This window comes from Mobula hypostoma, chromosome 27 (assembly GCF_963921235.1).
Source record: "Mobula hypostoma chromosome 27, sMobHyp1.1, whole genome shotgun sequence".
NCBI lineage: Eukaryota > Metazoa > Chordata > Chondrichthyes > Myliobatiformes > Myliobatidae > Mobula > Mobula hypostoma.
Genome location: NC_086123.1, coordinates 2042952 through 2529673, shown reverse-complemented (window position 1 = coordinate 2529673; position 486722 = coordinate 2042952). Strand labels below are relative to the sequence as shown.

At 42.5% G+C, this 486722-nt stretch overlaps 2 protein-coding genes across 10 annotated transcripts; one reads left to right on the top strand and one right to left on the bottom strand.

Annotated features, from left to right (window-relative positions):
* Positions 1–62872: 62872 nt before the first annotated feature.
* LOC134338347 (oxysterol-binding protein 2-like) lies at positions 62873–425702 on the bottom strand. 6 transcript variants are annotated; one of them, XM_063034118.1, is made up of 15 exons: positions 425450–425702; positions 369049–369257; positions 214077–214327; positions 154027–154225; positions 131703–131750; positions 123470–123587; positions 119239–119305; positions 110630–110797; positions 86904–87149; positions 80725–80845; positions 75885–75988; positions 74226–74321; positions 70794–70966; positions 66792–67012; positions 62873–64120 (listed from the first exon to the last, which is right to left on the bottom strand). In XM_063034118.1, exons 1-15 carry the CDS (start codon positions 425611–425613, stop codon positions 63978–63980), a joined length of 2328 nt encoding a protein of 775 aa, XP_062890188.1. In that variant the 5' UTR covers positions 425614–425702; the 3' UTR covers positions 62873–63977. The 6 variants fall into 6 exon arrangements, with proteins under 6 accessions (XP_062890188.1, XP_062890189.1, XP_062890193.1 ...); XM_063034119.1 differs by lacking the exon at positions 131703–131750; XM_063034123.1 differs by lacking the exons at positions 369049–369257; positions 425450–425702 and adding an exon at positions 310513–310604.
* Positions 425703–433891: 8189 nt separating this feature from the next.
* On the top strand, positions 433892–475640 carry mzt2b (mitotic spindle organizing protein 2B). 4 transcript variants are annotated; one of them, XM_063034299.1, is made up of 5 exons: positions 433892–434011; positions 440747–440960; positions 445025–445173; positions 450817–450948; positions 469954–475639. In XM_063034299.1, exons 2-5 carry the CDS (start codon positions 440779–440781, stop codon positions 470133–470135), a joined length of 645 nt encoding a protein of 214 aa, XP_062890369.1. In that variant the 5' UTR covers positions 433892–434011; positions 440747–440778; the 3' UTR covers positions 470136–475639. The 4 variants fall into 4 exon arrangements, with proteins under 4 accessions (XP_062890369.1, XP_062890367.1, XP_062890370.1 ...); XM_063034297.1 differs by having other exon boundaries at positions 450817–450999; XM_063034298.1 differs by lacking the exon at positions 433892–434011 and adding an exon at positions 434033–434170 and having other exon boundaries at positions 450817–450999; positions 469954–475640.
* Positions 475641–486722: the final 11082 nt, after the last annotated feature.

Sequence of the window (486722 nt, the reverse complement as noted above, 5' to 3'; positions counted from 1 at the left end):
TTGTTTTAATTGGCCTGTTAACGAGCAATATTGCTGTTCTGAAAGGCTTGATGGAAATCCTTGCATCATTGTCTTCAAATCCATCTATGAGTTTGTCACTCCCTAATGCTGTAACTTCCGCCCTATTGTCATCTGATCTCTGCACGTCCTGGATTTCCTGTGTTCCATTATGTGCCCAAATAGTCAATTACTTTGGGTGTAGTTACACTAAGTTTGCAAGCTGAGAGTTTGTTTTTTTTAATGAGATGAGAAACTGCAAGAGAAAGAAGGGAGGAGCAAAGTCTAGTTAGAGTCTCCACATCCACATGTGGGAGAGTGAGGCTGACAGGGGAGGAGACCAGAAAACCCCAAAGAAAACCCATTCATTCCAAGGGAGGAACATACAGAGGCTCCTTACAGAGTGGCATAAAAATTGAGCTCCCCTTCTTTCCCTTAATCCAGGGGTGGCCAACCTTTTACATTCCATGCGCCAATTTTTTCACTCATGAGTTCAGGTGTGCCATACAACCCTTGTACCCCCATTCAATTCTGTAAAAATGTTAATATAGAACACGTGCATGAAAAAAAAGCTCTTTGTCTCCATCTCTCTTTCCCTGTAACCTCTGGGTCTACTTCCACCCTTACCTCCTCCTAACCTCTATTTCTCTCTCCCGTCTCACCACATCTCTCCCTGCATCCATAAGCAGTTTGGTTGGCTGTGGAGTATGGTTTGCAATTCTCCTCAGACACCCACCTAATCTCTCCTCAATGATTTCATTAGCTGGATTAGCATTGTTTACTAACTCTCCAAATAGTGGGAGGTGAAACGTGTAAATGGCTTTATGCCGCAGGAAGGGTTGAACAACATTGCACCAACATCTGCTAACTGCAGTCTGGCCGATTTTGTGAAAGACAAAGTATTAATGTGCCCCATTAATAGATTAATTAAAGTAATCTGGGTTAATTTGCAGTAACAGTAATCATAGATGTTAATACTGGTTAAATGAAATTGTATTGAAGATGACCCTATATCCAGGACAACAATAATCTTCCATCCTCATCGAAAAGCAATTAGCTGATCATTGCTGTACAGTATCATAGTATTATTGCAAACCTCTTTTTGTAAATTGATTCTTTCCCCAAATCCTTTACATTGGAACAATGGTTATAAAAACAACATGGGGGAGGGAGAAATTCATGTGTGTGGAACTAACAGTTATTGGAAACCCAATATTACGATCTGTTCCAGTTTCTCAGGTTAGTAATATTTTTGTCAATATTTAGGAGGTTTATGGCTTTTCTCCCTGTTCGACAACAGGTAATTCTCATCCCTAACTTTTTCAGCACATACTCCGGCTTGTATACAAACAGCTCATTTAGTTGTGTATTAATTGTACATTAAATTGGAACAGAAGAGGTGTGTTATAATGAACAACCAATGCAATTGAATACAGTTGCTTAAACTGATCTCATGCAAGTCAGCCATTTCCATTCCCGCAATGGAAGGGTGTGAAAAAATACCAACTCATCATCATCCATTTTGCATTGTGCACAGATAAAATTTACTACAGCATTTCTTCCACTCCCAACCTACTTCTGGCACTCATTTATATTTGTGTATTTTAGATCATGTGGATAGAGAAATGTGCTTACTGCAACAGATTCCCCTTCATTTATTTATTTAGCGCGGAGTCAGCCCTTCGAGCCATGCCACCACAGCAACCCCCAACAAACCCAATTAACCTACTCACAGGACAATGAACCTACCCAGTTCTTCTTCCAACATGTGTGAATTAACTGGAGAAAACTCATGTGCCTAACGGCCACTCCTTTGCTTGTATCTTCGGAAACAGCTCTATTTCCATCTTTAATATCTCTATTTTTCCCTTTCAAGGTTCTTTTAAAGACCCTGACCTGGGGTTACATGCTGACCACAGTTCTTTGCGGGAATGGGACCCGCTCTTGGGCTTTCACGACTGGCCGTTATATGGCATGCCAAGTGCTCGGCCCAAGAGCACAGCTCGCCTTCGGACGGCCAAGATCTCGTGGCTCTGGAGATGGGCGGATTGGTGTGTCAAGTGAGGTGGAAGATCTGAAGCTGTGTGCCCAGAGGCCCGAGATCTTTGGGCACAGAGCTCGGAAAAAGCGACGCAACGGACTTTTAGCATCATAAACCAGCAAGTTGTTTGTTATGTCTCCCCTCTCACTGTGCAATGGAGACACCTCTTTCTCCCTTATTAGGGAGAGAGAGAGAGCCTGTTGTATGTCGAATACCGAGTGAAACAAGTAGTCTTTGGAGTAACTGCAAGTCTGTGTATTTGCTGTTGCTTTGCTCACACTTGAGTGCTCGGTGGTGGGTGCCAATGCTTTTTTGCTGGTGGGGGGAGGGGGGGATTGTTGCTTGCTGCCACTTACGCACGGGAGGGAGGGGAGCTGGGGGAGACTTTAGGGCTCTAACATTTAACTGTCATTCATTCTTTGGGGCACTCCTGTTTTCATGGATGGATGCGAAGAAAAAGCATTTCAGGATGTATATTGTATACATTTCTCTGACATTAAATGTACCTTTGAAACTTTTGATTTCACAGGAGCTACTTACAGAGACTCCCTATAGGACGTTACCAGAATTGAACTCCGAACTCCATAATGTCCTTAGCAGTAATAGCGTCAAGCCCACTGCTACACTACTGTAGCGCTTTTTTAAAATAATCTTTAAAAAAATGAATCGCCAACTCTCAAGTTACTTGGTCAATTAAGTTCATTTGAATGACACAAATGGTGTGATTAAATCTCCGTGCAGAATTCAGTCCAAAATTCCGCACCTGAAGCAACCAACCTATTTTCCACCACATACATTTAATTTGGGCACCCAGTGCTTTGCTCCTCTGAGAATAACAACCCACCTGCCACTGGGTCTCCAGTTCCTGACACAGGTCCTTCACGAGTCTGTGTATCTCCTCACGCACTCTGTGCAGTGTGTGAAGAGCTTCCTGCAGTGTCATCTGCGATGGGCTTCTGAAAAGCAACAAGAATTAATGCTTTGCAGGGATGATTTTCTTCTAAGCAACCCCTGGCGACGTGTGGGTGGAAGGAGAAACCAAGTCTGGGAACATGAAAACGACAAAAGACGAATGCTGCCGAGGACTGGAAGGTGAACAGTGAGATAGTGATATTTTTAACACTGATCTGGGCTTCTCTTCCATCTTCAAGCTGCTTCACAAGTACTCATTATAACTACAGCATTGATTACTTAGGCGGCTGCTGCTCCAGTAGAGAACCAACTATTAGAAAACGGGCGAAAGAAAAGAACATATACCCTCTGCTTCAATGGGTTATCTTGGTCTTCTAAACACTCTACGCCTAGGACAAGTGTCAACCATTACCAGAACCCAGCATACTGCAACAGAATGGATTAGGGATTGATAGGAAAAGAAGATAGCTTTCCCTTCTATGCTGTTTCTGGGATTGGAGCACTCCAATAATGTGGTGAGAAAAGTCTTACCGTAATAGTTCCATATACTGAAAACTATCATCATCATCATCAGGTGCCGTGCCCAGTTTGAGCTTTGACTGCCAAGGCCCACACACTCCTGTTTCGGGTCAAGTGGATCAATTCATGGGTATTCATTCATAAAAACTATCATACAGGCCAGTATAATCTGATAGCCCTGCACAGTGCCCTATAAATGTCACTTAGAGTCAAACTAGAACTAGGAACAGTTTTTACCTTCGACCGTCAGGCTTTTGAACCAAAGGGGATAACTTCATTTGCCCCTTAAGTGAAATGTTCCCACTACCTATGGATTCACTTTCAAGGACTCTTCATCTCATGTTCTCAATATTTATTGCTTATTCATCTATTATTATTATTATTATTAATTATTTTTGTATTGCATAGTCTGTTATTTTTTACACACTGTTGAACACCCAAGTTGGTGCAGTCTTTCACTGATTCTATTATGGCTATTATTCTATTATGGATATATTAAGTATGTCCACAAGAAAATTAATTCCAGGGTCCTCTGGTGACATAAACATACTTTGATAATAAATTTAATTTGAACTTTGACCTTCACCACCATTCACATATCTTGCAAACTAGAGCAAAGGTCTGAGTTAAACTTTGATGTTCAGGTGCATAGCTTAGCATTCAACTACCCTCCACATACCCAGCCTCAAATAACTGCAAACTTTGAAGTCAAATTAAACATGGAATGATGGCAGAAACTTTCAAAAATATCTCAGTCTATAATGCAAAACTTCTGAAAGAGTTCTGTCCTGATGAGGCACTGAGATTGGATCCCTGTATTCTCCATTGATTCAGTGATCTTCACAGCTTCTCTTGGAATTCTGTAGATCTGCTCAGTCTCAAGTCTCCTGTACTTTGAAATCTATTTTGCTTTTTATATTCATTTCAGTTCAACAGGGAAATTGTGTTGATCATATCACATGCAGCCAATGGTTCCTTTTTGGACACCTCCCCCCAACATACCATGTCTCTCTTCTTCAGTCCTTTGTTGCCACTCAGTAGTAAGTGTAAGACAGTGAGGTACACTTTAGCACCGACAGGCAATAGCAGGTAGGCAGCCCATTTATATTTCACATAGTATTTACTTTCATTGAAGCCATTTGGGAAGGATGGAAAAACACGTTTCTGATTGGCTACTGCCCTCTTAGGTTCATCATATAAAAGCATGATTTACCCAGACAGCACTTTTCACGGGAGACAACTACACATCTACAATCACAAGGGCTTTAACTGATGGCCTGCAGCAGATGCCCTTCTGTGTAAATGGTTAGCCTGGTCACATTTACAAACTACAATTCACTGTTTTTAGTTGAAAGATGTCCTTCAGAGTTGGTTTTTATCCTAGTTTGCTCATTTGGTGCTCTAAGCAGTACTACACAGACTGCTGAGACCCACGTGGATCTCCTGAAGAAACTCTGTGAAATTGGGTTAGATACTGGCAGCTCAGGCATGTTGAGAGCCGTATGCAGAGCTCACGACTGAAAACTTACTGTCGTGCTGTCCATTGGGATGGAAATCAGCCTTAAAATTTGTATGTGAAAGCCACGGTCTAGCTGGAGAAAAGGCTGGTATAGTGGGGAAAGGAAAATGAAAGGGAGAGTGAAAGGGTTTGTGTGTGGGCATCTCCACTACAGTCCAGTGTATTGATCAGGTGTTCATCCACAGATCCAAGCTGATCAGAATGGCAAACATCACAGCAGAAATGGGTGATCATAGAGATGCTTCTGCATTCAGACTGAGCGATGGAGAATGGGTCTGGCAGAAGCTACAAATCAGAGACCCTCCAATTCACACCTTTTCCTTTTATTGCGATCAATCAACAAACCTTGTACCTTTATGTGGCTTTTTAGTTCGGTAGTCGCAGAACTAGACAAAGGCCATGGTACTTCTCTCTATGGTCACATCCGGTCGAGAGAAAGCAGAAGTGGTTACCTCAAAAAGTTAAATTCAATATTAGGTTTTGAGGACCTGAAAGATGGGAGACTCAGGCTTATGTTGGACATTTATGGAGCAGAGGTAGAGGCAAAAAACAGAGAGCTCAGAGGAGTAAAGTAACAGGCACCTGGAAGATCAAGCTATTTGGTCGGACTGAATTGAGGTGTTCTGCAAAAAGTCTGTGTTTGTATCTCTCAATGTAGAAGAAACTACATCATGAATGTCGAACACTGTACACTAATTGGAAGTAGAAGTGAATTGTGGTTTCACCTGGAAGCACTATTCGTGGATGATAGCTAGAGAAGAGGTACAAGAGCAAGTGTGGAATCTCTTATGGTGTGGGGAAAAGTGCAGTGGGAAGATGAGTGGTTGGGGAGATTGAAGAGTGGACCAGGGAACTGTGAAGGAAACCACCTGTTGGAGTGTTGAAGATGGAGTGGAAGGGAAGTGTTACCACTGGTGGAAAAGTTGAAGAATGATCCACTGATTCCGGGTTTGGTGGGATGGAAGATGAAGACAAGGGGAGCCACATGCATATTCTGGTCAGGATGAAACTGGGTACAAACAGACGTGGAAAATTTACACGACAAGGTTGAGAAACCTGTCTGCTGTGGTAGAGGGAAAGTTATGTTTAAGGATGAAGGAATACAGCTTTAAGGCATTGGCGTGGAAAGTTTTGATATCAGAGTAAACATGACAGAGACTAAAATCGGAGAATGGAATGACATCTTTACAGGAAGCAGGGTGGAAGGTGTGGGAGTCAGATTTATATTGGGCATTGGTCATAAACCAATCCCTTGAGATGGAGGTAAAGGGGTAAAGAAAGGGAAGAGCTAAATATGGACGATGGAAGAGTGAGCGGAGGGATTTTCAAATTCTGTCATTGATGTAACAATAGCAGAGAGAGAATCGAGGCAGTGATTCTGAATGATACATACAAATAACGTTCCATGTATCCAAAGTAGCCACAGCAAAGCTGAGGCCAGTGGGAGTTCCCAAAGCTTTATCTATACCTTGCTGAAAGTGAGTGGAGTTGATGGAGATGGTCTGTGTAAGAAGTTTAACCAGAGAGAACAGTGGTAGGGGACTGGGTGACTCTCTGAACTGAAGGCCCTTATATTATCCTCATGTGGAGTGAAATTAAGAATGTCTTTTGCTAAGATGAGCTGGTTGGCACCAAGAAACTGAAAACTGCCCAAGTCATGGAGGGTGCAAGATGGGAGTGGGAAGGGGAGAAAGAAGAGTCATGGTAAGAAGAAACAGGTTCTGTGGGACAAGAGCAGGCTGAGATTAGGGGTCTATTGGAACAAATCCTGCTGTAGGTCTTTTCCCACCCTTCCATAGAGGTTACATACTAATGTTACATGTCTACCTTTTTTTTGTCTCCAACTGCCACTCTGTGAAATCATTGTTGGCTGGACAATTTTCTCCATATCAGAGAGATTCCTCCTGTTCTCTGTCCTTCTTTTCTACAACTTAACATATTTGCCTTCTGGCCTTTCCCAATTATTGTGAAGGGTCCTTGACCCAAGATATCAAGCCTTTATCTGCCCACAGATGGAGGCTGAACTGGTGAGGGCCTGCAGAATTTTCCGCTTTTCTTTCAGATTTCCAGCATCTGTAAGTTCTTACTCTGACTATCAAAATTTGCCTCGTGTGTCCTGCACCATTATTGACCCTGAGGATCAGACACTTGGGAAGGGGTGCAGGAGTTGTCAGAGGATGTTCAAATGACCTACCTCAGTTCAGTGGATGGTAGACTCATGATCTCCCCCAGTGCAGGTTTCCTGGTGCTTTGTATCAGTGCCTGGAAGCACTCGCACTCCTTCCTGATCTTGGACACAAAGGATCTCTCCGCTTGCTCCCTCTGCTCCTGGGCTTCCCTCTCTCTCTCGGTAGCCTCCTTGATCATGGACTGCAGGGTAGCCAGCTCACCCTCCGTCTGTGCTAGCTTCTGTGCCAACCTCTCGACCTCACGCTCTTTCTCCTGGACACGGTGGGGGGGGGGTGGTGGTGCGGTGGTATTCAGGTAGACAACATGAAAATCACAACCATTTCACATGATTGGAGAATGTTCTACAATAAGTCAGCTTCTCCCACCCCACCCCCCCATCCCATCCTCCAGCTGTTGGGTTGCTCTGACTGGCTGTAATCGCCTCTGATGCTCAGGATCAAACCCCTTTCACCAAGACTCAAATGGGACTTAAGTCAGCCAAGGCTCAAAGATCAAACCAACTTACTCCTTCCACCCCTTCCCCATTCTCACATCCCACCCTCCCTACTCACACACTTCCCCTTCCCCATTTACACCACCCCACCCTATCCTACCCTACACTACCCACTCTCACACAGTTCCACCTCCCTCCCCACCTTTCCTATTCCCACATCCCTCACAGATCCATTCCTTCCATGGCCATCACAATACCCAGGGCCATCACACATCCCTCATGGCCATCACACTACCCAGGGCTCCACAAGAACCCACCACACTGTTGTCTGAACTCCGGCCAACATCACTGGTTCTCCCACCTCCACCACCAGAAGGAATTTCCTCTCCATTTCTCAAACAATTGGATCCAGCCGTCCACCTCCCAGAACTTCAGCCAACAGAGTGGCAGAGCCGCTTGCTGCCTGCTGGTAGAAACTCCCTTCCCTGTACTGGAGAACCCGTACTCAACCAGCAGACATAAAACCCATATTCCCCTTGGCGTACCAGCCCCATCTCCTCCCTGAGCCACTGCAGCTCCTTGTTCTTCTCCTCAGCCAGCTGACTCCGCACATCTCCCAGGGCTTGTTCCTTCTCCTGTTGCAGGGAGTGATTCTGGAATTTCAGCTCCTGGACTCTCTGCCAACACAAACGGAACAGAGAGTGACTGCAGGACGACCTCATGGACTATCAGTGTTTATGGTAGTCATGCAACATCAGGGAGATGCTGAGCAGGGAGAAAGGATACCTAACTCCTATGGGTTCCTCTTCCTGGGAAACTACTTGGGCCATGATCTTGTCATAATCAACCCCTTAATCTATCAAGGAGCCAAGGCCTTGTGGCAACAATGCCCCTCTTTGCACTTGAGCCTGCTCTGCCATTCATCGTGGCTGATCTACCTCAGCCCCATTTCCTAGCATTATCTCTACATCCTTTTGATACCCAGAAACCTATCGGTCTCCATTTCAAATGACTGAGTCTCCATGGGCCTCCACAATAGACAATCCCAAAAGTTCATCCACTGAGTGAAGAAGTTTATAATCACCTCAGTCCTAAACTGCCTACCAATTATTCTGGCACTGTAACACTTGGCCCTAGACCTCTCAAGCAGGAGAAACATTCCTCCCCACGCAGCTCACCTTGCATTTCATCTGTCAAGCCCTTTGAGAACTTTGCAAGTTTCAATGAGATCTCCACTCATTCTTTTATGAGAAGACAAATCTGTTCTTCCTTCAGTAAGACCAAAACGGTGGACAAAACTCCAGGTGCAGTCCCACCAAGTCCCTGTACAAATGTAATATAACTTCCTTACTCCTGTAAGCAAATCATCTCATAATAAAAGCTAATAAGCCATCTGCTCTCCAAATTGAGTGCTGCCCCTCCATAGTGGCCTTCAGATACCTCTGTTCAAGGACACCAGGACCTCTATTTAATCTCTCACCACTTAATAAACCACCATACCTTTCTGTTCTACATTCCATATTTCACCCACTCAGTCAGCTTGTTCATTTCCTCTTGAAGCCTCTTTACATCCTTCTCCCAACTCACAATACCCAGTTTTGGATCATCAGCGGAGTTGGTCCCTCAGCCAAATCATTAATGCGGATGGAGGCAGCATGATAGTTTAGTGATTAGTGTCACATTTTACAATGCCAGCTATTGGAAGATCAGGATTTGATTCCTGATGCTGTCTGTAAGGAGTTTGTACATTCTCCCTGTGACCGCATGGGTTTCCTCCCACATTCCAAAGACGTATGGGCTAGGGTGAGTAAGTTGTGGGCATGCTCTGTTGGCACTGGTAGCGTGACAACACTTGCGGGCTGGCCCACCCCACCCCAGATCAAACATCCCTGAACTATGTTGGTCATCGATGCAAACACCACCTTTCACTGTATGTTTTGATAATTCAAAGTACACATGATCATTAAAGCTAATCTTGAAGAGCTGGGGCCCAAGCATTGATTTCTCTTGAGTCCCACTAGTCACAGCCCAGTTAGAAATTACTGCTAATTCACACTGTTTTCTGCCCAGTGTTCAATTTGCGATCCCTGTCAGTATGATCCCTAATTCTCTGTGACTTAACCTTGTTAACCAACTTCTTGTGCAGAACCTAATCAAAAGGCCTCCAGAAATCTTAATACACCCCATCTACTAATTGCCCTATCTATTCTACCAGTCACATCTGCAAATGGTTCCAGCAGATTATCTATACAAGAGTTCAGAGATCTGAACTAACTGTCTCCTCCAGAGAGGGTCTCCTCTGGTGAGGCACCATCTTCAGAGAAGGCCTCCTTGAAGAGGACGGGATTGCAGCTGAAGATTAATTTGAAGTTACCAGCAGCATCTATTTCTCACAGAAGAACAAAACAAACATTACACCATTCACATTTTGATGCTCTACTTCTAAGACCCACACACACTGACTAGGTATAAGGCTTGCATTGTTCAACTGATTAGCAGCATGGCTACCTATTCATCCTCGTATTTTTATGTGCTAACCTTCTTCAACTCAATAATTTTATCTTGTAATGCCAGTGAATTCCTTCGTTCCTTCTCCAACTCCTCCTTTGCCCGAGTAATGTCTCTTCCATTCTCCTCTGTCAGGGATAACCGTTGTTTTTGGAGCTGTTCCTCCCCTTCCACTTCCCACTTCTTGTATTCCTGGGCCAGGGCATTCTGGACCTGAGGGGAGACAGACAGACAGACAGACACCGACACACACACACACACACACACACACACACACACACGCACGTAAGTATCTCCCACAAATGAATATCACTGACAGGTTTGAAAATAGTTGTTCTTAAATTTAAAAGGAAGGTATGATATGAAGATTTTGTCTATAGAAGGTACTAAGGTATGATGGTACCTATCAAGGGAAATTTGGCCTCAGAACCTCGGTGGAGAAGGGGAAGACAGCCAGTCAACAGAGGTTAGATTGGATTAAACTGCAGGTGTCATTCATGTTACCAGCAGCTAACATGCAGAATAGTAAACATTCATCATCCAAGTGTGAAATGGCCACGTGGATGAGGTATGAAGGAGTACTGATATTTCTGAAGTATCACTGCACTAGCATCTTTAGGAGAGGACGTACAGTCCCAATGAACAATGAGAGGCTTCAGGGACATTAAGGGAGACTTACACATGGGCATATTGAGCACAGAGAGGAGCCCCAGGAGAAGGAGGAACTCCAGTAAAAACAAGTTGTGGAGTAGTCATTCATTTTTTCCACAGCATCCCCCCACGCCCCCCCCCCCCCCTTTGCACTTCACCCCAGGTGGTAGAAGCAAAGATCTATCTAATGGACAATATAGGAAAATAGTCTGAAATATTGTCACCAACTGTAGCTTGTCATCAGTTTCTTGCAGCAGACAACTGTGCCCATATGTCGGGGTGTTGTATTCCAGCCACAAAGATGTTGCTCACCATTGTCATTGCCTCCTGCTTCAGTTCCTCACTCAGTTTCTTCATCGCCTCTTCTAGAGGACAAACCAGTTCTCTCAAGGTCAGGCTTTCTTCATGCTGGGCCTGAGAAAGACAAGAGTAAACAGAACTGCAGCACCACAATCTTCCCATCTCACCTTCTACTTCCACTCACTTCAAATCTATCAACAATGGGCAAGGTGTACAGCAGGTCTTCATTCAGTCTTTCCTCCAGGATAAAAATGGGCCATCTGTGCACTGATAACTTGCAGATATGTCTAGAATTGTGTATGAATGTACTGTAGGTAGAGTTTCATTTTGAAATTGATCTGCATTACAAATGAAGTAAACATTTCACACAAAACACAATGTCCAGGCGTGTCACAATGCCAAGTGAAGTCCATTAACAACTTTTTAATGGGCATGTTTTTACTCATTGTGATGGCATTTCCAGTAAAGCCACAGTCACTCGTATTCCACCTGAGAGGCGCTGGACCTTCCTGAGCCACTGTAAATATAGCGATTTAAAGTGCAACTCAAGCACTTGGCTCGCAGTGTCACTCCATCGGACAGTTAAGAATGAACCTCACCGACGTGGACCAGAGTCACATATAGGCAAGGTGGAAAAGCACAGCAACTGTTTTTCCCTCACTGCTGAAACTGGTGGGTTCTTAACTAATCTGTTACAAGAACAATTCCTTTAGTGACTAGGGATGGTCAATAAAGGCTTTCAACACAATGTTGTAGGTTACAGAGAGATTCCAAAGGGGAAAAAATGTAATAAATCTACGCAAAATGCTGAAGAGGCTCTGCGGGTCAGGTAGCATCTATGGAAATGAAGATACAGTTGATGTTTTTGGGGCCAAGACCTTTCATCAGGATTGGAAAACAAGGGGAAGATGCTAGAATAAGAAGGTGGATGGAAGGGAAGAAGGACAAGCTAGACGGTGATAGGTGAAGCCAGGTTGGGAACATCCTCCTCCATCTTCACCCCCCCCCCCAACTCCCTACAGGATGAACAAAAATGAAGGAGGTGGGGCTAAACTGTAACCAGTCTCATTACCTGCCTCTGTCTCCCTTCTTCTACGTTTGACGCCTGTCTCCACACATGCTCCTTCCCCAGAGTCTCCACGGTGGACAGCTGGGCCTCCTGTGCCTGCAGCATCACCACAGCCTCCGTCAACCTCAGCCTCTCCACCTCCTTCTCTGGCAGGATCTTCCCCAGAGCGCTGACCTTCAGGTCGCGTTCTGCCAGCTGCACCAGGAGCTTGTGGAAATGATCCAAGTGCCAGGAGCGTGGGCTGGTCTTCTGTCGAGTTTGGAGAGAAAATGTGACCTCATGGCGAGGGAGATGCACAAGTGTTGATGTACTCGCTGGAGTTTAGAAGAATGAGGGTGGATCTCATTTAAACCTATCGGGAGTGGACATGGAGCGGATGTTTCCTATACTGAGAGAAGTCTAGGACCAGAGGGCACAGCCTCAGAATAGAAGGACTTCCCTTTATAACAGTGATGAGGAGGAATTTCTTTAGCCAGAGGGTGATGAATCTGTGGAATTAATTGCCATTGATGGTTGTGGAGGCCACGTCTTTGGGCATATTTGAAGCAGAGGTTGACAGGTTCTTGATTCGTAAGGGTATCAAAAGGTTACGGGGGAAAGCAGAAAAGTGGGGTTGAAAGGGAAGATAAATCAGCCATGATGCTGCAGGCAGGGCAGACTCGATGAGCTGGATGCTTAATTCTACTCCTATGTCTTATGGTATGAGGTGCCAGCCCTGAGCAGCAGCAGCCAAGAGCTATGAGTTGAGCAATGGCACCAGAAGGTGGACCATGGTTCAGCTAATGGGTCAAGGGGAAATAAACAATTTCAGACAGTGAAAATCAGAAAGAAAAACCAAAGATGATCAAAGTACTCAGAGCAACATGCACAAAATGCTGGAGGAGCTCAGCAGGTCAGGCAGCAACTCTGCTAATGAATAAATATTCAACATTTTGGGCCAAAACACTCAGTCCAAAGTTGACTGCTGTCATAGAGCTGCCTAATCTGCTAAATTCCTCCAGCACTGTGTGTGTGTCCCTCAGATTTCCAGCATCTGCAGAATCTCGAGTTTATGATCAAAATACTCAGTAGCTTGCGCAGTCAGCCACTGCCTAACCTGCCAGGTATTGCATGTACGAGGAAATCTGCAGATGCTGGAATTTCCTGGTGAAAGTTGTTGGTGAACGCAGCAGGCCAGGCAGCATCTATAGGAAGAGGTACAGTCTATGTTTCAGGCCGAAACCCTTCTATTGCATGTTCTGGTTTTACAGTGGGACAAGGGATGTGGTCATCATCGCATGATGGATAACCAACCCACCCTGTCTTGTCCATGCGTATCCTGGAAGACTTTCTATTCCATTACCTCAGGAAGAATGTCATTCCCAGCAACAATGTTTATTTCTAGGAAGGATCTCTTCCTGACCTTGTTATCTGCTGACATACTAACAGTATTTCCATATACTCTGAGTCCAGGTGTGTGTCATTGGGAACGTTGGTACGTACAGTGCATACTGTGGTACTCGGTGAATCCCATGAGCTGTGGGATATCTTGTTTTGGCAGGTGGCAAACTTCAGTAGTAGGTGTGTGGTTGGAGCCATTTCAAGAGGAGATACCGGAGATCAGGAATGTGAGTAGGTGTGTTCCAGGAGTCACAATGCTTATTTGTTACAGCTCGTTCAGATATTCCAGCTGAAACAGACAGGGGTGTAGGGGTGGAAGGGTCAAGAGGGATGTGAGGGGTAAGTTTTTAACTCAGAGAGTGGATGTCTGGAATACACTACCTGGTATGAAGAGATGTTTGGATAGGCAATGGATGTGAGGAAAATGGAGGGATATGGGCATGTGTAGGGAGGAGGGATTGGTGTTTGGGTGTTTTTAATTTGCTTTTTAGCTGATTTGGCACAATATTTTGGGCCAAATGGCTTGTTCCTGTGCTGTACTGTTCTATGTTCACCGGGAGATGCCCTCTTCTCATTACTATCATCAGCGATGAGGTACAGGAGCCCGAAGACACAAACTCAATGTTTCAGGAGCAGTTCCTTCCTCTCTGCCATCAGATTTCTGAATGGACAATATATTTCTCTTTTTTTTTGCTCTCTTTTTTCCACTACTTACTTTATTTTATTTTTTGTTATGTTTCTTATTATAATTTTATAGATTTTTAAAATATGTATTGCAATGTAATTCCTCCACAAAACAACGTATTTCACCACATATACCAGTGACATGAAACTGGATTCTGATTCTTTATTCCGTATTGTAATTGTTTTACTTCTTTCTACCTAAATGCACTGTGTAGTGACTGGATCAAATGAACGTTATAAGCTTTTCACTGCACATGTGACAATAATATTCCAGTTCCAGTTCACTGGTCAGTGAAGATCTGCTTTCCAGCACCTCACAACCAACTGGAGTGAAAAGGCACCATGAGGCGAGGAAGGTCTGGGTGTGAAGGTGTGGGGTTCCAAGGAGTGGACGTTGTCTGAGCTGATCATAGAGATCCAATAGTCTGACCAAGAACAGAAACGTAGGAAAGGAGCGGAGCAGAGGAGATCTGCTCACTGCACGTACCCAGTGAGATAGCGGCCATTAATTCAGCTGTGACTTTCTCCACGTCACCAGACTCACCGCAGATTCCAGGCTCCTCTCCAGCTCCCTGGCCCGTGCTTCCAGCTGGCTGTTCCTAACCAGGAGTTGTGTGAGCTCGGCTGGCCCTGGCTCCTGTCTCACCTCCAACCCTCCTGGCTACCGTAGGGATAAAGAGAGGGAGAGAGATGAGAAGCCTGCAGAGCGGCGAGGAAGCCTCGAGGGAGGCAGGGCCAGCTAAGGGATAACAGCACGCTGAGAGAAGGTCTTGGCCAGGCCACAGTGAGAAGATTTGGGAGCCAAAGTGTAGAGAGGTTACCTGGGCTTTAGCTATGAGGAGTTTGCTTATTCAGACAGAGAAGGTTAAGAGAAAATGTGGTAGAGGGACTCCAGATTTGGGGCAGCATGGTAGTGAAGTGGGTAGCGTAACACTATTACAGAGTGAACTACCCAAGTTCAATTCCCATCACTGTCTGTAAGGAATCTGTACGTTCTCCCCATGGCCATATAGGTTTCCTCTGGGTGCTCCAGTTTCCCCCCACGTCCCAAAGTCATACGAGTTAGCAGGTTAATTTGTCACATGGTTTAAACAGGCTCATGGGCTGGAAGGTGCTGTATCTCTCGAAAAGTAATTACTTGGAGTAGGTGAAGGAGGAACAACTACCTCCTTTGGTTTTACTGTTAGGAAGAGGAGACAAGAAGTCTGGATGAAGTATTGTCTACACAACAGCTGAAAGTTTTGGGAGCCAAACTACAGAAAGGGTATAGTTGTGTTTGGCCGAGAATGTGGAGGTGATACCAGGGCTTTGGTTGTCAGGTGGGAAACAGGGTTTGCTTATTCAAATAGAGAAGTCCAAGAAACTTGATGGAGGCACTCCAGATCATCTGTGTTTCTGATGGAGAACATGAAGGGAGGGACGTAAATAACTCCAAATAGACCAGCAGTAAATGAATGAGGAGAAGAAAAACACAGCACAATAGTACTTAGGGCATGGAATGCCCCACAGAAGCAGTGGTGGGAGTAAATCCAGGATATTGTTCATAAAGGACACGGACAGATACTTGAAGGGGACCATTTCAGAATAGATTGATGAATGCTAAAGTGGACAGCTCTTTCACTGATATTCCCAATGCGTTGGTAAATTCAGTGGGGACAACTTGTGTCCGTGCCAGTGAAACAACAGAGCAGTTAACGTCAATCCCATTTGTCCTACCGTAAGGGGGGTCAGAATTCGTGAAACTCCGATATGTTCTCCAGTACCTGGTGTTGCACCCCCTCGGTGACCTTGTGCTGCCTCCAAGTGCTGCAGAGGTCACTCCATCCCCTGGGCTCTTGCTGGCCACCATCTCCATCACCCTCTAGTAGCACCAACTCTGTCCTGAGGAAGATGGAGAGAGAGACGGGGTGAAGAGGGGACAGTGGGGGTGATGAGGGAGGGGGGGGAGAGAGAGTTCATTACTGTGTTTCTGCTGTAAATACAGTTCCCTGTCATCACAACAACAAACAACTGCAGAAACATCAGCTCCCTCCTCCACTCTAATGTAAATCATCACACTGTGGTCCCCAGGAGCACGTCACCGTGCATTCTCTATGAATTCAAAACCCTTCGCGGTCAGCTGAACCCAGAATATGCAGACAGCACTGAGGGAGTGTGACACTGTCAGAGGTGCCAGTGTTTGGACTGACGTTGAACATAATGCATTGCCTGCCCTCTCGGGTGGATCATGGAGATCGCAGGGCACTTTTCTAAAGTGGAGACTGCTCTCGGTGCCCTGTACCTGGTGAGTAAGCGGCCATGAGCAAGCAACATAGATACAAACCCTTTGGCTCAACTCATCAATGCCAACCAAGGTGCCCACAAAGCACATCCTATTTACCCACACTTGGCCAGTATCCCTCCTGCTATCCATGAAACTCTCCAATGCGTCTTTAAAATGTTGTTATTTTTCCTGTCTCAGCCACTAACTACCTCCAGTAGCTCATTCCATATATATACCACCTCCTCAGTGAGGCATTTGCCCCTCAGGCTTCTAATAAATCTCTCCCTTCCCATCTTAAACTTAGACCCTAATTCTTGATTCCCCAACCCTGGGGGAGAGGGTGTGCAATCACCCTATCTATAGCCCTCGTGAGTTATACACTCACTCCAATCACTCCACCAGCTGTGATGTGTCCTGAATACGCCCTTGTGAATACACTTCAAAAACACTTCACTGACTGTAAACAGTTGTGGGGCTTCCAGCCATTTTGAAAAGTGCTATCAGAATTGGATTCAGGTTTATTGACATTTGCAAATGTTGTAAAATCTGTTTTTTTGCTGCAGTAGTACTGTGTAATGCATAAAATTTACTATAAGTTACAATATATAAAAAGTTAAATAAACAGTGTAAAAAGAGAATGAAAATACTGACGTACTGTTGATGGGTTCATGGGCAGTTCAGAAATTTGATGGCAGAGGGGAAGAGGCTGTTCCTAAAATGTCAAGTGAGTGTCCTCATGCCCCGATAACTCCTCCCTGATGGTGGCAGTGAGAAAAGGGCATGCCCTTGCTGGTGGGGTCCCTAACGATGTTATCGAAACAAACCCTTTGTTTTAACCTGGCTGCACTGGTTAATTGTCTCAGGTCAGAGACAGCACTGCGCTCCCTCAGTCCTGCTCTCAATGTGTGCTGCTCTCTGGCCCCAGAGCTTGGACCCAGAGCCCCTGAACGTGGGAGAGAGAGGAGAGAGGGAGGATCCTCCGACCTCCCCAGCCTGACAGACTGCAGCTGAGGGTCCACAGCAGGTTTGCTGGACGGCATTGTCTGGGGTGTACGGCAGAGCGCTACTACTCTGGGGGGTGCTGTGGAAAAGCCGGCAGTGTGGTGATCTCTCCCTCTCACATGCCCGGTCAGCTTCAGAGAAAGGGGCCGCAGAGCCCAGCAGATCCCTGATCCCGGGCAACACAGGGAAGGACTGGACGCTCTGGCCAAAGGGAACAAGCCCAAGATCTGCGTCAACCTGTCCATGGAGCCCAGATACAGACTCTGTGTGAAGTTTGCAAGGGGTTGGGGAGGGTGGAGATGGACGGTCGGGGTTTTAGGCTGAGGTGGTAACAGAATGCAACACTGTTGATCATCTGCTAGTTAAGGCAGCTTCTGCTAACCTTTGGACAAAAACGCAATGTTCTGCCTTTACCATGAGAACTGTCACCCCCACCTTACTGGGGCTAACCCCTCTGCACTCACGGAGTGAAAGGTTTCCAGCTATTGCCCCCTCTCCAACCCCTGAGGTCTTCAGACAACTGGTTGTTGGGAGGTTTGGACTCTGCAAACACCCCTATACAAAATGCACCCAAACTTAGGCCCCTTTTATTCTTTCGTTTCTCTGAGTTTCCCTCGTTTCCACTTCAAATAATTGGCAAACTCAGCACAATTGGGCAAAGTTTTGGCCCAACGCAGGTACTCTCTCACCTGGCCCGATCAGACCTGCTCTGTGTCTCCTTCCCTGGGACCTCCGAGGATCTTGTCTCACGTTGACCTCTCTCTGCTACCTTCCTCACCTGCTGGAAGAAACGAGAAAGAAGGAGCTTCTGTTAGGTTGTGAGGGCCAAGGTATCTCCGCACCACCCCAGCCAGGGCCCTGTCCACAGCTTCATCCTGTCTGGTTCCAATCAGCACACCCCCTGGGTGTGCTGGCTGTTGGTTAAAGCACCCCTGGTGTAGGAGGTAATGGGTGAATGGGGTTGGGAGGTAGATGGGTATGTGAGAGGGTGATAAATAGGATTAATAGGATAAATAGGATTTTTATAGATGCACCATAGAAAGCATTCTTCTAGGGTGCATCACAACCTGGTATGGAAGTTGTACTGTCCAAGACCAGAAGAAGCTGCAGAAGATTGTGAACACGGCGCAGCACATCACACAAACCAATCTTCCGTCCTTGGACTCACTTTACACCACACGCTGTCAGAGCAGTGCTGCCAGGATAATCAAGGACACGACCCACCCAGCCAACACACTTTTCGTCCCTCTTCCCTCCGGGAGAAGGTTCAGGAGCTTGAAGACTCGTACGGCCAGATTTGGGAACAGCTTCTTTCCAACTGTGATAAGGCTGCTGAACGGATCCTGACCCGGATCTGGGCCGGACCTGCATCTTGGTTTTTTTGCAATACCTTACTTTCCCTTTTCTATTTTCTATTTATGATTTATAATTTAAATTTTTAATATTTACTATCGATTTGTACTCCAGGGAGCACGAAGAGCAGAATCAAATATCGCTGTGATGATTGTACGCTCTAGTATCAATTGTTTGGCGACAATAAAGTATAAAGTATAATGTAAGTGGGTACTTAATGGTTAGTACAGAGTTGGTCTGCTTCTGTGCTGTAAGACTCCATCAGAGGCACCACTGTTAACACCGTTTGTGTGCAGGGAGCACTAAATGCTGGCTGGCGGTGTCGGCTGACTGCCTTTGTGTATGTACAGATCTTTCACACAGATTGGGGATTGGCTTGCTCAGTATCTGGCGGAGGGTAAGTGGGGGAGTGGTCTGTGGGGGTGGGGGTCTGCACTGTAACATGGCAATTAGGCCTGATACAGTTACACGGTGGGAGATGAGACAAGCCATTAGTTAGTCTAATAAAATGTAAAGGCGAGAGTCCGGCAATTAAAAATGACACAGCACCCTTATTCTGTATTTTGGTACCAATTCCAATATTAATACCAAACTGACACAGATACCAAAGCTGGAAGGATCCTGTGATTCAGAAAAGACTAGCTTCCAAACCTCTGGCTGCAACTCCGTAATTAAATATTTATTTTCACTTCCAGCATTAGACTGTCTCCATCTGCCGCAACAATCAGCATGAGAATCAGGTTTATCACTAACAATTGCCGTGACATTTGTTGTTTTGTAGCTGTAGTACAGTGCAATACTTAAAATATACTATCAATTACAATTAGAAATATATAAAAATTAACTAATAGCTCAAAAAGAGAGGAAAAATAGTGAAAGAAACAAATCTTCAAGGAAAAATGAATTCACTGGAAATTGGCAACCAGGACTGGAGAGCGAGTGATATAATGATATTTGCAAGGCTCTGTTCAGAGGTGCCTCTCCCAATGGCTAGAGGGTTCAGCGTTTCTACAGACACTGGGCAGATAAAGACTCAGTGGAAAGTGGACAGAATCCTTCGTGAATTAGTGGGCTATTCCACTGATCTGACACCAAAATGATGACCCTGCTCTCTCACAAGTTCAGCACTCTGTGTGTGTTCCACCCAAGAGCAAGAAACTCAGGTCTCAGTACAATTATAGACACAGGAGCCTGCTGAATCCGAAATCCGGAGGAAGCTAGCAGGTCAGGGCTGGGTGGGGCGAGGTGGAATCTGACGGGAAAGGGAGTGATGGGCAGTCAGAGAAAGGAGGGTGATGGGGGAATGGGTGAGAGTAGTGGGGTATAGTAAACAACTGGATACCCTGTCACTACTGTTCCCATCCGACCACACCACCTCCTCTACTTGATTCCGTGCTCCCCCTTCCTTTCCTACCAGATTCCATCATCCACAACCCTTTCCTGCTTTCACCTGCCACCTCCCAGCCTTGGTCACTATTTCTTCCCCCTTCTCTTTTTCTATTCCCCTTTCTTGCTCCCTTCTTATCCCCACTCTTCACCTCACCTGTCATTCACTTCCCTCCGATGCCCCTCCTCCTGTCCTTTCTCACTTGGTCTACTGTCTTTTCCTATCAGATTCCTTCTTCTTCAGCCATCTGCCTTTTCAACCTATCATCTCCCAGCTTCTCACTTTATTCCCCCCTCCTTACTATTCTCTTGCTAAAATATTCCTCCTTACCTCTGTTCTAAAGGGATGCCCCTCAATTTTGAGGCTGTACCCTCTAGTTCTGTATACCCCCACCATAGGAAACATCCTCTCCACATCAACCCTATTTAGTCCTTTCAACATTCAGTAGGTTTCAATGAGATCCCCGCGCATTCTTCTAACTTCCAGGCCCAAAGCTGCCAAATGCTCCTCGTATGTTAACCCCTTCATTCCTGGAATCATCCTCATGAACCTCCTCTGGACTCTCTCCAATGACAACACATCCTTTCTGAGATATGGAGCCCAAAACTGTTGGCAATACTCTAAGTGTGGCCTGACTAGTGTCTATTTATAGAGGCTCAGCATTATCTCCTTGCTTTTATATTCGATTCCCCTTGAAATAAATATCAACATTGTACTTGTCTTCTTTACCATAGACTCAACCTGTAAATTAACCTTCTGAGAGTCTTGCACAATGACTCCCAAATCTTGTGGCATCAACACTTGTATCACTTCCTGGGATTTTGAGAACCTTTATTTGGACTCTTAAGTCTTAAGTCTCAGTGCGAGACCCACCTTTGCACATCGTGGAATACTGGACATATTGAACAGCCTAGGCCACAACCGGTAATCCTACCTCTGTTTCATCTCCCACAGCTACAGACTGTGGTGGCACTGGATTTCCAGCAGTTTCTGCTTTGGTTTTAGATCTCCAGCATTTGCAGTTTGATTTTTGTTTATGCGTTATGGCCTCACCTTTGGGGTGCTGCCATCTTGTTCAAACTGTTAGTTAGATACATTCTGAAGTTAGGGTGTAGGAGGGTGAGTGAGTGAGGAAACATAGCAGTTACTGGCCAAATGGGTGTCTTCTACACACAATGCCCCCACCCCCCAGTAGCAGGCAGGTCACCAGAAAAGGAGAGGAAACCCCCAACTTCCCCCATCACCTTCTCCAGTCACAGAGACTCAGATCCGGTTTGCCCAGACACCTGGAGCTGATGTTGGTTCACGATTAACTTGTCCTCATCCATGAAGAGACCCTGAGTTAAGGACAGAAGTTACAAGCCCACCGACTGCGTAAAGGTGATTACAGTGTCTCACTGAACAAGTACGCCCCGCATTCCATCCCTGATCCAGAGTGAGAATGGGCTCTTACGCCCCAACGTGCAATCCCACAGCAGAGGTGAAGTGTATAAAGGGACAGAATCAGTTGTAAGGCCTCCATGGCTGAATGTCTCCTGTCGCTATCTTTCCCTTTCAAACAAAACTATTTCCAAAGATTTTCCGTCAATGCCCATTGCAGATTTCTTTTCATTGGAATTTATAAATAACTCCTGCTGTTCCCCGATGCCGCCTTTCCCACATACCAACAGCAACTTGAAACTACCTTCCAGAAAGTCAAAGTTGACCTTATTTAGGAACCATCCTCTCGATTTCTGCTGCTTTTCACAGTCCTGTGAGATGTATCTGGACTCAGATCATTCAGATGTAGTTTACTGTGGGGTCACAGTGCCTGGTATCGTGTCTTTTACCCTACGCTCAGTACATGTCCTATGTGACAGACAACATTCCCTCTAAGGTGTGCGCACACACACTTTTCCTACTAGTGCACAAAGGAGTTTACACTACGCACAAACGGTTGTCGTTGGCATGTTAAGTATACTTCACGATCGTACACGGTCACATTTCCTTTTCCAGTTTCTGATGTGGATGCTGTTGACAACATGGAGTTTGCAATGATTTGTCTGCAGATTTTAGAACTAGCTTATTTATTCTGTACTTATTGAAATTATTGATTCCCTATGTCAAATTCCAAAGAAGCAAAAGGCGTGAAGTGCAAATGAACTGCTAGTTCACTTAAAGCGAAGTGGTTTAATGAAACAGTAGAAACTGATACACCGAAAGCTCATGATGTGTATTATTTTATTTCTTTTAAACAACGAACAACAAACTGGACTTGGTAGTTTGTTATTCTTAGGATAGCTTCAGGTTTACTTCCACTTAAACATTCAGTGTGCACATGTTGTTGTCACTGGGCAAAAACTTGCATAGCACAAGACTTCTGTGCACACCGGTCATTACAGATTAGAGGGAACTTGTTGACAGAGTGTCTGAGGAAGGAGTATACTGCACCCTGTTTGCGCTGGACATCTGAGGACTTCTGTTCCACTTCCAGGAACGGCTTGGACATTCATTCAAGCTGGAGTCCCACTTGCACTTTCTCCGCTCACTGTTCCACTCTGCAAACGGCCTCCCGAAATTTTCACCCACTGTCACTTTCTGGGAGTTTCCATACCTGGAATCACCAGAGCAAAGTCACAGTCAAAGTCCAGTTCACTGTTCAATGCACACGCATACACAACAGCACCACAGGTACACACTGTAGCACCACATAAACAGCAATGACAAGAATTAAATCTAACAAAAAATAAATGCACTCACACCATCTCAGGAGCCTGTCTCCTGCCAGCCTCCTTCACCTTGGCAAGCTCAAAGAACCAGGGTAAACTTGCAGGCAGGTTCATTGGCTGAGGCACGGTACAGGACAATCTTGAGAAAGGAGGTGAACAGCCAGAGGTCATGGTCCATAGACGCATCAGTGACAGAGGCAGGAGCAGGGATGAGGTTCTGCAAAGGGATTTTAGGGAGCTAGGTAGCAAGTTAAAAACAAGACTTCAAGGGTTCTAATCTCAAGATTACTACCTGTGTCATGTACTAATCAGGTGAAAATTAGAGATATAGCAGAGTCCAATAGAAACAGTGATAGAGGAGGCATATGGCAAGCTTGCCTTCATTGGTGAGTATAACATTAAGGAAGTCGTGCTGCAGCTACAGTAAAATTTAGTTAGACACACTTGGAGTATTACATACAGTTCTGGTTACCCCATTATAGGAAGGGTGTGGGGTCTTTGGAGAGGTTTGTCAGGATGCTGCCTGCATTAGAAGGTAAGAACTGTGAGAAAAGGTTGGACAAACTCAGGTTGTTCTCTCTAGAGTGCTGGAGACTAAGGGGAAAAGTTTTCAGAATTGTGAGAGACATAGATATGGCAGACAATCAGAATCTTTTCCCTAGAGCTGAATTATCAAACACCAGAGGATATGATTTTACGATTGGGGGAGGAGTGGGATGAAATTTAAAGGTGAAATGAAAGGCAAGTTTCTTTTATTCAGAGTGATAGGTTCCTGAAATAGATTACCAAGGGTGGTTGTGACAGTTTTGTGGAGTTCAAAGCTTTTTTAAAATATATACTGTACATTAACATGAAGGGAAGAGGAGAGGGATGACACACGAGGAGCACAGTTAATATAAGTTGGCATCAAGATCAGCCCAACATTGTGGGCCAAGTGGTCCGTCCAGCACTCTACTGTTTAATGTTCTATATTCTATAAGGCTTTGAAATGATTTTATGGGATAAATTTTATTGGAGCTGCTGCCTCGATGATAACCTCAAGGCTGCACTTCAGGATGAAAGGGAGCGTTTGAGATTTCCATTTGGCTCCACATGTTGGTTCTGCAACAACTTCCTGCTAGGGAGAGTATGGATGTCCTGTTAATGGACTGCACTGCCGTCTCGCTTGTTGGGGGACTCAGTTTAGAACCGTTCACTGCCTAGTCCTGCATGCCAAACACATTCAGTGGCTGCTTTTTAGGTAAATCTGTATACCTGATTAATGCAAATATCAAGCCAGTCAATCATATACCAGCAACTCAAATGCATAAAAGCATACAAACATGGTCATAAGGTTCACTTGTTATGCAGCCAGGGAAGAAATGTGACTTTAACCATGGAATGATTGTTGGTGCCAGATTGGGTGGTTTGAGTATCTCAGGAACTGCTGAACTCCTAGAATCTTCACACATATCAGTCTCTAGAGAATGGTATGAAAATCATAAACTATCAATGAGTGGCAGTTTTGTGGGTGAAAACACTGTGCTAATGAGATCTGTCAGGGAATTGGTTCAAGCTGACAGGAAAACGACAGTAACTCTAACACCACACATAACAACAGTGGTGTGCAGTAGAGCATCTCTGAACGCACAACACATCGAATGTTGAAGTGGATGGGCTACAGCAGCACCAGACCATGAACACACACCCAGTGGTCACTTTATTAGGTACAGGAGGCATCTAACAAAGTGGCCACTGAGTGTATGTTTAGTTTAGGGAGTAAGAGCAGGGACATGGGCTTTTCAGCCCATCAAATCACACCAATCATCAAACACCCTTTAATACAAATCCCATTTTATTCTACATTCATGAACACACAGCCTCCCTATGCTGACTAAGATGCTTCTTCAAGTTAATCTCAAGTCTTCCAACATTCCCATTAACTCCCTCCAGGTACCACTACTCATCTACACAAAGGGGCAATTTAACAGTGGCTAATTCACCTGACAACCTGCACACCTTTGGGATTTGGGAGGAAACAGGGGGAATGTGCAAACTCCTCAGGTACAGCAATGGAGAGCAGAATCAATCCCAGTTCCCTCCTCTCTCAGCACCGACACACTCAAAGGATGTAAATTTCTCTGGGGTGAGATAAAACTGCGCTGCATTTCTCTAACCTGCTGGTCTCCTTCGTGGGGCTACAGCACGTCCTCGCAGTGTAGCACCCACTCACGTCAGCAAAGGCCTGGAGTCCCCCACCTGTAAAATGAGACATTAATGGTGACATTCTCTCAGCAGCTGCAGTAATGCCAACAGTCCTGAGCTGCTCCACCTTACATAAATGGGAATAGAAACACCGAAACATGGAAAGTAGGACAGTTCCTCCCAATGGACGAGGATGGTGGGGAAGGGGAACTCGTTAGGTCTGTTGTCCAGAAAGAAGCACAAGGCATTAAAACCTTCCTGATAGGGATGAAAGTGTACAGGGAAAAGATGTTCATAGTGAAAGTAGGGCAATCTGGGTTGATAACTTAAAGTGATTGATGAAAATTCTAATGAAGCATCTTAGCCTGGAACGGCGACTGTTTATTTCCCTTCATAGATGCTGCCTGACTTGTTGAGTTCCTCCAGCATCTTATGTGTTGCTTCAGTTCATCTTTCCCCAAAGGCTGTGTGGTTTCTCCTTTCCTACGGTTCTTTTTCTTTTTCAATATTTTTATTGATTTCTTACATAAAAGAATACAAAGTACAGGAGGATATATATTATATATCAATTGTAATATATTTAAATCACACTTATAGGCTCATTACCCCATATTCATGTTCTGAAAGGCTATTCCCTCTCCACCACTGAACTTACTGCCTGGAACAGGCTGGCTATTCTCTCCTCAGCTTTAGCAAACAAAGCATCTACAACCCTCCAGCCCCTGCAGATAAAATTTGCAGAGATCAGGTTAGGTGAAGGGAGACTTGAGTTTCTGGACATTGCATATCACACCGTCTCCATGAGAGGGAGGGAGGGAGTGAGTGAGGAATGGGAAATGCAGGAAGCCGCTTTTTTCCAGCCGCTTCCCTGTTCTCTTCCTGAACCACAAGTGTACTCCCTGAGGGTCATGTTGAAAGCTAAAGTAGCAGTACTGTCATTTGTCAGGTAAATATTGAGCAATGGATGAAATGTTAGATACAATTAATGCAATTTTATTGACAAATGCACAAGACTGATTTTTTTGAAGTCCGAACTTACTTGAAGAAGGTTTATCTTGGAAGGAGCAGAGACCCTCACGGTAAGCCCCCTGCGTGATGCTCGGTGAATGTGGCGGTTTTGCTGTGGCCACACTGCTGGAGCCAATCAGCTTGTTGCGTGGTGGATCCAGGGACCTCATCCTGTTCCTGGGGACGTGCACGGGGCAGCAGTCCACAGAGCTTTCACTGACACCGCTGCCTCTCCGGGCAGGGCAAACTGGAGAAGCAGCAGAATCCAGCGACTGAACCGGCTGGTTCCTGCAAGGATAGGAGAGCTGCAACTTGCAGTTAGAGCTTCCTAGACCACTGTTCGTTCTCTTCCACTGGCCCAAAATGATGGGCTTACCTGCAGTGCCCTCACCTGCTGCAGGGCTGGCATTCTCTGTACGGCAAAATACTGGCACGGGTGGGCGGGACCTGTTCACCGCCTCTTTATCCAGCTGAATTTCCCCTTGGTAATGTGGAGGAGCTTTGGATGCTGTGTTCCCTTGCTGCAATGGGATTGGTTCATTGATACACCCAGCGGAAAAGGCCTGAAGTACTGGGTGGTTATCTCCACCTCGCCTCTCTCGGTTCTGTAACGGTCTCTTCGGAGCCTCGCTAAGTTTTATTCCGAGACCATCACGATCGGTGATGAGACCTCCACAGTTCATCACACCTGGGGGGTAATCTGCCACCAAAACGCTTCCTCTCTGGGGATTGGAGTTCATGGGTGCTTTTCTGGTGGAGTTTGGAAGCTCAATTTCATACCCAGCAGGAGGGTTTTGTAGGAGTGAAGTTTGCTCCAACATATTGTCCTTGCTGAGCTTCGAAATCCTGTCACCTAAAGACTCAGTGCTTCTGGATCTATGGGTCCGGCCCCGGGGCACGGCCTGTTCCCAATCACACCCAGCCCATGACCAGGTCCCGGTCCCGGTCAGAACTTGCTTCAACTCCTCCTCAAACTGTTGGACAATCTCTTGATCCTGGGCCATGGAGTGAGCAGACTTGTTAATGATAGCCTCATCATTAATGAGCCCAACAAGCTCACCCTTCCCTATGGTTTTGGGTGCCTGAATTCTTCTTGAGGTTTCCTGAAGAGCTGCTGCGCCACCTTGCTGGCACACCTGGTCACACCAAGCCCTCTCCTCCCTGGACTCTTTACAAGGAAGTTCCCTGGCTTCACTTCCCAGATTTCCCAGTGGCTCTGGATAACAGATGGTGGACTTGTGAGAAGGTTCTCCCAGGGAAGCCTGGCTGCAGAATGAGAGGATGCTGTCTGACCCAGAGTCAAAGCTCAGCTCAGGGTTCACCATCCCCTCGCGGAAGCGGGAGGCGAAGTCCTCGGTGCACACACTGTTGGAGTCGCTGTGGTGGGCTGCCTCCTGCATCTGCTGGGGTCCCAGCAGGCTCTGAACTCTCCACTCATACTGCCTCCTCCTGCACTCACCATCCGCCCCTGGCTTTCCAGGCTCCAACAAAGAAACTTCAGCATCACTTCGGGGACCCATCATCTGACCGCATGTTACCTTCACATCTCGAGGACCAGCTGAACTCTGAACTTTCACCTGCCCAGGGCATCCTGCACCTGAGAGACAACAGTAGAGTTTGAGTGAGACACGACAGTAGAGTTTGAGAGACGACAGTAGAGTTTGAGTGAGAGACGACAGTAGTTTGAGTGAGAGACGACAGTAGAGTTTGAGTGAGAGACGACAGTAGTTTGAGTGAGAGACGACAGTAGAGTTTGAGTGAGAGACGACAGTAGAGTTTGAGTGAGACACGACAGTAGAGTTTGAGTGAGACACGACAGTAGAGTTTGAGTGAGAGACGACAGTAGAGTTTGAGTGAGAGACGACAGTAGAGTTTGAGTGAGAGACGACAGTAGAGTTTGAGTGAGAGCCCCAGTTGCCCCTGATGTCCCTGTGCTGTAGAGACTCTACAAAACCCAAAGCCAAGGAATGTAGCTCCACTAGGAATGTTGTGACCACGGTGGAGCCCAAAGCAACATGCTTTGCACCAGGATTTGCACACTCTGCACCAGGACGATATACCGGGAGGGGCTAGTCTCTGATTGATTCTCCTCAAAACCAGCCAGGTGTCCGTGCCTGACTCAGTGACCTTTCAACCTGAACCATCAGGGGAACAAGGCAGGACATCCCACTTCCCCACTAGTATTGTCACTGAATGATGTTCAGTGCTGAAGACTAAGGAAATTCGGCAGGTCTCTGTTGCTCACCAATTTCTAAAGATACTCCACAATAAGCATCATATCTGGATGCCTAACAGCTTGCTATAGCAACTGCTCTGTCCAAGACTGCAAGAAACTGTGGAGATCTGTGGACACAGCTCAGCATATCACAGAAATCAACCTGCTCTCAATGGACTCTCAATACACTTTTCACAACCTCAGTACAGCATCAGACATTATCAAAGACCCCATACACCACAGACACTGGGCAGAAGATATGAAAGCATGAAGGCATGTACTACCAGGCTTAAGGACAGCTTCTATCCCAATGGAATAAGACTGACACATCCTAACAATCTACCTCGTTATAGCCTCACACTTTCTCTGTAACCGCAACACCTCATTCTCCAACAGCACAGAAATTGTTCCTCATCCTATCTGGTCCATGCTGACAAAAATACCCATCCAAACTAGTCCCATTTGCCAGTGTTTGGCTGATAACCTTCTAAACTCTTCCAATCCATGTACCTGTTCAACAGTCTTTAAAAAATTGTTATTGTACCCACCTCAACCATTTCCTCTAGCAGCTGATTCTACACAGATACCAACTTTTGTGTAAAATGTTGCCCCTCAAGTTCCTCAAAAGTCTTTCTCTCTCTCTTTAAACCTGGGTATTAGTTTTTAATATCCCAACTCTGAAAAAACAAAGACTGAGTGTACCCACCCTGTCTACGCCCCTCATGATTACCCCTCAGTCTCGTATGCTTTAAGGAATAAAGGCCCAGCCCATCTAACCTCTATCTGTAACTCAAGCCCCTCAAGTCCCTCGTAATCTCTTCCACACTCTTTCCAGTCTAATGCAGTCTCACCACGTCCAGTACAGCCACTCCATGACATTCCAACTTTTGTACTCAAAGCCCTGACTTATGAAGGCCAGTGTGATTCTTCTTCACTCTGTCTACCTGTGACTACACTTATAGGGAGCCATGCACTTTTACTCCAAGGACCCTCTGATCTACAGCACCCCTCCAAGCCCTGCCATCCACTGTGAAAGTCCTACCTCAACCTGATTTTCCAAAATGCAATACCCCACACTTATCCAAATTAAACTCCATTTGCCATTGCTCAGCCCACATATTCAGCTGAACAAGAGCCTCCTGTAATTTCTGATTCTTCATTATCCACTATACTTTCTATCTTGGTATCTGCAAACTTACTAACCATGACTAGTAATTCTTAACCAAATCATCAGTATAGATGATGAACAACAATGGGTCCAGCACTGAACCTTGAGGCACACCATTAGTCATGGGCCTCCAGTCTGAGAAACAATCTTCTACCACCACCCTCTGCTTTCCATCATCAAGTCAATTGTGTATCCAATTACCCATCTCTCCTCGGATGCCATGAAATATAAGCTTCCAAATCAACCTACCATGTGAAACCTGATCAAAGTCTTCAGTGAAGTCCATATAAACCACAGCCTACCCTCATCAACCTTCTTGGTCACCTTATCAAGAAAACTTAACTAAGTTCATAAGATGTGATCTCCCAGGTACAAAGCCATGCTGTCTACCCTAATCAACACCCGTCTTTCCAGCTGCATGCATATCTTTTCCCCTCAAAATCCTCTCCAGTAACGTACCTACCACAGATGTTAAACTTATTGGCCTATAGTTTCCAGTATTTCTTTGCTGCCCTTCTTAAATGAAGGGAAAACTTTTGCTGCCCTCTGGTCTACGGCACCTTATCAGTGGCAAATGGTGCAAATATTTCAGCTGGGGTTCCCACAATTTCTTCTCTAGCCTCTCTTAGTTTCTTGGATAAACCTGGTCACTCCCTGCATATTTGCCTACCTGCATACCTTTAAGATATTTAGCACCTTCTCTAATTTAAAGCAGACCATTCCCAACATCTCACTATTTACTTTTCCTAGTTCTGGAAACTCCGTGGTAAAAACAGAGGAGAAATATTTATTAAAGACTTTGCCCATCTCCTGCGGAGCCGCACAAAGGTGTCTTGTTTGATCTTTGAGGGACCCCAATTCTCTCTCTAGTTACCCTTTTTCTGTTAATATAAAACCTCTTTGGATTGTCTCTAATCCTCTCTGCCAAAGTTATCTCATGTACCCTTTTTACCCTCCTGATTTCCTTTCCGAGTACACTTCTGCATCCCTTATACTTCTCCAGGGATTCACTAGGTCCCAGCTGTTTATGCCTGTAATGACTGAAAACTTAACCACACCAACCACATGGCTACAAGAGCAGGTCACTGGCTGGATATCCTACTACAAGTGATACACCTGCTGACCCCCAGAGCCTTCCTACCAAACAGTCATACAGCCAACCAAGATGTCTAACTGAGATAATAGTCCCATCTACTTGCATTCGGTCCCTTTGAATCTTTTCTATCCATGTACATCTACAAATGTCCTTTAAACATTGTAATTGCACCCACCTCTACAGCTTCCTCAGTTAGCTCATTCCATAATCAAGGTAATTGGGCTAATGTTTAATCGGGGCAGCCACTACTGGGGGAAACTCTTAAAGAACAAAAACGAATCGAGAAAACAGCTAGGGTTCCCTTCATTTATTTGGGATTCTGTGCCACTTAATAAGGGCAGGAGACAGTTGCCGAGGTTTCTAACTAGTATCAGTCACATTCACATGTGTGGCCATTAAACACTACACGATGCTCAGAGTGAACAGTTTTTAAATAGCATCGGTTGAGTGTGTCTGTGATTTTTGTCACTGATAGTCGACAAGAAATAAGCAGTAAGACAATTCAGAACCGTTTCACCCACTGTGGTTTGAAGCATTGAGGTTTGGAGATGCCAGAAACAGCCGGGAGTGAAAATGAGTTGATTTCACTACTTCAACAAGTTAGGAACTATGGAGAATTTGAAGGCATCAGCAATCACCTTGAATGTTACAATGAGAATGAAGATTTGGAGAATGCAATCATCTAAAGTATTGCATGACAGTAGTCCAGTATCTACACTGGGTGTCTGCACTTATTTTGTTCAGTTACAGCCAATCAAAGGAACACGGCAGTGTACATTGGATGAATTCCACTGTTGATAACTACTAGGACCTACAGTTTTATAGTACTGTGGTAGTATTGGTGGTGCTCTAATTTGTTCTGTATTCCATTTAAATACATAATTTGTTATTCAGTTAAACTGTACTTTGTCTTTTTAATATGTTTTTACGACTTCCATGAAACTTCGCCCAATTGGGGCAGCCGCCTAATTTGGCCAAAATATACTTGCTCAATGTGCCCCAGTTAACCAGAATTCACTGTGGAAGAAATTGTCCCTCAGATTCCTTTCAAATCTTGCCCCTCTCACCTTAAACCCATGTCGTCCAGTTTTAGACTCTCCCACCTGGGAAACGACTGTGACTCTTCACCCTATCTATTGTTTTTTTTTAATTTTATTTTTATTTGGATAAGGAGTTCAGAATTATCATGTACTTTTTTCACACATATAACCTTTTCCATTTTTTTATATGTATAAAACTACAATTATTTATACATTCTTAAGTACACATTGAGATGATATAAAAGCAAAATAAACATTTAAATATATAATTATGTACTGTGGTAAATCTAACCTATTAGGCTAAGTAATGAAATTAGTTGTTAAGAAAAATGGTAATAATAGTTTCCATACAACCCTTCTGGACCATTTCCACTGGTCCAAAATGTTGCATACAAGCCTATATACCAACCATTGTAGGTGTTTATATCTCAATTTGTTCGTGCTTGTTCCTGCCCGCAGGCATAATTATCCAATCCCTATGTACTTATTTACTTAATTCACCCTATCTATTGTATATCCCTAATGATTTTATAAAACTCTGTAAAGACACCACTCAGCTTCATATACTCCAGGGAGAAAAGTACCAGCCTATCCAGTCTCTCTTCGTAACTCAAGCCTCCAGTCCCATTAACAATCTTTTCTGCACCCTTCCCAGCTTAATGGCATTCTTTCTGTAGCTGAACGACCAGAATTACACACAATAATGTAACAGTAAGATCAATTGACAAGTTGCAACGTGATATCCCAGCTCCTGCACTCAATTCCCTGATGAAGGCAAGCAACTGTATCACCATGTTCAAGGGACAATGTAACTGTACCCTTAGGCCTCAGTTCTACATCACTCTCCAGGGTCCTGTCAATCACTGTGCAAGTCCTGCCATGGTTTAATTTACTAAAATGTAACACTGCACTGCCATCCAAGTTCAATTCCATCTGCCATTCCTCGGCCCACTTCCTCAGTTCATTTACATCGTCTTGTAATGTTAGGTAACCTCCTCACCCAGCTACCCTCCATTTGCTTGGATAAGTGCAGTCATGGTAACATTTACAAAGCTTGGTATCGAGTACAGCAAAGCAGCCCATTTACCAGGCACCCAGCTATCACACTGAACGCTTATTCCCTCCACCACCAATGTACATCAGCTGCAGTCTGCACCACAGCACACACTGACCCAGACCGCACCTCCTGACCCCATGACCTCTAGAAAGAAGGATTGTAGCAGGCAAATGAGAAACACACTTTCTCCATATTCCCCTTCAGCCATGCACCACCCAGACTTGGTACGATATCAGCCACCCTTCCTCATCGCTGGGGCTAAATCCTGGAACTCCCCTCCACACGGCACAGTGGGAACTCCGTCAACAGAAGATGCTGAAGGTGGCAACTCAGCACCACCTTCTCCAGAATGATGGAGGATTGGTAATAAAAACCGGCCTTGTCCTAACAAACAAATAAAATTTACAAGAAAATCAGAACTGTGTTTCACAGTGATTCTGGGTGTTTTGTCAATGGTAAGAGCCTCACCTGTCCTTCTAGAGAGTTCTGCCGTGTTCCGGGAGGTGAGCCCCTCAGTCAGGCTACCAGCAGTTGACTGTCCATGACTCATTGAGTTCGAATCCTATGAAAGTTTAACAGTTGTCATCACACAACAAGAGACACATTGAAGATGCAGCAATCGGGAGCAACAAACAAAACACTGGAGGAACAGTGAGTCAGGCAGGGTTGGCGGAGGGAAATGGATAGTCAATATTTCTGGTCGAGACCATTCATCGGAGAGAAAGAGGCTTGATAGCCGTATAAAAAAGGTCGAGGGAAGGGGTGGAGCAAGCGCGTGTAAGCCACTGATGTATCCGGGTGGGGACGGTGACAGGCGATGGAGGGGTGAGTGACAATGGCATCAAAGGCTGGGAGGTGATTGTTGGAAGTGACAAAGGACTGAAGTTGACGGGAATCTGACAGGAGAGGAAGGCAGAGGACGGAATCGAGGGAGGGAGATGGGAGGGGAACCGGTGGGAGAAGTATGTGGGTTAAGGGCAGATGGAGAAGGGGGGGAGGGGAAGCAAGATGGGGTGATGGGGGCTGTGGATCAGGAGAAGAGACAAAATGGGACAGAGGGGAGCAGATGCTGGAAGCTGGATAATTCAGTGTTCTTGCCACTGGGCTGTAGGCCACTCAGGAGGAATATGCGCTGCTGACACTCTAGTTCAGGCGTCCCCAACCTAGGGTCTACTGACCCTTTGCTTTATGGTATTTGTCCATGGCATAAAGACGGTTGGGAACCTCTGTTCTGCTTTTTACATAACAGCTGGGCTCAGTGTCAACTTAAGGACAGCTAACAGCTTAACACAGTTCAATGGTGAATCAGAAGTCTGGAAGCAAAGGTCTGAAGGCCAGAGCCCCAACCCAGCAAATCTCTGTAAGTCGCTGGGGAAGTCGAAGCCCTAAGTCTGGAGGCCGGAGGCCTATCCTGTGCATGTGCGTGGATGGGAGGGAGGAATGGGTTTGTTTTTCCCTGTTGCTTGCTGTGTTCTGTGTTGTTCTGCTGAGCGTTGTGGGCACGCTATGTTGGTGTTGGAATGTGTGGTGAAACTTGCAGCCGCCCCAGCGTATCCCTAGGTTGTGTTGGTTATTTTCACAAACAACTCATTTCACTGTATAATATCAGCGTGCACATGATAAATAAACTTGAATCTCGAATGACGTAGGAGTATTGAAACCCTCTGGGAGATGACCTCAGTGCCTCCAGGACAGGCCCAGATAGTGGAACGTCCAAGCTCAGTCATGTACTGCCGTTGAATGTCACAACACAGCACACCGCACGTCCCCACACAGCCCTCCTGACTACATCCACCCCCAAATGTCCAACCAACAAGATTCATGGAATGAAGGCACTTGCTGTAAAATCAAAGGGCACAGGGTTGAAAGGATAAGGTTATGTAATGCACTGCTTAATATTTTTAATGCTGTAGGGTATTTCGTTTAGTAGTTTTCTGTAGAAGCAGTGTGTCACTGCTAGTGTTTGGGTTTCGGTTAAAGATAAGGGGCTACGATGTTCAACTTAGGAATGTTGTGTCAGCCAATCAGGATGGTGGAATTGGGAGAAGGTTCTAGAGAAAGCTGGGCAGAGAGAGAATTGGGATGGACTCCGGTGGGGTTCATGGTCTTTTTGGGGGGAGATGCAGAGAAAAGAAATTTGGGAGAGATTGCTGTAGGATTCGATCAGACCGGAAGATGCGATTGCAAGTAGTGCTTCGTGAGTTGAAGGAGTCCAAGATGGGAAGTTCTACCAGTGACTGGTGATGAGAATTTGGCACCGTGAGAAACGGTCAGCTTTTGAAAGATAAAAGCTCCAAAGCTGTGCACGTTTAGACTGGTTTAATTGCAATGGGCCCTTTTATTCTTTTTCTTTTCCTCTAAACAACTGGTTGATAAAGCTGAAATTAGCAAATGCCCTTTCTTTATAATTGTATGTGGTGTACCATCTGTTATTTCTTGCCGATGGATAATTGTGTATCGGCAGTACTTACACAGAATTCGCTCAAATTGGGGTTCCGTTAACCAAAACCTCCCAACTTTCCTGTTTGGTTGGTCCCAAATCATACTGACCGTGTTGTTTATTGTTTAAGAGAAGTGGCTTTCTCACCGCTGAGGCCAGTGGCTGTTAGCAGAGCTGGCTAACGAGACAAGTTTCTGTATGAGCCCGGTGAAGGGGCTTCAGTTAGTATGGGTGCTTTGTGATTTCATTGGCTATCCGTTAGAGTTCAGGGAAATAGTGAACCCTGGGGTTCAGAGACAGCCTGGGAGAATACTTCCCCAAACCCATGACCTCTAGACCAGGGCTATTCTAGGTTGGTACTGAGTGACAAGGCTCAGGGTCATTGTGAGCTTAATCCAGAATGTTCCGTGCAGTTTACTTCAATCGCTTTGCCAAAAAGGCCAGAATTTATTGCCCATTCCTAACTAGCCAGGAGTGGGTGACAAAAGCCGGCCCCTTGAACATCCTGGTGAAGACATATACACAGTGTAGGTAGGGAGGGAATTCCAAGGTTTAGATCCAGGAACAATAAGGAGAAGGGCCGTAAATCACACACCATCCGACCGTGGACATATATCACAAGCTCAAAAATAAAATTAAATTAAAATGCATGAATGTTTGGGACTGAGGCTAGGATATCTCACATCTGAGCCTTGTCAGAGAGTCATACAGCATGGAAACAATGTCTTCTGTCCACTACGTCTATACCAGTCATCAGGTTGTTGTCTATGCTAATCCCAGTCACTTTGGCCTAAGAATTAGATAGTCCAGATCTAAATCCAGGACACTGAAAACCAAGGCAAGGGCAGGCCCAATGCTGATGGGCAGAAGGTACTCAGGTGCCTCACACTTTTCAGAGATGACCAGCAACAAGGTTTGCCTGCCTTCACAAAGGTCATGACACTTACCTGGGACATTGGGCTCAAAAGGGAACTGGTGATCCGATTCCATTGAGGGGAGGAAGACCTTTTGATAAGGAAAGCCAGTGAGTGCTAGGGTTTCCATGAAGTTACCACAGCAACTAACGAGATACTTCCTGTTAACAGTGCCCAAGCTGGGGAGTCCCGCGCTCCAGCAGACCCAATAACATTCAGTGTTGGTCATTCACCTCTCGCACAAAAACATAAGGTTTAGATTAAAAATGTATCAGCCTGAATGGGTTTGGAATGAGATGGTTAAACTGTCTAATGCTGGTCACCTCTGTCTGAACTAAACACGTTTGCAATCACGTGCTGGGACAGCCCTGGTTCCAGGTCAAGCCGGTTTTAGATAAGATGGAGATAACTTGGTCTCTGCTTTACCTGCATCTGACTGAGCTGAATGTCAATGGAGTCCAGGAGATAGTCACAGTGGTCTTTCGGGGAATGTGATGTGGTCTCATTTCCAACCTGACTTTCTGTGCAGGGATGGAGACAGCAAGTTAAACTGGTTAGACTTAACAGTTTATTTTGAACAAGCGGAATCTTTGTACTATCTGGTAACATCTCCCCCAGCTTGAAAAACGACAGGAATACTTCCCAGTAATTTCCTTTTAAACCCTTCTTTGAAATCCTGTCAGATTAAATTCTGACCTTGGTTTTAGTGGTTCCCCAGATCAGAATTCTGATATTCCTCAGGGACTCTCCTGTCTCCTCTCCAATCCAGGAATGACTGGAATAAGCTGAATGGAGGATATCCAACCTCCCCTGTAGACAGCACAGAATTGCTGAAATGTTTAGCATTCAGAGGGAGGCCATTTGGCCAGCTGAGCCATGCTAGTTCTCTATCAGCAATGCAGTCAGTCCCATTCCCCATCTCTCTGGACCAGTAGCCCTGCACTTCGTTATTCATAGAGTTCCCTTTTGGAAGAGACAATGAGTGTTTTCCAGATTGAGTTCATTTGTCGTAGGGAAGGTTTTCTTCATTCCTTCCTCGATTCTTTGCCCATTGGTTCAAGCCTGTGCCCTCTGGTTCCTGGCGCTGACACCACTGGAAACAATTCGACTGTCTTCTCTTTGTTCCATTTGCGACCTTGAAAATCTCCCTCATATCAACTGTCTCTATTCTAACACCCCTTCCAACCCATGCACCAGTCTTGTCCACAGAACTGTGGTTCCCTCTCACCAGGATTATTCCTACAAATCCCTTCTGTACTCTCTCCTGGGTCTTCACATCCTTCTCGTGGTGATGTGACCAACACTAGGTACAACACACAAACTATGGCTGAATCAGTGTTGTATGGAGGTTCAATATAACCCTGTGGTTTCATTCTCTAGACCTCTCCTAATAGGGGTGTCTTTAAATCCAGTCTCTCAACCTTCCCATTCAGCCACTAGCAGACTCTGTTCCTCCACCCCTTTTCAAAATGCACCATTTACACATTGCTCTTCCTTGCTCCTCCAATTAAAATGTATCATTTGAACTTCACCATGTTGACACAACATACATCTCACTCTTGATCACACTTCCAAGTTTTATGATGTCTAGAAGTCAGTGATGACGTTCTCCATGCGTGAGCCTATGTAATTAACAGTTGTACCAAGATGAGTAGAACTCCTAGTACAAAGTCCTACGTCACACCAGGGTGTTCCTTTTTGAGCCCATAAAAATGTTTATCACAACACATTCTGCATCAACTCTTTTATTTCACAGGCTTTGATCATGTTGACAGATTTCTTTATTAAATGGCTTTCGACATTACCCCTCATTAACCCTCAGCAATTTGTCTTGAACAAGTCCCTGATTATTACTTCTAGTAGTTTCCCCAAACTAATCTGTAGTTGCTGGGTTAATTTTTACATTTTTTGAACAAGATTATAATATTTTCAATCCTCTGGTCACTTGACACTTTCCCAATTTCTAAAGGAATTGGGAAGCTTAATTTAATTCATCCCCTCGGCATCCCATCTGGACCTGGGGATTTATCCATCTTAGACGTGCAGCTTTTCTATTGTCTCCTCTTTATCAATTCCTGGTCTACGCTACTTCCTGTTCTTTAATTTGGCAGCATTTCCTTCCTTTTGCTAAAAACAGATGGAGTTTAAAACATCATCTCTCTGCAGCGCTAAAGCATCCAGGTTGTACACTATAAACTAGATTATAAACTACGTTATGAACTAGACACAGGATTATATCTACATGAGACTGCAGACAGTGAATAGCAGAAGTTCAAACAGAAAGAGCTGGAAATGCTCAGCAGGTCAAAGTTTAAAGTAAATGTATTATCAAAGTACATAAATGTCACCATATACTATCCTGACATTCATTTTCTTGCTGGCATTCATAGTAGAGATACACCAGAATTAATGAAAAACTACACACAAAGAACTGACAACCAATGTGCAAAAGACAAACTGTGTAAACATGGGATGTGGGGTGTCAGGGAAAATAAATAAATAAGTAATACTGAGAACGCGAGTTGCAGAGCCCTTGAATGTGAGTCCATAGGTTGTGGAATCAGTTCAGTGTTGAGGTGAGTGAAGTTATCCACGCTGCTTCAGGAGCCTGATGGCCGAAGGGTAGTAACAGTTCCAGAACGTAGTGATGTGGGAACTAGTGCGGCTTTACCTCCTTCCCATAGTGTCCACAGACAGATAAGGGTTAATGTTTCCGATCGATGATCTCGCTAGAAAATCAGGTACAACACTGAACATAAAAAATGAGTAAAGAGTAGGCCATTTGGCCCCATGTGCCTGCTCCCCCACTAACTGATCGCTTACCTCAGCCTCAGGTCCCCGCACTAGCTCCATAGGCCATGATGGACTATGGTGCTTCTTGTAGGATTTTCCATTCAAGGCATTGGTGTTTCCATACCAGGCTGTGATGAAGCCAGTTAATACGCTCCCCACTACACATCTATAGCAGTTTGTCAAAGTTTTAGATGTCATGCCAGATCTTCGCAAACTCCTAAGGAAGTAGAGGTGTTGTCGTGCTTTCTTCATAATTGCACTTACATGCTGGGCCCCGGTCAGGTCCTCTGAAATAAAACACTGAGGAATTTAAAGTTGCTGACCCTCTTCACCTCTGATCCTCCGATGAAGACTGGCTCACGGATCTCTGGTTTCCGCCTCCTGAATTTAATAATAAGTTCCTTGATCTTGCTGACATTGAGACCACTCAGCCAGATTTTCAATCTCCTTCCTGTGTGCTGATTCATGACCACCTTTGATTCAGCCAACAATGGGGTCATCAGCAAACTTTGTCAGAGATGTAAGTTTGAATTAAGATGTTAGAGGACTTAATGTGCAAGTTTGCAAATATGTAAATTTAGATTCAATTTGAACCAAAGTTTGATAAACTCTGAAACATTTTATTTGAATCAAGAATCCGCGTGTCCGCTGGAGGATGAAGGCCACAGACAGACTGTCTAGGGATTAGAGTACGGTGTGTTCTGTGTTTTATTGTGGGCACACTATGTTGCTGCCACAATGTACGGTGACATTACGGGCTGCACCAGCACATCCCTGGGCGAGCTGGCTGTTAAGTGAGAAAAATAGATCTGAATCTGGCTGTACAGTGTTTTGTCGAGCAGTCAATCCATGATGGTGTAGTACTCCACCACTGCCACTGGAGGGTGTCAGCGAGCCATTATTTTTACAAGCAACAGGCATCAAGGGTGGGCTATGAAACAGAGTTGATTGTCAATGTGAACAGGTACAGTACAGTGGGGTACAGGTACAATGAAAAACTTACTAACAGGCACATAGGTTTACACTGATGGATTTCCTTCTTACACTGCAGCCCAGTACCAACAATAGCTGCCGCTCGTCCACACGTTACAAGCACTGTAACTCTACAAAATATAAAGCAAATCTATAGAGGCTGCAAGTATAAGGTTGATAAATGAAGAGGGCGGTTGAAATACTCGGCAAAAAGGCAGCCCTCATGGGGAGGGGGAGAGGGAGAAAGAAAGAAAGAAAAAGAAAGAAAGAAAGAAGTGGGCTTTATTCAAGGAATGCCAGTTAAACTCCAGTAACTTCGACTTCAATAGACTGGCAGATTTTTTGGACGACTGGATGTTATTTAACCTGGGAGGTTAACAGGGAAACAGGAGATAGATCACTCGGTAGGAACTGGAACCCCAGTGAAGGCGCAGCTAAACATCCCTTGGGTCGGATTAGCAGAACGCGGTGCCCAGCTCCAGAGTTAAGTGGACAATCCAAGTGCCCGGTGAAGGGGTAACTGTCACTGAGCAAGGGACGGTACTGATCTCCCTGAATCTACCCTTCAGAGCGACTGGCCCTCTGAAAGGTGAGGGGCAGTGACGGTTTTCCCGAGAACGAACAAGTGGCCAGCACCCCTTCAACGGGAAGGAGCCCCAGCGGCCTCTCACTGACGGGACATCACGGCCTCCCCCCTCAGCGAGTCCCCGTGGACGGCGTTACCAGCAATATTGGTGTCGGCCACAAACTTACCGACCACGTTGTGACCGTTGCTGTCCACACCACTGGTCAGCGAGACCCCCACAGACTCCCCACTCCTTCCCTCGGCCAATCAGCTAGCTCCTTCGCCCCACGTGACCCAACCTTCCACACCTGCCCGGAGCCACTGCTCGGAAACAGGCCGTTCGGCCCATCTAGTCCGTGTTGAACTATTATGCTGCCCGGTCCCATCGACCCACCCCTGCCCCATAGCCCTCTACACCCCTTCCATCCAAGTATTTATCTCAAATGTTGAAATCCGCCGCCGGCAGCTCGTTCCACGCTCTCCTTCAATCTCTGAGTGAAGACGTCCCCCCCTCGGGTTCTTCTTAACAATTTCAACTTTCACCTTCTGTGGGAATTGTAGCAAAATAACAGTTAAAATATGTGCTGGCCAAACAGAGCGCAGACACTTTGGATAATGTTGGATCAAATATTTTGTCTACAACTAAACAATTTCTGTATAAAAATAGAATTTCTTTGTTCAAATTACAGAACAGTGTGGAGGCAGGAGCCAGACTGTAAATAGTAAATTGACCAAAGAATTCAAAGGGAAATAGAAAAGGATGCTAAGGGGCAATGTTATGATAGTCATGGGAGATTTTAACATGTAAGTTGGCTAGGAAAATCAGGTTGGTAATGGATCTCCAGAGAGAGTTTGTTGAATGCCTACAAAACAGCTTTTTAGAGCAGTTTGTCATTGAGCCTGCTAGCTAGGAGATCAGATATACTGGATTGGGTGTTATGTTAACGAACTGGAATTGATTAGGGAGCTTAAGGTAAAAGAACCCTTAGGAGGCAGTGATCACAATATAACTGAGTTCAAATTGAAATTTGATAGGGAGAAAATAAAGTCTGACATAGCATTATTTCAGTGGAGTAAAGAAAATTACAGTGGTATGACAGAGGAGTTGGGCAAAGCAAATTGGAAGGAGCTGCTGGCAGGGGTGTCAGCAGAGCAGCAATGGCGTGTGTTTCTGGGGGAAATGAGAAAGGTGCAGGATAAATGTATTCCAGAAATGAAGAAATGCTCAAATGGCAAAATAGTACAACCATGGCTGACAAGGGAAGTCAAAGCTAATGTAAAAGCAAAAGAGAGGGCATACAACAAAGCAAAACTTAGTGGGAAGATAGATGATTAGGAAGCTTTTAAAAACCTACAGAATCATTAGAAGGGAAAAGATGAAATATGAAAGCAAGCTAGCAAACAATATCAAAGTGGTTAGTAAAAGCTAATAAAAGAGAAGTGAGAGTGGATATAGGACTGCTAGAAAATGAGGCCGAAGAAATAATAACAGGGGACAAGGAGATGGTAGATGAACTAAATGAGTATTTTGCATCAGTCTTAATTGTGGAAGACATTAGCAATGTATCAGATGTTGAAGGGGGTGAGGGAAGAGAAGTGAGTGTAGTTACTATCACACGGGAGAAGGTGCTTAAAGAGCTGAAAGATGTAAGGGTACATAAGTCACCCGGTCTAGATAAACTGCACCCTAGGGTTCTGAAAGAGGTAGCAGTAGAAATTGTGGAGGCATTAGTAATAATCTTTCAAAGATCATTGTACTCAAGCATGGTGGCAGAGGACTGGCAAACTGCAAATGTCACTCCACTCTTTAAGGAGGAAGACAACTGAAAGGAAATTATAGACCAGTTAGCCTGACCTCAGTGGTTGGGGAGATGTTGGAGTCGATTGTTAAGGATGAGGTTATGGAGTACTTGGTGACACAGGACAATATAGGACAAAGTCATCATGGTTTCCATAAGGGAAAATCTTGCCTGACAAACCTGTTGGAATTCTTTGAGGAGATTACAAATAGGATAGGTAAAGGGGATATAGCTGATGTCATATATTTGGACTTTCAGAAGGCCTTTGACAAAGCGCCACACATGAGGTTGCTTACCAAGTTGAGTGCCCGTGGTATTATGGGATAATAACTGGCATGGTTAGAGCATTGGCTGATTGGTAGGGGGCAGCGAGTGGAAATAAGAGGATCCTTTTCTGGTTGTCTGCCAGTTGTTCTGCAGGGGTCGGTGTTGGGAACGCTTCTTTTTATGCTGTATATCAATGATTTAGATGATTGAATAGATGGCTTAGTTGCCAAGTTTGCGGATGATATGAAGATTGGTGGAGGGGCAGGTAGTGTTGAGGAAACAGGTAGGATGCTGAAGGATTAAGACAGATTAGGAGAATGGGCAAGAAAGTGGCAAATGAAATACAATGTTGGAAAATGCATGGTTATGCACTTTGGTAGTAAAAATAAATGTGCAGACTATTCACTAATTGGGGAAAAATCCAAAAGTCTGAGATGCAAGGGATTTGGGGGTCCTTGTGCAGAACACCCTAAAGGTTTACTTGCATGTTGAGTCAGTGGTGAGGAAGGTAAATACAATGTTATCATTAATTTCAAGAGGTCTAGAATACAAGAGCAGTGTTGTGATGCTAAGACTTTATGAGGCACTGGTGAGGCCTCACCTTCAGTGAACAGTTTTGGGCTCATCTAAGAAAAGATGTGCTGGCATTGGAGGGTTCAGTGGAGGTTCACAAGAATGATTCTGGGATGAAAGGGTTATCATATGTGGAACATTTGATGGCTCTGGGTCTGTACTTGCTGGAATTTAGAAGGATGAGGGGGAATCTTATTGAAACCTTTTGAATGTTGCAAGGCCTAGACAGAGTAGATGTGGAAAGGATGTTTCCCATGGTGGGGGAGTCTAGGACAAGATGGCACAGCCTCAGAATAGTGGGGCGTCCATGTAAAACAGAGATGAGGAGAAATTTCTTTAGCCAGAGGGTGGTGAATTTGTGGAATTTGTTTCCACAGGTAGTTGTGAAAGCCAGGTTGTTGGGTGTATTTAAGGGAGAGAGTGATAGGTTCTTGATTGGACATGGCCTCGAAGGTTATGGGGAAAAGGCCAGGGAGTGAGACTGAGGAGAGAAAAAGGGATCAGCCATGATTGAATGGCAGAGCAGACTCGATGGGCCAAATGGCCTCATTGTGCTCTGATGTCTAATGGTCTTGTGGTCTAAATAAAGTAGGATTGAGGAACGAGTGCAGTTTGTTTATTGATTGATTGAGATATTGCGTGGAAAAGGCCCTTGTCAACAGTCCAGTTCAAATGTGACATCACCTTAACCCAGTGATTCCCAACAGGGGGGTTACGTGTCCTAAAGGAGCGTTAGGGGAAATAGGAGTCATTAGGGGTGTTCAATATTCTTGGGGAGGGTAAGCGACACCCTAACTTGAGGCACGAGACCTGACTGACCATGTCAACTCACTGCCGTCGTCGATATCCAATTGGCATTCTCAGTTTGTGTTAAATTTTTATTTTAATTTAGCCCCTTTAATGATGGATAAATACATATGGCGTGATCTCAGAGTCTGAAGGTCATGAAGCCTTGAATTTTAATCTTGCTAAAAAACAGGAACTACAGAAAGTGCATCAGTACAATGTTATACACCAGGAGTATGGTTTTATTTCGTTCCATCAGATCGGTGACGTCCCATGTGTCTTATTTGTAATACTTTACTCTCTAATAAAGCCATGAAACCATCAAGATTACAGGAATCCTTCTGTAAAAGACACCCTGGAAAGGCCACTTATGGTATTACTCAGTTCCAGAAGATGAAAGAAGCATTTGAAAAGCATAGCACACTCGAGTCATTTGCCAAGAAAGCTAAAAATTACCTTTACAAGGGTTCATTGCTTCTTATAACATTTCCAAAATGATAGCAAAGTGTGGAAAATCTCATACAATTAAGGATTAACAATGCCTCCTGTATCAGAGATGCTCACTACTGTTCTCAAAATGGATACCAGTATTTTAAAATCAATTCCTCTGAGTAATAACTCTGTAGCTTGAGTTGTTGATAAAATGAGTGAAGACATTGAGTATTAACTATGCACAGAGCTACAAAAACAGAATTTGGGATACAACTGGGTGAGTCAACTGTGTGAGACAGCGTGGCTTTGCTAATGGCATATGTACAGTTTATCAAAAATGGAAAAGTTTCTGAAGAGATTCTCTTTTGTAAGAAGTTAAAAACAAATATCAATGGAGAAACAATCTACAAGCTCAAAATGTATATTGAGCATAAAAGTATTCCATTTAGGAACATGATTTCTTGTGCAACAGATGGAACACCATATCTGACAGGTCACCCTGCTGGTTTAGTGGCATTTATGAAAAAAGAAATTCCAAGTTTGTTTGCAATCCATTGTGTAATTCATCAACATCTCACAGCCATAAGCCTCAGCCAGTGACTTTTTCAAGCATGACTCTTGTAATATCTGTTATCAACAAAATTAAATCTCAACCATTAAATAGCAGAATATTTTGCCAGTTATGCCAAGATAAGGATGAAGAGTTTGAACGCTTGCTTCTTCACAGTGAAGTGCGTTGGCTGTCAAAAGGCTGCTACTTAAAACATTTCTTTGATCTTTTTGACACTGTAGTTGAATTCTTGCTCAAAGGTGACAAGAGCAGGGGAAACAAGGTTGAACTTCTACGTGGAGATGTGGCTTACCTAATCAATTGGTACAACAAAATTAACATTCTAAATATGAAACTGCAGGGCCAGAATTTCAATTTAATCCAGGCAAAAAGTGCACTGTCCACTTTTATTGGAAAATTGGAAATATATAAGCAAAACATTGGGAGAAGAATGTTCTCAGTTTCCCTGAATGGAAAGTTTGGCACTCTCTTTCACAGATGGTGATTTGCAAGAGTACTGCTTACACATGCAGTCACCGAAGAAGGATTTTCAGAATTGATTCAAGGATTCGAATGGTCTGGAAATTCTGGAAATTCTGGACTGAATAATTAACCCATTTATTTGCAAGGTGGAAGAACAGGAAGAGAACTTGCAAGAAGAAATTGTCAAAATTCAGAATGATGAAGAATTATTTTTTAAAATAGTCAGCTTTTGTGGCATGTGGCTTTGAAAAAGAGCCAAACGGTTCTTCATTGCATTTCCATCCTCCTACCTTGTTGAAAGAAGCTTCAATGCAGTGAACCACATACTCACAAGAAACAGAAGCCGCTACGACATTGTTACCCGTGGGGACTCAAGGCTTTTGCTGTCACATCTTGAACCAGATACTTCTCTTGCTAAAAACCATCAAGGTCAAGGATCACACCGATATCCAAGCTGCTGTACAGCACACAGATACTGTGTAAGCTAGGTTTAAAGACAAATAAAAATTTAAAGCAGAATCATTTTTCTCATTTTAGCATATGGTAGACATGTTTTTGCACTATGGGGGCGCTGGAAAGTATATTGTACCTAAGAGGGGTGTTGGCAAGTATGAAGGTGCTTTAGGGGGCATTGGGCTAAAAAAGGTTGGGAAATCTGTCTTAACCTATGAGCTCTAGTCCTAGCAACCTCAGTGGAAAAAGCCTGCTTGCATTTACTCTATCTATACCTCTGTCAAGTAGCTTCTCATTCTCCTATGCTCGAGTCTAGGGAACAAAGTTTTCGCCTATTCAACCTTTCTTTATAACTCAGGTCCTCAAGTCCCGGCAACGTTATTGTAAATTTTCTCTGCACTCTTTCAGTTTTATTGATATTAAGGTAGGTGACTAGAACTGCACATAATATTACATAAATCATCAACTCTCTTGGTTACGTATTCAAAAAAGTTCAATCAAATTTGGAAGACACAATGTCTCACACTCAAATCCATGCGGACTATTGCAATGCTGCTAGATCCTGTCCGACTCTCAGAATCCCCGGCAGTAACTTTCCCACCACTGAAGTCACGTTTATCGACCAGGAGGTTCCCCGGCTTGTCCACACAGCCTTTCTTGAAACAAGGGCGCAGCGTTAGCCCCCCTATTCTCGTGAATTCTATTAGAGCACCGAGCGTCAGTGACAACACCCCTCCCCTCAGTGCTGGCTATGGACTGCAAACCGAGCAGCAACCTCGACTGGGACTAAGTCAGGAGGGAGAGCGGTGAGGGAGTGTGAAGCACCTTCAATTACTCCAAAAGACTGAGGTTTGGTAAAATACTGAAAGGCTTTTATTCGCTGTACAATACGACCTCCACAGTGAGTGTCTGCCCCCGGACTGGGGGAGGGGCAAGGCGAACACCTTTATACAGGATTCTGTGGGAGGAGCCACAGGGGCAGTCAGCAGAGGTGTGTGTCCAGACAGGTAACCGAGTTACAACATATATACATGGTTTACCACAGTATGTGAAGCGAGGCTACGGATTTCTGCGTGGAAACGCGGGAGGCAAGTAGACGGTGGCCCGGCCCTTGACAGCAAAACAAAAGCTGAATGATGCGTGAAGCTCATCAGATTGACCCTGCGGGTGACGGATTTTGGGTGGTGTGCTGCGGACTGTAGGCACCTGGGTGGGTTTCACTGCCGAGGAAAGAGCCGGCTAACACCACAATCTGACCAAAGGGCGAGAAGAATATTTCACTCACGGGAGCGGAGGTGCCCACAAACGGGCAGAAAGTTGCTGTCTGCGTTCACCCCAAACCGTCCGCGTCATAGCGGTGTCGTTTCTCTGAGGGCCAGTGAATGGAAGGGTTATCACGCCACTGAAACAGCTCAAACTAATTGTGCCACATAAACACCAAATGCAGATTTCCGGAGAGCACAATTTGCGAGAATTCGTTAAAAATCACGACAATTGCAGTTACATGGCAGGAATCTGTTGTACTTTGGCTGGGACTGGATAGCACCTGTTCAGTGTAAAGCAAAGTGAAATCTAATGATCCGGTAAGTAACTTGCTGGCTTCTATCTAGAATGACCGTTGCCCTGGTAACCTGTACTATAAAACTCCGCAAAAATCTGACCTCATTCTTTCCTCGGGTCAACGACAAACAATTCCTCTGCTCTCCGTTTAGGGTTTCTAAAGCGACGGCTTCAAAAGAAGTTGCACGCAGGACGCAATATAAAAGGACTCGGGCGTGAAAACTGAGACCCTTCTGGTTATCCCGAGCCACCGGGAGACGAGCTGCTGAATTGTCCACAGGTTCCAATAGAAACATTAGTCATGAAGTGACCCTCACCCACACTGAACCCCACCCGCACTGTTTTACCCTCACAGACCCTCACCCACCACAGGCCCCCACCCACACTGACCCTCACCCACACTGACTCACCCACACTGACCCTCACCCACCACAGACCCTCACCCACACTGACCCTCATCCGCACTGACCCCCACCCACACTGACTCACCCACACTGACCCCCACCCGCACTGATCCCCACCCGCACTGTTTTACCCTCACCCACACTGACCCCCACCCGCACTGTTATACCCTCACAGACCCTCACCCACCACAGACCCCCACCTACACTGACCTTCACCCACACTGACTCACCCACACTGACCCTCACCCACACTGACTCACCCTCACTGACCCTCACCCACCACAGACCCTCACCCACACTGACCCTCACCCGCACTGACCCCCACCCGCACTGATTCCCACCCGCACTGATTCCCACCCGCACTGACCCCCACCCGCACTGACCCCCACCCGCACTGATCCCCACCCGCACTGATCCCCACCCGCACTGACCCTCACCCACAGTGACCCCCACCCGCACTGACACTCACACACCACAGACCCTCACCCACACTGAACCCCATCCGCACTGTTTTACCCTCACAGACCCTCACCCACCACAGACCCCCACCCACACTGACCCTCACCCACACTGACTCACCCTCACTGACCCTCACCCACACTGACCCTCACCCACCACAGACCCTCACCCACACTGACCCTCATCCGCACTGACCCCCACCCACACTGACTCACTCACACTGACCCCCACCCACACTGATCCCCACCCGCACTGATCCCCACCCGCACTGACCCTCACCCACACTGACCCTCACCCGCACTGACCCTCACCCACATTGACCCCCACCAGCACTGACCCTCATCCACACTGACCCTCACCCACCACAGACCCTCACCCACACTGACCCTCACCCGCACTGACCCCCACCCACACTGACCCACCCACACTGACCCTCACCCGCACTGACCCTCACCCACATTGACCCCCACCAGCACTGACCCTCATCCACACTGACCCTCACCCACCACAGACCCTCACCCACACTGACCCTCACCCGCACTGACCCCCACCCACACTGACTCACCCGCACTGACCCCCACCCACACTGACTCACCCACACTGACCCTCACCCACACTGACCCCCACCCGCACTGACTCACCCACACTGACCCTCACCCACAGTACCCATACAAGTATCTTAGATCGGCCTCTACAGTCACCGGACATAGACAAGTCCTTCGAGAACGGGTGTAATGCTGCGACATTGTCAGGCATTAGTCAGACCACATGGAATATTGTGAGAAGTTCTGGGCCCTTATCTCAGAAAGGATGTGCTGGCATTGGAGAGGATCCAGAGGAGGTTCACAAGAAAGATCCCAGAAAATACAGGATTATGACTTGAGTGTCTGAAGTCTCTGGACCTGTACTCACTCGAGTTGAGAAGAATGAGGGGTATTTTTTTGAACCTGACTGAATATTGAAAGGCCCAGATAGAGTGGACGTGGAGAGGATGTTGTCTACCTGGGGGAGTCCAGGACCAGAGGGTACAGCCCCAGAACGTGGTTGAAAGAGATGATGAATAAGCCGGGCTGGAATGGCAGAGCAGACTCCATGAGCTGAAAGGCCGAATTCTGCTCCAATATCTAATGGAGAACATCATACTCAACTCAAGTGATCACACCATTGCGCCTACACCCCTCCACATGTGAACTATTCTCCTTTATGTGTTCAGATCCTGCCCTGGCCTCACCTTCTTCCAGAGCACTGACCCTCCAAGAGCTCCCAATGACTGGACATCCCATATCTCCTGAGCACCACCCTCCGAGATTTCCAGGCCACAAGATCTCCTATATCAGCAGACCACCGACCCTCCAAGAACTCAGCACCACACAGTCTTGGCCTCTTGCCCACCCCCATCTCCTTTGCCCCACCACCAGTAGCCAAGCCTAAGCCCTGGAATTCCTTCGCATATCCCCCAACATCTGTTCACCACTCCTGCTTGAAGCATTTTATTGCATTAAGTACTTTCCGGAACAGTGGATCACCGAAAACATTAGTGACACCGACTTGAAACTCAGATAAAACTTCTGTCGGTAAATACTACATTGTGTTTTCTTCCCTGTAGCGCTGATCTTCCTCCTGTAGATTTACAAAAATTTCCCGTTTGACAAGCCTGAGAACAAAAGCTGGAATTACAGATGATAAAAATAAAACAAAGATATATTTAATTCTTCACAGTAAGATTTTAGTGTCACAGACATTACATTCACAGATTAATGTCGATTGTTAAACCGTGAGAGCATTCGCAGAGATTGTGGAAAGATTTATCAGGCATCGTTTCCTGACACTAATCGCATTTGATGATATCGCAGATTTATCCTGAACAAGCTGAGAAACCGAGTCATCATTTTAAAGTGTGGAGATGGAAGTGCAGAGGGGAAATGTCTTCACCCTGGTCACTGGGACATGACTTAATTCACCATAAATCACCGCTGGGTTATGTTACAGACCAGCACATCTGAGGTCAGGCAAAGAACTGATGCCCGAGGCAAACGGGGAGAGGTCCTTGATGACCCGGGGGGAAAGGTTATGCATGAATCTCCAAGACATTACAGGCCAAAGGAGACAAGAGTGCTTCTCAAAGAATTCTAGAGTTTTATTTTTGCTTTTTCCAGTTCACACCGCAATCTGTGCACGTTCGTCTCTCTTTGTATTTATTACTCAGTTCACTCTGTGAGTGAGCTTCATACAAACAAGGAAATTACATGACAATAAACTAATCTAATCTAAAAGCATTGTAGGTTCTAGTTTTCCTTTTGAAAGTATGCTGTGTGAGAGTAGCAATGCACTTTGCCGTTCAGACACGTGAGGTGTGGATGTGGTTCGCAATTGATTGATTCAATGCACGGCCTGGGACCGTGATCCCAGGTAGAAAACAACACAGGTAGAACCAATTTCCCCCGGGATCAATAAGGTATGACTATGACAATCACTCGTCCTCAGTCTCCTCACCCAAGCTGCCAACAACCTCTGACCCCATAGCTCACCCTCTGACCCTGTCCCCACTGACCACACAGCCGCACCTCACCCTCTGACCCTGTATCCTACTCTATCCGCCCTGCCTGACCCTACCCCTCATCGTAACCCACAGTGCAAGTGAAAGCGGCCGGCAGGCAGGATCTTCCTTCAACATGAGCGGCCCTTTTCTACTTCAAACCGTGACATCTACGGACGTGTACAAAGAAGCGTCTCCCAAATTATACCCCGTCCCTCGATTGTTTTCACCCAACCGTCAGGCGAATCGGTCCTGAAATTGCCGGATCCCCGGACTGCGGGCCACAACAACCGGAATTCACCATTTAAGCCGGCATGCGCCGTCCAGTGACTCTACCAACAGGAATTCTGCAGATGCTGGAAATACAAGCAACACACATCAAAGTTGCTGGTCCTGACGAAGGGTCTCGGCCTGAAACGTCGACTGCACCTCTTCCTTCACCAGCAACTTTGATGTGTGTTGCAGTGACTCTACCGCACGGATTGTGCCCGAGTCAATACCACAACCGACTCGTTCGCCGCTTTAACCCAGTTAACAAGTTTCACCGTGTCAAGACTCCAGAACAAAAACGATTAATGTGTTTTAACCATCTAGAATTAAACTGCGACAAACAAATTGAATGGACATTATATATTTGTTCGCTTAAAGCTTAGTAATATAAGTTCTATTTTCCATTGATACATTATTCATTGCATTGCTTGTAGACATGTTATAAAACACTAACCAGTTGGAACTGTCTCCATTTACAATTTTAGGAAGTTTTGCAAATTCTCCGCAAGCGGTGTCTCCGGGAACCTGCTCCAACCCGCAATCCGTGCGGCTGCACCGGGAGATTGACAGCATCCAGTCGACTGTCGCCTAGCAACCAGCACACGCCGGAAGTCCCTGCCTGCTTGATTGACAAGGGCGGTCATGGTTACTAAGTGACAGAACACGCCGGAAGAAGCGAGGCGGGAATTTTAGCGCCGATTGCAGCGGAGGGAGGGAGGGTGAAAGTGAGAGAGGAAAGGAGGGTGAGTGGTAGAGAGGATGGGAGGGAGGGAGGAAGTGAGAGAGGGAGGGGGAGGAAAGGAGGGAGAAAAGGAGGATGGTAGGGCGAGAGAAAGAGGAGGGAGCGAAAGAAAGTGCGAAGGAGGGAGGGAGAGAAGGTGAGAGAGAGAGGAAGGGAGGGAGGGGGCGGAAGGAGGTGAGAGAGGGAGAAAACAAAGAAATGCGCAGGGGAGAAGGGAGTGGGGGGAGGGTGAGAGAAAGATGGAAGGTGGGTGAGAAAAGGAGGGAGGAATTGAAGAAGAGAGGGAGGGAGGGTGAGAGGACAGGGAGTGGGGCAGCAAGAGTGAGACTACAGCAAAACGGAAGGAAGAAAAATGGAGAACAGGAGGAAGGGAGAGTGGGGATGTGACAGGGAGGGAGGGTAATAAAAAGGAGCGATGGGGTAGTGAGAGAGAAAGAATGATGCAGCTGGGGGGGGGCATGAGAATCAGAAGAGGAAAAGAAGTAAAAGGGAGAATGGTGGAGAGAGTCCCAGCACAACTGCAGTGGAGCTGCTGCATAAAGACAACAGGTCATTCTTATTTGAAAGATTCAGCATCTCTGCCCTGTCAGCTTTCCCCAAATCATTCACCAGTGTGCTGACCATTCACCATTCATCTTCCCTCTGATCACACTGGTCACGGGCTTGACCCGTGAATACAGGACTCGCTGCTGGGGAACCAACAGGGTCACAGTACTGAAGCAATGTTAAAACTGGAGGACAGAGCAAAACCATCCGGTGCTGGAGTTTTGTCATGACATGTTGGATGAGTAGAAGACACAGGGTGAGGAATTTCTGGTAACCACGGTGGGTCAACTAGGGAAGTTGCAGTTTCCAAATCCCAGGGTCAATTCTGACATCAGATACTGTCTCTGTGGAGTCTGCACGTTCGCCCACATGCTCCAGTGTCCTGCCATATCCCAAAGACGTGGTAAGGCAGCTTAATAGGCCATTGATAATTCCTCCTAATGTGTAGCTGAGCGGTAGAATTCGTGGAGAATTAAATGCGATTAATGTGAAGTTTGTATAAATTTGTGTTTGAAGGTCAGTGCACTGGAGAACCTGTTTCTGTGCTGTATGACTATGGGATGTGAGAGAATTCAGAAGGTTGACTTACACATGTTGACAAGATAAGTTTTTCAATACTATTAGCCTTTTGTTTTGGCCTCTATTCTCTTCCTAATCAGACCTGACAAAGACCCTCGGCCTGAAATGTCAGCTGTTCATCTCCTTCCGTGGATGCCGAGCTCCTTCAGCATGTTGTGTGTGTTGCTCCCAGTTAATGCTGGCTGTAGGTTGCTGCAGGGGAAGTTATGGCAGTTGCTCTGCCCTGAAAATGGGAAATATCTGCAAAGCGGTGTGTCGCCCCAGATCCATTAAAGCTCAGGGCATTCACTGTTTTTTTTCCTTATCCCAGCAAGAGGTGTGTCTGGGAATCTAGAACACATCAAGAATGATCAATCTATAATATGTCTATTAATCCAGAAAGAACAGATTGATTATCTCTAACAGCACAGAGCAATGAATCTGGGAATCTGCAAGGTAGTGATTAAGATCGCAGAGGTATTCTCACCAGACGAGTTGTTGCAGAAAATTATTTTTTCAATGGCTCAGGCGTGGTAAATACTGGTGTCAGAGCCTTACTGAAGGTCAGGAGAGAGACAGATTAAAAATGGAGCAGCTCCAGGTAAGACCTGTCTTCTTTGGCTGCACAGGCACGGTAAGTATCGATGTCAGAGGCCTCAATTCAACAGCAAAGAGAAGGAAGGCAGTGTCAAGTGGAGCGGCCATTGTTGGAGTGTGCCAGTAAGAGAATGGGAAGGCTTTGGCCTAACACGCTTTTGGTGAGAACAGGTGGAGGCACAGGTTAGAAGAGGTAAGTGTTTTTTAGTACAGAGTAGTCAGGAAGGAATGCTCCTCCAGTTGGATGTGGGAATTCAGGATACCTGACAGCTTCTCAGACATTTGCAGGAAGTGCACTGGGTCAGGGAGTTGGATGTACTCTGGATCTTCCAGGAGGCTGAAGACATTATGGACGAGACTTTTGAAGAGGTGGTCACACCCAGAGTATAGGCTTTGACAGTGGATGGGTGACCACCAGGAGAGATAAGGGGATTAAGAATTCAGTGCAGGGTTCCCTGTGGCCATTCCCCTCAGCAAAAGTCTACCCCTTTGGATACTGCTGGGGGAGTATGATCATCAGGACACAGCCACAGCAGCCAGGCTAGTGGCACTATGGCCAGATCTGAGATTCAGCAGGGAAGGGTAAAGTCAGGCTGAGTGGTAGTGATAGGGCTCTCCATAGTTAGGGGGACAGGTAGGAGATTCTGTGGCCAAAAAAAGAGACACCTAGATGGTGTGTTGCCTCCGAGGTGCTAGCATCCAGGATGTATTGGAGCGGCTGCAGGATATTCTCAAGAGGGAAGGTGAACAACCAGAGGTCATGGTGTATATTGGCAGCAATGACATAGGCAGAAAAGAAGAGGTCCTACACAGCGAGAATATAGAGCTATGAGAGAGGCTGAAGAGAAGGACGTCGAAGGTAGGAATCTCCGGATTGCACCTGGTGCCATGGGCAGGTAGGAATGGGGGATGACACTGCTGAATGAGTGGCTGAGGAGATGGGGCAGGGGGCAGGTTTCAAATTCTTGGATCATTGGAACCTTTTCTGGGGGAGGGGTGACCTGTACAAGAGGGACGGGTTGCACCAGAACTGGAGGGGAACCGATATCCTGGCCGGGAGGTTTGCTGATGCTACTCGGGAAGATTTAAACTAGTTTTACAGGGGCAGGAAGCCAGAGCCCCAGGTCAGTAAATGAAGGATTGGACGGGAAGGTAGACGTCAGGGAAAGTATTGGAAGGGAAAGTTGAAATAACAGATATGATGGGTCAGATAGTTTGAAGCGTGTATATTTTAATGCTAGGAGTATTATGGGTGAAAGTGATGAACTGAGAACATGGATCAGTACATGGAGCTATGATGTTGTGGCCATTACAGAAACTTGGTGAAGAGAGGAGCAGGAATGGGTGATTAATCCACCAGGTTTTCAAAGTTTTAGAAAAGATTGAGAAGGAGGTAGGGGAGGGGGTGGGGTCGTTGTACTACTAATCGGGAACAATATCTCAGCTGCACTCTGGGGGGACATAATGGTTCAGACACTGAGTCCATTTGGGTAGAATGCAGGAATAGGAAGAGTGCAATCACACTGATGGGATTGTTCCACAGACCCCCCAATAGAAACCCGGATACTGAGGCACAGGTATGTAAACAGATTAAGGAAATGTGTAAAAATAATAGGGTTGATGTCATGGGGGGATTTCAACTTCTCTAATATAAACTGGACCTTCTTAGGGGCTTAGAGTCTTAGAGTGTATCCGGGGGGGGGGGGGGTTTATTAAATCAATATGTGGATGGTCCAACGAGAGGAGGGGCTGTACTGGACTTGGTGTTGGTTAATGAGCCTGGCCAGGAGACTGAGCTTTCGGTCAGTGAACAGTGACCACCTTAACTTTCAGGATAGCTATAGTAAGGACAGGATTGGTCCTTGTGCGGGAGTCTTAAATTGGAGTGGGACAAATTATGAGGGCATTAGGCAGAAATTGAGAAGGTTAATTGGGAACACCTTTTCTCTGGCAAGTTCACATCAGACATGGGAAGAATGGTTAAAGATCAATTGCACAGAATACAGGAAAGATATGTTCCTGTTAGAAGGAAGGACAGGGATGGAAAGATTGTCTGTCCAAAGAGTTGATGAATTTAGTCAAGAAGAAAAAGGCGAAGTACGTAAAGCTTCGGAAATTAGGATCAAACAGAGCACTTGAGGATTATAAAGAAGCCAGAAAAGAACTAAACAAGGGATTAGGAATGCCAGGAGGGGTCATGAAAAGTCCTGGCAAGTAGGATTAAGGTGAATCCCAATCATTCTATACATACATCAAGAACAAGAGGGAGAAGGTAGGACCCCTCAAGGACAAAGATGGGAACAGTTGCTTGGATGTAGAGAATGAGAGTGAGGTACTTCATGAGTACTTTGCTTCAGCATTTACCAAGGAAAAGGACATCGAGGATGAGGAGATCAGTCCCGAGTGTATAAATATGTTAGGTTATGAGTCAGGGAGGAGAAAGTGTTGGGCGTCCTTAGGAGTATTAAGGTGGATAAGTCCCTAGGGCCTGATGGAATTTATCCCAGATTATTGAAGGAGTCAAGAGACGAGATTGCTGGGGCCTTAACCAGCATCTGTGTCCTCTTTAGGCCCAGGCGAGGCCCTGGAGGACTGGCAAGTGGCTCATGTTGTACCTCTGTTTAAGAAGGAACAAGGGAAGATCCTGGGAAATATAGACCGTTGAGTCTCACGCCAGCTATAGGGAAAGTACTGGAGAAAATCCTCAGGGACAGGATATATGAGCATTTGGAAACGCATGTCCTAATCAGGGAGAGACAGCATGGCTTTGTGTGGGGCAGGTTGTGGCTTACCAACTTGACCGAGCTTTTTCGACATGGTGATGAGAGAGATTGATGAAGGTACAGCAATGGATGTTGCCTGCATGAATTATGAATTTTTGTAAGGCATTTGACAAAGTCCCTCATGAGAGGCTAATCCATTAGACTAAGATGCATGGGGTCCACAGCAAATTGGCTGTTTGGATTCAGAACTGGCTTGCGGATAGAAGTCAGAGGGTAGTGGTCGGAGGGACTTGTACAAGCTGGAGGTCTATAATTAGTGGTGTCCCCAAAGATCTGTGCTGGGACCTCTGCTGTTTGTAATGTATATACTGTAAATGACCTGGATGAAAATGTGGACGGGTAGGTTAGTAAATCTGTGGATGATACAAAGATAGGTGGAGTTGTGGATGGTATGGAAGACTGGCAAAGAATACAGAGCAATATAGATCAGTTGCTGATATGGGTAAATAAATGGTAGATGGAAATTAACCCAGATAAATGTGAGGTGTTGCACCTCGGTAGGGCAAATGTGAGGAGACAGCACACTAGTAAGGGCAAGATCCTTAACAGTCTTGCTGAGCAGAGAGATCTTGGGGACCAAGTTCGTCACTCCTTGGAAGAGGTTATAGGAAGGATGAGAAGGCTTATGGAATGCTTGTTTTTATTAGTCAAGGTTTTGATGCTACTTTATAAAACTCTGGTTGCCACATCTGAGTACTCCATACAGTTCTGGTCACCCCACTAAAGGAAGGTGTTGAGGCTTTGCAGAGGGTGCAGAAGAGATTTACCAGGATGCTGCCTGGTTTAGAGGACACGTGCTGTCATGAGAGGCTGGACAAACTTGGGTTGTCTTCTCTGGAGCGGTAGAGGCTGAGGGGAGATCTGATAGAGGTTTATAAGATTATGAGAGGCACAGATAGACAAGGAGTATCTTCTTCCCCGAGTAGAAATGTCTAATACCACAGGGCATGCATTGAAGGTGAGAGGGGATAAGTTCAAGGGGGATGTGAGGAGTAGATTTTTACTCAGAGTGGTGGATACCTGGAATACACTGCTTGGTGTGGTGGTAGAGGCAAGTACATTAAAGGCTTTTAAGAGGCATTTAGATAGGAACATGAAGATGGAGGGATATGGACATAGTGCAGGGAGAAGGGAGTTGTTGGGATTTTTGATTTCTTTTTTATTTGGTTCAGCACAACATTGTGGGCTGAAGGGCCTGTTTCTGTGCTGCACTGTTCTATGTTCTACCTGCATCTTCACCACTGTCTGTTGAAGCACTGAAATACAGTACTGCCAAATTCAAATACCCTTACAAACCAAACTACATAATGGTGACATCGCAAACACAAACATAAGAATGATCTTTATTTCTGAATTTATTTTATTTCTACATTTTTGGCATTTTTTTTGTCTTTAATCTCACAAGATGTTGTTTTCAGATGTCCTGTCAGCTTGGATTTTGATTGGTGCTGGTTAGATCAGTGACCAACTGTGGTGAGATATTCAAATGATCAGGTGAGTGCATCCAGAAGGCCCTGTCTTTATGCAAATAAATCATTAATGTTTGTAAATATATTCCTTTAAGCAATTCAAATTTGCATACAAACTAAGGAGCCTTGGTTGCTTTCATAATTAAGCAGGTTATACAAGTACATGGGAAGAGCATGATTAACACATCCGCACCATTGAAAGTTCACACAATTCTATTGCATGGTTCCAGCAAGCTAGGTTTTCTGCACACTTTCTACCACTGAATATTACAAAATAGAATTAGAGGAAGTTATAACCATTGAGATTTACTAATAATGAGAATAAACTTAAGTCAATATAAATTGCAGTCTCTTTCTTCAATACACCTATAATGTTATTGTTGTACGGTGGAGTTCTGCCACTGGCTTCCGTGGTAATCTGCAGACGGTGACCCACCCATGTGTTCCACGTACAGACACAGATAACTTTGAACTATCGACCTAAACTTTTGAGCATCTGGTTTCCCTCACTCAAGTTTTACTGAGATGGAAATAACTTCCCAGTCTTATCCTGTCTAAACAAACAAGCAAGTTGTAAATACCATCTAATTAATTCAGAGGGTGTGGTTCTCTTCTGATCTGACAGAATGCTTTCCAATTAATTGTGAGCTGAAAAGATAGCAATTGTTAGAATGTGATCTGGGAGGGGCAGGAGTGGAATGGGGGAGTTTGAGGTTCATGTCAGATAGTCACCCAGATCCAATATAGAGATTATGGCATCATGCTTTGGCACCTTTAGGTAGCAGGCTGTTATCTAATTTACTTCTTACTATCCAGTTTGCTTAACATTTTTTACATTGTTGAATGGAATAATATTTGTTTAATTCCTCAATCCAACATGCAAGTTAAACCATTCCTATCAAGAGAGAGTTCAAAAGCATCATCCAGCATGGGTTACAGTTGCCTATTAAGGAGGTATAAATTCAAGGGAGCTTCAAAGGAAGATGAGGAAAAGAGATTGTTTTACTCAAATATGGCCCCCAATGCTTAATAGTAGTCAAGAAACCTATCATCTTGACATAGGAACAAAAAATGTTGGAAATACTCAATAGGTCAGGCAGGATTGGTGGAAAGAAATTCTGACGTGGGTCTTCAGTCTGAAATGTTAATCTTATTTCTCTTTCCTCAGATATTGATCAAGTGTTTCCAGAATCTTCTGTTCTTATTTCACATTTTCAGAATCTGCAGTTCTTCGATTCTCAGACATCTCGATACCCTGTTGAATTCAGCATTTTTCTCATTTAAAATAACTGGACAATCCTGGCATTGACCTAAAACATCCAGATCTATCAAAGGTAGAGATGTGTTATCTCTACGACTGGCATTTAACCATGAATAGAAGTCCACCATCTCAGTTTCAAAATGAGGCCTCTGCAATATAACTACAGGTGATTCTAGATTATATATTAGGACTTCATGTCAATATAATATACTGTAGAGGCTACAGCCCAAGGAATTATGTTTAAGTGTTTTTATTCAAATGAAATAGCTCACTTGATTTAAACTTCCATTTCCACCCTTCCAGAAGCTGTGTTTCACATCTTTCCAATTCAGAACCTTCATTGCCTTTAACTTTTCAACTGAGCCATCACCACAGATAAAGCCAACAATCTTGGGTGGGATCAATTGTATCAGCTTGAGTAAATATGTTATATTTCTTGTGAGAGAGACTTTCTTCATATTGTCATAATACAACCTTAGATTAAGCAGGGGTTACAGAGTGCTGTGGAGCTAAAAAGCACCTCGATTTGCCAAAGACTGTGTCCCATGTCAGTGTTGAATGGACTCTAAGTGAACATATCTCAGTAGTAAAGCCTGCAGAGGCCAGCCCATATCGCCACCAGCCTGAAGCAATTTCAGCAAAGAAAACAAATTCTTGTGTCATTCATGGTGGGAGCAGAGGTAGCGAGAATACATGCAGCCACACCCTGTTAACGAATTACTAAAATAAGATTGATTATTAAAGTATGTGGGTAAGGAACCTGCATCAGTCAGAACATGCTCTCTTCTCATTAAGGTACAGAAGTGTCAGGACTATCACTACTAGGTTCAGGAACAGTTATTACCCTCAACAATCAGGCTCTTGAATGGAAAGGGACAACTTCACCACTGAACTGTTCTCACATTATATGGATTCATTTTCAAGGACTCTTCATCTCATGTTCTTGAAATTTATTGCTTATTTATTTATTATTTTTTTCCCTTTTGTGTGTATTTGCACAGATTGTTGTCTTTTGTGCCTTGGTTGTTTGTCCATCCTGTTGGGTGCAGTCTTTCATTAATTCTATTATGGCTCTTGGATTTACTGAGTATGCCCACAAGAAAACAAACCTCGGGGTTGTATATGGTGACATATATGTACTTTGATAATAAATTTACTTTGAACTTTGTAAACTGTGAGGTTCAGAACATGTTACCCCACACCTCCTCCCCAATGAGCATGGGGTGAGGGAGAGTCAGGGAAACCTGAGGGAAGGGACGATAGTTCAACATATCCATCAAACAATTTCCATTTCTTTCTAGAGATTCACAACATTATCAAACCAGCAACCTCAGCTTTCTCTTTATCCCCCATTTTTTCTTGAATGAATACACTCAGGTGTGTTTTTACATTACTGAAATGAAAATCTTAATATATAACAAATTACAAATATTTTACTAGTCTGTTTTAAGTATAATCTGCAGATTTATACAATCTCAGTTTTATATTCTAAACAGTTTAAACAATGTAAATATTTACATGGTCTATTTGTGTAGTTTTTCACAAGGTATTCACAACTGTTGGTGGCAGACTATTGTGTCTGACACTCGATAAACTCAGGAAAGTAATGAGTATGTTTGTCCCATGGCATTAGATTCATACACCATATAACAAGTGAGGGGTACAATGTAAAATGTATGGCCAATTATTGAATAGGAAACTATCCCAGTAATAGGATAATCAAAATTGACCTATTACAAACCAAGGAACCATGAAGGAGTTTGCTTCTCGGAGGTTACTTTGTTTGAGGGTGGGGCTGTTTAATTACAAGTCACATATTTCAAAAGGCAGCAGAGAACTGCCTTTGAAGCTCTGTGATGGCAGGTGTCAGGAGGGGGACTTGGTCTGTTTTCGTCCTTTCCTGCCTGATCTATCTCATTTTTTTTTACTTACTGTTACTTCTTCACTTCCCATTTAGCAGGTAAAAGTTCTGTGTAAGCACAACTGTATAAACACTCACAAAGTGCTGGAAGAACTCAGCAGGTCAGGCAGCATTCATGGAAATGAATAAACAGTCGATGTTTCAGGCCGAGACCCTTCATTAGGACTCACTGTGCCTTTAAAATGACATGTTAGGATGAGGCATTTGTAATTCCCCATCCACGTGTGAATCAAAGTGTACGTCGGGATGTCATTGTACACATAATCCACAGGCCGCAGCCCAAGGTAATTGCTTCAGTCTTATTGATCATTCTTGCTTTTGGTGAACTGGGAACTCCCAGTTATCTAGTGCTGAATAACTGCAGACATTGATAAGTCATTAATGCAAGCTTTCAATGGCCTATTATATTTCCTCTGCTTGCTTCATTGTATTGAGTTGGGCAATTTGCTGTGTTTGTCTGCCTCTGGCCAATCTTTTGCTGGTGGCTAACCAGCAGTAAGAGATGAATGCATACTGATCTCTCCTCCTCCAACAAAGGCAATTATCATCGCTAGTACTCTATCTTCAGCTAACTCTACACTGTCCAGTTTGATGCCTAACATTATCATTTCAATGAAGCAATAGTAGCTACCTGAATCTGAGAGGACAGGTCAAGAGTCATAGGTCACTGAATAGGAAGAGTTTCAGAAAAGACGGTTTACGGGTCAGATCGTGATTAAAGGAGTTGGAACAAGATGAGAACGGGCCAAGTGTGGTAGGATGGGTAACGTAGTGGTTGGCGCAATGCTTTACGGTACCAGTCACCCGGGTTCAATTCCTGCCACTGTCTGTAAGGAGTTTGTACATTCTCCCCGTGACCACACAGGTTTCCTCCGGGTGCTCTGGTTTCCTCCCACAGTCCAAAGACGTACCGGTGGGTAGGTTAATTGGTCATTGTACATTGTCCCATGATTAGGCAAGGGTTAAATTGGGGGTTGCTGGGTGGGGCAGACTGAAGGGCCAGAAGGCCTATTTGTGCTGTATCTCTAAAAATAAAATACATTGTGCAAAAACTGGAAGTTCAACTCATGTCCACAATCTATCACTAGTAAAGTGCCTTTAGTGAATGAAAAACTCATGACTCAAAGTGCTTTGAAAATAAATGGAAACCAGTCACAAATGGGGAAGCTGTAGTGAGGACGACCGGTGCTTATGAGTTAGGCAAGAATTAGAGGAAAGAAGCAGGGAGGGAAGTGATTTTCCTAGATATACCACAAATGGTGGACCAAGTACTGTAGAGGCAATAAATGGAAGAGAAAACAATTAAGATAAGGAATAAAAATGAGAGTAGCCATGAAGTCAGCACATCCCATCATCTCTTTTCCCCTCTGGAGTCCAAATAACTTTTCCTCCATTAATAGGAGATGTTTATTCTGCTTGAGGTACAGAACTGGAATGATTTAATTATTCTTCATGGAAGACTAATTCTGAAATTAGGCCAATCATAAATGTGAGCGGTAGATGCCGTGGACTTATCAGACTCTGTTACTACCTGTTGCTCCATCAAAAGGTTCTGAATTGTTGCTTGGAAATAGATATCTTAAGCAGCTTCCTTTCTGAGCTGATAACGTGGTTTTCTCAGTCACACCGAAGACCCCCTTTTCACGATATCACTGTTGCACTTCTTCACGTCACCAACACAGCACAGAGGGAGGTGAATCTGTGGAATTCACTGCCACAGGCAGTAGTGGAGGCCAAGTCGTTGAGTATATTTAAAACAGAGGCTAATAGATTCTTGATTAGTAAGTGAATCAAAACATACGGGGAGAAGGCAGGAGAATGGGGTTGAGAGGGATAAATAAACCAACCATGATTGAATGGTGGAATGTATTCGACCGGCCAAGTGACCTAATTCTGCTTCTATGTCTTATGGTCTAAACTGGCTTCTCACAGGAAGCTGTTTCAGTCTGCATCACTGCCCACTTGTGGTAAATTCACAGAGGTTTGCTCAGGAAATACTCTGAAGCTTAAAAAATATGTTTGTCAACAAGATGAAGGGCAGAAAACCTGAGTGTGTGCGTTGAAAAAAAAAACGACCACTGAATGTGTAACAACAACTGTAATTTCCAATCGTTGTGCTTTATCTGTTAGGATTTGGGATGGTGGTGGGGACAGCGAGTGGATTAGGATCAAATCACATTAGTACAAACAGCCGTTCAGGGCACTGGGAGTGGAAGGCAACCTTTAGTCAGTGATCCAGCAGCCCATGTTGTGGTGTGGTCAAAAACAGAACTAATCCACTGGATTGTGAGGTAGACAGCAATGTTGATGATACATTATATGTTGGAGCAAATGATTTGCTGTGTCAAGCCTCGCAGAATCTCTAAACTTTAAGCTTGCGACATGATTTGCTACCTGACTACTGCAATTTTGCAATTAAGTGTGACAATGTTATGTTTTAAGTTGATCTAAAGCACAACAAATCAGTTGATCTACTTAGTAGCCGAGCAGGATGATGCTATGGAACAGCAGTCTGTGCTTCACCTTCCACACACTATCATTCTGAGCTTGTGTTCTCGTGTTAAGTTCAGTGATTCCCCATAGCAGGCCCTTTCTCCCTCGCTGCTGTCCCTTTCGTCTCTGTGTGCAATGATGCCAAGAACACAAGGACCCATCACCGAGTTGCACACAAGGCTGATCTAGCTCCCAGCACAGAGTGATTCCAGTCTAACACTACTGCCACAGATCTGTATATTGTCCTTCAACAGTAAAATCTAATTTCAGCTGACAAAATTCTGACCTTCTGTCCAGGACTGCAGATCACATCAACAGTTGGGTTCTCAGGGTACTACGGATGTTGGATTACCTGGCTGTTTGAACATTGGTGCTGACCACCAAACCCCCCCCAGCAACCCACCGCTTTCACTCTATGGACTTCTGTGGTTAAAAATAATTCCATGGATCTTCTGTGGGATGTATTTTTCAGGGGAGAGGGGAGGGAGCTGTGTTGTGTCTTGTGAGTGGGGCCGTGGTGTTTATTTGCATTGATGTTGTCTGTACCAGAGAGCTGCCCTGTACGTTTCCATTGCTCTGTTCTACAGTGGAGGTTGACGATGCTCCTTTCCTCTACTGCTGGTGACTGGGGAGACTCTGAGGTCCTTCGGCCTGGAATTGAATGTGCTCAGTAAATGTCTGGGCACAACTCCCAGTCTTGTGTGTCCTTGCACTCCCAGTAGCCGCCTTTATAAATGTACATCTCCTCGCCAGTGAAGGGGTCCTCTTTCTTCTCGAACCACACCGGTTTGTAAGCTTCAGAGTCCCTGCCTGTGTTTGGAAGAACAGTTTCATTTAGAGATATGAGAGACTTCAGATGCTGGAATCTAGAGCAAACACAACATAAATGGTGGGAGGAGCTCAAAGTTTGTGGAGGGAAATGGACAGTCGATGTTTTGGGATGAAACCCTTCTTCCGGTCTGAAAGAGTAGAGGGGAGACAGCCAGTATAAAAAGATGAGGAGGGGTAGGGCAACAGCTGGCAAGAAATACCTTAGGTGGATCCAGGTGAGGGGGGATGACTGGCGGATGGTGTTGGGTGGTGGTGGGGGGGGAAGCAACAGAGACTGGGAAGTGAGAGGTGGAAGCAACAAAGGAGCAGATTACCTGAAATTAGTTTGCAGCCAGGAGCTTCTTCCCCTCCTTATTCCTTTGTACAGGAACCACTCTCTCAATGACTCCTCCCATTGGTTCATCTCTCCCCCCATCCTCCACCCTGCCTTCCCTAGCACCTAGCACTTTCCCCTGCAACCGAAGGAGGGGGACCTGTCCCTGTACTCCTTCCTCACCACCATCCAGGGTCCTAAAGAGCTCTTCCAGATGAGGCAAAGATCGACTCTCAGCTCCACTAATCTCACCTATTGCATTCAATGCTCCTGATATGGCCTCCTCCACATCGGTGAGACCAAGCACAAAGTAGGCGACCATTTTGCAAGTCCCCTGCTTGGCCATTTGGACCTTTTGGCCAGAAGTCATTTTAATTCCTCTCTCCATTTCCACTCCAAGCTGTCTGCCCTCAACTTCTGCCTCTGCCAGGGTGAAGCTAAACAGAGGAACAGCACCTCTCATACTGCCTTAGTGGTCTACAACCCAGCGGCATTAACGATGAATTGAATTCTCCATTTCAGGTAGCCTGCCCATCCCTCCCGTGCCTTCCTCTCTTCTGTTCTATCCAAGTCCATTACAGCCCTCACCTTATTACCCTCCCCTCCAGCCTCCATTCACTCAGTTTCTTTCTTCTGCCCCAGATTCTCCACACACTTCCTTTTTTTGGATCCATGCTTCACCTTCCATTCCCATTAGTTCCAGTCCGTTTTTTGCCTCTGCAGAAACTACCAGCCTCTATCATTACTTCTGCTCTCTTGCCCCCCTCCCACTGCCAATCCCCCCCCCCTTCCTTTCACTTCTTCACACTGGCCATCTCCCCTATATCTCTGAGTTCAGATTGAGGGTCTTAACCCAAAACATGGAATGTCCATTTCCTTCCACAGATGTTGCCAAACCCACTGAGTTTCTCCAGAGTTTAAGTTACAGAGTCATGCAGAGGTACATCACGAAACAGGCCCTTATCCACAATATCTATGCTAATGCTGTCTCTCACATTTTTCATCCACATCTACCTATATATTCCCCAGACAGCTCCTATCTTTACACACAAACTTGAAACTTTGGGGTAATGGTCCTATTCCGATCACTAGGAGCCTCAGTTATCAGTAAGCTCCTACAATGTATTTAAATGGCTTCTCTGTGATAATGTTACCGCAGCCCACTTCACCTTTCACTTGTGTGCGATTGATGAGAAAGTGGCTGAGATAAACTAGGGAGAGTCTATAACCAGCCATTTCCATTCATCTGCATTATTTTTGTAATTTTCCCCTCATTCCCATCAGCTTCACCTTGATTTGCCACTTACTTATACCCGAGGAACAATTTGCACTGGCCAATTAACTTACCAACCCACAAATCTTTGGGATACAACTGGAGAACCTGGAGGAAACCGACACATTCACAGGAAGCACATGCAGACTCCACCCTGAGGCCAGGATTGAACCCAGGCCTCTGGTGCAGTGCCAGTGGCTCCAATAACTGTGGCACCGTGCCATCCACAAACAGTGCCTTTCAAAACATCCTGATATTCACAAGCAAGGGGTGGTGGGCAGAAAACAGTGCAGACAGCTGACACGAAATCCCACAGAAAACAATGACCAGGTCTTCTAAGTGTTACTGGTTTTGACAGGAGGGGTAAAGACACCTCCTCCTTTTCTTTGAAAGGCTGGTGTGACAGAGGGCAAAGTGAGCTACAGTATGCCATTTGAGCTGATGGCATCTCTGGGCACTACCTCAGTACTGAAGCAGTTGCCACCCACCTTCTGCACTGAACTCCTGTAAACCCATGAATTTACAACTTTCTGATTCAGATTATAGAGCAACTAACTGACTCAAGGCATCCAAGGGGGAGGAGATACGGCTGCCTGGAGACGCACCCTCCACCACCAGGTTTCTGAGTGGCCCATGAACACTCACTACCTCCTCACTCCTTTCTTTTGTACGATTTATTTATTTTGTAATTTGTGGAAATTTGTTGTCTTTGCACTGAATTGTTGCTTTCAAACAACAGCATTTCACATTGTACAAGTCTGTGACAATAAATCTGACTCTAAAGACTCCATTGTAAAATTTCTTCTGGAACATTAGGAATGTTAGTTTCTAATACTGTGAGAGAGCGTGATGTATTTCTCTCTCTCCCCTAACGCCCAGATTTGAGGTTACAGGATTAGTGACTGATTCTTACAGGCAGTTTTCCCAGAGTGTTGCTGGGAGATGGTTAGAGGGTAAAACAGAGAGGTTGAGTTGGATTAAGGTCATGTGTGAAAGGCCTGGGTGTTGCCTTATTCTGTCATCCAGCTCCAGCTCCACTGCTAACCAATGTCCTTGGTTCTCACCTTCCTCCAAGGCTCTGGCTGCCTCGGCCTCCCTCAAGCGCCGGGCGGCTCTCTGCTTCTCCTCCAGTCGCTGCTTCTCCACGTTTGCCTCCTCCCAGTCGCCGTTTTCCATCAAGCGCTGATCCGGACGCAGGCGGCTGTCAGTTGGCGCCGTCCCACTCTCCATCTCGTTCAGGGTGAGTGCCAGCTCAGAGAAGTAGTACATGTTTTCTGCATTGTCCCTAGAACAGAAGGGCATATTGTGGCCATCTTTCTTAATACAGGACACACATACAATGGCCTCAGAAAGGTGCACCACACAGATTCAACAGAATGTACCAGGGATTAAAAGGCTACACTGTGAGGTTAGGTTCCAAAATTTGGAGGTGGCTGAATGAATCAAGGTACGTAGAGAGTCGATAGAATAGAAAACCCATTTTCTTTGAGCAAAGGACCATGAACACAACGGCGTGATATTAAAACTGAAGTCAGCCTATTCAAGACCAAAGTCAGGAAGCAATTTCTCTACACAAAAATGTCGTGGAGGATTGGAACATAGTCCCCTCATAGAGGCTTGATCTACAAAGCCTAAGGCTGTAGAAAGACCAAGATCTGTAGAGGAAGAAGGATGTCTAAGGGCACATGACTAAATGAAGGAACAGAACAGTCATGATCTAGTGGAATCCCTACCCATATTCTAACCAATTCTACCAGAGCACCATCCGGTGTCCTGACCAGTTGTAACAACTTCTAGTAAGGTAATTACAAGGCATATGACTGCAAGACCCTTCAATGGATTGCGAGGACTGCTGAGAGAACCATCAGGGTCCCTCTCCCCCCTCATCCAGGATAAATACCAGAAAAGCCGTGTTCACAGAGCTCTCAGCATCGTCAAGAACCCACCCCATCCGTTCTACAATCTCTTTGTCCTCCCACTGTCAGGTAGAAAGTGCCCCAGTATAAGAACAAAGACTGTTAGGCCCAGACTGTGAGACTTGCTACCACGCAGTATACACTATTTATGATGGTGTCAGTACACTGTTGCATACTTAACTATATGTCATGTATGCACTTTACATCAACTTGTACACCTACAGAATATTTCTAAAATATCTGTTAAAACTATTGTGTTGATATTATTTTATGAGCTGTGTAGGATATATACGAATACCCCCGGCCGTCCCTCTTAATCATGGCCTCAGTTCTGAAAATCAACAAAATAGAACTGTGGTCCTATTCCATTATCCCTAGCTCGAGTATTCAGTCGCGCCAGGCCTGCTTTGAACACTCTAATTTTTTCAAAGTAAATGCTTCGGACCCCCAGGACACTCAGCTAAGAGCACCAAGGGTGCGCCGAGAGGCAGGGGCTGGGACAGGCAGTAGCTCGCCTCCCGGTGGACCACCAACCCGATCCCAAGATCCAACTACGAGCTTTTTAACTGCGGCAGCTTTATGTGTTGGTGCGTGGCCAAGTGGTTAAGGCGTTCGTCTAGTGGTTTGAAGGTCGCTAGTTCGAGCCTTGGCTGAGGCAGCCTGTTGTGTCCTTGAGCAAGGCACTTAACCACACATTGCTCTGTGACGACACCGGTGCCAAGCTGTATGGGTCCTAATGCCCTTCCCTTGGACAACATCAGTGGCATGGAGAAGGGAGACTTGCAGCATGGGCAACTGCCGGTCTTCCATACAACCTTGCCCAGGCCTGCGCCCTGGAAACCTTCCAAGATGCAAATCCATGGTCTCATGAGACTAACGGATGCCTAGGACATATGTGCTGTGTTTTGCACCTCAGTGCCAGAGTGATGTTGCTTTGTTTAGCTGCATACATGTGTACAGTTGAATGACAGTAAACCTGAACTCGAATGGCAGATCAAGTTCAAGGGTCTGTTGTTCTGACCCATCTCGATCAAATGCTGGTGACACTACTGAGCCTGAAGGTGTCTGGCATGACATTTCAAAATGCAATGACTTGCCGCAGCATACATAAAGCAGATACCAGCAGAGTGCAGTCTAGAAGCATGAGAATTACAAAGGAAAGAACAGCAAAGCACCAGCAAAAGACAGAAGGGGTGATTACAAGCCTGACTGAGGAGACCTTTCCTGGAGCACACAAAGGTCAGATGTCAGGAACGATTCCAATCTGTGTGGCTGAGTACTGAGCCCTGCACCACCCAAACCTGGGCTGCAGGAGTGCAGGTTCAACTGAACCGATGGACTGAGCAATTGTAGGAGGGGATGCCAGTCTGGGGAAGGTTGCAAAAGTCACTCAGGGCAATGAGCACATTTTCAAAGCCTTTGGTAGAGCAGGGGTGCTGAACTTAATGAGAGCCAGCTGAACTTCAAATCAGGCGCTACAGAATGGCAATGTCAGTGAAATCTCGAAACAGCTCTGAGTTTCCTTGGTTTGGAGGTTTGACGGGACTGTAACAGGCAATGACAACATGGCTGGGGTGGCACGGTAGCTCAGTGTTTGTGAGATGTCGGAATGCTAAGCTGGTGCCAGAAAGTACGGTGACACTTGAGGGCTGATTTGATTTGATGCAAATGATGCATTTCACTGTATGTTTTGATATACATGTGACAAATAAAACTGATCTTTAATTTTAAATACAAGTGGGTCCACTGTTGACAAGATTGTGGACCTTGGAGATCTGGGTGGCCTCTGAGGTGAATGGATTCTCTAGGTCACCATCCACGAAATAAGTTTATCGCAAGTATGGAGTATAACACCGTTAACGCAAGTATGGGGTATAACACCGTTAATGCAACTATGGAGTTTAACACAGCTAACGCAACTATGGAGTTTAACACCATTGTTGGACATCAATCAGGAAACACTTCTTCCGCACTAGAGTGATGGAAATCTAGAATTCCCTCCAAAAGCACCTGCCGAGTCACGTTAAATCTTACAGAGTGAGAGTTTTAAGTACCCAGGGTAATGACTACATTTTCGCTAAGAGAGGTCAGACTGTGGTTGGGGTGGATGTAAGGGTTGGAAGGGGGGGATTGTTAATGAGCACTAAGGCTGGGAGGAAAAATGGCAAAGACAACCCTGCATAAAATTACCACCAGAAATTTGACATGATGTCTACCTTACACACACTTTGCCATTCATGAGCCTACAGCAAAAGAATTTCATTCAGGCAATGCTGCTTCACTGGCTTCACCTTGAACCTTTGTAACCAACTAAGAGGTAATTATCTAGGGTGAGGTTCAGGTGGTAGGCGGGTTACCAACTCACATCTCAGAGCACAGTAGTAGCTGTAAGAAATGAAGAAAGGTTAATGATCTCTACCTGGCATAGAAGCTGAATGTAATTGGCCAGAGTAATGCATACAAAATGCTGGAGAAACTTAGCAGGTGAGGAGCATCAATAGGAAGGAATAAACAGTTGACATTTCAGCCTGAGACCCTTTTCATAGCTGCTGCCTGACCTATTCAGTTCCTCCAGCATGTTGTGTGTGTTACTCTGGATTTCCAGCACCTGCGGAATCTCTTCTATTTATAACCGGCCAAGAGGCTGTACAGCATTTAATCATTAGTTGGACTAAGTTCAAAGGCAACTCCTCCTAGTTAGACTGTTGGGTGTTTTTAAAGAAACAGTTAAAAAGAGAAATCTCTCTTCTATGGATACATATGGGTGTGTGGATCACTGTGGAGAATTGAAAGGTTAATTGGCCATTGTAAATAGTATGTGGACAAGTGGTAGAATCTGGGAGGAGGTGGGTAGGGAAGTCACGTGAATGTGGGGAGAATGAAGTAGGATTTGTATTGATGAGTTCCTGATAGTTGGTGCAGGCTTGGTTGGTCCAGGGGCCCATTTCTTTGCTGTGTGACTCTATTAACTCAATATGTTACAGCATAGAAAGAGGCCACTCACCCAACTGAAGGTGTGTTAGCTCTTTGGAAGGACACCAGATCACAAATGATTCTGCACTGGAATTTGCTGCTTTCAGAATACGATGATAGCTGAGATGATATTTACCATATTTACACTGTGTGTTAGTTTGTTAAGTCAATACTCACGGAAGTGCATACTTTCTCCACAGCACCTTGGGTGGAAGGGTCTGGTAAACAGTTTTCTGTTTGCCCTCATCTTGACTGCTCTGTACAACTTTTGCAAACTCCATCTTCTCATCCCATGTCCCTGACAGGATATAATTTGCTTTGCCTTCTCGGTCAGTCACCACACCCGTCACCTGTTTTATCGCAAGAAAAAGTATTCTCATTATATAGCTGAACTTCTCCCAGCTCAGTAAGAAGACCCTCATTAAATCCATCTCAATTAGTGGTTTCTCCATTTCATTGGGTTTCATCCTATTTTGGTGTTGCATGGATAATGGGATTCTAGCTCACAAGACAAGCTACTTCTGTAGGAAACCCATAGAAATCTGCTCTGTAATCCAGGTTTACAGGTAATCCAGTTTTAACTGCACTGTCTTGCTTGACATTCAAAACCTTTCTCCTGTACCACATGAAAAAGCTCCTTGATGTTAAAGTGTTCTGTACCATGACTGTAAAAACAAAGAAACTTCAGTGGTCATGGGTTCTTGATCAGGACTTCGAGCCATCAAAAACTCAACATAAATTCTCCCCAAGCCAAGAATAATGAAGCAAAACCTTCACTGCTATGGCGTGCAAGTAGTTGAACAGAGTAGTATTTATTTATTAATCCATTTACTGTATTTACTTATCTATTCTTATTTATTGAGACAGTATAGAAAATGCCCTTCGAGCCATGCCGCCCGGCAACCCCCGAATTAACTATAACCTAATCACAGGACAATTTACAATGACCAATTAACCTGCCAACTGGTACGTCTTTAGACTGTGGGAGGAAACTGGAGCACCCGGAGGAAACCCATGCTGTTATGAGAGAACGTATAAACTCCTCACAGGACAGAAGTGGGAATTGAACCCATGTCACTGGTACTGTAAACCACTGTGCTAACCACTACACTACCATGCCACCTCAATGGGGCAGTTAGCTACTTGGGGGATAAAAGAATAGAAGAATACAGGACTATGGTTAAATGAGATAGAAAGGTAGACTCCTGGGAGTCTAAATGCCGGCATATATCAGTTATGCTTCATACTTTCTTCCTATGCTTTAACATCTACACGGTTTCCATGCAGAACCTGAAATGCTCTGGATTTTGTCCAGGTGTTGAGCTTGATTCTGATAGGAAACTGAGGGATGGAGAAATGGTGCAAATGTCTGTTCCTTGGAGATTCCTCCCATCTTTACCTGCTCCTCTGTGCCTGATTGAATTTTTTGAGGATGTGACTAAACACATTGATGAAGGAAGAGCAGATGTAGTGTATATGGATTTCAGCAAGGCATTTGATAAGGTACCCCATGAAAGGCTTATTGAGAAAGTAAGGAGGCATGGGATCCAAGGGGACATTGCTTTGTGGATCCAGAACTGGCTTGCCCACAGAAGGCAAAGAGTGTTGTAGATGGGTCATATTCTGCATGGAGGTCGGTGACCAGTGGTGTGCCTCAGGGATCTATTCTGGGACCCTTACTCTTCGTGATTTTTATGAATGATCTGGATGAGGAAGTGGAGGGATGGGTTAGTAAGTTTGCTGATGACATAAAGGTTGGGGGTGTTGTGGATAGTGTGGAGGCCTGTCAGAGGTTACAGCAGGACATTGATAGGATGCAAAACTGGGCTGAGAAGTAGCAGATGGAGTTCAACCCAGATAAGTGTGAAGTGGTTCATTCTGGTAGGTCAAATATGATGGCAGAATATAGTATTAATGGTAAGACTCTCAGCAGTGTGGAGGATCAGAGGAATCTTGGGGTCTGAGTCCATAGGACACTCAAAGCAGCTGCGCAGGTTGACTCTGTGGTTAAGAAGGCATAAGGTGTATTGGCCTTCATCAATCGTGGAATTGAATTTAGGAGCTAAGAGGTAATTTTGCAGCTATATAGGACCCTGGTCAGACCCCACTTGGAGTACTGTGCTCAGTTCTGGTCACCTCACTACAGGAAGGATGTGGAAACCACAGAAAGGGTGCAGAGGAGATTTACAAGGATGTTGCCTGGATTGGGGAGCATGCCTTATGAAAACAGGTTGAGTGAACTTGGCCTTTTCTCCTTGGAGCGACGGAGGATGAGAGGTGACCTGATAGAGGTGTATAAGATGATGAGAGACATTGATTGTGTGGATAGTCAGAGGCTTTTTCCCAGGACTGAAATAGTTGCCACAAGGGGGAACAGGTTTAAGGTGCTTGGGAGTAGGTACAGAGGAGATATCAGAGGGAAGTTTTTTATGCAGAGAGTGGTGAGTGCGTGGAATGGGCTGCCAGCTATGGTGGTGGAGGCGGATACGATAGGGTCTGTTAAGAGACTTTTGGACAGGTACATGGAGCTTAGAAAAATAGAGGGCTACAGGAAAGCCTAGTAATTTCTAAGGGAGAGACATATTCGGCACAACACTGTGGGCCAAAGGGCCTGTATTGTGCTGTAGGTTTTCTATGTTTCTATAAATTTTAACCTTACAATGTGCTTGGGTATGAGCCAATAGATAATCAGAAACCACCAATGTGAAGTACAAGTGACCAGCTCCTTGCTCAGTTGAATTTTTTTTGTAATTTAGAACTTCAAGTAACCTGCTGCCTGGTTCCCACTGATGCTCCTCAAGCTGACTGCTGGGAATTACACAAGTGTTGCACCTTGTAGAGGAAGCTTCCAATGGTTGATAAAACCCGAGAGAACCATGGACGAGGGTTTATATGTACATAATTCTTTAGTGAGCAATTAGTGGCAATGAAGAGTTGTACCGGAAGCAGATAGGTTGCCTAATGAGTGGCGTCATAATAAGAGCCTTGTGCTCAATGTCAGCAAGGCCAAGGTACTGACTGGGGACTTTAAGAAGGATACATTGGGAGAACACACAAGTCCTCACTGAGGGGCCAGCAGTGGAAATGCTGAGCAGTTTCAAGTTCCTGGACCTCAATATCTGAGAGGATCGATCCTGTGCCCAACACACTGATGGAATCATGAAAAAGGTATGCCGGTTAGGTGCCTGAGGAGATAGGGCTTTATCAAACTTTGACTGATGTACTGTGGATAGCATTGAGACTGGAGGCATCACCACCTGCTATGGAGGCTCCAAAACACAGGAACCAAAGAAGCTGCAAAGGGTGATATGTCAAATGTCTAGCCTCCTAAGGAAGTAGAGGTGCTGGGGAGCTTTCTTCAAAGTTCAAAGTAAATTTATTATCAAGGTACGTGTATGTCACCTATACTACATTGACATTCGTTTTCTTACAGGCATTTACAGGAAAATAAAAGAGATACAACAGAGTTTATGAAAGTTGGACAGGAACAAAGACTGACAAACAACAAATGTGCAAAAGAAGATAAATTGTGCAAATAAATATAACTAAATAAATGTATAATATTGAGAATATGAATTATAGAGTGACGGATTTGAAGGTGACACTCACCTTCCTGGCACAGTCTCGTGAGAAGTAACTATAGGGACTGAACTTGAGTTGACATTTGTCCTTTGTCTTGAAGTTCACAATGTCGATGTCTCCTGACTGAAGCACAGACACAAAATTATACTCTGAGTCTTTATAGGAATTTCATTAAAATAAGGTTAACTGGTATCCTGCTGTTGAATGGGAACTGGACCTGATTTAATGAGCCGATTCAATAAATTACTGAATGATTAGAAATGTAATTAAAAATTATCATCACTAAACTAAAACGGGGGAGCCACAGCTCTTTCTCTCATTCTCCTGCAAGGAAAACATCTCTGGGAAGTTCTCAGTGTACTACATAGTTTTACTTCATCATTTATTCTTCTTGAAGACTCTCTGATACCTGAACTTAATGCTGCAGTACAATATTTTAGTTGCGGGACTGGAAGGAGTGAGGGATAGGGGTGAACCACAGCTGAACGCTTTTGTGTCGTAACCCAACAACCAAACAATGCACTTTCCACCAAATCCCCGAGGGCATCAGGATCAATGGTAAATCAGAGTTTGATAATTTCTTGATTAGTAAGGGCATCAAAGGTTAAAGGCAGGCAACTGGGGTTGAACGAGAAAGTAAATCAGCCATGATGGAATGGTGGAGCAGACTCAATTAGCCAAATGGCCTAACCCTGCTCCTGCCACAGACTCAGCAGAGTTCAGCTGATGCAGCTCAGTTCTACAACTACCAAAAGTTTCTAACGTCCTACATCTCTGCACAGCACTCACTGGTTGTCACGTTACAAAGAGAGCAGGGCAGAAGTGAGGTGTTGGGACAGTGGATTTCCTTCCTTCACTTTGGATGTATTATGGGCTGAGGCAATGAAGCAAGAAATAGGAAGAAACCATTCACAGCCCTTGGGTTTCTTCGCCAGCTGACCAGGTCATGTCTGGCTCATTTCCCACTTAGTGCCACACACCTCAATACTCAGAATGAAAAGTAACTCCATCTCAGCCTTGAATGTTTCAACTGCTCTGGATGAAGGAATTACACACTTCCAACTTCTGTCTGGAAAAGTGATACCCAAATTCCCTCCTGAACGGCCTAGCTCACATCCCTTCATAGTCAGTGAGCCGAGGAGTTGAGAAATTGCACGCAGTTGTGAGAACAGCAGAGTAGTTTTGGTGGGAAATTCCAACTTTCCCAGAATTTACTGGATCACTCAGAGTACAAAGGGCCTGGATGGAATGGAATTTGTACCGTGCACCCAAGACTGTTTCCACATGCAATATATAGAGGAAACTACTCAGAAAGGATCAATACGGGACCTCCTCTTAGGGAATGAGTTATGGAAAATACATAATAGGTTCATAGGTTAAAGTCCTGAAATGGGGAAGGACCAACTCTGACAGCATGAGGCAGGATCCAGCTGGGGTCAACAGGGTTACTCTATTTAAAGGCAAAGTAACAGCTGGCAAGTGGGAAGCTTTTAAAAGGGTCAAAGAAGTTCAAGGAGAGCGTGTTCGTGTTCAGGTGAAGGGTAGACCTACCAAGTTCAAGGTACCCTGGCTGATGTAAGATATTGAACCTCTGGTAAGGCAGCTGGGTACAAATGAATCCCCTCACACTTAACCACTCAGAACTGTCATGCAGTTTGAAAGAGATATGCGAAGTTTGTTACTGACCTGGTCAATCCATAACTTGCCTACAATGATATTATGTACGGTGGACGTGACCTTCCTCCACATATAGTGGTTGCCTCCAGAGTGGAATTGTAAGCGAATAGCACCTGTGGGACAAAAAAAAAGTAGCTGAGATCAAAGAACGAGAGTGCTGACGTCTTTTAATCCAAGGTTAGTCCATCCACTCTGTACTACTTACACCGGCCACACCAGTCTGGCAGGCTGACAACTTAAGCAATATCTACAGAGACACAAGAGAGGCACGAAAGGGAAACTAGATATATACTTAACAAAAACAAAACAAAAGCAATGTGAAAAGGGCTGGATTCGATGGATAGGGCTTTGGTAAAAGCAGCAAAAGCAAAATAGACTGTGGCTACCTGCACTGCTGTAGGAAACAGGATCAGTTTCACAGTGATGAGCCGGAGAGAAAGGAACAGCTGAATTATTCAGCACACTGCTCAGCAGCCAGAAGGGAAACGTCCTGTTGCCAATATAAAACTTCATCAGAATCAGCATACTCACCATTTCAAATGGACCACAAGTCAGGATAATATCAAGTGGGAAAAGGCCATTTGAGACCTATCAAGGCCTTCTCCATATCAAATCTTGCAGTAATGGACCCAGACATTAGAACATAGAACAATTTCAGCACAGTACAGGCTCTTTGGCCCACAATATTGTGCTGACTTTATAATGTAAGTTCAAGATCAATCTAACCTTTCCCTCCTACACGGCCTTTCATTTTTTTAAATCATCCATGTGCCTACCTAGGAGTTTCTTAGACATTCCTACCATCTTTCCCAACAGGTTTGGGAGAAAGAAGACGAATGCTGATCAAATATTTTGGATTGTTCCAGTGAGTGTACCTCAAGCTTTAATCATTGCTGGCAACTTTTAAAATCTCACATTTAAATGGAGAGACAAGAGACTACATATGCTAGAACAAGGAGTTGAAAACCATCTGCTGGAGGAACTCAATGGATTGAGCAACATCTGTGGAGGCAAATATACAGTCAACGTTTCAGGTCAAGCTGCCTAACCAGCTGAATTCCACCATGTTTGTTTTTAGCTCTGAATTCCAACTTCTGTAGTCTGTTCTGTCGTGAAGAGTTTCAACCTTAAAAGTTCACTGTCCATTTTCCTCCACAGGAGCTGCCTGACCCTCTGAGTTCCTCCCAGAGTTTGTTTTTTTTAAAAGTTCACTGTCCATTTCCCTACACAGAAGCTGCCTGACACACTGAGTTCCTCCCACAGTTTGTTTCTTGATGGCATTTTTAAAGGCTTCATGAATTTATTTTATCTATCTCACAATCAGTTTTTCTTTCTTTCTCTATTTTACTCTCTGCACCTCATTTAATATCATATTCAACACAAGAGAATTACTGGTCCAGACTTGTGGACTTTAGCAAGGTCCTGTATGGCAGCCTGGTCTGGAAGGTAAGGTCCCATGGATCTCAGCAGAGTTAGTTAGCTGCATATAGAACTGCCCCTGACGTAAAATGCAGAGGGTGGTGTTTTGAAAATTCTGTCTTGGAATGGAGGACAGTGATGAGTTAGTGCTGGGACCTTTGTTATTACATAGAACGTAGAACAGGCCCTTCAGTTCACAATGTTGTATCAATCCAATTAAATTTGTAATCAAATGGCCAACTAAACCAATCACTTCTGCCTACACAGAGTTCATATCTCTCTATTTTCCTCACATTCATGTGTCTATCTAAACGTCTCTTAAAAGTCCCCGATGTATCTGCCTCTACCACCACCCCAGGCAGGGCATTCCAGGCACCCACCTCTCTAAGTAAAAAACTTGCCCCTAACAACTCGTTTAAAGTTACCCCCTCTCACCTAAAATGCATATTCTCTAATTTTAGACATTTCAAACCTGGGAAAAAAGATACTATCCATCTTCTCTATCTCTCATAATCTTATAAACCTCTGTCCCCTTAGTCTCCACCATTCCAGAGAAAACAAACAAAGTTTGTCCAACCTCTCGTTATAGCATATGCTCTCTAATCCAGGCAACATCCTGGTAAATCTTTTCTGCACCCTCTCCAAAGCCTTGACACCCTTCCTATAATGGGGTGACCAGAACTGTATAAATTACTCCAGATGCGGCCTAACTAGAGATTTCTAAAGCTGCACCATAACTTCCTGACTATTGAACTCAATGCCTCAACTAATAACAGCACGCACGCCATATGCCTTCCTAACCACCTTAGCAACCTGTGTAGCCACTTTTAAGGAGCTATGAACTTAGATCCCAAAGTACTTTTACTGTATTCATCAACATTGTTAAGGGTCTTATTTATATGAATGATTTGGGTGCAAATACACAAGGCTTCATCAGTAAGTTTGTGGATGATGCGAAACTGGGAGGTGTTATTGATAGTGATAAGGGTTATCACAGATTACTGTGGGTCTTGATCAGTTAGGGAAGTGAGCCGAGGAGTGGCAAATGGATTTCAGTACGGATAAGTGTGAATTTTTGGGAAGTCAAACTTATACTGTAAATAGTAGGGACCAGGGAGTTTAGTGGAACAGAAGGACACACGAGTACAAGTGCGTGGTTCATTGAAAGAGGCATCACAGGCACACAGTACAGTGAAAAAGGCCTTTCACACACTGCCATTCAACAGTCAGGACAATATGTACAGGGGTTGGGACATTACGTTGAGTTGTATTGGTCACTGGTGAGGATGCATTTTGAGTAATGTGTACAGTTTTGGTCACCCTATAGTAGAAAAGATGTGGTTGAACTGGAAAGAATATAGAAAAGGATGCTATCAGACTAGAGGGCCAGAGTTATAGCAAGAGATTGGCCAGGGTAGGTCTTTAATCCTCAGAATTTAGGAGGAAGCGTTCAAAATTATGGAAAGTATAGATAAGGTGGATGGGAACACCATTCTCCAGGGAAGGGCAGACCAGAACTAGGGGGCATAGATTTAGGATGAGAGAGAAGAGATTTAAAAGGAACCAGAGGGGCAATTTTTCACACAGAGAGCTGTGGGAATATGGAACTGGCTGCCAGAGGTAGCGGCTGAGGCAGGTACAATAGTATCATTACAGAAGTACTTGGATAGGTACATGGAGGAGCAGAGCTTAGGGGGATACAGGGTGAACACAGGAAATTGGGGCTAGGTGAGTGGGTACCACGGTCAGCATGGACTCATGCTATCTATGTATCTATGATTCTACCACCCAATAACATTCCAAAACGTCACTACAGCTTGATTGGTTAGGGAGGCACAGGGTACTGTCTGTGACCAGTTCAGAAAGTTACAGATGTCTGCTGAAAACATTACTGTTTTGTCAGTGATTGGTGGATAGAACTTCCGGTGCCAAAGCCCATAGAAAGACCATGAACAAGTGGAACTATCACTGGCCCATTTTAAACAATGCTTTGAGAAATATAAAGGGTGAGTCAGTAATAAAGTAAAAAGAGAAACCATGTAACTGATAGTGAGAGGGCATGTAAAATAAGATGAGAAATGTTGAAAACAAACAGTTAATCTGCCAACATTAGTAAAAAGCAAACACACAAAGTGCTGGAGGAACTCAGCAGGTCAGGCAGCATCGATGCAGAGGAATAAATAGTCGACATTTTGGGACAAGACCCTTCCTCAGGACGGGAACAGAAGGAGTAACAAGTAAGAAGCTAGGAAGATAAAAGTAGTAAAGGCCGAAAAAGAACAAATCTGCTAGAATTCTATCATTCCCAGCATCTTACTTAATTCCCCTCCCTTACCCATCCACCTTCCCCTCACCTAGCTTCACCTGACACCTGCCAGCTTGTGTTCCTGCCCCACCCCCACCCCCACCACCAAAGACTCTGCAAGTTTCTACGGCTACACGGTGGAGAGCACTCGGACTGGCTGCGTCACAGCCTGGCATGAAGACTCCAGTACACAGGATGGCAAGAGGCTGCAGGGGATTGTAGACTCAGCTAGTTCCATTACAGGCACAACCCTCCCACCACGAGATGATGCCTCAAGAAGCCAGCTTCCAACATCAAAGGCCCTCACCACCTGGGACAGGCCCTCGCCACCTGGAACAGGCCCTCACCACCTGGGACAGGCCCTCGCCACCTGGAACAAGCCCTCGCCACCTGGAACAGGCCCTCGCCACCTGGGACAGGCCCTCGCCACCTGGGACAGGCCCTCGCCACCTGGAACAGGCCCTCACAACTTGGAACAGGCCCTCGCCACCTGGGACAGGCCCTCGCCACCTGGGACAGGCCCTCACCACCTGGAACAGGCCCTCACCACCTGGAACAGGCCCTCTTCTTGCTGCTACCATCAGGGAAGATGTACAGGGAACTGAAGATCCACAGTTAACGTTTTAGGAACAGCTTCTGACCCTCTGGCATCAAGATTTTTGAATGGCCCTTGAAACCATACTTGCCATTCTTTTTTTATTGCACTATTTATTTATCTATTTATTTATATATAGCACTTATAGATGTTTATGTGTTTGCAAAATAAGTCTGCCGCAAAATTTCACATGATACGTCAGTGATAATAAACCTGATTCTGATCTGTACAGAACATGGAATGAGGAGATCCAAATGATCACTCCTTGGGAAAATTCAAGGTGATACACTTCCTCAGTTGCATTGGGTACAGCAATTCCTCATCCAAGTCCTGTCTGGCAGTGAGAGAACCGTTCTCTCTCCTGCTGGCAGACAGAGCCCCAGCTAAGGCCAACCCAGTGGAGATTTCTCATTTCACAGAGAGTGGCGAACTCCTGGTGTGAGGGAGAGGGCGCCATGGGACGTGTTATCACAAGGAACGCTGTCGGGGACCTCGTTACCCAGCGATAAGCAGGGATACAAATCTCTTACCTAGTGGCATGATGGAGAGGTACTTCCCACGAAACTTGCTGGCAATGGTAATTTCCTGCCACAAGGTCCAGCCATTCTTAGAGTAGACGTGGTGTGCTGCAGCCGGAGGATGGTGACTCACCTACATACCGGAGACCGGGAGAAAACAAATCAGGAAATGCACAGAATTATTAAACGGGATGTCACCGTTACAGAGTGCTTCTTCTAATCAAGACGGTTTAAAAAACTACAGTGGTCATTTTAACCTAATACGCTGGGTTAGAGCCTGATGGGATTGGTATTAGCATATATCCAATCTGATACACCCTGAAGATCAGACTATTGCTTCTCACAGATACACATAAGTACAGGCAGATTTAACTTCCTCTGGTAGGGTTGGATGCAAAGATGCATTACAGCTCCCATTTTCCACTTTGCTGAAATAAATCAAGTAGATAGAGTGGACAGCCAGAGACATTACCCAGGGGGAAACAGCTAATACAAGAGGGCATTGTTTTGAGGTGACTGGAGGTAAGAATAGGGGAAAGTCAGAGGTATGTTTTTACACAGAGTGGTGATTGTGTTCAACGCCCTGCCAGGGGTGATGGTAGAGACAGATACATTAGGGACAAGTAAGAAGCTCTCAGATTGACACATGGATGAGGGAATAATGGAGGGCTATGTACGAGGGAAGATGAAATTGATCTTATGAGTGGATTAAAAGGTCAGCACAGCATTGTGGGCCGATGGGTAATGATCTATATTCTAAATGGAACATAAGAGATGGTGCAAAGCCCAATCCCATCAAATTGCTATCTCAAGAATTTGGTTAAAATGACCACCTTAGATTGCAAACTAATATTGTGGGGAATGGAATGCACAATTTTACACCGAGCCTCGAGATCACGCACTCTTGGGCAAGGTATAAAATTAGCTTAAAGTACTGTAAAAGTCCCTTCACCCGTCCCCGATGACTAAGGTTAGAATTCAGCCTGTTTTTTTGGTTTTTTTATTATTCTCTGTTCTACGTTGGCACCTCATGCTTCATGGTTGGGTTAAGGGTTCTACTGATTACATTGAGATCACTCACAGTGCTTTAACAGAGTCAACAAGATTTTCACCAAGAACATTAAACAAACAGAAAATGACTTAGGACAGCAAAAAATGGTAAAAGGACCAGTTATCAAAAGAGATGGAAGGGCTGAGAACTTAAGGGTCAGGGGATATTGTGGGACTGAGGATGGAGGCAAGAATTCATCAAGGAAGGAAGGAAGATTCAGGGGATGGGAAGTGAAGGGAGAGGAAGATCAGGGACAGAAAATTATGAGAGAAGAGCAGGGGATTGGAAATGGAGGGAGAGAAAGAGCCATGAACAGGAAGTGAAAGGGATTAAATGCAGTGGGAAATACATAAGGGGAGGGATGGACATCCTGCATCTGGAAATTAATAGGTACAGATTGTAGAGGATAAAGGGAAACTAGATGAAATGGAGAGGGTGTTTATTTCTCAGAATGGACAATTTTGGAACCAGTTCTTCCACTGGAGAGCTTGTGAGATATTCTGACAATGACCCAGATCTCAAACACTGGAAAATTCCATAAATCAAATTTTTAGTATTTATGCACATTTTATCCCATATCATACTTTATCCTCTAACTTTATTTTGATATAATTCTTCATTCTTTATAATTGTTGAATTTTTTTTTCTTAATGCATGTCATACCCTGAACAACACACCAAAGCAAATTCCTAATACATATAAATGTATATGGCAAGTAAAGTTGATCCTTGATCCTTAGCTGTAACAAGATAGAAAAACCTAAAAGGAAAGTGACACTATTAGTAGATTTTCCTTCTTTGGGTACATACAGTACTACAAATGTACATTAACTATAAATATCACTAGCAGCAATTATCAACACTTTAAATATATGCTTATTTATAAATCTAGACTGTAATCATCAATGTAATAACACATTAGGGAAAATGCAGTACTGTATCTGTTCTTAATATTCATGTGTTTAGCTAATGATGGTAGCATCCACCATTAAGAGCCCCCATTACCCAGGACATGCCCTTTTCTCATTGCTACCATCAAGGAGAAGGTACAGGAGCCTGAACACCCACACACAATGTGTTAGGAACAGCTTCTTCCCCTCTGCCATCAGATTTCTGAATGGACAATGAACCCATGTATAATTCCTCAATGTATTTTTCTTTTATTTTTGCTCTTTTTCCACTACTTATTTAATATAATTTTTACCATATATTTCTTATTGTAATTTATCATTGTTTAATTATTATGTGTTGCAATGTACTGCTGCTACAAAACACCAAATTTCACCACATATACTAGCAATATTAAACCTGATTCTGATTTCTATTGCGTTTAACAGTTGCAGGCTTGGTCATTTTAATGACTGGAGCACAACCTTGTTATTTCATCAATCCATCATGTCTGCTGGTGTGTGGCAGATCGTGATTGGAGATCTAGTCCTGAGTGCTCATCCTACCTGACCAAGTCACCATCCACTCATTGAGGCTGGGGAGGACGAGTCCAAGACGGTATAAGAGCAAAAGAGAGGGCTTACAATACAGCGAAAATTAGGGGGAAGCTAAAGGATTGGAAAGCTTTTAATAATCAACAGAGGGCAACTAAATAAGGAGAGAAAAGATGAAATATGAAGGTCAGCTAGCTGATAATATAAAAGAGGATAGCATTTTTTTCAGATATATAAAGAGTAAAAGAGAGGCAAGGGTGGACATCAGATCACTGGAAAATGATGGTAGAGAGGTAGTAGCGGGGGCAAAGAAATGGCAAACGAACTGAGTAAGTATTTTGCGTCGGTCTTCACTGTAGAACTCACCAGCACCATGCCAGAAATTCGAGAGGGTCGGGGGCAGAAGTGAGTGCAGTCATTATAACTAAGGAGAGGGAGTTTTGGAAGCTGAAAGGTCTGGAAGTAGGTCAGTCACCTGAACCTGCACTTCTAACTCCTCTAACTTTGACAAGTCAGGGAAAAGCTAGGAGAGTTACTGGTTAGTGATGGGACACTTTCCAAAATCAAAACTTAAACTTAGAACTTTTTAATTTGACTTCCTCTTTTCTTCAACGAATGTCTGTAGCTTACCCCAGCAAGGATTCCCTGAAAACTCACACAGCTGGTTGGCACAAAAAACTTCACTGCCCTCCAGTGATGGAGATCAGGGGAAACTTGAAGGCATGTAGGGGTGGTCCCAGCTAAGACAGGGTGTAAAACGCTAGTTAAACAAAGAGTGCAAACTTTTACAGTTACGCTGTCATTGAACACTGCACTAGGGTTAGGCTTGAAACAGGTTTAATAACTCCATTTATCTCAATGAGGTGAGAGGTGTGGTTCAGGTAATTTACAACTTTTTAATTCATTCTGAAAACTTAAATGTACCTTACTGTTTCTGTTCTTCTTCTCTATACCTCCCTCTGCAACTGGATCCTCAACTTCCTAACGGAAAGACCACAATCTGTGCGGATTGGAAATAACATCTCCACCTCACTGACAATCAACACCACGCACCACAGGAATGTGTACTTAGCCCACTGCTCTGCTCTCTCTACACCCATGACTGTGTGGCTAGGAACAGCTCAAATGCTATCTGTAAATTTGCTGATGATACAACCATTGTTGGCAGAATTTCACATGGTGACGAAAAGCTGTACAAGAGCGAGATATACCAGTTAGTCAAGTCATGCTGCAACAACCCCACACACAGCGTCAGCAAGACCAAAGGGCTGATTGTGGACTTCAGAAAGGGTAAGATAAGGGAATACACACCAGTCACTGTAGAGGAATCAGACGTGGAGAGAGTGAGCAGTTTTAAGTTCCTAGGTGTCAATAACTCTGAGGACCTGACCTGGACACAACGTATTGATGCAGTTATAAAGAAGGCAAGACAGCGGCTATATTTCATTAGGAGTTTGAGAATATTTGATTTGTCAACTAAAACACTCAAAAACGTCTACAAATGTACCACAGAGAGAATTCTGACTGGCTGCATTACCGTCAGGTATGGAGGGGCTACTGCACAAGATTGAAGTAAATTGCCGAAACTTGTAGAATTAGCTCCAACACGTGTAGTGGCCTCCATAGTATTGAAGACACCTTCAAGGAGCCAATCAGCTTGGGTCCAAGATTGCTGGGATCAGGATTGTGGGGAGGGTGCTGCCGGGTCGGTGGGTGGTGCATTCCTTCTGCTATTTACACTGGGTTTCAACGGGGCCCCAACAAATGGAGCCAGGGTTCTCCTTGCCATCTTGGATACTTCCTCTCCTTTCCCAAGCCGCCGTGGGTCAGCTATTTCCAGAGGGGACAATACGCTTTGCCCAGTGAGGCTCTGAGAACATGCTAGAATAGTTTCCTCTATCTGATAATCGCTTGTCATGACAGAACTGAAAACTAGTAATTTGTTTTGAACATCTCAGTTTTTTATAAATGAGGCAACAGAATGTAAAGGCATCATTGCACATTGATAGGTATAATTATTTGGTGCTTGTGATAATCTGCTGACATACAATTGTAAGTCCAGTAACTGTAATATGTGTAATTCTGGTTGTGAACAATAATTGTTGCTTTAAAGACTGTGTCAAGTGCCTGACTGTTCTTTGACTGCAAAATTTATTGAAAGTTCTAGGGGCAATTTGTGAGGAAGAAAGAAGGCACACTTTGCTTTTGTGTAATTATACCAAATAATTATACCTATCAACGTGCAATGATGCCTTTACATTCTGTTGCCTCATTTATATGAATGAACTGTGAACTGTGCTTGTTTACCCCTATTAACTGTGCTTTTGAAAAGAGAGAGAGTTATTTAACATCGATATCTTGTTTTGAAGAGAGAGAGAGAGAGAGATACAAAGACTAACTGTTGGACTGTCAGTTTAAGGCACGAGGAAGAACTGGCTAACTTTTGGATTTCTGCTGAGTTGGAGAGCGAGATGGCACCCAGCAGCTTGTAAGTTGCTATGGTGACCGAAGGCAGTGTTATTTGATGGACACTTGATGTTATGATTTTCAGCAGCATGTTGATACTTCCCAAGGGCATGGCATGCTTGTACATTTCTTACACAGACAAAGGAAGGAGGAGTTATTTGAGTGTCAGCTGGTGCTCAGCATGGGAAGATAAAATAGGAGGTCAGATGATAGACCTCAGACACATCTTTTGGACACTGAATGAGCGTTGTTGTGCCCGCAAATCTAAAGTGGGTTTTGGAGGATCGATCAGGCGGATCGATCAGTCGCTCTTGCGGTGGAAAAGAAAGGGGTTGACTGGTGGGGAGTTGTCCATGTGTCCACCTTCGCCTGGGTGATAGCTCCACCACAGAAAACCGGTCCCCTTTGTTAAAGTCACAGTCGGTGACTTTTAAAGGATTTCGAAGGACAACGAGAGAATCAACGGCGTCAGCTCACCTGAAGACTCAAATCTCTCCCTCTCTCTCTCTCTCCTTCACTACTCAACTCAATACCACGAACCGAACTGAACTGAAATTAACTTTACTCATTATTGTAAGACTGTATCTTTTTACCCCTAGACTTAAAGAAGCTTGGTTTTTCATACATATATTTCCACACTTACTGATATACTTACTTATATATATAATCATTGCTAACCTGATTTATCTACATTTGTATTACTGTATTGTGTAGTTACTAATAAATATTATTAGTTAATAGCGATACTGGACTCCAAAGTGTTTTCCATCTCTGCTGGTTCTTTATTCCCGTCACAGGGTACATGACACTTTAAGCTCTCTGAGTCTCCCATTCTTATGCCAAAGATTAAAGATTAGATTACATGTACTTCAAAATGCACAGTGAAATCAAATCAGTGAGGATTATGCTGGGCAGCTCAAAAGTACCACACGCTTCCAGTGCCAATATAGCATGCCCACAACTCACTAACCCTGACCATACAACCTTGGAATGTGGGAGGAAACTGGACCACCTGGAGAAAACCCATAGAGTCACAGGGAGAAGATACAAATTCCTTACAGACAGTGGAGGGAATTGAACCCAGATCTTACAGCTGGTACCTGTAATAGTTTTTATTCCATAGAACTACCACACCATCCCTTACCACGCCAATGGACTTTGCTGGATATTAGAACTGCTCAGAGAACACAGTCCTTAGAGTCAAGGCTACTATCTGTCACAGAGGTCCCTCACCTGCTCACTCAGCGAACGGAAGCCACTCTCCTCTAGCCGGTCCAGCTCAAAGGTCTCCCCCAGCAGAGGATTAAATGGCTTTGCTGTGCGATGGACGGTCGTTGAGTAGGAAGACACTGAGAATGCAGCCACATAGCACATCTGCTCAGCTGGGTTTTCACACTGAGCTGCCTTGTCCAATAAATCGTGATATTCTAAGTCTTCAGTTAGTCTTTGAAGCATTGATAAAGGCTCATTGAAATTAACCTAGAAGAGGAAAGAACATGAGCTGTAAAGGTCATGCTTTTAATTAAACTTCAAGGATGCAATTGCACAAGGCATTAATTTTTCACACTCATTACTTAAATAGAGAATTGAGTCTTTAATAGTAAATGAATTAACATCAGTTGAAATAGCAAAAATTGAACTTGAAACAAATATTTTAAGATAATTCTGCAAGGACATAGTTACCACACACCATCCACTTCAGGAAAATAGTTCCCAGTGTCTCCCAATCACCAGGTGACTAATTTCATCATAACATTTCCTCTAACTAGTTGATGATCTCTTGCTACAACAGGAGTAAAAATCTACTGATTTGTTTTTAACATCTTAGTTTTTAATTTTAATTAGCCTGAAGAGAGTAAAGTCATTTATAACATGTCTTGACTGCCTCCTGGCCAGCTTACACATGACTAAACAGCGAATCTGCCAGTGTGCAGAGACACAGCAAGAGTTTGATCTCCACCAATTGTACACCTTGTTTGGGCGAACAATGATCAACCCGGTTTCAAACCAAAATCATCAGCAAGTAAATGATACTTCAGACACTGAGCCCACTTCCCCCGGAACCAAAGATGATGTTAGGATATTTAATGCCATTTGCCTTTGTCAGTTAAATAAAATTCAGCAGGGTGACAATCCCGTCGCTGTAACAGTGTGCACGACTTGCGCAGTTTGGGTCCTGACGTAACTTCAGATCTGTGTTGATCAGTTTAGCCAGCAGGGAAATGGCAGACATTTGGGTTATAGCTATTCAAAGATTTACTCCAGTTTTAGAGATTATTTTTGACTGCAGTGCAAGCCCGAATATGGATGGAAAATGCATCAGTACATTGGGGGTTAATCCTATGCAGGTTATTCCAACTGAGTGTAACTGTCTGGAATGCACTCGATGAATACCTGCCTCCCCGCAACCCAGTGCACCCCCACCCCTCTGCTAGCCTTCTGGCTGCCCCGATCCTTCGTGCCCCATGGCTGCCAATCACCTACGGGTCCCTCTGTCCAGTGAACGAGGTGGGGGCCAGGCCTGGGGATGGCCCCTCCCGAGGTTTCAGCCCCAGCCCTCTCCTCTCACAGGGCTGCCCTGCCCCTTTCGTGTCTTGTTGTCAGACACATTAAAAGAGAGACACAGGAGACTGCAGATGCTGGAATCTGGGGCAATACCCATTAAGGACGCAGCGTTTACAGCAGTACCTATGGGAGGAAACTCCGCATCAGGATGAAAATCTCTTTCCTGTCACTGATGTCACTTCACCCGCTAAGTTATTCCAGCAGATTATTTGTTAATTAAAAGAGAAATGAATTTAACAGAGACTATAAAATTTTAAGAAGTAATAATTTATTTTAAAACACATTACTTTTAAGTAATTGAAAAAGTATGTGCGGTCAAAACAAAGAGGAGTGAAATTTCCCTTTAATCAAATGAGTGGAACTGTGGGCAAACAGCATCCAGCCCTCAGTTTTGGATATTAAGGGATCCCTCTGGATTTACTGGTCATCAGCTCCAGTGTGATCCAGTTCATTGCAGTTCTACATAGGTACACCTCAAGAATTTGTGTTTAGCCCACTGCTCTACTCTCTTTACATTCAAGACTGTGTCGCTGGGTCCAGCTCAGATGGCATCTGTAAGTTCACTAATTACATTACTGTTGTTGGCAGACTCTCAGAAGGTGACGAGGAGGAAATCAGGAGTGAGACAGACTGGCTGGTTGAATGGTGTCACAATAACCACCTTGCTCTCAATGTCAGCAAGATCAATGAACTCAACATGGACTTCAGGAAAGTGATGTCAGGAGCACACACACCAGTCCTCATTGAGGCGCCGGAGTAGAAAGTGTAACCAGCTTCTGTTTCCTGGGTATCAGCATCTCAGAGTCTCAGAGGATCTATCTTGGGCCTAACATATTGTTGTAATCATGATGAAGGCAGCTCTACTTCACTTGGTGTTTGAGGAGATTTGTATGTCACCGAAGATTTGTAAATTTCAACAGATGTGTGGTGGAGAGCATTCTGACTGGCCGTACCTCAGCCTAGGACGGGGGGCTCCAATGTGCAGGGTTGAAGGAGGCTGCAGAGGACTGTAGGCTCAGCCAAAACCATCATGGGCACAATGCTCCCCACCATCAAGGACATCTTGAAGAAGCAGAGCCTTGAGAAGGCAACATCAATCATTAAAAGACCCTCACCATCCAGGACTTGGCTTCATATTTCTACCATCAGGGAGGAGGTACTGGAGCCTCAATGTTTTAGAAACAACTTCTCCTCTGTGATCAGATTTGTGAATGGTCCATGAACACAACCTCACTATTCCTCTTTTAGACTATTTATTTTTGTAATTTCTAGTAATCTTTATGCCTTGCAGTGTACTGCTGCTGCAAGACAACAAATTTCAAGATGTATGTCAGTGATAATAAACCTGATTCTATTTCTGATAAACCTGATTTGAAGTGACAACTTTAGTAATTAAATAATACAAATGTTGCAAAATATTTATATTTCAACCCTTGACCGTACTCCGTTGAGCCTTGGCTGGTTAACAAACAGTTAGTGAAGGAACTGAACCTGTGGCAGCTGAGGCCGATTTGTTAATGAGTTATAGAGATATGAAACAGAAACAGGCCCTTTGACCCATAAAGTCAATTTCGACCATCAACCACCAATTTACACTTACCCCCATTCTCAACTCCCCCACCACCTGACTGTTCCATTCATTTACACACCAGGGGCAATTTACAAAGACCACTCAGCATGCCTTTGGAACACGGGATGAACTCAGAGCTTCTGGAGAAACCCTACACAATCGAAGGGAGGATGTAAAACTGCACACAGACAGCGCCGGACGTCAGGATCGAACCCAGGTCTCTGGAACTATGGGGTAGTGGCTCAGAATCAGATTTATCATCACCAACATATGTCATGAAATTTGCAAAAGAGTCAGTAATACAGTGCGAGCCGTAAAGATTATGATAAGCTACTATTTAAAAAAGTAAATAGATAGTGCACAAGAAGAATAGTGAAGCAGTGTTCATGGACCGTCCAAAATCTGATGGTGGAAAATGTTCCTAAAAAGTTGTGTGTGTGTCTTCAGGCTTCTGTACCTCCACCCTGATGGTAGTGAAGAGAACATGTGAGGGTCCTCAAGGATGGATTCTCGAGGCTCTACTTATTTATTGCAGAATGTGAGAATTTGCATTAACAAAGCACTTTCCACAACCTAGGATTTCTCAAAGAGCTTTGTAGCCAATGAAATACTTCTGATGTGTGGTCACCCCAGTCTATGCACTCAAACAGCAATATAATATAACCAGATACCTGCCCCAGTGATGTCAGTTCAGGAATAACATTGGTCAGAGCACCAGGTAAAACTTCCTGCCCTCCTAAAATGTTGCTGTGGGGTTGTTCCATCTATCTGGATAGGAGGTGGTGAGGGCTTGGATTATCATGTCTATTGAAAGGTAGTAGCACTGACAGCGTTGTGCAGCCTCAGTACTGCATGGAAGTGATGGACCAGATTATGTGGGCCAGTTCTCTCTAGCATGGTATCTAAATTTGTATGTGTAAATCTGGTTGTTTATGTTAAGATGACCCAAACTGTACGACATACTTTGTGTTACTTTTTAGTTACCCCACAATGTTTGCCTGAAGTTCCCTCCATCCTTTTCCTGTTGATGCTTTAGTCTTTATGGATACAGTAGGTGGCGCTGTTTCACATCTTGAGGCAGATCACAGTACATTTTCAGCAAGTCGCAATGGACCAATGGAAAAAGCACCAACAGTACACAGAAACTGCTATTTAAACCCACAGGATGGCCACTGTCAATTTTGCATTTCATATCGCTATTTTCAGAGCTTCTATAGCAACTCCTGGCTCTTGTGTGGGGCAAATGTTCATTGATTACTTGCAGAATCCAAATAACACTTTCATATATCATGAAATTTGTTGTTTTGTGGCAGCAGTACAGTGTAAGACATAAAAAGCAATACATTACAATAAGATATATAAAAGTAAATCATGCAAAAAAATAGTGAGGTAGTGTTTCATGGGTTGGTTCACAGTCCATTCAGAAAAGTGATGTGGAGAGGAAGAAGCTGTTCCTATCTAAGTATCTCTGCTGGCTCTCTGTTACATTCAGTGTATGTCCTCAGACTCCTGTCTCTCCTCCCTGATGATAGCAATGAGAAGAGAATATGTCCAGGGTGATGGAGGTCCTAAATGATGAATGCCTCGTTTTTGAGGCATTGCCTTTTGAAGATGTCCTCTGTGCTGGGGGGGGGGGCTGGTGTACATGATGGAGCAAACTGAGCTTGCAATCTTCTGCTGCTTTTTCTGAGCCAGTAAAAGTGCCCCCTCCACACCAGATGGTGATGCTCCCAGTTAAAATGCTCTCCATAGAATATCTGTATAAATTTGCTCGTCTTTGTTGACATATGAATTCTCCTCAAACTCCTAATGAAATATAACTGCTGACATGCCTTCTTTGTAATTGCATCAATGTTGGGCCCAGGATGGATCTTCAGAGATGTTGACACCCAGGAGTCTGCGACTGCTCACCCTTATCCCTCAATGAGGACTGGTGTGTGCTATCCTGACTTCCCCTTCCACAAGTCCTCGGTCTTACGAACACTGAGTGCAAGGTTATTGTTGCAACAGCACTCACCCAGCGGGGTTTATCTCACTCAAGTACAGCTCCTTGTCATCACCTGAAATTCTGCCGACAACATTTCTGTTCTCAGCAAATTTATGGATCCCATTTGAGTTATACCTAGCCACACATCTATTTATCATCCAAAGTTTAGGTGCATTTATGAATGGACTACTTTGTGTTCTGATGCACAACATATCATCTTCATTCTGACCTTAGACGGAGGGAAGCAAGTTTCAGAATCAAAATCTAGGTTTATTATCACTGATATATGTCACGAAATTTGTTGTTGTCATGACATTAAAAAATACCATAAGTTACAATAAATATACATAAAACAATAGTTCATAAGAGAAATAATAATTGAGTGTTCATGAGGTAGACATCTTAAAAATTTCTTTTCCCAAGCTATTACTTTGATCAACCATTCTAGTTAGCTCACCTAACTCCCCCAGTCATTAAATTGCTCTGTAAAAATTTTAAACCACTTTTTATAATGCTGTTTATATTGTGTGTGTGTGTGTGTGTGTGTGTGTGTGTGTGTGTGTATGTGTATATATATATATATATATATATATATGTACACATATATTATATAATATACTATATATTATAATATATATATTATATATTTGTGTGTGTGTGTGTGTGTGTATATATATATATATATTTCTGTATCTACCTACATTTTATTCCTTATCCATACTTTAACCTCTAACTTTATTTTTTATATAATTCTGTTTAAATGTAGTTGTTTATGATGCATGTTGTGCCAACACATCACAGCAAGTTCCTAATACATGTGTAACACCCTCACCAGGCGTGTAAGCAAATTTTTCTCATTAGCTATCTCTGCTAACAGCCAGGAGACTCGGTGATGAGAAGGCCACCTTTTATAAATGACGGACGCCTAGGATCAGTATCACTTGGGGTTCAATCAAACAGGAACGTCGGGATGTTCCAATTAAAGAAAGCTCGATTTGAGCAAATGCTGTGTAAATACTGCCCATACACAGATTTCGGTCGGCAAGAAATAACAGATTGTACACAGCATTAAATTATAAAGCAAGTATATTTACTAATTTCAGCTTTATCAAACAGTTATTCAGAAACAGAAAAGGGCCAGTTACAGTTAAACCAGACCATTGGAGCTCAAACTGGAGTATTTGGGGATGTATCTCTAACTCATGTGTGGACCCACGGTCTACATGAAAACACCCACCATATTTTCCAACTCCCCTGGAAAATCTTTTTTTTTCTTTCTCTCTCTCCCCCCTCCCTCCCTCTCTCTCTCCCCCCCCCCGTCTCTCTCTCTCTTTCTTGTTGCCCTTCCTCCTTTGAGCCCTTCATCTGCATAAAGCACTTCTTGCATTGGGGATTCTCTTTGCAACAACATTCTTCAGCATCTTCCCTCCTGTCCTCTCCACAGTTCCCGCCAAAAAGCCCCAAACCAGACTACTGTCCATCACAAAACTCTCCCTGCCCCACTCTCTCTACAACTTTCTCCAGATCCCACCATCCTGATTGGCTGACACCACATTCCTAAGTTGATCAGCAGGGCTTCTTATCTTTAGCCGAAACCAAAGCATTCTACCAGCAGGACACACTGCCTTTGTAAAAACTGCTAAAATGAAATACCTACAACATAGCAGCAGAAATCTCAACCAGGGTATTAACATGTAAATATATATGTGAATAAATCTGACCCCTGATTCTTGCTGCTTTTCACTCTGCACAAGGAACTATCTCCTAGGGCTAAGATGCTTGACCGCCCACAACTGCAACTATCTTCCTTTACATTTAATTTGCTGGGGATAAGTTTTCTCCAATTCCTGTAAAAATGGCCTTGATGTTATACCATCACCTCATTTTGCCTCTGGAAATCACTTCTTTCTGATTAAGGTTAATGAGGGCTAAACAAAACCCAAACTGTAAGCAGGTTATTACTGAAGAAATGGCTGTCACTGTTAGCAGTAGACCCATGAAAGAGTAATTAGTTGCAATGAATTTGTTCTGTTTTTTTTTGTAAAGGAAATACCACGGCAATCTTACAGATTGTCAGATAGTTACCAGTGTTAAAATCATATTTATAGTCATAGTCATACTTTATTGATCCCAGGGGAAATTGGTTTTCGTTACAGTTGCACCATAATTAAATAGTAATAAAATCATAAATAATTAAATAGTAATATGTAAATTATGCCAGGAAATAAGTCCAGCACCAGCCTATTGGCTCAGGGTGTCTGACCCTCCAAGGGAGGAGTTGTAAAGTTTGATGGCCACAGGCAGGAATGACTTCCTATGATGCTCTGTGTTGCATCTCGGAGGAATGAGTCTCTGACTGAATGTACTCCTGTGCCCACCCAGTACATTATGTAGTGGATGGGAGACATTGTCCAAGATGGCATGCAACTTAGACAGCATCCTCTTTTCAGACACCACCGTCAGAGAGTCCAGTTCCATCCCCACAACATCACTGGCCTTACGAATGAGTTTGTTGATTCTGTTGGTGTCTGCTACCCTCAGCCTGCTGCCCCAGTACACAACAGCAAACATGATGGCACTGGCCACCACAGACTTGTAGAACATCCTCAGTATCGTCCGGCAGATGTTAAAGGACCTCAGTCTCCTCAGGAAATAGAGACGGCTCTGACCCTTCTTGTAGACAGCCTCAGTGTTCTTTGACCAGTCCAGTTTATTGTCAATTCGTATCCCCAGGTGTTTGTAATCCTCCACCATGTCCACACTGACCCCCTGGATGGAATCAGGGGACACCGGTACCTTAGCTCTCCTCAGGTCTACCACCAGCTCCTTAGCCTTTTTCACATTAAGCTGCAGATAATTCTGCTCACACCATGTGACAAAGTTTCCTACCGTAGCCCTGTACTCAGCCTCATCTCCCTTGCTGATGCATCCAACTATGGCAGAGTCATCCGAAAACTTCTGAAGATGACAAGACTCTGTGCAGTAGTAAAAGTCCAAGGTGTAAATGGTGAAGAGAAAGGGAGACAAGGCAGTCCCCTGTGGAGCCCCAGTGCTGCTGATCACTCTGTCGGATACACAGTGTTGCAAGCACACGTACTGTGGTCTGCCAGTCAGGTAATCAAGAAACCATGACACCAGGGAAGCATCCACCTGCATCGCTGTCAGCTTCTCCCCCAGCAGAGCAGGGCGGATGGTGTTGAACGCACTGGAGAAGTCAAAAAACGTGACCCTCACAGTGCTCGCTGGCTTGTCCAGGTGGGCGTAGACACGGTTCAGCAGATAGACGATGGCATCCTCAACTCCTAGTCGGGGCTGGTAGGCGAACTGGAGGGGATCTAAGTGTGGCCTGACCATAGGCCGGTGCAGGTCCAGAACAAGTCTCTCCAGGGTCTTCATGATGTGGGAGGTCAATGCCACTGGTCTGTAGTCATTGAGGCCGCTGGCGCGTGGCATCTTCGGCGCTGGCGCACAGCGTCTTTGGCACTGGGACGAGGCAGGACATCTTCCACAGTACAGGAACCCTCCGGAGCCTCAGGCTCAGGTTGAATACATGGCGAAGTACTCCACATAGCTGAGGGGCACAGGCTTTGAGCACCCTGGTACTGACACCATCCGGTCTGCAGCCTTGCTTGGGTTGAGACGTTTCAGCTGTCTTCTCACCTGTAGAGCTGTGAAGCCCACCGTGGTGGTTTCGTGTGGGGAAGAGGTATAGTCATGAGAGCAGGGTGGGGGACTGTGAGGAGGGGTAGGAGGGGAGAGTGGAATATGTGTTGGTTGGGGGCCGACAACAGATGGCTCATGTGGGGGATGGGCAGGGGCCACAATGTCAAATCTGTTAAAGAACAGGTTAAGTTCATTGGCCCTGTCCACACTGCCTTCAGCTCCTCTGTTGCTAGTTTGCTGGAACCCAGTGATGGTCCTCATCCCCCTCCAGACCTCTCTCATGTTGTTCTGCTGGAGTTTCCACTCATGCTTCCTCCTGTACCTGTCTTTAGCCTCCCTGATCCTAGCTTTCAGGTCCCTCTGTATTGCCCTCAGCTCCTCCCTATTTCCATCTCTAAACGCCCTCTTTTTAGCGCTTAGGTTGTCCTTAAAATCATACTGCAACAACTAATTCTGAGGTACAGGTGTTCAGCAATACAAATGGACTGCTGTCAGGTCCCACAGCCTTTGTAACTGGTGTCCTCATCCTCATCCATTTCATGATAACACTTGGAAGAGCTCAATTGGCTGGACTAGCTGGTCTGATGGCGATCAGTCCTCAGGAGACTAAGACAAATGGACCACTCTATTCTTCTGACTGAAGATGGTTACAAATAAGTCAGCCTCCTCTTTGCCACTTACACACTGTGCTCAGTCATCACTGAAGATGGGGATGTTCTTCTTTTATTTGTTGTGGTGTCCTTGTGACAGGATGTGTAGGATAGTAGAGTTTAAATCTGACCCGTTGGCTGTGAGATCTGTTTGTCTACTCACATCTTCCAGCCTCATATATATATTAAATAAGCAGTGCAAACACAGTGAGGAAGTGTTCATGGGTTCATTGTCCATTCGGAAACCTGTTGGTGGAAGGTAGAAGCTGTTCATAAAACGCTGAATGTGTATCTTCAGGCTCCTGCACTTCCTCTTTGATAGTAGCAATGAGCGGAGTATTTAGTGATGGATGCCACCTTTCTGAGGCATTGCCTTTCGAAGTTGTCCTCATAAAAGCATAAATAAACAGATGTCAACAGCAAGTAATGTTACAGGGCTGAAGTTTATTTTGTTGAAATTTTAACTTGCATCTTTAATTAACAGAAAGTCGTTAAAGATGAGGATCAACAGCATAGGGGTTTAGACAGCGATACAGACTTAGACTCTAGCCTGACCTCTAATTCCCCCACATCCATGTTCCTAAAACCATAACCTGGTCCCTAACTACCCTCTCTGTTCCCAAAACCACCTTTATGAACCTAAAAAAAAATTAACAATTAAACAATGAAACAATTAAAAAACAACTAAGTCTGAGCTGCGACTTTAACAGAGGTCACAGCTCAGCACCATGCATAGGCTGAAGCACTCCGATGCAAATCTCACAACCTTGAGAATCACTAATGTGATAAAAGATAATGCTACACTGGTACATCAGAGGCAGTCGACTCAGGATAAGCACAAGCCTGTTGGAATTTGCCTCTGTATATTTAGCAATCACCAAATGCAAAACATCATTGATGTGGAAAATTTCAAATATATATTGAACAATCATACCATGGGAAACAGATCTGCATTTTACATGCCCCCACTGTAGTTAATCTACAAGTATAAGACTGACCCAGCACTGCAAAAAACATACATACAATTAATGCAAAAAGGTTATTACATTATAAATGAGCATGGGTCAACCTGGCATGCCAAGTTTTAGAGATCTAATTTTGTACCTATTTTATTGCTCATTTGTCATTGCCATCCTCAAGGCAGACTAAAATTCTACATAGGTTACCACAAACCCATTAGTCTCATTTGTACTCTCAGCAGAAAGAGAAGCAAGCCCAAAATATTATTCAAGGAATAGCAATCAGCAAGGAATGTTCAAGATAACACAGTGGGAGTGATCACCCCAGTAAAATACAATAATCCATCAGGCAAAATATCAGCTCTGAGGGAAGGAGACTGGAGCTCAGCAAGATAAACTGGAGATAAATACCTCTGAAGAAGTGAAAACAGCAATGGCCTGGGGAGGTGGATCTACTGAGGACAAATTTGCTAAGAAAAAGAGGGGAAAGATTTAAGAGGAACTTGAGGAGCATTTTATTTTACACAAGCTGACATCTGTGTGGAATCAAGTGCCAGAGGATATGGTCGACAGATACAATCCCAACTTTTGAAGGACAGTTAAATAGGTATATAGACCGGAAAGGCTCAGTTAGACTGGGGCTAGTTTGGATGGGTTATCTTGTTCAGCATGGACCAGTTGGGCTGAAGGGCCTGTTTAACTCTACAACAATGACCATGAGATAATGGCAATCTTGAACCTAAAGAGACATAAACCAAATGCATAAATAAAGGAGAGAATCCCTTAATAACTAAAATATATCGATCTTTATTTAATGCAGTAATATTTTCTATAAGCACATTCACAACACAAGTCTTTAACAAGGTTAGGGCACAAAAAACCTGAAGATAAACTTGAAATAAGACGTCTTTTACTTTACTTTTCATTGGAGAGGTTACAGTACAGCAGAAGGAATGTTCACAGTTAGTAAACAACTCAGACTTAAGATTAAAAATACAATTCCAGATGAATTTCAACCATGAACATCCAAAAGAAATGATAATGAATATTTAACATCAGAGTGCAGAGATAGAAAAATAGGAAAAACAAACAGGGGATGCATCGTTCCAAACCGGGGAGACAAACTAATCCATTGAGTTGTTGATCAACTAATTTCATGAAGTGATGGAAGATACTCAAAACTATGTTGTGCTGATGCTGATGTCAGTTTATAGTAAATGTTCTTCTCCTCCTATGCATCACCCACATCCCTCCATTCCCTTCATATTCTCTGTGCCAAGCCTCAAACTCCACCAGACTGCCTGATTCCACTACTACCCTGGTAACCTTTTCCACTCTCTGTGTAAAAAACTTTCCCTTCACATTGCCTTTAGACTTCACAACTCTAAACTTTAAAGCATGTCCTCTGGTGTTTGAAATTTCTACCCTGGGAAAAAGATTCTGACAATATACCCTATCTACGCTTCCCATAATTTAAAGAAAAACTCCACCACTCCCCCCCCTCAGTCTCTGATGCTCTAGGGAGAACAATCCAAGTTTGTCCAATTTTCCTTGAAAGCTCATACATTCTAATCCAGGCAGCCTCCTGGTAAACCTCTCCTGCACCCTCTTCACAGTCTCCAATCTTTCCTATAATGGGGCAACCAGAACTACACACAATATTTCAAGAGTGGTCTGATTAAAGTTTTAAGCAGCTGCAACATGACTTTGTTACTCTTATAATCAATATACAGACCAATGAAGGCAAGCTTGCCATATGCCTTCTTTACCATCTTATCTACCTGCACAGCCACTTTCAATGAACGGTGGACCTAGAATCCAAGATCCTTCTGTACCTCAATGCTGTTAAGGGGTCTACCATTAACTGTATATTTTCTCCTTTCACTTTCCCTCCTGAAGTGCAATACCTCACATTGTTATATATTACAAAAAACACCCCAGCACCGATCCTTGTGGAACACCACTAGTCATGGATCTTCAGCCAGACAGTAACAGCCTTCCACCCTTACTCTCTGTTCACCCTGAATCCCATGCACCGTTATCTTCTGAATTTACACTACCACGAGTGACCTTATCAAAAGTCCATGCAGGTAACACCCTCAGCTTTACCCTCAAACACCTTTGCCACTGCATTCTGGCCACAGAAACTCCTAACTGCACCACTTTCTACCGAGTCCCCTATCACTATTGATTACTCTCACTATATGCACTGATTATTTATTTTTATTATGTAGATATTTTTATGTCTTTGTACTGTACAGATGTCACAAAGTAACAACCTTCACATTTGCTAATAAATCTGATTTCAATCCTTACCTTAAATCTGCACCTTTTGGTTATAGACAGCTTGGTTATGGGGAAGAATCTACCTATGCCCCCCAACCCCATAATTTTGTATACTTGCAACACACATAAAAGTTGCTGGTGAACACAGCAGGCCAGGCGGCCAGACATGAGTCCTGACGAAGGGTCTCGGCCTGAAACGTCGACTGCACCTCTTCCTAGAGATGCTGCCTGGCCTGCTGCGTTCACCAGCAACTTTTATGTGTGTTGCTTGAATTTCCAGCATCTGCAGAATTCCTGTTGTTTGCGATTAAATTTTGTATACATTATCAGTTTATAGAAGGTCAGGTTTAATCAGATGAGACGGAGCAATGGTCTATTCCTTCTGTTAGGGTGTGTAGTGTCAGGATCGGTTAGCTGAGCAGTTGAGTGATAACTACAAAATAGAAGGTAGGCACGGCAATTAGCTTTCTCCTGCTGGCAAAATGTGAAATGGTATCCTAGAGGAATATGTCCTGGTACTCCTGCAGTGGACAATATTCAAAATGGATCTGGACTCACAGATTGGAGGAAAACGTTATGACTTGGTGGTCAAAGCTTTGTGAAGGACTGTGTGAACTATAGAAAAGAAACACTCAGTGACTTGACAGATAAATCAACAAACAAATTCAACTTGGTTGAGTGTGAGTTGAATTATTTTGGAAAGAGGGATTTGGAATACATTTATTCCTTGGAAGTAGGGGACTAAATGGGATCAGCAATAAAAGGAGATGAGAATACAGTTAAAAAGAACCTATTGAATTGACAAAGCACACAGGTTCTTTTCTGGAAGAATCATGGAATTAAAGGAAATTCAATTGCATATGGCATTTTGATATTCAGTGTACGACTGAGACATAAAATCAAACAAGTTGACAATTCCTAGTACATAAGGCAAATTTCAATCATCTGCTTTGGTGATTGTGATACACTTTTGCATGCTGTGCTGCCAGTCACTACATAATCATAGTCATAGTCATACTTTATTGATTCCGGGGGAAATTGGTTTTCATTACAGTTGCACCATAAATAATTAAATAGTAATATGTAAATTATGCCAGGACCAGCCTATTGGCTCAGGGTGTCTGACCCTCCAAGGGAGGAGTTGTAAAGTTTGATGGCCACAGGCAGAAATGACTTCCTATGACGCTCTGTGTTGTATCTCGGTGGAATGAGTCTCTGGCTGAATGTACTCCTGTGCCCAACCAATATATTATGTAGTGGATGGGAGACATTGTCCAAGATGACATGCAACTTGAACAGCATCCTCTTTTCAGACACCACAGTCAGAGAGTCCAGTTCCATCCCCACAACATCACTGGCCTTACGAATGAGTTTGTTGATTCTGTTGGTGTCTGCTATCCTCAGCCTGCTGCCCCAGCACACAACAGCAAACATGATCGCACTGGCCACCACAGACTCGTAGAACATCCTCAGCATCGTCCGGCAGATGTTAAAGGACCTCAGTCTCCTCAGGAAATAGAGACGGCTCTGACCCTTGTTGTAGAAAGCCTCAGTGTTCTTTGACCAGTTCAGTTTATTTAACAGTTCAGTTTATTGTCAATTCGTATCCCCAGGTATTTGTAATCCTCCACCATGTCCACACTGACCCCCTGGATGAAAACAGGGGTCACCGGTACCTTAGCTCTCCTCAGGTCTACCACCAGCTCCTTAGTCTTTTTCACATTAAGCTGCAGATTATGCAGATTAAGCAACAGCCATGATTGATGTTTCTGGCAATACACAGCTAATTAATAATGTGATCCTGAATCTCCAAAGAAGGACTTAATGAAAAGGTTCAATATTCAAAATAAAGTTCAAAGTAAATTTATTATCAAAGTATGTATCTGCCACGATGTACTACCCGGAGATTTATTTTCTTGCAGCCATTTACAGGGAAATAAAGGAATACAATCGAACTTGTGAAAAACTACATAACGAAGACTGACAAACATCCAATGTGCAAAAGGAGACCAATTGTGCAAATAATAATAAATAATAAACACCGAGAATGAGTCTATAGGTTGTGGAACCCACTCAGAGTTAAAATGAGTGAAATTACCCTTTCTGCTTCAGGAGCCTGACTGTTGCTGAATCTGGTAGTGTGGAACTTAAAGCTCCAGCACCTCCTGCCCAGTGGTAATAGTGAGAAAAGAGCATGGTCTGGATGGCGGGGGTCCACAATGATGAATGCTGCTTTCTTCTGGCAGCCTTCCTTGTAAATGTGCTCAATGGTGGGATGGGCTTTGCCTGTGATCCACCACTTTTTGTAGATCTTTCTGTTCCTGGGCATTGCTGCCACTATACCAGGCCATGATGCTCTCCATTGTGCATCTATATAAATTTACCAAAGGAAGAAAGCCCACTAATGTTCTTTAAAAATGACATTTCCTCTGAAAGTCATTGTTGGGTTGTCTACTGATAGACCAGCTTTTTCCCTTTATTGGAGTGGGAAAGAACATCAGAATGAGATTCAGGGTTATTATCACTGACATATGTCGTGAAACTTGTTGTTTTTAAAAATTTACTTTTACTTATTGAGATACGGCACGGAATAGACCCTTCCGGGCCTTTGAGCCACACCACCACACCACCCAGCAATCCCCCAATTCAGTCCCACCTTCTATGTTAGTGCAATTTTAAGCAGATCTGCATTTTTAAAGGCAAACCTCACAGTTAAAGCTTTCTCTTTCCAGTTGGCCAATATCTTCATTGTTCATTAATTATTCCGGCTCTTCGCACATACTATAAATAGCTGCTCAACTTCGCATCAGTTTCCAATATTTTTTCACTTGCACCTCCACTGGAAGTGCTGCAACACATACATTCCCATAAATAAATATGACCACTGTCACTGCACATTCTGTGCTATTAATGGAGGGCCATCATTAAGTACTCAATTCACGTAACACTTGCAGATGAACTGTTTTGCGAATTTGACAGAGGGAGATGTAGAGAAAGTGAAGGAGAGAGAGGTGCAGAGAGAAGAGTGAAAGGCAAGGGTGACGAGAGTGAGAGAGACATCGGGAGAGACAAATACAGAGAGAAGCAGATAGAGACAAGGAGGGAAAAGCCAGTGTTAAAGGGGTCAGAGACCACCAGACACAGATAATGAGAGAAGTGGGGGGGAGGGAGGGAAGCGAGAAGAGGGAAACAAGGAGATAAAAAGTGAGAGAGAGGAGAGAAGGGAGAGTTAAAGATGAGGGAGGAAATAGGCAATGATAGAGAGAGACGAGGAGAAAGAGAACGTGAGACAAGAGACAGAAAGAAAGGGGAGATATAGAGCTTGAATGGCAGAGAGAAAAAGCGACAGTCAGGCAGACAGATCAGACAGCAAGGGAAAGAGGGTGAGCCAGAAGTGTGGCATACAGCGTGTGGAGAGATCGACTTCTTCCAGCTGACGGTTCAGGAGCTAGGGAGGTTGTTACAACTCGGGAATCTGTGGATTATTCCAGAGAGTCAAGACAGAAAACTGCGATGGATTAACACCCTCATGGGAGGTAATGTGCCAGAGGACATTTAATTCAGGGAGGTATGAAGTGATGCATTATGGTGGCAGGAATGAAGGGAGACAATGCAAACTGAATGATTTACAGAAGAGAGGGCATAAACACAAGAGCTTCTGCAGATGCAGGTAATCCAGAGCAACACACACACACACAATGCTAGAGGAACTCAGCAGGTCAGGCAGCATCTATAGAGGGGAATAAACAGTCAACGTTTCAGTCCAAGATTTCCATCAGGGCCGGAAAGGAAGAGGGAAGGAGCCAGAATAAGGCAACTAGGGGAGGGGAAGGAGTACAAGCTGGTAGATGATGCCAGATGAGGGGGAAGGTGGGTCAGTGGGGGAAGGGGGAATGAAGTGAGAAGCTGGGAGGTAAAAGATGGAAAAGCTAAAGGACTGAAGAAGAAATCTGATAGGAGAGGACCCCCTCTCCCCTCAGCTGGCTTCACTTATCACCTTCCAGTATGTACTCCTTCCCCTTTCCCCACCCTTCTTATTCGGCCTCCTTCCCCCTTCCTTTCCAATCCTGATGAAGGGTCTCGGCCTGAAATGTCAACTGCTTATTCCTTTCCATAGATGCTGCCTGACCTGCTGAGTTCCTCTTGCATTTGTGTTTGTAACAGAGGGCATATTTGCTTCCACCTCTTCTCTTGGGTGCTCCTAAATACCCATCGTTCTGTGTAAAAAAAAATTTGCCTTTTAAATCACCTTCAAATTTTCACCGGCACTTAAATCCAGGCCCTCATTTGATATCTGGGAATAAGTCTATCCACCCTATCTATGCCTTTCATAATTTTGTAAATTTTGTAACCTATTGTACAATAATTATTGAGGCCAGAATGATCATCAGGGTTAGAAATAAATTGTCCTTCATCTTGTGCCTTTCCCTTGCAGATGCATCTGGCCATGACAATACAGTACAGGGCAGTTTGAGGAAAGGTTTAATAAAGGCACATGGGATCCTGGACTTTATAAACAGGGCTATGGTGTAGAAGAAATGACAACTCTTTATAAAACACAGATGTGGCCACAGCTGGAGTATCATGCTCAGCATCTAGTTTATTTTTATTTTTATTTTAAAACATAGAACACAACGGCACAGTACAGGCCCTTTAACCTAATCTAATATTAATCTCACTCTTCCCTCCTCCATAGCCTCCATTTTTTTTATCATCCATGTGCCTACCTAAGAGGTTCTTAAATGTCCCTAATGTATCTGCCCCAATCACCACCCTTGGCCGGACGTTCCATGCACCCACCAATCTATGTAAAAAAACTTACTCTGACATGCCCCCTATACTTTCCTCCAATCACATTAAAATTATGCACCTTCATATTAGACATTAGCCATTTCCACCCTGGGAAAAAGACTTTGGCTATCCACTCAATCTATGCTTCTTACCATCTTGTACACCTCTAACAAGGTTCCTCTCATCCCCCTTTGTTCCAGAAAAAAGCCCTCGCTCGCTCAACCTGTCTTCACAAGACATGCTCTCTAATCCGAGCAGCATCTTGGTAAATCTCCTCTGCACCCTCTCAAAAACTTCCACATCCTTCCCACAATGTGGCAACCAGAACTGAACACAATATTCCAAGTGAGGTTTAACTAGAGTTTTATAGAGCTGCACATTATCTTGCAGTAGTTGCGTCCTTTTCCTTTGGAAAGATGTGAAGGTGTGAGAGAAGATTGTGTACAGTTTTGGTCACTGAATTATAGGAAAGATGTCAACAAATTAGAGAGAGTACAGAGAAGATTTACTAGAATGTTAGCTGGGTTTCATCCCCTAAGTTACAGAGAAAGGTTGAACAAGTTGGGTCTTTATTCTTTGGAACATAGGTTGAGGAGGGACTTGATAGAGGTATTTAAAATTATGAGGGGGATTGATAGAATTAACATGGATAGGCTTTTTCCATCGAGAGTGGGGGAGATTCAAACAAGAGGACATGGTTGAGAGTTAAAGGGCAAAAGTTTAGGGGTAACATGAGGGGTAACTTCTTTACTCAGAGAGTGGTAGCTGTGTGGAATGAGCTTCCAGCAGAAGTGGTTGAGGCAGGTTCGATGTTGTCGTTTAAAGTTAAGTTGGACAGCTATATGGACAGGAAAGAAATGGAGGGTTACGGGCTGAGTGCAGGTCGGTGGGACTAGGTGAGAGTAAGAGTTCGGCACGGACTAGAAGGGCCGAGATGGCCTGTTTCCGTGCTGTAATTGTTATATGGTTATATGATGCAGAAGAAGTTCACTATAATGATTCCAGGGACGAGGGACTTTAGACTGGAGAAGCTAGGATTGTTCTTCTTGGTAAGAGGACATTGCTGGGGATCTAATAGAGGTATTTAAAATCATGAAAGATAGTTAAAGTCATTGGGGAAAAACTGTTCCTCATGACAAAGGGGTGATAAAGTAGGACATGAAGTGGGCCACAACATGGCCTTTGTGGAACCGAATTCCCATGTTCACAATGAGAATAGTGTCCACCATGTTGTGCGGCAGAGTCAGTGAGATAAAATCAGAAGAAAACATTGTGACATTCTGTTGGAGATCTTTGGCAGATTTATTATATTCCACCACAATCTCAAACTCTGTACTATCCATACCCAATCAGGAGAGCAACTGTGGTTCATTTAAGAGTGAAGATAGATAAGTGAGGAAAAGCACTGGGTGAGCAGACCTGGGGAGGATTGTAATCCAACACAAGATGACCTACCTGTTAAACAGCTAAGGTAACATAATGTGGTCAAAGCCAACAACCAGCAACTCAGTCCAAAGGCATGTGGCCTCACACATCTGCTTGCGATAACCCTTTAAGCAATTAATATGAGGAGATGGCTCCATTATTATCCCCATTCCCAATGACAGTAGAACAGAAGTGGTAAAGAGAGTCACAGCATTTTTAAAGCACAGGAGATAATTCATCCCATCAAGCTTATACTGGTTTTATGTACAGGCAATCTAGGTAATTCCATTCATAAACACAAGAGATTCTGTAGATGCTGGAAATCTTGAGCAACATGCATAAAATGCTGGAGGAACTCAGCAAGTAAGGCAGTATTTTTTGGAGGGGAAGAAACAGCCGACATTTTGGGCCAACACACTTCCTCAGGACTGATGAAGTGTCTTGGCCTGAAACATCAATTGCCAATTCCCCTCAAGAGGTGCTGCCTGACCTGTTGAGTTACTCCTACATTTTCAGTGAGCTACTCAGTTAATCCCATTCCCAGACATCTTTCCATTGCCCTCCAAATGTATCCCTTAAGAGCTGACTTCTGAATGCTTCACTAGAATCTTCCTCCATCACTACCCCTTGTTGGGTAATCCAGTCCCTAACCACACTACAAAAAAAAAGCTCCTCCTGGGTATTTGCCAATCACCTTCATCCTGTGTTGTACTTCTCAACCCTGTAAACAATTGGAACAGCTTCTCTCTATCAACTATGTTCAAACCTTTATTGGTTTTAAATATCTCTGTCAGATCTCCTGGCAATCTGCTCTGGTCCAAAGAGAATCGCAGCTTCTTCAGTCAATATTAATAACTAAAGTTCCTCATTCCTGGAATCATTATGGTCAATCTCTTCTGCATTTTCACAACCTTCCAAAGGTATGAATACAAAATGAAAATCAAAATAGCTGCAGTTACAGGAACCATCGATGGACTGAATCGATTCATACGTATCCAAGTGACTGCCAATTCTATTCGATTATTATTTTTAGAACTTACCCCACTGCAAAGGTTAAACTGGCTTCAAATATTTCAATCAAAGGCCTGAGGGCCTGTACCTGCTGGAGATGAGAAGAATGTGGGGGGGGGGGAGGGGGGAGGTGAGGGATCTTATTGAAACATACCAAATATTGAGTCAACATGGAGAGGACATTTCCAATAGTGGGGGTGTTTAGGACCTTGAGGGCACAGCCTCAGAATACAACGATATCTCTTCAGTATAGGGATGAGGAAGAATTTCTTTAGCCAGAGGGCAGTGAGTCATAATCAACATGGGGTCAATTTAGGAAAGAAAAGCATCAGGAAAGTGGTAAACAGTTTTCATTAAGGTAAATGAGTTTCTTTTGCAGTTTTCTCTCCTATGGAAGAAGAATCATGGACTTAAACAGATGAAGGATGCAGCTGCCTACTTTGCCTCAGCACCCAGTCCTCGTACACAGGATGAAATAATATTGCAAATATAGTGTGTGGAGATCTGGACACAAATACAGGGAGCTTACATGTTCGTTATATAGGCCAACAGTGAGACAACAGCTGAAGTGCAGTGCACAATATTGGTCTCCATAGATAAAGAAAGATGCAAATGCATTTAAAATAGTTCTAAGAACATTTACTAGTCTAGTACTAGGTTTGGGCAATTTGTCCTATGAATAAAGGATAAATAAGCTAGGGTTGGGTTCACTGAGGTTTAGCAGTGTGAGACAACTTGATTGAAACACAAAATCCCAAGAGGAGTTAAAAAGGGTGAATGTTTCTACTTGTAAGAGAATCTAGAACTAGGGATCTTAGAGTGGATAGCCAGCGCCTCTTCCCCAGGGCACCACTGCTCAATACAAGAGGACATGGCTTTAAGGTAAGGGGTGGGAAGTTCAAGGGGGATATTAGAGGAAGGCTTTTTACTCAGAGAGTGGTTGGTGCGTGGAATACACTGCCTGAGTCAGTGGTGCAGGCAGGTACACTAGTGAAAGTTAAGAGACTACTGAACAGGTATATGGAGGAATTTAAGGTGGGCGGTTATACAGGAGGCAGGGTTTGAGGGTTAGCACAACAATGTGGGCTGAAGGGCCTGTACTGTGCTGTACTATTCTATGTTCTATGTTCTTATGTTGAAAGTAAAGACTCATCTACTTCAGTGAGGAGGCAAAACTGTTCCTCTCAGCAGCTGTGAGTTTTTCGAACTATCTTCCTCATGGCCCTTAAACAGAGGTAGGACCAATTCTTCATAAACATGGTGCATGGGTGGTGAAAGGTTACATGTGAAGTGGGTAGAGTTAGCTCAGCTATGTTCTTATTGAATGGCCAAACAAGTTCAGAAGGCTGGGTGGCCAACTTTAAATTCCTTGGTGTCATCGTATCTGTCCTGGGACCAGCACATAATGCCATCACAAAGGAGATATGACACCGCCTCTACTTTCTTAGAAGTTTGCATAGATTTGGCGTGTCATCTAAAACTTTGACAAACCTCTATGGATACACAGTGGAGAGCATCCCGACTGGTTATATCACAGCCTCATATGGAAGCACCAATGCCCAGGAATGGAAAAGTCTTCAGAAAAAGGGGGATGCAGCCCAGTCCATCACAGGCAAAGCCCTCCCCACCCACTGAGTACAACTACAAGGCTGCAGCCACAAGAAAGTAGCGTCCACCAACGAAGACTCCGACCATCCAGGCCATGCTCTCTTCTTGCTGCAGTCATCAGAAAGATGGTACAGGATTAGGTCTCAAACCACCTGTTTTCAGAATAGTTATTACTTTACAACCATCAGTCTCCTGAACCAGTGTGGATAACTTCACTCACTTCAGCTCTGAACTGATTCTACAATCCACAGACTCTCTTTCCAGGACTCTACAACTCATGTTCTCAGTATTATTCATTTTTTAATTTATTTATTGGCTGTTTCTCTGTTTTTGTTTATGTACAGATTTTCATTAATTCTATTATATCAATGAAGGATGTTTGGCAGTTATGGTAGGGCTTGAATACGATCACCTCTTATAAAGTTAAATCAAACAACATAGGCAACAACAGGGCTTCACTTCCAGATGAGCACAATGTCTTCTATGCTTGCTTTGATTGTCAAAGCATGGAAACATCACAAACTCCCACATCCCCCAATGTTTCTGTGATTTCAGCCTCTGAAGCCAACGTGCCAGCAGCCTTTGGGGGGGTGAACCCCCAAAAAGCACCCGGCCCAGATGGGTTACCTGGTCAAGTACTAAAGACCTAGGGGTATTCACTGAGATCTTCAAGCTCTCACTTCGGCAGTATGAGGTAGCCACCTGCTTCAAGCAGGCTTCAATTATATCGGTGCCGAAGAAGAGTGTAATGACCTGCCTCAAAATCTCCCTGTAGCACTTACATCCTCAGTCATGAAGTGCTTTGAGAGGTTGGTGATGAAGCATCAACTCCTGCCTGAGAAGTGACTTACATCCACTTCAGTTTGCCTATCAGAGCAACAGGTTCACAGCAGATGCCATCTCACTGGCTCTTCACTCAAATCTGGGACATCTCATCAGCAAAGATGAGATGAAATGCTCTTCATTGACTACAGTTCGGCATTTAATATCATCATCCCCTCAAAACTAATCAATAAGCTCCAAGATCTTGGCCTCAATCCCTCCTTGTGCAATTGGATCCTAGACTTCATCAATTGCAGACCCCAGTCAGTTCAGACTGACAACACCTCCTCCACGATCTCCATCAGCACAGGAGCACCACGAGGCTGTGTGCTCAGCCCCTGCCCTGCTCACTTTACACTTATGACTGTGTGGCTAAGCACAGCTCCAACACCATCTTCAAGTTTTGCTGATGTCACCACTGTCATAGGTCAAATCAAAGGTGGCGATGAACCAGCTTTTGGGAGGGAGATTGAAAATCTGGCTGAGTGGTGCCATAACAACAACTTCTTACAATGTCAGCAAGACCAAGAAGATAATTATAAACTTCAGAAGGAAACCAGAGGTCTACGAGCCAGTCCTCCTCAGAGGATCAGAGGTGTGAGGGTCAGTAACTTTAAATTCCTCAGTGTTATTATTCTGAAAGACCTGTCCTGGGCCCAGCATGGGAGTGCAATTACTAAGAAAATGTGGCAGCATCTATGCTTCCTTAGGAGTTTGCAGAGATTCGATATAACATCTAAAACTTTGACAATCTTCTATAGATGTGTGGTGGATAGCATATTGACTGGCTGCATCACAGCCTGGCACAAAAGCATCAATGCCCTAGAATGGAAAATCTTACAAAAAGGAGTGGATACGATCCAGTCCATCACGGGTAATGGCCTCTCAACCATTGAGCACATCTACATGAGATACTATCACAGGAAAGCAGCATTCATCACCAGGGACTCCCACCACACAGGACATGCTCTCTTCTAGCTGCTGCCATCAGGAAGAAAGTACAGGAGCCTTAGGACTCACACCATCAGGTTCCAGAACATTTACTACACCTCAACCATCAAGCTCTTGAATCAAAGAGGTAACTTCACTCAACTTCACTTGCCCCATTATCAAAATGTTCCCACAACCAATACACTCAATTTCAAGGACTCTTCATCACAGGTTCTTGATATTTATTGCTTATTTATTTATTATTATTGTTTCTTCTTTTTGTATTTGCACAGTTTGTTGTCTTCTGCACTCTGGTTGAATGCGTTAGTTAGGCAGCCTTTTATTGACTCTGATATGGTGATTATTCTATAGATATAGACTGAGTATGCCTGCAAGAAAATGAATCTCATGGTTGTATATGGTGACACATATGTACTTTGATAATAAATTTACTTGGTTCTGATACCATACATTTATTTCACTGACTGAGTCTAACCCGTTCTCATTTTCCATCCACACACCAAGGTAGCGATAAAATATACTTACTGAGGCTACTTCATTTAATAAACTTTGGGAACTTGTACCAGCCCAGTGGTGCTCTGCCCCACCACCAGTTCACAGGCAATCACACAGACAGTAGATCTGAAGTTACATACAGTCAAAAGGACATAGTAATATTGTAGTTTACTTACAGGCATAGGGATTTTGGACAGCTCCTTCCCAATGCAGTTTTTCATGATGCTCCAAAGGTTAAGGCTATAATTAGGCTTTTCTGGGATTTGGGTTCGCCTCTTTCTGCTTGGCTTTACCGCTCTACTTGCTGACACACTGAAAGAAGCCTGGTGCCCACAGTCAAATGCCTGCAGGAAGGACAACAAGGTGAGCAACAACAGCAACAACCAAGAAGCATTGCTATTTCCATAAAAAAGATGAATAAAGGACAATTCTTCTATGAAATGCTATTTAACCAGAAGCAACTCTGTTAATGCAGATCTTGTCCTAGATAAGTGATGTGGAGACACAAACTTATCCTTTGATTAAAAGGCACCGAAAAGTGTTTGTGAGTGTGCTCAGCATCAGACAAGATTAATAATTATATTTCAAGTTATTACATAATGTAAGCTGACATCATCTGGAATAGTTTGAAAACTAATGGGCTAATCAATAATAATGTTGAGCAATCACAATTTGAAAACAAAACAACCAGGCAAAAGTAGTTTAGAACACAGTTATTCATCAATGAGTTTAGTAGTGTTGAATCAGTACTGTGTTGACAACAGTATCAGAAGAGCAGTCACAGCATGAACAAGGCATAACACTGCACGCACTCCCTGAGACAGCTGTAATCAGCATATTAATTTAGTTATGTCACACTGTTCAATTTCATACACTGGGGAGGTAAAACAGTGAGCTGTCTGTTGGTAGCTAAAGTGGAGCTTGATAGGCTCTCGATCAGAGAGAGTGTCAAAGGTTATGGGGAGATTGCAGGAGAATGGGATTGAGAGGGAAAATAAATCAGCAGTGATGGAATGGCAGAGCAGACTCGCTGGGCTGAATGGCCTAATTCTGCTCCTGTGACTCATGGTCTTATAGTTACTGCCTGTGGTCCTGTCAGTCTTATAGAAAGGAAGATTTTGTTACTGATGAACCTGTTATGATAAGGCTGATATTGCAAAGAGCTGCTCAGTCATTCTTTTCAGGGACTTTCTGATCAACAGGCTCCTGTATCCTGGTGACAACTCTAAGTTTCTACCGTTTCAGATTTAAGAGGAACAACAAATGCAGCTGCACCAGATCATCTTGGAATAACAGACACTCTTCAAAAACTGAATCCATCAGCACGTAAACACACAGAAAGTAGCATTAGTACATAGGAGGATATAATATTGGACTGGATGGTGCTGACAGCTAGCTCCCAGTTCTGTACATAAGTGGTAGCTCGCTGTATACATGTGCTCAGGTCTCCTGCTCCCTGCAGTATAAAGACATGGAATACACTGGAGGTCTCATGCAGCTGTGACTGACCTCTTTTCCCCGCTCCAACATTCACCGTTGTCCAATGGTGCTGTGTTATGTGCTGAGCTGAAGGGCAATCATATTCCATAGCTGGTCCCTCAGTCTCAGTGATCTGATGTGGCCCCATTTTATTTCGAAGACAGGTATAACAAGAAAGCAGTCTTTTTTGCTTAAACATTTTAATTAATATTAATGTTTAAGTTGTGTTTGCTGGGCTTTTCATTTTTATTTTAATAACTTGCATGTTTAAAAAGTATTCAAATGTTTTTTTTTCCAATTCATGTTCAATACTAGAACTTACAAGTTCTCAGACAAAGAACCAATCCTTGCCCATGTGCAGCAAGACCTGGTCACAATTTGGGCTGGCACTGTGTTAGATACATGGGTTATGACCAAAGAAAAAATGGCTGGAGTCGCTTAGCATTTTAGTGCAAGGGTGTTGTCAGGTGCGTCAAACATCAAACTTACAAAAAATAGTGAAAAGAAAAGCAACAATATGTACAAAATGATGTCTACAAGTAAATGCAACAATAGCTCCATACTTATTCTTGTTCAGTGTGAACTCGCAGCCCCTATCTCTGCCTTACTGAGGGCAAAGAGCTCCTTTTTGTAGACAGTAGGACATACCATCTTTAATTACCAACCAAGTTCACTTAATGAATTAGAAAATCATGCACTCCACAATGTAGTTACAATCATATTACAAAATAAACAGGAATATCTATCTCAAATACAGCACACAAACAACATTTACACATCCCCACTATGAAAGAAATTGAATATTCCGCTGTGTATAGAGGGAAAGCCGACATAAAGCCAACCCGAGCGCATCAGCTTGGTTTAGAATTAAACTAAACTTTGGTGTCTGACTCTGACTGCATGTAGCATTGTGGGGCGGAATCAGTGGGTCAACTATGAGAACGTACCAGGAAAGTCACTGAAGTGCGTACACTCACCACAATGACAAGGCAATGTTTGTGTTTGAGTGAATGTGTGTGCATAAGTAGTGTGTTTACCAAATGCTTTCCGTCACACACTGATAACTGGTAAAATTAGAGCCACATGCATTTTTTCCCCGAGTGCTCCAATTTCCTTCAACGTCCTCGGAGACATGTGGGTGATTAGGACTATGTGTGTGAGTGGGAGGGGAGAATGTGGTTTGTTTTGCTGTTGCTGCTTGTTGTTTGATGCGTTCTGATTTTTGCATTGTGTTATTTTCCCGAGCACAGTGGACACGCTCTGCTTGCACCAGAATACGTGGCTACACTTGCAGGCTGCCCCGAGCACCCCCTAGGCTGTGTTGGTTGTTAATGCAAATAACACATTTCACTGTATGTTTTGATATACTGTACATGTGATAAATAAATCTGAATCTGAGTTTAAATGGACACTGTAAACTGCGCCTCATGTGTGGCTGGGTGGTAGAATGTGGAGGAGATGATGGGAACGTGGAGAGAGTGAAATGGGGGAAGTGAAGATGGGTGTTTGAAGGTTGGCACAGACTTGATGGGCCAAGGGACCAGCTCAGACTGTTCCCTGGGACACTCAGAAACTGCATCAGGCCCAAGGAAGGACACAGTGAAGTGGATGCAGCAAGACCTGACCTATTACTTTGAAAGTGTTTTTAAACATGCCAAATGATAAACTCAGATGATCAGAGTCCCTTCAAGTTTCAGCAACTTTCTGCAGCAATGGCTGTAAAATGATGTTACTAACTGTACCATCCATTGATATAGCTATGGGTTTCAGCTGTAGAACAAAACGGGAATACTTGAGCCGCTCGCACGAGCTGCCTTCTTGATGGTGCCCCGGAAGTTGCTGTTCTGGTTTAAGGTTGTCTAAAGAAGCCTGGCTTTCGACTCCCAACACCAACCAAGGCAAACATAAAGACTGTGGTAAATAAAATCAAAGATCTCAGAGCTAGATTGCTGTACCAGAGGGACATTAGGACCAGTTGTGTTTTTTGTTTCATGGACTCTTGGCTATCCTCCGCCATTCTGGACGCTGCGATACAGATTGATGGCTTCACAATTCACTGCCAAGATAGGACTGCAGAGTCTTTCAGAGGCAGAGGAGGTGGCATGTGCTTTATGATCAACTCCTTGTGGTGTACAAACATTGCAGTGCTGTGCACCAACCTGGAACATCTCGCGATCATTTTACCTTCTGTGGGAGCTTTCAGCCTTCATCTTGGTAATGGTGTACATCCCACCTCAGTCCAGTGTCAAACAGGCGCCGGATAAACTGGGCGATGTAACCAACAGGCACGAAACAGCACATCCTGATGCCTTCCCATCACTTTGGGGGATTGAAACCAGACAGGCCAGCTTGAAAAAGTCTCTAAATAATTATTACCAACAAATCACTTGTAGTATCAGAGGAACCAACACACTGGGCTACTGTTACACTCACATCAAGAGCGCTTAGCATGCCATTCCACACCCACCCTTTGGGAGGTCTGCTCCCTGAGTATAGGCAGAGACTGAAAACTGCAGCACCAGCAGTGAGGACCAAGAAAGTTTGGACAAGGGAGGCGTAGCAGAGCTTACAGAACTGCCTTGGGTTGGTGGATTAGACTGCATTCAGGGATTCATCGTTGAGTCTGAATGAGTACGCCACAGCTGTCACTGACTTCATTAAAACCTGTGTGGATGAGTGTGTGCCTATGAGAACATACTGTACATCCCCAAATCAAAAGCCGTGGATGAACCAGGAGGCTCGTGGTCTGCTGACCACTAGATCTGTGGTATTTAAGTCTGGAACACCCAGAACCATACAAGAAAACCAGGTATAATGTGAAGAGTTATCTCAAGAGCAAAGAGAGAACTTCAGATGAGGCTGGAGGCAGAAGCGGATGCACAGAAGGGGTTGCAGGTCCTTACTTCCCACAAAGCCAAACCTAACGTCATGAATAACACTGATGCTCCACTCCCAGACGAGCTCAACGCCTTTTATGCTGCTTTGAAAGGGAGAATAAAACAGCTATGAGGATTTCAGCAGCAGCCGGTGACCCTGTGATCTCTGTCTTGGAGGCCGACCTCAGACTGTCTTTCAAGAGGGTGAACTCTTGCAAAGTGTCAGGTCTCGACGGAGTACCCGGTGGGGCTTTGAAAACCTGTGCCAACCAGCTGAGGGGTGAGCTCAAAGATACTTTCAATCTCTCATTACTACAGTCGGACGTTCCCACCTGCATCAAAAAGGCAGCAATTATACCAGTACCCAAGAAGAGCAGGGTGAGCTGCCTTAATGACTATCATCCAGTATCACTCACACCTACTTTGATGAAATGCTTTGGGAGGTGGGTTATTGCTAGAATTAACTCCTGTCTCAGCAAGGACATGGGCCGCTGCAATTTGCCTATCGCCACAACAGGTCTAAGGCGGATGGGATCACAATGGCTCTTCATGCGGCCTTGGATCACCTGGACAATACAAGTGCCCATGTCAGGATGCTGTTTATTGACTACAGCTCAGCGTTTAACACAATCAGTCCTTCAGCTCTGATTGAAAAGCTCCAAAACCTGGGCCTCAGTACCTTGCTCTGCAACTGGATCTCTGACTTTCCAACTGGAACCACAATCTGTGCGGATCAGAAACAACACCACCTTACAGAGTCACAGACAAGGATGTGTGCGTAGCCCACTGCTCTACTCTACCTACACCCACAAATGCATGGCTAGGCATAGCACAAACGCCATCTGTAAGTTTGCTGTTGACGGAGCTCTTGTTGGTAGAATTTCAGATGGTGACGAGAGAACATACAGGAGTCAGATATATCAGCTAGTTGAGCGGTGTCGCAGGAACAACCTTGCACTCGATGTCAATAAGCCTAAAGAACTGATTGTGGACTTCAGAAGGGGTAAGATGAGAGAACACACAGCAGAGGGATCAGAAGTGGAAAGAGTGAGGAACTTCATGTTCCTGGGCGTCGACATCTCTGGGGATCTATCCTGGGCCCAACATATCGATGCAGCTTCAAAGAAGGCAGGACAGCGGCTACATTTCATTAGGAGTTTGAGGAGATTTGGTACATCACCAAAGACACTTGCAAATTTCTACGATGTACCATGGACAGCATACTGAGTGGGTGCATCTCTGTCTGGTATTGGGGAGTTGGGGTAGGTGCTGCAGAAAGTTGTGAGCTCCATCATGGGCACTACCCTCCCTAGTATCCAGGACCTCTTCAAGGAGTGACGTCTCAAAAAGGCGGCATCCGTCATAAGGGATCCCCATCGCCAGGACATGCCCTGTTCTCATTGCTACCGTCAGGAAGGAGGTGCAGGAGTCTGAAGGCACATGCTCAACTATTCAGGAACAGCTTCTTCCCCTCTGTCATCCACGTTCTGAATGGACATTGAACCCATTTATATACACACACAATATAATTCACAGATTTCTCTGAGGTATTGCAGCGTACTACTGCCGCAAAGACAATGAATTCCTGACTTTATAAATGAGGGAGTTGGACTCAGCAGCACTATCACCTTGAATTTTATTAATACAAAAACAAAACTGCCACGCCATTTTGGAAATTTCTTCTCCCAGGCAGTTAATCTGATCACCCATTCTAGTTAGATTCCCACCACCTCTCTCTATTACCTCAGTCACTGTACAAAACAGTGAACACTTTAAACTACTTTTTATATTAACAATTGTAGGCCGTATCTCGGGTAATGATGAGTTTGAGTACAGAGAGGAAATTAAGAACCTGGTGGCATGGTGCGAAGACAATAACCTATCCCTCAACGTCAGCAAGACGAAGGAATTGGTTGTTGACTTCAGAAGGAGTAGCGGACCACACGACCCAATTTACATCGGTGATGCACAAGTGGAACAGGTCAAAAGCTTTAAGTTCCTCGGGGTCAATATCACAAAAGGGCTGACTTGGTCCAACCAAGCAGAGTTCACCGCCAAGAAGGCCCACCAGCGCCTTTACTTCCTGAGAAAACTAAAGAAATTTGGCCTGTCCCCTAAAACCCTCACTAATTTTTGTAGATGCACCGTATAAAGCATTCTTCTAGGGTGCATCACAACCTGGTATGGAAGTTGTCCTGTCCAAGACCAAAAGAAGCTGCAGAAGATCATGAACACGGCACAGCACATCACACAGACCAATCTTCCGTCCTTGGACTCACTTTACCCGCACGCTGTCGGAGCAATGCTGCCAGGATAATCAAGGACACGACCCACCCAGCCAACAGACTTTTCGTCCCTCTTCCCTCCAGGAGAAGGTTCAGGACCTTGAAGACTCGTATGGCCAGATCTGGGAACAGCTTCTTTCCAACTGTGATAAAACTGCTGAACGGATCCTGACCCGAATCTGGGCCGTACCCTCCAAATATCCGGACCTGTCTCTCGTTTTTTTTGCACTACCTTACTTCCTATTTTTCTGTTTTCTATTTATGATTTATAATTTAAATTTTTAATATTTACTAATTTAACTATTTTTAATATCTTTAATATTTAATGTTTGTAATCCAGGGAGTGTGAAGCGCAGAATCAAATATCGTTGTGATGATTGTACGTTCTAGTACCAATTGTGTGGCGACAATAAAGTATAATACTATTTCCATTGTAAATACATGCTGCTATTTATGTAATCATCCACATTTATTTACTTCTAATTTTATATTTACATAATTCTTTATTCTTCATAATTGCTGAGTTTTGTTGTTTTTTGTTGCATGTTGCATTGACACCCTGCAGCAAATTCCTAATTCATGTAAATGTATATACCAAATGAAGTTGATACTTTAATTTTGCTTATCTAGGAGATGAGCATGTGAGGTGTGTTGCAAACTGGGATTACCTAACCAGCGAGCTGCTTAACCTGGGGATTTTGGAATTGTTCTGTTTCTTCACCAGCAGATAAAGTGTGTGGTGAATTGCATTTGTCAAGCTGGAGATCAGCAGAGTTAAGTAGGTGGTTTCAACCATTGTAATCCATTTGCTAAATGGAGGAAGTTGTACAGCGAAGAAAAATGAACAAAGGAAAAAGTGCTTGCCTGGACACTTTTTAAATGCTGTCAGTGACTGCTTGTGCACTCCAATCATGGCCATGCTATTATGTGGCTGTCAAATGAGGAAGCAGCACAGGAGGTTACAGCATTGAGCAATGATTGGACAATGTGCTGAAAACTGGCAACATTTTTTGTGCTGTGGAAAACCCCATCCACTTAGGATGGGATCATCTACCTGAAACTCAAAATTGCAAAGACGGACACTTAGACTTCCACCTCAGTGCCTTGCCGTTCTCTAACCAGATTCACCACACATCTCATCTAATGGGGAGAACACAGAATGTTTCCAAAATCAACTGGTTAAGGAGCTTTGTGGCTAGTCTTTAACCACCATGCTTTTCGCAGCACTGAACACTGGATCTCAACTCCGTTGAGATTGTTAAGAGCAGCAAATTTCTTGGTGTTCACCTGGCGGAGAATCTCACCTGGTCCCTCAACACCAGCTCCATAGCCAAGAAAGCCCAGCAGCGTCTCTACTTTCTACTTTCTGCGAAGGCTGAGAAAAGTCCATCTCCAACCCTCCATCCTCACCACATTCTACAGAGGTTGTATTGAGAGCATCCTGAGCAGCTGCATCACTGCCTGGTTCAGAAACTGCACCATCTCAGATCGCAAGACCCTGCAGCAGATAGTGAGGTCAACTGAGAAGATCATCGAGGTCTCTCTTCCCGCCATTACAGACATTTACACTACATGCTGCACCCATAAAGCCAACAGCATTGTGAAGGACCCCACGCACCCCTCACACAAACTCTTCTCCCTCCTGCCATCTGGCAAAAGGCACCGAAGCATTCGGACTCTCACGACCAGACTGGACAACAGCTTCTTCCCCCAAGTCATCAGACTCCTCAATATACACAGTCCAGACTGACACCTACATCATTTATTATTATATTGTAATTTGTCCTCTACTGTGCCTATTGTCTTGTTTATTATTTATTGTACTGCCCTGCACTGTTTTGTGCACTTTATGTAGTCCTGTGTAGGTCTGTAGTCTAGTGTAGTTTTGTGTTGTTTCATGTAGCACCATGGTCCTGGAGGAACGTTGTTTCGTTTTTACTGTGTACCGTACCAGCAGTTTAAGGTCGAAATGACAATAAAAGCGACTTGACTTGACTTGACTTGACTTGAGTATTCTGACTACAGACAAGTCTCAAGTTGTCTGATGCTTCACAACCAAGTGTGGATCACCTCCTCTTATCGGTCTACTGTGTTAGACAGGAAGTGAAATGAACCCAACCGGTGAAGTATCCTTCTGTCACTCACCTGGTCCTCCGGGTTCCAAGTTTCAGTCTGATCGCTGCTGGTCGCACTGACATTACTTCCTGTTCGCCTGCACACAAACACAAGTTGAGAGATCTCAATCCTGACATGCCAGTATGTCAATGCACCCTCTAATTCAACAAAAGTGACCTGGGAAGCAAGCAATGGAGGACCAGCAGAATGATGTTGGCACACCATTTCTAGTTGTTCAGAGGGCTTTCAGTTAACTGCAAACAAGGGATAGTGTAGGAGGGATTGGTTCGGGGTGGCTGACTGCCTTCCCTGCAAGATGAGCCACTGTACTGATGACGGCTCTCGGCCTGAATCACTGACTGCTTACTGCTCTCTATAGGTGATTCCTGACCTGCTAAGTCCTTCCAGCACTGTGTGTATGTGTGTGTGTGTGTGTGTGTGTGTGTGTGTGTGTGTGTGTGTGTGTGTGTGTCTGTGTGTCTGTGTGTGTTCTGGATTTCCAGCAACTGCAGAATCTCTTGTCGTAATGACCCACCGAGTTTGACGGCAGCTCCGTGGGATTTGAGCCTCAAGTTCTGGCTGCCATTCATTCATGAGATGTTAAGGGGAATGCTCTGCTGCCTTTTGGATGAGATGTTAAACTGAGACCATACCTGTGGTCGGAGGTGGATGGAAAGGTTCCCACATAATTAGACAAAGAGCCATATATAAAAACACTGCAAAATTAATTCACAGTCATCTCTTCCCACAGATGCTGCTTAATACGCTGTGCATTTCTACTTGTCCATGAAAATAGATTACAGAAATATTATCTATCTCTGGAGACAGTTTATCTACTGATACCTTTTATAAACCCATTCATTCTCCCAGCTACCTGGACTATACCTCTTCCCATCCTGTCACTTGTAAAAATGCCATCCCCTTCTCTCAGTTCCTCTATTCCTGATCTCAGGATAAGACTTTTCATTCCAGAACTAACCAGATGTCCTCCTCCCTCAAAGAAAGGGGCTTTCCTTCCTCCACCCCCAACACTGCCCTCACCCATATCTCTTCCATTTCACGCATATCTGCCTTCACCCCACCCTCCTGCCACCCCACCAGAGATAAAGTTCCTCTTGTCCTCGCCTATCATTCCACTAGCCTCTGCACATAATCCTCCGTAACTTCTGCCATCTCCAATGGGATCCCACCACCAAACACATCTTTCCTTCAAGTGACTTCATTCTCCATTTGTATCTCCCTCTTCGTACTTATCCTTGCAAGCAGATCAAGTGCCACACCTGCCCCTACACCTCCTCCCTCACCACCATTCAGGGCCCCAAAAAATCCTTCCAACTGAGCCTGTTGGAGTCGTTTACTGTATCCGGTGCTTCAGTATATCGGTGAGACCTGACATAGACTGGGAGACCGCTTCGCCGAGCACCTACGCTCCATCTGCCAAAAAAAGCGGGATCTCCTGGTGTCTACCCATTTCAATTTTACTTCACATTCCCATTCCAACATGTCAGTCCATGGCTTCCTCTACTGTCACAATGAGACCTCACTCAGGCTGGAGCAGCAACACCTTATATTCCATCTGGGCAGCCTCCAACTTCAATTTCTTGAAATTCCAGTAATTATCTCCCTACCTGCCTATCACCTCCCACTGATGCTTCTCCCCCTTCCCTTTCTTCCATGGTCTTCTACCCTCTCCTATCAGATTCCCCCTTTTCCAGCCCTTTATCTCTTTCACCTATCAGCTTTCCAGCTCCTTACTTCACCCCTACCCTTCTCACAGTTTCACCTATCACCTACCATCTCATCTTCCTCCCTTCCCCCACTTTCTTACTCTGCCTTCTCATCGTTTTTCCCAGTCCTGATGAAGGGTCCCAGCCCAAAACATCGAATGTTCACTCTTTTCCATAGATGCTGCCTAACCTGTTAAGTTCCTCCAGCATTTTGCGTGTGTTGTTTAGATTTCCAGCATCTGCAGATTTTCTAGTGTTTGAAATAGATTAGCTGGTCAATATCTCACAGTTTAGACAATGTTTGCAAATGATTGCATTAGGGAACGTTGGAATGCCAAAATATATCACACAAATTTCCTTATCATTTTATAAGGGGCTATAGAAACTATATTTCCAAAAGATGACAAATCATAGCAAAATATTAAGGCCATTGTTGGTATGAATATAAAACAGACTATTTACAAAGTAACACATACTAAATGTTGCAGATCTCTTAGGCGGCATCTATGGAAAAGAGTGAACATTGGATGTTTTGGGCTGGGACCCTTCTTCAGGACTGGAAAAAACGATGAGAAGTCAGAGTAAGAAAGTGGGGGAAGGGAGGAAGACAAGATGGTTAGCTAACACTATGGTGTAGGCCAAACAGTTGACATTTAGGCCAAAACCCTTCATAAGGACTTTGAGCTCTACATTCTCACATGCCTCTGTTTCTCAGTCCAGAGGCCACCAAAGACAACATCCATGCCTTTGTTATCTCTCTGTCCTTGTGTGACCTAGGGTCAGATTTGTTCTGATAATGCTCCATGAAGCACCTTGGAAAGTTTTACTTTATTAAAAGGCTACATATAAATAAACAGCACTGTTTAGGACCTAGAAGGGTTTCTTCTGCTTGTTCCAAGTTGGTATCACTTACTGAGGTAGTAAAAGGGGCTTAAAGGCTATTTGATTAGGGATGTGAACAAGGAAGTTGGGAAGGGTGAAGTTTGGCCCACAGTGTAACGTACAATCTGGGGTAATGGGGTTAAGTGTGCATGCTCCATCCCTTTATCCAACAAAGCCATCACATTAAAGGCATGCACAGCACTTTCCAAAGGTTCCCCTCTCGCCCCAGCGTTCAAAAAGACAGCATTTCCAGCAGTGCAGCATTTTTCTGCCAAGACTGGGATGTCAAATCTCAGCAGTTGGATTGAACCTGTAGCCCCCAAGTTCCATCACTGAGGCAAGGTTCATTTCTGTGATAAACTATTCTATCAACAATTATTATTATATCACAATAACAGAGACAGGACTCAAATAAACAATTGTAAACACAAGAGATTCTGTAGATGCTGGAAATCTTTGGCTTTACCATGCCTTTGCCATAGACCATCCATCTGAGGGAATTAATTGTAGGATTAACACATACAGATCTTTTATTTCATTTAGAGATACAGGATGGTAACAGGCCCTTCTGGCCCAACAAGCCTGTGCCACCTAATTACTCCCACATGACCAATTAACCTACTAACCCACGCACCTTCATAATGTGGGATGAAATTGGAGCACCCAGTGATCACGGAGAAAATGTACAGTGGGAATTGAACCTTACTCGCACTGCTGTAAGATTGTTGTGCTAACTGCTACCTACTGTGCCACTCCTAATGTTGGCAGCAGGTCAAGCAGCATCTAGGGAGGGGAATAAACAGTTAATGTTTCAAGCCAAGAACTTCATGAGGACTGGAAAGGAAGGGGGTAGAATAAAAAGCAGAGGAGAGGAAGTAGGAAGCTGGGAGGTGATAGGTGCACCCGGTGCACCAGATACAGTAGATGACCCCGAAAGACTTGCAGGTGAAGTGTCACCTCACCCGGAAGGACTGATTGGAGCACTGAATGGTGATGAGGGAGGAGGTGAAGGGGCAGATGTAGCACTTGTCCTGCTTGCAGGAGACAAGTGGACACGTGGACAAGGGAGTCAAGGAGAGACATCCCTGTGGAAAGTGGAGAGTAGAGGAAGAGGGAAGGATGTGTTTAGTGGTAGGATCCCTTTGAAGATGGCGAAAGTTGCGAAGAATGATGTGCTAGATGTGGAGGCTCAAGCAGCTTGTAGGTAGGGACAAGGAGAATTTGATCCCTGTTATGGCAATGGAAATATGGGGTAAAGGCAGAAGTCCAGGAAAGGGAGAAGATGTAGGTGAGGGCATCATGATGTTAGAGAAAGGGAAACCTTGTTCTTTATAAGCAATTCTCTATCCTGTAGAGATAATGGATGGATTATGATCTCTTTCCAAAGGGGCAAGGCTCCTGTAGGGTCAAGGAGAAGAGGTCTGGCCATTGGATTGCTGAATTTCCCTACTTAAGCTGATTGTATGTATCCTTGAACTGTTTTACTGAGCTCTGCAGACACAGAGGTCAATGTGGCATGTCCTTCGAACAGGGTTACAAACAAAAAAATAAAACACTTCTTGCAGAGGAGGCACTTTCACTTCATCAGTCTGGATCGCAATGAACCCTCTGCACAAGTAGCGTCACAGCGCAGCGGTAGTCTGATCACTGACCTGTGTTCTGTAGGATCGGTTGTTACTGTGATGAATTCTGGTGCACTCTCCATGGCGTCAAAGTATTCGGTCTCCTCATCTTCATCACTTGTCTCCCCTTTCACGGGTCGCGTTCTCGCTGCATTTAAGCACTTACGTTAAAAGGTATTCCTTGTTATGTAGGATGCAGGCACTACAGTTTCCCTGCTGATTAAAGTGATGGTTGTAGTTGTTAGGGATTGTTCCTTTTTGTGCCTTGTGGCACGTCAGGTGGCATTGTTTCCATAGCATTGGACTGTTTTATTTTACGAGGCTGACTTGCTAGCCCGAAGTTCAGCCCAGCGCAGGTGGAAATCATGCAGGGAACCAGCTGAACTGAAACTTGGGACTATTTGCATTGAAGTCCAGCCCTTTATCTCTTTCACCTATCAGTTTCCCAGCTCTTTACTTCACCCCCACCCCCCCCCAATGGTTTCACCTATCACCTACCACCTTGTACATATTCCTCTCTTCCCCCCACTTTCATACTCTGACTGCTCATCTTTTTTTCCAGTCCCGATGACGGGTCTGGCAGATGTTAGGAATGAAACAGTTAAAATACCCTACAATCTTCTTCATCCATCCCTGCACGGTCATGAAAAGGGCCAGGTTGGAATTAAAATAAAGGCCGCTCCACACACCCAGCCACTGAGTATGTTTTGCTTCCCTCGTAACATTCTAATACAAGGAACTGAAATCCCCCTTGGATTCTCCTGGTCTCCAGCAGAACCTCTTAAGAACTGGGCTTTGTGACTCAACTAATTCTCCTGGGCTTCACTGTCGGTGCTTTTATTTATGTACACGCTATTTATTTATGTACGTGCTATTTATTTATGTACACACTATTTATTTATTTACAGACACAGCAGGATCACAAGCCCTTCCTGACCAACAAGATTGTGCCACCCAGTTACATCCAAGTGACCATTTAATGACTAAAACATGTTGGAATGTGGGAGCTAACACAGGTGGTCATGGGGAGAACATACGAACTCCTTAAAGACACAGCAGGAATTAAACTCAGATCGCTGGTGCTATAACAGCCTTATGCGAACCACTACACTACCACACCACAGTGAAGTGTCAAAAGATTCCCAGAGTTTGTCCCCACTGCAATCCAGTAAGAGGAGAAAAAGCAGCAAGGGCCTCACAGATTCCCTTTACATCAGACAGTAAACCCCAACCTTGAGTGTTGCTGCTTGGTACCTCAACATCCCCTGCGTCTTAACTTTCACAGACTTTCTAAGTGGAAATGACAGCTTAATGCCAAGCTGCGAGCAATAACAGTTTTCCCCTGAGCTTGCACACCTGTCAGAGTGGCATCAGATCCAGACCATCGGCATTGCATATTTATTCACAAGTGAGGATGGAACATGTATCCTATCACTTCACAAGGTTAAAGAACAGAACAAATATGAAGGGTGATGTATTAGGATGAAATTTGAAGTGTGTGGCAAAACAAAGGGACCTGGGACTACAGATCCATAATTCCTTGAAAGTCACATTAGAGGTTACAAAGAGAGCATCTGGTACATTTGCGTTTATAAATCAGGTTATTGATTGCAGGAGTTGGGATGTTACGTTGAAATTGTACAAGACGGTGAGTTCGAATTCAGAGCATAAGGATTTAGAGTAATGTGTGCAGTTCAGGTCAGTTAACTACAGAAAGATGTCAACAAGCTTGAAAGAATGCAGAGAGAATGTACAAGGACGTTGCTGGGAAATGGGGTGCCGAGTTAGAGGTAGAATAGGTTAGGACTTAGAGTGCAGGAGAATGAGGGGAAATCTTATAGAGGTATACAAATTATGAGGGGTATACATAGCATCAAAGTATGCAGGAATTTTCCCCTCAGGTTGGATGATACTAGAACTAGAGGTCATAAATTTAGGGTAAAAGATGAAATATTTAGAGAGAATCTGAAGGGGAGATACTTCACGCAGAGGGCGGTCCGAAAGTGGAAGAGTGGATGTAGTAGATGGGTTCAATTGTAACATTTAAGAGAAGTTTGGATAGGTGTATGGATGAAAGAGGTACAGAAGGCTATGGTCCAGGTGCAGGTAGATAAGACTAAGCAGAAAACCAGGCCAGCGCTGACTAGATGGAAGAACGGCCCTGTTTATGTGCTGTATTGCTCTATGACTTGAGACTTTAAAAGTCAGAGATTACAGGAGAAGCAAAGTACTGGTCATTGAACACGTGGCACTTGCTTAAACAAAAACAAAAACTGTTGGGGGAAAAGATACCAGTTGGGCAGTAACCATGAAAAAAGAAACAGAGTTAACATTTCGGGGTGAAGACCTTTGGTCTCAAACACTGATCGTTTCTTTCCACAGATGCTGCCTATCCTGTTGAAAGTTTCCAGCACTTTGTTTATTTAGAGGTACAGCACAGGAACAAACCTTTCCAGCCCAACAAGCCTATGCTGCCGAATTGCACCCATGTGACTTTGTCTTTTGAAATCAAGGAGGAAACCGAAGCACCCAGAAGAAACGCACAAGGACATGGAGAGAACATACAATCTCGTTATAGTGTTGTAATAATTTCAAATTGCCTTTTTTTTTATTTTCCTGGCATTGCTATAGGGCCATGTTGTGGCTCATGGACTAGAATGCTGTACAGGTGTAGCACACTCAATGGATCATTTTAATTTCACTGGTCATTATCACACTCTTCTTGGCAACAATACTATGTAGAAATTGTTGAGTGCATTTCACATTGTTAATGTGTCATTTGCATTTACAACCAACACTTTCACATTTGCCAAATACAACTTGCCACGGCAAACCCACATCTCACTCTCTCTGAAACAAAACCCTCCTCCAGGGCACGTTCACCTGTAAGAACTGGAAAAGTGACAAGAAAATGACCCTCCATTTTAGCTGTGACTGGGAGACAGAGTCAGGTGTTAGTTGGGAGGTGGGTGGAAGAGAAACAGTCAACGCTGAAACATACTGCACATTTAGCATCTTGAACAACACCCTCATCATTCATCTGCTGCTACATACACTTACTCCACACCTGCCTCTGATATCCAGTTATGCCTTCAACACCCTCTGTCGCACAGATCCCCAAGCTCTTTTTTCGTTTAACCTCTCCTGCCCCTATTCCACCACAGCCCTCCACGATGCAGAACATGCCCTCTTTTCATTACAGTCACTGGGGAGGAGGTAGAGGAACCTGAAGGCTCACACTCAATGATTCAGATATAGATTCAGATCTATTTATTACATATACATCAAAACATGCAGTGAAATACGTTATTTGCATTAACAACCAACACAACCTAGGGACATGCTGGGGGCAGCCCAAAGTGTGGCCACGCATCCTGGCACCAACACAGCAGTGGTAGTGCAATCGCTCAAGTTGAGCATGATATTCTAACAGGTTCTCTATTGGTGGGTCTGCGGGCATGTTTGTCAGAACAACACAGAGCACAGCCTTCTTCCCCTTCATCATCCAAAAGATTTCTTAATGCTCCATGAACACCACCTCATTATTCTTTCTTTTTACATTACATATATACTTCTGTAATTTACAGTAATTTTACATCTTTTCACGCTACTGCTGTAGCAAAACAACAAATTCCATGTCATCTAAGCTAGTGATAATAATTCTGATTCTGATTCCATCATTAAGGACATGCCCCCATCACCCAGGACATGCCCTCTTATCATTGCTACCATTAGGAAAGAGATACAGAAGGCTGAAGACATACAGTGAACATTATTGGAACAACTTCTTCCCCTCTGCCATCAGATTTCTGAAGAGACAATGAATCCACATACAAAAACAACAGGAATTCTGCAGATGCTGGAAATTCAAGCAACATACATCAAAGTTGCTGGTGAACGCAGCAGGCCAGGCAGCATCTGTAGGAAGAGGTGCCGTCGACGTTTCAGGCCGAGACCCTTCGTCAGGACTAACTGAAGGAAGAGTGAGTAAGGGATTTGAAAGTTGGAGGGGGAAGGGGAGATCCAAAATGATAGGAGAAGACAGGAGGGGGAGGGATACAGCCAAGAGCTGGACAGGTGATAGGCAAAAGGGGATATGAGAGGATCATGGGACAGGAGGTCCGGGAAGAAAGACAAGGGGGGGGGTGACCCAGAGGATGGGCAAGAGGTATATTCAGAGGGACAGAGGGAGAAAAAGGAGAGTGAGAGAAAGAATGTGTGCATAAAAATGAGTAACAGATGGGGTACGAGGGGGAGATGGGGCCTTAGCGGAAGTTAGAGAAGTCGATGTTCATGCCATCAGGTTGGAGGATACCCACTTCCTCTCAATTTCTCTGCTCTCTTTTTGCACTACATATTTAATTATACATGTATATATATTTTTTCTCATTGTAACTTATAGTTTTTTATTATGTATTGCACTGTACTACTGCCGCAAAACAAATTTCATGATATGTGCCAATGATAGCAAACCTAATTCTAATTTTTCCCTCCCTCTTGATTCATCTCACCTTCCTCTGCACTTTAGAATTTATTTTACACTTAATTGATGAAAGGTCATCAACTTGAAATATAATCTTGGCTGTTCTCTCTACAGGTCTGCTGGCCCTAGCAACTTGCTTCACCACGGGCCAACACTATACCTGTACTCCTCGATTGCCTTAAAGTCCAGAACTCATTGGGTCTGTGCATTGAATGAATACAGCAAGCATACACCTTAATCTCAGAGGCTAAACAAGTGATGATCTGTATCTGCCTGGAATAGATTTTTGTTTTCCTCATGGTTTGCCTAATCACTGTAGTCACAGGGTCCTGTTTTGTTTAGTGCTCATGTGGTTGTACTGAGTCAAAGTAGGTGCAGGACACCTGTAGGAAACCCTGTGTTAAGAAATTATTCTGGAGTTCGGGAATTATATCGATAGAGAAACATCAAATAAAATGAGAACCGGTCTTCAGAAATGAAACTTGTTGACAATTCAACTTTCACTCACACTTTACGGTCATTGAAATCAATGGCAGGTGTGGGACATTGTAAATACACGGGGAAAGACAAAAGATGAATGTTTTATATTAACTAACACTCACTGAAACCTTCACGATGCGATCAGGGAACGACTAAGTGGCCATCTCCTGTATCAACACCTTGTTAAAGACATTTCTCAGCCACTTAATGCAGAGTTTGGGACACTGGTTTTGCCTCTATTCTAGTTATTTGCATATTTGCGTACTCCCAGTTTATCTGAGCCAACCTCCAAAATAGTAAAAAAAAGAGGTATAATTTGGGTGCGTGGAGTTTGTGCTCAGAAGCTCTCAAACAAGCTACCAAAATTTAAATATTCCAAGAGGTTCTGCATTTGAGACGCACTCCCATTTGAAATACGTAATTCTGCAAAAGTTAGCTGACTACCCTCAAAAAGTTAAAGTTATTATGGCCATGAGCACTATAAATTACAATAATAGATAGTACAGGAAGAAGGAATAATAAGGTCTATAGTTCGCTCAGAAATCTGATGGCGGAAGAGGAGAAGAAACTGTTCTTAAAGCTTTGGCTGTGAATCTTCAGGCTCCTATATCTCCTCCCCGGTGGTAGTACTGAGAAGAGGGCATGACCCACACGGTGATGGTCCTTAGTGAAGTTGAAACAAGTAGGGATGAAGATGGAAGAAATCATGAATTGATGCGCCCGACCAATGCAGAGAAGCAACTAACAAAGAATTGTCTGAGGTTGCCAAATCTAACTGTGAAGTAAGAAGATGAATAAAGTGAGGCCAGTGTTCTGCTTTCTTGTTTGCAAGCATGAGAATAGCCCAGCTGAAGTAAATGATCAGTTCCTGCCATTGAAACATGGAAGTCAGACCTGCCAACTGGTGCAGTGAGATGATCTGATTATGACTTTATTTTGGATAGCATCCATCTATGTTTAATAGAGATCGCACTGTAGCATTGGGCAGGGTGTTGTGATTGCTGAACTGAGTCACACAGAGACAGTCGCTGAGGGATATAAAAGGTCTTTATTCAACACAACAGAGCTCCTAGAGAACTTATTTCTTCTTTCCCCATACTTAACAGTACTGGGATGTTTTCTACTTTTTAAGCACAAAGAGCAATGATTTTGTCTTTGCACTGCACTGCTGCCACCAAACAACGATTTCACACCACAAAACCATAAGATATAGGAGCAGAATTAGGCCATTTGGCTACTCTGCCATTTCATTATGGCTGATCCAATTTTCCTTTCAGCCCCAGTCTCCTGCCTTCTCCCCGTATCCTTTCATGTCCTGACCAATCAACAATCTACCAAACACTACCTTAAATATACATGAAGACTTGGCCTCCATGGCTGCCTGGGGCAAAGAATTCCCCAGATTCATCACCCTCCAGGTAAAGAAATTCCTCCTCACCTCCATTCTAAAAGGACACACATCCATTCTAGAGCTATGTTCTCTTGTCTTAGATTCTCCCACCATAAGAAAGAATCCTCTTCACGTCCACTCTGTCACTATTCAATAGGTTTCAATGAGGTCACCCCTCATTCTTCTGAATTCCGGTGAATACAGGCTCAGAGCCCCTAAACGCTCTTCATCTGAAAAGCCGTTCAATCCTGGAATCATGTTCATGAACCTCCTTTGAACCCTCTCAAGTTTCAGTACATCATTTCTAATATAAGGGGCCTAAAATTGCTCACAATACTCCAAGTGAGGCCTCACCTTCTTCTTCTTCTTCATGTGCCTTGCGCGTTACACACTCGGGCGATCATGGCTCTCCACATCGAATGATCCCTCGCAGCGTCAATGATATCTCACACACTTAGATCTGTTAGTTCTTTCACAGTGACCATATATTTTCTTCTTTGCCTTCATCTACCGCGTTTCCCAGGCATACCGCCTCGTAATGTAAGGCATTCTATTTCTCCCTTGCTGATGACATTCCCCTGGAATTTAAGTTTCCTCTCATTTAATGTTCTCATTAACGATCTTTTTGTATGGGCACGTTGGAGTACTGTCTCATTAGTTACCCTATCTCTATATGATATTTTCAGCATTCTTCTAAGAAACCACATAAGGTCATTCTAAGACCTCACCAGTGCTTCATAAATTCTCAACATATCATCCTTGCTTTTATATTTGAGTCTTCTTGAAATGAATGCTAACATCATGGGCCAAAGGGCCTGTACTGTGCTGTTATGTTCTATGTTCATACATGTTGATCTCAAGAACAAAATATTTACAAAAAAATGCAGTAAAGTGATTTAGCTTAAAGATAAAATGTATTCCTAGTAAAACTAGTTAACGTAGCATGCTTGAACTTTGATGACTGACAGATTTTCTGGGTTATGGAATGTTATTCCATTAAAAGTCCAAAACACTTCTAATTCTTTTGTTTTAGATGTCACAAAGAGGAAGAATATATTTTCCAATGTATCCACTAAATTTTAAATGACTATGGGGAACAGGGCAAGGAAAATTCCTAAGGAGAGTGGGAAACAAAAGCAGGTGAGTATCAAAGAAGTGTGGAAATTAGGTGCAGGGTTGTTAAAGCGACTACAGGAATCGGGGCCCTGGTGTGTTGGAAGGAGGGTGGGAGGGAGGAAACTGGACCCCTGTGTATTGAAAGGAGGGTGGGAGGGAGGGAACTGGACCCCTGTGTATTGAAAGGAGGGTGGGAGGGAGGGAACTGGACCCCCGTGTATTGAAAGGAGTGTGGGAGCTGGAAAACCACTGAACCATCAGAATTCCAAACAGTCGGGTAGTGAATTATCAAGATGCACCGACGTAAACACAACGAGAATGGAACGTGACTGATGTCCTCCTACAGAGAAGAGAGGTCAAACTTCCACCAAGATAACAACATTGACTATTATTCACCTGATAATGTAACTAACTACACACGCAAGTTTCCATTACATGATCACAATAATGGCAAAGATGTTAGTCTTAGAAGCTATGGTTAATATACTATATTTTTATCATGCCATAATAGATATCCAAACAGAATTTCATATGGGAATTATGCTTTTCTTTCTGTGCACAAGGAGGAACAAGCAACTTCACCACATCACTATTGTAAGATTTTGACTGTGCTAAATACAGCACAAAATCAAGTTTCATGTTGCGACACTGACAAACAGAGGAAGGCCAAGCAGTCCTTCATAACTCCCCCACCTCATTTGCAACATTGTGACTTGATCTACCTAGCTCGTCATCACTCACAGGCAGTCAAGACTAGGCCATCTAATGCGAATGTCAACTATTAATCTACGTACCTTTTATACGGTGCGATCTTTGTCCCAGCCAAGAATCAGTCCAACTTCCTTTGGAAGGCGTGCAAAAGAAAGACAGACTTACGTTTATATAGCACTTTCCACAACCTCAGAGTGTCTCAAAACCCTTTACAACCCAGCAGGTACTTTTGACGTGCAGTTACCAGAAAGGCCACAAATGCTCTTACAAATTTCCGGTGTTAATAACAAGAACTGCTGGTTTGAGTGAGGGTGATTATGGGATAAATAATGACTTAGGTATTGGGGAAAAACTTCACAGCTAGTCGCCAGAGAACGGCAATGAGAGTGCAGCGTTCCCTCAACACTGAGTTGGGACAGCCTGGAGAGGGAAAGGGGTAGGGGAAAGGGCGAGGGGAGGGGGAGAGGAGGGAGAGGGGGAGGGAGGAAAAGAGGGAGAGAGATAGATTCCAGGAGAGAGGGAGATAGAGAAATGGAGAGGGAGGAGAGAAGGAGAGACAGGAACAGAGATGGGGGGGGAGGAGAGGGAGAGCGGGGGTGAGGCAGGGGGATTGGGATGGGGGGGAGGAGGAAGAAAGAGGAAAGGAACAAATTGGGGGGCAGAGAGAGAAGAGAATAGCATGAGGAGAGGTGACAGAGGCACTAGTTGGCTCCAGTACCTGGTACCTACTCTGGAACAGAAAGAAACATAACACAAGCAGCATCCTGCAGATGGACAGGACCAACTGTTCAAGAGGACACATCTCCGCAGGCAGCTATTAGAAGTTGGCTTTGGAATCACTATGGCCTATTCTTCCCACTGATATACAATTTACATCTACATATTTAACATACAGAGAAATTAGGAGACAGTCAAAATCGCACTACTACAAAACGAGGCAAAGTAGGGACATCATTTTGTTTTTCTGCAATCTAAAATAAAGTCACAACTTGCATCTCTAATTCTGGGATCATAGTATTCCTTTGATATTAAATCTATTTTGATAAAGCTGGAAAAGTAAGAGATGATAAAAATTTAATCGGCAGTATTTGTTGAATTTCCTTTTTAATCCCCACTCCTCAGACTAACCAGCTGTGCTAAAGACAACTAACAACAACATGAGAAAGACCCAAGGAACAACTTTGCTCGCATTTTCAAGCCGGTCACTTCCCTAAGCTAGGTGAAAGGGCAGACCCTGACCAGAGCGCTGAAACTGAATACACCTGCATGAAGGCCTGTACTCTCCAGAGTTGAGAAGAATTGGGGGGGCTCTCACTCAAGCCTACTGAATATTGAAAGGCCAAAACAGAATGAACATGGAGAGGAGATTTTCAATAGTGAGAGAGTCTAGGACCACAGGGCGGACCCAGAACAGAAGGATGTCCCTTTAGAATAGAGATGAGGAGGAATTTCTTTAGCCCTAGCATGGTGAATCTGTGGAATTCATTGTCACAGTCAACTGGAGGCCAATTCTTTGGGAATATTTAACGTGGAGGTTGCTACGTTCTTGATTAGTAAGGATTCAAAGATTATAGAGAAGGCAAGAGAATGGGGTTGAGAGGGAAAATAAATTAGCCATGATTGAATAACGGAGTAGACATGATGGACCAAATAACCTAATTCTGCTCCTATGTTTTATGGTCTTATTATGCTGGTTGGGAACACAACATCACTGCTGAACGGAGTTGTTGCTGTTTCCAGTGACAGCAGACATCACAGTTTAAAAGGATGCATTCTGTAATATTATTTCAACAAGGGTAGGTGCATGAGTCCTAAAACAGGAATCCCTGACTGCACAACACCTTCAGATACTCACAACCGTATCACACCAAGGATAGCAAATCTCATTTTGCTTCCGTTTCCCTCTTATCCAGTCAGGCAATGTTGAAAAGCAGGCCTGATCAGATGAGAGTGATACCAATTTACCAGAGCTGTCTGCTCCTCAATGTCACAAACTACCTCTGACACTCAAGAATCCTACAAGGAATCAAAAAGACAGGTCTGACAGCTAGGCTCAAATTTACATCGTGAGTAAGGGTGAGAATGTTTTTAATTCTGTAAGGTAGCACCTGCCCTGACACTACACTGAAGGACACAATTCTCTTTCCTGATTTGGACTCAAAGTAGCTGGATGACAAATCATAAAATGAAGATATTCTGCAGATGCTTGAAATCCAGGGTAACACACACAAAATGCTGGAGGAACTGCATGTTATGCGTGCAACATTGGATAACATACGTTGTTCTAGAGGACTTGTACAACATTTGACAGACTTTTACCGCTGTACCATTGAGAGCATACTCACCAAATGCATCTCAGTGTGGTACAGCAATTGTCCTGTATCAGACTGCAAAGCACTCCAGCGTGTGGTGAAAACTGCCCAGCAGATTATCGGCACCCAATTGCCCACCATTGAGAACATCTACCATAAACGCTGCCTGGGCAGGGCGAAAAGCATTATCAAGGATGCATTTCACCCTAACCATGGACTTTTTACTCTCCTCCCATCCGGTAGGCACTACAGGAGCCTCCGCTCCCGCACCAGCAGGCACAGGAAGAGATTCTTCCCTGAGGCTGTGACCCTGCTGAACCTCACATCACAGCGCTAAGCAGTATTGCACCCATATTGTACTGTCTCAGTACTTTTATATTTGTGTGCTGTAGCACTTTTTATTCGCAGTTATTTTGTAAATAACACTATTCTTTGCATTTCTGGTCAGATGCTAACTGCATTTCATTGGCTTTGTATCTGTACTCGGCACAATGACAATAAAGTTGAATCTCATCTGAATCTAATCTTAAAACAATACAGGAGGCCAGTCAGCCCATTATCTATGCTATCTCCTGTAGATATCATGCCTATTAAACCTCTCTTTGATTCTTTTTGCCAACTACTCATCCAAGAGACAATTTACAACAGTCAATTGACTGAACAGCACAGCATTGGGATGTGGGAGGGAACTGGAGTGAACTCAATGCAGTCTCAGAGGGAAGGTGCAAACTCCACGCAGACAGCATCCAGGGTCACTGGAGTCGTGTGGACAATCATATGATCACCATCTCCACTAAGACAATGTACAGATCTCACCTACTTCGGCAGACTTCATTATGCAAAATACAGTCCAGGTTTATAATGCATGTCACACACTTTACACCAGTGTCTGCAAAATACATTCAGTGAGAAATGCTGTTCTAGAGAGGCAACTCCTCCACTTCCCTGCTCTTTGGCTGGCCTACTGGAAAACAAACCTCGGTCACTGTCTAGAGTAACACACACAGAATGCTGGAGGAACTCTGCAGGTCAGGCATCTATGGAGAGGAATGAATAATCGATGTTTCTGGCCAAGACCCCTCATCAGTCACTGCCACTGAGTCCTGACATGAAGTGTTTGTACGAGGACAGACATGGAGAGATAGAACATGGAACAAGGAACATGACAGCACTACAGGTCCCTCAGCTCACAGTGTACAGCAGACAATTTAACCTACTCTGAAAACTAGAATCAGGTTTAATATCACCAGTAGATGTCATGAAATTCGTTAACTTTATGCCAGCAGTACAATGCAACACATGATAAATAAATATAGAGAAAAAAACAAGTTACAGTAATTATATATACGTCTATTAAACAGTGAAGTAAAAATACGTAGTGCAAAAGAAAAGTGGTGAGGTGGTGTCCATGGGTTCAATGTCCATTTAGAAATCGGATGGCAGAGGGAAAAAGCTGTTCCTGAATCACCGAGTGTGCACCTTCAGGCTTCTGTACCTCCTTGGTACAACGAGAAGAGGGCATGTCCTAGGTGGTGGGGATCCTTAATGATGGACACCACCTTCCTAAGGCACCACTCGCTGAAGATTAATCTAATCTTTCTTTCCTACATAGCCCTTCACCCATTTTTTTTTATAGTCCATGCATCTATCTAAGAGTTTCTTAAATGTAGAAAGGTTGATAACCCTGGTATGATCCAACTTCCTCGTGGGCTGTTGGGTGAAGTCACAAGTCCCTGGCTTGAGTCGAGTTTCTGATGATCGTGCAGCGTGGAAATTTCCCTTGATCACTGAGTGTTAGACCAGACTGAGACAGAAATTCACCAACAATCCCATGTCAGCTTCTGCAGCTGCTGGCCCCAGGTGCCCTCGTATTAAAATTGACGTGCTTTGTCCTCTACAAAGGAGCAAAACAAGCAAAGAAGAAGCAAATGTGAACTATGTTCTGTTTCCATGTTCTATAAAAATGGAGGGCTCTGCAGGAGGGAAGGGTTAGATTGATCTTAAAGTGGGTTAAAAGGACAGTCTAACATTATGGGCTGAAGAACATGGCAGTATAGTGCAGGTCTACGCTTCGTGTTCTGTGAACTAGCCGGAAAACGAAGCCAACTTCCAGTGAGGTTCGGCCCTGGGTAGCTGATTGACGCTGTTGGGATTCTGTTATCCGGTATATCTACTGCCTACAGACCAGCAAGACATCAAAGAGACACCAGACATTAATACCACCATACCTATCACTGGAAACATCACCACATAACCACCACAACACCCCCGCCCCTCACTGGGTCACACAAGACAATCATTATCACACTGCTATCCCTCAACACAGTTAGCAGATTTTTCACCTACAAACCCGTTTCTCCTTCCTACACCCCACTCCATCACTAAGTGCTGCCATTATAGCCAATGGCCAAAAGTTCAGCCAAATAGGTTGGTTTTAAAGAGGACCTTAGAGTGAGGGAGAGACAGTGAGAAAGGAGTGAGCCAAGACCATCGGTAGCTGGACTGTGTCTGTTGATGGGACGGGGAGTGGTTTCTGGGGATGAGGCTTCTTGGAGGAATAGAGCAGGCTGACAGATATTAACAAGGGCAGAGCAACAAGGGGATTGAAAGCAAGCACAGTAATTTCTTAAATAAATATCAGTCTGGGCCAGTGAACTCAAGTTCAAAGGGTGATTAAGTCAATAAATACTGCTCTGTGAACAGAGGTAAAACAAACACCAAAATAAACACAATGGATTGGAAATTAACAGGCAGCTGAATAAGCCTACTGTTACATCTTGTGGAACTGTGCATTCTGTGAAGAATGCTGCTAACATTCTCGGTAGTGACAGTGAAACATGCTGTGACATAATCACAACAACCAACATGGTACGGAGCAAACAGCAACTCATCCATAAAAATGCTCTCCTAATGGTTTAAAAATCAATTTGTAATCATGCTTTCTGCAGCTCATTACTCAAGGGGGAATATATGAATGTCAGGTTTAATGGTTACAGTGTTTATATATTCAGAATCAGAATTATTATCACCAAGACATAGAGTCATAGAAAAGCACAGGACAGAAACAGGCCCTTTGGCCCACTTAGTCTGTGCTAGGCCATTTAAACTGCCTATTCCCATCGACCTTTACTGGGACCATAACCTTCCATACCTCTACCATCCATGTCCCTATGAAAACTGACATGTCGTGAAATTTGTTGTTTTGTGGTAGCATTACAGTGCAATAGATAAAGTATAGTATTAAGTGCAATAATATATACTGTATAAATAAAGTGGATTCCCATTACCTGGGGCAGCTGCTTATTTGGGACAACTCATAAACTAATTGAGAAACTAGCTGGGATTTCCTTCCTTCATTTGGGGCACTATGCTGCTTAGTTAGGACAGGAGACTGTTGCTGGTCTCCGACTAGCATCCGTCAGATGCACTTGCACAGCTGTTAGAAACAACACCGTGCTTTGAGTGAACAGTGTTTAAATAGTAAATAGTTAAAAAGTCACTCATAGTAGCTTGGAGATGCCAGAAACAGCCTGAAGTGAAAATAAACGATTTCAAGTTAGGAACTACGAAGCATTTGAAGGTATTGATAATCATTTTGAATGTGACAATGAAATGAAGATTTGGAGGACGCAACACTTTCTAACTACAAGTTTGTAGCTACAGTCACATGCATTTGTGTAGCTATTAGACACTACACCATACTTCGAGTGAACAGTTTTTAAATAGTGTCAGTTGCTGTTGCTTGTGTTATGTTATTCATGTCAGCTGACCAACGCCGAATTAGAAAGCAGTGATTTTTGACACTACTTCATGCAGAAAAGCAATGCAGGCAGCCCATTATCTGCATGAGGTGTCTGTGCTTTCGTTCATTTACAGGCAATCAAAAGAACACGGCAGCGTGCACTTTATGAATTCCTCTGTCGATAACAATTAGGAACTGATACACAGTTTTATAGTACTGCAGTAATACGGTAGTTTTAATTTGCTCTGTATTTCATTTAAATACATAATTTGTTACTCTGTTAAATGGTAGTTTGTCTTTTTTAAACTACTTCTGTGAAACTTCTGGTAACTGATGCAGCTGCTTAATTGGGCCAATGTGTCCCAATTAACTGGAATCTACAGTATATAGAATAAGTATTGAACAAGGAAAGCAAAAATAGTGAGGTAGTGTTCACGGACCATTCAGGAATCAGATAGCAGTGAGGAAAAAGCTGTTCTTAAAACACCGAGTGTGGGTGTTGCTGTACCTCTTCCCTGATGGTAGTAATGAGAAGAGGGCATGTCCTGGGTTGGTGGGTGTCCTTAATGATGGATGTCACCTTTCTGGGACATCGCCTTTTGAAAATATCTTTGATGCTGGGTAAGCTAGTGCCCATGATGTGCAGGATGTGGACACAGCTGGCTAGTGAGGACACACCTTTGATGCCCTTACAGCTGCAGAACTCTCTCTCCTGCTGTCTCTCTCACTACCTGCAACAGGCCCAGTCTGTTCTTCAGGATTCTGCCAGCTTGTCAGTTCACTGAACCACTCCGACTAGTGGAAGATTTTATACTCAGCTGGGAGAAGGAGAAGCCAGCGGTTGGCTGGGAGAAGGAGAGGCCAGCAGATTGGCCGGAGATGGTGAAGTCAATGGTCAGCTGGAGAAAGAGGAGCCAGCGGATGGCTGGTGACAGTGAAGCCGACAGACAGCTGGGTCCAGACTGTGTTGCTGCTGGCCACCTGAAGACATGGCCGGCTGGTGGCGCAACAGCATCAGCGCCGGACTCCGGAACAAAGGCTCCCGAGTTCGAATCCAAGTCGGGCCACCCCCCCAGCACGCTTCCCATCCGCGCCGGGTTGGGCGTCGAGCTAGCCACTTGGCCTCATAAAAAAAAAGGGTCGAGTCAGGAACGTTCATATCGTGACCCGGTTAATCCTAAAGGAGACCAATCCTGACACCACACGCCAGACAAGAATGGCTGACTGTGTGGTGCGACACGCTAAACACAAAACCTGAAGACACTGGAGTTGGTGCAAGAAAGCAGCGTGCAGTGTAACCATGAGTGACTGTCCTGGACGTTTCTCTTCTGATCAGAAAACCTTGTTAGACATTGATAATGTGAGATGTCACTGACCTGTTTCCCTTATTTGTTGGGGAGACAGGCGATGAGGCAGCAGCGTGGCCTCAAGCAGGCTTGCCTATTACATCTATTAATCGCTATTATATCTGCTTGCACCACTCCCTGTGGGCGGCAACCTATTCCAGGCATTCAGCGCTCTCTGTGTAAAAGAAAACTTGCCCTACACATCTCCTTTAAACATGCCATCTCTTGGAGAAAAGTCAAGTGTTGCTTGATGGCAGCAAAACAGATCTACCAATAATAACACATTCCTAAATATTGGAGGGAAAGACTTGGGGACATCAGCAGGGCTTGGGTGCATTCCTGTTGTGAATATTTAGGTTGTCCTTTGGTGGTCAGTCCGGTTTTCTACTGCTGTCCCGAGACTGTGGACTCCAACCTCAACCTTCTGCTGGAACCCTGGGTCAGCCCAAGAGCCAGAAAGCTTGTGGAAGTTGGATTTACCTAGCGGAGATACTATAACAGGTACTCTAAACAGGAAGGCACTACCCACAGGAGCAGAGTGGAAGATCCCCTTTCCAATTTAAGAACATGCCAATACTTGGGATTAGGTCTTCAGGAGGGAAACCAAATATGTCTCAGTACAAGTGCTGGCATTAAATCTGTAGATCTATCTTATTCCATTTCATTGCTAGCCAAGACAGGAAAAAAGCACCATATCATCGTAGGTCCTGAGTCAAATATTGACCTTTCCTGGTATTCAAACAGAAATGTTCTGCTTCTCTTTTCCCAGATGCTGCCCAGCTTGTTGAATTTTTGTTATTTCAGAAGGGAAGGAAGATTTTCTTCCCTAAAAGATGTCAATGAACTGGAAAGTTTTCAACAAATTGTCAGATGCACAGAGTCTGTCAGAGGCTCAAGCTTTTTACTCCAGATTACGTACTAAAAGTGAGATGACGTGAAGCAAGGGGCCCCTGAGCCTGCACTACCATTCAGGAAAACCATGGCTGCTCCAAGCTTGTTCTCAACACCCTTTTACTGCTCTCTCCCCATAACTCTAGACTCAGGTATTTAATTATCTGGCAATTTCCAACTTGAATTGATTCAGTGGTTCCACCTCCACAACTCTCTGTGGTAGGGGAGGACACAGAATCTCAGCTCCCTGAGAGAGGAAATTCCAAAATACGGCAACCCATTACTTGAAACTATGCTCCTTGGTTGTAGATACCCCCATTTAGGGGCAACAACTTCTCAACAACCTTGATTACAACTCCTCTCAGATCATTCAACAACCATTCATTCTTCTAACCTACAATGAGAACAGGCCCAACCTGATCTCCATTTAATAGCCCTTTCATTCTGTAACACTTTAGTGAACCTTACTGGTGATGCCTCTAATCTAAAGCAAGTATATGCTTCTTTAAATCTGACCAGAACTGTAAAAAGTTCTCCAGATGAGGTCTCACCATCACTCTGCAATAATGGATTCCCCGCTGGACTTGTTGAGCATCATGTTGGAGCCTGCTTCAGCCACCCAGGGAAGAAGAAGTCAAACTGGTGAGCAATCCAACAACCATGGAACTTACTGGCTTGGATGTTTTTCTTGAGATCACAAGACCCTATTGGACATTGGTAATGTAGAATACTCATTGGTTTATTGGTCAGACTGACAGCGGGAGAGTTGTATTGCCTCTGTTGTTGGTTGGATAAGGCCTTCATGCCTTGGGGTTGCCTGCTGTGGCCTTCAGCAAAGGAGATGCTGGAGCTGGTTATGTGCTGCTGGGTTGGGGGCTGGCCCCTCCCCACTTCTTACCCGCTTACAGTCAAGACAGGTATACCTCAAGGATGCATGCTTAGCCCCCAGTTCTACTCTCTTACACCTAGGGAGGAGGTAAAGACATCCACACATCATTTTAGGAACAGGTTCTTCCCCTCCACCATCAGATTTCAGCAGGACCTGCTGAAGGGTCTCGGCCCAAAACGTCGACTGTACTCTTTTCCATAGATGTTGCCTGGCCTGCTGAGTTTCTCCAGCATTTTGTGTGTTGCTTGGATTTCCAGTGTCTGCAGATTTTCTCTTGTTTGAGATTTCTGAAAGGCCCATGACCTCATGCACTATTTTTGCTCTGTAGTCAGTACCTTTCACACATCAGGATACAAGCCCACAGATCCACGCCACTTGTCAGCCTTTACCCCAGCACATTTTTTCTCCAGTGATACAGATTGTTTTAAGTTACTCCCTCCCTATAACCTTGATTATCTATTGGATTGATGTTTAGTATTTTTTACTATGAGGACCAAACCAAAAAAATCATTCAGTATTTCAGCCAATTATTTTCCCCATTATTAATTCAGCAGTCTCATTCTCCAAACAACCAATGTTTACTTTAGCTGAACTGACCTAAACTCAATTTAGATTTGCCAGCTGCTGCAGTGAGATTAGAACTCGTCTAATGCTAACATTCCCAGAATGCTTGAAATAATAGAATAACGGGCAGGACCTTCAAAGGCATAACATACAGAGAATATTCTTGATAGCCACCTTTGCTTTTCATGTGCCCCAGTGTCCCGAAGGTGTTTCTTCTGTGCTTTGACAATGACGATCTGAATCTTCCCTTTGATGCAATGTGCGGATTGGTGCTGCTGGGCAGGGAGAGAACCATTTCATGCTATCTCCCTTTGCCTTGTGTGGAAAAGGGACAGAATACCTGTGGTTTCACAAATGGCAGTCATGTTCCAGTGTTTCGCATGTGGCCTGGAACTGCTTCATGTCTGCACCATTTACTATTGTATTGAACCAAACCTCTGTCATGGGCATCCATTTAAAATGAGATTCCTTCTGAATCCATTAGAAGTGTATGTACCACCAAGACCATGCTATATCCTGAGTGACCTGCTGCTGTATCCATTTAAACTGTGTGGTCACCCATCCAGTTAAACTGAATCTACTTAAACCATGAATAGATCACACAAAATGCTGAAGGAATCAGCAGGTCAGGCAGCATCTATGGAGAGGAATAAACTGTTGTCGCATCAGTCCAAGACACTTCAGTAGGTCCGGCGTGTGACTTCCTCCAGCATTTGTTGTGTATTGCTCTGGAGATACTGGAAACACTCGGCAGATCAGGCAGTGTCTGAGGAGAGACTGTTAGGCAAGGAAACAGATTTTCACAGGTTGGTGGTTGATAGTCAACATGGGCTCAGTGGACCAGTGGCTAGCTTCTGTGCTGTACCTCTAGGAGAGTTAACATTTCAGGTAATCGTTAACCTAAAACAGAAATTCTACTTCTCTCTCCACAGCAACACACACAAAATGCTGGAAGAACTCAGCATGTCAGGCAGCATCAATGGAAATGAACAAACAGATCAAGGCATGATCTGCTGAATAATTCCAACATTTTTCTTATTTTGGAATACCAGCATCCATATTCTTTGCTTCTCTTAGTGCCCTACAAAATGTGTGAAGAAGGATTCAATAACAATGACAGCCAATAAATGTACTGAATTAAATAAATTTTTGAAGATAGCAGCAAATGATGTATTGCAGCTGTCATCTGTGGGAGTTGATGGAAACTATTGCCAGCCATGGAATCCACATCTGCAGTAAATTTGAAGATCCTTGGTATCTGAGATTCACACACTACAATGCATCAGCAACGGAGAAGTTACCCAGATACTTTGTTCCAAAAGGCTGTTATACCCCCCAGCACAACATACACAAAATCCTGGAGAAATTCAGTTGGTCAGGCAGCATCTGTGGAAGGAAATGAACAGTTGACATTTTGGGCTTAACTGGAAAGCAAGGGGGTAGGAGCCAGAATAAAAAGGTAGGGGGATGGGAAGGAATACAATAATTCATTTCAATCTGAAACTAGGATGTCAGACCCAAATAAAGCAAACCACAAAGGCATGAGATGTGGCATTAGTAGATTTGGAAACTCCATTTATGGGTATGGCAGTAAAAAGCAATGGCTTAATATATAGATTGTAATTAAAATACACGTCACTAAGGTGAAAACCCTCCAACAAGTAGCTGTGTTATCTAGAGAAATCAATGATATTTTAGATCAAAGGAAAAGCTTATAATATTGCCAAATAAAAAATAATGAGCCTGAGAATTGGGAACATTTCCAAGTTCAGCAAATGACATCCAAAGCACTGATAAGGAAAGAGGAATTAGAATATAAGAGAGAAACTGAATGAACTTGAGTAAATGAGAAACATAAAAACACAGAACTCCCACAGATATATGAACTTAACATAGGTCTCTGGAGGCTGAAACAGGAGAAATTATTTAAGTACTTAAGCCTCCTAGAAACAGTGAAGGACTACAGATTTAAAGTGAATGAGAAGCTCCAAGAAATTGGCATTTGCAAAAAATTAGTACTGGAGAAGATAATGTGACCAAAATCTGATAAATCCTCTGGATCTGCTGATCTACATACTAGAGTTTCGAAGGAGTTGTGTGTGTGTGTGTGTGTGTGTGTGTGTGTGTGTGTGTGTGTGGTGGGGAGGCAGCGGGGGGGGGGGAGGGCAGAGATAGTAGATGCACTGGTTGTTGTCTTTTAAAATGCCAATTATATATATTCTAGAATGATTCCCACTGACTGAATGGCAATAAATGTAACCTCATTATATAGAGATAGGTGGAAAAACCAGAACATGGGACTGTAAGCCAGTTAGTTGATATCAACAGAGGGAAATGGTGGAATCTATTATTAAAGGAATGACAGTTAAGCATTTGGTAAATCATAATAGAATTGGCCAGAGCCAGCATTGAGGTATGAAAGGGAGATCATGCTTGACAAATTCATTGTACTCTTTTTGGACGTGGTTGTCAATTGATGTGGTGCATTTGGACTTTCAGAAAGCCTGTAATAATCACACGAAACCATTAATCAACATTAGAGCACGTACTATTGAAGGTACACTGGCTAATGGTAAAAACAGGGGGTAATCAAGAGTTGTTTGGATTGAGGAGTAGTGGCCAGTGGGACTGATGGTGTGGACCCAGCTGTTCACAATCAACGTTAATGATTTTGGATGAGGGGATCAAACATAATATATTCAAATTTACTGATAATCAAGGACAGTTGGGAACATGTGTTGTGAGGAAAATGCAGATGATTCAAGGCACGGATCAGGCATTTGGAATATAACCTGGCAAAACTGAAGGTCATCCAATCTAATAAGCAATATAATGATGGTGTCGATTTAAATGGTTGGAGATTAAATGGTAGGCTGTTCTCAGGAAACTGGTGTCATTTTACACAAATCATGAATAACCAAGATATCAATGCAGACTCAGTCATTGAATATATTCAAAAGATATTGTTCTATTTTTAGGCATGAAGAGAGTCAGGAGACATGGAGATAATAGCTCAGGACAGTGACGCTGAGGTAAATGACATGCTGCAATTGGATTGAATGGCATAGTGGGCACAAGGGGGTTAAATGGCACATTCCATCACCTATTCCTTATGTTCTCAAATAAACTCTTTGAACTACAGCTAAAAGATCACACACCTTAACATGTAGCAACGTATCAGATCTTAAGCATACACTGGTATTTCTACAAAATAATGGATTAGTTGGAGGATATTTTCAATTTAAATTCAATTTTCAATATAAATTGAATTTAATTCAAGTCACGAACAACAATGTTATTCCTGTGTGATTAATGGGAATCTGACCCGATCGCCACTATTCTGTGAATGGTGGTGAATCTGAGTGTAGTAATAACATATACAGGGATATGTTGATTGAATATGAATATGAATGGAATTACTTTCAGATCCCTGTGATATTTGCAGTACAAATTGAGGTGGGTAAACAAATTACCATGGACCCGCCCTAGGATTCAAACATGCTTGAATTCTTCCTTTGAGTACAAGATCGAGCTGCACAGAACTGATGCCAAAAAAAGATTAATGATGGATTGCAGGATTTGCTGACTGTTTTACTAGCTTTTTATTCACATTACAGATAGCACAGAGATCTCAGGATCGCTTCACTCTAATATGAGCAGGCGGGTTCATCCAACGTAACCATGCACATTAAACCACGGTATGAACATCCCATCTAAGTAATTACTGTAGCCAAAGTCCAGTTAAATAGGAAATAGATGGATTCAATAGCTGAAACTAGTTGTCGTATTGATTTCACATTTATGGGGTACAATGGTGAAGCAGTTGTTAAATTAGGAAATTCAGAGACATGTCTGAACAGTCCAGAAACTAGAGTTCAAATTCCACCGTGACATGAAAGTAAAATCAAGCTCAGTTAATAATTGGGATTTGGAAAAAAAAAGTAGTCCTTATGGTAATAACCATGAGATTATCAGAATTTTATTGACAAACCCATCTGCTTTGTTAAATTCTTTCTGGAGAGTAATTCTGCCACCCTTAACCAGTACATGACTCTTGACTCTCAATGTCTCTGACCATTAACTATCCCAGCAAACAGTTTGTTCAGTGGCAATCAGGGATAGGCAATTTTATAGTTACTGTCTTAAAATAGGATCTTTATGAGATTTTGTTAGTTAAGTGAAAAGGAAATGAGAACAGTGATATGGCAACGCATGGAGAAATGGGATTATGCTGCACAGTAAACTACCCTGGTTAAGATTTCCACTGCTATGCTGAGAACTGGTTTATATTAGCAGTTTTCTGTAAAAGCAGTGTACCATGGTGGAAAGTGTATTTTGGCTTCAGCTGAGATAAGGATCCATGTGGTCCAAGTTAGGAATGTGAGTCAGCCAGTCAGAACTGTGAATTGTGAGAGAAGGTTCCGGAGAGCTGTGGGGAAGAGATTTCTGAAGGGTAGTAGTCTGGTTTGGGGTCTTTTGGTGGGAGCAGTGGAGGGGGTCACAGGAGAAGATGCCACAGAATGCTGTTGGAAGGGGAGTCTCCGTTGCAAGAAGTGCTTTGTGCAGATGAATGGCTCCAAGGGGGAAGGGTCAATATTCCTGAGAGAGAGCCAGTTTGCTCGAGATGGACTTTGAGGGAATTTCAGAATGTGGCAGGTGTTTTCCGCAGACCATGGGTCAGCGTGTGAGTAAAAGATACACCCCCAAATACTCCAGTATGAGATCCAACATTACGTGCACATTGGACTAGTTTAACTGTAATGGGCCCATTTATTTTTCTTTTCCTTTTCTGTAACTGTTTGTTAAAGTTGAAAATTCAGTAAATATACTTTCTTTATAATTTTATGCTGGTGTTCGAGTTGTCACTTCTGGGCTACTGAAAACTGTGTATGGGGAGTATTTATATAGCATTCACTCAAATTGAGGTTCCTTTACTCAGAACATCATGATGTTCCTGTTTGGTTGAATTCCAAATCATACCGACCCGAAACGAAAATTGTTCATGAAAGATGGCCTCCTTACCGCTGAGTCATGTGGCGGTAGGCAGAGTTAGCTAACAAGCCAAGTATGTACACGAGCCCCGATGAGAGGGTTAATATTCATTACTTATTGACTCTATAATACCTGATCACACCCATTGTACAATATCAGTGCAGTTTGACTCCCTCTATATATCAAAACAGTGCAGCTCCCCCTGTATAATATAACTACGGTGTGACCTCCTCTGTACAGTATCATTGCAATATGGCTCTGTGTACAACAGCATCACAGTACAACTTCTTATTCACAGGACCACCGCTGGACAATATCACCTCACTGTCATCCCCTCAGCATAAATTACTGCAGTGTGACACCTTCGTACACATCCTGGTAGTGTCACAATATAAGCTGTCACTTGTAGAATGAAGAATTCAAAAGGATTGCCTATTTCACAAGTACAAGAAATTCTGTAGATACTGGAAATCCAGAGCAACACACACAAAATGCTGGAAGAACTCAGTAAGTCGAGCAGCATCTGGTGAGAGGAATAAACAGCTGACTTTTTGCATCAAACCCCTTCATCCCGTTTGTGTGTTATTCCACAGCTGTGCTCAGTCTGATAGTGACTGCTTTGTGTTGTTTTTCACATAAATAAATGAACTTATATAATGCCTTTAACATAAGCCCTATGTTTTCATCACACAATTACTGGTCTGTAGAACAGGTTATTAACAAATGACCAAATGCAACAATTTTTCAGAAGAGTCATCAGGGAAAGTGAGTTGGCCTGCTGGGAGAATTCCAGATCTTAGTCCATATGTCCATAAGACACAGGAGCAGAATTAGGCCATTTAACCCATCGAGCCTGCTCTGCCATTACATCATGGCTGATATATTATCCCTCTTTAACTCCATTCTCCTGCCTTCCTTCTGTAAATTCTGACACCCTTACTAATCAAGAACTTATCAACCTCCACAGGCATCTGTAGCAATGAATTGGGACCATGCTGCCAAGTCACCAGCTCTGTGACAAATCAAGGAAACTAGAATTTAGTTTTTGAGGGCTGTGCAGCTGCAGGAGATAGATCATGGGATGACACAGATGTGATAGCAATAGAGAGGCTACCGGCTGGGAAACTAGGCTGAGGGTAAAATAGAGCGATATGTAAGAGAAATGGCTGGTTTAACCTGAAATTAGCGGTGGAAGAGTAGAAAAAATATCAGAGGCAAGGATACTGTCAATGAAAGGTGACAAACAATGACTTTAATCTTTGCAAATGACTGAATAAAATTGTGGAAGTGGAGGTAGAGGTTGGGGTGGGGGTGAAGGAGGGAAGAAAGGAGAGACATTGAGGAGGGAGAGGGGAGAGATGAGGAGGGATAATGAGAGAGAAAGAGGGAGAAACATAAGGAGATGGGAGTTGACAGTGTGCACTTGCGGAAAGATTTTGACAGTGCCAGCAAGCAGGCCCAACAAAATAGGGAAGGACAGACACTTGGGGAACTGGAGGTTATGGGTCGATGGATGGAAGAGACGCTGCAGCTTGGTGAGCTCATTGAGGGTCATTTTGACATTGTGGGAGGAACTGGTGCCATTTCAACATGGAGTCGTATGAAAACATTGGCATAGATTTGATTAACAACACTATGCACTCCTGTAAAATTTTCTCACATCCCCTACAATTCTCAATGGATTTCTTCTTGCTTTACATTTAAGTAAATTCTGTGAAATATTAAAGAAACATCGAAGTGTTTTATGTGGCACTACTTAATTCCTGACGCTTCGGAAAATGGAATGAAATGTCTTTCCATTTGACCTAGACAACATTTTAAAACCAACTAATAGATCAATTAAACAAAATGAAAAATTTGGCGTAGTTCCTTTCAAACTCAATACCCATACTAATGAAGGGTAGCTGCTGTTATCAGCCCGTGATGCTAACTATTTACCATTAACTCAGCAGCTAATTATAACGCGTTAAGTGTTATAGCTTATTACCGGCAACTCATTAAGCATTTATCCTGTACTTACCAATTTGCTCTGGTGCTTTCAGGCATATTGAGATATGAAAGCTGTTCTAATCACATTTTTAAACTCTATTTGATGAGACTCTGGTTGCAGCTGTTTAACATTAGCGGCACTTGTTAGGTGAAGACTTCCTATATTTTTATATCTGATACCCAGATTCATAGAACAAGTCCATTTAACCATTTGTACTGATACAACTCTCGGAATGAACTCTCCCTTCCCCTAGTTCTTTCTCATAGTCCTAGAATATCTTCTTTTTAAGTATTTATTCAAAGTTCAAAGTAAATTATTATCAATTACATATGTGTCACCATATACAACCCACAGATTCATTTTCTTGCAGGCATACTCGGTAAATGCAAAAACCATAACAGAATCAATGAAAGATGGCATCCAACAGAGCAGACAAAGTTCAAAATACATTTATTATCAAATTATGTATACTATATACAACCTTGAGATCTGTCTCCTTATAGGTCACCACAAAACAACTAAACCCAATAGAACCCATTTTAAAAAAAGACCATCAAACACCCAATGTGCAGAAAAAAAACAAAACGTGCAAACAAAACCAAACAAACAACTAACGTTCACAAAAGTGAGTCCACAGCTGCGAAGCCAGTCATCACTGCAGCCGGTTCAGCCTGTTAACTCAGGCCACAGCCACAGTTCAGGACAGAGACGAGTAAACCTTGTGGAGCAACAAGATGAACTGGTTTGTCCTTCACCTCTGCCCCAACACCCTGACCTATTCAATCTGGCCGGGTGCTTAAATCGTCCAAACCTCGGGTTGCTCCTTACATGGTCCCAGTTGCTTCATTACCCTCTCAGGCCCGCGCCTAGGCCTGGGCCCCACTGCTTCGCTGCACTCTAGGGCCCAGGCCCTGCCGCCTTGATCCGGCCGACACCCAAACTTTCCAAATCAGCCTGGCACTTAAATCGATCAATCCTCAAGTCATTCCTACTCTCAGACCCGGGCCCTGCTGCTTCGAAACACCCTCCGGCCTGGGCCCTGCTGCCTTGATTCGACTTGTACCCAACTTTTCCAATTCAGTCCATCGCTTCTTAAATCGATCAAACCTCGGGTCCTTGCTTGCTCTCAGGCCCCACCACCCTATCTCTGCCTTGCCTCGGTCCTGCTGCATTAGATCCCCTCCAAGTGCGCTCCAGCAATAGCCAAACATTAGCTCATTCCCTGCTGTCGGGCCTGGGCTCTGCCGCCTCCATTCTGCCTGTACGCACCATGCAGCAACTGTCCTGAGAGTTCAGTTCACAACAGGTCGTACAGGTGGTTCAAAAGCTCAACTCTGAAAGGGAAGTTACAGGCTACAAACAACTAATCTGCAAAAGACAAACTGCAAATACAAAAGAGAAAAATAAATAAACAAATAAACAAACAAATAAATAAGCAATAAATATGGAGAACTCGAGATAAAGAGTCCTTGAAAGTGAGTCCATAGATTGTGGGACCAGTTCAGTGATGGGGCAGGTGAAGTTGAATGAAGTTATCTCACTGGTTCAAGAGCCTGATAGTAATAACTGTTCCTGAACCTGATGGTGTGAGTTCTGAGGTTCCTGCACCTTCTTCTTGATGGCAACGGCAACAGCAACAAGAGAGCACAGCCTGGGTGGTGGGGATCCCTGATGATGGATGCTGCTTTCCCACGACAGTGCTCTGTATAGATGTGCTCAATGGTGGGAAGGGCTTTGCCTGTGATGGACTGGGCCTTCCTTATCTATTGAATCTGTTGTATCAACACATTCCAGACCATGCTCTTAAAAATAATTATCATAAAGCCTCTGGCTGTTTTGTTAGTTATCTGAAAATCTCCAATAACTGACACACTCCAAATGGAAACAACGTTTAGTTTCTTTTATTGACTAATTTCCTGACTTTAGACACCAATATTAAAATTCCGTTGAAGTTTTCTATTCTGAGACGAACAATCCAGGCTCTGAGGCACTGCTCCGAGAACAATCAATCGTTCCAGTCTCAGAATGTCACTGGTCCACCAGTGACCTTCCTTCTATCACAAGGTCAGAAGGGATATTTGCTAATGACTGCATAACATTGAATTCAATTGTGATTCCTTAGCAAATGAAGCATGCAGTAAGAGTAGGTAATATTCAGCTAGGGGCTGAAAGTGGCCACCTGCAACACGTGAGAGGCATTGATTCCACAGCATTAACATTGAGTCCCACACCAGTATCCTGCAGTGGATCCACAAGATGTGGCTACCACAGCAGCTCAAAGGCTGGGAATCCGGTTGTAGGTGACTCACCTTCTGACACCCTAGAGCAGGGGCTCCCAAACTTCTTTATGCCATGAACCCCTACCATTAACCAAGGGAGTCCGTAAACCCCAGTCTGGGAACCCCAGCCCTAAAGCTTTTCAAGCATACACAAAACAAAAATATAAAGCATGTAGGAATACCCCCCCGCCCCCAACTTACCTGAATGAGTACAACAAACCAAGAGGTTAAAAAACTCCCTTACAACAGCTCAAGGCGGTCTACTCATTATGTTGTTCTCAGGGGAAGTTACAGATGAGCAACACACATTAGTCTTGCCAGCAAAATCCAGATCCCAAAAACGGAATAAATAAAAGAAACTCCAAGGGATCGTAGCTTCAGTAAAACTCTGCTCAAGCAGCAGCATTGGTGAAGACTTTAATGGCAAGAAACTAAAAAAAAAATTACCCCCATGTTTAAATTAACATCAATGCTAACTACTGTGATAAACAACATGAAAAATGATTTATGAACATGTCTATAAATGTAACTGCTCATTTGTAATCATGTCTTAGAGGTAATCACTACAAAACTGAGACTCAATTACTGAGGACAATTATAAAAGTCAGAAGATGAGGTTCACCAATGGTATATTTTTGGGAAGCTTTTTGCGTTTAGTCACTAACCAAATGAGCCTCTCATGGGCTTTACTAAAGGCAGTGTGGTCACATTGGGAACCCTCTCTTATAAAACCTTACTCCTGTACAGATGGTTCTGAAAAGTAAGCATGCCATGTTCTCTAGTACCCTCAGGCATTTTAGTATAGGTATGAACGTATGAATCAGGATGAGGGTTCAGCCACTGAGCCTGCTGCACCACTTCATGAATTCATGGTTGATCTGCTTACAGCCTCAAGTCTGCATTTATGCTGTAACTTCTCACCCACCTGCTTTGCAAAAATCTACCGTGAGTGCCACAGTAGCATAGTGGTCAACGCATCGCTTTCCAGCATTCAGTGATCAGGGATCAATTCCCACCACTGTCTGTAAGGAGTTTGTACGTTCTCCCAATGACCATGTAGGTTTCCTCCAGGTGCTCTGGTTTCCTCCCACATTCCAAAGATGCACAGTTAGGATTAGTGAGTTGTGGGCATGCTATGTAGACGTCAGAAGCTTGGCAACACCAGCACAATCCTTGCTGATTTGACTTTCACAAGCAACAGATTTCACTGATCTCCCAATGTACATGCGTCAAATAAACCTAATCTTTATCTATCTCTGCCTTAAAATACCCAGAGTTGTTGCTTCCCCCTACCCTGCTCTCAGGAAGAGAGTTCCAAAGGCTTGCAACTCTCTGTGAGAAAAATAATTCACCTCTTTTGTCTTAAATTAGCGACCACTCATTCTTAAATTGGCGATCCCTCATTCTAGACTCTCCCACAAGAGGAAACATCTACTCTACATACATCGTATCAGGTCTCCTGAGAATCTTACATGTTTCCATTAAATCACCTCTCACCCTTCGAAACTCAAGCAGCTACAAGCCCAGCTTGGCCAACCTTTCCTCATAAGGTAAACTGCCCATTCCAGGAATCTGTTCAGTTAAGCTGAAGTGATTGTTTACTGCCCGCATTAACTCAGGCTAACAATACTGCACACAGTCCAGATGTGGTCTTGCCAATGTCCTATATAACTGAATTATAACCTCCCTGTTTGTATTGAATTCCCTCAGCACAAGGTAACATTCTGTTAGCTTTCCGAATTTCTTGAATAAGGAGGAGACGATTGACAGTGACAGCCATGCGATGATTTGATCATCATTTCTCCTGCGTTAACATTTGAAATTTGATTGCTTAAGTTGTTGTGGTGCTTTAGGGCATTTGCTTTAAAGTTTCTTTTCCTAGCACTAAAATAATTCAAAGTCACTCTCACAGGCTTAACTATCAAGGGACAAAGGAAGGAATGCAGCTGCTGGAAATCTGGAGCAACATAGTAAATGCTAGAAGAACTCAGTGTGTGAGGCAGCCTCCAGGGACGGAAGTGACAGCTGATGTTTTGGGACAAGATGCACCATCAGAACTAGAAAAAAAGAGGAGAAATAGCAGTATAAAAGTGGGTGGTGCCTGAGCTAGCAGGTGAATGGTGGATCCCGCAGAGGGGGGTGAGATTGGCAAGTGGGAGAGGGGAGAGTGGGAATTACGTCAGAAGCTGGGTGGCGATAGGAAAAGACAGTGGACCATGGAATAAAGGGAAGGATGTAGGGAGGAATGAGTGAGTGATAACAGAGGGACAAAGAGGGAACGATGGGGCCTGTGTGATAAGAGAATGCAAAAGGGGGACAGAGGGGAGTGGTTACTAGAAGTTAGAGAATTTGACGTTCACGTCGTCAGGTTGGAGACTATCAAGACTCTGTTCCTCCAATCTGCATTTAGTCTCAACTTGGTAGTAGAGGAGGCCGTGGATATGGAAGTGAAATGAAAATGGCTGGCCACTAGGGAATCCTGGCTGTTACAGTGGCTGGAGAGAAAGTGCTTGATAAGGACACCCCCACCTGCATCAGGTCTCACTGATGTAGAGGAGAACCTGCTGAGAGCACCGGATGTAATAAATGACATTAACTGCATCCAGTGGATTCACATACCTCGCCTGGAAGGATTATTTTGGGGTGCTGAATGGTGGTGGGGGAAGAGCGCAGGGACAGTCACAGGGATGAGTGCCTGGAAGGGTATCAATGGGAAGGGATGAACGGTTAAGGGAGTTTTGGAGAAAGTAATCTCTGCGTTACACGGAGGTGGGGTGGGGAGGAAGATGTGCCTATTGGAGATGGCAGAAGCCTTGGAGAATGACGCGTTGGATTCGGATGCTTGTGGGATGGTAGGGGATTCTATCGCTGTACGTCTGGGACAGATGGGATGAGGGCTGCATCGACAGCAATGAGGAAAACACTGTTTTCTGAAGAAAGCAGACAGGAAACCAGGAGTGGAAAGCAAGATCATGAGAAGAGATGGGACAGAGACGAAGGAATTGCGAGAAGGGAATAGCATTCTTGACAGTGACAGGGTAAGAAGTGGTCTATCACCTATCTGTGGTTCCCCTCCTTACTTTCTTCCCTTTATTCCATGGTTCACAGTCTCTCCCATCAGATTCCATCTTCCTTAGCTCTATTTCGCTTCCATCTATCACTTCCATGCTTGTCATCTTCATTCCCTCTCTTCCCCTCCTCCACATGCCTATTTTCGCCTCCTCGCATGGGTCCATCCACCCATTCCCCCCACCCTTTTATACCAACTCTTTTCCTTCTTCCTTTCCAGTCCTGATGAAGGGTCTCGGCCCAAAACATTGACTGTCGATCTTCCTCCATAGAAGCTGTCTAAGCTGCTGAGTTCCTCTGCACTCTGTGTATTGGTTAACTGCCAAGGTTTACCTTTGCTGGCGTTGGAGACCTCTGTGGAGCTGGTTGGCAGTGCCGGTGCTCCACGGCAGGCTCGCTCCAGACTGTTGTGCTGTTTGGCTAGCTGCTCGATCGTCTCCTCAAGTCGGGCACGCTGCTCACGCTCGTACTGCAAGGCTCGCTGCCATTTCCGACTGTGTGTCTCTGCTAGCTCCAGAAAGTCCCGGCATGCCTGAGGACGGGAAGGAGCAATGCTTATCAGGAATCAGTAACAAAGTGACAAAGAGGATAAACTCATCAGATTTCAATTTATTTCTCAAGGTTCAAGATTGTTTAATTGCCATTTCCAGTACACAAGTGCAAAGGAAAACAAAATAATTGTTACCCTGGATCTGATGCAGATTAGAGGTAGAATCTGTGGGAGGGTAGGGCTGGGGAAGTTGGTGGGAGTGTGAGGAGAATTAAAACAGAAGGTTAGTGTAAATGGGTGTTTAATGTCGTTACTGACTGGGTGTGCTGAGGGCCCATTTCTGTGCTGCATGACTCCTACAACTGGGGTATGGAGGCATAAGTGAAATAGGTAGGGGTGAGGCTTGGAGGGGCGTACTAATCAAGGTGACAACATTAAAATTTCACATTTTAATACTTGCTGCAGGTAAGGTTCTTGCATGGCTATAATTTTATGTAATGGCTTCTCTGTAATGTTCACTGCTGAGGTAATGGTTTTTCTGTAGCAGCAATGTTTGGGTTATGGCTGGAGATAACAAGACTGTAGTATGCATGTTAGTCAATCGGAGATTGTTGTTTTGACTTGAGTATCTGGAAGGATGTTGTTTTCACGGTCTTTTGTCGAGGAGAGATAAAGAGGGAAGACGTGTGTGGTGAGAGCTGGTAGACCACCGGAATGGAGTAGGCTGGGATCTGATGGTCCGAAGGGCGGCGTCATTCTCATTGTCACCAATACAGACCATTTCCTGTTGAACAGGTTTAACAGCACATGCTTGACTTTGTATGATACAGGCATAAGAGGCAGCAAATTTTGACTGGATTTATTGTGACTCCGAAGGAGACTATTTCGCCTATCAGGTTGATGCATGCTCCGAGCAGAGCAATCTCATGATCCCTCTTCACAGCTTTTCCTGTCATTCCAATCTGCTTGCCCTCGATTCTTTTACCTTCACCAGAGGTCTGATGGACTACACAGGGAAGAGAAAATGCTAAAAAGTCAAGTTGCAGTTTCCAAAAGAGCACCAATCTGCACACTGTTGATGAAATATCTGATAATGATGAGAGTGACACGAACCTGTGTAGTCTTGAGATTTACAATGTAAAAATTAACAATGGACAAGTAATATGGCCTACGCCAGAAGTGCACAGAAAATTAAAGTTCTTCACACAAAGGGCTTGAAAACTAATAGCAGCTGACAGCAGCAAAGCACATGAATAATGAATAGAGGAAAGTGAAAATGAAATGACAAAAAAAACTCCTAGGTTTCCCATGAAATTAATTCTATCTGTCTCGAACATACTGCCAGAGGAATGAAAGTACAGACAATTTGTTTCTGCATTATGTGCTCTCAGGGATGAGTTTGTAATTTATGCTCCCATCATGGGCACATTACTACGATAAAGCACTAACAAGTTTTGTGCTGACTGTACAAATAAACCAATAACAGCAGAAGAACCAGATTATTTGAGATTTCCAAACCTGATCCAACCCATTAGTAGAACAAATGATTTTGCTTTAAATTCATTCTTGGAATGTGGATGTTACAGGAAAGATCAGCATCTATTGCCCATCCTTAATTAGACCATAAAACATATGAGCAGAATTAGGCTACTTGACCCATTGAGTTTGTTCTGCCAATTGCCCTTTTGAGGGGTTATGGTGAACCACTACACTCAGTGTGGTGATTGTATTCCAGTATCCTGTAAATTTAGAGTCACTTGACACAGTTCTAGTGTAGATGAAGAAGAGACATTTTCTGTTTAATTCAGAGATGGTGTGCAACTTGGAGAGGAAGTAGGATGAGTCTCCAGCTTCCTACGACCTAAGCAATTGTGGTCATATGTTTGGGAGGTTCTGGAAGTGAGACCTTGGTTTCCTACTTCAGTGCTTTTACAGAAGATGTGAGGGTATGATGAGGGAGGAGGGGATGCTGATTAATTGGATTCTTTGGTTCTGGATTGTATCCGGCTTCCTGAACATTTTGGAGCTGCACTTCATCTGCACCTGCCTTGCTCCTTGCAGATGGTAAAAAGGCTTCAGACAGTCAAGTAGTGAGTTAATCACTCCAGAATTACCTGTCATTCAGATGCTCTTATAGCCACAGTCCTTGCACAGAATTCAATAAAATGTATGATACAGAAACAGGTCATTCAGCCTAACTAGTTTGTATTTCACTCTATTCTCTCCTCATTTTTCTCCGCTTAACTTTATCTTCATAACATTCTATTTCGTTCTTCCTCATGTGCTTGCCTACCTGTCCATTAAATGCTTCTGTACACTCGTCTTATCCGGCCCATGTGGTGGAAGTTCCACATTCTTCCCCACTGGATTTCCTGGTAACTATCTCATATTGTCAGCCTCTGTTTTCGTTATTCTCTTCAAATGCACTCTCTTTGCATCCACTCTATCAAAACTTCTCATTTTATACACCTCTATTAGGTCTCTCTCAGCCTTCTTTCTCAAAAGATAGCTGGTCTGTACACCCTTTCCTGACACATCTACCTCACATATCTTGTAAACTTTCTCCACATCCTTTCCCAGGCTTCTCAAGACAGGAGACCCAGTGTTATGGCTGCTCAATTAAGGAATTTCACCCTTACAGAATTCACAAATCACCAGCCAAAAATTTGACATATGGAATAAAATTTGATCCTCAGGAACTTATGTGAAAAGTAAATAAATAAATAAACACACAATGTGTTTCCTTTCCAAATTGCATTTCTTGACACTTATACAGATGATGTGGATTCACGTTATAGAAAAACAGGACATGGACAATCTTCTGGGTGAGGAATTATCCCCTAATGACCAGAACTCCTTGCAGTCTCTAGGTGTGATCTCACTAGTGCAGGTTTAGTATAAACTTCCTACTTTCTTGTCTTACTAAAATTATGCCTTGTGCTTAGTTTATAATATATATATGACCTTGCTATCCTGTGATACAACATTTCGTGATGTGTTCACTTGTAATCCAAAGTTCCCTTCAACCAAAATCTGCTATCTCCCCTTTATCTGTTGAAATTTCATGAATGTCCTTCGATGTGTTGCTATTCTCCTACCCAATCCTACCTCTGGCCCTTCCCAGGGAAACTTAGTATTGCCTACAAATTTATAATTTGTGTTTTTAATTCCAAAACTTAAATCCTTTAGCTCTCTCGCTACATGTCATTTATCTCAGTGATAGGCTATGAAACTCACTCACTCTACAAGGTGATGACTATGAAGAGCAAATTAATAATGACTATGCAAGATCATCTAGTCACATTTAGTCATAAACTCCAATTTTATGTCATGCACCATCAAGAATTTAAAAATATAAAAAGGAAGATGGTCATACAACACTAACTCACCATTCAACCAAGAATTGTAATCATTACACTATAGAAAGAGAAACTCTGTAGAAAGAGAAAATGTCTCTTTCCATTCTGCTTGTGCTAGTCTAGCATATACAATAATTTTATGTCCTCAAATAATATCATAAGACATAGGAGCAGAATTAGCCATTCAGCCCATACAGTCTGCTGCAAAATTTGTCACCTTCATTAATATTTCTTTTTTATATGTGCTTTCAAGCGTATATAACATACAATTCCCTTTCAAATAATGTCACAGTTTCTGCATTCGTAACCTGCTCATTCCACTTGCAAATAATTTTGAGACAATAACTTCCCCCTCCCATTTTCCATGTTTTAATCTGAGCTCTATTATTATTATTAAATGATGAATACATGGAAATAGTCTTTCTTGTTCTAGATTCTTAAATAATTCACAATGATAAAAGCCATAAATGTTTATGTTTTTAGCAAAAATAAACTACTTTCAAGAGCTTTTTCATACCTATAATCTTTCATTTCTGAACATTTTCTGACAAGGGTTGGACAGACTAGGACATTATTCATTTGTACGTGGGAGACAGAGAGTAGTTTCTATAGAGGTGGCATAAAACCATGAGGGGCATAGATGAGGGAATGCATTCAATCTTTTTCCCAGAACTGGGGAATCAAAATTTGAAGGCATAGGTTTAAGATGAAAGGGGAAAGACTTAATAGGAACTTGAGGGACAACCTGCTTGGACAAAGGCTGATATAAGCTGCCAGGGGAAATAGTTGAGACTGGTACAATAACAAGCTTTAAAAGACAGATACATGGACTAGAAAGGTTTTGAGGGATGTGGGCCAAACGCTAGCAAATGGGATTAGCTTGGATGGGCTGCCTTGGTTGACATGGACCAGTTGGGATGAAGGGCCTGCTGTATAAGTCTAAGACCATAACTATGACCGTGAGCCTTCACGAAATCTGTCCATAACTCTCAAACCTACTTGCAATGACATTCCCAGAACTATGAGGACTCCTTCAATCAAATCAATGCCTCACATAAATTCAACAGAATATTTTCAGATCTATAAATAAACATTAAATTCATTTACCTTTCTCAAGGTGTTTCTTACTTTTGGACAGAATTTTATCACTTAATAAACTTATTGCCAGTGTTCCCATTTGGATAATACTTCATAGCTCTCTGCATTGAACGGGTTTCTTCCTATCCATTAGATTAACTGACATTGTTTTAATCTTCAGTACTCTGCTTCAAAACAATGCAGTGCTTTCAGGAACAGACAGATAATGGTCTTTGACACTGTGAGGTTGTCAGGATGTACAGGGGCTAAATAGAATCTTGACACGTGCTTTCACAGGGACTGTAGTAGTAGTAGTGCAATCACTCAAGTCCAGTGTGATGTTCTCCTAAGGGGTTATTCCCTCAATAGAGAATGCCTGTGCATGATTTTGTTTAACACGGGGAGGCTAATCTACGGGCAGCCACTCTAAGGTCCTTGAAAGATCAGGGACTGGGGACCTTCTACTGTGCAGCCTTCCTTCACCTTCAGCCTTTGTAGTGTGACATCAGTCACCACCTCCACCACTGAGGTCTTGGTTGATTCATTCTTTGTCTGCAAACTCCCCCTTGACCTTACAGCTGTGGGTGAACTAACCTGGATACCTGCAGGACATAAATGGCCAGTTTCCAAATACTCATCTCAATCATTCATTCGCCAAGTTAATCAACAATAAATGACAATCAAAATGGCTCATTTGAGGATGAGTCTGTTAGCTTTGCAGAATGTGGTTACATTTCTTCCAGTCCACCTGGGTTGCAGAGAATGCAAGGAAGCGGGTTAGAGACTCACTGGAGTTGGAAAGCTGATCAGCGAATGTGAGTCGTACTTCTGAGTAAGCATGGTGGGAGGCTGAATCATTTACGTCCACGTGTTCCTGTTCATGGAAGACGGTGATTTCTGCTGGTGCAATGGAAACGGGATGTGAGATGGTTTAACCAACCACTAGTGAATGTGACAGCTCATCTGAGCTGTTTTGGAAATTCCACCCAGTAAGAAAATGGAGGGTTTTTCCCGAATTCACCACTGTGGCCACAATTTGTCGCTGAGCCCTTCTCATTTCTCTTTCAGGGGAGAGGGTCCTCTGATGTTCCTGGTTGAAAGCCAGGGGTCTGACAACAGTGTTTGGAAAACCATCTTGCCCAAACACTACCCATCCTCGCAGTTAATTGAATCTGCCTCACTACTTGAAGCAGCAAACTGCAGCTCTGGTTCTTGCCAATAACACAGATATGTACTCATATGTACTTTACCACAATGCACTTTTTACTGGGCTTCCAAAGTAATCTACTGACAAACTTCAACTGATTCAGAATTGCCACTGCAAGACTTTTAACCAAAACCGGGATGAGGGAACATGTTTCTCCTGTGCTTGGCATTGGCTTCATGTATCTTCTCGAATTAATTTGAAAGTTTTCTTACTTGTTTTTAAAGCTCTTAATGGTCAGAGACTAGAATACATCACAGACCCATTTTTGTTTTATAATCCTGCTTGAGCTCTCATGTACTGTATCTGAATGGAGGGTCAGCTGGTAACAGGTCACAATGAAGTCGCAGGACTATCTTCACTGAATTGTATACCACATCGATGCAGCTATTCACAAATTTATACTCCTTTCGAGCTGCTCTGAGTTTTTATGACAATTCGTTTACAGAGGTCCCTTTATGCTACCAGTTAAACCAAAAAATCAGAATTCATATTTCTGGTGATGTCACCATGACTCTCACAATTAAAGGACACAAGGTGTTTTACATGGTGTCTTACTTTCTTCAGGTAATGTCAATATTGGAGGTTAAGCAACCAGGCACAAACCTATATCGGGTTGCTAGCATATTCCTGGTATCAAGGGATTCTTGCCAGACCCTCACTTAGATGACATCATGATTAATTCATCAGGTCCTGAGTTAAATCCAAGGCAATCAAAACAGACCCTGCTGGGTAAGTATAACACAGTTCAGCAAATATCTCAGATGCTCATTCGTAAAAGCCCAAGATGACGCTAGCCATAACCAGAAAATCCACAGAGCATTAACAAATTGTCACCGGTCAGCTGGAATCTCAGTGCCACTGCGACCTTTCTCCTTGTCCAATTTCTGACAAAGATTGTTGCTGAAACTCATGTAATGCTGTTGTGTGTAACAACCACCCAGGCATCCCAAAAGATATATTCAGGCAAAAATTGGGACCGAACCAAAGGGAAACACCCAAAGATCAAATGATTGGTCGAAGGAGGTAGGTTTTAAGCACATAAACGAGAAAGAGGTGATAGGGAAAAGAGGAACACACAAACTGCTGGAGGAATTCAGCAGGCCAGGCAATCCCTATGGAGAGGGATAAGCAGTGGATGTTTCCAGCCAAGACCATTCATCAATCACTGGAAAGGAAGCAGAAAGAAGCCAGAATAAGACGGTGGGGAGAGGGAAAGGAACAGGGAACAGAGATTTGAGGAAGAAATTTCAGAATCTCAGGGTGTATGCTGCAGGAGGCACAGTTATTGACGATGAGTTAAGGGACTTTCAAGAAGCCAGCGTTAGAATTGTCAAAAAGGCATATTTCTACTTTCCTTCCCTTATTGCTGCGGCAGAGAAAGTTTGCACATTAAGGAGAGGTAGAAGGCATTGCAAATGCTTGAGTAAAAATAGAAAATTGATCTTCCATTGATCTTTCATAAACCTGAAATGCTAGCCTGGTTTTCTTTCTATTGACTTTGCCTGAGTGGGAGGAGCATTTCCTACTTTCATTTCATGTTTTCAGTATCTGGATTTTTAAAATTTTCTGATACAAATATCTAGCTCTTTCTGGGGACTCTTGAATGAGAAACACTGATCCTGCATCATTGTCAATTAGACCAGAAGACATAGGAGCAGAATTATGCCATTTGTCCCATCGAGTCTGCTTCCCCATTTGATCACAGCTGATTTATTTTCCCTCTCAACCCCATTCTCCTGCCATCTCCCCAGAATCTTTGACACTCTTATTAATCACTTTAAATATACACACCCATCTGTGGCAATGAATTCCACAAATTCACCATCACCTGGCTACAGAAATTCCTCCTCATCTTTGTTCTAAAGGAACATACTTGAATTCTGAGGCTGTGGCCCCTGGTCCACGACTCCCCCACTATAGGAAACGTCCTCTCAACGTCCACTCTATCTAGGCCTTTCTGTGTTAGACTGCTCCTTTACAAGTCCTCCACATGTCCTACTTTCAGCAACACTGGACTTTGATCCATTTGTTGACCCCGTTACTTGTTATGTTTTGTAACTTCTAAACATTAAACTAATCCAAGAGAAACACGGGAGTCCGAACAATGCGAGTATAACTTCGTCTTTATGTCAGGCGAGGCGGCATATATCACATGGTAGCATGATGATTTATGCAATCAACATATTTTTACATAAAACCCATAATTATTTAATCAAACAAGGATGCTTAATCAATTAATATATATAGAAAATTATTCAAATATCATTAAAATATTAAATACACAACTCTCCTCCCTGCTTAGCTATAAACCAACACAACGTAGAATGCATCTCAACTATATATTATACGATGCATATTATATAATACAACTACTATATTCAAACATCCACAGCATAGTAAACTTTAAAGTAGTAGGCTTAAAGATTTAATCACTGTGGAGGATTTCTTACTCTTGTGGGATAACGCCTTTCCTGACAAGTGAGCTGACTTTGCTTGGCTGGTGAGAGCAGTGGCTGAGAAAGCAGTCTCAGGTTCTGGGGCATCCTCTGTGATGGTGAGAGACTGCAGCAAGTGGTTCTGACAGCTCTGGACAACCTTCTTCACCCTTTCTCCCTTTGGATCTGCTTCAATCCATTTCTCTTTCTTTATGTTCATTCTCCTTTTAATCATTTCTCTTTCTCATTCACATTCTTTGTCTTCATCTCTTCCTTCTTCTCATTAGTGTACCCTGATCTTGGGAAGGTCCATTCAGTTCACGGGAGTATTCTCTTCACAGCATTTCTATTGCTTCCTTTATGATACGATCTCTCCTCTTGGTTTCCGCATTCACAACGTCATCTGACGGATTCTCTGTTTTTGTATCTCCATTGACTTCTTTCGTTTTGGCCTTCCATTCATCCAGCTGGTTTTGGTCACTGCAAAATCCACTTTTACAAGCAGCTTTCTGCCTCCCACTCAAGCAATCACCTTAATGCACACAGAGCAGATTCTGGTTCTATATGCTCACAAAAGCCAAATGCTTGCAACTTTCCTAAAGCTCGTTGAACTCTTTTCTATCTTAAAACCAAGCCACATTTTGCAAATAACTGCCTGATTAACATATCAGAAGCTTTCTCAGAGACACTGCCTACAAAATCTGTTGCAGTCGGACCACTGATTTCATCACCTTCAGGACTCCTCTGAGCAGCGTGATCCTTCCTCCAATATGCCTTCCAACCAGAGGCACAGAGGTTGGCACAACTGTTGGTCCTCTGACAGCATTTCATGGGATTCAGCACAGAGACAGTTGTGGCATCGTGCAGTACCGTTCTTAATTCGCTTTCACTTGGCTTCATTTCAGGGATGTGGCATGCAAACGGTGGATGGATCTCCAATCAAGTTGTAGCTGTCTCAGCCACTCATGCCCCCACAATGTTGTTCCTTCTGTCTGTACTGTACCACATAATAGCTCAATGTGGCTTTTTGGTTATTGTATCTCACTGTTACGAATGTCATTCACACAGGAGTTTTCCTTTCTCCAGTTCAAGTTCTCAGTTAGATATCTGCAGACTTCAGTTCAGCATCTTTGAAATATCTCTCAAACTCATTTTGCTGAATGAACCAGTGTCCAATTCCACTTTAATTAATTTGCTGTGCACTTCTGGCGTAAGCCATATTGCTTGTCTATTGTTAATTTTTACATTAAAATTGTTCAATAGGAAATGGTCTGCATTGGTGATAATGAAAATGCTGACCCTACACTAACCCGGCTAATGGTGAGAGTAACACATACCAAATGCTGCAGGAACTCAGCAGGTCAAGCAGCATCTATGGAGGGGAATCAACAGTCGACATTTTGGGCTGAGACCCTTCATCATCTTTTTTCTGCTGGCCCAATCGTATCATGAGAGGAGGCTACACACAGGTTAGGGTGAGAAATTTAAAAAGTAGTGTTCATGGGCTATCGGCTTTTTCCTGAGGCCCAACTGAATCACGATTAATTGGCAAGAGCAAATAAAAACAAGGCAGGTACAAGGAGAATGGCCATTGTTGGAATGAACCAGTCAGGGTGGTGAGGCTTTTGTTCAACAGGCTTTGGTAAAGTAGGTTTCTTCTTCACTCTTCAACTGTTAGTGCATAGTTAGTGCAATGAGAATGGCTCCAGAGACTGTATTGTGTTCTTTGCGTGATTACCTCCAGCCTCCCAGATAACCACATCTGCACCAAGTGCTTCTATGACCTTCAGCTCATACAGGAAACTGAGGGGCTGATAGATAGGAGCTACAGGGAGGTAGTCACCCTTAAGTTGCAGGAGGCAGGTGACTGTCAGGAGAGGGAAAGGAAATGGGCGGCCAGTGCAGAGTATCTATGCCCACTCCCCTCAATAATAAGTATAACACTTTGTATACCACTGGGGTGGTGGGGGGGAGAGAAGGGAGGAACCTACCGGGAGGAGCTGCAGCTACTGCGTCTCTGGCACTGAGTCTGGCGCTATGGCTCAGAAGGAGAGTGGAGGTGGGGGGGGGGAGAAAAGAACTGCAGTAGTGACAGGATATTCCATAGTTAGAGGAGTACACACAAGATTCTGTGGATGTGAGAGTGACACCTGATGGTATGCTGCCTCCCAGGTGCCAGGGTCAGGGAGATCTCGATCGGGTCCACGGCATTCTAAAGCAGTGGTCCCCAACCACCGGGCCGTGAGGAAACGATATGATTTGGCGATATGAAACGATATGAGTCAGCTGTACCTTTCCTCATTCCCTGTCACGCACTGTTGAACGTGAACACCTCCATGCCCCCGGTTGGCTGGTCTGCAAGAATATTGTCAATATTAAACCAGTCCATGGTGCAAAAAAGGTTGGGGACCCCGGTCTAAAGGGAGCAGCCAGAAGTCTTGGTACATATTTGCACCAATGCCATAGGTAGGAAAAGGGAAACAGTCTTGAAGAGAGAGTTTAGGGAGTTAGGCAGAAAGGTGTAAAGCAGAACCTCCATGGTAGTAACCTCTGGATTGCTGTCTGTACCACATGCCAGTGAGGGTAAGAATATGATGCTTAGTTAGACAAATGCGTGGCTTAGAAACTAGTGCAGGGGGAAGGACTTCAAATTTCTGGATCATTGGGATCACTTCTGGTGAAGGTTTTATCTGTATAAAAGGGACAGGTTACACCTAAACTCCAGGGGGACCAATAACCTTGCAGACAAGTTTGCTAGAGCTGTTGGGGAGGGTTTAAACTAATTTCCCGAGGCATGGGAACAGGAATGATAGTGCTAGATGCAGTGTGCATTGAGACTGTCAGGAAGGACAGACAGATGTTAAGGCAAAAATGCAATTGGTGGGATGAGTTGCAGTGTAGTATAGGGACAAAATCGAAAAGGGTGATGAATTTAGGACTGAAGGTGTTATATTTGAATGCATGCTGTACAGGCATGATAGAAAAGCTGGCCAAAGTTGATTGGAAATGACCCACAACACCATACCTACCAATCTCTAAGGGATGATGGCAGAACAGAAATGGCAAGTTTCTGGGACAAAATCAGAAGGCGTAGGGTAGATCCATCCCAAAGAAGAAGTATTCTAAAGGCACAATGACACAACTGTGGCTGACAAGGGATGTCAAGAACAATATAAAAGCAAAAGAGAAGGCAGAAAATAGAGGAAAAATTAGTGAGAAGTTAGAGGATTGGGAAGCTTGTAAAAACCAACAGAAACCAACTGAAAACCCATAAGAAGGGAAGAGATGACATATGAAAGTAAACTTGCCAAAAATATCAAAGAGGATTCCAAAAGTTTTTACAGCTATATAGAGTGAAAGAGAGGCGAGAATAGATATCAGACCATTGGAAAATGACACTGGAGAGCTGGAGAGGTAGTAATAGGGGACAAGGAAATGGCAAACAAACTCAATAAGTATTTTGTATCCACCTTCAAGTTTGAGAGTGTAGTTGCTATTACTAGGGAGAAGGTGCCTGGGAAGCTGAAAGGTTTGAAAGTAAATAAGTAACTTGGACCAGATGGACTACACCCCAAGGTTCTGTAAGAGGTAGCTGAAGAGATTGTGGAGGGTTAGTAATAATCTTTCAAGAATCACTAGATTTTGGCATGGTTCCGGAGGACAGGAAAATTACAAATGTCTCTCTGCTCTTCAAGAAGGGAAGGAGGCAGAAGAAAGGAAATTATAGACTAGTTACCCCGACTTCAGTGGTTAGGAAGATGTTGGAGTTGATTGTTAAGGATAAGGTCTCAAGGTACTTGGAAGCACATGATAAACTTAACCAAAATCAGCATGGTTTCCTTAAGGGAAAATACTGCCTGATAAATCTGTCGGAATTCTTTGAGAAAATAACAAGCAGGAGTGACAAAGGGGAATCGGTGGATGTAGTGTACTTTGATTTTCAGAAGGCCTTTGCCAAGGTGCTGCCTATGACACCGTTTAACAAGGTAAGAGCCCATGGTACTGTATTACAAGAAAGATACAAGCATGGACAGAGCATTGGCTGATTGGCTGGAGGCAAAGAATGGGATAAAGAGGGCCTTCTCTGATTGGCTGCCTGTGACTAGTGGTGTTCCACAAGGGTTGGTGTTGGGGACTGCTTCTTTTTACATTATATGTCAATGATTTGGATGATGGAATTGATGGATTTGTGGCCAAGTTTGCAGATGAGACAAAGGTAGGTAGAGGCACAGGTAATGTTGAGGAAGCTGGGAGGCTGCAGAAGGACTTAGGCAGATTGTGAGAATAGGCAAAGAAGTGACAGAAGGAATACAGTGTTAGGAAGTGTATGGTCATGCACACTGGTAGAAGGAACAAAAGTATAGACTATTTTCTAAATGTGCAGAAAATTCAAAAATCTGAGGTGCAAAGGAACTTGGGAGTCTGTGTGCAGGATTCCCCAAAGGTTAGCTTGCAGGTTGAGTCAGTAGTGAGGAAGGCAAATGCAATGTTAGTATTCTTTTTGAGAGAACTAGAATATAAAAGCAAAGATATAATGCTGAGGGATTATAAGGCACTGACCATGCCTCAGTTGGAGTATTGTGAGCAGTTTCAGACCCCTTATCTAAGGAGATGCTGACACTGGAGAGGGTTCAGAGGAGGTTCATAAGAATGATTCCAAGAATGAAAGGTTTATTGCATGAGGACCGATTGATGTCTCTGGGCCATTACCCACTGGAATTCAGAAGAAGGAGGGGTAATCTTATTGAAACCTAATGAATGTTGGAAGGCCTAGATAGAGCGTACATGAGCAGGGTGTTTCCTATGATGGGGAAGTCTAGGACCAGAGGGTATAATCTCAGAATAAAGGGACGTCCATTTAGAATGGAAATGAGGAGGAATTTCTTTAGCTAGGGGGTGAGGAAGTCATCGCCACAGGTGACTGTGGAGGCCAGGCCACTGGGCGTTTTTAAGGTGGAGGTTGATTGGCTCTTGATTAATCAAGGTATGAAAGGTTACTGGGAATGGGATTGAGAGGGAAATGAGGCCAGCTGGGATGATATGGTGGAGCAGACTCGATGGACCAGATGGCCAACTCTGCTCCTATCTCTGATGGTCTAATCAGGACTGGAAGCGAAGGGGGAAAAAGTCAGAATAAGAAGTGGGGTGGGGGAGAGGGTAAGGAGTGCAAGCTTGCAGGTGATAGTTGAAATCAGGTAAGGGGGAAGATAAGTGAGTGTGGGAAGGGAGACGAAGTGAGAGGTGGAAGGCATAATGGCTGAAGAAGGAGGAATCTAATTGTAGACCATGGGAGAAAGGGAAGGAGAATGGGCGTCAGAGGGCCATGATATAGCTTCTTCCCCTTACCTTTTCAGTCCTGCTGAAGGGTCTCAGCCCAAAACATCAGCTGTTTATTGCTCCCCACAGATGCTGCCTAACCTGCTGAGTTCTTTCAGCATTCTGTGTGTGTTACTCTGGATTTCCAGCATCTGCAGAATCTCTCTTGTGTTTATGACTTATGGTGAAAGATGCTTTCTTGTCCTTGCAGGCACCTGATACCTTCTGCACATTCATTGTGATCAACCAACCCATGTTAGTTGTTATCAGCAACTGCAGGGTTAATCGCCACAAGGAAAAGGTACACGACTGATGACAGCTCAGCAATCAGTTACCTCCCTGATTCTAACTACGAAATTGTGGACCTTCTCACGGTACAATGCTGGCTGCTGAAGTAGCTTGCCTACAGTCTGCACCTCTCAATCCTTTGCCAGGCAATATGATACACCCATTCTCCTTGGTACAAAGCATCTCCACAGGAAAGTGCACTCATGATTTGGCTGGATCAAGCAATCCATGAACAGTTTTACAAACCAAAAATGTTAGCAATTATTCAGCAGGGTAGGGGGAATCTATAAGAGAGAAACAGTTGGAATATGTCCTTACCTCAAAATAGATGAATATTTGGAACATTTCCTCTTTATATTTACAAAATTTGCACTGTTTTCCCACAGTTAGTTTTATTTACACTCAAGGTCCATTTTATTAGTTACCCCGGTGTACCTGCTCGTTAATGCAAATATCTAATCAGCCAATCATGTGGTAGTAACTCAGTTCATAAAGCATGCAAGCATTGTCTTGAGGTTCAGTTGCTGTTCAGACCAAATATCAGAATGGGGAGGAAATGTGACCTAAGTGGTTTTGACTGTGGAATGATTGTTGGTGCCAGGCAACTGAGAGAGTTTCTCAGAAACTGCTGATCTCCTGGGATTTTCACATACAATAGTCTCTAGAATTTACAGAGAATGGTGTGAAAAACAAAGTACATGCAGTGAGTAACACACATAAAAGTTGCTGGTGAACGCAGCAGGCCAGGCAGCATCTCTAGGAAGAGGTACAGTCGACGTTTCAGGCCGAGACCCTTCGTCAGGACTAACTGAAGGAAGAGTGAGTAAGGGATTTGAAAGTTGGAGGGGGAGGGGGAGATCTAAAATGATAGGAGAAAACAGGAGGGGGAGGGATGGAGCCAGGAGCTGGACAGGTGATAGGCAAAAGGGATACGAGAGGATCATGGGACAGGAGGTCCGGGAAGAAAGACGGGGGGGGGGGACCCAGAGGATGGGCAAGAGGTATATTCAGAGGGACAGAGGGAGAAAAAAGAGAGTGAGAGAAAGAATGGACAAGGGAGTCGCGTAGGGAGCGATCCCTGCGGAATGCAGGGGGTGGGGGGGAGGGAAAGATGTGCTTAGTGGTGGGATCCCGTTAGAGGTGGCGGAAGTTACGGAGAATAATATGTTGGGCCCGGAGGCTGGTGGGGTGGTAAGTGGCAGTAAGGTGCAGTGAGTGGCAGTTCTGTGGGAGACAATGTTTTGTTAATGAGAGAGGACAGAGGAGAATGGCCAGGCTGGTTCAAGCTGGCAGGAAGATAATAACAACGCATTACAACATTGGTGTGCAGAAGAGCATCTCTGAACACACAACACATTGACACTTGAAGTGAATGCGTACAGCAGCAGAAGACAAGGAACATACTCTCAGTAGCCACTTTATTAAGTACCTAAAAAAGTGGCAAATAAAGTGGTCATAAACTACCCTGAGATTAATTTTCTTGCAGGCATTCACAGGACAACAAAAATAAATAGAACCAATAAAAAACTACACTAAAAGACTGACAATCAACGTGCAAAAGAAGAAAAACAGTGTAAATACAAAACAAATAACAAGAATAAATACATAATACTGAGTACATGTATAGTAGAGTCCTTGACAGTGAGTCCAGAGGTTGTGGAATCAAATCAGTTCAGAGTTGAGGTGAGTGAAGTTATCCACGCTTGTTCAGGAGACTGATGCTTGAAGGGTAACAACTGTTTCTGAAGCCGGTGGTGTGGGACCTTCCCACGGGCTGACGGAATGTATACTGAACAAGCAGAACGCTCAGCTGCACCAGATTCTCAGCACTGAGTGAACAGTGTCTCAGACTCACCCCAATTCCATAAAACACAGGAGGAAATGTACAAGCAGGTATCAAAGAATGCCTATAACCTGCAAGGCAATCTCCATACATTAATCACGTCACTCTATCCCCACACCCTGAACAGTCGTGGAAAGCAGTCAATTCCACATCCATGTCTTGCTTGGCTGCTGGGCTCCAGCATTCATTAAGGCTCGTTAGTTAATTGGTGGCTCTTGCTTTACCATCACTTTGGGAAAGTGTGAAACGTCACATTTACTGGACGCTACGACAGCTGGCATAAACTGGAGAAAGTGTGAATATCCCCAGCAAAACCTGAACTAGGCTGCAAAGGCGGGATGTAATTCTCTGATTGTTGTAGGTGCTGGGCAAAAGGAACATGCCAAACAAGCACGAGGGGAAGGAAAAATTAAAGCAATACCTTGTCACAGATTTTCCACGGCGATCCCCATGGAGTCCAATATGCTGTTTCCTGAACAAACACCCAGGTTATTATCATTGTCCAAACTGGCTAGACCCCAGGGAGTTGACCATCTTCACCGAGGCATAAACAACACCATCAGCCCCCCCTCGTATCACCCAAATAACATATGGTACCTTAGTGAGAGTTCAGGGTCGCGAAGCACAGCACTAGACCCAGACATATTCGAACACATTCCCCCCATCACACTTTCCATAGTGATCACCAAAACACAGCTCATGGAAGAACAAACGCCCACCTCGTACACGGGAGGAGAGGAACATACCCTGCTCACCTTCTTTCTGTCGTTCTGCTTTCGCTTCTTCAAAGTGGGAAAGGCTGGCTCAAGATTCAGCAGCAGGATAAAAACATGTGACCACAGAGTCTAATTAAACAGAAGTGTTGCCGTGTGACTGAGAGGAGGGTGACACTAATAGCCATCTGTCGGGTAGTTACAGCACTCTGTCTGAATCCGACTGTCAGTATTTGGGTAGAGAGAGAGAGAGGGCGAGAGAGAGAGAGGGAGAGAGGGAGGGAGGGAGGGAGGGAGAGAGAGGGCGAGAGAGAGAGAGGGAAGGAGGGAGGGAGAGAGAGAGAGAGGGTGAGAGAGAGAGCGAGCGATGAAGAGGCAGACAGAAAGAACGAGAAGGAAGGAAGGAGAAGGGAAAGGAAGAGAGGAAGGTATAAAGTAAAAGAGTAGGGGAGATGAAGGGGAAGATGGAAAGGGCTTGAAAAAGAGGAGGGGAAAGAAAGGAGGGAGAAAGCAAGAGAGTGTAAAGAGTGAATTGGAAATATCCTTTAACCTGGCATTTTCTACGAGGTGACCTTGCGTTACAGCCTGTTTCCAATAAAATTCTAAAAATCAGTTTGCTGATCACCCTACACACATCAAAGTTGCTGGTGAACGCAGCAGGCCAAGCAGCATCTATAGGAAGAGGCGCAGTCGACGTTTCAGGCCGAGACCCTTCGTAGTCCTGACGAAGAGTCTCGGCCTGAAACGTCGACTGCGCCTCTTCCTATAGATGCTGCTTGGCCTGCTGCGTTCACCAGCAACTTTGATGTGTGTTGCTTGAATTTCCAGCATCTGCAGAATTCCTGTTGTTTGCTGATCACCCTCTCTGTCTCCCTGACTTACTTATATATTTCTCAATTCCTCACATTTTTACACATCAAGCAACAACAACATCTGAAAGCAACTCCGATCTGAATTAGTTGAATCCCAAGGTGACATTCTCAGTACCTATTAACTAAGGTAGGCTGAATTACAAGTGCTGCTCTGTTACACCTACGTAAGAGATGTGAACTATTAAATGTCGCAATACTGGCCAACAAAACAACCACTTGTATTTAAATTGCAATTTTTAACATAAATCTCTTCACAAAAGAATTACCAAACAAAATTTGATAATAATCCTGATAAGGTACCGGTGACCCCTGTTTCCATCCAGGGGGTCAGTGTGGACATGGTGGAGGATTACAATTACCTGGGGATACGAATTGACAATTAACTGGACTGGTCAAAGAACACTGAGGCTGTCTACAAGAAGGGGCAGAGCCGTCTCTATTTCCTGAGGAGCCTGAGGTCCTTTAACATCTGCCGGACGATGCTGAGGATGTTCTACGAGTCTGTGGTGGCCAGTGCTATCATGTTTGCTGTTGTGTGCTGGGGCAGCAGGCTGAGGGTAGTAGACACCAACAGAATCAACAAACTTATTCGTAAGGCCAGTGATGTTGTGGGGATGGAACTGGACTCTCTGATGGTGGTGTCTGAAAAGAGGATGCTGTCTAAGTTGCATGCCATCTTGGATAATGTCTACCATCCACTACATAATGTACTGGGTGGGCACAGGAGTACATTCAGCCAGATACTCATTCCACCAAGATGCAGCACAGAGCGTCATAGGAGGTCATTCCTGCCCGTGGCCATCAAACTTTACAACTCCTCCCTTGGAGGGTCAGACACCCTGAGCCAATAGGCTGGTCCTGGACTTATTTCCTGGCATAATTTACATATTACTATTTAACTATTTATTACTATTTTTCTATTACTATTTATTATTTCCACAACTATTACTAGTTACTAATAGTAGTATTACTATTACTATTTCTATTACTATTTATTATTTATGGTGCAACTGTAACAAAAACCAATTTCCCCCGGGATCAATAAAGTATGACAATGACTACGACTATAAGGAAGTATTCGTGACAATAATAAGGAAATATTCGTGACAATGTCCAAATGCTTGGTGAGATACATCGATTTTAAGGGGTATTTTAAAGCAAGAAAGGTGGCGAGTTTTAAGGGAACAAATTCCACAACTTGAGTTTTACACAAAATGAATTCCTGAATTTTGGGGAATGAGTTCAAAAGAGTAATGTGGGCACTGAATTTTTCAACACAAGTGTAATTATTAAAGGTTTCTAACTTTACCTAATTTTGATGAAAGGTCTTTGATTAGAAATATTAACTTAGTTTCTTATGCTTAAATTTGGAGAAAATTGAAGTAATCTTTATGATTCTACAGTTAAATTCGAACAGACCTGGAGATCTTTTATTCAACATTTTCATTTAATGTAATTTTTTTTCTCTTGGTCCTGTGACGAGAATACACATAAATTAAGATGTTTGCTGGCCTGGGCTAGCATCAGTGGCATCAGCAGTTGGTCTGCCACCTGTCCTCAGGGGAAGGAGAGATAAGGAACAATGAAGCAGCATCTGGAGATGTGTAATGAAGGGATGGGAGAGAGAGCTGTCTAGAGCGGCTCCCCCTTTGAACCCTGAACTGTTTGAAGTGATGGACAGGCGATACCCCAGCAGGGGGATAAAAAGGGACAGGTTCGCTAAGGCAACACACACACGACACCCGAGGTAACGAGACCCTGGAAGCGGTGCGCCTCTCACGAGTCGGTGGGAAGTATCGGGCCTTAAACACACAGGGTGGAAAGGTACGATCAGCGGGAACCCGGTGTGTGTCCGCCCTTGCCTGGGTGCCGGGTTCACTGCAGAGGATCGACCGCATCTGGAGGAGGGGTCACAGTCGGTGACCTCAGGTGACATCACCAAGGACCCACCCGGAAAGCTGCTTGTGAGCAATATCGCCGGTCTGTGAGTGAAGCTGTGTCTGAATGATCAGTTGTTCCCGTTCTCTCTCTCTCTCTCTCCCCCCACGTTGTCCATCGCCATGGCAACGATTACTGCAAACTGAACTACTAAACTGGACTAAACTTTGAGTCACTTTGAAATTTGGTCATTTACCCCTAGACAACGATAGAGCTTGATTGATGCTGTTATCTTAATTCTGTGCACATGTATGTTTATCATTGCCGAACTGTTGCATTTATTATCCTTTCGATTACTGTGTTGCTTGTTTCTTTAATAAAACTTTCTTAGTTCTAGTAATCCAGACTCCAACTGAGTGATCCATTTCTGCTGGTTTGGCAACCCAGTTACGGGGTACGTAACAGTCCATATTTATATTCCCTTCTTGTTTTTATAACTGTTTTTAATGGAGGTCGGGTTTGAGGCCGTGATTGTTTTAAGTTGTTTAACTCTACTTGATTCCTAGTTAGCCCATTGCTTTGCTTTGCATTTTAGATTAGTTGCACGGTGGATTTTTGGGGGGGGGGGGTTTGGGTTTTTTTTTCTCTCTTTATTGATATATATATAAATTAGTATACTATTATATATTGCTATTTTATGTTTAAATTGCACTGTTTGTATTAATTTTTTTTGTATTAATATTTCCTGTAATATATTATATTCTAACAGTGTATTAGTGCCTATATGGTTTACCTTTTGTGTACTTATTCAATAAAAAGATTTAAAAAGAAAGTTTCTTTCTCCACATCTGCTGACTGATCTGCTGAGTATTTCCAATATTTTGTTTTTATTATATTCTGTACGTTTTTGCACCCTGACGAAAACCAACCCTTTGAAACGCAAGAATGCAGAATGTGCAACCTGCCTCCTCCAGATACCATCATGAGAAACTTGTGAAGCCTATATTTCCAGAACACTTGCTTAACCCAACAGCGCAGGTGCACAGAGATGATTTTGTCACATGTCGGGAGTGGTTCCTTTAGGAGACATCACTATTCTATTATCAGTTCCCTCTTGTGGATGGATGACCAAACAACATGTAATAGTTTGTGGAGAACTAAAAGGTGTTGAAATGTGAGTGCTGTATTTGTTTGACAATTGCCCATCCCTTGGACGGCGCAATTCTGATGGCTGGTAATGGCATTACAGGAGTGAGGTCTCTTAGCATCAAATATGCCCTTCCAACCAACCTCATCAATAGCGACTTCTGATGCCTATCTGTACCAACCCCATTTGTATGCACTAGACCCACATCCCTCTACGATTCTTCTATCCAAGTACATGTCCAAAAAACAAACCGCTGGAGGAGTTTGAGCGATTAAGGCAGCATCTGTGGAGGGAAATGGACAGTTGACGTTTTGGTCTGAGACCTTTCTCTCCAGGCTCATGTCTCCATACCTGTCCAAATGCTTTTTCAATGCTGTAATTATCTCTGCCTCTACCATCTTCTCCAGTAGTTCATTCCACAAATCACCACCTTCTGTGCGGAAAAAAAACCTTGTTCCTCAGATTGTCTTTAACTTGAAAGCCTGAGACTATTCATAATTTGATAAACCAGTGTGAGTCACGCCTCAGCCTCCTATATCTATTTGCATTTTAACAAAGAGAATAATCTCTTGGGAAATGTATTTCCATAATACCACAAGATGTAAGAGCAGAATTAGGCCATTTAGCCCAATCAAGTCTGCTCCACCATTCAATCATGGCTGATTTGTTATATCTCTCAACCCCATTCTCCTGCCTTCATCCCACAACCTTTGATGCCTCTACTAATCAAGAACCTATCAATCTCTGCTTTAAATATGCCCAATGACTTGGCTTCCACAGCTGTCTGTGATATATTGATTTAATCTTTCATGCTGGCATCAGCTGTATCAAGATGACTGCAAACCAGGTGACTAGATATTTGAAGAGTTGGTTAAACTATTGAAGTGAACAAATGTCCCAGGTGCTGGGACATATTTAACCAACACTGGAAATAAGCTGCTGTATTTATGACTTTCCACAGATTTGAGATGGGGAGTTAAGCACAGTGAGCATGGGGTAAACTTGGGAAAGATGTTACAAAGTTGTGCAACTTGTGGAATCCATGATGTGCATACTGAAAAGAGAGAAAACTAAATTTAAATTAGCTATTCAGTTATTTCTCCAGCAGAAGAGATGGAGGTCCAGTAGATGCAGGGTTTATAAGATCACCCAGCCAAAACACAGTGCATGATCAACCTGGGCCCTCCGTCTACAGTGCCCATGAGAAAAAAGTTCGAAGTAAATTTATTAACAAAACGTATATGTCACCATGCACTATCTTGAGATTCTTTTCTTCCAGTCACTCACAGCAGAACAACAAAATACAATAGGATCTCTGAAAAACTACACAAAGACTGACAAACAACCAAAGAGCAAAATAAGACAACCAAGACAAACTGAGCAAGTACAATGATAGCCAGATACATGCATACGTACACACAGCATGTGTTGTAAAGTCCTTGAAATTGAGTCCACAGGTCATGGCATCAGTTCAGAGTGAAGTTATCCATGCTGGTTTAGGAACCTGATGATTAGAGGGTAATGTCTATCCTAAACCTGGTGATGTGGGACCTAAGGCTCCTGTAACTCCTTCTCAGGCCTTAGACTTAGCTTTCTCAATCCTTTTTGGAGAAAAGAGCTGACTTGATGATTGTGGCTGCAACATTTACCCAAGGTGCATAGACTCAACCTGTTATCTATAATCACAGTGTTAGGGACAGTTCACCTGAGTGCAGAACAAGAACAAGGACATGATTAAGTTCAAACAATGTTGGTCTTCATTGCTAGAGGGATTGAATTTAAGAGCAGGGAGGTTATGCTGCAATTGTATAGGGTACTGGTGAGACCGCACCTGGAGTACTGCGTGTAGTTCCAGTCTCCTTACTCGAGGAAGGGTATACTGGTTTTGGGGGTGGTACAGAGGAGGTTCACCAGGATGAGGGGGTTAGACTGTGAGGAGAGATTGAGTTGCCTGGGACTGTACTCACTGGAATTCAGAATGATGAAAGGAGATCTTATAGAAACATATAAAATTATGAAAGGGATAGATAAGATGGAGGCAGGAAAGTTGTTTCCACTGGTAGGTGAGACTAGAACTAGGGGACAGAGACGCAAGATTCAGGAGAGTAAATTTAGGATGGAGATGAGGAGGAACTGCTTTTCCCAGAGAGTGGTAGATCTGTGGAATTCTCTGCCCAATGAAGCCGTGGAGGCTACTGCAGTAAATATACTGCAAGACAAGGTTGGATAGATTTTGGGATGGTAGGGGAATTAAGGGTTATGAAGAAAAGGCAGGTAGGTGGAGGTGAGTCCATGGTTAGATCAACCATGATCTTACTGAATGGCAGAGCAGGCTCGACAGGCCAGATGGTCTACTCCTGCTCCTATTTCTTATGTTCTTATAAAAGGAAAGGTCATTATACACATGCCCAATGTGAAGAGGGTATGGAATGTTTACACTAAATGTGACCTCTATTCAACCTTCTCACACACTGAAGGAAGGACAGCATCAGTGGAAAGTGACATAAGCGCTACATTGACAGTGAGTTCAAGGGGTTGTTCAATGTCCATCACTGGAGAAGGAGTCAAGCCAACAGGAATGTGTGACACTATTGTGAGAAGTAGTGAAAGTGAAGCAAAGGTTCTTCTGTATATTCCAGACCATAGATCAAATACTGACTAGAACACACAATCCAAAGTATAGCTAAGATGATAAAGGAATTGTCTGCAGTAGTTGTATTTGACAAGTTACAAAGCTGTTTTGTAATAAACATGAAAGCTATCAAGCTATAAAAGCCAAGATTCACCCGAAGGAGAGAGACTGTACCTCCGTTTGTCACAACCTGAACTGTGCATTACAACAGGAAGTAGAAGGCTGGGCAGAGCCAAAGAGCTGAATGGATGGTATCATTGTACTGTGTCTTCTGAAATGAGCTGCTCGAGTCATTCCTGCTGTGAAGACAGTTGGCACCATTCGGGTCTGTGAAGATTTCAAATAGATAGATACCTCTTACCTCTAATGAATGGCTTGTTTGCTCAGCTAGGAAGAAATCATAACCCTGGACATACCAGCAGGTAGACAAAAGTTTTATGGAGAACCTTGTGATAACTAGCTGTCTAGGATTGTTCCAGTAGAACAGATTTCTATTAAGGATGGCATTTTCTAGAGGACAATGGATTGATCCAATGTGTCAAGATCTATCTTGGAAAGACAGAGCAGGGATACAAGGAGAATCTAAGCAATTCCAAGAAGTAAGGGAAGATGAGTACATCTTTGCTACCTGAGTGGTCTCTCTTTGAGATTGTTGCTGGAAGACCCCACACACCCAGTTGCTGGCAAGGGTAAAGGAAAGCTGGCTAAGTACCAAGAAGGAACTGAAGTTCAAGCAAAAACATGCTGGAAATATTCAGCAGGTCAGATGGAATCTGTGGAGAGGGAAACAGGTCCCTGAAAGAGCAATGACCTGAAATGTTAACTCTGCTCCTCTCCCTGTAGATATTGCCCGGCCTGCTGCCTGTTTCCAGCATTTTGATTTATTTCAGATCTCCAATATCTGCTGTTGGTGGGCAGGTCTGTAATACACACCTAGTAAAGAGACAGCACACCCACCTCCTGGTGTGAAATAGCACATTGGCAAACTATGGACACTAAATAAGGGTAAATAACAGTAACTACAGAGGGCTACGTATTAGACAGAGTAAGTTCATAGAACAAGTATTGTAGCTCTCTATACTGAGCAATCAGGTTAGCATTTTCCTTTTGGATGACAATGCTGTTGATTGACTAATTACTTCTTAACTACTAGGGCCATTTCCTGCCGTCTTTCAGCACCACTGCATAAGTTGCTGAACAAAAGTCTATATGGAAGTGGGTAGGATGCTGTGGTCTGAGAGTCGGAGTGGTTGGTGCTGAGGTCACAGCCTTTAGTTGATCCCGATCCAGTGAGGAAATTGCGGTTATCCCTGATGGCTTGCAGAACTGCTATAGTGTTATTCACTGATTGGAGAATAGATATAAGCCACCCATTGCTTTGAAAAGGGATGACAAAGCAAGATCAGAGATAAAACTATAGCAGAGTTGTACAAAAATGGTTCAGTTAAGTGTGACAAAGTGTTGTGGCTGGCACTTTGCGATTCTCGTGAACCACAGGTCTCTGCAAGGTATTTCTGGGCACCCAGAACATAACCTCTTCTCATTATTAGCATTAGGGTGGAGGTACAGGAGCTTGGGATATATATTTCTTATTGTAATTCATAGAACATTTAATGTATTGCTCTGTCCAGCTACCACATGACATACTGTACATCAGTGACAATAAACTCAATTAACTGCTTTGGATGGAACTAAGTTCTTCAATACAATCCGAATGCAGATGTGCTGATCAACGCCCAGTGGTGTGGCTCTGTGTGAGAGACCGATTCCAGCAGAATTTGCAGTATTGCTCGGACACATGGATAGTGCCATGGTCACAACCAAGTGGGTTACAACCATTACAAGATATACCACTACTCTCTTGCAGGTGTACAAACGCACTCAACATGGATGGGGAAGGGGGATGGGGGAAGGGGGATGTGAAAATGACTGGAAAATTTAGTGAACACTTAAGTGTATATATGCAATTATATAAAAATAAAAGCAAACATAGGAAAGATAAAGTACAAGAAAAATACAAGGAAAATAACAATTATATAGCCCAGTCCAACATTGGGGATTCAGAATTGTTCCACTGCTGAGAAGAACAATCCTTCTGAGGCAAATTAACTGGAACTGAATATGCCAGAAGAAATATGGAGTGTACACAGCCCATGCTACCCGACATCAAAGGCATGGGAACAAAGGGGAGACTGGTCAGTGAAAGGTGGACTGAAATAGATAAAGTTGTGACAAAGTTGTAAGTTTTTGACTGCACCACATCCAGCAGCTGAGTTACTGATTTACAGGCAGGTCTAAACGCAATTCAAATGATAGTGTTTCCCAAAGAAGGAAAGCACAAAGAACAGCATGATGCCAGGCCTCATTATCATCACTTTAACACAGTTGATGATCTCGTTGGAAGCTGGTTATGGATTGTACCCACCATAGGTTGCACTGGACTGCTTTCAGCCATGGTTTATCAGAATTTGGTATGGTCAGACTTTCCCAGGAACTGATACAAATGGCATCTGTGATGGCAGCATTGACCAGTGAGATGGTCACCGCACACAAGCACTGAGCAGAGTGCGAACTGAAGTGATGGCTTTTCGGATGGCGGCCTTGCCTTGGACTACTGGCTCACAGAGAAAGAGGCATCTGTGCTGCAACTACATCCCCGATGAGTCTGAGAACGTTACTTACCTGGCTGATTATATCCAGCAGTCAGCAAATAAGACCAAAAAAGTAGGGTGCTAGCTCCATACTATTACACCCCAGGGGGATGTTGGTGGTCTTTTGGGGCATTAGGAGGCTGGTGGATGACTGTATTATGCTCCATGATGACAGGTGGGCTGATTGTTCTGGGTATTATTGTGTTATGTTTTGTGTGTAGTATAGCGGGCCGAGGCAGGGGGTTATACTAGCCTGTGTGCTGAGTGTCATGGTATTGTGGCTTTCGAAGGGCGGGATGTTGAACTGTGTCTTAACTACCTACTCATTGAAAGCCACTCCCTCTTGGGAGCACTGCATCCCCTTCTACTATCTCCCACTTATCTGACAACATCACAACACCAGCAAAGTTTAAAGCAAGCGCATGGTAACCATCCGGCATCTTTTCCACTCAGGTCGCTGTGAACCAGGTAGACAAGGGAACAACAGACAGAGCGGATGTGCTGAAGTGCAGACAGCCCAGATGCACACTGGAGTTCTGTATTTTCCATTGTGTAAATGCACACTGGAGTTCTGTATTTTCCATTGTGTAAATGCACACTGGAGTTCTGTATTTTCCATTGTGTAAATGCACACTGGAGTTCTGTATTTTCCATTGTGTAAATGCACACTGGAGTTACGTATTTTCCATGGTGTAAATGCACACTGGAGTTCTGTATTTTCCATTGTGTAAATGCACACTGGAGTTCTGTATTTTCCATGGTGTAAATGCACACTGGAGTTCTGTATTTTCCATGGTGTAAATGCACACTGGAGTTCTGTATTTTCCATGGTGTAAATGCACACTGGAGTTCTGTATTTTCCATTGTGTAAATGCACACTGGAGTTCTGTATTTTCCATTGTGTAAATGCACACTGGAGTTCTGTATTTTCCATTGTGTAAATGCACACTGGAGTTACGTATTTTCCATTGTGTAAATGCACACTGGAATTCTGTATTTTCCATTGTGTAAATGCACACTGGAATTCTGTATTTTCCATTGTGTAAATGCACACTGGAGTTACGTATTTTCCATGGTGTAAATGCACACTGGAGTTCTGTATTTTCCATTGTGTAAATGCACACTGGAGTTCTGTATTTTCCATGGTGTAAATGCACACTGGAGTTCTGTATTTTCCATTGTGTAAATGCACACTGGAGTTCTGTATTTTCCATGGTGTAAATGCACACCGGAGTTCTGTATTTTCCATGGCGTAAATGCACACTGGAGTTACGTATTTTCCATGGTGTAAATGCACACTGGATTTACGTATTTTCCATGGTGTAAATGCACACTGGAGTTCTGTATTTTCCATGGTGTAAATGCACACTGGAGTTCTGTATTTTCCATTGTGTAAATGCACACTGGAGTTCTGTATTTTCCATGGTGTAAATGCACACTGGAGTTCTGTATTTTCCATTGTGTAAATGCACACTGGAGTTACGTATTTTCCATTGTGTAAATGCACACTGGAGTTCTGTATTTTCCATTGTGTAAATGCACACTGGAGTTCTGTATTTTCCATTGTGTAAATGCACACTGGAGTTCTGTATTTTCCATTGTGTAAATGCACACTGGAGTTACGTATTTTCCATGGTGTAAATGCACACTGGAGTTCTGTATTTTCCATTGTGTAAATGCACACTGGAGTTCTGTATTTTCCATGGTGTAAATGCACACTGGAGTTCTGTATTTTCCATGGTGTAAATGCACACTGGAGTTCTGTATTTTCCATGGTGTAAATGCACACTGGAGTTCTGTATTTTCCATGGTGTAAATGCACACTGGAGTTCTGTATTTTCCATGGTGTAAATGCACACTGGAGTTACGTATTTTCCATGGTGTAAATGCACACTGGAGTTCTGTATTTTCCATTGTGTAAATGCACACTGGAGTTCTGTATTTTCCATTGTGTAAATGCACACTGGAGTTCTGTATTTTCCATTGTGTAAATGCACACTGGAATTCTGTATTTTCCATTGTGTAAATGCACACTGGAATTCTGTATTTTCCATTGTGTAAATGCACACTGGAGTTACGTATTTTCCATGGTGTAAATGCACACTGGAGTTCTGTATTTTCCATTGTGTAAATGCACACTGGAGTTCTGTATTTTCCATGGTGTAAATGCACACTGGAGTTCTGTATTTTCCATTGTGTAAATGCACACTGGAGTTCTGTATTTTCCATGGTGTAAATGCACACCGGAGTTCTGTATTTTCCATGGCGTAAATGCACACTGGAGTTCTGTATTTTCCATTGTGTAAATGCACACTGGAGTTCTGTATTTTCCATTGTGTAAATGCACACTGGAGTTCTGTATTTTCCATTGTGTAAATGCACACTGGAGTTACGTATTTTCCATGGTGTAAATGCACACTGGAGTTCTGTATTTTCCATGGTGTAAATGCACACTGGAGTTCTGTATTTTCCATGGTGTAAATGCACACTGGAGTTCTGTATTTTCCATGGTGTAAATGCACACTGGAGTTCTGTATTTTCCATGGTGTAAATGCACACTGGAGTTACGTATTTTCCATGGTGTAAATGCACACTGGAGTTCTGTATTTTCCATGGTGTAAATGCACACTGGAGTTACGTATTTTCCATGGTGTAAATGCACTCTGGAGTTCTGTATTTTCCATGGTGTAAATGCACACTGGAGTTCCGTATTTTCCATGGTGTAAATGCACACTGGAGTTACGTATTTTCCATGGTGTAAATGCACACTGGAGTTCTGTATTTTCCATGGTGTAAATGCACACTGGAGTTCTGTATTTTCCATGGTGTAAATGCACACTGGAGTTCTGTAGTTTCCATGGTGTAAATGCACACTGGAGTTCTGTATTTTCCATGGTGTAAATGCACACTGGAGTTCTGTAGTTTCCATGGTGTAAATGCACACTGGAGTTCTGTATTTTCCATGGTGTAAATGCACACTGGAGTTCTGTATTTTCCATGGTGTAAATGCACACTGGAGTTACGTATTTTCCATTGTGTGTATGTTCAGTGTCTGTTTTGTCCTGCCACTTCAGGTACTCAGTTTGGATAAGTACTGTATCTGTAGCCGAATTTAGACTAAAAGGTTTACTAAATAGTTTGTGTCTGTTTTATCTTATAAATAAATAGCTAACCTACTTACTGTCAGTGAGTGTTTCTGTCCCCACTCACCGAACCCGTGAACCTGATTTCCCACAATGTGCCCATAACCTGTTAATGTCAAGAGTTGAGAATGAGCCAGTCTGACACTGTGGAGAGGAAGCAAACTTTTCAATGGGTTCTATGAGTCATCTGGTCTTTTAAAACCCATCTCAGCAGTCAATTCTACCAATACAACCAGCAGTCTCTTCCATCATTCCATCATTCCAACACACCTGGCGAAATGGTTTCTGGTTCTCCTCCTACAAGGACTTTCTGGACTTGTTAGCTATTCTTGCCTGAATAAGAAGGTGGGGGGTGGGGTTCAAGACCCACCCCACAAAGTTGAGTACATTAGCTTTGCTGCTAGTTCAGTTTATACAATCCCATGGGACGGCTGTACCTCCGGCCCTGCACCCTTTCTATGTCTAATTCCTGAAACTGCCCAGGCAAGAGTACTTTGCTAAAAGCTCCACAAGAAAGATTGATACTTCAATGGTAATCACGATGGGCAAGAAATGATGCCTCTACCATTGTTGATTATGTTCTGTAAATGACACCCTTTCCCTAGTCCTCAAGTGGGAGAACCATATCTCTTTCACTAACATAAACACTCGGCAGAGGGTGTACTGTATTTTTTGCAGCAGTTGGTAAAATTCCATCCTCTCCAGAATGTACTTGAGCAATTCTATACTGCTGACGTAAAGAGCATCCTCACCTCAGCTATTACTGTCTGGTTTGGTTCAGCATCCTCTCACAATAGGGAAAACTACAGCGAACTGTCAGGACAGTGGAAAAGGTCATTGGCTACGGTCTACCATCACTGCAGGACTTGTATGTGTCCAGGACAAAGAAGAGGGCAGGAAAACTCATTGCAGACACTACGCACCCTGCAACCCGTCTTTTCCAAAAGCTCCCTTCTGGAAAGTGCTACAGGGCTATTAAAACAAAAACTTCATGCTAATTTAAAAGTTTCTTCCCCCAGCCAGTTAATCTGATCAACCATTCTAGTTAGCTCCCCCAAACCCCCTCTATCTATTAACCCCCATCACGGCACTGTACTGTATATAATAATCCTGTTTACATTGTAAATACATGCATGTATTTATGCACATTTTATTCCATATCCATACCTTAATCTCTAACTTTATTTTCTATACAATTCTTTACTCTTATAATTGTTGAACATTGTTGTATTTTGTTACATGTTGCACCAAAATACCACAACAAATCGCTAATACATGTAAATGTACATGGCAAATGAAGTTGAACCCTGATTCTTGATCCTAAAATAGGTTCTGTGTACCTTCAGATTTGCAGCCAGATATTCCAAAGCACGATCCTGTGGCATTATTTGTGGTAGTGCAGTGGAGCATCCTGTAGAGCTGTAGCATCTCATCTTCAGTGACCTGCGTTCAATCCTCACCTCTGATGCTGCATGTGCCTACTGCTGCTGCCTCTTCCACTGCCGTCTCCCTTCAACCAACCACTATCACACTCCTGTTTGTGGATCTTAGTGTAAATAAAACTGTCTGCCTTGCTTTCTACATTCAAGATGGCGCCATTAGGTGGGAACCATAAAATATTTATCTTTAGGACTACTACAGCTGAAATCCACAGTCTCAGCCGTGGGTACTTCAGTAAACAGCATTGTTTTAAGATGCTTAAAAACAATCTATTGATACACAAAATTGATGAGCCTCAAATGGCAGACTCGGGTTGCGACTGCCGTTCCCCTTTAAGAAAGCTGAAGTGGGGATGCCGCGCCGGCCTACAAGTTCAATTGAAAAGCAGAAGAGGCTTTAGAATTCCACCCCTGACTATCCTGCTGGCCAATATACAGTCTCTGGAAAATAAAAATGAAGACCTCAGAGCAAGACAGAGGGACAGCAAGGACTGCTGTGTACTTTGCTTCATGGAAACATGGCTCACGCCTGCCATTTCAGACACAGCTGTCCTGTGGATGGCAACACTTACAGTACGCTGGATGAACTCAGCAGGTTGGGCAGCATCAGTGGAAACGATGAGTCAACGTGGATGGTGTGGCTTATCCTACCTGTCCAAAATCGCTTTATCGTGGTTGGTTAGTTTAGAACCTGCAGCTGCTTTCCCACTGGTTAGCAGCCAGTTTCAAATATCCTGGGTGTAAAATAGCACGTGAAGAGGCTTGCTCTCTCTTCCTTTGTTTAAGGCAAGCGGTGCACATAACCATTGGGAAGGCATGCGCTGCGCGCACTTTTAACTAAGTATGTTTGTTGAATATTTTGCTTTGTAGCTTCCATAACTTGGGGAAAATGAATGTTTAGTCTAAGTTTTACTGTTTGTAAATAAATGATTAATATACTTACTTGCAGTAAGTGTTTTCTGTCTCAATCACCAGACCCGCAAACCTGATTCAACATCACATTTTGGCACTGTGGCATGCAGGGTCTGGCTTTTTGAGCAGAAATGTATTTCTTAAAAGGTTATTTAAAGGAGAGGACTCCCCGTATGAGCGATGCAGAATCCCATGGTGAACAGATAACAGTGTAGGCTTCGGAAGTCTTGCTAGCCTACTGATGGGTTATGGAATGTCAGTAGCTGGTCAGACCAGTTAGATTTCACAGGGTTGATATGGGACACCGCATTGTTTCCAAACTGAAATTGTTGGGTTTTCCCAGGAGGAAGGAGAGCCAGCGGGATGCTTTCTGGCTGTCTGCAGTGATCATAAGGCATCAGTATACAATGATAGCGAATCTTAAGAATAAACTTGGAAACGTCAGTCAGTGCTGTATTATTCTGAGACAATAACCATTGACAGCCCAGACTTGAGCTACAAAGTTAGAGGATAAGAATATAGAGATAGCTTGACAGCTAATGAAGCTACAGCACTTAGATGCCACGCGCCAAGCAGGTTGGCATCCTGACCCTGTTAAGGTTCGAGCCAAGATGAGGCGGGGTGATGATCCTACTGTGGGGCTGGGGGTGGGGATATCTTGCTGGATGATGAAAATGAAGGAGAGAGAGTAGCATGGACCCTTTGGTTTAATCTTGAAATAATCACCCTTTCCCCTGCAAATCGGAAACAGTGCAGGCCAGGCCGGTGATCACACGCTCCGCACGCGCCATCGGGGCATCAGTTCATGGCTTCTTCCTCTGAGGGCTGAGCGAGGGGAAGGAGGATCAGGAATGTGTGGGGAATGGTAAAATGGATCTCTTCAAGATAACAGAGGTCAGAGAATTCTCTGCTAAGGAATTAGTGAGTTTAGGGGATAGGTACAGACAAAAGACTGGGTAGTGTTTGGCCACATGGTTATTGAGGATATGGATGAGAAGGGTACTGGAGTGATCATATCCAACAGAGAGGTGGGTGCCTTAGGGAGCCTATCAACCCAACATGTGATCAATAACGCCCTAAAGATGCTGCTTGCTTCCCCCCCCCCCGCCCGCGAGCATAGAGTATCACTATGGGATCAGGTAACAGCTGCTGTTAAATTCAAGCATTATTCTCTTACTAAATGGAACTTAAAACCCCTAGCAGAATGGAGCACAGCAGAAGGCGTACTAAAAGTTCTACACGAGTGGTCTCTTATCACAGAATCACACTGCAATAGTGGTAGCTCACCAGAGGATGTGGAATTTACTTCTGGAATGATAGGACATGTGTTTACGACGGTGGCTTCTCCGATAAAAGGGACTTTAACAGCACCAGCTGTTGGTCATCCTATAATTATAGTGATTCAATGATTACAAGGTTTAGAGTATGTAGATGAGGGTGCACATAGCCAGGTAGAAATTAGATAAGCAGACTGCAAGGTCATGTTTTTAGTGTTGCTCAAAGCTGGGGTCCCGGAGGAGCAGGTAAATGGGGTTCCCAGCCCACCTCTATGCAATGTGGAGGAAAGTACTGTCAGTAGAAGCAAGGAAGGGAGACTGTTGAGGGGAAGGGTCATTCTTCCTCTCCCGATAAGGACTCCTTTTGTCCTCTATCAGATGCCTTGCATTCCATTCAGGGTTCCCTACAAAGAACCTTGGCTAATGCTCAGAGGCAGTGGGGATCAGGAGGTGGCTAGAACGTTCCTCTCTTTTTGCACTAGAGACATGGGGTCATGGAGAAGTACAGCACAAGAACAGACCCTTCACCTCATCTAGTCCATGCTGAAACAATTTAAACAGCCTATTCCCATCAACCTGCACACGGACCATAGCCTTCCATACCCCTACCATCCATGTATCTATCCAAACTTCTCTTAAATGTTGAAATTGAGCTCACATGAACCACCTGTGCTAGCAGCTCATTCCAACTCTCACGACCCTCTGAGTGAAGAAGTTGCCTCTCATGTTGCCCTTAAACTTTTCACCTTTCACCCTTAGCCCATGACCTCTAGTTGTAATCCCACCCAACCGCATTGGAAAAAGCCTGCTTGCATTAACCGTATCTATACCCCTCATAATTTTGTATACCTCTAAAAGATCTCCTCTCAATCTTCTACGTTCTAAGTAATAAAATTCTAACCTATTTAATTTTTCCTTGTATCTCAGGTCCTCCAGATCCAGCAACATCTTTGTAAATTTTCTCTGTACTCTTCCAGCTTTGTTTACATCTTTCCTGCAGGGAAAGGACCAAAACTACACACAATTCTCCAAATTAGGCCTCACCAACATTTTATACAACTTCACCATAACATCCCATCTCTTGTACTCAATATGTACATTGATTTATGAATGCCAATGTACCAAAAGCTTTCTTTATGACCTTATCTACCTGCGACACCATGTTCGCCGAATTATGGACCTGTATTCCCAGATCCCGTTGTTCTACCACACTCCTCAGTGCCATACCCTGGCTGGTCCTACTGAAGTGCAAAACCTCGCACTTGTCTGCATTAAATTCCATCTGTCATTTTTCAGTCTATTTTTCCAGCTGATTCAGATCCCTCTCAAGCCATGATACTTTCCTCACTGTTCATTACACCCACAATCTTGGTGTCATCCACAAATTTGCTGATCCACAAATTGCCAGTCAGAGAGGAACCATCTACCACCACTCTCTGGCTTCTCCCACAAAGCCAAAGTCTAATCCAATTTACTATCTCACCTTGAATGCTAAGCGAATGAAGCTTTTTGACAAGCCTCCCATGTGGGACCTAGTCAAATGCCTTGCTAAGGTCCATGTAGACAACAACCACTGCCTTGTCTTCATCCATTTCCTCAAAAAGCTCTGTAAGATTGGTTAGAGATGACCTACCATTCGCGGAGCCATGCTGACTATCCTTAATCAGTCCACGTCTATCCAAATACTTATATATTCAGTCCTTTAGAATACCTTCCAATAACTTTCCCACAAATGATGTCAGACTCACCAGCCTATAATTTCCTGGTTTATGTTTAGAGCCTTTTATCCTCTGGTACTGCACCTGTTGCTAAAGATGATTTAAGTATCTCTGCTAGGGTCCCAACAATTTCTGCATGTTTCCCACAGGGTCTGAGGGAACACTTGGACAGGCCCTGGGCACTTATCTTCCCTGATTTGCATCGGAATAGTAAACACCTCCTCCTCTGTCATTTGTACAGGGTCCACGAAGTTGATGCTGCTTTGCCTCACTTCCATAGACTCTGTATCTGTCTCCTGCGTAAATACAGATACAAAAAAAATTACTTAAGATAACCCCCAACTGTTTAGGCTCCACACGTGGCTTACCACTCTGGTCTTCAAGAGGACCAATTTTGTCCCTTGCAATCCTTTTGCTCTTAACATATCTGTAGAATCCCTTAGGATTCTCCTTCAAGTTGCCTGCTGAAGCAACTTCATGCCTTCCTTTAGCCTTCCTAATTCCTTTCTTAAATGTTATCTTGCATTTCTTATTCTCCATAAGATCCTCATTTGCTCCTCCCTGCCTATATCTGCAATGGACCTCTTAACCAGAGCCTCAATATCTCTGGAGAAGATGGCGGCGCGACACAGCTTGCAGCGGCCACTCCGGTGGTGATGTCTGTTATCTGTTAAGTAGGATGCCGTGCACAATCCTGATTTGATGGAGGCAGACATGAGAGAACGGAGGAACATCTGGTGAAACTTCTGAAATGCCTGTTTCACTGCCGCTGCTACTGTTTGATCCGCAGTCTCCGGAGGGGAAGGTCCCAAGTCCTCGGCTTTGCTTGTTGCTTGGCGGCCGGGGCGCGGTCAAAGCGCTCGGCAGAGATGGTGCTCGGTGCTTGGTGTCGGAGGGCTGGTCAGAGGCTCGAAGTTTTCAGACGGACTCAGAGTCAGCTGCAGTCGGGTGCTTCCAATGCATCGACAAGTTTGCGGCACTTCCATCTGCGTGAGATGATGGGGCTATTGGGACTTAAGACTTTTTTTACCGTGCCCATGGTCTGCTCTTTATCAAATTACGGTATTGTTTTGCACTGTTGTAACTATATGTTATAATTATGTGGTTTTGTCAGTTTTAGTCCTGGTTTGTCCTGTGTTTCCGTGATATCCTTCTGGAGGAACATTGTATAATTTTTTAATGCATGCATTTCTAAATGATAATAAACAAGGACTGAGTGTCCTCATAATCTAAAAAAAAACCTCTGAAAAACCAAGGTTCCCCACACTTATTATCTTTACCTTTTATTCTGACAGGCACAGACAAGCTTTGTACTCTCAGCATTTCAGTTTTGAAGACCTCCCACTTACCAAGTACACCTTTGCCAGAAATCAGCCTGTCCCGATCCACACTTGCCAGATCATATTGATATCATCAAATTGGCCTTTCTCCAATTCAGAATCTCAACCTGTGGATCAGACCTATGTTTTTCCATATTTAATTTGAAACTAATGGCACTGCAGTTACTAGATGCAAAGTGTTCCCTACACAAACTTCCGTCACCCGCCCAGGGCATGCCCTTTTCTCACGGTTACCATCAGGTAGGAGGTACAGGAGCTGGAAGGCACACACTCAGCAATTCAGGAACAGCTTCTTCCCCTCTGCCATCTGATTCCTAAATGGACATTGAATCTTTGAACACTACCTTACTTTTTTTTAATATACAATATTTTTGTTTTTGCACGTTTAAAAAATCTATTCAATATACGTAATTGATTGATTTATTATTATTACATATTTTTTCTCTCTGCTAGGTTATGTATTCCATTGAAATGCTGCTGCTAAGTTAACAAATTTCATGTCACATGCTGGTTTTAATAAACCTGATTCTGATTCATTCCCTAGTAGCAGATCCAGTATCACACGCTCTCCTGTTGGGACTTATACGTACTGATGAAGGAAACTTTTCTGAGCACATTTGACAAACTCTATCCTATCTAGTCCTTTTACGGCAAACAACAGGAATTCTGCAGATGCTGGAAATTCAAGCAACACCTTGAACCCGTCCTATCCACAAACTTGTCCAAAGGCCTTTTAAACATTGTAATTATGGTGCCTTTACCACTTCCTCAGGCAGCTGATTTCATACACCCACACTAGCTTCTACGAGAAAAAACTTCCCCTCAGGTCCCTTTAAGTCATTCCCCTCTCATCTCAAACCAAAACCCTCTCGGGTTTAGAGTCCCCTAACCTGGGAAAACAACTGAGACAATCCTCTAATCAACACCTTGCAACCTCCTTTGCTCCATGTAGAATAGTCCTAGCCTAGCCAGTCTCTTCTTAACACTCAAGCCCTGCAGTCCTGGCAACACCTTTTCTGCAACCTTTCCAGAAGAAAGGCATCTCTCTTGTAACTGGACAAGCAGAACTACACACAATATTCCACTGAGATGCACTAGGCACCTAGAGATGATGGTGACATTTAGAAAAACTAAAAGTGTCTTTTCAGCAAAAACATGCCGGAAAAACACAGTAACTCAATCAGCACCGAGGAAGTTCATTAGCAGTTTGTTCCAGCGAAGGGAGCACCCGGTAGCATAGCGGTTAATGTACAGCCATTACAGCACCAGTGACTGTGCTTCAATTCCAGCCACTGTCTGTAAGGAGTTTGTACACTCCCTCCAGCTGTGCCAATCCCCTCACACATGCTCTATCCCTAAGGGCCCGTTACTGTGATATATCTCTAAGTAAGTAAAAAAAGACAAAAGAAGTACACATCATGCTGTATAGAAATAAGAGACTTCAAACATGAATATCTTTCCAGTCTTCACTGAACTTTGAAGTCCCTCTCCAGCATCTTCCCTTTGCCAGTTAACTGAGAGATAATAGATTTTTAAAAAACAACTTTGGCATCACTCTGCTCCAGGGTTAATGACCATTTGTCACCTGAATTACTAGATATAGCAGCTGTTCGATGGCTATCCCAGCCCCTATTAAGACTCACAAAATTAGCCCCGCTTGACATATCAGGTAGATTATCACTTTCTCAGATTTATGTCCCAATAAGGGAAAATAATCAGTGAACTTAATGATTTTTCCAAAGCATAAACTGCCATCAAGCACACTAGAGGGTCACTAAGGGCTGATAAAAATACATTCATATCAACCGCTGAGCTCTGAGAGTAACACTACCATATGGTGCTACTCTCCAGTGACAGAAGGGGAAATGATTATTCCAGGCTGTAGCATGGCACCAAAGGTCATCCCCCATGTGGCTAGTCTGCCACTACCACTCATCATCACTGGGCCAGTCCTGGAACTCCCACCTAAGCACACTGTGAAGCACCTTCACTCTATACTCCAACTTCATCCCATATCAGATTCCATCTTCTGTAGCCCTTTGTTGCCTCCACGAGTCACCGCCCAGCCTCTATCATTATTTCCACTCTCCCCTCTTCCATCTGCCTGTCACTCCTCCTCACCATCGCTTGCCAGCTCTTCAACCACCCTCATCCCTCACTTCTTTACTTTCCCTCCATCTTTCAGTCCTGACGAAAGGTCTTGAACTAAAACTGTTAATTTCCCTCCACAGATGCAGCCTGACCCAGTACTTTGCTCTGCACTCCAGATTCCAGCATGTGCAGTGTCTTGTGTCTAAATAAATATATATGTTGCACTCAATACCTGCATTTTTAATCAGAAATATCGCACAGTAACAGGTGCTTTTGGCCTACGAGCCTGTGCTGCCCAATTATACCCATATGACCAGTTAATCTACGTCTTTGGAATGTGGGAGGAAACCAGAGCACCCGGAGGAATCTCTGTGGTCATGGGAAGAACGTAAAAACTCTTTACAGACAACAGCTGATGCTAATAGTATTTCGCTAATCACAATGCTACCATACTGCCCATAATAATTTTTTTTTACAGAAATGCCCTCCAGGAAACAGGTATTGAAGGAATGAGGGAGAAGCACTTTCATATGTGTGTGTATAGTGAATTAAGAAGTAGCTGGTAGAGCTCAGTCCTGCTGCTCCATTTGTCAGGAAGGATGAACCACTCACTCACAGCTTCCCCTATCACCAGCTTCCTTTCCTCACTCAACTGAAATACCCACACGTGGCTCTGCCCTAATCCCATATTTCCTTGCAACACTCCAGGCCACGCAAGCTCTCAGAACAATTCTGTGTCCCCACTTGTTTCCCTGTGATCTGTTGTCACTTGCCCATCAAGACCCCCTTGATTTTCCATTGACCCCCACCACCACCAGGGGTACTTTCCATCAGCTAATTCTCTCATTAACCAGCCTTGTGGAGTAGTTAAAAGATCAGCACAGTACCGTGGGCCATAGGGCCCATACAGAGCTATGTTCGGGATGTGGGAGGAAAGCAGAGCATGTGGGCGGGGGGGGGGGACTCATTGGGGTCACTAGAACTGCATCCACACTCCATACAGATAGTAGCAGTACTGAAGGTAGGTCGTTGGAGAGGTCAGTAAGCAGCACTAACTGAATATGAAGACAACAGATCTCGAACCTTCGGGGTCAGATTATTTCGTATTCCGTTGCTTTGAGGAAGAAACAGAAGCAGGAGGAGATGGCAATTGTGGACAAGATTAAAGAAATTGATAAGAAATATGTTATGGCTCCTTCTGAGGAGCTATACAAACAAAGAACTGAACTTCAATTGGAACACAGTTTACTACTCTCGTCCTCGATTGTAAACCAATTAAAGAAAACAAGAAGTGATTTTTATGTTCACAGTGATAAAATTGGCAAGCTGCTGGCTAATCAATTGAAATCTAATTATGTTAAATCTCAAATCAATCAGATTTATAACCAAAATGATCGATTGATATTGGATCATGTGGGGATTAATCAAACCTTTTGTGATTTTTATTCTTCTTTATATCAATCAGAGTCTCCTCGAGATTCTAAATATATGAATGATTTTTTAGATAAGTTAGACTTTCCTCAGATTTCACAGGATATGTCTTCTTTATTAGATACTTCCATTACAATGGATGAGATTAAGAATGTTATTTTTTCTGTGAATCTGGAGAAAGCTCCTGGCCGTGATGGGTTTACCGTTGAATTTTATAAATGTTTTGCTTCTTTATTGATTCCTTGGCTCTATAAGGTTTTTGAGGCTTCTTTGAAACTTGGTAAACTTCCGGAATCTTTTAATAGAGCATCAATTTCTTTAATACTAAAGAAGGATAAAGACCCTGCTCAATGTGCATCTTATAGACCAATATCTTTATTAAATGTTGATTCTAAAGTTTTTTCTAAGTTATTAGCAAATAGACTAGAAAAAGTACTTCCTTCTATTATTTCGGAAGACCAAACGGGTTTTATTAAAGGTCGTTACTCTTTTTATAATATTCGTACATTGTTAAATATCGTTTATACTCCCTCACAAAATGTTCCTGAGTGTGTTATTTCTTTAGATGCCGAGAAAGCTTTTGATAGAGTAGAATGGCCTTATTTATTTAAGGTGCTTGAAATGTTTAATTTTAGCCTGAAATTTATATCCTGGATTAAACTGTTATATCACTCCCCTGTAGCCTCGGTTCGTACTAACTCTTTAAACTCACCTTTTTTTCCTCTCTTTCGTGGTACTCGACAAGGCTGTCCTCTTAGTCCCCTATTATTTGATATTGTATTAGAACCTCTTGCAATTGCTATTCGAGAATCTTTAAATATTACTGGGATAACTCGGGGATTAAAGTCCCATAAATTATCACTCTATGCTGATGATTTACTTTTATATATTTCTAATCCTGAGAGATCTATTCCTGCTGTTTTAGAGTTATTAGCACAATTTGGTCTTTTCTCAGGTTATAAATTAAATCTTAGTAAGAGTGAACTTTTTCCGATTAATAAACATCTTCCCTTATATTATAAATTTCCATTTAAATTGATTAATAATTACCTTTCATATCTTGGGATTAAAATTACTTGTAAACATAAAGATTTATTTAAGACTAACTTTTTACCATTAATAGACCATATTACTCAACTTTCATCTAAATGGTTTCCTTTATATTTAACTTTGATTGGTCGCATTAATGCAGTTAAGATGTTTTTTTTGCCAAAATTTTTATATGTGTTTCAGGCATTACCAATTTTCGTTCCTAAATCTTTTTTTGATAAAGTCGACTCTAAAATTTCTTCATTTATTTGGCAGAATAAGAATCCGAGACTGGGTAAAATACATTTACAGAAAGCTAAGAGAGATGGAGGTTTAGCATTACCTAACTTTAGATTTTATTATTGGGCTATTAATATTCGACATATGAAATTTTGGTTACTTGACCGGGATATACTATCTATTCCTAAATGGGTAGCATTGGAATTACAATCTGTTCAGGGTTATACACTTGGTTCTATTTTAGGTTCATCTCTTCCTTTTGATTCGAAACGCCTTAAGCAGGTCTCTAACCCGATCGTTAAATATGCTTTGCGTATTTGGTTTCAATTCAGAAAATTTTTTGATCTTAATCAATTCGGGTTAGCGATTCCTATTTTAGGTAACATATTTTTTCCTCCCTCTTTTACGGATCGCGCTTTTCAAACTTGGAAGACTAAGGGTATTTTACGGTTTTTGGATTTATTCTTAGATGGTTCCCTTATGTCTTTTGAACAATTATCTAATAAATATAACCTATCAAGAATACATTTTTTTAGATATTTACAAGTTAGAAATTTTCTAAGTACTATACTTCCTTCCTTTCCAATGCTTCCTCCTATATATATTTTAGATTCGATAATTAACCTTATCCATGTCAGAAAGGTGCATCGGCTATGATTTATAATATTATTATGAAACTTAGGAAAGCTCCATTGGATAAGATTAGGGTAGATTGGGAACAGGAATTGGGGCTTACCATTTCTGTGGATGATTGGGGGCAGATTTTACAATTAGTTAATACTTCCTCTATTTGTGCTAAACATTCCCTAATTCAATTTAAAGTGGTGCATAGAGCACATATGTCCAAAGATAAGTTAGCGCGTTTTTACTCGTATATTAATCCTTTCTGTGATAGATGTTCGGGGCAGATAGCCTCTTTAACTCATATGTTTTGGTCTTGCCCTACTTTGGAAACTTTTTGGAGAGATATTTTCAATATTATTTCTAAGGTATTAAATATAGATATCTCTCCTCACCCTATTACTGCTATCTTTGGACTACCTAAAATTTCTAGTAATCTTTCCCCTTCAGCCCGTAGAATGATTGCATTTCTTACTTTAATGGCGAAAAGATGTATTTTACAACATTGGAAAGAGCTTAATGCTCCAACTACCTTTTTTTGGTTTTCTCAGACGATTTTATGTTTGAATCTGGAGAAAATTAGAAGTAACCTTTATGATTCTTCATTTAAATTTGAACAGATTTGGGGACCTTTTATTCGATATTTTCATTTAATGTAATATTTACCCTTCTTGTTTTTTTTTCACTGTTTTAATGGAGGTCGGGATTGAGGACGTGATTTTAAGTTTAACTCTGTTTGGTTTCAAGTTAGCCCATTGCTTTGCTTTGCTTTAGTTAGTTGCACGGTGGGTTTTTTTTTTGGGGTTTTTTTTTTCTTTTTTTCCATTGATATATATAAAATCTAGTATACTATTATGTTATCTTGGTTTCTTATGCTTAAATTACATTGTTTGTAGTATTTTCTTTTTGGTATTGTTATCTTTTGGAATTTTATTATACTTGAACATTGTATTAATGTTTATATGGCTTACCTTTTTTGTATACTTACTCAATAAAAAGATTTAAAAAGAAAGAAAGAAAGATCTCGAACCATAAACACAGGAAAGTCTGCAGATGCTGGAGGAACTCAGCAGGTCAGGCAACGTCTATGGAAATGAATGGGCCAAGACTGTTCCTCAAGATATTTGAACCATAACAGATCCAAGCGGTATGGGGAGAGAGCAGGAAAGTGGTGTTGAATCCGAAATGGATCAGTCACGATATTACTGAATGGTTCAGCCTTCTCAAAGGGCCAACTGCTTCGATTTCTTATGTCCTCATCCTTAAGTTTCCATTCCACCACTGGATCCCAGTCACATTGAGTTAGCTCAATGAAATGGAGCTTGTGTGCCACTCATCCACATGTCATCACACTTACCTCTTCGAGGATTGTCACCTTGTCATGGAGCCGAAGCTTGAGTTCATGAGATCCCAAGGGTGTTGCCATCCGGAGTTCAGCCATCTGACACTTAGCTCCTTGTCGGATTACCAATGGCAGTAAGGTCAAAGGGGAGGTTCTAGACAAACAGTGATCCAACCAAGACCTCAACGGTGGAGCTGGCAGAGGATGATGACACATCACAATGGCAGAGAGGGTGGAGGAAGGCTGCTGCAGTGAAGGGTCCCTGGTCGTCTGGATCCTGACCCCGATCTGTCAAGCACCATGTGGTGCCTATCCGTGCATCCACCTCCCCACGTTCAACAAAGTCGCACACAGGCACTCTCCTTTAAGAGACCCACCCTACCACCCCAGGTTATGTCCTGTAGATTATGTGGATCCCAGTTCAGCCTCTACAACTACTTGAGGACCCAACAATACACAACCCTGAGGAGAACATCGTACTCAGCTTGAGCAATCACACGACTGCTACTACTACTTCAGCCTCTCTATCAGAGATCTTCCAAGACAGATCATCTCCCTGGTCCAAATAAAAGGCCATCAGTTCCCAAATGCAAATTGTTGCTTCCTCTAAACTAATCCTGCATGAATTGTCTGTGAATCGCTAAAAGGTGAAGATTTTCATGTCTAGATATCTGGCTCCAATGTGTGTGGATCTCAGATGAGTCACTGTGGAGCAAGTTGTGGGTTGACCTCAGTAAAGCACATCTGTTACACAGATCTGTATAGTTATTGTTATAGAGTCACACAGCATGAAAACAAGGCTAATCATCCCATCATGTCTATGGCAAGCAGTGGGCACCAACCCATATTAGCAACATCTTCCAGGACTTAGCCCATAGCCTTCTATGCTTACTTGCTCACCAAGACACTTGTTAAATGCTGTGACTGTCAACTCTTACTGACACATACGTACTTGGGGAGTGCTGGGATGAAAACTGAATGACGTAGAAACAGTTGCTCTAGATAACGCCTGGTAGGTAAGGTGGTAGTTCATACGCCAGACCTCACGTCCCTGACCTCCTTCATTCTGCTGCTCCTTCCTCATCATAATATCAGAGCAGATTTACCTAAAAGCAAGTAGTAAACCTTCAGCAGAGGGATTGTAAAGGCTGATTTCTGGTGCGCCTGGAAACTTGACTGCACTCTGAAGCAAGCCCCGAAGAAGGTTAAGTCGGATGAGTTGGTGGTATAGAAGGCAAATGTTAGCATTCGTATCAAGAGAACTAGAATATAAAAGCAAAAATGTAAAGTTAAGGTTTCATAAAGCACTGGTGAGGTCTCACCTGGAGTATTGTGAGCAGTTTTGGGCCCCTTATCTAAGAAAGGATGTGCTGACATTGGAGAGCGTCCAGAGGAGGTTCAGGAGAATGATCCCAGGAATGAAAGGGTTAAATCTATGAGAAACAATTGACGGCTGTGGGCCTGTATTCACTGCAGTTTAGAAGAATCAGGAAGGATCTCATTGAAACCTATCAAATATTGAAAGGCCAAGATAAGAGTGGTTTCCTATAATGAGAGAGTCTAGAACCAAAAGGCACAACCTCAGAATAGAAGCATATCCCTTTAGAACAAAGATAAGGGGGAGTTTCTTTAGCCAGAGGGTGGTGAATCCATGGAATTCAGTGCCAATCACAGCTGTGGAGGCCAAGTTATCAGATGCATTTAAAATGGAGATTGATATGATCTTCATTAGTAAGGATGTCAAAGGTTACAGGGAGCATGGAGTTTAGAGGTAAAATAAATAAGCCAAGATCAAATGACGAAGCAGACTCCATGGGCTGTATGGCCTAGTTCTGCATCTATATAGTATGGTCTTAACGACAGGGAGCTCAGAGTAAAAGCTCTGTGCTTTCTCATGTGGTAGGATGTGTCTCAAAGTGCTGTATAGCAGAGAGGGGTGTGATAACGTGCAATTGCTCGGAAACCATAGGGCCAAATCTGATGGCATTTGATGAGTCTCTTTGAGCAGGTATGTGCACTAAAGCCATTTGGCAATGCCCACAGTATGGAATTCTAATGGAATTAACTCTATCCTGTTCTCAACTATCATAGTAACCATTTCTCCATCCTGGGCTCAGTCACTAAATCCATAGCACCATTGCTATAAGGGGCAGGGGCATGCTTCAGAATATGGTCCAGACAGTGCAAAGTCTGACTGCCTCAGGAGGTTTGAGTTTATACTAGGTATACTAACTAACTAAGGAAGTAACTTAAAGAGAAGAGGGACCTATCTTTACGGTATGGTTTACAAAAATCCTGCAATGGGAACAATAGAAAAGAAGAACACAACACAAGAAGAGTAGGAGTAGGCCACTCAGCCCCTCAAGCCTGGCCCACCATTTTCAATGATCATGACTGACTGATACTAGCCTCAACTCCTCCTCAAACCCCACAATTCTCAATTTCTCAATCTTCCAAACCTTTATTTAACTACATTTCATAGTATGGCCTCTGCCACACTTTGGGGCAGAGAATTATAGAGATTTACTACCCACTGAGAGAAGAAATGTCCACACACCTCAGATTTAGAGATAAGCCCATTATTGTACAAAGGGTGATTGATAAGTTTGTGGCCCAAGATAGAAGGAGCCAATTTTAGAAAACCTAGCACATTTATTTTTCAACATAGTCCCCTCTTACATTCACACACATAGTCCAGCGGTTGTGGAGCATACGGATCTTGGACCTCCAGAAAGTGCCGACAGCAGGGATGATTGATAAGTTTGTGGCCTAAGGTAGAAGGAGATGAGTTATACAGCTCTTGTTACATGCACATGCAGTCCTACTCTTTGAGTGATTATGCAGAAAGTTTGAAGTTAATAACTCATCTCCTTGTTCTTGACTCTCCCACATGTGAAAACTTCATAATATCTTCTTTATTTAGAAATGCAGTGTGGTAACAGGCCCTTATGGCCCAATGTGCTCTCACTGTCCAAGTACACCCATGTGGCCAGTTAACCCGTTTGTATTTAGACTGTGAGAGGAAACCGGAGCACCCGGAGCAAACTCATGCAGTCACAGGGAGAATGTACAAACTCAGTGGTGGGAATTGAACCCGGGTTCCTGGCTCTGAATAGTGTTACTCTAACTGCCGCCTTCAAATATCAACCCTGTGAAGCCCCTCAGATATTAAATATTTGAGTAAGTTCACTCCTCATTCTTCTGAACTCTAAGGAAAACAGATCCAACCCCTTTCACCTCCTTTGACAGGACAACCCTCTTACATGGGAATTAGCTGGTGAATCCCCTTTGGACTCCCTTCACCTAAAGTAGTTCAGTGAAACTTGACTCTAGCAAGCAGAGCCTTGAATCATAGCTGCGTGGATACATGAGGTGCAGTTCGGTCTAGTTAAATGAGTTGAAATACTTGTAATTAAAGTTTAAAATATCTAAACAAAAGCTCTCCTTGAAAGTATGCCACCAGTTCTCAGTCCCAGATACTTAAAAGCTCCTTTATAGCATCTTGTAATATAAAACCAGATGGAAAGTGGGAAAGGGCTTCTGAACAGAAATAGGCTCAGTTAATCCAGGTGACAAAGTGATGCAGAAAACATACATCACGGCATCTGCAGTCTCTTGTGGCTCCTTAACATATTAACGTTTCACAGCCAAATGCTCGTTAGGTGAAACTCTGTGGAGGCGACAAAGTACCACAGTACCATCTTCAGAATCAGAATCAGGTTTAATATCACGGGCATGTGACGTGAAATTTGTTAGCTTAGCAGCAGCAGTTCAAATCAATACATAATACAGTATAAAATAAAAATAAAATAATAATAAATAAGCAAAGCTTTTTATTCAGTATACTTTATACAGTATATGTATATTGAATAGATTAAACATCATGCAAAAAACAGAAATACCATATATTAAAAAAAAGTGAGGTAGTGTCCAAGGGTTCAATGTCCATTTGGGAATCGGATGGCAGAGGGGAAGAAGCTGTTCCTGAATCGCTGAGTGTGCGCCTTCAGGCTTCTGTACCTCCTACCTGATTATAACAGTGAGAAAAGGACATGCTCTGGGTGCTGGACGTCCTTAATAACAGATGCTGCCTTTTTGAGACACCTTACTACATTTGTCCTAAGTGTTATAATGTTAAAGCATTACATCCAGAGGGATTTGCTTAATGATGAAGGCTCAGGATTTTGGGTGGTGATTGGAAATGGCTCCCTCTACTGAGGTCGCATCATGTTAGTGGATTCAAAGACTGACAGGTCATGTGCTCTACCATGACACTTGTAGGACTGGGGTGTTGGGAGGGGTTTTTTTGCAATGAGGCAGAACGATTAAGAGTACTTGACAATGGTCCCAATCTAGTATAGCCTTGCCTAGGGGAATTAGTGAAAAGAAACTGCAGAAGTTGGAAATCTGAAGCAAAAGCAGAATATGGCATAAGAACTCAGCAGGGCTGGGTAGAGAGGAACAAGGTCAAGGTGTAAACACAAGAGATTCTGCAGATGCCGGAAATCCAGAGCAACACACACAAAAAACTAGAGGAACTCAGTAAGTCCGGCAGCATTTCAGGCCAAGATCCTTCATCAGGAACAGGACAGCCAGTCCCAATGAAGGGTCTTGGCCCAAACATAGACTATTTATTGACCTCCATAGATGCTGCCTGACCTGCTCAGTTCCTACAGCATTTTGTGTGTTGCACAGAGTCATGGTTTTGGGACTGAAATGGTTTGTCAGATCCCATCTGTTCTAGTAGTACCCTTCACTAGTGATCAATGAAACAACATGGTCTGAATTACCCTACGCAAGCACAAAAGAAGAGCTGCACAGCAGAATCCTACCCTCCTCTGTATCCCTAATGCAGAAATCGCATTAGATGCATAGCTGTGTCGCCATGGAAGGAGCTCATCCAAATTTCTGGAGCGGTGCAAAATAACCCAGAAGGCCAAATTTCACGCCAGAAACAAATCATATTCTATTCTATCCACCTGAAGGAATGTGTTAAACGGCTGACTTTGTAGGCCATTAATTGTTAAATATCTGACGCAGAAGAATCATGTTTCAGCTTTCCTCAGATGACACTGAACCTTGCCCACACGATCCATAACAGATTATAAATAGAATTTTATTCACTCCACTGAGCTGTGGTCACCTAGAAAGGACTATTAAACATAATGCCCGCTTAAAGCCTGGTCCATAAATACAAATGAGGCATCAAGGTGACACACCCCATCCAAGCAGCTGGCTTAACCAACCTCTTGTGTATAAAATTAAAATTATATAGGAGTGAGAGTGACTGGCAGCCAGCCCTGTTTTAATGACTTCACTTCTGCATTGAACCCAGCCACCCCCCTCCCCGCCCCCCGGTTTGGTTTTTGTCTGTGCCTCTGGCTAGTGCCCTGTCCTTGACCCTTGGAGTTTGGGGGTGGTGGAGGTTGAGATGAGTTATTGTCACATGCAGTGATGTCCCGAATACATTCCTGAATGAATGTGTTAACGATGTTGCCACACGCTGTAACCGGAACAATTCCTCACTCCCTCCTCCTCTATTGCTCTAAACCTACAACACCATGCTCAAGAATATCTTCGAGTCCAATTACATCCGTGAAACCAATTACAAACCCAAACTCAATCTTGACAATATTATATTAACAAAGTGCACGTTTTTGAAAAGCAGAGCCTGCTGCAATTTTGCTCCACAAGCAAGGTTTTACAAACAAGAGAAAACCTGCAGATGCTGGAAATCTGAGCAACACACACAGAATGCAAGGGGAACTCAGCCGGCCAGCCAGCATCTATGGAAAAAAGCACAGTCCACATTTCGGGCCGAAACCTTTCAGAAGGAATGGAGAAAAAAGCATTTTGTGTGCGTGCTGTTTTACAACGTGATTCTGTTTTAAATCCAACTGAGTTGTGCTTCAGGGTGATCTAAGAGATTAGCTTTACTTGTCATATCTACATCAAAACATACAGTGCATTTACAACCAACACAACTGATGGTGTGCTGGCTGGGGCATGCTTCCAATGCCAACACAGCATGCCAGCACCTCACTAACCCAAATCCATTCACCTTTGGATTGTGGGAGGAAGCTGGAGCATTCAGAGGAAACCCCGGGGTGACGGGTGGAACTCATTACGGACAGCGATGAGAACTGAACCCATATCTTACAGTTAGAGCTGTAAAATGATTGCTAACCACCACGCTAGGAACCTGAGGGGCACCTGTAACTAACTAGTTCAGTTGGCTGATGAGCATTGAGCCCAAGTGTGCAACCATCACTTCCAAAAGTTAGTTGCCAAGAAAAGTAAGTTGCATCTTAAAGGGAGTGTGAGAATTTAAGTAAATACATGGGCCATTTTGCCTCACAGGAATAGTGAGCCCTTCCAGGTCAAGTATGACGGGTCTAAACATTTAAAAGTGTGGGTTCTTCTCTCACAATTCCAGAAGTCCAGGGGACATGCACAAGAATAACCCAGGGAATGAAAGAGTTAACACATGAGGAGCATTTGATGCCTCTGGGCCTGTACTGACTGGAGTTTAGAAGAATGAGGGAGGGATCACTTTGAAACCTACCACATACTGAAAGGCCCGAATAATGTGGTGTGGAAAGGATGCTTCTGATAGCGAGGGAGTCTAGGATCAGAGGGCATGCCTTTAGAACAGAGTTGAGGAGGAATTTCTTGAGCCAGAGGGTGGTGAATCTGTGGAATTACTTCAGATGGCTGTGGAGGCCAAGTCACTGGGTATATTTAAAACGGACCTTGATAGGTTCTTGATTAGTAAGAGCATCAAAGAGTGCAGGATGAAGGCAGGAGAATAGGGTTGAGCGAGACTATAAATCAGCTATGATCAAATGGCAGAACAGAGGCTGGGATTTCACCAGAGTTTCTGTCAGATGGTTGGGGGTGTGCTGGTGTAAAGTGGTGGCAGGGGAGGCAGGGATCGGATCAGCAGATGGTTGGGGTTGAGGGATAAGGGCTTGCTGGTGTAAAGTGGTGGCAGGCGAGGCAGGGACCAGATCAGCAGATGGTTGGGATTGAGGGATAAGGGTTTGCTGGTGCAGAGTGGTGGCAGGCGAGGCAGGGACCAGATCCGCAGGCAGGTGGGTTTGGGGTTATGTGGGTGGAGGAATTGAGCAGAGAGTCTAGAGGCCAGGAGATGGATTGGGAGGGGTGATGCAAAGGGTGGAGTGGGATGGGCACAGGCCAGGAAGTTGGTGGTAGGGTTGGTCTCTGGGGCTTGTTGGGCCATTTAATGCAAGTGGCTAACATCAGGCCTCCTAACAGATTAAAATTTAGTACCTCAGAAGCACATCCTGACAAAGTTCTTCAGTAACGTATCAAAAGGAGTGTTTTACGGGATATGAGATTGTTCCATACAGACACAGCAAGGGTGACCGTGTCAAAAGGATTTACAAAGTGATGAGAAACAATCGGCGAATTATCTATGTTTCCTTCAGTGAATAAAAGAAAACAATTTTCAGTCACTTAATGCATAACCAAATGTGTAGACAGTGAATGTTGTCTAGAGAGATCTGCAATTTGTCGAAATTAATTCTGGTGTGGAGAGGACTCGTTCACTTGTATATTAGACCAACGGCAGCCATATTTGCAATGCAGGCTGTAGTAACAAGTGAGTGGGTCATTGACAGACATCTTCTGTTTTTTTTCAGGCTGGTTCCCACAACAATTTGTCAGTCCCAGCTTAAGCCCATCCAGAAAACAAACTCCTCAGCTGCTAATGTGAATGCCTTTATAAAATAGTCACCACATGACTTATGAACACCAGGACCACACTGGCACCGATATTCGCTGTGATTCTAACTGTTACTTTGCAGCATGTTGAAGAGATTACAGATTATTCACACAGAGACATCAGGCCCCAGAGAAACAATTCCCTACCAAGATGTAAACCTCCAGTTGTGGAAGTCAGTGAAGTAAAATAACTTGACAGCTGAGTAAGCATATCCCATCTGTCCCCAGTAATCTGTTACTTACAGCATTGTCTCTCAGTGATTTAAAAGGGCAGCTATCCTACAAAATAAAGCACATTCTGACCTATTAATAAAAACACACTTCACAGATTTCAGTTCATTTCACTGCTTTCTAATTGATATGTTTATCTTTGGCATATTGAAAAGGGTGAATACAGCACTGAAGGTGTATTTGAATGCATGCAGTATATGGAATAAGGTAGATGAACTTGCAGTAAGGACCCCCATTACCCAGAACGTGCCCTCTTCTCATTGTTGCCATCATGAAGGAGTACAGAAGCCTGAAGGCACTCACTCAGTGATTCAGGAACAGCCTCTTCCCCTCTGCCATCCGATTCCTAAATGGACATTGAACCCATGAACGCTACCTCACTTTTTTATATTATTTCTGCTTTTGCACTATTTTTAACTATTATATATATATATACTTACTGTAATTGAATTACTTAATTTTTTTCTTTCTATATTTTCATATATTGAATTGTACTGCTGCCACTAAGCTAACTAATTTCGAATTTCACAACATATGTCGGTGATATTAAACCTGATTCTGATTCTAATCATCCCCTCAAAACTAATCAGTAACTTCCCAAACCTTGGCTGCAATACTTCCTTGTGCAATTGAATCCTCGATATCCTCACAGTCAGTTTGGATGGGCAACAACATCTCCTCCACGATGCCCATCAGCACAGATGCATCACAAGGCTCCCGCTCCACTCACTTTACACTTATGAGGGTGGCTGAGCACAGCTCTAATGCCATATTCCAGTTTGCTGACAACACCACTGTCAAGGGCCAAATCAAAGGTGGTCATGTATCAGCATGTTGGAACGAGATTTAAATCCGGCTGAGTGGTACCATAACAACAACCTCAACGTCAGCAAGACCAAGGAGCTGATTATTGACGTTAGGAGAAGGAAAACAGAGGTCCATGAGTCAGTCCGCATTGGAGGATCAGAGGTGGACAGGTCAGCAACTTTAAACTCCTCGGTGTTATTACTTCTGAGGGCCTGTCCTGGCTTCAGCACGTAAATGCAATTCTGAAGAAAGCATGGCAGCGCCTCTACTCCCTTAGGTGTTTGCTAAGATTTGGCTTGACAACTAAAACTTTGACGAACTTCTATAGATGTGTAGTGGAGATTATATTGACTGGCTGCATCACAGCCTGGCGTGGAACCACAAACAAACAGGACAAGTAGAAGATATCTGTACTCTACTTGTGAAAGGACTCAAGATTACGAAGTACAGGAGCCTTAGATCCCACAGCACCAGCTTCGGGAACAGTTATTACCCTGCAACCATCAAGCTCCTGAACTGGAATGGATAATTTTCACTCACCTCAACTCGGAACTGATTCCACAACCTACAGACTAACTTTTAGGGACTCTACTACTCATGTTCTCAGTATTATTTATTTATTTGCACTATTTGTCTTGTTTTTATGTATAGTTTTCATAAATTCTCTTGTATTTCAAAATCTTCCCGTAAATACCTGCAGGAAAATGAACTTCAGGGTAGTACGTGATGTCATATACAGACTTTCATTGTAAATTTACTTTGAGGTTAAATTTAAAAAAGAGTAAATAACATTTCATGCCACTGTTTTTAAAGTTAGACATGATACATTTTACTGTTTGGGAATTAAAGTCATAACTGAATAATTTTGGGACCATCAAATTACAGCATCTTAATGCCTTCAATGTTCCTTTCTTAGCTCTGCAACCCCCAGACTTCATTTCCTTTGTGTCTAATCAGATTCTCTGTCTCTCTATCTCGTATAAGATCACCTTCATCTTCTCCTTCCCACAGGGACACAGGAGTAGAATCCTCCAGCGACAGCAGAAGTGATTATTTTGTTACTGCGCTGAAGCCTTGTCCCCCATAATCAGCTGCTTCTTTCCTCAGCAATCACTTCCCTACCATTCTGACTCTGCAGCTTCCAGCCAGCTTCTGAAGTACTGTTCAAACACATCAGAATCATCAAGGATCACAGAATGCCATGAGGGAGAAGGTTGTCTGTATATAAATTACATCAGTGCACACCCGAACCCTCTGCAATAAGAAAGAGGTTATTGTGTTGTGTTACAGAGCTGGAGTTCACTTGCACAAAGGCTTTGACTTTCAATGTCGCAGGATGATAAGCCATAGCAACTGCAAATCTCATGGGAGGGTAACCAATTTTAGACAATCAAAGTTATGGTATTACTGCCGAGATGGAGCTTCTTCAATGCCTCAGGTAATGCTTACTGTGGTCCAAAACATCTGCTGATTCAAATGCTGCTACTGTGCTCATTAAGCTTGATTTCCATCCAATCAACCACGTCATTTTCCATTACTGATTCTGTTCTTTATAAACTGGGTACAAAGAGTAAATCTTGTCCTGAACAATCTAATGCAGAACAATGATTATTACTGAAGAAAGAGAGTGCTGAACCTGGAGTTTCTAAACGTGGCAAAGCCACATTTTGACAAAGATCGATTCATGTCTGAGACGCCCAGCATTCATCCAATCCAAATCTTTGCAACGTAGCACAAACAAAATTCTGAAGGAACTCAGCAGGTCTGACAGCATCCATGGAGAGGAATAAAGAACCAATGTTTTGGGCCAAGACCTTTCATCGGACTGGAAAGAAAGGGGGAAGAAGCCAGAATAAGAAAATGAGGCAGGTGAAGGAGAACAAGCTGGAAGGTGATAAGGTACAGTCAGGTGAGGGGAAGGTGAGTAAGTGGGTGAGTAAAATTTATCATCGAAGTACATACTGGAGATGTCACCACATACAACCCTAAGATTCTTTATTTTTGCAGATATTACAGTAGTTGCAAGAAACACAATAGAATCAAAGACCACACCTAACAGGACACACAATCGCCAATGTGCAAAAGACAACAATCTGTGCAAATATACAGAAAGAAAAAATTATATTAACACAGTAATTATCAGAAATAGTTAAAATATCAGCAAATTCAAGACTATAAATGCAGAAATGTCAAGAGAAACCAGAAATAACACAATATATTACAAGATCCCGCACCAGTTTAACTCAATCTGATTACTTATACAGACACAATCAAGTGGCAAACATCATTCACTAAAATCTTGCTTTAAAATACAAACCCATAAGACACACAATAGCTTACTATAATACAAGCCTGATCCAGTTTTAGGGTCCTGCAACTTATATTACAATCCATCCATCTTTACCATCCAGATATAATAATACAGGATAAACAGGCAAGAACTTCTTTCTTAATAGATATAGCCATTCCAAGCACACATAACATACAGAAATCAGTAAGTGAAAAGTACCAGAAATATGCTGAATTAAAAGACTATGGAACATGAACAGGTATACATTGTCCCAATAGTAATATCTACAACTGGTATCATCCCAAAGTCACTGCACAATGGCATTAAACAATTAGACCTTCACATCAATATTTATGAAAGCCACAATACTAAACACCACTAAAATAGACCAAAGGTTCTGAGCAATTGAGAACTGAGTGTGCTTGCATTACGCCCATACCTCAGGTTTTACCAGCTTGAGCTGAGAAAAAAATAAAAATACAATAATAGGTAGATAGATAGATAAATAATTGATAAATATCAAGATCATGAGATGATGAGCCTAGAAACTGAGTCCATAGTTTGAGGACAGTTCAGTGATGGGGCAAGTGAAGTTGAGTGAAATTATCCTCTCTGAGTCAAGAGCCTGATTGTTGACGGGTAATAACTGCTTCTGAACATGGTGGTGTAGGTCCTGAGGCTCCTATATTTCCCTCCTGATGGCAGCAGCGAGAGGACAGTATGGCCTGGATGGTGGGGGTCTTGATGATGGATGCTGTTTTCCTGCAAGAGCACTCCATGTAGATGTGCACAATGGTGGTGAGAGTTTTACCCGTGATGTGCAGGGTGCATATCCACTACTTTTTGCAGGCTTTTCCATAAGACATAAGAGCAAAATTAGGCCACTCAGCCCATCAATTCTGCTCCACCATTTCATCATGGCTGATCCATTTCCCTCTCAACCCCATTCTCCTTCCTTCTCCCCCATAACCTTTCACCACGTGACTAATCTAAAACTTATCCCTTTGCAACTTGGATTTTTGAATTTTCTCCCCATATAGAAAATGGTCTATGCTTTTACTCCTTCTGCCAAAGTCCATGACCATACACTTCCCAACACTGTATTTTATTTGTCACTTCTTTACCCATCTCCTAACTGGTCCAAGTCATTCTGCAGCCTCCCTGTTTCCTCAACACTACCCACACCTCCACATATCATCTGCAAACTTGGCCACAAAGTCATCAATTCCGTCATCCAAATCATTGACATACAGCATAAAAAGAAATGGTCCCAACTCTAATCCCTGCAGAACACCACTAGTCACAGGCAGCCAATCAGAAAAGGCTCCCTTTATTCCTACTCTTGGCCTCCTGCCAGTCAGCCAATGCTCTAGCCAAGCTAGTATCTTTCCTGTAACATCATGGGGTCTTATCTTGTTCAGCAGGCTCACGTGTTGCACCTGTCAGAGGCCTTCTGAAAATCCAAGTACACAACATCTACTGATTGTCCTTTATCTATCCTGAATGTTATTTCCTCAAAAAAGTCCATTCAAGGGCATAGATATTTCTATATCAGGCCATGATGCAACCAATCAATATACCCTCCACCTCACATCTATACAATTTGTCAAAGTTTTAGATGACATGCCGAATCTTCGCAAACTTCCAAGAAAGTATAGCCACAATGACACTTACATAAATGCTGGTCCCAGGACAGATCCTCTGAAATGAAAACACTGAAGAATTTTAAGTTGCTGACCTTCCCTACCTCCAATTCCCTGATGAGAACTGGCTCATGGTCCTTCAGCTTCCTCTTCCTGAAGTCAACAATCTTTGGTACCTTGGTCTTGCTGGTGTTGAGTGACAGGTTGCTGTCATAGCACAACTCAGCCTGTTTTTCCATCTCCTTCCATAATGCTGATTCATCACCACCTTTTATTTGGCCAATGACTGAGGTGTTGTCAGCAAACTTAAGTGTGGCATTGGAGCATATGGCAAAGTGATCTGTTTTTACCTTCCAGACAATTTGAATGTATTTTCAAAAATGTATAACTCTTTTCTTAAATCCACAGACTGTGTTTTCTAAAGAGGCTCTCATGCACTGTTGACTTGAAGCTCATTAGTCAACTGAACTAATTGATTTCAGGTCTTCCTCAGGTTCCTGATCCGAACAGTTCACATTTCAGATAAGGGAGAATCTAGAACCAAAGGGCACAGCTTCAGAATAGAAGGATGTTTCTTTAGAACAGAGATGAGGAGGAACTTCTTTAGTGAGAGGGTGGTGACTCTGTGGAATTCATTGCCACAGACAGCTGTGGAGGCCAAGCATTTGGGTATATTTAAAGCAGAGGTTGATAGGTTCTTGATTTTTAGGGGTGTCAAAGGTTACGGGGCGAATGCAGGAGAATGGGGTTGAGAGGGAATGAATGGTGGAGCAGACTCAATGGTCTAATTCTGCCTGTATGTCTTATGGTTTCCAATACAAACCCACCCAATCCATAACCGCAAACCAGCCACCTAACCAGCCATTCACCTTCACCTGTCAGTAGTCACCAGCGTTGGAGTTATAGAGTCACAGAGCAATTCAGCACAGATACAGGCCTTGCAGTCCAGTGATGCATGCTGACCAGAGTGCCATCCAGCTAGTTTCAATTTCCTGTGCTTGGCCCATACCCCCCTAAATCCCACTCCTCTGTGTACCTATCCAAGTGCTCCTTAAAGGATACCAATGTACCTGCCTCTACCATTTCTTCTGGCAGTTCGTTCCATATACTCATCACCCTCTGCATGAAAAGTTGCTACTCAGATCCTTTTTCAGTTATCGACATCATGAGAAGCAGCTTCTGCCTGATATATAAAATCTAGTTTGTCAATCCATTATGAAAGTTTCCACAGCATATTCTGCATGGGTAACAGGTTATATAATTCCAATGACTCTGACTGTCAGTTTGTTGGGTTAGTTATTACTTTTTGGTCTCAGTGAATAAGGGTATGAAGTACAATTCTCTGCTGTGAAACTGTAAAGAAAAATAGTAGAGTGATGTGGAACATTAGTACACGTTGACAGTGGATTAATCATTTAGGTTTTCAGCGTTCTCACTCATCGTTCATGGATGACGCAAAATCAGGAGATGTTGATAGTGAAACACAGAAACATAGAAAATAGATGCAGGAGTAGGCCATTCGGCCCTTTGAGTCTGCACCGCCATTCAGTATGATCATGGCTGATCATCCAACTCAGAACCCTGTACCTGCCTTCTCTCCATACCCCCTGATCCCCGTAGCCACAAGGGCCATATCTAACTCCCTCTTAAATATGGCCAATGAACTGGCCTCAACTGTTTCCTGTGGCAGAGAATTCCACAGATTCACCACTCACTGTGTGAAGAAGCTTTTCCTCAACTCGGTCCTAAAAGGCTTCCCCCTTATCCTCAAACTGTGACCCCTCGTTCTGGAAAACTTTTTGAAGCAAGTTATCATAAACTACCAGGGAATCTTGATCACTTAGGGAAGTGGGCCAATGAGAGGCAAATGGATTTCAATACAAATAAATCTGAGATGATGCGTTTTGGAAAGTTAAACCAAGATAGGATTTATACTGTGAATGGTAAGCATTAGTTAATATCAGTTTGGTGCCTGGTTTTGTGCTGGAGTTGGGAGTGGTGAAGGGATGTAACCATCTCGAACTTCCAGCACTTATTCAGCAGATGATCAGCTCTAGCTTTAGGAGCACAGTGAATAGCTGAAAATGGCCATTTGGGCTATTTTTCCTTGGACCTCCAACCAACTCACTGGCAGGAGAACTTGTGTGCAATTGTGAGGCCTGTTAATTTCAGACTCCTTGTTGAAATGTAGAGCATTGCCCTGTCCTATCTAGGTCTGAGATCTGAGGTTTTGTACTCTGAGTATATATTCCAGCAGAATACATGTGGAAACATTAGTTGTCCTTCCTTGACTGGCATTTTATCTCGTGGTCTGGAAGTGTTCCTTCCATATTTTGCCAGCTCTTTAGAGATGGCTCAGTGCAAAAGATAGCTCCTTTTGGCCGCTTGATCAAGGATCAACTTTATCTGATCTACGTGGATTTGTTTTAATTCACTTACTGTACATATATTATAAATTTGTTCAGGTGTGTTAGCATGACATGCAACAAAAATAACAATATTCAACAATTCTAAAGAATAGACAATTATATAAAAATAAGTTGTTGGTAAAGTATGGATATGGAATATCATGTGTAAAAATACATCAATACCAGCTTATACTTACAATGTAAACTGTTTTATAAAAAGTGCTTTGAAGTGTTTATAATGCAGTGCAGTGACTGAGGTAATAGACCAACAGGCTTGGAGGGGTTAACAAGGGTTAAATCGGTGGGTTACTGGCAGCACAGCTCAAAGGGCCAGAAGGGCCTATTTCATACTGTATCTCTAAATAAAAAAATAAATTAAATAAAATAAGAATGGTTGATCAGATTAACTGCCTGGAGAAGAAATGGTGTGAAGTTTTTGTTTTAAGAGCGCTATGTTGGCGTGAAGATGATGTAACTTTGAAGAAACTTTTAAAATGGAGCGAAGCTTTTGTTTTAAGAGCCCTGTGCCTTACATGTACTCTTCAGTTTCTGTGTTTCAATAATGTTGGTACACGATAACATTCGAGTGCACTACTGAAGGAGTGCTGTGTCGTCAGTGCGGCTACTTTTATAACTGAGTTGCTAAATCAGAATGTTGGACAATATCTAGTAACATAAGGAAACAAACTGAAGCAGTGGAGATGTGGTTTTTGAGGAGGATGCAAAGAATATCATGGATGAAACGAAAATCTAACGTGGATGTCATGAACAGAGCAAGCACAAAAAGAGAAATAATGTATGAGATCATGAAAAGGCAACGTAACTTCATTGGACATGTGACTAGGAAAGAGGAGTTAGAATGCACGGTAATTATGGGAAAGATTGAAGGGAAGAAAGCAAGAGGAAGACAAAGACAAATGATGATGGAGACAGCAGCCAGAGAACTGGAAATGAATACCAATGAATTGATCCACTTGACCCAAAACAGGAGTGTGTGGGCCATGGCAGTCAAAGCTCAAACTGGGCACGACACCTGATGACGATGATGAAATCAACATTATCTTATTATCACAATGTTTCTAGTGGGACTTTGTTGTGTACAAAATTGGCTGCAATATTTCCCAGATTGCAAACCACCACACTTCAGCGGTGACAGTTTAGCAACATGCTGCTTTGAGGTTATGCTGTCTAAATACAATTAATTCCCTTCTGTCTACCTTGGTTGCAGTCACTGGCAAACGCAGAGATTCAATCCCAGCTGTTGGCAGCTGCAATGTCGCAGTTATTGGTGCATAACTCCGCTCTGGATGAATTAATGCAGAAAGCAGCAATACTGAAGAGTGGTGTAAGAAGTCAATGCTTTAATTCCTCATTACTGACAATAAGTTGGCTCAAGGTCTGAAGGAAACAGCTCAAAAAGTCCAGAAGCATCTATTTACAGGCAAGGTGCACTCCAGCAGTAAAGGCACCCAAAATTATTATGGTTTATTTTAATTTATTATATAAAATGTTGGTCAGTAATGAGGCTCATGAACAGTGTCAACAGTCAGATCTGCCACAGTTCAGTCATGCTGTGGAACGTACTGGGAATCAAAACCTACGCCCTTAGTTTTGTGATGTGCCCAGAAGGAACATCAGGGAATCAGCTCTGGTGATGAAATGAAAAATAACCAAACAAAATAAAAATTCTCTTGGTGTGAACATCCTGAATCAACCCGTCCTGTGTTCAGACATCTCTCACACCTACCTCAATGGTGTGAGCTTATGCACAGACAGGGTTATTTTAAGACTGCCAATTTGTTGGAGTGATTAACAACCTCAAACAACTGTGCAGAGAGTAAAAACCCATCTACAAAACAGTCCCACTTCACACAAAACAACATAATTGGATATCTTTCCACTGATGCCATCATTTAAACCTCTCTCTATCATTCATGTCAATTAACCAGGTACCTGGATGATGATCAATCAAATCTAAGGCACTTATATCACAGAGAGAAGTACAGTTATGAGCTCTGCAGCTTAGACCATTATTCAGGGCGTAACCACGCAAAGAGATTGCCATGTTTTAGATGGGCCAGTTGCCCAGGGAAACAGAAGAATGGAAGCACAAAGTGAACACTTGTTCATCAGTGTCAGGGATGATCCGCAAAATTCAAGACATGATTACTTTCCTGCTTCTCCTATAACATTTCTCACCCCCTCAACAAGATTATCCCCTCCCCCAGATTTTCCAGATCCCCATTTGCCCAGCTTACCTTCAAAACACCACTTCCCCTTCACCAAGGCCATCATTTCACCCTTGTCTCATACCTGAATATATTACCCTCTTTTCTCTGGTTCTCTGTTCGTGCACTGAACAGGTTCAGGTACATATCTGTGTAACTTTCCTGTGTAGTATATAGAGAGATCCATTTATAGCCTCTTCATTTCTTTATTTTTTACCTTAGAAATACAGCATAGTAATAAGCCCCTCTGGCCCAATGAGTCCACACGTCCCAATTACATCCAACTGACCAATTAACCTACTAACCTGTCTTTGGAATGTGGGAGGAAACTGGAGCACCTGGAGGAAACCCATGCAGTCACGGGGAGAACAACAGACAGTGGTGGGAATTGAACTCAGGTCAATGGCGCTGTAACTGAGTTACACTAACTGCTACACACCCCATTTCTGCAGGCTGTTCTTGCACAAATTAGCAATTTTTGGTGACTAAAGTAAAACAGTGCATAACCTTCAGCCAGATAAAACAATGCTTCCACTTACATTGATCATAGCATTGGATGTGATGCGGAAGAGGGTGGCTCGCTCACTGACTGCTTTAATCTTCTCCCTGCTCTCAGCTGGGAGCTTCAATGTCTCGAGCTCGCTCAGGGATCTCTGAAGGGCTGCTCCATGCTTTGCGATGAGATCGTTGCACTGGCTCAGATCATCAAGCTTACTGGCTAGCGTCCTCAGGGTGGTGTGCAGCTCGCTCTTATCAGACTGCGAGGTTGGCTCCTCGTCACCAGAGTCATCTACAGGAGGAGGAAATTTCCACAGTTACACCACTGGTCACTTAGGATACTTCCAAAACAGGAACAAGAGAGGCAGAGGGCAGAAGAAAAGTACAGTAAGCCATCTGATGGTCTGATTTTGGCATACTTTTCTCTTTCATTCTTTTATGGATTTCTTCAAAAAGACAAATTTCCAAGAGCACAGCTGACCCACAACAAAGATCACAGAGGGGAAGCAGTGAGAGAGGGTCTCACTGAACATGGATGTAGGTGAGAAGGCGCTGAACCAAAGGGGTCAAAATGGAGTTGAGGTATCCAGACATGAATTTGGTGGGGCAGGAGACAATAGTCTACCCAGTCAGGTTTATGAATCTTAGGTAAGAGGTAGAAAGGTGACCCACAACAAAACCCAAATGTCTACTGAATGACCAAAGCAACGGTGACACAATAAATAGCTGTTTGTTGCTTTCCCAATTACTTTTTCCATTAAAAGGTGCTTGGCAAATTATAGAGGCCACTTGCCCAAGTCAGATCTTTGAAAAAATTATCCAATCAGTCTACCACAATTCTCTTCCAAAAGAACTGCTGAAAGCATCAATAATTCTGCTTCCACCAACTTTTCAGGCAAGACATTCCAGGTCACAAATGATTGCATTAAAAAATCTCTCTCGATCTCCCACTCTATTTTGTTGTCACTTTAACTCTGTTTGCTCTTATCTTTTATATTTCCACAGCTCTTCATGATGTAAGATTAGAACATTGAGCCTATGCCAACTCTCATTCCTCATATCCTTTTCTCTCTCTCTTATGCCATCAACTCTTCTTCCGACAATCTTCACCATTTTGAGTACCTGTATGAAGCCATCTGCTAACATCTATGTTCTATGAATAACAATGCCAACTTCTGGTCTCCCTGTATTATAGGATCACTTGTGTCATTCCAGTGTACCCCAGCTCTGGTGTACCTCCTCTCTCTCCTTTCCATGCACCACCCAACTCTGTGTTGCTTCTGAAGAACTAGAGGACCCCCAGTGGTTTCCTGACCACTCAATCTAACAGAATAATTAGATTGAGTCATAGTCTGCTTGTACTGAAGAAAACCTGATTTGCCCAACCTCTTCCACCGGAGGTTGGAGGATAGCTGCTCCCAACTTCAATGAGCTGTGGATTTCACTGTGCGTCATGCTGAGCAGCAGGAAAACGGGCAGAAGGCCTGAGTCCAGTAGTGAAAAAGGAAGAGGGCTTCACTTTTAATGGTTGGGCTAATTAAACTAATCCATCTTCGAGAGAAGTGGTTGTGGAGAATTTCAGTAGCCCCACAAGGCACATTTACACCAATGTTACAAGTACTTGTCCTCGTCTATAAACTGCTGTATTACTCTCACGTTATCGGTTCAACAGTACCTCATTCTCTCTTGCATTCAGCATCAGCTGCTGCTCAATGACACAGCATGACAGAACTGGGCCAATGGAGCAAAGAGCATATAAAGCAAACAGTGTATTAGGCCTCCCTCTCCTGTTTATGACATTTACTGGGAGTGATGCAGACAAAGGGCTGAAGTATTGTTGAGGATCACTACCACCCATCTCACAATCTCTCTGACCCACTACTGTAAGGAGGGAGGTACAGAAGGATCGGGACTAGGACTGCCAGACTGGGTAACAGCTTCTTCCCGCAGACTGTGAGACTAATGAATATCCTCCCACCACTGAGGTATCGTCACTAGGACAGAGAGGTGTTTACAGTTTAGTATTTACCTGTGCTGTGCACTAAATGCATTTGTACTGCATTTTATTTACTTATTTAGGGTATTTTTTCATGAGCTATGTGTTTTGTGGGTTCACCATGGTCCAGAGGAACATTGTTTTGTTTGGTTGTATATACGTACCGTCAGATGACAATAAACTTGAACTTGAACTAGATGGGAGGGAGGGAGGGAGAGAGAGATGGGGAAGTGTGGGAGGGCAGAGAGGGGAGAGAGAGAGGGTGGGGGAGGGAGAATGAGGGGAGAGAGAGGAAAGAAGAGAGGGGGATGGAGGGATCAGATCAGCAGAAAATATCACCTGCAGCAGTTTACCATCACTGCAGAACTTGTATGTATTCAGGACAAAGAAAAGGGCAGGAAAAACTATTGCAGACATTATCCACCCTGCAAATGACCTTTTCCCAAACTCCCTTCTTGAAAACATTATAGAAACATAGAAACATAGAAAATAGGTGCAAGAGTAGGCCATTCGGCCCTTCGAGCCTGCACCGCCATTTATTATGATCATGGCTGATCATCCAACTCAGAACCCCGCCCCAGCCTTCCCTCCATACCCCCTGATCCCCGTAGCCACAAGGGCCATATCTAACTCCCTCTTAAATATAGCTAATGAACTGGCCTCAACAGTTTCCTGTGGCAGAGAATTCCACAGATTCACCACTCTCTGTGTGAAGAAGTTTTTCCTAATCTCGGTCCTAAAAGGCTTCCCCTTTATCCTCAAACTGTGACCCCTTGTTCTGGACTTTCCCAACATCGGGAACAATCTTCCTGCATCTAGCCTGTCCAATCCCGTTAGGATTTTATACGTTTCAATCAGATCCCCCCTCAATCTTCTAAATTCCAACGAGTACAAGTCCAGTTCATCCAGTCTTTCTTCATATGAAAGTCCTGCCATCCCAGGAATCAATCTGGTGAACCTTCTTTGTACTCCCTCTATGGCAAGGATGTCTTTCCTCAGATTAGGGGACCAAAACTGCACACAATACTCCAGGTGTGGTCTCACCAAGGCCTTGTACAACTGCAGTAGTACCTCCCTGCTCCTGTACTCAAATCCTCTCACTATAAATGCCAGCATACCATTCGCCTTTTTCACCGCCTGCTGTACCTGCATGCCCACTTTCAATGACTGGTGTATAATGACACCCAGGTCTCGTTGCACCTCCCCTTTTCCTAATTGGCCACCATTCAGATAATAATCTGTTTTCCTATTTTTGCCACCAAAGTGGATAACTTCACATTTATCCACATTAAATTGCATCTGCCATGAATTTGCCCACTCACCCAACCTATCCAAGTCACTCTGCATCCTCTTAGCATCCTCCTCACAGCTAACACTGCCACCCAGCTTCGTGTCATCCGCAAACTTGGAGATGCTGCATTTAATTCCCTCATTAATATATATTGTAAACAACTGGGGTCCCAGCACTGAGCCTTGCGGTACCCCACTAGTCACCGCCTGCCATTCTGAAAAGGTCCCATTTATTCCCACTCTTTGCTTCCTGTCTACTAACCAATTCTCCATCCACATCAATACCTTACCCCCAATACTGTGTGCTTTAAGTTTGCACACTAATCTCCTGTGTGGGACCTTGTCAAAAGCCTTTTGAAAATCCAAATATACCACATCCACTGGTTCTCCCCTATCCACTCTACTGGTTACATCCTCAAAAAATTCTATGAGATTCGTCAGACATGATTTTCCTTTCACAAATCCATGCTGACTTTGTCCGATGATTTCACCGCTTTCCAAATGTGCTGTTATCACATCTTTGATAACTGACTCCAGCAGTTTCCCCACCACCGACGTTAGGCTAACCGGTCTATAATTCCCCGGTTTCTCTCTCCCTCCTTTTTTAAAAAGTGGGGTTACATTAGCCACCCTCCAATCCTCAGGAACTAGTCCAGAATTTATGGGGCTATTAAAACGAAAACTTCATACCATCTTAAAGATTTCTTCCCACAGCCAGTTAATCTGATCAACTATTCTAGTTAGCTCCCCACCCCCCCCCAGCTATTACCTCAGTCACTGCTCTGCACTGTAAACATTTTTACCATTTTTTTATAATGCTGTTTACATTATAAATACATGCTGGCATTTTTGTATTAATGCACATTTTATTCCATGTACCTACTTTAACATCCAACTTTACCTTTATATAATTCTTTATTCGTTATAATTGTTGAATGTTGTTTCTTGTTGCATGCTATGCCCTGACCAACATACCATAGCAAATACCTAATACATGTAAATATATATGGTGAATAAAGCTAACCCTTTTACAGGGCTATCCAATTGCCCACTCTTCCTTTGGCACCTTGTCCTGTTGGTAACTCTCAGAACAGGAGCCCACAACTGAATGAATGGAGAGGGTCTGCCTCTGTTCTAATTCCTCCTGACATTGCAGATTAAGGAGAGGCAAACAGCATGCATTTTAATGGTTGTAAAAGAAATGAGCCATCACTCCACATCTGTGCATTTTCAATGACTAGAAATAATCACCTAGGCAAACTAAGAGATGAATTTGATATACACCTGACTACTTAAATGCAATGTCTGTGACTTCACTCAAATATTCACAAAATTTGCTGATATTTCCATTTTCAAAATCACTGCATGTAGTTAGATGTGACCTAGATGGCTTTCAGCTACTTTAGCAATGATCTTCCCTCCTATAAGGTCAGAGTGCAAGTATTCACTAATGAATGGACAGTATTCAGTTCTATCCACAGAACATGAGGCAGCTCCTGTTGAACTCAACAAGACCTGGACATTAGGCTGAAGCCAACAAGCCACAAGGTGCCAACAAAAGACTCTCTCCAACAACTGAGTCCAACCGTGCCCCCGATATTCAATGGTACTTCATCGAGTGCCCTGATCAAACGTTGATCAGAAGGCCAGAAGCCAAAACCCAATGGACTAAGTTTGCAGACTGGAAAGTGGAGACCCAGATGCCTGTCCTGGAGTGGAAAGTGTGTGTGATTTAACACATTAGCCATTTCGTTGTGTCCTGATATTAATTCCTAAGCCTCGTACTTAAGATGAACTACACTTACCTCAGCCACTTTCTTCTGATTTATATTGCTATACAAACTCTTACTGTGTGTCTTCATAATACATGCAAGTTTTCTCTCAAATTCAATGTTCTCCCCTCTTATGAGATTTTTAATCTCTCACTGCGAGGTCTTTTTTCTCAAGGAATCCCTGTTTCTAATTAATATTAACTCCTGCTGAGTGCTGGGGAAGCTGCTTTTAGAATACACTCACTGGTCACTTTATTAGGTACACCTGTACACCTGTTCATTAATGCAACTATCTAATCAGCCAATCATGTGGGAGCAACCCAATGCATAAAAGCATGCAGACATGGTCAAAAGGTTCAGTTGTTATTCAAACCAACATCAGAAAGGGGAAGAAACGTGATCTAAGTGCCAGACAGCGTTGTTTGAGTACGTCATAAACTGCTGATCTCCTGGGATTTTCTAGCATAATAGTCCCTGGAGTTTACAAAGAATTCTGTGAAATACAAACAGCATCTAGTGAATGGGAGTTCTGTGAGTGAAAACATCTTGTTAATGAGAGATTTCTGAGGAGAATGGCCAGACTGGTTCAAGCTTACAGGAAGGCAACAGTAATTCAAATACTGTACCCCACGTTACAGCAGTGGTGTGCAGAACAGCATCTCTGAGCACACAACACATCGGCCTATGAAGTGGATGGTTCACGGCAACAGGAGACCAAGAAGAGAAACTCAGTATCTCCGTCTATCTGCCACTGTTGATCTATTTGTCTGCTTGTTTGCTCATTTTCCTGGTGTATTCCAGACAACTCCATTTCACACTATTATAACTGCCCTAGTTTAAGTGGAAGATGGTGGCTGTGATGCTGTGTAGCACCTGAAACAGTTCCCCAGGTCAGGATGAACCTGCGCCTCTGGAGCCGTGAGGCAGCTGCTCTACTAGCTGCACCATCGTACCCGCCATGGCTCTGTTTTTCCATTTTGCATCAATGGTCCTCATCAGAACTGCATTCCTGGACTACTCATGTCATTACATAGAATAGTACAGCACAGAAACAGGCACTTTGGCCCACAATGTGTCTGTGCCAACCAGTGTCACTTTAAACCAGACATCTGTCTGCATGTGTTTCATTGCTTTATTTCCTCACCTGTGCAATAATTGCTATTGTATCTACTTTCACCACTTTCCCTGGCAGTTTGTTCCAGGTACCGATCACTCTCAACATATAAAAAATGCGGCCTCAAGATCTCCTTAAAGTTACCCCTCTCACTTTACAGCGAGTAGATTTCATTCACAGCCTGGAAATAAAGATTCTCACTATCTTCGCCTCTCATAATTTTATATACTTCTCAGCTTCTGATGCATCAGAGAAAATCTCCTTATAGCAATAGCCTCTAATCTGGACAATATCCCAGTGACCACTTCTGCATCCTCTCCAGAGCCTCCACATCTTTCCAGTGACGCTCCATTAGTCAGTCAGAAGCACATGTGTATCTGTAAAATTGCATCATGTACCTTAAACAAAAGAGGTTCTGCACGTGCTGGAAATCCAGAAAAACACATGTACAAAATTCTGGAGGAACTCACAGACCAGACAGCATCTATGGGGAGGTATAAATAGCCGACGTTTTGGGCCGAGACCCTTCATTAAGCTTGAAGTACAGGATCCTGACCAAGTTCAGAAACAGTTATTACCCCTCAACCATCAGACTCCAAAACAAAAATGGATAATTTCACTCATCTTAACTCTGAAATGATTCCACATCCAATGGACAAGCTTTCAAAAACTCTCCAACTCATATTTTCTGTATTATTTATTTAGTTTATTATTGCTCTATTATTGCACAGTTTGTCTTTGTTTGCAATCGGTTGTTCGTCAGTCTTTGTGTGCAGCTATACGTACATCTCAGTTGAGCCTGATGATAACACCCCATGTTCTCTGATTTCTGGTTTGGCTGCAATAAACAAATGGATGAGCAATAATTTCCTAAAATTAAATGAAGATAAAAACTGAAATAGTTTTAGTTGGTCCCAAAGTCAAAAGAAATAAACTTCTGGATAAATTTGTGAACTTGGATCTCCTTGTAAAATCAGAAGTAACAAGCCTGAGGTGTTATCCTTGATTCAGATTTGAATTTTAAATCCCACATAAAGTGACCAGAGCAGCATTTCTGTACTTAAGAAATACTGCAGAGGTACATCTGTTTCTGTCATGTAACATTGCTGAAAAACTAATTCACACCTTTGTATCAAATAGACTAGATTACTGCAATGCACTTTTCACTGGCCTTCCAAAGCAATTTATTGACAAACTTCAATTCATTCAAAACACCACTGTTATACCTTTAACTAAAACTAGCATGAAGGAGCATATCACTCCCATCCTAGTTACTCTGCACGGGCTTGCTGTATCTTTTAGAATTGATTTTTGTGCTCTTTTACTTGTTTTTAAAGCTGTCAATGGTCTGGGTCTGGAGTACATCACAGAATCAGTTTTGTTTTATAATCCTGCTCAAGCTTTCAGGTTTTCTTCTGCTGGTCTCTTGAATTTAAATAATCTTCCTCAAAAGGTAATTGGTAGATCAGCTTTTTTGAACTACATTCCTAAACTGCGGAATTCGATTCCTTAAATTATAAGGGATGCAGACTCAGTTAACATTTATTAACAGTAACTCAAAACCTATTTATTTAACCTTTCTTTTAACTAACACCATTTTATCTTTTATTTCCATGTCTGCACTTTATCTCAATGTAAATCATTTTGAACTACATCATCTGGATGAAAAGTTCTCTATAAATAAGTTAGTGTATTATTATTATTAGTTTTTCATTGACTATATTGTATTTCTTTGTTCTCTTTCTTCATTTTGAATGGATAGAGAGTCTGCACAAATTCACTAATTTTACAAGATACAACGGGAGACAGGGCTAATTTATGCAGCCCTGGAGATTGTAGCTGATCATCAGAGAAAGATTCATTCCTCACCAGTGGGTATTCAGCTTGAATCAGTCTCATTCGTCTGCTGTACTGGAGCAGATAATCCCTGGAACATTTCAAGAACAGTCTTCGAAACATTGCTGTGCCAACACAGGAGATCTCCATCATTTTCAAAGATAAAAAGATGTTCAAATATTGCTATTTTTGAACATCTTTTTATCTTGAAAATGATGGAGATAGGACTGAAAGGCTAGAGGAAGAGTTAAGAGAAGGAAGATCTAAAAACCATCAAAAATACATCCAATTAGGGTTGTCCTTCTTATCTTGTCCTTGCTTCAATCGAGATGGCACTGAGCTGCGGTCTCCATCGAGGATGTGGCTCAAATTTCATCAATTTTTAGGTTTGTAGAGATACTTTTGGGGACAGAGAGGGGAAATAGGGGTCAGGTTGGGTTTAGGTATAGTGATATCGGGCCTCCGCTCCACACTTACAGGCCAGCGATGTGGATAGGTGATGAAGGACATCTGTGGATGTTGGCATGCCCCAGGTAGGTGAGTCCCAGGACTGGATGTCCATACTAGCAGGAAGCAAGTGGGCTGATGAGTTAAGCCTAGTGTCTGGGGGGGTCAGCACTGAAGATTGAAACCCGAAGACTGATCAGAAGTCTTGAAGTTGAAGCCCATTGGCCAAAGCCTGGGGAATAGAGACCGGAGGCCTGTCTTTGGAGAACTGCATGTGTGGTTAGGTGGGTGAGAAATGAGGAAAGAGGCATGTTTTTCCGTTGTTGTTTTGTTACTTGTGTTCTTTGTTGCTCTGCTGAGCATTATGCGCGTGGTATGCTGGTGCCAGAAAGTGTGGCGACACTCGCAGGCTGCCTCGACACACCCTTGGGTGTTAGCTGCTGATGCTGATATATTTCACTGCATGTTTCAATGTTCACGTGATAAATTAATCTGAACCTGCTCTCTCTGCACTTGGATCCTCGACTTCCTAACCAGAAGACCACAATCTGCAGGTATATGTGATAATATCTTCTCCTTGCTGACGACCAACACTGGTGCACCTCAGGGGTGTGTGCTTAGCCCACTGCTCTACTCTCTCTATACCATGACTGTGTGGCTAGGTATAGCTCAAATACCATCTATAAATTTGGTGATGCTACAACCATTGTTGGTAGAATCTTAGATGGAGACGAGAGGGCGTACAGGAGTGAGATATGCCAACTAGTGGAGTGGTGTCGCAGCAACAACCTGGCACTCAACGTCAGCGAAACAAAAGAGCTGATTGTGGACTTCAGAAGGGTAAGATGAAGGAACACATACCAATCCTCATAGAGGGAAAAGAAGTGGCGAGAGTGAGCAGTTTCAAGTTCCTGGGTGTCAAGATCTCCGAGGACCTGACCTGGTCCCAACATATTGATGCAGTTATAAAGAAGGCAAGACAGCGACTATACTTTATTAGGAATTTGAAGAGATTTGGTATGTCAACAAATACACTCAAAAACTTCTAGAGATGTACTGTGGAGAGCATTCTGACAGGCTGCATCACTGTCTGGTATGGGGGGGCTACTGCACAAGACCGAAAGAAGCTGCAGAGGGTTGTAATTTTAGTCGGCTCCATCTTGGGTACTAGCCTACAAACTACCCAGGACATCTTCAAGGAGCGGTGTCTCAGAAAGGCAGCATTCATTATTAGGGACCCCCAGCACCCAGGGCATGCCCTTTTCTCACTGTTACCATCAGGTAGGAGGTACAGAAGCCTGAAGGCACACACTCAGTGATTCAGGAACAGCTTCTTTCCCTCCGCCATCTGATTCCTAAATGGACATTGAACCCATGAACACGACCTCACTTTTTAAATACATATTATTTCTGTTTTTGGATGATTTTTAATCTATTCAGTATACATATACTGTAATTGATTTACTTATTTATTTTTTACTATTTTTCTTCTATATTATGCGTTGCATTGAACTGCTGCTGCTAAGTTAACAAATTTCACGACACATGCCGGTGATAATAAACCCAATTCCGAATCTGATTCTGATTCTGAAGGAACCATGCAAGCTTCTCTTGGGCTCTGCAGCTTGGCAACAGCACACCCATCAGCAGACAGTTGTTCTGGGTATAGCTCTCAAAAGAGACATTAACAGCTCCACACAGGAAAGACTAACTGGTTGTATCAGTGTAAGCTAGGGGGTATATTCATTAATTTCCACGTGTGCTATTTCTATTTATTGGCACAGCTTCATCCATCATGTTAATCACCAGAAGCAAGATGAAAATGCAAGCTACAATCAAGCCCTGATGCTATCAGAGTCAGGTATTCTATAATATAATTCATAAAGCTGGAAATTACTTTAGTCAAACAAATTTCAATATTTTATGAAGGCAAACAGCATACTGCACAATTTATGAGCTGCGTTGAGGACAATGAACAGAACTTGAATCTCAATGGGGCAAAAGAAAAACATTTAATTGAATTCAGATTAAAAATTTCAGCAGCGATTGACATGGATCTGATGGAAGCAAGTTCGTACCTTAAACGTATTTTGGGGTATCACACTGACTTGTCGTCATTATTATGTGCACTGGAACAATCAGTGGATCAGCGTGCACTCCTGGGTTATACACACTAGTTCCTGCTGTCAATATTCTGTACAGTCTGGGCACCATCCCTACCCCACCCCAACACACACACCACACACACACACACACACACACACACACGCACGCACGCACGCACACCATGCATTCATCCATATCTGGAGGACAGAGCACCACCACATTTGATCAAAATGAGCATTCTCAGATCAGATAAGTCGCCATATACTACCTTGACATTCATTTTCTTGCAGGCATTTACAGGAAAATAAAGGAATGCAATAGAATTTATGAAAAAAGCTACACTCAACAAAGATTGACAAATATCCAGTGTGCAAAAGAGAACAAATTATACAAATAATATCTTTTTAAAAATTAAAAATATACCTAAATAAATAAAAAACAAGACTATAATGCTGCCAGATAACGTCTCCCACCAATTAAAATTCCAGCATTATTCTTTAAGTTTAATATATCTTTTGATTTTTAAGCCAAAAAAATGAGCTTATAAAAATTTGCTAACGTATGCACAATGTTTTCTGGTGGATGTGCATCCAGCTCATTTTTTTTGAATAAGACAATGGAGAAATAATTTAGTCTGCAGAGATTCAGTGCCAATTCTTCTAGAGTTTAATTTATTCCATTAAAGCTGGATCAGCTTCATTTCAGGTTCATGATTCTCAGGAAACAAGCAGTCCAAGATGCACCAACGCACATAGCCTCAGCTCCTGTTCTTTCCATTCAGTCATCCCCCAACTCCAGCCTGGGGATTAAGGGGCAGCTCATCAACAAAGGATAGAGGAGAGTGTCAAAAGACTGAAGGATTAATTAGGAAGGAAAATACAGAGCACAATATGAATACAGATGGAAATATAAAGACAGTAAGAGTGTACATTATAACACAACCGATGGACTCGAGGCCTCTACAAAAATATAACACTAACAATGTTCCTAGTGTTCATTGTAATGTATGGATCGATTTATTTAAAGCAATGACTCCTCTTAGCACGACTATGGACTGATAACTCACCTATGTGCATTGATCTGTTGTCTACGCATGCATATTGATCTGCTCTCTCTCTCACTGCAATGTGAATATATCAGTTAAAACCATCTCCCACATCCATGTTTTTAATTGATATGTCGTTGCACAGACACAGCAATTATGTTTTGCTGTACTTTTTATTTGTTCTCAGCTCAAGCTGGTATTGTTATTATTATTACTATTTATATTTGCATAAATTTGTCTCCTTTTCCACACAGGTTACTTGTCAATCTTTGCGTGTAGTTTTTTACTTTATACTTTATTGTCACCAAACAATTGATACTAGAACGTATAATCATCACAGAAATATTTGATTCTGCGCTTCCCGCTCCCTGGATTACAAATATTAAATATTAAAAATAGTAAAGATTAGTAAATATTACAAATTTAAATTATAAATCATAAATAGAAAATAGAAAAATGGTAAGTAAGGTAGTGCAAAAAAAACCGAGAGGCAGGTCCAGATATTTGGAGGGTAGGGCCCAGATCCAGGTCAGGATCCGTTCAGCAGTCTTATCACAGTTGGAAAGAAGCTGTTCCCAAATCTAGCCGTACGAGTTTTTCATTCATTCTATGGTATTTCCCTGTTTTACTATGAATGCCTGTGAGAAAATGAACCTCAGAATAGAATATGGTAACATACACGTACTTTGATAATAAATTTACTTTGAACTTTGATTTTAACAAAAGGGTGGCAACAAAGTAAATATTGCTCCCACCAAAAATGAGGCAAGGAGATGGCAGGTGGATGAAACAGATATATTGCATCAGTCTTCACTATATAGATGATACAGAAAGCATTCCAGAAATACAGATTCCCCCCAGGTTATAGTCCTCTAGCTTCCTGCTAATTTTTGCATACAATATTGCAAAAATTAGTGGGATGCTAAAGAAGCTTTTAAAAACCAATAAAAGCAATAAGGGGAGAAAAATGAAGTATGGAGGTAAACTGGCCAATAGTATAAAAGGAGACACCAAAAGTTTTAAATAAAGGGTAAAAGAGAGGAGAGAGTGGATATTGAACCACTGGAAAATGATGTTGGAGAGGTAGTAATGGGGAACAAAGAAATAACAGATCAACTGAATAAGTACTTTGCATCAGTCTACACTCTGGCAACATGCCAGAAATTTGAGAGAGTCAGGGGACAGGGAGTGAGAACACTCTAAAGAGAAGATGCTTGGGTAGCTATAGGGTCTGAAGGTGGATCTCACCCGGACTGGATGGGCTACACTCCAATATTCTAAAGGAGGTAGCTGAAGAGATTGTGGAGGCGTTATTAGTGATCTTTCAAGGATCACTAGAGTCAGAAATGGTTCCAGAGGAGTGGTTAATCACAAATGTCACTCCATTCTTTAATAATGGAGAGGGGCACAAGTAGGAAATTATAGGCCAGTTAGTCGAACTTCAATGGTTGGTGAGATTTTAGAGTCCATAATTATGAAAGGTTTTGGGGTACAGTACTTGGAAGTACATGATAAAATAGGCTGAAATCAGTATAGTTTCCTTAAGGGAAAAAACTGCTGGAATTATTTGAGGAAATAACAAGCAAGATAGACAAAGGGGGCAAAGGATATTACTTATTAGGATCTTCAGAAGGCCTTTGACAAAATACCACACACAAGGCTGCTAAACAAGACAGGAGCCCATGGTATTTCAGGAAAGATACTAGTACCGATAGAACATTGGATGGCCAGCAAGAGGCAAAGAGTGGGAATAAAGGGAGATTTTTCTGATTGGCTTCCGATGACTAGTGGTGTTCTGCAAGGATTGGTGTTGAATCCACTACATTTCTGGATGGCAGAATTGATGGCTTTGTGGCCAAGTTTGTGAATGATAAAGGATAGATAGAAGGGAGGTAATATTGAGAAAGCAGGAGTTGAGGGCCAGGACAGCTTATGGCAATGGCAAAAAAGTGGTAGATGGAATACGTGTAGGGAAGTGTATGGTCATGCACTTTAGCAGAATAAATAAAGTCGCAAACTATAAACACAAGAGATACTGCAGATGCGGGTATTCAACAGCAGCACACACAATTGCTGGAGGAACTCTGCATGTCAGGCAGCAGCCATAGAGACAAATAACCAGTTGGTATTTGAGCCGAGATTCTTCATCTGGACTGGTACGGAAGGGGAAAGGATAAAACGGTGGGAGGGAAGGAACATACAAGCTGGCAGGTGAAAGGTGAAGTGAGAAACTGGAAGGTGATAGGTGGAAGAGGCAAAGGGCTGAAGAAGAAATCCAATATGAGAAGAGATTGGACCAGGGGAGACAGGGAAGGAGAAGGGGCTTCAGAGGGAGGTGATATGCAGGTGAAGAGAAGAGAAAGGTAACAAGGGAGCCCAAATGCAGAATGGAAAGAAGAGAGGGGAGAGAAGTTAGAGAAATCAATATATATATCATCAGGTTGGAGGCTATCCAGACAGAAGGTGAGGTGTTGCTCTACTAACCTGAGAGTGGCCTCATCACAGCAGTAGAGGAGGCCATAGACCGACATGTCGGAATGGGAATGGGGAATTGAACTAAAATGGCTGGGCACTGGGAATTCCTGGTTGCTGTGGATGGAGCAAAGGTGCTCAATACAAACCATTTTTTTAAAATGGAGTGAAAATTCAGAAATCAGAGGCACAATAGAATTTGGGAGGTCTAGCATAACGTGCCAGAAGTTTAAGAGGGGCAGGAGTGAATGTAATTGCTATTATTATGGAGAGGAGCTTGGGAAGCTGAAAGGCTTGAAGGTAGATAAGTCACTGGGACTTCATGGACTATATCCCAGAGTTTTTAAAGAGGTAAAGTTCAAAGTTCGAAGTACATTTACTATCAAAGTAAATATACTAATAATCACCTTGAGATTTGACTCCTCACAGGAGCCACAAAACAAAGAAACCCAATAAAACCCATTAAAAAAGACCGTCAAACAGTCAATGTGCAGAACAAAAACAAATTATGCAAAGTAGGTAGCCAAAGAAAATATGGATAAACCAAGAGGAAGGAACTCAGGAACGTTGCGACCACCAGGAAAGTGGCATAAAGCAAGTTGTTGGGCTGACACGTGCCTGGATCACGATTATCTTCAGTCTACAGTTTTAATGTACAGTGCCCAGAAAAAATATTCACCCGTCCCCCACTGGAAGTGCTCATGTTTTGTTATCTTGCAACATTGAATCACAGTGGATTTAATTTGGCTTTTTTGACAGTGATCAACAGAAAAAGACTCATGTCAAAGTGAAAACAGATCTCTACAAAGAGATCTAAATTAATTACAAATATAAAACACCAAATAATTGACTGCAAAAGTATTCACTCTCTTTAATATGACACACCAAATCATCACTGGTGCAGCCAATTAGTTTTAGAAGTCAGATAATTAGTTAAATGAAGATCTGTTTTTGGAGACCTGTCTGCAGTCAAGGTGTTTCAGTTGATCGTAGTAAAAATACACCTATATCTGGAAGGTCCAACAGTTGGTAAATCAGTATCCTGGCAAAAACTACACCATGAAGACAAAAGAACGCTCCAAGCAAGTCCATGAAAAACTTATTGAAAAGCACAAGTCAGAAGATAAGATAAAACTTTATTTATTCCAAAGGAAATTACTGTTGCAAGGTTGTTCAGTCAGAAATATATACTTTAAAGTACAAATTGTAAACATTGAGGTACAAAAAAATACAAAATATGAATTAAAAGGTAATATGCAAAATACAGATGTGCGATAAAACCACATATTTATATACTTAAGGAGGAGAAGTTGTAGAGTCTTATTGCCACAGGGAAAAGGATCTCCTGTGGCATCCAGTGGTGCTCCCGTTTATCCAGTATGTCATGGAGGGGGTGAGGGCGATTGTCCATAATGCTCTGTAGCTTCTGCAGCATACTACGCTCAGTCACAACCACCAGGGAATCCAGTTCCACCCCCAGAACAGAACCAGCCTTCCTGACGAGCTTATCGATCTTCTTGGCGTCAGCTGCTCTCACCCTGCTGCCCCAGCAGACCACAGCGTAGAATAGAATGCTGCCCACCACTGAGTCGAAGGATATCTGCAGCAAGGTACTGCAGATGCTGAATGACCGGAGCCTCCTCAGGAAGTACAGTCAGCTCTGTCCCTTCTTGTATAGAGCCTCTATATTTAGTCCAGTCCACTTTATTGATCAGGTGAGTTCCCAGGTATTTGTAATCCTGGACAACTTCCACATCTGCTCCCTTGATGGAGATGGGAGTGCAGAGTGTTTTCATCTTCCTGAAGTCCACCACCAAATCCTTCGTCTTAGTGATGATGGTGATTCAGCCCACACCACTCAACAAAGCTGTTCGCCACACATCTATACTCAGCCTCTTCACCCCAGTTGATACAGCCCACAACTGCCAAATTGTCCAAAAGCCTCTGCAGGTGGCAGGAATCCGAGTTGTATCTGAAGTCTGAGGTATAGACAGTTTACAGGAAGGGGGACGGGACAGGACGGTCCCCTGAGGTGCACCTGTGCTGCTAACCACAGTACCTGATACACAGCTCTGCAATCTCACATACTGTGGGCATCTGGACAGTTAGTCTGTAATCCTGGGTACTTAGGAAATCTATAGAACAGTAACTGTAAACAGTATCTGTAAATTGAAAATAAACTGCAAAAATGCAGATAATAAATAAATAGCAATAAATAACAACCATGAAGTAACAAGATAAAAGAATCCTCAAATGAATGTAGTTATCCCTTTTGTTCAAGAGCCTGATGGTTGAGGGTTGTAACTGTTCTTGAACCTGGGGGTGTGAACCCTGAGGCATTTATATCTTCTGCCTGATGGCAGCAGCGAGTAAAGAGCATGGCCTGAGTGGTGAAGATCTTTGATAGAACCATAGAACCATAGAAACTACAGCACAGAAACAGGCCCTTTGGCCCTTCTTGGCTGTGCCAAACCATTTTCTGCCTAGTCCCACTGACCTGCACACAGACCACATCCCTCCATACACCTCCCATCCATGTATCTGTCCAATTTATTCTTAAATGTTAAAAAAGAACCCGCATTTACCACCTCGTCTGGCAGCTCATTCCATAGTCCCACCACTCCCTGTGTGAAGAAGCCCCCCCTAATGTTCCCTTTAAACTTTTCCCCCCTCACCCTTAACCCATGTCCTCTGGTTTTTTTCTCCTCTTGCCTCAGTGGAAAATGCCTGCTTCCATTCACTCTATCTATACCCATCATAATTTTATACACCTCTATCAAATCTCCCCTCATTCTTCTACGCTCCAGGGAATAAAGTCCTAACCTATTCAACCTTTCTCTGCAACTGAGTTTCTCAAGTCCCGGCAACATCCTTGTAAACCTTCTCTGCACTCTTTCAACCTTATTTATATCCTTCCTGTAATTTGGTGACCAAAACTGAACACAATACTCCAGATTCGGCCTCACCAATGCCTTATACAACCTCATCATAACATTCCAGCTCTTATACTCAATACTTTGATTAATAAAGGCCAAGGTACCAAAAGTTCTCTTTACGACCCTATCTACCTGTGACGACACTTTTAGGGAATTTTGTATCTGTATTCCCAGATCCCTCTGTTCCACTGTACTCCTCAGTGCCTTACCATTAACCCTGTATGTTCTATGTTGGTTTGTCCTTCCAACGTGCAATACCTCACACTTGTCAATATTAAACTCCATCTGCCATTTTTCAGCCCATTTTTCCAGATGGTCCAAGTCCCTCTGCAGGCTCTGAAAACCTTCCTCACTGTCTACTACACCTCCAATCTTTGTATCATCAGCAAACTTGCTGATCCAATTTACCACATTATCATCCAGATCATTGATATAGATGACAAATAACAATGGACCCAGCACTGATCCCTGTGGCACACCACTAGTCACAGGCCTCCACTCAGAGAAGCAATTCTCTACCACCACTCTCTGGCTTCTTCCATCAAGCCAATGTCTAATCCAATTTACCACCTCTCCATGTATACCTAGCGACTGAATTTTCCTAACTAACCTCCCATGCAGGACCTTGTCAAAGGCCTTACTGAAGTCCATGTTGACAATATCCACTGCCTTCCCTTCATCCACTTTCCTGGTAACCTCCTCGAAAAACTCCAATAGATTGGTCAAACATGACCTACCACGCACAAAGCCATGTTGACTCTCCCTAATAAGCCCCTGTCTATCCAAATGCTTGTAGATTCTGTCTCTTAGTACTCCCTCCAATAACTTACCTACTACTGACGTTAAACTCACCGGCCTATAATTTCCCAGATTACTTTTCGATCCTTTTTTAAACAACGGAACAACATGAGCCACTCTCCAATCTTCCGGCACTTCACCCGTAGACAGCGACATTTTAAATATTTCTGCCAGGGCCCCCGCAATTTCAACACTAGTCTCCTTCAAGGTCCAAGGGAACACTCTGTCAGGTCCCGGGGATTTATCCACTTTAATTTTCCTCAAGACAGCAAGCACCTCCTCCTTTTCAATCTGTACAGTTTCCATGGTCTCACTACTTGATTCCCTCAATTCCATGGATTTCATGCCAGCTTCCTTAGTAAATACAGACGCAAAAAACCTATTTAAGATATCCCCCATTTCCTTTGGTTCCGCACAAAGCCGACCACTCTGATCTTACAGAGGACCAATTTTATTCCTTACAATCCTTTTGCTCTTAATATACTTGTAAAAGCTCTTTGGATTATCCTTCACTTTGACTGCCAAGGCAACCTCATGTCTTCTTTTAGCCCTCCTGATTTCTTTCTTAAGTATTTTCTTGCACTTCTTATACTCCTCAAGCAACTGATTTACCCCCTGTTTCCTATACATTTCATACAACTCCCTCTTCTTCTTTATCAGAGTTGCAATATCCCTTGAGAACCAAGGTTCCTTATTCCTATTCAATTTACCTTTAATCCTGACAGGAACATACAAACTCTGCACTCTCTAAATTTCCCCTTTGAAGGCTTCCCACCTACCAATCACATCTTTGCCAGAGAACAACCTGTCCCAATCCACGCTTATTAGATCCTTTCTCATTTCTTCAAATTTGGCCTTCTTCCAGTTCAGAATCTCAACCCTAGGACCAGATCTATCCTTGTCCATGATCAAATTGAATCTAATGGTGTTATGATCACTGGAACCAAAGTGCTCCCCTACACAGACTTCTGCCACTTGCCCTAATTCGTTACCTAACAGGAGATCCAATATTGCATCCCTTCTAGTTGGTCCCTTTATATATTGATTTAGAAAACTTTCCTGAACACATTTTACAAACTCTAAACCATCTAGACCCCTAACAGTATGGGAGTCCCAATCAATATATGGAAAATTAAAATCCCCTACCACCCAACTTTATGTTTCCTGCAGTTGCCTGCTATCTCTCTGCAGATTTGCTCTTCCAAGTCTCGTTGACTATTGGGTGGTCTGTAATACAATCCCACTAATGTGGCCATACCTTTCCTGTTTCTCAGCTCCACCCATAAGGACTCAGTAGACAAGCCCTCTAATCTGTCCTGCCTGAGCACTGCTGTAATATTTTCCCTAACAAGCAACCTCCCCCACCTTTCATTCCCCTGCCTCGATCACATCTGATGACGGATGTTGCTTTCCTATGACAGCAATGCTTCATGTAGATGTGCTCAATGGTTGGGAGGGTTTTTATCCGTGATGTACTGGCTCAAATCCGCTACCTTTTGTAGGATTTTCTGCTCAAAGGCATTGATGTTCCCATACCAGCCCAAAATGCAGCCGGCCTGTACACTTTCCACCACACATCTCTAGAAGTTTGCCAAGGTTTCTGATGACTTGCCAAATCCCCACAGACTCCTGAGGATGTAGAGGCACTGTCGTGCTTTCTTCGCTATTATATTTATATGTTGGGTCCAGGACAGGTCCTCTGAGATAGTGATACCCAGAAATTTAAAGTATGGCCCTTCTGCACTTATTTTCCCTATTGTGTTATGGTTGTGATTTTATATCAAGATTGGTTTACAACAGCAACACCCACGTTGCTTGGTGGAATACCAGCAGCAGTGATCATGACCGTGAACTTGATGCAGCTTCCAACAGACAGGCTGTCATAGTGTGGAAACATGTCTGTTTTACACCATGTTTGTAATTGCCATGCACTGCCAGAAACATTTCTATGTCATGTAAACTAAAGAGCATTGCACCAACTACAAAGACAGCTTGTGGATCATTTCACTCATATGAATAAAAGAACAAAGTAAATCCTAGAGTAACAACAGAAAACCTGCAGATACTGGAAATCAAAGTGATGCAGACAAAATGCTTGAGGAATTCAGCAGGCCAGGCAAGCGTCTATGGAAAAGAGGGAACAGTCAATGCTTCCGGCTGAGACCCTTCATCAAGATCTCATGGTAGGTCCCTAAAACGAAACTCTAGCTGATTACAAAGAAAACACATGAAAGCTAAACAGCAGATTCTGCAGATGCTGAACATCTTGAAAAAACTCACACAAAGTGCTGGAGGAACTCAGGTCAGACAGCATCCATGGAGAAGAATAAACAGTCGGGGTTTTGGGCTAAGAACCTTCATCAGGACAAGAAAGGAAGGAGTAAAAGCCAAAATAAGAAGATGGAGGGGAGGAGAGTGAGGGGAAGGAGCACAAATCGGCAGGTGATAGATGAAACCAGGCGAGGGGGAAAGCGGATGGCTGGGAAAGGGGGGAGTGATGTGAAAAGCTGACAAGCAATAGGTGGAAGAGTTACGGGGCCAAAGAAGGGGGAATCCTATAGGAGAGGAAAGTGGTCCATGGAAGAAAGGGAAGGAGAGGGACACCAAAGAAGGTGATGAGCAGGTGAAGAGAAGGGGTGAGAGGGGAGCCAGAATGTGGAATGGAAAAAGCAAGCGGGGGAGAGGTTAGAAATAACCAGAAGTTAGAAAATAGACAAAAGCTGGGTATTTGCATCCCTTTCCTGTTGGCCTCAATAATTACTGTCCTTTATATGAAAACCCATCTGGTTCGTGATCTCTAATGGGATTAAATCCCAATCTGGGGCAGGATCAGCAGACTATTGTGCCTGTAACAGCTTCTTACAGCAGAACACGCAAGACTTATAGCCAGGCTCAGCTGGTTCTTGTTGCCCAGACCCAGGCTGATCCTCAGTGGACAAGTTTAGTGGGCCCCAGGACTCAGGCCTGGTAATAGGCAGACTCTGGAGTTCAGGCAGACACCAGGGGGTGTTTAGTTCTTACCTTGAGTCTTCAGCCACAGTCTCCACACTGCTCCTCTCATAACCACACAGCACATGTTTTCAGGGCAAAATTGGTGAGATGTCACCTACCTCTCCTTTTAAGGAGTTGTGGCAGTCCTGAGGATACCTAATACCATCTTCATGTTTCAGTCGGTTTTAAAGGGAACCCAGCATTCCATGTCAGAGCTGGACAGGACAAACAGTTTTCATTTCAGATCTGAAAGTTCTGGATACAGGATTGCAGGCAACTCTAGTGGGGGACCATTTCAGCTCAAAATGTCATATCTTGTATTACTCCACAATTCAGACTATTACCTATACACTTTATATCAGTTATAGATAGAAAATGATGCTATTTGGATATCTTCAGAGTTGGCCACTCATTGTTTTTAATGATATGGTTGGAAAATTATTACGAGTTTACAGACTAAATTGTAGTACCGTGGATGTCTGATTGGTGTGTGCTTCTTGCTGAGAGTGGTTGTGAAACTAGATCAATTTTCGCTCATTACATTGCAGCCTGACATTAACTGAAGCAATTATCTCAATCTCATAAATTGTTATAATGAACAAATTCTGATGGTTGTTTTAGTTAGACAATCATCTTTCACAGAAGTGGTTCCTGTTGCCAGATATAGAGACCATAAGGCACAGGAGCAGGATTAGGCCATTCAGCCCATTGAGTCTGCTTCATATCTTAGTGAAGTAAAGTATTTTCACCGTTACAGTTGCAGGTGGCAGCAGATGTCATGGATGCAAGGCACTTCCATAATAACGCTTTTTTGCAAGCTAATAGAGCTAAAGATTGTTAACTCCTTAGGTTACCCCTGGGTCTCTGGCTCTATCTTGGCCATTCCCAGGGTCTCACAAAACTCTTCCAGAGAGATTAGCTACTATAAACAAGCCCACACCATTGTTTTGCAGCCAACACCAGTGCACTTGATTCAGTCTTTCTTAATCTTCACCCTATCACAGGCATGAACTTTACTTTCTCTCTCCCTTTTCTGCATCTTAATTTTTTCTGTTTTCTGAAGGCCATCAACTCAATTTGCTTCACTCTCTACAGACAGTGCCTGATCTGCTGAAGATTCCCATCATTTTCCATTTTATATTGTTTTCATCTTTATATAAATACTGAGGGCAAAAAGGCAATTTAATAATACACCAACATCTGTTCACTGAAGAACAACTTCAGATTGTACATTAGACAGGACAGATGCTGAGAACGAAAACTAGTGAGCACTCAAGTGAATCAAACAAACAAGAGAAAAATTGCAGATGCTGGAAATCCGAGCAACACACAAACTGAATAATAAATTGTTCACTGATAAAATCTTTCTGCACCCTCCCAGGCCACTGTATCTGTGTTCTTCCCCATCCTCTCCCAGCAGAAACACTTGACAGCTTGTCTCCAGCACAGTGGGTAGAGCAGTTTCTTGGTCCATGGGCAATGAAGCAAAGTAGAGATCATTCTCAGATAATAAACGACAAAGACCTTCGCCTTGGGTGAGGAAAAATACATCAAAAAATGGGTTACACCTGTGGACAAATTGAAAAACTGGCCCAGGATTGAGGATTCTGATAAGCTACTGTCAGCGGTCTATGGTGCAGTAAGGGTGATATTTAAGTTAGTTCTGAACAAACCATATGTGCAACTGAGTACTCGTAGTATTGTTAAATGCAAAAGTCCAACAATCACATGTACGTGCATTTGTTCCTAAAAGAGCAGAATTAGTTTCCTCTTGCAGTAATTGTTTCTTGTTATCAGCTTCATGTGTTGTTGATGCCTTCCATTACAATACCGTTGAGGTGTGCTCGCCATATCAAGTGGTGTTTGTGGTATTTTCCGACTCAGGGACAAAATCAACTTAAAGACTTTAAGTCTATAAGACAGAGGAGCAGAATTGGACCATTCGGCCCATCGAGTCTGCTCCACCATTCGATATTAGCTCAACCCCATGCTTGTGCCTTCTCTCCATAATCATAAGCACCCTTACTAATCAAGAAAAATGTTCTCTCTTCACTTTCTGAAACCCAACTGAGCAACGTTCATTACAGTATTGCAAGTAACCAGATATATGCAGAAAATCATTGCTGGTTTTGACGTTTATGGTGGTTTAAGGGAAATGTGATGGTAAAAGGTAAGATTATGGTGGTTCAGTATGTTATTATAGTAATAGAGCACTACAGCACAGAAACAGGCCCTTCAGCCCATCTAGCCCATGCCAAACTGTTAAACTGCCTAGTCCCATCGACTCGCATCTAGACTATAGCCCTCCATACACCTCCTATCCATGTACATATACAAATTTCTTCTAAATGTTGTAATCTAACCCACATCCACCACTTCCGCTGGCAGCCCGTGCCACACTCGCACCATCCTCTGAGTGAAGTGTCCCCTTAAATATTTCACCTTTTGCCCTTAACCAATGACCTCTCTTTTTAGTTTCATGCACCTCACTGGAAAAAGCCTCCTTGCTTTCACCCTATCTATTCCCCTCATAATTTCGTATTCTTCTATCAAATCCCTCCTCATCCTCCTATAATCCAAAGGAATAAAGTCCCAACCTATCCAATCTTTCCCTGTAACTCAGATCCTCAAGTCCTGGCAACATCCTTATAAATGTTATCCATAGTCCATAGTCTTATCCAAAGAACGGTATCAAATCAGTAGAAAGATGTGACATAGGATGGGAAGATGTTGAACCCAGTGGGTTGAGTTAAGAAACTGCAAGGGTAAAAGGACCCTGATGGCAGATATATACAGGCCTCTAAACAGTAGCTAGGATGTTCACTACAGATTACAATGGGAAATATAAAAGGCATATCGAAAGGGCAATGTTATGATAGTCATGGGAGATTCTAACATACAAAAGAATTGGGAAAATCTGGTTAGTAATGAATCTCAAGAGAGTGAATGCATTGAATACCTATGAGATGGCCTTTTAGAACAATTTGTCATTAACCTATTGGGTGATTGGCTATACTGGATTGAACATTATGCAATGAACCAGAGTTGATTAGGGAGCTTAAGGTAAAAGAACCTTAGGAGGCAGTGATCACAATATAATTGAGTTCAACATGAAATTTCATAGGGAGAAAGTAAGGTATAAATTAGCAGTATTGCAGTGGAATAAAGAAAATTACAATGGTATGACAGAGGCATTGGCCAAAGTAAATTGGAAGGAGATGCTGGCAGGGATGACAGCAGAGCGGCAGTGGCGTGTGTTTCTGGGAAAAATGAGGAAGGTGCAGGACAGATATATTCCAAAAACAAAGAAATACTCAAAATGGCAAAATAGTACAACCATGGCAGACAAGTGAAGTCAAAGCTAATGTAAAGACAAAAGAGAGGGAGGGTATACAACAAAGCAAAAATTAGTGGGAAGATAAGAGGATTGGGATGCTTTTAAAAACCTACAGAAAGCAACTAAGAGAATCATTAGGAGGGAAAAGATGAAATATGAAAGCAAGCTAGCAAATAATATAAAGGTGAATAGAAAAAGCTTTTTCCAAGTACATAAAAAATAAAAGACAGATGAGATTGGCTATAGGACCGCTAGAAAATGAGGCCAGAGATATAATAGCAGGGGAAGAAAGAGATGGCAGATGAACCAAATGAGTATTTTTCATCAGTCTTCACTGTGGAAGACACTAGCAGTGTGCCAGATGTTGAAGGGTGCGAGAGAAGAGAAGTGAGTACAGTTACTATTACAAGGGAGAAGGTGCTCAAAAAGCTGAAAGATCTAAAGGTACATAAGTCATGAAAGATCTAAAGGTACATAAGTCATGAAAGACCTAAAGGTACATAGGTCACACTGACCAGATGAACTGCAGCCTAGGGTTCTGAAACAGGTAGCAGTAGAGATTCTGGAGGCATTAGTAATGATCTTTCACGAATCATTGGACTCTAGCGTGGTTCCAGAGGACTGGAGAATTGCAAATATCACTCTTTAAGAAAGGAGGGAGGCAGCAGAAAGGAAATTATAAACCAGCTTGCCTGACCTCTGTGTTGGGAAGATGTTGGAGTGAATTGTTAAGGATGAGATTATGGAGCACTTGGTGACAAGGGCAAGATAGGAGAAAGTCACCATGGTTTCTTTAAGGGAAAATCTTGCCAGGTGAACCTGTTGGAATTCTTTGAGGAGATTACAATAAAGGGGTTGTAATGGATGTTGTATATTTGGATTTTCAGAAGGCCTTTGACCAGATTGCATACATGAGGCTGCTTAGCAAGTTAAGAGCCCATGGTATTACAAGAAAAGTTACTGGCATGGCTAGAGTATTGGCTGATTGGTAGGAAGCAGCAAGTAGGAATAAAAGGATCCTTTTCTGGTTGGCTGGCAGTGACTAGTGGTGTTCCTCAGGGATCAGAGTTTGGACCGCTTCTTTTCATGCTGTATATCAATGATTTAGATGATGGAATAGATGGCTTGTTGTAAAGTTTGCAGATGATACGAAAGTTGGGGGAGGGGCAGGTAGTGTTGAGGAAACAGGTAGGCTGCAGGAGGACTTAGATTAGGAGAATGGGCAAGGCAGTGGCAAATGAAATACAATGTTGGAAAATGTATGGTCATGCACTTTGGTAGAAGAAATAAATTGTCACACTATTTTCGAAACAGGGAGAAAATCCAAAAATCTGAGATGCAAAGGGACTTGGGAGTCCTCATGTAGACCACCCTAAAGGTTAACTCGCAGGTAGAGTTGGTGGTGAGGAAGGCAAATGCAATGTTAGCATTCATTTCAACAGGTCTCAAATATAGGGGCAGGGATATGATGCTGAGGCTTTATAAGGCACTGGTGAGGCCTCACCTTGAGTATTGTGAACAGTTTTGGGCTCCTCATCTAAGAAAAGATGCGCTGGCATTGGAGGGTTCAGTGGAGGTTCACAAGAATGATTCTGGGAATGAAAGGGTTATCATATGTGGAACGTTTGATGGCTCTGGGTCTGTACTTGCAGGAATTCAGAAGGATGTGGGGCAATCTCATTGAAACCTTTGGAATGTTGAAAGGCCTACACAGAGAAGATATGGAAAGGATGTTTCCCATGGTGGGAGAGTCTCGGACAAGATGGCATAGTCTCGGATAGAGGGGTGTCCATTTAAAACAGAGATGCAGAGAAATTTCTTTAGCTAGAGGGTGATGAATTTGTGGAATTTGTTTTCACAGACAGCTGTGGACACCAGGTTGTTGAGTGTATGTAAGGTGGAGATTGATAGGTTTTTGGTTGGCCACGGCATCAAAGGATACAGGGAGAAGGCCGGGGAGTGGGGCTGAGGAGGGGAAAAGAAAGGATCAGCCATGATTGAATGGCGGAGCAGACTTGATGGGCCAAATGGCCTAATTCTGCTCCTATGTCTTATTGTCAAAGTACACTTCTCTGCCTTAAATTCCATCAACCATTTTCCAGCCCTTTTTCTTGGCAGATCCCACTTCAAGTTTTGATAGACTTCTCCACTCTGCCCCATATCTTGGTGTCCTCGGCAAATTTGCTGATCCAGTTTACGATATTATCATCCAGATTGTTGATATAGATGACAAACAAGAATGGGCAATGGGAAAAGTATGCAGGGTTATAGTCCGGGAGCAGGTCGATGGGACGAGGCAGGTTAATGGTTCGGCAAGGACTAGATGGGCTCAAGGGCCTGTTTCTGTGCTATAGTGCTCCGTGACTGACTCTATGACTTAAGGAGATGGAAGTGCAATAGGAGACAAGAGGTGAGGAGAAAAAGATGTTGGGAAAGAAGGAAGAAGTATAAGAAAAAATGAGGGAGGAGGAGAAAGGGCAGGGGAATAAAAGGGGAAGGGACAGGAAAAGGAAGGCTTGGGAAAGGGAGTGTTTAGGAAAGAAGTGTCAGAAAAGATGGAAGGTATTTAAGAAAGGGGGCAGAGAGGGTTGTAAGATGTATATTATTCTTGTCATGTCCTCAGAATAAAGAGACTGCTCTCCCTTCTCCACATCTCACTGCACTGAAAAGGACATCTGATGTCAGTCTTGCCTGTGAACATTGGAGAGAGTCTGATTGACAGAAAGCAAGGGGCTGAGTACCATAAGCAGCCTAGTTAGATGTAGCTGTCACAGTCAAGACCTAATTATTGCCATTCCCTCAAACATAGGGAGCAGCTTCAGCACACTCCCACAGGAGCAGTTGGTCCACTGGAGGCGGATGGAGAAAACTTCACCAATTATTGTAGCTTTTCCAGCCAAATTAAACCTGTTCTTCCAACCTGTAAGTGTACCTATTTCATGCATACTTACAGGGTGGCCAACCTCCTGCAGCGTGTAATTAACACTGAAGGGACTACACTCACTCACTGAGCAACACCGGCCAGACTAAGGACCCCCATCTCCTTAACCCAGTAAGTGGAGCAGAATATTATCACCTCTGAGTTGTTCTCCTGGTGCACCTCATTGAATTGACTTTATTTCTTACATCCTTCGCATACATGAAGAGTAAAAATCTTTATGTTACGTCTCCATCTAAATATGCAATCTGCAATCATAGTAATTTATAATAAATAGAACAGTCAGTGTAACACAGAGTACACTCAAATCAGCATGAGTTCATCAGTCTGATGGCCTGGTGGAAAAAGCTGTCCCGGAGCCTGTCGGTCCTGGCTTTTATGCTGCAGTACCGTTTCCCGGATGGTCGCAGCTGGAACTGATTGTGGTTGGGGTGACTCGGGTCCCCAGTGATCCTTCGGGCCCTTTTTACACACCTGTCTCTGTAAATGTCCTGAATCATGGGAAGTTCACAACTACAGATGCACTGGGCTGTCCGCACCACTCTCTGCAGAGTCCTGAGCAACCAGCAACTGATGGAGGAACTCACTAGGTCAACTGGAATCAGAATCAAATTTATCATCACTGACATCTTGTACTCTTCCCCTACACCCATCTGGCTTCTTCCCCCTCCTTTCCAGCCCCAAACATTGACTGTTTATTCCTCCCCATGGATATTTGCTTACCTGCCGAGTTCCTCCAGCACTTGGTGTAAACACTGAAGATTTCCAACATCAGCAGAATCTTTTGCGTTTATTGTATCCCAGACTTGTTTGCAGGAATATTGGTTTTGGATACAGCTTGCCAGGTTCTAGAGAGTTAAAGGGTTGCCAAGGAGATGCACAACTTGTAGAGGCAGTTTATTTATAGAGCAGCAAAGCAGTTTAATCCATATGGATCACTACAAGTAGGTCACAACATATCTGCCGTCTGATGGTGGGTGAGTGAGTGGGAAGCACTGCCTGACCATTCAAGAGAAGTCTCAGAGCCCAACTGTCAGTGACCGAAGCTGGTCTCAATTCCAATGACCGACAGTAATTAACCGTGCTAAAGGTTAATCAGACCTTTCAACTCCCCACTCATTTGAAGCAAGACTTCTTGCTGTATAAATTATGACTAAAGACACACCACACATCCATGAGTTTATATTTTTGTTTCATACGCAAACCTCCTAATAACCAGGATTACTTTCTGTAAGGGGTCAACTATTCAGGACAGAAGAAATTTCCTCAACCCAAAAGGTGAGGGCAGTCACTGTCCATTTTCTGCACAGTGCTCAATAGGTTACTAGATATTGAGGGAGTAAAAGGTTATGTGGTTGAAATTTCCTCAATCGAAAAGGTGAGGACAGTCACTGTCCAGTTTCTGCACAGTGTTCGATAGGTTAGGGAGTAAAAAGTTATGTGGTTGATACAGAAAAATGGAGCTGTGATAGATTATCCATGATCTTATTGTACTTGTCGAGCTGAGGATGGAAATCCTCACTGTGGATGGCATGCAAAACTCAGTTTTTCACTGTATCACAGAACATGTGAGAATAATAAACCAATTACCAACTACTTCTTGGGCCAGAGGTCACTGATGCAGGTTTCATTCTAGAGATAGATGTTCAAATCTAGATTGACACGTTGCACAGCTCAGAGGGAGAGCTCCAGAGGTAGGGATGACACCTTTCTGATTATGAATGGTCCAAAGCACTCCCTATCCTAGAGATCCCACAAAATTATTCGAAAATGAGCAAAGGAGTCCCTAGTGTTCTGGTGGCTAGTATTTGTCCTTCCACCAGATTCAAATTCAGATTTATTTAACACAAGTACAATGAACCATACAGTGAAATGCATCATTTGCATTAACAATCAACTCCTAGTGATGTGCTGGGGGAAGCCCACAAGTAGCACCAACATAGCATGCCAACAATGTTGGTCAGAATAACAAAGAACACACAAAGCAACAAAACAGCAACAGCACCACAAGATCCTTTCCTCCCTCCTACCCAACCACACAGGGACATTCCTCCAACTCGAGGATAGTCCTCCTGGCCTCCAGTCTTCTGTCTCCAGACTTTGAGTTCTGGAGTTCTGATCAATCTTCAGGCTTCATTCTTCAATCTTAACCCCCAGACTACCGATAATAAGACCTTGAACTCCAGGCACACTGACCTAGCCATCAACATCACTGACTTCAAGCGAGAAGCAGTGGCCCAAACTGCAGATGTCCTTTGTCACCCATCCACGTTGCTGGTTTCAAATGTGGAGTGGAGGCCTGACCTTTAACTTCTCCACATCCCTGTCTGTAAATCCTAATTTAACCTCTAACTCACCCTCATGGTCCCTAAACCCTAACCTGTCTGTCCCTAAAACCATCACTACAATCTTAAGAAGTAACTAAATCTGAGCCATGATTTCGAAAGAGACCACAGCTCGGAGCCATCTTGGCCAGAAGTGGGGAAGCAACATCACTCAGCTCAGTGTATCTGGTTACATGCTATCTGTTAAAGCTGGTTGGGCACAGACAGGCACAATAGTAATTCGACAATAAATGTACTCCATTTGCCATTTAACTCATGATGTCGGAAGTTGTAAAAGAAGTGATACAAAAGAAAAGCCTTAAGATCTTCCCTCCAGTTCAAATTACTTCCAGATCTTATCACAAGCATCACTTTTTACGCAAGTGTCAACTGGATAAAATCAAAAACTCATTTTTTTTATTAGAACACAGAACAGTATGCACAGGAACTGTCCCTACGGCCCAAAATGTTGCGCCAAACTAACTAAACTTGTAATTAAATGTGTAATTAAACAAATCACATCTGCCCGCACAATGCCCATATCCCTCAGTTCTCTGCATATTCAGAAACAGAATCAGTCTGATTATCACTGACGTATGTTGTGAAATCTGTTGTTCCCTGGCAGCAGTTTGGAGGAACGCTGAAAAAAACAATGAATTACAATGAGAAATATATAGAACAATAAACAGTGCAAAAAGAGCAGAATAGTGAAGTAGTGTTGATGGACCATTCAGAAATCTAATGGTGGAGGGCAAGAAGCTGCTCCTCAAACATTGAGTGTGTACCCTCAGGCCCCAGTACCCTCTGGTAGTAATGACCAGCGGGCATATTCCAAATGGTGAGGGTCTTAAATAATGGCCCCTGTACCCTCTTCCCTGATGGTAGTAATGACCAGTGGGCATATTCCAAATGGTGAGGGTCTTAAATAATGGATGCCACCTTTCTGAAGCACCCCATTTTGAAGATCTCCTCGATGGTGGGGAGACGTGCCCATGATGGAGCAGGCTGAGCTTACAATCCTCTGCAGCTTTTGTCAGTCCTATGCATTGGAACCTCCTTACAGGGCAGTGATGCAACCAACCAGATTCTCTCCACCATACACCTGTTGAAATTTGCAAAAGTTTTTGATGTATTACAAAATCCCCTTAAAACTTCTAACGAAGCACTGTCCCTGGCATGGCTTCTTCATGATAGACAATAGGTGCAGCAGTAGGCCATTCAGCCCTTCGAGCCAGCACCACCATTCACTGTGATCATGGCTGATCATCCAGAAGCAGTACTCTTTTCCTGCCTTCTCCCCATATGAGTATGTGACATGTGGCTGACATGTGGCTGTTGTGTTTTACTATTTATTGTTATGTTTATTATTTAGTGTTGCTTTTGTTATGTTATGATTGCACTGCCCCTGAGAAATGCTGTCTCACTCTGCCCTGCAGAGCTGATGTATGGTTAGAATGACAATAAAGTTTGCTGAATCTTTGAATCTTGAATATCCCTTCACTCCGCTATCTTTAAGAGCTCTTTGTAACTCTTTTTTGAAAGAATCCAGAGAATTGGCCTCCACTGCCTTCTGAGGCAGAGCATTCCACAGAACCACAACCCTCTGTGTGAAAAAATTTTTCCTCAACTCCGTACTAAATTGTCTACCCCTTATTTTTAAACTGTGGCCTCTGGTTCTGGACTCCCCCAACATCGGGAACATGTTTCCTGCCTCTAGCCTGTCCAATCCCTTAATAATCTTATATGTTTCAATTAGATCCCCTCTCATCCTTCTAAATTCCAGTGTATACAACCCCAGTCGCTCCAATCTTTCAACATATGACAGTCCCACCATCCCGGGAATTAACCTTGTGAACCTACGCTGCACTATCTCGATAGCTAAAATGTCCTTCCTCAAATTTGGAGACCAAAACTGTACACAATACTCCAGGTGTGGTCTCACCAGGGCCTTGTACAACTGCAGAAGGACTATGATTGCATCAATAGGTTGGGTCCAGGATAGATCCCCCGAGAAGTTCCCATCCAGGAACTTAAAGCTGCTCACGCTTCCCATTGCTGACCTCTTAATAAGGACTAATGTATGTTTCTCCCAAATTCCCCTTCTTGGAGTTCAAAGTTATTTACTTGGTCTTATTGACATTGAGTGCAAGGTTGTTGAGACACCACTCAATGTGCCAATCTATCTCACTTCTGGATAACCACTCTATACTATCTGAAATTCTGTCAACAATCATGATATCGGCGAATTTATAAATGTCATTTGAGCTGTGTTTAGCACACAGTCATGGGTGTAGAGAGAGTAGAGCCGTGGGCTAAGCACACATCCTTGATGTGCACCTATACTGATTGTCAGCAAGGTGAAGAAGTTAGCCATGATCCGCACTGACTGTGGTCTCTTAATGAGGAAGTCAAGGATTCAGTTGCAGAGGGAGGCACAATGGCCTAGGTTTTGGAGCTTGTTGATTAGTACTGAGGGGATGATGGTGTTGAAAGGTGAGCTGTAATAAATAAACAGCAGCTTGACATAGGTATTGCTGCTGTCCAGGTGGTCCAAGGTTGAGTAGACAGCCAGTGAGATTGCGTCCACTGTGGACCTGTAGTGGTGGTAGGCAAATTACAGTATTCCAGGTCCGTTGCTTAGTTAAAAGTTAATTCCAGTAATGACCAACTACTTAAAGCACTTCATTACAGTCGATGTAAGTGCTACCAGGCAACAGTTGTTGAGCCAGCTCACCATGCTCTTTGTGGGCACTTGTTGCCCTTTTGAAGCAGGTGGGAACATCCAGGTGTAGCAGTAAGAGGCTGAAGATGATCTTGAACACTCCAGCCAATCGGTTGGCACAGATTTTCAGTACCCTGCCAGGTGCACCATTCAGGCTGACACCTTGCAAGGGTTCACCCTTTTGAAAGATGTTCTGACACTGGCCTCTGAGATAGATACCAGAGGGTCAGCAAATGGCTGCAGGCATTTGTACCGCTGTTGCTTTATTCTCCCTTCCAAAGCACACGTAAAAGGCATTGAGCTCAACAGAGAATGAAGCATCAGTCATTTATGATGCTCTTTTTCACCCTACAGTAAGTAATGGCATGCAAGCCCTGCCACAGCTTATGGGCATCCAGTTGTGTCTCTAAGTTCATGTGCTTATATAAGAACCTCTTAAATACCTCCATCATATTTGCCTCCACTATCACCCCAGCATATTCCAGGCAACCGCCACATTCAGTGTATACAAAAACTCATCCTGCATTTCTCCTTTGAACTTGCTCCCTCTCACTTTAAATGCATACCTTTGTGTATTGGACACATCATCCCTGGGAATAAAACACTGGCTGTTTTCTCTATCCATGTGTCTATAATTTCTAAACCTCTCGTCTCCTCAAATTTCCACTTTCTGCACGTTTGCATCAACTCTCTCCAGAATCTCCCTCTCATTTACACACTAGGAGCAGATTACAGTGGAGAATTAACCTACCAACCTGCATATCTTTGAGATTTGGGAGGAAGTTGGAGTACCTGGAGGAAATGCACACAGTCACAGGGATACAGCAGCCAGGGTAAGGATTGAACTGGCTCTATCACTCTAATCTAAAGAAATAGAATTGAACAGAATATCTAGCACATAGATTTTAAACAGCCTTAAAATCTGAAATTTTGTGTGCAAGTTAGATTTAGCAGCAGGACATGCAATATACCCTTAGTATTTCTAAAACGCACAGAGAAGTCATCCACAGCCCAAAGGTGGCTTGATATTCCCTATTGAAAATTAATGAGATTTTCTTCAGATCTATTTCTGAGATACTGAATTCTCGGGTGGACCAGACCTATCTACTTTTAGCTTAACTGAACAACAAAAAGAAATTGAAAATTTGTTGGAAAAGTTTTCACAAGAGGCCATCTATGATTTAAACAAGTTAAGTGAATATATGTAAGAAAAAGAAAACGGTTTAGTGAGATACCAAAGAAATGTTGCTGATACTATTACAAAGGCAGTTTACAATGCTTGTGGTGAAATGGGAAAAACTCTGCTTGCTTATCTACTTCTGGCTAAAGATTGAAGATAAAACATAAATGTGCAGGTGACATCATCAGGCACACCTTCAACACTTCTGACAGGAGGAAAACTACAAATTCAGTTTTTAAACTCTCTTTAATTTTGACAAATGTGCAGACTCCAACAGGTAACATTGGTTGGGGAACTGCAAACGAACTGATTCTAAAAGATTGTAACTTTATTACCCAGGATGAATGTACTGTAACTCAAAAAGCAGCCACTGGAACATTCGATCAAATGCTGCAAGGTCCTACACTCAATAATAGATGACTGCAACTTTAGTGCTTGTTAAGAGATTTTCATAAAATGCTACCTGTCCTTTCACACTGTATTAAAACAGATGAATTGAAAGCCCATATTAAAGCATTAGGAAAATGTTAAACAATTACACTTGAAAACCAATATGTGAGCATATTCGACAGGCCATCCATTCTATGAGACAGCTTACTTTAAGTTTACCCAGATTAGGAAAAGGGGAAATTAAAAACAAGGATTCAACAGGAATCATTGAGATGAAAACCTTGGGCCAACAATTGCCACATCACTTCATGATCTGATGCAAGCTGCTTTTCCAAATATCACTCAATGCTTCACCAGCCCATCACTGAACTGTTCCCATAACCTACAGCATGGACTCACTTTCAAAACCCTTCAGCTCATGTTCTTGATATTTATTGCTTATGTATTTCTTATTATTCCTTTTTTTCCTTTTGTACTTGCACAGTTGTAGGCTTTAGCACATTGGTTAACACAAAATAATCTGCAGATGCTGGGATCAAAGCAACACTCACAACACACTTGTAAAATTAGCGCGGAGAGAGTAGGGGGCTGTGCGTTCAGAGGGAGTGTGTTATTTACTTATCACATGTACATTGAAACATACAGTGAAATGCTTCAATTGTGTTAACAACCAACACAGTCTACGGATGTGCTGGGGCAGCCCACACACCCCAATGCCAACACAGTCTACAGATGTGCTGGGGGCAGCCCACACACCCCAATGCCAACAGAGTCTACGGATGTGCTGCGGGCAGCCCACACACCCCAACACCAACACAGTCTACGGATGTGCTGGGGCATTCCACACACCCCAACGCCAACAGAGTCTACGGATGTGCTGCGGGCAGCCCACACACCCCAATGCCAACACAGTCTACGGATGTGCTGGGGCAGCCCACACACCCCAATGCCAACACAGTCTACGGATGTGCTGGGGCAGCCCACACACCCCAATGCCAACACAGTCTACGGATGTGCTGGGGCAGCCCACACACCCCAACGCCAACACTGTCTACGGATGTGCTGGGGGCAGCCCACACACCCCAACACCAACACAGCATGCTCACAATGTTCAGCAGAACAAAAAGTTACAAAACAAGCCCCCTTCCTCCCTCCCACCCACCCGCCCACCCACCCAGTCTTCCAACCCAAGGACAGGCTGCCCCCAGGCCTCCAGCCTTCATCGGATTCGTGGACTTACAGACATTGGGTGGAATGATTATATATTTAATTTAGATTTTGGACCAATTACAAGAGGTGTTATAAAATCCAAATGTATGGAAATAAGTGCAGATATTTTAATTGCCAGAATAACTATATGCTCAACACCAGGTACAGTTGGTAATATGCTGTGTTGATGGACATCCTAGTTATTAAACACTCTGCTCTGACAGACTCAGTAACTAAACTTTCCCAACACACCACATCCTCTCCTCTCTCCCAAACATGAGGCCTTTCTGTGACTTGCCAGTATCCAAAACCACACCATCCCTTAAATTTATCTTGTGATTCATTTTGAAAGCTGGTGTTTATCCATACCATCAGTAACTAACTGATTCATGGAACATAGATGGGTATGTAATGTTGACTGTTAACTAGCAATCAAAACAGAGTAACTAGAACCTGAACCTTCTGATATCATCTACGGTCTCGGATATATTTAGTCACTTTTAATCTTTTATTAATCACACAATTTATGCATAAGGAAAAGAATCGATTGCCCACATGCAGGATGAAAGATCTGGCTAATTTAGCAGTGATTCAGTTTAAAACTACACCTCCCACACAGACTACCCAAATAGAACTAAATGTGTAAAGAACAGGTTGTGAAGTCTCCTCTAACTATCCAGAGATCTTATCTCTGACAGAAAAATCCCACCATTAAGCAATATTTCAAAGACAGAGCAAAGAACCCCTTCAGCATTAACTGGTGACAATAGAGAAGAGAAGTCAGCACCATAAATGGGAACTGATTGAGAGATTTTAACTCTGAATACTGAGAATGCAAAGAGAATCCAGCAGTGACCAATGCGAATAAAGAGAGAAACCAGGGCTAATCGACGAATGACAATAAAGAGAGAATCCAGCTCTGGCCAATGGCAATGGAACGAAAATCCAGCACTGACCAATAAAAATGGTGAGAGAATGCAACACTGACCAATGAGAATGGAGAGAGAGCTCAGCACTGACCACAAAGAATACAGAGAGAGACTCCAGCACTCACCAATTAGAATAGAGAGCAAATCCAGCAAAGACCAAACAGAATGGAGAGAATACGGCACTGACCATCAGATGGGTTAGAAAGAGTCCGGCACTAACTATGAGATGGGTCAGAAGGAATCCGGCACTGACCAAGAGAATAGTTGGAGCATGTTTAGTTCTACCCATTACAGGAATTGACACCAATTCTGGTCCATAAAGTACATGGGTGGGGTGCGACTGTGGATGGACTGACTGTTGGCATTTGCCTGCATTGTGTTTGGTGGGTGAATCAGTAATGGAAACTATCAGTCTTCAAAGTGACTGGCTTGGGAACGCCAGCAGTCTTGTGGCGGGGGCTGAGGATGCAGTTGAGAAGATGGGGGAAGGATAAATAAATTGAGTTTAGTTGAGGGGTAGGTGTGGTTGAAGTATGGTTAATGGACAGCAGTCTGGCCCAGGGAAATAAAGAGCATTAATGGAACTGAATATCAGCCATGATCAAATCACAGAATGGACTTGTTGGGCCGAATAGCCTAATTCTGCTCCAGTGTCTTAAAAGTTATGGTCAGACCATCGTGTCGAACATTTTATGTCAAGACTAAAGGATTCAGGTGACAGAGGAGAGATTTAATAGGAATATGACAAGTAAATTCTTCACCTGAGAGAGTTCCATATTTGGAATGAGGTGTCAGTGGTGATGGTTGAAGCTGGTACATTAATAACATTTAAAAGGTATTTGGACAGGTCCGTAGATTTGAAAGGCTTTGAGGGATATGGGCCAAACACAGACAAATGGGACTAATTTAGATGTGCACAGTGGACTGTTTCCACGCTGTGTGATCCCATAAAACTATATGGGGCTTGTTTTACTGTTGTTGTGATCTATGTTGCTGTGATCTATGTCGTTGTGATCTATGTCGTTCCGCTGAGGATGGTGGGCATGTTACCTTGGTGCCAGAATATGTGCGACACATGTGGTCTACCCCAGCACATCGTTAGGTGTATTGGTTTTTAATGTAAATGGCACATTTCACTATATGCTTTAATGTACATATAATAAATAAATTGGAATCTAAAATCTAATCTCAGTGGATCTTCCCACCAACTATTCTTAATTTGGACCAATTGACATTACAGTGAGAAATGATGCCCGGGGGTTAAAGCTCTCCTAGATGAGAGCCAATGCATGCTGCATTTGCTTGATTTTTCCACTTAAAACAGCAGGTCTGTCTTACAGGGCAGAAGCACTTGGTCACCATTGTCAATAAAAGAGTTAATTTTGACCGAGCTCCAACAGGATAGTGCTACAGAAGTAACATACAGCTGGAAATGGTGAAGTGGACATGAAAGGATGGTTTAAACTTAACTTTTGACAGATAGTAGACGACGAAGAAGGTAGTTGCAAATAAAAGTAACACAGCTTTTTAAAGATGATTCAAAGCAACATTTTTGAGGGATTTATAATTTACACATTTACAATCTGAACTATTCAAAGGGGCCACACGGGACGAGTATGATCTATTTTAATTATACACAACCAGATAATAATGTTTATGGGTCATTGTTCCGGCCTCCAGAGGTGCAGTTCATTTTGTACGAACATCACTTCCTGTACGTAAGTTGTTTTTTGCATCATTTCTTGCGTGCATTAATTTGGATTTCAGCCTGAAGCATCCATGTCCATCGTCTCTTTATTTGCCCTTGAAACAGCAGTATCTTTCTCATTAAGAGCCCTGAAGGTAGCTTCTGTCTCCGGTAACTTTTGAGAAGGTGCTTAACTCACTGCATAGCTTTGCATCTAAGCGCTACAAGAGCAGCAGAATCATGCTTGAAGGCAGGCGTGCCAAAGCGCTCGCTGCTCCCTCACAGCTTCATTTGCTGAAGCCTCCACACTCCTTCAGTCACTGACCACACGCTGTGGCACCTCCTGGCCCCTCGTTATTCCAGACACTCACTCTCACCGCTCACGCACTACACCTCCAGTTCTCTTTTCCACCTTTCTGTACCTCTACCCACTAGTAAACTAATATTATAGCTTAGGCACATCAGTGTTATACTCCAATATTATGTAGTAAAAGACATGTGCCAATAGTACTATGCCCATGTTAAATAGTAACTAACTGATGTCTATCTGTACTGGACCCGGGATATACGTAATTGATCTGTGTCCAGATATAAGCGAGAATGCTCATCAGTACTGTACCTCAGTGCTATACAGTGACAATCCCCAATGTTACATGATGACAGACCTGTCCCCACCCCAGTAGTAAACATGTGTTATACAGTAACAGACCCATGTTCACAAGTATTATGTTATTCAGTAACAACAGTAATAAACACTGTTACACACAGACCTATCCCCACCCAAACTGTACCAGTGTCATATACTGATTGACCTGTACCCTAGTGTTAGACAGTGACAGACCTGTACCCAGCACTTCTGTACCCCAGTGTTATACAATGACAGACCTGTACCCACCAATGTTCTACAGTGAGAGACCTGCATACATCTATACTTCACTGTTATAGTGACAAACCTCTACGCACCAGTGCTGTGCCCCAGCGTTATACATCTGTCCTCTACCCTGTTATAATGACAAACAGGTCCCCAGCAGAACTATGCCTCATTGTTATACAGTGATAGACCTGTGCCATGAGTACCATTCCTGTTTTACAGTAACGGAGCCCTGCCCACCCATGGATCTAGAGATGAACATCTACTTGGATCTGGACTTGGCCCAAAAGGCTGAATGAGTCCCAGTTTAGTCACTGGCCTCTGACTCCTAGTCCCAAGCCCAGTTTGGCCTCTGGTCCAGGGCGGGTCCTGGGGTCTGGTGTCAGAGGGATCCCAGTGCCACTGAGAACATCGGGCATGAGCCAGGGGCATCTATCCAGCGGGCCAAACACTATGCACCACAGAGACAGACATGCAAGGTGAAACAGAAAGTGAATTGAAACACAGAAACACAAAGAAATAGCAGGAGCAGGCCACTAGACCCCTCAAGCCTGCCCCATCTTTCAATGTGTTCATGTCTGATCAACACCAAGCCTCAACTCTTCGTCTGTGACAGTTCTCCATAACCCTCAAATCCTCAGTCTTTCAGAAAATTATCTATCTTTAACAAGTCCAAACATCACATCAGTCTGATTTGGTCATTTGTCAACATTCCTTCATAATCAGCTCTAGGCGGTGGCAATTTCAATATATGAATTGTAGCCATTCATATACATGGCTCACCACTCCTCTCCAAAACTAATGTGGGAAAGGTAAAAACACCAGTCTTGTTTGCAACGCCTACATTCCACAAAGCTGATGACAAAGGATCAAGGGTCCTGCACAGGGAAAGGGCTGGTCAGTAAGTGACAATCTAACAACTCCCTGGCAACAGTCCGCCTGGTCAGCCCTCGTCCATCTTAGTATGCATTCGTTATGATACTTATTTTCCATGGCAGAAAACCCCAGGATTGGTTTGATGTGAATGACCAGAAATTTCAGGAAATAAGTAACTGAAAATAGCAGACATCCTTGGTCTGGAAAAACACACCAAGACATACAGGCAAATGAAGGCCCGGGTCCAACAAATTGAAGTGTTTATATCATGTTTCAGATGTTCAACAGAGATTTTCTCAAAGCCAGCACCATGCTCAAACACTGCCACCCTCCCTGCAGACCTCAGGATCTACTAAATGCACCGGAGAAGTGTCACCAATGCAAAGTTCTCCCAAAACTATTGGCAGGATAGGTGAACTAGTATCAGGGTCAAAGGGCCAACATTCAGAGAACTGAGGCTCCAGTTATGGTCAACAATCTCTTTTGGGTACATCTCCCAAAACCAGACTCACTATTCTGATCTCTGTTACAGCAGGAAGCTTCATATTTTCTCAAAGCTCCGTCCAGAATGTCAAACTTCCCCGCTGACTCTCGGAACTCCACCAACTGTGACCCATCAACACGGATGAGCAGCATCCGGGACAAGCTCCTCCATTTCCTATCATCAGAGAACACGGAGGCAATGTACACAGAGTGGAAGGAGAGCACAGCGTTCCCAATTAGCCAGTCCTCTTCTAACAACTCAGACTCCAGCAGGGGCTTCGGCATTGTCAGGGGAGGTGATCAGGTTCTCTGGTTGGAAATGATAGTTGTCTCATTCATGATGTCTAGCCATCATAGACAGCATCCTCACATTACTGTCTGCTTTGGTGCAGCATCTTCTCACAATATACAAAAACTACCGTTAACTGTCAGTATAGCAGTAAAGATAATTGCCTGCAGTCTACCATCACTGCAGGGCTTGTCTGTGTCCAGGACAAAGAAGCTGGAAGGAAAAATTATTGCGGACTCTACCACACAGCAAATTGTCTTTTCCAAAAGTTCCTTTGACACCTATCAAGATATAAAGCCTCTGGCAAAATACCCCATGTACAACGGAGCACCATTGAAGTAGTCTCAGGTTATCATCACAACCTACCTGTACTTTGCAATTTTTCTTCATCCCCCTGGAAGATCAGGTAGTTAGCCTCAGCAGTTTCCTACACCATTCCAGTAGGGAATTAGTCTGAAAGCAAATCAAAATGTGTCTTCCACCATCAGAGTTAAGTCTATTACCTGTAACTTACAAATTTATGGGTTTTATTGAGCTATTTCTGTGCAAGTTATCCAAGGCTGATTTGAGGTATTTATTTTGCAGTCCCACTGATGAGTTTATTTTGCAGACTAAAAACAACCTCTTGTAAAACAGATGAAGAAACTCTCAAGACTCTTTATCATGTTCACCTAAATATTAATGATGGTGTAGAAAAAGGAAACAGTCAGCCACTGAGATTATTTTCCCTATCTTCCTCAACTCACTTAGAGTCTTGGGCGAAATGTGATGGGAGAAAAATCTTGAAGGACTCTCCACCCTCTAGAAACTGAACTAATGTCACAGTGCAACAGCAATGTCGCCATCAGCAAGTTGCTTTGCAGCAGTAGCGATCACTGATCAGGACTCAATTCCCACTGCTGTCTGTTCTTCCCAAGTGGGTTTCCTTCAGTTTATCCATTGTTCTCCCGCATTCCAAAGGCATACAGTGAGGGTTAATGAGTTGTGAACATGGTACACTGGCACCAAAACCCTAGTGACACTTGTATGTTTTCCCTTAGCACAATCATTGCTGACTTGATTTGATGCAAAACAATGCATGTTACTGAATGTTGCGATGTATATTTGACAAAGAAAGCTAATCTTTTTTCAATCTCAATATCAATCCTACATTATTTTTATCTTTATTATTTATGTATGTCCAGATAAACGCTGAAAATAAAACGCATTTAGGAATTTTTAAAAAAGATACTTAACGACTTACATCCAATACTCCCTCCAATTTTTTTTTACAGCGACACAGACCAGCCTTTGGTCTGAGCAGGAAATTTTTACTTGGCCTGAAAACTGCATGGCACTTTAAATGTCTTTTTTTGTAATATGCATACTATGAACATTTAGAATGAAAGTTGAAAAATCACATACTTCTGATTTTATTTAATAATTGAAGGGTATGTATAATGAAATACAGCGCAATAAAACACTTTCACATCTTGTTAACTTTTTCTCGTCTATCTTCATTACAATTCCATTGTCTATAAACACTATCCAGATTAATTTCGCATCCAAATGAAAGATACGTCTTAATCCTCGTTACATCATCCAAATGTTCCACTTCTAGTCTGTTTCTGGATTTACATTCGATTAAATTCATAAGACTGAATCCACATTCACAGTCAGCACTAGAAGCTTCAAATGTTCCAATGATGTCCACAAGAACTGACAGTTATTAAAATTCTTTGTTTCTAAGCACATAGTTCAACATATCAGTGAATACCTTAATTGATCCAGTCTTAATTTTGTCAAACATGACAACTTTGAAATCTCAGTATTGCTGCAACATTTTTGAGGCAATATTTTCATTGTAGTTCGTAAAAGTAGCTGAGTATTTTTTTTTCGCAAACAACAGGAATTCTGCAGATGCTGGAAATTCAAGCAACATACATCAAAGTTGCTGGTGAATGCAGCAGGCCAGGCAGCATCTATAGGAAGAGGCGCAGTCGACGTTTCAGGCCGAGACCCTTCGTCAGGACTAACTGAAGGAAGAGTGAGTAAGGGATTTGAAAGCTGGAGGGGGAGGGGGAGATGCAAAATGATAGGAGAAGACAGGAGGGGGAGGGATGGAGCCGAGAGCTGGACAGGTGATAGGCAAAAGGGGATACGAGAGGATCATGGGACAGGAGGTCCGGGAAGAAAGACGGGGGGGGGGTGACCCAGAGGATGGGCAAGAGGTATATTCAGAGGGACAGAGGGAGAAAAAGGAGAGTGAGAGAAAGAATGTGTGCATTAAAAAGAGTAACAGATGGGGTACGAGGGGGAGGTTGGGCCTAGCGGAAGTTAGAGAAGTCAATGTTCATGCCATCAGGTTGGAGGCTACCCAGACGGAATATAAGGTGTTGTTCCTCCAACCTGAGTGTGGCTTCATCTTTACAGTAGAGGAGGCCGTGGATAGACATGTCAGAATGGGAATGGGATGTGGAATTAAAATGTGTGGCCACTGGGAGATCCTGCTTTCTCTGGCGGACAGAGCGTAGATGTTCAGCAAAGCGGTCTCCCAGTCTGCGTCGGGTCTCACCAATATATAAAAGGCCACATCGGGAGCACCGGACGCAGTATATCACCCCAGTCGACTCACAGGTGAAGTGTTGCCTCACCTGGAAGGACTGTTTGGGGCCCTGAATGGTGGTAAGGGAGGAAGTGTAAGGGCATGTGTAGCACTTGTTCCGCTTACACAGATAAGTGCCAGGAGGGAGATCAGTGGGGAGGGATGGGGGGGACGAATGGACAAGGGAGTTGTGTAGGGAGCGATCCCTGCGGAATGCAGAGAGAGGCGGGGAGGGAAAGATATGCTTAGTGGTGGGATCCCGTTGGAGGTGGCGGAAGTTATGGAGAATAGACCTATATTCGTGACACTTCTCACGCTCTTAAACTTTTCGATGATTTTAAGTTCCCTGGCCCCCACCGCTTTATTTTCACCTTGGATGTCCAGTCCCTATATACTTCCATCCCCCATCAGGAAGGTCTCAAAGCTCTACGCTTCTTTTTGGATTCCAGACCTAATCAGTTCCCCTCTACCACCACTCTGCTCCGTCTAGCAGAATTAGTCCTTACTCTTAATAATTTCTCCTTTTGCTCCTCCCATTTCCTCCAAACTAAAGGTGTAGCTATGGGCACCCGTATGGGTCCTAGTTATGCCTGCCTTTTTGTTGGGTTTGTGGAACAATCTATGTTCCGTGCCTATTCTGGTATCTGTCCCCCACTTTTCCTTCGCTACATCGACGACTGCATTGGCGCTGCTTCCTGCACGCATGCAGAACTCGTTAACTTTATTAACTTTGCCTCCAACTTTCACCCTGCCCTCAAGTTTACCTGGTCCATTTCTGACACCTCCCTCCCCTTTCTAGATCTTTCTGTCTCTGTCTCTGGAGACAGCTTATCCACTGATGTCTACTATAAGCCTACTGACTCTCACAACTATCTGGACTATTCCTCTTCTCACCCTATCTCTTGCAAAAACGCCATCCCCTTCTCGCAATTCCTCCGTCTCCGCCGCATCTGCTCTCAGGATGAGGCTTTTCATTCTAGGACGAGGGAGATGTCTTCATTTTTTAAAGAAAGGGGCTTCCCTTCCTCCACTATCAACTCTGCTCTTAAACGCATCTCCCCCATTTCACGTACATCTGCTCTCACTCCATCCTCCCACCACCCCACTAGGAATAGGGTTCCCCTGGTCCTCACCTACCACCCCACCAGCCTCCGGGTCCAACATATTATTCTCCGTAACTTCCGCCACCTCCAACGGGATCCCACCACTAAGCATATCTTTCCCTCCCCGCCTCTCTCTGCATTCCGCAGGGATCGCTCCCTACACAACTCCCTTGTTCATTCGTCCCCCCCATCCCTCCCCACTGATCTCCCTCCTGGCACTTATCCGTGTAAGCGGAACAAGTGCTACACATGCCCTTACACTTCCTCCCTTACCACCATTCAGGGCCCCAAACAGTCCTTCCAGGTGAGGCATCACTTCACCTGTGAGTCGACTGGGGTGATATACTGCGTCCGGTGCTCCCGATGTGGCCTTTTATATATTGGTGAGACCCGACGCAGACTGGGAGACCGCTTTGCTGAACATCTACGCTCTGTCCGCCAGAGAAAGCAGGATCTCCCAGTGGCCACACATTTTAATTCCACATCCCATTCCCATTCTGACATGTCTATCCACGGCCTCCTCTACTGTAAAGATGAAGCCACACTCAGGTTGGAGGAACAACACCTTATATTCCGTCTGGGTAGCCTCCAACCTGATGGCATGAACATTGACTTCTCTAACTTCCGCTAGGCCCCACCTCCCCCTCGTACCCCATCTGTTACTCTTTTTAATGCACACATTCTTTCTCTCACTCTCCTTTTTCTCCCTCTGTCCCTCTGAATATACCTCTTGCCCATCCTCTGGGTCACCCCCCCCGTCTTTCTTCCCGGACCTCCTGTCCCATGATCCTCTCGTATCCCCTTCTGCCTATCACCTGTCCAGCTCTCGGCTCCATCCCTCCCCCTCCGGTCTTCTCCTATCATTTTGCATCTCCCCCTCCCCCTCCAGCTTTCAAATCCCTTACTCACTCTTCCTTCAGTTAGTCCTGACGAAGGGTCTCGGCCTGAAACGTCGACTGCGCCTCTTCCTATAGATGCTGCCTGGCCTGCTGCGTTCACCAGCAACTTTGATGTATGTTGCGAGTATTTTTTTTTGTCAGTCATACAACAGTCTCTTTTCCAAATTCAAAATTGGTTGTGTTTGTAATAGCAACAGAGTCAAAAGCTTGCCATTCTCTTATCATCAGGAAATTTATTATCCAAGTGAATACGCACACATTGAATGATTAAATAATAGGCACAGTACCGATGTCAGAATATAGAGATGCAAGCAGATCTTTCACTTTGTCACTCCAATAAACTGTATCACCAAGATACTGTGACCGGAAGTTGTTAATTTTAGCTTTTGCAATCTGCAGTACTTCAATTGTATTCAAACAGCTTTTCTGAATGAATTTACAAAGAAATGCCAGATGTTCTAAAACATCTGGCATTTCTTTGTAAATTGTGGATTGGTCAAAATCTTCAGACAGTTGTTGCTGATTGAATCATTCCATTCGTTAACTTGCTCTTTGCAATAGTCAAAAATATATTAGTAGCATTTAGCATAATTTCAAAATTATATTAATATTATATTCCAGCTGCGTGACAACAAAGGCTATGTGCATGGGAGCATCTCAGTTAAGGCATGGCCATGCACCCGTACAGCTTAGTTTGTACGTTCTCCCCGTGACTACATGGGTTTCCTCCTGGTGCTCCAGTTTCCTCCCACAGTCTAAAATTGTACTGGTCGGTAGGTTAATTGGTCATTGTAAATTGTCCTGTGATTATGCTGGGATTAAATCGGGGGGGGGGGGTTGCTGAGTGGCACAGATCAAAGGGCCGCATCTCAATAAATAAATGTTAATTAGAAACAGACAGAATTATCCTATTTGGCAATACGAAGAACGTAATTAATGGATGTAAGCACTGGGTATTACTCTTGCTTAAATTCCTGAGTGTTTGGAGCTCCTAGAACTTGCTGCATTGGGTTTGTAAATGGGAAACTGCAGTCACAATGTGATGGGGGCAGGAGAAGTGAATGTTTTCAGTAAAGGGAAATGGTGTGCTCACTGACTGAGCTACTTTGTGCCAGGATTCTCGAGTTCTGTTGGCACTGCATTCACGCAGACAAGGGAAGAGTATGCCAACCCACCCTGAACATGCACATGGCTAGAAAACATTTGCAAATTGAGATCTCAGTCAGTCACTGGAAGATACGCCTACCTTATGGGCCTGCTACTTGTTGACTGTTCAGTTCAATTCTAGTCAATAGTAACCACCAATCCCATGATATTGACAGTGGAGGACTTGACTGTGATGTTGTTGAATGTCAATAAGTGGTTAGAGTTTCTACTGTGGGAGATGGAACTCGAATTGTTATTTGCTGCCTATCAGCTCCTCTCTGAATATTATCCAACCTTTGTTGCTTAGGAGTACTGGCTACTTCAGTAACTGAGGAATTACAAATGGAATTAAGCACTGTGTAAACTGAGGAATTCTGCAGATGCTGGAAATTCAAGCAACACACATCAAAGTTGCTGGTGAACGCAACAGGCCAGGCAGCATTTCTAGGAAGAGGTACAGTCGACGTTTCGGGCCGAGTCCCTTCGTCAGGACTAACTGAAGGAAGAGCTAGTAAGAGATTTGAAAGTGGGAGGGGGAGGGGGATATCTAAAATGATAGGAGAAGACAGGAGGGGTAGGGATGGAGCCAAGAGCTGGACAGGTGATTGGCAAAAGGGATATGAGAGGATCATGGGACAGGAGGCCCAGGGAGAAGGAAAAGGGGGAGGGGGAAAAACCCAGAGGATGGGCAAGGGGTATATTCAGAGGGACAGAAGGAGAAAAAGGAGAGAGAAAGAAAGAATGTGTGAGTATAAATAAATAATGGATGGGGTACGAGGGGGAGGTGGGGCATTAGCGGAAGTTAGAGAAGTCAACGTTCATGCCATCAGGTTGGAGGCTACCCAGATGGATTATAAGGTGTTGTTCCTCCAACCTGAGTGTGGCTTCATCTTTACAGTAGAGGAGGTCGTGGATAGACATATCAGAATGGGAATGGGATGTGGAATTAAAATGTGTGGCCACCGGGAGATCCTGCATTCTCTGGCGGACAGAGCGTAGGTGTTGTCTCCCAGTCTGCGTCGGGTCTCGCCAATATATAGGCCACATCGGGAGCACCGGACGCAGTATATCACCCCAGCCGACTCACAGGTGAAGTGTCACCTCACCTGGAAGGACTGTCTGGGGCCCTGAATGGGGCCCCACCAGCCTCCGGTCCAACATACTATTCTCCGTAACTTCCACCACCTCCAACGGGATCCCACCACTAAGCACATCTTTCCCTCCCCCCCCCCCCGCTTTCCGCAGGGATCGCTCCCTACGCGACTCCCTTGTCTATTTGTCCCCCCCATCCCTCCCCACTGATCTCCTACCTGGCACTTATCCTCGTAAGCGGAACAAGTGCTACACATGCCCTTACACTTCTTCCCTTACCGCCATTCAGGGCCCCAGACAGTCCTTCCAGGTGAGACGACACTTCACCTGTGAGTCAGCTGGGGTGATATACTGCATCTGGTGCTCTCGATGCGGCCTTCTATATATTGGCGAGACCCGACGCAGACTGGGAGACAACACCTACGCTCTGTCCGCCAGAGTAAGCAGGATCTCCCAGTGGCCACACATTTTAATTCCACATCCCATTCCCATTTTGACATGTCTATCCACGGCCTCCTCTACTGTAAAGATGAAGCCACACTCAGGTTGGAGGAACAACACCTTATATTCCGTCTGGGTAGCCTCCAACCTGATGGCATGAACACTGGCTTCTCTAACTTCCGCTAATGCCCCACCTCCCCCTCGTACCCCATCTGTTATTTATTTTTATATACACATTCTTTCTCTCTCTCCTTTTTCTCCCTCTGTTCCTCTGACTATACCCCTTGCCCATCCTCTGGGTTTTTCCCCCCCTCCCCCTTTTCCTTCTCCCTGGGCCTCCTGTCCCATGATCCTCTCATATCCCTTTTGCCAATCACCTGTCCAGCTCTTGGCTCCATCCCTACCCCTCCACTCTACTCCTATCATTTTGTATCTCCCCCTCCCCCTCCCACTTTCAAATCTCTTACTAGCTCTTCCTTCAGTTAGTCCTGACGAAGGGTCTCGCCCTGAAACGTCGACTGTACCTCTTCCTGGAGATGCTGCCTGGCCTGCTAAGCACTGTGTAATTGTCATCCAACATTCCTGCTTCTCACTGTACAATACAACGAGGCTATTGATAGAATAGCTGATTGACAGGTTGAGAAAAGCATGAGGACATTCTCCTTTATTAGTCAAGACACAGAATCTAAGAATGGGGAGGTGAGCCTCAAGGCTCATTGAGTGCCTTGCACAGTTGAGGATATCACATTACAGAAAGGATAGAATTAAATGGAGTGGAGGCATTTACAAGGATATTGCCAGGCCTGGAAATTCTTAATCATGGAAAATGACTGTATAAGCTAGGATTGTTTCTATTGGATGATGAGAAGAGGCATAATTGTATAAAATTATGAGGAGTATTTCTATTATCAGTAGGGCCAATAACCAGAGGGCATATATTTAAAGTAATTGGAGGAAGGATGAGAAAGGAGATGAGGAAAAATTGTTTCACGCAGAAAGGGGTATTGGTTTGGAATTCAATGGCTTAAAAGTGGATAAAAGCAGAAACATTCACTGTGTTTAAACACCACCTTCATGCAGTGCTATGGTTTGGGCTACAGTTTCAGTACTTTGCACAGTTCAGGTCATCACATGACTGGAAGAATACAATTAAATGCAGTGGAGGTTACTCACAAGGGTATTGCCAGGCCTGGCAAATTTTAATCACGGGAAGTGATTGTATTAAGAGAGGCCTGTTTCCACAGGATGCTGAGATGAGGTATAGTTGCATAAAACTCTGAGGGCCCAGATAGGATAAATATGAAGAACCTACTTCCATTATCATTGGGGTCAACAACCACAGGGTATACATGTAAAGTAATTGGAGGAATGATGAGAGAGAAGATGAGAAAAAACTGTTTCACCCAGAATTGGGTATGCATTTGGAACTTCTGCAAACACTAACATGACCAGATGTGTCAATAACAGCTAAATTGACATTAAAGATTTGCTTTATTTTTCACATGTAGATTGAAGACATCAAAACATACAATGAAATGTGGGATTTTTGCACAAATGACTAACACAGTCCAAGAACTGTGCTGGGGCAGCCTGCAAATCTCATCACGTTTCCAACGCCAATATAGCATGCCCACAACTCACTAACCAAAACTGTACATCTTTGCAACATGCGAAGAAATCCACACAGTCATGGAGAGAATCATGATGATTACAAGGTCAAGGAGATTTATCCATGGTGTTGAGCTGCTCACCGCCTGGCTCAGATACTGTCTGGTAGCTCTGTCCTTCAGAACACAGCCAGTTTGGTTAGAGACAAAGGCACCTGTTCAACTCTTGCTGGTAAATAATGGAGTCCCACAATTCTGTACCCTTATTACTCTGAGTGGTCCCTCAAGTATTGTTTAATAGAGAGATGCACTGATTCATTAGTTATGGGAGGACAGGCAGTATTCTTGCCTTATTTAGGTCCAACGCCACAAGAGGGCATCATTGTTGAGGATATCCAGGAGCTCTTGGTCCTGCATGTGCCCAGCTACCTGAGGGCTCTCTAGCTGACCAGTGAAACAGGATGATGTACACTCTCTCATATATATTTGCAGGATGCTGATTGTTCTGTGCATTATTGGTGCTCTGTCACATACATAAAACCATAAGACATAGAAACAGAATTAGGCAACTTGGCCATTCAATTCTGTTCCGCCATTCAATCATGACTGATTTATTATCCCTTTCAACCCCATTCTCTTGCCTTCTGCCTGTAATCTTTGACACCCTAATCAAGAACCTACCAACCTCCGTTTTAAATATACCCAATGACTTGGCCTCCAGAGCTGTCTGTGGCAATAAATTCCACAGATTCACCACTTTCTGGCTAAAGAAATTCCTCCTCATCTGTGTTCTAAAGGGACTTCCTTCTATTCTGAGGGTGTGCCCTCTTGTCTTAAAATTCTTTTCACTATTGGAAACATCCTCTCCACGTCCACTCAATCTAGGCCTTTCAAGATTCAATAGGTTTCAATGAGATCCCCACTTATTTTTCTGAACAACAGCAAGTACAGGTCCTGAGTCATCTGTGAGTCCTTTACCCACTGCCTCTTCTTTAAGAATGTATTAACAGCCCTGGAGGTGGTGATTCAGGCTGAAAGGTCCATGTCCATACTCCAGTTCCTATCTTTACACCATACTCCATCTGACCACTTCATCATGCTCTCCTTTTTCATTCTACCTCATGCCCTGATCTCTGGACAGGATTCCCAGCATTCCTTTGTGCTGCTGCTCTAAAGCCTGGGACTCTGGCACACATCCAAATGAATGTGGAAATCCCATCCATCTTGAGGGGTGTTCTCCAGCAAATTCTCAACTGGGGTCCGATGCCAAGCTCATGAAAAGCACTAACGTCCTGTGACTCTTCAATAGTTCTGCTGTGAAGGTTACTGCTCCAAGTTATACCTTGTGTGTTACAAGTTACTCCATAAACGTCAATAAAAATGAACAGCTGGAAGGGAGAGAGAAGTTTTATTTTAGGTAACCTGGTAGGAACATGAATTGACAAAACTGATGTTCAAAGCCTAGCATTCAATGATTGGTGAATCTTGGTGCTGATGATGGGGATCAAAGTTCGAAGGATGATTGAAAGTCCAGAAGTCGAAGCCCAATGAGCGGAGCCCCAAATCTGTGAATCTCTGAAGAAGCTGAAGGCCCAAACTCTGCTAGTCCGAGGCCACTGGTGTCTGGAAACCAAAGATGGCCTGACCTGTGGTAGGACTTTGTGCATGGGTGGGTGTGTGGGGGCGAGGAATGAGTTTGTTTTGGCTTTTGTTGTTTTGTCGCTTGTTGTGTTCTGTTTCCTTGTATTCTCCGTTGTTCTGGTGAGCACTGTTGGAATGCTACGTTGGTACCGAAATCTGTGGTGACACTCGCAGGCTGACCCCAGCACATTCTTCCGTGTGTTGGTTGTTTATGCAAACGACACGTTTCACTCTATGTTTCAATGTACAAGTGAAAAATAAATTTGAATTTTGACTGTTTCCACAACCCTCAGAGGCCGCAAGTTTCAGACCATAGCACTGAAAAGCACTAGGTGCTGTCTTATATCTCAGTTGTATTTATTTAATAAATTAAGATTTTAAAATAGACATTTGTGAATACCAGCACTCAGATGTGAAACAGTTTTGACAATCCCTACAGCCTGGGGGCTCCTGGCTTTGCCATCAGTCAATGAACCTCTGTTGCTGTGGCCTGCTCACGTCCCACCACATCGCACGGCTTATAGCCAGATGGCCTTGCCCACCAGTTTGGAGTTGGCTTTGCGGACAACTGGCAGCTTGAAGATCTGTAAAAGCTAAGTGCCGATCTTGGTGATCTTGTTGTTATAGGAATCTCTTCTAGAATGTTCCATACTCTTGGCTTATATTTATAGTTCTAGTTCTATTTTCACCCTGATCCTCAAGCTTTGACTGATCACATTCTTTTTACGTGCATCAGAATGCTTCATAACATTTGGGGTGCTATCCAAGTGGGATTTGTTGGTCTTACTGTTGAAGGAATTAATCTAATCTATTTAATTTTCCCTGGGTGATTAAATGTCAGTTCAGACAATGCTCCAGTCTATGTCTTCTACACCTTCTAGCTCTGTGAATGGTAATTTCTGAGAACGTTTGCATGGAAACTGCTGCTGTACAGAATTCATGCAAGTTCCCTTGGAAAGTGAGACGAAACCAGAGGGACAATGAAAATAATGACTTTGATTTTCCCTCTTTCATAGAAGGACAAAAGGACCTCTGGTAGATTCACTTGATGAGTTGTGATTTGTACCCTTGTACTCGTCCTTGCACCAATAAAGTGGTTGAATGCTACACATTTTGGTTTCAAATACACTATGGATTGGGGCCAAAATTCCTGCAGATGACAGAAGAAAAAGACTAAGTCTGGCAATAAAACTGAAATTGAAATGCCAAACAGATGTCAAACAAGCTGAAACACACTCCTGATCCTGGCTCTAACCGCAAACCTCCCCTAGCGTTCCCAATACCAAACTTAACTCTGGCCACACACGGACTGGTGATATTTTGCTGTTTGCCAACACAAGACATCAATGCAATCCATCCTACAATAAACAGGAGCAGTAGGGCAGGTTCTTTCTGAACCTACTACTGTATATTTATTAGTACTCCCAATAACACACAGCCCACTCATGAGCATGCAGATCCATTGAGCGCAAGTCAGCTGAAAACAAAAACTTTGGTTAAAAAAAGCAATTTAAGAACAAAGCAACGCAGATGCTGGAATCCAAAATGAAAAAATATTGGGAATACAGTATTTCTGATTAAGGGTCATTAATCTGTAATGCTAATTATTTTTTTTCCTCAGATGCTGTATCCTGATGCTTTTGTTAGGGTTTTAAATAAGGCACTTTCACAAGAATGACCACATAAAGAAACGAATCGAATTCTGTAATCCTGAGCTTGTTGAAAGCTGATACTTGCAGAGGGACACGTGTGGATTACACCACAAATGGAGAAATTCCCACATATAACATTTAATTCTGTCTCATTTATTACATCCATACTCAGTACTTATTGAAGGAAACTCCTGACCTCACACTAACTGTAAAAGTCAGACCAAGGCTTCCCACTGTCACAAGAGAATTAATCTAAACAGTAAAATTACCTTTGCAAAACCTGGTTTTATACTGCAAGCTAGCTTCTCTCCCATTCTCCCCGTCAATTGTCATTTCGCCTCCTCCTCCCATTCTGCTTCCTCCTTGTTGAAAAGTAATCTAGCAGAGATGGAACACTCACACCAAATAACTGAACAGACAGCCCAAGTGAGCCATCCGACACTCACTAAGTGAAGAGCTTGAACCATGGTACAGACAGATAGTTGAAGTGTGATGCTTTGCAGGAAATCATTACAGAACATCACCACGATGGGAGACACTGTATCACTACAGTGAAAATAGCACAGGTCCAGAGTGTGCCCACTGTGCAAACAAACTCAACATGCAAAGTCAAAGTGCAAGTACCACAGAGTGGAGTGTGTTATAGTGTAAATGGACATAAGATGTAGTGTGGTCACCACTGTGCAGATTTAACAGAGCGCAGAGTGTCACCAAGTTGTAAAGAGACATGGGGCAGCTCCATCACGGACACCCTCAAAAGGCAATGCTTCACAAAGAGAACATCCATGATTAAGAACTCCCATTAACCAGGAATAGCCTCTTCTCATTACTACCACCAGGGAGGAGGTACAGGAGTTTGAAGGCATACACACCATTTTAGGAATGTTTCTTCCTCTCTGCCATCAGATTTCTGAACAGATAACGAACTACCCCATCAACACTAATAATTATGCTTGCTCTCTGTATGCACAAATTTCTTATGATAATTTATAGTATTTTTTTCTGTATTACACTGTATTGCTGCCACAAAACAACAAATTTCACAACGTCAGTGATATGAAACCTGATTATGATTCTAAGTATTATACTGTAATGCACTGCAACTTGTACGTAAATGCACACACAGGGTGTAATGTGTCACTGCTGTACAGAGGATGAATCATCATAGTATATATAGCACATGGGCATTGCGTATGAACATTATAATCAGTGTGTGTCGCTCAAGACCCGCTTGGTAAATAAGCCATCACATGTTCTCAGCTTTGTAATACCTTATTCAGCAACCCCTCTTCTAGTAACTTTCGATTGCCTTTGGTGATCCTGCTAAATATTAGAAGAATAGGTTGTTTTTATCAAAGTTTGACATGAAATATGGACAATTGGCAATACAATGCAGATGTACAAAACACCACAATACTTTATGGAACAGTACTTAGGTATGTTACAAATACCAGTTTGAGACTGGTATCTGTCTTCCAATGCAAGTCAGCAGTAGTGACACAAGAGAGACTGTGGATGCTGGAAATCTGGACCAATAGTCCTGACAAAGGGTCTCAGACCGAAACGTCGACAGTTCATTTCCCTCCATAGATGCCGTCTGACCTGCTGAGTTCCTCCAGCAATCGTTATGAGTAGTTATACAAGTGGCTCCCCACTGGCGCATGAAAAAAAGACTTCATGGATATGAATTTGCAAACACATATTAACATAAAATGTCAGCAATAAATGAATAAACATTTTCATTTTTCTTTCCATTTGTGTGGGCATTGCGAGTACAATAAACATAGGCAACTAATTTATACTATTTGTCTCTAATGCCTCTGGATATTACATTATCTTTGACCCCTGAGACACAAAAAGTCAGTGTAACCTCAATATTCTCTTCAGTATAATTTTAACATCAGAGCTAACCTACTTACTTCAAAATGATGAAGGCATCACTGAGTCTGTCCACTTTATTATCTAGGGTAACTGTAGCAGTCCAAGCTCTGTACAAGCCAAACAGGGCTCAGTGCAGATTGTGCCCATATAGAGGGGCTGTATCAAAATTTATTGTGTAGAGATTACACAGCACAAGTACAGAAGGCAAAATTTACAGGTAAAGACACAAAGTTTAATTAACATAACAGATTAAATTTACAATGAAGTGTTGGTCAGCCAAGGATCCAGCCCTCCTGAGCAGCTCAGGAAACAGCTGTTTGTTTCTGTGGCTAAGGCAACAGCTGAGTGTGCCCAGTAATGGGGTGTTCATCTCGGAGGGTGAAGCATAATTATCAGTTGTAGCTTAACTGGAGGCATTCTTGACCCCTTGAGTCAGAAATATATGGGCTCAATTTGCATGCCAGAAACATGACAACAAAAATCTCGGCCGCTATCGCAAAGGACTGCCACATGGTTGGCGATCTGTCTTTCAAAGGAGATTTTAAACTCAGCCTTCATCATGATCCCATGGTAGCAGTTGAAGCAGAGCAGAGGATTTCTCCACAGTTCCCTCTTTGACATTTACCCTTCATTTGACAGAACTGCAAAACTTACCATGTTATATGTTTAGGTGGTTGCTGTGCACGACAAAACTGATAACTTCATTAGTACTTCTGACCTTTGGATACTCAGAAACATCCTAAAAGATACATAGTTACAGTCTTTTTCTGCAGAGACGTGATTGCCCCAGATCTGCTCTGCTCCACAAATGAGACAGATGGCTACAGGACCTGAAATTTCAGGAGACCCCATGTACACCAACAGCAGGAAAGCAAGATAGCTAGGGTTGAGCTGGAATGCTGGATAATTTGAATATACCTGTGACCCTGAGCTGGATTCTTTTTTCCGTATTAAGCTATTAACTAGGTACCACTTTGAACAGTTCATTCCCACAGCAATTCCAGCCTTACCTTACCAGAAATATTCTCTTTATCTACAAAGTTTGCACCATCCCATGATATCTTCTTTTGTTGTTCTGACAAGGAATTTTCAACCTGAAATGTTATCTCTGTCTCTCCTTCCACACATGCTCCCTGACCAGCTGAGAGTATTTGGCATTTTCTGGTTTGATCTGAGGTGGGTAACCTTACTTAGTGGCAAGGATGTCAGCTGCTTATCCCAAGTCCACGCCTGCCCTAATCTTCAGGTGTGAAAATTCTAAGAGGAAGATATTTGCAAGGAGACAGTGACATCTGAAAGGTGACTAAAGGGAAAGAAAAACATACTCACTATTTCCAAGCATTTGCTGCATGAGGCATATTGTAAATGTAAACATCGATTTGAAAATTAACAAAATTACTTGATGAAGATTATTAAGAGCACTCACAGTGAATCACAGACAAAAACATTTTCTTTGCAGTGGCTGAATCACTGTCACATTAACTCTTGGGAAGAGAGTCAGACCTTGAAAGAACTCCCTCTCTGGCAAAAACAATGGCTGCTCTGCAGATAGGTGAAAGTGGAGGTGTTGGAAGGGGCAATGGAGTTTTCCCATGCATCCAGGAAACCCCATGCCTTGGCCTGGACTGAAGGCTACTGCCTGTGTGTGACTACCCTCCCCTAATTCATTGTGAGGCACAGGCTCATCATTGGACCAGAGATGGCAGCATTTTGCACTGAGGTGTAGAATACAGTAACATTGCTGAGGATAAATGTGAAGCTTGGAAAAAAAAGTCTGAAGAGACTGTGGGCAGAATATAAATGCATCAGTGGTTGCTGCTATGGTTTGATTTTCCTTTTCCTGTGAATGAGAAACTTTGGTTCAAGTTTGCATATTGAACAGTCAGCAAACAGGGAAATAGATACTACAAATTGGGGGACATCACTGATCCACATATTACGAAGGCAAATATTGGACGCACTGAGACAAACCCACCTCAGTACTTGGGGAAATTTACCGAACTGGAAACAATTGAAAGTTTGAACCAAAAAGCCCCAAACTGTGTTTATCCATAAATGATACACTGAAAATGCACAGACTGGTTTAATTTCCAACCAAATATATCTGGCAGAGCCTGTATGGAGTACCTGCAATTACCAAGAAAAAAGATAACGCTGTGATGTACCCGCGTGAGGTATCAATACAAGTCCCAACCTATGAAAAAGGAAATAAGACATTATATCATAGAGTCATAGAATTCTACAGCACAGTTACAGGACCCTCAGCCTATCTAATCCATGCTGAACCATTGATCTGCTTAGTCCCGTTGACCTGCACCCGGACCATCACCCAACCATCTACATATCTATCCAAATTTCTCTTAGATGTTCAAATTGGACCTCATTCCACCACTTGCGCTGGCAGCTTGTTCCACACTCTCGCCACTCTCTGAGTGAACGATATCCCCCTGAAGTTCCCCTTAAACATTTCATCTTTCACCCTTAACCCATAACCTCTAGCTCTAGTCTCACCCAACCTCAGTGGAAAAAGTCTGCTTGCATTTAGCCTTTCTATAGCCCTCATAATTTTGTATACCTCTATCAATTCTCCGCTCAATCTTCTATGTTCTAGGAAATAAAGTCCTAACCTATTCAATCTTTACATATAACTCGGGTCCTCAAGTGCTGGCAGCATCCTTGTAAACTTCCTCTGCAGTCTTTTAATCTTATTTACCTCTTTCCTGTAGCTAGGTGACCAAAACTCAAAACTAGGCCTCACTAACGTCTTGTACAATTTCAACATAACATCCCAGCTCCTGTACTTAATACATTGATTTCTGAAAGCCAATGTGCCAAAAACTTTCTTTACAATCCTGTCTACCTGTGACATCACTTACAAAGAATTATGGATCTGTATTCTCAGATCCCTCTGTTCTACACCCTCCTTTGTGCCCTACCACTCATTGTGTAAGCTCTGCTTGGTCCTTCCAAAGTGCAACACCACACACTTAACTGCATTAAATTCCATCTGCCATTTTTCAGCCGACCCAGATCCCACTGCAAGCTTTGATAGTCATCCTCACTATGCACAATACTCCTACTCGTGGTGGCATCCGCAAATATGCTGATCCAGTTTATTATATTAGCATCCATGACGTTGATGTAGATGAGAAACAACAATGGACCCAGCACCGATCCCTGTAGCACACTACTTGTCACAGGCCCCCAGTCAGAGAGACAACCATCTAGTACCACTCTCTAGCTTCTCCCACAGAGCAAATGTCTAATCCAATTTACTACCTCATCTTGAATGCCGAGCGACTGAACCTTCTTGACCAGCGTCCCTTGTGGGACCTTGTCAAAGGCCTTGCTAAAGTCCATGTAGACAACATCCACTGCCTTGAGTTCACCAATTTTCCTGGTAATTTCCTCCTAAACCTCTATGAAACTGGTTAAACACGACCTACACCACACAAAGCCATATTGACTATCCATAATCAGTCCCAAGTACTTATAATATCTGGTCCCTTAGAAGACCTTCCAATAACTTTCTCACTACTGTTGTCAGGCTCACTGGCCTATAATTTCCTGGCTCATTCTTAGAGCCTTTCTTAAATAACAGATCAACATTAACTATCTTCTAATCCTCTGACTCCTCACCCATGCTAAGGATATTTTAAATATCTCTGCCAGGGACCCTGAAATTTCTGCACTAGCCTCCCACAGGGTCCAAGACAGGCCCCTGACATTTTTCCACCCTAATTTGCCTCAAGACAACAAACACCTCATCCTCTGTAATCTGTGTAGGGTCTATGATCTCGTTGATGCTTTGCCCCACTTTTATATACTCTGTGTCCATCTCCTGAGTAAATACAGATGCAAAAAATCCAATTAAGATCTCCCCCATCTCTCTTGGCCCCAAACATACAGTAGAATATCACTCGGATCTTCCAGAGGAACATTTGTCCCTTGTTATCTTTTTGCTCTTAACATATCTGTATAAATCCTTAGGATTATCTTTCACCTTGTCCGTTAAAACAACCTGATGCCTTCTTTTCACCCTCCTGATTTCCTTCTTAAGTGCTCTCTTGCATTTCTTATACTCAAGTACCTCATTTGTTCCTACCTGCCTATACCTGCTATGCACCTCTTTCTTTTTCTTAACCATGGCCTCAATATCCTCCAAAAACCAAAGTTCCCTAAACCTGCTATCCTTGCCTTTTATTCTGACAGGAACATACAAACTCTGTACTCTCATAATTTCACTTCTGAAGGCCTCCCTCTTACCAAGTACCCCTTTGCCAGAAAACAACCTGTCCCAATTCACACTTGCCAGATCCTTTCTGATACCATCTAAATTGCTCTTTCTCCAATTTAGAACCTCAACCCGAGGACCAGACCTATCCTTCTCCATAATTACCCTGAAGCTAACGGCATTCAATAAGATCATTCAATAGATCACACATTTGATTTTTTTTTGTTAATCCTTGTCACATTTTTTTTACAGCTGTATTAGTTCATGAATGAAAAAACACCACTTCATGACAACTGACAAAATTCCTGTCCTACCAGCTAACATCTTTACTGAAGGAATGTCCCTCACTCATTGCAATGAATAATGATAGAGAGATCGATACAGACTGTTAAAACAAATGGGACATACACACATGATAATGACCCTGATATTTATAGTTGATAGCATGCATTCATATCGTGTTCCCTCGAGTGAGTCTAAGAACTATTATATTACTTAATTTTATTCTGATCCAGAGCTGTACACTACAATTACAATTCTGACTGCTGACTGTACAGATTTTAAGAGGAGTACGACCATGGCTGCTATTCACAAGCCAGGTTTTCTGGTAAAGAGAAGCACTGCAAGGCCACTAACCCCTCTTCAATTTACTCAGGCAGCCGGAGTTGCAGAATGAGCGAGCGGATCCGGTCTCCCAGCAGCCTCTGCCCTTCATCCCCCTCAACAGTGTCGGTCAATGAAGCGGAGCTGTACAGCAGCACCGAACCCAGCGGCCTTCTCATTCGGCAGGAAACACTGCTCACAGTCCTTGCAGCGGCAGGGTGATCCATTCACTGGGTATTCACCCACGTTTTTTGTTTCACTCATTGCACCAGCATCGGCCCGCAGGTTGCCATACCACAATGCACTGCTGCTCACTCGACAGCACTTAACCCCTTGTGAACCATAACAGCACCACACAATCCTCTTCACTATTACTTCCATTTTCTCTTAAGGAGATCAACAGATCTTTTGAAATGAGTTTTAAACCATACACCAATCGGATTAAGGTAGTTCTACATGGTAAATGGATACGAGCGGGTGAGTTATATGTAATTAGGGACTCATACAGCTTACATCAGAATCAGAATCAGGTTTAATATCACTGGCATATGTCATGAAATTTGATGTTATGAGGCAGCAATACACTGAAATAAATAATAATAAAAACTGTAAGTTACTGTAAGAAGTATACATAGTAAAGAAGTCAAATTATGTAAGTAGTGCAAAGAGAGAAGAGTATTGAGAATCCTTCAGAAGCACTTGCAGGTCAGGTCGTTGATTTCTACAGAGGTACAGTGGAGAGCATCCTAATTGTTTGCATCACTGCCTGGTATGAAGGAGCCATTGCACAACATTGGAAAAAGCTTACGAGGGTTGTAAACTCAGCCAGCTCCATCATGGGTACTAGCCTCACCAGTACTGAGGCCATCTTTAAAAGGCAGCATCCTCATTAAAGACCCCCACCAATAGGACATGCCCTCTTCTCATTGCTACCATCAGAGAGAAGGTACAGGAGCCTGAAGGCACAGAATTAACATGTTAGGAACAACTTGCTCCCCTTCGCTATCAGATTTTGGAATGACCCATGAATTCATGAATACTACATCACCATTGTTGCTCTAAATTTACACTAATTTTTTTCCCTATATCTCTTACTGTAACTTATAGCATATTTTATATATTGCACTGTGCTACTGCTGCAAAACAACAAATTTCATGACCTATGTCAGTGATTATAAACCTGATTCTGGTTTTGAGAGACTGGATACACATTACAGACTAAAATATAAAAGAACAATATAGGACAATGCACTGTGTATACAGAGGGTCGGGACGGACTTATATAATTGCTTATTATCACGTACATCCTTGCTGTACAAGATATGCATGCTGTCTGAAGAGCTAAGCACGATCTAAAGAAAGCTGATGAGATAGCGGTTGGAAATAGATGGACAGAGTGAAAGTTTAAATCTGCAAACAAGGGCTTGTGTTGAAGCAGCGAAGAGGAGCTAGGAATGTGATTATGCTTGCTTCTGCAAAGACTGCGGTATGATGTCAGAAACTGATTAAAGCTTGCTTGTGTAGATAAGCAGTTTGGGGAAACAAGAGACCATGCACTAGGTTGCAGGGCAGGAACGCTGACCTTCCCTGTCTAATCAATTTACCTTCAACACAAGAGCTATATCAGCTGCAGTCAACTTTCTCATCCTGAAGCTCCTCCACCATTGGTAATGTTTTTTTCATACAGTTAGAGTTATCCAACAAGAAATCTGTACAACCTTGTCCAATTTGTCAGTGTTTGGTTCCTACTCCTCTAAACCTTTTCTATCCATGCACCTGTATAAGTGCCTTTTAATCATTATAATTTTATCTGCCTCTACCACTTCCTCTAGCATCACATTACATATACCTGCATCCTCTGAGTGAAAAGCTTTCCTCTTCAGGTTTGTTTTAAATATTCCCCCCCCCCCCTTAAATATATGTCCTCGAGTTTTAGACTCCCCTAATCTGGGGATAAAGCACTGTGTGTCTCTTCATGGTCTTATACACTGCTATAAGGTTACCCTCACCCTTCTATACTTTGGGAGAAAATGTCCGAACCTATTTGAAAGGAAGAAAGTGAGGGAAAGAAGAACAGAGGCTACACTCAGTGTATTTGCCACTTTATTAGGTACCTCCTGAATCTAATAAAGTGGCCACTAAGTGTATATAAGGCCATCTTAAGTATATACAGCCACACTCAACAGTTAATTGTACATTGTGTTTTATAGAAATACTTCTATATTTATGTTTATTGTGCTCTTACACTTACTCTGTGTTTTTTATACTGCATTGAATCCAAAGTAACAATCATTCGCTCTCCTTTACACTCGTGTACTCAAAAATGACAAACAATCTTGAATCTTGAAGAAAACCATGGAGGTTCAATTGTTAAGCACATTCAAGGTATTAAGAAAATCAGGTCTTATTAGGGGAAAAAGAGATATGACCAGCGGCCAGTCCAGACATCAGATGTTTGGAGAGGAGGGGACTTCAATCAGGTCCACTGCCCAAGAATAAGTAGGCAGCAGTGGGTTGCAGCAGCAAAAAAGAGCTTTGACCAGCGATCAATTGGTATTTGAGATTAATTAGTAAGAGCAAATTAAAAGGCGGCAGTGGCCGTCGTCAGAGTGGTGATCTTGAGGCTTTAGCTCTTCGAGGTTTCATTGAAGAGAGGCTTCACTCAGAGAAAAGAAAAGGAAAGAAAAGCTCAAGTTTTTCCCTTCTCTTCTCTACATCTGCTCAGCTAGGACAATAGAGATGTCAGCCAGGATAATGTAATGCTCCTCTTGTGGGATGTGGGAAGTGGGAGGGCAGGGAGACGTCCAGTGTCCCTGACAACTACAACTGCAGCTTCTAACAAACCGTGTTAAGGAGTTGGAGCTGGAACTAGAAGTCCGGATCATTCGGGAGGCTGAAGGGGTGATAGATAGGACATATAGAGAAGTAGTTACACCAAGGTGCAGGACACAGGAAACAGAGTAACAGTCAGGAAGGGGAAAGGGGTTAAGAAGCTAGTGAAGAGTACCCCTGTGGCCATTCCCCTCGACAACAGGTATTTCACTTTGGATTCTGTCGGGGGGGGGGCAGTAAGCATGGGATTACCTAACAGGGGAAAGTCGTAGTGACACACATAAAAATTGCTGGTGAACGCAGCAGGCCAGGCAGCATCTCTAGGAAGAGGTACAGTTGATGTTTCGGGCCAAGACCCTTAGTCAGGACTAACTGAAGGAAGAGTGAGTAAGGGATTTGAAAGTGGAAGGGGGACAGGGAGATCCAAAATGATAGGAGAAGACAGGAGGGGGAGGGATGGAGCCAAGAGCTGGACAAGTGATTGGCAAAGGGGATATGAGAGGATCATGGGACAGGAGGCCCAGGGAGAAGGAAAAGGGGGAGGGGGGAAAAACCCAGAGGATGGGCAAGGGGTATAGTCAGAGGGACAGAGGGAGAAAACAGAGAGGGAGAGAGAGAGGGAGAAAAAGGAGAGACAGAGAGAGAGGGAGAATGAGAATAAATAACGGATGGGGTACGAGGGGGAGGTGGGGCATTAACGGAAGTTAGAGAAGTCAATGTTCATGCCATCAGGTTGGAGGCTACCCAGACGGAATATAAGGTGCTGTTCCCCCAACCTGAGTATGGCTTCATCTTGACAGTAGAGGAGGCCGTGGATAGACATATCAGAATGGGAATGGGACGTGGAATTAACATGTGTGGCCACTGGGAGAACCACAAGTCGTAGTGGTTAGGTTACTGGCACTGAGTCTGCCTCTGTGCCTCTGTGACTCTGTGACTCTGTGACTCAGAAGGGAAGAGGGGAGAAGAGGCACACTGTGGTGATAGGAGATTCATTAGTCAGGGGAATGGACAGAGGTTCTGTGGGTGAAAGCACGATTCCTAGATGGTACCTTGCCTCCCGGTGCTAGGGTCCGGGATATCTCAGATTAAGTCCTCAGCATTCTTAAGAAGGAGGGTGAACAGCCAGAAGTGATGGTCTATATAGGTACCAGTGACAGGTAGGACAAATGACGAGATTTTGCATAGAGAGTTCAGGGCGTTAGGTACTAAGTTAAGGGGCAGTACCCCCAGGTTTGTGATCTCAGGATTGCTACTCGTGCTTGTACTAGTGAGGCCAGAACTAGGAAGATTATACAGTTTAATACATGGAGGGATACAGGGAGGGCGTAACATTTTTGGATCATTGGGCTCTCTTCCAGGGAAGGTGAGACCTGTACAAAAAGGACAGTTTGCACCTGAACTGGAGGGGTACTTACATCCTAGTGGGAAGGTTTGTGAATGCTGCACTGTGGGGTTTAAACTAGAGTTGCAGGGGGATGGGAACCAGAGTGCCAGAATAGTTAGTGGAGATGTTGCTAAGAGGTTGGGCTCATATGGATAACACTAGAGGTCAGGATTGAACCAAGGGCCCTGGAGCTGTGTGGCAGTTAACACTACTTGTTGCACCATTGTGCTACCCATCCACCTGCTCTGCTCCTCCCTGACTGTATTACGAATGGTAAGAACTACATGGCAGCCCCAAAATCACCAACAGTGTTATAATACAAGTGTCTTGTTTCATACCCCTGCTTATATGATATCCGGACAAGCAACACAACCACGCCTAAATACTACATGCTGTAAGGGGAAAATACTTTTGCTAACTGCTGGGTGAATTTATGTTTACATCACATTCTGATTGTTTTGCATGCTTACCTCTGGAGAGATTTATAAAATTTATGCAAACCTTTGTAAATCATTGCTTTGCTCTAAGCTGGAATATCAGGTCTAATTTTGGGTATCATATCTTAGAGGACGTCTTTGCTGTGACTCATATGAGCTTCAGCAGAACAGTGTTAGGGTTTAAGGATTTGCTGAAGAGACCAGAGAAACCAGGGGAAATTTAGTAAAAAGCATTCATAATTGTGAGGTATTCTGTTGGCGTGCACATGGCAAAATTCCATTGTTCCAACAAAACAATAAATTTCACAACGTATGCCTGTGATAATAAACTTGATTCAGATTCTGGCATTAAAAGGCTGGTGTAACTTTCAAATGGAGTTAAGATTCAATTAATCATGACCCTGATATGTGCAATAGCATTGGAAAGTCAGGCACTCACCCAGCCTCTGACCTCTCTTTGTATTTGTGTTGGTGTGACCAGTATAATTGCGTTTTGGATCACATACAGTACCTATGATTTGGAAACTGAACTTGATTCTTTGCTTATATTATTGTGGTATTGTTCCATTTCTTTATGACATATATTCTGCTGCCCAGATCCATGTGAGAGACTTCTATGATGACGATTCACTTCATAACCTATGGTAATGCATAGAATGCTTGAGCAATAGAACTGGCTGAAAATGTAGACATCCCTTTCTGTATTACAGAAACATTCCTCACAGTTATTATTTTTTCAGCTCACGAATTCCGTAAGATATTACTGATCAGCATTTTCATCTCAACAGATTTTTCGTAACATTTTCCTGTAAAATTCACCACTTGGCTCGAAAGGAGGCACTGAAAGTTCCTTGCCTGAAGAGGAAATCCCATTTTCATCAGCACCTTATTCTTCCTTTGTCTGCATGCTCTATGCTTTTTCCTAGGACATTCAGGAAGAAATTTGGTACCTATCTACTGTGTACTCTCGCTAATTTCTACAGCTGTACCATGGAAAGCATTATGCAGGGGCCACGACACAAGATCGGAAAAAGCTGCAGAAAGTTGCAAACTTAGCCATCTCCATCATGGGCACCAGCTTCCTCAGCATCGCAAACATATTGAAAAGGCGATAACCATCACTAAGGACTTTCATCACTAGGACATACCCTCTTCTCATTGCTACCATCCAGGAGAAGGTACAGGAACCTAAAGACACACACCACACACTCAACATATCAGGAACATCTTCTTCCCCTCCGCCATCAGATTTCTGAATGGGCAATGAACCCATGTACACGATCTCAATAGTCAGTTTGCTCTCTTTGTGCACTATTTATTTATTTTAAAAATATATTTCAGAATAAGGTTTAATATCACCAGTATAGGTTGTGAAATTTGTTGTTTCTTATTGTAGTTTATAGTTTTTATCATGCTGTACTGCTGCCACAAAACAACAAATTTCACAATGTTTGCCAGTGATATTAAACGTGATTCTGAACTTTACTGTCACACAAGAGCCCGTTCAGCCCAACGGGTGGGCGCTAGGTGCCAAAAGTAGAACCACATCAGTTCCATTGCCCTGTACCACTGCAATTCAGTCCCTCTCACGTGCAAATCAATTTCCTTAAGATCATAAAACATAGAGGCAGAATTAGGCCATTTGGCCCATCAAGTCTGCTCCACCATTTGATTATGGCTAATTCATTTTCTCTCTCCATCCCATTCTCCTACTTTTTCTGATTAATCTTTGACACCTTTACTAATCAAAAGCCTATCAATCTCCACAGCCATTGGTGGCAATGAATTCCACAGATTCACCACACTCCGGTTCAAGAGAGTCCTCCTCATCTAAAGGGTTATCTTGTATTCTGTTGGTTCCTCTGCCACATAGCTATACATAAATTACAATGTTAACCCAGAAACACGTCCTCGAGCTGTGAAAGGAAACCAGAGCACCGAGGGGAAGCCCACGCAGTCACCAAGAGAACATGGTCTACATGGGCAGCACCTGAGGTCAGGATTGAACCCAAGTGTCTGGAGCTGTAAGGAAGAAGCACCAAGTACTGAGTGATTGTGCAGCCTCAGCATGAACTACCACGCGATGCAAGCTGGTACACGCTATCATTCTATTGTTTACATCAAATTGGATGGCTTGGAAAAATATCCACATGATGGAAATTTGAAATACAAACAGAAAATGCAGAAAACACCAGCAGATCAGGTAGTACCAGTGGAAGCAGTAATACTTAACATTTCAGATCTGGGATTGTTAAATTAGAACAAATGCTGCCAGGAACAGAAAAGTTTACAAAAAGTAGTGGATACCACCCAGTCCATCACAGGCCAAGCCCTCCGCACTATTGAGCACATTTACAAGGAGCACTGCTTCAAGAAAGCAGCATTCATCATCAAGGACGCCCACCATCCAGACCATGCTCTCTTCTCACTACTACCATCGGGCAGGATGTATAGGAGCCTCAGGTCCCACACCACCAGGTTCAGGAACAATTATTATCCTACAACCATCAGGCTCCTGAATGAACCAGCGTGGATAACTTTACCCACCTCAACTCCGAACTCAATCCACACCCTACACACTCTCTTTTAAGGACTCTACAACTCATGTTCTCAGTATTATTTTTTCATATTTGTCTTTTGCTCATCAGTTGTTTGTCAGTCTTTGTTTATGTAGATAGAAATTTCATAAATTCTGTTGTATTTCTTTATTTTCTTGTAAATTCCGGAAAATGAATATCAAGGTGACAAATACATATTTTGATAATAAATTTACTGAGTATGAATTTGACCTGCTCAATGTTTCTAGCATTTTCTGTTTGCACTTCAAACTGCATAGCTGTCTGACTTCAGTATTTTTTGTATAACCAGTAGTCCATTGCACAGGGTTCTATTGGATATTTCCGTGTTGGTGATTCAGCTCACATCCAATGATGCACAACATTAACACACACCACCTCACAATCCACTACTGTTCCTCCCAGGGGATCAAGGCAAAGGGTGCATGCTCTGTAAAGAGTCTGTTCTTTGATGCCCTGCAGGAACCCCGGAGCTTGGAACTGATAGTTAACAATGAAATTTATAAGTATGGGGATGTTTAGCCCTGTTCTGGATTCAGTCCATGGTATCAATATAACACCAGATAATTTGATTATTTCACTTATGCAGGAAGGGAAACATTAAAAATGTGCAAAAATGCAGTTTATCTTCCAAAACAATAATCAATGAAGTTGTAGCAGAATTCCTGGTGAGCCGTCCTTTTTAATCATTCAGGCAGAGCTCCTCACCGATAATCTCAGGAGGATAATCTGTACAACGTGCACTGGCTCCCGAGTTACATTACAAGATTTCTTCACCAGCTTCTTAACATATAAAAGAGGACAGGCAAAGTCGGCGCATCGTTCCAGCATATTCTTATATTTAGAAAGATAGGACAGAAAACTAGGATATTGTATATGAAAGTCAAACACAGTGCACACACTGATGACCTAAAATAAAAACAAATGCTCAGCAGATAAGGCTGCATCTGTGGGGAGAAAGCCAGTCAGCATGTTATGGACATGCACTCCACATCCGATGATGGGAAAGTTCAGAAACTATGGATAGAGTGCATGATCATCTAAAAATTTTCATCTAGTCAGAGTGAACCAGCATGGATTGATTAGGTATTCTTCGTTCCTTCCAATGAACCTTGAAGACGGGATAAGAAGTCACTTGAAGTTTGCCAGCAATTCGTAGGGATAGGAAAATTCATTAAATTATAATGCAATATTACTAAAGCCGAATTTTAATGTAGCCAAATGTGAGGTTAATTACTGTATCTGGGGAGGGGGAGGGAAGTAGACGAAATTTCAAATTGTGAAAAATAAGGAAACGACTCTGACCCTCTGCACATTCGTTATTAAAATGACACGGACAGCATTAGATCATAGCCAGTCTAACGGAATGCTGACAACAGGAATTCTGCAGATGCTGGAAATTCAAGCAACACACATCAAAGTTGCTGGTGAACGCAGCAGGCCAAGCAGCATCTGTAGGAAGAGGTGCAGTCGACGTTTCAGGCCGAGACCCTTCGTCAGGACTAACTGAAGGAAGAGTGAGTAAGGGATTTGAAAGCTGGAGGGGGAGGGGGAGATCCAAAATGATAGGAGAAGACAGGAGGGGGAGGGATAGAGCCAAGAGCTGGACAGGTGATAGGCAAAAGGGGATACGAGAGGATCATGGGACAGGAGGTCCGGGAAGAAAGACGGGGGGGGGGGACCCAGAGGATGGGCAAGAGGTATATTCAGAGGGACAGAGGGAGAAAAAAGAGAGCGAGAGAAAGAATGTGTGCATAAAAATAAGTAACAGATGGGATACGAGGGGGAAGTGGGGCCTTAGTGGAAGTTAGAGAAGTCGATGTTCATGCCATCAGGTTGGAGGCTACCCAGACGGAATATAAGGTGTTGTTCCTCCAACCTGAGTGTGGCTTCATCTTTACAGTAGAGGAGGCCGTGGATAGACATGTCAGAATGGGAATGGGATGTGGAATTAAAATGTGTGGCCACTGGGAGATCCTGCTTTCTCTGGCGGACAGAGCGTAGATGTTCAGCAAAGCGGTCTCCCAGTCTGCGTCGGGTCTCGCCAATATATAAAAGGCCACATCGGGAGCACCGGACGCAGTATATCACCCCAGTCGACTCACAGGTGAAGTGTTGCCTCACCTGGAAGGACTGTTTGGGGCCCTGAATGGTGGTAAGGGAGGAAGTGTAAGGGCATGTGTAGCACTTGTTCCGCTTACACGGATAAGTGCCAGGAGGGAGATCAGTGGGGAGGGATGGGGGGGACGAATGGACAAGGGAGTTGTGTAGGGAGCGATCCCTGCGGAATGCAGAGAGAGGGGGGGAGGGAAAGATGTGCTTAGTGGTGGGATCCCGTTGGAGGTGGCGGAAGTTACGGAGAATAATATGTTGGACCCGGAGGCTGGTGGGGTGGTAGGTGAGGACCAGGGGAACCCTATTCCTAGTGGGGTGGCAGGAGGATGGAGTGAGAGCAGATGTACGTGAAATGGGGGAGATGCATTTAAGAGCAGAGTTGATAGTGGAGGAAGGGAAACCCCTTTCTTTAAAAAAGGAAGACATCTCCCTCGTCCTAGAATGAAAAGCCTCATCCTGAGAGCAGATGCGGCGGAGACGGAGGAATTGCGAGAAGGGGATAGCGTTTTTGCAAAAGACAGGGTGAGAAGAGGAATAGTCCAGATAGCTGTGAGAGTCAGTAGGCTTTTAGTAGACATCAGTGGATAAGCTGTCTCCAGAGACAGAGACAGAAAGATCTAGAAAGGGGAGGGAGGTGTCGGAAATGGACCAGGTAAACTTGAGGACAGGGTGAAAGTTGGAGGCAAAGTTAATAAAGTCAACGAGTTCTGCATGCGTGCAGGAAGCAGCGCCAATGCAGTCGTTGATGTAGCGAAGGAAAAGTGGGGGACAGATACCAGAATAGGCACGGAACATAGATTGTTCCACAAACCCAACAAAAAAGCAGGCATAGCTAGGACCCATACGGGTGCCCATAGCTACACCTTTAGTTTGGACGAAGTGGGAGGAGCCAAAGGAGAAATTATTAAGAGTAAGGACTAATTCCATTAGACGGAGCAGAGTGGTGGTAGAGGGGAACTGATTAGGTCTGGAATCCAAAAAGAAGCGTAGAGCTTTGAGACCTTCCTGATGGGGGATGGAAGTATGTAAGGACTGGACATCCATGGTGAAAATAAAGCGGTGGGGGCCAGGGAACTTAAAATCATCGAAAAGTTTAAGAGCGTGAGAAGTGTCACGAACATAGGTCGGAAGGGATTGAACAAGGGGTGATAAAACAGTGTCGAGGTATGCAGAAATGAGTTCGGTGGGGCAGGAGCAAGCTGAGACAATAGGTCGGCCAGGACAGGCAGGTTTGTGGATCTTGGGTAGGAGGTAGAAACGGGAAGTGCGGGGTGTGGGAACTATAAGGTTGGTAGCAGTGGATGGGAGATCCCCTGAGCGGATAAAGTCGGTGATGGTGTGGGAGACAATGGCCTGGTGCTCCTTAGTGGGGTCACGATCGAGGGGTAAATAAGAGGAGGTATCCGCGAGTTGTCGCTGTGCCTCGGCAAGGTAGGGGTCAGTACGCCAGACTACAACAGCACCCCCCTTATCGGCGGGTTTAATAATAAGGTTAGGATTAGTGCGGAGGGAGTGGAGAGCAGAGCGTTCCGAAGGAGTGAGGTTGGAATGGGGACAAGGTGCGGTGAAGTCGAGACGGTTGATGTCCCGTCGGCAGTTGGCAATAAAGAGATCCAGAGCAGGCAGAAGACCAGAGCAGGGTGTCCATGAAGAAGAGGAGGGTTGAAGACGGGAGAAGGGGTCATCGGTGGGGGTGGAAGAGTCCTTGCCGAAGAAGTAGGCTCGGAGACGGAGACGGCGGAGGAAAAGTTCCGCATCGTGGCGAACACGGAACTCGCTGAGGTGTGGGCGAATGGTGACAAAGGTGAGGCCCTTACTGAGAACAGAGCGTTCTGCCTCCGACAGAGGGGATGGTAAAGACCCAGCACGGATGAGAGCTGGGATCAGAGCGGGGAGGGGGGAGGCTGGGGGTGTCAATGGAGAGGGGACGGTTGGGGTGAGAGGAAGATGGAGCCTCTGAGGGCCCAGGAGCTGACGATGGGATCTGAAGGAGACGGGATTGCAGAGTATTGGTGGGGGAAGGGGAGACGGGAGTCACAACAGCAGCACATAAAGACCCGGCCTGGAGTTCAAGGCTGGAGTCGCAGTTGGTGGTTGCACAATCACTGTGAAGGTGTCCATGGTCGTTGCTGGAGTCCGGGTTTTGAATATGTCCTGAGGTGTTGGAGCCGGCGAGATCAATGGCAGGGGCCGCAATCTGAAGTTCATGCCTGCTAGCGTCGGGGCCGGCAGGCTCTGGAGTCCGTAGATGTAGGATCTTGCGATCTTTGCCTAACATGACAAAGTCAAAAAAACGGCGATTGCAGGCGTGAATTCGACGGAGGATGAAATAACGGGTAGGACCATTACAGACGGCGAAGAAAGTGTCCCGAAGGTGTGGAAGGGTCTGGGATAGGGACACCAAGTACCTCCTCATGGCGGAGAGCGTCACCTTCAGAGCTTGACGGGAGAAGCGGCGAGAGGCAGAGTCAATAAAATGTTAGTAGCTGGGATCCTCAGGAGGTCCAAATTGAGAGGCTTGGAAACGAATCCTAAAGCCAACTGGAGTAAGTTGGCGACGGAGGCACGTTACAAGAAAGGATATATGGCTGCGATAGCGAGTCTGAGTCAAAGTGTGGTCGAAAAGTTGAAGAGCCGAAGAAATTACAGATGGGGAGCAGTGAGAGATGGTTTCACTGAACTCCCGTCGAAGAGAGGATTTAAACTTCTTCGGTGTAGGCATCACCGGAAGAGGCTTCGCAGTAGTGAATTTAAATGCAAACAACAGGAATTCTGCAGATGCTGGAAATTCAAGCAACACACATCAAAGTTGCTGGTGAACGCAGCAGGCCAAGCAGCATCTGTAGGAAGAGGTGCAGTCGACGTTTCAGCCCAAGACCCTTCGTCAGGACTAACTGAAGGAAGAGTGAGTAAGGAATTTGAAAGTTGGAGGGGGAGGGGGAGATCCAAAACGATAGGAGAAGACAGGAGGGGGAGGGATAGAGCCAAGAGCTGGACAGGTGATAGGCAAAAGGGGATACGAGAGGATCATGGGACATGTCTCCGCCGCATCTGCTCTCAGGATGAGGCTTTTCATTCTAGGACGAGGGAGATGTCTTCCTTTTTTAAAGAAAGGGGTTTCCCTTCCTCCACTATCAACTCTGCTCTTAAACGCATCTCCCCCATTTCACGTACATCTGCTCTCACTCCATCCTCCCACCACCCCACTAGGAATAGGGTTCCCCTGGTCCTCACCTACCACCCCACCAGCCTCCGGGTCCAACATATTATTCTCCGTAACTTCCGCCACCTCCAACGGGATCCCACCACTAAGCACATCTTTCCCTCCCCCCCCCTCTGCATTCCGCAGGGATCGCTCCCTACACAACTCCCTTGTCCATTCGTCCCCCCCATCCCTCCCCACTGATCTCCCTCCTGGCACTTATCCGTGTAAGCGGAACAAGTGCTACACATGCCCTTACACTTCCTCCCTTACCACCATTCAGGGCCCCAAACAGTCCTTCCAGGTGAGGCAACACTTCACCTGTGAGTCGACTGGAGTGATATACTGCGTTCGGTGCTCCCGATGTGGCCTTTTATATATTGGCGAGACCCGACACAGACTGGGAGACCGCTTTGCTGAACATCTACGCTTTGTCCGCCAGAGAAAGCAGGATCTCCCAGTGGCCACACATTTTAATTCCACATCCCATTCCCATTCTGACATGTCTATCCACGGCCTCCTCTACTGTAAAGATGAAGCCACACTCAGGTTGGAGGAACAACACCTTATATTCCGTCTGGGTAGCCTCCAACCTGATGGCATGAACATCGACTTCTCTAACTTCTGCTAATGCCCCACCTCCCCCTCGTACCCCATCTGTTACTTATTTTTATGCACACATTCTTTCTCTCACTCTCTTTTTTCTCCCTCTGTCCCTCTGAATATACCTCTTGCCCATCCTCTGGGTCCCCCCCACCTTGTCTTTCTTCCCGGACCTCCTGTCCCATGATCCTCTCATATCCCCTTTTGCCTATCACCTGTCCAGCTCTCGGCTCTATCCCTCCCCCTCCTGTCTTCTCCTATCATTTTGGCTCTCCCCCTCCCCCTCCAGCTTTCAAATCCCTTACTCACTCTTCCTTTAGTTAGTCCTGACGAAGGGTCTCGGCCTGAAACGTCGACTGCACCTCTTCCTACAGATGCTGCTTGGCCTGCTGCGTTCACCGGCAACTTTGATGTGTGTTGTTAACGGAATGCTGCCCTTTTTTGTTGGTTAACAGAATCAAAAAACATCAGATTTACTATTGACATTTGACTTCCAATCATTTTGGAAGAAAGTCTATCAGCCCTTCCATACTTTACTTCTGAATTGCTTATCACTGATCCTTAAACAATCCGTCTCATCCTGGACTCTTGCAAACACTGGAAATTGTTTCTCCATCCACCTCATAACTTCGGAAAGGCTTACAACTGTTCCTTAGACAATCCTTCATATGCTAGACTCTCCCAATCACTAGAAGTAGTTTCTCCATCCACACCATCAGTTCCACTTAATAAGTTGAGGAATCACCTTTACCCTCCTAAATTCCAGGAATATAGCTTGAATGTTTACAATCTCTGAATTATTTAAACCTTGGAGCAGAGCTGTTGTGGGAAATTAATGGGTTCTGGGAAATTTCTTCTCAAAACTGTGCCTGAAGTGATTCACAGTATTCTGAATGAGGTCCATCCACGACTTTGTGCACATGTAGAGTAACCTCTAGGCTGGCTCTGGAGCGAAGGTTCCCGAGTTCGAACCCAGTCGGGCTGCTCCTGGGTGCTCTTTCCATCTGTGCCAGGTTGAGTGTTGAGCTCGCAACTTGGCCTCGTAAAAGTAAAACTGCGCTGTGAGAAGAACGTGGGGGACCACTTACAGCCGAGGCTCTGGCAGAGTATGGCACCCAAAAAAAAAGCGTAACTTCTACACTTTATACTCCAGTAATCTTATAAAAGTGCTTAGTGCTTGGGAGAATAAGGCCTCAAATAAATGCTGTGCAGTGTTAGTTTTAGTGGGAAATAATGAAGCAGAGAAAACAATTGCAATGAGAATGAAAGTTTACATCATAAAAGGAAACCACTTAACATCAGACAGATGATATAATACAGTGGTTTGAACATAGTAAAGCATCCTAAACTGCCACACAGTACAATCAGATGAAAGGTAGTATCCATACAAAAAGCCAGCATGAGAATGTAATACTGTAGGCATGATCCCAGGACAGGATTTGAGATGTGTTAACAAGACGTGTGTACTGGTGCTCGGTTAGTGTCATTAGTACAGTATCATCAAGGGTCCAAACCCCAACCCTTCTGACCAACACTGAGACTGATTCTCCCACCCTCATCACTTCCAATATCCATCACTTGATTTAGCAACTCCATTCTACGTAGTGGCAAGTTCACTTCCATCGTGCACCTCAATCCTGCAGTCCCATGGAAAACCACAGTTCATATATCTTTCTGGGCCATGACTCTATTGGTAAGTCCAACAGTAAGACTCTCCTAAGCAACAAGCACAAAGCTATTCCAGCAAAATATTAATTAAAGGAGCCGGCAGTGATGATTTAGCACCAATCCTTCGCCATCACCAAACACAACACAGAGTTAAAGCCATTTGAACAGCACATAACATTGAACAGGACACGCATAATTCCTGTAATCAGAATGGTATCACACCTCCCACAATCCCCACTCCCACCCAGTTACTCCTTCCACACTCAGCTCCCCAAATCACTCTTCCCACTATCAATGACTCTCAGCACACCTCCCAATATCGATGACACCCATCACACCTCTCAATATCAGTGATCCCCTATCATACCTCCCACAGTAGAGTGACCCTCATCACAACTCCCACTATCAGTGATCCCCATCACACCTTCCACTACCAATGGCTCCCATCACAACTCCCACTATCAGTGACCCCCATCACACCTTCCACTATCAGTGACCCCCATCACACCTTCCACTATTAGTGATCCCCATCACACCTTCCACTATCAGTGACCCCCATCACACCTTCCACCATAGTGACCCCCATCACACCTTCCACCATAGTGATCCCCATCACATCTTCCTCTATCAGTGACCCCCCATCACAACTCCCACTATCAGTGACCCCATCACACCTTCCACTATCAGTGACCCCCATCGCACCTTCCACTATCAGTGATCCCCATCACACCTTCCACTATCATTGTCCCCCATTGCACCTTCCACTATCAGTGACCCCAATCACACCTTCCGCCATAGTGATCCCCATCACACCTTCCACTATCAGTGATCCCCATCACAACTCCCACTATCAGTGACCCCCATCACACCTCCCACTATCAGTGACCCCCATCACACCTTCCACTATCAGTGACCCCATCACAACTCCCACTATCAGTGACCCCCATCACACCTTCCACTATCAGTGACCCCCATCACAACTCCCACTATCAGTGATCCCTATCACACCTTCCACTTTCAGTGACCCCCATCACAACTCCTACTATCAGTGACGCCCATCACACCTTCCACTATCAATGGCCCACCTGCCATCACATCTTCACATTCAGTGACCCCCCCCATCATCCCTCCCACTATCAGCTTCCAAAATCACTTCTCCCACTATCACAATCAGTGATCACACTCATCTTGTATAAAGGGTGCAACTATGGTACATACTACAATAATAGAACCGTAACTGCCGCAGTCAGTACCCATCATTACATTTACAATCATTGCTGTCCATAGCTTTTTGCAATCAAATTCCCAACATACCACCGAAGAAATTCTCAAATCCTGATTGAAAAAGTGTAGCTCATGGGAATTCATGGACTATGAAAACTCAAAATTGAGAAGGCAGGACGTCAGGTCCATTCCTTACCAGTATCTAATCCCACTGTAGGCAGCAGAGGGAGCATACCACACTCCATACTACCAACCTCATATCCATCACCTCCTGCCCCAGCTATGGCAGTCATCATTTTGGTCTCATCAGCCTCCTCAGAATCCATATGCAGGGAAGCAAGTCATCCTCAAACCCCTAGGAATCCCTGAGAAGAAAAAGAACTGAACTTTCCTGCCTATGATAAGCAGTGTTTTCTTAATTAAGTGCACAATTGGAGCCAAAGAGTAAAACTTTCAGACAAATTCTACGTTTGTTAAGAAAAAAAATGGCTTCTATTATTACATTGGGAGTATATTACATACCAATGAATAGTGGGAAAGAAAACAAGGAAGAGATTTATAAGCAATTTATAACGATTTACAGTAGTAACAGACTGGTATTAATGAGGAGACATCAATTACCCAAGGGTGCCTCAGGATTGCATTGGCTTGAATTCAAAGCTGAGAGGAGAAAAATGCATTTAGGGTTGCTTTCCTAATTGGAGTGTAACTTATCCAGGAAGAAGGACAGATTTGATGTTAAATGACAAAGTGCTAGTGACCAGAAGAAAATAAGACTTTGGAAGCAGCAAACAAACAATTAGACTCACAATGGAAAATAGATTTGAGAAGAATTAGTCAACAAAAAGGTGTTGGCTGACACAAACTCTAGATCAAATAGTAGAAGTAGTAGTTTAAAAATGGAATTGATAACATACGAGGAGTGATTAATAAGTTTGTGGCCTAAGGTAGAAGGAGTCAATTTTAGAAAACCGAGCACATTTATTTTTCAACATAGTCCCCTCCTACATGTACACACTTAGTCCAGCAAACGTGGAGCATATGGATCTCTTCTTTGTAGAAGTGGTCCACAGCAGGGGTGACTGATAAGTTCGTGGAGATGAGTTATTAACTTCAAACTTCCTGCATTATCACTCAAAGAGTTGAACTGCACAAGCATGTAATGAGAGTGTCTTGGACCTTCAGGTGGTCCACAGCAGGGATTGATTGAGTTCGTGGCCTACAGTGGAAGGAGATGAGTTATATAGTTCTTGTTACATGCACGTGCAGTTCAACTCTTTGAGTGATCATGTGGAAAGTTTGAAGTTAATAACCTTCTAACTTAGGCTACGAACTTATCAATCACTCCTGCTGTGAGATCCAAGACGCCGACTTCTTCAAAGAAGGGATCCATATGCTCCACGACCGCTGGACTAAGTGTGTCGATGTAGGAAAAAATAAATGTGTTAGATTTTCTAAAATTGACTTCTTCTACCTTAGGCCACGAACTTACCAATCACCCCTCGTAATAGTTAAATATAGTCCATGTCAACAAAAAGTGGAAGAAAACCTGACGCTTCATGATAAACAAAAGGAAACAAGAAAAAAGAAACATATTAATTGTCAGCCTTTTCTCATCATAAGTACCTTTAGAGCCAATCAAAGGTTCGAAGTGTTAATCCAGCACATCAGCAAGATAGACACTCCACTGCAGTATTAAGGGGCTCTGCAGGGTTACAAGTGAAATGTTAAACCACAAATCCATCTGTTCTTCGGGTGGACATGAAAGATCCTGTTTTCTCTTTTGTACTGATTCTACTGCAACCATTTGGGATTGGACACTGTATCAAAGTGGAGTAACTTTGCAAATGTTACTCCGCTATTTAAGAAGGGTGGGAGGCAGCAGAAGGGAAACTATAGACCTGTTAGCCTGACATCAGTGGTTGTGAAGTTGCTGGAATCGATTGCTAGGGATGAGATTACGTTGTACCTGGAGGCACATGACAAGATAGGCCAAAGCCTGCATGGTTTCCTGAAAGGAAAATCCTGCCTGACTAACCTACTTCAATTTTTTTTGAGGAAATTACAAGTAGGATAGACAAAGGAGATGCAGTGGATGTGGTGTACTTGAATTTTCAGAAGGCCCTTAACAAGGTGCCGCACATGAGGCTGCTTAGCAAGATAAGAACCCATGGAATTTCAGGGAATTTACTAGGATGGGTGGAGCATTGGCTGATTGGCAGAAAACAAGAGAGTGGGAATAAAGGGATCTTATTCTGGTTGGCTGCCAATTATCAGTGGAGTTCCACAGTGGTCGGTGTTGGGACCGCTGCTTTTTACGATGCACCTCAATGATTTGAACTATGGGATTAATGGATCTGAGGCTAAATTTGCCGATGATACAAAGATAGGTGGAGGAGTGGGCAGTGTTGAGGAAACAGAGAGCCTGCAGAGATTTAGATAGTTTAGGGGAATGGGGAAAGAAGTGGCAAATGAAATATAATGTTGGAAAGTGTATGCTCATGCACTTATGGTCTTATAAAGGAGAATAAGGAGTGACAAAGAAAAATGGTCCATCTGTGATTTTTTTGTAACTGCAAGGCCCAATATAGCACAAAATAATGAACATTTAGAAATCTTAATCAGTCAGTGGCTACAGAAAGATTATATGTGAAAGGTTGTGAGAACAGGTCTATTTGCTCATTTGAAGGCTAAATGCCAAGACAAATTAGTTCGGCCAGATGATTTGATTCTGTGTTGTAAGGTCTAGCATTGCTACTCGTGGTGCTGAGATCAAGTAAAAAGAGATGGATGCCAGACTTTTTAATTGAGTGCACATTACGGAGGATAGGCTTCTAGCTTCGACATAGCCAATTCTCACATTCTGGACTCTCCCAATCACTGGAACATAACACATATCTTCCTGTAGCCTATTCTCTATCACATGGCCATCATCTCTCACACTTCTTCTATCACCTACCTACACTAGGAGCAATTTTCTGTAGGCAGCTAAGCTACTAAACCACGTGTCTTTAGGATGCAGGAGGAAACCAGGGATTGGGGGAAAGCATGTGATCGCAAACTCCCTGCAGGGAGCATTACAGGTCAGGACTGAACCAGAGTCATTGCTAGCAAGAAGTTTTGGTAAAGGTTTGCTGTGTGCATAAAAGGAAAACAATAGATAATGCATGTTGATTCACAGAAAGCTCTTGCTATGGTGCAACATTATATGTATGTAAAAAAAAATTAAAGCAAATGACAAAGAGGGGGTGAAATTCATCTGGTCCGGAAGCACAAAATAGACAGCAGTGCACTGGCAATCCCACTTACAGCACTGTGCAAAAACTTTAGACGCATATACCGTATAGCTAGGGTACCTAAAACCTTTGCATAGTACTGTGGTAACTTGCTGCCACAAAAATAGACTAATTTCATGATATGGATCTTTTTTGTGGACTGAGTGTGAGAACGTGTCAGGGAATCATGATTGGGAAAGGGGGAAGGGAGAGAGATATGCTGCAATGATTAATAAACCAATTGTTTGGAATTAAATGATCTTGCCTGGTGTCTCAGGGATGGGTATGTCTGCACTAACACCAACCCCTACCCCAGCACTCCTTCTCTGCCACCTGTCTCACACCCCTCCCACAGTACTCCACCCTCACCATTCCCAACATCCTTTTGTCCCCATCAGATTTATAAACTCGGTCTCCGCTCCACGTTGACAAAAACAGCACTGTGCAAACGTCTAAGGCACCATAGCTATATATATGTGTCTGAGGTTTTTGCACAGTACTGCACATTTGCTTGGCACTGGTTCAGTGAGAATCAACGCCCTCTGTCTAAATAAGATTAACTATTGTCATAGAACTATTGTCTTCTACTGAGCACCGTGGATCTTTTATAACGAGCCTCTCCCCAAGACTGTGTTGCTTATTAACTTTCTGTAGTGAGGAAAACAAAGCCGAAACTTAAGAACTCTGAAATCAGGTAATAAATCAGTTTGTTGTCAATGCCCTCTGAAGCAAACTACACGAAGGGTAAGGCAACTTTTCACAGGTACATGAATCAAACTAATTGTACAGACATGCCCACCTCATTTATCATTTTGCAAGTCTTCAAATAATCCTTACCAATGCAGTTCTACATAATTAGTGCGGGACATTCATGAGGCTTTCACTGCCGGACCACAACAGATCTCCTCACCATTCCAAAGGATTTACTGTGAACTCTGCATTTCTGTAAAACCCTTATCCTGCACTCCTCTATTTCCATTTCAACCAACTTTAATTTATTTTATTTTATTTATTTAAAGATACGGCTTGGTAACAGACCCTTCCATGACACCCAGTTACCCCCATGAGACTAATTAACCTACTAACCCATATGTATTTTGGAACACGGGAGAGAAACAGAGCACCCGGAGGAAATCCACACTGTCACAGGCAGAATTATAAACTCTTTACAGCCAGCAGCAGGCAATGAACCCAAGCTGCTAGTGCTGTAACAGTGTTAAGTTAACCACTATGCTACTGTGCCACCTTTTGCAAGAGTGTGCCACAGCCTCAAGACTCTGCTAATTCTCTCAATGCATGCGAGTTTATCGTAGTCTTTGCCTTGTCGCTTACATTTAACCTTGCACTTACAGATCTTTGTTCTGCAGAATTGAAAGCAATCATCTTCTGTCTGCCTTGTCCTATGCTGTCTTACTAACCTTGTCCTACATTGTCTTACTACCTGCATCACTACACTTGCTAATAGAAGTCTCCAGGCCTTCCTTTTAATAACATCTTCTGGCAGCATATTATCATTGTAAAGAATCTGAGTCATACGCTTTCTACAACCTCAACAATCCTAGAGTCAAGTACAGCACACAACACTTTAATTGTACTTGATTTTAATAGAGCGCTGATTAATGCCTGACAACAATTCCACCCACACTTTTCCAAATATGGCTTGTCACCAAAGACACTACCATCAGCTCAGCATCAAGCTGCATGAAGTCGCATCTTGGTCTTTAGAATTACAGTATCCCTTCTAATTTCCTCTCTCCTACTCCAAACAACTGTACCAGCCTTCTCCTTTATTCAAATGATGTGTATTACGAGAAGAGGTTGAGCGAACTAGAACTTTTCTCTCTGGAGTGAAGGAGGATGAGAGGTGACTTGTTAGAGTAGTACAAGATGATGAGAGGCACAGATCAAGGCCAGATCTCAGACCTTAAAAGGTCAGCAGTCATCATGGGCCAAAGAGCCTGTACTGTGATGTAATTTTCTATGTTCTATATGTCTCCTGCTTTTGTTGCAAGTCTATAACATACTTGTGATTCTTCGTGGTAAAATACCATACATTTAACATTCATTTCATGTGAGGTTGGTGTTGAAGTATATCAGCTCCTGTCTGAATGGTGACTTGGATCTGCTCCAGTTCGCTACAGCAGATGCTATCTTGTTGGTTCTTCACCCAGCCCTGGAGTATCTGGATAGCAAAGATACGTACATCAGGATGCTCTGTATCAATTACAGCTTGGCATTTAACACCATCATCTCCTCAAAACTAATCAGTAAACTCCAAGGCTTGGGCCTCAATACCCCCTTGTGCAATTGGATCCTGGATTTCCTCACTTGTAGACCCCAGTCATTTCAGATTGGCAAAAACATCTCCTCCACAATCTCCATCAGCACAGGAGGACCACAGGGATGTGTGCTTAGACCCCTGCTCTACTCGCTATACACCTATGACTGTGTGGCTAAGTACAGTTCCAATACCATATACAAGTTTTCTGATGACACCACTGTTGTGGGCTGTATCAAAGAAGGGTGACTGAAAATTTGGCTGAGTGGTGTAGTAACAACAACCACTCACTCAATGTCAATAAGACCAATGAACTGATTGTAGACTTCAGGAGAGGGAAACCAGAGGTCCAGGAGCCAGCAATCATCAGGGGATCAGAGGTGGAGAGGGTCAGTAGCTTTAAATTCCATGATGTCACTATCTCAGAGGACCCATCCTGGACGCATTATGTAAATATTATTGTGAAGAAAGCATGACAGCATCTCTACTTCCTCAGGAGACTGCGGACATTTGGCATGTCATCAAAAACCTTGGAAAACTTCTACAGATGTGCGTTAGAAAGTGTGCTGACTGGCTGCATTAGAGCCTGGTATGAGAACACCAATGCCATTGAGCGGAAAATCCGACAAAAGGTAGTGGATTTGGCTCAGTAGATCCTACCCAACCATTGAGCACATCTACATGAAACATTGCCATAGAAAAGCAACATCCATCATCAAAGCTCCTCAGCACCCAGAGCATGCTCTCTTCTTGCTGCTGCCATCAGGTAAAAGGTACAGGTGCCTCATGACTCACATCGCCAGGTTCAAGAACAGTTACTACACCTCAAGCATCAGGTTCAAATAAAAGGGGATAACTACGCTAATTTAAAGATTCTTTTATATTGTTATTTCATGCTCATTTTTATTGTTTTTCATTTATATCTACATCTTCACAGTTGGTTTACAGTTCCTGATGTTTATAGATAGATAGATAGACATACTTTATTGATCCCGAGGGAAATTGGGTTTTGTTACAGTTGCACCAACCAATAGAGTATAAATATAGTAATATAAAACCATAAATAATTAAATAGTAATATGTAAATTATGCCAGATGGAAATAAGCCCAGAACCAGCCTATCGGCTCAGGGTGTCTGACCCTCCAAGGGAGGAGTTGTAAAGTTTGATGGCCACAGGCAGGAATGACTTCCTACGACGCTCAGTGTTGCATCTCGGTGGAATGAGTCTCTGGCTGAATGTACTCCTGTGTCAACCAGTACATTATGGGAGACATTGTCCAAGATGGCATGCAACTTGGACAGCATCCTCTTTTCCGACACCACCGTGAGAGAGTCCAGTTCCACCCCCACAACATCACTGGCCTTACGAATGAGTTTGTTGATTCTGTTGGTGTCTGCTACCCTCAGCCTGCTGCCCCAGCACACAACAGCAAACATGATAGCACTGGCCACCACAGACTCGTAGAACATCCTCAGCATCGTCCAACAGATGTTAAAGGACCTCAGTCTCCTCAGGAAACAGAGACAGTTCTGACCCTTCTTGTAGACAGCCTCAGTGTTCTTTGACCAGTCCAGTTTATTGTCAATTCGTATCCCCAGGTATTTGTAATCCTCCACCATGTCCACACTGACTCCCTGGATGGAAACAGGGGTCACCAGTGCCTTAGCCCTCCTCAGGTCCACCACCAGCTCCTTAGACTTTTTCACATTAAGTTGCAGATAATTCTGCTCACACCACGTGACAAAGTTTCCTACCGTAGCCCTGTACTCAGCCTCATCTCCCTTGCTGATGCATCGAACTATGGCAGAGTCATCAGAAAACTTCTGAAGATGGCAAGACTCTGTGCAGTAGTTGAAGTCCGAGGTGTAGACGGTGAAGAGAAAGGGAGACAAGACAGTCCCCTGTGGAGCCCCAGTGCTGCTGATCACTCTGTCGGACACACAGTGTTGCAAGCACACGTACTGTGTTATACTTCACAGTTACTGTTCAATAGATTGGCTAAGTATGCCTGCAGAAAAAAATCTCAGGGTTGTATGAGGTGACATGTGTCCTCTGATAATAAATTTTACTTTGAATTCTGAACTTTAATTTCCTCATGAGTATAACCCTATTAATGCATTAACAGGAACTACGAATTACCTGCTCTTGGTTTCAAGCAAACTTAACCAAAATGTTATTAAGATTTCACATTGGTATCTTTTGACTTTTATACTTAATTTCTCATTAAAAACCCAGCCCTATATTACCCTTTTCAATATGAAATCTTTAATACTCAGTGAATCCCTCACCCCCATTACTCTGCCTACTTTCATTCAGAACATAATTGCTTTTCCTATGTTTGCTACTGTCAGTTCATACTTAATAATATTGAATTTAAAGTAAGCAAAATGTATGACACGGTAGCTTAGTGGTCAGCACAATGCTTTACAGTACCAGTGACCCAGGTTCAATTCCCGCCGTTGCCTGTAACGAATTTGTACATTCTTCCCGTGACCATGTGGGTTTCCTCCCACAATCCAAAGACATACTAGTTGGAAGATTAACTGGTCATTTTAAATTGTCCTATGATTAGGCTATGATATATCAGGCATTGTTGGGTGGCGCGGCTTAAAGGACTGAAAAGGTCTATTACTCACTGGATCTCAATAAATAATCAATTAAAAAATGCTGGAGGAAATTCAGCAGGTCAGGCAGCATCTGTATATAACAGTTGACTTTTCAGACCGAAACCCTTCATCAGGACTGAAATGGAAGGGGGAGGAAGCTGGAATAAGAAACTGGGAAGGGAAAAAAGTACAACTTGGAAGGTGACTGGTGAAGCCAGGTGGGTGGGGGAGCGAGATGAATCAGTCTAGTTTTGGTCTTTTCCCTTAAAGTACTAACATTCTTTACATTTCCCACAGTTTTCTAAATAATTAGCTACCCCTCTTACTATAGTACCATCCACAAATTTTGATACTACTCCATGACGGTACAACTGAAATACAGTGAACAGCAGTGATCTGAAACCAGGTGCAGAGCAATACCACTGGTACTTCCAGCCACCATTACAAGTCATCATGAATTTCTACCATCAGTTTGCTCACTTTAAAACAATCCACAATTCAGTTTCACAAAAGATTCTGCAGATGCTGGAAATGTTGAGCAACACATTCAAAATGCTGTTGGAACTCAGGCACGCAGCATCGAGAGGGGGACATAGAGAGTTTTTGATCAAGACTGGAAAGGAAGAGAACAGAAGCCAGAATAAGGGGGAGGGGAGGAGTACAAGGGGCAGGTGACGGGTGAGGCCAGATGAGGGAGAAGGTGGAGGAGGGGGTGGTGGTGAAGTAAAGAGCTGGAAGGTGATAGGTTAAAGAGGTAAAGGGCTGAACAGGAAGGAATTTAATAGGAGAGCAACACCCACAACATGCTGGTGGAACTCAAAAGGTTAGGCAGCATCTATGGAGAGGAATAAAGAATTGCCGTTTCGGGCTGAGATCCTACATTAGTACTCAGCCCAGGACCTCGAAAGTTTATTCCGCTCCATAGATGCTGTATGACCCGCTGAGTTCCTCCAGCATTTTGTCAGTGTTGCTCTGGATTTCCGGCAACTACAGAATCTCTTGTATTTAATAGGAAAGGAGAGGATCTAATTAGACAGAATCCAATAGAAGAGAAGCACTAAAACCTAACTACACGCTCAAATTAAACAAACATGATAAAGCTTCTTGCTCAGTTCTAGGCTCGCTACTGTGCTTATCATGCGTAGAAGACAACTCTCTTTACAACAAAGAGTAACAAATATAAATTAAATATATGTAACATATTGCTTTGTGAAATCTTCAAATAATTAACTTGCTCATTCATTTAAAAATCTGTTCCAAAACCAGGTGTGCCTCTGTACAACAGTGATGTCTACCCAACAATGGCGAATATTGCTCAGTTTTATGTTAACAATAAGCAGGATAAGTCCAACAGTACTTGAAATCAAAGAGTGTCTGGGAATGGAAATTCTGAAATTGAAACAAAATGCTGGAAAAACTCAGCAGGTCAGGTGCATCTATGGAAAGAAAAACAAATGACATTTCAAATCTCCAACTGCTTCACTTCCATACATGCTGCCTCTCCAGCTGAGTACTTCCAGCATTTCCCATTTTAATGAAGGACAAATCCAGGATGTCTAATATTCCCCAATCAGTTTTCCACTGCTTTAAACTAATTTGCGAGAGGGATAGGAACAGGAGAGACAGGGCTGAAGATGGGGCAGCTGGTATACAAGTATATGCAGTGTGTAGTAAGACTGATGAAGGACAGGCAGATATGATAGAGCAAAATTATAGTCAGTGGGATGAAGTGAAGTGTAACTGGGGTAAAATCAAAAATGGTGCTGAATTCAGAACTGAAAATGTTATAATGCACTTAGTATACAAAATAATGTAACACAGTTAGAGATTGGCAGGCATTACATGTGCATCAGTGAGTCATGGCTGAAAGAAGATAGCAGTTGGGAGGTTAACACCCAAGGATACACAGTGCATCAAAAGAATAGGAAGGCAGGCAGCGATCTGTGGTGGCTCTGTTGGTAAAAAAATGAAATTGAATCCTTAGAAACAGGTGACATAGGATTGAAAGATGGAGAGTTCTTGTGGATAGAGTTAAGAAACTCCAAGGATAAAAAGACCCTCATAAGAGTTATACAGTATACAGGCCTCCAAACAGTAGCCAGGATATGGGGTACAAATTACAACATGAGATAGAAAAAGAATGTAAAAAAGGCAATGTTACGATAGTCATGGGAGATTACAATATGCCGGTAGATTGGGAAAATCAGGTTGCTGCTGACAGGTAGCTTGTAGAACGCCTACGAGATGACTTTTTAGAACAGCCTGTGATTGAGCCCACTACGGATAAAGCTATTCTGGATTGGGTGTTGTGTAATGAACCAGATTTGATGAGGGAGCTTAAAATAAAGGAACCCTTAGGAGACAGTGATCATAATATGATAGAATTTACCCTGTAGTTTGAGAGGGAGAAGATAGATTAAATGGATCAGTATTACAGAGGAGTGAAGGAAATTAAAGCGATATGAGAGAGAAGCTGGCCAAAGTTGATTAGAAGTGGACACTAGCAGAGATGACAGCAGAACAGAATTGCTGAAGTTTCTAAGGGCAATTCGGAAGGTACAGGATAGCTACATCCCAAAGATGAAGAAATATTCTAAAGGGAGAATGAGACAACCATGGCTGACGAGGAAAGTCAAAGACAGCATAAAAACAAAAAGGGGGACTTATAATACAGCAAAATTAATAGGAAGTTAGATGGAAGCTTTTAAAAACTAACAGAAGGCAACTAAAGAAGCCATAAGGAGAGAACAGATTAGATATGAAGTTAAGCTAGCCGATAATATAAAAAAGCACACCAAAAGTTTTCTTTCCCAGATATATAAAGAGTAAAGGAGAGGCGAGAGTGGATACTGGACCACTGGAAAATGACGATGGAGAGGTATTAATGGGGGACAAAGAAATGTCAGATGAACTTAGTAAGTATTTTGCAACAGTCTTCACTATGGAAGACACTAGCAGTGTGCCAGAAATTCAAGTTTGCCAGAGGGCAAAAGTGAGTGTAGTTACTATTACTAGGCAGAAGGTGCTTCAGAAGCTGAAAGATCTGAAGGAAGTTAAGTTACCTGGACCAGTTGGACTAGCATGGATAAAAGATTGGTTGATAGCAGGAGGCAACGAGTGGGAATAAAGGTGGCCTTTTTTGTTTGGTTGCCAGTGACTAATGGTGTTCCGCAGGGTTCAGTATTGGGACCACTTCTTTTCAATTTATACGCCAACAATTTGGATGATGGAATTGATGGCTTTGTGGCCAAGTTTGCAGATGATAAAAAGGCAGGTGGAGTAGGGGGAGGGGGAAGAGAGTCTGCAGAAACACTTACATAGAATGGGAGAGTGGGCAAAGAGAAGGCAGATGGAATATAGTGCAGGGAAGTGCATGGTCATGCACTTTGATAGAAAGAATAAAGACATAGACTGTTTTTTAAATGGGGAGGAAATTCAAAAATGAGAATTGCAAAGGGACTTGAGAGTCCTTGTGCAGAAATCCCTAAAGGCTAACTTGCAGGTTGAGTCAGTGGTAAGTAAGGCAAATTCAAAGTCAGCATTCATTTCAAGAGGATGAGAATTTACGACCAAGGATATGATGCTGAAGCTTTATAAGGCATTGGTTAGACCACACTTGGAATACTGTGAGCAGATTTTGGCCTCTTATCTGAGAAAGGATGCGCTAGCATCAGAGAGGGTCCAAAAGGAGGATGACAAGAATTATTCTGGGAAAGCAGACTCGATGGGCTGAATGGCCCAATTCTGCTCCTATGTCTTAGGTTTTATGGTCGTCTGCCAGTCATCTGTAAATCGATTGACAGTATCATCACCGTTCTCTTAGATGCCATTTACTCATGAATAACCTTCTTACTATTACATAGTTTGAAACTGGGCTCCAGACTTTATCACAGCTTTGGTTCAAACCAAAGGACCAAAAAGCTCAATTCCAAAGCTGAGCTGAGAGTGACTGCCTTTGGTGCCAAGTCAGCTGTTGACCAAGCTGGCTTCTGATAAAACCCGTCAGCTGGCTTTACAGTTGAATGTCGACCAGAAATGTCATCCACTCCTTTTTCCTCCAGAGATGCTGCATGATCCACTAGATTCCTCCAGCAGTCCTTTTTTGCCAAGCTTAATTAACACCCTAAGTACTCAGTCTTTTCTCCACAAGCACTCAGTGTACCATCTAGAAATGCTCTACAGTTACTCGCCCAAGCTATTCTAACAGTATCTCTCAAACCCAACGATCAGAATGGAATACCACCATCTGCAGGTTCTTCTCTGTTTCAGGCATCATTCTACTTTGGAAATATGTCACTGTTCAATCTACAGTAAATCCTGGAACTCATTCCCGAGCAACATTGGGTGAGCGCCTTCATCGGAATTACTGTGGTAAAAGAATGCAGTTGACCATCATCTTCAAGTGCAGTTAGGAAAGGGCTGCCAATAATGCTTAGACCCCAGAAAATGAATACATAGAGTCATGGGGCACAGAAACAAGGCCTTCAGCCCAATTGGTCCATGCCAACCAAGACTTTCCAACCACATTCATCCTACTTGCCATAACCTTCAAACCTTCTTTATCCATGATGGACCATTAGCAGTGACAAAATCCCTATCACCTGTAATCTTACATGCTGTCACCACTACCAGAATCAGGTTTATTATCACTGACATATGTTGTGAAATTTGCTGTTTTCCTAATAATAAAAAAAATCTGGAGCAGTTAGAACATGTTCATAATTGACAAATCAATTTTAAGGAGTCAGAAGTGATACTGTTATACATATTTTGTTTCTCCCTGCCCTCTTCTCTGACTCCATCTACCACACTTTCTCATGGTTTAAGTGAATCAAAACACTGGAGACAAGCAAGAAGTAACCAATTAGAATCCATGTTTGGATACTTTTCAAAAATTGATATTTTCCAAGTGCAAAGACAACCCTTTAATGTTATGCGTGTTCCATGAATGGTATACAATATGGCAGTTGCCATTTCATCATACAAGGATAGTGTTGACTGCCTGTTCAATCAGTTTAGTTGCACCAAAGTCCTTCATTGTGAACATAGAAATTCATTCAAAATCAATACTGTATTATTAAGCATGATTGTGACTATTTCTGGAGATTCTATAATTATTTCTATACATATTAATTCTAAATTTTTCATATTCATGAAGTAGCAACATTAAAAATGATTCATGGATAAATCATTAGTAACAACAATAAGAAAGAACAATCTTGGATTATTAAGTATACTCTATTACCAACACTTGCTAATAAAACAATGATGCCAATGTCTTGGATGCAGCGTGATCTCTTATTATGAAAATGAGATGATATTTCAGTAACCCACAAAACCCAGATTAGCAGCTACAATTGGTCTTGTAGCCAAGTGGTCACGAGACTTATAAGGAGAGGAGAGGCAAATGTCAAGATATCTCTACTGAAAAATATAAATTGCCTAGAATCAGTTGTATGGCATCCAGGTTATCACTACCTGAGATTTTCAAGGAACATAAAAGGCTACCCAATAAACAAATGTTCTAGGATTAGTTAGGACATGAGCAGAAATAGGACCAGCAGTAGGTCATCCATTGCTTCAAGTCTGAGAAATGACGGATGGAATTTAATACAGACAAGTGTCAGGTGTTGAACTTTGGGAGGACCAACCAGGGTAGCTCTTACATGGTATGCAGTAGGGCACTGAGGAGTGCATTAGAACAGAGGGATATGGGAATACAGATCCATAATTGCTTGAAAATGGCATTACAGGTAGATAGCGTCATAATAGTAATTTTTTGGCACACTGGCCTTCATAAATCAACGTATTGAGTATCGAAGTTGGGATGTTATGTTGAAGTTGTATAGTATAAGAAATCAGTGAGGCCTAATTTGGAGTATTTGGTGCAGTTTTGGACACCTATCTGTGGGAAGGATGTCAATAAAACTGAAAGAGGACAGAGAAAATCTACAGGGATGTTGCTGGGACTTAAGGACCTGAGACCTCAGGGAAAGGCCGAATAGGTTAGAACTTTATTCTCTAAAATGTAGAAGATTGAGGGGAGATTTAATAGCCACATACAAAATTATAAGGGGTATAGATGGGGTAAAAGCAATCTTTTTCCACAGAGGATGGTTAAGACTGGAACTGGAGGTCATGCGTTAAGAGTGAAATGTTTCAGGCAACTTCTTCACTGAGAGGGTGGTGACAGTGTGGAACAAGCTGCCAGTACAAGTGGTGAATACGGGTAAATTTCAACATGTAAGAGTAATTTGGACAGGTACATATATGAGAGGGTATGGAGAGTTAATGTCGAGGTGCAGGTCTATGGGACTAGGCAGATTAATGGTTTGGCACATACTAGATGGGCTGAAGGGCCTGTTTCTGTGCTGTAGTATTTTTGACTCTTTGACTTTAATAAATTCAATGACCAAGACTCTACAGTCCTCCAGGGTACAGATCTCCATAGGTTCATCAATCTGAGTGAAGAAATCCCTTGCATCAAGGAAGGTAATCCCTGGACCTCAACTACTAAACCATGGAAATTCTGTAAATTTCAAAATTATCTATTTTTATTCTTCTGAACTTTAAAGAATATAGACCTAATATATAGAATCTGTCTTCTTATGGCAAACTGTGCATACCAGGAATTAGACCAGTAAATTTTCTTTGCACTTCCCAAGTGACAGGTGTACTTCTTTTTTGTAGGTAAGGAGACCAAAACCGCACTCATAAACCAGGCGCAGTTTCACCAGGCCCTGTGTAATTGTAGAAACAGATCTTCGTGTACAAAAATTGTCTCAATAATAAAAGCAAATAGAAGTAATTAAACATGCTATTTGCCTTCCTAATCACTTGCTGCACTTCCACTTTAGCTTTCAGGATCTTGTTCAAGGACAGTTAAGCTTTACTATCACCCACTATTGCCTATTGATGATGGTTAGAGGGAATTTATTGTAAATAATGTTACCCTTAACTCAGTTTGTGCAGCAGGTTATAGACTTGAATCCCACTTCAGAAACAGCCAACAGCTACCCTAATGCAAGACTGAAGGGATGCTATCAAAGAATGAAACATTACATTGAGGATGTAGAAGGTTCCAAGACATTGCCTCAGGAAGGAGCTGTGGTTTGCCCCATGGTACTCTGGTTAATACTTACCTTGCAACTAGAATTACAAGTTACATTTTGCTTCTGGAAGATTAATGTATAATGACAGCTCTGCTTTCCCATGTTACAATTGAGATTACACTTGAATTGGTGGTCTTCCCTCTTTACAGGTTAAAACATGTAAACCAGGAATTAGACCAGTAAATTTTCTTTGCACTTCCCAAGTGACAGGTGTACTTCTTTTTTGTAGGTAAGGAGACCAAAACCGCACTCATAAACCAGGCGCAGTTTCACCAGGCCCTGTGTAATTGTAGAAACAGATCTTCATGTACAAAAATTGTCTCAATAATAAAAGCAAATAGAAGTAATTAAACATGCTATTTGCCTTCCTAATCACTTGCTGCACTTCCACTTTAGCTTTCAGGATCTTGTTCAAGGTCCATTTGATTAAGGATCCTTGTCCTGAAACATTGGTTCTGATCTTCTTCCTGCAGATACTGCTTAACCCACTTAGTACTTCCAACATTCTCTAATTTTGTTTCAAAAGATCTTGCTTCAATTTCTGATGTTTGGATATCTGCACTTTCATTATTGGACAACATATAAAAATAGCAGTTTTTAGAAATGTAAATTGTCTCTGCATCTTTGTTGGATTGCAAATTCAAAAACCAAAGTTCAGGGAATTAAAAAAAAATAAAACAAAAACAATTACAAAACAATGTAGTTATTTTTACTGACTCATACAATGGAAACTATCCTTACCCAGAATTCTACTGCAATCATTCAACAAAACTTCTGCAAGTTCAGTAAAAGATCCTTGATCTGAGACAATGGCCTTTTCTCCACCCCATGGAAGCCATCTGACATGGCAATAATTCCATTTTGTTGGAAATAATTGGGAGAGTTCTATTACTTCCAACAAAGTTGAAATAACCAAGCATCCTAAACTTATTCCTAATGCAGTAACTATCAAAACTACTTTCACTTCCCACTCTTCAATTACTTTAAATCCCTTTGCCATATCACTGATGTGAAATTGTTTCACATCTGCTATGAGTCAAACAAGTGGCAACAATTCCCTCCTCAATCTCTTCCATACGATCTTTTCCATCTCCCTCCACTTTAACGCAACTGCTCCTGTAAACTCCTTCCTTGAATATGGCCTCCTCTCATCTACGTACTCAATGCTGGAAATCAGACCCCATTGGTCTTCCATTCCACCAACTTGTATTTTTCCAAAAGTGTATAATTGTAAATTCTTGACTTTGACCATAAGACCATAAGACAAAGGAGCAGAAGTCAGCCATTCGGCCCATCGAGTCTGCTCCGCCATTTTATCATGAGCTTATCCATTCTCCCATTTAGTCCCACTCCTCCGCCTTCTCACCATAACCTTTGATGCCCTGGCTACTCAGATACCTGTCGATCTCTGCCTTAAATACACCCAATGACTTGACCTCCATTGCCATCCATGGCAACAAATTCCACAGACTTCCCTTGGATTTGAATGCCTTTCACAAACAGGATATTTAGGAGAGCTAGTTTGGCATTTCCTGAACAGCAGCTCCAAAGTTACCTCTTACTCTTTTCTACATATTCTGATTGGGAAGAAACTACTGGCATGAGCTTTGACTCTTTATCTAAGATTCCAAATTTTGATGAGTTCATAAAGAACCATAACTGAACATTATTTTGATGGACATTTTGGGAAATGTAGTCAAGGATCAGTTTAAGGATTACCTGTATTCACTGTATAAATTGACACACATTAGGAATTTGCTGTGGTATGTTGGCGTAACATGCAACAAAAAAGCAACATTCAATGATAAGAATAAAGAATTATATAAAAAATAAACAGAGGTTAAAGCACAGATAGGGAATAAAATGTACGCAAGTGGCAGCACTTATACAGAATCATTTACTTTCAACTCCGTATCCAAACTCACATGTCCCATTTGTGTTTGATCGAGAAACACTATATGACCTAGGAGTGCAATGTAGTAGAAACGTTCCACTATCACTTTGCTTCGAAGACAAAACACCAACTCTTGCAAACATTCAGCATCGTATGGTGCTCAGGGATCTTAAAGAGGATTTCTCCATGTCTATTAGATCAACAATTAACATTTCAATTTTCAGTTAGCTGAAGACCAAACTAGACCATCTTTCTTCACTTCAGGATTATGTTGAAGCTCTTGTCCTTCAGATGAGTTCTCCAACATCAGCTTCTGACAATTCTTAACTAGGGCAGAATGAGCAGAAGATCCACAGGAAGATTTGCTCAGCACCCATTCATGGCCAATTACAAAATGCCAGCAAGGTTTACAAAAATAGTAGACATAGCTACCATTCAAAAGTGCTCAATTTTAAACTCCAAATAAACAGATACTTCTATTTCAAACATTTCCCTTCAGCAATTCCTAAGGCTCTTTAAATCTCAAGTCTTCTTTAAATTAGATTAATTCGTAGACAGTTATAGTCCCTTCAGCCCACTGAGTCTCAACTATCCATTCACACCAATCCTGCACTAATCCCTTTTTAATCCTCCCCACATAGTAATTAATACATAGCGGATTCTACCATCCACCTAGCCAACTAGGGGCATTTTGTAGTGGCCAATTAACCTACCAACTCACGCATCTGGACATGTTAGGAATCCGGAGCAGACAAAGAAACCGCATCTCAAAGAAAACGAGCAAACACCACACGACAGGACTGGGGGGGGGGGGGGTCTAGATTACCCCATTGTGGGGCAGCCACTCTTCTAACTGCGCCACACCAGCTCTATCTCTGGAGAAGTCTATAACTCTCTCTCTTACAGCCGGGGATCAGATTCAAGTATGGACTGATGAGCAGCATTAACTCTGCCGTCTTGGTACACTTGGTCTTGACTTTTTAATTTCTGCAGTAGACCAGGATTTTCCTCACCTCAGTAATAAACGCCCAACAAGTAATCTGCTGGAGGAACACTTGCACCTCATTAATAATATTGCAGCGGAAGTCGTTAATACAATCAAAGTTCTCTTCCTATTGACTCAATTTGAGAACGGTATGATTTTCCGCATCCTCATCTGAACCTCTGTTCCTGATCCACCTCAGCTCTGCCAAATTTAGCAACTCTGAAAGGCTCCTTCTATTTTAAACTGTCGCTTGCAACGAAACATCGCAGCAGGATACAGAGCAATCGGTCCGTTCCCGTAACCCGCTTGAGTTCCTTCACAAATATAAAAGCCAGGACAACACACCGAGCGCAGCTCAGGAAGCTGAACTAGCACTCCCGCTGAAAACAAATCTCAAGTTGAGTCCCTCTTCCAAACTAGATCTTTTATTTTATTTTCGCTCACAGGTTTTTGACCTTGTACTCCTGACCTTGCCAGCCGCTGAAGAGACATGCTACAGTCTGCTGAAGCTGCAGGCGGAGATGACCGAGGAATTTGAAGCACATCACTGCACACTGAGGTCCACGTGGCGACGTGCAAAGGATGGGGACCGACTCGGACTCGGGTGCACTGGCCGTGTTGCTTTACTGGACGCGGGCAACCTGACATTCCCAACGATGAGCCATTAGCTTGGGCAGAGAGGAAGACAGCGAGCTGTTGCAGCCAAACGTGGAGAGAACGCGTGGGCTTAGCGATATCTGCTTTCCCACCCCCTGTCATCCTCCGTCCGAGGTTTGAGGGACAGCTGGAAAATAGCCCCCGGTTTCTGGCTCTCCTCCTCCCAGAACCCGGGGTCAGGTGGAGACTGCCGTGCCAAGTCATTCTGTGTTCTTCTCTCCGAGACCGCCAGGCCACGCTTAAAACCAGGACACCAGAAACTGGTCAATAATTACTTCAAGGCCTACCTTGGGACAGTTCTCCCTAAGGAATCCAACAAACCAGGGGCTTTTCTAAATTAAAATATCTGAGCGTTAGGGTAGAGATACAGGAGAGTCCAGATGCCGGAATTTGGAGCAACAAACAAGAAACCTGGATGAACTCAGTGGGTCAGTCAGCATGTGCGGGTAAAAACAAGAGTTTACGAGTGAGCCCCTGCATCGGTCTTGGTGTTAAGGTCGATGTTACCAGAATTCTCTACATCTAGCTCGTTTAATCACAGCCCGAGCCAAAAGCTCGGCTGCAAATGTGCAGGTCATCATTCCGCGCCCTCTCCTCCCGGTACAGTAAATGGCACTTGAGCGCCCGCGGAAAAAAGATGCAGCGCATTACAGACCCTTCGAAGTCTGGGCACAGGGATGGAGTTGCTGCGAGCAAGAGCATTGTTTCTACACAAACGGTGGCCGTGCCTTCATCGAACCCGTGGCCGTGAGCCCGACTCCCATAACGGCCTGAGGCCAGGGCAAACAGGAGAAATGCGCGGTGGGGGAGGGGGGAGAGGAGGGTCCCGACCACGTGTTTAGGATAGGGGGGGCGATTTTGAACATTTATTAAATAGTAGGGTATACTCGGTCCAATGTGCCCGTGCACCCCACCGGGTGCTCAGTCCTGTCCGTGACTTAAAAGCACTTCCAAGTCCGGTTTTAATGGGGTAAGTAAGGGTTTCTGCCCATACACTCCTGTCTTCCCTCTGGATGAAATATATATCCTCATCTCCCCTGCTAACCCCTCCCTCTACATTAAATCTTTAGCTTTATGGTTCTTGGCCCTCCTGCGTGTTTTGTAGACCCCTCATATTAATACAATGGTTAAATCTCTCTTCAGTCTCCTCGCTCGCAAAGAACACGACCCCAGAAGCTCCTGAGCTCCAGTCCTGACAACATCCTCGTAAATCTCCTCAGTTCCCTCACGAGCAATCAGGTCTGGTTCTGTGCTGACCGGTATGCTGTGCGCAGCGCAGCCACCCGTGAATTTTTTTAAAGATGAACTATAGAGCTGCTTTCAATGCTCCGGCTGCATTTTGGGGTTTGCTACTGTCGATGTAATAAGCAAACACATAATCTAATGGCCTTGCCCTGTGCCGCGAGAGATCAAATCGGCCAAACACATCACGCCTCGCTATGAAAAGACCCAAACATTCCCGTTTCTCCCGCTTACGTTTCCCGAGATACGAGGATCAACGTACGAGGCTCTACTTTATAAAGCAATATGACCACCAATGATAGAAAATTGCCGAGACCAAATGTTCTCTTCTCACTCTCGTGTCAGTTAATCGTCGCGCTGGAATCTCGGCGGCTATTGCGAGATATTCAGATAAACGAGAGGGTATGGATGAAAGATTCTTATAGGAGATCCTGTGTTGCAGGACGGCCAGAGAGACAATACAAACAGACAGATTTAAGCAGCGGAAGATTCGAAGTGAGAAAAATGAAAGTCTCGACTGAACTGGCAGCACAACAAGTACAAATGGACGAGAAAAAAAGCCAAATGCAAATCGAAGAATATCACTACCGCATCCCCATTCTCGCTTCGATTCGGATGAATCCGTCCCCGTCAACGTGATCCACTCACCTTCCGTACACAGGATCAGTCCCAGCTTGTGGAGAGCAGCGTACGGTTTCAGAGAAAGACGAAGCCTCTCTCTCCATCCCCACTGAACAGAATCCCACTAGCTCAGGGGCTGCGTAAGACATCTTCCATCCAATAAAACACCACCGCCAAAAATAACATTGCACACTAACTCTGACAGTTGCTAACAGCTTGCAAGCAACGCGACCAAATGCTTTATGTCTCCAACTGTCTATAGAGAAAGCCTTGTATTTATCTAATGTGTAACAAATACTTTCCCGGAGATTTTCTTTCATTTTCGGCAATACCGATGGCGGATTTTGATACATGATATGAGCGGGCTAAGTTAAACAGACATGTTTATCCCAGGTGTGGCTCCAAGTACAAGGTATATTTATTATTAAAGTACGTAGACACTACCCTGAGATCAGGCGTTTACAGCAGAATTAAGAAATGCAACAGAACCAATGAAAAATCGCACACAAGCTTACCAGTGTCCAGAAGACAAACTGCGAATACGAAATATATAATAAATAAATAAATAAACAAACGAATAAGTAATACCCAGAACATGAGTTGAAGATTTCTTTAAAGTGAGTCATAGGTTGTGGAACCAGTAGAGAGCGGCGGTGAGTGAAATCATTGATACACGCTGATTCCGGAGCCTGATAGTTGAAGGGTAATTAATAACTGTTCCTGAACCTGGTCGTTTGGGACTTGCATAACACAGAAGACATTTATGGCGGTGAGGTGGCGGACTCTCCGCAACATCTCCACGTCTGCCAATTGAAGCACCAGGCGAGGAGAGTACTGTACCTGCAAGACGCCAACTGTTGTCCGGATTCCCTAGTGCCACTATCGTGAAATCTGCTCGCCTGCCCAGCACTCGATTCGTGAGCCGAGGCGAGGTCACCTACACTTGCCTCCGTACAATCAAATCCAACACAATCTGATTTACCGATTCAAAACCAGTTGAGACTCAGATTAATTCGGGAGCTAACCAGCCACATAGCACACGGCTGAATTTTGTCAAGCACATTCTGAATTCGCAGCCTAAAACTTCCAGCACTGCTCAGAAGTGCGGAGAAGATTGCAAGTCGGGAAAAAAATGAGCGGTTCAGGAAGGGATTATCCCCCACCTCCTCCGCTTTCGGTTAGAAATAAAAATACTCACCTGTGGAAATAAATTTATTTTTCATGTCACATACAAGATAAAATCTGAGGATGCTGGAAATCCAAGCAACACACACAAAATGCTGGAGGAGCTCAGCAGGCCAGGCAGCATCTATGGAGAAGAGTACAGTCGACGTTTCTCGGCCCGAAACGTCGCCTGTACTCTTTTCCATAGATGTTTTTCTGGCCTGCCGAGTTCCTCCAGCATTTTCTGTGTGTGTTATTTTTCAAGTCAATTATTTTTAACGGGGATTTTATTGTGTGTTTGCAGCATCTGCAATTTTACTTTCTGCCTTAAAATGACCTCAGCTCAGCTATCAGCCACCTACCTGTGTCTCCCAACTCCACCCCTCCCTAGTCCAGCAATTGCCTACTGGTCGATGCCTCCCCATTTCCTCTCTGCTTTATGTACTGGTTTTCTCCACTCTCCGTCCCCATGCTCGACGCGAAGATTAAAAAATAGAGAGAAAGAGTAGCTTTATTTGTCACATGATCATCAAAACTTTGAAACATACAGTGAAATATATCATTTGCGACCAATACGGGTTCAGGATGCCCGTGTCAGGCTTTCAGCACTCACGGAGCGTGCTCACAACTCACTAACTCTAACCTACGTCTTTGGGATGCGGGAGGGAACTCACAGGGAACGGCAGGAACAGAACCCCGATCGCGGGCGCTGTAGAGGGATACGCTACCGAGACGCCCTTAAATGTTGACAGTTCGTTTCCTCCCGAAAAACTAGATCCTCTGCGTTCCTCCAGAAATGTATTTCTTGCGCCAGATTCCAGCATATGCAGTCTCTTGTCTCTTCATTCTCTTGCCCCAGTTCCCCAAACCCCACTTTTTCAAGGCCCTCAGTTGGTCGGGGTCGACCCTAGCTGTCTAGGTCAAAGTTGATCGGCAAGCCACGACAGTACAACATGGAGAGCAACCCGTTGCCCGTACAGCAGACCAAGAAATGACCCGTTTTGGAACCAGTTGTGTCGCAGGAGTTGACAGTCAGCTTTGAACTCGCCACCTTAGAGACATTCAACCACTGCTGACGAGCCCCATCTGCTCAAAGCAACTAGTTTTAAGACGTCAGTAACCCACCTTTGCTCTTTCTCCTATCAGTAGAAAGGGTTTAGCAGGGTTTACCAGTTAGCCTGACCTTAGTGGTTGGGAAGATGTTAGAGTCAATTGTTAAGCATGAGGTGGTGCAGTACTTGATAAGACAGGACAAGGTAGTACAAAGTCAGCATGGTTTCCTTCAGGGAAAATCTGGCATGTGGAAGCTGTTGGAATTCTTTGAGGAGATTACAAGTAGGATGGATAAAGGGGATGTAGTAGATGTTGTATACTTGGACTTTCAGTAGGCCTTTGACAAGGTGCCACACATGAGGCTGCTTACCACATTAAGAGCCCATGGTATTACAGGAAAGTTACTAATGTGGTCAGAATACTGGCTGATTGGTAGGAGGCAGTGAGGGGGAATAAAAAGATCCTTTTCTGGTTGTCTGCCAGTGACTAGTGGTGTTCGCAGGGGTTATTGTTGGGACCACTTCTTTTTATGTTCTATATAAATGATTTAGATGATGGAATAGACGGCTTTGTTGCAAGGTTTGCAGATGATACGAAGATTGGTGAGGGCAAGTAGTGTTGAGGAAACAGGTAGGATGCAGAAGGACCTAGACAGATTAGGAGAATGGGCAACGAAGTGGCAAATGAAATACAATGTTGAAAAATGCATGGTCATGCACTTTGGCAGTCAAAATAAATATGCAGACTATTTTCTAAATGGAGAGAAAATCCAAACATCTGAGATGCAAAGGGACTAGGGAGTCTTTGTGCAGAACACCCTAAAGGTTAACTTAAGAGGTCTAGATTACAAAAGCAAGGATGTGATGCTGAGGCAAAAGATTACAAAAGCAAAGTTGTGCTGGCATTGGATAGGGTCCAGAAGAGGTTCACAAGGATGATTCCAGGAATGAAAGGGTTATCATACAAGGAACATTTGATGGCTCTGGGTTTGTACTTGCTGGAATTCAGAAGGATGGGGGGGGGAATCTCATTCAAACCTTTCGAATCTTGAAAGGCCTAGACAGAGTAGATGTGGAAAGGATGTTTCCCATGGTGGGACAGTCTAGGACAAGAGGGCACAGCCTCAGGAAATTTCCTCCTTTCAAAACAGAGATGCGGAGATACTTCTTTAGCCAAAGGGTGGTAAATTTGTGGAATTTGTTGCCATATGCAGCTGTGGAGGTCAGGTCGTTGGGTGTATTTAAGGCAGAGATTGATTGATTCTTGATTGGACACAGCATCAAAGATTATGGGGACAAGGCTGTGAACTGGAGTTGAGGAGGAGAAATAAAAAGGATCAGCCATGATTAAATTTCCGAGCAGGCTCGATGGGCCAGATGGCCTAATTCTGCTCCTATGTCTTATGGTCTTTATTAACTAAGCCAATATTAAGGCCAGCAGCTGGACTTAGTTGTCAAAGGCTATTTAAGACACATGCCATTGGGAGCATTTAATAGGTAGTGAGAGCTTATCCCCCTCCCAATCCCTCTATAGCAATCTTAGGAATCCCAAACCCCTAACCCGCCTATAACCCAAAAAATTAGCCCAGAATAAATACGGAAAACCATCCAGAGTTATCTGGGGTTCAGAGCTCTCTGGAGTAGTAATTTCTCTGAAATAGGAGTTTCTTTTTGTTGATACTATATCTCTGTATTTTCCTGAAACAGGAAAAAATATTATGACAATTCCATCCTGTGAAATTCCTCAGAATCTTTTAGGTTTCAATTACATCAGCTCTGATTCTCCTAACCAACAGAAACAATCAGCTTAATGTTTCCTTATAGAGAAAGCCTTCATCCTGGGGGCCAATCTGATCAATGCAGCTTTACATAAGTATGATTAAAACTTTTTGTACGGTTTCAGGTGTAATCTCATTAACATGTATCCAGATTTCCTGAATTTTGATTTTTCACCCAATCATATAACATGTCTACCCTTCTGTGTTCTTGCATTTATGCACTCACTTTAACATTCCTCTTAAGATGTTGTGAAATGCCTACATCATCAGCAGGTATAGGAACAGTTATTACCCTTCAACCATTAGGCTCCTGAACCAGTGTGGATGACTTCACTCACCAATAAACTGATCACACAAACTATGGACTCACTTTGAAGGACTCTATAACTCATGTTCTAAGTATTATTTATTTACTTATTTGCTGGTTTATTTATTTATTTGCTGCTCTTTTTTGGCGTATTTTCACATTACTGTTTGTCAGTCCTTCTGTGTAGTTTTCATTGTATTTCTCTGTTTTACTGTGAGCGCCTACAAGAGATGGCAAGGTAGCACAGTGGTTAGCAAAACGCTTTACAGTACAGGTGACCCGAGTTCATTTCCCAGCTCTGTAAGGACTTTGCACATACTCCCCGTGACCATATGGGTTTCCAGTTTCCTCCCGCATTCCTACCAGTTGGTAGGTTAACTATGATTGTAAATTGTCCCATGATTAGGCGAGGGTTAAATCTGGGGTTGCTGCACAGCATGGCTTGAAGAGCCAGAAGGGTCCATTCCGCGTTGTATTTCTATAAATAAATAAAATATGGATCTGATATGGTGGCATACTGTATATGTACTTCGATAATACATTTGAACTTTGCTTTACAGCCTGTGCAGTACTATTCTTTGTACTTAGGAGATGTGGCAGCCAATTTGTGTGGAACAAACTTCCACACTTGCAATTTGATAAATCAATGTTTTAGTAATATTGAGTCAGGATAAAAAAAACTGGACACCACAAATTCTCCTCCTCTCCTTTGAAACTGTGGCATAGTTGGGTGGGGAAGCCCCCAAACAATGAAAAGGGTGATCACACATTTGTTCTTCCTTTAAAAAATAAGTTTACACCACTGAATGTATCAACCATGAATGAAGATTTTTTTTTTACAGTTTCTCCCCCTTTGTGTATATCTTTATTTTGAATGAAGTCCATTTTTGACTTTTTTTTTACAATTGTGCCATAGGATCTCTTCCAGCTGAGGTGGACCAACAATACAATGCCTCATTCTAAAGATGCAATATCCCTTCCCACAGCGCAGTTCTCCCCTCAGTATCACTTTGAAGTTAGATGAATGTGAAATATTCTGAAACTGATGCTGCTAAACTGCCAGATTTTCTATAAAATAGAACTTAATTTCTACTGTATATCTTCCTGTTTTTATGTATTTTTATGCAAACACAAAATTAATCTGAAGGTAGTATATGCTAATGTGTACATATTTTGATAATAAATTTATTTTGAACTTTGAATTGAAATTAAATTGAGCTATTTTTAAGTGCTGATATTGCTGGCTAAGTAATTTGTTCAATTATCTGATGATAAACAAAAACAATATACAATAAATGGATACTTTTTTCTCATTTTTGTACAGTGCTTTTCTTTAACCAAGGACAGGAATTTGCAACAAACATGATGTTGGAGAAACTCAGCAGGTCAGGCAGCATCTGTGGAGGGAAATGGACAGTCAACGTTTCCGGTCAAGATGCTTCAGCTGGATACTTTAAATTAGGAAATTTAGATTGGTAAATTGGTTTTGTATTGTCGCATGTACTAAGGTAGAGAGAAAAAGTTCTACTTTGCGAAGAGATTATTTCATCACATCAGTGCGCTGACACTGCGCTGTACAAGGTAAGCAATACCAGAGAGCAGAATAAAGTGTCAACAGTCATAGACAGAGTGCGGTGTAGACAGACCACAATGAGGCAGATTGTGAGATCAAGAGTCCACCTTACTGAAATACAGCACCAATCAATAGTTCGATAATGGCGGGATAGAAGTTGTCCCTAAGCCTGGCGTACATTGTTTTCTATCTTCTGCCAGATGGGAACGGATGAGGATGTCTAAAGATGGGTGGGGTCCTTGATTATGCTGGCTGCTTTAACTAGCCAACTAAAAGTGTAGACAGAGCAACAAACACAAAATATCTACAGAGGGGAATAAGCAGTAGGTGTTTCAGGTCAAGACCCTGCAACAGGACTGTGAAGGAAGGAGAACGAAGCCAGAAAAAGAGTTTACAGAGAAAGGTGCAAAAAACAAAATAAAACACACAGTCAGCAGCAGTCCTGTGGGCAAAAACGCCTTGTTAATGACAGATGTTGTAAGAGAACAGCTAGACTGGTTCAAGATGGCAACAGTAACTCAAATTACCATGTGTCACTGCAGTGGTGTGCAGAAAAGCATGTCTGAGCACACAGCATGTCAAGCATTGAAGTGGATGGGCTACAGCAGCAGAAGACTACAAACTGTTACGTCATAGCTTTTATGAGGGTCATTGGTGGAGAGCCAGGGGTAACTCAAGAGGACAGGAGTGTTGGGTTAGTCAATCAGGAGGAACTGGATGGAGTCGCAGTGCTCTCTGTCTCTCATGTGCACAGTCTGTGTGTGTGCTCTGACCATCCCAGACCTCCAAGGATGTCCGTCAATGGCCGTGATGTAGAAGGGGTGAGAGATAGGCTCAGTAGGGAGTCTAAGTAGCACACGCAAGAATCCGGTCTAGAAAGTCGTCTGCTACATCAGAATCCACCAGAGCCTCCTGTGTGCATACAGCCATCAGGATGTGAAGGGGGACAGAGAGAATGAGTCAGGCTACGGTGCTTGCATGAGAGGCCAGGGGGAGCTTACCAGATAGAAGGCCCCTTGGCTCTACCTACTGGTGTCGTTTTCCTCAATATAGTGGGCATCTTATGCATGGCTGATTGGCAGCTCCACAGTAAACGCACAACTGGTTTCTCCACCAACAATCGCGCTCTTTAGGGATTAAGGGACCTCTCCCTACCTGCATAGGGTTCTGGAGATGTTCATGATGAGGGTCCTGCAGCCTGAAATGGTTCTGGGAACAGAATTGTGGTTCTAGTTGATGATCTGGAGGGTCATTCCATTAGATGTTTGTCACTTCAGAGGACCAGAGTGATGAGGCTTTCAAGGTCAGTGAGCATCTCCCAGGTAGACAGCTCATCTTTCAAACACTCCACGAGGCCATGATGGTAATGGACCAGCTGTGCTTGTGGAATTCCAGCCACGCTCCATTGTGAGGGTCCTGAATTCCACACCGTTATCCAGCACCGAGCCTGAGCCTTGACGCAGGCGAACTGCAATTCCAGCCACACTCGGCTGTGAGGGTCCTGAATTCCACACTGTTATCCAGCACCGAGCGTGAGCCTTGACGCAGGTGAAGAATCCAATCTGCTGCCTCCCATCCACTTCCTGGATGGTCAAAAAGTTGGCGCATCTCAGCAGTAAAATCTTCATATTGGTTGTAAATATGGATTTATTGTGCAAGTTAGCAACAACCCAGATCCGAGTGGTAGTGTTCATGGGTTCAATTTCCCAGATGGCAGAGAGGAAGAAGCTGTTTCTGAATCATTGAATGTGTCCCTTCAGGTTTCTTGATGGTAGCAATGAGAACAAAGCATGACTTGGGTGAGTCCTTAATGATGGATGCTGCCTTTTTGAGGCATCGCTCCTTGAAGATGTCCTGGATACTACGAAGACTGGTGCTCATGATCAAACTGACCAAGTTTACAACTCTCTGCAGCTTATTTCGATCCTGTGCAGTAGCAACCACCCCTGTACCAGACAGTGATGCACCCAGTCAGAATGCTCTCCACGGTACATCTGTAGAAATTTGCGAGTGTTTTTTGTGACATACCAAATCTCCTCAAACTCCCAATGAAATGTAGCCGCTGTCCTGCCTTCTTTGTAGCTGCATCGATATGTTGGGTCCAGGATAGATCTTCAGAGATACTGACACCCCAGGAACCTGAAATTGTTCACACTTTCCACTTCTGATCCCCCTATGAGGGCTAAACGCAAAATAATCTGCAGATGCTGGGGTCAAAGCAACACTCACAACATGCTGGAGGAACTCAGCAGGTCAGGCAGCATCCGTGGAAACGATGAGTCAACGTTTCGGGCCGGAACCCTTCGTCAGGACTGTAGAGGGAGGGGGCAGAGGCCCTATAACGAACGTGGGGGGAGGGTGGGAAGGAGAAGGCTGGTAGATTCCAGGTGAAAAACCAGTAAGGGGAAAGATAAAGGGCTGGGGGAGGAGAAGCAGGGAGGTTATAGGCAGGAAAGGTGAAGAAGGAATAGGGGAAAACACAATGGGTAGTAGAAGGAGGTGGAACCATGGGGGAGGTGATAGGCAGCTGGGGGAGGGGGCAGAGTGACATAGGGATAGAAGAAGGGAGGGGGAGGGAATTACCGGAAGTTGGAGAATTCAGTGTTCATACCAAGGGGCTGGAGACTACCTAGAGGGTATATGAGGTGTTGCTCCTCCAACCTGAGTTTAGCCTCATCATGGCAGTAGAGGAGGCCATGTATGGACATGTCTGAATGGGAGTGAGAAGCAGAGTTGAAGTGGGTGGCTACAGGGAGATTCTGTCTGTTGTGGTGGATGGAGCGGAGGTGCTCGACGAAGCGCCTCCAGCAGCCCTATGAGGACTGGTGTGTGTTTCCTTATTTTACCCGTTCTGAAGTCCACAATCAGTTCTTTGGTCTTAATGGCACTGAGTGCAAGATTGTTGCTGCGACAGCACTCAGCTAGCTGATATATCTCACTCCTGTACACGCTCTCATCACCATCTGAATTATGCCACCAGTAGTGTATCACCAGCAAATTTATAGATGGCATCTATTTTACTAATACACTGCAAAATAACAAGCCACGAGGGACCACAAAACAAGAGAGATCAGACATTTAACATGATAAGGCAACAAGGTAACTGAATGCTAGGAGCAATTGGTTGTGGCTGGCTGGTTCAATGGGCAGACAAAGGACTGTGATGTGAGCTGGGTTTAAAAAGGTGATGATTTGGAAACAAATGGTGGGTGACTCCTGTTCGCTGGGTGTGGACTGTGAGATCTCTGCCTGTGCAGGCCTGACAAAAGCAGCTAAATAAATTGCTTTCTAACCAGTCAAGCAGCTATGTTATAGATGGCAATAAATCAACAACAAAACAAATTCCCCTTGGACCTCAGAAATAAGAAAGTAGCTTCCAATTTTGACCCACGAACATTTAAGCTCTGATCATCAGAGGGTTACAGGCATTCTGAATAATTAATGAAGTCATCATTTTATAACTATAAAATAAAAACCTTTAATAAGTTAGTGGAGAATAGGATAGCAAAACTAGCAGTGAGAAATGCTACAGTCCACCTTACAACAGTCCATACTCAGTCATCTGGCCAAGGATGGGTAAGATACAAAACAAGTTCATTGTCTGAAAAAAAACACAAACCCAGAAACATTAATAGTCATTCAAAAGCCTGTGGTATCTTCAACACCGAATCAGAAGAAAACTGCAAATCATTGAAAAGGATAAATGAAATCCAAAACTATGCAACAATGAAAAATATAGCCTGCACCTTCACTTCAGCACAATGGGACTTTCCTCTTTCCAAGTGGACCTTTTCCTCCAGATGTTTCCATGACTTAACAGATAACATCAAGATGATGGAACTGTTAACATAATGGCTCTTTATGGACAGGATGGAGCAAGATAACAATTACAATAAAATTTAGATATACATTAAAGATTTTGAGAGGCTGGAGTCTCAGTTTAAGCAGTTTGTCCCTTGCGAATATGGCTTTTCATTCAGATTCATAGGTTCAGGGAGGTAGCCCCATTGGCTCCACTCTATTCTGGGTCAAGAGCATCATCTAAAGAGGCTTTGAATAAATTTATAATGTCCCCAGATCTTTAACTCTTCCACAATCCCTAATGAGTAAATGAAGTTACCAAACTGGTCAGTGAGATGCTGGAACTGATTCCAAAGTCAGCCTGGCTTTCTCCAGTTCCGACATTGTCTCACATTCACATATTTTTATATCCACAGATGGAAAGTTGCCTCACATCCAGATTGAAAAGGTTCTATACCACAGACTTCAAGTCAAATTCAAAGTAAATTTATTATCAACTTATGTAGATGTTACCATATACTACCTTGAGATTTGGTGTCTTCAGGTAGTTGCAGAAAAATAAAGAAATTCAATAGAATAAAGAACTACATATAAACAAAGACTGACAAACAAACAATGTGCAGAAGAAGACAAATTCTGTAAATAAAAATAAAAAATAATTCTGAGAACATGAGTCCTTGAAAGAGAGCCCATAGGTTGTGGAAACAGTTCAGAGTTGAGGTGTGTGATGTAATGCACAATGGCTCAGGAGCCGATGATTGGAGACTAATAACTGTTCCGGAACCGGGTGCTGTGGGACCTGAGGTTCCTGTACCCCTGCCCAGTGGTAGTAGCGAGAAGAGAGTGAGGCTTAGATAGTGGGCGTCATTGAGATGGATGCTGCTTTCACCTGTGAAAGCAGATGCTGGCATTGGTTCAGAGTCTCATTTGAAGGACATCATCTTTGCCAGTACAGCACTGCCATGTTACTGCATTAAATGTAGAATTTATGAAAAACTATACATAAACATTGACAGACAACTAATGTGCAAAAGAATACAAATGGAGCAAAACAAAAATACTGAGAACACAAGATGTAGAGGCCTTGAAAGTGAGTGTGCAGGTTATGGAATCAGTTCAGAGTTCTGGTGAGTGAAGTTATCGGAGGCAGTATGTGGATTTATTTTACTGATTTGTTATGAACAGGAATGAGCTGCCTGTGAGAGCGACAGTCAATAATAACTTTCAAAGGCAAATGGATAAATACCTGAAGAAGTCTGTAGGTAATGAGGAAGGGATAGGCAAATAAGAATTGGGAGCTTCTGACCCCATGCAAGATAGAATAAGAAGGAATGACTGGGTAATCGAGAGTGGGTGATACCAGACAATGGTAAGGATGCTAATTATCTGGATGAAGAGAGTTTAGGGAATGTAGTGATGGAGCTCAGCAGTTTTCATGCACCTCTGAGGTTAGAGCAGCATAATGCTGAGGAACAGACTACGGAGCATGAGGCTGCCCAAGGACAATACGTGCGGAGTTGAAAGCTTGTAATCATATTAATTTCTATTATTAGGAGCTTGACAGTTTTGTTCACAGCCAGGATAAAAATTCTTAAAGGATGTGGATAAAAAAAGAGAATCTGAAGTCAGTGGAGAAATAATCATAACTATTACAAAGAAGCCCTGTTAGGAGACTGAAACAAGCTAGCTAATTTGAAGATCATCAGTAATATTTACCCAAGTCATATGAAACTTTTTATAGGCACACACAAATCAGGCATTGCAATATGGAACCAATGGGATGTTATTGCAAAGAAACAACTCCGATACCAGTTCCTCACACAGGAAAGAGCTTTGACCTTATGAATAAGGCTAGGCCATGATCTTAGCACATAGTATAACTAAGATTTCGGATTTTGCAGTAGTTATGCTGGTGGAACTGTCTTTATGATCTTAATGTGAAAGCCTAATGAATTCCATGCTTGTGGCGATTAATGCAGCAATTTCAAAGCTGCTGTCTATGATTCAGTCCTTCATGTTTTGAGGTTTACAAACTTATTCAATAAATTCAAATGAAATCACTTGAAGTAACGTGAATTTGAGTCAACAATAGACCTTCTGAATGCCAGGGATTCCCACAGAATACATGCCTGACAGACTCTAAGGATAGAAACAGCCACTATTTTTAACATTGATTTTTTTTTTGATAACTGGCCTTTGTGGCCAGAAAACCAATAGTTTATGGTAAAAGCACAGCTTCACTATTGTCCTCCACCTAAAGGATAATGAAATAAAATACGTGAATCCATCCTCCATACAAAATGGTCGACTTCCAACTGCCCTCTGAAATAACCTAGCTAAACATCCATTTACATAAAAACCATGGTATCAGATTCAGATTCATCACAAGTACGTCAAGACATACAGTGAAATGAATGTTGTGTTTGCATTAACAGCCAGCACAACCAAAGATGTGCTAGGGGTAACCCACAAGTGTCACTACACATTCAACACATGAAATAGCATTCTTCCAGACTGGGTCTATAGTAGCTGAGCAGATAACCAACACTAGGGTTAAACATACTTGTTTATTCATTTCACAGTATTGGCAGAAACTACCTTCGATCTGGTTTGTAATATATTCTCGTGGCCACTTCATTAGGTACCCCTGTACACCTGCTCGTCAATGCAAATATCTAATCAGCCAATCAGGTGGCAGCAACTCAATGCATGAAAGCATGCAGACGTGGTCACGAGGTTGAGTTGTTAGTCAGACCAAACATCAGAATGGGGAAGAAATTTGACTTAAGTGACTTTGACTGTGGAGTGATTGCTCATACTATATAGGGTGGTTTGAGTATCTCAGACACTGCTGATCTCCTGAGTTTTCTCACACAACAGTCTCTAGAGTTTAAAGAGAATGGTGTGGAAAACAAAATACTACCAATGAGCAGCATTTCTGTGGGCAAAAACACCTTGTTAATGAGAGAGGTCAGAGGAGAACTGCCGGACTGATTCAAGCTGACAGGAAGGTGATGGTGACTCAAATAATGACATGTTTCAACAGTGACAACAAGAGAAGATCTGCAGATGCTGGAAATCCAAGCAACACACACAAAATGCTGAAGGAACTCCAAGGCCAGGCAGCGTGTATGGAAAAGAGTACTGTATCGTCGATGTTTCGAGCTGAGACCCTTCAGCCGTTACAACAGTGGTGTGCAGAAGAGCACCACGAATACACAACATTTTGAAACTTGAAGTGGATGGGCTGCAACAGTAGAAAACCACAAACATATATTCAGTAGTCACTTCATTAAATACAGGTGGTATCTAATAAAATGGCCCCTGAGTGTAAGTGTTGCAGTTCTCCCACGTCAGAGATGTCAGGCCTAATGAGAATACATGCATTTACAAGAACAACACAAAAGGCATTCATTGCCCAAAGGGCTTGTTGGCAGCACTGACTCAGTGCAAATCTAATTAACGTCACAACTGCAGTGAACATACATAGGACATGCTGGGTATCACATCAGCTCCTGCGCCTGGGAACAGGAGCTAAAGGTTAATACATTGGGTTGTAGAGATTGTTTTGCTGGCACATGGAGCTGATTTCTTCACCTCAACAAGCATAAACTATTTTGGCTGAAGATACAACTGGAATCGACAATGACAGGGTGAAAAATGGGTTGATCAATGAAGAAGATAAAGGCAAAGGTTGTAATGCCAGCTAATTAACGGTTGCAAAAATCTGCAGACACAAGATTATTTTCAGAATTAGGGTTTGCTTAATATCGGGCACAATTTCAGCTACTATTTCATCTTAATGCCACTAATCCGTCCTTGTCCAACCATATTGATGTCACAGCCACGAAAGTTCACCAATGCCATTACTTCCTCAGGAGTCATAGAGTCATGGAGCACTATAGCACAGAAACCGGCCTTTTGGCCTATCTAGTCTGTGCCAAACCAATAATCTTCCCAGTTCCAGCAACCCTCCAAACCTCTTTCATCCATGTGCCTATCCAAATTTTTCATAACTGTTGAAGTCAACCCCACATCCAACACTTGCACTTACAGCTCATTCCACAGACTCACCACACTCTGAATGAAGAAGTTCCCCCTCAGGTTCCCCTTAAACATTTCATCTTTCACCCTTAACCCATGACCTTAGTTGTAGGAAAATGCCTCCTGCCCTATACATCCCCTCATAATTTTGTATGCCTCGATCATATCGACCCTCAATTTTCTATGCTTTAGGGAATAAAGACCGTAAGATATAGGAACAGAATTCATCAAGTCTATTCTGCCATTTCATCATGGCTGATCCATTTTCCCTCTCAGCTCCAATCTCCTGTCTTCCCCGTGCCCCCCCCATACCCTTTATGTCATGACCAATCAAGAATCTATCAACCACTGCCTTAAATATAAATGGCCCCCACAGCTGCCCGTGGCAATGAATTCCACAGATTCACCACTCTCCGGCTAAGGACTTCCTCATCTCCATTCTAAAAGGACACCCCTCTATTCTGAGGCTATGTCTTCTGGTCTTAGACACTTCCACCAAAGGAAACATCCTCTCCGCATCCACTTTATCAAGGCCTTTCACTATTCAATAGGTTTCAATGAAGTCACCCCTCATTCTTCTGAATTCCAGTGAATACAGGCCCAAAACCATCACACGCTCTTCACATGACAAGCTGTTTAATCCTGGAATCATTTTTGTGAACCTCCTTTGAATCCTTTCCAGTTTTAGCACACCCTTTCTTCCAAGATAATGGGTCCACAACTGCTCACAATACTCCAAGTGCGGCCTCACCAGTGCTTTATAAAGTCTCAACATTACATCATGGCTTTTATATTCTAGTCTTCTTGAAAAGAATGCTAACATCACATTTACCTTCTTCACAACAGACTCAACCTGCAAATTAACCTTTAGGGAATCCTGCACAAGGACTTCCAAGTCCCTTTGCACCTCTTTTTGTATTTTCTCTCCATTTAGAAAATAGTCAACCCTTTCAATTCTTCCCTAGATTAAACCATAAAGTCCTATCCAATTCAACCTTTCCTTTTAACTCAGGTCTTCAAGTCCTGGCAACAGCCTTGGAAATTTTCTCTGTACTCTTTTAATCTTATTTACTGTACATCTTTCCTGTAGGTAGGTGACAAAAACTGCACACAATACTCCAAATTAGGCCTGACTAATGCTTTATACATTTTCAACATAGCATCCCAACTCCTGTACTCAATAGATTAGATTAGATTATGAGGACACTCAGTCCTCGTTTATTGTCATTTAGAAATGCATGCATTAAGGAATGATACAATGTTCCTCCAGAGTGATATCACAAAAAAAAAGGACAAACCAAAGACTAACACTGACAAAACCACATAATTATAACAGCAGTGCAAAACAATACCATAATTTGATAAAGAGCAGACCACGGGCACGGTAAAAAAAGTCTCAAAGTTCCGATCGACTCCCGGTAGTCCTGATAGTAGGCAGCAAAAGGGAGAAACTCTTCCTGCCATAAACCTCCAGGCGCTGACAACTTGTCGATGCATTGGAAGCACCTGACCACAGCCAACTCTGAGTCCGTCCGAAAACTTCAAGCCTCTGACCAGCCCCTCCGATACAGCCTCCTGAGCACCATCCTCTGCCGAGCGCTTCGACCTCACCCCGGCCACCAAGCAACAAGCAAAGCCAAGGACTCGGGGCCTTCTCCTCCAGAGATTCTGGATCACACAGTAGCAGCGGCAGCGAAGCGGGCATTTCAGAAGTTTCTCCAGATGTTCCTCCATGTTCTCACGTCTGTCTCCATCAAATCAGGATTGTTCACAGCACCCTACTTGACAGATGACAGATAACAGATATCATTCACCGGAGTGGCCACTGCGCACTGCGTCGTGTCACCATCTTCTCCTCCTCCTCTTCCATAAATACATTGATTTATGAAGGCCAATGCGCCAAAAGATTTCTTTATGACCCTATCTACCTGTGACACCACTTTCAAGGAATTATGGATTTGTATTCCCAGATCTATCTGTTCTACCACACTCCTCACTTTTGAAGGCCTCCCACTTAGCAAGTACACCTTTGCCAGAAAACTACCTGTCCTAATCCACACTGGCCATATCCTTTCTGATACCATCAAAATTAGACTTTTTCCAATTTAGAGTCACAACCAGGCGACCAGACCTATCCTTCTCCATAATTGCCTTAAAACCAATGCCATTATTATCACTAGATGCCAAGTGTTCTCCTACACAAACTTCTGTCACCTGCCCTGTCTCATTCCCTACATTCCCTAATAAGAGATCGGTATCACATTCCCTTTTGTTGGAACATCTATGTACTGATTAAAGAAATTTTCCAGAAAACATTTGACAAACTCTTTCCCATCCAGCCCTTTTATAGTATGGGAGTGCCAGTCAATATGTGGAAAGTTAAAATCACCTACTTTCACAACCTTTTGTTTGTTGCAACAGTCTATGATCTCTCCACAAGTTAGTTCCTCTAAATCCCGCGAACTGATGGGTGGTCTATAATATAATCCCATTAACATGATTATATGTTTCTTATTACCCAGTTCTATCCATAAAGCCTCACTAGATGAGCTCTTCAGTGTGTCCTGACTGAGCACTACCGTGACATTTTCCCAAACTAGTAATGCTACCCTTCCCCCTTTAATCCCTCCCGCTCTGTTGCATCTAAACAACAGAACCCCAGATCACTGAGCTGTCAGTCCTGCCCCTCCTGCAACCAAGTCTCACTAGTGGCTACAATGTCATAATTCGACATGCTGATTCATGCCCAAAGTTCACCTGCCTTCCTACAACAGCCCTTGCATTGAAATATACGCAGCTCAGAACATTAGTCCCATCATGCTCAATCTCTTGATTCCTGACTTGATATGTAAGCTTAACAACATCTTTCTCGGCAACCACTCCACTAACTGTTTTGGCACTCTGGTTCCCATCCACCTGCGACTCTAGTTTAAACCACACTGTGCAGCACTAACAACCCTTCCCACTAACATATTAGTCCTCATCCAGTTCAGGTACAAACCATCCTTTCTGTACAGGTCCCACCTTCCTTGGAAGAGAGCTCAATGATCTGAAAATCTGAAGCCCTCTCTCTTGCAGTAACTCCTTAGCCATGTGTTAAACAGTATGATCTTTATATTCTAGCTTCACTGGCAATCCTGAGATCATAACCCTTGAGGTCCTGTCCTCTAACTTAGCAGTAAGCTTCCTGAATTCATTTTGCAGGATCTCATCACCCATTCTACCCATGTCATTGGTACTGACGTGGGCCATGACCTCTGGCTGCTCATCCTCCCACTTAAGAACACTGTGGACTCGATCTGAGTTGCCCCTAACCCTGGCACCCAGGAGACAACAAACTATCCGGGAATCTTGTTTTTGTCCAATGAACCTGCTGTCTGTTCCCTTAACCAACAAATTCCCTGTCACCACAGCTTAGCTCTTCTCCCCACTCTCTCCTGAGCCACAGAGCCAGACTCAGTGAGTCTTCTATCTGGGAGGTCATCCCTCCCAACAGTATCCAAAATGGTACTCTTATTATCGAGGTGAACAGCCACAGGGGTACTCTGAACTGGCTGCCAATTCCCTTTCCGTTTCCTGACAGTCACCCAGAAACCTGCCTCCTGCAACTTAGGGGTGACTACTTCCCTGTAGTTCCTATCTATCACCTCCTCATTCTCCTTTATGAGTCAAAGGTTATAGACCTGCAGCTCCAGTTCCTCAATACGTTCTCTGAGGAGCTATAGCTCGATGCACTTCATGCATATGTAGATATCAGGGAGACTGGAGGTCTCCGAAATTCCCACATCTCACACAAGGAACATACCACTAACTTTGGATCTAACTCAGTGCACTAGCTATGCACGAACAGGGGAAAAAAACTTACAGAAACTTACCTAGAACCTGCGTCCGTGCTTGTCCAAGCCTGTTCTTGTCCAGGCTTGTTGAGCCGAAGCCAGACCACTCTAACACTGCAACTAAAGAAATTTGACATGTCCCCACTGACCCTCGCTAAGTTTCATTGATACGACATAGAAAGCATTCCATCTGGATGCATAACTACTTGGTATATGGCAACAGCTCTAAATTTGATTGCTATTTACCCGCATGGGGACACACTAATAGAGTTATGAGGCATCGACTGAAAGATTGGATTCTAAAGATTCCAAGGGAGTAAATGTTGCTTAAGCATTCTGTTCCCAGGAGGAGAACCTTGCAGAGCTGAAGATGCTGGATTTTGTTTTATTATGTCCGGAGCTGATACCCATGCCAATTCCAGGTGGTCCATAAAACCTAGGAGCAGAATTAGGCCATTCAGCCCATTGAATCTGCTCCATTTGAATTATGGTAAGGAAAGAGGTGATGGCATATTCCTCATAGTCAATTATCGTTGGTGCACAGATGTTGGGGTTATGTTGACTTCTTCCCCTGACTTCAAACAACTAACAATTAGATGTAGACCATTCTATCTTGCTGGCTCTTCACACAAACCCAGGAACATCTGGACAGCAAAGATGCATACATTAGGATGCTCTTTATCAATTACAACTCTGCATCTAACACCATCATCCTCTCAAAACTAATCAGTAAACTCCAAGGCCTGGGCCTCAGCACCTCTTTGTGAAATTGGATCCTGGATTTCCTTCACTTGGAGACCCCAGTCATTTCAGATTGGCAAAAACATCTCCTCCACAATCTCCATCAGTACTTAGTTCCCTGCTCTACTCGCTTTACATCTATGACTGTGTGGCTAAGTACAGCTCTAACACCTTATACAAGTTTGCAGATGACACCACTGTTGTGGGCGAGATTAAAGGGGGTGATGAATCTGCATACAGGAGGGAGACTAAAAATTTGACTGAGTGCTGTCAAAAAAAAAACAACCTGTCAATCAATGTCAATAAGACCAAGGAACTGATTATAGACGTCAGGAGTGGGGAAACCAGAGGTCCATGAGACAGTAATCGCCGGAGGATCAGAGGTGAAGAGGGTCAGTAACTTTAAATTCTAGGGTGTCCCTATCTCAGAAGACCCATCTCATGGGACCTGTTCTGGACCCATCATATATATATATTATCGGGAAGAGAGCATGGCAGCACCTCTACTTCTTCAGGAGTCTGTGGAGGTTCAGCATGTCATCGAAAACATCAAGCATCACTCCCCACTAACACCTTAACTACAGAGGCATGGTTGAGAGTGTGCTGACCTTTTGCATCACAACCTGGTACTCCAGCTGCAGTGCTGTCGACAAAAAAGCCTTGCAGAGGGTGATTAGGGGAGCAGAGAAGGTTATTGGGGTCTCCCTACCTTCTGTCCAAGACCTCTTTCAGAGTCGATGCCTCCAGAAGACACGGTACATCATAAAAGACCCCTCACACCCTCTCCATGAACTGTTTGTTCTTCTGCCATCAGGCAAACGTTACAGGAGCATCAAAACTAAAGCCACAAGGCTACTAAACAGCTTCCTCCCACAGGCAGTCAGACTGCTAAATCCACCTGACTCTGCTTTGGACACTTTTAACTTGCACTGGACACTTATAACTGATTTTAACTGACATGTGGCTATTTTTTTTTACTATTTATTGTTATGTTTATTATTTAGTGTTGCGTTTGTTATGTTATGATTGCACTGCCCCTGAGAAATGCTGTCTCATTCTGCCCTGCAGGGCTGGTGTATGGTTAGAATGACAATAAAGTTTTTTGAATCTTGAATCTTTGAAACCTTGGTAACTACTATAGATGTGTGCTGGAAAATGTACTGATGGCTGCATTATGGCCTGGTATGGCAACACCAACGCTTTTGAGCAGAAAATCCTGCAAAAGGTAATGGCTTTGACCCAGTACATCATGGGTAAAACCCTTTCAACCATTGAACACTTCCACGTCAAAGTGAAAACAGATCTCTACAAAGTGATCTAAATTAATTACAAACGTAAAACACAAAATAATTGATTGCATAAGTATTCACCCCCTTTAATATGATACAACAAAGCATCACTGGTGCAGCCAATTGGTTTCAGAAGTCACATACTTAATTAAATGGAGATCACCTGTGTGCAGTCAAAATGTTTCAACTGCTTGAAGTAAAAAAATGCACCTCAATCTAGAAGGTCCAGCTACTGGTGAGTCAATATCCTGGCAAAAACTATACCATGAAGACAAAAGAACACTCCAAGCAACTCCGCGAAAAGGTTATTGAAAAGCACTAGTCAGGAGATGGATACAATAACATTTCTGAGTCACTGAATATCCCTTTGAGTACGGTTTAGTCAATCATCAAGAAATGGAAAGAATATGGCACAGCTGTAAATCTACCTAGAGAAGGCTGTCCTCCAAACCTGAGTGACCGTGCAAGAAGGGGACTAGTGAGGGAGGCCACCGAGAGACCTATGACAACTCTGGAGGAGTTACAAGTTTTAGTGGCTGAGATGGGAGAGACTGCGTATATAACAACTGTTGCCTGGGTGCTTCAGCAGTCCCAGCTTTATGGGAGAGTGGCAAAGAGAAAGGCACTGTTGGAAAAACCGTTCACCTGAAATCTCAGCTAGAGTTTGCCAGAAAGCACATGGAAGACTCTGAAGTTAGCTGGAAGAAGGTTCTACAGTCTGATGAAACCAAAATTGGCATAAGCCAAACACCACATGTCATCAAAAACACACCATTCCTCCCGTGAAGCATGGTAGTTACGTCATGCTGTGAGGATGCTTCACTGCAGCAGGCCCCGGAAGGATTGTGAAGGTAGAGGGCAAAATGAATGCAGCAAAATACAGGGAAATCCTGGAGGAAGACCTGATGCAGTCTGCAAGAGATTTGCAACTTGGGAGATTTGTTTTCCAGTAAGATCCCAAGCATAAAGCCAAAGCTACACTGGAATGGTTCAAGAACAACAAAGTTAATGTCCTGGAGTGGCCAAGTCAGAGTCCAGACGCCAATTCAATTGAGAATTTGTGGCTGGACTTGAAAAGGACTGTTCACTCACAATCCCTGTGCAATCTGACAGAACGTGAGCAGTTTTGTAAAGAAGAAAGGGGGAAAAAAATCGCAGCGTCCAGATGTGCAAAGCTGATAGAGACGTTGCCACACCGACTCAAGGCTGTAATTGCACCTACTAAATGCTGACTTGAATGGGGTAAGTAATTATGCAATCAACTATTTTGTGTTTAATAATTGTAATACATTTAGATCAATTTTAGAATTTTTTTCATTTTGACATGAAAGAGTCTTTCCTGTTGATCAATGTCAAAAAAGCAGAATTAAATCCACTGTGATTCAATGTTGTAAAACAATAAATCAGGAAAACTTCCAAAGGGGGTGAATACTTTTAATAGGCACTGTAATTTTTTTTATTGTACCTAACTAACTGCTTTCTCTGGAAGCTCATTATACACACCACCCTCTACATGAAGAAGTTGCCCTTCAGGTCTCTTTTAAATCTTTCTGCTCTCAGCTTAAATCCTATGCCCTGTTGATTTTAAGGACCCCTTCCCTGGGAAAGACTGTGTGCATTCACCCTAGCTATATCCTCATGGTTTTACACCCCTCAATAAGGTTATACCTCAGTCTCCTACACCCCAAGGAAAAAAAGTCCCAGCCCGCCCAACCTCTCCCTATAACTCAGGCCCTCAAGTCGTGGCAACATTTTTGTAAATCTTCTTTGCACTCCTTCTAGTTTAACCACATCTTTCCTATGAGGGTGACCAAAACTGTACATAATACTCAAAGTATTATCATTTCAGAGGATCTGACCTGGGTCTAGCATGTACAGCAAGTGCCATTACGAAAAAAGCACAGCAGTGCCTCTACTTTTTAGAAATTTGCGAAGATCTAAAACTTTGACGAACTTCTATAGATCTGTAGTGGAGAGTACATTGACCAGTTACGTCATGGCCTGGTATACAAACACCAATACCCTTGAACAGAAAAGCCTACAAAAAGTAGTGGATACAGCCCAGTCCATCACGGGTAAAGCCCTGCCCACCATCTACACAGAGTGCTGTTGCAGCAAAGTAACATCTATCATCAAGGACCCCCACCATCCAGACCATGCTCTCTTCTCGCCTCTGCCATCAGAAAGAAGTTACAGGAGCCTCAGGCCCCACACCGCCAGGTTCAGGAACAGTTATTAGCTCTCTACCATCAGGCTCTTGAACCAGAGGGGATTACTTCATTTACCCCAACACTGAACTGCTCTCACAACCTATGGATTCACTTTCAAGGACTCTTCATCTCATGTTCTCAATATTTATTGATTATTTATTTAATATTATTTCTTTTTTTCTTTTTGTATTTGAATTTTGTTGTCATTTGTACATTGGTTACTTGTCTGTCATTTTGGGGGAAGTCTGTCATTGATTCTGTTGTGTTTCTTGTATTTACTGTAAATACCTGCAAGAAGATTAATCTCAGGGTTTTATATGGTGACATATATGAACTTTGATAATAAATTTATTTTGAACTTAGAACTTTAAAGTGCTGCCTCACTGAGGAGGAGGAGGAGAAGATGGTGGCACGATGCAGCACGCGCGGCCACTTTGGTGGTGATGTCTGTTATTTGTCAAGTAGGTACCATGCACGATTCTGATTTGATGGAGACAGACGAGAGAGTACGGAGGAACATCTGGAGAAACTTCTGAAATGCCTGCTTTGCTGCCGCTGTTACTGTGTGGTCCGGAATCTCCCGAGGAGAAGGCCCCGAATCCTCGGCTTTGCTTGCTTCAGCGGCCGGGCGAGGCCAAAGGCGCTCGGCAGAAGATGGCGCTTGGGAGGCTGTATCGGAGGGGCTGGTCAGAGGCTCGAAGTTTTCGGACGGACAGACGGACTCAGTGTTGGCTGTAGTCGGGTGCTTCCAATGCATGGGCAGTAGTCGGTGCCTGGAGGTATATGGCAAGGAGTTTCCCCCTTTGCCGCCTGCTATCGGGAACTCGGGAGTCGAACGACTCGGGACTTTGAGACTTTTTTTTACGGTGCCCATGGTCTGTTCTTTATCAAATTATGGTATTGTTTTGCACTGCTGTAACTATATGTTATAATTATGTGGTTCTGTCAGTGTCAGTCTTTGGTTTGTCCTGTTTTTCTGTGATATCACTCTGGAGGAACATTGTATCATTTCTTAATGCATGCATGCATTTCTAAATGACAATAAACGAGGACTGAGTGTTTTCATAATCTAATCTAATGACTTGTGCACTGCAACGTTACATCCCAACTCTTATATTCAACACCCAGAATGATGAAAACCAGTGTGCCAAAAGCCATCTTCACCACCCTGTCTACTTTTAACAGCATCTTTCAGCAACCTATATACTTGTACTGTACTTTAGAGGAAATTTAAACCAGACTAGGCAACCAAGCACAAGGAATCAGTTGGATTGGATTTGTAATCAGAATCAGATTTATTTTCACCAGCATGTGGCGTGAAATTTGTTAACTTAGCAGCAGCAGTTCAATGCAATACATAATATAGAAGAGAAAAAAAATAATAAGTAAATCATTTACATGTCCTGGTTGCCAGAGGTCCTTAATAATGGACTCTGCCTTTCTGAAACACCGCCCCCTGAAGATGTCCTGGGTACTTTGAAGTTAGTACCCAAGGTGGAGCTGACTAGATTTACAAACCTTCTGCAGCTTCTTTCGGTCCTGTGCAGTAGCAACCCCTCCCCACACCAGACAGTGATGCAGCCTGTCAGAATGCTCTCCATGATACATCTATAGAAGTTTTTGAGTGTATTTGTTGACATGCCAAAGCTCTTCAAACTCCTAATGAAGTAGGGTCGCTGTCTTGCCTTCTTTATAACTACTTCGATAAGTTGGGACCAGGTTAGATCCTCAGAGATCTCGACACCCAGGAACTTGAAACTGCTCACTCTCTCCACTTCTTTTCCCTCTATGAGGATTGGTATGTGTTCCTTCGTCTTACTGTTTCTGAAGTCCACAATCAGCTCTTTTGTCTTACTGACATTGAGTGCCAGGTTGTTGCTGTGGCACCACTCCACTAGTAAGTACTGTACGCCCTCTCGTCACCACTTGAGATTGTACCAACCATGGTTGTTTCATCAGCAAATCTATAGATGGTATTTGCGCTATGCCTAGCCACACAGTCATGGGTATAGAGAGAGTAGAGCAGTGGGCTAAGCACACACCCCTGAGGTGCACCAGTGTTGATTGTCAGCATGCAGGATACATTATCACCAATCTGCACAGATTGTGGTCCTTCAATTACATTCTTAGATTCAGTGATGATCACCTTTACGGAAAACAGCTTTAAGCTGTATGATAACAATAGCCTAGTCACAGACCTATCTGTGTTATTGAACAGATAGCCCTAAGTTGTAGGCACAGCCTTTAGGTGATACCTGAGGTATTAACACAAAAGTCTTCCAAATCCATTGGCAGGATAAACAAACCAATGATAACACTCTCTCTCAGGCCAATACTCCCAACAGGGAGACTCTGATCACATTCGGCTGCTTACCCAACACCATACTCCTGAATAAGAGAAAATCTGCAGATGCTGGAAATCAAAGTAATTCACACAAAATGTTGGAGGAACTCAGCAGGCCAGGCAGCATCTATGGAAAACAGTAAACAATCAACATTTCAAACCGAGACCCTTCATCAGGACACTACCAGCACACTGTGGCTGTAACTTATACCCAACTAAAAATACTCTGCATTTACCTGCCTGGCTACTCCAAAAACATCACCCAAATCCATGACTTCCACAATCAAGAAGGACAAGGGCAGCAGGTGTATGGGAACACAATCGCCTGAAGATTTCCCTCTCAGTTCCACATCATGCATTTATAGAAATTTCCAACAGTATTCACAGAGCTATTCAGCCAGGAAGTGTCCTTAGCATTATCATTTCACAGGATCTGTACCAGGAGCAGAGTGTGAGTCATTTCAAAGAAGGCATAGCACAATTCTATTTTCTTGGAAGTTTCAATATGATTCAGTATGTCATCTAAAGCTATGACAGACTTCTATAGATGCACAGTGGAGACTATCTGGACTAGCTGCATCAGTCTAATATGAAAACGCCAGTGCCCAAGAACAGAAAAACCTTCTGAAAGTGGTGGATACAACCCAGTCCATCACAGGAAAAGCCCTCCCCACCGTTAAGCCCACTTACAAAAAGCACTGCCACAAGCACAAGCAAGTAGCCTTCAAGGACACCCACCATCCAAGTCATACTTTCTTTTCACTGCTACCATCAGGAACCTTCTGTCCCACACCAGCAGGTTCAGGAACAGTTATTACCCTTCAACCATCAGCTTCCTGAACCAGTGAGGGTAATTCCACGTGAATTAATTCCATGATCTATGAACTCACTTACAAGGACTCTGTAACTCATGTTCTAAGTTTTATTTATTTATTATAATTTTTTTTTGTATATTTGCACGTTTGTCTTCATTAACACATTGGTTGTTCGTCAGTTTTCGTGTGTAGTTTTTCATTAATTCTATTATATCTCTTTGTTCTAATGTGAATGTGTGCAAGAAAATGAATCTCAGGGTAGTACATGGTGACAGATACATACTTTGATAATAAATTTACTTTGAACCTGAATGTTGAACTTCAGATCTAAGTAGCCTCTGGGAGTACTTTTGAAATGAATGAATTGACACGATGGTCTGACCTTTACATATTATACTCATCTTTCAAAAGTCCCAAAATTGCTCCATGTTGTTGCATCAGATGCGAAGTTTTAATGGCTTATACTGTTGGCAATCTCTCTAGCACTAAAAATCTCATTTAATATATGTGGACTGCAATATATTTAAATGAATATTTCAAAATAATGGCTTTTAAAACACATTATTCAGTTTTATGAAACTCCATCTACCTTACTTTTTATGCTCCATGATTAATGTTTCACTAAAATATTTAAAACACTGGTGGGAAAATTCTTGATTTGCTGTTTGTGAAAAATCTTCATTTGTTTGAGGGCTCAGCCAAGGATTCCTTGAACCAATTCCTGACTGTAACTGATACAAAAACAGAAAAAATATATGCCATGCAAATTAAGATTCAGAGTTTGTATAGCACAGAAACTCGTCCTTTAGCCTACCATGTCGACTGTTACTTGCATATCTACACAAATTGCAGTTGCCCATTAGAATTTCTATGCTTTGACTAGTTAAATGTCTTCTAAATGTAGTAATTGCATCTGATTTCACCAGTGCCTCTGACAGTAGGTTCCACACAATTACCTCTCTGTAAAATAACTTGCTCCTCAGATCCCCACTAAAACTCCTTCTCTCACCTTAAACCTGTCCTCTCCCTCTACCGTGGTCTTTGAGGCTGGCAGTGAGCACCACTAACTTGCCTCTCACATCATAATAAAGGCATATTATATTTCAAGAGTCAGTTTTGGTTCAACCATCTTGAAAAAGCCAATTAGCTAATCAAGGCCCCAGAGAGTCCATTACTTTCAAAACTAACACAATCACATCAAACCAAATAAATTATAAACCCCACTGATAATCATTCCACTCATCACAGGGGAAAAAAACAGCACAAATAGATAAACAAGAGATTCTGGAGATGCTGAAACCCAGAGCAACACACACAAAATGCTGAAGGAGCTCAGCAGGTCAGGCAGCATCTATGGAAGGTGCTTCAAATAGCCCATTTTTGTTTCTATATTTCAGAATATCACCTGCAAACCAATTTAGTTGATTATGACCCTTTCATTTTGGACAAGACTGATGTCAGCTTTAAGCATAGATGAGATTCTCTGGTGTTTTGAGAGAATGGGGATATTGCAGCATACTGATAGATTACTGTAAGCAGCTCATCAAATTCTTGTCATGTCACACTTCTCTGCCATTCTTCTCAATTCTCCAATATCTCCAGCCACATCAAATTTACTGCAGAGGGATTCAAGGTCACAATCAATCCTCACAGCGTTGCAATATTAGTCTCAATTCAAACAGAATCCTGATTCATCAAATTTACCCTGGCTATTGATTTTATGGTGACTTTGTATAGCTGGTTCCTGCAATACAAATCAGCTGGTGACAAACCAGATCCAGCATGTTTACTTGCCTATTTCTCAAGAAAGATATATTTGTACCGTGATCTAATACACTACCTGCAACACATACAAAATGCTGGAGGAACTCAGGTCTGCTTATTATTTCTTGATAAGTTTATCACAAGACTGAAATTGATAGTACAAATACAGCTGTGAAATCATACAGTAAAATTTCACGTGATTTATATGATAACAAGCGTAAGCCACAAGGATCGACTGATGTTGTACCTTGATGCTCCAAAATTCTGCACCAAAGAGTGATCAGCTGTTGGTTTGATCCTACAACTTCCTCCACATATTGGGTTTTTTAGATCTTGGGTTGGCAGCCAGGAAAGCATAATTATTGTGGTGAGGAAAGATATGCTACTTTCTAAATAACATTTGTCTTAAGAGTAACCATAGAACACAAGTTTAGAGTATGTTTTATTCTGGAGAATGTAAGAGGCTTCTTTCCAAATATTTCCATCCTGACTATAACAAAACCTGCCTTTTTCTAAACCAAGAAACTAGTTACCGTTCCCAATGATCTCAGCTGCCATCTACCACTATGGTGAGGATTCCTTCTTTGGATACAGGTCTTCAAGTGACTTTACCCAAGCTGTGACTCATATTGTGAAAACCTACGTAATAATCTGAAAAAAACATTTGACTGTTGTCAGGGCATTTCACGAACAGTCAGATGTATTGATTCAACCTGAACTCAGCATTCTTTTCAAAATGTATTTCATTGGTAAAAGATGTAGATGATATAAATTATACAGTTATACATTATGGAACATTGATTGCTTTCATTCACTGTACCAAGCACTTTCATACTGTACACTCACTAACAGTATTTACATTATAATCATGGCATCTTCCATTCACAGGCATTGAATGAGCAATACATTTGATAGGTAAGTACATACAATAGTGTCTCTCTATGTCTAGTAATGGAAGTACTGTACTCCACTCCATACCTTTGTCTTTTCCCCTAAAAGTCCTTTGCATCAACTGCACCAAGTCAGGGCATTGAGTATAGGAGCTAGGACATTGTGTTGCAGTTATACAGTTCATTGAGGCCACACTTGGAGGTCCATACCCTCAGACCCCACTTAGCAGGGCTGCTGGCTTAATATGGCACCTCCAAAATATCAGGAATCTGGATTTCTGACTTACAGACAACTTGAGGAAGCTCAGGACCAAAATATTCCAGGGGCTTTTGTCAAGGATCAAAGCTCAAAGTTCGAATCAGAAGTCCAGAAATTGAAACCCACTGACTGAAACTCTGAGTCTGTGAATCACTGTGACTCTGCCGGGGTAGTCAAAGGCCCAATGTCTGTGAGTTCAAGTCCGCTGGAGGCTGGAGACCGAAGAAGACAGCCTACCATGGGTGTGTGGGAGGGAGGAATGGGGCTTGTTTTTCTGTTGTTGTTTTATTACTTGTTGTGTGTTGTGGTGCTCTGCTGAGCATTGTGGGAATGCTATGTTGGTGGCCAAATGAGTGACCACACACGTGGGCAGCCCCCAGCACATCCTTGGGTGTGTTGGTTGTTAATGCAGCTGACACATTTCACTGTATGTTTCAATGTACATGTCATAAATAAACTTGAATCTTACTCTATTCTCATGAGCAAGAAAACCATGATGTCCAATGCTTCTACATTCTCCAATCAAGCATGAATTCATTTTAATTTTATCATTCCCAACAGCACAAATGAAGGTGATGACAATTAGTAGAATTTAATGTTGCCGTGATTTGAGCTGCAATGGAACTTAGAGCTGGGTGACAAAGAAAGAAACTAATTAGAGAGTAGCAATTCATGGCCAAGCAGTATTGATTAGAATATATGCACAGTCAGGAGACCAGACTGCTTCCAATGTCAAAAAGGACAGCATTCCCACTGCTGGTTGGATTTTGATATATTCAGTTCATACATTAGCTCTGCATTTTTCCCATCACACATTCCCCCAAGTTTATTCAAAGTTTATGAAAAACTTGTGCAAATATATGATTTTAAGCAAAAGTGCAAGTAGTGATGTAAAAGTCATTTCATCTCAGAAGTGCAAATTTGGGCGTATAAATGCAAATCACCTTTCCAGATGGCACTAAACTCATGCCGATATGAAGCACGTAGCATAGTAGAGTTTCAAGAAGATTTTAACCAAAAGTTGAGTTCCAGTTTGTGAAGTATGAGAGGGTACCCTGCCATCAAGAACCAAAACAAGCTGGACAAGCAGACTTCTTACTTCATCTCTTCTCCCTCACCTTGCTTCACCTATTACCTGCCAGCTTGTACTTCTTGCCTTCCTTTCAACTCTTATTTTGGTTTCTTTCTCCTTTCTTTGCAGTTGTGATAAAGGGTCTTGGCCCAAAATGTTGATTCCTTATTCCCTTTCACAGATGCTGTCAGATCCGCAGAGTTCTTCCAGCATTTTTGCATGTTTCTCCGCCTTTCCAGCATTTGTGTAATTTTTTATTAGATTAGATTATGAGAACACTCAGTCCTCTTATATTGTCATTTAGAAATGCATACATGCATTAAGAAATGATACAATGTTTCTCCAGAGCGATAGCACAGAAAACAGGACAGACCAAAGACTAACACTGACAGAACCACATAATTATAACATATAGTTACAGCAGTGCAAAGCAATACCATAATTTGATGAAGAACAAACCATGGGCATGGTAAAAATAGTCTTAAAGTCCTGAGTCAATCAACTCCCGAGTCCCCGATAGCAGGCGGCAAAAGGGAGAAACTCCCTGCCATAAACCTCCAGGCACCGTCAACTCACTGATGCCTTGGAAGCAACCGAGCACAGCCAACACTGAGTCCATCCGTCCGAAAACTTCGAGCTTCCGAGCAGCCTCTCCAATACAGCCTCCCGAACACCATCCTCTGCTGAGCACCTTCGACCTCTCCCCGGCCGCTGAAACACGCAAAGCCGTCTTCTTATGTTTATGAAGCAGACTGTGTGTATGTGTGTGTGTGAGAGAGAGAGAGAGAGAGATAGAGCTAAGAAACAGCAGCAGAGACTGATGCTGACAAAGAGCAGTGATCACATATTTTCCCAGCAGTCCAGTTCAAAGTAGATTTATTATCAAAAACATGGATGTTACCATATACATCCCTGGATTCATTTTCTGTGGGCCTTCACAGAAAATACAAAATAACACAACAGAATCAGTGAAAAACTGCACACAAAGATGGACAAACAACCAATGTGCAAAAGAAAATAAATTATGCAAATACAAAAAGGAAAACAAAATAATAATAGTAGATAAACAAGTAATAAATAATATTGAGAACATGAGTTGTCGAATCTTTGAAAGGAAGTCCATAGGTTGCAGGATGAGTTCAATTTTGGGGAGAGTTAAGATATCCACTCTGGTTCAGGAGCCGAATAGTTGAGGGGTAATAACCTGGTGATGTGGGACTTAAGGCTGATGTAAAAGACCAGCAATAGTCATGTGGAATAGCAGAACAAGCATGACGGGTTCAATGGCCTGCTCCTTCTGTTTTGATGTTCCTGGGGTTCTACTACTGCCCTGTGTCCATTGTATCTTCATTTAAGACATAATAGTACTGTATAAATATAGGATTGAGATATAGCAAGCACTTGGTCCATCACAACAGACAAGGAAGCTCATTTAACTCAAAAAACATTTTATTATGATAAACACAAAAACAGAGCATGTGCTATGAACCAGGGAGAGAACTGCTTCATCTCATACAGACCAGAGAGGTGCTTATCGCACACCCCAGTTACAGTCAGGATGAAGCGCAAGCACATACGCGAATGAGAAAAGGGTTCATATTTCAATTTGTTGTTCTTTCATCAGAATCCTTATGCAAATCTGAAAAAGTGACACAATTATTCCAGGGAAAAAAGAAATTCAGTGGTGTGAAGAGGTAACAAAATCTGGGCTTGCTTTCTCAAGAGAAAGTTAAAAAGAGATCTAATAATAACATTCAAGATTCTGTGATAATAATAGGTAGGAAAAAACACTTCATACTATAGATTGTCCCACTAGAGACACTGATTTAATGCAATTAACATTTAAAAAAACGTGTTATAAGGCATTGAGTTGCTAGGATTGAGTGGTGGGGGAAAATTCCATTGTAGGTTTCAAACTTGGAAAGGAAATGTTTGTGTAATTGTGGGTAAAGAGTGGAAGAAATGGGATTAATCGGATAGAACAAAGAGGGGCATCAAAGAAATAACAGCCAGTTGCCCCTGTGCGGTATAGATTCAACAATTAGCAAAGTGGACAAGGAAGTTCATTAGGAAGGCACAGTAGTGTAGTGTTAGCACAATGCTTTACAGTACCAGGGACACGGTTCAATTCCCACTGCTGGAAGAGTTTGTACGTTCTCCCCATGATTGTGTGCATCTCCTCCAGTTTATTCCCACAGTCCAAAGACACACCGGCTGGTAGTTAATTAGTCATTGTAAATCGTCCTGTGATTAGACCATGGTTAAATCGAGGATCGCTAAGTGGTGCGGCTCAAAGGGCCGGTACAGTGCGTCTCAATCAACCAATAGGTAAAAATAATGATTATTATGATTATGAGGACACGCAGTCCCCTTTTATTGTCATTTAGTAATGAGCAGCAGTTAGGGAGTTTATGGATTGAAGGGGAATAATGACCACAAAATGAATAACAAGCTAAAATGTAACAATAAATGAACTTGAACATTCCACCATAATCCCGCAAAAGCATTTTAACACATGAACAATAAGCAGTGCTGGTCATTAGGAACGCTGGGGCATACCTTCGACAATTCTCTTCCCCCTCCCACCACCCCAGAGTACCACAATATGAATATTATTTTTAGTTTCTAGTTATTCAATAAACAATTAAAATTTCCCTCTCACCTATCACCTCAAACACAAGAAAATGTGCAGATGCTAGAAACCTGAGCAACACACACAAAATGCTGGAGGGACTCAGCATGTCAGGCAGCACCTATGGAAAAGAGTAAACAATCGACGTTTTGAGCCGAGATCTTTCATCAGGACTGGAGAAAGGTGGGAAGTCAGAGTAAGAAGGTAGGGAAGAGGGGAGTTAGAGTAGGTGATACGTGAAACCAGGAGCTAGGGTGGGAGTGAAGTAACAAGGTAGGAAGTTGATTGGTGAAAGGGCTGGAGAAGGGGGAATCTGACAAGAGAGGGTAGAAGACCATGGAAGGAAGGGAATGGTGAGGAACACCAGAGGGAGGTTATGGGCAGGTAAGGAGATACGGTGAGTGAGGGAAATGGGAATGATGAAGGAGAGTGAGGTGTAATTACTGGGAAGTACAAGAAATCAGTGTTCATGCCATCAGATTGGAGGCTACCCAGACAGAATATAAGATGTTGCTTCTCCAACCTGAGTGTGGCCTCATCGCAGCAGTAGAGGAGGCCACAGACTGACATGTCGGAATGGGAATGGGAAGTAGAATTGAAATGAGTCGCCATCAGGAGGCCCCACTTTTTCTGGCGCACAGAGCGCAAGTGCTCGGTGCAGCCGTCTCCCTAGCTACGTCAAGTCTCACCGATATACAGCAGGCCACACAGGGTGCACCGGATATAGTAGGTGGCCCCAACAGACTCACAGGTGAAGTATCTCCTCACCTGGAAGGACTATTTGGGGCCCTGAATGATCGTGAGGGAAGAGGTGTAGGGGCAGGTGTGGTACTTGACACGCTTGCAAGGATAAGTACCCAGAGGGAGATCAATGGGAAGGGACATTGGACAAGGGAGTTCAAAAGGGAGCGATCCCTGTGGAAAGTGGGGGTAAGGAAAGTTGTGCTTGGTGGTGGGATCCCGTTGTAGATGACGGAAGTTATGGAGAATTATGTGCTGGATCCAGAAGCTAGTGGGCTGGTAGGTAAGGACGAGAAGAACCCTATCCCTGCTGGGAGGGGGTAGGGGGGGGTGAGGGCAGACATACATGAAATGGAAGAGATGCAGGTGAGGATAGCGTTGATGGTTGCGGAGAAGAGTGGAGAGCAGTAAATTTGGAAGGAGTGAGGTTAAATGCAGAGAGAGTGGAGAGCAATGCACTCCTTCCTCCTCCCCCACCTTAATCTGGCTTCTGTCTGTTTCCTTTACAGTCCTGAATGAAAGGTGTCAGCCCGAAACATCAACTGTTTATTCCCTTCCATAGACTGGGATTTGCATTGCCATACAAAACCAGGGGAAAAAGCAGCAGGACCTGATTGTATGAACCTGAGCATATGAAGTTTTTTAATGTACCTGGTTGGTCATGTAATAATCAAACACGTCAGTTGCAAATAATGATGATGATCCAAAGATTAAGATAATGACATAAGTCAAAGTCAAAGGAAATTTATTATCTAAATAGGTGTTCCAGATGTTCAGTTTCACACATTCAGGTTCTGCTGCTTAGAATTTATGAAAAACTATATACTGTATAAACAAAGACCGATAAACAACAAATATGTGAAGACAAATTGAGAAAATAAATATATTAAAATATATATGGTTAAACACAATGTGTTGTGAGCAGATTTTTCAATCCCAGTAGAGCATTCAGTGACACATCCAACAAAGGTTTCTCCCACAGGGTTGCAATTACCGACTGACTGAAACAAATGATTTTGTCCCAAATGCAACTGCTGCTAAAGCTAGTCATAGAGTTCACGAAGATACTCTGTAGATTACTAGTAAAATATTTAATTACATTTAATTGCCTTATTTAAGTTTGCTGATGACATCACCGTTGTTGGCCAAATCGAAGGTGGGGACAAATTGGCACATAGGAGGGAGATTGAAAACTTGGTTGAATAGTGACACAACTACTTCTTACTCAATGTTAGCAAAACCAAAGACTGTACATGAGGAAGAAACGGGAGCCAGTCCTCATTAGGAGGTTGGAGGTGGAGAGAGTCAGTAACTTTCAAATTCCTTGGCATTATCATATCTGAGAATCTCTCCTGCGACCAGCATTTGAGCAACACACATCAAAGTTGCTGGTGAACGCAGCAGGCCAGGCAGCATCTCTAGGAAGAGGTACAGTCGACGTTTCAGGCCGAGACCCTTCGTCAGGACTAACTGAAGGAAGAGCTAGTAAGAGATTTGAAAGTGGGAGGGGGAGAGGGAGATCCAAAATGATAGGAGAAGACAGGAGGGGGAGGGATGGAGCCAAGAGCTGGTCAGGTGATTGGCAAAGGGTTTATGAGAGGATCATGAGACGGGAGGCCTAGGAAGAAAGAAAGGGGGAGGGGAGAAGCCCAGAGGATGGGCAAGAAGTATAGTGAGAGGGACAGAGGGAGAAAAAGGAGAGAGAGAAAAAAAAATTAATAATTAATAAATAAATAAATAAATAAATAGCGGATGGGGTACGAAGGGGAGGTGGGGCATTAACGGAAGTTAGAGAAGTCAATGTTCATGCCATCAGGTTGGAGGCTACCCAGACGGAATATAGGGTGTTGTTCCTCCAACCTGAGTGTGGCTTCATCTTTACAGTAGAGGAGGCCGTGGATAGACACATCAGGATGGGACTGGGACGTGGAATTAAAATGTGTGGCCACTGGGAGATCCTGCTTTCTCTGGCGGACAGAGCCCAGTGCACAGTGGACAGCATTTTGAATGGTTGCATCACAGCTTGGTACGGAAACACTAATGCCAAGAACGGAAATCCTACAAGAAGTGGTGGATACAGCCAGTCCATCACAGCATAAGCCCTGCCCACCATAGAGAATATCTACGAAGGGCACTGCCACAAAAGAGCAATATCCAACATCAAACATATCCACCATGTAGGCCATCCTCTGCTATCAGGAAGGAGGTACAGGAACTTTAGGTTCCACACTACCAGGTTCAGGAACAGTTATTACCCTTGAATCACCGGTCTTCCGAACCAGCACAGATAATTTCACTCACCCCAGCTCTGATCTGATTCCACAACCTATGGACTAACTTTCAAGGACTCCACAGTTTATGTTCTCGGTATTATTTATTTATTTTTATTTGTACAGTTTGTCTTTTGTACATTGGCTGTTTACCAGTCTTGGTGTGTAGCTTTTCATTGACTCTATTATATTTCTTTGTTCTACTGTGAATGCCAGCAAGACAATGAATGTCAAGCTAGTATATGGTGACATATACTTACTATAATAGTCACCTAGACACAGGGGTTGTCTTGTTAGACTACTGTTCTTTTCCAACACAAACAAAATGCTGGAGGAACTCAGCAGGCCAGGCAGCATCTAGGAAAAGAGTACAGTTATGACTGTACTCATTTCCTAGATGCTGCCTGGCCTGCTGAGTTCCTCTAGCATTTTGTGTGTGTTGCTAGGGTTTCCAGCAACTGCAGATTTTCTCTTGTTTGTGACAGGAAAAATAAATTTATTTCCACAGTTGAGTATTTTTATTTCTAACCAAAAGCAGAGGAGGTGGGAGGAGGATAGTCCCTTCCTGAACCTTTCATTTTTTCCCCAACTTCCAAACTTCTCCACACTTCTGAGCAGTGCTGGAAGTTTTGGGCTGTGAATGCAAGACATGCTTGGCAAAATTCAGTCATGTGTTGCTGGATTTCCAGCATCTGTAGATTTTCTCTTGTTTGTTACTGTTCTTTTCCCACTGTTTTGATGTTGATAAAACAACAGGATATCCGAGATCCAAGTACCGCGACTTGTTTACCCAACCAATATTTGAGATAAGATTGTTCAGACAGGATGATAAATCAGTTGCCAACTTTTATACAAAAGGAAAACCATCTTTTACTGTGTGTAATAAAACAAAATTCTGAAATCTCAGCAGATCAGGCAGCATTTGTGGAATATATTTGATGTTACAGGTTGAAGACCCATCATATTTCCTCTCTTCCCACCACTTGGAGCTCTAGAATAAATTTCTCACAGCTGAAACAGGAATTTGCTGCCAATTTCATTATGTATCCTTTGTATGTCCCATTAAATTGAGACTGAATGATCACTCTGCAAACATTTTGTTCTGTTCACAAGGCTGATCTTAATCAATTTCATTTTGGAATCACTATCTGATTAATAATTTTAATTGTACACCTCATTCTACATGCTATCCTCTCTGCCAATCACACTGGCCCAATGAAACCCGGGGGTGGGGGGGGGCTGTAGGAGGGGCTTTGGGGTTCTAAAGTTTTTCTGTCATTCATTCTTGTAGGGTTTTTTTCTGTTTCACAGATGCCTGCAAAGAGTAAGAATTTCAGGTTGTACACTGTATACATTCTCTGATATTGCCTGGACGCACTGAACCATTAACAGGCTTAGGAACCATATTCCATTGTTCAGGTTGGCACTCCATTGCCTTTTGAATGACTACTTTTCTTCTGTACACCTGCTCCAGGTCCATCATTTGCTTCTTGTCCTATTATCATCTAGTTAATCATTTAATCTTTGCCTTCTACCCTATCACTGACATTTTCTCCAGTTCTTACCCTTTTCCATACTCTTCGTCCATGTTCTTGTTTAAAACCACTAACATTGTTGAGCTTTGATAAAAAGACCTGACTTGTTAATTTGATTTCACTTTTACAATGCTGCCTGACCTCATGAGCATTTTCCCTCTAACCATTCTTTGGCTGAAGCAGTTTTCCTGAACTCAAAGCAATTCAGGTGATAATTTGGATAAGACTGGGTATTTCAGATTCAAGAAGTAGAGTAAAATTTGGAAGAAAGAAACCCTTACCCATTTTAAAATTGGACTGGAGTTAATGTGCAGAATTTGCTCTTTTGCATTCATTCACAGAGCAAAATTTGTTACCTAGAATTAAGCACAGAATCAATAGCATGCAAAAAGGCAGACGCTGTATGAGATCTATTTTTAGTGAGAATGGACACGTGAGTGCCTTGCACTGCTGACAGCAAACTAGTCAAGCATGTACAGCAAAATACAGCTGTGACACTGCCTGGGACAGGACACTCTCTCGAAAACATGACTCTGACAGATGGCAATCTTCCCCACAGAGACGGGGGCAGTAGCGGCAATGAGGATACAGAATTGACTAAGAAACTGGAATGAGGCAACAGTGGTATAAATTTATTTTTTAGACTGGAGGAAAGAGTGCAGGCTCCAAGGGTTAGGATGGGGACCACTTATTTTTTTTTATGTACAGTGGATTCTGGTTAATTGGGCCAGCGGTTAACAGGGACAGCCGCTTAAATGGATGAACTCTTAAATAACGTAAACTAATGGAGCAAATAACCAGAATTCTCTTCAGTTATTTGGGATACTATGCACCTTAACAGTCGAACAGTTTCTAACTAGCGTCAGTCACATGCACTTGCATGGCCATTAGACACGACACCAGGCTCAGAGTGAACAGCTACTCCAACCTGTTGGCATGAACATCGACTTCTCTAACTTCCGCTAATGCCCCAGCTCCCCCTCGTACCCCATCCGTTATTTATTTATATTTATACACACATTCTTTCTCTCACTCTCCTTTTTCTCCCTCTGTCCCTCTCACTATACCCCTTGCCCATCCTCTGGGTTTCCACCCCCCCTTGTCTTTCTCCTGTCCCATGATCCTCTCATATCCCCTTTGCCTATCACCTGTCCAGCTCTTGGCTCCATCCCTCCCCCTCCTGTCTTCTCCTATCATTTTGGATCTCCCCCTCCTCCTCCCACTTTCAAATCTCTTACTAACTCTTCCTTCAGTTAGTCCTAACGAAGGGTCTCGGCCTGAAACGTCGACTGTACCTCTTCCTAGAGAAGCTGCCTGGCCTGCTGCGTTCACCAGCAACTTTGATGTGTGTTGCCAGTTTTCCAATAACATCAGTTGCATATGTTTATGTTCAAAAAGCAGTGATTTTTGTCACTGAGAGTTGGTGAGAAATAAGCACCAAGACAATTCAGAACTATTTTGCTCACTGCATTTTCAAGCATTCGGGCCAGGAGATGCCAGAAATGGCTGGGAGTGAAAATAAAACTAATTCAACAAGTTAGAAACTATGAAGAATTTGAAGGTATCAACAATCATCTTGAATGTTATAATGAAAATGAAGATTTGGAGGATGCACTTGTCAAAAGGGTTGTATGAAGACAGTCCATTACCTATACTAGATGCCTGCACTGATCTTGTTCATTTACAGTCAATCAAAAGAACACAGCAGCATACACTAGATTAATTCCTTCTAGGAACTAATACACTTTTATAGTACTGCAGTAGTATTGATAGTGTTTTAATTTGTTCTGTTTTTTTCATTTAAATACATAATTTGTTACTCAGTTAAATGGTAGCTTGTCTTTATTATATCTTTTTAACAATTTCTATGAAACTTCAGCTAATTGGGGTAGCCGCTTGACTGGGCCAAAATATGTTGGTCCTGATGTGTCCCAATTAACTGGGATCCTCTATATTTATTAATGTTCAAAACATCAATGTACAAGGTATAATTTCAAAATACGCGAGTGATTGATACTTGGAAATTTAGTACCAAGTGAATACAATTGTTCCAGTCTTCAGGAACATATAGATAAATTACTAATGTAGGCAAATTAGAGAAGTGTGAAGCTGTGCATTTTGTTACAGATTGAACCATATGGTACAATATGGAGGAGGAACAAAGAAGTGGAATTGACAAACACAAATTGTTGAAGGTAGCAGATGAAATTGAGAAAGCTGTTAGTAGAATGTATAGGATGAATGGATTCATAAACAGAAAGACTGTTCAAAAGCAAGTAAGTAATGCCGAACCATTACAAATTACTTTTCAGTCTTGCTTCCAGTTCAGGGAAGCTGAGGTTTAGGAGGGGCCTCGATAAAGATGCAGAGAGCATTTACTAGAATATTACAAGAGATTCAGCACTCCAGCTATTTGGAGAGATTGCTGTTTTACAGCAGAGAAGTTTTGACAGGGTTGTTCATAATCATAAGTTTTCTTTTGGCAAAGGAAACAAAACTAAAGGAGAAGGTTTAAGGTAACCAAAGAAAGAACCAGAGCACAACTAGAATCATTATAGTCTGGATCACACATTCCAATAAGGGTGCTGGAAGAAGAGAAACAACATCTTGGGCTGAATGAATATCTGAAAGGCAAAATCAAAAAGATATGAGAAAGTAGCAGCCATGATAATGACTCCAGACACACAGTATGCAGATACTAAATAAAGGTATGCCAAAATATAGAAAAATGTTATTTTCCAAAATATAATTTACTGTTTATTTATTTATTTACAAGAATCATCACCAGCAAGGCCAATGTTAATTGCCCACTGCCTGAGTAGCAGTGTTGAGTCACTTTCTTGAGCTAGAGCCTGCCACAGAAATATAATCATAAAAAGTTTTCTTTTGGCAAAGGAAACAAAACTAAAGGGTTAGGTTATTTGGTCAGGAATACCTAGATTTAGAAGCAGTAAAGATGAGTGAAGAGCAGTATTCTTCCAAGTCAGGATGATATGTAACATGAAGGTGGTGGTTATCCCATGAATCCATTCTCCTTGTCACTCCAGATGACAGAAACCACATGTTTGGAAGTGTTATCTAACTCTCCTTGGTGAGCTATTGCATTAGATTTTAAGGTTGATAACACTGCAGGCATGGTGTACTATAGAGTAAATGCTTGGTCTACCAGGGTGGTGAGCCAATCTTCTGGCTTGTATCCACTTTATTCATGAATAGGCTCAGTTAAGCTTCTAGTCGATGGTAGCCCCTAGATGTGGACTCAGCAATTGTAATACCCTTTAATGTCAAAGATAGCCCTTTATACTCTTATTGACAATGGCCATTGCTTGCAATTTTGTGGTATGAATGTTGCTTGCCACTTATCAGTTCATGATTGAATATTGTTCCAGGCAGGCCAGGATTGGTTCACTGTTTTTTGAGAATCATCAAAAGCAATTAAACATTATGTTATAATCAGCAACCATCTCCACATCTGTCTCTATACTGACGAAAAGCTCTTAATTAGATGCTGTTTGTACACTGCCCAGTAGTTATTCCCTGGGCTAAAATGATGGACATCCAGTCTTTTCTCTATGAATGCTACATGACCCAAACACTGTACCCCATCATTTTTTTTGAGCAAGAGATGAATCATTTCTTCTCCCCCCCCCCACCCCCCGGTCACAAAATCTTTGGAACCTCCTTTCTCAAAGAATAATTGAAGCTAAGTCTTCCAATATTTTTAAGACAGCTTGATATTTCTCGATAAACAAGGAGTGAAAGATTACCAAGGATAGGAGGGAAAGTGGAGTTGATGTTACAATCAGATAAAACGTGTATTTTATTAAACAGCAGAACAGGTTTGATTACCCACTGCTTACCAGTGCTCTTATTCACATGTTCGATCACATGCATGTTTGTAACAGAGAAAAAAGAGGAGTGATTTCCAGCTCAAGAACTTCAGAGGTCAGTGAAAAGCAGTACTTTATGAGATGAGATTGGTGAGGAATGTGACTAGGGACAAACAGATAGTCAAATGGTTGGTGTGTGAAAGAGGGTTCAACTTTCCTGCAGTGCTGGTACCAGAACTGAATCAGCAAGTAAGCTGGAACAAGGGTCCTTGCAGGAGCTGTAAAGAAGACTATTAGTTAATAACATATTGTGTTGCTAAGAACTAATTAAGAATATTACAGAATTTTAGCAATAAAAGGATCTGGAAAAGAGAGCAAGGACAAAGTAAATGGTAGAAAAATGAAATTATGGATGGCCAAAGATCGGAAAGAATCAAAGTTACAGAACTATCAACAGAGATAAAATAATTTAAACTGCTGGTGGAACAACAGACAGCATACCAAAAACTGATGAACTGGGGGCAATTTGCAGAGCTGATACTGATGCAGAATGACTAAAACATGACTACATGGGAGAACAAGACTGGCAGCAAATGCAATAAGACAAATACACAATTTATATGCATTGAGTAAGGACAAGTGATCCACAATGCAATAAAATAATACATTGAATGACTCCAAATATTGGAATGATATGGAGGAAGAAACATGCACACAAATCTGTAGCTATGATTAAAACACAGGCTCAAAATAATCATGGGTGAATTCCACACATCAATAACTTCACAGAGAAAACAGAATCGAGTATTGCAGTGTTTATAATTATTTCACCTTATTTTGGTCTAAAGCTAATGAAGCACATGTCACTGGTGACAGACAAAAGAGAGCCTGAACAAAACTACTTAATTCCCTTCTCACAGCATCTCTCTGTGCAACTGAGGGAAATGCACCATCTGTCATTTTATCTCTTCCATTGCCATCACCCAGGGACACAAACACACTTTCTAGGTGAAGGTATGATTTTCTTGCCCAGCGCTAGAGACTCAGAACATGGTCTCCTCTGTACAGCAGAAACAAATTGGCTACTGTTTTGCAAAGGTGTCTCAGATTCCAGCTGGTGTTTCCTTTCTGACCACTCTGCTTTGACTTCTTATACTCTCACAGCTTAGTTCAAAATAAGATAATGAAACATGCTTCTAACTTAACACATCCAGCCTTTCAGACTCAATTTTTAATTCAACAAGTTGACATTGAGCTAATTCAGCCTTGATCTGAAATTTCCAACACTCATCCCTTCTGATAATGACAGATTGCATTTACACAATAGATTCTGAAAATACTGGATATCTTGAGTAACACACACAAAATGCTGAGGGAACACAGCAGGTCAGGCAGCATCTATGGAGGAGAATAAACAGTTGGCATTTCGAGCTAAGACCCTTCATCAGAACTGAATTCATTAATTTTTTTTTCCTATTTATTCCTCCTCATTAGCTCTTACTATCCTTTCACCCAGCACCACCACTACCATCTCTCCTGGTCCCTGTCCTATCACGGACCTTCTTTTCAATGCTCTTTTTATTCTTTGCAACTAAAACCTTGTTTAATTTCTCAATTCTCCTAGTTCAGGTGAAAGATTGTCAATCTGTAACATGAATTACATTTTTCTTTCCACAGATGCCATGCCTGTATTTCTAGTATCAGTAATTGCTTTTGGACTACCAATGTTGCTTTGGAAAAAAAAAACTGTCAAGCTAGCATACTTAAGTAAATACACAGCACTAAATCTAAATGTTACGTTCATGAGCATTGAAGAAAGGAAAGAGAGACCACTGACTTAAGCTCATGTACTGTATATGCAACAGTCATATTACAGGAATTACTGGAAGAGGAATGGTGCACAGCTAATATTATAGTTTTATGTTTATTTGCTTACTTACTTATTGAGATACAGAATGGAATAGGCCCTTCAAGCCACCCCCCAGCAATCTCCTGAATTAATCTGAGCCTAATCACAGGACAATTTACAATGACCAAATAACCTACCAGCCGGTACGTCTTTGGACTGTGGGAGGGATCCTGAGCAGCTGAAGGAAACGTGTGCAGTCACAGGGAGAACATACAAGCTCCTTACAAGCAGTGGTGGAAACTGAACCCAGGTCACCTGTACTGTAAAGCACTGTGCTAACCTCCATGCTACCGTATCATCCCATATGAAAAGGTAAAGCAAAATCTGGAAAGAGGAGAAGATGGCGGTGCGACATAGCCTGCGCGGCCGTTCCAAATTGATATCGATATGTGTTAACTAGGGGGTCGTGCACAACCCGGATTTGGTGGAGACAGCTGTGAGAAGCGCAGAAGAACATTTAGAGTAACTTCTGAAATGCCTGCTTCGCTGCCACTGCTACTGTGCAATCGAGAATCTCCGGAGGGGAAGGCCCCAAATCCTCGGCTTTGCCTATTGCTTTTTGCCGGGGCCGGGGTTGAAGCGCTCGGCAGAGATGGTGCTTGGTGCTGAAGAGGTGGGTCGGAGGCTCGGAGTTTTTTGGACGGACTCGGAGTCGGACTGCGGTCGGATGCTTCCAGTATGCTGCACCGGCAAGTTGGCGGCGCTGGAGGTTCACCATCTGCGTGAGATGATGGGGATTTCGAGAGACTTTGAGACTTTTACCGTGCCACGATCTGTTCTTATCAAATTACGGTATTGCCTTGCACTGTTGTAACTATATGTTATAATTATGTGGTTTTTGTTAGTTCTTAAGTCGGTTTGTCATGTATTTTCGTGATATCATTCTGGAAAAATATTTTATCATTTCTTAATGCGTGCATTACTAAATGACAGTAAAAGGGGACTGCGTGTCCTCATAATCATAAACCACATGATAATCATCCTAAAATCTGCAATATAGAACGTGCAGCATTCTACTGTCCCTCACAGGAGAGCACAGTAGTGCAGCTGTTTCTCAGTGCCAGAGGCTCAGATTTAATCCTTACTTCCAGTATTGTCTATATGGTGCTCCAGTTTCCCCCTACATATCTCAAGGATACACAGGTTGTTGGGTTAACTGGCCACTGTAAATTTTCCTCATGGTGGAATTTCAGGGTTGATGGGAATGCGAGAGAATAAAATGGGATTAATGTTGGTGGTGGCATCCGTTAGTCTCGAGAGACCATGGATCTGTGCCTGGAAAGTCTTGCTTCAGTCTGTGTTAGAGCAGCGTCTGTTGTGGCTGTAGAGGCCCACACGGGAGTGACAGTCTCGGCTGCAGCGACCGCACTTGAAGGCGCTGTCCTCCAGTGTTGTCTTGGTGCTGTTTTTTCTGACGAGTGCGCTTTTCTTCAGCAGCAAGCCTCAGCTTCTCTTCTCCTCTTTTTAGACCTCTGTGTATTTCCAGCCTCCAGTGAGAGCGATCGCTTGCAATGTCCTCCCACCTCTCGACATTCATGTTCAGTGACTTCATGTCTCTCTTGCAAACGTCTTTGAAACGAAGATGGGGCCGCCCTTGTGCTCTCTTGCCGGAGGCCTGTTCCCCATACAGCAGGTCTTTCGGGATCCTCCCGTCTGACATGCGGCATACGTGGCCCAGCCAGGAGAGACGGCATTTTTGGAGCAGGGTGAAGAGGCTGGGTATCTGGGCGCGGTCCAGGACCTCATTGTTGGTGACTCGGTCAATCCACGTGATGTCCAGGATGCTGCGTCGCCTCACCGCGACAGCACAACACAGGGATTAATGTAGAGTTAATATAAATGGATGGTTGATGGTTGACATAGACATGATGGATCAAAGAGTCTGTTTCTATACTATATGTCTCTAAAAGACACAAAATATAACAAAAGCCAGCATTAATTCCAAAAGGCTGATTTATGTTTAACTGTTCTGACAATATTCTTGGAAAGGAGTCAGAAAGTACACAAAGGTACTATATCACCTACAAGATCTACTTTCCTGACATCTTTCCAAGACTATATCAGCCATTCGGACTTTCAAAAGGCTATTTGTAATAGAAACACGAAACTGGCTCACAACATGCAGAGTTGTGGGGCAGGTAACAGAGTGGATGGCAAATTAGCTTAAAAAGACCAAAGAATGCTCTTCAGATTGGAAGATGGCTGAAGACAGTACTAACTATGGACTATGTTAATACAAGGTATGTTGATGATTAAGGTTTAGGTATAAATAGCAACCATAAATTTGCTGATAATTAGAATTGATTATGGTGCCTCAGTTGGGACAACATTGGCAAGAGAAAATCTGTAGATGCTGGAAATCCGAGCATCACACACAAAATGCTAGAGGAACTCAGCAGGCCTGGCAGCATTTAAGAAAAAAAGTACAATTGACGTTTCGGGCCGAAGCCCTTCAGCAGGACTGAAGAGAAAAAGTTGAGGAGTAGATTTTAAAGGTAGGGGGAGGGGAGACAGAAACACAAGGTGACAGGTGAAACCTGAAGGGGGAGGGATGAAATAAAGAGCTGGGAAGTAAATTGGTGAAAGAGACAGAAGGTCATGGAAGAAAGAAAAGGGGGAGAAGCACCAGAGGGAAGTGGTGGGTGGGCAAGGAGATAAGGTGAGAGAGGGAAAAGAGGATGGGAAATGGTGAAGGAGAGAGGGGGCTCGGGTCACACCCCCAATCACAGTGCAGTACAGGTGATGCAGACACGTGTAGACTGCAAGCAAACGAGCTGACAATAAAGCTGGGCTTCATTACGAGTTTATGGCAAGACAATCAACAATATTCGGAGATGAAGTATACTGAGTACATTAGTAACAGTCAACATATTAAAGTAAACTGAAAGATATTGTTATTAATTTATTTTTATTGAAAGAGACAATGTGGAGTAGACCCTTCTGGACTTCAGAGCCGCACCGCCCCAGCAACCCTTGGTTCAACCCCAGCCTAATCACGGCACAGTGCCCTCCTGTACGCCTGGAACATCGTCTCCACATCCCACTGCCCACGGGAGGACTGCAGTGAGTGACCCACCTCTTTGCACACTGTGGGTTCACGGAGAAGGTGTGGAGGAGGATGGAAGGGCTAGTGTCACACTTCATCCCCAGCAGCAGCGTAACAGAGGACTCTCTGATCTACAGGCTATTCCCAGGGGTGCACACGGAGACAAACTTCCAAATATGCCACGACTGCATTTTATACACATAATGACAGCTGAACTTCAGATGGGACCTCAAGACTTTGTAAAATGTCACTTCAAGATTGCAAACACTATTAGCATTTTCTAAGTTCAAAGTAAATATATTATCAAAGTACAATAATGTATAGGTTGTAGAATCAGTTCAGTGTTGAGGTGGGTCAAGTTATCCATGCTGTTTCAGGAACCTGAATAGTTGAAGAGTAATCACTGTTTCTGAACCTGCTGGTGTGGGACCCAGGCTCCTGTACCCCCTTCTCATTAGCAGCAGTGAGAAGAGAACAAGGCCTGGATGATGGTGGTGGTGGGGGGGGGGGTCATTGATGATGAATGCTGTTTTCCTGTGGCAGCGCTCCGCGTAGATGTGCTCCATGGTGGGGAGATCTTTGCCTGTGATGGACTGGGCTGTGCCCACTACTTTTTGAAGGCTTTTCCATTCATGGACTTTGGTGTTTCCATCCCAAAACCTGATGTAACTAGTCAAGATATTCTCCACTTTGCATCTATAGAAGTTTGTCAAAATTTTATATGACATGCCGTCTATGCAAAAACTTTAAAGAAAGTAGAGGTGCTGCCATGCCTTCTTTGTAATGGCATTTACAACACCTCAGACAGATCCCCTGAAATGCAAATGCCAAGGAATGTACAGTTACGGACACTCTCCAACTCAGATCCCAATGAGGACAGGATCACGGACCTCCAGTTTCCTCCTCCAGAAGTCAATAATCAGCTGTTTGGTTTTACTGATGCAATGCTCTGGTTAAGATCTTTACTGCTAATGCTGTAGGGTATTTCATTTAGTAGCTTTCTGTAGAAGCAGTGTGTCACTGCTAGTGTTTGGGTTTCGGTTAAAGATAAGGGGCTACGATGTTCAATTTAGGAATGTTGTGTCAGCCATTCAGGATGGTGGAATTGGGAGAAGGTTCTAGAGAAAGCTGGTTGGAGAGAGATTTGTGATGGACACTGGTGGAGTTTGTGGTCTTTTTGGGGGGAGATGGAGAGAGGAGAAGATCAGGAGAGATGGCATGGGATTCAATCCAACGGAAAGATAAGATTGCAATGGGGGCTTAGCAGATTGAAGGAGTCCAAGATGGGAAGTTCTACCAGTGACTGGTGACGAGAATTTGGCGCCGTGAGAAACGGTCAGCTTTTGGTAGATATGAGCTCCAATGCTGTGCTTTAGACTAGTTTATTTGTAATGGGCCCTTTTATTTTTTTTCTTTTCCTCTTAATAACTGGTTGATTAAGCTGAAATTAGCAAATACCCTTTCTTTATAATTGTATGTGGTGTACGATCTGTTATTTCTTGGCGACATAAATGTACATGGGGAGTACTTACACAGCATTCGCTCAGATCGGGGTTCCGTTAACCAAAACCTCCCAACTTTCCTGTTTGGTTGGTCCCAAATCATACCGACCATGTTGTTTATTGTTTAAGAAAAGTGGCTTTCTCACCGCTGAGTCCAGTGGCTGTTAGCAGAGCTAAGTTTCTATACAAGCCCGGTGAGGGGGCTTCACTAATTCAATCTTATTTACATCTTTTCCGCAAGTAGGTCAAATTAGGCCTCAACAACGTTTTATACAATTTCAACATAACATATCAACTCTTGTATTCGATACAAGAAAAAATCTGAAGATGCTGGATATCTGAGCAACACACACAAAATGCTGGAGGAACTCAGCAGGCCAGGCAGCATCTAGGAAAAGATGACAGTCGGCATTTCAGGCTGGAGGGTTTCTTATTCAAGTCAGACAAGCACATTGCTGTGTCATGAGCTATAGCTAACAGAATGTTATACAGAAACTGCGTGGAGCTGCAACTTGCAGTACCCCTTCAGTCTGTTCACTCAGATCAACCAGATTCTATAATGTGGCTCCCAAAACAATCTGTCCATTATCCACTGGACAACAGCTGGTATAATTCCAGCTCCTAAAGTTGTATTGGTTAACCAGAAGTCTATTTATAGCACATTTAGTTCAAATGAAACTCTCTATCCTGAGCAACACACACAAAATGCTGAAGTAACTTAGCAAGTCAGGCGCATGTATGGAGAGAAATAAACAGGCAAATTTTCAGACTGGAACTCTTCATCAGAATAGGAAAAGGGGGGAAAAGCCAGAGTGAAAAGGTAGAGGAGGGGTAGGAGTGCAAGCTGGCAGGTGCTAGTTGAAGCCAGGTGAGGGGAAAGGTGCTTGCATGAGGGAAGTGGGGAGATTGAAGTGAGAAGCTGGGGAGTGGTAGGTGGAAAAGATTAAGGGCTGAAGAAGAAAGAATCTGACAGGAGATGAGAGTGGACCATGGAAGAAAGGGAACAAGAGAGGGCTCAGAGGGAATTAATGGACAGATGAGGAGAAAAGAAGGGGTAAGAGGGGAGCCTGAATGGAGAAAAGTTCAAAAGGTTAAGGGGAGGGTGAAGAAGTTACCAGAAGTTGGAGAAATTAATGTTCATGCTGTCAGGTTGGAGGAAGTTACCCAGGTGGAATATGAAATGTTGCTGCTTCAGAAGACAAGGCCATTGTCTGACATTTTGGAATGCAAATGGGAAGTAGAATTGAAATGGATGGCCACTCAGAAAACCTGCCTTTTGTGGCAGACCCAAGGACTCTGCCCTTGCACTAAATTTTGTTGCCTGATTACAAGGGCACTTCATCAGGTAAGTTGGGAAGAGGGAGTGGTTAGATTCAAGGCTACCTTCCTTATCTGGAGCACTGAATAGCACAATGGGGTAGTGGAGGTATAATTTGTCCATCTGTGCTGATCACCCCATCATTGACTAAGCTGTTCCACCGTGAACACGATCTGTTATGAGTCAACATGATGCTTTCAGATCAGGTCATGCACAGCACGTACCTCCGCTGCATCGCTCAGGTGTGTTTCTGGGGTACAGGGGCTAGTGACTCTTGTGTCTGTTTTGTGTTCTATCGCTGAGCAGCAGTGAACCATCCGATTGGCCTGTCAGAGTTCTCTTTGGGAACTTGTTGACTTGATCGGCATTTCTGATCTGGCTATTGTTCACGACTGCACTTAATTTTTAAAAAAGCCTTCATAAGGAAGAGTGAATAGCATTATCCTATATAATGGTCTTGGTTACTATCACACAAAAGGCATGTTGAATGAAATTGCTACCTGTACCTTCAGGCTTCCAGACTTGGTAGAGCCATTTGGCTAATAACTGGGATTCAAAGTTTCAGCAAAAGCCTGACATTGACATAGGGAAGTCTTCATTTTCTACTTCTCCTTAGGCAGCAAGATCCAGGATGACTTTTGTTCGGATTTGGTTGATTCTGGGACAACTCATGTGGTCGATGTGGGATTTGGAGTCTGTGCTACAGATTACAAATGGGGCAGACAATTGAAGAATAGTTTTGAGTTTAATAATTTACTCTTGCCTCTTTGTGTACTCCCATGGAACCAGCAGGAGTGCAATAATTCAAAAACAAATCACAATGCTCAAGGAGTCTTGATTCTCAATAATAATCCACACATTCCCTTTTACTTGGAACAGTCACAGGGCCATGGATTCCCAAGAGTCGTTGGGAATGTTACATCAACTGGACCCATGCCGTAATGTTGTTACAAAAGATAGAATTGTAACAGAATACAAGTTCCAATATTACATGAAAACACTTCATCAAAGATTACAATGGAGATGTATTTTGAAGAAAGACAGTTAAATTAAAAATTTGTTCTGCAAGATGTAAAACGGGAAAATCAATCCAAGAATCTCTAGATCACTGCACATTCCCCATTTGGTTCAACTGTAGACCATCAGTAAGCCTGCTAATAAAATCCTTTATGGCAGATGTTAACTATTGGTTTCAAACTTATCTGATTAAGATCTTCTTGTGTTTGTGGCAGATCATATCATCACAATAATTTGTACTACAAATGTGTGTCAGCCAAATCACATCACATTCAATTACATTCATTTCAACCAGCGAAATTGCAAACCCATCATGGTTAGCACATACAAAGTAAAGATACACATATGAAATACTGGCATCAATTGCCCTTTCTAGCATCCTTTTGTGCTGTTATTTTTAAAATTTTCCAATAGGTTAAACATATGTTAATGGAATGACCAGTTGTTACCTATAAGTTGGTCTCTCAACACAACACAGCTACGTACAAGGATTCTCACAATTTCATTTTACCCTCAAGCATATCTTGACTGACCATTCTTTTACCAGAAGCTGGCTGCATGGCAAAATATACACGGCTAGTTTTCAGCAGCTCTTTAATTCAATTCATCAGCCTGTTAGGTGTATAAGATATGGCGATGACATGAAAAGTTCGGAAGCATTCTGGTACTTTTTTTACATAAAAGCATCAATATGAAAAAAAATGAAGTACTATTACTGCCTTCACCGGTTTTCAAATCTTGCTTTTGAAGAAGGGTGTCAGCCCAGAACATTGACTGTTTATTCATTTCAAGCTGCCTGACGTGCTGAGTTCCTCCAGCATTTTGTGTGTGTTGCTCTGCATTTCCAGCATCTGCAGAATTTCTCATGTTGATAATCATCTTAGTTCATTTTGGTCCATTGGATTAATCTCTCAAAAAATTGCAAGATTAAATTTTGATTTCTAAAAGCTCATGAGCTCTTTTTAATGACTATAAAACAACATAAAAATACATGAAGAGTCTCCGTTTGAATATATGAATAAATAATGAAGAAACTCTTAAATGCCCTCATGCAGATGAATGTGCCTGATTCATCAACAGTTCAAGCAGTATCTTGTGCAAGGTTCTGATTAAACACTTTTGCCTAAATCAAGCAACTGCAATTTTTTATCTTGGTTTTACAGTTTTTCCTCATCATAAATACTTATATACCAATATACTATTAAAGTAGGTTGTTTTTTAAGCCTGTTTCCTTCATTCAGCAGACAAATCTTTCATTATTAAAAGATAAGGATGGTTTATTATCTATACTGTATAAGATATTATTTGATGGCCATGGAGGTTCCTTATTGTCCTGCTTAAAACGAGATGAACCACAATACTTGGTATTCATCTCATTATATTTGTGTGATCTTGCTGTCCACATATTGGCTGATAATTTTACTTACATTATATTATAATGCAATCAGCAAATTATTTGCATTAGGATGGCCAGACATGAAAAGTTATTTTACAAGTGGACACTCACCCTTCTAGCTCTTAGCTACACAAACCGAGGATTCAAGCAGACAGCTTACTTCAAACACATTTAAGCCTTAACATCATCTATGAACTATACAGAATTTCACTGCTTTGGTTCTTCAATTGTTATCTCCTGTTATCCATACTGTGGAGCGGATGCAGTAACATGCAGATTTGCAATGACAAGATAACAGACATCCCACCCTGCAAAAACTCATTTCAGGGAGGTAGCACCATCAATTTGCGGGGGACTTCCCGGAGAGGTGGGATGTCTGCTATAGAGTAGCTCCTTAGCAGCCAGCCAGCTAGTTTAAATAACGTTAGCTATGCTAATGAACGAATGACACCTGTTAAACTCACCTCAACATGTCTTTTACAGTCTTAACCCACCATGGGCAATAGAAAAGTCACTGTTGCAAACAGTGCAGCGAGGAACACTGTCATTATTTTTGACCCTTTTAGGCAGGGGTACACTTTACTGTAGTCTGGGGTGACATACGTTTTATATTTTCTTTTTTTTTGGAACACTCTGCCATGGCACACTTATTCTCTCTCTTTCTCTCTCTCTCGCGCTCTCTCTCTCTCGTGGTCGCTTGCTCTCTCACGCTCTCTCTCTCTCTCTCTCTCTAGCTCTCACGCTCTCTCTCTCTAGCTCTCGTGCTCATTCTCTCTCACGCGGTCTCTCATGGTCGCTCTCGCGCGCTCTCTCATGCTCTCTCTCTCGCTCTCGTGGGCTCTCGCTCTCTTGCTCTCAAAAAAATTGGTTTCCGGGACATTGTATATAATTTGCAGGCATCAGGGAGCCACTATTAATATGCGGGAGACTCCCGGAACTTCTGGGAGAGGTGGGATGTCTGAGATAATGAATTTATGTACTTGTATAAAAATCTGTATATTTTATGTATATTGACACACACACAATTAATGACAAATAATTGAATGGATTCAAAAGCATTTCAGAATAAAATTAAATACTCAAGTGACAATAAACCACAGCTCAATAAACTAACAAAATAAACATGCTTAGAAAAGCTGTCTGCAATCTCATAGGATCTGCCATCACAGGATAAGCACGCATAGTGATAAAGAGGATGAAACTCCTTGAGATGAACAAAGTATTTTTGTTAGTGATTTCTTCACTCTTTCCTTCTAACATTATAGATCAATAAGCTTATACTCAATCTTAGCCACTTAGTCACCTTGGATCTCCTCTGCACATCTGATGCTTTATCCAATTTACACATTGCCGTGTGATCATCTGCTGTGACAAATTCTTGACCAGGCCAGTTTCATAAAGTCACTAAATAAGTATTATCATAAAATCACCTGCGGCAGCAGAGGAAATAAAGCAGTGGACCACTGTTAAGCTAAGTTCAAGAGTGTTTACCATGCTATCTCACGCCCACATTTTAGTAAGTTTGATCACCTGGCTGTACTTCTACTCCATGAGTACATGCAGAGACTGAAGATTGCAGCAATAGTGGTGAGGACCAAGTAGGTATGGACCAGGAGAGCTTACATGAACTGTTTTGAATTGGTGGGGTGGACTGGACTGTGTTCCAGGAGTCTGGATGAATATGCCACAGTTGTCACCAACTTCATTAAGATCTGTGTGGATGAGTGTGTGCCTACGAAAACTTACTGTACATTCCCAAATCAAAAGCTATGGATGCACCAAGAGGTTCGTAGTCTGCTGAGGGCTAGATTTGTGGCATTTAAGTCTGGTGATCCAGGTCTGCATAAGAAGACCAGGCAGGACTTGTGGAGGGCCATCTTTTTGCATATTCTTTGTAATTATAATGTTTTCATACAATCAGATTCTAGATGGCTAGCGACTTTATCCTCAAATCTGCATCAAGTGAATGCTAAGCTGTGCAGAAATGGTAGCCTTTGCTCTTCAAAAATTGCCAAACCATGGATAAAAATTGGAGCATCTTTTTCTCGCTGCATTCTCAATTAAAGGCTTACAACTTTAAGTAGAAATATTTTTGAATATTGAAATTTAAGCTATGCTACAATACAGCAGCCCCACCTAGAGACATTTAGAAATCATAACAAGTCAAATTAATTTGTGGGTACTATTTGAATAATTGTATCAAGCCAATTTTTAAAAATCATTCTGTTAAAATATTATGTCCAATTTAAACAAACACAAATTGAATTCTAAAGCACTTGATTTCTTTTCCACTAAGGTATTTCTTCCTAAATTTTCATAACATTTGTGCAATTTTTGGTCATTAAACATAACTGACTGTACTGAAAATGTCAAATAGCAATCATTACAGGAAAGTAGGCCGATTGAAAGCAGCTCATGTTCACAATCATCTCAATTGGAAAGTTATTGATATAGTTGTTCAGCAAAGGTTAGTCAGCAGGGGAGGAAAAGGAAAAGAATCATTTCATTCCCACTACTCTCAGACTTGTATAGTATAATCCCACCAACATAAGGAACATCAAGATCCTACAAAGGATTGTGAGGACTGCTGACGAGGATTACCAAGGCCTCTCTTCCACCCATTGGACGTATTTATCATGTGTGCTGCATACGCAGGGCCCTCAGTTGTCAAGGATCCCTGTCATCTGTCCCACAATCTCTTTGATCCCCAGACCATCTAGGCAGCAGGTACTGTAGCATTAGGACAAGGACTGTTAGGATGGTAAACAGCTCCTTCCCCAAAGCTATGGGACTACTGAACTCACTTCCACTACCCAGGTCTCATTACTTTTGAAGTACCAGTAGTGTTTTTTTTTACTTTTTTATGTCAATTTTCTGGAGTATATTTTATTATTTGTCAATTTATATGTGGTAATATTGCTTCATGTGTTGTGTGTGAGTTATATTTACTGTGTGGGGTATCCTGGTCTGGCAGAACATTGTTTCATTTGGCAGTATACATATATATGGTTGAATGACAATAAACGTGAATTTAAACTTAAATGTGAACTTAAGGGACAAAAGGTCTCACAGTTAGATCAGGTCAATACACTTCATAATCCCTAACCAGTACTGCTTTAAATAAATCAGATAAATCAGATGTGGCATCCAAAAACAGGTCTTTATCACTATGTAATGCTTTTGATAGGATGTTCCATTCTTAAAAAATCTTCGACATCTGATCCTAACCCTAATCCTCACCCTAAACTGCACAAAAATGGGAAAGCAAAGGAAATCCAGATTTGACAGGCAGTAAGGGCTCAAGCCAAGGGTTTGCTTTGCTCATCATTCAAGCTTAACATTCCAAAACATTAGGAGATACAGAATCACACCACATAGCCCATCTAGTTACTCCCCCATTGAAAGGATCACAGCTAATCCTTTATTTCAAGCAATACGTCAGAAATGGAAAAAGTGAGTTTCAAAAGTTGCATTTCAAGTAATTAGTTTATATATTTCACAAACTATGGAAAGCAGACTTCAGTATTTAAAATGAGAGTGTGGAACAGAATGCAAAACTGGGGAACTTGGAGTAGGAGGTGTATTGCATTTTATGCATGGTCGATCTTGTAAACTTTGTCCTGCGCTTATAATTATATTTTGTTAGAAACATATGAGGAACTAAATAAGTGTAATGAAGACAAATTATCTTTTAAAAATTATTAAAAGGAACTGAATAAAGTGACAGAAGACAGTTCAGATGAGGGTGATTTAGAAATTTAAAATTTTGTGCATGTTGATCAGCATAGTGCACAATTATAAAGAGTCCATCCATCCACAGTGGGAAATCGGGTCTAAGCAGGGAAAGGCGATACTGCACCCAATCTAAAATGCTGTACGAATGTACAAAGCACTCAATACATGACGAATAAACTCTTCTCAGGCTTCAAGCCGGCTACAGATATCGATTATAACTGATATTTCGATGACAAATTCTGCCATCTACTTCAGGGATGATGCCTTCCCCAAAGTATACCTTTGCCAGAAAACAGCCTGTCTACACTTGCCAGGTCATTTCTAATACCATCAAAATTGGGTTTTCTCCAAGTGAGAACCTCAACCCACAGACCAAACCTATCTTTTTGCATATTTACTTTGAAACTAAATGGCATTGTTATCACTAGATGCAAAGTGTCCCCCTACACAAAACATGTGTCATCTGCCTTGTCTCATTCACTAACAGCAGATGGAGTATTGCATACTCTCCTGATGCTTCTTCATGGATTGTCACCTTGTCGCGGTGGAGAAGCTTGTGTGGTCCTGTGATCCCGAGAGCAATGCCGTCTGGAGCTATGCTCCTGGTAGGGTCACCCATGGCGGTAAGGTCGAGGGCGAGGTCCCTGACAAAGAACAATCCAACCAAGACCTCAACGGTGGAACAGGCCGATGAAGTTACTTCGAACTCAATGGCTGTGAAGGCCGATGAAGGCTGCAACAAATCCATCAGCTCCAGTCATCGTGGTTTCCATGCCATTGGAATCAGTTGGTTGATTTGTGAAGTGTCGTGTGCTTCTTGGAGTGCAACATCAAGTACACATTAAACAAATACACGCACAGGTGTCTTCGCTCTGTGGGCCACTTCTTCAGAACGAAGACCATCATCCTCGACCTGGAGGGATAACCACGACGACGACGCTCTTGTTGGGACTTCTACGCACTGATTAAGGAAACTTTCCTGAACACGTTTGACAAACTCTATCTCCTCTAGACCGCTTACAGTAGTGGTGCATGTGAGATCGATTTCAACCTTCAAGAGAAGTTTAGATAGGTACATGGATGGCAGGGGTGTGGAGTGGGGTTCAGGTGCAGGTCATTGGGACTAGGGAGCTTACATGGTTCGGCATGGAGTAGATGGACTGAATGGCCTGTTTCTGTGCAGTACTTTTCTATGTTTCCATGAAAAACTATACAGATGGTGAAAATGTGAAACTAACAGAAAATGTTCTAAGCACACGGCAAGTAAGTCAGCATCTGTGGGAAAAGGCAGAATAATCTTTCTGACTAAAGGACCTGGACCTGAGACATCAACTGTGGTTCTCCTTTTCTTGAGACTGCTGAACTGCTTATTGTTTCCAGTGCTTTATGTTTTTGTTTTATTTTACATTTGAAACCTACTCCTTTTTCTAGCCAAACTTCTGTTATGCCACTATTTTGCAATCTCACCTCACTGATTACAGCTGAATTACAGTTAAGATGGCGCTAAATGGCCACTCCTTTGCTTGCATCTTCGAAAACAGCTCTATTTCCATCTTTATTTTTCCCTTTCCGGGTTCATTTGAAGACCCTGACCTGGAGTTACTCACTGACTTCGGTTCTTTGCGGGAATGGGACCCGTTCTCGGGGTTTCAGGACTGCCTGTTGTTCGGCACGACAAGGGTTTGGCCTGACAGTCCGGCTTGAATTCAGAAGCCGAAGATCTCGTGGCTCTGGAGACGAGCGGATTGAGGTTTGGTGTCATGGCAGGAGACCCATGTGTCGTCAGGGGAGTTGGGATATCTGCTGTGGGCCTGAAGACCCAGGATCTTCAGGCACAGAGCTTGAAAAAAGCTACGTAACAGACTTTTAACATCAAAAACCAGTGAGTTGTTTGTTATATCTCCCTGCTCGCTAGGGGAAAAAAACGGAGACACCTTTTTCTCCCTTATTAAGGATAGAGAGAATCTGCGGTATGTTGAATGCCGGGTGTAATGCGAAGTCTTTGGGGTAACTGCAAGTCTGTGTCTTTGCTTTTGCTTTGCTCACACTTGAGTGCTTGGATGCTTAACTTTTTTTGCTGGTGGGGGGAGGAGGGATTGCTGCTCGCTGCTGCTTACGCGTGGGAGGGAGGGGAGCTAGGGGTGCTTTTGAGTTCTTTTGTTTATCTGTCGTTCATTCTTTGGGGCACTTCTCTGCTTTTATGGATGGTTGTGAAGAAAAAGCATTTTAGGATGTATATTGTATACATTTCTCTGACATTAAATTGAACCTTTGAACCTTGAAATCACCAATTTTTGTTAATAGCCCTCAGGTTTAAAGTGCCTGCATGTAAACACTTCTTATAGCTTCTCGAAGTTTCTCAGTCTGATCCGGTCTAAAAATTCCCTTTTTACCTTTCACTGACAATAATGTTTGCATCCTTATTCTCCTCGGCAAATGCTAACTTTCTGCACCCAACAACTTGCTAAATTAATAAAAGAAAGAGCTTACCCCTACAACAACCTCCCTGGAAGGACACTGGACCCCAAATTGCTGAGGTACAATCCAACCATCTTAGCCCAGACTGGTTCCAATGCCCTATGAATCAAAAGCAATTCTCTCCGTGCCATTTCTTTAGCCCCATATTTAGCTATGTAATTCTCTTATTTCTATACTCATTGGCGGGGTGTATGGGGTGTCAGGGAGGGGTAGCACCTCTGGTGGGGGAACATGTCGTGACCTTTTCAAGGCGGTTAGTCCACCTTTAGTCCCCACCTGGCACTCAGCTCTCACCTGTGGCTCCCCGTAGCTGTTTGCATGCGACAGCGGCCACCCCCCGAGCAACGGCTTCGACAAGCCGGCTAAACCAGGTGAGGGTAGCCGACGGGTCTCAAACCCTCAGTGTGATAGGAAGTTGTCTATCCCAGCATATGAAGACAGTCTCTGGCGGACTGAGCGGACGAGACCAATGGAAGGTCCAACGGTCAAGAAGGCGGTCTCTGCAAGCGTCATGGAATGTGTAGAGCACGACATGACACAGAAGACATCCTGGTCATCCACCGCGCCTAGTCCCATCTCCAGCCGTCTCGACTCTGTCTTGCCACTGGATCCAGATGGGAATTGGGAAGGGAGAGTGAGGCTGACGCTGCGCAACTCTCCCTCACTTAAATCCAAATCACGCGCTAGTCTCGACATCATCATAATGGTGTCAAGGGCCTCATCGACATTGATGATGGACAAACACATACTCGTTGGCATGTGCAATAGGGAGTAATCCAGAAACAACTACTTTTGAAAATTGTACAATATGGACCATGACTTTTGGCTGTTTGCCTTCCTCCTTTTGAATCTTCTCCCATGGTTCTGACACCAAGAAGTCTGCAGCCACAGAAACACCAGAATGCTCACCTAATGCCCATTATCCTTTGCTCCCATGACCTTTCTCCTTCCTGAACAGTCTAGTCATTCACTGTTCTACATACAGCTAACAAGTCTGTTAACTGTGGATTCTTGTGGCCATCTCACAGCTTGGTTTCCATTCTGGCTTTGTATATTCAGTAAACTTGGACATCTTACAAGCAAGTTGACCAGTTATCTATTACATTGTATGCCATTACTTCACCAAGTCCCTCACCATCAATACATTGGGGATTACAACAGACCAGAAACTCAACTGAATGACCACTTAAACACTTTAACAGAGCATGTCGGAATTGTGTATCCTGCCATAAATGATTCACCTCCTGATACCTTGAAGTTTTTGTACCAACCATATGGCACAGTTAGGAATGCAAGGGTTTCCTATCAAATAATATCTGGTCTATAAAATAGAACATAACAGCACAGTACAGGCCCTTCAGCCCACATTGTTATGCTGACCTTTTAACTTACTCTAAGATCAATCTAATCCTTCTCTCCTACATACGTAGTCTCCCATTTTTCTATTATTTCATATGCCTTTCTAAGAGTTTCTTAAATGTCCCTATTGTACCTGTCTCTACCACCACCCCTGACAAGGTATTCCATGCACTGACCACTTGCTGTGTAAAATAATTATCTCTGACATCCCCCTTATACATTCCTCCAATCACCTTAAAATTATTTTTATGTTTTTTTATTTATTTTGATATATAGTGCAGAATAACCCCTTCTGGTCCTTCGAACCGCACTGCCCAGCCACCCCTGATTGACCCCTAGCCTAATCACAGAATGATTTACAATGGCCAATTAACCTATTAACCTGTACATCTTTGGACTGTGGGAGGAAACCGAAGCACTGGGAGAAAACCCACACATTCCTCAGGATGGAGGTACAGACTCCTTACAGAGGACATCGGAATTGAACTCTGAACTCTGACGTCCTGACCTGTAATAGCATTGCACTAACTGCTGGGTACCATGGCACTGCCATGGGCACCGTCCCCCCAGTATCAGCCATTTCTGCCCTGTGAAACAGTCTCTGTGTATCCACTATCAAGTCACCTCTCATACTCCTTTCGTCCATAATTACCCATTTTGCCTCTCACTTCTTTCTTACCTGGCAGTATCACATTTGCTATGCCCAATCTGCTTAGACTACTCCAGAGTTAAGAATTCTTGATTTAGAATCACTAAAGCGTTTATGTTCAATCTTTCAAAAAGGATTTAAAACTTCTCCCTGGATCTGAAAGGCTCCATTAAGAATTCTGATTGTAGGCTATCATTTACAGTGAAGTGAAAGATATTTTCTCATGGAAATACTTACTCTCCATCCATCACAAATTGTGGGTTCGTCCATTTATCAATCCATATCATTGCTTTCCTAGAAAATTGGTTTAAGCACAAATATAACATACTCTATGACTTTTGACTGTACATTATTTGTGACTGTACACCATTCTCACAAACGCATACAGCAGTTTGTCCTGCTTTAATACTGCTTTAAAACTACCTTCTTGACAGTATTCTGGAAACACCATCACTCACAAGGTAAACAGAAGCCCAGCACTGCATCCTCAGGTAAACTAAGAATGGACAATAAATTAGGTCTTACCATATTTCAAGAAAAGTAGCAAGTCACAATTCCTACATTTTTTAATTAATTCAAAACTTCAAAAAACAATTTTCACATACTCCCAAATTTCAAACTTCAGAACTATCACCAGTCTGAGGTCAATAGACCAATTCACAGCTATTTCTTATAAAGAGAATCGCACACAGATAAAACACATCTTGGCCTATAAAATTGCTCTCACTCTAAAGAGATTCCTCCATTCACTAGAGTTGAGAGCATCTCACTCCTCACCATGCCATCATTACCCATGCCAGTTACAACACAGAGTTGTAACTGAAATCCAGTACATGTATTGTGTGAAGGAATTTAGTGAAGAATGCAAGCATCACAGGTTTTCACCAATGTGAAATCGCAGTTAACACCAGGCTCACAGTGAATGTGTCAAAGATATTACATAGCTCTGTACGAAGTGAATCCAAGACAACATTATCATACGGGTTAGGATATATATTAGGCATCCTGCACAGATGATACCTGACTGATTGCTCATCATCCGAACAGCTTTGGACTTGGCCAGTTCAAGTGCTGTCACCCAGCATTGTCTCTCCACCTCAGAGCTCGACTTCAGATAGTACGTGTGTCCACTATCTGAGAGCACAATGATGCATGCATCCTCTGCGTCGATGTGGGCAGTTGCTAGGTTAATGGTGCCTCTGCATGTGTGTGCCATCTCAGCCTGTGTCCTGGAAAAATAACAAAATAATAAGAGGCTTGGTGAATGATCATAGCATTAATATTCGAGAGCATTACATAGGAGCAGTGATTTCAATAACCTCCATTCAATACATTCGACTAAAAATATAATCAGCAGACTACCTTCCGCAAGTTTGTTTCCCTTGCAAGAGATCTATTACTATTTTGTTTCTTCACTGCTCCCTGAAGCCAAATTATTCAACCACATAACAGAATAATATTCGTGTCAGATGCAGAACTATCCATCCTCATCCAGTGTAGAATTCTCCAAGATGAAACACTGAACAAGAACCGTTATTTATCTAGGAGTGCTAAAGGAAGTTATATCACCCCTACATCATGTTCTCAGTACAGACGGGCTGCTGAATCTTCTAGTTTACTTGTTTAATTACTGAATACAACATCTAAAATTGACAAAAGGTTTAGCAAAGAAATTATTGTATTAATTTCATGATTAATTTTACTTGCATTCTTTAGTGTGGCTAGCTTCTTCCATCCACTGGCCCATCTCTTCCCACTCAGCATCTTTTCTATAAACAGTCTGATCATATCTTCCACAGGCAATGCATACAGTATTAAAATAATTACAGACCTTTATTATTCATAACTGCACTATTAGTATAGCATAGGTCCAATCAAAATAAATTCATTATTAGATGACGTACAGAATTCCTCCCAAGTCTCCTTGCACCCAACAAAGAATAGAGCATGATCTTGGCATGTGTTCAATATAACATACTGCATTATTGATGCAGTTTTCTTGGCTGAGATATTAAATTGTGATGAAATAGAAATGTGGGCAACAATTTTCCCTTGAACCAAACCAGATTATTTGTCATTCTGGACTCTAATGCGGTGAAGCACTGCGAGACATCATGGAGCAATACACTAGAAAAAAATTGCCTTTAGCCATCAGCCCAGTAGTTACAAACAACCACTTCACTCCCCACAGAATTAAAAACTACGATCAAACTCATAACTTGCATTGAATTCAACACAAGTTACTATCACCTCTAAATTGTATTGTATTTCTGTGTTTGTACTATGTCCCTGTGATGCTGCTACAAGTAAGCTTTCCATTACACCTGTGCATACATGTACTTATGTATATGAGAATAAACTTGAATTTAACTTGGAAAAATCCCACTGCATGACTTCAAAGTGTCTGGCAAAAGTGTTATGCTTATTCAAGATGAGTGAATTTGGCTTTGTCAGATGTGGTACTCTATAGGAGAAATTTTAATTTAAATAATACAAGTTGGACAATTGACGTCAAGGAGTGCATGAAAAGATTTTAAAGGCAGAACTTCACGGCTGTTTCTCTGAGGAGCGATCAGTCAGCAGGAGGCAGTGCGTAAAAAGAGCTACCTTTCAGTCAGGTTTGCGTTCAAGATTTAATAAGCAGAGCTTCACTGCAGTCTTATCTGAGTTGGACAATCGAGTCACGGAGTGCGTAATAAGAGCTACCTTTCAATCAGGAAGGCAATTGAGATTTTAAAGGTAGAGCTTCACGGCAGTAACTCTGAGTTAAGGAGCGACCAATCAGCAAGAGGGATTCATTCGAAAGGGCCAATAAAAATAGCACAGGTGCAAGCGGAGTGGCCATTCCTCTTAGAGTGGCTTTGGCTCATCAGGCTTAGGCAAGATAAGGCTTGGGCGAGGTAAAGTATTTGGTAAATTTTTCTCTTTCTGTTCTTATTTATTCACTCCTTGTCTGTTAAGGCATAGTAGATTAGTGAGAATGGCTCCAGGGGCAATGTTTTGAACTGTATGTAGGATGTGGGAAGTCTGGGAGACCTCGAGTCTCCTGGATAAACATATCTGCACCAGGGGCACTGAGTTGCAGCTCCAGAGAGAATGTATAAAGGAACTGGAGGTGCAGCTCGATTACCTTCAACTCATATGGGTGAATGAGGTGGTGACAGACAGGAGCTACAGGAAGGTAGTCACCCTTAGATTGCAGTAAACAGGTAACTAGGTGACTGTCAGGAGACGAGGGGGAAATGCACAGCCAGTGCAGAGTACACCTGTGGTCATTCCCCTCAATAATAAATATACAACTTCAGATACTATAGAGAAAACACCTGTGGTCAGAATACACCTTTGGTCATCCCCCTCAATAATAAATATACAACGTTAGATACTATTGAGAATACACCTTTGGTCATCCCCCTCAATAATAAATATACAACTTTAGATACTATTGAGAATACACCTGTGGTCATCCCCCTTAATAATAAATATACAACGTTAGATACTATTGAGGGGGACGACCTGTTGAGGGGGGAGGACCTATCAGGGGGAGCTACAGTGACAGGGTCTCTGGTATTGAGTCTGTTGCTGTGGCTCTGAAGAGCAGAGAGGTGAAGAGGACGGCAGTATTGACAGGAGATTCTCTGGTCAGGCGACAGAGACAAGGTTCTGTGGGCACAATTGATACACTTGGATGGTATGTTGCCCCCCTGATGCCAGGGTCAGGGATGTCTCAGATTGGGTCCATGGCATTTGCAAGGGTGAGGATAAGCAGCCAGAAGTTTTGATGCATATCAGCACCAATGATATAGGTAGGCTAATGAAATTTTTCAGCCTGAAACATCAACTGCTTATTCTGTTCCATAGATGCTGCCTGGCTTGCAGAGTACCTGCAGCATTTTCTGCGTATTATTAAGAAGGTAAAGATGGAATTCGAAAGTAAGCCAGCCAATAATATTAAAGAGGATACCAAAAGTTGCTTCAGATATACAAGATGTAAAAAAAAAGAGGCAAAAGTGGATATCAGACTGCTGGAAAATGAGGTTGGAGAGATAATAATGGGGGACATGAAAATGGCAGATGAACAGAATAAGTATTTTGCATCAGTCTTCACTGTGGAAGACACTAGCAGTCTGGTGGAAGTTTTAGGTTTCAGCAGTCATGAGGTGTGTGAAGTTACCATTACTAGAGGGAAGGTTCTTGGGAAATGAAAGGTCTGAAGGTAGATAAGCCACCTAGACCAGATGATGTACTCCCCAGGGTTCTGAAAGAGGTGGCTAAAGAGATCGTGGAGGCATTAGTAATGATCTTTCAAGAATCACAAGATTCCGGAATGGTTCCGGAAGACTGGAAAATTGCGAATGTCACTCCACTCTTCAAAAGGGACAGAGGCAGAAGAAAAAAAACTATAGGCCAATGAGTCTGGCCTCAGTGGTTGGGAAGATAGAACATAGAAATCTACAGCACATTACAGGACCTTCGGCCCGCAATGTTGTACCAACCACGTAACCTACTTGAGAAACTACCTAGATTTACCATACCACATACCCCTCTATTTTTCTAGGCTCCATGTACCCATCCAAGATTCTCCCAAAAGACCCCATAGTTGGAACTGTTTATAAGGGATGAGGTGTCAGAGTACTTTGACATACATGATAAAAGAGGCTGAAGTCAGCATGGTTTCCTCAAGGGAAAATCTTGCCTGACAAATCTGTTAGAATTCTTTGAAGAAATAGCAAGCAGAGTAGACAATGGAGAATTTATTGATGTTGTGTACTTGGATTTTCAGAAGGCCTTTGACAAGGTGACACACGAGTATGCTTACAGGAAAGATTCTAGCATGGATAAAGCAGTGGATGATTGGCAGAAGGCAAAGAGTAGGAATAAAGGGAGCCTTTTCTGATTGGCTGCCTGTGACTAGTGGTGTTCCACAGAGGTCTGCGTTGGGACTGATCCTTTGTACATTATCTGTCAATGATTTGGTTGATGGAATTAATTGCTTTGTTGCAAAGTTTGCAGATGATATAAAGATAGGTGGAGGAGCTGGTAGTTTTGAGGAAGTAGAGGGACTATGGAAGGACTTGGATAGATTAGGAGAATGGGCAAAGAAATGGCAGGTGGAATATAGTGTCAGGAAGTGTACAGTCACAATTAATTTGCAGACTGAGTCTATGATGAGGAAGACTTTATAAACCACTGGTGAGGCCTCACTTAAGAGTATTATGAGCAGTTTTGGGCCCCTTATCTTAGAAAGGATGAACTGAAACTGGAGAGGGCTCAATGAAAGTTCACAAAAATTATTCCAGGATTGAATGGTTTGTCAAACAAAAAGTGTTTGATGGCTCTAGGCCCATATTGCCCACCATTGAGAACATCTACCATAAATGCTGCCTAGGCAGGATGAAAAGCATTATCAAGGATGCATCTTACCCTAACCATGGACTTTTTACTCTCCTCCCATCCGGTACGCACTACAGGAGCCTCCGGTCCCACACCAGCAGGCACAGGAAGAGCTTCTTCCCTGAGGCTGTGACCCTGCTGAACATCACATCACAGCACTAAGCAGTATTGCACCCATATTGTACTGTCTCAGTACTTTTATATTTGTGTGCTGTAGCACTTACTTTTTATTCGCAGTTATTTTGTAAATAACACCATTCTTTGCATTTTTGGTTAGATGCTAACTGCATTCCATTGGCTTTGTATCTGTACTCGGCACAATGACAATAAAGTTGAATCTAATCTAATATTAACTAAGATTCAGAAGAATGAGGGGTGAGCTAATAGAAACTTATCAAATGCAGAAAACCTTGATAGAGTGGATGTGGAGAAGATGTTTCCTATGGTGGGAGAGTCGAAGACCAGAGGTCACAGCCTCAGAATAGAGGGGTATCCTTTTAGAACAGAGATGAGGAGGAATTTCTTTAGCCAGAGAGTGGTGAAACTGTGGAATTCATTGCCACAGGCAGCTGTGGAAGCCAATTCTTTATGTATATTTAAGGCAGAGGTTGATAGATTCTTGATTGCTAGTCTAGTCAAAGCAAAACATTCTAAATGATGTTGTGAAGGAACAAAGGAGAGAGGCAAGAAACAAAAAAACAAAAGTCTGGTGGATTGGCAGAACTTTGTGAAACAGTTTATAGAGTTAGTCACCAATATAAGCACAATTAAAATCAGATGCACTAAGTAAAATCCTTATTTTGGGTCATGGAAATCAGCTAAGAAAACAGATATAACATGGACGAAATGAAAATAACTTTAAATAAAAAAAATAGCTGCAGATGCTGGACATTTAAAATGTAAAATAATCAGGAACTCTTCAATGACCCAGACATCACTTTCAGAGTAAAAAGCAATTAACATTTCAGGTTGATAACCAGGCACAATCAATGAGAACTTTAAAATGTAATTTAAATTTCTCTGATTTCAAGTTCTCTGGTTCCAAGCATCTTATTTTCACCAAGGATGTCCAGTCCGTAAACACCTCTATCTCCCAACAGGAAGGCCTCAAAGATTTCCATTTCTTTCTGAACGCCAAACCCAACCAGTTCCCCTCCATCACCACTCTCCTCCGTCTAGCAGAACTTGTCGTCACTCTCAATAATTTCTCCTTTGGCTCCTCCCACTTCCTTCAAACTAAAGATGTACCCATGGGTACTCGCATGGGTCTTGGCTATGCCTGCCATTTTGTCAGTTAGATGGAACAGTCTATGTTCCAAGCCTATACTGGTGTCACTCCCTCACCTTTCCTGCACTACATCGACGACTGTATTAGTGCTGCATCCTGCACCCATGCCTAGCTAGTCAACTTCATCAACTTCGTCTACAACTTCCACCCTAGCCTCAAATTTACCTGGTCTATTTCCAACGCTTCCTTCCCCCTTCTCAAACTCTCTGTCTCCATCTCTGGAGACAGCTTATCCACTGACATTTATTACAAACCCACTTCTCTCACAGCTACCCGGACCATCATTCTTCCCACCGTGTTACTTGTAAAAATGCCATCCCCTTCTCTCAATTCCTTCTTCTTTGCCGCATCCGCTCTCAGGATGAGGTTTTTCATTCCAGAACGAAATTGATGTCCTCCTTCTTTTAGGTGACTTTATCATCCTTATCATGGGTGACTTTAACTTCCCTAATATTGATTGGCACCTGATTAGTTCCAAGGGTTTGGATGGGGCAGAGTTTGTTAAGGGTGTCCAGGACGGATTCCTGTCACAGTATGTTGACAGGCTGACTAGGGGGAATGCCATACTAGATCTAGTATTAGTTAATGAACCGGGTCAGGTCACAGATCTCTCAGTGTGAGCATCTGGGGGACAGTGACCACCACTCTCTGGCCTTCAGCATTATCATGAAAAACGATAGAATCAGAGAGGACAGGAAAATTTTTAATTGGGGAAAGGCAAATTATGAGGCTATGAGGCTAGAACTTGTGGGTGTGAATTGGAATGTTTTTGCAGGGCAATGTACTATGGACACGTGGTCGATGTTTAGAGATCCCTTGCAGGATGTTAGGGATAAATTTGTCCCGGTGAGGAAGATAAAGAATGGTAGGGTGAAGGAGCCATGGGTGACAAGTGAGGTGGAAAATCTAGTCAGGTGGAAGAAGGCAGCATACATGAGGTTTTGGAAGCAGGGATCAGATGGGTCTATTGAGGAATATAGGGAAGCAAGAAAGGAGCTTAAGAAGGGGCTGAGAAGAGCAAGAAGGGGGCATGAGAAGGCCTTGGCGAGTAGGGTAAAGGAAAACCCCAAGACATTCTTCAATTATGTGAAGAACAAAAGGATGACAGGAGTGAAGGCAGGACCAATTAGAAATAAAGGTGGGAAGATGTGCCTGGAGGCTGTGGAAGTGAGCGAGGTCCTCAACGAATACTTCTCTTCGGTATTCACCAATGAGAGGGAACTTGATGATGGTGAGGACAATATGAGTGAAGTTGATGTTCTGGAGCATGTTGATATTAAGGGAGAGGAGGTGTTGGACTTATTAAAATACATTAGGATGGATAAGACCACGGGGCCTGACGGAATATTCCCCAGGCTGCTCCATGAGGCGAGGAAAGAGATTGCTGAGCCTCTGGCTAGGATCTTTATGTCCTCGTTGTCGACGGGAATGGTACCGGAGGATTGGAGGGAGGCGAATGTTCTCTCCTTGTTCAAAAAAGGAAGTAGGGCTAGTCCGGGTAATTATAGACCAGTGAGCCTTACGTCTGTGGTGGGAAAGCTGTTGGAAAAGATTCCTGGAGATAGGATCCATAGGCATTTAGAGAATCATGGTCTGATCAGGGACAGTCAGCATGGCTTTGTGAAGGGCAGATCATGTCTAACAAGCCTGATAGAGTTCTTTGAGGAGGTGACCAGGCATATAGATGAGGGTAGTGCAGTGGATGTGACCTATATGGATTTTAGTAAGGCATTTGACAAGGTTCCATATGGTAGGCTTATTCAGAAAGTCAGAAGGCATGGGATCTAGGGAAGTTTGGCCAGGTGGATTCAGAATTGGCTTGCCTGCAAAAGGCAGAGGGTTGTGGTGGAGGGAATACATTCAGATTGGAGGATTGTGACTAGTGGTGTTCCACAAGGATCTGTTCTGGGACCTCTTCTTTTCGGAATTTTTATTAACGACCTGGATGTGGGGGTAGAAGGGTGGGTTGGCAAGTTTGCAGACAACACAAAGGTTAGTGGTATTGTAGATAGTGTAGAGGATTGTCGAAGATTGCAGAGAGACATTGATAGGATGCAGAAGTGGGCTGAGAAGTGACAGATGGAGTTCCACCTGGAGAAGTGTGAGGTGGTACACTTTGGAAGGACAAACTCCAAGGCAGAGTACAAAGTAATGGCAGGATACTTGGTAGTGTGGAGGAGCAGAGGGATCGGGGGTACATGTCCACAGATACCTGAAAGTTGCCTCACAGGTAGATAGGGTAGTTAAGAAAGCTTATTGGGTGTTAGCTTTCATAAGTTGAGGGATAGAGTTTAAGAGTCGTGAGGTAATGATGCAGCTCTATAAAACTCTGGTTAGGCCACATTTGGAGTACTGCGTCCAGTTCTGGTCGCCTCACTATAAGAAGGATGTGGAAGCATCGGAAAGGGTACAGAGGAGATTTACCAGGATGCTGCCTGGTTTAGACAGTAAGGATTATGATCAGAGATTAAGGGAGCTAGGGCTTTACTCTTTGGAGAGAAGGAGGATGAGAGGAGACATGACAGAGGTATACAAGATATTGAGAGGAATAGATAGAGTGGGTAACCAGCGCCTCTTCCCCAGGGCACCACTGCTCAATACAAGAGGATATGGCTTTAAGGTAAGGGGTGGGAAGTTCAAGGGGGATATTAGAGGAAGGTTTTTTTACTCAGAGAGTGGCTGGTGCATGGAATGCACCGCCTGAGTCAGTGGTGGAGGCAGATACACTAGTGAAGTTTAAGAGACTACTAGACAGGTATATGGAGGAATTTAAGGTGGGGGATTATATGGGAGGCAGGGTATGAGGGTTGGCACAACAATGTGGGCCGAAGGGCCTGTACTGTGCTGTACTATTCTATGTTCTATATGTTCTTCAAAGAAAGGGACTTCCCTTCCTCTATGATCAACGCAGCCCTCAAGCACATTTCTTCCATTTCCTGCACATCTACACTCAGCCCACCCTCCTGCCACCCCACCAGGGCCAGGGTTCCTTTTGTCATCACCTACCACCCCATCAGCCTCCGCATCCAGCACATAATTCTCCGTAACTGGGGGAAGTGAGGGAGGAGATTGCTGAGCCTCTGACAATGATCTTTGCATCATCAATAGGACAGGAGACGTACCAGAGGATTGGAGTGATGCAAATGTTATTCCCTTGTTCAAGAAAGGGAGTAGAGATAACCCAGGAAATTATAGACCAGTGAGTCTTACTTCAGTAGTGGGCAAGCTGTTGGAGAAGATCGTGAAAGGCAGGATTTATGAGCATTTGGAGAGACATAATCTGATTTGGGGTAAACAGCAACAGGAATTCTGCAGATGCTGGAAATTCAAGCAACACACATCAAAGTTGCTGGTGAACGCAGCAGGCCAGGCAGCATCTCTAGGAAGAGGTACAGTCGACGTTTCAGACCCTTGGTGTCGGCCAGAAACATCGACTGTACCTCTTCCTAGAGATGCTGCCTGGCCTGCTGCGTTCACCAGCAACTTTGATGTGTGTTATCTGATTTGGGGTAGTCAGCTTGGCTTTGTCAAAGGCAGATCATGTCTTACAAGCCTGACTGAATTCTTCAAGGATATAGCAAAACACATTGATGAAGGTAGAGCAGTGGATGTAGTGTATATGGATTTCAGTAAGGCTTCGATAAGGTTCCCCATGCAAGGCTCATTCAGAAAGTAAGGAAGCATGGGATCCAGGATACCTTGCTTTGTGGATTTCAGAATTAGCTTGCCCACAGAAGGCAAAGGGTGGTTGTCGATGGTTTGTATTCTGAAAGGAGTTCCGCAGAGATCTGTTCTGGGACCCCTCCTCTTTGTGTTTTTTATAAATGACCTGGATAAGGAAGTAGAAGGGTGGGTTACACATGGCTCAAAACGTTGACTGTACTATTTTTTTTTCCATAGATGCTGCCTGGCCTGCTGAGTTCCTCCAGCATTTTGTGTGCGTTGCTCAGATTTCCAGCATCTGCAGATTGTCTCGTTTGAGAAGGGTGGGTTGGTAAGTTTTCTGATGACGCAAAAGTTGGGGGTGTTGTGGATAGTATGGAGGGCTGTCAGAGGTTACAGCAGGACATCAATAGGATGCAGAACTGGGCTAAGACGTATCAGATGAAATTCAACCCAAATATCTGTGAGGTGGTTCACTTTGATAGGTCAAATTTGAAGACAGAATATAATATTAATGTTAAGACTCTTGGCAGTGTGGAGAATCAGAAAGATTTTGGGGTCTGTGTCCATAGGACACTCAAAGCTGCTGCGCAGGTTGACTGTGTTGTTAAGACGATGTATGGTGTGTTGCCCTTCGTCAACTGTGGGACTGAGTTCAAGAAGCATGAGGTAATGTTACAGCTATATAAGACCTTAGTTAGACAAGAGTACTGTGTTCAGTTCCAGTCACTTCACTACAGAAAGGATGTGGATATAGAAAGGATGCAGAGGAGATTTGCAAGGATGGTGCCTGGACTGGAGAGTGTGCATTATGAGAATAGGTTAAGTGAACTTGGCCTTTTTTCTTTGCTGGCCTGGCCTGCTGAGTTACTCCAGCATCTTGTGTGTGTTATTTAAAAAGTAATTGTTGTTTAACTGGGAGCTCATGTAGCTCCATAAGGACGAAAGTATAGATGAGCAATACCTGGTGCATGTTGGGATGCAGGCAGTGGAAGAGAATAGGACAGAGGAGGCCTCCAAGAAGGGTGACAACAGTCCAGAGGTAACAAAAGACAGGAACATAGATCTCATCAGGAAGTGAGCTGAGGCAGTGTCACAGATCAACAATATCACAGGAGGATGAAGTATCCCGTCTTCGTAACAATGCAGATGTGAGCTCCAGTTTCCACACTGACATTAAATATGATAATAACAGTGTGAGTAATCTGGTTCAGCCTTGGTCAGTGATGTGTGCTGAGCTGACTGCTCTACTCACTCTACACCCATGACTGTGTGGCTAGGCACAGCTCAAATGCCATTTATAAATTTGCTGACGACACAACCATTGTTGGCAGAAATCTCAGATGGAGACAACAGGGCATACAGGAGCGAGGTATACCAATCAGTTGAGCGGTGTCACAGCAACAACCTTGCACTCAATGTCAGCAAGACCAAAGAGCTGACTGTGGACTCCAGAAAGGCTAAGATGAGGGAACACAAACCAGTCCTCATAGAGGGATCAGAAGTACAGAGGGTGAGCAATTTCAAGTCCCTGGGTGTCAATATCTCTGAGGATCTAACCTGATCCTAATGTATTGTACAGCTATAAAGAAGGCAAGGCAGTGGTTATATTTAATTTGGAGTCTGAGATTTAGTTCGTCATTTAAACTTCTACAGATGTACTGTGGAGAGCATTCTGACTGGCTGCATCACCGTCTGGTATGGGGATGTGAATAGCAGTGCAAGTATTCATATCCATTTCTAACTGCCATTGAGCAGGTGGAAGATCCACACTGCTGTTATCCTTGTCATTTAACATACTCCCACTGTGTTGTTAGGTGACTTTATCATCCTTATCATGGGTGACTTTAACTTCCCTAATATTGATTGGCACCTGATTAGTTCCAAGGGTTTGGATGGGGCAGAGTTTGTTAAGTATGTCCAGGACGGATTCCTGTCACAGTATGTGGACAGGCCGACTAGGGGGAATGCCATACTAGATCTAGTATTAGGTAATGAACCAGGTCAGGTCACAGATCTCTCAGTGGGTGAGCATCTGGGGGACAGTGACCACCACTCCCCGGCCTTTAGCATTATCATGGAAAAGGATAGAACCAGAGAGGACAGGAAAATTTTTAATTGGGGAAGGGCAAATTATGAGGCTATAAGGCTAGAACTTGCGGGTTTCCAGCCCTGTTGCTCTCCGAGTCATTGCACTGCCACTTCTCTGCCGGGGAGCCCACCATGTCGTACCTCTGCACCGTCCTGCAAGGGGATTGTTTTCTTTTCTTTCCCCTTATTCACTTCCAGAGCTTTCTGCATCCTTTCTAGTTTTGATGACGCATTTACCAAAACACTCTTCCAAATCCTTGTCTTTTTTCCTTAGCAATGTCTTTGGCTCCTGTTTATTCCACATGGATTACAATTAAATTCTACTCTTTAATTTTTTAGAACCATCCATGATTATTAATAATTTAGACACATTCAGCCGTTTTATGTTCAAAGTATTCTCCTCAAGGCTCTCACTACATCCCAAGATCCAGATGCACATTTCCAGCATTGTTTTTTTCATTTCTCAGGCACGAGCTAATATGTTTCATCACCAACCTTTCAAAACACTTCATCACTGTGGATGCAAGTGCTACCGGGTGATAGTCATTAAGGAAGGTCACCACGCTTTTCCTGGGCACCGGTATAATTGAAGCCCGCTTGAAGCAGGTGGGTATCACACACTACTGAAGCAAGAGGTTAAAGTTCTCAGTGAAAACTCCAGCCAGTTGATCAGCACAGGTCTTTAATCCTTGGCCAGGTGCCCCACGGAGGCTGGATGTTTTTCATGGGTTCACCCTCTTGAAGGCTGTTCGCACATTGGCCTCAGAGGCTGAGATCATAGGATCAATGGGGCATGTGGGAGTTTGTGATGGTTCCTCCATGTTCTGAGGGTCAAAATGAGCGTAGAAGGCATAGTCGCAGATTTCAGTCAGAAAACATCCTTCCAGCATTACCCTCTGCCCCCTATCACCAAGTTAATTTGGGACCCAATTAGCCTTGGATCTGATGTACCTTAACTTTTTGGACTACCCACCATGTGAGACCTTATCAAATGTAATACTGAATTTCATATGATCAACGTGTTCTGTCCTGCCGTCAAAGTCCTTTGTTACCTCCTCTAAAAAAAATCCGTTTTGCGAGACAGAATTTCCCCTGTACAAAGCCATATAGGATTACCCTAATTAGTCCCTGCCTTTCCAACTGAACACAAATCCTTACTCTTAAATTTTTCTGCAATAATTTCTTTACTATTGATACAAGACTCACCAGCCTATAGTTTCCTGGTTACTGCCCCTTTAGAATTAGGGAACAATAATAGCTCTCCTCATCTTCTAACAATTTGTCTGTCTGTCTGTCCAGGTACCATATCCGATGCGGACTTTGGTGACCATGGTTTTCCATATAGATCTATCCTTTGTTTTTTGATGACTTCCGTTTCCTTGATGTGTAGCCACCTGGCTATGCTTCTGATGTACATAAGCCGAAGTCTTCCTCTAAGTTTGCTCCCCTCAATCTTTCCAGAGAGTATGAGTTTTTCTCGTTCATCTTTCCGCATGATGTATCCTAGGAATCTGAGTTGTCTTTCTCTTATTGTTGGTATGAGCGATCGAACTGCTTGGGCTCTTCTGAGAACTTCTTCATTTGATGTGTGTGTGGTCCATAATATTTTTAACATTCTCCTGTAGAACATAATTCAGCTGCTTCTAGTCTCTTTTCCATTGCTGGAGAAATGGTCCAGCATTCACTTCCATAAGTCAGGAGAGAATAAATGTAGCACTGCAGTATTCTGTTTTTAGTGTTTAGCTCATCTTTCTGTCTGTTAATAAGATCTTCATTTTTTGGAAAGCTTCTTTCGTCATCGCTATTCTGTATTTGATATCTGTGTTGCACCTGCCATTACTTGTTATTGGGCTGCCAAGATACTTGAATTTGTTGACTTGTTTGATGTTTGTATTTCCGATCTTGATCACACAGGTGGGATGTTTGTCTTTCTGGAGATGACCATGCTTTCTGTCTTCTTGGTGTTGACTGAGAGGCCTCTGCGATTACTTTCTGCTGCCACGATAGTGAGTAGTTCTTGAAGTTTTGTTTCTGAGTCAGCTATTAGTACAATGTCTTCAACATAGCTGATGTTATTTATATTATGGCCTCCATTTGTGAATCCTTTGATGTCTTTGATACTTCTCAAGATATTTTCACTATACAGGTTGAATAAGTCTGGCAAAAAGACACAACCTTGCCTGACTCCTCTCATGATATTCACATACTCACTCACTTCTCCTTCTATCCTGATGGATGCTGTCTGGTCCCAGTATAAGTTTCTTAAGAAATGTATATCTTTCCCATCTGTGTCAAGATCTTGAAGCATTTCCAGAAGATCTTGCTGTCTGACAGCATCAAAAGCTTTTGTATAGTCAATGAAACATAGGTAGATGTCTTTTTGTATCTGGATGGCTTGTTCACAGATCATCCGTAGCATGAAAATTGCATTTCTGGTTCCAGTGTTTTCCACAAAGCCGCATTGTTCTTTACTGATTTCTGGTTTTATACAGCGTCTTGCACTCATCATGATTACTCTGAGAATTTTGGCCACGTGGCTCATCAGGCTTATTGTACGATGTAACTCGCATTCTGTTGCTCCCTCTTTCTTTGGAAGTGTGATGAACACTGATTTACTTAAATCATCAGGTATCTCCCCATGATCATAGATTTCATTTGCTATTTCTGTTACTTTCTCTATTCCAAAATCTTCTAAGGCCAGTATCATTTCAACAGCGATGTTGTCTGGACCAGTTGCTCTGTTATGTTTTGTTTTATTTATAGCTGCTCGAATTTCTGATTTAAGAATGCTAGGTCCTTCAAGATTCTTCTTTATGTTCGGTTTTTCTCCTCTTTGGTCTTCAAAAAATTCTTTTATATATTCTGTCCATCTGTTTAGGATTTCGGTTTTTTTCATAATTAAGCTGCCATCTTTTGCCTTGATGCATCCACTTGCTGAGCAAGGTAATTTCCCCGTTAGTTCTTTAACCTTATTGTGCATCAACTTTGTTCCAGGGTTATGGGTTTGTAGCATTTCTATCTCTGAGCATTTCTCATTTAGCTATCTGTCTTTAGCTTCTCTGCATTTTCTTTTTATTGTCTTATCAAGTTGTTTGTATTCTTCGCTGTCTCTTAGTTTGATTGTCTGTTTTTGTTTCATCAATTGTATTATATCTTCAGTTATCCATTTCTTCTTACTTTTCCAGTCTTTTCTTGGGATCGTTTCTTTTGCAGCTACAACCATGGATTCCTTCAGTATGTCCCAGGAAGATTTGCCTCCTTCATCCTGCAGCAATTGAAAACGGTTTTTCACCTTGAATGTGTATTCTGTTTTCAGATGAGGGTTGTTTTGTAGTTGTTGATAATCCAGTGGTTCTGATCTTTCTGGTTTCTTTAATTTTCTCATCTTTATTTTCATTTTGCAAATGACTGGTATGTGGTCGCTTCCACAGTCTGCTCCAGGGTAGCTTTTAGATTGAGTTATCCAGTTTTTGAATCCGTTATTGATAGTTATGTAGTCAATTTGATTTTTGTTGTTCCCATCTGGGCTTCTCTGTGTCCATTTCCTTCTTGGATGTTGTTTAAACCAAGTGTTGGTGATTGTCTGATTGTTTGTTTTACACCATGATATAACCTTTTCACCTCTTTCATTTCTTTCTCCCATTCCCTGGTCTCAACAATATGGGCTTCTCTTCCCTCACCAACTTTTGCATTGAAGTTGCCCATGACTATGATGGCTTCTTGTGATTTGCACTCTTCTGGTGCTCTGTCTAGGGAGTGGTAGAAGCATCAATTTCTTCCCCTGAGCTTGCCATTGTGGGTGCATATACTTGGATGATAGAGATGTTGTTTGGTTGTCCTTTTAGTTTGATTAGCATCATTCTGACTGAGATATGCCAGTATCCTAGCAGGCTCTTGGATGTTTCTTTGTCTAAGATGATTGCAACACCCTTTTCATGTTTATCTCCACCAGAGTATATCATCTTGTAGTCGTCTGACTAGAAGACTCCAGTGCCTTTCCATCTTATTTCACTTAGGCCTACGACGCTGACTTCTAGCCTCTTCATTTCTAATTTTACGTTTTCTAGCTTACCAGCTCGGTGCAGGGTTCGAACATTTCAAGTGGCAATTCGCAGTCTCTTGATCTTGCTAATTCGTCTGTAGCTAACAAAAATGTAAAAATCAGTCAGGGTTGTTGAAATGGGGCCCAGATCAATGTTTTTATTGCATTTTTCCTTGTATTTTTAGCTTTCTTTACACTTGCTTATATGTTTGTCTGTAGACTTCAAGTAACTTGTCATGTATTTGGCTCTATAGTTCTATAGTTGTCTGCAAAGTTGAAGTGTGATCCAGTCAGTAACTTTGAAAACCGGTTTCTTTTCTAAAACTGGCCCAAACCATTTTGCAGTACAAAAGCAAACCATCTACTCATGTTCTTTTGTTGCAGCCAGTCACAATTATAACCAGGTACAGCCACTTACAGTTACAGTTCTTTTGTTACCTCTCTGTCGTGCCTACTGGTGAAGAATGACTGTGTCTGACCCGTACTATGACGAATATCTAATAAAACGGCTGTAACCATAAGATTTACATCTCATTCTTGACTTCCAGATTACATCACCTTTTGGACTATATAATCCCCAGATCCAACAGGGTCTCAGCTATCTCCTGCCTTGTTTCCCATTACATTCTGGGATAGAACTCATCTATCCCTGGGGATTTATCCACCCTTATGCATTCCAATACATTGACACCACCACCTTCTGACGTGCCTCAGATAATCACTCCCCAAAGCCACTGATTTTTAGAGACATGAGAAAGATTGTGGATGCTAGAAATCTTGAGCAACATACAAAATGCTGGAGGAAGTCAGCAAGTCAGGTTGCTCCTATGGAGGGAAACAGTCAAAGTTTTGAGAAGGGGGCGCCTTCTCCGTTAGGGCTTTCTGCATATTGTCTCAAAAAAAATAACACCTTAGAACCAGTGAACCCCATCACATCTGAACCCATTACACTAAAGCCACCCGAGTCAATATTGGGAAAGATAAAATCTCCCACTATTATAACAATATTATGTTTACACCTTTCTCCAATTTGTTACACATCTGTTTTTCTAATATTCACTGACTACTGAGGGGAAGAGGTAATGGTGTAACCTCTGCAAAATTATCACCCCTCTCCTATTCTAAGTTCTAATCATATGACCTTGTTGGGCAGCCCTCCCAGGATATCATCTCTATATACAGCTGCAATATTTTCCCTCATCAGAAGTGCAACTCTTTCTCTTTTGTGTCCCCCTCTGTCACACCTGAAACTTTTGAACTCTGGAATAGCTACCAGTCCTGCCCTTCAATCAAATATTCTTCCATGATTGCAATAATATTGTTTTGCATTATTAACATCTTTCCAGTATCAGCAGAATAGGTGATGTATCATTTCACCCTTACTAATGAGCTTCTCTTTCCACAAGAAGAGGGTGGTTGAATAATGCAGTAGTGGTTTAGGATGCAAGTTCTTAATCTCAGTTCCCCTGCCATGTGGAACCTGATCTTTTTTAGGTCAGTCTGAAACACTAGATAGACACATTTCAGAATTATACAAGTTCACAACTCCCAATGAAATTAAGTGGCACACCGCTGCAGCAATCCAATTTCCCCTTAAAATGTGTCTTTGGTCTGTTATGGTCTTTGGTTCAAACAATACCTAGAGCAAACTTTCATCCAAATACATAATTTCTTTACTTTTCTATCACCACTCTCAGCTAAAGGTTGAAACTGAGAATTCTTAAGCACTAACTTCCTTGTAAAATAAAGTTGTTTCCAAATCCTTCAGACCATTAAAAACATGTATTAATTCATCTGGCATTCACTGTTCCAGATGAAATGATTTCTCAAGCTTCCATCTATATCCTCATCCTTGGCCTCAGCCTGAACCTATGCCAGACTATATAAACGGGAAACACCAAAAATGCACATGGCTTTCAAAATTTGGCAGAATCATATTTTGTAATATTTTATCGTGTCTCTACTTTGAAACCATAACCCCTTCTAAAAGAAACAAAATACTGTTTTGATAGCTTTATAAACCTGAATGGAAACTACAAAGAACTATTATTTGCATCCACGATTCTTTTGGCCTTCATCTTTCCAACAAATGTGTCCTCAAAATATATAACTCACACTCTTTCATATAATCACATCCAAGCAGTGTGCAAATTTCACAAAGTCCCTGAAACCTTCATGTTGAGATAGATTTTGCATTGGAGGTACAGTGTACAATGTGAGGGATTGTGATGACCAATTAAAACTAAAAAGCAGTAATTAAAAAAAGCTATCTTTGTGGGAAAATGTGGTATTCACAATCTAACCAGAATAAAATGACCCAACTACTTCAGTCTAAAAAGGATAACTCAAAAAACTTCCAAAACATTTTTTTTCAAAATTAAATTGGACCTGGTGATTGCTGAGATGTGGAAGCTTATTTTTTTAAGCTTGTTCCTCCATAAACCCGCTGCTTTTCTTCACAGGATAGTTTAAGCCACACATCATTTGCAAATGGTCATGTAGCTGACAAGCTCCTGCAAATGTCCTTCATAATTAGCCAAGATATGCACCGCAGGAAACTCGAGCAACTCTCTCTCCTTGTGGTTGAGAAGAGCTCAAAGGACTGAAGAGCATAGCCATAAACCTTGTCCACTGTGGTGACATCAATTACCTCCCTTGAATACTCTGTCATCAAGTGACTGACCTCCTTAGGTAAGGAACTCTGCAGGAAATCAAAAGTGATCATTGTCATGTTGCATCACTAAAGCTGCCACACCTCAATCTGCTGGTTCATTACTTAGTGAATACAAGTTGTATTGGGCTGATTAACTTCAGGATCTGCTGGAAATGTAAATGTGCCAGGTAGCAAAGATAGTTCATTTGACTACATCTTGTAAACAAAATTAATAAAGTTGGAAATGTGATGGCAATAATACAATTAAAAACACAGCCAAAAAGATAAATTGGATAACCTACATTAAGTAAGCATTGAATCAATTTCAAAATAGCCATACGCATTCAGATTTTGAAAATGCACATTTTACCGCTTAGTCAGCTTCTATTCTTGAATGTATTTGATACCATTAATGGGAATAATGACTGAATAAAGTTAGAGAGATTTTTGGTCAATGTGACCTCCATGAAGCAGGATCAGTCAGCAGAGATTTCTAACTCAAAACTATTTTCTAACTAGAATACAGTAAAACTAGTTTGGAAAAAAAGCAGTGGCCTTCAAAATTTTGCAGATTATATTTTAAGACAAGAAGTGTGTCAAGAGAACAAGGAGGCATTTGGAACCAGAAATCATTTCCTCTATTGCAGACATTTTGGAACAAGGGAAATCTTAAAGACTTAATATAAGATCATTTGAGTGATTTGGTGGAAACCTGAAATACACCCTTTTCAAAAGACTGACCATAAGACCATAAGGCAAAGGAGCAGAATTGGGCCATTTGGCCCATTGAGTTTGTTCCGCCATTCAATCATGGCTGATCCTTTTTTCCCCTCCTCAGCCCAACTCCCCAGCCTTCTCCCCATAACTTTTGATGTTGTGTTGATTCAAGAATCTATCAATCTCGGCCTTGAATACACCCAACAATCTGGCCTCCACAGCTGCCTGTGGTAACAAATTCCAGAAATTCACCACCCTCTGGCTAAAGAAATTTCTCGCATCTTTGTTTTAAATGGACATCCATCTATCCTGAAGCTACGCCCTCTTGTCCTAGACTTCTCCACCATGGGAAACATCCTTTCCACATCTACTGTCTAGCCTTTCAATACTAGAAAGATTTTAATGAGAGCCCCACGCATCCTTCTAAATTCCAGCAAGTACCGGTTGCTATCAAACATTCCTCATTTGATAATCCTTTCATTCCTGGAATCATCCTTGTGGTCCTCCTCTGAACCCTCTCCAATGCCAGCACATCTTTTCTTAGATGAGGAGCCCAAAACTGTTCACAATACTCAAGTTGAGGCCTCACCAGTGCCTTACAAAGCCTCAGCATCACATCCAGCATCTAGTCCTCTTGAAATGAATCCTCACCACTGACTAAACCTGCAAGTTAACCTTTAGGGTGCTCTGCACAAGGACTCCCAAGTCACTTTGCATCTCAGATTTTTGTGGATTTCTCCCCATTTAGAAAATAGTCTGCACATTTATTTCTTCTACCAAAGTGCATGACCATGCATTTTCCAACATTGTATTTCATTTGTCAATTCCTTGCCCATTCTCCTAATCTGTCTAAATTCTTCTGTAGCCTTCCTGTTTCCTCAACACTACCTGCCCTTCCACCAATCTTCATGTCATTTGTAACTTGGCAACGAAGCCATCTATTCCATCATCTAAATCACTGATATACAACATAAGAAGGAGTCCCATCACCGACCCCTGCAGAACTCCACTACTCACTGACAGCCAACCAGAAAAGGATCCTATTATTCCCACTCACTGCCTCCTACCAATCGGCCAATGCTCTAACCATGCCAGTAACTTTCCTGTAATACCATGGGCTCTTAACTTGGTAAGCAGCCTCATGTGTGGCACCTTGTACAAGGTCTTCTGAAAATCCAAATATACTACATCCATAATATCCCCTTTATCCATCCTACTTGTAATCTCCTCAAAGAATTCCAACAGGTTCATCAGGCAAGATTTTCCCTTCAGGAAACCATGGGGCCTTTCTCTATCTTGCCCTGTGTCACCAAGTACTCCATAACCTCATCCTTAACAATTGACTCCAACATCCTCTCAACCACTGAGGTAATGCTAACTAGTCTATAATTTCCTTTCTGCTGCCTCCCTCCTTTCTCAAAGAGTGGAGTGACACTTGCAATTTTTTCAGTGCTCCGGAACCATGCCAGAGTCCAATGATTCTTGAAAGATCATTACTAATGCCTCGATAATCTCTCACACTACCTTTTCCAGAATGAGGTGCATCTCATCTGGTCCGCTGACTTATGTACCTTAGGTCTTTCAGTTTTTTGAGCAACTTCTCCCTTGTAATAGTAACTGCACTCACTTCTTTTCCCTTACCCCCTTCAACACCTGGCACATTGCTAGTGTCTTCCACAGTGAAGACTGATGCAAGATACTCATTTAGTTGATTTGCCATCTCTTTGTCCCCCGTTACTATTTCTCTGGCCTCATTTTCTAGTGGTCCTATATCCATTATAGTCTCTCTTTTATTTTTATATAATGTAGTTGAAAAAGCTTTTTCTATCTTTTTCTTGATATTGTCTGCTTGCTTGCTTTCATATTTCATCTTTTCCCTCCTAATGATTCTGTTAGTTGCTTTCTGTAGGTTTTTAAAAGCTTTCCAATCCTAAATCTTCCCACTAATTTTTGCTTTGTTGTATGCCCTCTCTTTTGCTTTTACATTAGCTTTGACTTCCCTTGTCAGCCACGGTTGTACTGTTTTGCCATTTGAGTATTCCTTTGTTTTTGGAATACATCTATCCTACACCTTCCTCATTTTTCCCAGAAACTCACACTATTGCTGCTCTTCTGTCATCCCTGCTAGCATCTCCTTCCAATTTACTTTGGCCAACTCCTCCCTCATATCATTGTAATTTCCTTTGCTCCACTGAAATACTGCTACATCATACTTTACTTTCTCCCTATTAAATTTCATGTTGAACTCAATCATGTTGATCATTGTCTCTTAAGGGTTCCTTTACCTTAAGCTCCCTAATCAACTCCAGTTCATTACATAACACCCAATCCAGTATAGCTGATCCCCTAGTAGGCTCAATGACAAACTGCTCTAAAAAGCTATCTCATAGGTATTCAACAAATTCACTCTCTTGGAATCCATTACCAACCTGATTTTCCCGATCTACTTGCATGTTAAAATCCATGACTATCATAACATTGCCCTTTTGATATGCCTTTTCTATTTCCCATTGTAATCTGTAGTCCACATCCCAGCTACTGTTTGGAGGCTTGTATATAACTGCTATCAAGGATGTTTTATCCTTGCAGTTTGTTCATTCAACCCACAAGGATTCAACGTCTTCTGATTCTATGTCACAAATTTCTAATGATTTGATGCCATTCTTTACCAGCAGAGCTATGCCACCCCCTCTGCCTACCTTCCTATCCCTCCAATACAATGTGCAACCTTGGACATTCAGCTGCCAGCTACAATCATCCTTCAGCCATGATTCAGAGGTGGCCTTAACATCATACCCGACAATCTATAAAAGTGCAATAAGATCATCCACCTTGTTTCTTATATGCCATGCATTGAGATATAACACTTCGAGTACTGTATTGGCTACCTCTTTTTGATTCTTCATCCTTAATGCACTGATACACACCTGGCTGGCTGCAATTTTGTCCTATCATCTGTCTGCCCTTCCTGACAGTCTGACTGCACACTATCTTTGCTTTATAACCATCCATCCAATCCTGAGTTCCTTCACTCCGATTCCTATCCCCCTGCCAAATTAGTTTAAACCCTCCCCAACAGTTCTAACAAACCTGTCCACAAGTATATTGACCCCCTCAGGTTCAGGTGCAACCCATTACTTTTGTACAGGTCATACCTCCTCTAGAAGAGATCCCAATGATCCAAGAACCTGAAGTTCTGCCGCCAGCACCACCTTCTCAGCCACACATTTATCTGCCAAATCATCCTGTTTCTACCCTCACTGGAGCATGGCACAAGTAGCAATCCAGAAATTACTACCCTGGAGGTCCTGCTTCTCAGCTTTCTACCTAGCTCTCTAAGTTCCCTCTTCAGGACCTCTTTCCTTTTCCCTTCCTATGTCATTGGTACCAATATGTACCAAGACATCTGGCTGCTCTCCCTCCAAAATGCTGTGGACGCGATCTGAGACATCCCTGATCCTGCATCTGGGAGGCAAAATACCATCCAGATGTCCTGTTCACTTTCACAGAATCTCCTGTCTGTTTCTCTGACTATTGAGTCCCCTATCACTACCACTGGCCTCTTCTCCCCCTGCACCAAAGGTCCATGCTCAGTTCCAGTAACCTGGTCTTCATCACATTCCCCTGGGAGGTCATCCCCCACAACAGTATCCAAAACAGTACACTTCTTATTGAGGGCAATGGGCACAGGGGTGCTCAACGCTGACTGCCTATTCACCGTCCAATTCCTTCTCCTGACAGTTACGCAGCTACATGCCTCGTGCAAATTAGGGGTGACTGCTTCCCTATAACTCCTATACAAGCCAAAGCTCATTCATCTGCTGCTCCAGATCCCCAGCACGGTCTTCAAGGAGCTGCAACTGGATGCTCTTCTCCCAGATGTAGTTCCCTGGGAGACTCTGGGTCTCCCAGGACTCCAACATCCACATGAAGAACACATAATAGTCACTTAAACTACAACACAGCAAGAAAGAAGGGGAACCTTAACAGAAACTTACCCAGACAACCTACCTAGAGCCAATGCTTCTTCCGAGCTGACGCATCCTTTGAGCCAAAGCCGAACACTCCCACTCTTATCACTGGCCCACTCCAATAATGACCACTTCACTTGTCCCTTCTGTACTTTAATTTACTCTCTGCACTGCTCCCGCTGCTGATTGGGCCACTAGAATGACACCAAATGCCCACAAAGCTCTCCTTATAAACAAGCGCCGCTGACCTGTGAGAAACCTCCTCACTGTGCGCTGCTCCCGCCGCTGACTGAGCCACCTGTAGAGGGGTATTTAATCATTCTCTTCCGCTCTGCCATTGAAATCAAGACCTAGAGAATGTATTTCAAAAAACTGTATTTCTTGTACGTAGTGATCTGGCCCTCTAATGCAGTATCCTTTGTGTTCAGAAAATTTAGCCAATGGTAGCTTACTTCGAAAATCCCAAGAAACCACCATATTGTTGAAGGTCTGTTTTGCATTCTCTGATCTCCTCCTGAAAGTTGTTTTCTTATTAGGCAATGGTCATCCTTCGTGGATATTTCACTAAAATGGATACCACCAAAGAATTTTAATTTACTAAAGTGGATTACTTGTGACTTGCATAAAGTTGATTGTGGTATCACCACAATGTGATCATCAAACACAGATCATGGAATGAACTTGGATGTTCAGATCCATAAAGTTAAATGTAATAGACCATAAAACATTAAAGCACGATGTTGCACCAACCTTTTAACATACTCTAAGATCAATCTCGCCCTTCTCTCCTTCACAGCTATCCATTTTTCTATCATCTATGTGCCTACCTAAGAATCTTTTAAATGTCCCGAATGTATATGTCTCTACCACCACCACTGGCAGGGTGTTCCACTCTTTGTAAAAAAAAAATACTTCTGATATCTCCCATATAAGATTATGCCCTTTTGTATTAACAATATCTGCCTGGTTAAAAAAGAGAGATCCGGGCTGTTCACTCCGTCAACACCTCTTATCATCTTACACACCTCTATCAAGTCATCTTTCATCCTTCTTCGCTCTGAAGAAAAAAACCCTAGCACACTCAACCGACTTCCATAAGACATGTTATTCAATCTGGACATCATCCTGGTAAATCTGCTCTGCACCTCCTCTAAGGCTTCCACATCCTTCTTATAATAAGGTGACCAGAACTGAGGTGAAACATTACTGTGCCTTGTATCTCTTGAACTCAATACCCTGATTAATGAAGGCCAACATACTATAAGCCTTCTTAACCACTCTATCAACTTGAGGGATCTGTGGACATGAAATCAGTTGTATGCACAGCTGTTATAAATACATATGCACACACTCGAGGACTAATCATCAACTTATTTAAAAATTATCGAGATTTAATTCCAATTATCTTATAACAATGTACAGAATATATTATATATTTTATTTCTGGTACAGTCATGAACAGCCAGTATTCTGCTGAGTTAAGCATCCATTGAGAATGAGTACCTATTGTTTCACTGTAAATGCTCAAATTTGTTGGCTGTATTTTATTTACAACTCTTTTATATCTCCTTCAACCAAGGAGCCCATTCTACCCATTAAACTGAGCAGTTCACAGAGTTATCCCATTCTCCCCACATTCTCATTAATTCTACCTCCCAAACTAAGGGCAATTTACAGTGGTTGATTCACCTACCAGCCTGCATATCGTTTGGATCAGAGTAGTCAGAGGAAAGCCACGTAATCACAGGAAGAGAATGCAAACTCCATGCATTGGAGTTCAGGATTAAACCCAGTTCTCTGGAGCATTGAGTTAGCAGCTCCGCTCGGTGCACCACAATGCCTTCCATCATCAACCGGCTCCTTATCAGTCAGGATAAAAGGAACATTCAGGATGACATTGAGAACTTTGAAGCCTTACAGCAGGAGTAAGCAGAGGCCTACATAAGTGATAAAGAGTGAATTCAAAGGTTCAACAGTTGATTCATTATCATTTATATACAACTCTGAGATTCATCTTCTCCAGGTAGCCATGAAACAAAGAAAGAGCATGAAAGTCATTCAGAGAGAAACATCAACAACTCCCACCTCTCACAAAAAGAAAAGCGTATTGCCTCCTAAACAGCCTTGTCTATTTCACCTGCCATCTCCTGCTGGTGGAATCTGAGGCTCCCACATTGGACTCATGAGCCACTCAGAACCCACAACACAGGAAAGGACCAAGTCATACTCAGTACAGATGTCTCTCATCCAGCAGCATACACTTGGATAGCAAGTAAACTAACATTAATAACGTTGCTTAACCCATTTAATACTGAAAAAGACCCCTCTCTAACTGCTTAGTAGAGAAATAATATACCATCTCGAATGATCCCATTCCTCAGGCGGCCAAAGTCTAAACAACAACATCAATATGATACTGAAATATCCAAGTTAAAGTACTAAAATAATTCTTCATAAGAGAGCCTAAGGGAAAATTAACTTGAAATTGTGAAATAGTGCAGATTATTGTAAAAACCTGTCCCTCACCAAACTACCAATAACAAAATATTTCCATGACTGCCAGCTGCACAAAGCATTACACCTTTACAAAATCGATGAAAATTAAATTTTCCATTGTGGTGATCGTTAACCCGATGGCTCAGAGGGAAAAAAAACATTTAACTTATTTCAGTGCGAGATTTCAATATTAACCTACAGTTTATATGGAGCATCTTTGTGGTTCAATTTAAAGCTTTCAGGAGGAAGTCGAAACTCAACAACTGACAAAGGAGTGATCAATATAGGCTACATCAAATTGCACTTCTTCACGCTCACAGGAAATGAACGAGTCCTCTGGCTAGACTTGGATGGATGAATTAATTCCCATAAACATTACTTTCTACAATCTCTTCTACCCACCAATGACATTGGGTAATGTGACCTCGTAACTGTTTTAGTCTTAATATCTATTGCTATAATATTAGTGCATATCAATTTTGTGTAGTCAAGTAAAACAAGCTTCTTATCCATATTGGTGCCAGTTTGAATCATTGGTCCTTGCACATGGCCAAATCTTACAGGAAATGAAATATTCTGTTCTTAAGGTCAAAACTCCCCTATTAATGCCTTTTAAGCATTCACTGCTCAAGGGAGAGCGAGATTCATCCTAATACCAAAACAAGTTTTCCTTCTACCAAGCAGCCTATCACATGACACATTTAATGCCACAGTAATCAATCACTGTCAATGTGAGACGCTATTATTAAAGATGCTATAGCAGGTCATGTAAGGTAAAATTATCAAGGTAATCAGGAAAAGCCAACATGGTTTTGTGATCACATTTCATTAACTTACTGGAGTCTTTTGAATAAGTAACCTATTCTTTAAATAAAAGGAGGATCAGTGTATGTAGTCTGGTTAGTAGAAGATAATAGCTCATGGAGTAGGAAGTAATGTACTGGTGCAGACAGAGGAATAGCTAACCATCAGGAAACAACGTGGATATAGATGGGTCTTCTTGTTTACAAAAAAATACTTATTTGGCAAGATCTGAGATGCAGATGGTATCCAAGTACATGATTTCAAGAGATCAATGAGGTAGATGCACCAAATAACTTAGGTAGCTAACAGAATGTAAACATTTATTGCTGGGTGGTGGAATAGAATTGGTTTATTATTGTCACTTACACCAAGACATAGTGAAAAGCTTATCCTGCATACTGTTCATACAGATTATTACATAGTGCTTTATGGTAGAACAATTGTTGCTGCTGTTCAATTAGATTATGAGAACACTCTGTCCTCTTTTATTAGTGTTAGTCCTGACGAAGGGTCTCGGCCTGAAACGTCAACTGCATCTCTTCCTAGAGATGCTGTCTGGCCTGCTGCGTTCACCAGCAACTTTGATGTGTGTTGCTTGAATTTCCAGCATCTGCAGAATTCCTGTTGTTTGCGTCCTCTTTTATTGTCATTTAGAAATGCATACATGCATTAAGAAATGATACAATGTTTCTCCGGAGTGATATCACAGAAAAATAGGACAAACCAAAGACTAACACTGACAGAACCACGTAATTATAACATATAGTTACAGCAGTGCAAAGCAATACCATAATTTGATGAAGAACAAACCATGGGCACGGTAAATAAAGTCTCAAAGTCCCCGAGCCGATCGACTCCCAAGTCCCCCATAGCAGGCGGCAAAAGGGAGAAACTCCCTGCCATAAACCTCCAGGCACCGTCAACTTGCCAATGCCTTGGAAGCAGCTGACCACAGCCAATACCAAGTCCGTCCATCCGAAAACTTCGAGCCTCTGACCAGCCCCTCCGATACAGCCTCCCGAGCGCCATCCTCTGCCGAGCGCCTTCGACCTAGCTCCAGCTGCTGAAACACGAAAGGCCGAGGATTTGGGGCCTTCTGGGAGATTCCGGTTACCGCACAGTAGCAGCGGCAGCGAAGCGGGCATTTCAGAAGTTTTCCAGATGTTCCTTCGCACTCTCACATCCGTCTCCATCAAATCAGAATTGCGCACGGTCCCCTACTTGACAGATTACAGATATCATTCACCGGAGAGGCCGCGTGCTGCCGTCGCGCCACCATCTTCTCCTCCTCTCCAATTGAATCTGACTCTTTGTGACCTCATGGACCATAAGGTCCATAGGGTTTTCAAGGCAAGATATGGAAATAGATTGCCAGACCTTTCTTCCGTGCAGGTACTGCCAGGTTGGGAGCCGGCTGGGTTTGAACTCAGGGCCATGTGCCTTGCAGTCCAGTGCTGATACCACTACACCATCAGCCGGTTGTTGAACAGCAGCAGCCTTCATTCAGGGAACAACCTGGATATATCCACCTTTTCACAAAAATATTAAATTCCACATACAAATTTGAACAGTCTGTTGGCATTCAATATAGTGCCCTGACCCATCAAAACAGTACAATATACACTTCTGTTCACACTCCCTGTATATCAAGGACCGTCAAAATTATTCTTATGGGAATAATTTTTTAAAAATTAGATTAGGCCAACCATAGGTGGCAGATCCCAGTAGCCGTTAATTTATGCCCAATCGGCTTGTGCAACAATAGAAGAATTTATTGCTTGTTATGCCTAGTACAGTAGTGAATGGTGCCGTCTCAGTACACACAAAGCATCACAGTCCCCAATGAACAAAGAATGTTCTGTTTGTGACTGAGCTCTATAATGTACGGGTGCTGTAGACAACACCATTCTTACTAAGTTCAACAGGACTGAGTACCCATGCATTATAGCTTAAAAATTCCATGGATTGAAATGCCTCCCATCCAAAAATGAAAACATTATTAAAATTAACAAAGCAATAAAATTTCTTGACCTTTAACTGCAAAGAGGCAGCACCCTAAATGGGAAAGCTGGAAGAAGGAGGCATTTATTAAGCACACACAGAAAACAGAGAATCTGCATTTCTGGTTAAACTAAAATGGACTGCAGTAATATATTAAAAATAATAATCATGAGAATTTCTATTAGCTAAACTGTTACAGGAATTTTCTAATATTACACAAAACGTTTTGCTGCACAAGTTTGCTTGAAGTATTTGGGTTCAAGGTTTATTCACTTGTCACAATAGTATTTGCGGAACAATTAAATAAAAGCAAATCAAAGGAGTCTGCGACTGGATACCAGACGTGAATATAGGTAAAAAATAAAAAGTGTACAGAAACTCAAGCATGTTACAGAATATCTAAGGACAGAACTGATGAGCCACAGAAAATCAAAATATTTCATCCATGTACTGGCCACTTCCAGCAGGTCCTGTGCAGGTTGGTGCTTTCACAAGACAGTTGTAGCAAGGCTTGAATACTATCACCTCTTACAACGTTAAATCAACCAACGTAGGTGACAACAGGGCTTTGCTTGCAGATGAGCTCAATGCCTTCTATGCTTGGTTTGACCATCGAGATATGCAGGAACTTCCACCAACTCCCACGACCCTGGGTGGTCCTGTGATTTCAGTCTCTGAGGCTGATGTGCCAGCAGCCTTCAGGAGGATTAACCCACGAAAAGCAGCCCAGACAGGATACCTGGCCAAGTACTAAAACCCTGTGATGATCATCTGGCTGGACAGCTTTAACCTCTCACTTCAGTAGTCTGTGGTGCCCACCTGCTTCAAGCAGGCTCCAGATATACTGGTGCTTGAGAAGAACATGGTAACCTGCCCCGATGACTATTGTCCAGTAGCATTTACTTCCACAGTAATAAAGTGTTTTGAGAGGTTTATGAAACATATAAATCCTGCATGAGAAGCAATTTGGATATACTCCAATTTGCCTACTGGAGCAACAGGTCCACCGCAGATGCCATCTCACTGGCTCTTCACTCAACCCTGGAACATCTGGAGAGCTAAAATGCATACATCAGGCTGCTCTTTAACGACTATAGATCGACATTCAATACCATCACTTGATCAAAACTAATCAATAAGCTTCGAGACCTTGGCCTCAATACCTCCTCGTGCAATTGGATCCTCATTTTCCTCACCTGCAGACCTGAGTCAATTCAGATTGGTAACAACATCTCCTCAAAGATCTGCATCAGCACTAGTGCACCACAGGCTGGATGCTTAACCTCCTGCTCTACTCGCTTTATACTTCCAACTGTGTAGCTAAGCTCAGCTCCAATGCCACAGGTTTGCTGACGACACCACCATTGGAGCTTGAATCAAAGGTGGTGATGATTCAGCATATAGGAGGGAGATTGAAAATCTGGCTGAGTGGTGCCATAACAACAACCTTTTACTCAATATCAGCAAGACCAAGGAGCTGATTATTGACTTCAGGAGGCAGAAACCAGAGGTCCATGAGCCAGTCTTCATCAGAAGATCAGAGATGGAGAGGGTGAGCAACTTAAAATTCCTTGCTGTTATTATTTCAGAGGGCCAATCCGAACTGACTTGGGTCTGCAAGTGAGGAAAATGAGGATCCAATTGCACAAGGAGGTATTGAGTCCAAGGTCTTGAAGCTTATTGATTAGTTTTGATGAGGTCCTGGGCCCAGCACATAAGTATATTTACAAAGAAAGCATGGCAGTGCCTCTACTTCTTTAGGAGTTTGTGAATAATTGGCATGACATCTAAAATTTTGACAAACTTCTATCAATCTGGAGTGGGGAGTATATTGACTGACTGCACCACAGCCTGAATGTAAACACCAATGCCTTTGAACAGAAAATCCGACAAAAAGTAGTGGATATGGCCCAGTTCATCAAAGACCTCTTCACCATTGAGCACATCTACATGAAACGTTGCGACAGGAAAGCAGCATCCATTGTCAGGGATCCCACCATCCAGGACATGCTCTTCTCCGGCTGCTGCAATCTGAAAGGAGGAACATGAGCCTCAGGATTCACACCACCAGGTTCAGGAACCACTCAACCACTAGGCTCTTAAACCAAAGGAGAAAACTTCGCTCTACTTCACTTGCCCCTTCATTGAAATGTTCCCACAACCAATAGACTCACTTTCCAGGACTCTTCATCTCAGGTTCTCCATAGTTATTGCATATTTATTTATTATTATTTCTTTCTGAATTTGCAGTTTGTCGTCTTCTACACTCTGGTTGAACACCCTAGTTGGGCAGCCTATCATTGATTCTGTTATTGGTACTATTCTATAAATTTATTGAGTATGCCCACAAGAAAATGATTCTCCAGATTGTATGTGGTGACATAGATGCACTTTGATAATAAATTTACTTTGAACTTTGAAATACAGAGGCACAGAATAGTACAGAACAGAAATGGGCTCTTCAGTCTAACTTCTTCCTGCCAACTATGCCTACATTACTCCAATTTGCCCATTTCTCTTTACTCCATTCCTATCCAATTATCTGTCCAATGAGATTTAATGTAATTGGCTCTGTCACCATAATTTCCTCTAACAACTTGTTCCACATAACAGCAACCGCGGCATGAGAAACCTCCCCAACAGATCTTCTTTAAACTTCTCCTCTCTCACCTTAAATCTGTGCGTCTAGATTTAGACAACCCCGCCATGGGAAAAAGAATCTGACTTTTCACTTGATCTATGCCCCTCATAATTGTATAATAATAAAAATGTAGTATAGTATAATAAGTAGTACAGCCTTCTACATTTCAAGACATGGCTCCCTCGTAGGATGAAATGGAGTCTTGACCTCAAAATCCACCTTGTGGTGGCCTTGTATCTTATTGTCCATGTGGAATGAATTTTCTCTGTAACTGTAACATGACATTCTGCATTGTTATTGTTTTACCTTGTACTATCTCAAGGCACTGTGTAATGAATTGATCTGCATGAACGGTACACAGGACAAGCTTTGAAACTGCACTACGGTAATGTGACAATAATAAATCAATTTACCAATGTTTTGCATAGCTGCAACATGGCATCATTGCCTTTATACCAATATTTATACTTATTTGGGTATTTATTTAAAAACCACACGTGAACAAATTTATAATATACCGACAATTATAACCTCAGCCTGATTATATAAACTGTAGACTTCTGGATAAATATGTACAATTACTTACACATTTAGTTCTATTTACACAAAATGATACAAACATTGATCTGAAAATCTGAGGCATTTTAAACTACTTTCCTTCACTACTGATAGTGGCCATTTATGCTGGTGGGAATTTCCAAATAAATCATGCAAACCTGGAAGGCCATATGTGAACTCTAACCTGCACTGAATTAATGGAAGTCATTTGTGGTGTTTTATTAGCATTAGTGCCTGAAGCTAGGGAAAAGATCAAGCACTGTTGTCGGTCTTGTTGGCTATCCGGTGACAGAGCTAATGCTGTTAGAAAATGATGCTGTGTCAAGAACTTCTGTTGCAAAATGCATGTGTGGTTCAAGGGCAGAGATTAGGCTCAACAATGACTCATAGTTTGGACTCATACATTAACAACACCACTTGGACGAGCACAGGGTGGATTGCGAGGCTACAGGGACATCTGTCAGAAACTACCTCTGTCCTTACAAAGCAAAAGGGGAAACAGGAAAGTAAAAAGATGTCTTTTAAAGAGCTAAACAGATTTTTAAACTTGTGCTCAAGACATAGCAGCACTGCCAAGGCAATTTCCTCTAAGCTGTCCAAAACTACTGAGAGCATATGTTGACTGGAATAAGGTCACATCAAGCGCTAGGGACTCCCTTCCTCCACAGACTTTAGAAAGTCCTCCTGGCAGCTTTGCTGTCTACCATAAACACATGACTATCACACACACTGTACGTTAATATCAGCAAGAAATTAGCTGATACACTCCAGCATTAACCCCAGGAAAGTTACATCCTCTGATCTTAATGACTCCTATCCTTTTCGATCAATGTCAGTTATCAGCACAGGCCTGAATAATCAGCACTGCCAGATGGACCTATGCTAACAGAAAGTTTACTTCCTCAAACCTCAATACAAACCTCAAAAATACCAAAGGGTAATTTCACCAAGCTAAATATCTGCATTCTTCTCAAGACTGGACATTTGCCTTGATTAGAAATACACGATAATAAGTTTTAACTTACAGGTCTAAAACCGCTAAGAACCACAAAAACATAAAGACTCCAAACTGATCCATCTGTAGCTAATTAAAGACTTCAAGAAAAGGCTTACTATACTAGGCTGCAAAGAACAATGTGACCCAAGGATTGTGGAAGTGTCAGAGACACAGCAAAAATATGTTTAAAATACTGAACAGATAGGCTGGAGAATTTACAATTGGGAATCAGGAAATGGCAGATAATTAACCTATTATTTTCTGTTTTCACAGAAGATTTAAAAAAATCCTCCAGTTGTACAGTTGAAATTCCTGTTCCAGAACCTAGAATGCAGTGCAAATGAGAAAGTAAAATGAATTAGTATTAGTGAACAAAAACTGCAAAAGGAATTTGTGAGAATGTGAACTGATAAATCCTAAAGACATGGTAATGTACGTGGCAGAGTTCTGAAAGAGGCGGCTATGGAGGGAGTGGATACTTATCTTCTAAAATTCTATACAGATACTCCTACAGCTGCTGAACATGTAATAAATGTAATCCTGTTATTCGAGAATTCATTCTAGAATGAAGGAGATATCCTCCTTTTTCAAAGAAAGGGATTTCCCTTCCTCCACTATCAACGCTGCCCTCAACTGCCTCTCTTTCATTTCAAGCATGTCTGCTCTTACCCCATCGTCCTGCCACCCTACCAGGGATAGGATTCTTCTTGTCCTCACCACCACCCCATCAGCACATGATTCTCCACAACTTCCGCCACCTCCCACTGGATCCTACTAACAAGCACATCTTTCCCTCCACCCCAACACTTTTTGCTTTTCACAGCGATCACTCCCTATGCGACTCCCTTGTCATTTCATCCCTCCCCACTGACTTCACTAATGGCACTTATCCTTACAAGTGGAATAAGTGCTACACCTGCCCCTATACCTTCTCCCTCACTACCATTCAGAGCCCCAAACAGTCCTTCCAGGTGAGGCAACATTTCACTTGTGAGTCTGTTAAGGTCATCTACTGTATCCAGCGCTCCCAATGTGACCTCTTGTATATCGGTAAGACCCAGTGTAGATTGGGAGACTGCTTCACCAAGCACCATCCGCCAGAAAAAGCAGGATCTCCCAGTGCCCACCCATTTTAATTCCCATTCTGACATGTCCATCCATGGCCTCCTCTACTGTCATGATGAGGCCACACTCAGGTTGGAGGAGCAAAACAATATATTCTGTTGGGGTAGCCTCCAACCTGATGACATGAACAATGATTTCTCAAACTTCCAGTAATGCCCATCCCCCCCCAATCTTTCTCTATTCCCCATTCCCTTTTCCCTCTTTTACCTTCTCTCCTTGCCTGCCTATCGCCTTCCTCTGGTGCTCCTCCCCCTTTTTCTTTCTTTCATGGCCTTCTGTCCTCTCCTATCAGACTTCCTCTTCTCCAGCCCAGTATCTCTTTCACCAATCAATTTCCCAGGTCTTTACTCCGTCCCTCCCCTCCCAGTTTCACCCATGTTTCTTTCTCCCCTCCCCCACCTTTTAAATATAGTCATTTTTTTCCCCTCCAGTCCTGCCGAAGGGTTGGCCCGAAATGTCGAATGTACTTTTTTCCATAGATGCTGCCTGGCCTGCTAGTTCCTCCAGCATTCTGAGAGTGTTACATGTAGATATTCAGTAATGCCTTTAAAGAGGCCAAAGGAATACTGAACGTTAATTGGTGATCAAGGAGCACAGGGAAATGAACTAAAAGGATAGATACCACTGGAGAAAAGATACAATGCAAGTATTTCAAGATTAAAGACCAACAACACACACAAAATGCTGCTGGGATGCAGCAGGCCAGGCAGCATTTATAGGAGGAAGCACAGACGACATTTCAGACCGAGACCCTTTGTCAGGACTAACTGAAAGATCAACAAATTGCCTGGACCTGCTTAATTGTACTCAAGAATTCTAAAAGAGGTGGCTACAGAGGTAGCAGGTGTTCCACCTTGATTGTGTCCTCCAAAACCTCCCTAAAATCTGAAAAGTCCCAACAATAATGACAGAGCAGCAACAGTACTATTCAAAAAAGGTGGGAAAGGAAAAGAAAGTGAAATACTGGGTGGTCTAATATCAGTTATAGAAAAATATTGCAATTCATTGTGAGGAATGGTACAGTCCTTAGAAAAGCATAAAAGTTTTAGACAGAATCAACATGGCTTTGAGAAACAAATAACACCTAAAAAAATTAATAGAGCTCTGTGAACTTGTTAACAAAAGAACGACATAATCGTTTTGGTTCCAAAATATACTTTGATAATATATGATATTAAAGTTCAAAGTTCAACATAAATTTATTATAAAAGTACATATACATCACCATATTCAACCCCGAGATTCATTTGCTTTCAGGCATTCATGGTAAATACAAAGAAACCCAACAGAATCAATGAAAGATGACACCCATCAAGATGGACAACAACAAATACGCAAACAACAACAAACTGTGCAAATACAAACAAAAATAAGCAATAGGTATGAAGAACATTGGATGAAGGGTCCTTAAAGTGAGTCCATAGGTTGTGGGAACAATTCAATGACAAGGCAAGTGAAGTTGATTGAAGTTATTGCCTTCGGTTCAATAGCCTGATGCTTGAGAAGTAATAACTGCTCCTGAACCTGGTGGTGTGGGTCCTGAGGCTCCTGTGCCTTCTTCCTGATGGCAGCTGTGAGAACAGAGCATGGTCTGGATGCTGGGAGTCTTTGAAGATGGATGCAACTTCCCAGCGACAGCGCTTTACCAGTGATGGACTGTGCTGTATTCACAACTTTTTTTTTTAAATCGGATTTTCCCTTCAAGCGCATTAATGTTTCCATACCAGGCTCTAATGCAACCAGTCAATATACTCTCCAACACATATCTATAGAAATTTGTCAAAGTTTTAGAAGACATGCTGAATCTTTGCGAACTTCTAAGGAAGTAAAGAAAGTAGAGGCGCTGCCAGAATCAGAATCAGCTTTATTATCACTGGCATGTGACATGAAATTTGTTAACTTGGCAGCAGCAGTTCAATGAAATACATAATATAGAAGAGAAAAAATAATAATAATAATATTTAAAAAATAATAAGTAAATCAATTACAGTATACGTATATTGAATAAATTTTAAAAAGTGCAAAAAGCAGAAATACTGTATACTAAAAAAAGTGGGGTAGTGTCTAAGGATTCAGTGTCCATTTAGGAATCGGATGGCAGAGGGGTAGAAGCTGTTCCTGAATCACTGAGTGTGTGCCTTCAGGCTTCTGTACCTCCTACCTGATGGTAACAGCAAGAAAAGGGCATGCCCTGGGTGCTGGAAGTCCTTAATAATGGACTCTGCCCTTTTGAGACACCACTCCCTGAAGGTGTCCTCGGTACTTCGTAGGCTAGTGCCCAAGATGGAGCTGACTAGACTTACAACCCTCTGCAGCTTTTTTCGGTCCTGTGCAGTAGCCCCTCCATACCAGACAGTGATGCAGCCTGTCAGAATGCTCTCCACGGTACAGCTATAGAAGTTTTTGAGTGTATTTGTTGACATGCCAAATCTCTTCAAACTCCTAAAAAAGTATAGCTGGTGTCTTGCCTTCTTTATAACTACATCAATATGTTGGGACCAGGTTAGATCCTCAGAGATCTTGACACCCAGGAACTTGAAACTCCTCGCTCTCGCCACTTCTGATCCCTCTATGAGGATTGGTATGTGTTCCTTCATCTTACCAACCTGAAGTCCACAATCAGCTCTTTCGTCTTACTGACGTTTAGTGCCAGGTTGTTACTGTGGCACCACTGTACTAGTTGGCATATCTCACTCTTGTATGCCCTCTCGTCACCACCTGAGATTCTACCAACCATGGTTGTATCATCAGCAAATTTGTAGATGGTATTTAAGCTATGCTTAGCCACACAGTCATGTGTATATAGAGAGTAGAACAGTGGGCTAAGCACACACCCCTGAGGTGTACCAGTGTTGATTGTCAGCGTGCAGGATATGTTATCACCAATCCGCAGAGATTGTGGTCTTCCGGTTAGATTATGAAGACACGCAGTCCTCTTTTATTGTCATTTAGTAATGCATGCATTAAGAAATGATACAATATTTCCTCTGGTGTGATATCACAAAACAAAGGACAGACCAAGACTGAAAAACTGACAAAACCACATAATTATAACATATAGTTACAACAGTGCAACAATACCATAACTTGATGAAGAAGTCCACGAGCACAGTAAAAGTTCAAAGTCTCTCAAATGTCCCACCTCTCACGCAGACAGGAGAAGGAAGAAAAACTCTCCCTGCCATGCCCAACCACAATCCGTCTCTGAGTCATCCAAAAACTTCGAGCCCCCGATTCAGCTCTCCGACACCGAGTACTGAGCGCCATCTCTGTCCGAACGGTTCGACCTCAATCTTGGTCGCCAACAGCAGGCAAAGCCGAGGAATTTGAGGCCTACCCTCCGGAAGATTCCCGACCACACAGTAACGACAGCAGCGAACGAGCGTTTCAGTAATTTCTCCAGATGTTCCTCTGTGCTTTCACGCCCCTCTCTATCAAATCAGAATTGTCCACGGTCCCTATTTAATGGATACAATATCATTTTTCACCGGAGGGCTGCGCACGTGCTGCTCTCTCTCCTCTCGCCGACTAGGAAGTCAAGGATCCAATTGCAGAGGGAAGTACAAAGGCCCAGGTTCTGCAACTTCTCAATCAGGATTGTGAGAATGGTGATATTAAATGCTGAGCTATAGTCGATGAACAGCATCCTGACACAGGTGTTTGTGTTGTTCAGGTGGTCTAACGCCATGTGGAGAGCCATTGAGATTGCGTCTGCTGTTGACCCATTGTGGTGATAAGTAAATTGCAATGGGTCCAGGTCCTTGCTGGGGCAGGAGTTCAGTCCAGTCATGACCAACCTCTCAAAGCATTTCAACACTGTCGATGTGTGTGCAACTGGGCGATAGTCATTAAGGCAACCCACGTTATTCTTCTTAGGCAGTGGTATAATTGTTGCCTTTTTGAAGCAAGTGGGAATTTCTGCCTGTAGCAGTGAGAGGTTGAAAATGTCCTTGAATACTCTTGCAAGTTGCCTGGCACAGGTTTTCAGAGCCTTACCAGGTACTCCATCGGGACCTTCCACCTTGCGAGGGTTCACTCTCTATAAAGACAGCCTAACATCAACCTCTGAGACGGAGATCGCAGGGTCATTAGGTGCAGCAGGGATCTTCACAGCCTTGATTGTGTTCTCCCTTTCAAAGCGGGCATACAAGGCATTGAGTTCGTCTGGTAGTGAAGCATCGCTGCCATTCATGCTATTGGGTTTTGCTTTGTAGGAAGTAATGTCTTGCAGACCCTGCCAGAGTTGCCGTGCATCTGATGTCACCTCCAACCTCATTCGAAATTGTCTCTTTACCCTTGAAATAGCCCTCCAAAAATCATACCTGGTTTTCTGGTACAGGCCCGGGTCGCCAGACCTGAATGCCACAGATCCAGCCTTCAGCAGACGATGTACCTCCTGGTTCATCCACGGCTTTTGGTTTGGGAACGTACAGTAAGTCTTTGTAGGCACACACTCATCCACACAGGTTTTAATGAAGTCAGTAATAACTGCAGCATACTCATCCATGTTCTCCTTGTACTGGCACTTGCATGTTGGACGCAGGACAGGTCCTCTGAAATGATAACATTGAGAAATTTGAAGTCGCTGACCCTCTCCACCTCCGATCCCCCAGTGAGGACTGGCTCATGGACTTCAGCTGGTTACAGTCTGCATTAATAGCTTAAACAAAGTTGCTGATTGTCATACAAACAAGGTTCATGATGATAAAAAAGAGGTGGGAAAGTATACTGGGGACAGTCTTCAATAGCATTTAAATGGGTTTAATGTTTTAGACACATACGTATGTGAGGCAAGAGCATAATGAAGGAAAATGCAAGGATATCCACCTCAGCAGATGAATACAAAATTATTTTAACCATTGTGAATCTAATGGTGGCTTCCCAAAAAGATCTGAATATCCTCCTGCAAGAAATATTGATGTGGAATTGTGATATATTTGGACTTTACTACAAAGGGAAGCAGCAGCAAAATAAGAAAGCTTTAATGAGATCACAGCTGCAGCTCTGCTTAGTTTTGGCCTTCTTATTTGAAGGAAGGGTTCACAGGCGTTAGAACAATATAGAACAAGTTCACCAGATTGACTCCTGAAATGAGGGCATTCCCTTGAGGACATACTGAGCAGAATGAGTCCATTACAGTCTGGAGGTCAGAAGAATGACAGTCAACAATGACATAAAAGAGAATATCTGTACTGGAAATGCTCAGCAGATTTTCATTATTTTTCAGTAGCCTTAATAAAACTCAAGATAAATGCTTTAAAAATTGTGTGGAGGAATAAGGGAGTAAGAAAAAGAACGTATTACTTCATGATAAGAGATAAGTCCCTCAAAACTAAAATGAATTGGAAAGTCTTTTAATAAACATCTGTGACTCTGATATTTTCTACACAGACAACTCTGGTTGATCGTTCTTTAAGTATATTCAAAGCTGAAATAGACAGGCTTTTGAACTATAATGGTTAACAGATTAGGAAATTAACTACATCTCCTATTAAGAAACAGGAGGAACTCAGCAGGTCAAGCAGCATCTTTGAGGGGGGAATGAAATTGCCAACACTTTGAAGTGAATCACTGACAGTTCCTGACCTCCCGCAGATGCTGCTTGAGCCATAGTTCCTCCAGCACATTGTTTCTTCCTCCAGCACGTTGTTTCTTGCTCCAGATTCCACGTTGTTTCTTCCTCCAGATTCCACGTTGCTTCTTGCTCCAGATTCCACGTTGTTTCTTCCTTCAGACTCCACGTTGCTTCTTCCTTCAAATTCCACGTTGCTTCTTGCTCCAGATTCCACGTTGCTTCTTCCTCCAGGTTCCACGTTGTTTCTTCCTCCAGATTCCACGTTGTTTCTTCCTCCAGATTCCACGTTGCTTCTTCCTCCAGATTCCACGTTGCTTCTTCCTCCAGATTCCACGTTGTTTCTTCCTCCAGACTCCACGTTGCTTCTTCCTCCAGATTCCACGTTGTTTCTTGCTCCAGATTCCACGTTGTTTCTTCCTCCAGATTCCACGTTGCTTCTTGCTCCAGATTCCACGTTGTTTCTTCCTCCAGATTCCACGTTGTTTCTTCCTCCAGATTCCACGTTGTTTCTTGCTCCAGATTCCACGTTGTTTCTTCCTCCAGATTCCACGTTGTTTCTTGCTCCAGATTCCACGTTGTTTCTTCCTCCAGCACTTTGTTTCTTGCTCCAGATTCCACGTTGTTTCTTGCTCCAGATTCCACGTTGTTTCTTGCTCCAGATTCCACGTTGTTTCTTGCTCCAGATTCCACGTTGTTTCTTGCTCCAGATTCCACGTTGCTTCTTCCTCCAGATTCCACGTTGCTTCTTGCTCCAGACTCCACGTTGTTTCTTGCTCCAGATTCCACGTTGTTTCTTGCTCCAGATTCCACGTTGTTTCTTCCTCCAGATTCCACGTTGTTTCTTCCTCCAGATTCCACGTTGTTTCTTGCTCCAGATTCCACGTTGCTTCTTGCTCCAGATTCCACGTTGTTTCTTCCTCCAGATTCCACGTTGCTTCTTGCTCCAGATTCCACGTTGTTTCTTCCTCCAGATTCCACGTTGTTTCTTCCTCCAGATTCCACGTTGCTTCTTCCTCCAGATTCCACGTTGCTTCTTCCTCCAGATTCCACGTTGCTTCTTGCTCCAGACTCCACGTTGTTTCTTGCTCCAGATTCCACGTTGTTTCTTGCTCCAGATTCCAGACTCCACATCTGCAGTCACTTGTGCCCCTATTAAGAAAAAGCTCTGAGTAGGTACAAAGCCGGATTCCCATGCAACAATCTTATTCTTCAATGACGTTTGTGAAGAGACTTATACTGGATTGAATACAAAAATCAACAATATTTGTGTCTCCCACTTATCAACTTAGTTTACAATTATTATAGCATTATACATATTCTGGATTCCAGTACAATTCCTGGGCACAACACACTCCAACGTACCTTGCTTCCTTCGACAAACTGTCCTGCAGATGACTTGCTCCAACAAGTTGTATGTAGTCCTGAATCACTGTACTATCCACTGCATGATCCAACGTGTTAGAACTAATCCAGAAGTAATAGTGCAATTGGCATCATATTCAATCTGAGTGGGCTGATCGCCCACATAAACCAAAACCAAAAGAATGAACATACTATTATGATTCTCAGATATGTGGCAATGCATTGTCTGTATAATGAATTGCTCTCAAATACATTGCAGGAGCTGGGAAAGTATTTTGCGTATAGAAACATACACATTAACAAAGTGAACAATAAGCAGCTAATCGATTCTTTGATGGTTTATGGTCGAGGGAAGATCATGGACCAGAACACTCCAAAAGCTTCCTGCTTGTTCTAAACTGTTATGGAATTGTTAATACAATGACACCATCAGCAAAGCACCAGTCTCTCTGTACTTGATGAACACAGACGTGAATTAACACCTTGAATCCCAGGCTGCAACCTGAACCTATAACTTTGTGACTTGTTAGCAAAAATATTACCAACCTATCATGCTGACAATAAAATTACTTCAATCCGCAGTTACCATTGTTAGAAATACATCTGTATTTCTTTCAAACACCTTCTTTCTACATAAACACCACATCAAAAGAAGGACAAAAAACAGTTTAACTTACTACCTCAAAGATCAAAATTCAAAGTAAAATTTATCAGCGTACAAACAGTACACGACACCACACACAACCCTGAGATTCTTTTCAAAAACAAGGGAAAAGCTGCAGATGCTGGAAATCTAAGCAACATATACAAAATGCTGGAGGAACTCAGCAGGTCAGGCAGTTTCGAACACACACAAAATGCTGGAGGAACTCAGCAGGCCTGACCTGCTGAGTTCTTCCAGCATTTTGTGTGTGCAGCAAATCTATAGAACAGTAATTGTAAACAGGATCAATGAACAACAAAGTGTGCAAATACAAATATAAATAATTAGCAATAGATAACGAGAGTGCTTTAAGTAGGACCATCGGTTGTAGGAACACCAGAAATAGAATTAGTCTAGTTATCCCCTTTTGTTCAAGAGCCTGACAGTTGAGGAGTAGGAACTGTTCTTGAACCTGGTGGCACAAATCCTGAGGCACTTGCTCCTTCTAGATTATGAGAACACTCAGTCCTCTTTTATTGTCATTTAGAAATGCATGCATGCACTAAGAAATGATACAATGTTTCTCCAGAGTGATATCGCAGAAAACAGGACAAACCAAAGACTAACACTGACAGAACCACATAATTATAACATATAGTTACAGCAGTGCAAAGCAATACCATAATTTGATAGAGAACAAACCATGGGCACGGTAAAAAAAAGTCTCAAAGTCCCCGAGTCGATCGACTCTCAAGTCCCCAATAGCAGGCGGCAAAAGGGAGAAACTCCCTGCCATAAACCTCCAGGCACCGTCAACTTGCCGATGCCTTGGAAGCAGCCGACCACAGCCGACACTGAGTCCGTCCATCCGAAAACTTCGAGCCTCCGACCAGCCCCTCCAATACAGCCTCCCGAGCGCCATCCTCTGCCGAGCGCCTTCGACCGCTCCCCGGCCGCTGAAACACGCAAAGCCAAGGATTTCGAGGCCTTCAGCTCCGGAGATTCTGGTTACCACACAGTAGCAGCAGCAGCGAAACAGGCATTTCAGAAGTTTTCCAGATGTTCCTCCGTTCTCTCACGTCCGCCTCCATCAAATCAGAATTGTGCACGGTCCCCTACTTGACAGATTGCAGATATCATTCACCAGAGAGGCTGCGCGTGCTGCCGTCGCGTCGCCATCTTCTCCTCCCGCTACCTCCTCCTTCTACCTGATGACAGCAGTGAGAAAAGAGCGTGGCCTAGGTGGTGAGGATCTTTGATGATGTGTGCTGCTTTTCTACAGGAGAAGGAAAATATGACCCAGAGCTCACTGGAGGATCAGAGGTGGACAGGGTCATTCACGTAGATGTGCTCCATTGTTGGGAGGGCTTTACCCGTCACGTACTTTTGCAGCATCTTCCACTTAAATGCATTTGTGTTCCTATTCCAGGCCGTACTGCACACATCTAGAGAACTTTGCCAAGGCTGTCGGTGACATGCTGAATCTCCACAGAATCCTGAGGAATTAGAGGTGTTGTTGTGCTTTCTTTACAATTATATTTGTATGACGGGTCCAGGACAGGTCCTCTGAGATAGTGATACCCAGGAATTTAAAGTCACTGACCCTCTCCACCTCTGATCCTTCGATGAGTAATGGCTTGTGGTTTCCATCTCCTGAAGTATACAATCAATTTCTTGGTCTTATTGAGAGGTTGTTGTTATTACACTACTCAGCCAAATTTCCAGTCTCCCTCCTGTATGCTAATTCGTTAGATCTGTGCCGACATGGCAGCTGAACCTTCATTATATTTTGTTCTACAAAAAGCTGGAAGTGGAAGTAGAGGGTGCACAGGTGAAGCAACTTTGCAGTATCGGAAACGTCAGATATTAAACCAATGTCCGGATTTCTGCTCAGACAGGCATTAAGAAGAAACCTCTTCTACACTACTTCAAGAGTAAGAGAACTATCACCAATGGTTTAGCCCATCTCTTTACATGGTTAGTAAACAAATTATTCTTCACAAGGGTAGAGGGGAACTTTAAGGGATATTCTCAGAACTGGAATATATCAGCTCTGAAAAAAGATTGAAAAGCCCTGTTTTGTTTTCTCTGGGACAGTGCAAGCCGACAGAAGATTTAATTAAGGTATAAGATTATGATGAGTCAAGAATGAAATGTAGGGGCAGAAATGCTTACCATATTTAAACAACACTTGGATGTGATTGACAATACTAGAAGCTGGGAATAGATTGCCTCTCTTTCAATTGGCATACTTTCTACAATATGTCCATTGTCACATGATTGTTTGATGAGAACTTTGATCTGTGCAGATCGACTGCAGCATTTGCTGTATTATGAAGACGACCACACTTAAAAAGTACTGACTGAAGAGGTTAGGAGAACCTTAACACATTTTGCAGGATTATGAAATTCATAATGCATGCCCAAACATGAAAGCATTAATCTGAATGGTAGATTTAATTATGTATAGAAGACAAAAAGTTGAAGAGTAAAAGAAAGCAAACTAAATTTTATTAAATATTGTCTTGGGCAACTGAAATCAAAACAAATGAAGAATAGCTAATTTTTAGCTCCCACAACGGCTGACTGGCAGTAGCTGACATTTACAATAACTGCCGCATCTGTTTCCAGGATAAGACTTTCCTTTCCAGGATATCAAAGATATCCTTCTTCTTCAAAAACAGAGATTTCCTTTTTCCACCATTGACACTGCCCTCACCCACATCTTATTTACCAACCATCCACATTCACCCCATCTTTCCTCCGCCTTAACAGATCCCTTGATGCTATTGGGGCATGGCACCGATGTTCTGAGTCTGCAGTTTGTGGACTGGACTAACGAATACTGAGCTGAACTGAATATGGATTCATTCAATGTTGTGTTTTATCTGTTTTCGTTCGTTCTTTCTTGTTGCAATTTTTTTGCACATGGAGCAGCTGATTTTCTTGTTGCCGTTTGTAAGATTTGGGATTCTTTTGTGCATGGGGGGGGTTGATATTCTTATTGCCATTTGTGCAATTTGTATTTTTATATGAAGGGGGATTGATACTCACTTTTGAATAGGTACCATGATTTTCTTTGTTTTGTGACCATCTGTGGAGAAGATGAATCTCAGGGCCATATCCTGCATAAATAATTTGATAATAAATGTATATTGAAAAGGGCTAACAATATCTTGCAGGATCCACTCATCCTGCTCATGAACTGTTTGTCCCACTCCCATCAGGGAGGAGGCTACACTGCATCCACGCCACGCCCACCAGACTCAAAAAGGCTGCTTTCTCCAAGCAGTAAAGCTGATCAACACATCCACCCACTAACCCACCCCTGAACCATCTCTATTCTATCATTTCCTGTCAGTCTCCTTATCTATAGACACTTCTGTGCCTCACGTCATTTTATGGACATACATTATACTTAACTTTACTGTCGCCAAACAATTGATACTAGAGCGTACAATCATCACAGCGATATTTGATTCTGCGCTTCACGCTTCCTGGAGTACAAATCAATAGTAAATAGTAAAAATTTAAATTATAAATCATAAATAGAAAATAGAAAATGGAAAGTAAGGTAGTGCAAAAAAACCAAGAGGCAGGTCCGGATATTTGGAGGGTACGGCCCAGACCCGGGTCAGGATCCGTTCAGTAGTCTTATCACAGTTGGAAAGAAGCTGTTCCCAAATCTGGCCATACGAGTCTTCAAGCTCCTGAGCCTTCTCCCGGAGGGAAGAGGAACGAAAATCTATCACATAAGCTATCTTATGTGTTTATATTAATTGCATTATTTTATCATGATTGTGTTCTTTATCATATTGTGTTTTTTTTTAAACTGTATTGAATCCAGAGTAACAATTATTTATCTCCTTTGCACTTGTGTACTGGAAATGACATTAAACAATCTTGAGTGGCATTTTTAAAAAGCCACCTGTACCATTGTCATCGTGCTCTCCTAGAATGCATTTCTGCACACATTACTCCTCATTGAACCTGATTGACAGATATCGTGATTGCTGATTGGTTGTCCATTATATCCAATGATGGCAGTTGGACTTGTGTAGCTTTTTCAATGACGTTGAAATTGCACAAAGACACCAGTGCAGAAGAGATTTTAAAGTGGAAAAGTTGCTGATCTGGGGCAGTTGCATTCTCTTGACCTTGGAATCCAGGTCCAATGGTATAAATAGTCATCACAACTGGGGTCTTCCTTGGTTGCAGTGGATCACCATGACCTCTTCTGTATCTTGTCACGCCTTTCATTCTGCACAAAGCGTTGCAAAACCACTTTCCAGGGCATTGAATCTTACTGTTGATCTCATCCATACAATTTACAAGGCTTATGGTCCTATAAATTCTTGCTACTGTCAATGGTCCACAATATGCAGTGGATACTCAGTTTTGAGCTTTCAGGTGCATTCAGAGTTTAAAAGCAAATACTGTATGTGCAGCAGTTGAAAATCTAAAATAAAACCAGAAAATGTGGGAAATATGCAGCTCAAACCAACGTTTGTAAAGAGAAAAACTGGAAAAAAATTATTCAGACTGAATATGTTTTATCAATTTACTTTATTTTGCCATTTTAAATCCCAAAACTACTACATTGGGATTCAAACTTTGGTTTCTGGATTCTTAAGCCCCATCCCTACACTATTAGTCCAATAATTTAAACACTGCACCACTATGTTTTTGGAGATTGCAGCTTGACCGATCCTAGATGAACAATGAAACACAACTCACTACCTGTGAAAAGCTGATCTTGGCAAGGATTCAGTTGGATTCATTTCTATGAACTGACCTTCCAGCCTACTGACCGTGCACAGAAACTCTTCTTTTCCTCCTTTATTGTCACAAATGTATCAATATTCCACTAGTGCTACCTTGAATATGTTTGCCCTGAGGATAAAACTGAAAATCAACAACCCACTCTATTATCACAATGGCATATCAGTTGCACAATTAGGGGTTTAGACAATGAGGTTTAGATAATACCCGTGCAACTCAGAGATATTTAGCCAATAAACTCAAACCCAAAAGGATCTTTCGAAAACATAAACTCATGTTTCACGTGCTTGCTGATATCATAGAGCTAAACCTTCCCAACAATTCTCTCAACCCTCCCCACTTAATAAACCTCTACCATTTAACCCAGATCAACATACAATGAGTCTTCCTTTGTTTCAATCATGCTGAATAGGCAATGCTAAAGTAAGGACAAAAGGAACCAAGAAATATATAATTTTATTTTTATATGGCTGTTTTCATAATTTTCTCTATAAAATCTGCCTTGCATTGACAAATTTAAAAGGAGCTAAACAAGTAATGGATGGCGTATGAATCCGTAGTGAGCCATATAATGACTGGAGCCCTGGCAGTACATGTATCATATTATTTATGCAGAGTGTAACTGCTCACGGATATGATGGTCCATAATTGGCTACAATATTAAAGTATAATATCTGTCCTCAGCATGTTAAATAACATGAGACACCCATTTGTTGAATTTTAACTACCTTCATCACCTGAAGAGCAGAACACTATCAAAATCCAGGTACAGTATCAGACATATCAAAGATTATTATCACTGATGACAAGAATAATATCCCAAACAAAACTTGAGATTAATACACCAATATCAATCTAACCGTTTAGAGAAGAGAAAAGAAATCAATAAAAGAGTTAATGATTCAGGTCAATAATATCACATCAATCCCAAATATAATTACGTTTGACTTTCCACGAACACTACCAATCCTGATTACTTTCAGCATTTTCTAATTTTCAACCACACAAGTTTGCTCTGCTATTGAATAGTAAAATTTACGTATACCAAAGGCAATGAGAATCTCATTGATTTTTTTCTTACTATGTCTCTGTTATAGTTCTTTCCTATTAATATAACCATGTTCCTCTTTACAAAATGCAATACAAATAACTTGCTAAATCTTATGCTATGCCTCCATGTCTGTGAAGCTCAGTTTTAGCCACGACACCAATCTCAATTCTAAACTTCATTCCAGCAGACGGTTTGTCAAGCCCTCTCGCATTTCTGACGCAGTTCCTACAAAAGCAGTTTCGTTTTACCTTTTCTCATCTTCTGAATTTTTGGAATGGCAACTGCCTCTGAAAGCAGAGTCCAATAATTGATTTAATGGGCACAAGATGGTAGATGATAATGTTGCAATCATCTTTATCAATAAAAATTACCTTTTACTTTTAACATTTTCAACATTTTAGCAACAGCTTCTTCCCCTTCACCCTCAGATTTCTGAATGGTCAATGAACCCATGAGCACTACCTCAATATTTTTTTTGCTCTCTATTTGCACAGTTTATATATAACTATATTTAATTATGGTACATTTCACTTATCTCATCGTAATGCTTCTGAGCAACAATTTTCACGTCAGTGCTAATAAATCTGATTGTGGTTCTTTTCAAAAGATCAGCCTAAAAACTATGCTTACAACATAAACATCTAAGCCACATATACCACAACAACAGTTTGTTAAAGTCAATCTGGCCTCAACATTACTGAAATCAATAGCAAAGAATAAATCAGTGGATTCCAATTTTAAAAACTTCCCAGCATATGAAATCTGCCAACTTCTTTCCCAGGACGGTTGCCCAGATGGGAGCACATCTTTTAAAGCACTGGCAGCAGTTTAAGGGTTTTAATCCTCCTCACCATGGTGCCAAGCATCTGCTAACCTTCCATATCAGCTAATCAATCTTCATGTGGCTCTCCTTAGATATTGATCTCTCTATGCAGCCCAACTTCTCAGCAGAATCTTCCCATCCATGCTTTGACAGGCGGCCCAGGCATTGTATGCTGGCCATTCAGGCTACCTGGTCCTAGGTGGCGGCATTTGGATTCTGGAAATAGTGAGAGGCAAGCAAAGGACTGTCAGTAATCTCCTATAATCTCTTCCTGAAATGTCCACCCTTCAAAACGGGCTTCTAACTGCAAAATGGCATCTTGCATATTGCTTTCTGGAATTAGTCCACGTTGTTGTGAACCAAGAAAAGCAATACATGGTATGAAAAAATTAGCCAGACACACAGGCCAGGCACATTCAAGTCTCTCCTACTCTTTCTTCTTTTGAGAAAATTTAACACACTCACTTAGATATCACAGAGAGGATCACTTAAAGAAATATGCACTATCCCACAAAGCAAAACAAAGTTAATTGTATTTAATGTTTGTTATGACTAATCTGAGAAGCCACATCCTGACACGGTCAGAAGAGTAAGAAGGTCATAAATAAAAGCATGCTGTCTGCTGTCACTTCGGCTCAAGAGTCCAGGATGGAATTAACAGCAATACTTTTGGTGTCCCAGCAGCAACTCCACATCAGAAACTAGGGCCTAAACTGGAAGGATACGAGAACTTGAAGAATGTATCAAGATAAAATGAACTGAGATACAAAGTGTATTTCAGCAACACTAGCAGAACAAAAGGAACTGACACGAGTCCAGATATTTAGTTGTTTGCAAAGAAGAGATGCAACTTTTAAACAAATGCAGAGGTGACATTTTGTAGCTCCACATACACAATCTTAACATTCGGGTCCAAGAGTAGCCACCTTTGATCAGAAAGCCTTAAATAGCCAGGGGCATTGCCAATCCACCAGCAGGGGGTGTTGCCGATCAGAAAACTGCCCAGTGGTCTTTGGAAGAGCCAGCTCATTCAACAACTTGACCTTTGTTCCATATAAAACAGAAAAGTCAGTTATAACAATATCACGATAACTTTATTATTCAAATAACATTACAATGCTTCACACAGGTCCACCCTTCCATCCTTTAGAGATCATGTGGGTCCACTGAAAAACTTTGAACCAGTCTATCCTATCATGTACCCTATAATTGGATAACAATACTGGAAAACAAATTTTTCAAAAATGTTGCTTCCTCATAAATTTTTTGAAAGTGATGCTTCCGCAGAATTTTTTTGGTTATCATAGACAATAGACAATAGGAGCAGGAGTAGGCCATTCGACCCTTCGAGCCAGCACCACCATTCACTGTGATCATGGCTGATCATCCACAATCAGTACCCTGTTCCTGCCTTCTCCCCATATCCCTTCACTCCGCTATCTTTAAGAGCTCTATCTAACTCTTTCTTGAAAGAATCCAGAGAATTGGCCTCCACTGCCTTCTGAGGCAGAGCATTCCACAGATCCACATCCCACTGTGTGAAAAAGTTTTTCCTCAACTCCGTTCTTAATAGTCTACCCCTTATTCTTAAACTGTGGCCTCTGATTCTGGACTCCCCCAACATCGGGAACATGTTTCCTGCCTCTGGTGTGTCCAATCCCTTAATGATCTTATATGTTTCAATCAGATCCCCTCTCATCCTTCTAAATTCCAGTGTATACAAGCCCAGTCGCTCCAATCTTTCAACATATGACATTCCCACCATCCCTGGAATTAACCCAGTGAACCTACGCTGCACTCCCTCCATAGACCACTTGAAGCTGAACACAAATGTACTGCAAGTTCAGACCACTTGCATCATGTAGGGATTTGGAAAAACAAAAAAAATTAACTTTCATTGAATATAATGCATTTAATTGCATAACAGGGCTGAACTTTGCAACAGTTCAACTAAGCTAAAAATGTTTTGATGATTTTCATTTGTACTCAGTATCTGAGGCTCCTCGCTTAAGTGTCCAACCTTTCACTATGCTCATCACTGACGGCACCTAGATTTGCAGGGAAGATGTCTAAATGGGAATGGAGAAAATTAATCTTTAGTGACATGTCACACTTCATGGTTTTGTATGCTTGAAGAATGTTGTCAACCAGCTGCACGTAGTTAGGTGCTCAGAAAAATTTCAATAACATCTTTGAATGCCTTCCATGTGATTTTCTCTGGTCCCAGTAGAAGTTCTTCAAATTGTCTGTCATTAATGACCGGTTTAATTTGTGGACCACAAAAATGCCTTCCTTAACCTTAGCATCTGTTATTACGGGAAAAATCTGTCTCAAATATCAAAATCCTTTACGGAAACTTTTGTACCTGGTGACAACAAATTCCATCCTTGTTGTCTTCAACCCAATAATTCTGCTTTTGCCTTTGACAAACACAAGTCTCTGACCAGATCATTCAAGTCAGATCGAAATATCAAATGAGGCTTACTCAGCATAAGGTTCAAAATCTGTATCAGTATCATTGTTGTTTTCCGTTCCTGGCTTATGAATCTTTGTCTGCCTCCTCCAGACTCCATGTCCTGTTTTACTAAAGCCTGTCCTGCCATGCGGAATCCACCCTTGACAAGAAAGAAACTTTACAGCTTACATTGTGGGCAACAATTTAATTGACTTGAAATGTAAATTGAAATAACAAATATCAGCAATTTGTTAAAAAGTTGTGTGTGATTGGGAAATTTCAGGGTGATTTTCATGATCAGCAGCCCAAAATCTATAAGATACACTCAGAAGTATTCAGGAACCAAAATCTTTGTTGTCCAGCGCAATCAGAGACTTTCCTTAACTTTCTCCTCTATGTTTCTCTTAAGTGCACCACCACGAAGTACAGGTATAAACCAACAAATTTCCACTTACTCACCTCTAATTGCTATTCTTTAATCATTTTCCCTGATTCAGCCAAGCCATGAAATTAATCTTCACGCTGGGTAAGTCCAATGAAGGATACAGAAGGTTGCTCCATTGGATGAAAGGACTCAGTTCTAATCCCCGAAGCATTCCATTTCAAACACACATAACTTGGTGTTTTCAATTACCGATCATATCTGCAATCTAGGTGGCTGATTTGTTATTAGTCCAATTTAGTTTTCTTTCTAACCAAGGAATTTAAGCATTCAAGGCACCTCCTCAAATTATAAGTAAATTAACCCAGTTGAGAACTTCAGTACCTTTAAGTTGACATAAAGCAATGAGGGGACATTTATTCAAGATTGTGAAGGACAAGTTTCAAAAATAGATCAGAGAGGTCAATTACATTCAAAAGATTTTTTTCATGCCTATGTATCATTGTCAACTGGTCAGCAACTCAATTCAGTGCTGGCAAAGCAGCTTGAAACACAGCTTTTGTTCATTTACAATTCCTGCTTTTCTACCTAACAGCATCAGCTGACATCCTGGCTCAGAACCAGCAAATCTGGACACTGGATAGAGGCTACATAAACCAGTAACTACAACTGTTAGTTTTAGTTTGGCTCTTGGTTGAAACTCAAACTGGAAACAATGAAAGTGACCATGTGCTTTATTGCAGGTGGGGAAAAGGACGAGAAATAGAAAGTTCTTGTAATATTAAGCTTAACAAACCTTCAATTCAGATAGTTCACTCAGGTCAAAGTGTTATGAAGTGTCTCATCTTTAGTCAGTGATGGGGTGGGGGTGGGGGGATAGGAGGTTGGTGGCAGTGTACATGTGAGAGCAGTGAAATGGTAAATCAGCTGATGAAACATTGGTACAGTGAGGATAACCTTAGCAGCATGTTGCTTAATTCAGTTTACTATTCACATTTAATATCTCCCTGTCTAAATGGTTTAATTGAACCACTCTGCCCATGATCAACAAATGTAAGATTCACAGAAGTACTTGAAAATAGGACTCTTTTCTCATCAACGAGACAGCATACTTAATGTTTTAGACTGAAGAAATATTATTTATCCTAAGCTGTTGTACTACTTTTTGTTAACTCTACAAACATATCTTCTCTCATATATCTTAAACAAAAAAAAATGCATGCCAGAAAGCAGCCTCAAATAATGCCTGACCTGCTGAGTTCCTCCAGCACTTTGTGTGAGTTGTTCCAATAACTTCATTGCTGTTAGTACTGAATGAAACAACATGATATTGAATGTCTTAGAAACTTGAATTACAATCAAAATCCTTATTAGAAAGAGTAATCAAAGGTTTTATTTATTTCCCATTGTATGCCAGGATCTGTCACAGGTGGTGTGGATCATGCATACTTATCATGCAGTAACAAGAGCCACGACAGTCCAAGTTGCTTACACCAGTTGGACTAGTAATAAAATTTCACATCGACAGCTATATCTGGCCTATGTAAAGGCCAACGCGGGATTATTTGTAAATACACATTGATGCCTGCCTGACTATTTACGTACTGCCAGCATTTGTGTGCTTTTAAGTAATGAGCTGCTGGAAATCTGAAATAAAACAGAAAAGGCTGGAAATTCTCAACTTTGTAAGGAGCACCTGTGAAGGAAACCATGATCATATTGAATGCTGGGTGTGTCTGAGTCATCTACACATGCTCCTATTTTCTTTGGAAGGAGTTCATCATGGGATTTCACCATTAAATTTGATCAAAACCTCGCTATCTGGCCTTGTTATCTGTGACCCCCTACACTAAAGCCAATGCATGTTAAAAGAACAGGATCTCACCTTCCAACCTGTCACATTACAGCCTTATGATAATCAGTAATCCTAGCCATTGTTCCTACATGTTCAACTTTTATAGCAGGGTGAGCTACCTCAACAACTATTTTGCAATGGCACTCACATCTACCGTGATGAAGTGCTTTGAAATGTTGCTAGAATCAACTACTGCCTAAGCAAGGACCTGGACCCGCCGCAATTTGCCTATTGCCACAATAGGATTTATCCTGGGCCTAATACATTGATGCAATTACAAAGAAGGCACAGTAGATGCTATCTCACTGACTCTCCACTTGGCCTTGGATCACCTGGACAATAATAATATCCTCCAGTCCAAAATGTCGACTGTTTACTCATTTCCATAGCTGCTGCCTGACCTGCTGAATTCCTCCAGCATTTTGTGTGTATTGCAAAAATAATACCCAAGCCAGGCTGCTTTTTATTGATTAGAGCTCAGCGTTCAACACAATCATACCCTCAGTTCTAATCAACAAGCTTCAAAACCTGGGCCTCTATCTCCCTCTGCAACTGGATCCTCGACTTCCTCACCACAACCCGTGCAGGTCGGAAGTAGCATCTCCTCCTTGCAGCTTGCAGACAACAACACAGCTGCACCTCAAGGAGGTGTGCTAAGGCCACTACTCTACTCTCTCTACACTCACAACTGTGTGGTTAGGCACAGCTCAAACACCATTTATAAATTTCCTGACAACACAACTATTATTGGCAGAATTTCAGATGGCCTACTGGAACAAGATAGATCAGCTGGTTGAGTAGTGTCGCAGTAACAACCATGCGCTCAATCTCATGACCAAGGAAATGATTGTGAACTTCAAAGGAACACACACCAGTCCTCATTGAGGGACCAGCAGTAGAAAGGTAAGCAGTTTCAAGACCCTGGATGTCAACATCTCTGAAGATCTATTCTGGGCCTAACATGTTGATACAATTACAAAGAAGGCACCACAACAGCCATATTTCATTAGGAGTTTAAGGAGTCTTAGTATGTCACCAAAGACACTCACAAATTTCTATACCATGTACCATGAAGAGCATTCTAACTGGTTGCCTCACCATCTGGTATGGAGGAGCCATTATACACGATTGAAAAAAGTTGCAGAAAGTTGTAAACTTAGCCAGCTCCATCATGGGCACTAGCCTCCCCAGTATCGAAAACAACTTCGAAAGGCAATGCCTCAAAAAGACGGCATCCAATATTATGAACTCTTGTCACCCAGGACATATCCTCTTCTCATTGCTACCATCAAGGAGGAGATGCAGAAACCTGAAGACACACACTGAACGTATCAGGAACAGCTTCTTCCCCTCCACCATTAGATTTCTGAATGGACCATTAATCCATGAATAATACCTATCTTTTTTCCTCTCTGTAATGGGCTGGGTTAATCAGTCCCAACAATTCGAGTGGCCAGGAGATGTGGAAATAAGCATACAGGCACAACAAAGTAACTTAAGTGTAATTTCTTATTATAAAAAAGAAAGTACAAATAAACCACATAGAATACTACATAGCAAGTCACAAAGACTCTGGGCTTCATGTTCTTAGTCACCACTTGATTGTTGCTGTTGTCGGTGGAACTCTGATTTCTGGCCCTCTCGTGAAGCCACCCCTTAATCTCAAGCACTGATCATGATTTCCCGCCCCAGCTGAAGTCCAAAGAATTAATGAAAAATTCTTACATTTATACAAGCTCCACAAGTGTTGACACCCACAAGACAAACTCTTTGATTTTACATTAACTCTGCATGCTTACACCAAACAACACATCATTAACACAGCATTCAGCATACCCTCATAAATCAATTTAGACATCTTAATGGTCACTCCTCATTATCTTGTAGCACACAATATTCCTTGGACTTGCAATACATTAATGTTTTCAAACAAGCAATAAGCCTGAAGAAAGAATCCAGCTATCACCAGAAATTCACATTTTAATGGTTACTCATGGTTATCTCAGTGTTTAACTGACTTCACTTGCTGCAAGTTTCAGAAAGAGTTAAGTGGTCTTTTGACCTAACAGACATTCACTCATTGTTTTGCAAACAAAATCCAATATGCCACTATCTTTTTGCACTACTTATTGAATTAAATATTTTTATATATACTTATTGTAATTTCATTTTTATTGTTATGTATTGCAATGTACTGCTGCTGTAAAACAACAAATTTCACAACATATGCCAGCGATTCTATTTTACTGATTATTTCCAGCATTCTCCATTCTACTTTCAATATTCACGAGGTCTGATTGAATGACTGTAACCTGCAGAGTAGCAACATCCAGAAGAGAAATTGGTGCAGCAGACAGCTCCTGCTTTATAAAATTTAAAGTTATTCCTTCCAAGCCTTCCATTGCATCATTCCAAGGATTGTTGCCAAGTCATACTTCAATGTCTGCTTGGCCTTGAAAAGACAGTTAATGATATTCCTCTGCAGACCAATGGTAAAATTCCACACTTCTACCTAGAAGTCCACTCTAAAGTCAGTCTTCGAACACGACGATGATTTTAAAAGCAATGTTGTTTGATTCTTTTACTAGATAAAATTTGAGACCCTTCATCTGAATGCTGATGTTTATTTTATTAACCCTTCTGATTTTTCCATGTGGCATTAAAAAACATGACAAAATTAACTTTCAGTCATCTCCAAAGCTTAAAAGGTCACTTTTTTCCAGTATTTCTGTAAAGATTTCATTAGTTCAATTCTATGTTCTTTTCCAAAACATCTTCCCCTGCAATTCAAGACTTGGAAAAACAACAGTACATAGCAAGGTATGACCAGGGCAGTACTTCTAAACACATTCCCTCCATATTACATGCACCCTTCCTGATTTCAAGACATGGTACTGGATTCATCTTTTTGACTATTCTTCTGCGAGGAATGGATATATTTGTCATTCACTTGAATAAAATTGCAAATTTATTTTAATTTAGCTAACATTCCCAGTGCATATTGCCTTTCTTTCCATTTTAAAGCTAAAGATCTTAAGGATTAGATTTTTTGCCATATGTATAGCAAAACATAACCTGAGAAGCATCATTTGCATCAACAACCAACACATTCCGAGTATGTGCTGGGGCAGCTTGCAAGTGTTGCCATGTTTCCTGTGCCAACATAGCATGCCAACTAACTAACCCATATGTCTTTGGAATATGGGAAGGAAACCAGAGAACCCAAAGGAAACCCACAGGTCACAGAGGAAAAATACACACTCCTTAAAGACAGGAATGGAACTGAACCCAGATCTTGAAGTTGTAGTGTTACACCAACCACTACGCTGCCATGCTGCCCTGTGCTGCTTTAAATGTAACCATGTTTATAATTTGCCCCATGTCCCATCATTGACTGCTATGTTTTCATATGCCAAGGGCTTAAACTCCAGAATTCTCTACATCTTAGCCCAAGCCCTTAACAATTTGCTCCCTACGTATCTTGGCACCATCAGTCTCCAAGGTGAACCTACGCCAACCAAAAGTGGACTGACAGGAGCCTGCAACAGGCAGCCGAGGGTAGAGGTGGAAACAGATACCACCGTGGTGTTTAAGAGGCTTTTAGATAGAGACGTGAATATGCAGGATACAGCGGGAAATTAATCACGTTGAGGCAGAAGAGATTTACTTTGGCATCATTTTCAACGCAGATACCGTGGTCCAAAGTTGCTGAACTGTTCTATCTTGTACGTAAATTAAACCCGCACCTCAGGTGTCAGTTCATAGCCTGGTAGATAACGGCTTTTCCGGTGGCCAGCCAGTTACCTGCTAAATGTGATCAGGGATCTCAGGCTGATTTACTATATTAGAAGTTGCCAAATAAACAACTTGCTGATGAACTCCTTTTCAAATCATTAGAGTGAAATAAGAACTGCATGTCCCTAGCCCTAAGCCCCGAGGCGCACCACTTTGTTGTCTCATTTCAAGCGGGTGCCTCTCTAACCATGACAAAACGCCTCAGGTTTTACCCGTACTGCGAAGTTACAAAGTAAAGCGGGTGGACGTGCCCGGTTTACCTGTAATAGGAGAGGAGCCCATTGCTGAGCACGAACCAGCGGCGCTGGTAACCTTTCAGATAGTTGGTCCATTTGTGGAGCCAGCCTCTGCGAGTGTCAGCGGTGGCAGCCGGGGGCAGTGCGGGCCCCGCCGAGCCACCCGCCTCCCGGGGCAGCTCGTTCATGCCGCGGCCGAAGGGATGTCCGTGCACGGCGCCGAGACAAAGTCACCCACCGGCTGCGAATTCGGACGGCAGCCGGCGTCCCCATGAAAGAGGCGGGTCTCGGGCTGGAGGAGGAGGCGGGCCCCAGAGAGGCGGAGGAGGAGGCGAGGCCTGGCCTGGCCGGGACCGGCCCATCCCAGCCCAGCCAGCCAGGGGACAGGTCCGGCAGCTGCAGTGGGAAGCACCCCGTGAACGGCAGCCAGTATCCACCTCAGCACCAAAGCAAAACACACACAGAGTGAAAGGGAGGGAAAAAGTACTACCGATTGTCAGCATCAATATCCGAACAAAAGTAATCCTCGGTTTTAAAATAAATATTTATAAATCTCTCAGGACATCAGTGGCGCGAGTCTTTAAACATGATTCGGGTGTGTAAAGCAACACACAAAGTGCTGGAGGACAAACAGCGTCTGTAGCAGGAAAAAGGACAGTCGACGATTCATCCTGCGACACTCCATCGAGAAGGGGGCAGAAGCCAGAATAATAAAGTGTGGGAAGGAGGATTGTAAGAGATCAAACTAGCAGATCATATGTGAGTCCGCATGCAGAGGAAAGGTAGGACTCACCTATGACCTGCCAGCTTGTTCCTCCCCTACCTTTCTGCTCCCTTCCTTTCCAGTCTTGATGAAGGGTCTTGGCCAGAAACATTGATTGTACAATTTCCCTCCACAGATGTTGCTGAGTTCGTCCAGCACTTTGTGTGTGTGTGTTGCTCCAGATTCCCAACATCTGCAGCATCCTGGTAGTTATTACAGAGAGCTATTGTTCAAAGAAAGGACATATTTACCCGGTTATCTGCATGCCCTCTAACTTCAAGGAAATTGTGAACATGGAATAGGTTTCTTTAAAGACATAAGCACACAGCAGATTGTAAAGAGAAATTGAAATCCACAGTATCATGGTGTAGACCTAATTGTTCAATGCTATTATGTAGAGATTTTGGGATGTTAACAGTTGATGATGTATACCCTGTTCGTGTTACATAGTCTTTCAATTTCCTCTTTTAATTCAGCATATTTATGCTGTCTTTCACTTATTGATTTCTGCATGTTATGTGTGTTTGGAACGACTATAACTATTAAGTAAGTTGTCATTGCTTGCTTATCCTTTAATATTATATCTGGATGGTAATTATGGATTGTCGTATCTGTGGTAATCGATCAATCATAATATAATTTGTTGAACCCCACCTCAAAAACTGGATCAGGTTTGAATTTATAATACCATATGGGGACTTTTTTGTGTTGGTATTTTAAAGCAAGATTTTGGTAACCATGCCTGTGTAAGTAATCCTGTTTTTCTGTTTTATATTCTTCTAGCTCTAATGCACCTTTCTTTACATTTAATGTTCTACACTTCTGTTGTCCAAATTTTGTGTTCATATCTTTCGAAAATAGTTCTACTGTTTGAATTAATTGCTTTAGTTTTACTGATGAGGGAGCATATAATTTCAAATCACCCATATATAGAAGATGTGTCAGAGTATAATTCATTAGATTGTTTCTAATTTGATTACACTACTTTCATCCGATACACTAAATTAAAGAGCAAGTTTAAAGCTAAACAGAACCATAGTGGGCTTAGAGAGTTGCCCTCAAAAATGTTGCTGTTTAATTTGGTAATGGTAGTTGTTTTTTTTTGGTTGTTAACAGATAGAGTGATTATAGTATGCCAGTACTTCATCAGATGTTGTAGTAATTTCACAAGTACTCAGTGTAGTTTATATATATTAAGAACTTCTGTTAACCATGAGTGTGGGACAGAATCAAACGCTTTTTTGTAGTCAATATGAACATGAAATATTTCTGCTTTTCCTCCCGGCTTGATTTGGAATTACAGAATCTATTATCAATTGTTCTTCACATTCTTTTCATAGCCCTATGGCATATTTCCTGCTCTTCTGTAAGTATATTGTGGTTTTCTAAGTGAGTGGTGATTAGCTGTGAGATGCATGATGTCACAATTTTATATACAGTTTGTAAACAAGTAATAGGACGATATTTTGATGGGTCATTTGTGATTTCTCCTTTAAGTAAGAGATACCTTTTACCTTCGGTCAAAAATTTTTTCTGGATTTTAAGAAAATTGTTGATATGCATTAATAGGTACGGATGAAGTCATGTAAATTTTTTATACCCATAATTATGAATATTATCACTATTGGTATTTTCCAATTGTGGTTTTTTGTGTAACGGCTTTCAGCATATCCATTGTAACTTCAGGTGTTTGCATGTCCTTAATTGTGTGAGTGTGTTCTTATTCCTCTCTAATCCAGTTTGCTTCTTAATTGTGCGTCACCCTGTTTGAGTAGATATTAGACCAAAAGTTCATTATCTCGTGTTTGTTGGTAATTCTCTATGAGGGTTGGTGACATTTTGGTGTGTCGAATTTAGTTTCAATGTCCTGAATAAACCTTTTTTTTTCAGAACTGATAATTCTTTTTTCTTCATCTGGCACATTTCATGTATCTATTTAGTCTGGCTTTGCATGCTGCAAGCTTTTTGTTTTGTTTTATCTATAAATTCTGTAATGTTTTTGTTAGGTTGATCGTATCTTGTATGGACTTTGTATTTCCTTAGTATTTCCTGAGATTTCCTCTTAACTTTCTTGCTCAGGTTATCCATTTTAAACTCCATTGGGTGGGCTATTACTGTTCTTAAGGTTTCAGTTTTGTTTCTTAATCTCTTCTGCCTTTTCAGTGTTCTCATTTCATTGGGTTTATATTAATGAGTGCCACTACTATGGAGCCGTTGTACTGCACTGCTGTTAATGCTGTGCCGTATGTTATTGTGTGTAGTTCTTCAAATGCTTCAAGTTTTCCTAAATATTGTGGTAATATATTTTTGTTCAGAGTATTAACAATTTTTGCAAATCTTGATGACATTTTGTTTTGGTATGTAGGCTCATTTTGTTGGGTCAGTGCCCATGTATTTTTTTGACAGCATCATTCTGTGGAGATTCTACATCTGTGTCGTTGTTGAAGTAATTCTGCTTTCATCTGCACATCGGGGGGGTGGCATCTTCATTATTTTCTCGCGTAGTATTATTGTGGTCGGAAGGTTGGTTTCTTTCTAGCTCTTGTGCAACTTCATGTTTTATTTGGTTTAACATGCCTACAGGGATTAAATTGTTTATTTACAATCACTCTAAATTGACCTGTTGTTCATTGTGCATTTACTTACCTGGAAGGATATTGTGCTATAAACTGTTGATGAAGTTGTCTCTGTGTGCTGCCATGTCAGTCTCAAGTTCCGTTACTCAATAATATACACGCAGTATGAATGAATTGACTTTATTACTTACATCCTTCATATACACGAGGGGTAAAAATCTTTACATTACACCTCTGTCTAAATGTGCAATGTGCAATTTATAATAATTTGTAATAAATAGTATGAAAACAGGACAGTCAATATAACATAGAAATACAATTGTATCAGCATGAATTAATCAGTTTGATGGCCTGGTGGAAGAAGCTGTCCCGGAGCCTGTTGGTCCTGGAATTTATCCTGCAGTAGCGTTTCCTGGATGGTAGCAGCTGGAACACTTTGTAGCTGGGGTGACTCAGGTCCCCAATGATCTTTGGGCACTTTTTACACACCTGTCTTAGTAAATGTCCTGAATAGTGGGAAGTGGAATGTCTGACAGACAGGAGGCAGCAAGTGGGAATAAAAGGGGCCTTTTCCGGTTGGTTGCTGGTGACTAGTGGTGTTCCTCAGGGGTCAGTTATGGGACTTCTGCTTTTAACTTTGTTTATCAATGATTTACGTCAGGGGTGGCCAACCTTTTACATTCCATGCGTTAATTTTTTTACTCACGAGTTCAGATGCGCCATACAACTCTTGTACCCCCATTCAATTCTTGTAAAAATATGTTAATTAGAACTTGTGCGTGAAAAAATCACATCTGAACTCGTGCATGAAAAATTGACGCATGGAGTGTAAAAGGCTGACCACCCCTGATTTAGATAATGGAATTGATAACTTTGTGGCAAAGTTTGCAGATGATATGAAGGTAATTGGGGGGGCAGGTAGTGCTGAGGAAGCAATGCGATTGCAACAGGACTTAGACACATTGGAAGAATGGGCAAAATGTGGCAGATGTAATACAGTGTTGGGAAATGTATGATAATGCTTTTGGTAAAAGGAACAATAGTGCGGACTATTATCTAAATGGGGAGAGGGTTCAAACATCAGAGGTGCAGAGGGACTTAGGAGTCCTCATTCAAGACTCCCAGAAGGTTAATTTTACAGGTTGAGTCTATGGTAAAGAAGGCAAATGCAATGTTAGCATTTATTTCAAGGGGAATAGAATATAAAAGCAAGGAGATAATGCAGAGGCTTTATAGGGTGCTAGCCAGGCTGCTCTTGGAGTATTGTCAACAGTTTTGGGTCCCATATCTCAGAAAGAATGTGCTGTCATTGGAGAGAGTCCAGAGGAGATTCACAAGGATGATTCTGGGAATGAAGGGGTTAAAGCATGAGGAGCATTTGGCAGCTTTGCGACTGTACTCACTGGAATTTAGAAGAATGCGGGGAGATCTCATTGAAACCTACCAAATGTTGAAAGACTAGATAGGGTGGATGATTCCTATGGTGGGGGTATTCAGAACTTGAGGGCACAGCCTCAAAATTGAGGGGCAACCTTTAGAACAGTGGGAAGGAGGATTTTTTTTTTAGCCAGAGAGTAGTAAACCTGTGGACTGCTCTGCCACAGACTGCGGTGGAGGCCAAGTCCGTGCATATATTTAGGTGAAAGTTGATCATTTCCTGATTGGTCAGGGCATCAAAGGAAATGGCGAGAAGGCAGGTGTACGAGGTTGAGTGGGATACGGGATCAGCCATGATGGAATGGTGGAGCAGACTTGATGGGCTGAATAAACTAATTCTGCTCCTATGTCTTATAGTCTTACAGTTCATATTCAGATCTGAAGATTGGTGGCTGAAGTTAAGTTGCTGAATTTATTTGCTAAATGTGCTAATCCCAAAAACACCCTAACACATACAAAGAGCAATCAGGCATCCAAAAATATATGGACTGCACAGAGAAGAGAAAAAGATAAAAAGTCAAATTGTAGTTTCAAAAACAGCACTAATCTGCATGTTGTTGATGAAAAATCTGAAATTGATGAGACTTACAATATGAAAACTAAAAATGTTCAAGCAATATGGCTTGTGCCAGAAGTGAACAGCAAATTAATTAAAATGGAATTGGTTGCTGGTTCAGCTACGTCAGACATTTCACAAAAAGAGCTTGAATGGCATTTCAAATAAATTGAAGCCTGCAAATATCCAACTAAGAACTTGTTCTCGAAAAAAGATCATTCCTGTGGGAATGACATTCATAACAGTGAAATACAACAGCCAACAAGTCACATTGGGCTTGTATGTGGTAATAATATGAGGGTCATTGTAGGGGGGTGATTGGCTGAGACAATTGCATCTTGATTGGAAATCCATCCACCATTTACATAGTCATAGTCATACTTTATTGATCCCGAGGGAAACTGGGTTTCGTTACAGTTGCACCAACCAAGAATAGAGTATAAATATAGCAATATAAAACCATAAGTAACTAAATAGTAATATGTAAATTTTGCCAGATGGAAATAAGTCCAGGACCAGCCTATTGGCTCAGGGTGTGTGACCCTCCAAGGGAGGAGCTGTAAAGTTTGATGGCCACAGGCAGGAATGACTTCCTATGATGCTCAGTGTTGCATCTCGGTGGAATGAGTCTCTGGCTGAATGTACTCCTGTGCCCACCCAGTACATTATGTAGTGGATGGGAGACATTGACCAAGATGGCATGCTACTTAGACAGCATCCTCTTTTCAGATACCACCATGAGAGAGTCCAATTCCATCCCTACAACATCACTGGCCTTACGAATGAGTTTGTTGATTCTGTTGGTGTCCGCTACCCTCAGCCTGCTGCCCCAGCACACAACAGCAAACATGATCGCACTGGCCACCACAGACTCGTAGAACATCCTCAGCATCGTCCGGCAGATGTTAAAGGGCCTCAGTCTCCTCAGGAAATAGAGATGGCTCTGACCCTTCTTGTAGACAGCCTCAGTGTTCTTTGACCAGTCCAGTTTATTGTCAATTCGTATCCCCAGGTATTTGTAATTACATGCCAGATTCCTGTAATAGAGTCAACTGGAAGCAAAATAAGAAAGGTACTGGATGATGCCACAACTGTCTCAATGCTGTACACCATTAGCTGCTGCCCAACAGAAGTCAAACAGATGCTGGTGCCAGTCTCTGTGCCTCTGGTTGGAAAGCATATTGGACCAAGGATGGACCATGCTGCCAGAAGGAAGTATGAAAGTATCAAAAGCAGTGGTCAACAGTTCAATAGTTTTTGTAGGAAACGTATCTGAGAAAGTTTCTGATACATTAATAAAGCAGTTACTTGTGAAATGTGGCTTTGTTTTAAACTAGAACAGAGTTCAAGGAGCTTCAGGAAAGTTGCAAGCATTCAGGTTTTGTGAGTATAAAGACCCATAATTACTCTGCATGCATTAAGGTTATTGCATGAACTTTGAGTGGGAGATAAAAAGCTGCCTGTAAAGGTAGATGCAAAAACCCAAGCCCAGCTGGATAAATGGAATGCCAAAGAGAAAGGAGTCAAAGGAGATATGAAAACAGAGGATTCATCAGAGCACGTTGTGGATAAGGAAACCAAGAGAGAGATCAGATCGTAAAGGGAGTAATAGAAGGATTAATAGAAGATTCCAGTAATCTAAATGCACCTTCCCAAGATCAAGATACACAAACTAGAAGAAGAAAAGTGTCCGGAGCTGTCAGAACCGATTCCTGCAGTCTCAGAGTCGATTCCTACAACCACCACAGAGGAGGCCCCAGAACTTAAGATTGTTTTCACAGCCACACATTTCACCTGCCAAGCAGAGTGACCTCCCTTGTCAGAAAAGACATTATCCCACAAGAGTGAGGAAGCCTCCACAGTGATTAAATCCTTAGGCCTGAATGGGACAATTTAAAACTTACTGTGCTGTGGATGTCTGTATAGTGGTTGTATATATAATTGAGATGCAATCTATATTGAGTTGTTTATAGCTAAGCAAGATGGAGTATTGTGTATTTAATATTTCAGTATTATTTGTGTAAATTTGTAAATATATTATGTGGGTAAACATTCTTTACTTGTTTAAGTAATTCCTTATGGGTTGTATGTGAAAATACATGACCTGTGTACATCATGATGCTACCATATGACACATACGTGCCTCACTTGAAGTAAATATGAGTTAGATTCACAGTTCAGGCTCCTGTTTTTTTTTCTTGCAATTAGTTCTTTTGTCTTATTGTTATGTTTTTAACTTCAAGACAATTAAATTGCCCACTTGTACGATAAGATGGATAAGAAGTTAAAAGCTTATGTCAAAAAGCCAAAGAAGAATGGTTAAACCAGGAATGTGAGCAAATAGGAAGAATCCCTATTACTGATCCAAAAAGGTTACATCAACAAATCAAGAATATCACTGATAAAAAGCTCCTCTGTTCTTCAGGTGGATGTTTGAGAGCAAACGACGGTACCATTATCATGGAAAAAGATGAGATTATGAACAGATAGACTGAGTATATCCAGGAATTGTTTGAAGATGATCGAGGCGACAAACCAGAAATTAAGAAAAACATTGAAGGTCCAAGTATTATAAAATCTGAAGTTCGTAATGCAATAAATGAGATGAAGAAAGGAAAGGCAGCAGGTCCTGATGAATTAGTAATAGAACAAATTATCATCCTTGAAGATTATGGAATTGAAAAACTTACTGATTTAATCAATGACATTTATGAGACTGGAATAATACCTGAAGAGATGGAAAAATCAGTATTTATCACTCTTCCTAAGAAACCTGGAGTAATAGAATGTAAATTACATAGGACCATAAGTTTAATGAGTCATATCACCAAGATACTTCTAAGAATTTTGATAACAAGAGCTAAAAATAAGATACAAGCTGAAATAGGTAAAGAACAATGTGGTTTTGTGAAAGACAAAGGTACAAGAAACGCAATATTGATGTTAAGGATACTATCAGAATGAGCTATTCAAGTGCAAAAAGATTTGTTTGTTTTATCGACTACACAAAAGCATTTGATAAAGTGAAGCACAATAAGTTATTTGAAATATTACAGAAAACTCTAGATTTATGCTCTCTCCACCCACCAACATCAAATGCTCGCAGAACCCGCCTGAATCACTAGGAGGCGCTGCGACTTCCTTTTGAGTGGGCGGACCTAGGACCGTTTGCACGGGGTTCGCGTTTCCAGCCGGACGGCCGGACGGTTGGGCGGCGGTGGATGCGAAGGCGAATGGTTGCTAGGGAAGAGCAGGTAAATAAGCGGGAGTGCTCCGGCGTTATGGGCGGTGGAGAAAGCGGGGCTTCAGGGGCCGGTGGGTGGCCAGGGAAGATGTGGGGGAGTGGGCACTAACGTAATTCGGGCTCCCCGCCTTCTGCGGGCCGATCGTTCGTCAGACAGTTGTCCGTACCGGTACGTTAAATGTATTGAATTATAAATTCCAACGTCTTGTTTAATAATAAGTGAAAGTCTTGAAGTCAATTATTATGTCAATTATTTTGAAGGAACATTTATTCAATTCAGCCTGAAAATGTATTAATAATCCAATTATTTTTAAGCGTGAGTTTTCCCTTGGATTATATTGCAGTATCTCCTTGCCTATCGAGGAATGAACATAACAATTTGTGGTAGTTTTAATACGGTATTAGTTTATCCCAATAGAACATAAAGTGTGGAACATAGAACACAAACAGGTCTTTTGTTATCAATGTCTGTGGCGACCATGATGCTTTTTAAAAATGTGCATCTATCCATTTTTCCCCTATTAAACGCCTTCCAGGTACCTACCACTCTTTAAAATACTAAAATGCATAGCTTTAAGGTGGGAGGGGTAAAGTTTAAAGGAGATTTACAATGCAATTACATTTTAAAGAAAGATAAGCTACTGGAGGAACCCAGTGAGTCAGGCAGCATCTTGTGGGTAATCAAGGAACAAGGGAGAATCAGTATTTCAGGTCGAGACTGTATATGAAGATCCTGTATGAGTCAAAAGACTGGAATGAAAAAACACACAGCTGAAGAAACTAAATGGGTCAGGCAACATCTGCTGATGCAAAGTAATAGTTGACAATTTGGGTTGAGACCTTGTATCAGGACTCATAGAGGGTGTTGACCTATAACAATGACTGTGCTTTTGCATCCACAGAGACTGTCCAGCCCACTGATTCCTGCAGCAGCTTGTTTTTTTTTTTCATTTTAAAAAAAAATTGCCTTCTGAATCTCTTTCACACTTCCTCCTCACCTTAAAGCTATGTCCTCTAGTATTTAACATCTCTTTTTCAGGTCTTTCCTCAGCCTCCAGTGCTCCGAGTAATCAACCCACATTTGTCCAGCCTCCCTTTGTGGCTAATATGCTCACAATACTCCAGGTGTAATCAGAATAAAGTTTTATATGGCTGCAGCATGACTTCCTCACTATGATGCTCAACACCCATACCAATGGAAGCAAGCATTTCATGTGCTTTCATAATCACCTTATCCACTTGTGTAGCCAGTGAACTGTGGACGTGGACCCCAAGATGCCTCTGTACTTAAATGCCGTAAAGGGGTTTACCATTAACTGTATACTTTCTACTTTTATTTGACCTCTCAAAATGCAACACCTTGCATTTTCCTGGATTAAAGTCCATTGACTACTTCTCTGTCCATATCTGTAATTATATCCTGTAGTCTTCTTTGATATCTTTTATACTGTCCACAACTCCACCAATCTTGGTGTCATCCACAAACATGCTAATCCACCTATCTGTATTTCATACAAATCATTGCTATATATTACAAACAAAAGAGGTCCCAGCATCAATCCTTGCAGAATACCACTGATCACAGCCCTCCAGCCAGAAAAACACAACTTTTCACCCCTAAGGTCTGTCTTCTATGGGCAAGCCAATTTAAAACTTGTAACTCATCCTGGATCCATGCGTCTTTATCTCCTGAATCATGTTGCTGGATGTCTTGCTTGTTTGGGCTTTTATGCATGGCTCTTTAGTCTCTGGCTATATGCAGGAAGGAGGAGGTTAGATTTCCTGAAATGCAATTGAGGGATGGAACAGCATTGTCAATGGTAGTGTAGCAGAGGTTGCGTCTGTTGGGTCCTCTGCTGCAGGTGATGTGCCAGTAGCAGTTGGCAGAGATTTTTTTCAAATTAGCCTGATTGAAATTCACAGCAAGGATATAAAGGGCATCATGGTAAGCCATTTCTTATTTGTTAATCATGGCACTCAATACATTGAGTGCTAGCTTGATATCTGCCTTTGCTAGTATGTAAACTGCAGTCAGGATCATGGCAGAAAACTCTCTTGGTAAGTAAAACAGTCAGCACCTAATTATCAGATGTTTGAGGTTGGGAGAACGAGTGATACAAAACCACTACGTCTCAGCACCAATATGAATTAATCATGAAGCAGATGCCACTGCCTTAACCCTTTCCTGATGCTGTTGTCCAATCGATCCAGTGGATTGAGAACACCTTGGGCTGGAGTGTGGAGAAGAGAGTAAGCCTGTCTCAGAAACAGAGAACACAGCTTGCTCTCATTTCCCTCCGATAAAGCAATCTAGCACTTGGGTCCCCGATCTTGATCGTCAGTGACAGCACCACTTCAGCTTGCTTGAAAGGTCTGGTGTGTACTTTTGGCAGAAGATTAAGATGCACGAGGTCCACCATGAATTGGCTGTTTGGATTCAGAACTGGCTTGCTCATTGAAGAGAGGGTAGTGGCTGAAGGGACTTATTCAAGCTGGAGGTCTGTAGTTAGTGGAGTTCAGTAGGAATCTGTGCTGGGACTTATGCTGTTTGTGATGTATATCAATGACTTGGATGAAAATGTAGAAGAGTGGATTAGTAAGTTTGTGGATGATACCAAGATTGGTGGAGTTGTGGATAATGTAGAAGACTCACAAAGAATACATCACAATATAGATCAGTTGCAGTTATGGGCTGAGAAATGGCAGATGAGTTTAACCCAGATAAATGTGAGTTGTTGTACCTCAGTAGGGCAAATGCAAGGAGAAAGTACAATGTTAAGAGCAAGATCCTTAACAGTGTTACTAAGCAGAGAGATCTGCTACTCGCTTGTCAATAAATTGATTAGCAATAGTTTCATTTTCAATCCTGTTTACCTTCACTCCCTTGGTCTTTTATTGGAACGTTAGATCTCTGAGGATCTAACCTGGTCCCAACATATTGATGTAGTTCTAAAGAAGGCAAGACAGCGGCTATATTTCATTAGGAGTTTGAAGAGATTACGTATACTGTAATTGATTTACTTATTTATTCATTATTATTATTTTTTATTTTATTTATTATTTTTTCTCTTCTATATTATGTATTGCATTGAACTGCTGCTGCTAAGTTCACAAATTTCACATCACATGCCAGTGATAGTAAACCTGATTCTGATTCATAGCTGTCAATCATACTATTTCATCACTGTCATTCTCACTTTAGTTGCTTGGGGCCGCTGTAGAGTCCATGTCGTTTTTCAGAGTTCACATGGTGTCTCTCTCTCAGAGGTCTGTCTGAAGTAGGTTGTAATTCCTCAGGTGAAGTTTCAGAGGTAGATGTGGAGGACCAGCAGAAGTCTCACCAACAGACCGCCCACTTGAAGTCAAGGCTGTCTCTTCTGATTTTGTTTTAGTTCACGTTGAAACTTAATCGATTGTACTACCGTGTTGTTCTTGCACTCATTCTGCCAATGTAAAGGCATGCTCGCTAGTCTTTTTACTGTCTCTATTGTGCTGTTGTGTTTTATTACAAGTTTCGTGTTTCTTTTGATTAGTAAAAGACTTTACTCACCTCATTAACTCTTTCAATCACTCACACGTTCGATCAAACTGACCACACGGTCTTATCTCTAAATCAGTAGCAGCCATTTTCTGAATTTTAATGCATTCCTCCTTATTCTATTGGTATTTTTTGTCTGGACTTTTTCGTAGATTTGATCAAACTGAGATGTTTTCTTCTCGTAAGAGTTCTTAGTAAGATTCATGGCTTTGACTATTGTTTTGATTCAATGTTATTTCGTATGTACTTTAATCACTCCAAGATCTCAAAATATTAATAGATTGCTCCAGCAACCAAATAGATCGCAAACACATTTGTTGATCGAATAATCAAATAGATCACAACCAAATAGTTTACATCCAAATAGATTTTACAAACACTATCTTCACCAGGTACCAAAATAGATTGCAACCAATATTTTCACAGTGGTTTCTCTTTTAAATAGCAATGAAGTAGCCCTCAATCCTGGTTTCCATCCAATATTCAAAGCCAGAAGTTTTTTCTCCGATGGCAGAGGAACAGAGGAAGTTCTTACCGGTTTGTTGCACACTAAAAATTGCCTCCTTTGTCTTCAAGTGTAACAAATTTTAAGCTTCAGAATATCTCTGCTGACTGCCAGAAATGTTGTTTCTGGAATTTAAATCCAAGGTTCTTTAGAAGTCAAGTATGAGGCATAAAACTTGTTGTTTCACAATTGTTTTATTAAGAGTTGATAGAACAAAGAGAACAGGAACAGAACAGTGACAAGGGGTCTTACTACTTAAGAAGGAAGGATCTAAAGAAAAGATAGGTGGTATCTAGCACGAAATAACTACTTTTATACCATAGAGCTAGGAAAAATTCCATAGATAAGAGAGAACCAATTGGAAAATGCTTATTCAATATTGGAGTAAAAAGTTAACCAATGAGAAAATACCAGCCAATTAATACAGTACAAAGTTTCCAGAATTATACTTTGTAACATCACAAGAGGCATATTAAACTGTTATGTATATAAGTCTATTTAAAATCCAGGCAGATAATTAATTGTTAATTGCAAAGAAAATGACAATTAAAATTGAACAGTTGGATCCAACATTGGTAATAGCATATCAGAAGATATGTCCTGGGACCAGCTAAGTTGTGTCATCACAAAGAAGGCATGGTAGTGCCTCTACTTGTTTTGAGATTTGCACGTCAGCAAAAATGTTGACAACTTCTATAGATGCACAGTGGAAACTATCCTGACTGGTTGCTTCATGGCCTGGTGTAGAATTACCAATGCCTAAGAATGGAAAAGGCTACAGAAGGTAATGGATACAGCCAGTCTATTAGAGAGGAAACCGTCTCGCCTTTGAGTATATTTACATTGATCACTACCGTTGAGCACACCAACACGAGATGTTGTTGCAAGAAGGCAGCATCTATCATCAGGGACCCCCACCACACAGGACATGCTTTCTTCTCACTGTTATCACCAGAAAGAAGGTCAGGAGCCTTGGGGCTCACAGCACCAGGTTCAGGAACAGTTATTACCCCTCAAACATCAGGCTCCTTAACCAAAGAAGATAACTTAAATCAATTTCACTTACTTCATCATTTCAATGTTCCCACAGCCTACGGACTTACTTTCCAGGATTCTTCATTTTATGTTCTCAATATCCTTTTTGTACTTGCACATTGGTTGAACGCCCAAGTTGTTATGGTCTTCCATTGATTCTGATATGGTTGTTATTCCATGGTTTTATTGAATATGCCTGCAAAAAATGGATGTCAGTGTTATATGTGTTAACATATATGTACTTTATACTTTGAACTTTGAGCACTGTCACAAGAAAACAGCATTTATCATCAAAGACCACTCCCCGCCCATCCAGGCCATGCTCTCTTCTTGCTATTATCATTGGGTAGGAGATACAGCAGCTTCAGAAACAGGTTATTGCCCTACAACCACCAGGTTCAGTAACAGTTATTGCCCTACAACCACCAGGTTCAGGAACAGGTTATTGCCCTACAACCACTAGGTTCCAGAACAGTTATTACCCTACAACCACCAGCTTCAGGAACAGTTATTGCCCTACAACCACCAGCTTCAGGAACAGTTATTGCCCTACAACCACCAGGTTCCAGAACAATTATTGCCCTACAACCACCAGCTTCAGGAACAGGTATTGCCCTACAACCACCAGCTTCAGGAACAGTTATTGCCCTACAACCACCAGCTTCAGGAACAGTTATTGCCCTACAACCACCAGCTTCAGGAACAGTTATTGCCCTACAACCACCAGCTTCAGGAACAGTTATTGCCCTATAACCACCAGCTTCAGGAAAAGTTATTGCCCTACAACCACCAGCTTCAGGAACAGTTATTGCCGTACAACCACCAGCTTCAGGAACAGGTTATTGCCCTACAACCACCAGGTTCAGTAACAGTTATTGCCCTACAACCACCAGGTTCAGGAACAGGTTATTGCCCTACAACCACCAGGTTCCAGAACAGTTATTGCCCTACAACCACCAGCTTCAGGAACAGTTATTGCCCTACAACCACCAGCTTCAGGAACAGTTATTGCCCTACAACCACCAGCTTCAGGAACAGTTATTGCCCTACAACCACCAGCTTCAGGAACAGTTATTGCCCTATAACCACCAGCTTCAGGAAAAGTTATTGCCCTACAACCACCAGCTTCAGGAACAGTTATTGCCGTACAACCACCAGGTTCAGGAACAGGTTATTGCCCTACAACCACCAGCTTCAGGAACAGTTATTGCTGTACAACCACCAGGTTCAGGAACAGGTTATTGCCCTACAACCACCAGGTTCAGGAACAGGTTATTGCCCTACAACCACCAGCTTCAGGAACAGGTTATTGCCCTACAACCACCAGGCTCCTCAACCTGCAAAGATAATTTGATTCAGCACCACTCTGATTTGATTCTACAACATACAGTCTTGCTCTTAATGACTCTTTACAACTCAGGTTCTCAGTAATATTTACAGTTTGTCTTTTGCACATCAGTTGTTTGTCAATCTATTTCTGTTTATGGGTAGATTTGTTGTAAAATTCTGTTATATTTATTTTTTTCCCTGTGAATACCTATTTGGAAATTAATGTCAAGGTAGTATATGGTAGCATATATGTACTTTGTACTTTGAACTTTGTGTATGTATGGCTGGGAATGTTGGATTTTACTTGACACAATAGAGAACAATTTGTTATTTATTAGATTCCAGTGTGAAGGTTTGCTCCAGTGATAATATGGCCGTACCACAGCAGGCTGGAATACCTGGCCTAGATGCACAGCAGACTCTCTTGGCCACAGTCAGTGGAAATGTACAAAAATATTCAGTCAAGAAGAAGAAGGTCCTCAATGCAGAAGAGCTGGAGCTGTACGAGCTTACTCAAGCAGCTGGTGTGGTTATGGACCAGGAAGTGTTCAAGTAAGTTCAGAAATAGTTATGAAAAGTTGAGATTGGCTGGTGTGGTTCCTTATTTAGAAGTGAATGCACAACTGTATGTTTTCAAACATTTTTCAATTGTGATTCAACTACTGCATCAAGCTTTTCATAATTATAGCAGTTTATTTCATCAGTCTTTGTAAAGGTGTAATGCACTGTAATTGTAGGGAATCATTTCCAAATATAATAATGTTGAAGAAGAAGAGCAACACACACAAAATGCTGGAGGAACTCAGCAGGCCAGGCAGCATCTATGGAAAAAAGTACACTGGACATTTTGGGCCAAGACCCTTCGGCAGGACTGGAGAAAAAAAGCTGAGGAGTAGACTTGAAAGGTAGGGGGAGGGGAGAGAGAAACGGCAAGTGAAGGTGAAACTTAGAGGGGGAGAGATGAAGCAAAGAGCTAGGAAGTTGATTGGTGAAACAGACAGAAGGCCATGGAAGAAAGAAAAGAGTGAGGGACAAGGGGATGGGAAATGGTGAGGGGGGGGACATTACTAGAAGTTTGAGAAATTGATGTTCATGCCATCATGTTGGAGGCTACCCAAACAGAATATAAGGTGTTCTTCCTCCAACCTAAGTGTGGTCTTATCCCGACAGTGGAGGAGGCCGTGGATGGACATATCAAAATGGGAAGGGGAAGTGGAATTAAAATGGGTGGCCACTGGGCGATCCCACTTGTTCTGGTGGGTGGAGCGTAGATGCTTGGTGAAACAGTCTTCCAATCTACGTCCCTTCTCACCGATATACAAGAGGCCCCACCGGGGTTACTGAACACAATATATGACCCCAACAGACTCACAGGTGAAGTGTTGTCTCACAAGGAAGGACAGTTTGCGGCTCTGAATGGTAGTGAGGGGGGAGGTGTAGGGGCATGTGTAGCACTTGTTCTGCTTGCAAGTATAAGTGCCAGGAGAGGAATCAGTGGGGAGGGATGAATGGATAAGGGAGTCACGTAGAGAGCGATCCCTGCAGAAAGTTGGGGGGAGGGAAAGGTATATTAGGTGGTGGGATCCAGTTGGAGGTGTTGGACGTTTCAGAGAATTATGTGCTGGACACGGAGGCTGGTGGGGTGGTAGGTAAGGCCAAGAGGAACCCTATCCCTGGTAGTGTGGCGGGAGGATGGGGTAAGAGCAGACTTGCGTGAAATTTAGAGATGCGGTTGACGGCAGTGTTGATGGTGGAGAAAGGGAAGCTCCTTTCTTTGAAAAAGGAGGATATCTCCTTCGTTCTAGAATGAAAAACCTCAACCTGAGAACAGATGCAGCAGAGACAGAGGAATTGAGCGGAAAGGATGGCGTTTTTGCAACTGGCAGGATGGGACGAAATATAGTCCAGGTAGCTGTGAGAGTCTGTTGGTTTATAATAGATATAGGTGGATAAGCTGTCTCTGGAGATAGAGACGGTGAGATCGAGAAAGGGAAGGGAAGTGTTGGAAATGGACCAGGTGAACCTGAGGGTAGGTGCAAAGTGGGTGAAATCAACAAGTTCTGAAAAAGAAGATTTTGTTCAAGCATGAAACTTCCAAGTAAGGTGTTTACTACTTCTGTTTAGTATTCTGTAGCTGAGCTTAATGGCATATTTGTCTCCAAATCAGAAATTTGTGGTTCAAGTTCCCCTTTTAGAGATCTGAGTAAGTAACTTAGGTTGACGCTTCAGTGAGCATTGCTAAATAGTGTTGTAACTGTAATCTTAGTCACCCCCCAAAGATACACTGAAACTGGTGATATAAAGGTCTTTATTCATCATGACAAGCAGGCATTTTCATGTAGACTGTCTTGGTAGAGTTGCTCAAACTCAACGTACAAACAATTTTTATACCCTTAAGATCAAAGGTAACAGCAGATGATTCAATGCAATTTCAATAGTTATAATGACATTGTTTACTCCAATATTTTGGGTTTGACAATGCTTTCTTTGAGTTACATACCTACAGTTAGAGACACTTCTGAAAGTTCAAACAACTTTACTGGGATGAAGTAATTTATACAGATGGTCTAAAAGCTTCTGGGAACATAGTTCCAGACACCCAAAATTAAGGTTTTGAGTACTGTACACCATATCCCAACTGTTGTTAAATTAGCTATGCACTGACCTCAATTGATGTGCTAAGTGACAGTATCAGTCTGGTCTGCAAACTTTCTTGAACATCATAACCATGGTGCAAATAACAGCCAGTGTTGTGTGGTTTGATGAGGGTCAATTAGCATCCTCTATTATCTTAGAATATATAATATGATGGAGGAACTCACCAGGTCATGTGGCATCTAATAAACAAATAATTGACGTTTCAGGCGGAGATCCTGATGAAGGGTGTTGGTCTGAAATGTCAGCTATTTATTCCACTCCATAGATGCTGACTGACTCCTGAGCTCCTCCATCATTTTGTGTGTGTTATTCTGTACCATCAGCATCTGCAGAATCAATTGTGCTTACCCATTGTCTTACATTTGGCTGATGCAGACCAGAACATCTCATCGTCATTTCACATTGAAAATAATACCTCTTGAGCAGCCATCCCTTTCTGTGGGCCAGCAGCTATGCTCTGTGGTCAGTGCTGCTTGTTTGCAATGCTGTCCTTTTACCTACAAACTGTTTACTGCTTGTGATTTACATTTAGAACTGAAGACTGATCCTTGCTTGAACTAATATCTGCTATATCCATTCAGCCCCACACACTGTACAGCTAGGTCTGGGCAGATGTGTATCTTAATTTTTTTTTGCATTGGTTCAATAAATGGCTAATAATCCTGTTTAACTTAATCCTATCCATCTCTTTTCTGGTACTTTCAATTTAAATAATTTTCCTGGAGTCTTGGCCAATATTTGTTACTTAATCAACATTACTAATGCATATTGGATGTTCGTGTATCTTATTTCCATTTATGGAATCTATATATATGCTATTTTTTGCTGTGTTTCCTATGTTACAGCAGTTTTAATTTTGTTATATAGACTGTTCTGGCTTTCGCCAACATTTTGAGGTGAAATGAGTTGCTTTCAATGTGTGAGAGGTCACATTTTCTTTATTCATTGAACACTTTCTCATCATTACAGTGATGGGAGCAGCCGTTAATTTTTCCAATGCATCCCACCCACCCCATTTCTTTTTGAATGCTATGTATTTTTATTTCTAATGGAGGTTAACATGTCTTCTGTCACAGATGCTATTTCACTCATGTATTTCTATTTGATCATTTATCTTTTGCTTTCAGTAAATAAATACTGTCCCTAAGCTAAATTACTGAGAAATCAATATGAGCAGAATTCCTATTTGCCTGCTATAGAATTCATTGTCTCTCTTAAGAGGCCTGATCATTGAGGGTGTTTAAGGAGGAGATTGACAGGTACCTAACTATTCAGGGTATCAAGGGATATGGGGAAAAAGCCGGAAATTGGAACTAGATGGGTGAATAGTTTAGCTCATGGGGGAGCTGCAGAGCAGACTCGATGGGCCGAATGGCCTACTTCTGCTCCTTTGTCATGTGATCTTGTGAAGAACAAAAGCTGTAAATCTGAGTTTATTGTGAATCATGTCATTCTGCAAATAGCTCTTCAGTGTTGAGTCTATGCTGTTTAAATTGCATTATCTTGTTGTTTCCTCATGTTTGTAGTCATTCTAGTTTTTTCTTTGAAGTTACAGTAATCTCCATCATTCATGTGGAGTTTGTTTCAGAATGATACTTTTTTTCCAAAAGAAAACATTGATTTTAATTTGCATGGCTTTATAATATGCCTTTCCACAAATGACTCCCACAGCTGGTCTTCACAAACTTAGTTCCACAAACCAATTTTTAATCTTTGAAATATTTGCCATTAATTTTTATATTAGTAGAGTGGATTTCATAATTGCTGTTATTTAGGTATGTTGTTCTGTATATTCCAATGACCTTTCCAGCATTTTATACCAAATAATCATGTTTATCTTTGTGATATTCCTTCAGATGAAACATTACGTAAGTAGAGAATTGGTGTATCTGTGCCTATTTATTGATTGTTGAAATGGTCTGGTTCCTCTAATGTCTGTTCTGCATTTTGACCATCAGAATAATTGTGGATCTGTTGAAGATGAATGTAGCTCCATTGGCAGTTTTCCAGATGCTGAAAGCTGTGTGTGCAGGACACAAAATTGCAGAGGTATCCTCAGCTGAAACACCATCCACAACAACGCAGAGCAGTTTGGCAGACTCCAGAGGTAAGTAATGAACAATTGACTGGTGGAAATGTTGCCCAAAGTAATTAGTATTGGACAAGCAATATATACTTTGCAGATTTTCAAATTCAATTATTCACCTATAGATTACATACTCCACAGTGATGTTGTTGAAATGTTGTAACGATTTACAGAATCTGAAAGACCAACAGATTGAGACTAGTTTTATTGATGAAATGTTGAATTTATAACATGGTAAAATGCATTTAATCCACACGGTATCTGAAGAATGGGTCCAATTAATTTAAAAATCAGTTTTGATTAGCTCAGTTCTTTCCTCTCGTCCCAATTTATTTAGATCTAACTCAAAAGGGAAAGAGATACATTTGCACCATTCGTGCTGTCAGCTTTATTCTAAATCTGAAAAGTACAACATATGTCTGTGATCACTGGCATAGTCAGTTCACTATGTAGGGTGTGCAGTTTGTGGAGAGATATTCTCTGAAAGAAGTGAAGTTGGAGCCGAAGTTTTCTCAAAACTAATCAGTTGCAGATTCCACTAATCAAAATTAAACCAGTAGAAGTAGCTCACAAGTACATTACCAAGCTCTCAGCCAGACAATGATGTGTGAAATAAAATATAGTTAAAGTAAAATAAATTTCAACATGGTAAAATTATTTTTAATGAACAACCACAGCTCACAACATTTCTACCTTTTATCATAACTATCCTAGTACTGACTCTGTTCCCCTCCTTACAAGATGTTAATTCATCTTGGAGAAAAGTTCACAGGTGTTGGGCACTTTATCTTCATTTATGCATCCCAGAGAATGAGTGCTGGAAGCCAAGACTGATTTTTCCTTTAATAGATGTTTGGTACTTTCCCTTAAGGGAGAATTAGTGGATGATTTTGCTTTCCTCCCTTACCTCCCTTACAGTTCACCTGACACCAGCCCCCTAGGCCTGAGTCAACGTAGTAGTAGTCCCTTACCCTCTCACTTCTGCCCTGCTTAAGACGGCGGAACAAATTTTTGCAGTTAGTGGGTCGTTATCTAAACCAGCTGACTCAACACAGATAGAGCATTGAAACAGGAACTTTTCAGAGAGGGACAGAATTTAACAGCAGGTGTCAGATGTAGCCTATTCAGCATTTTAAAGCTTGCTCTGCTTTTAATGTGATCATGGCCAATCAATATCCTGTTCCTGATTTCTTCTCAATCCCTTGATTTCTTTAGCTAATGGTTGTTTATCTAACTCCTTAGAAACATAGAAAATCTACAGCACAGTACAGGCCCTTCAGCCCACAAAACTGTGCCAAATATGTCCTTACTTAGAACTACCTAGGCTTACCCATAGCCCTCTATTTTTCTAAGCTCCATGTATCTATCCAGGAGTCTCTTAAAAGACCCTATCGTTTCCGCCTCCACCACTGCCGCCGGCAGCCTATTCTACACACTCACCACTCTCTACATAAAAAAACTTGCCACTGACATCTCGTTATCTACTTTCAAGCACCTTAAAACTATGCCCTCTCATGCTAGCCATTTCAGCCCTGGGAAAAAGCCTCTGACTACCCACATGATCAATGCCTGTCATCATCTTCTACACCTCTATCAGATCAACTCTCATCCTCGTGGCGCTCCAAGGAGAAAAGGCCAAGTTCACTCAACCTATTTTCATAAGGCATGCTCCCCAATCCAGGCAACATCCTTGTAAATCTCCTCAGCACCTTTTCTATGGTTTCTACTTCCTTCCCGTAGTGAGGTGACCAAAATTGAGCACAGTACTCCAAGTGGGGTCTGACCAGGGACCTATACAGCTGCAACATTACCTCTTGGCTCTTAAACTCAATCCCATGGTTGATGAAGGCCAATGCACAATATGCCTTCTTGACCACAGAGTCAACCTGCATAGCAGCTTTGAGTGTCCTATGATCTTGGACCCCAAGATCCCTGTGATACTCCACACTGCCAAGAGTCTTACTATTAATGCTGTATTCTGCCATCATATTTGACCTACCAAAATGAACCACCTCACACTTAATTGGGTTGAACTCCATCTGCCACTTCTCAGCCCAGTCTTGCATCCTATTAATGTCCCGCTATAACCTCTGACAGCCCTCCACACTATCCATAACACCTCCAACCTTTGTGTCATCAGCAAATTTACTAACCCATCCCTCCACTTCCTCATCTAGGTCATTTATAAAAATCACAAACAGTAGGGGTCCCGGAACAGATCCCTGAGGCACACCACTGGTCACCAACCTCTATGCAGAATATGACCCGTCTACAACCACTCTTTACCTTCTGTGGGCAAGCCAGTTCTGGATCCACAAAGCAATGTCCCCTTGGATCCCATGCCTCCTTACTTTCTCAATAAGCCATGCATGGGGTAGCTTATCAAGTGCCTTGCTGAAATCCATATATACTACATCTACGGCTCTACCTTCATCAATGTGTTTAGTCACATTGTATATAGTTAATAATTTTGCCTCAAACTAGCTTTTGTAATGGAGAATTTTAGAGATTCACCTCTTCTTTGGCTGAAGAATTTTCCCTTCATCTTAGTCCTAAGTGGCTTACCCTGTACGCTTAGGCTATATCCCTTGGTTTTGAATATCTCCATCATAGAAATATCTTTCCTATCTCTGCAGTCTTACTGGAATTTTAGAAGCTAAACCAAAGTAAAATTTCTTTACAGCAGTTAACTTTGTGCTACTATTGATTTATACTTTTGCTATTAGAGAAAGTTAGCCCCAGGTGGTTAGAATGCAAATAGAGTCACTCTTCAGAATTGCTGATGTTTTTATTATTTGATATATCACGATTTATAATGCAGTTTTTAAAAATGATTTCTGCTCAAAATTCAGAATAAAACTATTTATTAATGCATAAAGCCTGTTTTTTTCCCCTGGGTTACAGCTTCAATTTACTTGGCATGATTGTACAGAAGTCTAATATATTAGGGATCTAATAGCACACAACTGTCTGTATTTGTTCATATAGCACTATTGTTGAAAACAGTCGGGTTTTAGCAGGGAAGAAGAATAATCCTCTTGCTCGGACATAGCTTGAAAATACAGTTGTCAGATTGCATAATAAATTGCACAATGCTGGTTTCATCTGGGTAGATATCTGGTGATTTCCCAGAGGGAGTAAAAACTGATCTTGTTGTCTGAGGGAGGCATTTACACAGGTCATGGCCCAAGTTTGCTCTGCACCCAACTATCGGCTGGAATATGGTATATCACTTAGAGAGATATAAGGCTAGGAAGAATTTTAAGTCTAAAGTTACATTTCCTTCCACCTCTCCCCATATACTCTTAAAAATATATTTCAGTTTATTTAAGTTGTCCAAATCGCATGGTGTGTAAACATCACCTGCAGCTTTAAGTAACCATTGCTAAAAATAGTTAAACTCAGCAAATTAGTACGACTTAAAATTAAAATAATGTCTAAAATAAAACTTCAATATCCAAACATTTCCAATGACAAATACCTGATGAAATAAAACTGTGTTCAAAATAATGTCCGATGTTGGGTATCACACGATATTCACAAACATCTTTTAATACCCTGCAATCACAAAAGATAACAATGGAACATGTGCATTATCCAGGCTATACAATTGTGGCCACCGCCAAAAAGAGACATCCAGCGAAGCATTCTTTCCCTCAAGTGCAGATCTTGTCTTGAATTGAGATTAGTTGGAAAAAGTTTTATTTTCTGATTAAATTTCTGATCTTGATTAGTTCTATCAAAGGAACACTCTTTCTTTAAAACATCTATTTATTTAATGTCTTCTTGAAAGACACACTTGTTACTTTGTCATGATGGTTGGGCAGGATTCCTCCATTAACAGCTAGACATTTGCTTTTCATTATGTTATTTGATAGTCTCCAAGAAGAGACTGTATTTTAAAATATATTGTTCTTGAATACTCATTGTAAAAGGTTTCCGGAAACATTGGTTACTCCTGCTGTAAAGTATTTCCATATAATAGCCAAATAGATACTGATTAGGGATCAGATGCTGATGTTTAGTGGTCAGCTAGCCCACCAAAACACATTATTAAACTTGCATGAGTATGGTTTGAATTTGATGCCAGTGGCCAATGTCTTTTGTATCTGCAGCTGCAGAAATTTAGTCTCTTTTTTTCCCCTTGTATATTCTTTTTTGTCCAACCAGTTTTTAAGCTGCTATTAAAACACCACAGGATTTTAGGTCAGATTTCTGCTATGGAGGTTGAGGGGAAAGTAATTGAAGGCTTTTTTCTCACAGTTTTATCATTATGAACCAAAATACCCTGAAAATTTCACTGATTGCGTAGTGCTATTTTCAATCAACATCTTCTGCTGTTGTGAATGTTTTGGTGTTGAAGAGCGTATGGATTTGAATTATATCAGAGAGAGTAATGTATCTTTATTTTAATAAGTTTTCTTAATATATAGTTGGTCTTCCTAGAATCATTACCTCAAGGCAGAAAAATGCAAAGCTTTAATTTACATAACAACTAAACATTTTTAGAAATGGAACTGAATAATGGTGTCATTAGTTAAATTTCAAATGGATTGTTTTCTGAGCTAGGTTGTGAAATGAGGCATTGTTTATGGCCAGGTGAAACCTAGCACATGGTGTCCATTCTCCTATTTTCTGTGCAAATTCTGCATTTGTTTGTATTGTCTCTCTTCCCTGCCCATCCCAGAAGCTCCCCTCCTCATTCTCTTGCTTTTCTGAACAGCTTCAGGTAAGATGTACACCTCTATTGTTGGACTAGTGTTGTTTCAATGGTATGTTCAATAATAACTACGGACGTTTGGCTGTGTTTTACAGAAAAACAGATACTATTGCAAATTGCAGGTTTTTTGTAAAATTGGCACTATGGAGGTGGTATGAGAATTTAGTAGGGGTAGAGATACCACAATCAAGTTTGAAGTATTTTATCGCATATTAATTTTGGATGTATTTGGCCCTATTGTGTAATAAGCTTGACACACAGACTCACTAAGTATATTTTACCAGGTCCTCTGAGAAATCTCATTGTAACAAAATGAGAATTCGGTAGTGCAAATAAAAACCTTGCATAATTTAATCGTAATATGTGAAGTGTAAAGAATAAGTCTTTCTGTTAGGTTTTCATTTAAGAAATAAAAATATCCTTCTCCATACTTACTTGGTACTGAGTTTTAGTTCCAAAGCACTCCCACTTGCTCTTCACTTTCACTCATTCTCATTCACTCTCTCAGTCTCTCTCATTCTCATTCACTCTTGCTCTCACTCATTCTCTCATTTGCACTCGCATTGGGTCTTGCGTGCTCTCTTGCTCATTCATGCATTTTCATGTTCTCTCACTCACCCTTTAGGGAAATTACTTTAATGGGTAGTAGTCCTTATTTTTATATAAGCTATTACAGAATGCAATCCATTCCCCTGAAGATGATGCATGTAAATAAATTCCAAACAAAATATAAAATTGAGGAAATTTTAAACTACTTCATTACTCTTTCTAAGTAGTTTTCATGTTGGTTGTCAGTGGTGACTTTTAAGCCCAAAGACCAGTTTGAGCTAAATTCTTCATGAAAGGTCAACCTGAATTTGTATCTTTACATTGAACTAAGTTTCTGTACCTCTCTCCATCTTGTCTTTTTTAATGTATTCTCATATCTTTCCTCTTTGAACTAGAACATTCGTTTATCTCCGCAAAGAGCAGTAAAATCCCAGCACTCTCCTTTTCTTCCGCCCTTCGATCTCCAAGACTGGGCACTAAGATTGTGGTCTACAGCCCTGCTGATGCTTGCTCACCTCTCTCTCAAGGTCCCCCTGGTTCCTTCCAGTTTTCTTGCTGCCTGTTCTCGCCCTTCTCAGGTTGCGTTTATTAGTTTATCTGCTGGGTTCCTGTACAGTCAACGATTGCACCAGGAGCGAGATTACCTTCTGAAAGCTTTTACACTGTATGGCTTTTAAAGCTTTGTGCCTGCACCTCGTATTAGATTAATTTAACAACTGGATATGTATCTTCCTTTGACCAAGTTATTTCCTTTTGATTGCACTCATGATTAGATGGAAGCTATATTTAGAAAATGTCATTTACTTGTACTAGACCTTTGCCAAAAAGCAGGCTGTATCTGGAGATGGTTACATAGGTTTGGGTAACTTCAAGTAAGAGGCTGGTGGACTATCCTGCAGAATTTGATTGGAAGGCTCCGCCATGTGAAATTCCTTTGCCGGAGTGGCAGATAGCCTAGAGGCCTTATAGGTCGGGCTATTTCAAAAGGTCAAAGCCCAGAGGAAAGATGTTTGAGAATAAGAGAGATGTGGCAATTGATGGTATCCATGTGACAGAGTTGGTGGGAGGTGGGTGATGAGTGTCAGAAAGCATTTCATTTTGGGATATGTCCCTGTATCTGGGATTGTTCAACTGCAAGTCTGAACAGTGGAGGTGGAGTGATAACTACTGATAAAGACCATGATCTGTAGTACAACAAAAACTAATCATACACCTGACAATTCAACATACCACAAGCGCTCTCTTTGACCCTAATAAAGGGACAGAGGAGTGTAACACAGTGAGAGGGGAGACTAACAAGACAAAAAAGGATATTTGCTGATCTACAATGTTGAAGGCTGCTGCATCACCTTTTTCATTCTAAGTTCTCCAACTCAAGAATTGACAACAAACTCTACCACACCAACAACCCCAGTCAGTCTGGATTGGCCAAAACATCTGCTTCATAATCTCCATCAACACAGGAGCACCACAGGCATGTGTGTTCAGCCCCTTGCTCTACTCGCCTTACACCTATGATTGTGTGGCTAAGTACAGCTCCATCACCATATACAAGTTTGCTGATGACACCACTGTTATGGGCTGCATCAAAGGTGGCGATGAATCAGCATACAGGAGGGAGATTGAAAATTTGGCTGAGTGGTGCTAAAACAACGACCTCTCACTCAATGTTAATAAGACAAAGGAACTAATTGTAGACTTCAGGAGAGGGAAACCAGAGGTCCATGAATGAGTAATCATCGGAAGAACAGATGTGGAGAGGGTCAGTACCTTTAAATTCCTGCATGTCACTATCTCAGAAGACCTGTCCTGGATCCATCATATAAATATAATTGCGAAGAATGCATGACAGGGCTTGTACTTTCTCAGGAGTCTGTGGAGGTTCGGCAAGTCATCAAAAACCTTGGCAAATTTCAATAGATGTGTGGTGGAAAGTGTGCTGACTGGCTGCATTACAACCTGGTATGGGTACACCAATGCCTTTGAGCAGAAAATCCTACTAAAGCTGGTGGATTCAGCCCAGTACATCGCAGGTAAAACCCTCCCAACCATTGAGCACATCTACATGAAACGTTGCTGTAGAAAAGCAGCATCCACTATCAAAGATCCTGACCACCCAGGCCATGCTCTTTTCTCACTGCTGCCATTAGGTAGAAGGCACAGGTGCCTCAGTAATCACCCTCAACCATCAGGATCTTGAACAAAAGGGGATAGCTACACTCATTTAAGGACTGTTTTATCTTGTTGCTTTATGCTTGTTATTTATTTATATCTGCATTTACATTGTTGTTCATTAATTTATGTCTGCAGGAAAAAGAATCTTAGGGTCGTATGTGGTGACATGTATGTACTCTGATAATAAACAGTGTTAACTCTTACTTTGAGAAAGAGAGATTGAAACAAAACAATTAAAATTAAAAAGAATTAATTGAGGTGTATGAACAGGAGTCAAGGTGTACTTTGCAGGAAGGACCTATTTTCCATAGCAGAGTAATCATTGACTGAGGAAGAAATTGAAGTTGGTCACTAAAATGATTAGAGGGAAATTGAGGGTAATTTTTTCGTCCAAAAAATAGTGGAGTCTGGACATTAATGCATGAAATAATAATTGGTGTAGAGGCACTCATTATAACTGAAAGCTATCCTGATGAGCACTTGGAGAGGTATATCCTGCAAGGAAATTAAATAATAGCTGGTGAATGATATTAACCTAAGTTCCTTTTTTAAGCTTGCAGGATGTAATGGACTGAATTGCCTATTTAATATGCTGTAAATATTGAGGATTTTATGTGTATTAAGTCAGGGATGAGTTTACATCTGCTTTGATTCTAAAGCATCTGGTTGTAATCTGCTCATTTAGTATGGGCAGGGATCAGGATTACTTAAAAAGTTCGAAGCAAATTTATTATCTAAGTACATATATGTCACCACATACAAACCTGAGATTCATTTACTTGCAGGCATACACAGTAAACCCAAAAAGCCCAATAGAATCAGTGAAAGACTGCACCCAACAGAACGGACAAATAATCAATGTGCAAAAGACAACAAATTGTGCAATTACAAAAGAAAAGAAAATAATAATAGTAATAAATAAATAAGCAATGAATATCAAGAACATGAGATGAAGAGTTCTTGAAAGTGAGTTATGGAGGTTATGGAAAAATTCAATAATGAGGTGAATGAAGTTGATTGAAGTTATCCTCTATGGTTCAAGAGCCCGACGTAAGAGGGGTAATAACTGTTCCTCAACCTGTTGGTGTTGGTCCTGAGGCTCCTGTATCTTCCTGATGAAAGCAGCAAGAAGAGAGAATGGCCTGGATGGTGGGGGCCCCTGATGATGGATGCTACTTTTCTGCAACAACGCTCCATGTAGGTTTGCTCAATGGTGAAAAGGGCTTTACCCGTGATGGACTGAGCTACATCCAGTACTTTTTTTTTAGAATTTTCACAACTTTGCAAACTTCTAACAAAGTGGGGGCACTGCCCAGCGTTTCTTTGAAATGATGATCAAGGAATTTAAAGTTGCTGACCCTCTCCACCTCTGATCCCCTGATGAAAACCGGCTCATGAAAATTTGGTTTTCTCCTTTTGAAGTCAATAATCCAGTTCCTTGGTCTTGGTGACATTGAGGGAGAGGTTGTTGTTGTGGTACCACTCAGCCAGATTTTCAGTCTCCCTCCTCTGTGCTGATTCATCACCACCTTTGACTCGGCCAACGACAGTGGTGTGGTTGGCAAACTTAAATATGGCATTGGAGCTGTGCTGAGCCTCTCAGTCATAAGTACGTTATAAAGTGAGTAGTTCAGGGGGCGAAGCACACAGACTTGTGGTGCACCAATGCTGATGGAGATTGTGGAGGTGATGTTAATGCCAATTGGAACTGACTGTAGCTTTAAGTGAAGAGATCAAGGATCCAATTGCACGAGGAAGTACTGAGGCCGTGGTCATTAAGCTTATTGTTTAGTTGTGAGAGGAGGATAGTATTGAATGCTGAGCCATAATTAACAAATCCTGATGTATACTTCTTCATTGTCCAAATGTTCCAGGGTTGAGCGAAGAGCCAATGAAATGACATCTACTGTGGATCTGTTGTGCCATTTGGCATATTGAAGCAGATCCAGGTTGTTTCTGTCAGAAATTGATACGTTTTATTGCCAACCTTTCATAGCACTTTGTCACAGTGCTACTGGATGATAGTCATTGAGGCAGGTCACCATGTTGTTCTTGGACACCAGTATAAATGAAGTCTACTTAAAGCAGGTGGGGTACCTCACTGCCAAAGTGAGAGGTTATAGATACTGGTGAACACTCAAGCCATTTGATCAGCACAAGTCTTTAGTAATCAGCCAGGGTTTTGACAATATTGTGGGTAAATATTGTATTATGCAAAGAGTTGTAAATGGTATTAATAATGGATCTAAAGTAAAGTTCCTGAATATTTTGTAAGTCTATTCCTAGATCATTTAGATTTTTATTGCTTTAAAGAACTAGCAGATGCCTCAATTTGTCCACATTTCAAAATTGTAGGTTGCTAATTGTAATAAGGCTGAGATTACAAACAATACAGATTACTTAGAGGTAAAATATATTACCTCAAGGTGATTGAATTGAGGGAATTGGGTTGCAGTTTTTTAGCTCAATTTATTTGACTTCTTACATAGTAAATAATATGAGAAATTCAGTTTGTGTAGTATAAAGTGAATGGAGTGATTAATTTGCTTTAACAGTTACAAACCTGGATTAGCTACTTTGGGAAATGTTATTCAGGTAGGATTTTGGATCCAAAGATTAATATTTAAGTGCAGTATATTTTAAATTGTGAACTCCAAAGAGATTCACTCTTCAATTCTGTGTACAGGCAACTCCTGTGTTATGGATGTTTGGGTAACTGGAATTTGCCCTTAGAAAATTAAGAAAATGTTGATAAATGGAATAAATTTCATTCTGATGAGAATGAAGTGGAGATAAAATGTAAATAAATAAGTACAATTTTTTCAGCTCACATTTCTTAACACATGCATGGATGGCTCTTTCATTATGCAAAATAGACCATTTTCAATTAACGCAGCACCCTCTCCCTGTCATGCAGATGTTGCCTGTACTGTATTTTTTGAGACGGCAGGATGTGCTGTGATCTATCCCCAGCATGCAAAACATAAGGCGTTAATATTAGACCATAACAATACAGGCATCGTCATAACACCTTGCTGTTCCACACACCTTTCTGTCAGAAAATGATAGTTTTGTTGTGTATCAATTTTTTGCTGATATATGTGATCTTATGCCAAAAAAAAGCACAAGATCACATATTTTTGAATTTCTGCACTCCTTTTCAATGAATCCAATAATTATTGGAACTGGTCCAATAATTCTTCTCAATTCTGTAGAATATATTGAAGATTACAGCATTCAATGAAGGAATTTGAATGTTTGACTACAGAAATCAAAGTCTTCAAGATTTTGCTTTCTTATTAAGAACTTTTGAGTTCTTAATGTTCTACGATAAAGCACATTGTAATTCACTCAATACTAATATTCAGGATAGAATCAACACTGACCTGGTATTATTCATGTTGTGTTTTATCCCATGATGCTTTATTTTATTTGCTCAATATTTTCTTTTTGTCTAATTAATGCCAAATGTTTTTTTATAAATCTGATTGCTCTACAATAACATTTCTATTAATATTTGCTGTTATAACCAAAATGTAATATATATCTCTTAGATTCAAGATCTGGATGTAACAAGACTTAAAATTTAGTCTTCAATGGTACAGTCCAATATGTATAATAATTTAGTGCTTTGATTTTTGACATATTCTACTTACTCAAGCAGATGCAACCGTGGTTCTTGTCACAGAACCCTGGAAATTAGCTTTTATTCGTAAAGGGGTACATGGATAAAGATAAGGATAATGCAGAAATATATCCAGGTATCTTGATGGTCTTGGTACTAAATACAGTATGTATAGTTGATCACAGGTCTGATATTAAAGCACAAAGAAGGGCATGTAAAACAGTGAAATAACTTGGAGGGAATTGCAGTAAAAGTTTACTGTACCTCAGTTATGCCCATTCCTATTTGCCAAGGCACAAGTATTCAAATACCGGAGGAATAAGAGAAAAGGACTACAAGATTAATGTCAGTAAAACAACTGAAGGGTGGCATTTGGGCATTTGAGAAGCAGCCTAGTGGAGGTATACACTATAAGAGGAATATTGAATGTTACTTTATCGAGCCACAGATTCAAACTAACAATCTTGTGACTTTTTTAAATGTGAAAAGAAGTTCTGTCAGTGTCTTTCAGGTATAAACAATTGGGTAATAAGTAATAGCTGAGTAATGTTGAACTGAACAATTTTTTTAACAAACCATGTTTATTTCAAATTTTAAAAGGCTTCAAGTTGATATGTTCCAATAATAATTAAAACAAAGATGAAGCAATGATGACACTTCTGGTTCCTGGTGCGATCTGACTGTCTCTTTCAGAGAGCGTTGTTGGTTGGGAAATAGTTGATCTTAAGGGTTGGAATTTTCTTGGAATCTAGATGTATGAAAAGATTTAGTGCTGCACAAATACCCATTTTACAAGAACTAACTCACTAATCCTAATGTTCTTAAGCCTCTATTTTAATGGTAATACAACAATGCAGTAATTCAATATTACCAATTAATCTCATTGGAAATATGAAATGGATTGTTGTATTAATGTGAATATTGAGGTATTGTTATCTCCTTTAAAGCATTGAGATAAACTATGAATGTAAAAAAAAGATCTACGTGATATTGGCCCATTAGGATTTTGAGATTAAATCATTCCTTCATCTAATCATTCATGGAGAATTATTTGTTCTGATGCTTCACATAATTATTTACAAACCTGCTTATTTACTGCTTTGAATGCAATGCGAGTTAAGGGACTTAGCCTCAGATTCTCATTCATAAACAAAATGAAATTATTATTATGTAGATGAGCTTGTGAAAGAGGATTTATTTATGGTGAGTGGAATGATGAAATTGAAAAATCTGGACAGAAACTTAATAATTAAGAATAGTCATATTAATTTTTCCATCTGAGTCACTGTGAGTCATTAGAATAGCAAGAATCCTGAATCTTTTAAGATCTCTTCAAACCATTATTAAATTGGTTCTTCAGTATTGCACTTAAGGCTGTAAAGAAGCTTCAGTTTTTTCATTGCTTAATGAATGTCTCAATCAAAGCAGCCACTCACTGGATCTTTAATGTTTGGAGCTCCTAATTACTGTTGCCCTTTGATTCTGAGCCTTGCCAGATATGAATTTATAATCTGACAAGTGGTCACAATGACAGCTAAAGGTTCAGTTTAACCAAGTACATTGTGATATTAATTTGTTGTCTTAGATTTCCTTCAAGGTGGCTTGGGAGATTTGAGCTTTTAAGTTTTTTTTCAACAGACTAGTACTGACAATGTATTGCAGTGACACAGTTGGTAGAGCGCTGATGAAGGGTGCTACCTCTGCTTTCTTCATCTCACTGATTAGTTCTTCAGTGAAAGTCTCATTGGTAGCGTTCATCCTGAGATACTTCTGATGCAGGTATCCAGGATTCTGCCTGCATCAGATTTTCCTTTTGTGAGAACACTGCACAACCTTATTAGTTTGCACTCATTGAGTTGTGGAATGTAATCTCAACTTATTCCTTTCCTGCTAGTTTCCAATTTGCCTGAAAATTTTTCTGGATAAGCTTCTTCCAAACACCAAAGGTGATATGGAAATATTAAATAGTGCTGCTGGGCCCCGCAGTTCCCCTTCCCCCAGCACCACTCTCCAACCCTGAGTCTCCACCATCACCTCTTGGTCCTTGAAACCTCCAACTTTTTCCCACCCCACCTTTTCTGAACCCCTCCAACCCTCCCTTCTCCTCAGGTGCCACCAACTCCCATTCCCCCTCTGATCCCAGCCCTAATCCTTGCCATGTCTTCACCATTCCCTCCAACCTTCCCCTCTCTGGGGCAGAACATTCTGTTCTCAGCAAGGGCCTTACCTTTGTACTCCTTTGCCAGCAGCTCAGTGAGTTCTGCGCCCACCACAACACTAAGCTCTTTTTCTATCACCTCTTTCTTCAAGCTCACTTCTTTGGCAAGAATTCCACAGCCCGCACTGATGGCCCCTTCTCCCATCTACAACTCTCCTCCTCTTCTTGGACACCCCACCCTGGTTCTGTACCTGATGTGGATCTTTTCATCTCAAATTGTCAACAAGACATCAACTGTCTCGACTTCAGCATTCCTTTCTCCTTCTCGAACCTTACCCCCTCTCAACGCACTGCCCTCCACTCTCTCCACACCAATCTTACCATCAAACCCACAAACAAAGGAGTAGTGTAGTGGACTGATCTCTACCTTGATGAGGCCAGGTAACAACTCTCAGATACCTCCTCATACCTACACCCTTTGAAGTGGACCCCACTCCAAACTATCAGAAAACTGTCTCTGACACCATCACTGACCTCACCAACGTAAGAGAACTTCCATCCACTGCCAGAAAATTCATGGTTCCCTTACCCCATACTGCTCGCTTCTACCTGCTTCTCAATATCTGCAAACCTGACTGTCTGGGTAGGCCCATTGTCTCTGCCTGCTCCTGTGCAACTGAACTTGTGTCCTCATACCTCGACTCCATTCTATCCTCCTTGGTTCTGCCCTTTCCTATCTACATCTGTGACATTTCTCCTGCTCTCGATCTCCTCTGTAACTTCCAATTCCCTGGCTCTAACCGCCTCATCATTTTCACCATGGATGTCTAGTCCCTATACATTCCAATCCCCCATCAAGAAGGCCTTAAAGCTCTCAGCTTCTCAATGAAAGAAGCTGCCAGTTCCCCTACACCACCACCCTCCTCCGTTTGGCAGAACTGGTCCTCACCCTCAAGAATTTTTCCCTCAGCTCTTCCCACTTTCTCCAGACTCGAGGGGTAGCCATGGGCACCCACAAGGCCCCACCTATGCTTGCCTTTTCGTTTGCTACGTAGAGCAGTCCATGTTCCAAGCTTTCTTTGGTAATGCTCCCCAACTCTTCCTCCGCTACATTGATGACTGCATTGGTGCTGCTTCAGCACCCATGCCGAGGTTGTCAATTTCATCAACTTTGACATTAACTTCCACCCTGCCCTTTAAATTCAGTTGGTGCATTTCTGACACCTCCCTCCCCTTTCTTGACCTCTCTGTCTCCATCTCTGGAGACAAACTGTCGACCAACATCTTTATTAAACCTATAGATTCCTGTAGTTATCTTGACTATACCTCTTCCCACCCTGTCTCCTGTAAAAATGCTATTCCCTTTTCTCAGTTCCTTTGTCTCCACCGCATCTGTTCCCTGGATGCAGCCTTCCTTCGACGACATCAGAGATGTCCTCCTCCTCCAAAGAATGAGGTGTCCTTTCCTCCACCATTCATGCTGCCCTCACCTCCTCCATTTCCTGAACAATTGCACTCACCCCATATTCCTGCTGCCGTAACAGTGATAGAGTTTCTCTTGTCCTTGCCTACCACCCCATGACCTCACATCCAACACATCATTCTCCACAATTTCCACCCCCCTCTAAAGGGATCCCACCACCAAACATATCTTTACCTCCCTCACACCTCTTTCCATTTTCTGCGAGGATCGCTCCCTCTGTGATTCCCTTGTCCATTCATCCTTCCCCACCAATTTCCCTCTCGGCACTTATCTTTGCAAGCAGCCGAAATGCTACACCTGCCCATTCACATCCTCCCTTACCTCCATTCGGGGCCCTAAACAGTTCTTCCAGGTGAGGCAGCACTTCACCTATGAATCTGCTCGTGTCATCTAGTGTGTCCGGTGCTCCCAATCCGGCCTCTTCCACATTGGCAAGTCCTGTTGTAAATTTGGGGACCGTTTTCTTGTGCACCTCCAGTTCCATCCACTAAAAGCAGAACTAACTGGTGGCCAAACATTTTAATTCCCATTTCCATTCCCGTTTCAAGGCCTCCTTGTACCATGTTAAGGCCACCCTCAGGGTGGAGGAGCAACAACTTATATTCCTTCTGGGTAACCTCCAACTTGACAGTATGAATATTGATTTCTCCAGGTAAAAAAAATTCCCTCCCTCTTCCATCTTCTATTCCTCACTCTGACCTCTTGCCTCTTCTCACCTGCCTGTCACCTTCCCTTTCCCCCATGGTCCACTCTCTACTCCTATCAGATTCCTTCCTCTCTAGCCCATTACCTTTCCTTTCCTATCCTCCTGGTTTCATCTGTCACCTTAAAGCTATCCTTCTTCCCCTGCCTGCACCTTTTTATTCTGGCATTTTCCCCCATCCTGTCCAGTCCTGAAGAAGGGTCTGAGCCTGAAACATCAACTGTTATTCCTCTCCATAAATGCTGCCTCACCAGCTGATTTCATCCAGCGTTTTGTGTGTGTCGCTTTTGATTTCCAGCATCTGCAAAGTTTCTCGTGTTTACATTAAATAGTGTATTTGATTTTTTTAAGCCCTTTTGCTCTTAAAAAAATGTTTTATGATGTGTACAATCCTAGTACATTCATAGAAAGTCAAGGATATGAAAATGATTTTCCCCAACCTTCACCATTTACTCAAGTTTATTCATTGTAGCCAGCTGTAAATGTTGCTGTTCTATCTATGTATTGCAGTACAATGCAACCAATAATAAACACTGTAAACCATGTAGTTGGGTATTTCACAGTGGAAATTATGTAATTTGAAAAGTACATATCGATTTTCTTATGTTGATTCAAAGAATGGAATTTTCCAACCCTGAGATGTCTGCAGGTGTGAGCTATCGATGATAAACTAATAAACTCCTGTTATATTTATTCTGGAATCTATAAAGATGTGTTGGAATTATTAGTGAAAAGATTTTTTTCCTAAGTGGTTTGCTGGGCTTTTTTATAGAGTGATGCATGTCTGCTTGGCTGCTTCCTTTATTGTGATTAACAGGAATATTATATGATATGCATATGATTCCACATCAGGTCACCAACTGAAATTACATCCCATTCACTGAATATGCCCAGTCTTTGTACTTATTTTAGCTCAATCACTTATAATTTGAAGGCTGCAGAAATGAAGTATCTTCCAGTAAATCCTTACTGGTTGGCTCTTAAACATTACTTGAAGCTATTAACTTATTTTAAACCTAGGCCACAGTACATCAATATTCTCTTTGGAAGTGGTTTATCCTTGTCTATCCTTGCATTTAATAATATTGTTTTCCTTTTGTATGAAATCCTCCTCCAAATATTGGTATGTTTCCATAAATTTCTATTTCTGCTGAACTCCAAAGGACATTGATGGTGTATTGAATTTTGTTGTGGTAACATAATTATATGCTTGTAAGTCAACACTTTGAAATCATTGTAATCCTGTCCTTACACCTGAGCCCAGAAACATAGAAAGCTGATCTTCTGGTCCCTGCTTTAAAATCTAGCCATAAATTTTACTTCTTGTGCTTTGCAGGTGACATCCTAAGCATTGATCTCCACTGTTCAGATTCAAATGCTGTACATAGGTCCCTGGGTCTCACTGACCTGGGGATCGCCAATTCTTCTTACCATGAGGATCGCTGATGTTCATCCTCTGTGTCTGCTGACACAACCTGACGCTCACGGTTGCTTGTCCTCGACTGCAGAATGCTCCAACCTGGACTCTGACTGCCTGATTTTGCCTCTGACTTTACTTATTGCCCCTGACCTCTAACTCCCCCCATTCCTGTTCCTAAATCCTAGCTTGACCCTAACTTCCTGCGTTGTCTCCATAACCATCCCTGTGAACCAAAAATAAAACTTATTCTGTGCAACACTCTGACGGACATTCTCAGCTATAGTTGTACACATCAAGGTAAACTTCTTGAGGAATTGGAAAAACAATAGGAAATAATGTTTGACTTGTAGTTCTATAACTGACATCTGCTGAAAATTCTTCTTTACTCATTTAAAAGGCTTGTATAGTTGGACTGAAACCACCACTTTTAGCATAAGTTTTCATATATTATTAATTCCATGTAACACCCACAGTGGCCATTTTGAATTAACTTGTATCTCACCTCTCATCATTATTTTAGCCACCGCAAAGAAACTACTTCCTTAAGTGGAGGTGGGGCAGAGGTGAACCCTCTCCAGTAAACCTTAAGCTGTATATTAATTTCAGACATGTGAATGAAATATTGTAGAATTTAAACATGTGAAAATGAATTATGCTATACTATCGGATAAGTCAATTAGATTTTGATCACCTTGAGTTTAAATAGAAAGTCTTTCCGTTTTATATTTGCTTTTGTTTTAAATTCCAAGCACAAATTGAGACAAAGGTTTTAAAAGGTTTTGACTCAGCACAGTTTATTAGAAATAAGCAGTCAGAACTCAACATGTTATAGTGTATTTTATTGCTATGTTGCAAAATGCATTAACCCAACCTGAGGTGATGGCGAGTCTCTTGTATAATGTAAATATCCAGAAAAAGAAATGCCAATGATTTGTTTTTTTGAAATTGTTGCATACAGAGATTTTCTATTAGTTTATGGGGTAGGCAGGGTTTATGATGTGTTAGGCTACAGTTGTTTTTCTGAAGAAGGTTTGAAGGGTTAGAATTCCTAATTCTATGCTTTTATGAAATCTGTGGTCTTGGGAAAATTGTACATAAATATTTTGCATGTGAATGTAGATAATTCCTGCAACACACACAAAATGCAGGAGGAACTCAGCTGGCCAGGCAGCATCTATGGAAAAGAGTACAGTCGACGCTTAGGGCCGAGACCCTTCAGCAGGAAAGGGTCTTGGCCTGAAACATCAACTGTACTCTTTTCCATAGATGCTGCCTGGCCTGCTGAGATTCTCTAGTGTTTTGTGTGTGTTGCTTGGATTTCCAGTATCTTCAGATTTTCTCTTGTTTGTGTGGATAATTCCTGCTGAGATTCTGGCTTTTTCTAGGTAATGATGGTTCATTACTTGGTTATTTTGTTTCCAGTTTGCTGCTACTTAACAGTGAATTATGAAGTAGTTAGTAGTCAGGTTCATTAGGTTGCTTCCTGGGATGAACCGTTTGCCTTGTACTTTAGAAAAGCGTTTGTGGATGATGGTGTTCCTGTGTGCTAGTTGCCCTTGTAGCTGGAGTTCATGGTTTTAGGAAGTTCTGTCAGAGTAGGATTGGTGATTTTACAGGAGTATATTTTATAAACAGTCTACACCTTCTGAACACTAGATGGAATGAACAAACACCCAGTAAAAGCTGGTGGTTGGGCCACCTGTTGTCATTCAGGCAATTTTGATCTGGATGGTATCAACTGGAGTGTGATGGAAGCACTTGTGTTTTATGGAGGAGTCCTTATTTTTGTACGTGGAGAGTATTCCACCAACTTCAGGATTTGTTGCATCCAGATTGTGGACAATTTGTGGAGTTTGGAGGTGCAAAATGCTCATTTATTTGATGGTGGGGAAATTGGAATGGTGTCACTATTGAATATTGCAGGTGGATTGTTTCTTTGAACAATTCCTTGTTGGAATTCTAGTTTGCTTGCACTTGTGTGACACAGATGTTTAATATCATCCAACAGTCCAAGCTTATTGATCAGGCTTTTCTACACAAATTGTTTATATAAATCCTTTCATTTTCTGAACTGAATGTTCTGCAACCATCGGTGAATGTTCCAAGTATTGAACTTATGAGAGAGAGAAAGGGGCCATTAATGAAACAGATGAAGTTGGTTGGACCCAGATCATGGTTCTGAAGGGCTTTACCACTGACACCCAAGGTCTGAGATTGGCCTCTCTATCAGTCAAGAGTGATGCCAGTGGAAGGTTCAATGCCAGATTCCAGTCTCTGTACCTGATTTCAGTTTTGCTTGGGTCCTCTTGAAACCACATTTGATAAAAACACTCTTAATCATTAATGGCAGTTACTCTCACCTGACCTTCTTGGATCATGTCTCTTATCCATGATTGCAACAAGACTGAAGTATGGTCTGGAGCTGAGTGTAATCCTGGCAGAATCCAACATCACTGAGCAAGTGATACTTGATGGTAATATTCACAAAACCCTCCATCTCTGTGATAATTGAGAATGGATGATCAAAGTAGTACTTGTCCAGATTAGATTTGTGATTTTCTTTTGAAAACAAAATGCACCTGCCCTATTTTCCACATTAATAAATAAAACAGAAAATTCTGGAAACACTCAATAGGTCAGACAGGACTAATGTTTCAGCCTAACCCATTGTGCTTTCCATCCTTTTCAGTCATCATTTCACATTTCCAGCATTGGCAATTTTTTTAATTTCAAGTTTACACCTCTTTAGTAAGTGCCTTTGTAGTATCTGTTTGGCCAGAGGCTTGACCATTTGTGGAAATCACATTTCTGGCATTGTTGCCAAAAGGTTGCAAGGCTCCACAAATTCATTATATCCATTTCTCAATGCCATAGAGCAAATTAAATTGGCTAAAGATTGTTAACTGAAAACATTGTTAAACTCACATTTAGTTATTAAGGCCTTCTGTGGAAGGCTGAAAAAGATTAGGCACTTGACACATCTAGGTGAAGATAGTTTGTAAGTAAACGTTCTCACATTTATTTATTTGTAATTTGTGAACACTCTGCTCTCAAACGCATTTCTCCCATTTCACGCACATCTGCTCTCACCCCATCGTCCCGCCACCCCACTAGGATTAGGGTTCCCCTTGTCCTCACCTACCACCCCACCAGCCTCCGGGTCCAACATATAATTCTCTGTAACTTCCGCCACCTCCAACGGGATCCCACCACTAAGCACATCTTTCCATCCCCTCCCTTTCAGCTTTCCGCAGGGATCACTCCCTACGCGACTCCCTTGTCCATTTGTCCCCCCAACCCTCCATCCCTTCCCACTGACCTCCCTCCCGGCACTTATCCTTGTAAGTGGAACAAGTGCTACACATGCTCTTACACTTCCTCCCTCACCACCATTCAGGGCCCCAGACAGTCCTTCCAGGTGAGGCGACACTTCACCTGTGAGTCGGCTAGGGTGATGTACTGCGTCTGGTGCTCCCGATGCGGCCTCCTATATATTGGCGAGACCCGACACAGGCTGGCATCATGATGTGTCTATCCACGGCCTCCTCTACTGTCAAGATGAAGCCACACTCAGGTTGGAGGAACGACACCTTATATTCCGTCTGGGTAGCCTCCTACCTGATGGCATGAACATTGACTTCCCTAACTTCCGTTAATGCCCCACTTGCCCTTTGTACTCCTTCTCTTATTTATTTATGTATTTCTTTTTTCTTTTTTTTTCTTTTTTTCTCTGTCTCTTTTTTTCTCCCTCTGTCCCTCTCACTATAACTCCTTGCCCATCCTCTGGGCTCCCCTCCCCTTTCTTTCTCCCTAGGCCTCCTGTCCCATGATCCTCTCCCTTCTCCAGCCTCGTATCCCTTTTGCCAATCAGCTGTCCAGCTCTTGGCGCCATCCCTCCCCCTCCTGTCTTCTCCTATCATTTTGGATCTCCCCCTCCCCCTCCCACTTACAAATCTCTTTCCATCTCTTCTTTCAGTTAGTCCTGACGAAGAGTCTGGGCCTGAAACATTGACTGTACCTCTTCCTGTAGATGCTGCCTGGCCTGCTGCGTTCACCAGCATTTTTTATGTGTGTTGCTTGAATTTCCAGCATCTGCAGATTTCCTCGTGTTTGAAGAATATTATTCTTGTTTTTTTGTTTAGCTCACACCCTCACTATTGGAAAATGCACCTTTCAATCAGACTCCACTTACCTATGGAATACCAACCTGTCTTTATTTCTGAATCTCGGTAGCTGCCCAGAGAATTGCCATTTGAGTAGTATAAGCTCCATATGCCAAATCAATCATCTTCTTTTAAGGCAATCCTTGGCGCCAAGGATGGCTTGTTTCCATTCCAGTTCTGTGGATCTTAAGATACCTGATGAGATCAACATGTCCCCCACAGACTCCGTGTCAGGTAGGTTAGAAGAAGCTTGATATGTTTGTTAAATAAAATGGGTTGAGGTGTGCCCTTCCTCTGTTTTGTGTCTCATGAAGCTTCTGTAGGTTTGCAGTGCCATATTGCACATTGAAAGGGCTAGATAGAGTAATGTGGAGAGGGTGTTTTCTATGGTGAAGGAATCAAGGATCAGAGGGCACAGTCTCAGAATAGAGGGGTGCTGCTTTAGAACGAAGATGAGGGGGAATTTCTTTAGTCAGAGGGTGATGAATCTGTGGAATTTGTTGCCACAGGCAGCTATGGAGGCCAGGTCTTTGGGTGTATTTAAGACTTGAGGTTGACAAGTTCTTGATTAGTCAGAGCATGATAGGTAATGGGGAGAAGACAGGAGAATGGGGTTGAGAGGGAAATAGATCCACCATGATTAAATAGTAGAGCAGACCCAGTGGTCTAAATGGCCTCATTATACTCCTATGTCTCATGGTCTTGTGTTTCTTCTCCATTTTTAGCAAATATGTTCCAGGGATTCCCATGGGTTAGTGAGGATGTTTTATTTTTACTCTCACTAACCAGTGTGGGGTGGGGGAAGGAAAAAATTATCTTCCTAATTTCTTCCCCATTTCTCCTCACTCTGTCCCTTAAAGAGGTGTGCAAGTAGCACTATTCATGTTAAGTAATTCTGATTGATGTGTAAATATATAATTCTGAATTGGAGGCTAAACCAAATTCCAAGTTAGCTAGGGAAAAAATTACATCTATGTTCAAGGCAAGCTTTAGCTTTTGCTTAAAGTCCATACAGGGCTGCATCCTTGTTTAATTTGTATTTAGCTTCAGAGCCACAAAATTAAAACAAGTTTTTCCAATTAATAAGTAGAAATATGAATGGTTTGTTCAACATCAATTGATGCAAATATTTAAATAGCCTGAATGAATTACAGAAGCTTGCTTTAACATGGTGTTTTGAATAAAAAAAGAAATTGAAGGCAATTTAGAAGAATAACTGAGGATTGAAGGATGACTCAAAGCTGAAGATCAAGGTGATTGGTTATGAAGAGTCTTCCACACACAGGAAGAAAAAGTGAGGTATTTTGGAGAAGCCCTCTGGCTGTAGAGCTGCAGTGGCTGAATCCTGTACCAGAGTTGGTGGACTGGAGGTGATATAGATGACAGAAATATAAGACCACGGATGGATTTGAAATTAAATTTGAGTCTCCCCTCTCCCCCACCTCTCCAAGTAGTGTGGACAATGCTATATTTGTTGCCTATTCCAAGTTAACAACACTTCAATACTGTTTGGTTTAAAAATGCTAATGGTTATGAGTAAACTATTGCAAAGTGAAGATGCTTGTAGGCATCTTCACTGTTAGAGGAAATGAGTTCACTTTCCTGACTGACACAAGTTAACAAGTCCATTGCACAAGACATACTGGCAACTTTCTTAGTAATTTGTCAGTGAAACCATTTGAAATATAGTGAATGCTGCTTCATAACCTACCATGATGTGATTTGACTTTAAGATCAATTAATTGTTAGTCTGAGATCAAAGCTATTGCATCTGTTAGATAACCTGAGCCAATGATGGGAATGTGGTGACTGATTTGGGTGAATTTGTGAGTTATGGATTAGAAAGCTCAAATGAGATGGCTTGTTCAATTGGCTTAGTTCTGAGTTTGTATTTTGTTTTTCAAGGATGCAGAGAATAATAAAAAGATTTCAAAAAAAATATGCAGTGAGTACCTTTAGGGAAAGATAGGCTGATTGGGTATTGGTTCCTCTTCCGTTTAATTAAAGCCCACTCCTGTTGCAAAACTCCTGTGTAATAACTAATTAAATTTACAGAGGTATTTTAGAACGATTAGCTGCAGTTGTACAGTAATAATGTTGATGTAAAGTGTTTGCTAATCAGTGTACAAATGTGAAGATTAACGAAAAATCCCTCATACTAGAGGAAAACTGTCAAGTTAATTATTGTCATCTAGATTTCAGGAATTTAAACACCAATTTCATCTTTATTGCTTCTTGATGTGGGAACAACTGATACAGTTCTAATAATAATAATTTCGTGAACGCTTTTTAAATTTCAGACCTATATTACCAACCCAAGTGGCTGTCCATGTCCTTTTTTCAAAATGATCATTTGGGTTGATTCTTGAGGCCGTCCCAGTGGATTCCTGTTGTATGATTTTGCTGGTACCTGTTGTTGGAATACATGCTCTTGTTACCTGCTGATTTACAAATTCCTGCAATCCGTTTTCCCATCTTGGCTGTGAATTCACATGCTTCTGGCGGTGCGTCAGATCTGGCTTGCTTTACGCTGTAGTTTCCACGCTGTAGGCAATAGCAAGGGGCACGATTAAGCTGCCAATAGTTGGCTTTCACACTTCTTTTTATTTTATTTGTGTTGCTAAAAACTGCTTTTTCAAAAAAAAACATTGCAAGTTGCTGGTGTTCCTCTGAGATGAAGGTTTTAATATCTTTCCTAGCCTTAGCTAGTTATGGGAATCCAGATTATGTTCACATGCAAGCTCATATTCACCAATTTGTTTAATTAGCACAGCACAATGATGTCAAGATATGTGTCTTCTTATCAGAAGTAAAATATTGTAAGTTGAAAGAAAAATTTTGGTGAATCTGATTGTGCTGGTTGTTTCTAACCTGGTCATGGAAGTCATTTTCCGTTGAGCAAAAATGACTTTGTTTGGGACTAAACTTTGAACCTCTCTCCACTCTTCATGTTAAGCAATTGGTTGATGAATCAACTCTAAAAAGTGTTCAGAAAGCCATGTCTTTATATTATCGCACTCTGTGATTTGAACTTTGAATGTAGCTTTAAGGGAAATGAAGTCAGTATACTTTCTGTCAAAGAATTTTTCTATATACCTTATTAAATCTCTTTTTTTTAAGAATCCAGTGTGCTATAAAAGTAAATTTGATTTATTTCAGCAAGTTATGAATTTTCTGCATGTGGAAGCCTGATTTGTATATGATTTTCTCTAAATTCATTTACAATTCTGAGAAAGATACACTCTCCTCCTGCCTAGTTTATCTCAAGTAGCAAGCATGGACCTCGGCCCACACAGAGTGACAGGATTACGCCTCACCCTGCCAACCCTTTATGCTAAGCTCTCCATCTTGAAGGTGCGGTAGTCGCAATGAGCACACTCCATTTTCCACCTTCCAGGTAGTCTGGGAGGGCAACGAACAAAGTGACTGAGGAATTCAGCAGGTCAGGCAGTGTCTATGGAGGAAAATGGACAGACAAAATGTTAGATGAAGACTCTTCATCAGGACTGCCTTTTTTTTCCCTTTTTGGCATCATATCTATTGGACTTAATCAAAATTACTGATGAACTCTAGGCCGGAGAGGATCAAATGGGTACCTTATTGATAAAGCAGCTGTTATTGTATTTCACACCAGAAAGGGGCTCCTCAATACATTTTGATCAGGTTTTTACCTTGGAGGAACACTGGCACAGGACATGTTATCTTTTCTAGAGTGTGTGATACTTTTAAATTCCAAATTGTCCTGATTACAAAACTGACTGCTATCTTTTCTTCCCCTTCCCACCACTACCCTTTTTCTTCGTAGTGAGAAATAAATCCAGCACTGCTATCAGTGGCTCACAGACACAGACAGAGCGAAGCACCACCCGCGAAGGATGCAGCCAGCGTATGCCGCGCCAGCCGAGTGCTACCAGAGTCCCCAAGGGCAACAGTACCGGGAAAACTACTGCAGCTGGCAGCAGTGCACACACAACATCTGGCCAGTAGACTGAAAGACATCTAGCACCTTACAAACATGCCTGTGTCATTGGGTAGAGGGAAATTAAAGCAGGGGTACTGTCCTTGTATATTGTTTTGCTTCCTGTGTAATTATGTAGAGCACACAATATGCTATCTATTTTGAGTTTTTAAATAGCTTGTATAAAGTCCATCCTGGGGACCTTGACTCAGAAATAAAGTGTGATGCATAATCTGCAAAGAGCGGGATAGAATTTGAACTAATGGTCAGTTTTGATATGTGTGAAGTCCCTGATGTCTTGAAACCCATAAGTTAAAACCATCTTGTATTCATATATTTTAAAACAATACCAATGTTGAAACTGTAAACCACAATGACAATAATAATTAAAGATGTGCATTTAAAATTTAGTGATAAAATCAAGAAAAGGGCAATGTCCATTTTTTTAAGAAAACATAGACTCTATTGTTCCAATTAATGCAGTCCCAGGTCCTTGGGAAGAAAAGCTTTGATAATTCTTGACACTGAAGAATCTCATGAAAAATTCATTTCTAGGGAACCATTTCCCCTTTGTACCATTAACAAAACCAAAGTACAACCCCACCAGAAACCATGTCAAAACACTCCACAATGATGGCCTCCAGATAAGTATGTTTCATTGATTTTTTTTTTATGTATACTCTCATTGTATATAATGGATACAATAATATCCTTCCTAAAGATCACCATCCAGTATCCATGTTTTTCCATCAACTCAACATACCTGGGTTCTTTGAACAGTGTCCATCGATACTGAGATACTTTTCTATACTGTATATAACTCTAGGACTTTATTACGTTGCTTTATCTTAGAATTCTTGAACGGTAACAGCAGTCTGAAAGGTGACATCAAGTCGTATTAGCCAGTCCACTGCACCTGCATGTTTAATCCAAGGAGAATTTATCAGAAAGGTACTCTTAACAATTTTACGTTAATAAATTTAAACTGCTTAAAAGGGACATAATTCCTAAGCCAATCACTTGAAATAATTTTACTTTAAAAATGTGCAATCCTAATATGTTAATATGATAAATACCCTATCGTGCCAATTACTAATGTTGATAAGGAAATTATATTTTATTACAAGCACCTCAAATTTCTTGACATCATCTGCTTCTGCATTAAAACACTTCAGCTTCTCATACTTAGTAATGGTGTCATTTAAATGTTCCAAAGTGCACAATGACCACCTTGAAGCTTTAATAGCTTCCTAATAGTTGCAGTTGGACTTTGAACTTTCTATCCAAGTAAACTAGCTTCCCTGCCTCTACTCTCAAGTATAAAACTAATGTTAATTCTGATGGGAATATGCAGAATTCTTTTCAGTGTTCCTAATACTTCTGTCAAGTTTCTGTGAGGGATTCTACAAAACCTCGCATAAAATTAATGAACAGTGGTGGAGCTGGGCTTGTTGCGCACAGTGTTGCAACCTGCTTCAGCTACCCAGGGAAGAAAACATCAATGGCTGTGCATGGAGGTGGTACACAATCCAATGAACTGGGTGATTGTCTTGATTGTTTTTGTTGTGATCGCAAGACCCTGTTGGACATTGGTTAGGAGGAGAAGATGGCGGCGCGACACAACTTGCAGCGGCCACTCCGGTGAATTATATCTCTTATCTGTCAAGTAGGGTGTCGTGCACAATCCTGATTTGATGGAGACAGACATGAGAGCACTGAGGAACATCTGGTGAAACTTCTGAAATGCCTGTTTCGCTGCCGCTGCTACTGTGTGATCCAGAATCTCCGGAGGGGAAGGCCCTGAGTCCTCAACTTTGCTTGTTGCTCGGCGGCCAGGGTGGGGTTAAAGCTCTCGGCAGAGATGGTGCTTGGTGTTGGCGGGCTAGTCGGAGGCTCGAAGTTTTCGGACGGACTCAGAGTCGGCTGCGGTGGGGTGCTTCCAATGCATCGGCAAGTTTGCGGTGCTTGGAGGTTCATGGCAGGGAGAGTTTCTCCCATCTACCGTCTGTGTGAGATGATGGGGCAATTGGGACTAGAGACTTTTTTTTACCATGCCCATGGTCTGCTTTTTATCAAATTACGGTATTGCTTTGCACTGTTGTAACTATATGTTATAATTATGTGGTTTTGTCAGTTTTAGTCTTGGTCTGTCCTGAGTTTCTGTGATATCTTTCTGGAGGAACATAGTATCATTTTTTAATGCATGCATTTCTAAATGACAATAAATGAGGACTGAGTGTCCTCATAATCTAATCTAATATAGAATACTGCAAGTCCAATTGGGGGAGCCACGTGGCCTCAGTTGTGATGCAGACCAGGCCCTCATTCATGCCTCGGTTGCCCATCGCGGCCGCTAAGGAAGAAGACACCAAAGCTGGCATTGGATCCCATGCTGTCTTTGGGGTAGGCACCGTCTAACGGTGCTGCTCTCCAGTGCATTTGTCTGCAGCTGTATCGTGTGACATGAGAAACTGCTGCAGGCTGTTCTTGCAGAAACATGGCTTCAGGACAACATCAGTAAACCAGCAATCTACAAGCCATGGCACTCAGAGACTTGGGCCTCTGTAAATTGTTATTTTTAATATTTTTGTCACTATGTTTATTACTGTCATACAGTTATTCTGCAATCATAATTATATGTGCTGTGTGCAACTGTTCTGTGTTTTGCACCTCAGTCCCAGAGGAATGCTGTTTTGTTTGACTCTGTTTATGTGAATGGTTGAATGACAAACTTGAACTTAAATAGTAAAACTTGGGAATCATAAAGACATCTCTAATTTCTAAATAAGTTTAAGTTTTCTCTTGAACAAATTTTTACCACACCATCCTAATTTCTCCAACCCTCCAATCCTAGATACTTCACAAAAGATTCAAGGGCAATAAAATGCAGCTTGGTTTTATTAATTTTCCACCTATTAACAACACTATAAACAAAAGTCTCATTCCTAGCAGTCATATAAAATTTGGCCTTTTTCTTCATATTTACTTCTAAGTCTGCTTTCAAACAAAATCACTAAATGATCTTTGAACTCTTGCATGCCCTAATCCAAATTGCTTACCAAAGTGTCACTGTTCGTAAAGGCTAAGGCACTATAACTATAATCAAGACTATCTAAATAAAACCACACCCTACATTATCTAATGTACCCAATAATAAAATATCCATAACTGCATTGAATAAAATAAGGCAAAGTGGGCCTCCAGGCTTAAGCTCTATAGATACAGTATATATTTCAATTTCCCTGCATTACTCTCCTTCAATGTATGTATGTTTGAATAAATGTCCACCACAATGCCAACTAAATGTTTTACAACATTCATATAACAAAATCTTTATTGTTATTTTGTGAGCCACTGACTCAAAAATTGATTAAAAATTGCTGTTGAGTTCTTATCAAAAGCAACACACATAAAATGCTGGAGGAACTGGAGTCTAGCATCATCTGAGGCCATGAATAGATAGTCGATGTTTTGGGCTAAGACCCTTCTTCAGTCCTGTGTTTGTTGCTTTGGATTTCCAGCATTTGTAGACTTTCTCATGTTTATGCTAAGTTCTTGCTCTTTTTGGCAACTTGCATTATATTCTTCAAAACTGGTGAATTTTGATTTTCTTAAAGCCCTTCTGGAGTGCTATTTAAAATAATGGCCCAATCAATCTTCTCAGTTTCTTTGTAAAAAAAAATAAGTGGAGCTGATCATAGTGGGTCTCCAAATATTGATGTTCTTCAGTTTAACTGGATCATCAAACACCGGCTGCAGCTGAAAACTGTGCTAAATACCCTATTTAGTTCCATTTTCATGACCACCTTCAATTTTAAACTATCCTGATTGGCAACCATACTTCAATGAAACCATTGAAGTGGAGGTGGGATCATATGGCTTAATGTTGTAGCCTGCTGTAATTCACAGTAGTCATCAATATCCTGTTTAGTGGGTGAGGACATTGAACACATCTGCCTTGCTGATTACTTCTCAGCTGAACTCACTGGAGTTGAAGCTTCTGATATTTTTTGTGTGGAAATGGAAGATTAGAGGAAAGTGTGGCTTAATTCACTGTTTGTACTCTTACATTACTACCTTTCACTGTATATGTGATTTTAAGAAGTGCTTAAATGATTGTACAAGTGAAATTAAGGATCAACTTTATTTGCCATATACATATATATTTTTAGGAACTTGCTGTGGTGTAACAAAAGCAACAATATTCAACAATTATAAGAATAATGGATTTTATAAATTAAGAGGTTAAAGTATTGATGTTGAATAAAATGCACTAAAATGCCAGCATGTATTTTTCAATGTAAATGTGGCTTAAAGTGTTTACAGTGCATTTTAATGATTGAAGTAATAGAAGGGGATGGAGAGCTGATTAGATTAGATTAGAATGATCAAATTAAATACCTGGGAGAAGAAATTTAAACTGGTATGAATTTCTTCCTTAATATCACTTTAGCACTTTTCAGAAGGAAGATGAAAATGGATGCTGATTAACATTTCAGCTGGGTCACCAACTCTGCAAGCCCATCTCACTGGACAAGTTTCTTAACAAAGCTAAGAAAGTAGAATACTTTTATTTATAGAAGTGGGCAGTGGGTATTAGACTTAGACCTTGAGCATTAGAACTTCTGTTTCCCCTGTTTACTAATTGTAGGGAAAATTTAGGCTGCTCTGTCATTCACCCATAGCATGCAGGCCTATTTGTTTCTCTGCAGCAAGCATAATTCTTTAAATTGAACTCTAACTGTAAGGAGATAATTTCTTACACTTATGCTCCATCACCAAATTTGAGTAGTTTTAGTTTTCACAATGACTGGAATACAGTAAAACTGTTTATCCGTAAGCTGTTGATGTTTTAATCCCGTACATATATTTTTATGCATCTTCCAGGGAGATTACATTCCAACAAAATGTAGTATCATCAATTTGACACATTTGGGTTCAACAAGAACAGGAAAACAAACTGGATGAAATCTTACCTTTCTTTTATAGATGAAGGAAATAAATTGCCTGAATCAGTAATTTTAACTTTGTACTAGCAGAATGACTTTATTTACTGAAAATGCAAATTTTATTTTAAAATTACTTCTCTCCCCTCCATCTAAGGCAACAATTCTGATGTCTTTCTGTGTAATACTTGTATCAAGCCTCTTGTGCTGTGTGGCCTGCAGTGGAAAAGTCAGTTCCCTGCATGAATGAAGGATTGAGCCAACCAGACCAAACTATTTTAAAACTACAAACAACACACATCAAAGTTGCTGGTGAATGCAGCAGGCCAGGCAGCATCTCCAGGAAGAGGTACAGTCGACGTTTCGGGCCGAGACCCTACAAAATAAGTTTTCTATCATATCCGCACATCCAGGTATTTCAGCTGGGATGTGATTTTGCTTTAACTGTACTTGAAGTCCAGTAGCTTTGCTTCCATCCATCCAGTTCTTACCTTGATATCAAACCAGTATTAATGCTGTGCAAATCAGTGATCTAAATAGAGGTTATTGGATAACTTTACAAACATTGGTAAGTTGGTTTCAAGTTATTTATTGTGATACGTACACTGAGTAATTTAGTGGCTGGGTTGATAATTCCTTATGAAAATCTTTTTAAATAATTATGTTTTTTTTTCTAATTACATGCCCTCAAAGTTGAGTAGATTCTGTAAATTAAACAGTAGAGACAAGGTAATAAGGAAAATGGTATTAACACAAGAGGTTCTACAGACGCTGGAGGAACTCCGCACATCAGGCAGCATCTATAGAAAGGAATAAAGAGTTGACATCAACAAATCAAAAATGGTAACAAATCAGCATAAGAAGGGAGATTGAACAACAAATTCAATGTCAGCAAAATCAAAGTGCTGATTATTGACTATAGGAGAAAATCGGAGGTCCATGAGCCAATCCTTATCAGGGGATCAGAGGTGGAAGGGGTCAGCAACTTTAAATTGGTTACTATTTAGGAGGATTTGTCCTGGGTCCGGAATGTAAGTGCCATTAAAGAAGACATGGCAGTGCCTCTACTTAAAAGATTGTGCAGATTCAGCGTGTCATCTAAAACTTTGACAAACTTCTATAGGTGTGCAGTGCAGAGTATTCTGACTGATTGCATCACGGGCTGGTACGGAAATACCAATGCCCTTGAATGGAAAAGCCTACAAAAAATAGTGGATACAGCCCAGTTCATCACAGGTAAAGCATTTCCCACCATTGAGCTGATGCAGGAAAGTGTTAAGGACCCTCAGCATCCAGACCATGATCTCTTCTCGCTGCTGCCATGAGGAAGGAGGAACAGGAACCTCAGGCCTCACACCACCAGGTTCAGGATCAGTCAACCCCTCAACTATCAGGCTCTTGAACCACAGGGGATAGCTCACTCACCCCAATACTGAACTGATTCCACAATCTATAGACTCAATTGCAAGGGCTCTGCAACTCGTAACACAATATTTCTTAATTTATTATTATTATTTAGTTTTTTTTTCTTTTTGCCACTATTTGTTGTCTTTTGCACATTGGTCATTTGTCCAACTTTGTTATGCAGTTTTTCATTGAATCTATTGTATTTCTTTGTATTTACTTCAAATGCTCATGAGAAAATAAATCTCAAGGTGGCATATGATGACATATATGTATTTTGATAATAAATTTACTTTGAAGTTTGAACATTTCAGGCCGAGACCCTTCATTAGGACTAGTATGAAGGCAGAAGAAGCAAGTATAGGAAGGTGGGGGGAGGGAAGGAGCACAAGCTGGATGGTGCTAGGTAAAGCCTGGTGAGGGGGAAGGTAGGTAGGTGGGTAGGAGAATGGGAAATGCTAGACTGCCTAGAAGGGATAGAAAGTTACAAAAATGATTCTGTATCTGCATATAGGTAGCACTCAAAGGAAACTAGGAATTGAAAGTGCAAATAGAAATGAATATCTGACAGTGATCACGGAAACGTGGGTGTGGCACAGAGTTAGACCTGAGTATAGAAGAACATATAGTATTTAGGGAGGGCATAAGGACAGGAAAAGCTTGTGGAATTGCTTAGAACAATAGAGAGGGATGACCCAAGTTCAGGAAACCAGGATGTATAAATAATAAGCAATGATTCAAGTTTATCACATGTACATTGAAACATACAGTGAAATGTGTCATTTGCATTAATAACCAACACACCCAAGGGAGTATTGGGGACAGTCCGCAAGTGTTGCCACTTATTCTACCGCCAACACAGCATGCCCATGATCCTCAGCATTACTCCACAGAACACAGTAAGTAACAAAACAACAGCAAAACAAGTCCTGTTCCTCCTCACCTACACACATACACTCTGTAGCCACTTTATTTTACGTACTTCCAGTATCTAATAAAGTGGCCACTAAGTGTTTGTTCGTGGTCTTATGCTGCTGTAGCTATCCACTTCAAGGTTTGATGTGTGTTCAGAGATGTTTTTCTGCACACCACTGTTGTAACAAGTGGTTATTTGAGTTACTGCCTCCTTCCTGTCAGTCTAAACTAGTCTGACCCCTCTCATTAACAGAGCATTCTGGCCTACAGAACTGCTGCTCACTGGATGTTTTTTGCGCCATTTCACACCAGTTTTTTTGTAAACTAGAGACTGTTGTGTGTTAAAATCCCAGAAGACCAGCAGTTTATGAGATGCACAAACCACCCATCTGGCACCAACAATCATTCCATGGTCAAAGTTGCTAGGATCACATTTCTTCCTCCATTCTGATATTTAGTTTGACCAACGACTGAACCTCTTGATCATGTCTGTGTGTTTTATGCATTGAGTTGCTGCCACGTGACTGGCTGATTAAATATTTTCATTGACAAGCAGGTGTACCGAATAAAATAGCCACTGAGTCCCCCTCAGTCCCCCTCTTCAGCCTCCAGTGGAGTCAGACTCAGGATCGCAAACATTGGGCTTCAACCTCCCCAGCACACCTGCAGTGATTCACAGAATCAGGACTCAGGCCAAAAGGCCTTGACTTACAGGCTTCCAATTTGACCATTGGGCCCCAATCCTTGGCATCGACCCCAGAACCCACTGACCACCAAACAATGCTTGAAAAACTCAGCGAGTTAGGTAGCATTTGTGAGAGCTGTTGGTGTAAGTCAAGAATTTGGGTTAGATCATGAGAGGGATGGGGAAAGATGGCCTACATATAATCATATGAAGGAGGACTGAGACAGAGGTTGGTAGGTAATAAATTGAACTAGATGAGGGGTAAAGGATGATGGTCAAATGGAACAGTGTGGGGAGGAGGGGAGGGGATGGGAAAAATGAACAAAGGAAGAGAAAACTAGGTGGATAAGTGAATGGGTGTGGGAGGAGAACACCAGGGTCCTGGATTACATGAAACTGGAAAGTTCAATATTCATGCCTAAGTGGAATACGAGTTGTTTTCCCAGTCTGTGTTTGGCCTCACCATAGCAATGCCCAAAGACAGACAAATCAGTTTGAGAGGAGGAGGGAGAATTAAAACGAGAAGGCCAGAAGATCGAGATGGCTGCTGAGGGCAGAGCACAGATGCTTCTCTAAATGGTTGCCTACATTACAGTTTTTTCCAATGCTGAAGTGGCCACATAGCATTTGGTACAGTAGACCATCTTCAAAAATTGCAGGGGATTCTCTGCTTCACTTGTAGGAGTAGTAGTATAGTGCAATCACTTGAGTCATGTTTGGTGTTCTCCCAAGGGATTATTCCCTTAATGGAGAACAACTATGCATGACTGTTTAATGTGGCGAGGCTGATGCATGGGCAGCCACTACACAGGCCTTGACAGATCAGTGTCAGGGTCTTGTGGCATGACAACCAAGACAACTGATGACTCTTCACTGCTGCAACCTTCCTCCACCTTCACTGCTGTTGTGATGTCTCATCAACTTCCACCAGTTCCACTGCTGAGGTCTGGTTTGGTTTGCTCTTTGTCTGGAACCTCTTCCCCCTAGACCTTACCGCCATGGATGACCCCACCAGGAGCTAAGCTCCAAATTGCATCACTCTTTGGATCTCAGGAACTCATTTGGAAAGGCTTTGTATGTCCTGAATGGCAGTGAGGAAATAGGTGATATCCTTTCTATGTTGTAGGGGACAAGGAGGGAAGGGTGGGTGGGGAAAGATGGGTGGACAGGGAAGCACAAAGAACGGAAGATGTGGCTCATGTTGGGCTCGTGGAGTCAGCAGAATTGATAAAGGATAGTGTATTAGATGCAAATGCTGGTGGGGTGAGTCGGGAGGACAAAGGGAATACCATTGCTGCAGTATCTGGTGATGGCGGGGGGCTGGGAATGGGTTCATGGGTGAGAGCAGACATGAGGGAAATGGAGGAATTTAAGGAGATCTTTCAGAGTAAGTAGAATAGATGCATTCTACTGAGAGAAAAGTCCGAAGGGAGCATACACTTCATGGTTGATACTAGCAAATGCAAAGGCAAAGCATATCATTGAACAAAGATGAATATAAGGTTCAAAGAACTGAATAGCATATAAAAGCAGTAAAGAATGTATAAGAATAGAAAAGTGAGAGTATGAGAGAAACTGAAGAGTTCTATAGTTAAAATAGATAAGGGTTAACAAACTGAGCTACAGAAGTGACTCTAGGAAATTAATAATGAAAAATGAGATTCCAAGGAAGGTTAATTTGATTGAAAGATTATGAATATAATTCCTTCATTCAAAGTGGAAGAGTTATACTTGCAATCTTCCTGCAGGCCAATTAGTGTCACAGCTGTAATCGGTAAAATGTGAGAAACTATTCAAAACGTTGTAGCAGAATGCTGAGAAAAATACTTAAGGTAAACAGGTAAAGTCAACACCATTTTTGAAAGGGAAATCATGTTTGAGTAATTTACTGGAGTTCTTTGAAGAATTAACTTACTGTGGATAATGGGAAATTAATGAAGGTTCTAATCAGATTTCCACATCTGAGTTTATTGCAGGAAATAGAAGCTCATGGTATAGGAGCTAACACTTTGGCAATGGGGAGAAGAACCACTGGCTAAAAGGAGACAGAGCAGGCACGAATAGGTCTTTTCCTGGTTGGCAAGAGGTAACCAGTGGTGTGATGAAGGGATTTGTGCTGAAGCCTCGACCTTTTACAGTTGGCTGCAGGGATCTAATGTACAATTGCTACATTTGCTGATGATATAAAGATAAATAGGAAAATAAGATGCAAAGGGAAATAAATTAAACAGGTGGACATAAATCTGGAAAATGGAGCATAATAGGGGAAAATGTGAAATTGTCCACTTTTGCAAGAAATTCTTTTTTAAAGTATATTTAGCTCTAAGTTGCAGAAGTCGTGGTGAATGATTGTCAAAATTTTAGTATGTAGGCATTTTAGTGTTTAGGTATGTAGGCAACCAGTGTTCAGCCCCAACACTCCATGCGAACCCACTTGAGCCCAGCCCATCTGCCTGCATTTGACCCTCTTTTCTCGTGACTACTATTTGGGCGGGAGGTGCAGGAGCCTTGGGTCCCATTCCACCCCAGATTCCAGAACAGTTGTTGCCTTACAACCATCATGGCAGCCTGTATACTCACTTTCAGGGACTCTGCCTTTGATATGTATGTTATTTTTTCATGGACTCTATTGTATTTCTTTGCCTGCAAGAAAATGAATCTCAAGGTTGTATATGATATACGTACTTTGATAATAAATTTACTTTGAACTTTGAAGTTTCTATGAATGAAACATAATCTGAGGAAGTTTTGGAAGGATGAATGTGGAGAGGATGTTTCCTGCTGGGACAATTTCAAGCTAATTCATAGTTTAAAAATAAGGGTTGCTCAGATAAGATGACCTTTTCTCTCAGAGGGAATGTCCTTGGAATTCTTAAGGGGCTGCAGAAGCAGGGTCTCTGAGTATTCTTGAGAAGTTTTACACACTCGATATGCAAGAGAGAAAATAGTTACTGAAGGTTTCTGAGAATGAATTACAGTCGAATCAACCGTGATCTCACTGAATAGTGGAGTAGCACTGAAAGACCGACTATTGCTCTTAATTCACGTGTTCTTCCCCCAATATTAATCCTTTTCTGTAAGAAGAAATTATAACTAGCTACCTTAATTATATTACCTCTGCGGTCATTATTTGTGTGAAATACCTTAAGTATCTCACATGTGTCATCATTCTTTGTGCATTTCTAAGGATAGGACTTCTCCACAGCACAGATGCAAAAATATGCACAAGCTGCTTGCTCCTCAGATGTCCTGATCATGGCCTGAAATATCAACTGTTTATTCTTCTCCACAGATGCTACTTGACTTGCTGAGTACGTCCAGCATTTTGTGTGTATTGTCTCAGATGCAAAGCTATGAATAGCACAACTTTGTGATTATGGATTTCACTCTACCAGGCCAGTATCAAAGTGGGACATCCACATCTCAGTGTTGATTATCTCTATGGAAGTACCTCAGGTAAGATAACGTGCACTAGCTTGAATATAATTATTTTTTAAAATTTATTCACTTTTTGATTACATCTTCTGCCTTGGGTTATGTTAAATATATTATTGAAGTGCCAGTTGTTACTGATTTACTTGATGGAGGTCAGGTTGAGGATGCCTATCTGATTTTTATTTTTCTCCTTGTTATTAATTGGAAGCTCTCAATGGCTTCTGATATCCTTCAGCTTGAGACTAACTAGAGATTGGAATATGCATAAATATTTGAAAGTAGTAATGCTGAATGTAAAAACATACATGTCTTACAAAGGGGAATTGTTGCATCAAAATGCTTAGACAAAGCCTTTCAATTTGAGGTAAATGTGGCGTTCCAGCAAGCTATGTCTCGTAGAACAGAAATAATTTGACATAAATGAGAAGAGACTCATGGAATTCTCCAAGTTTATTAAAAACTAATGATGGATACATATGCTAAACAAACTGATGGAATTAAAAATTTCTATAACTCCCACTGCTCAGATTAGCAGCAATGGCTCAGTTAGGTCCACTCAATTAGTACTTGCTTGGAGTTATAAAGTAAGATTTCTGATAATAGCCAGAACAAATTCCTGTAATGGAATAACTCAATAAACTGTTGCACTAAGTACAAAATATCATCTAATTTCAAAAGCATATATTTATCAAAATAGCTGGCTACAATATTTTGTGGTATGTTAATATAAAAACATTCCAAGAAGTTTACTATAAAACTATAATAGGCAATATTTCTTCAGGAGGATAGTTGGCTGCAATCTTGTTGACCTGGTCTTCATCATCGCGTGGTATGGAAGCTGCAGGGCATTGGACCTCAAGACCCTACAGAGGACAGTGAAAACCACTGAGAGGACCACCGGGGTCTCACTCCCCACTATTTCTGACATTTACGTAGTGTTGTATAGTGTTGAAACATTGTTGAAAATCCATGCCACCCATCCCACAATCTCTTCGACACACTACTGTCAGCAAGGAGGTACAGGACCATCAAAGACTAGAACTGCCAGAATGGATAATAGCTTCTTTCCTCAGGCTGTGACACTAATGAATACCCTGCCACCATCGAAGTCAGGACAGCAAGCTATTTACCTGTACTGCTTACTCTTTACCTGCGCTATGCACTATATGCTTTTTAAATTGTTTTATTAACTTATTTATGGTAATATATTATTTTATGTGCAGTGTGTGATATATGTTTTGTGGGTGCACTGTGGTCCAGAAGAACATTATTTTGTTTGGTTGTATAAACTTGAACTTTGTGTCCTGCAATAAGTAAATTGAATCAAGGAGCGACATTGCTACCTGTAATGTGATTCATACAAGGTTATTTTTGTTGATCATTCTTCTTAGAAATACAGGATAAATACCTTAGGAAGCCACATTTTCCAGATAAAGATAATATTAATTTTCTGTCAATTACTCTGGAATCATTGACTTAGTTATCAAAATTGTTTAACAGGAGCACACTTGGAAGAGCCAAAAGTTTATAAAAAAACAGGACAACTAGACTATATTCTCCCTTAGACCATAATACCATAAGAGCTAGAAGCAGAGTTAGGGTATTTGGCCCGTCAAGTCAGCTCTGTGATTCCATCATTACTAATTTCTTATCGCTCTCAACTCCATTCTCCTGCCTTCTCCTCATAACCTTTGACACCCTGATTAATCAAGAACACTCTCAACCATTGCAGACATCTACATGAAACATTGCTGTGGAAAAGCAGCATGCATCATAGGCCATGCTCTTTTCTCGCCGCTGCCATCAGGTAGAAGGTAGAGCATCCTCAGGACTCACACCACCAGATTCAAAAACAGTTGCTACCCCTCAACCATCAGGCTTTTGAACAAAAGGGAATAGCTATGCTCATTTAAGGACTCTGTTATAGTGTTATTTCATCCTTGTTATTTATTGCTATTTATCTATATCTGCATTAGCACAATTTCTTTACAGTTAACTGTTCCTGATGTTGTCAGCTTACAGATACTGTCCTGATTTTCTAAGTATGCCTGCAGAAAAAGAATCTCAGGGCTGTATGTGCTGATATGTATGGTGATAATAAATTTTACTTTGACCTTTGAACTTGAACCTAGCTTCTGCCTTAAGTATACCCAATGACTTGGCCTGCACAGCCATTTGTAGCAAAGAATTCCACAGGATCACCACCCTCTGGTTATAGAATTTTTTCTTTATCTCTTTTCTAAATGGACGATCGTCAATTCTGAGGCTGTACCCTCTGGTTCTAGACTCCCCCACTAGAGGAAACATTCACCACTCCACATCCATTCTATCCACATCTTTCAATATTCCATAGTTTCAATGAGATCCCCACTCATTCTTCAGAACTCTAGCAAGTACAAAGCCTGAACCATCAAATGCTCCTCATATGTTAACCCTTTCATTCCTGGTATCATTCTCATGAGTCTTCTCTCGATTTTCTCCAATGCCAGCTCATCCTTTCTTAAATAAGGAGGTCAAAATTTGTTCATAGTACTCCAAATGTGGTCTGACCAATGCCTTATAAAGCCTTAGCTTTACATCCTTGCTTTTGTATTCTAGTCTTCTCTAAATTAATACTAATATTGCATTTGCTTTCCTTACAACTGGCTCAGTCTCAGGGAATCCTGCACAAGGACTCCCAAGTCCCCCTGCACTTCTGATTTTTGAATTTTCTCCCCATTTACAAAGTAGTTCACGCCTTATTCCATCTGCCAAACAGCATGACCATGCACTTCCCTACATTATATTCCATCTGCCACTTCTTTGCCCATTCCCGCAATCTGTCTAAGTCCTTTTGCAGACACCTTGCTTCCTCAATACTACCTGCCCTTCCACCGATCTTGATATCATCTGCAAAGTTGGTCACAAAGCCATCAATTCCTTCATCCAAATCATTGACATACAACATGAAAAGAAACAGTCCCAACACTGGCCCCTGTGGCACATCACTAGTCACCGGCAGCCAACCACAAAAGGCCCACTTTATTTCCACTCTTTTCCTCCTGCCAGTGAACCAATCTTCTATTTGTTCTTGTACCTTTCCTGTAATACCATGGACACTTATTTTGTTAAGTAGCCTCATGTGTGACATCTTGTCAAATGCCTTCTGAAAATCGAAATAAACAACATCCATTGACTCTCCTGCCTCGTAAATGTCTATCCTGCCTGTTATTTCTTCAAAGAATTCCAATAGATTTATCAGGTAAGATTTCCCCTTCAGCAAACCATGCTGACAATGGCCTATTTTATCATGTGCCTCCAAGTATTCTGAAAACTCTTCCTTAATAATAATTTCCAACATCTTTCCAACCACTGAAGTCAGACTAATTGGCCTATAATTTCGTTTCTTCTGCCTCCCTCTCTTCTTGAGGAGTGGTGTGACATTTGCAATTTTCCGGTCCATAAGACCAAGGAGTAGAATTCAGCCCATTTACCATGCTCTGCCATTCCATCATAGTTGATCATGGATCACACTTAACCCCATACACCCGACTTCTCGCCACATCCTTTCATGCCCTGTCCGATCAATTTTGTCACCCCACTGCCTTAAAATCTTATTTGTCTTAATTTTCTTCAATACTCCATTAAGTATCATACAAACCCACTCAAACTTTCTTCATATGTCAACTTTTCATTGCCGAAAGCAGTTTATGAGCCTTGTCCAAATTGCTTGCATTGCAACCGCATCCTTCTTTAAATATGTAGACCAAAACTTGTACACATTTGTCGAAATGTAGTAAAATCAGAGGACTGTAAAGTTCAATCAAAATATCCCTACAATTATATTTCACATCCTATAGAATGGAGAGCAATGGTCCATCAGCTTTTATTATTACATTTTGCAGGTGCGTGCTGACTTCATGTGTTTCATGTCGTTAGACCCTCAGATCCCTTTGTGAAACCACATTCTGTAGTTCCATTTAAATTCTTCCTTACAAAGCAGGTTATTTGACATTTTATCACATTATACTCCATCTGCCAACTCCTCCTCAACAAAATTAACCCAACTATATAGATTTTTGGGCCCCATCACAACTTGCTAACCAAGCTATTTTTGTATTAGCAACAAATTTGATAATTGTGAACACAGTCCCTTGATCCAGGGTTTAATCATAATCATCATCATCATCATTATCATCATTATGTGCTTTATCATATTGACATGCGCAATCATGGACAATGATTGTTCTTGGCAAAATTTTCTGCAGAACTGGTTTGCCATTGCCTTTTACTGGGTAGTATTTACAAGACAGATGACCCAACTATTATCAATACTCTTTAGAGATTGTCTGCCTTGTGTCAGTGGTCACATAACCAGGACTTGTGATTTGCACTGGCTGTTCATGCCATTCACCACCTGCACCCATGGCTTCACACAATCCTGATTGTAGTGTGGGTCAGGGCTGGTTAAGCAGGTGCTACACCTTGCCCAAGGATGACCTGCAGGCTTTCGTAGAGAAGGACCCCAACACTTCCATTGGTAGACATGTATCTCCACCCTGCCATCCACAAGATTTAATGTCAATTCTAAATAATATAGCTTCTAAACTGTACTGAGTGGCAAGTATGAGATACTGACTGCTAGTTCATAAATGAACCACCTAGCACTCCCTTATTCATGCAAATTTATGCTGTGTACACTTTAATCTCGTGCCTTTAATATGGCATCCTATCGAATGTCTTTAGGAAATCCAAATACAGTGCATGCACCATGTTTCTGTTATATACCCAGTTACATCCGTAGAAACTTGTCAAACACAATTTTCCTCATAAAGCTACATTGATTGTCTTGTGATTTTCTGAATGCCCTGCTATTTCCTCTTACTAATGAATTCAGCATTTAACCAATGATATTTGCTTGGTAACTGTTTTCCTACTTTTTGTGTCCCTCATTTCTTGAATGGAGGCATCATATTTGCTGTTTTCCAATATTTTAGGACCATTACAGAATGTAGACAATTTTAGCCCATTACAACCAATACATCAACTGTCTGTGCAGCCAATTCCTTTTAAGTTCCTGATGCAGACTGCCGTTCCAGGAGACCTGTTGGCATTTAGCACTGTTGGATGTGGGTAAAGTGCCGGTGCTCTGTACCCGAGGGGTAACCTCTTTAGCCAGAGGGTGATGAATCTGTGGAATTCTGTGCCACAGGCAGCTGTGGAGGCCGTCTTTATGCATATTTAAGGTGAAG

What these genes read in the sequence shown, in the direction of transcription:
- mzt2b (XM_063034298.1), top strand. Translation starts at nt 440,779, where the DNA reads ATGGCCGTACCACAGCAGGCTGGAATACCTGGCCTAGATGCACAGCAG. An exon ending in CAGTTTGGCAGACTCCAGAG is followed by an intron (nt 445,174 to 450,816) that starts GTAAGTAATGAA and finishes TCTTTGAACTAG; the next exon opens with AACATTCGTTTATCTCCGCA. An exon ending in CCTGTTCTCGCCCTTCTCAG is followed by an intron (nt 451,000 to 469,953) that starts GTTGCGTTTATT and finishes TTTTCTTCGTAG; the next exon opens with TGAGAAATAAATCCAGCACT.
- LOC134338347 (XM_063034118.1), bottom strand. Translation starts at nt 425,613, where the DNA reads ATGAACGAGCTGCCCCGGGAGGCGGGTGGCTCGGCGGGGCCCGCACTG. An exon ending in TCCGTTCGCTGAGTGAGCAG is followed by an intron (nt 80,846 to 86,903) that starts GTGAGGGACCTC and finishes TCCGGTATGTAG; the next exon opens with GTGAGTCACCATCCTCCGGC. An exon ending in TGGAGAAAGTATGCACTTCC is followed by an intron (nt 67,013 to 70,793) that starts GTGAGTATTGAC and finishes CTTCTGTTCTAG; the next exon opens with GGACAATGCAGAAAACATGT.